The sequence below is a fragment of the Talpa occidentalis genome, unplaced genomic scaffold, assembly GCF_014898055.3.
Source record: "Talpa occidentalis isolate TD23 unplaced genomic scaffold, MPIMG_talOcc4v2.1 talOcc4.13, whole genome shotgun sequence".
NCBI lineage: Eukaryota > Metazoa > Chordata > Mammalia > Eulipotyphla > Talpidae > Talpa > Talpa occidentalis.
The window spans coordinates 43,818,117-44,394,832 of NW_023601322.1; the positions used below are offsets into that span (position 1 = coordinate 43,818,117).

Consider the following 576,716-nt stretch of genomic DNA (forward strand, 5'->3'; position numbering starts at 1 on the left):
GAGAGGTCTGCGCGCCATGTGGGACCCTCCTCTGGTGGCCGGGGAGCAGCCGGGGATCGAACCGGCGTCACAGAGGCCGCGGGCAGCTTCGCAACCCAGCGCTCTACCGCTGCGCCACCTGGGAGGCCCTATTTTAAATTCTTTAATCAACAATCTTTCAACTTTAATGTTTTCTGGTATCATCTATAAATGCAGTATTGAAATGAATGTTAGATTGATTTGAAAAAAAGTTTTTTAAGAGTTCACATTTCTATTATACTATTAAATTTATTGAACACTTAATATGCATAACCTACTGGTACAACTCTGATGAGATGTTTTTTCCGTGGGTGATTGAGGAAACAGATTCATCAAAGTTCAACTTGTCTGCCCTGACTAGCTGTAACAGCCCAAATTCAGCTCCTAGTCACCTTGAAAATTTGCAAGCTCACATTATCTTTTTTGCTTTGTCTCCAACTCCCCTTTCCCCTCCCCCCATTCCATTTCCCTTTGGCCACATCTGCTTTTCAGGGAGAATTGCAGGATCTGAAGCAGGCTCCTCCTGCTTTTTTAAATCTTATGACTAACCAGGGCCTGATATAATGAACTCTCCAGTACCAAGAAATTTGTTTTTTAGTTTTGTTGTGTGTGTTTTTTTTTTTTTTAAGGTTTATTTATTTATGCATACAAGAGCTGGGGTATAGGCCAGAGGCGTGGGGGGTAAGACATGCCAGAGACAGAGCAGGGAACAGAACAGGCAGATTGACTGCAATACTCTGCTGAGGGGAGCAGCAGGTGAGTCAGGAGAGGTGTGCGGCACCATGTGGGTTGCTCCCTGGCCGGCCAGGGATCAAACTCATGCTGCAGAGGCTGCGGACAGCTTCCTAGGTTGCGTCCCAACCCCCTGCACCACCAGGGAAGCCCCTGTTGTATAAGTCTTAACATGATCTATTATTAACGCGTTTTATTTCCCTTTCTATTGGCTTTTTGAGCCTATGACTTTGGGCGGCTATCTTTAAAAAAAAAAAAGATTTATTTATGCATACGAGAACAGGCCAGAGGTATGGGGTGGGGAGGGTGGGTAAGAGGTTTCACCAGAGACAGAGTGGGGAGCAGAACAGGCAGATTGACTGAAATACACTGCTGAGGGGAGCAGCAGGCGAGTCAGGAGAGGTCTGCTGAGTCATGTGGGTCACCTCCCTGGCCAGGGATCTAATTCGTGCTGCAGAGGCTGTGGATAGCTTCATAGTGCTGTGCTTAACCCCTTGCGCCACCAGGGAGACCCTGCTGTTTTTTTAAAGTAAGTTTCTGCTTTTTATTTTGATTGAGACTCTTTAGCCTTAGTCTAGTGACCAGTTACTCTGTGCTACTTCTTTTAATTTCCTCTCTCCAAAAGTTATGTCTTTTGAGCTATGTATTCCCAAAATAGAGATGAGGCACTGTTCTGGGGTGAAGGAATAACTTCGTTGAGTAACAGTTTTATAACAGTTTTAAAAGGAAAGTAGATAAATGACAATGCCTTCCTACTCTTATCTCTTCCATTCCAAAACTTCTGCCGCTTTTCGAAACGTGGCAATGTGTGTTGATTAGACCCAGAGGTCTTAGATGGTGTATGCTGTGGAGCAAAGATCAACTTTAAAATAAATAAATACCTCCAGGCGAGGCACTGTTTTCCCATCAGACACCTAACACCCAAAAGAATAAATTTAGCTTGTGTTCAGATTATGAAAGGAGTGCCACTTCCAAGTTTGACTAAAAGATTAACTCTATTTGGTGAAGTGTGTTGCTATTCGCAGGCAGGTGCTGTCCTGATTCACCAACTCTGTGTTAATTTGAACCTGCAAGGTAGCTTTGATCAGCTCACCCAGAGCCTCCCCAGCTTCACGACTTGGCTCGGTTAACTTCAAAAGAACTGGAAAGCCGGCTCTAATCTCAGCCTTCCTGTTTCTGTCTTCCCACTGGCTTCACACAACAGCCTGTTTTCCTGGAAGGGTGTTTTCCACGACTATACTTGGTGTCACAATGCTAAACCGTCATCCATATTCAGGGGCGGGGGTTATCCTTTGTGACTCAAATCTCTGCAAATGGGGAATCAGGGCTGTTAGCTTTGCAGTGACATTGGGTATCTAAATGAACTGCTGGCCTGATGCTGGAAGTAACCAGAGGAAACAATTCAGTTTAGGGAAGCTTAATGTGTAAAAGCTACAACATACAATATATTCTGTTCATGAAGATGGACTCAGAGCGCAGGATTGAGTGATATTGAGACTCTGGCAATGGCTGAAAATCCAGAGTTCTTGCAAGACACAGTTTCATTAAGGGTTTAGTTCAGCATCTCTCTTTTTTAAAATTGACCTTTCACCTTTTTACACTCAATTACAAGTCAATACTTGTCCTTGGGCCCTTTCTAGGCCCACACAATTTTTACTTCCTGGATTTTAGTCGCTGTATTTGGATATAATGCATTATTTTTTACATTGTGTTGGGATGTATTTTAGAACATTTAGGGCTTAAGTGAAAGAAAATTAAATTGTGCAGTTGCAAGCAAGTTATTTGGCCTCTCTCAGCTTGGGTTTCATCTCTAATTTTGGTAAAAATAAATACTTAAAGAGTTTTAGTAGGCTCAATGGAAACACTTTAAAAGTTATAAAGTAGATTGACCTGCAAATGTGTGTCATTGTTGCATCTTAGACAGAAGTAACCTACCTTTACCTACTTGCTAGGGTCAGCGTCCCTGATATCTGAGCAAGGTGATTATTCCTAATCCAGTTTTAAGCTTTGATCTTGTCCTGCCAGGCCCTGGTGCGCCCTAAGTCTTCCCAGCTTCACACTGTCTTGCTCTGGTCTCTACCATAGCAACAATTCAGTTCCCTTCCCCTATCCTAATGCTGTCTTTACTCCCTTCTCTCTTAAGATGTTATGCAAAAGAGTGGAATGACAGCTTTGGAAATGGGTACTGGACTGGAGAGAGTGGTGGCTCTTATGCTGAAGACAAAATAATCATCATCTCTATCAAATTAAACTCTGAGTATTTATCACTGGCATTATTCTCCCCTGCAGCATGTGGGTATATTCACCAGCCCAGTAGTCACTTGCCTTTGTGATTTTCACATACCACTGAAGCTGCCTGATGCAGAAAGAAGAGCACTGAGCTTAGCTTCAGAAGAACGAAGACAGTGTAACACTGACTCTTTGGCTAAGAGTTAATCACCACAAACTTTTAACTGGTTTTCTCACCAGTACAGCAAAGGGTTGGATTCAATGAAATTTTCAGCCTCTGAAAGCTCTAAATTCTTTTTTTTTTTAACTTATTTATGCATACAAGAACTGGGGTGTAAGCCAGAGGTGCAGGGGGTGAGAGGATTCATCAGAGACAGAGTGGGGAGCAGAGCAGGCAGATTGACTGAAATACACTGCTGAGGGGAGCAGTGGGCAAGACAGGAGAGATCTGCTGTGCCATGTGGGTTAGCATCCTGGCTGGGGATGGAACTCATGCTGCAGTGGGCTGGGGATAGCTTGATAACTGAAACTTCAACCTCTGCACCATCAGGGAGGCCCTGAAAGCTCTAAATTCTTTTTTTTAAAATTTTTTTTAAGATTTATTTATATCTTTATGCATACAAGAGCTGCGGTACAGGCCAGAGATGTGGGGGATGAGAGGATTCACCAGAGACAGAGTAGGAAACAGAACAGGCAGACTGAGTGAAAAACACTGCTGAGGGGAGCAGTGGGCGAGACAGGAGAGGTCTCTTGCGCCCTGTGGGTTGCTCCCTGGTCGGCCAGAGATAGAACTTGTGCTGCAGAGGCTTCTGATTGCTTCATAGTGCAGTGCTTAACCCCTTGCGCCAGCAGGGAGGCCCAAAGCTTTAAATTCTCAAGGCCATAACTAATACTAGATAGTAGTATTAGTTACAGTATAGGTTACTTGAAACCAATAAAAGTTCCATAAAATACTGATTATCATAACCATAAGTAAAAGTTTTGCTATATGGCAGAATGCAAATAAAACACTAAATATAATGTTCTCAAAATGATGACATAAATTCTTTGGGCAAAATTATCAAAAGGACAATTTGTAAACTTTAGAGGTGACACTTGAGTCTGGGGAAGAGAATAGAGTTTATGCTAACATATTGAATTGCAGAGTCCAAGTGTTGTTTCAGGTAATATTAGGACATTGTGAAGAGCTGGCAGCAAGCAGAGGGTCTGTGGGGAGGAGAGAATGAGCGTTGCCCTAAGAGGGAGGCCTTTTCATACTTTTTTTTTTTTTTTTACACAGACTTTTTCCAGAATCGTGTAACCTTTTCAGGGTACCCAGGAAGTCCTAACTTTTTTTTTTTTTTTTTAAATAATAAATTTTATTTTTATATTCCCCCATACAACTGCACATGCCCCATTCTGACCCCAATCCCTCCCCTCCCGGCCCTTTTCATACTTTTTAGGTGAGAAAGGGGTACACTGTGGGCAGGTCCTGCCAAGATCAGTGTGACATTTATTCCTGGTGACAGAAGGGAGGGCAGACAGAGCTCCGGAAAAACCTGTACTTGATTAGGAGCTACTTAGGAAAATGACTGTCATTGTAAGCTTAATGAAAAGTCGAGAGGGTCATTTGGAAACCAGAGAGAAAAGGGATAAGGAATAAAACCATGTAGCCGCTGAAGTCAGGATGTAGCTCTTTTAAAACTGAGTTGACTATTCAGAGGAGCTGGGCAATTGTGTGTTTTAAAGTTAAGAACATTTGAAGAATAGTGTTTAGTCTTACTTGAGAGAGGGCTGCAACTATGCAGGGCAGGTGACTCATGCACAAAGAAACTTTGTTCAGGACTCTGGTTAAAGTGGAGGGGTCAGGGTGGGCTATAGCAGGTCGTAGAACAGGCTGCTAGGACTACAGCACTGAAAAAGCTTTGAATTAGAACCTTCATTTATGCTCTTTATACTGCCTGTGGCCCATAATTTGAAGACAGGACCAGTTCCTTAATCTGCAGGACCCAGTGTGAAATAGACATACATGTAGGACCCTTCAAAAAACAGAAAAAAAGTGTCATTAGGAGGACTGAAATGAAAAGTTTTTTCCTTTCTTCCACTTAAGGTGTTTTTACTATATATGTTACACTGTTTGACATAACGAAAAACGGCAATTTAAAATTTCTTACATGATTCTTTGCTATTTATCTTTATATCGTGCAATGCCAGTTAAAATGGAAATATGAGAGCATGTCCCTCATATGTAGAATCAACCAAATTATCAATCACTTTTGTTCATAGCTTGTACTTGCATATATATACATATTGTTCTTACCAGAACAGTGGAAACATGTAAAAGCAATCAAAAAGTCATCTGCTTTTTTTTTTTTACTTCTTAATATGTTCAGATCTTACCAACACTCTCTACCACGGGCTTATGATCAAAAAAGCACTGAAAGGAGAAAAGTCTTCCTTTCTTTCCCTTTCTATGTCATCATTTTCAGCAGAAGTGATTGACTGGTACAAGAAAATAACAAGAGCAAGAAAGAATATGAGAGTTCGTTGTTTATTCATATTTTTTTGAAAGTTATTGATTCTTTGTGGAGCAATAGGAAGGCGTGGCCTTGGGGGTTGTCAGCAACTCTGAGTACTCCATTATAGATTTAGAGCCTTACCTAACACCTACTTTGAGTCTTGATGATCTTCCACTGTGGTGAGTCCACTGGCATCCTGAGCCCCTGGGTGTGAGGACCACACATGAGAACAAGACACTGCTACATCCTTACAGAAGAGCTGCAGACACACAGACAGTGCAGATTTCCTCTGCTCACGTGCATCAGGACAGCCGCTATTGTCCCATTGGACTTCACTTATAAAACACATGTTCAAAGGTACAATTATTAAGAATTTTCGGACCTCCCTGGTGGCCTAGGGGTTAGATCTCAGTGCATCACCTTGACAACCTACTGTGATACCCTTAGTTCGATCCCTGGCCAGGGAGCTAACTCACACATGGCACAGCAGACCTCTCCTGTCTTGCCTGCTGCTCCCCTCAGCAGTGTATTTCAGTAGATGTGCTTGTTCTGCTCCCCACTCCGTCTCTGGTGAATCCTCTTACCTCTGTACTTCTGGCCTACACCCCATTTCTTCTTTGCAAAAATAAATAAATTTTTTTTTAAAAAAGAATTTTAAGATGGTTATAAGCAGAACATTCAGCCAAGCATTCAGAGCTCCCCTCTAAGCATGGAGCCCTGTGCAACTGTGACTCGCACATCCATGACTGGCTCTAGCTTCACTTCTGAGTGAAGTTTACAGTCAAGAGTTTACAATCAAGTCTAAGATCAGTCCTGAAGGTTGGGGAATAACATTTTATCTATTCCTGCTATCAAAGCTAGTGTGTACTTTACCCTATGTTCAGACCCAAACCTAGGTTAGGTGGTGTCCAAACTAGTTTTTCCCAACCATACTAGTTTTTCCACAACCTTTTCTGGGAATTGAACGTTAGAATAGAAGAGTAGTTTACAAAAGTTGTACTGCCAGGGAACGTTTGCTTGAGTCTATTAATATGGTTGGCAAATTGCTTTCATGGAGCAAGAACTATTGAAACGACTTGCTAGTACAGTACTTTCCAGTCCTTTCTTATGGCAGACTCAAGAAGTAGTCACATTGGAACAGCGTATGTAGCAACTTAAGGCTGGCGAGCCTGCCTGGGAACTCTGGTTGCGCTCACCTTGCCTGCTGAGTCCTCGGCATTCCTTGACCCTTTTACTCCATAGGCCCAGGTGCATATGTGGGAAGCTCTGCTGGTGTAGACCACCATTGGTGCCTCCCCACTGCCATTTGCCCTTTCTACTTTCCCAAAATATTTACTTTCCATTTAGGGAACTGGATGACTTAAGGAGAGGGGATAAAACCCATAGCTTGCAGGACTTGGGCAAATCAATTGGTGCATTCCACTACCCTGACTTAGATGACTGGTTCCAGCTTGGTACTCCATCTGTCCAATTAGGGTGAAACTCATGGCCGCGAGCAGAAAGCTGGAGTAAAGCCAATCGTCTTTTGGACACTGTGTGTGTGTCTATGTTGAGGTCAGGAACCTCAGGGTCCACTGAGTCATCAGGACAAAGTCAAGCTGAAGAAGATGATGCTTGGAAGAAGGAAGAGCAAGTGAATGGAGTCCAGAAGTCCTGGTTGTATCATAAGCCGCTAGCTAATTCCAGACCTCAGGCTTATGTGCCTTTTAGACTAGGCACTTATAGGAACCAATTAAATTATTTTATTGTTTCAACCAGGTCTAGTTATTATTCCTCTTAATTTTAACTGGCTGCATCATAACAGATTCTCACATTTATCTAATACCAATCTGTCTACAGCATGTGCTTGAATTTCCCAGAAGCAGGATAGAAATATCTACCTACATTTTTCATCCATATAAAATTGTTATTAAGAATATCCACTTGAGGGCCTCCCTGGTGGCACGGCGGTTGAGCGCTGGGTTGTGAAGCTGCCCTGCGGCCTCTGCGGCGCCGGTTCGATCCCCGGCTGCTCCCCGGCCAACAGAGGAGGGTCCCACATGGCGCGCAGACCTCTCCTGCCGCCCGCTGCTCCCCTCAGCAGTGTACTTCGGTCCTTCTGCCTGCTCTGCTCCCTGCTTGGGCTCTGGTGAATTCTCTCACCCTTCTGCGCTTCTGACTGTACCCAGTGCATGTATAAACAAAACAAACAAACAAACAAACAAACAAATAAATAAAAAACATGCCTCTATTAAAAAAAAAAAAAAAAAAAGACTGGTAGACTAGCCAGCCTGTAAAATTTAAAAAAAAAAAAAAAAAAGAATATCCACTTGAGGGGCCTCCTGGTGACATAAGCGATTAAGTCTCAGTACTACAAAGCTATCCACAGCCATTGTAGCACAAGTTCGATCCCCGGCCAGGGAGATAACCCACAGGGTAAAGCAGACCTCTCCTGACTCACCCGCTGCTCCCCTCAGCAATGTATTTCAGTCAGTCTGTCTGTTCTGCTCCCCACTCTGTCTCTGGTGAATCCTCTCATCCCCCGCACCTCTGGCCTACACCCAAGCTCTTGTATGCATAAATAAACAAATCTTTAAAAAAAAAAAAAAAGAATATCCATTTGAAAGATACCTGATTAGAGCCAGTGTCTCTGATTTTGAGGTGCACTAAACAGCCGTATTGAAAACTACCTCTGACACTGGCCAGTTGGTAGGGCTCATGATCAAGTTGAGTTAAAACCATTTGTGCCATACTATACCATGAGCCCCAATAGATGTAGGGGTGGTTTACCACTGAAGATTCTGGAAGCAATATAGAACAGAAGACCAGTCTTTAATTCCTGACTCTGCAATTACCTAGTTCATGATTTTGTAGGAATTTCAATTTCTTCACCTGTAACATGGACTAACATAGACCTTATCTGCCTCACAAAGACTTTATAAGTTATGGTAAATGAGGTTATGGATGCTTATAGGCTTCATAATCCATAAGCATTATACAAAAATGGTGGATGTTATTAGAAAATTTATGAAAGAAAAACCTGATAGACATTTACCACAGAGAAATTGTTATCTTATTTCTACATAAAAAATATTTTATTATTGAAATGGTGGTAAAAAATATATAACATAAATTTTACCATTTTAGCCATTTTTAAGTGTATAGTTCTGTGGCATTAAGTACATTCATTGTTGTACAATGATCACCTCCATTTATCTCCAGAACTCTTCATTTTGTAAAACTGATTTTCCGTACCCATTAAACAGTAACTTGCCATTTCTTTAGCCACCCGCCTTGGCAACCACCATTCTATTTTCTGTGTTTATGAGTTTGATCACTTTCAGTCATTTGAGTAAGTGGAATCATGTAGTGTTGGTCTTTTTGTGACAAAAACCTTGTTTCTGTGCTGAATGATCTCCCAGAGGGCCCCTAACAGTACTTTACCCTGCTCCACTGTGCCTCCTGGCACTTTGATCTCAGCCTTCCCAGCCTCTAGAAGTGTGAGAAGCAAAAGTTTGTAGTTTGAGCCACCCAGTCTATGGCATTGTGTATAGCAACCTAAGCTAAGAAAGTGAATTGCCGTGTTACACAACTAGTCATGATTCCCGTGTTAGCCGGCTGGTATCTCTCTTATTACATAAAGCTGCCTCTGTCCCAAGGCAGCAGTGAGAACTCATTGTAGATGTGATCCAGCAGTGTTCCAATATTAGATCTTTGTCTTATTATTATTATTTTAATGTTAGATACTGTGCTGCATTTAGCACTGAGAACTCTTTTTTTTTTTTTTAAGATTTTATTTATTTATACAAGCACTGGGGTACAAGCCAGAGGCGCGGGAGGGTGAGAGGATTCACCAGAGATGGAGCAGGGAGCAGAACAGGCAGAAGAACCGAAGTACACTGCTCAGGGGAGCAGCGAACGAGGCAAAAGAGGTCTACCCCGCCATGTGGGAATTTCTCTGGCCGGCAGGGAAGCCGGGAATCGAACCCACCTGCAGAGGCTGCGGACAGCTTCACAGTGCTGTGCTCAATCGCCATGCCACCAGGGAGACCCCCTGTTTTATTATTATATAGATGCTTTCCCTCTCCCCATATACAAAATTATAATGTGTAATAAAGTTCATTTCTTTTCACTCTTTAATCCTACATTAACATGAGCATTAATCTTGGGAAAATGTCTTTGGGACTGACCCCCTGCAGAATGTACAGATTAGAGGGTGAGAATTTCAGAGCAGAGCAAAATTGTTCTACATGGAATAAGAAGACAAATGTTTAGCATGGGTGAAGGAAGAGGAAAGGGAGAGGCACTAGCACCATGGGGAGCAGATGAAATTGGGTGCAGTGAAGTTGTTCTGCAGGTTTCTGTGGAGAGGGATGCCTGATGTTTAGGAATCCTTCAGGACTTAAAGAACCACTTTATGATACATGTATTTTGTTTTGTTTTTTAAAGATTGATTTATTGATGTATACAAGAACTGGGGTACAAAACTGTGGGGTTGGGGTGTGTGAGAAGATTCACCAGAGACAGAGTGGGGAACAGAACAGGCAGACTGACTGAAATACACTGCCGAGGGGAGCAGCAGGTGAGGCAGGAGAGGTCTGCTGCGCCATGTGGGTAGCTCCCTGGCTGGCCGGGGATATAACGTGCTGCAGAGGCTGAGGATAGCTTCACAGTGCTGTGCTTAACCTTGCGGCACCAGGGTGTCCCCAATACATGTGTTTTTTGATACCCATTCTGTCTCCTTAAACCCCCATCCTGAATTTATGAAAACCTTTGAATTATGTGTATATGTGTGTAAATGAAAGAAATAATTGAATCTGAGGCTAATTCAACATGTTTCAGAATACAAGCATTCTGTCTGTATGCAGGAAACTAAAGGTTAAAAAGACCACAGACTTTAAGCCTCTACCTGAGAACTACTCCAAATCCTGGGCAGTTACTTTGGAGTTTGGCAGGTAGGGAGCTGGGAATGAGCAAGGAGAACAGAGTGGATAGCTGAAAAGAACTTAATTTCAAGGAACATGAGAAATCCCCACAATTTCTGATATTTATATGTTTGTAAATTGGCATGTACATATAGAAATTTGACCAACAGGCCTGAGAGCTATTTTAAAAGCAGGGAGGAAGAGGGACTTGTACAACTATATGAATGGAGGCCAGTTAAATTTGCAAATTATAATCTGTAGAACAATCTGCATAGATTTGGGGAAGGCCAGAGAAATTGCTGTGCCTATGTGAAGGGAGAAAAGATCACCTTTTATTGCAAAGTATATTTAAGAAAAGAAAGAAAATAAGCTGGGCCTCCCTGGTGGTGCAAGGGGTTAAGATGCAACCTATGAAGCTATCCGCAGCCACTGCAACACGAGTCTGATCCCCGGCCAGGGAGCTACCCACATGGCGGTGCAGACCTCTCCTGACTCACCCGCTGCTTCCCTCAGCAGTGTATTTCAGTCAGTCTGCCTGTTCTGTTCCCCACTCTGTCTCTGGTGAATCCTCTCGCACCCCCACCTGCCCCACGCATCTCTGGCCTCTACCCCAGCTCTTGTATGCATAAATAAATAAATCTTTTTTTAAAAAAGAAAGAAAATAAACTGATGCAGGCTAGTCTCTTTATGGGAATACACCGTGCCATGTTGAATGTTCTATCATCTGTGTTCTAGTCCTCGGAAGGACTGCTAAAGAGTCAGTCTCTTTAAAGAATGAAGAAGTTTAAGCCACAAGAAACCTCACACTCTGATATACTTACTTATGCCCCAGGCAACTCCCCTTAGAAACAAATGGAGAAATTACTTATGTTCCACTAGTAAACTTTCCTAGTAGTGCTTTAGATAAGAGTGTATGTATTTTTTTCTTGTACACAGTTAATTAATTCTTTTTTGTGCTTGCTGGCATATAGGTTAAAATACTATCTATGCATCTGCCATTCTCATGTAATTGAGCTGCTGTGGAGAGTTCTTAAGTCTTCCCAGATTGAAAACCACTCCTGGACAGCAGTGTCTCAAAGGGTAGCCTGCGAACTCTGGCATTAGACTCTTTTTCTTTTTCTTTTTTTAGATTTATTTATGCATACAAGAACTGGAACTGTGCATTTTGCAGCACTGCATACTGCTGAAGATAGCTTCACTTACGCGTACAAGGCCAGAGGTGTGGGGGGTGAGAGAATTCATCAGAGACAGAGTGGGGAACAGAACAGGCAGACTGACTGAAATACACTGCTGAGGGGAGCAGCGGGTGAGGCAGGAGAGGTCTGCTGTGCCATCTGGGTCACCTCCCTGGCTGGGGATCGAACTCATGCTGCAGTGGCTGCTGGCAGCTTCATAGGTTGAGTTGAATGTTCTATGTTAACCCCTTGGGTCACCAGGGAGGCCCCAGCATTAGACTCTTTGGGTGAATTTTAGAAATGCAGGTTGGTTTTCAGCACACCTACTGTGAGTTAGGATCTGCTGAGCATGGGTAGTGATTCTTAGGAAGTGATTCTTAGGAAGACTGAAGTTTTAAAACCATTGTTCTCCTGGTCAGTAGAAGCCCAGTCAAATCCCACCTTCCATAAATCTTTGCCTACTCCTTTCCAACGAATTACTGTATGCATTTTGTTAAAGGTAGACTTGCCTTGGCCTGTTTTTAAATTTTCATTTGGTTTGCTTTGCCTTTGCAGCCTGTTCTGCTTTGCTGTTTACAACTTCCAGATGTTAGGATGTGGTTGCTGGAGGGTTGGGACGACTCAGCTCAGTGCTTTACTTTTACTAAATAAATGGTTGTTTAAGTTCAGCATCAAAACATACTCTTTCTGAGTCGGGAGCTAAAATATTAACCAGACCTTAGACCCGTAGCTATTGTATGAAGTCCTCTTTGTGCTTCTCCAGACTGAGGATGACTCCTCTGTCAGGGCTGTTTGCCTAAATGCTGTCCAGAGTGACTTCTGGGTTGAAGCTGGAACATCCTTGTCCGGAAGGGGCAGCCCCTGGACAGTAGCGTCTTCCCAGCAGCTCAGGAGGTCAAGAATGAGGGTTTGCAAAGAGCTGTTTAACCTTTTAGCATGAGCAAGGGATGTGTTTAGGAAATGAAGAGTTATGGTCATAGATAATGGGTCTTCAAAGTCAAGTGCTCCGATAGAGGCTTGCCCACCTGAGCAGGAGAACCCTTCTTTTTTTTTTTTTTTTTTAAAGTAGTCTATAGGATTTATTTATTATTATTATTATTTTTTTTTTTTTTAATGGGAAGGAACTTTAATACAATTTGGAAACAATACAGGAAAGGCAAAGAATCTAGTTACTGGGTACAGTCAGAAGCGCTGGAGGGTGAAAGAATTCACTGAGCCAGAGCAGGGAGCAGGGAGCAGAGTAGGCAGAGGGACCGAAGTACACTGCTGAGGGGAGCAGCAGGCGGCAGGAGAGGTCTGCGCGCCATGTGGGACCCTCCTCTGGTGGCCGGGGAACAGCCGGGCATCGAACAGGCACTGCAGAGGCTGCAGGCAGCTTCGCAACCCAGCGCTTAACCGCTGCGCCACCGGGGAGGCCCAGCAGGAAAACCCTTCTTATTTGTCAGGAGGTGTACTTGAAAAGAAAAGGAAAAGAGAAAAAAAAATGAACCCACTGAAATATTGCTTACTTCCCAGAGGAAGGACACATTCTTGGGTTGAACGCCAAAGGATGTTGGACTCAAAAAGGATATCAGTACTGTCTTATTCTGTGACCATTTGTTTGCCAAGAAGCAAAAATCACTGAAACCAGTTAAATGAAAGAGGTCTGATCTCAAAGACACTATAGTGTGGTTCTCTCTTCTCTGTGGTCATTTGTCGCTATTCTGATTAGCAAGACAGTGGTGCTCACAAGTTAGGTTTGCAACATATGCAAAAACGTTTTGGTAGTTCTTTGAGCATAGAAAGGGTTTTTCATATTTTTGGTGTCTTCAAAAGAAGACAAATTTTGAAAAATGACGACCTATGGGCCTCCCTGGTGGCACAGGTGGTTGAACACAGCGCTTGAAGCTGTCTGCAGCCTCTGCAGGGCCAGTTCAATCCCTGCTGGTTTCGGAGCAACCCACATGGTGAGCAGACCTCTTGTGTCTCTCCCGCTGCTCCTCTCAGCAGTGTACTTCAGTAGATCCACCTGTTCTGCTCCCCACTCTGTCTCTGGTGAATCCTCTCACCATCCCACGCATCTGGCCTATACCCCGGTTCTTGTATAAATGAAATTTAAAAAAAAAAAAAATCTTAAATAAATAAATAAATAAATAAATAAATAAAAATGACGACCTCTCTATTCTGGCTATTAGAAAGCCTACAGAGATATTTAGTATTGGTTTGCCACAACTTAGGACCCTGGGGACCTGGGAACCTGCAAGTTTTCTTTTTCATTTAGAAATCGTTCATAATAAACAGTGCTGGAAAATTTGGAAAGTCATACATAAAAGAGTGAAGTAGGATCACTTTCTAATTCCATAACAAAAAATAAACTTGAAATGGGCTAAATATTTAAATATAAGACCTACATCAATAAAATATATAGAAAAAACATTGGCAATGCTTTCCACGATATCAAGAAAGAAGATGTGTACTCCAGTTCTTGTATGCATAAATAAAAAATCTTTTAAAAAAAAGAAAGAAAAGAGATGTGTCCCTTTATCCTTTCTTTCACCATTCCCTCTTAACCTCAGAATATTCAGGATGTTTATTAAAGTCCACTCATTTTTTTTTAAAGATTTATTTATTTATGTATACAAGAACTGGGGTACAGGCCAGAGTTGCTGGAGGTGAGAGGATTCCCCAGGGAGAGTGGGGAGAAGAACAGGTGGATCTACTGAAATACACAGCTGAGGGGATCAGCAGGTGAGTCAAGAGAGGTCTGCTGCACCATGTGGGTAGCTCCCTGGCCGGGGCTCGAACTTGTGCTGCAGTGGCTGCGGATAGCTTGATAGAGCTGAGACTTTAATCCCTGCGCCACCAGGGAGGCCCAAGATATACTTTTTAAATATTAATTCTTTTTTTAAGATTTATTTATTTATTTATTTATGCATAAAAGAACCGGTGTGTAGGCCAGGAGTTCAGGGAATGGGCATGAGAGGTTTCACCAGAGATTGAGTAAGAAGCAACAGGTGGATTTACTGAAATACTGCTGAAGGGAGCAGTGGGTGAGACAAGAGAGGTCTGCTGCACCATGTGGGTAGCTCCCTGGCCAGTTGGGGATAGAATTTTTGCTGCAGAGGCTGCCAATAGCTTCACAGTGCTGTGCTATGCTTAACCCCTTGTGCTACCAGGGAGACACTTCTCTCTTTTTTTCTTAAGGTTGTGCTTACAATTTGAGCCCATATAAATCATGTTTTCATTTTTGGTTTTGGTTTGGCTTCTTTGAAAAATATTGCTGAATTTTGATGGGGATTAAATTAAATTTGTATATCATTTTTAGGCAGGGTAGTCATTTTGACTATATCGATTCTTCCAATCCATGAACATGGGCTGGAAGTAATGGTCCCCCTCACCTCTGTAGTTCTCTAGCAATGTACCCTCTGTCCTAGGTTCCTGATCATGTACTCCCTTATCCAGGGCCTTAGGAGCCTTCACAAGTGCTGAGTCAATAGCTGCTCTTAAGGGTTTTACTGACCCAACATCACTCTAAACTCTACTTAAACTTTCTTTAAGTACTTTAAATATCATTTTCCAGTCCCTTCATGCTTGCAATATTTCTGCTGAGAATTCTGCTGACAATCTGATTGGTGTTTGCATATAGTTTACCTTTTTTCTCTTGATATATTTCATGTTATGTCCTTCTCATTGTATCAACAGCTTAATATGTTTTTGGTGTATGTCTGTATGGTATTCTTTTGTTTGGAACTATTTGGGCTTCTTGGATAACAACTTCTGGTTCATTTCCCAGACTAAGATGCTTTTCAGTGATTATTTCTTTAAATGTGTTATTTCTTTGCTTTTCTCTTTCTTTTCTCCCTATGGGGCCCTCATGATAGATATTATTTCTCTTTAAATTGTTTACACTGTTTTCAGTTACTTTATTCTTTTTTCTCCATATTGTTCTATTCTTGTGTTCTTCAACACTTTGTTTTTGGGTACATTAAATCTCCTCACTTCTTCTGCTTGTCTGCTTTTCAGGGGCAGATTGAATACAATTTAAAAAAATGTGCTTTGAGGCCCTCCCTGGTGGTACAAAGGGTTAAGAACAGCACTATGAACCTTTAAAAGAAATTAAATAAAAATTAAAAATTGTGCTTTTAAAATCAGCTTTTTCTTACCTTCATTATTACTAATTGTTGCTGCCCCGTATTTTACTTATCTTTATTCTATTGTTATTTTATATCCTCTATTGTTTTTTTGAGTTCCATCAATATTGCCAGAACTGTTGGTCTGAATTTCCCTTCTGTCACGCTTCTCAAATTCACTGAATCAGGGCTCCTTTCAGGGTTTTCTTTTGCTCTGGCATTTGTGATGAATTCTTCTGTCTCCTCATTTTCAATTTTTATGGGTTTTAATAGGGATATATTTTCTTTTTTTAAAAGATTTATTTTTTATTTATTTATGCATACAAGAACTGGGGGGGTAGGACTGAGGTATGTGTGTGTGTGAGAAAGGATTCACCAGAAACAGAGCGGGGACCAGAACAGGCAGATCTACTGAAATACACGCTGAGAGGAGCAGCGGGCAGACAGGAGAGGTCAGCTGCGCCATGTGGGTCAGCTCCCTCATTGGGGATCTAACTCATGCTACAGTGGCTGATGATAGCTTCATAGCAGGAGACTTTAACCCATGCGCCACCAGGGAGGCCCCCAGTAGGGATATATTTTCAACTGTTGTTTTTGCACGTGTTGGAGAAACCAGAGGACCGGTTCTGGTGAGGTGTAGTAGGTACAAAGGTGGACTGGGGACAGTGAGCACCAAAGGATTACCCCCAGTAGATTCACAAATTTGACCTTCCTGTTGTGTTGTGAGGTACTAGAGTTGTTTGGTGGGGCTCTATAGTGATGCTCTCCCTCGTACGAGCTCCTGGGGTTCAGTGTTTCTTACCAACTTGTGGTCACTTTCACTCTAGGTTATTTTCAAACACTAGATGAAGTGCTGGGTACTTCTTTCAGTTGATGTGGGCTCACAGGATGGGAGTTGTTTTCTTTTTCTCCCCAGCAGTTTTATTCTTGGGTGTGCACTCCTGTTGATATGTGCTCAGGTTCTAGTTGTTTGTGGTTAGTGGCCTCTTCTAAGAAAAATCCAGTTGCTCTGACCTGATACAAGCTTTAGCTATTCTGTGTTAAGAGTCTCAGACTCAATCCAATAGTCTTTACTCTGTCCTCCCACCTCTCTAGTTCTTTAACCATGTGCCCTCTGTTCTGAATACTTGCTCACACACCCCTTTATCTAATTCAGGGCTGGGTCCTAGAAGCTTTGACAGGTGCTGAGTCAGTAGCTGCAGGGGATTCTGCACAGCAGCCACTCATCTCTCTTATGGTTTTACTGCCCCATTACCACTCTGACAAAGTTCATTGAATGTTTTTCCTCATTAGTTTCATTAGACCATGTTCCTATTGTGTGCTGTGGTGGTCAGTTTTTCTCAGGATTTTTTTAAAAAGATTTATTTATTTATGCATACAAGAACTGGGGTGCAGGCCAGAGGTGGGGGGATTCTTGTGAGAGGATTCACCAGAGACAGAGTGGGGAGCAGAACAGGTGGATCTACTGAAATACACTGCTGAGGGGAGCTGCAGGCAAGGCAGGAGAGGTCTGTTGCACCACATGGATCACCTCCCTGGCTGGGGATCGAACTCGTGATGCAGTGGCTGAGGATAACCTCGTAGTGCTGCGTCTTAACCCCTTGTGCCTCCAGGGAGGCCCTAATGTTTTTCTTTCTAACCAAACTTAATTGAGACTATAACCATCTAAATGACACATGGTGTTTCCAGCAGTGCATGGGCATTTCCCCCTCTGCCTTTGTTTTCTCCCAGCTGGATCCTCTCTGTGTGTGAATCTAGAGTTTCTGACAGAAAACCTGCTGGGAAATCATTACTTCCAACTGAACCCAACAAAAATCATGGGAGTGAAAGGGAGGTAGAAAGATGTTAGTTTTCTGTATCTATTATCACTAAACAAATTCAGATACTTAGAGGCCCTACCCTCTTTCACGACAATCATCAGGTGACAGTCCTGTGAGAATGGCTGCTCTCAGGATGGGAAACTATTTCTCAGAGAATCAAGATTTTGTATTTTTTCTTTTTTTTTTTTTAGCATATTTAAAAAAAAATTTTTAAACAATATTTGCTTCCCTCCACCCCCTCAGATTGAGTCCCCATAGAATTTCCTTCCCCAGGCACCCATGCACCATCACCACAGTCCCCTGTGCTCTTCCCTCCCTCCCTCTCACCTCTCTCCCTCCTCCTCCCCTGCAGGATGTCTCTGGTTTATAATTGTCCATTTTTGCTTTGTTGTGTATTTTTCTTTTTCCTTCTGACTTATTTCACTGAGCACAATCCCTTCTAGCTCCATCCACGTTGCTGCAAATGGCATGAGTTTATCTTTTTTGATTGCTGAATAATATTCCATTGTGTACATATGCCACATCTTCTTGATCCAGTCATCTATTTTTGGGCATTTGGGTTGTTTCCAGGTTTTGCCTATTGTAAATAGTGCTGCAATAAACATAGGTGTACAGGTGTTCTTTTTTTTTTTTTTTTTTTTTTATAGGTGTTCTTTTGAATCAATGTTTTTGTGTCCTTTGGGTAGATTCCTAGTAGTGGAATTGCCAGGTTGTATGGTGAGGACTTTGTATTTTCTTTAGTTAAGCATTTCCTTAGTCTTTAACCCAAGTCTCCTCACTAGAATATTTTAACTCAAGTCTAATATGTTGCCTTTGCTAGAAGAATACCTGGCTCTTGACCTTGTCATAATCTACTTAAAATGAAGTGGTCTTGAGAACAATTGCATGAATTCAGCCACTGACAGATCCTGAAACATCTTAGGTCTGTATTAGTAGGGTGTTTTGCTTTCTTTCTTTGTCTCCAAAATGATCCAGAATGATCTGTACAATTATTCTTCCCTATGCCCCTATTTACAAAGTGCGTAACACTCACTGGCATTCAGTCTGGAAATCCCCTTTTCCCTGTGCCAACATCTCTCTAGTGTTCCAATTTTCCAAACTCTTGGTCAAATTTTTGGCCTTTCACCAGATCCTTGGAAGGGAGCCACCTTTAATCATTCCAGACTCATCAACTTACTTGACTAATATAAAAAATTTCAGGAACTCTTAAGTTGTTCTTCTGTTTGCCCAGCTTAACTTAGAAGCTGAGCTCACCAAGACCTCCCAGGTACTATTCTGGCTGGAACCAGACTGCAGAGAAAAGGACAGTTTCCACTTGGGCGGTTAGTGAAGGCAGAGAGATTTTCTTCCCTGAGCATGTTGGAGAGGGGGAGACTCTCCGTGGATGTACTAGACTCAGTCTATCTGGAAAGGGATTTAATGGTAAACTATTTCCTTCTCACAAGAACTATGAAGTGACGGTTCTGTGAGAATGCCTTTTCCCAGGATGGGATCCTATGCTTCTCAGGGAGTCAAGACCTTGTATTTTCTTTAGGTAAGCATTTCCTTAGGTAACCTAGTTCCTTCTTGCCTTTGTTCTAGGTGCCTTTGAGATCTGTTTCTTCTCACACTTGGAACATTGTATTGGTTGAGTTTGCAGCACATATTGGGTCTTATTCTAGAAAAGAAATGATGTGATAAAGCTGGCATTTAAGGAAAAATCACTTACAGAAATAAGTATTTCCCCTAGTGAGTAGTTATTCCTTTAAAATGCACTATTCGCGATAGGTAAGATTTGGAAACAACCCGAATGCCCAAAAATAGATGACTAGATCAAGAAGGTGTGGTGTATATATACACAATGGAATACTATTCCACAATCAAAAAAGATAAACAAATGCCATCACAGCAACATGGATGGAACTAAAGGGATAATACTCAGTGAAATAAGTCAGAAGAAAAAGAAAAATATCGGATTGTTTCACTTAGAGGAGGACAATAGGGAACCAAGTAAGGCATTAGGGAAAAAAAGTAACAACAGAAAACATAACAAAAATTAACAGACAACTATAAATCAGAGACATTCTGCAAGGGAGGGGAAAGGAGAGGGATCAAAATGAGAGAGGGAAGAGCACAGGGACTATGGGGATGGTGCACAGATGAATTGGTGGTGGAAATTCTAAGGCGACTACACCTGAGACAAGAAAGCAAAAATTGTAAAAAATGAAAAATGATGTAAAATATATATAAATGAATAAAATATTTAGAAAAAAAAATAAAACCCTTTAAAATGGACCCTGTTGGGGCCTCCTTGGTAGCCTAAGAGTTAAATCTCAGAGCGCCCACCTCTACTGTCTGAGTTCCATCCTAGCCAGGAAGCTAACTCATATGACACAGCAGACCTCTCCTGTTTTGCCCACTGCTCCCTCAGGGTGTATTTCAGTAGATCTCTCTGTTCTGCTCCCCACTCTGTCTCTAGTGAATCCTCTCACCCCCCCCCCACCCCATACCTCTGGCCTACACCCCAGTTTTTATATGCAAACATAAATAAATAAAATCTTTTAAAAAATAAATGAACCCTCCCTTTTCCAGTTAAGTTGAGTATTTATATTTTAATCTGGAGAGATATTTCCTCCAACATATTCAAAGTATTATCTGACTCCTTCGATCCTTCTCATCACTTTTCATAACTGGAACTACAGATAGTTATTGAACTTGAAAGCTCTAGAAAGAAGGAAATGTTCATCAACTGATGGTTATGTGCACAAATATCAGAAGACTAGCTATGCAAGAATAGTTTCCATTTGCAGTGCCTTCAAGAAGCAGTGAAAGCTCCAAGATTAGAGACTATGAAACCTGTAATCGTTGTTTATAATCTTCCATAGAGTCAATAAAAGGAATGCATTTTCCCCTATATAAGAGAAGAGGAAATTGAGATGGCACCTATTCCCCCGCCCCACAGCCCCTTTCCAAAGGGAAAGGGAGGAGTTTTTTATTTATTTATTTTTATTTATTTTTTTAAAGAATTATTTTATTTTTATTTACTTATACAAGCACTGGGTACAGTCAGAAGCACGGGAGGGTGAGAGAATCCACCAGAGCCAGAGCAGGGAGCAGAGCAGGCAGAAGGACCCAAACACACTGCTGAGGGGAGCAGCGGGCGGCAGGAGAGGTCTGCGCACCATGTGGGACCCTCCTCCGGTGGCCTTGGAGCAGCTGGGGATTGAACAGGCGCTGCAGAGGCTGCGGGCAGCTTCGAAACCCAGCGCTCAACCGCTGCGCCACTGGGGAGGCCCAAGGGAGGAGGTTTTTAAATGGAAGAATCTCTTTATTAAGATCACAATAGAATCTCCCAGGTGTCATTGATTTAACCTGTCAAGTAATCTGGAAAGACTAAATTAGCATCTACTCCCAGAAAGCAGGCTACAACTATGAAGAGGAAGAATGGCAAACTTCATTGTACTAGTGAAAATATTTGATGCAATGACTGCCAATATTTCAATCAACTGTATGGCAGAGCTTCACTTTTGATGTTTATTAAAATGCATATGGGTGGGCCTCCCCGGTGGCGCAGTGGTTGAGCGCTGGGTTGCGAAGCTGCCCGCAGCCTCTGTAGCGCCGATTCGATCCCCGGCTGCTCCCGGGCCACCTGAGGAGGGTCCCACATGGCGCGCAGACCTCTCCTGCCGCCCGCTCCTCCCCTCAGCAGTGTACTTCGGTCCTTCTGCCTGCTCTGCTCCCTGCTCGGGCTCTGGTGAATTCTCTCACCCTCCCGCGCTTCTGACTGTACCCAGTGCATGTATAAATAAATAAATAAAATAGTTAAACAAAAAAATAAATAAATAAAATAAAATACATACTGGGGGCCTCCCTGGTGGTGTAGGGGTTAAAGACAGTGCTGTCATGCTACACCAGCCAGTGTAGCACAAGTTCAATCCCCAGCTGGCCAGGGAGTAACCAAGCAGTTTGCTGACCCACATGGCCCAGCAGACCTCTCCTGCCTCTCCTGCTGCTCCCCTCAGCAGTGTATTTCAGTAGATCCACCAGTTCTGCTCCCTACTCTCTCTGGTGAATCCTCTCACCACCCACCTCCATGCACCTCTGGCTTACACCCTAATTCTTGTACGCAGAAATAAATCTTTAAAAAAAATAAAATATGGGCCTCCCCGGTGGCGCAGCGGTTGAGCGCTGGGCTGCCAAGCTGCCCGCAGCCTCTGCAGCGCCAGTTCGCGTTCCTGGCCGCGGGCGAGGGTCCCACGCAGCGCAGACCTCTCCAGCCTCCCTCTGCTCCCCTCGGCAGTGTGCTTCGGTCCTTCTGCCTGTTCTGCTCCCGGCTTTGGCTCTGGTGAATTCTCTCACCCTCCTGCGCTTCTGACTGTACCCAGTGCTTGTATAAATAAATAAATCTTTAAAAAAATAAAATAAAATAAAATGCATATTGGCTTTTAGACATTTTCTATAAATTCTGGTTTGAATTAATTTACATAAGTAACATATCAAAATTATTCCTTGACTGGCTAAATGACGACTCAGGAATTAGTAATCACACTGAGTCTTCACATATCTATAATTTTTTTTAAGATTTATTTATTTATGCATACAAGAACTGGGGTACAGGTCAGACGCGTGGGGGGCAAGAGGACTCACCAGAGACAGAGCAGGGAACAGAACAGGCAGACTGACTGAAATACACTGCTGAGGGGAGAAGTGGGCAAGTCAGGAGAGGTCTGCTGCACCATGTGGGTCTCCTCCCTGCCTGGGGATCGAACTGGTGCTGCAATGGCTGCTGATAGCTTCTTAGGTTGCGTCTTAACCGCTTGTGCCAACAGGGAGGCCCACATTTCTGTAATTTTTTTTTTTTTTTAAGATTTTGCTTATTCATTTACACAAGAACCGGGATACAGACTCCCTGGTGAGTGAGAGGCTTCATCAGAGACAGAGCAGGGAACAGAACAGGCAGACTGACGAAATACACTGCTGAGGGGAGCAGTGGGCGAGACAGGAGAGGTCTGCTGCGCCATGTGGGACCCTCGCCTACAGGCAGAGATCGAATTGGCGCTGCAGAGACTGCGGACAGCTACACAGCGCGGCGCTCAACGCCCTGCGTCACCAGGGGAGGCCCATTTCTGTAATTTTTTGATGATGCCTGAGGACCATCAGGAAGCCCAGCAGGAAGCTAAGAGGAAAGTGTACAGACCAGAAAGCAGCACACCATTTCCTCTCTGCTTCAGAGGAGATATCAAATGATTTATAGAATAATATAAGATCTATATTAAAAACTTTCATTAGTAAGTGAGTTAGGAACTAGAGACGGCTCGCTGGTTTCTGTTCACAAAATGATTTTTTTTTTAAGATTGATTTATTTATTTATACAAGCACTGGGTACAGTCAGAAGCGCCAGAAGGTGAGAGAATTCGCCAGAGCCAGAGCGGGGAACAGAACAGGCAGACCGAGGAAATACACTGCTGAAGGGAGCAGCGGGTGGCAGGAGGTCTGTGCTCCATGTGGGACCCTCCGCAGGGCCCGGGGATCGAACCCGCGCTGCAGAGGCTGCCAGCAGCTTGGCAGGCCAGCGCTCAATGGCTGCGCCACCAGGAGTGGCCCCAAAATGATTTAATTGGATTTTGGTTTAGCTGTTGAAAATCAAGCAAACTATTGAGCAAATGAGGTAAATTTCAGCACTTAGTATCAGTGGCCTTTGAGAATGAGCACATTCCAAACACTATAATTTGTAGTATGCCATTTATTACACCAAAATAATCTTATATCAGCAAGGGTTGGATCTCAAAGATATAAGTCAAGTTCAGAGCAAATAATTTTGTTCAATTTTTATCAAAACAGAAATTACATTTATTTCATGGGAGCAGGTAGATTCTATAATTGCTTCACTGAAATTAAGATTTCTACTTGCAAAAAAAAAAAGATTTATGGATGCAAACACAAACTCATTTTGCTTGGGAACTGGCCAAAATGTTTTGAACAGCCACAATAAAATAAAAGAATTAATTTGTTAAAAGGCAAGAACCGTGATTACCATGGTACAGACTTAGTGAATAGTCAGTGCATGAACCACAGTAATGAGATCTTTGCAACCTCACAGGAATTCAGCTACTTAATCATTCCTCTTTTGAAGCAGTTTCAAAAGTACATTGTGTTTTCTTGGTGAGTGGTACAGGTCTTGATTATGTATAAAAATCAGAAAAAGTGGTTTAGCTGCTTAACATTTTACAAGTCTGTTACATATAGTTGGATGGATTTGCCCCCAGAAGTTGGTGGGGATAGAGAGGGAATCACTGTGGACAGAGATGTTGGAGTTGTATTTCCAGCTATGTCCACTTCCATTTCATAAAACATACTAACGTAGTGCTTACTTCGGCAGCACATATACTAAAATTGGAACTATACAGAGAAGATTAGCATGGCCCCTGAGCAAGGATGGCACGCAAATTCATGAAGCGTTCCATATTTTTACCTTGGTGCTGATTATATTTTGAGGCCAACACTCTCCACCCACGGTCTTTTCTACCTCAGGCACTCTGCCACCCAGTCTTGAATCTTTTCCATCTTACTCCGCATCCCTCTGCACTATCCTGAGAACTATGGTGCCTTACACACAAGGAAATGAACTTGCCAAAACAAAAACAAAAACAAAAAAACCTAACTTAGACCCCCTCCCCTTTTTTGTTAAGTCTATATTTTTACGTATAAAGGAAGGAAACCAGACAATATGGACAGAGGTAAATATTGTAATTACCAATTTTTAATGTGGGGAGATTGATAGAGACCCATTGTAGAAGTGACAAACTCAAATCAGTCACTTAAAATTGTGTCACACTGCAAGACGCTAAACCTCAGGAGCAGTTTTTCATCACTCTGAGGATGGAATGAAAACCACAAAGCATTATTCTGATCTTCTCTACAGTGGAGAATTGTGTAGGAAACAAATTTGATGAAATGTTTGCTAAGAAGTCCAACTGGGTTAAACCTACACAAACTTGCACATGCTTGAGAGGCTAATAACTTCTTATTTAGAGCATAGAGCTCCTGACCTGAAACTTTCACATGTGTGTAATTGTCACAATAAAGAGTCTTAATTCTGCAGTATTTCAATCCCTCACATAGAATCCAAGATCAACAGAGCCTAACATGTGTTAGAGTCAAAGTTGGGATGATACGCTTCTGTTGGCTTAATTATTTCCCCCAAAGACAATTATTTATATTTTGGAAGAAGCAGGAGTCCAGTGAAAACACACAGACCTGAAAGCAGTGCATTAATTATTTTATTAATTTCTTCTTTTTACATTATGGGAAACATTCATCTATTTACAATTTTTATTTTTTGTCCACACACAATCTAGGTAAATAAGCCTATGAAATTCCAATTCATAAAGCCATAAAAATGTTCCCCACCCCTCCATCTGAACTTTCAAATTAATCTTTTTTTTCCAAACCAAAATAATTTTTAAAAATTACATTTGGGAATTCAGATATGCTAGTGATTTACATTCCAGTTATTTAAAATATGCATCTAGACATGTTTTAAAAAAGAAATGGTAAATTCACCGGGATAAGGCTTAAATTAAAGTGGGAATGCACAGTAAAACATTAAGGAAACATCTATAAATAACAGAACTATATTACAAATAAATTAGTTCTATTTACCATTTCAAATATTAAAAATCTTTAATCCATTTCTTCATCTCTCTTTACAAAAAGGTTATGTGAATTGTATGGAAACATCTGCAAAAAATATAATAAATACTTAATTTCTTTGAACGTTTTTTGATGTGGGAAACAAACTTCTTTTGTAACCCCCCCTCCCCAAGAAAATGCCCGAACATCTTTATACCAAAGTTAAAGAAAATAAGTACTTTTTCAGGGTACATACATTTTCCATTATGAACTAAAAAAACATTTCTACAAATTACATCAAAAGAACAATGTAACAAAGGTTATGCTCATGAATGTTGGTTTAGGGGCATGAGTGGGTTAACAAGCAGCTCTACGTGGGGTCGTGTTTTAACATCAATAATCAGCTTTTTATAAAGTGTTTGTACAATTTAAGTTGTGTTTTTAAGGAAGGCAAAGGTCATGATGCCTGTCGGCATTCAGCTAAAAGATTTAAAATTCTTACCAAAAATAGCTTATGAATATACAAATACCATTCACTTAAATAAGATAAACAGGCCTTCTCTTGTCTCTCTTTAAAATATCCTGGGCTAAACCAGTTCCCAAAGAAAATATTGAAACATATTAGAAATCTATTTCTTAATCCAAATCTTATCTCTACCCCAGGGCACAGATCTGTTATTCAGAACATGGGTCTTCGTGTGGATGCCGCTTCCTTCAAGTTAATCTATGAGTTCGGGTCATTGTCATGTTTGAAAGTGACCATAGGTACCCATGGCAGCAGTTGACTTTACTTGTAAGGTGCAAATTTTGTGTGACTTTCCATTGCGGCTACAAAGTAAAGAAAAAAGTGTATTCTTTTTAAAACCAGCAAACACTTGAAGCTCAAAATCTCGGTATGCTCCAATTTTACAAAGCACTCAAGGTGCTTTGCTCATCCTAGTTAAAAGTTGGTTGGTTGGTTTTGACATAAGTTAGTAGCCCTTTTCTTGTAAAACCACAGCAGTAAACATTTGTGCCCTGTGTATAAAGATAGCTCAAAGCATCAATGGCTCTGAGAGGTAGCGAATTCTCTAGTGGTTTTAGAATATGTCCATGAAAATAGTTGCTGCCAGAATCCATCACTTCTCTAAATTTCATAAATAAAATTAAATTAGCACCTGGCCATGAGTGTGTAATTTTTAAAAAAAGCTTCTCTGGTGCAAGCATATTTGATGTATGTTTTTAAGTCTTTCCTTTTTCAACAATAATTTCTAAGTTTAAGTGTAGAAGCTGGACATCAAGTGCCAGAGATACTTTAAGATCACCACATTCTAAATGTTTAAACTGCTACGAGTAAGAGTATTTAAAAATATTTTCAGCCAGACGCAAAGTGCACACTGCCCATCCATCATGACTAAAAGTGTAGATGACCATTCTCTGACAAAAGCCTGGGTTTCTACTGGTGTTTATGAATCATGCCTTTCTCCCCTCCTCCTCCTCCTCCTCGATGCTGAACCTTACAGGTCAAATTTCTTTTCTCACTACCTGGGACCTCAGGATGACAGCGGCAGCTCTTTGGAAGGACGCAGCATATCTATTTGGGGTAGAGAATTTATTTTATCTGTATAACATAAATATCCTTATGCTGGGGTGTGATCAGACTGTGCAGAAGTGAGAGGAGACTAAAGGAGAAAATGTCTGCAATATGAGCTACGGAGTTAAAATAGACAGATATGTAGCATTCAAAGGGATGACAGAAAAATCCAAACTTTTCTCTGAAAACAGCCTGGCTGCCATTTACAGCACTTCCTAAGCAGGTGTATACTTATATATGTGTAATTAGCTAGGACCCCCCAGGATGGACACTAACAAGTTAATAGAACCAACGCTTTCCGCTTGAAAGACCCATCACCACAACGATATAATATACATAGTACAATAAAAGCTGATAAAAGAATTCAGGTCTAAATGTTCGTACTAAAAGGAAAAAAAAATCCCTTGTGTAGTATCTTAAACTATCAGTGCTTCCTTTGCTTTGCTTTGCCTTGCCATTCTCCATTTTATTGCCTTTCAGAATAGATTAATTTCCCTGAAAGATCGAATTTACAATCTTCTGCTGATTGAAACATTTGAAGCAGTGACATGAAATAACAGTGAGGCAGTTTGTGCAGCTGTCAGAGATGCAGGTACCCCCGCACCTGCAGATTTTGCTTCTCCCTTTCCCACTACACACCCGGGTCCTCCACCCCCAGCCCATCTTGCCCCTCAAGGTTTGTCACACATCGATTCCGGTGAGATGGGGTGATTTCTGAGGTTGAAAATAAAGTGCTCCATCTGCTTTTAAAAATAATAACCGTTTAGGGGAATTAAAGGATCGGAGCCCTAGTTTCTTTCATGTGGAAGACGGTTAAGTCCCAAAGGATCACCCTATGATACTGGATTTCTGAAATACCCTACGGTTTTATATTGCTGAGCTCTAGGAACAGACTAGCTCGAGAGAACTGAGGATGGTGGGTGATCTAAAAGGGCCATTTCTACAGGTGGGTTTGGTTTTGTCGAGAAAAGAACGGGTCGGCTATCTGGATGAGGCAGGGCGACGGCAGCGGGACAGGTGGCAGGTGGCGAAGCTCGGTGAAGAACATGGGCGAACAGGGGCGGGCGCGGGGTGACTGGGGGTCGGCTCCTGCAAAATCGACACTACACCGCGACAGTGGAGTCACTGAGCTCAGAGACAGACGGGCTCGAGGTTGGGGGGGTCGGGGGTGTGGGGGTGTGGGGGAGAACAGGTACTTGGCGGCGACGCGGCGGGGTGCGCGCGGCGGCCCGGGCTTCAGAGCCGGGTCTGCGCCTCCGGGATGTAGATCTCGATGCTCTCGGCGCTCTCGGTGGCCGAGTTCTGGCGGACGGACGCGGCGCGCTTGGCGGCCATCAGGCGCTTGCGGGCCTCCTGGCGCTGCGAGCTCTCCAGCGAGCGCTCCCGGATCAGCGGCGCGGGGCCCTTCGCCGGCTTCTTTGGCACAGGAGGAGGGGCCCTTCTCTCCTGATCAAAGCAGAAGGTTCAGGACATTACACAGCTTCTCAGGACAAGCTTGGGGGCAAACTGGGATAGGTCAGTAGTTAGAACACTCTCTTTTGCTTTTACCCAGGGAGATTAGTTCTGCTCTGCGAACTGTAAATATATTTATCTTTTCTTCATTATTCTGGCTTGGGTATTCAAAAGATGCAGGAAAAACAAAAGACAAAAAACCGGCAAGCTTAAGGCCAAGGGTAAGGCTGGACTGCAGAACTAGATCTCTCCAGGGAAGGATGCGGGTATTTTAAATGCCCCCAGCGGAGAGGCTGCGGCGCCCAGCACATTTAATATGCTGCTCTCTGGAGGCTTCCGACTCGGGTCGGTACCTGTGATGGGGAATGGCTGCAGCAGTCACAGCAGCATCTTAGGATTCTGCATCCCTTCTAAAGAGGTAAGCAGCAGTGCAAACTGGGTTTAGAAACAACACCGCCCCTTTTCCAGGCCCACCCGGTCCTCCCTCTCCCAAATCTAAACAACTGAAAGAGAAAGAAGAGATTATGAGACTCCGTTCTTCAGCTTTGTTGATGCCACAGTCCCACAGTACCCTTTGCACATCACACACAAACACACAGCAGTGCACTTTCCAGAGTCACTCGAGAGGGAGGACACAGATACTCCTACACTCCGCAGTGGAGTCAGTTCCAAGATGGCTCCTAAAAGCTCCTGCTGGGACCGTGGTCCTAAGCGGGCTTGGAACGACTGATGGCCGAGAAGGCAACTCCAATCACAAGGACAGACACAGCACCACGGAAATTTAACACAGGACTGAAAAAGGCCATCCCACGTAGTAGCAGTGAAGTATAAAACGGTGCGATTTTTTTTTTTTTTTTTTTTGTGGGACCCTCGCTGGGGGCCTGGGAACGAACTGGCGCTGCAGAGGCTGCAGGCAGCCTCGCAGCCCAGCGCTCAATCGCTGCGCCACCAGGGGAGGCCCCGGTGCGATATTTTTTAAGGCCACTGCCGAAGCAAAAGCCACTCTCACTTGGGCAGGAAAAAGAAAAAGTGCAGTGGGAGAAAAAGGAATCTAAATCACAAAAAATTTTTAGAATAAGCATGGTGAAGCTGTGAAAAAGTCCACGTGAAGCTAACGTTTTCAATGTAAATAAAATACCCCTTAAGTCTCCTAAAAACTAAAGGTGGAACTTAAAATATGGAATCTGTGATTTTCGAAAGAGCACTCTTCGTGCACACAGCCTTGGAGCACCTAGCAGCTCTTCCTGGCATGAGAGGTGAAGGGACTCGTGGAACTTACTACTTCGGAGTTGCCCTGAAGGCTGTGTGAGGTCTGGTCTCCTTCTGGTCAGAAAACGAAGCACCCGCTATTTGGCCAGCTATGAGTATGCTAGTTAATTTGTCCCTACCAGTTCAAGGGGGGAGGAAAATTTCTGATCATAGACAAAGTGTATACAAATTTAGAAATCAAGTTAACCGATAACTTACTGGGTAAATGTCAATAGGTTACATACATCAGTTCTTCTTAGCATCACTCCTTCTGGACATATAAGATCTTCATTGTTGGGTAACTCAGTGGATATTTTAAAGTATGTATACTGGAAACATTTTAGTCATTTTTTCCTTTCCTTGAAAATTTAATTTAAAAATCAATGACTGAGAAATTAGATGGATCAGCACCAGAAACTAAATTACCAGTGTGTGTGTACATCTGTAGTATTTTCTTAAATAAGACCAACTAATATTTAGCCAACAGTTTTAAACACTGATTAAGGAAAACTAGGTTGAGTGAAAATGTCTGGCTTCCCAAGTGAGAGGCCACACACACATCAATGGTATTTGATGTTTAAAACTAAAACACCAGAACTGGAATGAGGGACAGTGATGGTCCATTACCCCCTCACACTTGGGAGTAGGTTTCTCCCAGGAGCCCACTGACACAGGGAACCCTGATTCTACAATGGGTAGCAGTGTGGATTGTGGTACTGACAGTTCTCTGATAGGTGAAGAGATCTAGAAAGGGTAGGAACACCGATGCTTCATGGGAATACACATACCTAATTTCTAAAAGTTGAATTTCTTGGAACTATTTAACCTCAGGACACAGGAAAGTAACCAATTAACAAAATGTCATGTATGAATGACAAGCCAGTTTAGGGAGGTATTCACTGGAAATCTATATGAGCCTGGTGAAACCATCATAACTAATCAAATGTGAAAATTGCAGTTTATAAATTAAAGGATTTGAGTCTCTATGTCTAAGCTTTGCATGAGGGACCCAGTGAGCGATATTCCCCAAGGCAAATCAACCCAAAGTGACTCTTTAAAAAATTCCCAAAATTTATGATTACTGTGAAACTTAACGGTGCATATTTTTAGATTTCAACAACAGTGGTTTCTTTATTACTATGTTTATGAAATGATTATCAAAGTCTGTTGGTTCTCAGGGCTTCCTATTTTTCTCAGAAACACATCTTAGGGGTGTAAGGAAGTTGAACTCTTGCTATATGTAATCATGCACTGAAGATGTCATTTATTTTAGTTTAAAAAGCAAAATGGAGGCAGTTCCTTCCAGTAACTAAAATGGTTTAACTTAAAGTTTAATTAACAAAAAAGCCACATTCCCATTTTCCAATTCACAGAGACAGATTTTTCTTTAAAAATATGTCTGAAACATATTACAAATAATATCCCAAATGATTACTATGTGAACATTGTCATTACAATGAAATTAATGATATCAGCTCCATTTCACATTGTAAACAGCAAGACTAAATGCAGAAGCCTATTTAGACTGTCCAGTGTTTGTGCAGGTTTTTAAATGAACCATACAAAATCTACATTGTTCTACCTTCTTGTCAAGAGGATCCATCTGTTTCCAATTATTGGCCTTTAACTGATGAAGTTCATCAAATTTCATACTAATATTTTCTATGGACAACTGCAGCATGTCCCAGAACCCGGCCAAATCCTGGGAGGTGGGCCTTGGATGAGCATTAGGATTCTGCACAAGAGAAAAAAAGAGCATTCCTGCGTTAGTACCAATCCAAACCGTATTTGCAGTTTGATTGAGGTATCACTGACAAATAATAGTTGCAAGATATTTCAAATGTACAATGTGATGACTTGTTATACATAGACATTACTAAAGAATTCCCTCCATTAAGTATCAAGTTAATTAACACATTCATTACTTTACATATTTACCTTTTTTTGGTGAGAAAATTTAAGTTCTACTCTATCAGCAAATTTCAATTATATAATACAGTGTGATCACCTGTAGTCACCATGTTATACATCAGCTCTGCAGATCTTACTTATCTTGTAACTGAGTGTTTGTGTCCTTTTACAACTCTCTTCTTTTTGCCTTGACTCCCCTCCATGCCCTGGCAATCACTTTTCTACTCTCTTTCCATGAGTTTGACCTTTTTTTTTTTAATTCCCTACAAGTAGCATTTTTATATACTCATCTGCTTGAGTCAGTGATTCTCAAATGTCAAGATTGTAAAACTCTTCTTTTGTAATTCAACATCTATCAACATGGCTTGGGGGGGGGGGAGACTTTAAACACTTGAAAAATCCCAGAATATATGATCTACAAGATACATTAAAAAAAAAACAAAAAAACACTGTTTATATGAAAATACCATCTTTGAAAAAAGAAACAGAATATTATTATCAGAGGTGGTATTCAACGCCATGCCACTCAACTTTTTTAGATAAGGAATCTAAAATAAGATTTGTTTTAATACTCAAGTCAAAGAAAGTAGTATAAATGAATGATAATAAAATAATTGAATTTTATAACAATTAATATGCTACAAATACAGGAAGTCACTTTCTCATGTAAGTAATTTGACAAAATCATTAGTAAATTAGTTTTTAAATTGACCATACTATAATAGAGCAAATGTGAGAACAAATATCTCTACATAATACTGACTTTCTGTAGGCATCTGCATTTGTTACATTGTTATAAGTTGTGTTGTGTACTTCTGTGGGCCATGGGTGCAGAATTGAGATATTCACCAAGAGAGGCAGGAGAGAGAAGGGGAGAAAGAACAGGAGAGAGGGCAGAAGAGTGAGAGAAGCCCAGAGTGAAGACTTGCCAGGGCCTTGGAGGCCTGCTGGGGGGCTTGGAGGTCTGTCAGCCTCTTGGCTCCCCCCACCCGCACCCCTGCCTGCCGTGTACCTGGTTGCTGCACTACATGTAAGAGCAGAATAAAAGCCTGAGAAAGCCACCAGGACTCTCCATTACCTTTCTGGTCTGCTCGAATCATAGAAAACCTGCTCAGTGGCCTTCCTGCCACTACACTTTCTTAATTGAAAGTTGTTAAGAAAAGATGGTAAATAGACTTATTGTGATGATCACATCACAATGTATACAAATGTCATTATGTTGTACACCTGAAACTAAAATAATCATGTCAATTATATTAAAAAAAAATTAAACATGTTTAGTGTCTAAGAATTGGCCCTCTTTGCCCCCATCCACATAACCCTAACAAGGATAACAGAGTATGAACCACTAGTTATTATGATGTGAGGCACAAAATACATAAAACTAAGAATTTTAAGGTGTCATGCTCACTACAACAGTAGCTAAGCGCATTCATGGTTAGAGGTGTGGAGGCTTCTACATCAGGGGTTTCCGCCTGAGGTCAGTTTTGATTACCTCCTGGTATTCCAGGCAATTGGATAGGCTGTGAAACCCCAAACCACATAATAACTTGAGGCCAGTTTGTACTTTTAAAACCAACCTCTATAAAAATGATACCACAAGAACTTCAGAAAATACAAAGTTCATGACCATGAAAATGAATAGATTGGAAAGAACTTTTTAACCCTTTGATGGACTAGCATTATTGGTCTGAGTTCAAAACAAATACAAGTCAAGATATATTTATAAACTTACAGGCTGAAACTCCCCACAATTCTGAAATTCATTGGAAGAGATAAATTCTAAAGTTTTGCAGTGTTTGGTTCGGTATTAAAATCTATTCCAATGATACTGGTCTTAACAAAAGTTTCTCTAGTATATTGATTAGTACACACACACCAGTTTCTCCATAGTTCAGATAATAACTTTGACAAAGTGCCTCTCAAACAGACTTTTATAATTTCAGAATATATTTCCATATCTTACTGATAACTAAAAACTAAATTGCTCATAGTTTGGAAGTCACTAAAGTCTTTTAGATTGTAAGTCCTCTTGGCTAAATCATTTCAGTGCACCAATGCAGGAAGTGATAGTTCAGTAGGCTCAAAGAGTTTGGTTAAATGTATCATGGGCAATTTTTTTTCTCCCCACCAATGTAGGTATATGGGGAAGGAGAGAGAGCACATATGCTGCCCATAACAAGTGGCAGAAGCACCTTAGCCTGAGGCAGGCCACCTGGAGGGCAGAGGGCACTACCTCTGGTGTGAAGGGAGAAGGTGGCTGGTTTCCTTCACTTGCTTTTACTGGAAAAAATAGCTCTCATTCATTCATTCCATGTCTGAAAGTCTAGTCCAAGATAATATGCAAGTATTTTCCAAGTAAGGAGTTGTTCTTTTTCTCCTCCTCAAAGTAAGAATTCAAGAAAAGTGAGCTTAGGGCCTCCCTGGTGGTGCAAGTGGTTAAGACACAACCTATGAAGCTGTCCACAGCCACTGCAGCACGAGTTCGATCCCCGGCCAGCCAGGGAGCAACTCACATGGTGCAGCAGACCTCTCCTGACTCACCCATTGCTCCCCTCAGTACTGTGTTTCAGTCTGTCTGTTCTGTTACCCACTCTGTCTCTGGTAAATCCTTTCACCACCACCCCCCCCCCACCTCTGGCCTGTACCCCAGCTCTGCTACGGAGGGGTGGAGCTGACTGTGTATCCCCAGGTCTCACCAGGAGGATGAGGAATGAATGTCAAATCCTGGAGGGGATTTTCAGGAACTGACTGGGGTTTGAATCTTGGCTCTGCCTATTGCAGTGTGGCCTTGAACAATCTTCTTAGCCTTTCCACGCACTTTTTCCTAACTGTAAAGCCATCATAAAAATACTATCACTATGAGCTCCATCGGGTCGCTTTGAAGATTTTTAAACTGATCATAAATCTAAAAGCCCTTACATGGCACACATTTGGTACACATTTCCTTCTCAGGGGCCTACCGCCTGAGGTCTAAGTCCTCTTCAGGTTGCCTTCTCACACTTTGGCATCTAAGTTCCTCTGATGGCCAAGGAATATGAGTCCACCAGAAACTAGGAAATGTCAAAAGCTGGCTTTAACAAAGTTAACCTTTTCTAAAATTCTGCAAATATTTCAAAGCATTTCAGCATATGAAAGCCAGGAAAATGGGAAATTTTCCATTACATAACAGCAGGAAATACAGTTATAAATTAGGGGATTTTTTTCCTACTAAGACTATTGTCAAATGTTTTGAATTTTAATGAAAGCAGGACAAAAGACCATCAGAAAACTCTATTCCAGGTGAGAGTTCGTTGGATTTTGACTTGGTGTAAAATCAGTTTTACTTGAGTTGGGCCAGGCTCGGTGACACCTTCTTCTTCTGGTCCTAGCAAGGAAAGGGTAGTGGTGGGGAATGTTACCTACCAGGTTTTCTTCACATAGTTCTCTGAACTGGTAGAATTTCTGGGCCATGAGAAGTTGGGCACTGCCCACAGCAGTTCGGATTTTCCCTAGGACTGAAAAGAGCAAACATACAAGAAGTTTACACATGATGCCTCATTGTTGAGATTTAGTCTGGTAAAGCAAAGAGGAAGTTATGGTGTAATATTTCGGAAAACAGCACCCACACTGCACGCGCGCACTTGCCCACTGACCAGTCATGCAGCTGTCATTCTGTTAGTCCACGTAACAGACGCCTAGGTTAAACCAACTCGGAAAAAAAACACTTGCTCATCATGCAGATTTCCTAGGAATAACGGAGTTTTCCACCATGGCACTGAATGTTACCAAGAAAAGAGGCAAATAGTATTTTTCCCTTTTACTGCAAGGATGAAATCCAAGTGTTTACCAGTATAATCATCCATTTATTTGTGTCAGCACATACGGTCGCTAGCTTGCTTTTTTAATCCAATCCAAACACAGAGAAGCTACCCTAACTTGTGTGGGGGGGGGTCTCTTGGCACTCACCACATCCCATCCACAGCCTTCATTATTTTCCCTGAGCTCAGCCACTGGTACTGTCAGGAAAGAGCCATGAACAGATGAAAGATTTTCTAAGGGAGTGAACATTTTCAGTTTGTTGCCTAGGGAACGTCGCCACCGTACCGGCTTTTCCATTCCACAGACCAATTTTATTGTTAATGTAGGTTTAATTCCCTATGCACTAGGCTGAAAATCTTCCCGTTTACAAGCTACTTCTTGCCTCCCGTGCAGTCGAAGGCAAGAACCCTTCAGCTGCTGGGCGTGCTGAGACGGGGCGGAGCCCTGGGCAGGGCCGTCCTCAGGTCTGCATTGTCCCCAAGGCTCCCCCTCCACCCACAGGGATCAGGCACAGCTGCGCTGCTGGAGCCCTGCCACTGGGCAGCTCCCAACACGCCTCCCTGTCAGGAAGGAAAGGGGAAGGCACTCTGCTCACCCCTTCCCAGCCTGCAGAGAGAACCAGAGGGAACCTCTCAATAAGCTCCACTTGCCCATTTCAAAATCTTCACAGGTAGATATATTCTAGGACACAATCAATATTTTTGCTGTTCCTGTTTTATTCTGAATTTACTGAACTTGAGACTGTGGGTGGAATTAGGTGTCCCTCTCAATCTCATTCCCCACAAAGTCTGAGGAGAAGGAAACAAAGGAAAAAGAAATTTTTTCAGACCCAAGATTTTCTAGTAATTTGCTTCCCTGTTGAAAACTGCCAGGCTGGATATTGGTGCACAGAGTGCTTCTACACAGGGGCTACTCAAAGGCGTCCGCATCCCACACCTGTCACCGGGGCATCTGTGAACCCTCTAAGGTGTCACCAGTCACACCAGACAGCTACAGTTGGAAATTCACTTCCCCAGAGAAAGCAAGGGGTCTTCCCTTGTAGCCCATTGCAGTCATCCTCAGGCCTAAGTTTTTCTTTTTTTCCTTTTGAAGTTATGTTTTTTGTTTTATTTTTTAAAGATTCATTTATTTATGCATACAAGAACTGGGGTACAGACCAGAAGTGTGGGGGGTGAGAGGGTTCACCAGAGGCAGAGTGGGGAGCAGAACAGGCAGACTGACTGAAATACACTGCTGAGGGAAGCAGCAGGCGAGACAGGAGAGGTCTGCTGTGCCATGTGGGTAGCTCCCTGACTGGGGATTGAACTCATATTGCAGTGGCTGATGATAGTTTCATAGTGCTGAGACTTTAGCTCCCTCGCCAAGAGGGAGGCCCTCCTTTTTCTACTTTAACTGATCAATCAGCTGTGCAAGGCCTCCTCTCCCTTTTGTAGCACCCCTTGAAGAAGAGAGGGCATCCTGTGTAACATAGGCACTGCAGTAATTAAGGGTTCAGGCCTGAGTGAGCTGAGCATTCTGACTCCAGCTTATCAGTCACTGGCCTGGACAGGCCACTTAATCTCCATCTTCTGCCATATAAAATGGGACTAACCATACATATGATCTACAGAGTTGTGGTGAGGGTTACAAACAATAACATGAATTGTTTGCAATAGCATTGGACACACGACAAGCCCTCAATACCTGTTGGTATCCCAGGTCAGGACACTGTCCTTTCTCTATAGGGGAGCCAAATATGAGCCCATACTTGCTCTGCCCGGAAGAAATAGGGGATGATTCAGGAGGACCAGACACCTTGGGTTGCCTAGGAGAGTTATCTACTATAGAGGATTTATCCCAGATTTGAGATGAGTTTGAGAAGACATTTCCAAAGTGAACGTGTGGCAAATGTGACAAACTCTGAGTTTTGGGAAACATCTGTGGAAGATGTTGCTGAAGGGCAGAACTGTGACATGAGCTAATCTCAGAACAAACCTAACAGCTCAGAATTAGCACCAAGGCCTCTAATTTGCCGACTGGGATCGAGTAGCTCCTGGGGACCATTTTGATATACCCAAAAACTTTGAGCTAATTAATGCTTCTCAGTTATACCCAAATACCTGCGCTCCACAACAGACTGCTGTTATCAGAGGAGCTGTGCAAGACAGTGATTCTCAAGTGAGGAGAAACAATTATGGCCCCAGCCATCCAGAAAGCACCGCACCATGTACATAGTGACTAACTGTGATAACTTCTTGAAGGAAACAGTGACATCCTGTTCCATTCAGCATGGTCTGGTGAGAGGCCTAGATTTGGAACAAAAGTAACAGCCTTTTTGTTTTCCAGATTTTTGTCTTCCTGTTCCTTGTGCAGAAATTCTACACTGGCTTCAGAATTCCTTGCTTTTCCAGTGTCCCAGTAATGGTCTTTCCTGGGTTCAGGGTGGGGAGACAATGACTTGGATCTAACATGAATCAAAGAAACTGCTGAAATAAATTCTTCCGGTTGAGAAGTGGGCACCTCTTTATTAACTCCCCCGCTTTTCTTCAGATACTTCTCATCTCACAATGTGCTCAAGAAGGATCACAGGAGAGAGGACAGGACTGGGTTAATTCACCTCGCAAAGCCAGGAAGGTCTTTTGGAAGGCCATTGCTTGCTTGGTTTTTGCAAAATTCTGCCTTGTGGGCCTCCCTGGTGGCTTAAGTGTTAAGTCTCAGCACTCTCACCTGAGTTTGATGCCCAGCCAGGGAGCTAACCCACATATGGCAGCAGACATCTCCTGTCTCACCCGCTGCTCCCCTCAGCAGTGTGTTTCAGTAGATCTGCCTGCTCTGTTTCACACCCTGTCTCTAGTGAATCCTTTCACTCCCCAGCAACTCTGGTCCATCCCAGTTCTTGGATGCATAAATAAATAAATCTTTTTTAAAATCTGCCTTCTCAATTATGATTACCTTCTTCTTAAAAGCACATTCACATGAACAACTAGTGCGCCCTGTGAGTCCTGTGAGTCGGGGCAGGAAAATGTGGGCTCGCTCTGTGAGCCCTGTGGGGTTTGAGCCTTTGTTATCTCCTCCTGGTGCTGTTGTGTGCTTGTCTCTCAAAACTCGTCGAAAATTGGATTTGAATCTAGTGAAAAAGAAGTGCTTTCCTTTCTCAACACTTTCTACCCAGCACCAGTGGATAAAGTAGCTGTAACAAGCCAATGGGCAGATCTGATGAGTCACCAAACCCCGTCCCTGCCCCACATTGGCATGGGAGAGTGAAGCACCTCACCTGCTGTGAGTGTCACACAAAAAATTTTCCAGTTGTGGAAGGATGAACCAGCAATCAAGCAAAAGAGATGGTATTTGTAAAGTTCAAGTTTTGTTTTTTCTAGGAAAGAGTATACCTTGTAGTGAGAAGCAAAAGACTATTTCGGTGCAGGGAGTTGTCTTATGAAAACTATGATTTTGGAAGTCCCTGAGACTTTCAGTCAGAAACCCAGCCCTTTAGAAAAGCACACACCTCTGCCCTCCTGCTGACACCTGCGGGGGTGGGGGGGTGGGGGGGATGATTTTTACTTTGGGAACAAGGAGGTAGTATAAAGGCACAAGGGTGAAGACATGAAAGATTTCCTGTCCCTGCCAGTGAATCTGTGGTGAAGCTGCACCGAGTGTCGTGTGCAGTGGTGGCAGGCTAAAACAAAGACTGCTTCCTTGGGGGAAATGCCTGACTTTTTGCTGAGTCAAAATCAGTATTTCACATCCTGAGGCGAAATTACAATATGTATTCTTTAATGATCCCAGATGATTAAGTCTCTAGAATTAAAAAGGCAGAAGCACTGCTTTCTCTAACTGCTTTCAATTCTTATTTACGTTGCCCAAGTCCACGGTCATCAGGCCCTGACATAAAGTCTCAGAAACAGAAAACACTTATTTCTTACCCCTCAACCTGGGCACTACATGGCAACAGAAATAGCTCCCATCTTACAATGGTTCAACTTAACAACTTTAGGATGGTGCTATAGCAATAAGCAGCCAGTAGTTCAACAATACTTTGAATTCTGAATTTCGAGTTTTCCCTGAGCTAGCGATATGTGACTTGGCATGCTTGGTGTGGGCAGTGGCAGCGAGCGGCACCTCCCAGGCAGCTGCTTGCTCACCAGGGCATGTGACCAGTGTGCTATAGCATACCATGTCACCAGCATGTTTTGTATGTTGTGTTTTTTATTTTTTTGTTTGTTGTTTGTTTGCACATAAGAACTGGGGAGTGGGCCAGAGGTGCGGGGTGGTGAGTGGATTCACTAGAGACAGAATAGGGAGCAGAACAGGGAGACCTACTGAAACACACTGCTGAGGGGAGCAGTGGGCGAGACAAGAGAGAAGAGAGGTCTGCTGCACCATGTGTGGGTTAGTTCCCTGGCCAGGATGGAACTTGGGCGTAGATCTGATAGTGTTGAGACTTACCCCTAGGCCACCATGGAGGCCCTGTGTTTTGTATTTTCTCATCCTTTCATGTATACCAAGTACCCATCTGGGTCTCCTGCTTCTGAGATATTCCACATTTTACTATAAAATATGCTTTGTGTTGATTTCACCCAACTGTAGGCTAATGTTAGTGTTCTGAGCATGTTTGGTGGTATATTAAATGCATTTTCAACTTATGATATTTTCAACTGAATAGTGTCCTTCCAAAATTCATGGGTTGGTCCAAGTTCTACCCTCCAACTCACTTGGGATGTGATTCTATTTGGAGATGAGACCTTAAGAGGTAATTATGAAAAGGACTCTCTGGTGGTACAGGGGTTAAAGTAAAGTCTCAGCATTATCAAGCTATTACCAGCCACTGCAGGATAACTTCAATCCCCGGCCAGGGAGCTACCCACATGGCACTGCAGACCTCTCCTCTCTCGCCCACTGCTCCCCTCAGCAGTGTATTTTAGTCAATCTGCCTGTTCTGCTCCCTACTCTGTCTCTGGTGAATCCTCTCACCCCCCCCCAAAACTCTGGCCTGTACCCCAGTTCTTGGATGTATAAATAAATATATCTTTTTCTTAAAAATGAAGTCATTTGAGCACTAATCCAAGAAGACTGGTGTTCTTATAAAAGAAGACATCAAATGCAGACACTCAGAGAAGGAAGACCATGTGAAAACAGGATGAAGACAACCTGTAAGCCCACAGGAGAGGTCAACTTCTTTACCTCAGACTTCTAGCTTCTAAAACTGAGAAAATAAATTGCTGTAATTTAAGCCACCAGCCAATGTCTTTTGTTTTGGTGCCCCTAGCAATGTAATACATTCCCTTCAATGCCCAATTCTCCAAAAGGTAAAATACCTTTGCTCTCGCTGCTTGCTCTTCTCCCTCTGTCTCACTCCCTGCAGTGTGGTCCCCGAACCTCCCCATCTCTTATATCTCTGCATTTGGCACAAAGGAAATTGGAATCTCTTGGTTCTCACAACACAGCCCTGGCCCTAGTGCTGCCTTCTCTGTACCTTTATGGACTTGTCTGCTTCACACCACCTCGCAAATGTTGAACACAAAACTCTATCGTCAGCCCATTTTCTTTATCCCCCTTGAGTGAACTCATCCATTTTTCTGGTTTCAATTATTTGGTGTTTATGTTCCTCAAATTTGTAATTTCAGTGCATACCAGCCCCTCTGACTTGAGAGTAGCTCATCTAACCTGCTCCATCCCTCTCAGCTTCCTCAACCCATGTTCCTGTCAGGATTCCCCAGTTGATTACAGTTAGGTTACCAAGGCTCCCTCATCCCACCAACAATATGAATGTTTTCTTTCCCTTATCTATCTTGGAGACATGGCTTTATTATGGGAACTAGAGGGTCTTATTGTGTGTAATTCCCATGCTTACAACTCTTCTATGGTTCTCACTCATTCATGGGATTTGTGGGAAATGCCTTTCACCGGTGTGGAGGGAGGGTCTGCCTGTCCAACCTTGCCTCTGAGCCCTCCCTCAAAGCCCCTAGTTTCCAAATCCAAATGTGGTCTCTTTCTTCAGTGTCTTGCTCAGACTAAACACTGAGCTGGGGACGCCTGCTGCCTGGGTGCCTGCACGGGTTCTTCCCCTGTGCAGGTGAACCTCCTCAGAAAGCCCTATCTCCTTTCACCACTCCCTGTGGATTGCTCCTCAAAAGCTTTGTCTCTGCTATGTCACATTCTTTCCAGCATGATCTACTCATATGTGTGACTTTTTAGCCAGACCATAAACCTTTTGATGGCATAAGTGCACTCAAGCAACCCTTTCCATCCTGTTGAAGGAATAAGTTTGGTTTTTTGTTTTTAAAATTTTTTTATGATTTATTTATGCATAGAAGAACTGGGGTATAGGCCAGAGGTGCAGGGTGGGGGTGTGTGAGAGATTCACCAGAGACAGAGTAGGGAGCAGAACAGGCAGATTTACTGAAATACACTGCTGAGGGGAGCAGTGGGCGAGAGAGGAGAGGTCTGCTACGCCAGGTGGGTAGCTCTGTGACCAGGGATCAAACTCTTGTTGCAGTGGCTGGCAACAGTTTCATAGTGCTGCAACTTAACTCCTTGTGCCACAAGGGAGGCCCAATAATAAGTTTTGAAATTAATTTACTCATCAACAAACTATCTACAAACTGCAAGTCATAGCATTCTGATTCTTTAAGGTTGTATGGTGTCAAGCACCACTTTTAAGTTATAATAGCGACCAATTAGCTGTATAGTCCCAGCTGGGCTACTCCTGTTTCTATTTAAAATGTTTGTTGTGTTGGCTGGGGCTGGAAGAGCCAAGCTATTTGGGACAAAGTTGAACATGTTCTTGGGTGAATTAAATCTCCTTACCCTTAACTTCTGACTTCTTTTTACTCTCATTTTTTTTTAAATGTTGTAGCTTTTAGGGGTGAAAATGGAAAAGATATATGAAAAAAACCACTTATTTTAGCCATGTGGATTTGCCAGACCAAATCTATGTGATTTCAAGTTGGTATTATCCAGGTGGAGATATTTTTATTTACAAGTGTGTGCCCGTGGGAAAGAATTCCGCCAATGAACTGCCCAGTTGCTTCTCCAACACATTTTTGATCCAGAGCTGCTGTCAACAAAAGGTCTCCATAGAAAACATAGATCTGTTTCATTTCTGGCTGACAGTAGCTGCTTTGCATTTAATAAGAGGTTTGGTTTTTTTTTAAGGCACTGAAACCATGATGGCTAATGAATAAAGAATAGAATTCTCAGGCAGAAAGTTTCCCATAGACTAAGCCCAGAACTTGCACAGGGCTAAAAGATAGCGAAAAAACATTATAAAGGGCAAGTTAAAAATAATCAGCTACTTTCACTCCCCTCTCCCCCAGTCCATATTCCAATTCATATTGGTAAAATATGATTATGAGTCAATCCATATCTCAATTTACATCAGTCATGAAACAGTAATATCATATACATCACATAGATAAGTATAGTTTTTGAGACTTTGGTAGTTGAATGAAATGAAATTGCTTAACGTTTCCCTCAGTATAGAAGACTGAAATACAGCATCTGAAGTCCATCACAATCATATTCCACAGAAATGTTCTTGTCAGAGAAAAAACTTAGAGACCTGGCTCCAAGTGTCAGACTCTGTCCCTGCAATCTCTGCCTGGGGAACAGATCTGTCTCCTGACCTCGTTTTGCCTTCAACTTGCCACACCACTCCCCCTCTCCTTGCCTTAGCCTCCTCCTCGAGACCACCCCCAATGAAACACATGCCACAAAAGGGTGATCTGTACTGAACCTCTGTCACCTACACCTTTGTGCCCAGTGCTGCATAAGTGAAAAGAGCTGAGCCTTCCAGAGAGCTAAACATATGGTACATTACATATGATTTCCTTTTCATTACTCCCACTTCCTCTGTGGTCACTAATTTCAGGTTGGGCCAGACCTTAAAAAAAAGACTATCCAGTTGGGGGTGGGGGTGTAAGAATGAGAGGGGAGGGACTTTTGAAGCCACTTCAAAAGTAAGATGAGAAAACACAGAAAAGAGCTAGAATGCAACCAGCCTCTCCCTGCTTAGAAATACACAAGGGCTGGAGGCAGATGAGTTGCAAAAATCATAGAGGGCTGTTTTTCCTGCCACCCACTGTTTCACAGGCTGCAGAGACATGCCACAGGCAACCCAGGACAGAGTGAGCCTGGCGATCGCACAGATAGACCATCACAGTGATGACTGTGCACAGCTTCCGTAACTCAACCTGAAACCAGGCAAACCCCATTTCAGGTTTCATTACCAGCTCCACATTCACTGCCAAGGCTCATAGCCTTCTAGGGGGACTCAAGGCCAAGTTTCACTAACTTGGATGCGATTACCAGGCAAAATTAAAGTGGAATTAATCTGCCTCCTGCACACACTCTGGGCTGGTCAGTATGTTTCAGATAAAACCTGAAAATTTCCCATATAAGTTGTCCACAATTCAGAAGGCAAAGATAAATTTCCAAGTACAATCAACCAGTATTTCATCTGATGGCAACTGAAACCCGAGCCTATGTTTTTTACCCGCGGTGGTAGACTGCATTCCTAGTTAGAAGCATTCAGTTCCATCTGGACGTTTCATTCCCGGTCAGATAATACCAGACGTATCTATGGAACATACAAGCCACGGTCAAATAGCACTGAGCCATCTCCCCGAGACAGCTGTTACACACAAGGGCCTCATTGTCTGAGAAAAGCTTGGATCATTTTACTTCAAGTGCTGCGGGAATAAGCATTCTGTCAGCTGCTGACTGGAAGGAAACCTCCCTCCCTGCAGATTTTCATCATTTTGTTATCAAGCCCAAACATACTATTGACTGTTAGGAATGAGGGTTTAAAGAAAGAACTGAAGTCCTCGCTGCACTTTTTTTTTTCTTTAATCAGAGATAATAATAGCTCTACAGACCCAAAGAATTTATAGTTACACTTTCCAAAAATGTAGCTTGAGATGACTAGGCTACCACAAGAGCTTGTTTTCCATCTTCCCTTCATTCCACACATTTATCCAGTTTCAGGTAAACCAGGAAGCTGTTTTCTAGTCCTCAAATGCCCCAAACAATATCCTTAGAAAGCAACTGTCAGAATCAGGATAATGGCATCATAAAATAATGGATCACTGAGGGCCTCCCTGGTGGCACAAGGGGTTAAGACACAACCTACGGGGCCTCCCCAGTGGCGCAGCGGTTGAGCGCTGGGTTGCGAAGCTGCCCGCGGCCTCTGCGGCGCCGGTTCAATTCCCGGCTGCTCCCCGGCCACCAGAGGAGGGTCCCACATGGCGCGCAGACCTCTCCTGCCGCCCGCTGCTCCCCTCAGCAGTGTACTTCGGTCCTTCTGCCTGCTCTGCTCCCCGCTCTGGCTCTGGTGAATTCTCTCACCCTCCCGCGCTTCTGACTGTACCCAGTGCATGTATAAACCAAACAAACAAATAATAAATAAATAAATAAGACATGCCTCTAGAAAATTAAAAAAAAAAAAGACACAACCTACGAAGCTATCTTTAGCCACTGCAGCACGAGTTCGTTCCCTGGCCAGGGAGTTACCCACATGGCGCAGAGACCTCTCCTGATTTGCCTACTGCTCCCTGCAGCAGTGTATTTCAGTCAATCTGCCTGTTCTGCTCCCCACTCTGTCTCTGGTGAATCCTCTCAGCTCCCACCCCAACACCTCTGGCCTACAACCCAGCTCTGGTATACATAAATAAATAAATCTTTAAAAAATATATTTAAAAATTGGAAAGGTTCTGGTGCCCCACAAAATAAATTAAGCAAGTACGGTTAGAATCTTCTCTTTTACTCAGTCTATTCTACTTACCTTTATCCAACAACTTTAAAGACTAGCTCTCTGGGGAGGGATTTACCTTAGTCATCTTCCCTGAAAAGAGGCTCACCTTGTAGAAGACCCAGATGGTTTGACTGAGAGGTGGGTATATCTGTGCTGGACCCATTTATCCAAGCTAAGTTTCCTAGTGGACACAGATTTTTTTTTTAAAGCTGGTTACTCAGAAATTGGCTATGCTGTCAAACAGGGTTGACCTCTCTTTCTTACCATCCCTCTTATGTAAAAAGAAAAGGTTAAACCAGAGAATTAGTGGTTACCAAAGAACTAGGGACAGGTATGTATAAGGAACTGCAGGGGACAGCACATACAAAGTATCTGTATCTTGTCAAATGTTATTCATGTTGTATCTGTTCCATCAGACACTTCTATGTTCTGTGACCTTGGGCAACAATATGCCAGAGCTGTTAGGAGGGCAAATAAAACAACACCTGTCAAAGGCTCTAGTGATTGCTGATGGTATTGTGAGGGCAAAACAAATATTCTTATATGTGTTCATAGTCTCTCTTCCCCTGGAGTGGAGGGTTGCTCAGCTTTCCAGTCAGATTCTCACTGATCTGAATTCTAATTGGCAGCTCTTTGACCTGGCATTCTTTGACCAGAGGCATTCACCTCTGCACTCTTTAGAACTTGGGATGCGAGTGGGTGGACACCCCTGCTTTGCACCTCTGAGGGAACTGAAAGTAGAAAAGTGCTTGTGGAATGGAATGGCGTCCTGAGGGCTGGAAGGGACATAGGGTTCATCTAGTCAATTCAGCTGACCCACACAGAAGGCCTTTCTACCCTCGCTGTGGCAGGTGCTCCTCTCTCTGCCAAATCCTTGTCCTGATCAGAGGAGCTTATCACCTCACAAGGGAATAACCCTTCCAGCTTCTGGCAATAGTAACTACAAGCTACTCACTGACTTTAGCTACTTAGAATTAAGTTTTGCTAAGTAAAATACTTTCGTAAAATAGGGGCCTCTCTGGTGGTGCAATGGGTTAAGACACAGCACTATGAAGCAATCCACAGCCACTGCAGCATGAGTTCGATCCCCGACCTGCCAGGGAGCTACCCATATGGCGCAGCAGACCTCACCTGGCTCGTCCGCTGCTCCCCTCAGCAGTGTATTTCAGTCAGTCTGACTGTTCTGTTCCCTACTCTGTCTCTGGTGAATCCTCTCAACCCTGCTCCTCTGGCCTGTACCCCAGTTCTTGTATGCATAAATAAATAAATCTTAAAAAAAAAATACTTTCATAAAACAATCCAAAATAATTCCAGAACTCTAAAATATATTCCCTAATCCCCTTCCGTGTGCCAGGAATTATAAGGTGGTCTGTGAATATAAAGATGAATGAGATAAGAATAATTTCTGTCCTCAGAAAGCACACTTTTCAGTGGAGGGAGGGATACATGGATTATTATAAAGTTGAAATACCTGATAGACACATATTCAGGCTATTAAAGAAGCACCAGGGAGACACACCTAATTCAGCCCGAGGGGAGGCATTCCACAGAGACTTCCAGAAGGTGAGGCCAAGATGAGACTTGAATGAATTTTGTAGGCAAGTTTGGCTTATATGAATAGATGTTACTAATTGGAACCAGCTTTGTACATTTTTTAAAAAGCACGCATTAAGGCTATTTCCCTCTAAACACTGTATTCGTAGTTTGAGCTAAGATGATTCAATTATATATATTTTTAAAGATTTATTTTATTTATTTATGCATACAAGAGCTGGGGTATAGACCAGAGGTGTGGGGGAGAGGGGTGTGAGAGGATTCACCAGAGACAGAATGGGGAACAGAACAGGCAGATTGACTGAAATACTGCTGAGGTGAGCAGTGGGTGAGACAGGAGAGGTCTGCTGAACCATGTAGGTTAGCTCCCTGGCCGGGGATCGAATTTGTGTTGTAGTGGCTGGCAATAGCTTGATAGTGCTGAGATTTAACTCCTTGCGCCACCAGTGAAGCCCCTCAATTATATTTTTAAAAATTAGTTATTTGGGCCTCCCCGGTGGCGCAGCGTTGAGCACTGGGTCGCAAAGCTGCCCGCAACCTCTGCAACGCCGGTTTGATCCCCGGCTGCTCCCCGGCCACGGGAGGAGGGTCCCACATGGCGCGCAGACCTCTCCTGCCACGCCTGCTGCTCCCCTCAGCAGTGTACTTCGGTCCTTCTGCCTGCTCTGCTCCCTGCTCTGACTCTGGTGAATTCTCTCACCCTCCCACGCTTCTGACTGTACCCAGTGCTTGTATAAATAAATAAATAAATCTTTAAAAAAATAAAAAATAAAAATAAAATTAGTTATTTAAGGGCCTCCCCTGGTGGCGCAGGCATTTGAGCTCAGAACTGTGAAACTGTCTGCAGCCTCTGCAGCGCCGGTTCAATCCTGGCTGCAGGAGGTCCCAGCCAGCCGCAGACCTCTCCTGCCTCACCCGCTGCTCCCCTCAGCAGTGTATTTCGTTAGTCTGCCTTTTCTGCTCCCCGCTCTATCTCTGGTGAATCCTCTCACCATCCCACAAATCTGGCCTGTACACCGGTTCTTGTATAAAATAAAAAAATGGATCTTTAAAAAATAATAATAAAATAAAATTAGTAATTTAAGGTTTTCACTATAGACATTGGCTTTCAAACTATATTGTAGGTATTCTAGAGTTTTTTCAGGTGGCGGCTGTTAGGGATCTTGGTATAGGGACTCATAGAGGTTGGACAGATAAGACTCAGACTGCCACTCTTCTTGTCATATTTATTGGTGTTGTATAAAATTTTTATTATAAAAGAAAATTCTGATATTGAAATATGATTCAAACTACAAATGGAGACCAACTCCCCAGTTTTAACTGCATACTTGACATCTAAGACTAATTTACTTAGTTGGGTACTTTAAAGCAAAGCCCCTCCAAACTACTCCCTCTCCTATTTCTCTTTGCCCATTTGTCATCATGTCCCTCAAACCTCACCCCAGGCAGTGATCTCATAAAATAAAGAGACAGATCTGAGAAACTTCATCTCTACTTTAGAGTATGTCCTAAAAAAGTATGATTTATTAATGATGGGGTAGTGGCACTTTTGTGTACAAAGACAGCAAATTATTCTTTATAATAAATGTTGTCATACACCGCACTGACTGGGAAAAAATCTTTACACTCCAGTCAACTGATAAGGGACTGATCACAAAGATATACCAAGAACTCACATGACTCAACAAAAACAAAATAAACAATCCAGTCAAGAAATGGGCAGAAGAACTTAAAAGACATTTCTCCAAAGAGGAAATGCAAATGGCCAACAGGCATATGAAAAAATGTTCAACATCCCTTATCATCACGGAAATGCAAATTAAAACCACATTGAGATACCACCTTACACCAGTAAGAAGTCACATATCAAAAAAACAAGCAACAACAAATGTTGGCAAGGATGTGGGGAAAAAAGAACTATCCTGCATTGCTGGTGGGAGTGCAGACTGTTCCAACCACTATGGAAAGCTGTCTGGAGGTTCCTCAGACTACTAAAAATGGAGCTACCATATGACCTGGCAATTCCACTCCTAGGGATCTACCCAAGGGACATAAAAACACTGATTCAAAAGAGCACCTGTACCCCTATGTTACTGCAGCACTATTTACAATAGGTAAAACCTGGAAACAACCCAAATGCCCCAAAACAGATGACTGGATCAAGAAGATGTGGCAGGAGCCTCCCCAGTGGCGCAGCGGTTGAGCGCTGGGTTGCGAAGCTGCCCGCAGCCTCTGCAGTGCCGGTTCGATCCCCGGCTGCTCCCCGGCCACCAGAGGAGGGTCCCACATGGCGAGCAGACCTCTCCTGCCGCCCGCTGCTCCCCTCAGCAGTGTACTTTGGTCCTTCTGCCTGCTCTGCTCCCCTCTCTGGCTCTGGTGAATTCTCTCACCCTCCCACGCTTCTGACTGTACCCAGTGCTTGTATAAATAAATAAATAAATCTTTAAAAAAAAAAAAGAAAAAAGGACTTTGGGATTTAAAAAAAAAAAGAACAATGATTAAAAAATTTAAAAATAATGTAAAAATTGTAAGTCCATATTTTACATAACAATTGAAGTAAAATTCTGGAAGAGCAAGTGATTGGGCGATTCCTTTATGTCCACTTTTTGGTACTTCACCAGTAGTATACCTTTCAAAATGCAAATATTTTTCTCATTCATCCCAAACAAAGGATGCGAATCTGATTTTGTGATAAGATTTTTATTTTTAAATGTTTTTTTTAAAGATTTATTTATTTATACAAGAACCGGGGTATAGGTCAGATTGCGGGAGGGTGAGAGGATTTACCAGAGACAGAGCAGGGAACAGAACAGGCAGACTGACGAAATACACTGCTGAGGGGAGCAGCGGGTGAGACAGGAGAGGTCTGCTGTGCCATGTGGGTTTCTCCCCAGCTGGCCAAGATCGAATCTGTGCTGCAGAGGTTGCAGACAGCTTCACAGTGTGTAGCTCAACCACCTGGCCACCAGGGAGGCCCTGCAATAAGATTTTACCTTAGAAAATATATGGGGTTGGGCTTCCCTGGTGGCACAAGGGATTGAGACATCACCTATGAAGCTATCCACAGCCTCTGCAGCATGAGTTTGATCCCTGGCCAGGAAGCTACCCACATGGCACAGCAGACCTCTCCTGACTCTCCTGCTGCTCCCCTCAGCAGTGTATTTCAGTCAATCTGCCCATTCTGTTCCCCACTCTGTCTCTGGTGAATCCTCTCACCCCCCCAGCTCTTGTATGCATAAATAAATAAAATAAATCTTTAAAAAGATAATAAAAGCATCAGATTAGCAGCTTCCCTGGGTCCTAATGAAAGCCAGTTGGGAAGCTAAAAAGAGTCCTGAATTGAAAAGTTAAAATCTGAAAGACAGCTTGTCCTGGAAAGCAGGGACACCAAAGATATTACTCCCTAGATGCTGACATTTTTCTTAGGGAAATCTAATAAACTTTGGTTATGCCCATAAAGGGGGAGGCAATAAGAGGATGAAATTCCTGGAACTTATTACTGAAACCTACCACTGCCCACAACACACACACACTGGTTGGTGCCTCATTCACCTGTTGCTAGGCCGAATAGCTAATTTAACACCCAGGTGAGTCTGCAGTGGCACAGACTGGTAGGGACAAGTGTCGAGGAGATTGACTTTTCCACTGTTAGATTATTTGCACTCATAATATGAAAGAACAAAAGAAATAGTTACAAAAATCTCTTTATGTATTTTCTAACCTGCTCATAAATGCACCAAATAAGCTACTTAAACCAGTTGGTAGGTTCCAGGCAGAAGCAAAGAACTCAGAAGAGCTGTGAGCAAGGCAGTGGACACAATGGAAAAAAAAAAAAACAAACCCACAATCCAATAACTGCTGTTTTCCAAACTCAGTTTTCATTAGAAATTAAAAATATTGGGGCCTCCCTGGTGGCGCAAGGGGTTAAGACGCAACCTATGAAGCTGTCCGCAGCCTCTGCAGTGCCGGTTCGATCCCAGCCCCAAGGAGATTCCCACATGGCAAAGCGGACCTCTCCTGTCTCGCCCGCTGCTCCCCTCAGCAGTGTATTTCAGTCACTGCCTGTTCTGTTCCCTGCTCTGTCTCTGGTGAATCCTCTCACCCCCTGCATCTCTGGCCTGTACCCCAGCTGTTGTATGCATAAAAAAATAAATCTTTAAAAAAAATAAAGTGCTATCAAACTATCACCAGTTACTGAGGCATGAGTTTGATCTCTGGCCAGGGAGCTAACCCACATGGCACAGCAGACCTCTCCCATCTCACCCGTTGCTCCCCTCAGCATGCATTTCAGTAGATCTGCCTGTCCTGCTCCTCACTCTGTCTCTGGTGAATCCTCTCACTTCCACATCTCTGGCCTACACCCCAGTCCTTGTATGCACAAATAAATAAATAAATAAACCTTTTTAAAAAATGTTTCCTTTGTGGAACCCTCACTACTCCATGACACAATTACTTAGACTCATTTAGTAAGTCTAGTTAATATGATTTATAATAGGCTGTAGATGTAATTATTATTATTATTTAAGGATTTTTTATTTATGCATATAAGAACTGGGGTACAGGCCAGAGGTGTGGGGGCTGAGAGGATTCACCAGAGACAGAGGGGGAACAAAACAGGCAGACTGAAATACACTGTTGAGGGGAGCAACAGGTGAGCCAGGAGAGGTCTGCTGTACCATGTGGGTAGCTCCCTGGCTGGGGATCAAACTAGTGCTGCAGTGGCTGCGGACAGCTCCATAGGTTGTGTCTTAACCCCTTGCGCCACCAGGGAGGCCCTGTAGATCTAATTATTAAGACATTGCTATTCTTTTTGTTAGGGATGACAATGCATGATGGTTATATACAAAATAAAGTCTTTGGGACTCCTTGGTAGCGCAAGGGGTTAAGACGCAACCTATGAAGCTATCTGCCGCCACTGCAGCATGAATTTGATCCCTGGCCAGGGAGCTACCCACACGGTGCAGCAGACCTCTCCTGACTCTCCCAACTGCTCCCCTCACCAGTGTATTTCAGTCAGTCTGCCTGTTCTGATCCCCACTCTGTCTCTGGTGAATCCTCTCACTCCCCCCACCTCTGGCCTGTACCCCAACTCTTGTATGCACACAAATAAAATAAATCTTTTAAAAAAATAAAGTGCTTTTCAGAGTGAGATATGTAATGAAGTGATATGAAGCCTTGGGTTTTCTTTAGGCTATTCTGTCAAAAATAATAACTAGTCAGGGAAAATAAAATAAGACTGATCAACTGTTGAGCTGGATGATGGGTACATAGTGGTTCATTATATTAAACTTGCTTTTTGCATATTTTAAAATTCTGATGATAGAAAGTTAAAAGATGACTTTATTTTTTTTTTATTTTTTATTTTTTTAGATTTATTTATTTATACAAGCACTGGGTACAGTCAGAAGCGCGGGAGGATGAGAGAATTCACCAGAGCCAGAGCGGGGAGCAGAACAGGCAGAAGGAGGACCAAAGTACACTGCTGAGGGGAGCAGTGGGCCAGACAGGAGAGGTCTGTCGAGCCATGTGGGACCCTCGCCTGGTGGCTGGCGGCCGGGGATCGAACTGGCATTGCAGAGGCTGTGGGCAGCTTCGCAGACCAATGCTCAACCGCTGAGTCACCGGGGAGGCCCTAAAGGATGACTTTAAAAGTAGGTTTAAAACACTGTATCACGAACCTCCCTGGTGGTGCAAGGGGTTAAGGCTCAGCACTATCAAGTTATTGCCAGACACTAAGGCATGAGTTCGATTCCAGACAGAGAGCTAACCCACATGGTGCAGCAGACCATTCCTGTCTCCCTTGCTTCTCCCCTTAGCAGTGTATTTCAGTCAATCCGTTTATCCTGCTAACCACTCTGTCTCTGGTGAATCCTCTTACCCCCACACCTCTGACTCATACCCCAGTTCTTGTATGCATAAATAAATAAAAATAAATCTTAAAACATAAAAAGCCAGGTCTCCCTGGTGGTGCAAGGGGTTAGGATGCAACTTATGAAGCCATCCGCAGCCATTGTAGCACAAGTTCGATCCCAGGCCAGGAAGCTACCCATATGGCGCAGCAGACCTCTTCTGACTCACCTGCTGCTCCCCTCAGTGTATTTCAGTCAATCTGCCTATTGTGTTTCCCACTCTGTCTCTGGTGAATCCTCTCACCCCACACCTCTGACCTGTACCCCAGTTCTTGTATGCATAAATAAATAAATCTTTAAAAAATAAAAAAATAAATAAAAATAAAAAGTGTTGTCACACATGACTTTCCTAGGTGATTCCCACACAAAAATGAGGCAAGTCTTAATGCCTACCACTTTGATTCAAAAATACCATCAGTAGGGCCTCCCCGGTGGTGCAGCGGTTGAGCGCTGGGTTGCAAAGCTGCCCGCAGCCTCTGCAGCACCGGTTCGATCCCTGGCTGCTCCCCGGCCACCAGAGGAGAGTCCCACATGGCGAGCAGACCTCTCCTGCCGCCCGCTGCTCCCCTCAGCAGTGTACTTCGGTCCTTCTGCCTGTTCTGCTCCCCGCTCTGGCTCTGATGAATTCTCTCACCCTCCCGTGCTTCTGACTGTACCCAGTGCTTGTATGTATGTATGTATAAATAAATAAATAAATAAATAAATAAATCTTAAAACAAAACAAAACAAAAAAAAAATACCATCAGTTGAAAGATTCACCATTCATTTAATAATAGTTTTTCAGAGAAAAATAAACATGCAACATCAAAAAAAAAACATTTATAAGCTATATTCTCAGTTTTAAAATGGTTGAAAATGTGCCTCAGAATTGAGGTGATATCAGATTGTATTTCTTTGTCATTTGCTAATAGGAATCATTGTTGTTGTTAAAAGGCCAAATTTGAATTAATGGTGTGAAAGTCTCCTTATTTAATTTTTTCCATCATGTTTTATTTTATCACTTACTTTAACCCTTTAATTTGCAAACTTTGACTGAAATAAATCTAGTCTCAGATCAGGAAATATCAGATTAAAAGAGAATATCAGATAAGCAGCTAAACCAGATACTAAACGGACAATATAAATAGGGGTGGACTTCTACTGGACTATACATCACTAGCTCTATTTTTTTTAAAGATTTATTTTTATTTATTTATGCATACAAAAACTGGAGGGGTAGGGCTGAGGTGTGTGTGAGCATGTGTGTGTGTGTGAGAGGATTCACCAGTGACAGAGTGGGGAGCAGAACAGGCAGATCTACTGAAATACACTGCTGAGGGGAGCAGCAGGCAGACAGGAGGGGTCTGCTGTGCCATGTAGATTAGCTCCCTGGCTGGAGATGGAATAGGTGCTGCAGTGGCTGGTGATAGCTTCATAGTGCTGAGACTTGACCCCTTGTGCCACCAAGGAGGCCCTCACTAGCCCTATTTTAATGTTCTATGTTACTAAAAGTAATAAAACTAGGATTATAAATGCCGGATGCACATGTATCTGTGGACCTTAAGCTAATTGGAGTTATTGCCTGTTTCTGACAATCAGCACCACTTCAGGAACATCTTGGGAAGAGGACCTATGTGAGAACACGAAGCCACCCTCATGTTGGACTGAATACTTTGCAGATAAGAAAAGATCTAGAACTAGAAGTCACAGGTTGGGGGGAGTAAGAGATGGTTACATCTGCCAGTGGTTTTCCTGTGTAGCACAGAGGCGTCTAACTTCCCAGCTGGAATTGCCCAGGTCTTATACATGTTTGGGGTGTAAAACAAGTGACATTGGCAGAGAAGGAAAGTCTAGAAGCACAGAGAACCCCAGGCCTGAGCGCGGTGCATGCAGGTGCGGCGCCGGGTTACTTACTGTCTTCCGGCAGGTTGTTTTCTCGCTCCTCTCTCTCCATTTGCTGGCACCAGCCTTCCATGCGGTCTCGCTCTGCCTGGAGAAGCTTCAGAAACCAGTGGCCGTCCCGGTGGCACACTGACCTTTGAACAGCTTCCAGAGGGTCTTCAGTGATCGAGTCAATCCAGGGATCCGGAGGCGGCAGAATCGAGGGGTCAAAATCAGCGTCGAAGTCGTCGTCAGCTGCACAGGCGTGGTAATGGTTTCCTGAGCCCTGGATGCTGACCGTGGAGGTGCTGGCATCCCGGGAGAACTGTCTGGCTATTGGACCGGGACACGAATTGTCCTCTATAGACTCCAGAGAGTTTTCCAGATTATCATGGAAGTCCAGGTCGGCCTGTACTGCTGTTGTCACACTGTTGGATCGAGTGAATCTGCGGAAGCTTGGAGGAAGACAGACAGGGGATTAGTTTAAGGGTATTTCTTGAGCACAACCACATTCTACTGTTCTTCGTGGCTATGACAATGAAGGATCTCATCTCTGCCTTGATGCGTGCATATGGACTACCATAGTGCTAATGAAGAAACACAGATCTCTCATCCGTATTCAGTATGGAGTATTAAAGCATATCTAGAGAAATCTTAGAAGTGGAGCAACATAATTCCTTTCCCTGAGGTTTTCACTTGTCCCTTGATTATATATATATATATATATATATATATATATGTATGTATGAATGTATGTATGTATGTATGTATGTATGTATGTATGTATGTATGTATGAGGGGAGCAGCAGGTGAGTCAGGAGAGGTCTGCTGCGCCATGTGGGTAACTCCTTGGCTGGGGATCGAACTCGTGCTGCAGAGGCTGTGGACAGCTTCATAGGTTGCGTCTTAACCCCTTGCGCCACCAGGAAGGCCCCCTGTCAGTTCATTTTTAACAATATTTCATACTCAACAGTGCCAGCCCTAAAGGATAATGCAATTAAAAAAAAGATCCATACAATGTTTAATAAACAGATTTTTTCCCTCAACTCTCCTCGAACACTCTATTAAAGTCAATTAATACTAATATGTTAGTTCATTGAAAAGAAAGAATGAGCAGAGTAATGCAAGCTTGTAGTTGATTTGCAAGATTGTAGAAAGACTTAGGAGTCATTCAAACAAGAGAGTACAATCATTTCAAAAAATCAATTCCCCTTACTCCCCCCTCCCCCCGGAGAATAAATATCAAGAAAAAGAGTGGCTGCATTTTGATCTAATATATTGTGATTCTGGCCATTCATTTTATGAAGATAACCAATCAAAGCTGGGCCATGTAGATCAGTGTTTGCTGTTTTCAAGAAGTTATTTCTGCTGAAGTTATTATACATGATCATTCTGTAAGTTCTTTAACTCTCAAATGGGCTATTAAAAAAATGCCCAAACACCTAGTGTGAAAATCTGGAAGTATTATTATTGATCTCTTGTAGTATATGGTTCTTCCAACAGCCACCCATTTCTCGGCTGCAGTAGACCATTTCTGCATTCTCCTTGTTCATCCCCCAAATATTCAATGTCATCTCCTGAAGCTGAACTTTCTCTCTACCTGCTTATGTGTGAATTGGATGACTGTCCTTTCAACAATGGACTTTCTGGCTGTTCTACTAACACAAAATCTCAAGTATGAAAACATTAGGCTCCACTCTCTAAGATCATGTATTGCCAGAGGCATTACATTTCCAAACTTAAAGAAATACTAGTGCCTTATTGTTTGTAATCAGTGCAACCTTGCCAGAGACAGAGTGTCTGTCCCACATACAAAATAGAATGACCTATTTTCCCATGCCTCTGTTTTTATCTAGGCAAAACCCTACTACCAGTATTCCTGACAGAGGCTCCTGGCTATGAATCTTGTAAAATATCCACCTTCTTAAGAAGAATTACTTGGCAGTAGATTAATAGACATTTGCAGTTTAGTCACCCAGAAAGAAATAAAAGTTAAGTAAAATTAAAATGGTTTGGGATTAGAAGCGGTGCCTTTGAACTCAGGCAGCCTATCCAGGCTGCACTGTTTCTATCAATTAAGTTCCTTAAGCAAGTGCTTTCTTCTACCCAGAGCTTTCAAAGAATGTTCTGCTCCACAAAACGTTTTATGTCTTTCATGTGCAAAGTTCCTTCTGGGTGAAGGAGACAATCAAGTTGTTATTGTTGTTTCAAGATTTTGATAGGAACACAAAAAAGTCACTGGATTAATTTCTTTATTTTTAAAAAGAATAGATCAGCTGCTGGTTGCTGGTTAAAAACCCCAAAGCTGAACCGGGTGGCTTGCTGTTTCTGAACCCACAATTTCCAGTCTTGAAGCTTCTTCAGTCTTTCATGCCCAGGAGGCACAATATGTAATAATTACAACTTCTGAAAAGCACCAACCAATATTCTGGCCCAGGAGCAGAAAACCATGAAACCAAAGACTGGATCAACCAGTATGGGGCACAATACCCTGTCTGTTCTGAACAGCAAGAGGAAAGTCACTTGTTAGCATTCACCTCTGCCTTGGCTTTGTGCTTCTTCTATGAAACAAGGTAATATTTCTAATTGGAGGATTTTCTGCCTCCCTCCCACGACTCATGTGGATCGTGGTTACAAATCAACACAAAGATGGTAAATCACAGAGGCCCATTCTCGTCTTCCCGTCTGATGGGGCTGGATGTAGTTAAACAAAACAAGTCGTGCACAACAACTAAACGTAGCCATTATCTTTAGAAAGCACATGCTTTGGACCTGCAAGGCATTCAAATCTGTGAGACTCAAGTCATAAACTTATTTTTGGGAGACAAACTCAGTCATTCTGTTACAGAATCGTCTGGCCTCTGGTTATCTTCTTTATCCCTCTTGTTCACATAATGGTTGCTTTTCAGAGCTCAATCTAATTTGAAAGGGGGAAACACTAGTCCTGAGCTTTTTTTCTTCCTTTGTAGAAGCTTTTAGACATTTTTCACTAAGCCTCTGTCAAGGTTGAATATGTTTGGGATCTGAAAATGTTACTATTCAAAAGTGCAACCATCTTGGTATTCTGTGAAATGGCCCCCTTTCACTGATGTAAAATCCAAGATGTGTTATTCTATATAATGAAAGATAGATCAAAAGGAGGGTGGAAGATGAGGAGACTGAGATCAAGCATTAAATTTTCCTAAAAAAATAGGAGCACTCTTTCCTGTTAGATCAGTTTTTCTCTTAGAACTTTGTGTGGAGGAATGTCAGCATAATACCACCCTTGCTCGCAAATTAGGGAAGCAACTCCTTGCTTCCATTTGTATGTGGTTAGCAATGTCCCAGTGAAATTTTAAAACTAACTTAAGATGAGCAATGTTGATTATTTAAAATCCTCCTTGTTCATCCTTCTTTTACCCAAGAGCTCTCTGGGAAAAGCAATAGGTTTCCTCATAAAGATTCTCTACTCTAGGGGCCTCCCTGGTGACGCAAGGGGTTAAGACGCAACATAAGAAGCTATCCACAGCCTCTGCAGCATGAGTTCGATCCCTGGCCAGGGAGCTACCCACATGGCGCAGCAGACCTCTCCTGTTTCACCCGCTGCTCCCCTCAGCAGTGATTTCAGTCAGTCTACCTGTTCTGCTCCTCACACTGTCTCTGGTGAATCCTCTCACCTCCTGCACCTCTGGCCTGTACCGCAGTTGTTGTATGCATAAATAAAAAAAATTCTCTACTCTAAAAAATTGTAATGCATTTGTCAAATAAAAGAAAGAAGGAAGTGGAAATAATGAGAATGGGCTTGTAATTATCTGAGAGCATGTTACCAGCCTGCATGTAGTACCATCTGCAGGTTCTGGTATCCTACCTGGCCTGTCATTGTAGGAACCTTGGGCAGGAGTCTTAACAAAACATCCTTGAGCTGACTGTGCCCCAGAAGGAACTGCTTTCTCTCAGCAGCTGAGCTTTAGGTCATCCTTTGGTTACAGAACTCAGTTAACTAACAAAAGCTGGGGAAGGCTCACTCACAATCCTTTTTATGAGTCTTACTTTGGATTCAGTGAAGTCCATAGGTTTGTGAGTCAGATGGTCATTTTCCTTTTTATAAACTAAGTGGTCTGGGAAAAATGTAAAAGTGAAAGAGGGAAGAGAAAGAGGGAAGAAGGGAAACTGAAAGTCAGAGTAAAGGATAGAAGGAAAAGGAGGGGAAGGAGGTAGAGGAAGGGAGAAGAAGGGAGAGGAGAGGAAGGGAGGATGAAGGGAGCAAGGGAGAAAAGGAAAGAAAAACAAAGCAAAGCATTGGGTCTTCCTGGTGGTGCAAGGGCATAAGACGCAACCCATGAAGCTGTCTGCAGCCTCTGCAGCACGAGTTCGATCCCCAGCCTGCCAGGGGGCTACCCACATGGTGCAGCAGACCTCTCCTGTCTCACCCACTGCTCCCCTCAGCAGTGTATTTCAGTCAGCCTGCCTGTTCTGTTCCCCACTCTGTCTCTGGTGAATCCTCTCACCACCACCACCACCACCACCACCACCACCACCACCACCACCCCCCGCATCTCTGGTCTGTACTGCAACTCTTGTATATATAAGTAAATGAATCTTTTAGAAAAAAGAAAAGAAAAGAAAAGTATTGAGCATATCAGGAATCATGCCAAGTTTCAAGCTTTTGAAATTTGAAACACACAAAGGCCACACCTTTAAAACTCAGGTGTACTACAAGAACTATTTGGCTGGGTCACAGTATTGTTAACTTGGCAAAGAAAAGAGGTTGTTTGCCAAATAAAAGATCAAGGGTAGGAGCTAGGCTATGTAGTGCTCCTAGGAAACCCAGGAGTGGGGATTTATCCAAAGCATCTGTGTTAGCAAAATAGAGATGTTTTTGACTGCCAAAGCCTTCCAAGCTGGTTCCTTAACTGTCTGTCAAAAGATAGTGTCTTGAGGGCCTCCCCGGTGGCACAGCGGTTGAGCACTGGGTTGCAAAGCTGCCCGCAGCCTCTGCAGCGCCAGTTCGATCCCGGGCTGCTCCCTGGCCACTGGAGGAGGGTCCCACATGGCGTGCAGACCTCTCCTGCCGCCCGCTGCTCCCCTCAGCAGTGTACTGTGGTCCTTCTGCCTGCTCTGCTCCCCGCTCTGGCTCTGGTGAATTCTCTCACCCTCCAGTGCTTCTGACTGTACCCAGTGCTTGTATAAATAAATAAATAAATAAATAAATAAATAAATCTTTAAGGGAAAAAAAAAAAAGATAGTGTCTTGGGGCCTCCCTGGTGGCACAAAGGTTAAGATACAACCTATGAAGCAATCTGCAGCCACTGCAGCAAGAGTTTGATTCCTGGCCAGCCAGGGAACAACCCACATGGCATAGCAGACCTCTCCTGACTCGCCCCGCTGCTCCCCTCAGCAGTGTACTTCGGTCATTCTGCCTGTCCTGTTCCACGCTCTGTCTCTGGTGAATCCTCTCACCCCCTGCACCCCCACAACACACCTCTGGCCTGCACCCCAGATCTTGTATGCATAAATAAATAAATCTTAAAAAAAAAAGATAGTGTCTTGAACTTGGCTTTTTGTTTTAACATCTTGCTTCATTGAAAAGGTACAAAACAGGGCCTCCCCGGTGGCGCAGCAGTTGAGCGCTGGGCTGCAAATCTGCCACAGCCTCTGCAGTCCCGGTTCCATCCCGAGCTGCCGGCGAGGGTCCCACATGGCACGCAGACCTCTCCTGCCACCCGCTGCTCCCCTCAGTAGTGTACTTTGTCAGTCGGTCTGTTCTGCTCCCCGCTCTGGCTCTGGTGAATTCTCTCACCCTCCTGCGAGTCTGACTGTACCCAGTGCTTGTATAAATAAATAAATAAATCTTAAAAAAAAAAAAAAAAAAAAAAAAAAAAAGGATAAGGTACAAAACAGGGCCTCCCTCGTGGTGCAAGGGATTAAGCACAGCAAAGTGAAGCAATCCTCAGCCTCTGCAGCATGAGTTTGATCCCTGACCTGCCAGGGAGATACCCACATGGTGCAGCAGATCTCACCTGGCTCATCCGCTGCTCCCCTCAGCAGTGTATTTCAGTCAGCCCGCCTGTTCTGTTCCCCACTCTGTCTCTGGTGAATCCTCTCAACCCTGCACCTCTGGCCTGTACCCCAGCTCTTGTATGCATAAATAAATAAATCTTAAAAAAAAAAGATTATTATAGAAAAGGTTCAGAACATCACAGAGCCAAATGTTTACTTGTTTAAGACACTGTTGATCAAAAGAGATCTTTTATAGTAATTGACACTGGGATAAAAGGAAAACAATGCTACCTTTCAACCTGCTTGTTCTACCTGGTCATCAGGCCCATGAGCTTTAATATAACAAGAAAGGAAGGTTTTATGAACTCAGAATTTCATGGAAATAGAGATAATTTTGGTGGGAAAAAAAAAACCCACAAAAGTATAATAATCCTATTTACTGAGACATTTGTTTCTAGCAAAGGGGAAAAACTGCTGGTGCTTCCCTTCTGTACCTATAGTTTTTATGTAAATCATCAAAATATCCTTCTGCTCCCACTGCCAAGCCATAAATGAAACATAAACGAAAAGACCTTGGTTTTCCCCTTGCATATGCTTCTCCAAACAGATAAATCTGCTCTAGATTCTCACTGCTAGACAACCTCACATATTAACAAAGGAATAGCAGCGGTGGAGTAGTTGATGAGAGAAGAATAGAGACCACAAATGATGTACTACCCATTTATTCTAGAAAATTTTTCTCCTCTAATTCCCTAGACACTGAAGGCAAATATCTTTATAGTAACACTAAGCCTCACTTGGATGATATCTGTCAGTTGAGGTTTTTTTTTTTCCCCCAAAGAGATAGGCAGAAATATTAAACATACATACACTAGAAAAATAATATTCTGGAGTCTTCTTTCCAGACTTAAAAAGGGCTAGTTCTTATATGCATAAATAAATAAATCTTTAAATAAAAAAAGACATTTTTAATAGACTTAAATAGACATTTCTCCAAAGGGATATACAAATGTAAAAAGCCCAGGAGAATATAATCAACATCAATAGTTAATAGATAAATGTAAATCCAAACCACAATTAGATGCTTACTTTTTCATACTCACTAAGAAAAAATAGAAAATAAGTGTTGGGGGCCTCCCTGGTGGCTCAGGGGTTATAGTCTCAGTGTTATGAAGCTATCCCAGCCATGCAGCACGAGTTCGATCCCTGACCAGGGAACTGACCCACATGGTGCAGCAGACCTCTCCTGTCTCTCCCTCTGCTCCCCTCAGCAGTGTATTTCAGTAGATCCACCCGTTCTGCTCCCCACTCTGTCTCAGGTGAGTCCTCTCACCCTCCTGCACCTCTGGCCTGCACCCCAGTTCTTCCACACAAAAATAAATTAAAATAAATCTTAAAAATAAAAAGAAAAGAAAAGAAGTGTTGGCAAAAATGTGGAATCTGGGGACCTCCCTGGTGGCACAAGGGGCTAAGACACAACCTATGAAGCTGTCTGCAGGCTCTGCAGCATGAGTTCGATCCTCAGCCAGCCAGGGAGATACTCACATGGCACAGCAGAACTCTCCTGACAGGCCCACTGCTCTCCACAGCAGTGTACTTCGGTCAATCTGCCTGTTCTGTTCCCCACTCTGTCTCTGGTGAATCCTCTCACCCCCTCCCCATACCTCTGAACTGTACCCCAGCTCTTGTATGCATAAAGAAATAAATCTTTAAAAATGTGGAATCTTTATACATAGCTTATGGGAAGGTAAAATGGTGTAGCCATTATGGAATAGTTTGGTACTTCCTCAAAAGAATTTTCATATGAACCAGGTGATCAAACAAAAACTTGTACATGAGTGTTTATAGTAGTTCTATTTACAACAATCAAAAGGTAAAAATAGCCTAAATGGCTGTCAACAGGTAAATGAATAAACAAAATATAGTGCAACCATACAATGGTTACTCAGCCATATAAGGGAATACAGTACTGATACATGCTACCAACATGAATGAATCTCAAACACATTACGCTGAGTTAAAGAAGTCAGACACAAAGAACACATAGCAAAAGAATCTATTTATAAGAAACATCTAGAATAGGCAAAACCATAGAGATAGAAAATGGATTAGTGTCTATGAAGAGCTGGGAGAAGGGGTAATAGGAAGTGACTGCTGGGAATGGGATTTCCATTTAGGGTCATGAAAATATTTTGGAACGAATAGTGGTGATGATTGCACAATATTGTGAATGTAATTAATTTCACTTAATTATACACTTTAAATGGTTAAAATCACAAATTGTATATTATATTCATTACTATAATTTGAAAAAAATCAACCAATGTAATTCATCATATTAATGAGTCTGAAATAAAAAAGTGACATCTTAACAGATGCAGAAAAGCATTTGACAAAATCGAACATCTATTCTTGATCATAAATTCTCAACAAGCTATGATTAGTAAAGAATAGAGAAGAACTTCTTAAAGGGCATCTACGAAAAACCTCAAGTTCGCATAATATTTAATGGCAAAAACCCAAGACCAGGAACAAGGCAAGGATGTTCATACTCATGACTTCTCTTCACCTTTGTACTGTATTATACTGGAAGTTTAGCTAGTCTCATAAAACAAGAAAAAATATTTCCAGGTGGAAAAAAAAATCCTAATTTAAAAGTAACATAATAATCCACATAGAAAATACTATGGAATCTTCAAACAGCCACTACAGCTAATAAATAATTTTAGTCACAATATAGGATCAATAAACAATATAAGAAGATCAATATACAAGGCCCCCCACCCCGGGGGCGCAGCGGTTGAGCACTGGGCTGTGAAGCTGCCCACAGCCTCTGTAGCGCCGGTTGGATCCCCGGCTGCTCCCCGGCCACTGGAGGAGGGTCCCACATGGCGCGCAGACCTCTCCTGCCACCCGCTGCACCCCTCAGTAGTGTACTTTGTCAGTCTGCCTGTTCTGCTCTCCACTCTGGCTCTGGTGAATTCTCTCACCCTCCCGCGCTTCTGACTGTACCCAGGGCTTGTATAGATTAATTAATTAATTAATTTTAAAAAAAGAACCCGCATGGCAAAGCAAACCTCTCCTGTCTCTCCCGCTGCTCCCCTCAGTAGTGTATTTCAGTCAATCCACCTGTTCTGCTTCCCACGCTATCTCCGGTGAGTCCTTTCACCCCCCTGCACCTCTGGCCCCAGTTCTTGTATGCATAAATAAATAAAATAAATCTTTTAAAAAATTAACAAATTCTTTTAAAAACTTAGAAAAGGACCTAAAATAAATAAAATAACAAAACTCTAGAATACCCAAAAGAAGGCAGTTGAAGAACTGTTCTACCTAACTTCAGGACTTCTTATAAAGCTACAGTAGTCAAGACAGTGTGATATTGGTATAAAGATAGACACTTAGATCACTGGAACAGTGCACAGAATGCAAAAACAGATCCATATATATATAAGTTAATGAATATTTGACAAGAGATATACACATCCAAACATTAAATTTTGATCCTTACTTGAAAATTAACTCAAAATGGGTCAATGATAAAATTTAAAACCATAAAAATTTTAGAAAAAAAACCTTTCTGACCTTGAATTTTTTTTTACAGATTTATTTATTTATGCATACAAGAGCTGGGGTACAGGCCAAGATGTGGGGGGTGAGAGGATTCACCAGAGACAGTGTGGGGAGCAGAACAGGAAGACTGACTGAAATACACTGCTGAGGGTAGCAGTGGGCAAGTCAGGAGAGGTCTGCTGTGCCATGTGGGTTGCTCCCTTGTTGGGGATCAAACTTGTGCTGCAGTGGCTGTGGACAGCTTCATAGGGTAGCATCTTAACCCCTTGCACCACCAAGGATGCCCTCTGTCCTTGAATTGACCAAAATTTTCTTTGACATGATGACACCAAAAACACAATCCATAAAAGAAAAGTGGTACTTCATTAAAATTATGAATTTCTGGTTTTACATTTCAATAAGAGAATGAAGAATGAAAAGACAAGCCACAGAATGGAAGTATTTGCAAATAACCTATCTGATAAAGGACTTATATCCAGAATGCAAAGAATGCTCAGCACTCAACATACAAAATAAAAAATTGAAATTTAAAAAACTCAATTTAAAAAGGTTTGAATATACATTCACTAAAGAAGATATGTGAAGAGCCTCCCTGGTAGCCAGAGTGGTTAAGCACAGCACTGTGAAGCTATCTGCAGTCTCTGTAGCACAAATTCCATCCCCCACAGGCCAGGGAGCTACACACATGGCTTAGCAGACCTCTCCTGTCTCGCCTGCTGTTCCCTTCAGCAGTGTATTTCAGTCAGTCTGCCTGTTCTGCTCCCTGCTCTGTCTCTGGTGAATCCTCTCACCCTCTGGCCTGTACCCCAGTTCTTGTATGCATAAATAAATAATCTTTAAAAAAAAGAAGAAAAGGGCCTCCCTGGTGGTGCAAGGGGTTAAGATACTAACCTATGAAGCTGTCCACAGCCACTGCAGCACAAGTTTGATCCCCAACAAGGGAGCAACCCACATGGCACAGCAGACCTCTCCTGACTTGCCCACTGCTCCCCTCAGCAGTGTATTTCAGTCAATATACCTGTTCTGTTCCCCACTCTATCTCCGGTGAATCTTCTCATCCCCCACACCTCTGGCCTATACCCCAGTTCTTGTATACATAAATAATAAATAACTTAAAAAAAAAGAAGATATGTCAATAAGCTCATGAAAATATGTTCAACATAGTTCTGCATGAAGAAAATAGGATTTAAAACCACAATAAGTTAACAGCACATAACTATTAACATCTTTAAATTAATAACATCAGGACCTCCCTGGTGGCGCAAGGGGTTAAGCACCGCGGTTAAGCAATCCGCAGCCTCTGCAGCACGAATTCAATCCCCGGCCTGCCAAGGAGAACCCACATGGTGCAGCACAGCAGACCTCTCCTGTCTCATCTGCTGCTCCCCTCAGCAGTGTATTTCAGTAGATCCGCCTGTTCTGCTCCCCACTCTCTCTGATGAAGCTTCTCACCCCCTGTATCTCTGGCCTGTACCCCAGTTCTTGTATGCATAAATAAATAAATCTTTAAAAAAATAAATTAATAACATCAACCATACCAAGGACTGGCAGTAATATGAAGTTAATAGGAACTGTCAAACAGTAGGAATGCAATTGAACAACTGGAATTTTCATACAGCAGAAATGTAAAATGTAAGTGGATACTTTGGAAAACTGTTCCTTAAGACATTAACTATTCACATCCCTTAAGATCCAATCATTTCACTCCTAGATTTTTACCTAAGAGAAATGAAATCATATGTTCGATTTGTACACAAAAATTTATAGTTGATATTCATAAAATAGTGTCAAATAAGAGCGGCCTCCCTGGTGACACAGGGCCTAAAGTCTCAGGCTATCAAGCTATTGCCTGCAACTGCCGCATGAGTTCAATCTCTGGCCAGGGATCTAATCCACATAGCGCAGCAGACCTCTCCTGTCTCACCTACTGCTCCCCTCAGCAGTATATTTCAGTTAATCTGCCCGTTCTGCAGATTCCTCTCACCCCTGCACCTTTGGCCTACATCTCAGTTCTTCTATGCATAAACAAATAAAGATAAATTTTTTTAAAAAAATGAAAAAATATAACAAAGAAAGATCTATTTCCATGTATGTATGTAGCAGCACTGTTTACAATTGCCAAATCACAGAACCAAACCAAGTGCCCTTCAACAGATAAATGGAGCATATACTTTTTTTTTTTAAAGATTTCATTTTTAATTTTTTTTTATTTTTTTATGCACACAAGAACTGGGGTACAGGCCAGAGTGTGTGTGGGGTGAGAGGATTCACCAGAGACAGAATGGGGAACAGAACAGGCAGATTGACCAAAACACACTGCAGAGGGGAGCAGCGGGCAAGTCAGGAGAGGTCTGCTGTGCCATGTGGGTAGTTCCCTGGCCAGGGATTGAACTCGAGCTGCAGTGGCTGTGGATACCTTCATGTGCTTTGTCTTAACCCCTTCCAACACCAGGGAGTCCCTATCATACTATTTTTAATACAGCAATCCCATCCCATCAATTTTGCTAACATCCCCCAGGCCCAAAACCCTTAGTCACACCTTTTGAAGAAGAGAAATCTCTATTCTTGGGTCAGAATGGGCAGGGCTGTCAAGGAGTTATTATAACTACATTCATCCCTATTTTCTGAGAGCCCACTGTAGTCAATCCTATGCCTTTCGTGAGTTCTGAAACTTAAATTGAATTACGTCTTAGATCTGCCTCACTGACCTTAGATTCAGTTTTCCCTGGTCAGCTGAGTCAGTTATCTGAGCTAAGTCAGTCACCACTTGCTTGTCTGCTTTCTAACATCCAAAATTTGTTGAATAATAAATGCTGGGGTTTTTTCCCTCCTATTCTCTTTATCCTTGGCAGTTTATGACCAAACAAACCAGAGTCTGTTCTTTTCATTTAGTTTCAGAAGGCCTCAAAGATGATTGTGTGCATTTCCCCCCATCATCTTTAATCAAAAGTCAATCTAGAAATAATGCAGGTATCCAACAATGAGAGAAATGATAAGCAAATTTTGGTACATTTGTTGTCTTGAATATTGTGCAGCCATCAAAAGAATATTTGTCATTAACTTTTAATAATGAGAAAGCGTGTGCTATGTCAGTTGATTTTTAAAAATATCATTAAATTTTATGTAGAGGATTTCAATAACTTTTAAAATTATCAAGGGAAAAGTAGGGGCAAAATTTACCCATTTCTTATTTAATGGATGGGATTTAGAATTTTACTTTATTTCTGTAATTTATAAATTTTTACAATGTATAAAAAATACTATCTTCTTTTTTATTAATTAGATTTTTCAACATTATATAATTTTTATAGAAAGATAGTACTTAAGATATATATTATATACACCCATGTATAATATGTATATTAAATACTATATGTACTATAGCTAGTACTTAATAGAAGATATTATTCATAAAATATATAAAAGATATATTTAGAGAGATATATGTCTACACACAGTTTTTCAACTATTCTAAAACTTGTGGAGAGTTACAAACTGTTAACATGCAGCAGTTTTCCTCCAAGTAAATTTCCATACTACTTTTATAATGAAAACAATATTCTACTTCTTTATGTCCACTCTTAGAGTTTAAAAGTCACTAAGTATGCAAAAAAGTTTAGTTTGAGCCACTGTTGAAATACAATTGTTATTTGGAAGAAAGGGGTGCTCCCTGGGAGCCTCTTAGTTTTCTCACCTTAGTAAATAGAAAGGATTGGTTTACTAGATTTGCTAATTATCAACTTGAAAGACAAAAAGACTTCATACAAATTCCTGGGGAGCAATCAAAAGGGTGAGAAAGAATGGGGACCCGATATTTGGAGACTTTAGGATGGAGAGCAGTGGCAAGGGGAGTGTTCCTGGGGGAGGTGTTGCAAGATTTGCCTGCATATCAGCACATACATGCCCTGTGGAGGCTGTCAAACTGCTCTTCACTGACCTGTAAAAACAGGAATGGGGAAAGATATGTTTGATGGAGACAAGTTTCCTCATAAGTTTAAGAGAAGTCTTGTCTGAAAACCACATGCATTCATTATCCTTGTCTTGGTGCTACCTTGCATTTAATTAATGACCTTGAGGCAGAATTTCTCTGTGCATAGTCCCCACCATGAGGGGGGCCCTGGAGAATGGACAGGTCACATCTGCTCGTGGTGGCAGTTTAAGGATGTTACAGCTGCCTGCGAATATACCAGAAAGATTTGTAATCTGCCATTTCAATCCTTCTTCTGGAAGCAGATTACCTATTTAGTGCATTTTACTTTTTACTAATGATTTACTAACTTCTTTTGTTTGATTAGGAACATTCAAGAGCCCCTGTTTAAGTCTACTCCTTAATAGAAAAATCAGTCAGGCGACTTTGTTGTATTAGTTTTGGTTCCTAAATTGTGTTGGATTTAAAAGGTGATAATGAATCTTTTGTTCTCGCACAGATTCTTTTAATCTTCCTCTCTTTGTGCTATCTCTTTCTTTGGGGGGATTATTTTCTTTCCTTCTCTCACTTTTTGTTAAGTTACTGTTGTTTATCACTCTTATTTGGTAAAGGAAGAGATGGATTGTACTGGCCATCCATTGTGAAAACAACAGTCTCATCTTTATCACTAGGTAATTAAAAAATAATCCCCCAGCTATCACTAAGTAATCTTATCTCATCTGCTCAATTTTGCTTTTTAAGATCCTATCTAAATGAATTACAACCAGCAAAATTATAAAAAAGAATTATAATTAGAGACAGAAGATACAAGTAATCCCTGCCAGTTTGACAAAGGATTTCTCTGGGAGAGTTGAAAACAGTCGTTAACATCAGTTTAAATGCTTATTTACTTTGCAGAAGTTAACTACAAAGTAATCTTTAAGGAAGAGTATGTTTTGGTAAATTAAGTACCAAAACTGGGTCTACCAGTCCTTTTGAGTGATGGATTTTAAGTACATCATTGAGTTTACTGAGGAATTGGCCATCAAATAAGCTTCAATAATTCATAAAAAGTGGGTCATCTGAAGTTTTGGGGTTGATATTAGGTATATCCAAATATACCAAATGAAATATTTAGCACTCCTGCAGTGTCAAGGTGTTAATTTGGCAAGATAGAATAGTTGACTGCAGGTGAAATGCTTTAAGTAAAATTTTAAAGTTGAGATAATTTTCACTTTTTTTTTTTTAAAGATTTATCTATTTATTTATACAAGCACTGGGTACAGTCAGAAGCACGGGAGGGTGAGAGAATTCACCAGAGCCAGAGTGTGGAGCAGAGCAGGCAGAAGGACCGAAGTACACTGCTGAGGGGAGCAGCGGGCGGCAGGAGAGGTCTGCGCGCCATGTGGGACCCTCACCAGTGGCCGGAGATTGAACCAGCGCTGCAAAGGGTGCGGGCAGCTTCGCAGCCCAGCGCTCAACCGCTGTGTCACCAAGAAGGCCCAATTTTCACATTTAAAAAATATATATATATTTATTTATGCATGCAAGAGCTGGGGTACAGGCCAGAGGTGAGTGGGGTGAGAGGATTCACCAGAGACAGAGTGGGAAGCAGAACAGGTGAATTGACTGAAATACACTGCTGAGGGGAGCAACAAGCAAGACGGGAGAGGTCTGCCGAGCCATGTGGTTTAGGACCCTGGCGAGGGATCGAATGTGGCTGCAGTGGCTGCAGATAGCTTCATAGTGCTGAGACTCAACCCCTTGCAACACCACGAAGGCCCAATTTTCACATCTTTTTAAAGAAAAAGGTGATATAATTGCTTTCTTGAGGCTTCAATCCTTAGAGATTCAATATGGGTCCATAATCAAATATGAAACACACAAGTGCTTCCTGTGTGTCAAGTATTTTTCTGAAGTTTTACACATATGAAATGACATCCCCCAGGAAAATACTGAGGCTAATATGATTATTTGCTCTTGCACTTTTTTAAAAATAATAAACTATTTCTAAAGTAGTTTTAGATTCACAAGAAAATTAAGAAATTAAAACAGGGCCTCCCCGGTGGCGCAGCGGTTGAGCCCTGGGTTGCGAAGCTGCCCGCGGCCTCTGCGGTGCCGGTTCGATCCCCAGCTGCTCCCCGGCCACCGAAAGAGGGTCCCACATGGCTCGCAGACCTCTCCTGCCGCCCGCTGCTCCCCTCAGCAGTGTACTTCGGTCCTTCTGCCTGCTCTGCTCCCTGCTCTGGCTCTGGTGAAATCTCTCACCCTCCCGCGCTTCTGACTGTACCCAGTGCATGCATAAACAAAACAAACAAACAAATAAATAAAACATGCCTCTATTAAAAAAAAAAAAAGAAATTAAAACAATTTCCCATACAGCTTCTGTACCCCACATTGGTTACAATTTGTATACATCATTGTTACCATCCAAAGTTCAGAGTTTTTTGTTAGAGCTTGCTCTTTCTTTAAAAAAAGATTTTTTTTTTTTTAATTTGTGCATACAAGAACTGGGGTGTAGACCAGAGGTGAATGAGAGAATTCACTAGAGACAAAGTGGGAATCAGAACAGGCAGATTTATTGAAATACACTGCTAAGGGGACAAGCAGGTGAGACAGGAGAGGTCTGCTGCCCCATATGTGGGTAGCTCCCTGGTCAGGATCTAACTCAGGCCTTAGTGATGACAACACTAGGCCACCAGGGAGGCCCTTGAGCTTAGTCTTTTTTTTTTTTTTTTTTTTGTGGGACCCTCACCGGTGGCTGGGGAACAAACCGACGCTGCAGAGGCTCAGAGGCTGCGGGCAGCCTCGCAGCCCAGAGCTCAACCGCTCAACCGCTGCACCACCAGGGGAGGCCCCCTAGAGCTTAATCTTGATGAATCATCCAATGGGCTTTGACAGATACATAATGGCATATATTAAACATTGTAGTATTGTATAGAATAGTTTCATTAACCCAAAAATTCTCTGTACACAACCTATTCACCCCTCCCTATCCTCAACCTCTGGTTCACTATTTTACTATCTCCAGAGTTTTGCTTTTTCCAAAATGTCATATTATCATTTGGTTAGAATCAAATAGCAGGCAATATTTTTCAGATTCTTTCATTCAGTAATATGTATTTAAGTTTCCTCCATCATGTGCTATCAAACTATCGCCAGCCACTGCAGCACAAGTTTGATGCCCGCCTGGCCAAGTAGCTGACCCACATGGTGCAGCAGACCTCTCCTCTCTTCCAGGCTATTCCCCTTAGCAGTGTTTTTCAGTAGATCTGCCTGTTCTGCTCCCCACTCTGTCTCTGGTGAACCCTCTCACTCCCCACACCTCTGGCCAGTATACCAGTTCTTGTATGCATAAATAAATAAATCTTTAAAAACAAACAAACAAATCTCACAAAGGTGTGGAGGACTCTCCTCCATAGCTGGGTCCCTTTGAATATTTTTTTTTTTAAAGATTTATTTATTTATTTATTTATACAAGCACTGGGTACAGTCAGAAGCTCAGGAGAGTGAGAGAGTTCACCAGAGCCAGAGCGGTGAACAGAGCAGGCAGACCAACGAAATGCACTGCTGAGGGGAGCAGTGGGCATGGCACGAGAGGTCTGTGCGTCATGTGGGACCCTCGCTGGCGGCCGGGGATCGAACTGGCACTGCAGAGGCTGCGGGCAGCTTTGCAACCCAGCGCTCAACCACCATGCCACTAGGGGAGGCCCCCTTTGAATATTTTTGGTCTCAGATTTGTCCACACTAAGCTTCCAGAAGTTCATTAAATATAATTTAGGTTTTCTTACCCTGGCACTGGATCCTGCTCATGGATTGCTGCTACAGTAATTTTAGCAGAACTTGTAATTATTTGTACCTATCTGTTTCTCTAATTTTCTGGGCAGTGGTTTGTACCTTGATTTTATTTCTCTGACAGGTTTAAGAAGAGTTGTTGATTTTTAATTTGTTCAGCTTTTTCTTGCTGTTAGGATAGAGTGGTGAATTCTAAATTCTTACATGCTGCACTAGAAATTATCTATTCTTGTCTTTCTACATGTAAGGAAATCAAGGCACAAAGGTTTTTAGAACTTTTATCAAGGCCTCCCAGCCAGTATGTGACAAAACCAGGATTTGAATGTAGGTGTTCTGGTTCAATCCTCTGTGCTCTTAACCCCTACATAACTGAAGAAAACAAGCTGGTAAGGATGGTAGAGAAAGGAGGAATGTGTTCTCACATCATAAAATCTTTCATGTCTACTAAGATTACATTTTCAAAAAAATTCTAAAACAATTAAAGGAAATGTGATAGAGGGGTTGACTTGGAAATAGTGATTACCAAAACTTGAAGTAGATACAATAAATAAAAATTTTAGAGTAAAAGCAAAAAACAGTCATTGCTAAACCCACCATTTTTAAGCATTACATTTCAGTCCTTATCCATTTTTTATGAATATTATACATGGCTATCATGTATGCATCTTTTTCACTTAACTGTGATCACAAATATTTCTCCATGTTTCTAGATCTTCTTCACAAATTACATTTAAAAGTTATATAATATCCTGTTTGGTGATGTACTATAATTTACTACAGCATTGTTTTACTGTTTGACATTTAATAATTAATAAATATTTTTACATTGACAAATAATGTTCCACAATTGTTTTTCTCCCATTGATTGAATTCATTCAGAATAACCCTATGTGCTTATTGGATCAGTGGGTATGGATAGACATATAACTATTGCTAATTTTTTGTTGTATTCATTTCTAGAAGGTTATGTCAATTTTCTGGACTTTCAGCTTTATAAAATTATATCAAATGTAATCATATCAAAATATTATATATTTGGGGCCTCCCTGGTGGCGCAGCGGTTGAGCGCTGGGTTGCGAAGCTGCCTGCGGCCTCTGCAGCACCGGTTTGATCCCCGGCTGCTCCCCTGCCACCAGAGGAGAGTCCCACATGGCGCGCAGACCTCTCCTGCCGCCCGCGGCTCCCCTCAGCAGTGTACTTCGGTCCTTCTGCCTGCTCTGCTCCCCGCTCTGGCTCTGGTGAATTCTCTCACCCTCCCGTGCTTCTGACTGTACCCAGTGCTTGTATAAATAAAACAAACAAACAAACTAATTAAATAAATAAATAAATAAAACATGCCTCTAAAAAAAAAATATTGTATATATGTATATATGTATGTTTTGAAAACCTCTTTAGATACAAATGCAAAGTCAATATCAGGAGACCATAAAAAAGGACCCCTTCCATGAACTGATATATGACTACTTTTCAGATTTCAGTTTATGTTACATGAAGTCTTGCATATAGGAAACATCCCATAAATATTTATTGAATGGTTGGTTGATGGATAGATGGGCAAACATATAAATAGAAGATTTCTTTTAAGTAATACACAGAAAGTTAGTGGCAAAGTTGAGGTGATATCCTGATTTATAAATAAAATGGTGTTTTTTTCACCTAACATAATTGCAGTATATTTGAATCAGGCAACATTTATTATATAGTTGGTATGTGCAAAGCACAATTCTGGAAGCTGGAGGCTCTACTATCAACAAAGCATAGTTCCATCCATCAGTGATTTCAATTAGATTGAGAAACTCACATTTCTTGATTAAATTATCATTTGTAAAATGACTGTACTGACCTCAGAAATCTCTGCCAATTGCTAGATCCTGTGATCTTCTGAATCTCTAGATTTCTCACTTTTAGGTACCAAAATTCTAGAGTAAGCGTATTTCAAAGTGCTACCTAAAGGAACTGATGATTCAGGATAATGATAAGGAATTTTCTTTTTCCTCCTCATTCATTTATTCATTCAGCATTTGGCATTCACTGAGCTCATATAATACACCAGATATTATTAACTACTAGGAATAAACAAAGGAATAAGATAAGCCCTCTTCTCTTAAGAAGTCTACAGTTTCAAATGGGAAGGTTTTCATTTTCTAAAGAGGAATAGTTGGGCATACAACAATGCTTGCTACAACAGTATCACACACAGTGTATATGTGTATATGAATGTGATGTGCTTACTCTGCTATTAAATGGAGTGGTCTCCACTTTTAAGGTAGAGGAGGGAATCAGGTAATATTCCAACTTAGCCTCTCAGAAGTTAATAGAAAAAATTATTGAATCTTATATCATGGAAAAATATACTTGCCAATATCAAGATTGAAAATGCATGTGGACTTACCACTTCTCTTCTTCTACTTGTACTCCTACAGACTGGAACTTACTCGGTGCTTTATTTTCCCCTGTCTTGTCAGGTTCTTCAGCATCATCCACCTGAGGAAATAATCAGATAAGTAGAGATAATCCATTTCAGTCATCTTGCTTGAAAAACAACTTGCATATTTTATCAGAAACATCTATAGTATTACCAGAATGTTTTGTTATTTGTTTTGTTATTTGTAATCTGTGTATTTGGTTCTCACCAAATACATCATCACTACTCTGCTGATCTAAGTAAAATGTAATTTTGTTCATTCTCAAGGTCTATGATTCTGCTCTAGATTTGTAAGTAGTATTTACGATGAGCACTATATTAGAAGTAGAACTACATGAGGGCCTTGCTGGTAGCCTAGTGGTTAAGTCCCAGCACTATCGCTGCTGTAGTTCAACCCCTAGCCAGGGAACTAACCCACATGGCTCAGCAGACCTCTCCTGTCTTGCCACTTCAGCAGTGTATGTCAGTAGATTCAATAGTCTGTTCTGTTCTCCATTCTGTCTCTGGTGAATCCTCTCACCCCCCACACCTCTGGCCTACACCCCAATTCTTCTACGCAAAAAAAAAAAAAAAAACCTTTTAAAAAAAAAAAGCAGGGCCTCCCCGGTGGTGCAGCAGTTGAGCGCTGGGTTTCGAAGCTGCCCGCAGCCTCTGCAGCGCCTGTTCGATCACTGGCCGGCGGTGAGGGTCCCACATGGTGCGCAGACCTCTCCTGCTGTGCCCGCTGCTCCCTTCAGCAGTGTATTTCGTCGGTCCGCCTGTTCTGTTCCTCACTCTGACTCTGGTGAATTCTCTCACCCTCCCACGCTTCTGAATGTACCCAGTGCTTGTATAATAAATAAATAATTATTTTAAAATAAATAAATAAAATTAAAAAAAAAAGCAACACTACATGATAATGTGTTCTTAGAAGTTTGACTTTGCAAATATCAAAATCAAAAGAAGGAAGAAAGTTCATTTAAATATACTTAGAATTGTTGATACTGGGAGATTTATGTGTCAATGTTATTAAGATAAACTATAGAATATCTTCATTTTCCCCTTTAAACTAATACATTGCTTAGAATATCACTTCATACTTCTATATGTGTATATTCCAGCTTATATAGAAAATGTGGTTTCTGACTCTATTTGGAATATCTGACATTTCACCTTTAAATATACATTTAATTTGGTTTCTTATGTATGCTTTTGATCATATTAATATTTAAAATAATTTCTGGATTTCACTATGTACTGTGTAATTTTAATATCTACTGTCTCAATTCTTGCTGATTTGTATTTTCTCTCCCTCTCTGTTAGACTTGTTCACTTATTTGGCCTTTTAAAAGAACCAATTTTGGTTTAACTTATCAATTCTGCTTTAGTTCATATTACTATTGTTCTGTAGTGTTTTCTAATGCATCAGTAGCAACTCATTCCTATGAATCAACTTAGTGTTCATTTTTTGTTCTTTTTCCTCATTTTTTTCATTTATATATTTCTTGCTTAATTATGAAATAACATAAAGCTGTGAATTCTTCTAAAATCATAGCAATGACCATGGCTCATGGTGATATTTTCTAGGATTCTCATTGTTATTGTCATATAATTCATAATAATTATCTCAAATTTCCTCTTTAATACAAGTGGTTTCTTAGAAGATATTTAATGTTTTCAAAAGGTTTAATGTTTTCTGTTTAATGTTTTCTTTTAATGTTTTCTGTTAATTTCTAGTTTTAACGTATGATGATTAAAAACCATGGTTGTAATATCCCTTTTTTTTTGAATCCACTAAAGTGATCTTTGTAGGTCCCTTAGTGTTGACTTAAGTCCCCCTAAAAAATCTTTTTCCAACACTTCAAGGACATTGAAATGAAATTTACAAAGTTGGAGTACTATTTAAGAAAAAAAATAGTTCATTATACTTGTTAAAGAATGATAAGCAGGGCTTCCCTGGTGGCACAAAGGGTTAAGCATCAGCACTATGAAGCAATCAGCAACTACTGCAACATAAGTTTGATCCCCGGCTGAGGAGATGACCCACATGGTGCAGCAGACCTCTCCTGTCTCACCCACTGCTCCCATCAGCAGTGTATTTCAGTCAATCCTCCTGTTCTGCTTCCCACTCTGTCTGTGGCCCACCTCTGGACTGTACCCCAGCTCTTGTATGCATAAATAAATAAATATTTTTTAAAAAAAAAGAATGATAAGCAGACTTTGTTCAGAGGGACTATCATCATATGTATAGGGACCATTGTAATGGGATTTTGTAGTAGGAGAGAAATTGGGCTCAACTCCAAAGAAAACATGAAAAAATGGGAATTTGTAGCTGAGGAACAGAGTTGGGGTGTCAAAGGATGGTAAATTACCAAGAGGAAACATTGAGGGGAAAGCAGATTCTGGTTAAACTGTCCTAGCAGGATTCTTGCTGAAGGCAGGCCAGGGTGATCAGACAAGGCCTGGGGAAAGTGGATGATGAGCAACCCATCAGATATTGAAGGTGATCAGATATCATAGGCACAGGATTCTAGATAAACAGACTTAGCAGGATTCTTGCTAAAATTAGGCAATGCAGAATGACATGGTAGTACAAAGTTAAGGCCTATTTGGAATGAGAATTCAGATAATGATTAAAGTTTGGACAAAGAGATATTCTGGGGTCTCCCCTGGTGGCACAGCGGTTGAGCACTGGGCTGTGAAGCTGCCCGCAGCCTCTGCAGTGCCTTTCTATCCCCAACCACAGCGAGGGTCCCACATGGCACTCAGACCTCTCCTGCTGCGCCTGCTGCTCCCCTCAGCAGTGTACTTCGGTCCTTCTGCCTGTTCTGCTCCCCACTCTGGCTCTGGTGAATCCTCTCACCCTCCCGCGCTTCTGACTGTACCCTGTGCTTGTATAAATAAATAAATCTTTAAAAAAAAGTTTTTTTAAAAAAAGAGATATTCTGTCAATTCAATCTCCAGTTTCCTTTATCTTCTTAAGTCAATTGACTACGAATCAGAGTTAATGTGACCTTATTTCTCAAAGCCTCCTGTCAAATCAAAGTAACAATTCATTTGGTTTGTACTGTTCTAAAATAGTTCATTCAACATGGCAAGATGAGTTTTGTTATTTGCAGTTGGACTAATCTCTTCACTCAGGATATGAAGAGGTTAATATATCTCTGCACACTTGGACTGGAATTAAAGGGAATAAATAAGTAAATCCCAAGAGTGAGGTCTCAATAACTTAATTTTCTTTTATTTTTTAATTCAAAGAATGAGAAAGGAATCACATTATACATAATGTGAAGATTAAACTTAAAGCTCCTCTAGGTTGCTTTGCAACATGAGCTAATAATAATAGAGGAAAGTCACAATCTATTATCTGGAGGAGACTGGGGTAGTGTCTGACACTTGTTTGTAATTGAAATTCATCTGTAATTGAAATTACTCTTGAAAGACTAAAAGATGGTGTAGGAAAGGCTGCTGGCAGCCCCCTCTGGGGAGGTGAGTTTGAGGCAGAAAAAAATGGAAATTTCATATTGTGTTCTGCATACTGTTATATTACATGAATCCTTTACAATATTTATTATTTTTAAAAAAGATTTATTCTTATTTATTTAAGCACACAAGAACTGGGGTGTAGGCCAGTGGTGCGGGAGCGGTGGGGGGGGTGGTGAGATGATTCACCAGAGACAGAGCAGGGAGCAGAACAGGCAGATCTACTGAAATACACTGCTGAGGGGAGCAGAGGGTGAGACAGAAGAAGTCTGCTATGCCATGTGGGTTAGCTCCCTGGTGGGGCATGGAATTCTTGCTGGCAATAGCTTGATAGCACTGAGACTTTAACATCTGCCCCATCAGGGAGGCCCTGTATTACTTATTTTAGGGGGAAAACATTACTATTAACATTATCCTGACATTTTAGAAGACATATTGTACAATGTTGCTCTAAGTTCTAAGTATCTAGTTACCTGCTTTCCCTGCCTGCCCAGCTCTAGAATACCAGAAAAGCACCAGATAAAGTAGTTGACTTGACTTTTGGAGCCATGATATTAAAATCAACATTTCAAATATTCTGGAATCATTTAGTGCTGTAAGATGTTTCACTGGAAGAAACACCATGTTGCCTTTTTTTTTTTTAAGATTTTTTTTTTTTTAAAGATTTACTTATTTATGCATACAAGAGATGGCCAGAGGCTCAGGGGTTGAGAGGATTCACCAGAGACAGAGTGGGGAACAGAATAGGCAGACTGACTGAAACACACTGCTGAGGGGAGCAGCAAGTGAGTCCTTCAGGAGAGGTCTGCTGTGCCATGTGGGTAGCAACTTGGCCAGGGATTGAACTTGTGCTGCAGTGGCTGTGGATAGCTTCATAGGCTGCGTCTTAACCCCTTGTGCCACCAGGGAGGCCCCACCATACTGCCTATTCACTCCACTTATCTTAGACTTTTTAATTTGTTTACAGAGGATGAGTTTGTTTGTTTGTTTGACAAAATACATTAAAGTGTATCGTACTGGTGACTTATTGTCTGGCATCTCTAAGCCCATCTTCAACACCCATCTGGTCTGTGGTTTGATGGGGGTAGGGAGGGAACAAGACTGCAAACCACATTTCCCAGATTTCCTTGCTGGTTGACTTTCAGTTATAGTCTAACAAAGGAAGATGGGGGTTGGGGTGGGAGAGGAATTCCTTTTTGTTTCCAGCTACTACTGGTATCCCTCCAGGATATGACCACAGCTGTGACTCCTCTTCACCTCCTTTGACAGTCCAATAGCTTGTGCACTGGCTGCTCCCTCAAAAGTCCCAGTACCAAGTGACCATGCCTGGTCCGAGGAAGACTGTCCTGGGACCTTTCCTCTCAACTCTAAATTCTGTTCACTCCACTTTCCCCATTCCCTCCCCTCCACATAGGAGTGATAACTCCCACCGTATCCCTTTATTGCTCTCTGCCTCCTCATACCTATAGAACCTGTTTTGTGTATCAAACTGTCTCTGTTTGAGAAACAAGCAACACTTGCATTTTCCTGAATAAGATTCTAACTTTTTCCATATGACTGCATGCATGTAAAATTAAAATGCTTAGAATGTCAGCCAAAGTAGAATCTTGCAGCCTTACACTTATGGAGTAGTATCAAATTACCCAATGAAACTTTTTTAAAAAGATGCATGATTGATATTTCTCTTCAGAACCGTGATCTTCAATGGGTACACAAAAAGAGAAAGAACAGAAGCAGGGGCATAAGCATCAGAATGAACGCATTGGACTCTGCTCCAGCCTCATCCATCCACACTCACAGCTTATTTGCATCCAAGTGTTTTCATCTTCTGAGCTTTAGCCATTATATGTAAATTTATCTCTGGACTTTTACCACCCTTATTAGATCCCTATATGACAAATATCAACTCTGTTATATAGTTTCTAGGGCAATCTATTTAATTTTATGAATGACTTTTAATACTTTCAAAGAAATTGCAGGAAATTGAATCTGAAAAAAATAGAGAAAGACCATATAACAGGTGATAAAATTTCAGTGTATTTAGCTAATTGTGATTTTATTTTATTTTATTAATATTTATTTATTTTTGTACAAGAGCTGGGGTATAGGCCAGAGGCGCGGGAGGGTGAGAAGATTGACCAGAGACAGAGCAGGAAGCAGAACAGGCAGGACCAAAAACACTGCTGAGGGGAGCAGCGGGCAAGACAGGAGAGGTTTGCTGTGCCATGTGGGTTTCTCCCTGGCCAGCTGGGAATTGAACCCGCGCTGCAGAAGCTGCAGACAACTTCACAGCACTGTGCTCAAGCCTCTGCACCACCAGGGAGGCCCGCTAATTGTGATTTTAAAGGAGTATAATATTAATAACAACTAAAGCTAATACTTTTGAGCCATTGTTATGCCAATCTATGCTTGAGACTTACACATATAGGTCAGCTTTTACTACAACCTATAAAATACCCTGTAATATAATGACTATGATTATTCCCATTTCCAGATGAGAAAACTGAGGGTTATTATATGATTGACCTAAGTTCACTCACATTGTAAAGCAAATGATTATAATATTAACTGTGCATTATGTATTAAATTGAAATGCCATGGGCCTCCCCTGGTGGTGCAGCGGTTGAGCGCTGGGCTGCGAAGCTGCCCACAGCCTCTGCAGCGCCAGTTCGATCCCTGGCTGCCGGCAAGGGTCCCACATGGCGTGCAGACCTCTCCTGCCGCGCCCACTGCTCCCCTCAGCAGTGTACTTCAGTCCTTCTGCCTATTCTGCTCCCCGCTCTGGCTCTGGTGAATTCTCTCACCCTCCCACACTTCTGACTGTACCCAGTGCTTGCATAAATAAATAAATAAATCTAAAAAAAAACATTGAGGGCCTCCCCGGTGGCGCAGCGGTTGAGCGCTGGGTTGCGAGGCTGCCCACAGCCTCTGCGGTGCCGGTTCGATCCCCGGCTGCTCCCCGGCCACCAGAGGAGGGTCCCACAAGGCGCACAGACCTCTCCTGCCGCCCGCTGCTCCCCTCAGCAGTGTACTTCGGTCCTTCTGCCTGCTCTGCTCCCCCTCTGGCTCTGGTGAATTCTCTCACCCTCCCGCGCTTCTGACTGTACCCAGTGCATGTATAAACAAACAAACAAACAAACAAACAAATAAATAAATAAAAATACATGCCTTTAAAAAAAAAAACAAAACATTGAAATGCCAGGGAAAGCTTGGAAACTCTGATCCTAAAGAAGTAAAGGATGGGAAGGAATTCAAGTACTAGTGTCATATATTTTGGAGGTTAGGATTTAATTTACTGTATAATAGAATTTGATACTATTCTGCATCTTGAATTTTATCTGCTTATTTTTCTCCAGCAACGAAGTCGTATAACATGGTTATATTATACACTAAAGTATAATTTGGGTCACATAGGATATGTGACCTTGGGCAAGTTACTCCACTTCTCTGAGTCCTGATCTATAGGGTAGAAATGATAACACCACCTGTGTTATATAGTTGTTGTAGGAGCTAAAAGAGAACTCTTAGGTACTCAGTACTTCCATATAATTTCTACAGTAGTGAACAATGATTGGAAGAAGAATATGAACAATTTTTGGGAAAATATCCAAATGTTTAAGTTGTGTAGGATGGTCTTTGAAATAAAAAGACCATATTTCTTCCCAAAATTATATGTAGATTTCAGAACAGTTTCATCTTACTGGTTGAAATATGAATGCTTTATTCCAAGTAATTACTTTGAGAGTAACCTGTAAGACCATCCTGAATTGAAATTCTGCACCCTCACAGGAAGCTGAATTTTATAAACTCAATCCTAAGAATAACCTTCTGAGGGATAGATGAGGAAATAGGCTCAAGGAGATTAAGTAGTTTGCCAAGGATAACACTGAGAACCCATCTCTTTTCTTCCCCACTCCTCAATAGCTTTTGGCAGGCAGGATGGGAAAGGTTCTAGGGATAAGGGTGGGTGGGACCTGGGAAGTGGGTGGATACTGGTGTTGGGCCCTTACCTCCCTCCTGCTGTGTCATCTAGTCCCAAGCACCAGAGCTACAACTCCTTTTAAGACACTTGACAACTTGTGCTATAGTAACCTGTGATTATAAAAAAGCATGTGACCCATTGCTACCAGAAAAATTTCAACTGCCCTTTAAAAGTGGACTTTGCAAGATGGACTGTGAAAATGCATCCTCCTTATGAAAATGTGCCCCACAACAGACTTTTATATGCACCTTAGAGTTGGCTCAGTGTGGATAGATTTATTGGACACCACATCAGGAAGTTATTATTCAAAGGCCTATTGATTCAATATTATTCAAAGGCATATTGATACAAAGGCATATTGCAGAATGATACACCACAACAAAAATGGGGGCACGGGCCTCCCTGGTGGCACAGGGGTTAAAGACAAAGCACTATCAAGCGATCACCAGTCACTGCAACATGAGTTCGATCCTCTGCCAGGGAGGTGACCCACATGGTACAGCAGACCTCTCCTGTCTTACACTCCCTGCTCCCCTCAGCAGTGTATTTCAGTAAATCTGCCTGTTCTGCTCCTCACTTTCTGTCTCTGGTGAATCCTCTAACCCTCTCCCCTTGCACCTCTGGCCTACACCCCATGTCTTATATGCATAAATAAATAAATACATAAATATGTAAATAAATAATAAATCTTTTTTTTTAATGGGGGAAAGGATGTCTCTTCTCCATTGATGGGAGATTTCTAGCAAGGTAAGCCAAGCTGAACAGATGTAAAAAACAAGAATCAGTTTGATCTTATCTTTAAGAAGCAAAAACAGTAAACTGAAATGAGAAGCCTACTGAATTATCTACCATTTTTATGAAATGCATGGTTAAATAGCCAACAATTATGCTGAAACTGCTGTACATTCTTTCCCTATGATGCTATGCCACATTATTGCTTTCCACACTATCAATCACTTTGGTCTTACTCTCCCACTCCCACATCTGTGAGAAATGATTCACATTTTTGTTCTCACATGGTTACTCAATAGTGTTGTACGTACTGTAACACACAGCCAGATAACCCTGGTTATTCTTGATGACCACTCCTTTTTTGAGACCCAAATGTGCATTGAGAATTGAGGGCATCTCATGTTTGATTGCGTTCATGTGTTTTGATTCTCCCATGCTTTGAGTCAACATTCAATTCAGAGAACAAACATAAAAGCTGCCAATAAAGTCTATAACACACCTTCATAATTTTTAAAAATCTCATTTAACAATGTAGGGCATATAGACCCAATAATTTGAAAATATGGTTCTCCACAAGCTATTTATCATCCAAAATGGCAGGATAGCAAAGCTTCTGGGAGGAAAAAGTGTTACATTTCTTAGTTGGGGCTTCTATATCAAGGTCAGGAAGGGAGGCTGTTACCTGTATCCCGATAGACAGACATCGGTTTTTCTTAAAGTGATCCTTCTTCCTGTCCTCCGTAGTGACGGTGGCTATGGTGGTCGTGGTGGTGACCGTGGCAGGGTTGTTGCCCATGTGTTGGCTGGCAGGGCCGTGGATCTGGGCATTTGCAGCTTCGATGGCGGCTGTCAGAGCCTTCATACTGTCCAGGCTCTCCGTGGAGTTGCTCAGTCCAGACTGGCTGATAATATCTCCCCGCTGGCCCTGGCCGTCCATGTAGGCATCCTGGGCAGACTCTGTGCTACTCTGGGCTGTGATAGAAATGAAAGGTTTCGTGGTAGTTCTGGGTGGGACTGGAGGTGGTGTCTTCTTATATGTTGTAATGCAAGATGACACTGGAAGACAGTGAAAACAAAGACACTGTGATTTCTGTGTGGGTTTTAATTTCTGATATTGTAAGTGACATCCATTGGAAATCTGGGGACATGAAACGCACAAGGACATTTAACATGAAAACAAGTCCACTGATAGAGTAAGTGACCGCCCTGCTAAGGGGGATGTTTGAAGTTCCTGTGAGGTGACACCCATAAGACTGAGGAGAGAAAGGACTGGAAAACAAGAACCTTTGAGATGGAAGTTTCTGTAATGGAAATTAATATTGAACCAACATAAAATAGACAGGACTCTTCATCTGTTGAAATGTCCCCAGGCAACAGTGCACCACCTTGAGAGAAAATATATCCACATGCACAAGGCCAGGTTGGTTTCTCCCTCCTCGGGAAAGTATTAACATAGCTTACGTTAAATGAAGTAACTTATTTGAGAGGAGTCTGGTGCTTGGAAAAGAAGGAAGTGGGAGGTTATGGCCATGGGTTCTAATCCTAATAAAGTCACAAAGGGCTTGGGGGGAGAATTGGCCTCCCATAGCACAAAGTCACAGCTTCCTCCAGCCTGCACTCACTAATAGAGATCCAGTTTCTCTGTCTTTTTGTCTCTCTGTGTCTCTCTCTCTCTCTCTCTTCCCTCCCTCCCTCTCCTTCCTTTCCTGGATAGATGCTCACTATATAAATTTTTGTTGTCGTTTCTGAGAAGCACACATTGAGAAGGGATATGTAGCAGCAATGTCCTGTGTTGTAAAATAAATACTCACACTAGTCTCTAAATCTGACTCTCTCCCTCCCTCCCTCCCCCTCTCCCCGACCCCTGTTCTGGGTGTGTGTGTGTGTGTGGTCTCTGAGCTTGCTCCCTCAAGTGCTGTTCTTCAGGCAACATGAACATCTCCAGGACCTGGATCTGCAGAGTGAGGCTCCCTGTTAGGACCTAAGTGTTTGAGGCCTCCACCAGGCTGCACTGAAGCTGCCTCCAGCCCCTCTCAGTCATCTGTTTATAACCCTGAGGGTTCTGAAGCTTTACATCCTGGTTTTTGGCTTTCCATTTGCAAAGCATAATATAGAAAAATGCAGATCAAAAGGAATTATTAAGCTTCCAAGTGGGAACTCCCAGCCAGTAAAGAACAATTGCTTTGCAGCTTTCTAAAGAGTTTTGCTTAGTCCCCGAAAAAATGATTCAAACTATTGTTTCCCTCACTTGGCCTACCCACCCGCATGCCTTTTCCACCACAGCTGGCGTCACCCGTTGTCACACCAAATGAAGCAGCCTGACCACAGGATCCCATCTTGCCACCTAGGGTTCCAGCTGCTCTCCAGCTATCTCATTGACTGAACTGCTCACTTCAAAATTTAGGATCTCTCCTGAGGCCACTCCACAGAAACCTCCCATAAGGGACAATGAATAGAAGGATCCTATTATGTCACTACCCAGTGATATAGACTAATTTCTTTTACCATGAAAGAGATAGGGACAGAAATTGTTGGGGGTTATAGGGTTAAAAACTCAGTCTCTTCCAGGCTTTGCAGATGGAGGGGTGGGATGTTTTGAACGGATGGGGGGGGGGAGTTACTATGGGAACCAGGCCAGAGACCTTGGGCCATTAGGGAAACAAAATGATTGTTATTGAAACAGGGCCATAACGCCCACCTGTGGCCATCAAAGGCTGATGTAAATTCTGAAAGGTGCAGGAGATAATCAGAGCCTGACACTTTAGTAGATAGCAGCCAGCACAGACCTGTGTCCTAAATCTAAGAAAGCCCACAAGTTCAGAGTATAAACAGTGCTTCAAACTTCCTCACTCACTGTGCGGACACTCTCAACTCGCCCCCTGTTTCTTTAGCAGGGTAGTCAATAAATCTGCCTTTTCTGCTTTCCATGCTGTATCTGGTGAATTCTTTTACCCTCTGCAGCCTCAGCATCCCTGCATGACCCTTTGATTTCCCTCTCATGACAGAAATGTTTGGCAACTTCCCAGGGATTGCCTGAAAGCTAACGAGAAAAAACATACAGATGTCACGACACAATATCATATGATATGTGCGGGGGTGGAGGATGGGGTGTTAATTTAATGTAAATTACACAAACACCTGGGATGCCTGACAGGGAGAGGCACACCGGGAACGCCTTCCATCTAAGCTTATTGCATGAAACATACATCTTTACATGTGAACAGAGCACAGCAACACGCAGTCCTGAGAGGTCAAGTGACCCTGCAGACTCCCAGCACCCTAGGGTGAGAGCCACCTGCAGTGCCAGCCCCATCTCGGTTTCCCCAGTTAGGCCACAGTGAACTTGGGGGTGAGGAATGTGAACATGTGCTTTGTCTGATATTTCAAAACCTCACTCAATTCAGTTTTGTGCACTGTAATTAAGGCCTCAGAGCAGCAACTGGCTGCTTCCAAAGAAGGTTTGAATAAAGGAAATGCTCAGTGTCAGTCTTGCATCTGAGAGGGTGGAAGGGGAGTGACCATAACTAGGAGGGCATGTGTCCTTCTACCCAAGTTTACTGAAACTTAATCATTGTATGATTTCTCTAAGATAAGTCTTTACAATGTAAACTCATTATTTTGTTGAAAATGGATTCTCAGAACATTTGGCCCACTCATATTCCAAAGAAAATAGATGGCACATTCCCAGCATTAATTGTCTGACCTTTTTGATTATTTGGTGCTTACTGTTAGCTACATCCAGTCTCTTTTTTCAGTATGGACAATCAAAACTGGACAGTGAGTCAAATGCAATCAGGAATCAATCACCACTATTGATTCAGTCTTGCAGGACAGTGACAGCAACATTTTGGTATGACAGGCCACATATGCAATGATGGACCCAATAGGCTATTCCCTATAGCCTGGGTGTGCAGTAGGACACACCATCATTATTAGGTTTGTGTAATTATACTCGATGACACTGCACAATGACAAATCGCCTAATGATACAGTTCTTAAAACATATCCCTAACCCATAATTGTATAATATCAATTCCTTTGCTGTGATATGCACAAATGCCTTCAATGCCTGCCAGGAAGTGATAAGTGTGATATGGAGATGGGGAGGGGGTCACATTATTTCCATTGTAACACCTCCCCCCAACTATAATGTGGTGCCATCTTGTGACTACTGTCAGCTCTGCTTCCACATCACCAGGGATAACTGGTACCACGATTGATTCAGTCTTGCAGGACAGTGGCAGCAACGCTAGCAATCCATGAGAGTTAAAGTGCAAGGGGAGAACACGGAGGCCATAGCTTCCCCAGCAGGCTGGAGAATGCCCAAAGGAGGCCAGAATGGGACACTGCCCCACTTTGAATTAGGGATCCAATAGAAGATGGAGCCTTCGCCTAGATGTAATATCTGAAGCTTTTTTCATGAGTTTATTGCAGGGTGGAACTTGACACAATTATACTGGTGTACATGCAAGGAAGCCTCACCAGGAGTCATCAAATATGAATTTAAGAGGAACTCAAATCTTTAAGATTGCTTTTTTTTTTTTTTTAATAGAGGCATGCTTATTTATTTATTTGTTTGTTTGTTTGTTTGTTTTTGTTTATACATGCACTGGGTACAGTCAGAAGCACGGGAGGGTGAGAGAATTCACCAGAGCCAGAGCGGGGAGCAGAGCAGGCAGAAGGACCGAAGTACACTGCTGAGGGGAGCAGCGGGCAGCAGGAGAGGTCTGCTCGCCATGTGGGACCCTCCTCCGGTGGCCGGGGAGCAGCCGGGGGATCGAACCAGTGCCGCAGACGCTGCGGCAGCTTCGCCAGCTTCGCAACCCAGCGCTCAACCGCTGCGCCACCGGGGAGGCCCTAAGATTGCTTTTTGAAGAAGAGAAGAAATACAATGTTCAATTCACAATTCTCCTCCTTTATGGTCTTTTTCTTTGGCATTGGAAGCTGCTCCAGATAGCCGTGCAACTAAATCTCCCAAATTTCCCCAGCATCATTCTTTCCCAGATTTGTAGGCTAAGCCCTAAGCCCTTTCTTCTATCTTAAGGTTTTTTTTTTTTTAAATTCTATTCTCATAATTCATCACTATGAAAGATTTAGAATGCATTCAGGTCCAACTGCCAGGAAGCCTGTGAAAGAGTAAGACTCAACAAAGGTAAAGCAGAAATTAATAAATCTTGTCTGGTGAAGAGAGAAAGAGAAAATGGGAGGCTTATATTATAGTAAGTGAAATACTTCATTTGTTGAAAAATGTTGATTTTAAAATGTAAAGGCTCCTTTTATTCAAGTGGAACTTGAAAAGAAGCTATATTTTAATCATTACTTTTGCTTTCTTTGGCCTGATGTTTATTTGTTCATTTCAAATAAAGTGATTTTGTTCTCCTTCTCTGGGTACTGATGATTTACTACCATGGCTCAAAGTTGGCTGAAAGATTCCCATCCATTTATTAGAAGATTCAGCAGGAATAACACTGGATTTCAGCGATACCACTTTCATTCTGATGATTCTGCAGAGCACAGATAGACTGGAGGTTGGTTTTCATATCTGAGTTCAGAAGGTATAGGTTTCCCCAGCTATCTGCACATAGAACATTCCTATTTGGTTTGGTATGTTACTTTCTGGATCTGGGAATGCTAAAAAAAAAAAATTTCCATATAAACTGATTGTGATAGTATTTCCATTTCCCAAGAATAACCTACCAGATCACAACAAATGGGAATGTTCCATGTTCAGATAGTGGGAGAAACCTGTTTTTAAAAAGTCACAATGAGAACAAATTCCTATCCTATCAACTACTAATTGCCTATTCAATATTGTTCCTATTTGTACAGAAAGATAATGCTAGTGTTGTAAGTCACAGGAAGGACTGTGCCAGATTTGTTTTCCATGGTAGTGAAGGTTTTCTGTAGAAAACTAGACTCTAACTTCTCTGGTTATTCTTTGTGATCAAGAGAACCCATAAGCAGATGTGGGATCAAATCCACTTCTAAATCTTAGTGAATTCTCTCTAAGTGAATACTCACATACTAAAAAGTTATGTTGAGGAATTATTTAGCAGTTCCTGATTACTGAGTATTAGAAATTCTTTGAGAACAAGTCCATAAGGAACTACAAATAAAAATACTAAATGAGGGCCTCCCTGGTGGCACAGGTGGTTAAGCGCAGCCTCTGCTACATGGGTTGGAGCCCGGCCATCTGGCGAGATACCCACATGGCACAGCAGACCTCTCCTGTCTCGCCCACTGCTCCCCTCAGCAGTGTATTTCAGTCAGTCTGCCTGTTCTGTTCCCCGCTCTGTCTCTGGTGAATCCTCTCACCCTCCTGCACATCTGGCCTGTACCCTGGTTCTTGTATAAATAAACAAATCTTTAGAAAAAAAAAACAACAACACTAAATGACAACAAAAGAATTTCCAAGTATACATATACATAGTTGCACAGTAGTCAAGCAACATCTTTTTGATATAGATATTATCCTAAATTGTTCTAAGTCACAAAGCAGGCTGTGATTTGATTATGACCTGCATCAGATGATCTGTCCTTACTAAACTGAAGACCATCAGGGTGAAGAGTGGGCTACCTCAACCCACTGCGTAGTTTCTGTTGAGGGTAAAGTTCTCTTGATGTAGGTGATTTGGTCCAGATGAACAAGGTTTTAACAAGTTCTCAAAAGGAAGTGACTTATTCAAAACATTAAAGAAATCTAGTGAGGTTAACTATGGGTGCTGGAACTGGCTCTCATCAGCTTACTAGAGTCAGTTGTACACATCTCTCCCTAAATCTGTATGGTATTTTCATTGCAGCTAGAAATTGACTTTTTTCCCCCAAAGATTTACTTATTTATGCATACAAGAACTGGGTACAGGCCAGAGCTGTGGGGGCTGGGGTAAGAGGATTCACCAGAGACAGAGTGGGGAACAGAACAGGCACATTGACTGAAATACACTGCTGAGGGTAACAGTGGGCAAAACAGGAGACGTCTGCTGCACCATGTGGGTAGCTCCCTGGCAGGCCAGGGATTGAACTCATGCCACAGAGGCTGCGGATAGCTTCACAGTGCTGTGCTTAACCCCTTGTGCCCCCAGGGAGGCTCTTGAAATTGACCTGGATATGAATGTTTACACCATGGATATTGGCAAGTGCTGTATATCAGTAGGGACTTGATGTCAAGCATCCACAGCACACCTGTGTACATAGTTGGTCCACAGATAGGTGTTGATTCACAAACATACCATGAAAATTGAGAGTAAGCTTTTAGAAATTTTTATAGCAATTCTACAGCATGTTTTGTCAGTTGAATACAATAAAAAGAAAACTGTTGACTTGTGTTTTGTATGCCACTGCTTTTTAGTTTCTCTTTTGAAAGTAATTCGTTTTTACTATTGCATTTTGCCAAAGTATTGATCTGCAACAAATTGGAGGTCAAACAAGCTTTTATCACCAGAGACCATTAAAGAAGCACTGATAGCAAACATTTGTAAATCCAGTGGACTGGACAGAGTTAGTACAAGTGAGGTGAAGAACATATTAGAAAGAAAAACTACAGACTGTTTTAGAAAGCAAACCGATGAGAAGGGCCTCCCTTGTGGCACAAGGGGTTAAGCACCACGCTATAAAGCAATTTGCAGCCTCTGCAGCTTGAGTTCAATCCCTGACCGGCCAGGGAGCAACTCACATGGCTTAGCAGACCTCTCCTGTCTGGCCCGCTGCTCCCCTCAGCAGTGTACTTTGGTCATTCTGCCTGTTCTGTTCCCCACTCTGTATCTGGTGAATTCTCTCACCCCCCCACACCTCTGGCCTGTACCCCAGTTCTTGTATGCATAAATAAATAAATCTTTAAAAAAATAAACAACAGTTTAGTTTGGGACATAAAGAAACTGCTACACAAATATAGGAGGTGCAGTGACCTTGTGGTTTTAATGTCAGTTAAGTGGCTTATTTCTAAGAAGATGAGTGTGAGCAGAACTGTGAGTTCTAGAACAAGGAAGTATTGAAGCTTAGAGTAGAAAATTTAGGATGGAAGCTTCACAAGGCCAGAAACTTGAGGTGTAGGTAGAAATGATTAATGAGTCATTAAACTGGCTATGGAAGATCTGCAGACAAAGATAGAAACCAGAGATGAGGATATGGAGTATTGTCTATGGAGACTTGTCATTATAAAGAAACACCAGTACTTACAGAAAACCCAGCCAGAACTTGAAAGTGATAGATTCCACAATAGATAAAATTCCACAAAAGAGTGAATCCCTCCAGAGAACACTATATAAGGATTCTCTTGGCTCTGTCCAATTGCACTTCTTATCCTAACACTGCCTGTCTGCATCGATGCAGGTGTCTCTTTTTCTTAATAAGCCCACCTTTTAAAATGCAGCCTTTGCCTGTTTGTGTCTATGCCAAAGTCCTTTTTCCTTAATAAACTCACTGTGAGCCCCTGAATGTGAAACTCTGCTGAAATCTTTCTCAGAGGAAGGCCAAGCATCCCATTCACTGAACCCCAGCAAAAGGACGCTTATGCTGCATTTCATTCCAGGTCCCTTCTTTTAGGAGAAATTGCAGGGTTCTCTGAGGAGAGAGGAAATAATATCTTGAGGGGTCAAGCTGCAGCTGATCTGGGAAGTAACTACATTGCATCAATATCTTAAAGGGGCCAGAAGTAAGTGACAAGATTTCTTTTAAACTGGAGTTTCTGTGGCTTCTGAATATGAATGAAAGCTAGAAAATCATTCGAGATGTGGAGTCGCATTGAGAATGATGGGACTGAAGTAACTGAAGAAGAAAGCTAAGAGAAGAGGCCAGGGAGACAGAAACAAGGCTTGCCAGTTTGTAGCAGTGACCAGTGTTACAGAAACCTAGGAATGCATTTTGGCATGGAACAGGACAAACTCCTGGTAGAGAAGTTCTTTGTGGCTGTTTCCAGTCTAGGAGGCCCAGAGTGCCACACATATAATCACTTGTAGAGGTGGTACTCCCAATGGTGATGTGCTAAGCAGGCCAGACTCCTCACCAAAGGCCAGACCAGTCAGTGGTTTGGTTCAAGTCCTTTACTGGAATAATGCACAAATCCAGGTGACAACAAAGATGAGGAGATGGGGAATTAGTCAGACTCTTGAAGTGCCATTAGATTGACCTAATCACCAGAGAGTGAATCCATACTCAGTAACACACATTGTGCTAGGGATTTAATAGCAAGATTTCTCGGCAGAGGAAGATTTCATTGTCCCTATTTGTTTGATGGTAAAACTGAGGCTCTGAGTAGGTAACTAAGCAGTAAAGTTACTGTACTCAGGGCTCTAAATCCCATCTCTTCATTTACCCAAACCATCTGTATTCATTCCTCCCCATTAAACCTTCCATTAAACACCTCATCTGGTAAAGTGTAATACTTCCCATGAGGAACTGCCAGGAAACCACTCCAAGCTTAGTACTTTCGCCCTGCAGGAACTTGTCAGTGGGTTGGTAAATGAATGAATTTGGAGTGGTCAACAAGGAGTGTACCAGCTGCAACTTTTAAAGTATTGCAAAAAGGAGAAACTCCACAAAACAAAATAGACGTAGAAAAATGGTTCCTTTATTTCAAAATATTTATGCCTTAACCTTTATAGGCCACCCAAAGTGTGGTGGTCAGTGATCCATGCCCTCTAGGCTCCAACAGAGCCCAGGGCTGTTGGGTGGGCCCAGGGACTTCTGGGAGGGGCGCAGGACTTCCCTGAGCCTTCTCTCCCAGTTAGTTTTGGCTCAAAGGACGTGGCTATGAGAATGATTTCCACTAAAGCCATCCTCCACGGAAACCACAAAAGAAGCTAACCTTTTCTCCTTCGAAGTATAAAAAAGCATGCTTGTGTGAGAGTGTAGGGAGAGGCGGGGGAATGTGGACAGAGAGGGAGGGGTGGTGTAATAACTCTTGTAGTCATAAGACTTGCCAGTTGGTAGTTGCTAGTATTCCAGACACTTCCTAATGCCAGACAAATGCCCCAAGCCTCGGCATGTCTAGCTTAGAGATCTATTCAACTGATAGCAGCCACCTCTTGTGGGGTGAGCAGATCTTTCAGAGAGCTGAGCTCGCTGCTAATCAAACACAGCTTTGTTCTCACAAGGAAGAATGGAAAGGTTTGTTTCAGAGTCACACTTTTTTTTTAAGAGGCACCCAAGTTGTTTTAACAAGTTGCTACAAAACTTGGGCTTCCTGAGGTGAGGCTGTTGTGCACAGTGCCTGTACTGTACCAGGTTCCAGAGAGGGAGGGATCAGAAGTTAGTCATTAAAAAAAAAAAAAAAAAAGCTCCAGGCACTTCATGCCTGGAAATGATGTAAGACGCAGCCACTCCTCTCTTAGAACTACAACCAAACAATGCTCTGGCAATCGACGCAGCTGCTCTCCAAATGTCAGCGCCAACCCTGTCAAAAGAGTTTGAAAGCCACCAAGCTGAAGGACTTTGTGCTGTACCTTTCTCATCCACATTTTCCCCAAGCACTCTCAGGAACCTGGCAACAGGTAACGTGGCAACCTTTGCCTTGTAAAGTGGCAAGTGGCAGGATTTCAGAGAACAAATGGATTTTTTTTTTTCCAGGCAGCTGCTTCTTCCTTACCACCCCCACCCCTCAAACTCCCTCCCACCCCAAAAAATGTCTGAGAAAACAAATGTGACTCTGCGGGCAGCCCTGTTCTCCAGTGCCTCCTGGTGGCCACCTCGGAACATACCGATGAGCCTTGAAATCTGCGGTTGTCTCTAAGGTAAGTCAGGCGCCAGAAAGGGGCGGACATCTTTGCTGGATTTGTCTTCCCAAAAAACGTAACAAGCGGAATTCGTGACTTCCACTTGTTATGTTCTTCGTATGTCTTTGCTTTTTAACTTTTATCCTAACAAAAATTTTATCCTAGTTGCAGAGTAAGATCTCTTCGTGGAGGTTGCTGGATTTTTTCTTTTTAAGCTCCAGCTAGGGTAACCTATTTTGTTAGGCTGGTGAGAACGGCTGTGGCCGTTTAGTTAGGTGGATGACAGTGCGGATTAATAGTCGAGAGATTGAGGCTTCCTGCGGGGTGAGACTTGAGTTTTCCATTTTATTCTGAATCTGTACTTTGTAAGCAGAAATCCTTCTCTCAGGCAGAAGCATTATTAATTCCTATTCCTGGCTTCCAGTTTACCCAGTTGCAAAGATTACTTAGGATTTCCAGACTGCAGGCCCAGCTTCGCAGAGCGCCGTGGAGCCCCACCTTAGCTTTTATCTCTGTGTGGGGCAAACACCCACAAAAATGCCAAGGGCAGTACTTCTAACCAGTCTTCTTGCTCTAAGGTGCTGCTTCCGCCTGGCTGTCTCTGATTTGGAGGAATGAGTACGGTTGTGAGCGGCTGTATCTGTTCTTCCTCTTTGGAAGTGTTAACTGAGGTTCAGATCAAAGTAACAGTTTCCTTCAGAAAGTTCCATTAATTAACTAAATTAAAAGGAAGTTACATGATGTTTGGAGGAAAGTCATTTTAGAAGGCCCTGGTCCAGGAGCTAAGGTCTCAACTTCTAACTTAGACTTTTGATGAAGCTTGGCAGTAAGTTAAATAATACTAGAAATTGAGGGTTACCTTATGTAAAACCAGTTGTTGCCTAAAATCAGTCATTTAAAGTAGAAGCTATTTCGCTAGTATTTATTCAGACCATTTAATACTAAAGATTAAAAATCTAGAGTTCTGAGTAAGAATCATTTGACCAGTAGCTAAGGTGAGTCATAGTCATAGAACTGGGCACAAATGTTGAAGTCAGGATGTCGAAAACATTAGGCTTACTAATTTGCAAGGCAGGGTTGTTGCTTCCAGTAGGGAATGTGATCAGGATTTCACGGCTCATTTTCCCAGCCCTTCCAACAGGTGCTATTGAGTCATCCATGTACACAAATGACTGCCTGGCAGTTTCATCTGTTAGGATTAAATTTCCATTTGTCCCATTACTTTATGAAGTGATTTCTGCCACTGAATCAGATATTTCACTTCCTCTAGGACCTAGGGTTTTTGTTTTCCAAAGTTTGTAATGTGTAGGTTTTTCAAAATTTGTCCCAGTCAGGTCTGCAGGTCTTCCTGGGTTGAATGGACTGTTTACAAGAGGGGAAGATTCAGGGCTCAAGGTCAGGGTTACAGAATTATATAAGGTTTCCTGTTTGGGCAGCTGGTCTACCAACTCCTCAGGTCAGGGCAGATTGGGTCTTATTGAAAGAGCCTGCCTAGGAGATCTGGGTTAGGGATGGTGTCAGGAGTAGGGAAGAGAATTTTTCTTTTAAGCTTCTTATCAACCAGCTTTCTTGTCTGATGTCACTTCTCAGCAAATACTTTTCTATATTCTCTGGTAGGTAAATTATTTTTTCCTGACCGAACTGAGACAAGGAATTAGTATAGGATGTAAGAATGACAAGGTCAGGCATTGTCTGTTTTATTAATTAATGATGTGACTGTAATACTCAGAATACATGTGGCACATGGTAGTACTTTGATAAATACTTGTTAGATAAAGGGATGAGTAAGGATGGGAAGATGTTTAGTGGGAAAAAATCAAAACGGGTCCATAATCATGAAAGAGAAGCCACCGGGGTAGAAGTAAAATGAATACTCAGCAAAGTCATTCTCTGTGACCTTGGATGTTGCAATGTGATCTGTCACCAGTGCCCACTACTGCTTGTTATTGACCAGCCAAGTGCTGCTCAAGCGCAATTGTGATTGACCAACTTTTGGTAGGATGTTTGTCCATAAAAGCCCAAACCAATATCAGCTGAAATCAGCTGGTCCTATGGATCTATGCATTATCTACCTGATTTTCTCCATCTGCGCTTAGCTTTACCCATGGCTGTGTGCAGGGGAGAACCTGACAATGATGCTAACTGACTTTTTCCCCTGCAACTGCCTTTCCTTTCCTTAGTTCCTTTCTTATTCTTTGATTTCTTATTATTCTGTGCCCAGAGTGCTTGTGCAAGATGAGTATCTAAGAGTCAAGATACTTTCTTTACATCCTGGTCTCATTTTGTTGGGGGGAAAGGATGTCCTCTTTGTCCTGTAACAATTTCTTGAGAATGAGCATCCTTTCACGTTGGAACCTGGAGCCTAGGGTGTAAGGAAAGATCTGGAATGGAAACTTACTACAGAGCAGGGCTCTCCTGTTATGTCACTATGTGTCTGGTAAACAAAGTAGAATTCTAATGTGCCCAACCCCAAGGCTATACAGAATAATTGATTGTTTCTAGGTGAGCAGGGGATTGAGCACGTATTGCTAGTTTGTCTCTCTTAAGGAAGTTAGATGACGTGCAGAGTGAGTGGCCACCACACAGACCGGGGTTGGCCATATCTGACTGAGTCAGACTCAGTTCTAACTGAAACTTTAGGCTGGCTTTATCGGTGACCTCTGCTTACCACAGACTCCCTAGGCTTTGGAAAGAAAGCTGACCTCTGTCAGGGCAGCCTGATATTGTTGACGGGAGGGATTGACCCAGAGCAGAAATTTTTACACAAGACACACTCAAACCCCCAACCCTGGGAAAACAGGATGTGTGGGGAAGCAGCAAAGAAAGAAAATGCATTCACCATTCCTTCCTGTTGGTTTCAGCATGATGAGGAATAATTACCTGGATCTGGAGAGCTGGACATGTGGGTGGCCACAGGAGGCCGTGGTCTGTGTAGTTAGGCAGTTAATTACTCATCTCATCCCACTCCTCTCCTCTGGCCTCCCTGATGCCCCCCTTTTCAAAGGAATAACTATGTGGGTTAACCTGTGGAATACTATTTCTATCAGTCCATTTCTCCCTGCCCCTCACTTATTGTTAAATAAGCGAATCTGTGCTTTAAAATGACACCTCATTATTCAACTGTGTCTCTGACATGAGGACACAGATCCAGAGAAGGAACCGTCAAGGTGTCCCCAGAGCTCTTTCTGTGCACACCATGTGGCAAACACAAGTTCTTTCCCTGCTCTGAATTTTAAAATTAGTATTTCAACTGCTACTTCAATATTGCATTAAAATACCACTTTACAGTTGGGCTTTTGTCATTTGTCAAAATTGAATAAAAGTAACCTAGGAAACTGGTGAGGCGCTAAAATCTGTATCAGTTTACCTACCCCCACCATTGTTCTCATTCACTGAGTGTTTACTAAAGCCAGACATTTTACCTATAACCTCATTTCTACAAACACAAAGGGTGTTGGAAAGTTTCGGTTGCCCAGTTCTCCCTGGGTGGAATTTGATCTGAACCTGGGTTCTTCCCTCCTAAGCCTCCTACGATCTTTGAAAGAACTGCTGTCCTTAAAATTCTCCTTTGAGCTGTTGAAAGAACAATGTCTGCATCCAAAAGACTTATCAGAAACTCTTTTGGGCAAAAGTGTTTGGAATTCAGAATTGGGGGGATTGTAGAAAGCTAATATACATGACACACCCAGGGGGTCAAGGGTAGCACCTCTTAATCACCTACTCTAACTTGTCTGTGTGTGTGTGTGTGTGTGTGTGTGTGTGTGTGTTAGGGGGGAGAGGATAGAACAGTCACACTGCAAGTAGTTCTAAGGTCAGGTTTTGGCCAAAGGCTTTTGGAGTGGCAGAATGCTGACCCTCCGCCACCCACCCCCTTCCTTCAGATGTCTTGGAGCAGTAAGAGCTCCCTTGCCTACTTCCTCCTTCACAGACTTCTCAGGTCTCTAATGGAACTCTGCCCATCCCAGGCAAGGTGGAGGGTAGAGGGTAGGTGATGTTGAGCAGTAGTGGGCTTGGTATTGTGGGTGAGCAAATATACCTTAAAGGTATAGAGGACTCCATGTCACATTTGATAACATTGTCTTTTGTTAATCCTGCTAGAGTGCTAGTGTTATAGGACAGGGAGAGGGGCAGCCCAAACCCCGCAAACCTGCCTATTCTAAATGGGTTCTGCCATCCGCCGCATCAACAGAAAACATAGGAGACTTTAAGGGAAGGATCTTTAATAAAACTAGGAAACAATACAGGTAAGTCAAAGAGTCTAGTTTCTAAATGGAGCACCCAAAGTTACCCATCCCCTCGTGGGTAAAAGTCCATCCATATGGGATTGGCCCAGAGCAAGGCCCCAAAGCCTGCCACAAGTCTAAAGCATCTTCCAGTGGGGACCCACAGAAAAGGGTCAGAAACTACCAGACAAGGCCGGAAGGAAAAGAGCAAAATCAACATCAAAATAAAAGCTGCCATGGTCACCTCCCCATGGGTCTCACCCACATCTGTGTTACCCAGTCCACGACCAAAAGACAAGCGCAGTTTCTTCACGTGTCTCTAGGCTCCACGCGCCTCCTCCAGGTCTCCTGGCTCCATCCTGCCTCCTTCCTTCCTCGGTCTCTTCTGCAGCTTCTCCTCTTCCTGCTCAGCTCCACCCTTCCTTGGGTGGGGCAGGGAACCTCCCCCTTTCCTGGGGACCACCCTGTTACACTAGGTGCTGACTGGTTATCACTGTGTATTTCACACATTACTCAGAAACATCCTTTTTTGACTTTTGTTAGAATGGTAATAAGGGTGCTAATAAGGCCTTTAACTGAACTCTTACCACAATATGGAATGTCTACGAATTATAGAAAGGGGTATTTGGATGTGTACTTATAGGTAACAACGATATTTTCAAAGTTATGTGTTTTTTTTTTTTTTTTTAATATTTATTTATTTATTTATTTATACAAGCACTGGGTACAGTCAGAAGTGCGGGAAGGTGAGAGCAGGGAGCAGAGCAGGCAGAAGGACCCAAAGTACACTGCTGAGAGGAGCAGTGGGCGCGGCAGGAGAGGTCTGCGCGCCAGGTGGACCCTCCCCGGGGACTGGGAATCAAACCCGCGCTGCAGAGGCTGCGGGTAGCTTTGCAGCCCAGCACTCTACCGCTGTGCCACCGGGGAGGCCCCAAAGTTATGTGTTTTTAGCTCATGCTCTCAATCATTTGCATCCCCAGTGGTCAAACTGTAACAGGGTGGTCTCCAGGAAAGGGGGAGGTTCCCTGCCCCACCCAAGGGAGGGTGGAGCTGAGCAGGAAGAGGAGAAGCTGCAGAAGAGACTGAGGAAGGAAGCAGGATGGAGCCAGAAGGAGACCTGGAGGAGGCGCGTGGATCCTAGAGACACGTGAAGAAACTGCGCTTGTCTTTTGGTCGTGGACTGGGTGACACAGATGTGGGTGAGACCCGTGGGGAGGTGACCATGGCAGCTTTTATTTTGATGTTGATCTTGCTCTTTTCCTTCCGGGCTTGCCCGCTTGTTTGTGACCCTTTTCTGTGGGTCCCCACTGGAAGATGCTTTAGACTTGTGGCAGGCTTTGGGGCCTTGTTCTGGGCCGATCCCATTTGGATGGAGTTTTACCCACGAGGGGATGGGTAACTTTGGGTGCTTCATTTAGAAACTAGACTCTTTGACTTACCTGTATTGTTGCCTAGTTTTATTAAAGTTCCTTCCCATTAAAGTCTCATATGTTTTGTGTTGACGCGGCGGATGGCAGAACCCATTTAGAATAGGCAGGTTTACAGGGCTTGGGCTGCCCCTCTCCTTGTCCTATAACAAAACTATGCCAAATAAATGAAATTAAACATTCTTCACCTTGGGTTGTTATAATTTGCTATGACAGGAGGGTGGCACAGCACTAATTTGATGCAGCTCATTCTTGATTCATGGAAGCATTGTGCAGGAAACAAAGTTTAAAAAATCATTTTGAAAATGTGGATTTTTGTGCCACATCTCCAACCAAGAATTAACTAAGATAGGGCCTCCCTGGTGGCACAGGATTTAAGACGCAACCTATGAAGCTATTCGCAGCCACTCCAACAGGAATTCGATCCCCAGCCAGGGAGCTTCCCTCATGGCACAGCAGGCCTCTCCTGACTAGCCCGCTGCTCCCCTCAGCAGTGTATTTCAGTCACTCTGCCTGTTCTGCTCCCCACTCTGTCTCTGGTGAATCTTCTCATTCCCTACACCTCTGGCCTGTACCCCCCAGTTCTTGTATGCATAAATAAATAAATCTTTTTTTTTAAAAAAGAATTAACCAAGATAATCATTGAAACAAAGCTTGAAGAACAAATCAATGTGTGGACAGACAAGTTAGGGAACTGCAGCCATAAATAAATCAAGCACTAGAAATGTTTATTATGTGCAAAACACTGGACTGCCTTGTGTGGATAATCCTGCTTCTCAAAAGGAACCATAGAAAGTAAAGGCCAAAAATGTCATTATTTTGTATTTGTACTGTCATAGTGTGGAACCACGCATAAGTATTCTTAGCCATTGCTTTGTGTAACTGCCATTTTAGAATTTTAGGTTTTGCTGGGAAAAGACTGCATTCCAGAGATAGTTTGGACCCTCACTCCACCCTTACTCTATGCTCCCTGAGTCCGCTGACCTTGGGCACAACAATAGTAAAAGATTTTATTATGTATCAATTCTTCAGAAAGGCCATTCCAGCCATTGCTAATCTACTAAGTCAGAATCTTTAAATATCCTCTAAGTTTTATGTTTGGGACTGCCCTTGAATTTCATGCTCATGTTAGGGGATTGGTTCATGGTTGCAACTACGTTGCTCATAATTGAAGGAAGAAATGACAGCTAAAGCCCTTAGGGGCAGGAATGTGGAAAAACTGGAGGAAATGGGCCCTGGCCTTTGGATCAAAAGTAGCTCTCAGTAAGAGTTGGGAACTGGGTCCCAGCAAAGGAAAGCATTTGGATGACCAGTGCTCCAAGACCCAGCCCATGCACAGTTAACCTAGCGTCCTCTCCAGATAAAAGTACCTCTTGTCACCCTCAGGCACCTGGCTGAGAGGTAATAAAATGGTTGCCTTATCTTCTAAGGTGGAGTTAGTTAACCTCAGTCCTGGGTCATTATAGTAAACTGAAATTTCCTGACTTTTACCCAAGAGGGGGGTGGAGGGAGAAGGGGGAAAAAAGGCAGGAAATTGTGTTAATCTCTCCTTAGATTTAAAGCAGAAAACAAGCAAACAAAACAACCAGAAGTTATCCAGGGAGTGAGAAAAACAGCCCGGCTAGACGTCCTCTCCCGGGGCTAACGGGAGGGCTGGCAGCTCAGGACCACGTGACCGTCTAGAAAAGAGGCTCACGCTGATGAAAATGCAAGAAATCTTCTTAGGAGCCTGCCTTTCTAAATGTAAATGACTGAGTCAGTGCTTAGTGAAGGAGAAGGAAGTCACAATCACACCCAATCACGTCAAGTGACTCATTCAATGCTGTTAGCTGGGCCAGTAGGATGAAAAGTTTTAGCAAAAGCAGCAACAAATCTACTTTAAATACTAGCACAGTAAGGGAAATTCCTCTCTTTCAGGCTGAATGCCATCCACACAAAAGAGCTCCTGTTGACAACTCATTTACAATCTCCCCCAGGACACAGACAAGACCATTTCAATAAACCCGGCTCAGAAACACCTATTGTTCAAAATCTTCAACTAGCAACAGGCTGCCACCACTCCCTATTGTTTTGTAAAATAAAGGAATTAGAAGGAGAAGGATTGGGACAGTGGAAGCTATGAAAAGAGAGAGGTTAGAAAAGTCCTTTTGACCCATTGCTGTCCCAGAGCACACAGGAAGAATAACGTTAATGGATTTCCATTTTTATAATAAGTTGTGCATAAAAAATGTCCATTACATTTCTGAACCAGTGATTGTGGGTGCTAAATCTGATGCTAACTTTGCATATAAAGAACCTAACTCCTGCCAACACATTTGTTAAGTAAAGAGAGAGAGGCTGTCCCGAGACTATTCTCTGCCTTACAAAAGCCCTGAAAACAGCCAAGTGAAGCACCAGGTGAGTCTTTGATCTGGGCTGTTTCCCTGGGGTTTATAGTTTGACTTTACTTTTTTTTTTTTTTAAGATTTATTTTATTTACACATCCAAGAACTGGGCTATAGGCCAGAGGTGTGGGGGCAGGGGAATGAGATGATTCACCAGAGACAGTGGGGAGCAGAACAGGAGGAGCCACTGAAATACCCTTCTGAGGGGAGCAGTGGGTGAGACAGGACAGGTTTGCTGTGCCATGTGGGTTAGCATCCTGGCCGGGGATCGAACTTGTGCTGCAGTGGCTGCTGATAGCTCATTGTGCTGAGAATTAACCCCTGTGCAACAAGGGAGGTCCAACTTGACTTTACTTTTTTCCAAGTAGAATTTTCAGGCCGGTGATGGGACCCATTTCTCTGCCTTAATATTTCCTTCTTTTCATTGCCACCAAGTTGCTCCCTTTTTTTGGTGAAACTTGAGCATTTTCTGGAGTTATATAAAATAGTCCTTAGGTGGTTTTCCTTTAGACGGCTCTGAAATTAGAGACACATTTATGTTTAACAAATGAAGCCAGCATTTCTTATTACACTTTTCCTGATAGAGCTTTCAGTTAATGTTCTCCATCTCAGTAAATGACGTCTTCATCTACGTGGACTTCAAGACAAAATTCTGGCACTATCTCTAATTCTTCGGACATGGTCTAATTCTTTTGGGCCCTTCTTTCCTATCTCTTAAATCCCACTGGAATCATCCCATATCCTCCAACTCACCTTTCTGTTTCACATTATATCCTCTCTGGAGGGCCACAGCAGCTTCTTCTTTCAAGTTTTCCCAAGCTACAAGTTATGACTTAACAGGTCGTGAAATCAATTGAAGTGTGTCATGTAGTTTTACTACTTAAAAAAATGAAGTAGATCAGAAAATGTCAGAGTGTCAAACAAAGGAAAAGTAAGTATTGTTTTGTGAAACTCTTTTCAGTTTGTGTCTGTGTCCAGATCTGCATACATTCTGGGCAATTGGTCAAATGTAATTAGTCAGAATATCTTCAGAAATGCTCTTCTAACTGGTCTCACTGGGTCAGTCTGGTTTCTGCTTCCAAACCGTTGGAAGTCCAAAGTGCAGAGTAAGAATTGAGGACTGAACAGACCTGTCACTCTGCAGTTCGACTTAGGCTTTGGAGATTCTGAATAACTTGGTTTCAGCTCACCTTTCAGGTCTCAAAACTCTGCAACCACCTGCACTTTTACTTTTATTCAAACCATAAAGTTCCCTGACTTTGGCACAGAGTCCCTTCTATAGGGACTTTCTTTCCTCATCCAGGAAGATTTCTGGCCATCTAAATGCCTCTCCCGGGTTCGCATTAGAACACTACACTTTTTGGGCCTCCTTGGTGGCCTAGAGATTAAATGTCAATGCTATCACCTCTGTAGCCTGAGTTCAATCCCCGGCCAGGGAGCTAACCCACATAAGGCGCAGCAGACCTCTCCTTTCTCGCCCTCTGCTCCCCACACTTCCCCTCAGCAGTGTGTTTCAGTATATCTGCCTATTCTGCTCCCCATTCTGCCTCTGGTGAATCCTCTTGCCCCCTGCCTAGATCCCAGTTCTATGTGCAATAAATAAGTAAATAAATAAATAAAGGTAAAATCTTGTAAGCAGCAAAATAGGTTAAAAAAAAAAAAAAGAACACTACTTTTTAAAAAAAATATATTTATTTATTTATTTGTGCAAGAACCAGGGTACAGGCCAGAGGTGCGGGAGGGTAAGAGGATTCATCAGAGACAGAGTGGGGAACAGAACAAGCAGACTGACGAAATACACAGCTGAGGGGAGCAGCAGGCGAGACAGGAGAGGTCTGCTGCACCATGTGGGACATTTGCTGGTGGCCGGCTGGGATCGAACCCACACTGCAGAGGCTGTGGGACAGCTTCACAGTGTGGCGCTCTACCACCTGCGCCAACAGGGGAGCCCAGGAACACTACACTTTTTAGCTAACAGAGCACTTACTACCTAATAATCATCTTCTCAATTCCCTATTAGACTTGAAGCTCTACATGGACATCCAGTAAGTATTTGTTCACAATATACTAATAACCCAGTGGCCTCCCTGGTGGTGCAGGGGTTAAAGACACAGCGCTATCAAGCTATGGCTAGCCGCTGCAACACAAGTGCAGTCCCCGGCCAGGGAGCTAACCCACATGGTGCAGCAGACCTCTCTTGTCTCGTCCCTCAGCAGTGTATTTCAGTAGATCTGCCTGTTCTGCTTCCCACTATGTCTCTGGTGAGTCTTCACAACCCCTGCACATCTGGCCTACTCTCCAGCTCTTGTATGCATAAATAAATAAATAAAATAAATCTTTAGAAAAAAATATACTAATAAGCCAATCTGAATACTTATTTAAAGTATCTTCTGTTTCTCAGAGCTTTAGTTTTCACTCTTTCACATTTTAATATTTCCTGTTTATTTGTTTTTCAAACACAATCTAATTTCCAAATTAACTGAATTCCTCTTAAAGTCAAAATAATAAAACTTGGAGACAGCTGCTGGACTTCTAGGCTGCTCACTTGCTCTGATACTCAGCTCCCTCACAGGCAAGAGGGGCAGAACTCCTATCTCCAAGAGCTCTTCCAGTCTGCCATTCTGAACCTCTGGCTTGAACTTTTCCCTTGTAAGGACCAGAGTGGTTAAGTGACTTTCCCACGGTCAAACGGTCTTTTAGTGGCAGAATGGTCTATCCCTTTCTATAGCTATGTAACAGACCAGGCAGCACATAACAAGAAAACCACTTTACCTGGAACCCATTATTGCTACTAGTAAGTTTGTGTAAAAGAGAATCATAAGATTAAAGGGTGACTTCAAAACAAAATCTAACAACATCCATAATGAGTTCCTGCCTAGGCAGGCCCCAGCATTTTACAAGTCTTGTCATTGTTTGCTATTAGAGAGATATTTAGACTTCCTTTTTAAAATTGGAAGTGGAAAGTTCAAGAATTTTATAAATTCTGACCTTTTGCAGTGGCCCTTCTGAGGAGCATAGTGGCAGACCCAGTCTTCCTGAAGATGCCTCTTAGAGCGTCCCTATGCCTCCCTCACTGCTGAGGCCTAGGCGACAATGACCTTTCCTCACCGGGATCTGGCTCCAGTTCTCACAACCCTGCCCACAGGCGTCCCCTGCCAGACCACACTGAAGACTTCCTTGCTCTCAAGGACTGGCTGGAGCTACTAACCTACCTTACCCAGAGTTTGGGTTAAGATAACCTGTTCTACAAAGTAAATAGTCATCAAACAGAAATACACCCCTTTGGGGAAAAAAAGAAACCACAGCCTTGCCACTTACTTTTTCCCCTAATGTGGTATGTTGTACTCTATAATTTATGAGCCCAAGTATGCATTTGCTTTATTTGTTGCTATTCCCCCTCTAAACGGACCAGCAGTAGCTTGCTTTTGTTTGATAGAAGACTATGGTAAGAACCTAATATTGATATGTATTTATAACAAAGAAATCAAGTCACTACTGCCACGTTATAAAACTTCTATGCACATAAGGACTTGCTTTGACCTTAGTTGGTGATAACCAAGCAATTGGCTTATATGGATGATTTTTACATCATTCTCTAGGTTTCTTTGAATTTTCCAATTAAAAAATAGAACATGAATTACTGTTGTATTTCTAAAAATATACAAATGTCAGAATTAAAATTGGATATGGTGTATCTTCACTCACTTTCTCATTTTATTTTTATATATATGTTGTCATGTATTTTATGTTATTAGGGAAAGTTTATATGATTGCCACATTTCAAAAGAGAATAATGAAAAACTGTTAACAATGTTTGATATTTAGCTGTCTTTAGACTCTTATTTTTTAAAGATTTATTTTTTTATTTATGCATAGAAAAACTGGGGTGTAGGCCAGACATGCAGTGGGAGGTGGGGTGAGAGGATTCACCAGAGACAGAGCCGGGAACAGAACAGGCAGATCGACTGAAATGCACTGCTAAGGGGAGCAGCAGGTGAGACAGGAGAGGTCTGCTGCATCATGTGGGAAGCTCCCTGGCTGCAGTGGCTGCTTATAGCTTGATAGCACTGAATTTTTAATCCCTGTATCACCAGGGAGACCCTGTCTTTAGAATCTTAAGGAACATTGATGCCAAAACATAGCCCAACAGTGGCATATATCTAACTCCTTTACTCTGGCTGTGGATCTTTTGTTAGCCTCTCCTGACATTCTTATTCTTACCTACTTAGCATTTACAGGATGGGCCATCTTTTTTTTTTTTTTTTAAAAAGATATATTTATGTATACAAGCACTGGGTACAGTCAGAAGTACAGGAGGGTGAGAGGATTCGCGAGAGCCAGAGTGGGGAACAGAACACACAGACAAGTACACTGCTGAGGGGAGCAGTGGGCAGCAGGAGAGGTCTGCGCGCCATGTGGGACCCTCAATGGCGCCCGGGGATCGAACCCGTCTGCTGCAGAGGCTCACAACCCAGCGCTCAACTGCTGAGCCACCGGGGAGGCATGGACCATCTTTTTAAATGCCTTTATGCCTGCAGTAAACATTGTTTTCTAACCACCCTTCTTGCCAGTGGCACCACAAATGCTGTTGACTTTTCCAAGTAGCCATGACTTTAATGGAGGTGGTCTGCTCCCTACATTTGCAGGCTTTTGCAGGCTTTTTTTTTGGTCTACAAGACAAAAGGATGAGAAGGGCATTTATTTGCTGGGACTGCTTCTGGGAGTTTCTCTCCCTATTTAAAGTGACTCAAGACAGGAACATCCCTTTCCTCTCTCAATTTTGACATTAACAAAAGTTACACTGAACTGAGGCTGCCATCTGGGGACCACGAGGAGCATTTGCCAGATAAGACAAGCTCACACTGGGGATGACAGTTTTAAAAATGGCAACAATCTATTTTTGATAAATTCATTGACTGCCCTATCATTAGACTTCCTATTATTTGAGAAATGTATTTACTGTCTAAGTCACTTTGAATTTATTGTTAAAATTTTATTTATCTGCTTGTTTGGGCTTGCATTTTTGCAATGACTTTATATATGCTATGACTTTATATATAACTTTGTATATGCTGTATCCTTCCCTGCTTGGAAAACTCTGGTACATTGAAGATGCACTTCATCTTTGTTCTACCAGCACCTCCTATGTTGCTTCTTGTAGAATGCATCACACTTAGCTTTTAGAGTCCTATTCCAGTGCTCTCAGATGAAAGCAGAGGTAAATTAGTGATCAGGTAAAACTTTGTTTACTCCTTTATTTTCTTGTTGAATTAAATGATTCTGCTTGGCAAATTGTAATATATCACCAGACTAAGTTGTCTTTATTTCAGAGACATTCTCAACCTCCCTGGCCCAGCTTTCCTCAGTGGCAACTGCAAAAATCAGAGTTCAGAAACTGATCTGGGGCCTCCCTGGTGGCACAGCGGTTAAAGACACAGCACTATCAGGCTATGGCCAGCCATTGCAACACGAGTTAGATCCCAGGCTGGTCAGGGAACTAACCCACATGGTGCAGCAGACCTCTCCTGCCTCACCCGCTGCTCCCCTCAGCACTATATTTCAGTAGATCCGCCTGTTCTGCTCCCCACTCTGTCTCTGGTGAATCCTCTCACCCCCTCACCTCTGACCTACACCTCAGCTCTTAAATGCATAAATAAATCTTTAAAAAAAAAATAAGAAAACCTGACCTGTTGAATACAGGTGACATGACATTAGACCATTCAACTATTATCCCTAGAGTCCTCATCTATTGAGTTAGGGTAATGACATCAAAGCTCTCATAGTGTAATGACACCAATGAAGATGCTAATAAATGTGACATATTGAGAATAGGCTCTTCTCTTTTTCCTTCCTGCCTTATTAGACACATCAAATTTCAAATATTGCCTCGAATTCACAATAACCAAGACATGGAAACAACCTAATGCACATCGATGGATGATTGGATAAAGAAGTTGTGGTCTGTATAATCAATGGAATAATACTCAACTATTAAAAAAATGAAAGTTTTTTTTTTGTGGCAATATGGATGGAATTTGAGGTAAGTATGCCAAGCAAAATAAGCCAGAAAATAAAAAAAGGAGTAGATGTTTTCCCTCATGTGGGATATAAATAAACAAAACAAATGAACTTTGCATACGAAATACAACAAAAATAACTCAGGCTCTGCGGAAAAATATGGTGGTTACCAGAGGGGATGGGGGTGGGCAGGGTGGGCGGAATGGGTAAAAGAGGCCAGTGCGATGACGAGCGACACTAAAACTGTGGTGTGGTGTATACACATGTTGAGGTGTGAGGCTGTATCCTCCAAACTTATGTAGTATAGTAAACCAACAGTAAATAAATGCAAATGTTACTAAAAAATGATAAAACTAAATATTACAAAACCATATTAAAAATTCCCTGAGGGATGCCTCCCTGGTGGCGCAAGGGGTTAAGTCTCAGCACTATGAAGCTATCACCAGCCACTGAGGCACAAGTTTGAGCCCCAGCCAGGGAGGTGACCCACATGGCGCAGCAGACCTCTCCTGACTCGCACGCTGCTCCCCTCCCCTGGTGAATATTCTCACCTCCCGCACCTCTGGTCTACACCCCAGTTCTTGAATGCATAAATAAATCAAAAACAAATCTTTAGAAAAAAAAAAAAGAGCTTGAAAGATAGGTCTCCCCAGTGCTTAAAACAGGCTTTCCCAAGAAATTTTGGCATGTGGATTATTTTGAATTAAGGTCAACAGAGGCCTTACAAACTCAAGAGAAACTTGTACCACCCTCTTAACTCCCTAGAAGAATGAAAATTGGAGAATTGGGGTTTAGGCTGTCTGCAGCCACTGCAGCATGAGTTGGATCCCTGGCCAGGGAGCTACCCACATGTTGCAGCAGACCTCTCCTGACTCACCCACTGCTCCCCTCAGCAGTGTATGTCAGTAGATCTGCCTGTTTTGCTCCCCACTCTGTCTCTGGTGAATCCTCTTGCCTCCCACACCTCTGGCCTATACCCCAGCTCTGCTATATATAAATAAATAAATCTTTAAAAAAAAAAGAGCATGTGGTCTTTTTGTCATGTGAGAGTCTTTCCTCCTGAAGCCTCAGTCCCATTCTTTAGCCTCATATAAGTGTCCTCATTTGCCCCATTTACTTTAGAATTTACATATATGTAGATTCTCCATATACATGTAATTAAATTTGTTCTTAATCTAATTGATGTCAATTTGGTTGCTTGATTAGTGAGAGAACCAGAGGGATATGTGGGTGGGTGGGGGGTTTCTCTGCCCCTCTATGCTCAGTAAATAAAATAACTAGTAATAACAGCATTGTCAACAATTCCATAAAAGAAATCCCTTCATTTTGTCTTAGCAGCTACGAAGCCATATATACCTGGGGTCCTGTGCAGAAGGCCTTCTAAACTCTGAAGCCACAGTTCTACATGAAGGTGTAAAATGATGCCTGTCAGTAGCCATTGCAACCAAATATCACAATTATTCAGTCTTGTGTCAGGTAAGGTGGTAGTTGATGAAGCTAACTGAATCTCAGACTAAAACTGCTGCTCGTTGTATTCGCTGTGGTGCTCCTTTTACAGAGAGAGACTCAAAATTCTGATTTCATGTGACCTTTAAATTCAAAGTTTCTGTCATACAAGTACATCTGAAACAATGACCATCTCAGACACATTTTCATTTTTAGTTATTCCTTGGGATAAAAATCAGCAAAATAACCAAAGCTGTTCTACTACATATGCCTTGAAGTCTGCATTTTAGTTCATTTCTCTATCACTAACATAAGAGGGATTCGATTAGGAAGGGGGGCCTCCCTGGTGGCACAAGGGTTTGGGATGCAGCACTGTGAAACTGTCCGCAGCCACTGCAGCACGAGTTCAATCCCTGGCCAAGGAGGTGGCCTACATGGCACAGCAGACCTCTCATGTCTCCCCTCAGTGGTGTATTTTGGGCAGTCCGCCTGTTCTGCTCCTTGCTCTGTCTCTGGTGTATCTTCTCACCCCTCACACCTCTGGCCTGTACCCCAGTTCTTGTCTGCATAAATAAATCTTAAAAAAAAAAAAAAAACAGATTAGGAAGCATATATAGTTGAAAAAAAATTTTTGAGCTTATACAAAATGTGCACAGCACTTTATTTTATATGTGATATCAATATAAAATAAACAAATGTTTTCAAAGGAAAATGGGCTGGCCCTTTGGAGAAAGGCTTCCTCTTTGAGAAGACTTTGAGGAAACAAAGATGGTTGTAAGGGCCCAGGACCAAGCACACTTAGCAAGTATACATTTGTGAATGGGTCTTCAAAAGTCCTTCAGATTACAGGTCTGTAAGTCTATGCAGAATGTAGTACTTAACTATTCTCTGCTTTGTTTCCTAACAGTAGGTAGAATGGGAGAGTGACTAAGATGGGTAGCCTGTGCAAGAGCTCTTTGTAAACTGCAAAGTTTCTTGCAGTTGTTTCAGTTGGGTCTGCAAAAGCACTAATAGTAATAGTTGTTGAGAACCAACTGTAATTTTTCCTAATCACAGTTCTTCCTAGAGTAGTATAAATTGAGTTGGTCTTTGGCTGACATTGAATAGGGGCTCAGGGAATACCAGAAAATGCTTTATGAAATTGCAGATTTAGGCAAAACAGGTGGGGAAATGATGAAAAAACTGATAGCTGCAAAGGGAATGTTCTTTAATCCTCAGACTGCAGGCTTCCCAGCTGCCACCCTCCCCCCCAAACACTTGTAATATGTGATATAGAAATATCATGGTGGTAAATAACTGCAATTAATAGGAACAAAGCTTTGGGTGAAGCTAAGGGGATTTTCAAAGTGATTGGAATCAAACAACTGGAGTGTTGTGAGAAAATAGTTTTGAAAGAAGAGTTGATGATTTGGATAGGTTTTGAGAAAATACGTAGAAAACTTAGGACTGGAAGGTCTAATGTTACCATAGCAAATGCCATGGGGTCTCTATTTTCTTAAGCAGAAAAGCTTGCTGCTATAGAGAAAGAGTTCAGAGAGCTGAATAAATAGGCTCAGTATGCCCATTTGGATTTGGAGCAGGGAGGAAAGCTGGGTCACAAAAAGTTAATCTCTCTGGGAGTTGTTGGAGGATTGGCCTTGGAAACATCCAGGGTGAGGAGAGAAAAAAATTCAAGGGAGATCCTGGCAGGTGGGAGGAGGCTGGAGTGGAGATAGCAAGCCTGGGCAATAAGGGGAAGGGAGGCCAAGAAAGCAGTTTTCATTGCTTTGAAGCAGAAGCAGCCCTGAGCACAGCTCTGAAGTAGATAAAGTTTCTTGAGTTTTTCTCTCCAAAGGCAACAGGAGATCTGATACCATTCCTGCCTTCCCCGCTCAGTCCCAAATTGGTCAGAATCTTTCTCATTTCTTTAGATTCTTGCTTCTGAATAGGTGAAAAATCTAGCTAGCCTGATAAAGGAATGCACGAGGAAAATCAGACATTTTAAAAAGAATTTTTATAAACATTTCTCAAGAGTAAGGAATATGCATTTTCAAGGAGAGGGCCTCGTCTCTATACATTCTACCTTAATTCCAAGAAGTGTCTAAAGCTGGGATTTTTCCAACAATGCAAATAGCCCTATGGTGGCCACAAACAGGTCCTTTTTGTGGCTCTCAAATCTTAATTAAGTCTGGAAATGTAACTTTACTTGTTTTAGGCATTGTGCTAAGTATATTTTCACACAGGATCATCATTCTGTTTTACTGATTGGGAGACAGATACAATTCAGAGAGACTGGTAACCTGCTGTGGCAGCCACATTTCCCAAAGGTGGATGCAACTGTATCTTCCATCCAGTATGTCCTTCTAGATCAGGAATGAGCAAACTTCTCTAAGAGCTATAAAGTAAATGCTTTAGGCTTTGACTTTGCAGTTGTTGTCCTAACCATTAAGCTCTGTACTGGGGCAAAGTCAGACACACTATGTGAATAAATGGGCATGGTGTCTTAGAGAGGTGGCCATAGTTTAACAAGCATGACTCCAGAACTTTCCATGAAGAGGTGGAGTTTGATCCCCTTCCCCTTGAGACTGGAGTGTGATTTGCTTGTGATGAGAGCATAAAGGAAGTGGCACTTCTGAGGCAAGATGGGAAAAGGTATGCCACTTTTGCCTCACTCCCTGGGCAGCTGTCTGTTGGGAGTCCTTAGTCACCATGTCAGTAATCCACTTGTCCCAAGGCTGCTGGGATGAGGACACCCACATCAGCTGTGTGTGTGACCTCTCCGGGAAGCCTTGAGGCTATCAGAGGGGAGTTACTCAGCTAGTATTGGGTTGTTCCTGTTCTCCAAGGACTGCAAACTTGGGAGGACTCTGAGCCCCAATTACCCAGCTGGAGTTCTTCCCAAATTCCTGCTCCATATAACTGAGAAGCAGTAAGATCATTACTGTTATTTAAAGGTGCTGTTTTGGGGGCCTCCCTAGTGGCTAAAGGGGTTAAGTCTCAGCACTATGAAGTAGTCCGCAGCCACTGAAGCATGAGTGTGATCCCCCGCCAGGGAGTTAATCCACATGGTGCAGCCCGCAGCTCCCCTTGTTTGGGGGAAAGGATGACCTGAGCAAACTCCATACAGGCTTTGTGGAGTCCGGCCCCAACTCCATCAAGACACTGGGAACTGCAAATCCCATGATCACCAAAGGGAAGTTTGCGAGGACCTGAGGGTGGAATTAAGCAACTATGTTCTCTGTTTGAGTATTTAACTCGCCATCTGGCCGGGGGTCGCCTTCTTGGCCACTTAGCGTGCTCGGTTTTTTGCCAGCCCAGCGGGTCATTGGGATTCCATGTCAGCAGAACGGGTAGGATGCATTTTCGAACTTATCTCCCTCTTTTTCTCCCTGAGTTATTCATTTCCCATTTCCCCTTCCCTTGTAAATAAACCTTTTATCAACCTTTTGTTATGTCTGCCGTTTAGCATTAATAAGTGCCCTTTAAGTGTGCGGGTGAGGACCCACAGTCAGGCAACACGTTTTATATCAGGGTTGCCATGGAACACCCTCAGCAGTGTATTTCAATCAATCTGCCGGTTCTGCTCCCCACTTCGTCTCTAGTGAATCCTCTTACCCCCACACCTCTGGCCTACACTCCAGCTCTTGTATGCATAAATAAATAAACCTTTAAAAAAATAAATAAAGGTGCTGTTCTGGGTGATTTATTGCACAGAAATAAATAGAACGTTGCCCCCAAACTCATGAGTGGCAGACATGGGATTTAAACCTAGTTTAGTCTGGCCCTCACCCCGTGTTTGTTCTATTACATGATCTCTTCCAACAGCTTTTAAAAAATGTGCTAAAAATATATATAACATACCATGATAACCACGTTTATTGCACAGTTCAGTGAACACATTTACATGGCTGTGCTACCAATCTCCAGAACGCTTTCATTTTGCAAATGAAACTCTACTCAGACAGTAACTCCCCATCCCTCCTCCCCCAGTTCCTGGCAGTCACCTACTTTGTGCCTCTATGATTTGCCTTCTTTAGGTCCCTTATGTAGGTGGAATCATAAGACTATTTGCTTTTTTGTGTGATTGGCTTATTTAATTTAGGTGTGTATTTATATTTTATATTTATATTATACATTTTAAGCGTATGTTGTAAGTGAATTTGACCAGCAAGTAGCAAAGCACTTAAAAAAAAAAAAGGCCAGATTCCAGGTCCTGTATGCCACAGACACAGCGGGATCTGGCAAGGACATTGTAACAGCAGCTACTCTAACAATTACTGTTCATAGAGTCCTGCCTCTAAAGGGCTTTGAAGAAAGAGGAACTCATGAATCAAGAATAAGATAAAGCTGTTTGGTTTGTTTCAACTTGTGGGCTGTTTGACTTCCCTCTTAGAGCCATGCCTAGAGAATGAAATCATTTTCTATCACCAGCCTTTTCAAAGAGCATCAAGCACATTCACTGTCTGCTCCTTTATTTCCTGTCTTCAGGGTATATATTGACTTGGTGGAATTTCTGTGACTAGCTGTGAGTTATGTATCAAGCAAACAACCTTTGGCAGGGAGTTGGCTCTGGGGAAAGCAAGCCTGAAATACTGCTTCTTGCTCACACAGACAAAGACTCAGACTGTGGGCACTTCTTGGACTTTCTCTGCTTTCTCTTATCTTTTACCTAAGACCAAAATGGCACCTCTAGGTCTCAGTGCACACTTTCAAGTCAGTGGCTTAGCTCAGTCATTTTCCTCGACATCCTAATTGTGCCTAGCCACTGGTTAAATAAGAGAGAAGGAAAGTGATCTTTCAAATCTTCTGTGGGTCTAGCCCATTTCTAGGGGCTGACCCCTTTCCAAGTCATGACTCTTAGTGCTTCAGAGTAATCATATTTGGAGGTAGAGTCCTTAAGGAGGGGATCAAATAGAGGTCACTAGGGTGGGCCCAAATCCAATATGACCATGGTCCTTACGAGAAGAGAGTGAGGTACCCTGGCAGATGACCACAGAGGAAGGATTGTGAGCATGCACAGAGATGATCTGCAAAGCAAGGATAGAATCTTCCGAAGAAACATCTGTCCACGCCTTTGATCTTGGACATGCAGTCTTCAGAATTGAGAACAAATTTCTGTTAAGCCATCCAGTCCTTGCCACTTTGTTAAGGCAGCCTTACTGAATTAATACACACAACCAACAGAAAGTTCACAGCGTTGTGGTGGGGGCTACGGCCCAGAAAAGTTCTAAAGGTAATAGTCAGAGATTCAAAGGCAAGAAAACCTTTTAATATATAGTTCCTCTTTCTGCATCTTTTACCAGCAGCCTGCTGGCAGGTTCTGAAGGTGGTGCTGTGGGCTGAGTCTGGGGGGTGACTGCTGACCTTCAGCAATGCCAGCCCCTTGGCTCACGAGGGGAGAGGAGAGTGTGGCGCTGGGTTCTAGAGTGTCTAGCAAGTAGAGGGAGATTGAATGGGCGTTTGGGGGCATGGTTTTAGCAGCTCATCTCCATGAAAGCATCACTGACCCCTTCTATGTTCTCTGGACACCAGAGACCTTCCTTCTCCTACTCCTCTTCCACCCTTAGACTTCTCCCACCACCCCCGCCTGCAAAACTCCCCCTTCTGCAAAAGTCTCCCCACCTCCACCCCCAAGACTTAACAGGGAGCGTCAGAAGAAGGGATTGTAGGGGCTCCCTACTGGTACAAGGGGTTAAGCACAGCACTATGAAGCTATCTGCAGCCTCTGCAGCATAAGTTGGATCCCTGGCCAGCCAGGGAGCAACCCACATGGTGCAGGAGACCTCTACTGTTTTGTCTGCTGCTCCCCTCAGCAGTGTATTTCAGTAGATCTGCCTGTTCTGCTTCCCACCATCTCTGGTGAATCCTCTCACCCCCTCACCTCTGGCCTGTACCCCAGCTCTTTTATGTATAAATAAATAAATCTTTAAAAAAGAAGAAGAGATTGTATGGTGCAGATCCTGATGCTATTTTTGGTTCACTTTTGTGGGAAGCAGCATGGAGACTAGGAGGGATAGCTGCTGAAACTGACGGAGGTGGTGGCATGGGCAGGGTGGGTAGACAGAATGATGAGCTCTAAAGATTCCTGCATCCTAATCTTCAGTATCTCCACATTTTTTTACTTTATATGGCAAAGGGGGCTTTCTGGATGTGATTAAGTTAAGGGTCTTAAAATGGGAATATTATCATGGATTATCTAGGTGGGTTCAATTGGAGTATGCCCAGTGAAATCACAAGGATTCTTTTTAATTTTTAAAGATTTATTTTATTTATTTATGAATGCAAGAACTGGGGTATAGGCCAGAGGTGCGGTGGGGGGTGGGGGTTAGAGGGGAGAGGGGAGTAGCAGGTGAGACAGGAGAGGTCTGCTTGCATCATGTGGGTTAGTTCCCTGGTGGGGGATCAAACTCTTGTCCCAGTGGGTGGTGATAGCTTCATAGTTCCTGAGACTTTAACCCCTGCACCACCAGGGGGCCCCTCACAAGGATTCTTGTAAGAGGAAGGCTGGAGAGTCAGAGTCAGAGAAAGTTGTGATTGTACAAGCAGAAGTGATTGTGGGGGTGGGGGGTGCGGAGAAGTTTGAGAACACTGCACCTCTGCTGGCTTGAAGCTGGGGAAAGGGCAAGAAGCCAGGAATACAGGCATCCTCTAGAAGCTGGAAAAGGGGAGGAGGAGCTAGAACCTCCATAACATGGCACAGCCCTGCCAACTCATTTCAGACTGCTGACCTTTGAAACTGTAAGATGATTTGTATTGTTTTAAGCCACTACATTTGTGTTGATTTGTTGCAGTGACAATAGGACAACAATACAGACTGTTAGGATACAAATCTTTGAGAATAGCTACCTAACATTTAAATAGGCAGTGATAAGTGCCCAGAAATTAAATAACAAAGTTAAAGCTTCCATCCTTTAAAATAGGGGTTCTCAAAGGATATTCCTCCAACTAGGTGCTATCAGCCCCTGGAACTTGTGTGTCAAATCTGTGTTTTAATGCCCTTCAAGAATTGTGCTGTATACTAAGGACCATCTTAAAAAGAAGTGGCTTGGATAGGGTCATCACTTCCAAAGATACAGGTGGACCCTGGGACTTGTCAGTGTTCCCAATGAAGCTATAATTCATCTCCCCAAGATGGGTGCTGCAGGGACAGCGTAGGAGGAGGGAGAGTGGAGAATTCAGTCTCCACTTATCCCCACAAGCCCCCAGTTCCTTCCCACAGCCTGTGTTTGTGGAGAGACTGACTGGAAATATGACCGGATGGCAAGACAGTGTCTGCACTCAATATGCTTGTCCTGCTCTGGACTGGCGGAAGGAAGGCATTGCCGCTCATCATTTCCCAAGTGCTTACCTGCTGGAGACAATCCTAAACTGGCTAGTGAAAGAAAAAGATACTTTTGAGAAGTGAGGTCATTCCTTCCAGTCACAGCTTAACGTTTTTTAGAATCACTTAGAGGGTGTTCCTGGTGGCGCAAGGGTTAAAGACACAGCACTACCAAGCTTTCACCAGCCACTGAAGCAGGATTCACGATTCACCCACCGATTCACCCACCGCTGCTCCCCTCAACAGTGTATTCTAGTAGATCTGCCTGTTCTGCTCCCCACTCTCTCTGGTGAATCCTCTCACCCCTCACATCTTTGGTCTACACCCTAGTTTTTGTATGCATAAATAAATAAATCTTTTTAAAAAAGCAGAATCACACACACACACAAAAAAAAGAATCACATAGACCCTGAAATCAGTACTGAAATCAGTACTGACTCTGCCTAATATTTGCTGGGTGATCAGGAGCTTAATCTCAGAGAGTTTCAGTGCCTTGCTATGTAAAGTGGGTGTGCTAATGTTCTTCTCCAGAGTTGTTGAGAGGTTAAGTGAGATTATGTATGTAAAGGTCTTGGTGCAGGACTTAGTATGAAGTAGGTACTTCATGCTACTGTTCCTTATTATAGTTAATGCTATTCATTGTAATTAATGGCTATTATTTATACCAGTCCTGATATTCATCTCCTAGTTCCAGGCTTCACAAATATAAGGAATCCAGTTCACAAATTCACCCATATAAGGGATTAAGTCCATTTTGAGTTCACAAACAACATCTCTCCTTGAGGTTCTTCAAAGCTCAGCAAAAGTAAATGCCCCTATAAAATGAGGGTGTTTCTTATGATACCCCAGCTTCTGGAACTCTGCACAGCAGCCTGTAGGCCCAGCATATGGTTATCCTCAGTGTGGATGTTCCCATTTTGCCCTCACTGCCTGCGTTCCTGTGGCCAGCCCAGCCAGGTCTGGTATTTTTCCCGCTCCTCTTCCTCTTCCTTGTGTCCCGCCTCCTGTCACCCAGACAGCTGCTGCCACATCCCGCTGCCTCAGAAAGGGAAGTAGGTGCATTTAGGACCTTTCCGGGTGAGTGACAGCCTTTGAGATGAGAATAATAAAATCCCACTGCCTAGGGGAAACCAGACCTTCCGCAATCACCCCTGCTTCACCTTTGTCGTGACACACATGATGACCTGACTGATGTTAGTCTGAGCCATCGGGTTCTGTCAGGCTCTTCTGGGAGGCATAGGCCTTGGTGCTGTGGGTGTGGGTGTGGGTCTGAGACACACTGGCTCTGAATGGACCTCACACAACTGGCTACTTTGTCCTTGGCTGTGCCACCGAGTCTGCAGGGCTGGGTGTGCGTCATGGGGGATGTGTCCCTGAGGCAGATGAGGTATTATTCCAGCTCCCCCGAGATGCTTCAGGGTTTTTCCCCAGCTACCACATGACAACCGGGCAAAAGCATTCCAGGAAACCAGAAGGGCTGGGTGAGCCTCTGGAATTTCAAAGCAAACAACTTGGAGCTCATTTTGGCTGCCTCATTTTCTCTGAGCTCTAGGGCACTATGGAGCAGGCTTGCTTACCTCCCAGATCCCACAAACTTTATGATTTTTCTTAGAAGGAAAGTTAAGACTTTTCTTAGAAGGGAAAAACCTATTTATTTTTCCTCTATAGAAACAGTTCTGTGTCTTAATTTTCATGTCCCCAAAGGTCATGATAAAGATTATTTACAAGAATAGGGGTAACCAACAGATGAAAAATACCCCACCCTCTTTTAATTCAACTCTGTTTTGTTTGTTATGTTTTACTAAAGGGAGTCTTGGTCCTGATGTCACCTCTGATTTAGGTTATGTACAGATTCAGTAGTGGACTGGATGTGTGTCTTCAAAATTCATATGTTGAAGCCCTAATTCCTCAACATGATGATGTTTGGAGGTGGGACCTTTGGGGTGTGATTAGGTTTAGATGAGGTCATGAGAATGGGGCCCTGATGGTGGGATTAGTGTCCTTATAAGAAAAGACACCAGTGAGATCTTTCTCTTTCTCCCTCTCTCCCCCTCCCTCCTCATGTAGAAAGGGCCATGTGAGGACACAGGGACAAGTGCTGTTTCCAACCCAAAAGGTGAGTTCTACCAGACACTGATCCTGCTGGCATTTTGATCTTGGACTTTCAGAGTCCAGAATGTGAGAAAATAAATGTAATAGCACCCCAGACAGATTAAGTACCTCAAGAAAAAAAACAATCTAAACTCCAAGAAACAGACCACAAAACCCCAGGCAGCTTGCTCCTCCTTCTGTTCTAAAAGACAAAATAATGGTCTTGCACAGATACTTCCAGAAACAAAGTCTACCCACCACACACAGAATATGCAAAAGGGAAGAACCAAAGAAATGACCCCTTGATCTGCCCAAGGCCTCCCTCCACCTTCTTCGGGTTCATAGTAGCAATCTCTGCCAGTGTACATGGTTCTTCATTCCTCTCTCCCAAACTGGCTCCACACCTTCCTTTATGGAAATTTAACTCCAGACATATGCCTAATGATTTTATGATGGTCAAATTTTGCAACTATTCAGAAGGTTATATAAGGAGTTGATCCATTCCACCTTTTAACTTTGGTGGTCAAGACCTATGTGTACTTGCACTGGAATTTCCTGTCATCACATCCTGTATGTGTCTGGGTGTGGGGTGTGTAGTGTTGAGGAGAGACGTTGAGGCCAAGCATGTTGCCATGGGGCCACTGGGAGGTGTAAAGTTTCTCAAGGTGACACGACTCCAATAATGCCCCAAATGAAACACAATCATGGGTTGAATTAGCAAATTATGTTCAGATTAGATCTAGGCAACTTCAAGAATTCACAATAGAAAATAGTTTTCTTTGAAGCAGCTAAAGTGAAAGCACAATTTTAATTTTGAGGGACAGAATATCAGATAGTGGTTGCTTAGGTTTAGGGGCAGGGGTCTACAGTGACCAATTAGGGAGATAAAATTTAGATTGCGGGTGATGGCTGCACAACTCTGTGATTATACAGAAAAGAAACACTGCATTATATACTTTAAGTGGGCGAACTTTTTGATATGTGAATCATATCTCAATGAAGCTGTTAAAAATTTAGTCCTAGGGTCTCCCCGGTGGCGCAGTGGTTGAGCGCTGAGTTGTGAAGCTGCCCGTGGCCTCTGCAGCACCGGTTCGATCCCCGGCTGCTCCCCGGCCACCGGAGGAGGGTCCCACATGGCGCGCAGACCTCTCCTGCCGCCCGCTGCTCCCCTCAGCAGTGCACTTCGGTCCTTCTGCCTGCTCTGCTCCCCGCTCTGGCTCTGGTGAATTCTCTCACCCTCCTGTGCTTCTGACTGTACCCAGTGCTTGTATGTATGTATGTATAAATCAATCAATCAGTCAATCAATCAATCAATCAATCAATCTTTAAAAAAAAAAATTTAGTCCTAGGGCCTCCCCGGTGGCGCAGCGGTTGAGCGCTGGGTTGCGAAGCTGCCCGCAGCCTCTGCAGCACCGGTTCCATCCCCAGCTGCTCCCCGGCCACTGGAGGAGGGTCCCACATGGCACGCAGACCTCTCCTGCCGCCCACTGCTCCCCTCAGCAGTGTACTTCGGTCCTTCTGCCTGCTCTGCTCCCTGCTCTGGCTCTGGTGAATTCTCTCACCTTCCCGCGCTTCTGACTGTATCCAGTTCTTGTATAAATAAATAAATAAATAAATCTTTAAAAAAAAAAAAATTTAGTCCTGACATTGTTTGTGTCAAGAAGGAGTGGTCCCTCATGTCATCCCCATACTCCAAAGTCCTGAACAGCATCCAGCTGATTCTCCAATGGGTCCTTATCTCAGAATCTCATGGGGGAAAGAAAGTGGGGAGGCAGTAGTTTTTATAATTTGAAAAGGCATAGATTTTCCTGTAAATATACTATTTTGTGAAGGGTCATCCTTCTCTCTCTGTAATGTTGTTTTTTTTTTTTTAAGATTTATTTATTTATGCATATATGAGCTGGGGTACAGACTAGAGATGCGGGAGGTGAGATGATTCACCAGAGACAGAGTGTAGAACAAAACAGGCAGATTGACTGAAATACACTGTACCATGTGGGTTGCTCCCTGGCTGGCCAGGGGATCAAACTCATGCTGCAGAGGCTGCGGACAGCTTCCCAGTGCTGCACTCAACCGCCTGTGCCACCAGGGAGGCCTCTCATGTAATATTCTTAAAAGATAATTGCAAAGTGAACATACTGTAACCTTTGTCCAGACCATGATATAAAATGCTGTCAGTGCCCCAGAAACCCCAGTTCACATCCCCTTTACATCTTTTTCCCATTACACGCCCCAGAGGGAACCACTTTTTCAAATTTCCTAGTTATTTTAAAAATAGTTTCTTGCTCTCTAAATATCTTTTGAAACTTATCTTTATTCTTTTATTCTTAGTACATTTATTTGTGTTACAACAATTCTAATAATTTAACATTTAATTTCTTGGTGGGTCTGCTCTCTGCTTACTCTTGGTGCCTTGTTTCCTTGTGTTCCTTGTTATTTTTGACAGTGAGCACATCTGCTTTCCTTGGAAAATTATTTTTTTTTTTAAAAATAGTTTATTTTATATAATTCCTACATCATTTTTCATCTTTGCACAATGTGTGCATTTTCATTATGGTTATATTCCCCATACAATTGCACCCCCGGCCCCCCCCCTCCCCCCGCTTATTTTGACTCTAGTGCTTCCTCTCCCTGCCCCTCCCTCACCCCCCCTTGGAAAATTATTTTGTAAAGTATGTGTGGCCTGAAAATATATCTCTTTTCCTCTAGAGAATTATCATTTGAAATATTCATGCCTTGGTGTCCTTTGAACCATTCAAAGGTGAATTTGCATCGAGGATATGAAAGGAGTCCATGTATTGATTACAACTTCTCAGGAATGGGTAATTCCCTAACTTAGAACCAGCATGGGAGTTTTTCTTTGTGTATATATGTTTTGTTTTGTTTCCCAGGGGTAAGGAGATGTTCTCAGGGTCTGGTCACCTTCTGATTCATCCTTTCTAAAAAGGAATGGTCTTTGGGGGTACCAGTTTTATGGGATAGGGTTTTCCTATTAGTCTTCTCCTTGGGAAGGTTCTGGGCTTTAATGTCTGTCCACATCTTCCTACTGTGGGAGACCATCAAAACCTAAACTTATGGAGCTTCCCTGGTGGTGCATGGGGTTAAGACGCTACCTATGAAGCTCACTGCAGCCATTGCAGCATGTGTTCGATCCCTGGCCAGGGAGCAACCCACATAGCACAGCAGACCTCTCCTGCCTTGCCCGCTGCTCCCTTCAGCAGTGTATTTCAGTCAATCTGCCTGTTCTGTTCCCCTCTGTTTCTGGTGAATCCTCTCACCAGCCACCACCCCCCGCCACCCCCCCCTTCTGGCCTGTACCCCAGCTATTGTATGCATAAATAAATATATCTTAAAAACAAACAAACAAACAAAAGAAAACCTAAACTTATGGGCCTCCTCGGTGGCTTAGGGGTTAAGTCTCAACTCTATCGCCACAATGACCCCCCTCTTTGGCGTGGCTATCTCAGGCCAGGGAGGTAACCCACATAGTGCAGCAGACCTGTCCTGTCTTGCCTACTGCTCCCCTCAGCAGTGTGTTTTAGTAAATCCATCTGTTCTGCTCCCCACTGTGTCTCTAGTGAATCCTCTCACCCCCTGAACCTCAGACCTATACCCCAGCTCTTGTATACATAAAAAAGTATGAAAAAACACTAAGTGAATGTAGCAACATAATCGATTTTGCTAGATGCTTAAGTCATAATGTATGTTTTCCCAACTTAAAGTGTCAAGGGTTCCACAAAACTGTTGTATCTATAGCTGTGACAATATGTAGATGTCATCATCATTGTTGAATACTAAATGCTCATCAGAGCAACAGCAAATTTACAGTTAATTTTCATGGGTGTCATATATAATTTTAGAGAGTATGAGTTGCAGATTCACAAATCCAAACCATAACGATTTCAACAGTTGTCTGAGTTATGGTGCATTCCAAAATTAACAGTAAGGTCAAACTACAATTTTAGATTAAAAATATAAAGACCATTTTCTAGTCTGGGAAATAATAGAAGTGACTTTGAGATCACTATTGAATTGGTTTCAAAGGCTGCTAATTAGACCACTATCCTTAAAAGCTGTCTTCTGGTGGCAGCTTTAAAGAATTGGTTACTCTTTTAAGTAAGGGCTTTGTTTTCATTGAAACTTTTCAGTAGATCGCTAAAAATAATAAAAGCACATAAACGTTGAAACTTGTGCTCTTCAAAAAAGAAAGAAAATACAACAGTGACTACAATGGACAGCTTTTCCTTTACAGTTTTCCTTTGCTATGCACAATTCTGTTTCCACCGTGGGTGGTGAAGGGCAGGCTAGGTGCTTGGATGCAAGCCGTCTTGGGGTTATGCTAATTTGTTGCTAGGTGCTCAAGGCTGCTTATTCAGTACAAGTTTCAAAGATTTATAGAAGGCTGCTCTCTGCCTAGCTGTAGCAGTAGTCACTACTCCTATTCAAAAGCCTTCATGTTCTGGATCGGTGTTGACAAATGGCACACTCTGGAACACTGTAAACAGTTAAACTACTCTGTAATAAAACATTACTGACACCAGTCTTTCTTTGATTTGTTGAACTAGCCTGAAAATCTTTCCTACCTGCCCCCCAGGACTGGAAAAGCAGGTTAGGAGACCCTCCCATCTGACAAGAACACTCCAAATTGGGGGTGTGATTAGCTCTTGGCACTGTTCAGTTCGACAGCTGCTCTCCTCTCCAGAGATGTGATGGGGCCTGGCTAGGTGATAGGAAACTCTATCCTATATCAGGGCTGCTTCCCTCTAATTCCTCTCAAAGAGGAGAAGAAAAGGTTCATTTTGTTTGCTAGTCTACAGCTTTGCCACAGAGGGAACTGACTTCCAGTGGTGCGCCAGAATGTAATCCTTGTGAAAGTGACCATTTGCTTGCTAAATCCTCACACACTGGGTAAAGGGAAGGCTGCAGGAAGGTTGGGGAAGTCATTAGGGAAAAAAGAAAGATAATGAAAAGAAAAATAATTTAAAGAGCATCTACTGTAATCCATACATGGTGTTAAGTGCTATACCTATATAGGTATAGCATTTAATCTTTATAGCCACTTTCCTGAGAAATAGAGATTTCTGGTTTTTGGTGAGGACACCTGGGCAAATAGTGGTTACTTGCCAGACTAATCCAGTGAGTGGATGATTTTCTGTTGCCCAAAGGGCCACACCTTCACTTTTTATTTCAGTGTATACAGGTCGAAGTGCAGCTGGAATGGAGGAAGAGGGTGAGGAAAGGGAAGGAAGGACAAAAGAAAAACTAAAAAAAGGAAAAGACAGGATGAATGAAATAATGGGAGAGCGCTCAGAAACTGCTGAGGTTTTCTCTATCTGAGATATTCGAGGTTAACTCTATCTGAGGTGAGGGTGAGTGAAATCAGGCTAACCTTGACGACTCATCCAGTTCCAAGGCATATGGCTTCATCTTTGCCATTTCAGGAGGGTTTTGGTTGTGGGGGCTATTTAGTAAATTCTCAACTTAATGCTCATCCCTCCCAGAGATATTACTATTTAATAGGATTTTTTTGCCAAAATTATCATAGAAGTCTGTCGAAATATATTTGAAAAGAACATTCATTTGTGATCACATATGCATTTGGGACTTTTGTGTGATTAGCTTCCAAGTTAGCATTGTAAGTAGCAGGTCTGGGTTACCTTGCAGAACAAGTCTCTTGAGTCTTGTTTTCAGTTTTATAATATTCTCTTTTCAGATTCCTGCCACACTTTGGTGGAGGGGAAGGGATTCCTTCCCCAGAGTCAGCCCTTCCCTATCTGTGTAGCCCTCTGACTTGATGGCCTGAACTTCAAAATATCTTTCATGGGTTTACGGTATATTTACTGCTACATTTACTGTTCACTATAGATCGAAATGCTCTATTGCATTTTTTTTTTAAAGATTTATTTATGTGTTTATACAAGCACTGGGTACAGTCAGAAGCACGGGAGGGTGAGAGAATTCACCAGAGCCAGAGTGGGGAGCAGAACAGGCAGAAGGACTGAAGTACACTGCTGAGGGGAGCAGTGGGCGGCAGGAGAGGTCTGCACGCCATGTGGGACCCTCCTCCGGTGGCCGGGGAGCAGCCGGGGATCGAACCGGCGCCGCGGAGGCTTCGGGCAGCTTCTCAACCCAGCGCTCAACCGCTGTGCCACTGCAGCTTCTCAACCCAGCGCTCAACCGCTGCGCCACCGGAGAGGCCCTGCATTTTGTTTTGATTTACATTTTGGTGTTTCAGTCTAACCTGAGTATATGGCTTTGCATGAAAAATAATAAACAACAATAATAAAAACAATATTCATCTAGGGAGGGGATGACATCGATAAATATTTTTAATTTTTATTTATTTATTCCCGTCTCTGCCCCTAAACATTTTTCAAATATATACTCATTTGGGGATGTCATAGGCTGCATATTTGTGTCCACTCAAAATTCATATGTTGAAATCTTAATCCCCAAGGTGATGAATTGTCAGAAGAATAGTGCAAAGCAAATTCCCAGGCAGAGGGGGACACTCATAGTTAAGGTGGGGCTTTCCAGATTCCTTTTCCATGGATGCACTGCCATGACCTCAGTACCAAGCATTACAACTCCCAGCATGCCATGAACATGACTTCCTGAACAGGAGAGTGTGGGCCTCCTGGGAACTAGGGGTAGAGCTGAGTGGCCATGTTGGATTTGTTTATTTATTTATTTATTTTAAGATTGATTTATTTATACATACAAGAACTGGGGTATAGGCCAGAGGTGGGGGTGGTAGTGAGAGGAATCACCAGAGACAGAGTGGGGAGCAGAACAGGCAGACTGCCTGAAATACACTGCTGAGAGGAGCAGCAGGCGAGACAGGGAAGGTCTGCTGCTCCATGTGGGTTAGCTCCCTGGCCAGCCGGGGATCTAACTTGTGTTGCAGTGGCTGGTGATAGCTTGATAGTGCTGTGTCTTTAACCCCTGCGCCACCAGGGAGGCCCCACCATGTTGGATTTAAAAGACTGACTATGTGAGTGCGAGGTCTCTTTTTTGGCTGGCTATGGAGTGTACCCTGGCCTCTGCTCAGCTGACACCACCTATGGGTAGGACAGACTCCATCTGGCTGTGGGTCAGCCTGCAAATTCTCTCAGCTCTCTCTCTTCTAGTATATAAATAAAATCTTTTTATTTCTGTGTGGTCTGCATTCTTAAGCATGCCAGGAGAACTCATGAACCTGATCATTCCCTTTATTTCAGTTTGGCCAGTTTCAGTGTTGGGAAGTGGGACTTTTGGGAGGTAAATAGGCCATGTGGGCAAAGCTCTGAAGAATGGAATTAGTGCCTTTATGAAAGGAACCCCAGGTAGCCCTCTCACCCATTCTACTATGTGAGGACACCATAAGAAACCGTAGTCTGCAACCCAGAAAAAGGCCCTCATAGACCCTGAATCTTCTGAAGTCTTCATGTGGGATTTACAGCCTCCAGGACTGTAAGAAATAAATTTGTATTGTTTAAGACACTTGATCTATGGCAATTTGTTCTTGCAACCCAAACAGACTAAGAAAGGTGTCTTTGGATACATTGTGTGTCAATTTATGGAAAATAGAATTTAAGCAAATATCTCAGTCCTTACTACACATGAAACTCAGATCAGAGCTTCAGATTAAAAAAAAATACCCAGGGCCTCCCTGGTGGCGCAAGGGGTTAAGCACAGCACTGTGAAGCTAGCTGCAGCCTCTGCAGCATGAGTTCCATCCCCCGGGCAGCCAGGGAGCTACCCACTTGGAGCAGCAGACCTCTCCTGTGTCACCTGCAGCTCCCCTCAGCAGTGTATTTCAGTCAGAAGTCTGCCCGTTCTGTTCCCCACTTTCTCTGGTGAGTCATCTCACCCCCCACACACTTCTGGTCTGTACCCCAGTTCTTGTATGCATAAATAAATAAAGCTTAAAAAAAATACCCAGGTCTTATTTTTATAGATTTATAATCCAGACATGAAACCACGGGTATTGTGAATTTGAAAGTGAGAACGAAGATTGAGCCAAGATTTTATTTGTTTTGTCCTGTTCTTGAGGAGTGCTTTCATTTGTGGGTCTGAGGCTGTGAAGAGTAGAAGTCCCATCTTGGATATGACACTAGTTCTAGGTCTCCTGCTCTGAAGGGCGTTGTGGATTATGAGTCATTACCAGGGAGAAATAAGGCTCTTTAAAAATACCTAACAAAATGAAGAAACAACAAGGAAAAAGGAAAACAAAGGTTCACTTTGTTTTTCTTTTGCTCAGGGGAGGTTTTGTTTTTAAAATCGAAGCTGCTAAAGGGGACATGTGAGGCTTTATTGCTAACCCTCAGGTGTGTCACTTCCGATGCTAACTGAGACCCCAGCATCCAAGCAGAGACAACCCAAAGCGGGAGAGATGACCATATTGTTAGCTAGATTTCTTCATTGAGGCTCATCTGCCCCTACTTATTAAGACACAGAACTTATCCAAAGAAACCAAACTTCATTTCCTCATAGAGGCTTTCAAAAGAATTCGATGTTATTCTGGTATTTGGATTCTCGCCTACTCACAAGGTATAAACAATTAACCTTTGAGGCAAGTCTCATCACGAAACAGGCCTTCGTTATCCTCAGCAAAGGCCGGCCTCCAGCTTCCACTGCTCCATCTTGTCCCTCACACTCCTGACTTCCGGACTGAACGCCACCCCCCTACACTCTGAACCTTGCCCATTGGACAGAGTTTTTGACAGGCTGGGACCCTCCTCCCTGGAAAGAAACAGCTGCCCACACTCTTTAAGAGCAGTTGGAACTCAGCATGATTCAGCTCTTCTGTGACCTGTGTTCTCACTGCTCTTTGATTAGGCAGGTGTGCTGTTCTCCTTGAGGATATGTGTGTCCCTTTCTCCCTGCTCCAATTTCAAGAGGGAAAATCCCTTTAAAGAGGCATATTTAGAAGATTCTATCATGAAATTCCTGCATGAATGGTTCCTCTCCCCTTGCTGTTGCCCCAGCTATCTGCTTTCCCCCAATTTGCTGTCTGGATGTTTTTTGTCTTATCTCAGTTTCCCAAATTTTGGGATTATCAGTCTCACTTAGAATCCAGAAGTCATTATTGTTACCAGTGAAACTTTGCAATTATTTCTTTCATGCTTCAGTTTTTTCTTGTTAAATATCTTTCTTCATTGGAAAACAACTAAAGCATGGGTGTGTAGTTAAGTATCATTCGAAGACTTTCAAAGGACATTTCACTTTTAACCATGTCATTAATGTGATAATAGTGGTTTTTCAATTTGTGCTGATTTTGAAACCTTACATGAAGTTGCAAAATGCTGAAGGGGGCACCCCTGCTTCAGAAAAAGAGAAGGAACAAATCTGCAGCACAGAACTCCTTGACAGGCATTAGCAAATGGACCCTTTGTTGATGTCCACTCATAAATTCTACAATTGTTTTTCCTTAAAAAGAAGAAAAGGGAAAGGAAAAAAGACAGCTTTCTAAAAAGGCTATTTTCAGAGCTCTAGGATGTTCCAGAACAGAGCCATAATTAAAGAGAAGGAAATAGGTTTCATATCTGGCAGTGGATCCCCTCCCCTGATTTGCACATTCCTTGACATGATAAGCTCTGTGAAGCTGTCATGAGTATATTCCACAGATGGAAAAAAGCAAGTACAGGAATTAGCTAAGCGTTCACAAGGACTACCATCTGAAGTTTGATTTTGAATCAAAAGATAGTGTCCAAAACATACATTGCACTGAGCATGCTGGTTAAAACCTCACATTCCAGATGCACAAGAATGCATGCATTGAGCACGCACACACCCACTCACAACTGCACCCCAGACAGCCCTCTGTGCACACAAGTTCTAACACAGTTACAACAGAACATGCTCCCAAGCCTTCAAGCTTCTACAGCCTTCAGCCAAAAAGCTGCCAAAAGATGCTGACGCAGCTGTGGAAGTGAGCCTGATCTCGGGGACCCACGGCCACTCCAGACAACTTCCTGTGAACCCTAGTGACAAAGAGACCGCTGAAAAAGCCCCAGACAGTCATTTGCTTCCTGTCTTCATTCCCCCTCACTCTCATCTTTCTCTGGAGAATAGAAACCTGATTGGCGGGTGCAAATAGGTCATGCTACCCAGTAGTAACCTCTAGCAAACAATTGTTTTAAAACTAATGTTCTCCTGACTGTTAAAATAATTATTTTGTTTTTCCATTCTTTTGTTGCAAGTGGAATACTGTGCTTAAGCCAAGCAGGCAATTTAAAGCTGTGACTTCAAAGTCATTCCTTGATTAAACATCAAAACAACCCAGGGCAGAACAACTGCTATCTGGAGTTCTACAGATAATTAACTGACACTCAGTGCACTCTTGACGCTGGGAGTTTCTGCAGGCAAGGTCATTCTCATGGCCCTACTGATTTTGTTGCCACGTCTCCTATGTTTTATTCGGCAGGAAGAGATGTGCACAATCTCAATAAAATTCCATTTTACTGTGCAGCGGGAACTGGAATCCCTGCTTGGCTTTGCTGAGGTCTGAAACATGCATAGTCACTGCCCTTGCTGCTCCAGGAGACAATATTTTGTGCTCTTTCCACCTGGAAGTACCACTGCCTGCTCCTTCTCCTGGCCCTTTCCTTACTTTCGAGAGTGGTATACTCTCTGCTATGAACATCAGAAATTCTGTATTTTTACCTTTTTTAAAAAAAATGCGATGGCATTAAATTCATAGAAGGGACGGAGTTTTTCCCCACTTCCCTCTCCTCTTTTGGAGTTTCAATCCCGTGGGTAGATTACTGAACCCCTTTCTCACTTTCCAACCTTCAGGACCCGGCCCACCTCGCTCCTTCGATGGAGATCAGCAGATGGTCTCACCACTCCAACCACTCTTGCATTTTCCACTCCCAGCTCCATGCATTGCCCATCCACCAAGCCATAGTGCCCTTCAAATGTGAAGACTCACCTTATTTTAAGCCAACCACCTTTTCCAAGGAAGATTCCCTAATTAAGTGGGGTGTGAAAAACCTCCAAAGCATGCCTCACAAACTCCCAGTAAATGAGCACATACACACATCCCTCAAAACAAACACGAAACTCACAAAAAGAGAAATTTGCATTCTCTGCTTTTGGATGGTATATCCTACAAGGGTATGGAGATCAATTTTGTACCAATAAGCACTGAATTGTTGCAGAAAATGCAGTGTTTTTAACATTCTTGGGGATTACTCAGCAAAAACGCTCTGCTACTTCTCTCTCCCACTAAGCTTCCTCTTTAAATTGTCCTTTCTCTTCTCAGCTCCTGCAAAGCCCAACTAAAGGGAATCACTACTCACAATAAGTGAAGCTGGTAGTCCCAAGACCTCCTGGGTAGTGCATTGCACTGCCAGGAAGAAGGTACATTTGAGATCGGCAAGTGCCTTACTCACTTAATTTTCTCATCGGGAGGTTTTACGGACTCCAGGCCTGTATATTTCCTAGGTGAACATGCCTGCTATGTTGGGCTAAGGTACCAAATACTCCAGAGAAGGACTTGGTAAAAGAATGGGGGGCAAAGGTTCCTGAAAATTCTCAATGTCCAACTACAAATAAGGCTGCTGGAGGACAAGAGGCTCTCCAAGGAACACTGAACCTGAGCCAGTCACATCAGGGAATAGAAACATCTCTTTGTTCACTCTCTTAAATGCTGCCCTCTAGGGTCAGTGTTAAGGCCACTTATGGAGGGTTGAGAGACTCATGGCATAAAATGACCAGAATGAGGAGAAACACAGATGGAATGGTGATAGCTGGCAATTAGAACATGGCATCAAACACCACTGCCACAGAAGCTTACTAGCTACAAAGCCGCGCTATGCAACCTTTAAGCAAAAACATTGTTGATTTTGTGGTTGTAAAAAACGTACCTTCAACTGCAGAACTCAGTTTTATGACACCTTGAATAAAAACAAAAAGTGGCAGTTATATAATGGACCCAAATTACTTTTTCCAGTCTTCTCATAACATATACACGCTTCAGATCTGGATTTTTTTTTTGCTGGCATCTTGAGAATTTAACCAAAAAATATCAACTTCAAAAACGAAACATTGTCAGTCCTATGATTAGACTTTTCTAATTTTCAGGTCTCAAAATCTAATTTTCAGGTCTCCAAGGTGTCTTCATTTCCCCACTAGAATCATTTGGGAGAGTTTTTCACTGAATGTGTTTTGGGATGAAACAAAGGCCACGTCTGAGTGGCTATATAAATTATTGTGCTGGATTATGGATTGACAAAACCCAACCTGGCAGGACACCAGTCTCTACTACTTCCTATTTCATACCATGTATAGAGATTATTTGATATTTGTTAGGAGAGGGTTTCTGATGAAATATATAACAGGTGGTTAAAATTTCATACCATGTATAGGAGTTATTTTGTATTTGTTGGGAGAGGGTTTCTGATGAAATATGTAACAGGTGGATAAAAATCATGGTGTAAGCTGGGGTCTTCTTCTCTAGGGTGTTTGGGTCAGGGGACATTTTCTGATCTGATGTGTCACTGCTTTGACCTCTGCTGGTCGGAGAGTGAAAGGACAACCTAAGGATGTCAGATTTGTTCATGGAGGAACCAGATATTACCCCAGACTGACTATTCATGCACCTTTTCAGTTAATTTAAAGGTGAAAATATTAACCTAAGATGATTAGACATGATGTCATAATTTGATTTAAAAAAGTATTTTTGGGTAAATGCTCATAATAATTAAATCATATCCCCCAAAGTCTATGTGTGAGCCGTGATACTTTATCCTGAGCAAAAATGTCTACAGTTTCATTTGATTGAAATTCTGTTTTTCTTTCAAACTGGAGGAGTTTCAGATTTAAAGTGGAAACAAAACCCTTTTCAGTGCTGACAAACCAAATTGAATTCAGCATGAATATATACTGATTTAAACAGATTTTGTTCACTAGGAGACAAACTTGCTCTCCATTGTAACTTCCTGAGAAAGCTGCTGTTAAGGTTAACTATTGAATTTCATCTTTCCCACAGAAGCAGTATTGTCTGGTCAATGTTAACAAGGGACTCTGTAGGGGAAAAAATATGCATATATAGTATATGTATTTATTATACATTTTACTGATATAAAGGATGTGTAGCATACAATATGCAAATAATAATAATACATTCAGCACTTTTTATTGTAATTTTCATATGTGCAATTGAGTCTTACACAATACTTTTGTTGATGTTGGCCAAACTCCTGTATTCATTGGTAGCAATTCAGTCATGATTTGACAGAATCATTCATTGAGTTGTGTCTCAGTCTGCTGTTTCCCAATGTATTTTTTCATCATTACATCTTTTACAGAATCTATTGTTAACTTAATTTCACCTTCCTATAAATAATTTCAATTTAATTGAAACCTCTTTAACACTACTAAATACTCCTACCAGGCCTGTTTCAAGATACCAGCTTGATGTCACTGAGCATGGAAGTGGGCAGAGATCGGCCATAGCAATACTTATGTAGTATTTCCACTACACAAGTACAGCAGATATAAGTAGCCTCAAGAACATGGAGAGTAAAATGTAGTTAAATGATTATGAGCTAAACCATTTGAAGTATTCATACTCTTTGGTTTTAATAGAATTTATTTAATTGCAAGTCTATATCATTAATTTATAATTATGTTTGTCTTTAATAGTGGCCTCATCAAAGTTCTAAAAATGTCACATTGGGCTCTTGCAAACTAGTGTGAAGCAGCGCTAGCTTAGTATTGTCATAACTGGTGTTTCTTTCCACTTAGATGCAGGGAAGAAAACCTTGACCTTCAGAATACTTTCTGAGATTTTCACAAAAGAGGTTATTATTTAATTAAACAAGTCAAATAGAAGTATGCTTAGCATTCCCTATTATTTTGCCAGTAATTTCAAAACCTCTTAAGCCTGTCATATGCTAAAGTATACTATACATAGATCACCTTGGAAATAACAGTCCATGACAATCAACTAGGAACACAATTTAGATGGGTTTGGCATTCTTTTGGTCAGGCAAGGAAGCCAAGAAGCATGAGTCACTGACTTACTAAGCAATGATCCTGGCTTTTTCAAACTGTAGAATATTTACACTGGGAACCAGGTCATCATTTTTTTTTTTCATTCATTTTTATTTTTGTGTATAATCATTGTATCAGCAACTGCCACTCAAATGAAAGGACAAGTTCTAGTCAGTGGGATAAAACAGTCTGTGCAAGTAAAACAAGAACATCTAAATAAATTCTTAGGGGAGGTGTGGGCAGTGGTGGATAGGAGCCCATTAAAAAAAAGGTCAGAGAAAAAAAGGCACACTAAGAAACAAAAGTCTTATTTTAGAACTCGAATTATAAACATTATTTTAATGAAAGTATTAGTGATTCATTAGCTCCATATGAAATTCTCTTAAGTTTTTGAACTTCAAATCAAACTTTTCCTTATAATAAGCTAAGTCATTATGTTGCAAAGGAACTGAAAGTTTAGAGTTAGATAAATCTAGTTAGTTAGTAATAACATTATACAATAATTTATAGAGTGAGGGGGGAATATTTCTCTTATCTTAAAATGTGATATTAAAAAAAATTAAATGTTTGAGAAGTGATTGATATTGATGCTGAAAAGCTACACATAGTACTGCTGACTTCCAAGACACACAATAGACATTATCTGGTGAGTGGCTGACATTGACATTGCCTGGAATTCAGGGTAAGTCATAGCACATACATATATGTATATATACGCACGATGAATTCTACCGCTCTCCATCCCCATTTAATTTTTCATAATCTACTGAAATATTTGACAATGAAATAAAGAGAATAAGGGAAAAAAAGCAATTGTTCTTCCTTCAACTCAACTTTAGGGTAGCAAAATTCCTAATCTTGTAGATGATTCCTGAAGACTATACCCATTGTCTTTTTATAAGTCAGAGCCTATCACTAAGTAGGTATGCTTTCTGCAGTTCTCCAATTTCAATATTATTATACATGTGCTTCCTCTTTTTAATGATTAATTTCAATTGAGCTAAAATAATTATTAGGAAAAGGATTAGGTTAAAGTAATTCATGCTAATGTATGAATGACTGTGGTTTACTAAACCCTCCAATAACATCTTCTTGTTGAAATACCGATAAAATTTTAACTCTGGATGACAAGGTCTTATGTATATTTCTCTATTTCTTCAACTGTATCTGTTTTGACTTTATCTCTTATTCAAGATATTTAGGTCACTTTAGTTTCTTTCTCTCTGTGTTTTGCAATGCTAATTCTTTTTAAAAAAGATTTATTTATTTATGCATACAAGAGCTGGGGTGCAGGCCAGAGGTGTGGGAGGTGAGAGGATTCACCAGATACAGAGTGGGGAGCAGAACAGGAGGATCCTCTGAAATATACTGCTGAGGGGAGCAATGGGTGAGACAGGAGAGGTCTGCTGTGCCATGTGGATTAACTCCCTGTTTAGGGATCGAACTCATCCCTTGTGCCACTAGGGAGGCCCAAGATGCTAATTCCGTTTTTTTTTTTTTTTTAAGATTTATTTATTTATGCATACAAAAGCTCGGGTACAGGCCAGAGGTGTGGGGGGGGGGGTGAGAAGATTCACCAGAGACAGAGTGGGGAACAGAACAGGCAGATTGACTGAAGTACACTGCTGAGGTGAGCAGTGGGCGAGTCAGGAGAGGTCTGCTGTGCCATGTGGGTTGCTCCCTGGCCAGCCAGGGAGCGAACTTGTGCTGCAGTGGCTGCAGCCAGCTTCATAGGTTGTGTCTTAACACCTTGCACCACCAGGGAGGCCTGAGATACTAATTCTTTTATGCCTGCTTGTTAGGGCACTTGCTGTTTCCTCTGGCCTGAATGTTCTCTCTCAACCTGCTAAATCTTCCTACAGTCAACTATTTCTGTTATTCAGATTTTACTTAAAAATGTCACTTCCTCAGAGAGTCCTTTGATTACTGAACAGTCATGAATCATCTAACAAAGGGGAAACATTCTGAGAATTGTGTTAAGTGCTTCGGTCATTGTGCAAATATCATCGATGTAATTACATAACCTACAAGGCACAGCCTGCACACACCTAGGCTGTGTAGCACAGCTCATTGACACGAACATTAAACAAAGTCTGACTATTCTTAGCACAGTGCCAGTAATAGCTTGTGCATCTCACTTTTTTAAATAGAAATTATCACTACTTGAAATTAACTCATTTATTTACCATTTGGTTCCTTGTTTTGACCTGTCATCCTCATTAAAATGTAACAAGAATGAGAGCAGCTCTCCTTCGCTTGCTTGCTCTTATAACTCCCTTGACTGGGACAGGTGCCTGGCATAAAGTAAATACTCAATGAATTTTTATTGAATGAATAAGGTATCATCACCAAGTGTTTTCATGTGTCCTAAAAGAAGATTTTTATCATTCTCAGCAAATGTAATTCAATTATGTTATCTTAATTGTGGATATTATTGAGTAGAGACCTGAGATTTCATTTTATTTGCCACTGTCTGTTTCTACTCAGAGGTTGGTCTTCATGGAAGTTAGTGAATATTGACATACGGAACGAATATATATCAGTTGCAGTAGATATTTAGGTTTTAGGATTATTATTATTATTTTTTATAGTTTTTTTTTTAATAGAGGCATGTTTATTTGTTTGTTTGTTTGTTTGTTTTGTTTATACATGCACTGGGTACAGTCAGAAGCGAGGGAGGGTGAGAGAGTTCACCAGAGCCAGAGCGGGGAGCAGAGCAGGCAGAAGGACCAAAGTACATTGCTGAGGGGAGCAGCGGGCGGCAGGAGAGGTCTGCACGCCATGTTGGACCCTCCTCAGGTGGCCGAGGAGCAGCCGGGGATCGAACCGGCGCCGCGGAAGAGCTTCGCAACCCAGCGCTCAACCGCTGCGCCACCAGGGAGGCCTAGGTTTTAGGATTATAATGTTTATTAAAAAAAATTTTTTTTTTTGCATTTGTTCACTTCTTTTTAAAAAAAGATTTATTTATTTATTTATACAAGTACTGGGTACAGTCAGAAGTGCGGGAGGGTGAGAGAATTCACCAGAGACAGAGTGGAGAGCAGAACAGGCAGACTGACAAAATACACTGCTGAGGGGAGCAGCGGGCGGCAGGAGAGGTCTATGTGCTATGTGGGACCCTCGCTGGTGGCCAGGGATGGAACCGGCGCTGCAGAGGCTGCGGGCAGCTTCGTTCGCAACACAGTGCTCAACTGCTGTGCCACTGGGGAGGCCCTAGGATTATATTGTTTAAAAGGTCTCCAACAAGTAAGTTTACCAATCATTTGAAGACAAGATTATGTCCTAAATGGACTTCAAGGAAATTAGCTAATTAATTTGATAGCCAAATATCTCTGGAATCTTCAGTTTTCTTATCTCTACTGTCATCAACCCAGACCACATTTTCATAGCAAAACCAACATGAATCTGTCTGACAAGCTCCAGAAAGGGAAAGAGAAATTAGAAAAAAAGCCTTTCAGTTTTTTAATATCCTCCTTCTAACACTGCAGCTGGAGTGATCTTAACAAAAGGCAAGTCTAATTATGTGATATCTTTCACTCCTTTAAATTTTTTAAATGACTTTTCATTATTCTTAATTGAAAGATCAAAAGCCTTAACATGACTTGCAAAACCCTTCATGATGTCACTCATGGCAGACTAAAAATGACCACACATTCTTCCATACATCTCCTAGAGAGAGGCAGTGGCTGTGGCCTTCTTCTTGAATCTAGGCAAGTTATGTGATTACTTGGACCATTAATGTACAGTGGAAATGATGCTTTCCAAGTGTCTCTTAAGTCCAAGTCCTCATAAGACAGCCTGCTTCTCCTTTTTGTCTCTGAGAACATTCCTTCTGGGAACTCCAAGACAGCAGATTACAGTCCTGAGGTAGTTCTGATAGAGAGGTCATGTGTAGACATTCTGATAATATCAACTGGCCTAAGCTTTAGGCAGAGGGAGAAGGCTGAAAGAACTTGAGGAATCTGTTGATAAAACATGGGGGAATAGGGAGGAAAATTGTTCTTGGAGACTGGAGAAAAGGAAATTCTTTCGATATAATGGCAGCAATTTTGACAACATTCGTACTTATAGTAACATGAGAAACAGAAAATATACCTAGTGAAGTCAAAGATTTCTGTAAGGACATTTCATGGCAGAATGTTTAAAGTGCCAGTTTATTTTTAAAAATTGTTTATGATAAAGCATAGCCAAAGATGGGTTTAAAAAAGAGTCATCAAGTTTTCAAACAAAATTTAGAGGAAATAAAAAGCCAGTGCTTGTGGATTTAAAAGAGAGAGAGGGGTTTCACATTCCTAGCCTTTTCAAAGGCAAAAGTCTTTCAAAGTAAGAAGCTGATTGAGGGTAGAGATAATTTCAAGGGTGTGACTCTAAAGAACCATTTTTGTGACTTCAGAAAGATTTAATTGTACAGAAAAAAAAAAGACTTTCATGAATCTTAAGGATACTGTCTCACAACATTCTGACTCTGAGTCCAGAACTAACAAGGGCCTGTCTTGAAAAGAAGATGGAGGTATATCTTATCTAATGGAGTGCAGAGTAGGAAGATTCATAGTAAGCTTACAAAGATTTCAAGAGAAGTGTATTACTGTACACATCATCAGCTTGGACAAAAATGGTAGAGACAGTTCAAAGTGAAAGAGGTCTGAGGGTTTCCACTTCTTTGGATAGGTAATAGGCTAAGAAGTTTATTTAGTTGTAATGACATTTTTCATGTGCCTTGAACTGAATTGTGACCCCCTCCGCCCCCATTTATATACTGAAGCCCTAACTAACTTCTAATATGATGGGTACTTAGAGATGGGGACTTTGGTTTAGATGAGAGCATGTGGGTGGGATTCTCATGATGCAATTAATGCCTTTGTGAGAAGAGAGAGATACCACTCTCCTGTCTACACATGCACTGAGCAGAGATCATGTGAGCATACAGAAGAAGGTGTGCAAGACAGAAGGAGAGCTCTCACTAGAACCTGACATGGTGGTCTCTTGGTTACAGACTTTCAACCTTCAGAATTGTGAATAATAAAAGCCTATTATTTAAGTCATTCATTCTGTGGTACTTTGCTGCAGCAACCAGTAGCTAAGGTATTATGGAAACAGGGTAATTCAGAAGGTCCAATGAAGAGTTGGGTGGTGGAGACAGAGCTGCAGAGAATCATTTCCAGGCAATAGGGCCAGAAGCCTTCCATCAAGGAACCAGCCTCGTGTACACTTCAGAGTTGCTTGTACCAGTGATTGCTGTGTCTCCTTTTCCTCCACTCTTTGAATTGCATTGATTTCATCTTTATTGTCAGTGTATGTTGGGTGTGTGGTATGCAGATACCTTTTCATTTTAGCTTACAGGTCTTCTTATAAAGAGAAATTATGGGCCTCCCTGTTGGCGCAAGGGGGTAAGCACCACACTATGAAGCTATCCACAGCTTCTGAGGTAAGAGTTCCATCTCTGGCCGGCCAGGGAGCAACCCACATGGCGCAGCAGACCTCTCCTGACTCGCCTGCTGTTCCCCTCAGCAGTGTATTTCAGTCAGTCTGCCTGTTCTGTTCCCCACTCTGTCTCTGGTGAGTCCTTCTCCCTCCCCCCCCCCACATCTCTGGCCTGTACCCCAGCTCTTGCATAAATAAATGAATGCATAAATAAATAAATCTTAAAAAAAGAGAAATTGTAATAAAAGCTAGTATTTCCTTGGCACTTGAAATTTATTATTTTTTTTTAAGATTTATTTTATTTATTTACGCATTCCAGAAATGGAATGTAGGCCAGACGTGCAGGGGGTAAGAGGATTCACAAGAGTCAGAGTGGGGAACAGAACAGGCAGACTGACTGAAATACACTGCTGAGGGGAGCAGCGGGCGAGACAGGAGAGGTCTGCTGAACCGTGTGGGTTAGGTCCTTGACTGAGGATCAAACTCATGCTTCAGTGGTTGCTGATAGCTTGATAGCACTAAGGCTTAACCCACAGGCCACCAGGGGGGCCCTGAACCTTATTTAGATGGCATAACCTGGACATCAAAATTGAGCTCAATGCCAGAATGAGATGAGATTTTTGGACTGAGTGTATTTCGCCTTACAGAGTAATGTAAATAATTTGTGTCCAGAGAAGGAACCATTACTGACTAAAAATGGTTACAAATTATTTGAAACTATTCCTATTGAGAGGTGGTATCTCTGTTAATCCTAAACCCCTTAATTCCCAGGGACTCCATGGCTATAACCCATGGATTATGGAGAGAGTGACCTTGCCATCTTCTGGCCCCACATCTGAAGACTTCCTCAGTCTTGGACACCCTCTCCGGGAGCTCTGAGTTGCCTTGGAAGATCCTCAGCTTTTGAGGACTTTCTCAAAAAATTCTCCCTGATTTCCTAGATCAGTTGCTTTGTTACAGTAGATTCCCCCACAGAGCTGTATTATTTTTTTTTCAGAGTAATTATCCTTGATTATTTCATTAATGTCATCCATCTACCTGTGGATAGTAAACGCCATGAGAACAGAGAGCAAGGCTCCAGCAATGTGTCTGTACATAGTAAGTGTGAATAAATATTTGTTAAGCACATGAATGAAATATTTGATGCAGCTGATAAGTGCTCCCTCCTCACCATAGTCTGTAATAACTGTACCACTATTCTCCTCTCTTACTCACTGTGAACATTTGGATTCAAAGTCATTGTAGCTGGGAAAAGACAGGAGGACTTAAAATTTGACCACTACTCCTGCTTTGCTACTGTCTGTGAAAACACAGTTGCTGTGCACCATCAAAGTCGCTGAAGTTCCTTTGGTAGCTCTTGTGCAGGGGAGAGGGAAAGGGGAAGATTGCTTCTTGGCATGTGTGGGCACAGGAGTACAGAGAAAAAATTCAGTGCCATTCACACTATGTCTTTGGTGAAAATCAAGCAGCTTAACTGAGAAGCTGAAGAACGTCGTGGGGGTTCAGATTATTTAAGTTTTCTTCTAAATTTAGGTTTAGAGGACCTCCCTGGTGGCGCAAGGGGTTAAGCACTGCACTGTGAAGCAATCTGCAGCCTCTGCAGCACGAGTTTGATCCTGGGCCTACCAAGGAGCAACCCACATGGTGCAACAGACCTCTCCCGCCTTGCTCCCCTCAGCAGTGTATTTCAGTCAGTCTTCCTGTTCTGTTCCCCACTCTGCCTCTGGTGAATCCTCTCACCCTCCCTCCTCTGCACCTCTGGCCTGTACACCAACTCTTGTATGCATAAATAAATAAATCTTAAAAAAAAATAAATTTAGGTTTAGAAGTAATTTCTTATTAGATTGTGAACTTTTTTTTTTTTTTTTACCCTACTCCTCATCTAAATCTGCAGGAAAAAAATACCTGCACATGAACTCTAATGTCTAGGTAAAGATTCCATATCTTCTGGAACCACTATTCCAAGAATTGTTTTCTTATTTTCTAATTGCATTATATTATTAAAAAATGCATTTCCCTTCTTATTTAGACCCGTGGATGTAGAAAATAGATGATTCATAGAAATAGTCTTTCTTAAAGTTTTCTGCATGCTAAGTCTACAGTCTTTTTTTTTTTTTGCTGTAAGTGAAAACAATCCATGTCTTTATAAATGTCCTTATCATTTCCATTTCATAATTTAAAAAAGTATTTTTTTAACCACCGTCTAGTTCTCTGAACAGTAGTATCCAAATGGGTACATGTATAGTGTTTCATGAAATGGGTTCCTTTCTCCAGTGGGAGAAAGGAAGCTCTCTATTTACCATACTATCCTTTCTCTTTTAAAAAGAAAACTCTCCCAGAATGGCAGGGTTACTGTGCACACAGCCATATTCCACATCATTTTCAGGAGTTCACATATTCTGGGACTTTGCCCATCTCCATGTCTCTGATTTGCCCTCCCTCCCTAAGTGTACAATACCGCACTTGTCCCTTTTGAACATGTAGCAGATTAAAGAGTTGGGCAGGAGGCAGATGTAGGCACACCTTTGATCTCTCATCCTTGGGGGTTAAGGGAGGGCAGACACCTGGCGGCTGCTGAGTTGGAAACAAAAAACAGGCCGGGACTGGAATTACCTTAAAAGGAGTCGCAGCTCCAGCCAAAGAGGCAGCTGGATGCACTGAATGGGCGAGAGGGAGGGAGAGTCAACGGTTGGGCAGAGGATGCAGCAGAACCCAACAATGGTTCAGCCTAACTGGGAGTTGGATAGCATGACCATTCCTTAGGTAGAGAACTGGAAAGAGCAGGCAATTATCTTGAAAGAAAACGAAAAGCAATACCTTTGCAAATAATATCGCAAAATGTTCCGCTGTGCTCAGATGCAATTATGAGAGTGATTCAGGAAACTTTCAAAGAAAGGATTTCTACACTTTTTCTTCCTTAGCAACCTCTTAGGAATACCACCTTTGCAACACGATGCGGTGCATGTTTTTAATTAAAAGGAGACCTACAGAGCAGTTCCTCTGATTTTTCAGTGGGACTGCATTGCCCCCTGGCGTTTGCATGCTGCTTTGCACCATAACATACAAAGTTCAAAGCATCCAATCAATGTTGCGCAAGGATGCAGCTTCTAGCCTTAATCTGACATACAATTTTAAACTTCAAATATAGAACTCATCTGACAAGTTATGGAATGAAATTTTGATATGCAGAATCTTCCCGCCTCTCCCCTCAGTAGAATCTCCTGAGATTTTCAAGTAGCCCGAAAAGGAAATCTAATTAGAAATCAGTCTGATCTGTCAAATTTTAATTATATACAATAATAAATGGTCATGGGAGGGGCTGCTGGTACACTTTTCCATTTATCAGAACCAGCTCAAAATATCTCCTGCACTGAAAAACCTTTCCTGACTTCTCTGCATTTGATGACTCATTCAGCCTTCATGCTTATCTCACTGCTGGAAACTTGAAAGTGGACCTTATACCTGATTTACCTTTGCATCCACCGTGAGCAACACAGTGCCTGGAAGATGGTATGTGTTCAACAAAAATGTGTTGCTTTCTGGTTGCATATAATGTGCTGTTCACAAAAGGATCAAATATGCACCTTATTCAAGTGAAAGTCAATATGGTAACAGAGCTGGAGGGAGGATAACATGATCTTGGAGGAGACTCGGGAGTCACTGACCCCCTGAAACTGTGCAGGCACCATGTCCAAATGCTGAACACCCTAAAACTGAAATACCTTTAGTCTAATAAGCTAGGAACTTTTGAAGCTACTCAAACTCTATCTTCCACTTCTTCTCTAAATGAACCCCTGCTCCCTCAGCAACTCAATTACAAATTTCTTTGGGATGGATATTTCTAAGAGTAAGTGTAAAGCTTCTGACTGGGGTTGTTGCAGATACTGTGGCAAATTGACTTCAGGTCATTAACCCTGAGCTGAGTAACAAGTGAGTATGAAACACTGGGGTTTATAATGATAGATGTGTATTGAGGGACAGACTGTAAAGGAACTTAAATTATGAATCGAGGGTTAGCCTCACTTATGTTTAATGTGGACAGTGTTATTCTGCCTGCTTAGGATATCATCTTAGGACAGAAGAAATGACCAGATCTGAAGAATCTGTTGAATTAGGATGGGTCAAGAGGCTGATATGATTAGCAAGATTACTTTTTTATTTATAATTTTCTAATTCTTATTTATTTTAGTTTTGCATAGAAGAAACGGGGTATAGGCCAGAGGTGTTTGTGTGTGTGTGGGGGGAGTAAAAGGATTCACCTGACAGAATGGGGGGCAGAACAGGTGGATCTACTGAAACACACTGCTGAGGGGAGCAGCAGGCGAAACTGAGAACGTCTGCTGTGCCATGTGGGTTAGCTCCCTGGCTGGGGATTGAAATCATAAAGGTGATAGCACTGAGACTTAACCCCCAGACCACCAAGGAGGCCCAAATATTGCTTTTTAGATACAATATTGATAAGAGCTTCTTGAAGTCATTTGCTATGTTTTCATTGAATTAGAACAAAACTTTTCAAGAAGAAGGCTGGACACTATGTTCTTATGAACTTGAATTTGAAACCAAACTGAATATGCACAAATATTGACCATAGCACTTACCAAGCATTTGATCTTGGAAAAGTCACTAAATTTTCTGTATTTCAGTTTTTCCCATGGTCAAAATGAGGATGCTACTAGTTACTATCTCTCTTCTACCTAGTAAAAATTCTTTTTTTTTTTGGTCCAGGGGAGAGCACAAATATAGTTCCCACTACCACAAATTATGCGGTGGAGTTTCCCGAATTTAGGGAAATCACGGTGGTCAGAATTCCCGAGGTGCAATGGGATATAGCCTTGCCCTGGGAAACCACCTTTGTGATCCTGCTGGTTCCCCTGCCAGGCAAGTAGGGTACTTCGGAAAGGTTCTGTAAGTACTTGTTATTGAACACTTACCATGTGTGTGTTTCTCACTGTGGTAGACTAAGGGTAATAAAAAAAATTCTGGATTGTTGAAAGAGGTTCTTTGTTGAATTCATTCTCAGAGACATTATGAAAACCTCCCAATACAAGGTATGTTCCAGGTAGGGGGTTTCTCCAGTGCTAGTCTTATTGTTGAGGCTGGCCCCAGTGCAAACATGGAGTTAAGCACATTTCTGACTCCTGCAGACTAACATAACTGGATGTCAGAGGGCATGTAGGAGCCTGAGAGGGCCCATCCTTGTTTCATTCCAGTACAGAGCTCCACCCTCAGGGCTAGCGCAGTGCCTGAATGGCCACTAGGAGTAGGGGTCATGGGTAGTCCTGTTCCCTTGAATGAATACACAACCATGGCATCAAATGATTCTGAGCTCAGAAATTTGAGAATATACTTCCCCACCCTTCCCCTTGAACTCCTTTACCTACCTAAAAGTAGAGCTTTCCAAAAGAACTCAACTGTCATAAATTTACTCCCCAGGAGTTTCTGCAACCAGGGAAATGTTACTATATCTTTTTTTTTAACTTATGTTATCATATCTAAACAGACTGTGCCACGGAACTGTCATATCTCTCATCTATTGTCCTAAGAGTACCTTTATTTTAGCTAAATGTCACTTGGAAGTGGCTTTCTCTCCCTCCCCTTTTATTAAGCTGGTACATAAGTCTCATATTATAACTGCCCCCAAGTCATCTTTTTTTTTTGAAAGATTTATTTATTTATTTATACAAGCACTGGGTACAGTCAGAAGCATGGGCAGGTGAGAGAATCCACTAGAGCCAGAGCAGGGAGCAGAGCAGGCAGAAGGACCGAAGTACATTGCTGAGCGGAGCAGCGGGCGGCAGGAGAGGTCTGCGCTGCCATGTGGGACCCTCCTCCGGTGGCCGGGGAGCAGCCAGGGATCGAACAGGCGCTGCAGAGGCTGCGGGCAGCTTCACAACCCAGCGCTCAACCTCTGCGCCACCGGGGAGGCCCCCAAGTCATCTTTTTATGTGAACTTATATATATATATATTATGAATATATATATTCATCTCCTCTTGAAAAATAATGTATATTTTCAGATTCCCACAGGATGTATAATTTTGCACCATTGTTTGCAAAACTCCAATATATATATGAACTCCTATATATATATGAATAAGAATCTATCTTTGTTCTTGTTGATCTATCTTATGTCAGTTCAATTTACAGGTTTCAGTAAAATAACTTGAGAGGATAGAGGGAAAGTTTTACTTCCCAGATACTTTCCCATATGACTTTGGCCAAACATTGGACTCCACTATGCTAAGTCTTTAATCTGTTCCTCAGAACTAGTTTGGCATGTTGCACCAGGAAATCCTGTTTAAGAAACTGTGGCAAACTTAAACCTGTCAAAAATCAGAAATAGAACATTCTATGTTCTACCATATATTTGGTATGTTAATATTTATAGAGCATTTTTGAACACTGGCTGACAAATACTGATAATACATAGTGTTTGTTAAATAGAAATAAATATTCACTAAACATACAATTCCAATCTTTAAGATAAGACAACACAGTATTAGGATTACCAAATCCTCTAAATATTTTCTTAGTTTGCACTGCATCTTTAAATTTTTGCATATGTATGATGAAAAAAGTAGACACTATTAAGCAAGCTAAAACTTATTCTTGAAATAAGATAAAGTGAGATCCTTTTGCCTTTTGAAGTGTAACTTGGAATGGCATTTTGAATGTGTGCAAGTCATATTAAGGCTTACACAAAATGGAATACAGTGGATGACTAGAGAGATAAATGGGAGTAATAGCCACAAACAATGGTGCAAAATTATACATCCTGTGGGAATCTGGAAATATATATTATTCTTCAAGAGGAGATGAAACTTATAAAATTGGACCCTCTAATGAGATTTTGAAAGGCATGTAATTATCAAGTTGCTGAATGGGCTGGCAGGACACACTCTGGCTTCCTGGGAATTCCACTGCATACCAAGCAAACCTGGCAACTAATAACTTCCTGAACAGCTGTTTCTTCCATTTATGCTCCAAATTACTTTTTTGTGACTTGTCAGCTAAATCTTTACATGAGTGAGATATTCTCCCTGAAGAAAGCAATTCATCTAAGAGGTTTACATTTTCATTTGGCAAATGATTTCCAAAAATGTTGACTCTCATTCTCTAAGCCTAAAGCCAAAATTCAGGGCATAATTTCTACAAGTGCAATCAAGCATGACACTGAGTTATGCTTAGGAGAAAATATTAAATAATTTCTATCCCAATGTCTCTAAATGTAAATAACAATTCTGATTATACATCCTTGTAACAAGCATATCCTGAAATTAGTATCTGACAGCTATCAGGTAAGTGAAATGGTCGCTGTATTAAATTTTTCATAACTAAGGTCATTGATATGAAGGTCAAGTAATTAGGCTTTTTTTTTTTTTTTAAAGAACATCTGAAAGGTTAAGCTGTTTGAACCTTGGCTGAAAGCTTTTGACAGTCTACTGTTGTTTTTGCTGAACTCTCATACTCCTTTACATAATGGACAATATTCTGGATTATCATGACTTGTTTTGTCTTGGGTCACTCTCACACTGTCTTCTTCCTCCCTGCTCCCCCCTCCCCAGTCTCTCTGTTCCAGTTCTACTAGGTTTCTTTTAGTTCACTTTGCCCTTTGCTCTTTGCTGTTTCTTCACCTGGAATCAAAGGAAGATTTCCTTGAGGAAAGAGACAATCAATTTTCCTTGAGCACACACTTCATGGTTATTTTGGACCCTAATACTCATTTTCCCCCCTTTCTTTATAGCACTTGTAACCATACATAAACATTTCAAAGTAAAAAAGTCTCAGATTATCTTCTCTTTGAAATCAGGGTAGAGCCTGCTGTTGTGTTCTCAGGAGCAGCCAGTGCCTAGTACACAGTATGTGCTCAGTTAATGCTTGTTATGTAAGGGGAGGAATTCTTTTTTTTTTTTTTTTTTAATAGAGGCATGCTTTATTTATTTATTTTATTTGTTTGTTTGTTTTGTTTATACATGCACTGGGTACAGTCAGAAGCGCGGGAGGGTGAGAGAATTCACCAGAGCCAGAGTGGGGAGCAGAGCAGGCAGAAGGACCGAAGTACACTGCTGAGGGGAGCAGTGGGCGGCAGGAGAGGTCTGCGCGCCATGTGGGACCCTCCTCCGGTGGCCGGGGAGCAGCCGGGGATCGAACCGGCGCCACAGAGGCCGCAGGCAGCTTCGCAACCCAGCGCTCAACCGCTGCGCCACCGGGGAGGCCCAGGAATTCTTAATTCTCTCTGACTCTTGAATTGGCAATCCTTGCTTTCCAACTTGACTGTAGTTGAGTAGAAATGATAACCATGTTATGGAAACTAAGTTTTCTTCATAAAGGCAAAAATCAGATTTTGAACTTGAACTCTCTAAAAACCAACACCCTAAGCAAATATTTTCTCCCACACATACTCATGCATAGATAATGGACTATAGTCTGTAAAAGAATGTAAGTCTTAATAAAGTAAGTCTTAATGAAGTAATTCTATTTTCCATTTTTCAGGATCTGTTTTAAAGAAATAACCGTAAGTGTTTTTATCCTTACTTCCATACTGTGTATTCCCAGCAAAGCAACAAGAATAATCCTTCAATAACCAGGATCCATTTGCTAAACCCAGAAATATCTCCTATTTCACTTACAGAATCCAAATCATTCCAGTTGTCAGCAAAGCCCTTCACAGTTTCTGTTATTTATGAATTTGACGTTTTTTGTCTTCGGAATTGTCTACAATGAGGTATATTTTGTTCAGGATAAAAATATGAATTTGACATTCAGTCAGCAGCTTGGGAAATTTAACGTTTTGATTTTTTTTCTAATAAAAATAATAAATTCTGAAGATTCTAGATTTTTCCAGAATTTTTATTGGGCAAAAAAATGTCATTTATTCAACTCATTGATGATTTGAGAGATACACAAATTATCAAAAATTTGCAAGAGTAAAATCAGTGTTACATGGGAATAAGTTATTACTATCATTTCTCCACTTTAAACTACTATCATTTCTCCACTTTAAACTACAATCCCTGCTTTAAAACACAAGCAGGGATCCTCTGCTTACTCTGCCAGGGGCTGGAGACAACCAAGTATATGTGTTTTTGAAGATGGATGTTAGTTGAGCCTGTGGTGGTAGTTATTTCACAATGTATGTAAATCAAACCATTATGCTGTATGCCTTGAACACATATAGTGACATATGTCAATTATTTCTCAATAATACTAGAATAATAACAGCAGAAGCAGCAGCAAAAATAATAATAAAGAATTTACTCATGGACTTCTACCTTTCTATCCTTAAAAATTAATAAGAACTAAGTAATACAAAGGTATCTATAAGACTTTGAGATCACTTGAAACTAAATACTAGTTCTTATTCTGTATTCCTTTTGAAGTCATCATGTTCTCATTTTCTTGGCTTAATATCAGTGGCTTATCAATATTATGGCAGCCTCACCTCCTACATCAGGGCAGGTTAAATGCAGTGACGCTGGGAGGTATCTACTTCAAGCCCACCCCTTTTCTGTAGCTCCTGCTTCTTCACTGTCTTCCTGGTGGGGTCTCATACCTGTTTTCTACTCTTGCTCCCCAATGGCATGCCTATGGACACCCCATAGCAAGTCCTATGTCCTCTTCCTTGAATCTATCTGTATTCCAGTGGATCTTTCTGTCTTCATTCTTTTTCCTCTTTAATTTATTTTCCTCATATAACTTTTCTAAGATAACATATTACTTCCTACCTAAGAAAATGTAATAGTACTTGCTGCCTAAAGATAAAGTTTAAGGTGATTCTCAGTTGAGATCCAACCTCTTCTTCCATCACCTCCCCTGTGTACCATGTTCTTTGGCATCACTCTTTCCTCACCACACCATGTACTTCTGTGCCTCTCCTCTTCTGCATGTGTTACCTGGTTGGCCTGGAAATCCTTCCCTAATTTTCTATGTGAGCAATTTCTTTTCACTTCTGGGTTCAACTTATTGCCATTTATAATGAAGCTTTTCCAATTATCTTTAGGCACAAACCTACCACTCTACTGCATTCCTTGAACATTTGGCGTATGTCTGTTTTGATTCTCAGTACACTACATTATAATTCTTTATATTTCTCTGTGGCTGGTGGATTCCACTAGAGCAGTACTTCCATTGGTTATCTTATACTGCTGTTCTTTAGAAGTGCCACTTGATGGAAAATCCTTATTTATAGGATACTCATAAATAGAGACCTATTGCAGTAAGTAGATATTGTAGTAACTACTGCTAGTTGTGAATGGCTGTTATGATGAAGAGCAGAACACCGCCACAATCACTTTTATCACCGCCAGCAAGTCTAACACTGCCATCATCCCCATCATTGTATTCATTGAACGCTGCCGGGTACCAGGCACTGGGGTGACCAGTGTCCTTATATAAGAGACCTGAGAGCGCTCCCTTGGCCCTTCTGCCATGTGAGATTACATGTGAGGCTGTTTATGAATGGGGAGCAGGCCCTCACCAGCACAGAAAGTAGTCATATAGGGTATGCTGATCTCCGATCTCTGCTCCCAGAAGATTGAGAAATGAAATTGTTGTTCATTGGCCACTCAGTCTGTCATATTTTGCTATGGTAGCCCACATGGACAAAGACAAAGGGTTGGCTTATCTCTCAATTTGGGTTCAAGAACTCAATTTGGGTTCATGTGCAGGCAAGATATCTCCTACATTCCAAATTCCTTGGATCAGAGGTAAAGAGGTCACACATTTTACTTCCTTTCTTGGTTCTCATTTAGCACTTTTCACATGGTACGAATATAATTAATGTTGAAATTCAATACTGGAAGTAAAAGGTGGTAGCCTAATTAATATCCGGTTTGCTCACTGAGTGCACATGTGTTTTAATTAAAAAGGCATACCTGGCCTTTTTACACCACCTTTATACCTTTTCATAACATGAGCAATTGGTTCTGATCCCTCCTAAAGTCTCCATTTCAAAAAGAGTAATCTGGCTCTTAATGTATTTTGTTTCTCATATTAAATCCAACACACTTTATTTTTGGTTTAAGATAACACATCAAGAGAGATGGTAATCAGGGCCTCCCTGATGGTGCAAGGGGTTAAGACTCAACCTGTGAAGCTGTCCTCAGCTGCTGCAGCACGAGTTCGATCCCCAGTCAGGGAGCTGCCCACATGGCACAGCAGACATTTCCTGGCTCGCCACTGCTCCCCTCAGCAGTGTATTTCAGTTGATCTACCTGATCTGTTCCCCACTCTGTCTCTGGTGAATCCTCTCACCCTCGTACCTCTGGCCTGTACCCCAGCTCTTGTATGCATAAATAAATAATTCTTAAAAAAAAAGAGATGGTAATCACAATTGCCATTGAACAGACCTATGTCTTTGTCTAAAAGTGTGATTACAAAAGAAGATTATAAGGGAATGGTCAAAAGTAACAAAGAAGTTGAAGGGAAAATGAGTCCTGTATATGTCACCTAATGCCAAGTAAACTGGACAAATTTTTGCAAAGGAGTCTTAGGGTGCTTTTGTTTTCAAGAACATCTGTTGCAAATAACAACTCTAGCCCATGCTTTTCTTGACTTCCTGAACTGCAAATCATGAGCAAACCAAATTCCACATTAGGAAGGCAGATTTATTGAGGTTTGGTTATTTTGATATACACTTGGGCTAATAATTAGATCCTCCCTGTTCCTAATGAAATACTTCCTTCTGCTCAATATGTTTATGGATGTATCTCTGTATCCCTACCTATTGAAGTCCCATAGTTTTTTTTTTTTTTAAGATTTATTTATCTATCCAAGAACTGGGGTACAGGTCAGAGGTGCTGGAGGGTGAGAGAATTCACCAGAGACAGAGCGGGGAGCAGAACAGAACAGGCAGACGGACCGAAGACACTGCTGAGGGGAGCAGTGGGCGAGAGGCAGGAGAGGTCTGCCACGCCATATGCCATATGGGTTTCTTCCTGGCTGACTGGGAATCGAACCCATGCTGCAGAGGCTGCAGACAGCTTCACAGTGCGGCGCTCAACTCGCTGCGCCACCAGGGAGGCCCATAGATTTTTTTTTTTTTAAGATTTATTTATTTATGCACATAAGAGCTGGGGTACAGGCCAGAGGTGTGGGGGGCATGAGAGCATTCACCAGAGACAGAGTGGGGAACAGAACACAGGCAGACTGACTGAAATACACCGCTGAGAGGAGCAGCAAGTGAGACAGGAGAGGTCTGCTTCACCATGTGGGTTGCTTCCTGGCTGGCAGGGGATCAAACTCGTGATGCAGAGGCTGCGGATTGCTTCATAGTGCGGTGCTTATCCCCTTGTGCCACCAGGGAAGCCCCCCCATCCCCATAGATTTTCTTTAAAGACTTTTCTTTTAAAGATTTATTTTTATTTATTTATGCATACAAGAACTAGGCTATAGGCCAGGGGTGTGGGGTGAGAGGACTCACCAGAAACAGAGTGGGGAACAGAACAGGCAGATCTACTGAAATACACTGCTGAGGGGAGCAGGAGAGATTTGCTGCATCATATGTGGGTTAGCTACTGGTTGGGGATCCAACCCAGGCCTCAGTAGTGATAGTAGGATAGCCTGAGACTTAACCCCTATGCCACCAGGGAGGCCTGAAGTCCCATAGATTTTTTTTTTTAAAGGAAAACATTTTCTTTTCTTTTTTCTTTTTTTTTTTTGAAGATTTATTTATTTATTTATACAAGCACTGGGGTACAGTCAGAAGTGCGGGAGGGTAAGAGAATTCACCAGAGACAGAGCAGAGAGCAGAAGAGGCAGACTGAAGAAGTACACTGCTGAGGGGAGCAGCGGGCAGCAGGAGAGGTCTGCATGCCATGTAGGACCCTCCCTCGCCTGGCGGCTGGGGTTGAACTGGCGCTGCAGAGGCTGTGGGCAGCTTTGCAACTCAGGGCTCAACCGCTGCGCCACCGGGGAGGCCCAAGTCCCATAGATTTTTAAGAATAAACATTCATGACCTTCACCTTCACGCTTACATATTCTCATAGTTCAGGCGTGAACTTAATCCTTTAATAGAAGAAAACACATTGTGTCTAACTAATATAATAGTTCTTTTTTGTGTCTTATCTTCCAGTAGGCATGACTGAGTAGAGTAGTACTGCCATCATTCTTGCAGTTCCTACAACATTGAATATTTGCTTTATAAATGCGCTAGAAATACATTTTAATTTTTTTCCTAATAAAACTAGCAAGGATTTGGGCCTCTCTGGTGGCGCAAGGGGTTAAGCACCACACTATGAAGCAATAGTGGTCTCTGCAGCATGAGTTCGATCCCTGGCCAGCCAGGAGAAACCCACATGGTGCAGCAGACCTCTCCCGTCTCGCCCGCTGCTCCCTTCAGCAGTGTATTTCAGTCAGTCTGCCTGTTCTGTTCCCTCCTCTGTCTCTGGTGAATCCTCTCACCTCCTGCATCTCTGGCCTGTACCCCAGCTCTTGTATGCACAAATAAATAAATCTTAAAAAAAAAAATAAACCAGCAAGGATCTGAAATCAAAGCAGGACAGAATTAACATTATAATGTTCCGACAGGTTACTATGCCACAGAATTTCATTCTTAATTTTCATAAAAAATGTAGAACAGGATTTTTTCCAGCTCCAATTGTCTTTGAAACTGTTCTTTTCTACCTAAATATGGATCAGAACACCAGCAAAGGAAAGAGTGAGTACTAATTTCTGCTATACATCAAAATGTGTAGCATGTGCCCTGCCTTTCTGCAGGTTGGGGGCAATCCCCAGCTCACAGAGGATGGTCATGAACAACAACAGCTGCTGCCACCACAGAAGTCCACACTCAAGTTATGATTGTTGTGTTCTTGATTAACAAGACCCCATGTCTTTGCAAAAGAATGTTGGTTTCTCATTTCCTTCTCAGAAAGGATTTTTACTTTTTTCACAGAAAGCTCTTGTTGACCTTCATTCTTCTATCATTATTCCTTAATCCTCTATTAGTAGGCCTTCCCAGCCTAAAAAAGAATGAAGTCTCTACAAGGTTAAAAGTGCTTGTGTGACATTATCATTCATTTTGTTGTATGACTTAACATCAAATTTTACTTCCTGGAAATCATAGCTCTGATTTGAGGCACTGGACTTCAGGAGTCTCACTGGAAATCACAGACCACTAGGAAAACAACAACAGAACAACCCACGAGGAGGGATCACATGATGGTGATACACGGTTTTCATCAATTCCTGCAGCTGTCATGCCTGCACTTGGGCCTTTGCTAACTACAGGACACACATGCATCACGCAGTACAGAGTTACCTTATTTTGGTGGCTAGATAAAGCCCCTAAACTATTTATTGCTTTGGCTATTTGAGAGGGGCATGAGGTGGCATTATGGTTTCTGACTTCTTTTAGGATATTGAGCTACTTTTCAAGAGAATAACATTGAAACTATTTTCTAAGAGGACAGCACAGCAGTCCTTCACAGAAGGTCTTGGTCAAAGTTCTGGAATCTTGCGTCTCCGTGGTGGTATAAGGGGTTAAGATGCAACCTATGAAGTTATCCACAGCCACTGTTGCATGAGTTCCATTCCCAGCCAAGGAGCTACCCACATGGCGCAGAAGACCTCTCCTGACTCACCCTCTGCTCCCCTCAGCAGTGTGTTTCTGTCAGTCTACCTGCTCTGTTCCCCACTCTGTCTCTGGTGAATCCTCTCATGCCCCCCACACCTCTGGCCTGTACCCCAGTTCTTGTATGCACAAATAAATAAATCCTAAAAAAAATTAAAGGAAAAGTTGTGGAATCTTGGTGGCTTTCATATCTCTAGACGATGCTGTAATATTCATGTTCTCTGGTGGCTGCAGGCTAGTAGCATGATAGTACACACTGGTTCGAGATACCCAACTGTTTTCTCTACATGAATTTGACAGCAGAAAAGGAGTAAAACAAAACCAAAACACCACTCTATTTTGTGAAGGAAACCAAAAACAACCAAAGTGAATTCTGTCCTCAGGGCTTATCCAGATCCTACAAATGGGTGGCAACCTAGAAAGGATGGTGGTGATGTCCACAGGCTTGAGACAGAAGAAGGTAGCACAGAGTTCTATTCTGTTGTCAGATGCGTTCTGTTCTTTAATGCTCAAAACTTCGTTATTGAAAATTGAAGTTTCTCCACAAACATGCTAACATTTGCACTGAGCTGTAGGAAAAATGGAAGTCTTTGTTGCACATACTCTACCATGATTTTCCACAATCTTACTGAAAGATGAGTAGAGTAAGTTAGAAAGGCCTTATCCCAATAAGATGGAACAGTCTGGAGTCACAGGTCACTGCTGAGGTTTGAAAAAATATGGGATAGGCTGTCTTTTTTTTTTAAGTTTTATTTATGCATACAAGAACTGGGGTGTAAGCCAGAGGTGTGCAGGGGGTGGTGGTGAGAAGTTTCACCAGAGAATGGGAACAGAACAGACAGAACCACTGAAATACACTGCTGAGGGGAGCAGCAGGTGAGTCAGGAGAGATCTGCTGCACCATGTGGGTTGCTCCCTTGCCTGGCCTGGATTGAATTCATGCTAGAGTGGCTGGCAATAGCTAGATAGCACCGTCTTTTACCCCTGTGCTACCAGGGAGGCCCCTAGGCTGTCTTTATGAAACAAGAAAGGTTAGTTCAGCTCACCTTATGGGCACAAATGTCTTCAGCATAAAATGGAACGGACCAGGATTCAACTCAACCACCATTTCTAGCCTCAAGGTAGGGGCTATGAATTGGTATTATTTGAGAAATTTTAAAAGGTGTCAATGGATTTGAAAGCAACACTGCTTTCTCATCTCCCAAACACCACTCCCCCAGTCCCCACCACCTCCCATTTGGTTTCTCAGGGTCAAAATGATGTCTTGAAGAGTTAAGAGAAATTTTTCATACTTATTTGTGATCAGAGTATCAATAGAAAAGAATTTCTTTCCAGGATCTTCAGGGAGAAAACTATGCTTCCATTTCCACAGAAAGACACATATTCACTGTGTAAAGCTAATGACAATATAAGGTATTTTTAAAACTTAGTGTTTTTTATTAACAGTATAAGCTTTTTTTTAATTGAGTAATATTTCATTATGACATTATATAGTTTTCAGGTGAACCTACTTTTTAAAAAAATTTTTAAATTTTATATATTATTTACATCATTTTTCATTTTTGCACAATGTATGCATTTTCATCTAGCTAATTTAGGGGTATTTTTTATAATCATCTTCTTCAAAGAATTCTGGCCTCTCATTACCTTATATGCTAGATGATAATAACTAAATTAAATGCTTATCTCTTTCCTCCAAGAATGGCATATAGAGTATTAACATAAATTGATAATGCTGGATAAATTAGATACTTCTTGCTTGGGTTCATGGGTTTTTTTTTTTCCACTTGAATATGCTATTACTAGGAGACCATGATATTTTATTTTATTTTTTTTTAATAGAGGCATGTTTTATTTATTTATTTGTTTGTTTGTTTGTTTTGTTTGTTTGTTTGTTTACACATGCACTGGGTACAGTCAGAAGCACGGGAGGGTGAGAGAATTCACTAGAGCCAGAGCGGGGAGCAGAGCAGGCAGAAGGACCGAAGTACACTGCTGAGGGGAGCAGCCGGCGGCAGGAGAGGTCTGCGCGCCATGTGGGACCCTCCTCCGGTGGCCGGGTAGCAGCCGGGGATCGAACCGGCGCTGCAGAGGCCGCGGGCAGCTTCGCAACCCAGCGCTCAACCTCCACGCCACCGGGGAGGCCCGGAGACCATGATATTTTAGGGAAAAACTTTAGATTTAAAGTCCAAGGCCAGATGATACATTTTAGATATGCAACAAAGTAGACACATGAGAAAAGGAAGTTGGGGCCAATCCTCTCATATCTCTACAAAGTCTGGCTTTGTGTCCTGATTTTTCTCTAATAAGGTATTTCACTGCTGTTGTTATTTTGATCATTGTTGCAAGTCTTCAGTGATGTGGCTACTGTATTTTAACTCAAAGTCCATTTCAGGTGCAGAATTTGGATTCTTTTTTTTAAGGATTTATTTTTATTTATTTATACAAGCACTGGGTACAGTCAGAAGTGCGGGAGGGTGAGAGAATTCACCAGAGCCAGAACCGGGAGCAGAGCAGGCAGAAGGACCGAAGTACACTGCTGAGGGGAGCAGGGGGCGGCAGGAGAGGTCTGCGCGCCATGTGGGACTCTCCTTCGGTGGCCGGGGAGCAGCCAGGGATCGAATCGGCGCTGCAGAGGCTGAGGGCAGCTTCACAACCCAGCGCTCAGCCGCTGCGCCACCGGGGAGGCCCAGAATTTGGATTCTTATTCCTTGTGGGCTGGCATGAATTTAAACACAGGACTTCTTACTGGGCCCTAGGAAAAGTAATCATATGATGGAACTCCTAGGTGAATCCTTCATTATTTATGAGTATTATTTGATTGAGGATTAGCATTCCAACTTTGACAAAAAACATATTACGTGTATATACTTATAAAAGACAACGAAGGTGGGGCCTCCCTGGTGGCACAAGGGCTTAAGATGCAGCACTATGAAGCTATCTGTAGCCACTGCAGCAAGAGTTCTATCCTAAGCAAGGGAGCTACCCACATGGTGCAGCAGACCTCTCCTGCCTCGCCCGCTGCTCCCCTCAGCAGTGTTTTTCAGTCAATCCGCCTGATCTGTTCCCCACTCTGTCTCTGGTGTCTCCCCTCACTCCCCCACACCTCTGGCCTGCACCCCAGTTCGTGTATGCATAAATAAATAAATCTTAAAAAAATTAAGAAAAATAAAATTTAAAGAAAAAGATGACAAAGGTGCTGATGTTAGCCAAAATCAGATGAGAAAAGGATATATATATATATAAAATCAATTTAGTTTCCTTTTATAATATATAACTTAAAAATATTGATCTATAAACAGGAACTGTCCTGATATAATCCTATAAAAAGAAATAGTTTGATAGAAACCTAGTCTGAGGTTCTGTGAAGAAAAGTTCAGACTAGAAAACTTCCAAATCTTTCAGAGAGAAACACTTGTTTTTTTTAAATCTCTGTTTGGGATGATAAATGATGCATTCAGTTCTGAAGTCCAGCTAAAGACCACAGATAAAATATTAAGCACTTAAGTGGCTAGAAATAAATATAGTCACAGCTTTCCCCACATGAGAAATGAACAGCAATAATGAGGATTAGACAAAGGATTAGCATTACAGAGACGAAATGGGGCATTAAGCAAATAATTAAGGAGTATTCAATTATCTCAGAAAACACTTCTAAGACTGTAAAAGGCAAACATCATTAGCCATACTGTTGAAATATTTTTTATTTATTTATTTTCAATAAAAAAAAATTTAAATGATACTTGCATCCCCCCACCCCCTCAGATTCAGTCCCCATAGAATTTCCTTCCCCAAGGCACCCCTGCACCATCACCACAGTCCCCTGTGCTCCTCCCTCCCATACTGCAGAAATATTATGGTAAGAAAAAGTAAATAAAATTAGTATTTGTGAGGGAGAGTGATACCATGTGCTGTTATTACGTGTATGCTTTTTTTTTGGGGGGGTACAAATTACTTTTTCTCTAAGATTCTTAATTTTTTTCCTCTATAAAATGAAGAAAATAGTAACGCCCTCACTGAGAATGTGACACCAGGAATAAATAAGGTGACAAATGTAAAGCTGTAGGGAGGTTTTTGAAACATAAAAGGGGTCAATAATTGGTGTCTATTAATGTTCAAGAATAGAAACAAGGTTACATTTGATCCTATGTATCAAATAACTATATTCTATCACTCTCCAAGAGAGATGTCAGATCATTTAAATACTACATACAAACAATATAATTGAGTAAGATGTTTCTATTTAACTCATAATTTTCAAAAAATAATTTTTTGGAAATGGAAATCCCCCACTTCATTGCATGAATCAGATCCTCTTTCTCATTCACCAGGAAATGTAACTCACTCAAGATTTTATGGTAAACTTCTATGAGAAGCTGAAGAAGGAAGATAAGGGAGTGCAGAGCACCCCTTTTCTGGGCAGTGGTAGGCCTTCTCTGAGGGATACTAGACAGAGCCTGGACTGAGAAGGTTTTTTTTCTTCAGGAGAAAAATTGCTGAGATTCTGATTGAATAGGAAAAGAGGATCAGTGGCAATCGAAGCAGAAAAACCATGATTTCTGATACAACCAATACCTTAAGCCACACCACGATGTAGCAGGTCATGATTAGCTGACAGGTTAATATAGCAAATAAAATAGTAAGAGAAGTTAGCGTGGTCTACCAACTTATTTGATAAAGTTAAGCAAGGATTTGACAATTGTCTAAGGATTATTTAAACGAGAAAGCTGTAAGCATAACATATTCCTGTATTGGGTTTTTCTTTTGTTAACTATAGTTTAATATTTGACATTACTTAGAAAGAATTAATTTCCCCCTCCTAAAGTATTTGAAATAAAATATTTGGTATATCTGGGAAGCTCACAAAACTGGGTAAGTAAGAGCCGCATCTTCCTCATTCATGGTGCAGTTACTGTCTTGATAAGAAGGTCCTTTGTGAAGTAGTGGGTTTATTATCATAAATAAGAGAGAGGAAAGTGAAAAGGAGCCAGATGCATTTCTTTAGTATTCAGTGTCTCATAGTCTAAACACAGAAAGGGAGGTTCCAGATTCCCTTCCCCGCCCAGGAAAGGGTGGAGCTGAGAGGCAAGGAGGGAAGCGGAAGAGGAATATCAAAAAGAAGACTTGGAGAAAGTATTTGGAGCAGAGAGACATGTGAAGAAGGCCTGCTTGCTTCTCAGCCTTGGACTTTTACCAAGGGTTTGGGGACGTGGGAAGAGACACTTGAAAGAGATGTGGGTAAGAGACCCATGGGTGGTGGACAATGGCAGGCTTTATTTTGACTTGTATTTTGATTTTGCTCTTTTCCTTCCAGACTTGCTTGGCCCCTTCTGCCCCTTCCTTACTATTCCCAGTCAGAAGGTGCCTTAGACTTGTGGCAAGCTTTTGGGCCTCAATGGTCCTGCTTTGGGCCCAACTTGTTTGGCTGGATATTTACCTATGAGGGGATGGGTAATTTGGGGTACTTGATTTGGAACATATACCTCAAAAATGAACTCTACATTTATCAATTTTTGAGAATATCGAATAATTGTAAAAAGTTACCATATGCTAAAGTGCTCTCAGAAATACCGAAAGAACTGATGGTACAGATATGTATAAAAAAATGACTCAGCAGGATATATAATATTTTCATAGGAAAGCTGGGAACTCAATGCCAAAAAAAAAACCCAAAAAACCCAAAAGAAATGTTATACAAGAAAGTGCTTATAAAAATGGTCATGGAAAAAAAAAATGGCCAAATTATGATATTAAAAGTAAAATTTTAAACAAAAGGCAGCTCTCTAATAATGAGTACATTTAGTCTAAACCTAAAAAAATCATTAAAAATGTAGCTACATTATCCATATAAGTCATGCCACTCGCAGCAACGTGAATGGAACTAGAAGGGATTATGCTCAGTGAAATAAGACAGAAGGAAAAAGAAAAATATCGGATGGTTTCACTTATAGAGGACTATAGGGGAACCAAATAAGACATAGGTGTAAAAAAAATAATAACAGTACAATACGCAACAAAGCAAAACCGGACAATTATAAATCAGAGACATCTTGCAGGGGAAGAGGAGGGAGAGGGATCGGAGGGCGGGAGGAGCACAGGGGACTGAAGTGATGGTGCACGGGTCCCTTGGGGAAGGAAACTCTATGGGGACTACACCTGAGGGGGTGAAGGGAACCAAATATTGTTTAAAAATGAACAATTATGTAAAAAATAAAAAAAAACTGGCCTCCCCTAGTGGCGCAGGCCATTGAGCACTGTGCTATGGATTCCATCCTGGCCCGCCAGCGAGGGTCCACATGGCGGGGCAGACCTCTCCTGTCTCTCCCGCTGCTCCCCTCAGCAGTGTATTTCATCAGTCTGCCTGTTCTGTTCCCTGCTCAGTCTCCGGTGAATCCTCTCACCTCCCGTGCATCTGGCCTGTACCCCGGTTCTTGTATAAAATAAATAAATAACTCTTTAAAAAATAAAAAAATTAATATAAAAATAATATAAATAAATAAATACAAAAAATGTAGTTACATTATAAGACAATTATTTTCCATCTCAGATGTACGTGGTTAATTATTATCAATTCTAAATGTTTTGATTCAATAAATAACCAAAACAAATGAATGAACAAAATACAACAAAAATTGTTCTTAGATTCTGTGAAAAATACCGTGGTTCTCAGAAGGGAAGGGGGCGGGGGTGGGAGAAAGGGGTGAAGGGGGTCAGTTGGATAGTGGGAATGGCACTGGAACTTTTGGCAGGTCTAGAGATGTGTAGACACACATCGAGATGTTAAGTTGTATTCTCAAATTGCATATATTGTAAATCAGTGTTAATTCAATACAATTTCATTAAAAAGAATCAATTATGAATGTGCACAAAGACTTTGCAACAAAGATATTTTAAAAAATAAGTCTCGATTCATATGAATGAATCTGTGTGAATTGACAGAGGTGTGAGATACAAAGTGCAAATCCAACCCTGTGAAGGGAAGCAAAGAGAGGTTACCCTCAGAAATGGAAGAGGTGCAATCCATGGATGTGCTGGCAGCCTAAGAAAAGATCGAGGTACTTGTGAAAAGTCGTAAACCAAAAGGAAATTATGGAATACCTGTTCACATCAGACCACCCCCCAATGTTTTAGAACAAACAATTTGCTTTTAGAGACGATTTGCTTTTCTCCTATTTAAGGTATTATATTCTAAGTTTGTCAAAAAAAATAAAGAGGCCAAAACAACAAAAATTTGTACTAAATATAAAGGTGTCAAACAGGCTAAGGAATGTTTTAAGGGGTAGATCACGGTGGTCTAGAAAAATCTGTCTGCATATCTGCCTCAACCCCATGGATTTTTCATGTTTGCACAAACCTCATTTGTATGTGAGATTGTGCCCTCATTTATCCATCCTCCTTTCTGGCTTCCAGAACCCTCTGAGACCCTTTACTAGTGATGCCACTGCAAAGAAATATTTATGAGAGTCAGATTTGATAACAGAAATGCTATAAAGTGTGGAGTTTAGCTCATTCAGACCCAGGGCACCTTCAGCAGGTCTTAAGCCCTTGGTCTCACTATTTTTGCAAACTTAACAAATGTTTACTAAATTAAAAAGGAATCTTTCAGGAATATTCTTTTTATTATTATTATTATGTTATTTGCAATGCTGGATCAGTGGTTCCTGGCAGACTTTAAGTTCATTTATTCCTCTGATCACATTAAAACTAGTCCCAATCCTCAGACTATAATTGATATCTTCACACACTGAAACCTTTCATCAGCTGTATCAACATAGTTAAAACCTAGCTGACCAATAATCTCAACTTTCCATTTGAACTTTAATGGATTTCAGAAATATAATTTTAGATTTCCTATCACTTAAGGTCAGGTTGTCCTGTCCTAATTTTGGTGACACTCTGAATGTCTGAAAAACAATCTCTGTCCTTGAATAGACAACATGTATCAGACAACGTGTATCATGTTTCCTTTTTTAGTGAATCTAGCATTTTCCTCCTCTAAACATCATCAATAAGAACAGAAGACAATCAACCATTTCAATGGGAAGCTAGCTCATGCTGAGAATTCTACCTGCCTCATCAAACCTAAACACAGGTCATGGATATAAAGGTACATTTTCTTTCTCTAGCATTTGGGCCCACACAAATACACCTAGGCCAACATGGCATATTTGTCAGTCAAATGTTTCTCAAATTGTATACCTTGGAAGACCAGTTCTGAGAGCTATAAAAACATGTTTGAGGAAAAGAAAAGACTGTGTAAAGAAGTTTAGAAGATTAGAATTAAAGAGCTTGCTTTAATGTAGGGCTCCTTAGAGACTTCAACATGGTAATAAGCATTGTCACTTCCTAAGAGGTTTACAAATGCAAACTTTATTGAAATTTATCTCCACAGTTGAAATACATATAAATTTTGTTTTTAATTTTTTTCTAGAACACTTCATGAAATCCTGGAATATAGTTTGAGAAATACTGACAAGCCTCTCTCCATCCCTCTAATGTGAAATTCCTAACACTGTTGAGAATTTCTAAACTCTAGGACTATTAGTGATTCTGGAGGGCTGGTTCAGAATTGAATTTAACAACACCAAGGAAGGAGAGATTTACCTGGGCCTTGATTTACTCTTAGAAAATCTTTGGGGGGTCTCCCTGGTGGTGCCGGGGTTAAAGACACAGTGCTATGAAGCTACTGCCAGCCATGACATGAGTTTGATCCCTTGCCTGGGAGCTGACCTACATGGCGCAGCAGACCTCTCCTGTCTCGCCTAGTGCTCCCCTCAGCAGTGTATTTCAGTCAGTCTGCCTGTTCTGCTCCCCACTTTGTCTCTGGAGAATCCTCTCATCCTCCCCTCGCCCTACCTTGCATCTCTGGCCTGTACCCCAGTTCTTGTATGCATAAATAAATAAATCTTAAAAAAAAAAGTCCAATGAAAAAAGTTACTCAGAAAGATTAAATTAACATGAGAATGGTTTTGAGCGAGTGAACTTTTTCTCTTATCTTTAAATTTATTGGCCTGTATTCATATTTATAATTATCAAACAATAAATAATAACCTCAACAATTCCATAATTCTACCATATAATAGTATTTTTAAAAATGGTCAAGGAAAACTAGATCACTTAATATTTCACATAAGTGAGGAAAAGGAGAAAATCCTGAAAACAACATGCCAGTGGTCAACATTTTTCTGTTTTTGCTTAAATCAATGTTTTCTTTAGCTCATCTGAATGTGAAATACTTTATCTCTAGAAAAACTCCAAGAAATCTACTAGCTATTTTAACATATCATCAAATCAATACCAAGGGAAACAAATTCCTGGCCACTTATAAGCTACCTCTGGTAACATAATTCAGCTCAAGACCAAAGGTTAAGTGCCTCTTACCAGAGGATAGAAGTAATCATCTCCATAATGTGTATATTTTGGGAATGGTTATATTGTTAATAGAAAATGGGATGAAGTCCCCCCATCTCTCCCCACCCTCTAAATTGTTAGTAGTTGTATATGGGCATCCAAATTCCATTATAAGAGTCTATTATAAAGTTCTTATGGTCCCCAGAGTTCAAATGCAATTTTATCATTTAATTAGCAATTTATTCTTTTACCAGGCACCACAGTATCTTTTTTTTTTTTTTTTTTAAAAAAAAAGATTTATTTATGCACACAAGAGCTGGGGTACAGGCCAGAGGTGTGGGGGGTGAGAGGATTCACCAGAGACGGAGTGGGTAACAGAACAGGCAGATTGACTGAAGAACAATGCTGAGGGGAGCAGTGGGTGAGTCAGGAGAGGTCTGCTGTGCCATGTGGATTGCTCCCTGGTGCTGCAGCGGCTGTGGACAGCTTCATAGGTTGCATCTTAACTCCTTGCACTACCAGGGAGGTCCCCACCAGAGTATCTTGTAACAATTTACAGTGTGTCCCACCTTCACTTCAATTTACAGTGGAATAGGAATGGATTAGTTCCTTCAAGGTCGCTCAATACCTTTCCCCCTTTATTTACATTGGCAGTGATTCAGGCCCTGGGAAGTAAACCTTGTTTCTGCAAAGCAAAGCCAAATGATAGTTCAACTAAGATCTGCATATGGCAATGTTTGCTAGCTACTCAGCACTTCAAAGTTTTAAAGAGCTCTCCTGTTACTGAGTTCTGATTGTGGGGAGATGGAGATTAGCTCTGAATTACTACCATCAACCCACCTACTTTATTAACTTGTCTCCTTCATTAAGATATCAAGACGCTGTATTCCTGGAAATTCAAGCTTCCCTAGTTCCAGAACTAGGAAATGAAGCCAACTTGCTGACTTGCTGGCAAGGTGCAGCTAGGCCCTGGACTCCTAATTCTGGACTTGGAGCTGGGAGACCCATCATGTACTGATGAAAGCCAGGTGGCAAGGCCATTGTGAAGCCAGCACCCCAGGTCACTATTAAAACTCTTCAACTCTTTCCTTAAGGTGTCTGTGTTTTTCAGTATAAAAACCATTATATTTCCATGCACTGCTAACAACAAGGAGCAAATGTGAAGCAAACTCTATTTCTTATCACTTGATTTTCTTTTCCTTACATTAACCTGCATATTGAAAAAAATGCAAAATATTTAATTATGCATGGGGAGAAAGTTATCAGAAAACTGATTTTAATATGAAGGCAATCATTGTATAGATGGAGGCCTGTCAAATCAGTAGTGTAGCTTCTTGTAGAATGTAATTAAAGAAAAAAGGGAAACTCAGGATCCAGGGTAATTGATTCAGCACAACTTAGTTTGTGATTATACTCAGGGCCCCAGATCTTGGGATTTCACAACTGAAGTCAGAGTGTCCCTGTGAATTTAAAATAGAAGTATTTTTCTACATTTGTTTATTAGAAAAAGACAAAAGGGAATGCATGTTGGGTGAGGAGACTGCCAGGAGGCACATTTTGTCTTTGCATCTCCACTGATCACGGTCACTGCTAGTACTGCCTGCCGCAGCTGCTCATATAAACCTGTGATGGCTTTTTGGATATACCAACTGCCTGATCTTATCAAAGGAGCAAAATGCCAGATGAAGAGGGAGAAATAAACAAATTACCCCATGAATCTCCAGGTGAAGGCAGTTATTCCTCTGTAATATTAGTGTGTGGCACCTTGGCTAATGGTGAGAAGGTAGGGTAGGGGTCCTGAGTTGGGGCATCCTGAAGAAATTGTACCCTCCCCACAAACTGGTAAGGACACTGGTTTCTGAAGAATTTGAAATCAAAATATGTGATTAGGAGAAAGACTGCTGCAAAGTAAAAAAAAAAAAGAAAAAAAAGCAGTGCTATGTGGAAGGAAGATAAATAAATTCAGGCCAGCTATTTCAGTGGGGGTTCTGAGGGGCTGGAAGTTATTAGGGGAACTTGTGGTTGGCCACTTGGACCAAAGCTGAGAAGTGGTTGCTGCAGAGAAGTTCCAGGGGGTTGAGCCCAAGGGGTGGTCTGATTTTGGATGAGGAAGAAAAGATTCCATCTGAAGCTGTATTGATAAATTTGGGGCCCAGGGCAAAAAGGAATATGTGTCTTTAGGACGAACTGAGGTAACTTAGCCAGGATCTGACAGGTGGACATAGAGAGAGAGAGAACCACATGCATTTAAGAGTTTCAGAGGAATTGTGGGATGCGTTGTGCCTGAGAGAGGCAAAGAGACACAGAGTTTCTGCAAGATTTTAAATGTGGCCAAGATATCAGGGCAATCTTTAGATGTATACATTTATATATATATATTTTAAAATTTTTTTTAAAGATTTACGTATTTATTTATACAAGCACTGGGTACAGTCAGAAGCGCGGGAGGGTGAGAGAATTCACCAGAGCCAGAGCGGGGAACAGAGCAGGCAAAAGGACCGAAGTACACTGCTGAGGGGAGCAGCGGGTGGCAGGAGAGGTCTGCGCGCCATGTGGGACCCTCCTCTTGTGGCCGGGGAGCAGCTGGGGATGGAACTGGCGCTGCAGAGGCTGCTAGCAGCTTCGCAACTCAGCGCTCAATCGCTGCGCCACCGGGGAGGCCTTGTATACATTTATATTATTCTCTTTCATAAGTATCAGAGACTGTCTTGAATTGTAAAAGAATGGGTATGCTTTATGATGCTAGAGTGGACAAGATTGGGAAAGCTTAACCCAGAGCCAAAGGTAGGAGTGCACAAATTGCCACCCTGTTTTCATTTCCTGTGTGATAACAACAGAAAATTTCCCAAGAAGCAACAGTGAGCCCCCCAGGATGGAACCTGCAGCGATCCCTCACGCTGAGGTGCTGGGCGCTCCTGAGTCCCTGCCTCATCTGTCTCGGGACTGAGAACCAATGAAGTGATGTAGGCAGTGGGTCCTGTTTGTTTTGTCCTCAAGGCAACTGCTTTCAACAAGGTAATTGTTGTCACCAAATTGTGTGGCTGGAAGGATTAAGTAAAGTTCTTTGGGGACAAGCTCAGACCTGGAAGGACACAGCTGCTGGATTAGAAGCAGTCAAAAGTCAGAGAAGCCTATCAGCGAGGGAAAGACTGGCAGGAAAAGGTTGGTGCTCACTCCTGCCACCACTTGGGCACCAGGCAGCTCACCCAGGACGCAGTACAAGGCAGAGAAAAAGGAATCCAAGTCCTAGAAAAGAGTTCAAGTGAGAAACTGGGCTCAGCAAGAGGAGGAAACATACTTGCTAGGATGAAGGGCGGCAAGGGCCCTTTGGGTGTCCTTGTTCCATGAAGACAGCATCAAGCCAGAGCTTGTTCCAGGAAGACAGCATCAAGCTTGTGGAGCTTGATGGAGATGCCTGCTCACAACACAATTCAGGGAAAAGAATGGCTAGGTAGGAGGATGGGGGTTCAGGAACATGAGAGTATTTGAAAGAAATCCTTTATTTCAGATTCCAGAATCTTCAAAGGCTTGAGGGTTGTGGCCCAGGAAGATCAGAAATAGCTTGTCCCTGGGATGGAATTTGGAATTGTCCTGCAAGATATCAGAATCCCAGTCACGGAGAGTCTTTCTCAAGGTTTTATCACATTTACTTCAAATGTTATTGGGCAGTTGTATGTTTGCCGGTGGGGGAATTGACCTACAGGGCAGAAAACATTGAAATTTTTTTTTTTCTGTTTTTAAAATAATGTTTATTGAAGTGGATACTGGTTGATACACTGGATATTTTTTAGGGGTATAGGTTAAGAACTATTATAAAAGACAAATGAATGGGACACTGTTGAACTAGATGGAGAAAATGGAGAAGAGAAATTGCCAGAAGGATGGTAGTAGTCTTGATCACTGATGAAGAAATAGAAATGTGAGGAGGATGCACATTTAGAGGAGAGTGAGTGGCTGTTTATTCACTTGTTTCTTGTAAGAAAATGTAAGGAAATTTAATAGTTCACAAGATATGTACAAATCCCCTGTTTTCTTGAAACTTTTTTTATTGCACCAGCTTCATGGAGAGCATTTCAGCTGGTATTCATTCTCTCTCCTGTGAACACACCTCAGTAGCCGCCAGAGGGAGACTTTACCCGCCAGCTTTAGTAGAATTCCCTGGGGGACCTAAGTGCCCTACATAAACAAATTCCTCCCAAGTTCTCCTGCTCACGCTGAGCCTCTAATCTTGACAGTTCCCAGAGCAGTAGGCATGGCTACATCTGGGCAATTATGCCATTGGGAGCATTAAGACTGCTTTGTAAAACCGTAAGTGCCCCGGCACAGATGCTTTAAAAAATGTAAAAACAAGCCTGCAATGACAGCAGATAGGATTATAGAGGATGAGTCACCTCACTGCATTTTTCCACATCCTATTCGTGAGGAGGAAGCTCTGCAGAGCCCTCAGGAAGGGCTGGGTGCTGCAGATGAGGTGCCCAAGAGGTCAGCAAGGTTGACTTTGCAGAGACCTGGGTCCCTTGGGTGAGGAAGGGACAATTCTGTTTCCCACACTAAAGAAAACATTTAATTTCACAACTGAGAAATGGTCATATTGGGGGGGGGGAGCCCATGGCTAGATTTTCTTTTAAATCTTCTCAAAACAACTTTGAATTAAAACCTCTGAGAGAACACAGTGACTCACATCCTTCCACTTCTCAGTTCTGCCACCGAGTGGCACACTGGGTCATAGGTATCTTGCCAGGAGAGAAGTATTTTTATTTTTAAAATTTTTTTAATTTAAATTTTATTTTTATATTCCCCATACAATTACAACCCCCTTATTTTGACCCCAAGCCCTTATTTCCCACCCCCACCCCCCATAGAGTGTTTCTGGTTCATAGTTGTTTGTTGATTTTGATATTTTCTTTCTTACAGTTATTCTTTTTCCTGATCCCTTATTTAAGTTTTCTAGATTCCTGCTATGAGTGAGACCATCCGGTATTTTTCTTTTTCTTTCTGGCTTATTTCACTGAGCATGATCCCTTCCAGCTCCATCCATGTGGCTGCAAATTGCATGTGTTTATCTTTTTTGAATGCTGAGTAATATTCCATGGTGTATATGGACCACATCTTCTTGATCCAGTCATCTATTTTTGGGCATTTGGGTTGTTTCCAAAGCTTAGCTATTGTAAATAGTGCTGTATAAACATAGGCGTGCAGGTGCTCTTTGGAATTGATGTTTCTGTGTCCTTTGGGTAAATACCTAGGAGTGGAATTGCTGGATCATATGGAAGCTCTATGTTTAGTAGGTCAAGAAATCTGCACACAGCTCTCCACAGTGGTTGGACCAGTTTGCATTCCCACCAACAGTGCAGGAGAGTTCCTTTTTCTCCACAACCTCGCCAACATTTGTTGTTGCTAGTTTTTTAAATATGTGCCATTCTCACTGGTATAAGATGATATCTTATTGTAGTTTTGATTTGCATTTCCCTGATTACCAGTGATGTTGAACATTTTTTCATATCCTGTTGGCCATTTGCATTTCCTCTTCAGAGAAGTTTCTTTTTAGCTCTTCTGCCCATTTTTTGACTGGATTATTTTCTTTGTTTTTGTTGAGTCTCATCAGCTCTTTGTAGATTTTTATGATCAGTCCTTTATCATTAGTGTTGTGTGCAAAAATGTTCTCCCAGTTGGTGGGGTTTCTCTTTGTTTTGGTTATTGTCTCTTTGGCTGTGCAGAAGCTCTTTAATTTAATGTAGTCCCAGCTGTTTATCTTTGCCTTCACTATCACTGCTTTGGGTGATGTGTCTGTAAAGATGTCTTTGATGTGCATATCATGGAGTGTTTTGCCTATATTTCCTTCTATGTATTTTATGGTTTCAGGTCTTATGTCTAGTTCTTTAATCCATTTTGAGTTGGTTTTTGTGCATGGTATTAGGTAGTAGTCAAGCTTCATTCTTTTGCATGTAGCGACCCAGTTTTCCCAGCACCATTTATTGAACAAACTTTCTTTGCTCCAATGCATATGACAGAAGTATTTTTAATTTGAGCATTATCTGTTGTCACTAAACTAATGCCATGGAGACTGGTTGGAATGCATCAATTAGAGGAAGCAAGAACACCTTTAGGACTTATTAATAGCATTTATCATCTTTTGGATTTTTTCCACAGGAGACTCATGTAGAGAAAAAAGATGTGAATTCATGAAAAAGCGAAAAAGGAAAAGTGTCATTTATGACACTATGTTTTGGGGTTCCAGAATTAGGCAATACATGACAGTATGTAGATCTTTAAGGAATTATTTCTGTTGCTCAATTCACAAAATGCAGGCTGAGAATAAGTTTAATAGAAATAAAAATTAAATTTTTATTACAGAGAAATGCAGATAATTTGGTAGGTTTATTTTAATTTTTTTTGAGCCAAACAGATTTTGTTGGCATGATGATTTCAGCAAACCATCTGCAAGGATATCTGAAAGGATTCTAAAATAAATGAAGGGGTTATTTCAGTTTATTTTTTGGAAAGAAACACTGGAAACTTTCAGACTACTTCTCAGGAAACTTGAGTGGAGGGGAATGCAGTTTTGCTTTGCTTTATATGTCTCCCTGTCAACCAGTATTGTATATATTATTATGCAGTATAATACTGTAGTTGCAATGAGTTATTTCCATTTGCATCTTAGATGTATGACACTTCAATAGCCATGCTGGAATTCTTGGTAAGAGGTTATTCTCTCTGAACCAGCAGCCAAAGTGCATTAGAATACTCTTTATTAGAGCCCTGGATTTAAACACAATTTTAGACACAAAATGTTATCTCAATAGAGTGACCACTACCCGCCCTACATTTTTATTTTTTTTAACAATACCTATTACCTTTGCCCTTTCATTCATTTACATAATGTATCTTCCTATCATAAAGGCTCAAGCCAAGTCTAACCCTCTTTAGGGAGATTTCTCTTTTTTTTTTTAAATGTTTTTATTTTCAAAAATCACATTCAGCACCCCATATTCAGTCCCTGACCAACAGGATGTTGAGCCTGAGGGATGTCGTGTCTTCATGTTCGGGGACGTCACTGATGCTCTCGGCAGGCACAGGCCATGTGCTTTCCCTTCATCCTCCCCGGAAAGTTCACATGTCAGCAGCTCCAGGGTGAAGACAGATGAAGATAATCAAGATTTTCTCACCCAAAGTGTTTGGTGGTATGAGAAGATAACCAGACTGTGAAATGTAAATGCTGATCTGAGCTAGAGCAGGGTGAGGACATGAAGGCTTGCACGTGTGACATCAGTGATCTGTTGAGAGATAGCACGATGTGGAGGTAGAGAGAAATTGGGGAGATGGCAGAATGATTTGATACAGATCACAGAGCTGCTACTCCTATCAAAAGAGCAGGTTAACTCACCAGGGATGAGTGAACAAGAAATGTCAGAGGAGCACTAAGTGATATGTCTTGGCAGAAAAAGTCCCTCAAACAAGAACTTATAGTGAGGTATTCATAAGAATCTAGAGGATGTTGGTACCATATTTTGGGGAATAGAGGAAAAGGAATTTTTTTTTTTAAAGATTTATTTATTTATTTATACAAGCACTGGGTACAGTCAGAAGTGCAGGAGGGTGAGAGAATTCACCAGAGCCAGAGCTGGGGATCATAACAGGCAGACTGACGAAACACACTGTTGAGGGTGCGGCAGGAGAGGTCTGTGCGCCATGTGGGACCCTCGCCTGCAGTCGGGGATCGAACCGTTGCTGCAGAGGCTGCAGGCAGCTTCGCAGCCCAGCGCTCAACCTCTGCGCCACCAGGGGAGGCCCAGAAAAGGAATTTTGATATGAAATTTAAGAGAAGTACAGAGCCTCCCTGGTGGCCTAGGGATTAAGTCTCAGAGCTATCACAGCCACAGACTGAGTTCAATCCCCAGCCAGAGAGCTAACCCACATATGGTGCAGCAGACCTCTCCTGTCTTGCCCGATGCTCCCATTAGTTCAGTAGATCCACCCTCTTCTGCTCCCCACTCTGTCTTTGGTGAATCCTCTAACCCCCTTCACCTCTGGCCAATACCCCACTTCTTCTACAGAAAAATAAATAAAAATCTTAAAAAAAAAAAGAGAAAGAAACTTGAGAAGACCTGAATTAAGAAAGAGAGATATGAGTGTGGCAAGGTATTACTGTTGAAGCTGTGGGTTAGTTATGTGGAAATAAAATGGAAAAACTGATTATTAAGGCCTGATTAACTAGCAAGCATAGGTCCAGCATTTGTTTGTTTGTCTCTTTCTTAGGTGTGAACTCAGGGATCTGAATATGATTTATATCTTAATATCTTATGACTGCTGGTTCTCACTGTAACTTTGTCTCATTCTGGGCAAAGACAAGGAGAAAGATGGTGAGATGCAGGTTTGGAAGGGCACTTCCTCATTTGCCTTTGATGGAGGAAGAAGAAAATGGAGCTAGATAACCTTGTGCACTGATAACTAGGCTCTGTAATCACTGACTCATTTCCCTGATATCTTTCATTGGTTGCTGAATTCTGGAAAGCAGGAATTTTACTTTCTATGAAAGCAAGGGCAGAGAGGACCTGGACATATTTGTGATGGTATCTGATTTGAAATGGCTTCTTTTGTGTAAAGATTTATTTATTTATGCATATAAGAGCTGTGGTACAAGCCAGAGATGTGTGTGTGGGGGGGTGAGAGGATTCACCAGAGACAAAGTGGGGAACAGAACAGGCAGATTGACTGAAATACACTGCTGAGGGGAGCAGCAGGCGAATCAGGAGAGGTCTGCTGTGCCATGTGGGTAGCTCCCTGGTTGGGGATCAAACTCATGCTGCAGTGGCTGCAGATAGCTTCATAGGTTGCATCTTAACCCCTTGCGCCACCAGGGATGCCCTGAAATGGCTTTTGATATTGCTGCTGGCTTCGTGATAGGAATCTAAAAGTTTAAGTATCCTAACAGTGATGAAACAAAAGTACTTTAATGAGGTTTCTCTTGGGGGAAAATAAAAATCTCAGGAACAAGGCCTCCCCTGTTGGCACAGGCAGTTGAGCACAGCACTGTAAAGCTGTTAGCAGCCTCTACAGCACCAGTTCGATCCCGGCCAGCCAGCGAGGGTCCCACATGGTGAGGCAGACCTCTCCTGTCATGCCTGCTGCTCCCCTCAGCAGTGTATTTTGTCAGTTCTGCCTGTTCTGTTCCCTGCTCTGTCTTTGGGGAATCCTCTCACCCTCCCGTGCATCTGGCCTGTACCCCGGTTCTTGTATAAATAAATAAATAACTCTTAAAGAAAATCTCAGGAACATACTTGACAATATCTGGATCGGGGACTTACCTTGACCCCTCATCGGGAACTCAGAGTATTTTATTTTATTTATTTTTTTTTTTTTTATAGAGGCATGTTTATTTCTTTATTTATTTGTTTTTTGTTTGTTTGTTCTGTTTACACATGCACTGGGTACAGTCAGAAGCACGGAAGGGTGAGAGAATTCACCAGAGCCAGAGCGGGGAGCAGAGCAGGCAGAAGGATCGAAGTACACTGCTGAGGGGAGCAGCGGGCGGCAGGAGAGGTCTGCGCGCCATGTGGGACCCTCCTCAGGTGGCCGGGGAGCAGCCGGGGATCGAACCGGCGCCGCAGAGGCCGCGGGCAGCTTCGCAACCCAGCGCTCAACCGCTGTGCCACCGGGGAGGCCCAACTCAGAGTATTTTAAAAGCTTCTTTCCATTTTATATCAGTGGAAAGAGAGGAGGAGAGAGGAACCTCATAGCTTCTCTATGTGTAGTAATGGGATCCCTGTCTTTGAGATGATTTAAACCTCTCATGGAACCTATAATTGGGTTGAATCTACTCTCCCAGAAGAAATGGGTGGGCACAGATACTTTACCAAATCGATATTTTATCTAATTTATTCAACAATATCTACTAAGCTCTTATTGTATGCCAGGTACTTGGTATGAAATGATAGAAGAACAAATAGAGCACCTCCCTTCAAGGAGCTCACAGAAATACATATTTACAAAGCATAGCAAGTACTAAGAAGCAAACCATATATAAGGAAGCTCAAATCTAAGTCCTAAACTCAATAAAATGAGAAAACTGATTTGCAGCCTAACATCCACACCAATCCCCTAGACATGGTCCACCAGTCTGCTAGTCTGTTCAGCCTCCAGTTTTTCACAAAATACAACACTCTAGAAATCTTCTTATGATTCTGAAGGATGCATTTTAAGATTCTGCCCCTGTACACAGATGAATCAATGGTAGTATTGAGCCATCTCTTCAATGTGATAAGCTCCACTTGAATGTAAGCTCAACTGCCAATACTTTTGAGCCAGAATAAAATTCCTAACAAGACAAGAGTGAAATTGAAGGTAATTGTACATGAGAATGCATAAAATCCTGCAGTAATTTAGGAGGACAGATTACATCAGTTTTCAGCCTCATCTTAGTCTACAGAGAACATGGACACTTGTACTGGGTGTTAGAAAAATTCTACCGCTGTAAAAGCTGTACAAAAATTGAGAATTTAGCAAATGGCATTAAAGTTAAATAAAAGCGTTTCTTTCTCTGCTAGACTGAGAACTCCTCTGTGATGAAATAATGTGTGAGGATGATTTTGTATCATGTTGGTATTCCTAACCCCAAACTTGGGTGTGGCATAGAGTTGTATGGTGTCCGATAAACTGAAGGAGGTTTTTTTGACCTTACCTTTTTTCTGTTTTTTTTTTTTTTTCTTTATCAAAAAGAGACACATATTGAAAAGGTTGATGACTCTGGCCTGATGGTCCTCATGTTGTTTCTAGAAATGCTCCCATGAAGGTCAGTATCATTAATTGGGGGGAGAAAAGCACAGCTCCCTTCCATGTGTTCATCCCACAAATATTTTTATTTTATTTTATTTTTTTTTAAGTTTCTTTTTTTAAATTTATACAAGAACTGGGGTATAGGTCAGAGGCGTGGGAGGGTGAGAGGATTTACCAGGGACAGAGTGGGGAACAGAACAGGCAGACGGACCGAAGACACTGCTGCAGGGAGAAGCAGGTGGGACAGGAGAGGTCTGCCGCACCATGCGGGTATCTCCCTGGCCGGCCAGGAATTGAACCCATGCTGTAGAGGCTGTGGACAGCTTAACAGTGCTGTGCTCAATGGGCTGTGCCACCGGGGAGGCCCCCCCCCAAGTATTTTTAATGCATCTATAGATGATTCTGTTCTAAAAGCTGGGGACATGGTAGTATGAAAGATATAAAAGTTCTATCTAGAGTGAGTAACAAATATCCAAGTAAATATCTAATTTCATGATACTTAGCAATAAGGGTCATGAAGAAAAAGGAAGCATAATGAGGGACAGGAAAGTGGTATGGGAAAGAGCAGGAGCAGGGAGGCGGTGAGGGGCGAAGCTCATGGCAAGGTGGAGCTTGCAGCGGTTCAGATCACTGCACCTTATCCCTTTGGTCAGGTGTCCAGGTGAGCACTACTGGGTTGCAGGTACCTGAGTGGGCAGCACACTCAGGTTGAAGGGCATGGCCCGGGCAGCAATGATAGGATACAACTGGGAAGCACTGCAGGCAAAGGCAATAAGGAGTCCCTGTGCCTGGACAGAAGAGTGCAGAAGCTAGCAGATGAGGTCAGAGAGGAGGTAGGGGTCATCCCCAGCAAGGTCTGGGCTGTGACTACCATGATCTCAACCCCAGTTTAAAAGGCAACACAGGGGCCTCCCCGGTGGCGCAGTGGTTGAGCGCTGGGTTGCGAAGCTGCCTGCGCCTCTGCAGCACCGGTTCAATCCCCGGCTGCTCTCCGGCCACTGGAGGAGGGTCCCACATGGCGCGCAGATCTCTCCTGCCGCCCGCTGCTCCCCTCCCCTTCTGCCTGCTCTGCTCCCCTCTCTGGCTCTGGTGAATTCTCTCACCCTCCCGTGCTTCTGACTGTACCCAGTGCTTGTATCAATCAATCAATCAATCTTGTATAAATAAAAAAAAAAAAAAAAGGCAACACAGGGCCACCCTGGTGGCTTAAGCACGGCTCTGTGAAGCTGTCTGCAGCATCTACAGCACAAGTTCGATCATCAGCCGGCAAGGGAGCTACCCATACGGCGCAGCAGATCTCTCCTGACTCTCCCGCTGCTCCCCTCAGCAGTGTATTTCACGAGATCCACTTGTTCTGTTCCCCACTCTCTCTCTGGTGAATCCTCTCACCCTCCATTCCCCCACACCTCTGGCCTGTACCCCAATTCTTGTATGCATAAATAAAAATAAATCTTTTAAAAAAGATTTATTTATTATAGCTTTATTATAGCTTATTTATAATAGCTTTATTTACTATAAATAAAAAGATTTATATTTATTTATGCATACAAGAGCTGGAGTGTAGGCCAGAGGTACAGGGGGTAAGAGGATTCACCAGAGACAGAGTGGGGGACAGAACAGTTGGATCTACTGAAATACACTGCTGAGGGGAGCAGCGGGCGAGACAGGAGAGGTCTGTTGTGCCGTGTGGGTCACATCCCTGGCCGGGGATCGAAATCGTGCTGCAGTGGCTGCTGATGGCTTTACAGTGCTGATGCTTAATCCCTTGCGCCACTAAGGAGGCCTGCCCCCAAACATAAATCTTTAAAAATCAAATGTTCATGCTCAACAGGTCTATTGGAACAAAAATGAAATATAAAACAAATGATACCACCCAGGTGAGAGGTTGCACATGCTTGCAGGTTCAAGCACCCCATGTAGCTAGCTCCTACTGAGCTGTGTTGGCCATGGTTTACGGGAAGGCGCAAATACACCAGATTGTGGCTAAATGGGACAGGCAGTGAGGATGGGCTGGGGAGAAAGCAGGCACCCAGAAATGTATACTGCGTGGGTCCTGAGAAACTGCCTGCATCCTGGTTAGAGACCTTCCTGATGATATTCCCAGTGGGCCCCATGGGAGCAGGGCTGGGGAAGGAGGAAAAATGACCAGTTGATGGCAGCAACTTTGGTTTTCATTCTGTTGCCCTAAAGGCTGAAGTTGCAAACTCCGAATAAACATCTACTAAATGGGAACTTTCACTGTCCTTACTGCACTCTCGGAGTGCTTGAGAAATGTGCTGTGCTCTCTTCTCTTCAATGTCCTAGAGTTGGGGTGACAGTGAGGAAAATGGTCAGGATCAGACCGGCAGGCTCTGTGCTATTAGTAGGTCGGGGTTTGGGGACACAGGCCATGCAAGGCTTGCTCTGGTCTCTGCTTCATGTGGAGACACCCTCGTCTTCTGGCCACTTGGGATTTCCCACAGGGAAGCCTCACCTGGGGCTCCCACTTCTCCTTTGTACCTGTTAACCCCCAGGGGCTCTCCTTGGAGAAGTTTCTGACCACTTATTTAATCTCAATTATTAAGAGTTGATAACTGCCTGGGCTGCTTTTTCCTCCAAGTAACAAACAGGCTCTGATTCTGAACAAAAACAGGCCCATTAAAGGGAACAAAGTGGGTGTCAAATGACAGGTGGATGGAGCTAATTACTGCCAAAGGCTCGTCAGTCACAGTTCTGCCCTCTAATCATTCCTTGCCCATTGTAGCTGAAATTGTAGGGGTCTCCAGCAGAGAAAATGGGAAGGCAAAGTAGGTGATAACACATTTTACTTAAAATGCTCAAGTTGCCACACTTTGCAGCTTGTAGACTATATGTGTAAGCAGGCACAGCAGAGAAAAGCAATGCATCGAAAAGGAACCTATGCTCTCCCAATCAACTCACTAGTCTGAAAATCAAACCTTTAAGATAGTGTATTCTTTTCCTTACAAGTCATCCTTCCAGCGTGTTCAGATGGACAGGACTGGGATGGATGCTGAGAGGAGTAGGGAGGAGACGGGGAGGGATCTATATGCAAAAGATCCAACTTCGGCAGTTAAAGCTGTTACTAAAGTTTTATTGATTCTTATCAAGCAATGTAAAAATCAGACAATTGCGGTTGTGAGATCTATATATACAAGCAGAACCTGAACCACCTCAAGTACAATCTGGGTTGTTTTGCATCAAGCCCGTTTGACCAGTTCTCCTTCTCCTTGCTTCCCGCCACCACTTCACAGCTTTACTAAGACTTTGCACAGCTGCAACTGACCAAACTCCTGCTTTCCCAGACATTTAATAGGTCCCAAACCTAGCAAACTGGTATTAACCAGGCAAGTGAAAAGAGTAGAAGTAGGGAATGATAAGAGTGAGAACAGGATAAATAAATGCAAGATGGATGTTGTCAGAAGCCTGTGGACACATAACTCAGATAAACAAGGATCTTGCAGTAATTGGAAAGATTGCTCAAGTTGAGGGAGACTTTAGTTGAGAAGGAAAGATGAGTAAATTTTGCAGTAGCTTGTTAGTAGTTAGAAATATGAGTATGTGCAAATTGCCTTTGGGAACAAAAACAAGGCTTAGGCAGTGGGATGGAAGCATGCTCATTGGAACGAGAAGTAATGAGAAGCTGATTGATGAAGGATACTTTTGCTCACACTTCTATTCTCAAAATTCAGCTTGTTTGAAGTTATCCACTGACCATAACCTTTGGTATATCAAAAAAGCTTGGTTCATCCTCTGAAATGAAGGAGTGTGGCTCGGGTGCAAAACAAAAACCCATTACTTGCGAAAGAGCAGGCAGGGAGGCCTGCAGGGCTGCAGATGTCCAGCAGTCATCCACATTTACAGACGTGTGGATGCCCACATTCACGCACCACATGCTCAAAGGACACATCTGGGAAGAAGAATCAACTGATAGTTCTATTTCAATAGGGCTGCAGCTATTTGTATGTATCTCATCTTCAGCCTATGTGGAGAGAAAACTAACATATGGGAAATCCAAAAATAAAAGATTTTGAGGATGACTTATCACTCTGAGCGATATAGGAAAATATAGGAAAGCAAGTAAGGACACTATCAAGATTCTGTCTTATTGCGAAATGTCCAAATGCTTTTAGAGGTGTGATGTTAACTTCAGAAATAGCTTCTTAAGAAAGAACTTTATCTGATGACTATGTTTCTTAATGCCTTTTTCTTAAAAAACAAAACAAAACAAAAAAAACCATGAATTTGATTCAGAACCAATTGGAGGGGTGAGAAGTGTGGGTGTCATGTTCAGTAATATAATCCTATGAAGTCTTCCTTTGGAAGCAAAACAAAACCATGCTTGATTTTCTTTCTTTTCTTTTCTTTTTTTTTTTTTTTTTTAAGGGCTTCCCTGTTATGCAATTGAAACCAAGAAGAGTTATATTTGGAAAGGATCATTATATGCTATACATCAGTTTCAATAGTCAATTGTTTTCAAATAGAGCCAGAGGTTGTAAATGTGTGGATGGAAGTATAACTCCTGAAGGAAAACTCTGAATTAACCCATGCGCTTATTAAGGTTAACAGAATACCCCAAACGACAGGGCAGGGATTGTTCATTATTCCCTGGTTGAAATCTTCCTGTGACACACATTCAGCTCAAATGTCATAAATCTGTAAACAGACTTAAATATGATATATGTGGGTTTTAAAATTCAGCAGACAACACAACAGAAATATTTTCTCTTTTGTACTTTAGATAAAGGCTTCAACAAAGCTTCTGAAATAACATATCCTATAAGATGTGGGCTGGGAAATGTCAAACTACTGTAGTTTTGTCCAATGTACTATGACCATGCGAAGGAAACTCAGGTGCTTCTTTCGGGGTTCTCATTCATACCATCTTTCCTCAAAAGTGAGTTCCAGGGGCCTCCCTGGTGGCGCAAGGGGTTAAACACCACACTATGAAGCAACCCGCAGCTTCTGCAGCACGAGTTCGATCCCTGGCCAGCCAGGGAGCAACCCACAGGGCAAGGGAGACCTTTCCCGACTTGCCCGCTGCTCCCTTCAGCAGTGTACTTCAGTCAGTCTGCCTGTTCTGTTCCCCGCTCTGTCTCTGGTGAATCCTCTCACCCTTGTAACCCAGCTCTTGTGTGCATAAATAAATAAATCTTGAAAAAAAAAAAAAAAAGTGAGTCCCAGAAGATAATGTGAGCAAAAGAGCAAATTGGTTAATGTGACTATATGGGTCTTTCCCAAGGTTTTCCCTAGAGCCATTGAAATGGGTAGGAGAAAGCCACATGCCTTTGAGTTCTCTTTGGAAAAGAATATGGAAAAGGGGGTGGGGGTGGGAAAAGTCAGGAAAGAGAATGGCAGATGCTGAGATGAATGTCACCAACTCACCGTGAAACATCATCCCTGTCATGGCACAGTGCTGGTCACGCTTTCAGGTCTCTGATAAAGAAAGCACCACCTTTGTTTCCTCACTGTGGTGCTTCTCATGAAGCAAGATTTCTTACTATTTTCTTAGTGTACATTTGCCAACGTCACTTTTTCTCTTATTGAATAACCATGACGGGTATTTTCCACGGCTCCCAACCACTCCATTCAGCGCTTGCCTTTTTTACTTTGAAGAGTTCATGCCTATCTAAAAACACAGGTGGCCTACACTATTGTGTTAGATTGTGGCAGAAACCTTTTCTCTCACTATAATTGCTTAGGGAGCTTTTCTGGCTGGGACACAGGTAAAAGCTGAGAGCACGCCTCTGAGAGTTGGGCTTTGTCATAGAGTAAGAATTACAAAGGCTTGGATTTAGTGTTTTTAAAGATACCATAAGCTGGCTTTATGTAGCTTTATTCCTTTGTCCTATATTCCTTCTCCTCCCAAGGCACCTGCAACTGTCATTTGCAAATCAACTGCCTCTGATAGCTGAAGGGAAAAAAGAAAAACTACAAAAGCTACAAAAATCTCACCTGCTACCTCTAGGAGAAGCAGGGAAGACAAAGAGAAGGACCTTTTAAAAAATTAAAAAACTTTAAAATTTATTGCTAGCATGAGATATTATTTGCTTAGATAAAATAACAACAAATGCCAAGCACACTTCTAGAGATCATCTTCAATTACACTGTCTAACCACTTACACCAAGCTAGTTCATTTATTCAAGAAAATGCAAAGGAAAAATGAAATTTGTGGAATATGCTGATGTGTGATGTATTGCTTCCAAACAGGACCCTAATCATGAAGTGTTAACTATTTTTTTTGTGTAAAATAAGGTCTATTATAAAAAGGAAACATGCTCACTGCAGAAAATCTGGAAAATAAAGTATACAGAGAAACCTTTCCAAACCATTTTTTTTTCTGGGTACAGTTTCTTGACATAGTTCTAAATTATGTGTGCATATTTGTGTGTGCATATACATATACACAAACACAATTTTGGACAGTACTTCAATGTACTGTAGTTTTCTAGTTTACTATCAGAAGTTCTCCTCCACACCCCCATGTTATGTCAACTTTTTCTAAACATAATCTTTATAATTGGATTAATAGCCCATTAAAGTGGGGCCTCCCTGGTGGTGCAAGGGGTTAAGTCTCGACACTATCAAGCTACCCATAGCTACTGCAGCACCAGTTCGATCACTGGCCAGGGAGCTGACCCACATGGCGCAGCAGACCTCTCCTGACTTGCCTGCTCCCCTTAGCAGTGCATTTCAGTCGATCTGCCTGTTCTGCTCTCCACTCTGGTGAATCCTCTCACCCCCACACCTCTGACCTGTACCCCAGTTCTTGTATGCATAAATAATCTTTAAAAAAAATAGCCCATTAAAGTGGATCTCCCATAATTTTTTTTTTTTTTAAATTCCACTGTAAAGATTTATTTATTTATTTATTTATTTATTTATACAAGCACGGGTACAGTCAGAAGCGTGGGAGGGTGAGAGAATTCACCAGAGCCAGAGCGGAGAGCAGAGCAGGCAGAAGGACCGAAGTACACTGCTGAGGGGAGCAGTGGGCGGCAGGAGAGGTCTGCGCGCCATGTGGGACCCTCCTCTGGTGGCCGGGGAGCAGCCGGGGATCGAACCGGCGCTGCCAAGGCTGTGGGCAGCTTCGCAACCCAGCGCTCAACCGCTGCACCACCGGGGAGGCCCGGATCTCCCATAATTTACCTAACCTTTTCCTTATTGGTAGACAAATACTCATCACTAACAAAGGTTGTTCAGATTTTTCACCACAATAAATAATGCTGTGCTGAACATCTTCATCAGTTTTTCTGCTTCAGTGCATTTCTACAGAACAGACGCATAGAAGGGAATGAGAGGAAAAAATAATGAGCATTTTAAAAGGAAGTAGAGATTTCAAGAGATGACCTGGGTTGTATCTCTTAATTTGGATGGAGGCAAAGAGTGAGTTTTGCTGTTTTTTGGTTTCTAAAAGAGCTTTAAAATAGGAAGAGATCTTGATTTGCCAGTATTTTTTCTGGCTTTACATGAGGATAAATTTTAAGAGAAAGCTAGAAAAAAAGGAATAAATATTTATGTAAATTCTTTACAGGTATTCTCATATTTAATATTCACTCTAGAAATGTGATCACCAGTCCATGAAGTGCTCTTTCAGATATTAATAGATGAAGAAGAGATTGGTCAGGACTGAGGATACTCTTAGCACAACTTTATTTACAGATAAAAGAGGAAGAAGTTCAGAATTTAACCTCCATGGCTTTGGCTAAAAGTGGAAAGAAAGAATATGAAGTGGAATTACCAGCCTGAGGAAAAGATGGAAGCCTTCCTTTGCAGAAGTTGTTTACCAGTCTCTTTGATTCCTACTGCCACTCATTTCTAGAAGTTTTTGCCACAAATAAATTATTGACACTGTTCCTCAAGATGGTGTGGGGGTGATACCATCCCATTCTTTAAAACAAAGTGGTTTATTTTCAGGTGCATGACAGAAAAGTGAAGAACTTGCTGCTTCTGTGGAGAGTTGGGTCATCCCAGAACCTTGCATTGAAGCAGAAATGTTTCCTAGGAAATCCTGCATTTTAACCTATCATCAACTAGCAAATATTTATGTGGCAAATCTTATGCAAGAGATCTACAGATTTGTGTTTAAATGGCTTAGTTGCCACACCATTACAAAAGTATAAATTATGTGGCATTAAGACTCTTTCACCCATTGTTTGGGTCACAGGTACTAATAGAGAACTTACTTAAGAGTAGCAAAGACTTGGGCCTCCCCTGGTGGTGCAGCATTTGAGCACTGGGCTGCGAAGCTGCCCGCAGCCTCTGCAGCGCTGGTTCGATCCCTGGCCACCGGCGAGGGACCCACATGGCGCGACAGACCTCTCTTGCCACGCCCGCTGCTCCCCTCAGCAGTGTATTTCGTCAGTCTGCCTGTTCTGTTCCCCGCTCAGGCTCTGGTGAATTTTCTCACCCTCCCACGCTTCTGACTGTACCCAGTGCTTGTATAAATAAATAAATAAATCTTAAAAAAAAAAAAGAGTAGCAAAAACTTTAAGTCTGCTATCGTCTTGATTAAAACAATTTAGAGAGCATAAAGGGTTGGAGTGTAAGTTTCTCTTTCTCTTTTTTTCCTGATGGACAGCTATTCATGTTTTAGGTAACTAATTTTTAAGTGAAAATAAAGACACTTTAATTAATGTCAATTTCACCTGGATTTACATCAACATTCTTTTTATTAATGGGGCACAGTAAATGTGCTGTCAATAAAACTAAAAAGAGACTGATGTAGCTGTCACTTGAATTTAAGACGAGGCAATTCTATAAGCTACATAAGTAGAATATGTCTGATATTAGTATTACTTTTTTAAAGATTTATTTTTTCATGCATTCAAGAGCCGGGGTACAGGCCAGAGATATGGAGGGTGAGAGGATTCACCAGAGACAGAGTGGGGAACGGAACAGGCAGATTGACTGAAATACACTGCTGAGGGAAGCAGTGGGTGGGACAGGAGAGGTCTGAACCATGTGGGTTGCTCCCCTGCTGGGGATGGAACTCTGTGCTGCAGTGGCTGCGGATAGCTTCATAGGTTGCGTCTTAACCCCTTGCGCCCCCAGGGAGACCCTGCTATTAGTATTATTATTATTTTTTAAAAATTTATTTATTTATATACAAGCACTGGGTATAGTCAGAAGCACGGGATGGTGAGAGAACTCACCAAAGCCAGAGGTGGGAACAGGTAGACTGACGAAATACACTGCTGAAGGGAGCAGCGGGCATGGCAGGAGAGGTCTGTCATGCCATGTGGGACCCTCGCTGGCGGCAGGGGATTGAACCAGCGCTGCAGAGGATGCAGGCAGCTTTGCAGCCCAGCGCTGAACTGCTGCGCCACCAGGGGAGGCCCAGTATTATTTTTAAAGACATGTACTCTATTAAAATTCAACTATGCTACTAATGTCATCCTAGATTTGGAGGGCAATGGATACTACTGTCTTTGATAATTGTCTAATCTTTTTCTACATCAAGATTGTTGAGATTTTGGATATTTTTAGAGGATCTAATTTAGCCCATACATTACAGAATGGTGAGAAATAATACTTGGACAGGATAATAAGTTAAGATAATGACCTCTGACACTGCACAAAGGAAGTAGGAAGTAATTGTAACTTTGGGTGGTTTCTCATTTGTGAAAGTTGCGTTTGTGTAGAAAGAACTGTTTTTGTGTTTGACAGACAGAAGATGTCATAAAATAGAGACTAAACATGGACAGCTACACATGTCCTCTAAAGAAGCCACTCTTAAACCTCAATTGGGGGAGTTGTAGCTACTGTGTTACAAAAGTTCCAGAAGTACAAGAGAGGGAGGGTAGAGAAGAAAATGCAAACATAGCAATAATAGCTGCAAATTCTCCAAATTTGGCAAGTTGGCAAAAAAAAAAAAAATGGGTAAATAAAGATAGGCTTTTCTTCTTTGAAATTTTCTAAAGTACAATACTGTGTGATGTAGCTCTAAACGTATGTGGAGTAAATATTAAAGGTACCTATAAATGGGAACAGGAAAAGGCCTTAGAGGAGAAGTAAAATTTCTATACTTGATCAAATCTATATATTACTTTAGTTAATATGGCCATTTTCATCTAAACAATGTAAATTCTCCCAGTCCATGAGCATGGACTGTCATCCTATTTCTTTGTGTTTTCTTCAGTTTCTTTCACAGTGTCTTATAGCTTTCAGTGTATAGGTCATTTACTTCCTTGGCTAAATATATTCCTAGGTATTTTATTCTTTTCATAGTTATATATAGTAATTGGTATTGTTTCCTTCATTTCTCTTTCTGCCAATTTTTTTTATCTACAGTTCTATATCTTGACTGGTAGATGACTGCAGGAATCTATAGGTGTGATAAAAGATGAACTGTCCATAAGTTCATTTCTGGGTTTTTGATGCTGTGTTACTGCTATCTAAGGTATACCCATTGAAGGAGGAAACTGTGTGAAGGGTAAAAGAGACCTCTATGTACCATCTATGTAAATTCTTGTAAATCTAGAATTATTTCCAACTAAAAAGTTAAAAACAGAGGGCTATGGCAAGAAAGAAGTTCCTTGGAAAAAATAAAAGCAAGCACTTAATGTCTTGATATAATTCTCTGACCATAATCAACCTTTTTAAAGAGAGAAAGTTCTTTTGAAAGGAAAGCAGTGGATGACATGGACTCATTAATTCTTCTTAGATTTTAAAATTTAATTGTGGGGGAAACTATCTAATAGAATAAGATAATCAAATGAAAAAGAAATCCAAGGTTGGCTTTTAAGAGGAACAGGATGACAATTCTACCCAGAAATTGAGGATGATCTTCTTTCTTGATCGGTTGGTTCCGTTGTCAGGGACACAACTCTAAAGTAAGAAATTGTTTAAATAAAGATAATTTTAATAATATTATGAATACCCTTGTAACCACACAACCACAAAATATCTTAGGGATAAAAACTAATTGCTTAGTTATCATATTTTGAGATAATTTATACTTTCTTTTTTGTAATAAATTATAAGATTAAATTAGCATTCTTAATAATACAGGTATTTTCCCCCATCTTTATTTAAACCTTTCTACCAATTATCTTGTATGTTGGTAGAATTTGCCTGTCAGTAAGACACCAGCAAATGGCAAAGAAAGGTTTTAGATTGTTAATAGTTATGTACATGGTCATTGATTAATTATTACAATAAATATAAGATTTTATTATCTTCCAATATAGTAAAACCTTGGTACTAGTCAGTTCTGTCTTCTCTGTTTGTAAATATTCTCAGCAGCAGCTGACAGGAGTAATAGACTGAACATTTCCCACCTGGAGCTAAATAATCCTGTACCAAAGTGTCCGTATACGACTGTCCAACTGTCAACATTAATCCTAAGTATGGTTTTCAATTGTTAGTACTTTGCTATGACTTCTAAAAACAGTGCTTTCATTATAAGAGAGTGTCCATGGTGCTATCACAGAGATAAAAAGTTAATTTTTAGGTTCTATGTTGTCAAGCCATTACTTAACACTTTAGGGAATTTCCCATATAATGAATATTCATATTAGGGGCTTCCCTGGTGGTGCAAAGGTTTAAGTCTCTGCACTATGAAGCTATCTGCAGCCACTGCAGCACCAGTTAGATCCCCTGCCAGGGAGCTAGACACATGGTGTAGCCGACCTCTCCTGTTTCGCCCGCTGCTCTCCTCCGCAGTGTGTTTCGGTCAATCTGCCTGTTCTGTTTCCCACTCTGTCTCTGGTGAATCCTCTCATCCCCCAGATCTCTGACCTACACCCCAGTTCTTGTATGCATAAATAAATAAAACTAAAAAAAATTTCAAATAAATAAAACTAAAAATAATTCAAAAACTAAAAAAACTAAAAAAATTATTCACATTAAAGGAGTCTAGTTTTCTAATTGGTGTTTTTTGATTGATGTTAGTAACTGGATTGTGAATGCTCATATATTAGTTTTGCAACTCAATTAAGAGCTCAGCCACATCAGTCACAGCCTAGTCCAAGACAGAGGCCCCTGATCATTTCATCAGCCACAAAACACAATTTACCACCTGCTTAGTTTACACATGAGTTGACAAAATTCTTTTTCCATTAAATACACTACTATAACTAGATCAAGGGATTAGATATTTGATCTTTTATATCCATCATAATGTCAAAATGACAAAGTGTAATATGAAATTTTAAATCCAGTGAGTATTTTTTATGGGCTTTTCTCTTCATTTTAATTTCTCTCAATTTTACATTAAAAAAAGATTTATTTATTTATTTATGCATACAAGAGCTGGGGTGCAGGCTGGAGGAGAAAGAGGGTGAGAGGATTCATCAGAGACAGAGTGGGGAGCAGAACAGAGATAATGAAATATCAGTATTTCAGTGTAACTGAAATACATTGCTGAGGGGAGCAGCAGGCTAGTCAGGAGAGGTCTGCTGTGCCATGCAGGTCAGCCCCCTGGCAGGGATGGAACTTGTGCTGTAGTAGCTGTGATTATCTCATAGTGCTGACACTTAACCCTTTGTGCCACCAGAGAGGCCTTTTAATTTCACTTTAAACGTGTATTCCACAATGAGACAAACCAACATGAAAAATCATGTTAATAATATGAATAAGAGTTTCTTCTTTTTTTTTTTTAAGATTTATTTTTATTTATTTATTTATTTAATTTATTTATACAAGCACTGGGTACAGTCAGAAGCGCGGGAGGGTGAGAGAATTCACCAGAGCCAGAGTGGAGAGCAGAGCAGGCAGAAGGACCGAAGTACACTGCTGAGGGGAGCAGCGGGCGGCAGGAGAGGTCTGTGCGCCATGTGGGACCCTCCTCTGGTGGCCGGGGAGCAGCCGGGGATCGAACCGGCTCTGCAGAGGCTGCGGGCAGCTTCGCAACCCAGCGCTCAACCGCTGCGCCACCGGGGAGGCCCGAATAAGAGTTTCTTTAAAGAGGATTTTTCAGAAGTTCTTATGGAAAATACAGGTCTCAAACATGGCAGGAACTAAATGAAAATTTGTGGGAAAAAGGAATGAAAGAAAGCTTGTAGCTTTCTCATGCTACTGACAGATTTATGTTAAATTATCTCTGGGTTAACCATACTGTTCATTTATAGATGTAAAGAGAACTTAAGAGCCTGCTGCCTACTTACTAGTTATGGGAACTTGGTCAAGTTGTGCAAACTCTCTAAGTCATAATTTTGTGTATGATGAAAATCATAATGTCATGTTATGTATATGTTATATTTATTAGAATTACATGTTATGTATATGTTATATTTATTAGAATTACATAATCTATGTAGCTGATTCATAATGCTTGTCAGATACTAGGTGCTCAAAGTTAGCTCTTATCATTTTTTTTTTTTTTTAAGATTTATTTATTTATTCATACAAGCACTGGGTACAGTCAGAAGCGCGAGAGGGTGAGAGAATTCACCAGAGCCAGAGCAGGGAGCAGAACAGGCAGACTGACGAAGTACACTGCTGAGGGGAGCAGCGGGTGGCAGGAGAGGTCTGTGCGCCATGCGGGACCCTCCCCCGGTGGCCGGGGATCGAACCGGCGCTGCTGAGACTCCGCGCAGCTTCGCAGGCCAGCGCTCCACCGCTGCGCCACCAGGGGAGGCCCTAGCTCTTATCATTATTAATAAATTGATTGAGGGATTTAAAATCAGTGCTGGGTTGAGACATTTTAATTAGTAATTTATAAATGTGATAGAGGGAATAGCTAGTATTGTGGTGGTAAACATATTGCAACATATAGATATGTCAAATCAAGACATTTTAATGTTAAACTTAATGTTGTGCCAAAACTTACTCTTCATAAAAATTATATTAAATCACAATTTAAAAGTATTTTTATGTTTCCTTTTCCTTTTTCCCTGCAATAGTGATTGCTGCTATGTGTATTACAAAGATAAATCATTACCTTCATGCTATTCTGCTCAATATCTTATGTGTTCAGGTTTTTTCTTGGCTTCATCTGGGGCTGGGGTAGGGAGCAGGGTGTGTGGGACTGGTGTAGGGTGCACAAAGGTGGGCTCGATGTGACCTCCTGGATGCACTGGCTGACCAGGAGTGAAGACCCAAATGTGTGGGAGAACTCTTAGAATGTTAGCCCCACCTGAGATGATCAAAAGGTCGTGTTGTACTGAACAAGACCTAAGTGTGTGAGAGCTGACAGTAATGAGAGAGCGTGCAAAGTAGGATTATGGAAGAACATGTCTCAATTTAGGGGAAAATGTGATGTCTGTTAGAAAAATCAAACTGTAAATATTGTTGTCACCGCAGCACTAGGACCTCAACCAAGCGGACAAACTATTGTTCTTTGTTTGCAGGATGCCGCTGTCTTTGGCCCACAGGGACACTTATTCTGCCTGGGACTCTTCCTGCTCTACCTGGAAGCTCTTGAAGGACAGGAAAGCAACTGACCTCCAACTTTTAAGAGCTTCCACTTAGGAGAAAATAATACAGCACACAGGCCAAATTCAATTGCCATAGTGTGGTGAATGAACCTATTTACATTTTATAAAAATTACATTATAGATTCATAAAGTTTCTTTGGAAAGCTTGTATTTTCAAAGTGAAAAATTTTCTTAAAGGGCCAGAGAATCATATATCATGCGAGTTTGCCTATTTCTGCCAAAGAGTGACATTTTAGTTCAAATAATAGGTTGCCTTTTAAAATCATAAAAACCAATAAATACTTATTTAATGAATCTCCCTCTCACCATAGGAAGAAACAGAAAATTCATCCTTAAACATATACAATTGCATTGGTACAGTCCATAAGAGGCAGGTTTAATCCGATCTCTGAAGTGGAGGTTTGGGCCTATCTCTAGCACTAAGTTCTGTATTGAAAATATCAGATGACTGAAGTAGGGTGCTTGTCTTCCCACAGTCATGAGGGTGATTGCCTAGTTTTTCATATTACTTTCATACAATAATTCTAATGTTAACCTAGTAGTCCTGGATGCAGTTGTTTATAGAAAGACATTCAATCTTTCTATAGATTGAGATTTGTGGGAGTTTGAAGCAGATGATAGGCTGAGAGAATATAAAATTCTATCATACATAAGCCAAGAATTCAATAAATCAAGGAAGCATAACTATTAAATCACTTTCTTGGGCCTCCCCGGTGGCGCAGCGGTTGAGTGCTGGGTTGAGAAGCTGCCCAAGGTCTCTGTGGCGCCGGTTCGATCCCCTCCCCGGCCACCGGAGGAGGGTCCCACATGGCGCGCAGACCTCTCCTGCCGCCCGCTGCTCCCCTCAGCAGTGTACTTCGGTCCTTCTGCCTGCTCTGCTCCCCGCTCTGGCTCTGGTGAATTCTCTCACCCTCCCGCGCTTCTGACTGTACCCAGTGCTTGTATAAATAAATAAATAAATAAATAAATAAATCTTTAAAAAAAAAAAATCACTTTCTTATGCAGTTTTAAATTTGCCCTGATTTGCTGAGCTGAGTCTGTCAATTCTCCCTCACACTGCAAAGATGTCCGTACAGCCACTCAGAGGGAGACCATCTTCACGACCCTCTCACGAGGCATCAGACACTCCTGTGGACTTCTGTCTGTGATTTCAGTTCGCCAAGTGAAGAATGAACAAGGCTGGAAAAGGAAGCCTTTGTAGTAGTTTTGATGATATTTGAACAATTAAAATGCACTGAGAGAAAGATTCAGAATAAAGACTGTCATGAGGAAAAGTCATAGCTAATAACTGCAACTGGCAAAAATGAACTTTTTTCAGACAAGAGGGAGTTTAGGGAAAATGGAATATTTTGTGAGTATTCAAGAATAATGAGCAAAGAAAGAGAAAACAAAAGGAGAAAGTTACATCATGTTTTACTAAACACGAATGTAAATCTGATCCATGGACTTTGCTCTAATTTTAACCATTCCCTTATGTAATGTCCTAATTTCTTCAGATGAATGCATTCTTTAAAAAAACTAGTAGGTCCTTCTTTTCAGAAAGTATATTTTCTGTGTTTTCTATGGAAATTGTATTTCACTTGATTTAAGAAGGAAACCAGTAGAAGAAAGTTAATATGATAGTATTGAGATCATGTGAGAAAAGGTGTGTGTGCGTGTGTGTGTGTGTTAGTGTGAGAGAGAGAAAAAGAGAGAGAGAGAAAGAGGGAGAGAGAGTAGGAGGAGAGTGAGAGGGGAGGAGGACACAGGAGTGATGGAATAGAAATTTATCACAAATCACTGGCTTTTTTTTTTAAAGAACAAATTGATGGCATGGAGAAACTGTGAAAGGTGATATTAGAATTCTTGAAGGTTCACTCTTAAATATCTAATGGACTTACTTAAAATCCACTAGAAAGATTTAGTTCTTAAATTATTTATTTTTTCAAAACTGTGATGATATATCCCAATGTTTAGTTTGATGATTAAGGTTGAAGTTACAAGTTACGCAAAAATCTGCTATTTTATGTTTCACCACTCCTGGGTAAGACACACGCCTGCCCCTGAACCCCTAGCTGCAGTCAAGCCAGGAGCACCCCCGCCCCCATAGAACTGCAGGTGGGTGTGGCTCAGTACTTAGGATGAAAACAGCTCAAGAAGGGGCAGTGCAATCACTTAGGTTGTATTTTTGTTCCCTTCACCCTGTTTGGGGTGTCCCCTCACATAGGGCCTTTGAACAAAGCCCCTGTGATTCCACTGACATTTTATTTATTTTTTTTATTATTATTTTTTTAAAGATTTATTTATTTATTTATTTATTTATACAAGCACTGGGTACAGTCAGAAATGCGGGAGGTGAGAGAATTCACCAGAGTCAGAGCAGGGAGCAGAGCAGGCAGAAGGACCGAAATACACTGCTGAGGGCAGCAGCGGGCAGCAGGAGAGGTCTGTGCACCATGTGGAACCCTCCTCCGGTGGCCGGGGAGCAGCCGGGGATCGAACTGGCGCTGCAGAGGCTATGGGCAGCTTCGCAACCCAGCGCTCAACTGCTGCGCCACCGGGGAGGCCCTCCACTGACATTTTAGATGGAGCAACACAGGACCTCCTCCAGGACCCTATTCACCACCTTCTCTAGCAGGCATGTAAATTTAGAAAATATTACAAACACTACAAATAACTTTGTAATGTAAGTAAGTCTCACGCAACAGTTGGGGTGTACTTACATTACAAAATTATTTGCTATTTCTCTGAAATTTGTTTTTTTTTTTTCAAGATTTATTTATTTATGCATACAAGAGCTGGGGTATAGGCCAGAGGTGTGTGTGTGGGGGGGGTGGGGGTGGGGGAGTGAGAGGATTCACCAGAGACAGAGTGGGGAAAAGAACAGGCAGAAGGACTGAAATACACTGCTGAGGGGAGCAGTGGGGGGAGTCAGGAGAGGTCTTCTGCACCATGTGGGTTGCTCCTTGGCTGGCCAGGAATCAAACTCTTGCTGCAGAGGCTGCGGATTGCTTCATAGGTTTCATCTTAACCCTTGCGCCACCAGGGAGGCCCTATTTCTCTGAAATTTGAATGGAACTGTAACCTGGATTTTATCTGGCAACCCTATTGTTTGAACTCTGGGAGCCTCCGGATACCTGTGAAGGATCTTAGGCAGGTCAGGAATCAGGTATTTGAGGTGAAGAACATGGTACAGGAATGGGTGCAAGAAGTGTAAGTAAATTGTCTCTTAAATGACAAAAATACAGTCTTCTGAGAGGGGAAGAGACAAAAGTCATTCTGGAATCTCCTGCCACTTTACCCGCAACACTCCTCCCCAAGAGGGAAGAAGGCAGCCAGCGCCTCCTTTCCTTCCCCATAGTCTGGGCAAGGAGACATGTTTTGTGTATGTACGGGGACATTTCAGTTGGCAGGCGATGAGATTATCATGAGGAATGGGCCAGACACTGGGAAAGGGTTGTGTGGGGCCAGGGGGTGGGGAAAATGGGAAACACCAAATGACACAGAAATAGGCTGTAGGCGCAGGGCAGGCCTTCAAATTACACTTATTGCACGACTTCAACACACACATGGATGATTTTTTTAAGAAAGTATTTGTTCATTTCATAAGTTAATCTTACTTAATTTATTAACCTTATCTGAGGCTATTCTTGCAGAAGTTCCTCTTGAACAAGCATGTGCATCCACCATCTTGGGTTGTGGAGAGGCGGACACGGTCAAAGTTGCTGGGCTCCTGGTGGAACCGCTTAGCCAGTGCATCGTATAGAGGCACTTATTTCCCTAATCCTGAGGTGCTAGTTTGCATTTGGTCAAGAATGAACTCCATTGTCGAACCTCTAAAATTTGATTTTTAAATTTGTACACCAACTTCATATTTCTAGTTAGTAGAATGTTAACTCAGATTTGAGGACTTATTAATTGTCAAGCTTGCAAAAGTTCTGACTGAATGAAAATTACTGGCACTGGATGCACTGCGAGCTAAAATTGAATAATACAATATTTTGGCACAGTCTTTTCCTTCTAATTTATTCATCATTATTTATCTTGACTCTAGATTAGATGATCTCCTTGTAGAACTACTCTGTATTACAGTTGTGCTGAATTCAATCAAAAAGTTAAGCCTAGTTGATATGGAGGAGATTTTCTTGTTGGATCTAAATGTTAAAAACGTTTTTAAAAAAACCCCAGAACACACATTGTAGCACATAACCCATGGCTGTATTCCTATGCTGGTCCCAGTGTCATGGAAACCAGTTAAGCTCTTCTGTGCCTCTGTGCCTAAAATCTACTGATAAAAATGCAATTTAATGATATAAATCTAAATTCAGTGTCGAGGGAAAAGTAGGTGCTATACAGAGGATAGTCAGAAGGTTTTAAAATAATGAAAAGAGTCTGCCTTCTGTTATAATGAAAGAAAACTCATAAAAAAGTTCAACCAATAGTACTAGATCATATATTTCTTCTTGTTTTCTCACTCAGTGATATTTCATGTCTTTTGGAAGAGTCATTTTGGGGATATCTGAGAATAAAAAAACCCCCAGCGTTGTGATGGTCAACAGTCAGGGTGTCTAATTCATTTGAGGGGGGTGCGGTCACACGCCTAAAAGCCAGATCCTGACTGTGGAGCATACAGTTGGCTGGCATGAGTTTGCTGGCTCCTTGGATGCTGTGTAGGGATCTTGGGGAGACTGCCCCACTGCAATGTCGCTCCTGGCCCAGTAGTCCCAGTTTCCTCTGCTGACACCAGGGGTGAAGATGGAGAGAGAAGGGAGAGGGTGAATGTGGCTAGAGACGGGTGTAGAGACAGGAAGCGAAATGGGGCCATTGCTTTGCAGGGCAGGAGTGCATTTTGTTACTGGAGAGTGTGTGATCCCAGCAAGGCCACAGAGCATTGTCTTTTGCAGTAATCGCACCATAGCCTGGGCGCCAAGTCCAGGCTGGCGGTTGTGCTCGTCTCGGGGACCCCGCCCGCACTCACCCGTGCTGCTCTGAATGGTCCTCACGGTGGTGGTGGTGCGCGGAGGCGAGGAGGACCTCAGGGACACGCACTCGTCGTCCTGGGAGCAGCCTTTCTCGATGGCGCGCACGTAGCTGTGGCTCCGCATGCGGAAGCAGCCGGGCATGGGCAGGTCCAGGGCTTCCACCGCCTGCGACTCCAGCTCGCTGAACACCGACTCGCACACCGACTCGAACTGCCCGTTCACTTCCATCTCGCTCACCTGCGGGCAGAGACAGGGCACCTTAACGCTGTGCGCTTCTCCCTTGAGCGTCTCCAAACCTCAAATACCCAGAAGGTCCCATCTGGTTACACGAAACTTCAATGCATTTTATTTTCTCCGTGTTGCAGGCTGCAATTGAATGGCGTGTAAGCTGTAATACCAAATGGTCTATTAAATTATAAAGAAAAAGAGTCTTGTTTTTAGAAAGTAAGGGAGCGGAGAGCTGGGAAGTCATATCCCCTGCACACCGAGGTGCTAGAGGTGCTAATTCTCCATATTTATAAGCAGAAGCCTCGGGGACAATTTTATGGGTCCATGGTCACGGTTCGTGTATTTTAATGGAAACGTTACTAGCACAAATATTTCAGAAGCTATTTTTTTTTTTTATTGTGCCGTGGAAAGTGACTAGTTTGTTAAATAATTTCAGTGTCGGCTGAAACTTAATTTAGTGCAAAGCATGGAAATATGCCCGATATTTTCTGACAAGATACCCACGTTCTACATAAAAATAGACCAAACCCAGATATGTCATAAATCTTGAAAACTAATATAAAAAGTTTTAAACAATCTTCAAACTTTCCAAAGAAGGTTTCCCTCCTATTTATGAAAAGCTGTTATAGGCCACAAATTGTTTATAACACATTTTTAAAATCTTTCAAATGAAGCCTTATTTTTGAGGAATCAGTTTTTATTAACTTGTCTTCTTCTATCTATAACTGACAATGAATGTGAGTACCACCTAAAAAAATAAGCCAGACCAGGTGTTCCCTTTACAGCTGACTTGATAGATATGTGGGAGCATTCTTTTGTTTTTACTTTTAAAGATTTATTTTTATTTATTTATGCATACAAGAACTGGGGTGTAGGCCAGCGGTAGTGGCTGGTGGTGGCTGGTGGTGTTGGTGGTGGTGGTGCTGGTGGTGGTGGTGGTGGTGGTGAGAAGATTCACCAGAGACAGAGGCAGATGTACTTAAATACACAGCTGAGGGGAACAGTGGGTGAGACAGGAGAGGTCTGCTGTGCCATGTGGATTAGCTCCTTGGACGGATATAGAACTCATGCCACAGTGTTGATGGCTGGTGATGGCTTCATAGCGCTGAGACTTTACCCCTGTGCCACTAGGGAGGCCCTATGGGAGCAAGAGGACACCCAAGATGATTCCAATTTTTGACTGCTCAGTAGGTGTTATCTGAAGATACACTCTCTTTAAAGTGCAGATAAAAGTGACCAATTACCTTAGGCATATCAAGTTAAAAAGAGATACGTATTTCTTTATAAAAATTTTTTACAGTTTAAAATAGTTTATTCAGGGCCTCCCCTGGTGGTGCTGCGGTTGAGCGCTGGGCTGCGAAGCTGCCCGCAGCCTCTGAAGCGCCGGTTTCATCCCCGGCCGCCGGCAAGGGTCCCGCATGGAGCGCATACCTCTCCTGCCCTGCCCAGTGCTCCCCTCAGCAGTGTATTTCGTCAGTCTGCCTGTTCTGTTCCCCATTCTGGCTCTGGTGAATTCTCTTACCCCCCCCATGCTTCTGACTGTACCCAGTGCTTGTATAAATAAACAAATCTTTAAAAAAATAGTTTATTCACACCAATTATCTAAGTTGATATAAAATCCCCACGTTTCTGAGGTTCACAACTATGTACACATTAAAAAATTACAGGTAAAAATTTTATATCTTTATTTTGTAGGAAATACTTAGAAATGCATCTCTGGAGATAAAGGGACATGATATATGCACCTTATTATCAATAGGGAAAGAATGAGCAAAGGAGTCAAAGTTTTAATAAAGAATACGAACCTGGTTGTCAATGATGTATAGTTCTTTGCATTTATGTGCAATGCTTTAGAAGTTTGAAATGATTTTCAAAGTAAAAAGTAAAACAAGCTATATGTGTATATATGTATATACATATATATATATTTATGTACCACTTACTAGATTTTTCCCTTTTAATCAACATGCTACACATCACAAATAGTAAAATCTCTATCCTTGACAGTATACCAACTATAAAATTTGGATAACTATCATTCCAGGGGGTATAATATACCTCCCCTATTTTCAATAAAAATTGAATCATAACATAAGTATAATCCAGAAACCCTTTTTTCCACTTAGTGTTCTACATTAAAAACAAAATAATAGGATTCTCCATCAACCTCCTTTAAACTTTTTTAAAATTATACACAGATATAGAAAGCCACACAAAATAAGTATGTAACTTAAATAATTATAATGAGGCAAATACTCATGTAATTTCTACCCCGATCAAGAATTCTAGGCACCCTAGAATTCCCTCCACGTGCCCTGTGCTAACCATAAGTTTAATCATCCCCTCAAGAGTAACTACTACTCTGTGTTATACTATAGGTGCCTCCCTACCTCCCTCCTTCCATTGGTTTACAGCACTGTATATGATTTAGAGGAGCAGGTTCACGCCTCCTCAGATGTGCATCCCATACCCCACCCACTCCAGAGCACACACATTCCTTTACCTTTGGGCCCAATCCTCACTTTGTTCCAAGTGGTATCCCTGAAACTTATAGGTTAATCTCATCTATCTAAATTCACTTATAACATACAGGTCTTCCACCATCCATTTTTTTTTTTATTAGAACTTCTTTATTGAAGTATGTGGTTATTTGGCCTACAAAACTTTCCACACTCTGGAGCTGCTGATTTCATACTCCTGATGGGATTTAGCATCTTCTGACTTCTGTATTTCCTACAAATTGTATATGGGATTCAGAGGCTTGAGCTCAGTCCTCCGGCAAGTCTAGAGGCCAGTGTTATTCCATCAGGAGGTAGGTACTATTTCGCCATCTCTCTTTTTATGTTTAGGAGTCATTTTTTCTCAATGTCTAGATTCGTTAATACACTGGGGTTTGCAAAAATGGTGATAATGTGCTGCAGCCTCTGCAGCACGAGTTCGATGCCCAGCCAGGGAGCAACCGATATGGAGCAGCAGACCTCTCCTGACTCACCCACTGCTCCTCTCAGCAGTGTATTTCAGTCAGTCTACCTGTTGTTCTGTTCCCTACTCTGTCTCTAGTGGGTCCTCTCACTCGTCTATTCCCCAGTTCTTGTATGCATAAATGAATAAATCTTTTAAAAAATGAAAATATTTGTATTTCAATCACTTCAATTACTATTCTTAGTAGTTCACATTTCTCCCTTCCTTGGCCAGTAGGACCTCCTAGGTTGGTTCCTGAGTCTTTTTGACATGAAATTATGTCAACAGACTTCATTGCCTGAGGGGGTGGGGGCAAGAAAATATTGTTTAAAAAAAAATTAAAAAATGTGAAAAAAAAAGTAAAACAACAACAACAACAAAAACAAACAACAACAAAAACGACTTCATTGCCATTGCTCTTGTGTTGGCCATTGTTCAATGAGCAGAACCAGAACTTTTCAGTGGGTAGAGTTATATCTAGAATATGCCTGAAACAAATTCAGACCATAGGGTTTAATGTAACCTCTTTTATATTACATATTTATATTATATATCTTTATTTCATACAAATAAAAATTCTGGTTCTTGGGTCTCCCTGGTGGCGCAAGGGGTTAGGCGCAGCACTATGAAGCTATTGCAGCCTCTGCAGCACGAGTTTGAGCCCCGGTCGGCCAGGGAGATACCCACCTGGCACAGCACACCTCTCCTGCCTCATCCACTGCTCTCCTCAGCAGTGTATTTCAGTCAGTTTGCCTGTTTAGTTCCCCACTCTGTCTCTGGTGAATCCTCTCACCCTCCACACCTCTGGCCTGTACCCCAGTTCTTATCTGCATAAATAAATGAATCTTTAAAAAAAATTCTGGTTCTCAAGGATAGAGTAGATGACAAACTTGGGATATTCCATAATTATTCATTTGCTTTATTTCACAATATACTCACAACAGCTTCAGAACAGCATACTAATACTACCACTGTCCATGTCATTCCTGAAAACAGTTAACTTTTTTTTTTTTTATAACTGCTCTCTCTTCTTACTTAAACACAGTGACAATATTTACATTGTCAGAGCATATAACCTACATACTCTTTCCCCATTAACCCTCATTTAGATTTAGCTTTACAAATAACTATATATTTAAAGCTTGTTACTACCTTTTTCCATACAAAAGATTATTCCTTATCAAACATACACAAATTTAGGTCAAGCAGTTCTAGTTGGCTTTAAAACACAAAGAACAAGTCCCTGACTGATCCTTCCCATCCTAGAATCTCTCAGAGATAACTACTTTCAATTTTCTCAGATTAATCTTATGGTATTTGCAGCCGTATTTCCAAACTCTTCTTATGTGAATCTTTTAATATATTAGTAAACTTCTAATAAACGTTTGGTTTCCCTCCTGTCCTTGGAGACTTCTGTCCTTCAATTGCAACCTCTGGTTACCAAACCCACTGTTAACTTGGGGTTTCCCTTCACCACTTTGTAGATGGCCCTTCATTATCTAGCCTGTGCTGGATGGAGGCCCTGTTTCTTCTTCCTTGTTTTGTTCTCCCCCCTTTGGTGGAATAAATCATCCAATGCTTTCCAGAGAAAAGAGGCCACCTTACATTGAAGGAAATGTCAGTATCTGACCTTCATTGTTAAGGGAGACTGTGCTTGTCTCTGTGATTCATCTTTTCAGGTTTCACTCCTTGTCTTTTAGCTTCTGTGTTTGCTAGAGATTGAGAAGTCACATGCCTTTCTCATTCCAGAGCCCTTCTATGTTGGCTAATTTCCCCATCTGCTTCTGGAAGGTTTTTGGGATCTTCTTGTTCCAAGTGAGCTTATATTTTGTGAGGATGTTTCCTATGTAGATCTTTTGCAATACATTGTACAAGGTCCTGGGTAGGCGCATTCTGCAAAATTGTGTCTTAATTATGGAACCATTTCTCGAAATATTTCATTAGCGATTTCCTTCTTATGGTTTTTTTTTTTTTTTTTTTGGACTGCATACTACTAGTACTCAGGTGCTGGAATTATAAGCACAGAAATACAAAGAAAAATACATAATGATTTCCAAAACAATACTGATAAAGAAAAAAATGGAGAACTCACACTTCCTAAACTCAAAACTTACTACAAAGATTCCATGATCAAAACAGTATGGCACCAACAGAAGGACAGATATACAGAGCAATGGGAAAGAACTGAGAGCTCAGAACTAGTGACACGATATCATTTTGGTTCTCTAAAACTCACCATATAGTAGACTCCTCAGCAAAGAAATAATATTTGTGGCATTCATCCATTCTCAAAATAATTTCCTAAAACCTTTTACATATGAATGTCAGTTTTCCTGCATATGAAATCTTTAGTTCATGTTTTCTCCCTTGAATACAGTAATACTGCTCATTTATTTTGTGTGTAGATTATCATTGTTAAAGTCTAATAATTTAATTTTTGGTCTTTCTTTTTTTACCTCACTTGCTTTTTTATCTAGAAGTTAAAACTTTTTTTCTTCTTTTTAAAAATCTTTAAAGACCTACAATTTTGTTAGACTATCTTAGGGTTGTGGGTTTTGGTCAATTTATCAGGTACATGGTTTACTGTATCAATATGTAATTTTGAATCATTTTTAAATTTTAGTTACCTTTAATTATTATTTGTTCTAATATCTAGTTCTTGAAATTAGGTATTATAATTATTGACAATTTATTATTTGCTTTGATTTCCTTCTCCAAAGACTTCTTTTATCTATATGTTCAGTCTTAGTCTATCCAGTATGTCAATTTCTCTTAAATACTTTTAACTTGCTCATTTCTTTTTGATTTTAACAAATGTCCCTCTTTCTTAGATTTTAATTTTCTTAGTGTATAAACTGTCTCATTATCTGTATGTGAGTTCATTCCCAACTGTTTCTTCTCAGTACTGTGTTCTGGAAACCAATTAGTGTAAATATGGGCTACTATTGATCCAACCTCTCTGACTTTATCAAGTTGTTCTGTCTGCATTTTATACAGACACTCAGGGATATTCAAACACTAAGCCACTATCATTGGAAGATTTGTATCATAATTTATTCAACCACTCCTATGTGGATGATGATTCAGGTGTACTTTTGGAGAACATGTACATTTATTTTTTCATACTGGTAATTCCATTATTAGAGAGTGCCAATAAACTCTGTTTATTGAGTTCCAATAAATTATATAATATAAATTGTATTAGAGAGTCCAATAAATGGAATATCTGTCTAAAAGATATATTATTGATTTTGTCAAATTATTTTCTAAAACAATTATAGCAATTTGCTCCAAACAGCAGGTAAAACAGAGTTCGTTTTTCAACGTGGCCACTAGAATCAGATGCTAGTAATTTTTACTACTCTTGTAGGCCAAAAATGATATTGTGCTGTTTTGATTTGCCTTTACCAATCTACAAGTGTACATGAGCAACTTTTCCTTCATTTATTGACCTTTGTATTTTTTCCCTCTAGTTTGCTAATTCATAAGCTTTGCCCAACATTCTTTGGAATTGTTTACCTTTTCATTCTAATTAATAGGAACATTTCAAGCAACTGGAAATTTAACCTTTCTAAAAATATGTATTTAGATAGTCCCCTCATTGACTATATTTTAACCATATGATGTCTTTTGCCATTCAGAAATACCTAACTTTTACTTGGAATAGATGTCAGTGGTTTTCTTCATATTTTCAGGAATTCCTTTATTAAAATTTATACTTCTTAGCACAATATCATATATATATATATATATTCTCCTGTTTTATATCTTTTGTTATTTTGTATTATTGCTGTCATTTTAAGTACACTTTATTTTTTGTATGGGAAGGAGTAGCTTGATACTCTTTCCTAATACAGTATGGATAATTTATTTGCTTGAATTATTTGAGTCTCACTTTCTTCATCTATAAAATGGGTATAACGATACTTAGCTCATACACATGTTTTAAAGCCAGAAGTAAAATAATGTATATAAATACATATAATATTTCTAGGCAAAAGGTAGTCACCTTATAAATACTGGATATTATTCCCTGAGATATTACAGTGGAAGAATGAGACAAATTACTTCAAATCTGTATGACTAATTTTCCTAAATTAAAAAACTGATCTTTCTTATAGTTGACATGAAATTAATGGGATAATATGTAAAGCTTCTGGCATGATCAAACAAGCAATACATTCCAACTGCTCCATTGTTATCATTTCAATTATTATTACTATTATTAGCAGCAATATTGCCACCAATACACAATACCAGTGGGCATTGTAGAAACTCAGTTATCAGTTAGGAGTTAACACTTAGGTATTCTAGGTTCTATCACTGACCAGCTATATATCCATATACTCTTTTTTTTTTTTTTAATTTTCTTAACAGTTGCATTCTTATTTTTTCTTTTTTTATTATTTAAATTTTATTTTTATATTCCCCTTACAATTACAACCCCCTTATTTTGACCCCAATCCCTCCTTTCCCCGCCCCTCACACCCCATAGAATGTCTCTGGTTCATAGTTGTTTGTTGATTTTGATATTTTCTTTCTTATAGTTATTCTTTTTCCTGGTCCCTTATTTAAGTTTTCTAGATTCCTGCTATGAGTGACACCATCCAGTATTTTTCTTTTTCTTATTGGCTTATTTCGCTGAGCATGATCCCTTCCAGTTCCATCCATGTTGCTGCAAATTGCATATGTTTATCTTTTTTGAATATATCCATATATTCTTAATTCATATTGGTTTCCATATTTAATGAAGGGATAGTGTAGGCTACACTGCTAGTTTTATTACCAAGCACAATAACTAATTGCATTTATTTATTTATTTTTTTGCATTTTAAAAGGAGAGGTTTATTAGGAAAAGGAGAGAAACAGAGGCACCTGCATAGTCACAAATGGGGCAAGAGAGATGCCACTGACTAATTATGCTTAATTTTGAAATGATATAGAAATTGACATATTTCAGACAAAATGTCAATGGACTTCTAGCTTATAATTCCACCTGAAGATATATTTAAGATTAGATTTGAAATAAATAAAGATATATTATTAGGCTAACTTGGATATGACAGTATTATACCAAATATTTTTTAAAAAATTGTGATTATCTGAAATTCTTTCTTCTCAAGCTTCCCTTTGTCCCCATTTTCATTAAATGCATATATAGAAAAATATAGAAGGGGTATAAGTATATAAAAAGATATTCAATTTTTCTTTGTCACCCAAACACAATCTGTTTTTAGGGGTATTTTATTTCACTGAGGTATGAATGACAGAAAGAAGTGATTTAGTTTTCTAGATCAATTTTCTTGGATTATAAAATTTCACTTTGATCTTTCTAGTGGCTTTCCTTAATAACATATCAGGTTTTAAAAAGAAATATGATATCATGCACTTAAATCCTATATGATTAGGGCCATTACTAAAGAGCTATAAAAGACAATGAATATCTCCAATTTCATAAATACCCACTCCTTTTTGAAAATTCTGGTGTATATATGATAGTACTGCTTTGAAGAAGAAACTATTCTTCTTGGAATGATGAATGTTGGTGCTGCAATAGAATGTTTGAAATTATCCTTAAGGGTACTGTGTCACTTGAAAATTGAATATGGAATTAGAAAAAGATGTACCATAAGGCATACATTTAGGATGGATTTTCTTTCTGTATTTTACTTTAGGCAAAATTATTACTTCACTGAAATGTAGAGCTTGATACGCCATAGCACCAAGGCCCACATGGCACCTCTTCAGTGGTTTGTTGATATTGTACTAAGCTGTTGCTTGGAAGTGGTGTTGTATCAAGGGAGGCTAGCTCTGTCACATAGAGACTAAAGGCAGGCAGATGCAGAGACACAATGTCCTGATGGGGGAAGCGACATGTTTTCGTGGCTTAAACATGTAAAATTATTAAAGTAGTGGATATGTATAAACTTTTTCAAATATAATTTGTTGAATTTACTGTTGTATTCTGCAGGTATGTTGGCTGGATTTATAGACATTTTACAATTACAGAAGGTTATGTGACCAGAAGACTTTGCAGAACAAAGATACACTTAAAAATGTCTTAAATATTATTTTATTTATTGTGAACAAAATATAAGAACAAAAAGGTCCAAATTGCACCAAATGAAGGACGAACTATATTCCTGACAGTTGAGAGGGTGAGTGTCAGTGGGCAGCATTAGCAAGCACAAGAGGGTCTGCAAGTTCTTGGAGAATTCCCTCAGGGAACTACATAGTGGGCCGTTACCATAACCCCGCATGCCAGCTTTCTCTGAATCTCATCCCACCTTACTCTCAGATTCTTGTGGTCCCTGCCTTTTTTTGTCAAGAATTTATTTAGATGGCAGGACAGAGTGAAAGCACTGTTCCCATTTCAGGGTCTCGCTTTGGCAGAACAGAGATGCTTTGGTGCTTAGTCCACCATCTCGTCACTGTTTTCTCAAATACATTATTTGTCTCATCCTCACCAGCACCACTCCCTACCATTAATTACTACACAATGTAAAACCACCAATACTACCACCATCATTACTCCCTCACTATCAAACATTGTACCACCATCACTACCACGATCACCCTAACCATCACTGCCATCACCACCACCATCATCATGATCACCAAGACCACATTCCCTCACCACCACCATCGGAACTACAGCCAATACCTCATCACCACATCACCCCTCCTCACCATCACTATCAGCAGCACCACCAGTAGCATTAACCCTTACTTTGATCACAATGTTTTCCAAATTAGCATCCCTGCCTTTAGTTTTTCATCCTCTGAGATACTGCCAACATTTTTTTTGCCATATTAACTAGCCTACATCAACCATTGATGGTTCTGATCCTATCTCTTGCCTGCTTAAAAGCTTAAATTTTTTATTTTTTTATTTTTATTTTTTTAAAATTTACATTTTTTAAAAAAGATTTATTTATTTTTATTATTTATTATACAAGCACTGGGTACAGTCAGAAGTGTGGGAGGGTGAGAGAATTCACCAGAGCCAGAGCGGGGAACAGAACAGGCAGACTGATGAAATACACTGCTGAGGGGAGCAGCCGGCATGGCAGGAGAGGTCTGTCGCTCCATGTGGGACTCTTGCTGGGGGCCGGGGATCGAACCGGCGCTGCAGAGGCTGCGGGAAGCTTGGCAGCCCAGCGCTCAACTGCTGCGCCACCAGGGGAGGCCCTTATTTTTTTTTTTAACATCATTGTTCATTTTTAAACAATATTTGCTCTCCTCACCCCCTCAGGTGTAGTCCCCATAGAATTTCCTTCACCAATGCACCCGTGCACCATCACCACAGTCCCCTGTACTCCTCCTTCCCTTCCTCTGATCCCTCTCCCTCCTCCCCTGCAGTATGTCTTTGGTTTATAATTGTCCATTTTTGCTTCATTGTGTTTTGTACTGTTATTTTTTTTATTGATGCCTTAAAAAGTTTAAATTTTAATTAATCTTTGATCACTCCCATTTCTAATGAATAAGATCTAGTCTTCTAGGCCTGAGGGTAAAGTCAACCATAAAAAAAAGTCTCCATGACAAAATTCAGGATAGATTTTCTATTGCTGCCTCTTTCTCTTAATTGCCAATCAAACTACTCCTTAAAGCAATTTAGATATTATTTTTAAAGTTCAGATCAAGCACTACTTTATTACAATCATTTGAAATATGTGTTAAAATGCATATTCCCAGATCCCTGTGACTAGAAGCAATCTCTGGACTCCTGGGAACTTAACATCTTTTTGTCCTTAGCCTTGGGCTCTTGTCCATTTCATGATAATAAAGACAGTTCCATTTAACATGTGGTTTCTCACGTATCTAATAGGATATTTTGTAAACTAATATTCTAAAAATGTAAAGCAGTTGGCACACTGCCTGACCCAATAAAGGTAGTTTTTAGTGCCAATTCTTGTCCTCAAAGTGCTTTTGTGGTGATCAACTAAATAATATTTGTGATTGCATTTTAATGTTTTTTGTATGTTCCTCAGCAGATTGCAAGCATTTTGGGTGGCAGGAACTATGTATTATTCATCAGTGAGTAACCTGTATTATCTGGCCCAGTGTTTTGCTTAATAAATATTAGCTTTATTAATAGCACAGGGTACAAAAGTTTTAAACATTGTGATATAAATTTAAATTTAGAATTCCTAAAATCAATTTTAAAAAATGCCCTTCATTTTGTCCTCCTAGGTGAAGTATCAAAATACCTCCTCTGGGGGCTCCTGAAAGCTGCAGACTCAGGTGTTCCAGGAGTGCCAGGTCCTCTAACCCACTGAGCTTAGACAGCCAACCCTCTTTTACACTTTCTGAGACTTTTGACGAGAGAGACTGAATATTAAATACTCAAATAGTGGAATATTATTATCACCTTTATTGAGTCTTAGAAGTAGAATTCTGTCATATTAACAAAACACAATAATCACTTAGGACCTGGCGGAGGTAATAAATTGAATCTCACTTCCTGTGCGGGGTCCTTGACTCCAGGACCTGCTTGACACTTATATTTTTATGATTAAACACTGCCCTTGGTTTTGCGAGTGATGTCTACCCCTTTCTTACATCTTTTAAGCCTCCTTACATCTGAAGCTCATCCATCAACTCCTTAGTGACAAATTTGTTGGAGTTGACAGGATTCTAGTGAATGTTCAAAGACCACGTCAAATGCATATCCATCTGCAGAGCATCCCTCCCCTGCTGGTCAGCTGTTGATTCGAGGTGACTGCTTTGCCAAACGCCTGCAGCATTTAGCCTGGAGCTCCTGCTCAAAACATCAGCTGTCGATGTGGGGAGTGACCACCTCCTCTTTCTGCACTCGAGGATTCCCTTAACCCTTGTGAGGTCAGCGCTGTGTGCTCACCTGGCTGATGGTACTCATAGCTCGCATGTAGCTCTCATTCCTGGAGCGAAACTTCGGTGACGTGAGCAGGCCTGCAGGGTCCAGGCTGTCCAGGCTCCGGTTGATGGAGACTTCACTTACTGCCCTCAGGTAACTGTGACTCCGGATCTGGAGTTTGGGGGAGTGTTCATTGGAAATCCTGGAAGAGAATATGGAAGAGGCACATTTAGTCATATTCCAAAACGGAGGCAGCACAGGAACCCCCACCACTGTTCAAAAATCCATGTATCAAAGTCACTTTGCACTCATGAAAGACCTATATAAGTCTTGTTTTCTTTAACCTAAAGAAATCCCAAAAGTATTTTTGCTCTTACACAAAAGTGGAAAAGCAACAGTATTAGCCAGCATTTGCTTTGTGGCAGCCATTTTGTAGCACCAAAAGTGGCTTCTCCAGATCCTTCTTGGAATGTGTCTTTATACAGGTATGTATTTAATATATTTCATTCCTGATTTTACTATAGGTTAATGTTATTTTAGGTTTTATGTTGATTTGGTAAGTTGTTTTTTAGGTCTGGAAGTGTTTGAAAAATTTCCAAATACAGTAATAGTAATTGCTTTTTGCTGTTTGCCATTTCAGTTTTATAGGGTTCATAAGAATGCTCCACTTTTGGGTAGCATGGTGGGGGAAACTATAATAATATGTGGCAGTACTATGTCTTTTGTGGTACCCTAACTACTGGGAGAAATAATATACATAGCCTCCTAAGGTGGTTGAATCCCCCATTGTATGTCAGAAGAAAAACCAAGGTTTGATGATATAAAGAACAATTAAAATTCTCTTCTGTCCATGAAACAATATCTCCATTCACAATTCTGTAGGTATGTTGGCGAGGGAAAAAATAGCTACCATCCTGCCCTAGAATTAAGCACAGCATAATTTATAAGCTTTTTCTTTGTACCCATTTCTTTAATTTGGCCATCTTTTTGTTTTTGGATATTCTGGTAACAAGTGGAAACATATCTCTAGTAATATCTCTAACGTCTTTTTTTTAATTTAGCGTTTTTTTCTTTTCTTTTCTTTTTAAACATATATTTATGCACACAAGAGCTGGGATACAGGCTAGAGATGTGGGGGGTGAAAGGATTCACCCAGAGACAGAGTGGGGAACAGGACAGGCAAATCTACTGAAATACACTACTGAGGGGAGCAGCAGGTGAGACAGGAGAGGTCTGCTGCACCATGTGGGTTGCTCCCTGGCCACCGGAGATCGAACTCATGCTGCAGAGGCTACAGATTGCTTCATAGCGCAGTGCTTAACCCCTTGCGCCACCAGGGAGGCCCAATATCTCTAACTTCTAATGAAACTTTCTATCATCTATTTGTATCTATCATCTGATTTTTTATTTGAAATTGAAATTAGTGAACAAAATAAATTTCAGTCATTCACAATGCACCCATTTAGAAATTTTAAGATCTTTATATACTTTCCATTCCATGTTTTTTCCAAAATGCATTTTAAACTTATAATTATCAAAAATGCTGACTGCAAAGAGTCCAGCAATACAGAAGTGCACTGAGAGGAAAGGAGTTTCTCTATATATGTTCCTGCTTCCAGAATTTCATGCCTCTGAAAGGAGTACCCATAGCAGTTTGTATGTATTTCTACATGTATACAACTTATTTTCACTAATTTGTCAAGTGTGCTTTTTCACATGGCATTCAGAATTTTTCTCTCATTAAATTTCCTTTATTTCTGTTGTAACATCGCTTGTGATTAAAAGTTAAAGTTGATCAGAAGAAAGATGTAAACTCAATACAGTTATACAGTTGGTATATTTGCTACTAGAGATCCTAGTCAATTAAATTTAAAAAAAGGAATAGAAATTATAAATATTGCTGAGGAAGAGATAAACTTAAGAGTATAAATTCCATAATGACTTTTTTTTGGAAGATTAAAAGGAAATCAGCTGAAAAAAATCTCAACTAATAAGAGATCCTCAAAGTAGCTAGATACAGGATTAAATACAGAAATCAGTAGCTTTTTTATATTGTGATATCACCAAACTGAATTTTTTTTTTAAAGATTTGTTTATTCATGCATACAAGAGCTGGGGCACTGGCCAGTGATGCCAGGGGTGAGAGGATCCACCAGAGACAGAGTGGGGAGCAGAACAGGCAGATCAACTGAAATACACTGCTGAGGGGAGCAGCGGGCGAGACAGGAGAGGTCTGCCTCACCATGTGGGTTTCTCTCTGGTGGGCTGGGGATAGAACTCATGCTGCAGAGGCTGTGGATTGCTTCATAGTGGGTGCTTAACCCCTTGCGCCACAGGGAGGCCCCAAATTGAAAATTTAATGAAAAATCCCACTCAAGATGGCAAACATTATAAAATAAATAAAAATTACAAAATAACCAGAATTTTATGAAGAAAACTACAACTTTAGGGAAGGCAATAAACAAAGCCTAAATAAAAGCAAAGGAAAACAATTTCCTGGATGGAAAACTTAACATTGTAACAATTAAAATTTTCTGTAAATTGACCTATATATTTGTTTTGGAACTGCAACTTTATTTTTGTTGCAAACAAGTGGATAGTCTTATCACAAGATAAGGAGATTTAATCAATGTATCTCAATAGTGATTAAAAAAAAGTGCTAAATATTAAAACTGTAACAAGATATGCATGGTTTCCTTATTCTCATTATTGTTTAGACCTCTTATCTTTTTTTATTTTTTATATTTCCCATACAATTGCACCCCCCCCCTTATTTTGACTCTAGTCCTTCCTTTCCCCCGCTCCCCTCCCCCCATAGTGTGTCTCTGGTTTATAGTTGCTTGTTAATTTTGATTTTTACTTTGTATTGATTAGTCTTTTTCCTGGTCTCTTATTTAGGTTTTCTAAATTCCCACTATGAGGGAGACCATCTAGTATTTTTCTTTTTCTTTCTGACTTATTTTTCTGAGCATGATCCCCTCTAGCTCCATCCATGTTGCTGCAAATTGCATGTGTTTATCTTTTTTGAATGCTGAGTAATATTCCATGGTGTATATGGACCACATCTTCTTGATCCAGTCATCTATTTTTGGGCATTTGGGTTGTTTCCAAAGCTTAGCTATTGTAAATAGTGCTGCTATGAACATAGGTGTGCAGGTGCCCTTTGGAATTAATGTTTCTGTGTCCTTTGGGTAAATACCTAGGAGTGGAATTGCTGGATCATATGGAAGCTCTATCTTTAGTAGGTCAAGAAAGCTCTATGTTTAGTAGGTCAAGAAATCTCCACACAGCTCTCCATAGTGGTTAGACCAGTTTGCACTCCTACCAACAGTGCAGGAGAGTTCCTTTTTTCTCCACAACCTCGCCAACATTCGTTGTTGCTAGTTTTTTTAATATGTGCCATTCTCACTGGTATAAGATGGTATCTCATGGTAGTTTTGATTTGCATTTCCCTGATTACAAGTGATGTTGAACATTTTTTCATATGCCTGTTGGCCATTTGTATTTCCTCTTCAGAGAAGTTTCTTTTTAGCTCTTCTGCCCATTTTTTGACTGGATTATTTTCTTTGTTTTTGTTGAGTCTCATCAGCTCTTTGTAGATTTTTGCGATCAGTCCTTTATCGTTAGTGTTGTGTGCAAAAATGTTCTCCCGGTCAGTGGGGTTTCTCTTTGTTTTGGTTATTGTCTCTTTTGCTGTGCAGAAGCTTTTTAATTTGATATAGTCCCAGCTGTTTATCTTTGCCTTCACTATCACTGCTTTGGGTGATGTGTCTGTAAAGATGTCTTTGATGTGCATATCATGTAGTGTTTCGCCTATATTATCGTCTATGTATTTTATGGTTTCAGGTCTTATGTCTAGTTCTGTAATCCATTTTGAGTTGTTTTTTGTGCATGGTGTGAGGTAGTGGTCAAGCTTCATTCTTTTGCATGTAGCGACCCAGTTTTCCCAGCACCATTTATTGAACAAACTTTCTTTGCTCCAGTGCATATTCTTTGCTCCTTTGTCAAAGATTAGTTGACTATAAATCTATGGGTTTATTTCTGGATTTTCCATTCAATTCCATTGGTCTGTGTGTCTGTTTTTGTTCCTAATACCAAACTGTTTTAATTATTATGGCTTTGTAGCATAGCTTGAAGATTCAAAGTGTGATACCTCCTTTCTCCTTTGTTTTCATCAGTAGGGCTTTGGCTATTTGTGTTTTTTTGTGGTTCCATATGAATTTCATCAGTATCTGTTCTACTTCTTTGAAGAATATCTTTGGGATTTTTATTGGAATAGCATTGAATCTGTATATTGCTTTTGGTAGAATGGCCATTTTGATAATGTTAATTCTTCTAATCCATGAGCAGGGGATGTCTTTCCATTTCTTTGTGTCTTCTTCTATTTCTTTTAACAGTGTTTTATAGTTTTCTTTGTATAGGTCCTTTACCTCTTTTGTTAGATATATTCCCAAGTATTTGATTTTTTGTTTCAATAATAAAAGGGATGTTTTTTTTGATTTTTTCTTCTTCAGATTTACTGTTTGTGTATAGGAAGGCTACTGATTTTTGCATGTTGATTTTGTATCCTGCCACTTTACTAAACTGATTGATTAGTTGAATTAGTTTTTCTGTGGAGTTTTTGGGGTTCTCTATGTATATTATCATATCATCTGAAAATAGTGATAGTTTAACTTCTTTTTTTCCTATTTGAATTCCTTGTAAGTCTTTCTCTTGTCTTATTGCTATGGCTAGGACTTCCAGTATTATATTGAAAAGCAGTGGTGAGAGTGGACATCCTTGTCTTGTTCCAGATCTTAATGGAATGCTTTCAGCTTTTCACCATTGTGAATGATACTGGCTGTTGGCTTGTCATATATGGCCTTTATGATGTTGAGGTATGTTCCTTGTATCTCAAGAATTTCAAGGGCTTTTATCATGAATGGGTATTGTACCTTGTCGAAAGCTTTCTCAGCATCTATTGATATTATCATGTTAACCTATACATTTAATGTAGTTGCAATAAAAATTCCACAGATATTTTTCATTAGAATATAACAAACTCATTTTAAGTCCAAAATTAGGTTCATAGCAACATTACTAGAGTCAAAATATGGGGGGAAATGCATATGTCTATCAACTGATGGATGGGTAAGTAAAATTCCATGTAATGGATTATTATTTGATGATAAAAAGGAATGAAGTACTGATGCACACTTGAACATGAATCATGGATCCATTTCAACATGGATGATCTTTGAAAATAGCATATAAGTGAAAATAGCCAGTCACAAAGGACCACGATTTATGATTCCATCTACATGAAATGTTCAGAATAGGAAAATCTATAAGTAGATTATTGGTTTCCTAGAGTTGTGGGTGGAAGGATGCGGCACAGGGGGTAGGCTGATAAAGGAGGAGAAAGAAGGTAGGATTAAGGGTGATATCTGAGAGGAATGGAGATTCTTTCGGGGTGATGAAATGTTCAAAAATCAATTGTGATGTTGTACAACTCTGTGAATATATTAAAAACACTGAGTTGTACATTCTAAATGAATATATTGTGTTATGTCATATCTCAGTAGAGCTCTTATGAAATTTATATGAGGCTTCAAACTAACCAGATTTCCTTATGAAGAATGTAACATAATAGAAAATACATAGCTTGGTCCCTGCTCTCAGTTCCTGGCACAGAGTTCCTAAAACCCTTGCAACTTAAGTGATACGAGTCCTTGGAGCATCTTTTATTGTAATGAAGCAGTTCTGACTGGACTTCTGGAGGGGTGTTGGTCACCAGAAAGACCAAACCATGATTATAAGCTTGGAATTTTCAGTCCCATCCCCATGACTCCAGAGAGGGCAGAGGGAGTGGAAGTAGAGTTACTAACTGACCATGCCTATGTGAGGAATCTCCATAAAATCCTAAGAGAATGGGGATTGAGGAGCTCCCAGGTTGGTAAATAGTGGAGGTGCAGGGAGAGTGGTACACTCAGCAAACTCGGGCAATGGAAAGTCTGCACCCCTTTCCACAGACCTCACTTCATGTATCTCTTCATCTGGTCTTTGATTGTATCCTTTTTTTTTTTTTTAAAAAAAGATTTATTTATGCATATAAGAACTGGGGTACAGGTCAGAGGTGAGGGGGTGAGAGCATTCACCAGATACAGAGTGGGGAACAGAACAGGCAGACTGATTGATGTACACTGCTGAGGGGAGCAGCGAGCGAGTCAGGAGAGGTCTGCTGCGCCATGTGGGTAGCTCCCTGGCCAGGGCTCAAACTGTGCTGCAGAGGCTGCGGATGGCTTCACAGTGTGCACCTAACCCCTTTTGCCACGAGGAGGATCCTATCATATCCTTTAATAAACAAGTAAATGTATTTCCCTGAGTTCTGTGAGCCACTCTAGCAAATTAACAGAACCTCAGGAGGGGTTGTGGGAATCTCTGATTTGTAGGTAAGACAGAAATTGTGGGTAAGCTGGGGGACCTACTACTATTTACAACTGGCATTACAATTGGGCCTCTCTGGTGGTGCAAGGGGTTAAGTGAGTTCGATCCCTGTGGGGCCAGGGAGATAACCCACATGGCGTGGCAGACCTCTCTTGTCTCGCCTGCTGCTCCCTTCTCAAAAAAATATTTGAAAGTTCACATTAAAATAAATATGGAAGATGAGTTAGAGTAGAGGGTCTAAAAACAGCTAAAAAATACCAATATATAGAGAAATGCTCTATCATATCTATCTCAAATATACTTTATAGTTACAATGACAAAAATAGTGTGGCTTTGGGGAAAAAAAAAAAGAGAGACAAGTCAGTGGAATAAAATAAGAGCTCCCGAAACAGAACTGAGTATGTGTTTGAATTTGGTATTTTGCAAAAATGGTAATTCAAATAAGCATGGGAAAGATCAATTGTTTGATAGCGGTGTTAGTAGATTGTACATCCAATTGTGAAAAAAATGGATTCCTACTATCAATGTACATTAAAAAGTAAAATATTTACAAGTTTAAAGTTGTTTAATATGATAGAGAAGAATGTATTTGATAATCTTAATTTCTATACCTAAAAATGAAAAAAAAATGACCAGAATTATATGAAAAAAACTATAGTCTTCTAGAAGACAAAAAAGGGAACATATTTGCACACCACACAGCATGACAAAAAGAATCATATTCATGATCTTTAAAATAGACTTAAAAGTGAATAAAAATAGTGTAATCTGCTGAATTAAAAATTAAATAGTGTAATCTGCTGAAATTAAAAATTTATAAGCAATAAAGAGGTAATCACAGGAAAATAGATATAAAAATTTCCAGGAAAATACATTTATAAACCACAAAGCATAAGAATTAAGAGGAAATGCTCATTAGTAATTTTAGAAGTCCTGATAGAAAATAAGTTACCATTTGCACATCAAGCCACTCATCTCCACTTTCTCAGATGGAAAAGACATTTTATTTCAAATGTCTTAACAGTGTGTAAGAGCATGCCCATTCTTAAAGTTTGTTTGTTAAGTTTGTATAAAGTTTATTTAAATATAATAACTGAGAAAGGTAGACTCAATAATACTAAAATCTGAGAATTTGATTACTATTATTTTTTGCAGTTGCCCTGGGTGGAGGTTAACATCTCAGGCAATTAAAATTAAATTAAAGCAGCTTAGAATTTAATACCAAAAGTAAACTTCTGATGTATTATACTATTACAAAAGAGAAACTGATTGTTCTAGAAATGTTTCCAATGCATACGTCAAGTAACTGCCAAACACTCAAATACCTTTGTAAAGCCAAACAAATGTTTCCTATGTCTTATGTGCTAATATGATGACTCACAGTGGGCTCTTATCAATATCCATGCCCCAAACCCTAACCAACCAACAAAGACAAGAAGAATTTATTTTCCTGTTAAGATCTCTACTAGGAAAAAATGATTTAGCTTGAAGCTTTTATAGCCTAAAGTTCACTTCCTCCGAGAACTCGAGTTATATGACAAATGTGTTTCTATGGCTATTTTTCAGCCTGACCCAGAGCAGCAATAATATTGCCAGCATAAAAGATGATCTTGTTCCAATGATTATCAGGACAGCACTGGGGGTGGCTATTTCATAAATGGTGTATACTCAAAAGCAGAAATGAAAGTCCAGGGTTTTGAAAAACGCGTGTCTGCTGACTAAGCTGGGGAAATGAGGCATCATTGCAAGTCATTCACCCTGCTCATTCTTTATGAAATAAGCCATAATTCCCAAATTTCAAAGTGAAGTAATCATTCAGAAGGGATTGAATATTTCTACTCTGATGAGGCACTTTGGATAAAACAACACATCCTTTAACCATAAATACAAGGAAATGAACTCTTGTCCACTTAGAGAGAAGAACCCACAGCAACCAATATAAAAGGGGTACAGTATGTAACTAATACTCCTGATGCAACAAAACACTCATTAAAGAAATACTTAAAAATCATGGGAGCATGCATATTCACAAATATTAACTCTCACATTAGAGTAATTATTTTTTAATGGTTGTATATTCAAATGGCATCCATCTTTTCCAAAGTAATTTTTCCTAAATTATTTATGTGAAATTAAATTTTCATGCCTTATCAGAAATGAACTGAGATTCTTTATTATGTCTTTTAGGTGCACTCAAAGACTGGACACCTTTAGATGACTGTGAGAAAACTTCACAAACAACCATGGCCCAGTGTGTCAATTAGTTTGACACATCAGAAAAGAGAAAATATAATACTACTTAGACCACAACATTTTATTTTATTTTTTAAACATTTTTAAACTTTTATTTTTTAATCATTTATTTAAAAAATTTTTTGTATTAATTTTTTAATTTCTTATATCATTGTGCATGTTTAAGCAATATTTGCCTCCCCCCACCCCCTCAGGTGTAGTCCCCATGGAGTTTCCTTCACCAATGCACCTATGCACCATCACCTCAGTCCCCTGTGCTCCTCCCTCCCTCCCTCTGATTCCTCTCCCTCCTCCTCCCCTGCAGTATGTCTTTGATTTATAATTGTCCCTTTTTGCTTTGTTGCATTTTGTACTGTTATTATTTTTGTACACTGATGTCTTATTTGGTTTCCCTATATTCCTGCTATACGTGAAACCATGCGGTATTTTTCTTTTTCCTTCTGGCTTATTTCACTGAGCATAATTCACCTCTTTTGTTAGGTTTATTCCCAAGTGTTTGATTTTTTTGGCTTCAATTATAAAAGGGATGGTTTTCTTGATTTCTTCTTCTTCAGATGGATTGTTTGTATATAGGAAGGCTACTGATTCTTGTGTGTTGATTTTGTATCCTGCTACTTTACTGAACTGGTTGATTATTTTGAGTAGTTTTTCTGTGTAGTTTTTAGGGTTCTCTACATATATTATCATATCATCTGCAAATAGTGATAGTTTTACTTCTTCTTTCCCTATCTGGATTCCTTGTATGTCTTTCTCTTGTCTTATAGCCCTGGCTAGGACCGCCAGTATTATATTGAAAAGCAGTGGTGAGAGAGGACATCCTTGTCTTGATCCTGATCTTAGGAAAAACAATATTTTTATAGATCCCCTAGTATATTCTCTGTTGTATTTCCATTATCAATGTTTGACATGAGGTTGAATGTCAGTGTTATTTCTGAGAGACAATGCCATTGTCAAGTAATGTAGACCTTGCTGTTTCTTACTGGTCTAGGGTTCACAGTAAGGTAAAAGGGAATTGAGGAAGTAACCTTGGGATTCATTTTTTCCCTGAAAATTTTGATTTGCATTCATTTAAATAGCTACATAATTTGGGGAATGTAATTTCATACCTTAATATACACATTGCTTCACTCACCCTCTACCAAAGCTCCACTGCCAATGCCCTATCACATTACCTTTTCTTTTCCATTCTACCACCTTCCCAGCTATCTTCTCTAGTAACAATTGTATTTTTCACGCACAGTTATTTTTTGCTGTTTTTTTTTTGTCAGTTTTTTCCCTTTGGTTATTTATATTTCACAATGAGTAAAACCATGAAGGAATTTGTCTTTTACTTTTTGACTTATTTCACTTAGCAAAATCATGGAAAAGACTCATCCATTTTGTCACAAAGGCACTATTTCATGTTTTGTAATAGCTGAGAAGTATTCCATCAAGTATGAATTCTGCAATTTTTTTATCAGTCATCTGTTGATGGGCATTTTGGTTGATTGTATGATTGACTATTGTGAATGTTGTTGCTATGAAATAGGCATACATAAATGTTTTCCTATTAGTGTTTTCATATTCTTTGGGACAATTCCTGGAAGTGGTATTGCTGGTATGGTATTTTCACTTTTATTGATGAATCTCTATACAGAACCAAATTGCATTCTCAACAATGGTAGATGAGTGTTCCTTTTTTTTTACACCCTCACCAACATTTGTTGTCTCCACTGTTTTTTTTGCTGTAGACCATTCTCACAGGAGTGAGGGGTTATCTCATGTGGCTTTAATATCCATTTCCCTTATAATAAGTGATGTTGAACATTATTTTTTTCATATGCCTATAGGTCATTTAAATGTCTTATTTGAAGAAGTTGCTGTTATTCTTAGTAGGGTTTTGTTGTTGTTGAGTTACATGAGTTTTTTTTTAATATATATTTTGAAAATTAACTCTTTGTCATATGTAGGATGTGAAAAATATCCTTTCCCAGTCCCTAGTTTGCCTTTTTGACTTTTTTTTTCACTGTCCAAAAGCTTTGATGTGTCCCACTCATTTTTGCTTTTGTTTCCCATGTCATTGGAGTTGGGTCCCCAATTACATATTTGTGGTTTATGTCCAAAGGTGTATCACTTAAGTTTTCTTTTATGTACTTTATAGTTTCAGTTCTTAAATCCAAGTCTTTTATACATTTTGAATTAATTTTTTACATATGGAGTTAAGTAATGACCTACTTCTATATTTTTGCATGTGGATCTCCAAGTTTTCAACACCATTTGTTAAAGGGCTTTCACTTCTGGATTCATGGGTATGTTTCTGCTTTTGTTCTCTTACCATTCTGTTTTAATTACTATAACTTTATATAATAGCTTGCTGTCAGAAAGTGTGATATCTCCAATTTTCATCTTTTCTATCAGGATTGTTTTGGCTACTCAGGTTCTTTTAATGTTACGTACAAATTTTATAATTGTTCTATTTCTCTGAAAAATGTCATTGAAATTTTGATAGAGGTTGCATTGAAACTGATATGCAAAAGATTGAAATTTGACCATTATCTAACAATATACTCAATAATTAACTCAAAATGGATTAAAGGCTGGTGAGTTCAGATCATTCCAATTTAGGTTGATTATTGATTTATGAGCCCTATTTACTGCCATCAATTTTTTTTTGTTTGTTTTAACTTTCTGTGGTTTCTGTTTTCATCTGCCTTTTCATCTGATGTCTTTCCTTGGTGATTCTCTCAGTTTCTTCAATTTTTTTCCTCCTTAATAACTCTTTTCCATATTTTTGTTTTATGATTATCATGAGGGTGGCATTAAACTTTTTATATCTAAAATTGCCCTTTTGTCCCAAATGCCCAACAACAGAGGACTGGATCAAGAAGATGTGGCATATATACACAATGGAATATTATTCAGCAATCAAAAAAGATAAAATCATGCCATTCCCAGCAATGTGGATGGAACCTGAAGGAATTATGCTCAGTGAAATAAGCCAGAAGGAAAAAGAAAAATACCAGATGGTTTCACTTATAGCAGAAATATAGGGGAACCAAATAAGGCATCAGTGTAAAAAAATAATAGCAGTACAAAATGCAACAAAGCAAAAAGGGACAATTATAAATCAGAGACATACTGCAGGGGAGGAGGAGGAAGAGGAATCAGAGGGAGGGAGGGAGGAGCATGAGGGACTGAGGAGATGGTGCACAGGTGCACTGGTGAAGGAAACTCCATGGAGACTACACCTGAAGGGGTTGGGGGAAGCAAATATTGTTTAAAAATGAACAATGATGTAAAAAAAGTAAAAAAAAAATACAAAAAAAATAAAATCCAAAGTTTAAAAAAATAGGCCTTTTGTGTTGATATCCATTTATTATCATTTGACTTAGAGATTCTCGCCTTTCGCCCTCCCCTTTAATAATTTATTGTTGTTTCACATTATTCTTGTTAATATTACTGATTCTGCATTACTTTTTTTTTAATCAAGCTGCTCAAGATTTTTTATTTTTTCATTTTTTTTCTTTTTGTGTTGAATAACTCCTGTCAACTTATATTGTAAGGTAGGCGTAGTGGTAATAACCTCCACTATATAAAGAAAAACCTTTTTTGTAAAATTTTATTTTTATATTCCCCATACAATTGCAACCCCCTTATTTTGGCCCCTATTCCTCCTTCCCCTCTAACCCCCCCATAGAGTGTCTCTGGTTCGTAGTTGTTTGTTGATTTTTTCTTTCTTATAGTTATTCTTTTTCCTGGTCCCTTATTTAGGTTTTCTAGATTCCTGCTATGAGTGAGACCATCCGGTATTTTTCTTTTTTAAAGAAAAGTATTTATCAAAGCTGAATGATAATTTTGCAGAATAGCATATTCTTGGCTGGCAGTTTTTGTCTTTTATAATTGTAAATATGTCATTCCAATCTCTTCTCATTTTAGAGTTTCTCCTGAGAAGTTTGAAGAAAGTCTGATCAGGTGCTTTCTATGTTAAATTCTTTTTTCCACAAGTTAGCTTTAATATTTTTTTCTTTACCACTGACTTTTGGCAATTTAGCAATGATGTGTCTTGGTGTTGGTCATTTTGCATTTAGAAATTTGGGTGTTATTTCAGTTTCCTGTATATCTCTAGTTAGTTCTTTCCTTAGGTTTGGTAGGTTTTCAGCTATCATTTCTTTGAATAGGATCTCTCCTCCATTCTCGTTCTCTTTATCTTCTGGGATACCTAGTCATTCCTTCTGTTTCTTCTTCTAATGGAATCTGATATTTCTCATTTGCTATCTTAATTTCTTCTAAATCTGATATTTCTCTCTCCTCTTCCAGTTGGATCACTTATATATCTGTATTTTTAATTTCTAAAATTCATCCTGCCAGCTCAAGTCTAGTTAGTATGTCTCCTATATTTATTCCCATTTCATTTAGGGTGTCTATTTTTCAGTAATTTCAATCACTGTAGTGAAGAGCTTTTCCTGTTTGTGGCTCTCTTACGAGATCTTAAACCCGCCTTTCTGTGTTTGAATTTTCAGTACTTCATTGTTTTTTTTAATGACTTACTCTCAAATCTTTGGTATGTCCTTGAAATCTGTGTTATTTATATAGAACTCTGTACTTCTATTCTTCTTTTTTAGTTTTTTCATCTGTATTCAGATGCTCCTTGTTTCCTAGACATATATGTTGCCTTATTTGATTTTACTGTTTGGGGTTCTGTGACTTTAGTTTTATTTATTTATCTTCATTGTTTAACTTGACATTGGGTAAGGAAGGGAGAGGAAGCTGGAGTCTAAGACTGTCTCAGTCTTGGTGGGAAGGGAGGGCCATTCTAATTGGAAAATTTTACACGGTGACCAAACTCTAGATTCCTGTCTCTTTGTGTCCCCTCCCTATGGCATAAATTATCTCTGATCTCCCTTTAGGGAGGTAGGGTGGGGCTCCACAACTTCTGCTTCTGGCAACAATTTCTCTGTGACTGAACTAAAAGTCTCAGTGCCTGTACTCCACCTTCACTGAAAAGATTCCCTGTACGTGGTCTGTGCACTGTAGTCTGTGTCTGGTTACCAGCTTGTTTGGCTCATTGGTATGGCTACTACTGTGGTCATAACACTGTCTCCCTCTTCTTGTCCCACTACCACAGTGAGGTTCAAACTCAAGTGAAATATCCATGGATCAGTCCCTGATGCCAGTGATGAACTGGTGAAATTTCCTGAAATATTTAGTTTTTTTCTAGTTGTACTTAGGGGGGAGATTTATTAAAACATTCTGAAATTTACCCTATTTTGTCCAATTTTGGGGTTTTTGCTCATTTGCACCTTTTTATTTGCACCATCAAATTTTGTTCCATAGGGCAAATGATTGATTCGGGTAGGGATTTCTGACTATTGATTTAGGTATATGATCAAAGAGCTATGTGCTTACTGTGTACAGAACCATAAATTAGAAACTGGCATAACCCATTTTAGTTATAAAGTGGATCTTGTCTAAAACGAAAATGTGGTTCTTTCCACAATAATTCATCGTCACAGAAGTCAACATAAAATTAAATTTCTCCACTGTGCCAAATATGTTTAAAGCATCATATTTAAACTCTCTGACACTTGAAATTCAAATATTCCTTCTTCATATTCTCTAGATTATACAACATTAGGCCCAAAACAATACAAAACAAATGCCAACTGTTCATAATGCTTGTGCTAGATATTATGAAGGAAACAATTGCTACCCCTGCAAAATTTAATCTCCAAGTTGAGACAAACAGGCAGAATTAACTTTATGAGATGTTCAAGAAAACATGAAGAGGGTAGGAAAAAAAGATTCCTATGGAATGGAGGCATAGGAAGAGCTTTGGAGAGAAGATGACCCTGAACAACAAGACTGTCACCAGTAAATGTAAGCCAGACAGAAGGTGCTCCACACCCAGGGGAACTGTGAGAGCAAAAACTAGGAGGCACAGGGGGCGGGGCAGTGCCTGGGGCAACAAACACCAGGATGTTGGGCCCTATAGAGCTGAACCTGCTTTTATTATGAGCCTATTGAAGTGTGTTGTAATTGCCAGCTGGTCAGTCCCCCCCATTAAACTCTGGGCTCCTGAGAGCAGTAATCACATATATCATTATGGGAATGTATCCATATATTCCTGAAGCTCAGCATAGTGTCTGACGTATATTAGACCTCCTTAAATATTTGTTGAATAAGAATAAGAGAAGAGGGGTGGTAAGCCCTGAGGCCCCTAAGACATTTTGACAAGAGGTTCAGTGAGACCTTGATGAGGGTTTGAAGAGAATCAGGGCACCATGCAAGGTAAAGACCCAAGAGGACAGAATAGGACAGAGCTGGAAACTAGCCATGATTGTTGGGGTACTGAAAGGGTAGTGCAGAATTCCCTTCCTGGGTGACAGAAAGCAGGATAGTGTCACCTTTAACCACAATATATAGACTAACTCTAAGCCTAGGAGAATCTTTCTAACACTCAGCACTTTTATTGCTGCTCAGCAGTTTTATTACTGGCTGTGAATATATCACTTAGTACACAAAGAATTGCTTTAAAGAAACCCATGTAGGAATTTTGGGGCTATGACATGCTTTTATCATTGATGGGGCTCTATGTGAGTACAAGGTGAATATCCATCTAGGCAAATCACTACCTGGAACTTACCAAAAACTGAAGCAGAATAGTGGGGACTCCTCTGACTTTCTTCTGCTCCAGAGTTAAAAGTTTTATAAACAGATAACTTTTATAAATTTACACATTACATTTACATATTACATATTACTTGAAAATAGCTCCTGGGATTACCTTCCATTTTAGTTTGTTTAGGACCAAACTGATTAGAAAATCAATTAAAATAATGTAGAGAGGGCCTCCCTGTGGAGCAAAGAGTTAAGCACAGCACTGTGAAGTTATCGACAGTGGCACAAGTTGGATCCCCAGTCAGCCAGGGAGGTACCCACATGGTGCAGCAGACCTCTCCTGTCTCACCCACTGCTCCCCTCAGCAGTGTATTTCAGTCAGCCTCCCTGTTCTGTTCCCCACTCTGTCTTTGGTGAATTCTCTCACCACCGCCCCCACCCCAACACCTCTGGCCTGTATGTACCCCAGCTCTTGAATGCATAAATAAATAAATCTTAAAAAAATGAAATAATGTAGAGAGAAATGCAATTTGTTGTGAGTAGTGGTTGCCTTTAACACAAATAGTTTCACACTGGGAACTTGTTCTGGTAAACTTGGTTTTGTATTTGATGAATTGTAATTTGATGAATTCAATTCTTGGTTGGCTCCGAGCATAGGATAAGTCACATTTTCTTCTTTAAAATAGAGATAACAACACCCACCTTATAGAGTTGTGAGAATTTCAACATAATAGACATCCCCCTACTCCACTGTGGAAAAATACACAACATAAAATCTCCAGTCTAATCATTTTACATTTCTATTTCTGTGGCATTAAGTGCATTTACATTGTTGTGTAACCATCACCATCATTCATCCACAGAACTACTTCATTATCTCAAATAGAAACATAGAAACCCTGTAGCCATTAAACACCAATTCCATGCTCCTCTGTCCCCATCCCTATGTTTCCAAGCCCCTTTCTACTTTCTATCTGTATGGATTTGAGTACTCTAGGGACTTTACATAAGTGAAATCATGCAGTGTCTGAATTGTTTGGCTTTAAGGTTGCTTTCTTTAAGGTTCTTTTATATTGTAGCATGTGTTAGAATTTCCTTCCTTTAGGGCTAAATAATATCTGATTTATGTATACATCACATTTTCTATTCATTCATCGATTGACACTGGGTTACTTCCACCTGTTGGCTATTGTGAATGATGTTGCTGTAAAAAACACACAAATCTATTTGAGTTCTTGCTTTGAGTATTTTTGAGTATATACACAAAAGTAGAAATTTCTCTTTAACAGAAGTATGTAACCTTTTCTAATTCATTTCTTAGTAATTAATCACATTAGAAATTTGGGCACCATCGTGATAAAATTGAACCCTCAATTTTTCCCCCTGAAATGATACTCTATTGATCATTTTGGTAAGTTTAAAGGACACTAAATAATATAGAAGTATTTCAGGGACTAACTGGTATTGCCATGGCTGAAAACAAATATTATACTTCTATTATTTGGTAGAAAGTATAGTAATAGTAAATCTGAGTATAATTTTACTACTTTAGTATTTGTAAAACAGTAACATTAAAACTCAATACAGTGTTATGGAGAATAAATTGCACTGACATGATAAAGACATCTAGAAAAATAATTCCATCAGCAGCTAGAGAGTATAGAAAAAACATACACAATAGTGTTAGATTATGAACTGGTAAGAAAGGAAATAATGTTATCACTAAGAAAAATGTGATAATTCAAATGTACTAGCTAGTAAAAAGCCCATAACTGTAACTCTAGGGAGGGAGTGGATATACTGACCTAAATGCAACTTCGAGCTGAATACAGAATGTTTCTTTCAATGTAAAAAAAATGCCAGGGCAGAGCAGATATACTTAAACAAATGTAAGTTGACATTGACAAATTGGAGCAGTTAAAGCCTATGTAAAAGTATTTTGATAGACTTTTCATGAAGTGCTCCATATTCTGATTTCCCTTCATATTCTGTTTCACTTGAGGAAGAAAAAAAGCAACAAAAGACAGACTCTTAAGTAATTCTTTTAATGTTAGTTTCTTTTAGTCTCTATTGTCAAATGCTTTGTATTTAAATTCATTACAAACTTGCCAGAAGGTCACAGAAAACACATTTCTTTCAAGTCACAGTCGCCATTGGTTTTGACCCCAAGCCCTCCTTTCCCCGCCCCCCACCCCCAATAGAGTGTCTCTGGTTCATAGTTGTTTGTTGATTTTGATATTTTCTTTCTTACAGTTATTCTTTTTCCTGGTCCCTTATTTAAGTTTTCTAGATTCCTGCTATGAGTGAGATTATCCGGTATTTTTCTTTTTCTTTCTGGCTTATTTCGCTAAGCATGGTCCCTTCCAGCGCCATCCATGTGGCTGCAAATTGCATGTGTTTATCTTTTTTGAATGCTGAGTAATATTCCATGGTGTATATGGACCACATCTTCTTGATCCAGTCATCTATTTCTGGGCATTTGGGTTGTTTCCAAAGCTTAGCTATTGTAAATAGTGCTGCTATAAACACAGGGGTGCAGGTGCTCTTTGGAATTGATGTTTCTGTGTCCTTTGGGTAAATACCTAGGAGTGGAATTGCTGGATCATATGGAAGCTCTATGTTTAGTAGTTGACCATATTTTTAATGTATGCCCAGTTCAGTGCTCTCTCTCTGTATTCCTCTTATGTCAGGATTTCTAGATACTTTATAACCTTGATGACTCATCTCTAAAGTTGGTCCAATGTGTTGCTGTCTCTTTTATAACAGAACACCCGGGACCAAACTCAATCTTCCACTGATGGTCTAACAAGGGCACAATACAGAATGGCCATTATTCTCTGTTCTGTGGGATATCCTCCTGGAATATAGCCTACGGCAGCTTTGGCTTGTCTGATCTGTAATCATACTATTAGCTGCTGGTAAGTTCCGTTTGGATAACTTTTAGGTCATCTTCATATCAAATGATGTGAAGTCATGCCAGTGTTTGATCCTTTGTTCCTGTTGATATCAGTCCTGCCATCCCCATGTGCCATCAGTTTTTCCTGTCGGTTATGTGTCACTAGCAAATGTGGTAACAGAACAAACATAACAAAACCCTAAATCAATGAGTATGACTTACAAGCTTTACTTACAATGTCTAATTTAGTTATTATGCAATATTTTAGATTATTATAACAATCATGAAGCATTATTATTCCTATTTTATAGATGAGGTGACTTACACTGACAAATTTGTAATCTCAAAATTGAAAACTAGGTCTCTCTAACTTCTGTAGTCTTAACCACCAGTACCTTCCCCATACTCATGACATCTATTTTCTTATCCAATCAGTTGCAAGATTATTGACTAGGACTGGGAAAATTCATAATCAACTAGATGACCCAGTCCATTAATATTACAGTCTTTGCTGTAATACTGTTTAACATATGATTCTATTACCCAACTCATGATCTCTGATTTTTTTTTTCCTGCAAGCCTGTTATGGTTACTGTTCTAAATGCTATTCTAAATTCAGTTATACTTTCTGATAAGTCTGTCTCAACCATTTTGAGGAGGGAAATATAAGAAGCTCTCTCTATTTTTTCTTAGTAATCTTATTTTCTAAATCAGTATAGACCATCTATTTAAAAATTAATTCTGGAATGTTCCCAAGGATTCATATTAGATTAATTATTTGCAAGATTCAAAATCCTCTCTTTGGAAAATTGAGATAATATTTACTTTTCCCATAGTTCCTAATGTATTACCAATGGTTATACTATAATAATATGTATATTCTTTTAGGTGGAAACTAAATTTTCATATGTTTTTGTCTTACTTGTATCAGTTACCTAGTTTTAGTTTTATGTTGGGCTTATGTGGTTGACCATATTTTAATTTTTTTTAAGATTTATTTTATTTTTTTATACAAGAACCAAGGTACAGGCCAAATGTGTGGGAGAGTGAGAGGATTTATCAGCGACAGAGTGGGGAACAGAATAGGCAGACTGATGAAATGCACTGCTGAGGGGAGCAGCGGGTGAGACAGGAGAGATCTGCTGCGCCATGTGGGATTCTTGCCAGCTGGCCAGGATCAAACCCTCAATGCAGAGGCTGTGGACAGCTTCACAATGTGGCGCTCAACTGCCTGTACCACCAGTGAGTCCCTGACCATATTTGTAATACATGCCTAGTTCAATTAAGTTTTATTTTTTTTAATATTTATTTATTTATGCATGCAAGAGCTGGGGTACAGGCCAGAGATGCGGGAGGTGAGAGGATGCACCAGAGACAGTGGGAAACAGAACAGGTAGATTGACTGCTGAGGGGAGCAGCAGGTGAGTCCGGAGAGGTCTCTTGTGACATGTGGGTTGCTCCCTGGCTGGCCAGGAATTGAACTCATGCTGCAGAGACTGTGGATTTCTTCATAGTGCGGTGCTTAACCCCATGCACCACCAGGGAGGCCCTCAATTAAGTTTTAATTCACAAGGAACTGGGGATTTATTCTGCCACCTAATAGAATCATTACTCTTAGACATTCAGGTCTATAACTAGCCCAAGTAGCATTTTAGAAAAAGTGTTCCTTTTCAGAACTCTTCTGCACTGTTGGTGGGAGTGCAAACTGGTCCAACCACTATGGAGAGCTGTGTGGAGATTTCTGGACCTAGTAAACATAGAGCTTCCATATGATCCAGCAATTCCACTCCTAGGTATTCACCCAAAGGACACAGAAACATCAATTCCAAAGAACACCTGCACCCCTATGTTTATAGCAGCACTGTTTACAATAGCTAAGCTTTGGAAACAGCCCAAATGCCCAAAAATAGATGACTGGATCAAGAAGATGTGGTACATATATACCATGGAATATTACTCAGCATTCAAAAAAGATAAACACATGCAATGTGCAGCAACATGGATGGCGCTGGAAGGGATCATGCTCAGTGAAATAAGCCAAAAAGAAAAAGAAAAATACCGGATGGTCTCACTCATAGCAGGAATCTAGAAAACTTAAATAAGGGACCAGGAAAATGAAAAACTATAAGAAAGTGAAAATCAAAATCAACAAAAAACTATGAACCAGAGACACTTTTTGGCGGGTGGGGGGCAGTAGGGGAGGGATTGGGGTCAGAATGGGGTGGTTGCAATTGTATGGGGAATATAAAAATAAAATTTATTATTAAAAAAATAAAATCTCTAGATATAAAAAAAGTGTTCCTTTTCAAATTAAAAAAAGAGCTTACATTATTATATTTTGTTGTAAACTGAATAGTTGATAGTAGACTCCATAATATGGCCTACTGGCTCTAACTACCCATATGCATATGTCCACACTTTGGCCCAGTCTCACACAAGACAGAACAAATGGGCAGGAGGGAGAGGATTGGGAGGAAAGTGACTGTGGCTATAAAAAGGCAACATGAGGGATATACATGGTGATGGAAAGGTTTGTATTTTGACTATGTCAGCATCTTCTTGTGAAATTATACTATGGTTTTGTAAGATATTACTACTGGGCAAAAATTGGATAAAAGGTATATAGGATCTTTCTGTACTATTTTTACCCCTACATGTGCATTTGCAAGTATATCAAAATAAAAAATTTAATAAAACATAATAATGCCACCCTCAGGTAATGAAAGGAGTCAGGATGTAGAAACTAATAATGTGGTCCCTCACCTTGTCCAAAGCTGCATGGCAGAAGTGAATTCATGCCTGAGAATGGTCAGAACCAAGTTAATCTCCAAATGTTTGAACTTCTGCCATGGTGGACCATGGTCTGTGTGTGGCAGTGAGTGAAGTGTGCTCTAGGAAAGTCCTCATGATGTGGGCTGGAGGATCTGGCAAGTCCCACTGTGTTTGAGGCTCTCAAGTATTGCATTTCCCTGCTGGATGGGTCTGCACTGTTACTGGAAAGAGACAGGCACCAAAAGAGGTGGTGGGATTTCCCCCTCGCTCTTGTCTGAATGCAGCACTTTGTTCTCGGTTTCTCAGGGAAATGAAGGTCATTTCTTATTACTAGTATTGCACCCCCCGCCCACAACCCTGCCTTTCCAACACATTACTGGCTACTTACAGCCACAGCTTCTTATAATCATGTCAAATTAAGGCATGAAAATACCAGAGGTGACCACAGGAAAAGATATTTAGGAAATACAGGAAAAATGTTGGTGTACCATGCAGCATGCATGACTGAACTTTCATCAGCTGTGCTTTACATTAGTTTTAGCTGTTGAAATGCAGCAGTTCTGAAACTTGTAGTTAGAGAAAATAACGACTCATTCATCTGAACAAAAGGGAATAAAAGGTTTTCCATGAAATGTGAAGAATCATTAACTTCACAGATTCTGAACAGAAAGTATAATTGCCCACAATATAGGGCAGAAACATATTTTAAAGCATTTGTGAGCAAAATGGAAACATGCCCCACAAATCCATTATCATCAGAAGCAAATCATATTCAAATGATCACGTGCACTTTGACTCAATTAAGTGCAAAGGCAGTAATAATCAGGAATGTTGGCAGTGAAAGTTTTTCCATAAACATGCTTGAAAGTAGGAAAGATGACTTCTACCCACTTTTATTACCTTTGAGTTGTGATAAATTACAGTAATTTCTTATGCTTAGAGTGAGAGAGAATGGAAAGATAATATTCACCTTATTGAGGATGGTTTAACTTTTCTACAGAGAAGCACTGAACAATCACTAACACATAAAAGGTGATAAAAAGCTTTTTGGTCAAAATGTACTCTATTACGATAGAAACAGCATAGATTACACATACTCAACTGTGGAAAAATCCCAAGATTCTGATAAGTAATGTGTATGAAACAGGAGCTAGGGAGCCGAGAGAGTAGACATCATCAATAAACAAAGCTCCTCTTTCATATGCTGCTGTCGTAAGAAATAAGTCTTGCCTTTTTTCCTTCTCTTTTCTGTCCTCTGAGACCTTTTCTTTTCTCTCGTCTTTCTTAATTGGCCTACGTCGCTCCTTTAATGAAAAAGGCATTCTTATTTTCCCTTATTTTTCCCCTACTGAAAAAGGCACCCTTTGTACTTAATCCTATTCTTTCCTGTGCCCACTGGAAGGAGAGTGGGTGAACCATAAGGAGGGGAGGGGTGGGGAGGGGTGAGTCTGCGTTTCCAAGGAAACGTGCCGTGACCCGCAGGCGAGTCGGTCGCGGGGAGCGCCTGCAGGGGGCGGTGTGAGCCGAGAAATGAGCAGAAGGCGCTGGCTGCCCGGAACGTTGCGCATCTCTTGCAGGACAAACACAAGGCAAATCTCCAAGAAAGAGCGACTTCTAGGAAAACCAGTGTAATTCGCTCAAATCAAATTGTTAAATATTTGCCATTGGTGACTTAATCAAAGAATCAAAGGACATCGGGGGCCTGGAGTGATGTGGTCATTTTTTTTTCTAAGGTTCAGTTTACAGATGAGGGACTGAGACGCAGAGGGACCCTGCATCTAACTAGGTAGTTAGCAGCAGAGCTGACCTGGAACTGAGAAATACTAAGAGCCTGCCCTCTTTACAAAACCCCAGGTGGCCCTGCCTGCTTTTATTTACAAGGTAAATGTCATACTAAAAGAACATTCTCCCTTTCTGAGCAGTTCAAGGCTTTAAGCTAAGGCTCAAGTGAAGCTCATTAGGACAAAAGGAGCACACATTTGAATTAAGAGAATTATGAATATGTTTCTTTTTCAATATCTGACTCTTGTATAACCACCACAGACTCTGGCTGTAAAAACAGCTAACAAGCTAGGATGTTTTGATCTAGCCATATCTGCCTACTGTCTTTAAATATATTTAGGAACAAGAAGTCTCTTCTGGTGAATTACATATTCATGTGATCATTTTGGGAATTTTATTATTATTTTCACCCCCTCCTCTATTTCTGAGCACACCCATCCCTTGGCAGAACAATTAATTTCAGCTTTCAGGGTATTTTTAAAAGCAAGCTGCTCAAAATTTGGTGGTAGGATCAGCAGCATCATATCACTTGGGAGCTTGTTAGAAATGCAGAATCACAGGCACCCTTTCTGGCCTCCTGAATCAGCATCTGCATTTGAATAGGAGCCCATGTGATGATTATGGGTACTGAGGTTTGAAAAGAACAACTCTTACGCTTTTTATGACTCCAGTAGATGGAGGGCAGAGGACTTTCCCCTCTTTGCTGTTGGGCTCCTAGCCCTCACCCTGGTGTTCCTGCCTGCCAAGAATGAACTTTAGCATGACCCATTGAGAAGAGAATATTATGGCTTATCCTTTAAAATCAGGCTGGAAGAATAACATAGAGTAGGAGCTCTTGATGAATTTCTTATATATTCTTAGATTCTTAGGGACTTTAAAAACATTTTATATATATTTTATATCATTCTTCCTTTTTGTACAATGTATGCTTTCTCCTCTCAGGTATAATCCCCATAAAATTCCCACCACCAATTCACCTGTTCACTATCACCATTGCCCCTTGTGCTCTTTCCTCCCCTGTTTTGATCCCTCTGCCTCCCACTCACCTGCAGTGTCTCTGATTTATACTTGCCTGTTAATTTTTTAAATTTATTATAATAATTTTTCCCCCTGATCCCTTACTTGGTCCCCTTACATTCCTCCTATAAGTGAAACCATCTGATATTTTTCTTTTCCTTTCTGTCTTATTTCACTGAGCATAATTCCTTCTAGATCCATCCATAAACTCTGTCAGTTCCTGGGATATAAGGACACTTGTTCATATGTTAATTTTCACAGATCTTATCTTCTCATTGGTTTGTTTCATTCTACTGCCAAACATAAAACTAACAACAGGGACCTCCCTGGTGGCCTGGGCACTAAAGACTGCTCTATCAAGCTATCACCAGCCAGTACAGCATGAGTTTGATCCCCTACTGGCCAGGGAGCAACCCACATGGTACAGCAGACCTCTCCTGCCTTACCCACTGCTCCCCTCAGCAGTGTATTTCAGTGGCTTTGCCTGTTCTGTTCCCCACTCTCTCTGGTGAATCCTCTCACCCCTACCCCCACACCTCTGGCCTATACCCCAGTTCTTGTATAAATAAATAAATAAATAAATAAATAAATAAATAAGCTAACAACAATGGGAAAATACTTACTGAGTACACACTATGCAGAGAGTTTTATCTTAGATAAAAAACTTTCCCTAATTAGTTAAAATAGTAAATTTTTTATTACTCTCAATTCGCGGGTCTAGGTAGAAGAGCATCTGTGTATGACTCATTATGATGAATCTAAATTCACACATAAAATCATATATTAGTTTACTTCTTTACCTATATTCATAGAGTTATTAATTTTGAGGACAACTGATTTGATAAATTATAGTTCTGTAAAAAGTAAGGATTTTGGAATTTGTGGAATTAAATTTACGTTAATTATGCTATATTAAGAAAATTGATAATTAAATGTTGGCATGCTTAAAAGAAAAAATACTGAAAGTGATTGAACACTTTATACAAATCATAGAATTTTAGCACTGGAGACTTTAGAAATTGAGATGGTATGGGACAATGAGTGAATAATATTTACAATGATGATGACATTCAGCTATTAAGACCTAATGATGATGACATTCAGCTATTAATTAAGAACTTTTTTTAATGACTGTTTCGATGTTGAGTTAGAAATATTTTTATGCCCCAAATTGATGAAGAAATAAGTGTGAAAAGAAGTGTGTACAGGGAATAGGGTTCAGCCAAAGGTGAGTTTAGCAGAGTCTCTTATTCAAAAATATTTCTCTATGTAGATTCTTGCAGTGAGTGGCTTTGCTGATCTTCTAATACAATATGGCACTTTATGTCACAATACAAAGTAACTCTACTCAAGTCAAACCCACATTGCTTTTGATCAGCACTATAATTTCCTGATCATTAAATTAAGAACATGGCCAGATGAAGGATTGTGATATATCAGTCACCATAAATAAAGACAACTGCTAAACAAAAAACTGAAAAACCTATAAAATATCTCAGTAAGCAAAAGTGCAACATCTGTGATGGCATATGAAATATCCATAAAATAAATTTATCTGGAAGAATTTTATAAAAAGAAGACTCTGTTCTTGCTCTATGATTTTGTCAGGGTTAATGCAACCCTAAGTTTCTTCATACATGTACTGTAACTACAAATGCTTCAGAGGCGAGAGATGGGGCAGGGGGAGGAGAGAGTGAGAGAGAGAGAGCGAATGCGAGAGAGTGAGAGAGATATCCTTGTGGAGGCATTTTGTGAATCACCTATTAAATAAAAATTATCGGTCCGTTTGGTTTGTAATTTGTCCACCTGTTCTGAAGTTTTGAATTTGAATACAAAAGATGTCAGTTGTTTAATTTTACACAGCTTAAGATTCTCAAAGCACTCATATTTTACTAAATCTTTCTTCCTACTAAAAAAGGTTACTTTCTTGTCAAAGAAACAATGAGAAAACCCTAGTAGGCCGGCAAGGTCACCTTGAAATGCAAAAAATGTATTCTAGGTGGTGCTGGATTTATGAGGTGGACTTGAATTGCTCTCCCTTGAAAAGTTAACAAAAGACAACTTTTCTGGCTATGAAGACTCAGATCCTTAGGGAAGCTACTCTGTTGGCCTCTAAATGTTGGTGCCTCTCCATAGAATTTTAAGGCACTACTCCAGATGCCAGATGGCGCATCTTCCTCTGCACCTTGTTCCCTTGTTTCTCAGTAACAGGTACAGCCACCCAGTTCTTCCTGTTGCCACACTCATAATGATGGAGAAATTGTATTGCCCTAATCACCATCAGTTTAGGATTGACTGAGCTACTCATTTATCCAGTTCCATCCCTCATTTGCTTACTTAGCAATTATGTATTGAATACCTACTATTTTCAGGCACTGGACTGGGTGCTGGGATGATAGGGGATAAGTCAATCTAATTCTCATCTCATGGTGTTTATAATTTAGTGGGGGGACCAAGAGCAACTTTCCACATGACGGGAGGAAAAATCATGAAAAAGCAAACAGAGAAGGAAAAAACTAATGAAAGTTTCCCAATAATATGTGTTATAGTGAAATAAATAGGACTCAAATATTAAAAAGTAAAAGAGAGCCTATAGATTCCTGGCTGTGTTGCAGTTCCTGTGCAACTCGGCAGAGTGATGATGGTGGAAGGAGCATTGAGGGGGTTGGGGGGCAAAGAATGCGCAAATGTTTGATGTAGGCGTGTGCTTGGCACAATCCAGGAACAGCAGGGAGGGAAGTGGGGCTAGAGTAGAGTGAACAGAGGCAAGTAAGTAACAGAAGAGGGAATCAGAGAGGACGTGTGTTTGTGCATGTTGGTCATGTTGGCCTCTGTCAGGACTTTGGCTTTATCTTTGAGATGGGAAACTGTTCAGAGAGAAAGTCCATATGCCTTAGGTATTCACAGGATCATTCTGGTATCTGTGCAGATACTAGGCTATGGGGAGTCAAGGGTGAAATTGAAGAGACTGATATGAAAGTGAATGTAGTAATCAGACAAGAAATAATGGTGAGCTGTGGGAGGTTAGCAGTAGAGGTGTAGGAGATCTAGATCTATTACGATGATAGAATCTATTAGAGTTGTGAATAAATTGAATGTGGAATTCAAGAAAAAAAGAAGTCAGGGGTCACCTAAAGGCCTCTGATCTGAACAAGCAGAAAGCTGGTGAGATTATTAAATTAAGCAGGAAGACTAAGGGAGGATCAAGTGTGGAAGAGAGGGAGTTTTGATTTTGGACTTTATTTTTAATTTTATTTTTATATTCCCCATACAATTGCAACTCCCTTATTTTGACCCCACCCCCTCTTTCCCGCCCCCCCCAATAGTGTGTCTCTGGTTCATAGTTGTTTGTTGATTTTGATTTTTTTCTTTCTTACAGTTATTCTTTTTCCTGGTCCCTTATTTAGGTTTTCTAGATTCCTGCTATGGGTGAGACCATCTGGTATTTTTCTTTTTCTTTCTGGCTTATTTCACTGAGCATGATCCCTTCCAGCTCCATCCATGTTGCTACAAATTGCATGTGTTTATCTTTTTTGATTGCTGAGTAATATTCCATGGTGTATATGTACCACATCTTCTTGATCCAGTCATCTATTTTTGGGCACTTTGATTGTTTCCATAACTTAGCTATTGTAAATAGTGCTGCTATAAACATAGGGGTGTGGGTGCTCTTTGGAATTAATGTTTCTGTGTCCTTTGGGTAAATACCTAAGAGTGGAATTGCTGGATCATATGATTTTGGACTTTTAAGGTTTGAGATGCCACACTCAAGATGGAGGAGGAAGTTGGAGATCTCAATCTAGAGTTCAAGAGTGAAGTCAAGGATAGAGACACCCATTTTGGATTTCATGGTATAGATTATATATATATATATTTTTTTTTAAATAAATTTTATTTTTATATTCCCCATACAATTGCAACCCCTATTTTGACCCCAATCCCTCCCCTCCCCTGCCCCCACCCCCCATTATTTAAAGCAATGGTAGATGCCGAGACCACCATGGTGTGGGATTTAGCCCGGAGGGTCTCAAATGGAAGTGGTTGGAACAATGAGGGTGCAACAGCAAATGAGATGGGGAAGAAGCTACTGCAAGGAAGGCACAAAATCAGTTGTGTATGATATCCTGTGAAGCAAGTGAAGAAAGTGTTTCCTAGATCTCCAGTAACAAATGAGCCAGGTGTGATGAGCACTGAGAGCTGACTATTTGATTTAGCAATGGGAGGCCATTAATGACCTAACAAGAACAGTTTTGGGGCATGATGGGAGCAAAGACCTGCTGCAGGTGGGCATGAGAAGAGAAAATCCCATGAGATGACCTGGAGGCATCAAGAACACAAACACTTTTTAGACTCTTGCTGGGAAGTAACAGTGAAACATGGCAAGAGTGAGAGTGAGAAACAAGGTCAAGAGAGGGGCAATTTGGATGGGAGGAGGAAGGAAATTCAGTTTGGAACATGTTATGGTTGTGACACCTCTTAGAGCTTCCAGTGGACCTGACGAGAGAGAACGTATACAGAGAAGACTGTAACTCAGAGGAAAGGTCACAGCACATAGTGCTGGCATTTCAAAGAACACTTCTTTGCACTGATAGATGAAAAAATGGAAACTCAGCGTTTAAGTTGTTTACCCAAAGGTAAATCTCCTAATTCCCAGGTCAGAGCTTCCCCTGTTAAATGATGCTTTTTCTATATTTTTGCTGATTACAAAGAAACTTTGTCGATTCATTACCTAGAGGTTATCTCACCTCTGGGTCAGATATTGATCTTTGTACAAATTTGATTTCTGTCTTCCTGTTTGCTATCATGGTAGAGGAAAACTTCACTCAACATTTGGCTGAGAGTTGTCCAGAGTGCCTACCAAAATATTGCAAGGGGTAGTCAAATTTGGTTAAGGAAACTGAACTTTTATTCTAAGTTATTTATTACTTATTTAGTATAGATTTTATATTGCTGGGTGTGCTTAATGAGGGAAGCAATGTAATAAATGGTACCCACATGTTTATGTGACCGCTCCATCTATAATCAATCTGAAGTTAGCTGTGTATAGCTAGGATTGTTTATCCATTCTAGTTGTAACTAAGAACTGACTTTCCAATGCTAGAGTATTTTAAAGTGGAGGACCAAGGCCAAGAGTGGTCTGAATCTGGGGTTTGATTACCAGGTAAACTTAGCATTAAAATGAATATAGATTAGTTCAGCTTAAGTCATCTATACTCTTACAAAGCAACAAGCTGGCATAGCAAAAAAAAAAATGCTAGATATGATTTGTGACAATTGCTGATTCTTTAAAATTGTTATTACTTGAGGTGCATAAGGTGGATGTAGATGCAGCCTCCTTTATTAGAGACATTCACAAACTCTGAAGTGGTTAGAACAGATGCACCAACAATGGCAATGGCGCCCAACTCAAGTTGTATCACTTGGGAGCATCCTTTGGGGAAATACTGAACAATACTGATGTCCAAACCTCACTCCAGACCAATTAAATCAAAGCCTTTCACATGTGCCTGGATAGCTGCAGCTCTAAAACCTCCCCAGGTGATTTAAATTGAAGACAGGTAGAATTTGGCTACCAAAGTTGGTGGGAGGAAGAGAGTAAAGGTTGGAGGGGATCCAGTGGACTATGGTGGAAGATTATGGGTGCCTTGGTGGCAAATGTGGTGGGGTGCATACATCTGGAGGAGTGTGAACCCATACATCTGAGCCACCTATAGTGTTATAAACCAGTGTTACTTCAATAAAAAAATAATGCAAAACAATTGCAGTCAGGATTGAGATAATGAATTGTGGGTTCTCCCCCAGAAATAATAACCAGCAGACATAATCAAAAGCACATAAAACTATCAACAAATAAAAGACATGGGGGAACATTAAGTGCATGTTATTAAGTGAAAGAAACCAATTTGAAAAGGTTAATATAGTGGGGTTCCAACTGTATGACAACTGGGAAAGACTAGGGAGATGGTAAAAATATTGGTGGTTGCTAGGAGGGGAGAAGGGAGAAATGAAGAGACAGCACAGAGGATTTTTAGAACAGGGTAAAAATCTGCATGGCACCACAATGGAGGGTTATTATAACTTTTTCACAACACTTAGAATGTTCAGCACAAAGAATGTAAACTATGGACTTGGGATGTCTGTGTTGTTTATCAGTTGGTAATGGGGGGTCAAGCATATGTGGAGGCAGAGGGTACATGGGAACCCTGTACTTTTTGCCCATTTTTGCTGTGAATCTAAAACTGCTCTTAAAAAGTAGTCTATATTAGGGGGCCTTCCTGGTGGTGCAGCGGTTGAGCACTGGGTTGCGAAGCTGCCTGCAGCCTCTGCAGCGCCAGTTTGATCCCTGGCTGCTCCCCGGCCACCTGAGGAGGGTCCCACATGGCGCGCAGACCTCTCCTGCCGCCCGCTGCTCCCCTCAGCAGTGTACTTCAGTCCTTCTGCCTGCTCTGCTTCCCGCTCTGGCTCTGGTGAATTCTCTCACCCTCCCGCGCTTCTGACTGTACCCAGTGCTTGTATAAATAAAATAAATAAATAAACAAATAAATAAATAAATAAAAAGTAGTCTATTTTAAAAAATAATGAAGGATGAGTGTAGGGTAAGTAATTGTCAGGCTTTTCTGCCCTCCCGCCATTAGGACTGCTGATGGATCCCTACCGTCCTGAATGCATGCCTGATGGTGGGCACCTGGAGTGGGGTGTGGGCATACATAGGTGGGTTCACCTGGGCTGAGATGGGGCTTACAAGGGTGGTGTCAAGTAGCAGAACCACCAGAAGGAGAACAAGCAAGAGAGCAGAACAGAACCAGCAGAAAAGAGAGAATGAGACCCAGAGAGAATGCTGGAGACCCCAGAAAGAGTGAAGATTCGCTAGGGCTGAGAGGTCTGCCAGCCTCCTGGCCCCCTGGCACCGCTGCCTGCCATGTCCCTGAAAAATCCCAATAAAAGCCTGAAAAGTCCACCAAGGGTCCAGGACTTCTCCTTCACCCATCTGCTCGGGTCATAGAGATCCTGCACTGTGCTCTTCCTGCCCCTACAATGAGACAGCCTCGAGAGAAGTTTTTTTTGGGGTCATTGTTTTCTGAGCCTTGGGGGAAAGTAATGATAGTGACACTAGTTTAGTCTATCATTAGGTGATAGAACTAGCTAAACTGGACCAATAAGTACTTCTGGTTTCTCTCCATAAAATTAGCCAAACAAGTTTACTTGTTCATTCAACAAAATGTATTAACGATAGCTGTGTGCCAGGTACTTGTTAGAGCTTAAGATATATGAAGAAGTCTTTAGCCTAGAGAGCCCATAGTCATCAGATGATAAAAATATTGGATGATAAATACTAGGTAAAGATTTCTACCAAAAATTGTTAAACTAAGTTTCTAGTGTAATTCTATACTGACAATTTGGTTTCCCCCCCCTTTTCTATTTATTAAGGTAATGTTAGGGTACAACTAATCGATTAGATTTCAGGTATACATTTTCTCACCTCAGCAAGTATATATGTCAGCCCATGCCCACCAATTAAACAGCCCCTCTACCAATACCCATGCTCTTCTTTCCCCTTTGGTAACCACCAGTCTGTTGAATATACTAAAAATTTGGATGGATGTAGGGTATGGAAAAAGTATCAGGCTTTTCTGCCCTCCCGCCATTAGGATAGATGAGGGAACCCTGTGGTCCTGAACACATGCCTGATGGCGGGCACCTGAAGTGGGTACACCTGGGCTGAGAGACTGCGTTTATAAGGGCAGCATCATGGGGACGCCAGCGGAAGCTGGGAGAAGAAGAAGAGAAGCAGAGAGAATGCCAGAGAGAGGCCAGATAGAGTGAAGATTTGCTGGGGGCTGGGAAGACTGCCAGCCTCCCGGCCCCCCAGCACCCCTGCCTGCCATATGCCTGGTAAATCTAAATAAAAGACCTGCAAAACCCCTGAGGGCTCCAGGACTCCTCCTTTACCCGGTCTGCTGGATCGTAGAAAACCTGCTCAGTGTCCTTCCTGACCCTACAATGGATTATTGCAGCTACCCTATTTGCTTTCTGATGACTATTGATTCTCTAGAGATAAGGGCGAGAACTGGTAGAACAAGCTCAGCATTATGAAGCTATCTGCAGCCACTGCAGCATGAGTTCCACCCCTGGCCAGGGAAGTGACCCACATGGCATGGCAGACCTCTCCTGTCTGGCCCGATGCTCCCCTCAGCAGTGTATTTCAGTAGATCCACCTGTTCTGCTCCCCACTCTGTCTCTGGTGAATCCTCTCACCTCTCCGAACCTCTGACCTACACTCCAGCTCTTGTATGCATAAATAAATAAATCTTTTAAAAAATAACCTCTTATTCTACTAATAAACATCAAGTCAGATTCATTTCTAACTGATTGCTAAGTGTTATTTATTTTAACTGACGTTTTATACTATATGTTAGCAAATTTATTCCACTTTATTATGGGAGCATCAAAGACTAGTGCTACATGTACTCAAGCAGATTATAGAAGGAAATAGATTCAGACTTTGCTAATATTACTGTGCAGCATGAAAGTCAGATGTTAGAAGTTATAAATTGCTAAGTTAAAAAGTAACAGAACCGAAATATATTTTTCTGTTATTGGGAATACAAGTTGAGAAATAAGACTTCTTTGCCTGGGCTCCTAATCCAAAATTAGGTTGCTTACCTCCCCTACCATCTCTCAGCAGCTGCTACCCTACCACCATCCTCCTACTTATTAGAAATAATTTTCAGCAGCTGTCTGATGAAAGTTCTGCAGCAGTTGCCAATTTCTGGGTTTTGGTAGAATCTGTAAGCTGTTCAAATAACTCGGTGCTAGAATTTTCCTCTTGGCAATTGCAGGATACAGAAAGTTCAGAGCTCCTTTTTAAATCTTAATAGACTGGTCAGTAGCTCAAGTCTGCCAGGCACCAAAAGCCTGACAAAGTAATCAGGAAGAATATGTAACAAAAATGATAGGACTTGTGGTAATTGAGGATTCTTATAAGCAAGTGTTCTGAAAAATCATGTGTTATGATTATTATCTGGAATGTTGGTCATAACGGAATTTTTAATGCTCATCTTGGACAATTTCTGCGTTGAATGTTTGGGGGGGAGTACCATGTCAGATGGCTGGGGTCATGTAATGGAAAGGAGGCACACTCCTCTGGCTTGCTAACTTGCCTCTTGCTGCTGGCAGGAGGCATTCATCACTGAGGGAGATGGTGGCAGAAGGCCCAATCATTTCCTTCTTCCTACTTGGTCCAAGTTCTTTTAAAACACTGTCTTACCAAAATATAACATGCATACAAAATTTTACACAAATTATAAGTTTACAGCTGAATTGTCATTAAGTGAATATACCTATGGGACCAACTCCTAATCAAGAAAGTATTATTAGTATCCCAGAGGCTCCCTGCCAATCACTGCCTCCCTCCTCCTCCCCATAGGTAACGACTATTCAGCTTCTAATACTATAGATTTATTTGGCCTATTGTAACTTTCGATAAATGAAATCATAAAGTGAGGCTCCTTTCATTCTACACGTTTATGAGATTCATCTAAGTTATTTGTATAGCTGTAGTATATTTATTGGGATAGCTATTCCTTTGAATGCATATACCATAATTTATTTATCCATTCTATTGTTGATGACATTTCCTGTTTGGGGTTAAAAATGATCTATGAATATTTTGTATGTCTTTTGGTACATGCACTTTGGTTGCGTATATGACTAGGAATGGAATTACTGGCTTGTGAGCTATGTTTTTTAGGGTCCATGGGACCCATGCATCCCTGCATGTCCTTGAGTATATCAAACTTCAAAGTATATCCATTCTGACACTCTGCACTGCCTACAGCTGGTCATATAGAAACTGAGTTGGTAAGGCAAACACAGCGTGACTGCGGCTCACTCGTCAGGGGAAGGGTGCCGTGGACTGGTTGGCTTACTGCTCCCACGGGTGCTGAGTCCTCGGCCCTGCGTTCCTCAGTTGTGGGAAACCACTGAGTGAGTGGCTCCCATCTGGGTCAGTTTATCCAGTGATTTTTGGAGTCAGGGGGATCAGCACAATCATCTGATGTACTTGTTTTTATTTTTTAAAGATTTATTTATTTATATAAGAACTGGGGTACAGGCCAGAAGCGCGGGAGGGTAAGAGGATTCACCAGAGACAGAGTGGGGAGCAGAACAGGCAGATGGACCGAAAACACTGCTGAGGGGAGCAGCAGGCAAGACAGGAGAGGTGTGGTGCACCATGTGGGTATTTCCCTGGCTGGCCGGGAATCGAACTCGTGCTGCAGATAGCTTCACAGCGCTGTGCTTTACCCGCTGTGCCACTGGGGAGGCCCTGATGTACTTGTTATGACTTATTACATCTCAGAGCTGTGGTAACTATGGAATGTGGTGAGTCGCCTTGCTTGTCTACCCAGGCATGTCCTTTGGAGCTTTATTACTCTTCTGTGAGGCTGAGAATCTTCCCTGACAGCCCTCAGTCAGCTGTGGTGGGTAATGCTAAGTAGTTTCCCAAAGTGGTACATGACATTTCCTATTGTTCTTCTGACTTAAACATTTTTTTAGAATGTGCTATAATTAGTATTTTATTGTCCATTATATACACGGTATTATCATATTCTCAAATAGGATAATTCTTAAAACTTTGTGGGTTAAGCATTCTTTTATAGGTTAGGGCTCTGAAAACAGAACAAAGAACACATTTGATATTACACAACAATGATAGCAAGAGTTACCACTTCATTTGACAATAGTTATCTATTTCATGTCAGTTCCTGCAATGGGTGCTTTTTATGTGAATTCTCTCACTATAAAGTAATGCCATGAAATAGAAAATATCATTCTCAGTAAAGAGATCAATAAATTGATAGAGTTTAAACTTAATTCACCTGCCCATAGTCACAAAAACTGTAAGTGGTAGAACTGAGGTTTCAGTCCAGGTTAGACTGACCTCTGAATCCAAACACTGGCCATCTGTCACACTAGTTGTCTTGATCAGTAGGTGGTGGAGGTACAGATGGATCCCACAGCCTCGGAATCCAGAACTGATGCTCACTTCACTGTATATTTTTCCAGCACACCTTAACCCTTAACAACATCTGTCAACTTGAGTTCCCATACCCTTATCTGGCATATAATTGAATGAGCAGTGGAATGACGAGGGAGAGAGAGAATTTGGATCATCAGTCTCCAAATAATAGGTTGTACACTGAATATAGAATTGCATTCAGTAGGGGGATAGAAATCCTCAGAAATCTACTAGAGTAAATGTGGTGATGAATTTTAAAGGGAAAATTAATTGTGGCTTTTAAAGGTTAGTGGTGTCATAATCATCATCTGGAACCCTCAGTCTCCAGGGAAAGCAGCTCTGGAAGTCAGGAGGGATGTATTCATGTGTGTTTGTAGAACTCAAATGAAATAAATCCTCAGAAAGTTAGCAGTCACTGATGTTTTTCATCTCACAGGCTGATGTGGCCTCAACCTAGATCCAAGAGACTGACCTCTGGGAGGAACAGATACGTAATTAACTTTTCACATCAACCCAGTTCCTGGCTTCCTTGCTTGGGGACCTTCGTCACTCTTGGGGCTACACTGACTCTCCCTCATAACCTAAAAGTGAAAATACTTTCCCTACTCACCTCCTCTATGCTAGCATGTGTCATTGGGAATATTACACTATTTCTCTAACCCTGAATGTCTCAAAGGGATAATTATGTAACATTTCACCAGCCACCATTTCAAGAAGCCATCCCAAAGAGATTCTTAGGAAAATTATTTTATGTACATCTTTGTAAAATCATTTCCACCATTCCATATATTTACAAAACCTGTACTTACATTGTAGTTCAAAATTTCATTTTAAATTCCCACTCATACATGTGGGTGGGTTATTTTAACAAGGAGTGGGGAAGGAGGCTCACATAGAAGGGAATTCTGAAATATTCCCCAGTCACCAGGACGTCCATGAGGAAATGCATCCTCATCAGATGGGGCGGAATCATTGTCAACTAATGTGATCCAAGTGGTCATTTCAGGGAATAATCTGAAGGGAATATATTGAAGAAAAAAATATAATTTCGTAGACATGTAGATCATGGAGGCACATGCATGTATGGCTGGAGAGAGGTGCTGGGGGTCATTCTATTTTAAAGAAATTTCTAGATTTCTGTAGGTTATAATTTCATATTAAAGGTGGAAGCCATTCTCGTTCTTTTTGTTTGTAATTTTTCATCAAATATATTATGGTCACCTCTTTTTGTGAAATAGAAATGATGTAACTATCATTCCAAGGATGTCTGGGACAAAGAATAAGTATGTTTTCATTTTGAAATATGTCCCAAATCAGTGATAAGCCTGAAGGCTCAGCAATACTTGTTCAGAAAAATATCTCGTATTTTGATATTAAATAAACCTTCTTTCAGCACAAGAAATCAATTAATCCAGTAATGAAGGCTAATGAGAAGTAAGTTCTTCAGATGTAATATCAGAGTCCTGGGGAGAGGGGATGTCCTCTTCTGTGATCAGGGGGACATATTGATATGTATGTGCCTGTAAAAGCCAAATGGAATGACTCCTTCCAAAGCAAGATGATTTGATTTGATTTTTACCAGTCCCTTACTTTGCGCTGTTGTCAATGAGACTTACTCAGGAAGTTCTGATTAAAGATATTGAATCTATAAGAGAAAAATTTAATTGTGTGCACATCAGTGTCTTGAACTAATTACCTTTGATGATGCACATAAAAAGCAGGTCATGCCTCTCATTTTAGCAGGTGTAGGAAAGAAAAGACCTGCTGATGGAAGGATCTAGGTTAGCAATGAAAACAGGTTTCCTAGTAGTGTGGGCTGAAAGTGCAGTTTTCTCAGGGCTGCTGGGAAGTATTCACTAGCAGTAGCAGCTCAGACATAGACTCGTGCATAGCAACAGCATGTGGGGAGAGATGTGATCCCTCAGAATATGCCACAGTGTACGACTTCTAGAGCCAAACAGAAATAGAAAGTTATGCATCGATATGGGAAAGAACAAATGGTCACTATCCTGGGGATAGCATATGAACGGGGAGGGGGGGAAAGCATATGAGTAATCAGAGGGACAAGGATGAAACACAGAGCTGGATCCTGCCATGGAGATGCAGATTGGTTTGTTCAGGCTCCAGCAGGGGCTCTTGGTGGCCCCACACAATTTTAGAGTCTTTTAAGTCACCTTAACCCACCACCCACATCTACATCTGCCAAACTCTTCTGGCATCTAAAACTCTGCACGTTCAGACTATTCTCATCCTTACATCCATAATTACTTTGCTTCCTTCTTTGCCAGCCCATAGTTGGTCAGGACAAAGCCTTCTGTAACTGACTCCACAGTGTTTCCCAACTTTCTATCCTCTTTGGGACTAGACCATGGTGGGCTTCTCCTCTCCAGTCCCAACTTACCTCTTTGCATGAAAGAGTTAATTTTAAAAAGCAATGCAATCTGTTTTCTCCACAACTGCAAAAGCTTCATTGTTTTGCATCACATACTGAATCAAGCCCAAGCCCATCGTAACCCATCCAAGCCCCTGGGATCAGACACTTGTTGGCTGTTTCTACTGCTGTGCGGTATACCTGCAAAATACACCTGGTGGTCTTCCAAATGCCTGGCAAATTAGGGCAAATTCTCAGAATCCCTTTCAAATGTCTCCATTTGTTTTTGAGAAAGAAGAAAGTACTGGCAGTGATGCGTGAAGATCCACCAAATCTTGTCCCTCTTGTGTTTGTTAAGTTAGTTGTGCAGTGATGACGCCACATGAGGTGGCCTTATTCCTTGGCTGGTGAGCAAGTCTGGAAACTTGGCTTGTGACACATGCAAGTGTTGAGGTGACAAGGAGACTAATTATTTCAGAAATCAAGATATTGTCATGTTAAATATTTTAAAAGTTAGAATCACAATTAAAAACATCTGCACTGTTTTTAGTCCTTTAATAAACTTCTCTATGATATTTAATGTATTATTACCCTTGGTTTCTCTGAACAAGGATATGATATCCCTTCCTTTCAAATTTATATTTGAATTTCTGGTTTAATGTATTTGACCTCATTTACTGTGACTTCTCTTGTTTTATTAAGTTGTATATTTTAATCACAAAAGTGATATCCTTTGTTTAGGAAGATTCAGGATTCAGTTCAATATACCAAAATCAATCTGATTTCTGCACAGTAAATTAAAAAACCAAAGATTTAATTAAGGAAATAATTCTATTTATAATAGCACTAACATGATAAAATAGAATACAAGAAATGTAAAACATATTCTGAAAACCACAGAACTATAAAATTATTGAAAAAATTCAAGAAGACCTAAATAAATGGAAAAATATCCTGTGTTCATGGATTGGAGAAAACATTGGTAGGCTACCAGTACTTCCCAAATTAAGGTACAGATTGAGTGCAGTCTCTATCAAAATCCAAACTTGCTTAATTGAAGAAATTGACAAGATGATCCTAAAATTCCTATGGAAATTCAAGTGAACCAGAGCAGCCAAATGATCTTAAAAAAGAACTAAATTGGAAGACTCACACTCCTTAGTTTCAAAACTTATTACAAGTGTATAGTAATAAGGAAAACAACCAAAGAAAACATAGATATCCTGGACTTCATCAAAATTAAAAACTTTGTGATTCTAAAAACACCATCAAGAAAATGAAAAGACAACCATGGAAAGGAATATTATTTCTCTGGGAAAGATTTTATATCTAGAATACATTAAAAAGAAACTCCTACAACTCAATATAAACAAAACAGATAACCCAGTAAAAAGTGAACAGGGGTTCTGAATGGGCTTTTCTCCAAAGAAGATACACAAGTGACCACTAATTACATGAAAAGGAGCTCCATATCATTAGCTAGCAGAGAAATGCATATCAAAACTGTAGTGAATTACCACTTTATACCAAATAGGAATGGCTATATTCAGTAATATAGGCAATAACAATTATTGGTCAGGATGTGGAGTAATTGGAATCCTCACACTTATTTCTTGGAATGTAAAATGAGTAACGATTTTGAAAAACAGTCTGGCAGTTCATCAAAAGGTTGACACAAAGTTACCACATGACCCAGTAATTCCACTTCTAGGGTTGTGTGTGTGTGTGTATGTGTGTGTGTTCAGGAGAAATGAAAACATATGCCACATAAAAACTTGTACACAAATTTCATAGTAGCATTATTCATAATAGACAAAAACATCCAAATGTCCATCAACTGATAGATACATAAAATGTGGTAAATTCAGATAATGGAATGTTATTGAGCCATATAAAGAAATGAAGTACTGATACAGGCTAAAACATAGATTAACCTTAAAAACATGCTATGTGAGAGGACCACATATATGCAATGTCCAGAGTGGGCAGATCCACATGGACAGTAGATTGGAGGTTCTGTGGGGCTTCAGGAGGAGTTGGCAAGGAAATGAAGCATAACTACTAATAAGCATGGATTTTGGGTGTGGGTAAAAATGTTCTAAAATTGATTGTTGTGGTAAGTAGATGCACAATTGTGAATGAACAAAAACCACTGTACTGTCCACTTTAAATGGGTGAATGGTTATCTCAATAAAGCCATTATTATTATTTAAAAAAATTTTTAAAATGTACATTTTATTTTATTCATTATTTTTTAAAGATTTATTTATTTATTTATACAAGAACCAGGGTACAGGCCAGAAGTGTGGGAGGGTGAGAAGATTCACCAGAGACAGAGCAGGGAGCAGAACAGGCAGATTGACGAAATACACTGCTGAGGGGAGCAGTGGGCAAGACAGGAGAGGTCTGACGCGCCATGTGGGACCCTCGCTGGCCGGCCAGGATCGAACCGGTGCTGCAGAGGCTGCGGACAGCTTCATGGCGCGGCGCTCAACTGCCTGTGCCACGAGGGAAGGCCCCTCAATAAAGCCATTATTAAAAAAAGTAATATCCTTTTGACATTGCTTACTTGTGAATATAAAGTGTTTCCCTTCCAGTGGATCAGAAAGTAATTTCCAGAAGGGGTGGTAGGGCAAAGGTGGGAATTTTGTGTTCTCATATACAATTGAGGGGTTAAGCACTGAGATAAGATTGTTCTCCTACTTGACTGCTGCCATATGGGATCGTATCCTTTTGGATTCAGACCTTGATTGTTCAACACAAACCAAGTTTCAAAATTTTGAGTGTCTGGTCTTTTATCCACAACAGAAGACATTCCAAAGACTCACCGAAAGAGGTGAACTGTGTTTGTGTGTATGTCTGCATGCATGGGTATGGAGAAGGAGGGGTGAGATTAGGGAGAAACACCAGATCTCTAAACCATAGAGCAGCTCTGGGATTCCTGGATGTGATCCCTTCCACAGTTCTAGGCACCAGAACAAGTTGCCTAATCTGGGCTGTTTCCTCGTCAAACCTTCCCTCCTCCATTCAGGTGTTGGTTTTCTGACCGGCAACAGGGTCCATGGAATAACTCATGATCCTCTTGCCTTGTTTTCTTTTCTATCAAATTTGTGCTCCATTTTCTTCTTTTTTCCCTCAGGCTGTTATAGTCTCAGTAGAGATCTGCTCTTTGTGTGTCTTATTTATTTTTTAAGTCCTGGGGATTCTATTTTTACTCATCTGTTCAGGTGTCCAAACTATGAAGATATTTTCTCCCAATCAGTGGCAGCCCACCCACAGTGGCAGTGTGTTCTGTGATTAGGCTTAATGACGGCCCCATTCCTGCAGGCTCTGCCGCCTCTGTGCTGCTCTTCACTGCGCCCACATGGAGCTGCTGCTGACAAGGAAAATGTGGATGCTTGGGGCCAAATCTGGTTCCAGTGCACTGTGCCACAAAGAGGGGAAGGGGCAACTGTGGAAATTATATCTTGCTAAAACTAAGTCAAGAAAACAAAAATGAGCACTAGAATTGTTCTAAAATTTGAAGTTCTCAGATTAACCACTGAATTGCATAGGACTGGGGGCTCTGTCAGACTCCTTGGCTTCCTCTCTGATCATTGCCCAGTTCTTGGCCACATCTTGCCATCCACCCTCCTTCTGATTATCTGATGGTGCCCTGTACTAGAGGACCACACTCTTGCCTCAGGTTCTTTTCCAGATTTATAAAATGAGAACTCCCCTAGTCTCTTCCCTCTTTAATATCCACCTCAATTTATGGACCGAGAAAATGGCCACTTCTCTTCTCATGTTTTTTAAACTATCTGCGTAGCATTTATGTATTCATTTTATGTCTCTAACTACCTTCTCAGTGGTATAATATCTGAATGAGAGGTTTTATTGGTTTCTTAATGTTGCTGTAACAAAACTATCACAAATGTATGGCTTAAAAATACAAATTTGGGGGCCTCCCCAGTGGCACAGCAGGTTGAGTGCAGCACTGTGAAGCTGTCCGCAGCCTCTGCAGCATGGGTTCGATCCCCGGCCAGCCAGGGAGATACCCACATGGTGCGGCACACCTCTCCTGTCTTGCCCGCTGCTCCCCTCAGCAGTGTTTTTGGTCTGTCTGCCTGTTCTGCTCCCCACTCTGTCTCTGGTGAATCTTCTCACCCTCCCACGCTTCTGTCCTGTACCCCAGTTCTTGTACAAATAAATAAATCTTTAAAAAAAAACCCACAAATTTGGAAATTAACTCCAGTAGGTCTGCTTTAAGGCAAAAATGATGGAAGGATAATATCAAAGGGAAAACTGGAACATGAGGAATTTAGGAAGAATAATTGAAACAGTAAATATCTGGCTAATGAGACTATTTTTCACCTAAGTTCTTTAAAATATTTATGCTGTTGAAAGCAAATACATGACATAACCTAATGGGAATTTTAGTATATGAAATACTAATACATACAACTATTGTAGCAAAAAGGGGAGAGAGTAAATGGTCTTATAATGGTGGGGGAAATATTAACTCTAAGCAGAATGTGGAAAGTTAGGTAGCACTGTATAATCTTAGAAATAGCCATTAAACATCGATACAAACAGATAAGAACCAATACATAAGTTAAAACAATATACAAGTTAAAATGGAAAAGAAGTGGTATTCCAATAATTCAAAGGAAGCCCATAAAAATGGACACAGAGGAGCAAAAATCACAGAGACACACATATTATAGATCAATGCTTAGTCACACCAATCATTACATTAAATATAAATGATCTAAACAGCCTCTACAGATTTGTTATCTTACAGTTTTGGAGGTGGAACATCTGAAATGGTTCTTACAGGTTGCAGTGAAGGTATCAACAGAGCTGAGCTGCTTCTGAGTATGATTTCCTTTACTTTCAGAGTCAGTAACATAGCACTGTTTAATCTTTCTCTCCAGGACTTCCGTTTCTTTTGTCATCTCATTCTTTTTTTTTTTTTTTTAAGATTTATTTATTTATACAAGCACTGGGTACAGTCAGAGGCGTGGGAGGGTGAGAGAATTCACCAGAGCCAGAGCAGGGAGCAGAACAGGCAGATGGACAAAGTACACTGCTGAGGGAAGCAGCGGGCGGCAGGAGAGGTCTGCGCGCCATGTGTCATCTCATTCTTTGATGCTGACCCTCCTGCCTTCCTTTTATAAGATCCTTTGTGATTGCATTTCCATCTCAAGATCCTTAACCATATTTGCACTGTCTCCTTTATAATGTGAGGTAACATAGCCAGGTTCTGGAATTATGATATGTGCTTCTTTGGGACTGTTGTTCTACTTTTTACAGAGGTTGGGGCTAAGATGTTTCCAATAAATAATTTTTGGCCAAATGCTTCCATGTCATTTTTATGATGATGAGTAGATAGTATGGATATATAGTTTTAGAGAAGGAAAATTATAGATAGTGGAAGTATAGATAATAGAAGCAAACCCAGAAGAAATATCAATAACATACCCCAATTCTGATCCCCAGATAAAGAAAAAACATTTGTATTTGACTAACAAGTTTTATGAAAAGACTGAGAGTCTGCAATATTGAAATACAACATGTTACATAAAGGTTGAGTTCAGGAACATGCATGTTACCTATTTTCTAGAAGATTTAAATATTTTGTTAAAATATCAAATGATAATAAATGAGTAGACATTACAAAATGGTATATGTGATTTCAGTGAATAAATATCTGATGAAGAGAGGTATCATCAGAGAAGAGGGCTCTCAGCGGAGATGTGTGCCCTCAGACTGGAGAAATATAAGTGAGGGTTTAGATTAACTGTGCCTAAGACTTCAATAGTCCTTGATTCTAATGAGTAATTCTCAGCAGTTGGGCAATCATCTGTCATTGGTGAGAACATGAGCAAATTGAGCAAAGACTGAGGTTTTTAAATGTACCTAAAAAATAAGCTGATTATTAGACAACATGAGTAAATTGATATAATTTTCATTGTGAATTGCTTTGAAGTCCTGCATGTATTGTATAATACAAGGCTCAGTTAGTTTGTGGGCGATGTCTCATACATTTAACAAAAGCTTGTTAAAAAGATATTAATAATGAACTCTAGCTTGTGATTCAAGGTAAAGAACAGTGGAAATTAGGCACAGAAAGACAAATACTAAGTGGTCTTACTTTTATGTGGAATCTAAAGAAACAGAACTCATAAAGCAAAAAAATAGATTGGTTACCAGTGGCTGGGGGCAGGGGAGAAGAAGGGAGATGCTGGTTCATGGGTGCAAAGTTGTAGTTATGTAGGATGAATGAATGGGTCTAGAGATACAGCATGATGACTATGGTTCATAATACTGTATTGAATACTGGAAATAGGATAAGAGAATAAATTTCAGGTGCTCTCATCACACACAAGAATGTTAACTATAGGGAGATGACATGTTAATTAGGTTGACTGTAATAATTACTATGTACAGTTATATCAAATCATGCCATATTCCTCACATTAAGATACATTTTTATTTTCTTAAAAAAGAGTGGCAAGTGAATGAACATCAATGGGGAAAGAAACGTAAAAGAGATTTCCTAGAATGTATCATTTTGCACTTGTAATAAATTAAAATGGCCATTATCAACTGGGGAATTTTGAGACCAAAAGGGGGAGATTTAGCAATGGTTATTTATGCAACAAGCAGAGGTAATGATCATTGCAAGACAATTTATGCTTCTGAAATAAAGTTTAGGGGAAATGTTAATGATAATTAAAATAGGAACATTAAATAATCAAAATGGCTTTGTCCTTTTTTGGGCACAGATACATTGTCACATTGAAGTAAACAAGAGAATAAGGAACTTATATTAATATGGTAGATTTCTCATGATTTCACTGTGGTTAGTATTATTTAACAAATGAGTCATAAGAATATGGTATTGTCATGAGGATCAAAGGGAATTCACTATCTTCTGGGAGGTTTGTTTTTTCATTCTCTCTGGTCATATGTTCTTCTGAAAAATTAATGGAAAGTTATCCAAAATTTGAGCTTCTTTTTGGCTCCAAAATTCTTTCAGAATGGGTCACTCTGGTAGGATTAGAGATGGCTAAGGATATGTGCACCTTAAGTTGCTTAGCTTTTTCAAACTCTCCTTCTTCAGCTGAAACATCAGAGTTGAACTAGGGATAATTTCTCAGATTCCATTAGTGCTAAAATTTGATGATTTCAGGTCAAGAGGATAATATGGGAGAATGGCAGGGAGGAAACTTTAAAAAGATGAAAATAGATGACTCCAAAACAACACAGGAAGTTAAATGTGTCTGCTTGATCTTCCCCACTTAATTTCAACCCTTGCTGGTCTGGAAAGGTAGATTATCATTTACCTGCTTTGCCTTCAAAGTGAGAGACAAAGGAAAGTGAGTTATTTCTAACCTACCAACATAATTCGAACATCTAAGAAAAAAAATAATTTCTACTAGTAACACCATTTGTCTGAGGGTTACAAACAACTATGATTAGGTTTATTTGGTAAATGGGAAAATTTGAGCTTTAGTTAAGTAGTTTTTCAGAGTCAGTGCACTTGGCAGGCGCCTCTGGCTCTCAGCTTTGTGTATCAGATGAAATCCTTATAGGGCGAGGTTGATTTCACTATCATTCTAGTATTGCTTTTGCCATAGAATGTAGTCATCATATAGGATAGTTAAAAAACCCATAAAAACACTGGGAGAAATGATTATAAATCAATGTTTAAATGAAAAAAGCAGAAGGAATAATTATATGCCCATTTCTATTTTAATAATCTAAAAATATATGTGTCCATGGACAAGCATTGTTCTGCTAAAAATAGAGAAAGACAGCAACAAAACCACTCCTGTTTTATGATGATATTATAGTTTTCCATTTTCAAAACTCTTTTAATGTTATAGACTATGCATTTATGGTTTTGTGCAAGCCCATTAGAATTAATTTAGTACCTATTATGTGCCCAAACCTATAGTTGCACTACTAAGCAGAGTGAAATCATAAGGAAATCTACCATATTAGTACAAGCTCATTATCCTCCTCTTTACTTCAATGTGACAATATATGTCAAAAAAAAGGACAAAGCCATTTTGATTATTTAATGTTCCTAATTTAATTATTATTAACATTTCCCCTAAACTTTATTTCAGAAGCATGTATTGAAGAGACACAGATGGATAGGAAAGTTCTTATTCTCAAACTAGTCCTGGCTCCTACTGCAGTAGAGGGGAGTAAAAGAAAGAGCAGTAGTCACAACACAGTCAGATACATCCTGTAATAAGGACTTTTATGAAGACTATGGTGAGGAAGGGGCTTATTAGAGAATATTTATGAGACATAGTTAACAGATTTTAATAGCCTACCAAATAGAGGTTGGGGAAAAGGAGGTGACAAAGAAGAGCCTGCGACAGGGTTTGGATGATGATACCATTCACTGAGGAGGAGATAGAGGGAAGGGGCAGGTAGGGTTCTGTGAGAGTGAAGAACCCACTCTCTTACAATACTGAGATGCTAGTGAGTCATTCAGAGGTAGCTGAAAGCTTCTAGAAGATGAAGAACCCAGGAAGGCCTGGGCTGAAGAGATAAATGTGGGAGTTAAAGGGCCTCCCCTGGTGGCACAGCAGTTGAACGCTGGGCTGCGAAGCTGCCTGCAGCCTCTGCAGCACTGGTTCCATTCCTGGCCACGAGTGAGGGTCCCACATGGCGTGCAGTCCTCTCCTGCCGTGCCCACTGCTCCCCTCAGCAGTGTACTTCGTCAGTCTGCCTGTTCTGTTCCCCGCTTTGGCTCTGGTGAGTTCTCTCACACTCCCCCGCTTCTGACTGTAACCAGTGCTTGTATAAATAAATAAATAAATCTTTAAAAAAAATGTGGGAGTTAAAGCTAAACATAATGGACAAATGTGCAAGTGCAGATAAGATCATCTAAAGCATAGGAAGAGAAGAGACAAAGTGCCAGTACTGACAGGGATGGTGAGGGAAGGTGGCCCCTGCAGGACACCAAGAGGGAAAAATCTGTTGTCTGGGCCGAGATCAGAGAGAGGGCTATTGCTTGAGTCAACAGAAGAGTTTCAGGAAGACAGTGGTCAAAAGTGTAAAATATTAAAGGTATGTTCAAGAAGATGAGAACTCAGAAATGTCCCTGGGCTGGAGGACTTGGGAGGACATGGGTGATCTTAAGAGTGATGAGGAGGGGGCCTCCCTGGTGGTGTAAGGGGTTAAGACGCAGTACGAGTTCTATCCCTGGCTAGGGAGGCAGAGATAGAGTTCTATCCCTGGCTAGAGAGGCAGGCCTCTCATGTTTCACCGGCTGCTCTCCTCAGCAATGTATCTCAGTCAATCTGTCTGTTGTGCTTCCCACTCTTTCTCTGGTGAATCCTCTCACTCCCCACACCTCTGGCCTATACCCCAGTTCTTGTATGCCTAAATAAATAAATCTTTTAAAAAAAGAGTGATGAGGACCAAAGAGTTAAGAGAATGGAAAAGAGGTGACAAATTTCATTACATTAAAAATAGTTTTGAAAGAAAAAACAATAAAAAGGAAATATGAGAATTTAGGCAGTAGAAGAAGGAAGTTGGCAATAATTTTAATTGTCTGATGCTATATTTTGGAAAGTATTATATGCAGTAAGTCTGGTATATAAATTATTTTAGAGTCAAAGAATGTTGTTTTAACCTAAATGTGGCAAATGTTGCCGTTCTTATGGCTTTCAAATACCACCTAATTATAGTTGATTTTTTAATTTGGGGAGTGTCTACTAATCCCCAGATCATATATCAGAATCAGTGGAAAATTTTAAAATTCTAAGTTTCTAAAAATATTTTAGAACGAGTTTTCTTATCTTTGTTTAGTGGGGAAACAAACAGATGTTAATGATTGGTACCACTTGTTCTTATGGACAGATTCAAAGTCTTCCTGTCCCTTTTTTATCTTTACTGGGAGAAGTTATATGGTCATTTTCATTTCTAGTTTATTTAGAAAAATCAGGGAACAGACACTAGACTTAACTTCAGAGTATTTGCTGGTGTTTTGTTAAAATATGATGTTTTCAAGACAGAATTTGGGGAGAATTAAGGACGCACAGCTTTTAGGGAACTGGGCACTAAATTTTTGGCATTGGGAAGTGGGGAAGGTTTCATTGTGAGGTAGTTGGCAGGGCTTCAGCATTTGTCACAAGGGGCTGATAGATTTATGTGCTACTCAGGGAGGCTCCTGAACTTCTCTGAGTGTGAGATAAATCACTGTCACTTTGCAGACAGGCGCAGACAAACATGGAGGCTACTTTTGCTTCATTAAAACAAAAGAACCAACCAGGTTCCTGCAGATGTGGTTTCTGCCTCTTAGAAATGACAGAATCAATTAGTGCAGGTTCACCTCAACGGTATGCCATGGGCATGGCTTTTGGGCTGAGGCAATAAAGACCTGTCAACTATGATGATGTTTCTGGAGAACAAGTGGGGAATATGTGACAGCTCATCAGGATATGAAAAATGATATCCCTCAGAAAAGGAGGGAAGGCATTGTAATAATAAACTTGACAAGCATCTTATCTTCTAGCAAAGTTGCAAGGCATGATGTTAATTAGTAATCGAAATTGGCTCAAGAAAGCATAACAACACTCAGCAGAAATCAGTATAGATGAGAAAATTGAAAAAAAAAATAAGCAATTTTTCCTCATCATTTCATGTAAGTTTGTTACTACAGTGAGGTAAAAATCACATAGTGGCTCATAATAACAATGGGTTATGGATTCATAAAGCTAGCTTGAATTCAGAATTGTCAAAGTTTAGTCTGTGTTGCATGATGCCAGTTACTGAAGTAAGGTGATATCTCTGTGTGCATATTTGTGTGTTTGTGTGTATGTGTAAGGGAATGATAGAGGCAGAGATAAACGTTATTCAGACAAAAACACCGAACAGTTGTCAATTGATATTAAGTAGCAACATAACATTATATATAGTCATGTAGTTTTTGTGAATTAAAATTAATTTTCCTAAAATTGCATAACCACATGCAAGAGAATGAAATTAGACCACCATCTCATATGATACACAAAAAATAATTCAAAATGGACTAAAGATTTGAATGTAAAATCTGAAGCCATAAAATACATAGAAGAAAACATAGATTACACACTCCTTTGAGATGTTTGGGGACTCAATTCTAACAATGAGGGAAAAACAAGTAAACAAATGGGACTATAATAAACTAAAAAGCTTAGGTGCAGTGAAAGGAACCTGCATAAAAGGAAAATATATTCTGTTAAATGTGAGAAGATATTTGCACATGATAGATCACACAAGGGTTAATATCCTAAAAGTAGAAAGAAATCATAAAACTCGACAGTAAGTAAACAGATAACCAATTAAAAATGGGTAGAATATCTAAATAGACACTTCTCCAAAGAAAACATACAGATGGCTAATAGGCTCATGAAAAGATGCTCATCATTTCTTATTATTAGGGAAATGCAAATCAAAACAAAATGAGACACCACCTCACACCTGTAAGAATGGCTATTATCCAAAAGAAAAGAAACAAGTGTTGAGAAGATGTGGAGAAAAGGAAACCCATGTTCACTGTTGATGTGAATGTAAACTGGAGCAGCTCCTAGGGAAAGCAGTAAGATTACACACACACACACACACACATGAAATTATATATGAGCCAATTATTCTACTTCTTGGTATTTACCTGGAAAAATACAAAAACACTAATTCAAAGGAACTACATGCGCCCTCATGATTATTGTAGCATTATTTGCAATAGCCAAAAGTTAGAAGCAAACTAAGTGCCCATCCACAGGGAAATGGACTACTTCTCACTTGTAAAAAAAATGATGAAATCCTGTTGTTTGCAACAACATGGATGGAGCTAGAGGTTATTATGCTTAGTGAAATTAGTCAAAAACAATGCTGTATGACTTAACTCATATATGGTGTATAGAGGAAACAAACAAATGGATGAACTAAATAAAACAAAAATAAACTTTTGGACTAAAGACAAATAAGTGGTTGCCAGATAGGAAAAGGAAGGGTTGGTGGGTGAGTTTGGTAAAAAGAGTCAATTATTTAGTGAATTGGACTTTAAGAGGTCAACTTAACATAGTACGTACACATGTTGAATGCATACATTGTGCAAAAATGAAAAATGATGTAAAATATATAAAATAAAAAAATTAAAATTAAAAAAAATATTTAATTTTACATATGTGCACAAGAACTGGGGTACAGGCCAGAGGTGCGGGGGGTGAGAGGATTCACCAGAGACAGAGTGGGGAGCAGAACAGGTGGATCTACTGAAATACACTGCTGAGGGGAGCAGCGGGTGAGACAGGAGAGGTCTGCTGCACCATGTGGGTTAGCTCCCTGGCTGGGGATCGAACTCATGCTTCAGTGGCTGCCAATAGCTTCATAGTGCTGATATTTAACCACTTGTGCCACCAGTGGGGCCCACATGTTGATTTTTATAATGCAAGCTATTAAAAAAATAGAACAAAGAAAATATCAAAATCAACAAACAACTATGAACCATAGACACTCTATGGGGGGTGGGGGGCGGGGAAAGGAGGGCTTGGGGTCAAAATAAGGGGGTTGTAATTGTATGGGGAAAATAAAATTTAAATAAAAAAAAGTAAAGGTAAACCCAGATCACTTTCAAAAAAAAAAAAAATAGAAGAACAGAGAAAACAATTTTTCTCCTAGAAGGTATAACAATCTCAGCATTTTGAAGTCTGTTGCTCAGAGTGAGCAACAAAAAACAAAGCATGATTAAAAGGCAAATGGGCAATTTATCATTTTTAATGGCAAAATAATGAGTTAATTCCTATCTGCTCCCATCTCTACATGGGGGCCCTCCACCTCACCGACTAGATGTGGAGACCTAAGAACCCATATCCAACCTGACAGAGTCTTATAAGAGGAGTCCCTGCCCCCCATCACGAGTTAGGCCCTGGAAGCTCCCAGGCTGCAGAGCAGCAACCTTTCCTAAGCCACGTTGTGGTCTCTGAATGGAGACCCTGACTTCTCATTGCTCACCTCTCAACCCCTTCCACTGGGAGGCAGGATCCTATGCGCTGCCTCACTTGTAGTCAGAGTATTTCCCTTAAAATGTCACTCCTCCACCAATAGCTTTCTGATATTTTGCCATCTCAACTCAGCAAACTCCAAACTGCTCAGATGGCCTACAGACCCATCATCTGTCTGGCTCCATCCCTTCTGAGAACTCCCCTCCCATCCATCACTCTCTCTTGCTTTCTCTGCTCTGCTTGTACCTCATGCAGCTCTCAAACACACAAGTGCACCCAGGAACCTTGCACTGACTGTCCCTGTCTGAACAGCTTCCCTCAGACAACTCCTGGCCTCACCTCTCACCCAAGTACCTCTCTCTCAGCATGGCCTTCCAGGGTCACTATCTAAAAGGCACCTGTCCCTGCTGAATTTTTCCCTTTCTAGCAATTATGTCCATCTGATCTACTCTGTACTTCACTTAACCTATCTTGCTTTTTTTGTCTACTCTGCTAGACTACCAGCTCCCTAAAGGCAGGGGTTATGCTCTGTTTTGTATGCATGATATCATCAGTGCATGGAATAATAGCTGGTACAGAGCAATAGGACATAGCTGTTGAATAAATGAACAAACAATGATATAACAGCATTTAAATTTTCCTTTAAAGGGATAATACACCACAATCAAGTGGGATTCATCCCAGGGGCACAAGGATGGTTCAATATATGAAAATCGACCAGTATAATTCAACACATAAATACAAAGAAAAATAATAACCATATGATCATATCAATAGATACTGAGAAAGCATTTGACAAAGTCCAACATCCATTTATGATGAAGGTCCTTGAAATTCTTGGGATAGAAAGAACATACCTTAACATGATAAAAGCAATATATGACAAACCCACTGCCAATATTATTCTTAATGGCGAAAAATTGAAGGCTTTTCCTTTAAGATCAGGAACAAGACAAGGATGTCCTGTCTCACCACTGCCCTTCAATATAATACTGGAGCTCCTAGCCAGGGCTATAAGACAAGAGAAAGACATGCAAGGAATCCAGATAGGGAAAGAAGAAGTGAAACTATCACTATTTGCAGACGATATGATAATATATGTAGAGAACCCTAAAAACTCCACAGAAAAACTACTCAAAATAATCAACCAGTTCAGTAAAGTAGCAGGATACAAAATCAACACATAAGAATCAGTAGCCTGCCTATACACAAACAATCCATCTGAAGAAGAAATCAAGAAAACCATCCCCTTTATAACTGAAATTAAAAAAAAAATCAAATACTTGGGAATAAACCTAACAAAAGAGGCGAAAGACCCATGCAAAGAATATTATAAAACACTGTTAAAAGAAATAGAAGAAGACACAAAGAAATGGAAAGACATCCCCTGCTCATGGATTGGAAGAATTAACATTATTAAAATATCCATCCTACCAAAAGCAATATACAGATTCAATGCTATTCCAATAAAAATCTCAATGATATTCTTCAAAGAAATAGAACAAATACTGATGAAATTCATATGGAACCACACAGGAAAAAAAAAAAAAAGAAAACCACGAATAGCCAAAGCCCTACTGATGAAAACAAAGGAGAAAGGAGGTATCACACTTCCAAACTTCAAGCTATGCTACAAAGCCATAATAATTAAAAGAGTTTGGTATTAGAACAAAAACAGACACACAGACCAATGGAACCAAATAGAGAGCCCAGAAATGAAACCACACTTACATGGACAACAGATCTTTGACAAAGGAGCAAAGAATATGCAATGGAACACAGACAGTTTGTTCAATAAATGGTGTTGGGAAAACTGGTCCACCACATGCAAAAAAGTGAAACTAGACCACTACCTTTCACTGTGCACAAAAATCAACTCAAAATGGATAAGAGAACTAGACATAGACCTGAAACCATAAAATATATAGAAGAAAATATAGGTAAAACACAAGACATACATCGCAACAACACTTCTAAAGACTCATCACTCAAAGCAAAGAAAGTCCAAGAAAAGATAAACACCTGGGATTACATCAAATTGAAAAGCTTCTGCACAGCAAAAGAGACATTAACCAAAACAGAGAGAAACCCCACTGATTGGGAAAAAAATCTTTGCACTCCAGTCAACTGATAAGGGACTGATCACAAAGATATACAAAGAACTCACATGCTTCAACAAAAACAAAATAAACCATTCAGTCAAGAAACGGGCAGAAGAACTTAAAAGACCTTTCTCCAAAGAGGAAATGTAAATGGCCAACAGGCATATGAAAAAATGTTCAACATCCCTTACCATCAGGCAAATGCAAGTTAAAACCACATTGAGATACCACCTTACACCAGTAAGAATGGCACATATCAAAAAACAAGCAACAATAAATGTTGGCGAGGATGTGGTGAAAAAGGAACTCTCCTGCATTGCTGGTGGGAGTGCAGACTGGTCCAACCAATATGGAAAGCTATGTGGAGGTTCCTCAGACTACTAAAAATGGAGCTACCATATGACCTGGCAATTCCACTACTAGGGATCTACCCAAAGGACACAGAAACATTGATTCAAAAGAGCACCTGTACCTTATGTTTATTGCAACACTATTTATAATAGGTAAAATCTGGAAACAACCCAAATGCCCAAAAATAGATGACTGGATCAAGAAGATGTGGCATATATACACAATGGAATATTATTCAGCAATCAAAAAAGAAAAATTCGTGCCATTCGCAGCAACGTGGATGGAGCTAGAAGGAATTATGCTCAGTGAATAAGCCAGAAGGATAAAGAAAAATATTGGATGGTTTCACTTATAGCAGGAATATAGGGGAGCCAAATAAGACATCAAAGTAAAAAAATAATAACAGTACAAAACACAACAAAGCAAAAATGGACAATTATAAATCAGAGACATCCTGCAGGGGAGGAGGAGGGAGAGGGATCAGAGGGAGGGAGGGACTGAGGTGATGGTGCACAGATGCATTGGTGAAGGAAACTCTATGGGGACTACACCTGAGGGGGTGGGGGGAAGCAAATATTGTTTAAAAATAAACAATGATGTAAAAAATAAAAAAATGTAAAAAATTAAAAAAAAATTTCCTTTATAATTACACACATCTTCTTTTTCCTTTGAAGGGCAGATGTGGCTGGCTTGGTCCCTGACTGTTAATGCTATCTGCCTCATCCCCCCTATCTGGCTGTTCCTTCTCCTCTAATCCTTCTTGAGCCATGATGCATGGAGGTGACAGCCCAGAGACCAGCAATAAAATTGGATATTTGGATGGGAACAATATAGAAATAAGAGCTTCCCTGTAGCTGACAACAGGCATTACTGGGATACATGTTCCAAGACCATCTAAATTATCAGTGTCAATTCATTTTTTTCTAACTGCAGAACACTCTGTGTTAAGCCTTGCTCCTAATACCTGTTGAACATGACCTTGACAATAGGAAATGATACCTGAAGAGGGGCCATGAACCTACTAACCCAGAATGTTCCCAGTCTGGCACATACATTGTGCTGAGTGTAGAAGTTTCCTCCATATGTAATGAGTTTCTTAGCCTTGGGTATCTTGTGTGTGGGGAAAAAGACTGACATAGAATAATGAGGTTGAATCATCCACAGGGGGTCACATGACGGGCCACAAAGTTGTGGCTTGACCTGCTGCCTCCCAGAGGGCAGATTGCAAAGGTTGGCAGGGAGTCCACCTGATTATCAGGGTAGTGAGTGGCTGTGAACTGCTGCCCAAAGTATTCAGCAGCAGAGAAAGCTCTGCCAATGCTCAGCATACAGGATCTGGCTAATATGATGACATATGGTGGAGAGAAAGTGCGTCACTAGTTTCCTCTTTTCACCACCACTGACTTCTGCAAAGCTGCTGTCTCCCTGTATCCCACTGTGAAACCTTGTGCATTCGTCCCTGTGCGATGGAATTAGTATCTTGAAGCATGCAGGCTATGTTAGCTATTGTAGAATAATCCAAAGAAAACTTATTTAATATTAGGGGACAAAGTAATTGCAGCCAACTTCCCTTATGAGTTGTTCACTTATTTCCCACTTGGTGTGACCCTGGTGCTCTGGACAAATGTAATTGGTCAGAATCAGGAGGACGTGACACCTCTTCCTGAATGTCCTAAGTGACAGCACAGTTGGCTGTGATGAGAATCCAGGAAGCCCCAATCCCGTTGAAACAGATGAGGGGATTTTTCTTATTGGGCGCTAAGTTAGATATCACTAAAAAAACCCCATTTTCTTTACTTATTTTCTTATGCCTATTGAATGCAAATTATTCAAATAAAACTGAGATGCTCTCTTTGTACACAGCATCCAAAACCCAGAACACAATTTATTGTCCCCCCACTGCTCTTCAGGCATCTGCAAAGCTAAAAGACCAAGCAAGTGGAACAAGCAGAACTACAGTACTTGGTCAATCAGAGAGAGTCTGATGATTAAACAGGTTAACAAGGTTAAGGAGGGAAGAATGAACACCTCCCTCTGAGTTGCTGCCAGTTAGCGGCCTGGTCTCTCTAGCAGCCACAGCCAGATTTGATCACTAGGCTGATTACTGGTGTCATTTCTTTGCATGTCTCCTGGGTTCTAGTGTAGAGATGGAAAGAAGTTAATTTGTGATTAATGTATGCACAGCACTTAGGACTCTAGACCCACGATTGCCTTGGGGAATTTTCCATGGTGAAGATTTAGAACTCTTGTTTTCTTTTCTTAAAAATTAAGTCTTTTGCCCATTTCTCATTAGTATTTTGGAGAGATCATTTTGGGCTGAAGAATAAGACCTCAGCTAAGCCCTGTTTCTGTTCATGACTTCTCATTTTGAAATGGATCCACCTGCATGAAAGTGGGGCAGCTTCATGACCAAATGACATGTAAATGGCAAACTTTTACAACTGAAAAAAAACATAAAAATGAATGAAATACTATTTGTGATACTCCACTGGGAGCTCTGAAGAGAAGGATCATGCCCTGAGTGACGGCCCATCTGAGAGATGCTGGGAGAAGCCAAATACTTCATCTGATCTAGATACATGAAAGAGCTATAGATCTGTCAGTCGCAAAGACCCGTCCACTAAGCTAGGTGCTGAAGTCACGTAGGGGACTGGAAGGTGGGTTCTCATCGCGTTGTCCAAGCAAATTCCAGCAGAAAGCACTTTCTTGGTAAAAAATAATCGCGTTGTCCAAGCAAATTCCAGCAGAAAGCACTTTCTTGGTAAAAAAATAATAAAAATGCAACCACTATGGAGAGCTGTGTGGAGATTTCTGGACCTACTAAACATAGAGCTTCCATATGATCCAGCAATTCCACTCCTAGGTATTTACCCAAAGGACACAGAAACATCAACTCCAAAGAGCACCTGCACCCCTGTTTATAGCAGCACTGTTTACAATAGCTAAGCTTTGGAATCAACCCAAATGCCCAAAAATAGATGACTGGATCAAGAAGATGTGGTACATATACACCATGGAATATTACTCAGCATTCAAAAAAGATAAACACATGCAATTTGCAGCAACATGGATGGCGCTGGAAGGGATCATGCTCAGCGAAATAAGCCAGAAAGAAAAAGAAAAATATCGGATGGTCTCACTCATAGCAGGAATCTAGAAAACTTAAATAAGGGACCAGGAAAATGAATATCTATAAGAAAGTGAAAATCATAATCAACAAACAACTATGAACCAGAGACACTTTATGAGGGGAGGGGGGCGGGATTGGGGTCAAAATAAAGGGGTTGCAATTGCTTGGGGAATATAAAAATAAAAAAAAATACATCTCTCGGTTTCTTCTTCTTGTGGTGTTTTACCCTTTGTTCTTGAGCTATTGTACTAGAGGCAGATAATTAATGCCAAGTGTTGATCAAAAGATGAAAAATATGAACAATAGGGAATAAAGAAAGCTTATTATTTTTTTAATCATTAAAGGCTAGTGAACATGAAAACAGGATGAAGGCTCAAGTGGGGGAAAAAGTAGGTCACCCCATACACTATGAGTGGGGCATGTTTCACCCAAATTGGTCAAGTGAGTCAAGGAATCAATGTGTCATGAGGTACTAAGCAAAAGAATGTCCCAACCACTGATTTCCTGGAAATACAGGCAAAGATACTCCTTTAGAAGAATAAGCAAAACTGTTAGCTTCACCAAGTCACAGCTCAATCTCAGCAACTGGCTCATGAAATCTGTCAGAGGAGACTAATCAGCAGGTAAGGGATGTGGCAACTGAGATAGGACTTTGAGGGAAGCATATAGGTCCTTAGTCTTATTGGATAAGAAAGGGAAGGCTTAGTAGAAGCAGACTGCTCCTTCAGCCAAGGAGCCTTTTGGGTCAGCTGCGTGTACCTCCTTTAGGGGCCAGGGACCAGGGATGAGTTTATCAGAGCAACAGCCAAGGCAAGCAACAAAGTAGAACACTTAAGCCAGGGTTAGTCTTGGGGCAGTGATGTGGGAGAGGAATAGGATTCCAGCTCTGTGAGGAAGCCAGGGTCTGCCTAATTAACTTGACACATGGTGAGTGGTTGAGTAATGTGTTCTGTGAAAATATGAAATGTTTTATAATTAAAAATTAAAATGTTTATATCTGTTTCTATGGTTTTCCAGTGGTCTTTTCCCCCTCTAGGCTTATTTACCTTTGAGTAAAATTTGTATCTTGTGATAGGAGACACTAGATATATGCTTATTAAATGAAGCATTCCAGATTCAGACACTTAACATGTGTGAACTCACTTAATTCTCACAATATTTATTTAATTTTAGATAATTAGAATCATTAAAGAAATGCTCAGAGAAATTAGGCAGCTTGTCTTAGGTAGCAAAGTGCTAAAGTCCAGATCTGTGCTCAGCTCTGCCTTTTTTTGGTATTTCAGGCTGCTCTCCATTTGCTAGAGTGTGATTTGAAGGAGGAAGTTAGGAAATGGGTACAGGCCGTCAGTAAGGAACAGGGTGCTCTATGCCCCCAAGTCCATTTATCAGCCTGATTGAGAAACAATCAGTTGGAGCCAGGAAGGTACCCCCCCTCCGCCCCCACCCCAAGCCCAGATGCTCAAGGTCCATTTATCAGTCTGACTGCTGAATGGTTGTGGACCAGAAGGGAGTCCCCTCCACCCACAACCCACAAAGAGTGGAATGTTCAGAACACCAACACAGCAACACAATGCTAAAGCAACGGACCAAAGAAAGGTAGGTCAGGTAAAGGGCAAACTCAGTGGACCTTGGTAGCCTAGGAGACCCTGCAGCCCCAGCCAATCAGCAAGAGACTCAATACAGAGATACCCAATGAACAAATCCCCTCTCTTTGCCCACTATATCCATATAAACTCCTGTTTTCCCGCCCCTCAGTGGCTGTGCACTTGGGACCCCTCTCCACTTGGGGAGCTTTCCTGTCCTTCTTCCTATCTATCAATAAATCTCTTGGTTTTCTGTATCTTTGGTCTCAATGTTGACTCTGGGCCTACTCCCCAAATCCCGATTCAATGTACCAATGACTGCTGAGTGGGCATTGCGGTGGCAGGAGAGGGACAAAGATGGAGGGATGATCAAGCGTGCTGCCCCTTCTGCTGGGGTTTCTTTAAGGAATTTCTCTGGTTTCTGAAATTATTCCACCTCCGAAGAGTATCGAGGGCACCCAGCAGATTCAAATGACAATATTCTTAGTATCTTACCATGTTATTTAAAAAGTAGCAGGTATTTTTTAAAAACGAAAGAGCAAAACATTAATTAATATTTTAAATGATCATTTTGATTTAATGTAGTTACCTTCCAGGCACAGAAATTGATCATGGAAACCAGAAGTTCACCAAGCTGTTTTCCCCAATATGCAGTTCTGCAACTTGCAGTGTGGGTGGCTGCTATTAGCAACTACTTAAATAAACTCAGAGAAGGTCCAGGGGGGGTTGAGTAGCACAGGCATTGAATGGATTTACTTTATTTTGAGAAAGCAAAACAAAACAAGCCGATATTTTCATCCCTAAGGGTCACTTCTCTCTGATAATACCAGGAATTTCTTCTAAGATGTTAGCTGCTTTTTTTAAGACAGTTGGAGAAGGAGGAATAGGAAGGAAGAGCTTACCTATCTACAAAAAAATTTAGTCAATCACAAAATAATTAAACTGGAAATTTCTAGCTATTGCTCTTACATCGCCATGTGTTAAAAAACACAAAAACCCCTCTTATTTTCACAATGGATTTTGGATTATTTTCCCAATGGTAGATTGTTTATGTATTTATCCAAAATCTTTCAAAATCCAGTGCTGCTTATAAAGAATTGAGATAGCACACTTTATGATACTTTTTGACTTTAAACATTGGGAACATATTTCACATATATTATGCTTTGGGCTTCAGTCTCTTCAAATGATCAGGGGCTTTGAGATACTAAATCTTCATGTTTGTTGAAATTGCTTTAACATGTTAGCTCATTTGGCACTCTAACCCAAGATTTATAATCCAATGACCAATTCAGACACGTGGTAAATATCTCTTTTTCTTGTGCCTTGCCTTTTTGCTATTTATAGTTTTGCATAAATACATCCTTCAAAGAAGTAAATGGTTACATAAATTATTATACACATTAATTGTGCTTTGCAATTTTAAAAACATTTTTTAAGTTAATGAGTAAATTAACTTAATAATTAAATAATAGTAGTATGCGTAAAGAAAGGATATATATGCATATATATGCTTAGGTAGTATATGCATAGAATATTTCTGAAAGTAAGTATAAAAAATGGTTAAATTCTTACTTCTAAGGAGGTATTGAAAGGAATTGGAGAGGGGATGAATACTTTTCTATATTATTAAATACTCTATGGTGCTGTTGAAATGATTATTATTTTTATAATAATAAAAAGGAGATCTTCCATTGTACTTAAACAGAAAAGAGATGTATAGGAGTGGTGTTTGTTGTGGTAGCCTACACCACAACACATAAAGGAAAACAATAACAAAAGGGATATGACTTTTGGTTGCCTTTGATTTTTGATATCTTTATTTATTGGTGGAACAGTTCATACCAGCCTCTATTTAATTTAATTAATTATTTTTTTAACTATGTATTTTTTACATTGTTCTTCATTTTTGTACAATGTATGCTTTGTCACCTCAGTTATAGTTACTGTGAAATTCCCACCACCCATTCACCTGTGTACTATCACCATAGTCCCTTGTGCTCTTCCCTTCCTTGTTTTGATCCAACTCCTGTCCCCCCCAAACTCCCAGCGGCAGAATGCAGAAGGTCTCTGGTTTACAGTTGCTTGTTGATTTTGATTTTCACTTTATTTTAATAACTTTTTTCCCCCTGATCCCTTCTTTGGATCATCTACATTCCTCCTATAAGTTAAACCATCCACATACCAGCCTTAGTTGATATCACCCTAGTTTACACTTCTGGCATTTCATGCTTGGACCAGTGCGACTTTCTCTTGGCTCACTGACTTGATTTCAAACTCTCTGCCTCTGAGAGTCATGAGGTTGCTCAGTGTTTGCAAGTAAACAGCAAATAATTAATAAACTGGAAAATACTAACAAAAACAAAAGAACCACCACAAACAAAGAACATTTCTCTGCCTCTACTTTGTCTCGTTCACATCCAGAGAGTACAATACAGTGGGTAATGGTATGATTTCTGGATCAATGTCATGGCACCTCTCCTGCTTTGATCTTTTGCAAGTCATTTAACCATCTGTGTCCCAGTGTCTTCATTGTATAATTTGAGGTAATAATAATTCTTGATTTATTAGAATTAGAATTTCCTTATGGACTGGCATATAGGGAGTGCTTCTAGGTGTTAGCTACTACTATTCTTTGAGATGAGTTTACTTTGACTAAAATTAGATACATTTTAATAAAATAAAACAAAAAAATAAATGAAAAGAAAAACCAGTGAAGTGCACAAGAAAGACTGCAAAATTGCTCATAAAATCTCCCCACAGAGAGAACGACTAACTAAGGAGTAAGAAAATAGCCTTTCCGATATAGATGGCCCAGGTAAACAATAGAATTTACTTTCATTTAAGTTGGAGAGCAGTTCTCCTATAATTGATTTTTCCACCTCACACCCTGCAGGCCATTTTTCTAAAACAACATTAAATCACTGCATTCCCCTTCCCTGTCCCTAACCATGCTTTATCATTAACGGATTAAAACAAAACTAATGTTCGGGATATTTAAGGATATTGATTATAAAAAATTTCACTACCTTTTCTGACACATTTTTCCAATGTAGAATACCTTTTATGCATTAGTCACATGTTATTATTATTATTTTTTTAATATTCAGACACATGTCCCTCCCCCAGTCTGTTGCCTCTGAGCAATTATTCAAATTCCAGGTCAAATCCTCTCTCTTTCATGAAACCATCCTTTGCTGTTTCTACTCCATAATAACTTTTCTATTTTCTGAATAATTACAACACTTTTTGTCTGAAGAAACATATATGATGTGATTTTGAAAGTTACATACAAATTATATGCCAATTATACAAAATTATATTTCATCACTCTTGATGTCACATAATCATATATGTGCAGTAGAGATAAAGCCTTATATATTTCTCTCTTCTCCCTCAGGGAAATTAATAACTTGAAAACTTTGACATCTCTGGAAAGAATTATTGATTGAGAGTGAGAAGATACAGATCCCAAAATTCATCAAATAGTTTAAGCAAGTCACTGCACATTTGTAATATAACTGGTTTGGAATCATCTTTATGGCTCTTTCCAGTTTTGCTTTTAAAATTTTTTCTTTAATTTTTTTCTCTGAAAAAGTTTCATGAAGATGATGTGCAATGGCACACAGATAAATGTTTAAAAATGGTGCCTCTGGGAGAAAAATTCAATGATATGTAGGGTTTGTTGATTTCCATGGTATAAATAATTATTTCATGGCCTAATCCGAGATACCAGGGTAACAAAAACAAATCAGGAGTTGGGGAAAATTGTACACGATAGGACCCAGCCAACATGGCTAAGTAGTTTCTTCCAATGAGGAAGAGCAGAGCCTTAGGCTTGATGAACGTGTCAGGTATTTTAATCTCTTTCTTTTACACTCTAAAACCGCGAAACCACCTTCTTCACTGAGTGGAAGAGAATGAAGCAAACCACCTCAGAAAGTGGCCCTGTTTTTTTAATCCCAGATTCTCCAGTCACTCCAGGCTCTCCCAGCTCTAGGATCAACCTGATCTTCTCAGGTGCTCACACCCACAGCAAATTGTCCATCTCTGTTGAAGTGTGTCTCAGAGATGGTGCAACTGAAGTGGTACTACACTTTCTGAGGCAGTGGTCCAAAGACCTTAAAGCAGGTTCTGCACTGGAAGTCAGGAAGGATGTCCAGCTGGTGAAGACAGTCCCTAAAGTTCCACAGGGCAATGGAAGAAGAAAGTTAAAGTGGAAAGGAAAGAGCTGTAGTGTAAGACTCAGGACTGAATTTTGGATCCACTTCATGTTGCTCATAACCATGCAAAACCCTTGGTTTATCTCTAAAGTGTTGGGTAAAATCAATTCTAAATTCCTGCAAGACAACTGAGATGAAATGGGTTGTGAGGAAAACATCTAATACATTGTTACTTATTATTATTTACCTAGAAAAACACTATTGGAAGAAAATTAAAATATTACTAGTTGGTCAAATATGTGTTTCCTACTCATTGGTTTATTTGAACTCACAAATCAGCTGGAAAGAGTGTTAGTTAAGTACTTAATGTACGTAGTAGGGAGCACCTTCCTCTAATTCTAGAACTAGTTGCTACTGGTTTAGTATAGCCACTTCCCTCCTCCCCACAGAATTAAAAAAAACAGGGATTCCCCAGATAAGCAGAGGGAAATATGCTAATGTTCAGAGTGGAAGACAATACTAGGGATGGCTGCATAGATATTTTTAACACACTAATGTCTACCTGCCAGATTGAGCTCCAAGCCTCCAGGTGGGCTGGCAATGCTAAGCAGCGTTGAGAAAGAACAGGGAGCTTTTCACAGAACACAGAAGGAGGGTAAAGAGTCCGAGTGAGCCCAGACACAGCCAAAGGGTGGTGAGTAGATGTAGATGACAATTCAACTCAACAATGATGACTTTAAGATACTCTGGGAAACTACCGTTCTAGGCACCTAAGCAATGTCGTAACTGCATAAGGGTGAGTTAGCATTCTTTCAGTATTTCCTTGGGTCTGGCCTTGTACCAAGTGTTTCACTAATTTTATTACAGATAGTGTTTGAACTTCCCTCAACATGGGGGACAGAGAAAATAGAAAAACATGTAAGAAGGCTCTAAATGTTTCAATATAATGCTTTGGAAGTTCTGAGGATGAAATAACAGTCATTAGGAGAGTTTAGATTTGAAAGGAAGATTTAAAAGAATGGAGACTTTCTCTTACTCTTCTTCCTCATTAGATTAGTTCTGTCATACAAGGAATCCTGACTACTAATATATCCCAAAATAATAATGGGATCAAAAATAATAATAGGTGGTCAAAAATAATAATGATAGTAATAGTTAACTTGGATGCAGTACCATGTGCTAGGTAGTTTTGTAAGTATTTCACATGTTAAACTATTGAATCTTCACAATTACCTTTAGGTTAGTCCTGGTATTGTCTCTGCAAAAGTAATGAGGAATTGAGCACAGAATGGTTAAATAATTTTCCCTCAGCACTTTTAGAATTGACAGAGCTATGATTTTAAACTCAGGAATCTGTCTCAGAGCCTGGCTTTTGAGCAACATGCTATATTAAGTTTTTGTTGAATAAATAAATGAATAGGTGACGAAATATACCCAGCCCTTCATTTTCTGCACACCTGGTAGTGCTGTACTTCTCTGCCTCTTTGAAATTAGTGTGACTTTAGCAGTGACATATAAGTGAAAGTGATGTGAATCACTTACAGGAAATAGTGTCCTGTTTGCCACATTCTTTTTCTGTGATTCATTGAATTTGGAAGCACCTGTTGACATATTCCTTCTGTTCCTCTGGGTGTCTAAGTAATTACACTGAGCAGAGCTTCCTGTCAGGTCATGGTGGATACATACTGTGAGCAAGAAATAACCTTTCAGGAATTGGGGGTTATTAGCTGAGCATAACCTGCCTATCATAAATAATGCATAAATTGGCATCAGAAATGGCGTACACATGTAACAATAACAACATACCCTAGAAATGTGGCTATGACATTAGAGTTTGGCGGTAGGCAAGGTCATTATTATCAGAGGCTAGAAAAATAGTGACCCATTGCTACATGCAAAAGAATGAAGCTTGACCACTACCTCACACCATGCACAAAAACCAACTCAAAATGGATTAAAGAACTAGACATAAGACCTGAAACCATAAAATACATAGAAGATAATATAGGCGAAACGCTACATGACACACACCTCAAAGACATATTTACAGACACAGCACCCAAAACAGTGATAGTGAAGGCAAAGATCAACAGCTGGACTACATCAAATTAAAGAGCTTCTGCACAGCAAAAGAGACAATAACAAAAACTAAGAGAAACCCCACCGACTGGGAGAACATTTTTGCACACAACACTAACGATAAAGGACTGATCACAAAAATCTACAAAGAGCTGATGAGACTCAACAAAAACAAAGAAAATAATCCAGTCAAAAAATGGGCAGAAGAGCTAAAAAGAAACTTCTCTGAAGAGGAAATGCAAATGGCCAACAGGCATATGAAAAAATGTTAAACATCACTTGTAATCAGGGAAATGCAAATCAAAACTACAATGAGATACCATCTCACACCAGTGAGAATGGCACATATTAAAAAAACTAGCAACAACTAATGTTGGCGAGGATGTGGAGAAAAAGGAACTCTTCTGCACTGTTGGTGGGAGTGCAAACTGGTCCAACCACTATGGAGAGCTGTGTGGAGATTTCTTGAAGTACTAAACACAGAGCTTCCATATGATCCAGCAATTCCACTCCTAGGTATTTACCCAAATGACACAGTAACAGTAATTCCAAAGGGCACCTGCACCCCTATGTTTATAGCAGCACTGTTTACAATAGCTAAGCTATGGAAGCAACCCAAATGCCCCAAAATAGATGACTGGATCAAGAAGATGTGATACATATACACCATGGAATATTACTCAGCAATCAAAAAGATAAACAAATGCAGTTTGCAGCAACATGGATGGAGCTAGAAGGGATCATGCTCAGCAAAATAAGTCAGAAAGAAAAAGAAAAATACTGGATGGTCTCACTCATAGCAGGAATTTAGAAAACCTAAATAAGAGATCAGGAAAAAGACTAATCAATACAAAGTAAAAATCAAAATCAATAAGCAACTATAAACCAGAGACATACTACGGGGGTGGAGGGGGTTAAGGATGGATGGGAAAGGAAGGACTAGAGTCAAAATAAGGGGGGGGGGCAATTGTATGGGGAATATAACCAAAATGAAAATGCATACATTGTGCAAAAATGAAAAAAGATGTAAGAATTATATGAAATAAAATATTTAAATAAAAAAAATAGTAACCCATATTATGCAGTGGTGAATCATTTAGTCCTGGTATTGTTTCTGTAAACTGTTTTCTACAGCAACCTAGAAGATGAATGATGTCACAAATTAATTCATAACTCTAGGGGAAGTAGCCGCAAAACACAATGTTAGTAGTATGTGTTGATTGCTGTTGGAAGCCTTCAACAAGGTGTTATGCAATATGAAATAAGCTCAAAAAAGGATTGGTTATGTTGCAAATAGCAGTGAAAGGGAATAAGAAGAGGCCAGGCATTTGTGGACTTGCAGGATTGGAAGAAGCAAGTGACTTCAACCCAATTTGTAAAAGGTAACCTGAGAAGGCCTTTGAGTGGTGAAGACATGACAAAAACTACCCTTGGTACAAAGTTCAGATCAAGGATATGGTCTCACCATCCATTGTTCAAATCTTTGAGTTCAGGCAGATGATTTAAAATGAAGATACATTTCGATAAATCCTTTCCACTAGACAAAATGATGCAGAGGAAAACAGCTAGTAAGTTCTTAAGCTGAAAATATCTCAGATTGAGAGAGGTGTAGAGGTGGGCAGGCAAAGACAGAGCAAAAATGAGCACTGTATCATGAGTGTGATGATTGTTACATGGAACTCAGGGGAATCAGTAGGTAAGAGCTGAGTAGTCTTGAGAGAGGGGTGCAGCCAAAAGAACCACAAGACTGAGTGAGACGACATGGTCATGACAGGAACACTAGTATGTGTCCTGGGCTCCAGGACCTACATGCCCTTATGTGTAATTTGGATGTGATCAAGCAGGATAAACGAATGGAAGACTATCCCAGAGCAGGGAGCTAAGAGAGACAGATGGTGAATAGGAAGTGGCTTCCAGGGAGCAGAACTGCAGCGTAATCAAGACACATGCCCTTTCCCTGGGTGGAGAGCCTGAATATCTTATCCAGTGGGACTGCAGAACTGCCATAAACCAATGACTCCTGTTATCTCCCATCTTGTTTTTGAATGGATGTGTTTACTGTGGATGTTTTGTTTTTGTTCCACCACTGGGGAAGCAGATTGTCTTTTTGAGTCTGCAGGTCTCCAGCTGCAGAGGAGCCACATCTGGACCACATACAGATATTATAGTGTGTTAAACCCTGCCATACAGACGAGCACATGGCACCCACAGATCTAAACTGTGAAGTTTATAGGACTAGAATAGGGCCAGGGCATGGATTTTGGGTTTTCTCCCTTTCATATTGTTGGTGGGCATGAATGTATTTGCCTGCATGAAAGAGAGAATGAACCCAATATTTGGTATCTAGAAAGACAGACTCTGGTGGTCATTTGTGTTGCTTGCCAACCACTGTTTTGTGTGTCCAAGTCCTAGAAACATGATAAAATTGCATTTTTGCCTCTTTGAAGATAGATACTTCCACGTCACTGGTTTTTGCCCATGAAATGGAAATGGAGTTGCACTTGTGAGTGGAATGGAAATGGAAACCTGTTGCACTTGTGAGTGGAAATTAAGGCCCTGTGTTTTGCTCTCCCTTAGTGACTTTAGAGGCCATTGTTGATAGGGAGTGTCCACCACATGGTCCCTTAAGGACCATGTTGCCCCAAGATGGACATGTAGTATAAGTGAATCCTAGGGCAAGTTAGGGATAATTAGGCAGCCTCAAGGACAGTGCAGGGATTTCAGGAGAGTTAAGGAAGGCTCCAGAGACACAAATTTCAAAGGGGAACTAATCAAACACCCTAGGACTAAGATCAACAGGACATTCCAAATTGAGGACAATAAAGAAAAAAGGTAAGATCTGGGACACAGAGACTTATTTCTGGGCACAGAGACATTTAGGCAGTTAGTGAGACCACCGAGAACTAATGAATCACAAAGAGACGGGTGGAGCTTTAGAATAATTAGGAAAAGAAGGTCTATATTCCCTGAGACCTGACTCCACTTTGGCTTCCTTGCCCCTCCCTGGCCTGGTTCCATGGCCTGGGAGTCCCTCTTTATTTCTGTTCCTTTTCTCCTCAATAAACTTTTTCTTTCTCTAAACAAATCTGCCTCTTCTCGTTTGCTTGCCTGAGCATCTGTGAAGTTCCTGGTGCAGCTTCGTGAGACATCAACCTGTGGTGGTCTAGTGGCTGGGACTCAGAGCTGCCCCTGCAGCCTGGGATCTGTTCCTGGCTGGGAGACTAGGCCTGAAAACTTACAATTCCAGTATCATAAGCAAGAAAAATAATTCTCATTATAAACCTCATTGTTCTTTTCTATTTTATCCCTAGCATAATCTAGTCTTTCCTGAATAGCACAGAACTGAAGCCAGTAAAACAGATATTAAGAATAATTAGTAGCTCTGTTCAATTGAAACATAAAATGCGGATCTGCTAATCCTAAACAGCCTGTTCCGTCACCATTTTTGTTACCTGTAGTTCTGCAGTCCTATACAAGGTCAGAACTGCCTAGTCAATCAGTTATAGGAGCCCAACCCTACAAAGTGCCTTTCAAATCAATCAAGAGCAGAAAGCTTGATCACCCTGTGAAGGCTACGCATCACAGGTATGTCTGGGAACCCCGGGGGGGGGGGGAGGGGGGCGTTGACTGATGTATGAGAAAGGACCCCAGAAGCTGGTCAGTGGAAGACTTGTTGATAACCAGAGACACAAGGTGGGGGGGTCAGGGAGGGGAGAGAAGAGGAAGGACTAGAGTCAAAATAAGGGGTGTGTGTGCAATTGTATGGGGAATATAACCAAAATGAAAATGCACACATTATGCAAAGATGAAAAATGATGTAAGAATTATATAAAATTAAATATTAAAAAAAAAAAAAAGACCGAAACCCTGGCTGGGGATCTAGAGCTTGATCTCAATTACAATACTGAGTCATCAGTAGATGAGAAGTGCCTGGAGGGCAGACTCACAACCCTGGTACTATAGATGACAGAGCACATTTTCTAGTTTCACCCTCCCTTTTCTTTTTGTCCCCCTTTCCTTACAATTGCTACTGTAGGGATATTCTAACTTAAAGGCCAGGCTCTTGCCCTTCAGTAGCATCCTGCATTGTGTAGCCGGCTCCATGACTCCCACTTATCAGAGTAGTGTTGCCGATGCAACAATAAAATACTTGTAAGGGGTAGGGGACAGCAAGAAAAGCTTTTTCAAAGTAGAGGGAAGTTTCACCATGAAATGCTGAATGTTGCCGAGGCCTATGTGCATAGATAAAGCAGGATTCAGAGGTGATTGCCCATTAGAAAGTCTTTAAGAGATGCTGTCAACAAAAGAGACTGTCAACAAAAGAGAGAGAGACTGTCAACAAAAAGACAAACTGGTCGATTGCAATCATTAAGTCAGAAGAATGAAGCCCTAAAACTTGAGGTAAACTGTAATGTTGCAGGATTAAATTTAGGTGAATGGTATTTGGTTGACAGAAATGGAAAAGTCAGGGAGAGAAGTGATGTACATTAGGGAGTGGTGAATTATTTGGGTGCCTTGAAATCTCATCTTCCTGAATGCTTAGCTTTAAAATACAGTATCCGTGTGCATAATAAGAATATGATGGTGGTCGGATGCTAAAGTTTTAGACTCCACAAGCTGAAAAAACATCTCATACAGGTATTTTGTCCATTCCATTCAAAGTCACCAAGCAGAATTTTCAAAGCTCTCGCAGAAATGTAGTTCAGGTTGTTTTAAAAAGATGCTTGGAAAATTTTTCAATAAAAATTCTCAATATTCCCAGATCAGTTTATTCAATAATTAATAACTTTGCAGTTATATTTGCCTCCTTGCAGCTCACCTGCAAGTTTTGGGTTGCAGTATTGACCTTATTTCCTCCTGTTTTATACATAGGAATGTTGAGGATTTTGCTACTCTGTATGCATTCTCTGCAAAGGTACATTTATTAGGATTTACATCCTGTCTGCTAAAGGGATTAAGGGCAGCTCTTAATAAGTCCACCTGGCCTTGCTTTAGTGCTTGTCTCATTCCTGCACAGTGTACTGAGGTACATGAGGATGATTTCTTTAATGACATAACATGAAAGCAAAACCAACAACTTGCGTAAAGCTTGCAAAATAGTAGCCTTCAATAAAAAAGGACAAAAAGCCCTCTCCATGTTAGGTAAAGGGGATTTTTTTTTTTTTTTGACTAGGGAAAACAATCTAAACAAAAATGATTAACTTTATTGTCACCAGCTTCTGAATTTTGTTTCTTTCCTCTCTAGAGTGCCTGCTTTTGTCACTTTTAGACTCGATATATACTATATCTCTAAAAATCTCTAAAAATGATATACTCTATATTCTCTAAAATAAACAGTAATATATATTACTCTAAAAATACATCTGTATGATATATATGCTCTAAAATATTTTTATATTTTTATTTACAAACATATTTTACATTGTACACAAATATAATATGTAAACAATCACTGTTATTTATTACATATATTCATTTTATTATATATATTATATATATGCTTCTACTTGATCTTGGAAAACCTGATATTAGTCAAGCATTTAGCAAATTTGTGAAACTGAGGTCTAAATGACAAATAGTACTTCACTATTAAAGACACTGAATAAATGTTACATGGAAAAATGAATAATTACATAAATACAATTTCTTACTTAACTAAGGATGTTCTCTTTTACCTGTTTGTACTTTAACAGGGAACACGTATATGAAGTTGAAGCTATGGTACCTAGCAGACAGGCAAAGGAAAGAAATTTTAAGTCTCTCTGTAAACAAGCCTTCCTGGCAGGGGGTAGTGTGTAGCATTTTCCATCAGCACTACCTAACAGGAGTCGGCAATCTACATTTCCAGAACTGTGATCTGAGGTCTTCCCCACTCACATCTCTCCACTGTCTTTACGCCTTGTTACACAGTTAGACAGAGCTGGCCCAAATGAAGAAGGCTTGGGTTCTATACTCTTCAGTCACAGAACAGACCCAAGGACAGATCTCACTCTGCTGCAGAGTTAGACCAAGGCTTCTAAGAGCCATCTCTTCTACTTGTGGCCTCCACCAGTCAAGCCCCTTAAGCTCTAATCCTTTTGCAATATGCCCTTCCTTCTTTCTTTCACCCAGGCCAAGTGTGGGGCAATATGTTCTTAAGGGCCTCCCTGTTCCAGCTGCCTGTCTGCTGGCCTATCCTTCTGGGACAGAACCTACTTCATGCAGCCTCTGACATTTCCTCCCATGTTTACTCTTCATTCTCCAAATTGGCTTTGAATGTCTTTTTCCTGGGCACTGCTTCTCCGGTGTCTTTTCCCATTTGATTTTCCTTTACTCTTCCACTTTTGACCTCTTTTACATCTCTGCAGTCTTGGTAAGTCTATTGTGGACTTCATTCATTCATTCATTCATTCATTTTTAATCCTTTCTGCTCTCAAAATGTGGGTTCAGATCTTAGCTCTGACACTTAGCTGACATATACCCTTGGCCAAGTTACTTAATCTTTCTGGGACATAGATTCCTCATTTGTAAAGGGGGGATAATCTAATTCACAACTAACATTGTGATGATCAAGTGGGTGGGGAAGGGATGTAAAGACCTTAGCACACAGTCAAGTAATAGAACCTCCTTAAAACCTGTATCTCTCACCTGTGTTTTAATGTTCTGTTCCTTCTCTCTAAAATGTATATGAATTTCCTTTCCTTCTATCACCCCCATCAAGAACACACAGCTGCTCTTTGTGGTCATGACCATTGTCAGGATGGTCCAATCTAAGTTTTCTTTCAAAAACAGGTTTCTCTGACAAGTAATTGTACAGTAAGAGACCAAGATACAGTACAGATGACAATACTCATCCATCCACACCTGTGTCATTTGGAGGAGTGTATTCATACCCCAAAGAGGAACCCACATTTTAAAGCATTGGGAGAATAGAGGATACTAAAGTATTCCGGTCAGGGAAAGAAGGGAAACTACTGTCATTTTGTATCACTGAGGATGTTGGGTTTTGTTATTCTGCTGTCTGCATCATTGTGAAGAACACCTGGTGTTATATGTTACCATTACACCGAGGTACAGGTTGGAGAGGAATGGCAAAGTGTCTGGGAAAAGCAGATAACAAAGGAAAACAGACATTTCATACCACTTAGGACAAAGATGGGATCATATATATTGCTACTTTCTTAGAAATGGTTTACATCTTCTGGAAAATTAATCATGCTCTTCCCAACTTCATCCCTCAGCTCCCCACTTTTTCTAGGAAGAAAAGGAACATGAGGACTGTAGGTGGGTACAAGGCCATGTGGAATGTGAGGAACTGGCAGAAGACACAGTGTGTCTATGGAGAAGAAGTGGAGAAAGAAACTTAAATAAAAATAACCAAAAATAAAAGAGAGAGGGACTCCAGCAAGAGGCTATAATATTGGGTTCCTCATGTAGAATCGACTCACTTTAAATCGCTAGAATTAAAGGACTTTACCATCTACCTCTTCTCAAATTACATTATTTACCAATATGACTTCCTTTGGTCTTTAAGTGTGAACTGCCAGTCCTTCTGACCTCATTCTTACAATTATGCACATTAGTATTGAACAGTCCCTCAGAGACCATGTGATGCTGTAGTATCGCTGGTCACTGAAAGGCAGCAGCTAGAACATTGTGTTAAGACAGGTTCTGAGGTCCAGGCTGTGTTCAGTGGGAGGTGTGCTGGGGTCCATCGATGTTGGGATTACTAGTGCTGTCTGCTATGGGCCTAGGTAGGGGACAGTTGTGACAGGAACCATCTAAATGGCACCATTCATGCCAAGAGGCCAAATCTCTCGTTTTACTGGAGAGTCTCAGAGACATTAAACCAGTTACCAAAAGTCACACAGCTGCTTAGCATTTCACTGGGATTAGGGAAAGAATGAAAGAGAATTAACCACCTTGAAAATGAAAAACTATCTGCCTTCAGGGCATTTAGGCCTGAAACAAAGCTTCTGATAGCCTTTTGTTAAACATTCTATCAGGGTTGCTAGGAACTCTGTCTTCTCCACAGCCAAACGTATGCAGAAGTCTTCTTGCTGTTTTCAGAAGAGTATCGATGCCTTATGATGGTTTGGACTGACTATTTCTTCCAGGTGAAAATTTTACTTAGTGTTTAGGGATAAAGAACTGTGAAGAAATTTTTAAAGTGTTATCTACTTAAGATGAATAGACATTTGAATTTAACTTTAGAATCCTTTAAATGGCAGCTCATTTGCTTTTATTTTTAAAAAGTTCTTTCAATAGTAAATTTTAAAAAGTACAAGATGGGATTTGGACATGGTTTCAGCCACTCATGGTAGCAGGCAGTGGTATCAATTCCAAAAATAAATAGCATATTATAGCAAATGCAAGTAAGAGACTTAGATCCTTATCACAATCAAGTTGTAGAGACATGATTTGAGGAAACTCTGGCTCCCAAACCTCTCCCCGATTTGCCTGAGATTTACTATTAAACATCCAGAAATATTTTTTGAATATACATCCTTGGGGGATGTGCCATTTCAAGTTCATTGGTAATAAATGTAGAAGGAAAGGCCGGTAGTGAGGTGACAGAAGTTGTCACTAGCTGTGGAAGAAATGAAGGAAGTGAGAGAAATATAGGCAGTAGCTGTAGGCATTTTGCAGCCCAAAGGTGCAGTTAACTGCCTCCAAACTATGCCGGGCTCTAGAATGTTCAACTGACCGTGGACTTCACATTTCTAAAGATACACTCACTAACATTAAGTAGCTGATAAAACCATCCTCGGAAATAATCTTTTAAAATGCCTTTGGAAAATAGAGAAGGGAAAAGAGAAAAGAAAAACGATGTAAGAAAGTGTGGGAGTGCCTCTTCTCTCCAACATTTCTGAGAGAAGATGGGAATTGAAAACCTCAACCAAAATGTTGCCCTAATCTCACTTGGCTAATTTTAGTTATCTTGGTTCATGGCTATGATTCATCCCTAAAGCTGTGAATTGCTGAGGAGGATGGAGGAAAAAATTGAGTTAAATGTCAAAGAAGTAAGAACAAAAATACAGTTTTCTTTTGGGGGGGGGGGACTAGAATTCCAGGATATGGGGATCTTTTTACTTATGAGGGACTGAATGTTTCAAACTTCTTGAAAAATAATCTTCAGTCAAAACACCATCAAGGAATAAAAGACAGCACTGATTATGAGTCACGTCATGTTTGAAATTTGCCTACATAATGTATTTTCCTTTTTTCCTGTGTACCTGCTTAAATCACATTAAAATAGAAGTCACTAATAATCATATGTAGTTGAGTATGACAGAAGCTTAATATGTAGATTGTATAAGAAACGGAACTCTTAAAGTACATGAAGGAGAAATGAATGGAGACAAGCAGAACTATGAGAAATAAGTCTGGGGAATGGGATGGTAGCACAGAGGAGAAAGATATCTAAATGATAGTCAGATGTTCTCTTGCCGGCTAATGAATAGGGGGCAACAGACATGCATGGTTTGGTTGAATTCTATCTTAAAGAATAATGTTTTTCAGGGCTCCCTGGTGGTGCAGGGGTTAAGAAGCAACCTATGAAGCTATCCACAGCCACTGCAGCAAGAGTTCGATCCACATGGCACAGCAGACCTCTCCTGCCTCGCCTGCTGCTCCCCTCAGCAGTGTATTTCAGTCAGACTGCCTGTTCTGTTCCCTGCTCTATCTCTGGTGAATCCTCTTACCCCCCGCATCTCTGGCCTGTACCCCAGTTCTTGTATGCACAAATAAATCTTAAAAAAAAAAGAATAACGTTATTCATTTACTAGGCGTCCCTTAGTAAACTGGTTACCATTTTGAATTTTCATAGGTTTGGAGGAAGAAAAGAGCAGTCACTGACTCATACTCAGCTCAAATATTTATTTCACTGTCTGAACTAGTTGACCCTCTACAAACTGCTTAGCCACTATCTGTGTGTTTGCCTCTTTTTGCTCTTAAAACTTGTAAGCCATAAACATATATGATGGCTGTAAAACAAGCAACTATAAACTGAGACACACTACGGGGGGCGGGGAAGAAGGGAGTAGGATCAAAACAAGGGTGATGGGAATTATATGGGGACTATAACCAAAATGAAAATGCATACGTTGTGCAAAAATGAAAAATGATGTAAAAATATATATAAAATTAAAAAATTAAAATAAATAAATAAAATAGAATCCAGTACTTTAAAACAAATAAAAGAGTTCTTCATAGATAGAGAAAACAGAGGTGGAGGGTGGGGGGAAGGAGAAATGGGTGAAGGGTGTTAAAAGGTACAAACTTCAAGTTATAAAATAAGTCCTTGGAAGGTAATATACAGCATGGTGACTATAGTTGATAATACTGTATTGTATATTTTCAAACTGCTAAGGGAGTAGATCTTAAAAGTTCTCATCACAAGAAAAAAACTTGTAAGTATGTATGGTGATGGATGTTGATTCGTGGTGATCATTTTGCAATGTATAAAATATTGAATTATGTTGTTCACTGAAACTAATATTAAATCTCAATTTTAAAAAGAAAACAAGTTTCAAATACCTCAGAGCAGATTGCTAGAGATCTGAAGTTATGAGGAGGTAGCTTCAAGACACGACTTTGAACTTGATTTCTGCACCTACACCTATACCCAGACTCCTCAGAGCACTCTTGTCACCTTCATTGATGCTCTGCTCTTTCGTGTCCTCATATTTGGTACAGCAATCACTTTCTCATCACTCAATACACAAAGTGTCATTCACCAGATGTGACAAGTGCATCTTCATAAACTACTGGGATACTTAAGAGGTGAAGGGGATTCTGGAGCTTTCAGGAAACTTCTTATATGCTTGGCTTATACATAAGGAAACTGAGATCTTGAGGGTCTGAAGTCTTCTTGCCCTTTCTTCTTCTCGAAGATGTTAACTAATGCCATGGCTGTGACTACCTATTATTGTTTCTGGTGGAGAAATATTTTAAGTTCACAGGAAATATTTGTCAGATGGGCTCTTACCCACCCTCACTTCAATGACCTTTATTACAGATCCAGTTTTTGATAAAGACTGGACATTTTCAATTTTCTGGGCCTCTGAGTTGTGCCAAAGGGCAAAGAAGACCTGTTCCTACTGTTCATATCCATGATCAACTTTCACCTTGTTTGGCAACATTATGGGTTGAACTGTGTTCCCCATACCTATATGTTGAAATCCTATCTCCTAATTCCTATGAACATGACCTTATTGCAGATTTCATTAAGTGAAGATGAGGTTTTAGGGAGAGTCTTAATACAATATGACTGATGTCATAAGAATACAAGCATGTGAACACACAGAAGGCAGAATGTCATGTGACAACAGAGGCAGAAAGGGAAGTGATGTAGCTGCTAGTCAAGAAATGCTGAGGATTGCCAATCACAAGCACAAGCTAGGCAGAGACAAAGGAAGGGATTACTCTCTCTAGGTTTCAGGAGAGTGTGTCTCTGCCAACACCTTGATTTCAGACTTCCAGCTTCTAGAACTGTGAGATACAACCCAGTTTGTGGTACTTGCTGGCTGTCTAGGAAACGAATATATGCAGTAATAAAGGCAAAGAGGAAGGGCAACTAGAAGCCAAAGGAAAGGAAGAATTTTCCTTTCCTTCCAGCTTTTTTCCTGGTTTATTAATGTCACTGGTATTAATTTTTTAAAATTTTATATATATTTTACATCATTCTTCCTTTTTGTACAATGTGTACTTTCTCCTCTCAGGTTTAATACCCGTAAAATTCCCACCACCAATTCACCTGTGCACCATCACCATAGTCCCTTGTGACCTTCTCTTCCCTTTTGGTATTAATTTTTGATGGAAATGATCCAGAATGGTGTCACATGATCCCTTGAAAAATAATTCATCTGGGGAATCTCCCTGCCCACTTCTTCCAAATATAATTTAACTTGCTATTTAAGTAATTTCCATCACAGAAGTCAGCTGTGTTTCAGTGTTCTAGGTTAATAATCTTGTTGCTTTCCTTAACCACATGACTTTGATTTTTCTGTTTTACTTATTGTCTTATAATATTTTATTTTATAATAAAATATAAATACATGAGTAGCAATATGCATTTTCTCAGAATATGGACTGAAAGGCACTTTAAAATACTGTCCATAATATATTTTCATGTCCAAATGATAATGCACACAATGATATGTTGCAATTCTGATTTGTTCTCCATAAAAAATACTAAAAATCAAATCAAGCTTGACTTAAAATAATCAATTTCAGTAGTTTCTTTTGTAATTCTGTTCCCTATTTACATATATCACAAATGGAGAGAAGACTACTTATCACCATGTAGTTCCAAACAACTATTTTAAAGTTCTTATAAATTCTATATGCATTGAGTGTCCACATTTAAAAAATATATCAAGAATATTCATGTCACACAATTTTTAAGCAGCTACATTCTATAACCTCCAAGGTAATCTCTATTACTCAATTATGCAAAAATGACAAGGGACTTTTGTGAAGAGTTGCCTAGGTTTAGTGCTAAACAAATGTCTAAGAGTTGGTACACACAGATCTCTTTGAATAGAAATCTTAAATCCTTGCAGGTTGTTTTAAACTCTTCTTGCAGGGTGGGGTTCAATTTATGATCTATACAGAGTATTTCTGGATGCCCATATCTTTGAAGGCACTTGGATATACAAGTCACACCTAATGTCAAGCCAGTAGGTCAATCAATGCATTGCACTGCTCCATCTGTGGGGCGTTTCTGCCATGTCTACTTGAGGAGTCACACAATCTGAGCCTAGATGACAATACAAGGAACTGGACTGTCAGAAGTACAGTGTTGGAGACACTTACTTGAGTGTGGTGAGTTCTGTAAGGGATGGCTGCGTGGCCTTGAGATAGCTTTCTCTTCGTGCAGCAACTTTAGGAGAGGGCTTAGGACTTGTGTCTGAGTCACCACTGTCTTCATCTCCCATGGCCTTGATGTAGCTGCCGCTCCGCATCCTTCGGCATGGGATTTCATCATCTTTACCTCGAGGGTTGTACCCTGCCCAGTCATCTTGAGGAACCTAGTCATACATAAAACAGAAAATTCATTTTTCATAAACTCCTACATTTTTCTTTTTTTTAATATGACCCTGAATGTGGGTAATACAGATTATTATCTAATGCTTTAGATATTAGGTTTTCAATAATGGCTTTTTTTATTATAATTGGGTCAAAAATATTTTTAAATAAGTGAAAATCCATGTCTCAATCTTTAAAATTAACTGTGTGTCAGAAAAATTAAAACCATTTTTCACTTATAGCAGGAATACAGGGGAACCAAATAAGACATCAGTGTAAAAAAAATAGTAACAGTACAAAACACAACAAAGCAAAAACAGACAATTATAAATCAGACATGCTGCAGGGGAGGAGGCAGGACAGGGATCAGAGGGAGGAGCTCAGGGGACTGAGGTGATGGTGCACGGGTGCATTGGGGAAGGAAACTATGGGGACTAAACCTGAGGGGGTGGGGAAAAGCAAATATTGTTTAAAAATGAACAGTGATGTAAAAAATAAAAAAAAATTAATATAAAAATAAAAATAAAATAAAACTCTAAAAAAAGAAAAGAAAAATTAAAACCATTGACTGATTTACTTATACTTCTCAGTTTTCTCATGCTGATAATATTGAGTCAAGCATGGGAAAGGAGGCCAGTTTTATTTGAGTTTTTCAATGATATGTTTTCAATTATCATTTAAAATGCAAGAATGCTGTATGGCAGCTCCATTCTGAGTAGACTGAGGAACCTCCAGACAGCTTTCCACAATGGTTGGACCAGTTTGCACTCCCATCAGCAGTGTAGGAGAGTTCCTTTTTTACCACATCCTCACCAACATTAGTTATTATTATTATTATTTTTTAAGGATTTATTTATACAAGCACTGGGTACAGTCAGAAGCGTGGGAGGGTGAGAGAATTCACCAGAGCTAGAGCGGGGAGCAGAGCAGGCAGAAGGACTGAAGCATACTGCTGAGGGGAGCAGCGGGCAGCAGGAGAGGTCTGCACGCCATGCGGGACCCTCCTCCCGTGACCGGGGAGCAGCCGGGGATCGAACCGGCACCGCAGAGGCAGCGGGCAGCTTCTCAACCCAGTGCTCAACTGCTGCGCCACCGGGAAGGCCCTGTTTTTTTTTTTTTTTTTGATATGTGCCATTCTTACTGGTGTAAGGTGGTATCTCAGTGTGGTTTTGATTTGCATTTCCCTGATGATCAGGTATGTTGAACATTTTTTCATATGCTTGTAGGGATCTACCCAAAGGACACAAAAACAGTGTTTCAAAAGATCACCTGTACACCTATGTTTATTGCAGCACTATTTACAATAGGTAAAACCTGGAAACAACCCAAATGCCCAAAAATAGATGACTGGATCAAGAAGATGTGGCATATATACACAATGGAATATTACTCAGCAATCAAAAAAGATAAACTCATGCCATTCACAGCAATGTGGACGGAGCCAGAAGGAATTATGCTCAGTGAAATAAGGCAGAAGGAAAAAGAAAAATATCGGATGGTTTCACTTATAACAGGAATATACAGGAACCAAATAAGACATCAGTGTAAAAAAATAATAATAACAGTACAAAAAACAACAAAGCAAAAACAGACAATTATACACCAGAGACACACTGCAGGGGTGGAGGAGGGAGAGGGGTGAGAGGGAGGGAGGGAGGAGCACAGGGGACTGTGATGATGGGGCATGGGTGCCTTGGGGAAGGAAATTCTATGGGGACTCAATCTGAGGGGGTGGGGGAAGCAAATATTGTCTAAAAAATTGTAAAAAATGATAAATGTTAAAATAAAAAAATGAAAGGAAAATAAAAAAAATGAAATGCAAGAATGCTTCTGTTTTCTCTACATATACACTATGCCTTTCATTTTCACCATCTTATATCCAATCTCCTTTCTTAAACCAATGGTCTATATTGGCTACACTGGATTCCCAGTTTCTATTCTTTCTGAGTCCCTCTTGGTTTAGATTTCACCTCCATAGATATGCTTGAGATACTTTTTCAGTGATATCTTTGGGAAGTTAGTGACATTTCTTCATATGTTTTCTTTTGGCTTTTACACACACACATACACACACAACCTCTTATGAGTTTCTTTACTTACCTAATGTAGCTAGTATTTATTGGAATTGTTCTTTTCTGCTTGCTTTACTGGATTCTACTCTAAGTTCCCAATTGTGGGTACCACACAAGATAATGTTCTCAGTATGCTTTTTCTCCCTTTCTATAACCATTTTCTTTAATTCAGTGGAGTATTACACTGTACTGTAGAAGACATCTTACACCTTTCATTTTAGATTTTTCCACTTCAACATAGTCTCAGTTTAAGATCTCACTTCTCTTTCATTTCATAAAAGAAATACACAATGACCATTCTTTTTATCCAAAGAAGTAACAAACAGCTTAGAGCACACAGAAAGCTGCATAGGCTAATTCAAAGAAGACCAAAGAGTGAGAGGCTGGTTTTTGCCTTCAACATGCTTATAACAGAGAGAGAGGACAAAGCATAAATAAATTTGGGAATAGTAGCAAATTAACATTTTAGCAAGTTTCAGATTTGGTGCCACATACGGTGGTCACTAGCACCAAGGGTTATTAATAACAGTGATGGAGAAGTTAGTATCTAGGAAGTGTCCTAGAGTATCCTGGAACTGGTCAGGTTTGCAATGTTATGTTTCATCAACACAACAGCACTGGGATTTTTGTATGTTTGTAATTCTCAGATGAGAAGGAAGAGCTCAGAAAGCATAGTAAATTTACCAGAAACACATAAAGGTAGTAAAAGAACACATAACAGTACTGGGAGTCAAAGGTGCTTTTACTCCAAGGGCAGAATTAACTTAATCTAAACTTTATGATTAATAATATGAATTTTAAGACAAGTATTCAGAAACTTGTCCACAATGGCATGCACACATATTAGACATTGATTTATAAATTTTCTAGGTTCTATGTAGTGAGAAGGGATGTTCAATTAAGAAAAACACTGCTCTTTCCTCCTGAAACTATGAATTTATCTATATAATTGGAAAGTTTACATCTAGAAACATCAGGGTAAAGTGATGCTACTATTCATGGATCTGAAAACAGTGGTTTGGAGGTAACAATAAAGTGTGATTAAGCTTTACCATGTAGCTTATTTTATTTAACAGGTACTGTTCCAAACACTTTAAAATGTTAACCCATTTGGTCTAGACAGCTGAGGGATAGTATCATCATTACTATAATCATTTTACAAATGAGAAAACTGAGGATGTGATACTTTCCCCAAATCCCAGCTACAAAAAGGCAGAGTTCCACCCCAGCAACTCCTGTGCAACTAATGGTGCTGGTGACCACAATTTGATGCTCTCTTTCTAGGCTGCAATCTGTGGCGCCTACAGAACCAAGCAACTGTATTCCCAGGATACCTTTGTAATCCATCATATCTGATTCATTTACAATTTGTTAATTGTGGTAGCAACAATGTAGCATTTTCATTTTTTTAGCTAAACAGTCTTGAAATCACCATAGCAACAATGGAGCTTTCTTAGGGAAATTACACATGTTGAGAATAGTCTTGTTTTCCTTCATTTGGGAGGTGACTCACTGTAAAGATATCATCGTGTTCAGAACCTCATTATTGCTATCACATTTTATAAATTAAGTTGAACAGAAAGGGTCATAGATGATGCTGATAACGTGTTATTTCTCAGTACTTGGCACACAGTTCGTAAGCATTGCTCTCTGGAATATGTCAGAGGCTAGTGACAAACTTTTAGCTCTCATCACTTATGAAACAAAACATGACAAATTTCTGTTTGGGTGCTTGTTTTTTTTCCAAAGTTAGATTATGGTAGATACCTGAGCTTGTATTAGAAATTGACTACAGACATTGCTAAGGGAACCAGCTGAGAATTATTACGTTGGAATGGAATTTTAAAATCAACCCATTATTCATTCACCTAAAGGTAGTATAGAACAAGATTATATAAAAAATGATACAGAAATAAGCTGTAGAAAACATGAAGAGAAACAAAGAATCAAGATCTTAGAGAAGAAAAATATTTGTTGCTGAATTCTAAGGACTGGCAATGCTGTTATAATTGAACCACAGTTTTCATTCTGAATCTTTCACACTCTAAAGCAAAGGGGATGATAGTTGTCCGGTACATGATTTTCAAAGAAAATTTGTGAGGGGTCTGGAGCATGAAATGTTTCTCCATTTTGATTGGAAAGAAAGGAGGATCATGTGGTTTCAGCCACTATTGTGATCTAGAAAAGACTCCTGTGATTTATGCTTCAATTACACAAAGAGAAAAGATTTGGGGTAATGCAAAGTAAAACCTAACATAGCAGCTGTCTGAAAAAAATCTTCATTATTACTGGTCCTAGCAGTTTAAGTGAATAGACTCTCAGGAAGAAGGATGCTGGAGCAGACAGTAAAGCAGCCTGGACGCTCAATGACAGGCTGATCCAATTTGTCCTGCTTGTATGCACCAACTGACTGAGTGGTTGGAACAACAAATGGTAAAGAAATAATAACAAAATCATTGAGATGCTACAAAAACAAAACATATAACACAACCCCCCCCAAAAAAAATAGGCAGAGTACTAAACAGACACTTCTCCAAAGAAGACATTCACACTGCAAACAGGCACATGAAAAAATGTTCACCATCACTTATTAGGGAAATGCAAATCTAGATTACCATGAGATACTATCTCATACCTGTGAGAAAGGCCTATATGGAAAAGACCAGAAACAAGCGCTGGAGAGGATGTAGAGAAAAGGGAACCCTCCTACACTGCTGGTGGAAATGCAAACTGGTCCAGTGCTTATGGAAAGCAGTATGAAGGTATCTCAAAACATTAAAGATGGATCTGCCATTTGACCCAGTAATTCCATCTTAGGCATCTACCCTCCAAAGTTCAAAAACACTAATTCAAAAGGAAACCTGCATTCCCATGATAACTGCAGTGCTATTTACTCTAACTAAACCATGATAACAACCTAAGGGCCCCAACACAGAGGAGTGGATCAAGAAAATGTGATATGTATATATACACAATAGAATATTTCTCAGTGATCAAACAAGATAAACTCATGCCATTTGTGACAATATGAATGGAGCAAGAAGGAGTAATGCTAAGTGAAATAAGTTAGGAGAAAAATAAATACAGGATGGTGTCACTAATATGTGGACTATAAAGTACCTAAACTAAGAGCCATATAAAGAAAAGCTTAAAAACTAACCCTTGATAGCTGACTACAGAACTGAAGCACCAAAGGAGGAGGAGTAAGAACAATGATGGAAAGAAGCACAATGGACTATGGTGGTGATTTGGTGGTAGCTGCACTGTGGCTGCAAAACTTGATGGTGGTATCTAAATATTACCTCAATTAAAAATTCATTATTTAATATTAAAAAAAATAAAATCATTCTAATAAAGGTGGGTTTAACAATAGTCATGGCTTAGAGAAAAACATGTTTTTTTTAAAAAATATTTATTTATTTATTTATTTATTTATTTATACAAGCACTGGGTACAGTCAGAAGTGTGGGAGGGTGAGAGAATTCACCAGAGCCAGAGCAGGGAACAGAACAGGCAGACTGACGAAGTACACTGCTGAGAGGAGCAGCGCGCATCAGGAGAGGTCTGCCGTGCCATGTGGGACCCTCACCGGTGGCCGAGGATCGAACCGGTGCTGCAGAGGGTGCGGGCAGCTTCGAAGCCCAGCGCTCAACTGCTATGCCACCAGGGGAGGCCCAAAAAACATGTTATTTTTAAGGCATTTGTTTAAGTGTTAAAGTTCCAATGGAGAATTTTATTTCTGATAAAAGAGGATTAGTGTGCATTCTTCTATTTCAGGTGCAGCCAGTCTATAACTTGTCTCATGGTATCATTCAGAAGTACAGAAAACCTACCTCTGTCTAAGAAATGGTTATAGCCAAGTGCTACCATTCTCTAATTATAGGAAGAGAACGTTTCCTTATTTGAAATAGTGCCAAGGCCACTGAATGATGGGCCATTTTAATGACATCTATAGTCTATTCAGTCACAGAACAGGAGAAAATTCACTACCACCTAACAGGGCATACTTATATTTTCTGTCTCCCTCTGTAACTGTCTCCTTGTTTCCCTTCTTTCTGCACTTTTGTAAGTGCTTTTTGCTTAACTTTCCAGCCATGGGCTGGGTACTGGGGATATACAGTGAACAATACAATCATCGATCCTATGCTGTGGGGCTTACAGGAAAGCAGGAGAAGAAAGAAAAGGGTATAAAGGCCAAGCATACTGGTGCATGAACAAGATAATTTCAGGAACCACAAATGCCATTAGGAAAATAAGGTAGAGTGCTGTGACAATGTGGCTGGAGAGGGACTCCTTTCACTTGTTCCTCAGAGAAGTCACCAGGAAGAGGTAGATCTGGTGACAAAGGAACCAACCATGAGGAGAGCTGGGGGAAGAGCTTCCAGGCAGAGGGATGAAGTCAGTGCAGTCTCTAGAGAACAATAAGCTTGCTGTAATGAAGGCCTAGGAATGAACATGCTAAAGTGTACTGAGCAACAGGGAAGTGATATGAGGAGACTGGCAAGCTGAGACCAGGTCATGCAGAATCCTGTAAAGCCCAGCTTGAAACTTCCTTCAAGTCTGAACTCAACAATCTCAATGCTCCCTCTAACTTTTCAGTGTAAATTAATTTCCTTTTTGAAATCTACAGCATGTATGATCTACACAAGGGCAGCTACATAAGGGTATATAATACAGTCTATCACTGTACTCTATGCAACAGACTAGCTCACAGACTGGCTCCCGCTTGCCACCTGTATTTATAAATAAGGTTTCTCTGGCACTCAGCTATGCCCATCCATTATGTATTGACTATGGCTGGTTTTTAGTCACAAGGGCCAAGTTATATAGTTGTGATCAAGACTCTGTGGCTCCAAACTTGATCCACATATTCCTTCTTGTTACTTAGTTTGCATAATCATACAATGGTACTTATATACATAACTTGTTACGTGCATCTTTGTGTCATTTTATTAACTTCTGCTAAACTCACTAGAATATGGGTTGGAGGAGGAGTGGTGAAGAGCACTGCTGAAGGGTTAGTGGCATGGACTCTACAGGCACTGCCCAGGTTTGAATTTCTGCTGGGCCAGTAACCAGGTATAATTCTTGGGCAAATGAATTAACTTCTCTGTGCCTCGCTTTCCTTGCTTGATTCCAAAGTGGGAACTGCATGCCCACAAGGATGCAGGAAGTGATCAGGACAGGTTGTGGGAGTTCTGCATGACTTGTGGCACTTGGCGCATTGCCCAGCACACAGATGGTCCCTCATGATGACATTGACTTTCCAGGATGACTCTAATGCTGCTTTCAATTCCTTTGGTAACAGCAGGGCAGAAATAATTAAAATACATTAAGCGAACTTTAAATTGCTAATATATTGCTTCTTCCCATCTTTTTTAAGTGAGAGTTCCCCACCAGGAAATGCTCTACTGCTCTCTGTCCTGGGGACACATATCTGTTCTGTGAGACTGAGAGGGGAGCCCACTTTCTTGAACCAGCTGAAGCTTGTCTGGCTTCACAGTGATAGAAATTCAAATGCCTCCTCTGGTTTGCCATGCAGAAACCTTAGGAAAAAAGAAACTCATGCAACAACTATTTTTGCATTAGGGTTTTTAAAAAAACTTTGATCCTCATCTACACTCCAGGTATATGGGGACTGGCAGGGCCAGCAACTGGGGGTCAGGAGGGTCCTAGCTGCATGGAGGTCCTGCTCTATGCAGCGCTTAGTCCTAGAGGTGAGGGAGAGGTTGGAAAAGGTAAAGCTTCCTACTATTCTCTTGCTTTTGCTAGGGCCTGCTACATTACCAGAAACATAACAGGTTTCTACCCAGAATTGTGACACTGAATGAATGAATTCCAACACCAGTTTGCTTTCACTCATTGTGTCACTTTGAAGTCACTTTACTTCTTTTTTTGATGCACTTTTTCACCTGTAAAATGGGGCTGATAATGTGTAATAAAAAGGGATAATGTGTGTGAATATAGTTTGTGAATGTCAAAACATCATAAGTATAAGAGTAAAGGTTAAAAGCTTTTCCTTCATGATTACTTTTAAAGTGTGGTGAGCTATAAATATTGTGAGGATTAAAAAGCAGTGATATTTTAGGTGCCATCCTTCTATTTATTAAAGTAGATATTCTAGTACAAGACTATAAATGCAGATGGAATACACATGTAACCCTATAGAGAAATATAAAAATTCCACATACATATCTTCTATGGTAAGAAATCGACTCTTTGAATTTGGTTCACAGGTCCAAAAATATATTTATCTTTCTTTTAGGCTCTTTGGAAGTGGATTATCTTCTGGGGCTGCCAACTTTTTATTTGTTTCTGTTTTGACAGATAATTATACTAGTTCTGGCATATTTGTGAGCTAAAGCTATAATGAGATAGGGGCCCTTAAAATAATCTTTCCCATTGGAAACCTTTAATGGTGATATGATTCAAGGTAATACCTCCTATTCTGAATGTCTCACACACTTTGCTCATTTTGGGGGGATGGGTGATCCTATCCCCACTTGATTAATAAAACTTCCATTTTGAATAGACTAGGACTCTTACTTTTACCATTCTTCAGCTTTCCTCTAAGATCAAAATACCAACCAACCCCTCAGTAATTCTGGTACCACTAAGAAAGAAAGAAATTTAATGGTTCCAATTAAATTCAGACACACATAGATTATATGATGTATCCCAGTAGCAAAGATGCAAAAATGTGGAAAATCTGGAGCTTAGAATTACATACTTTTTAAAAATTTATGTACAAAATTAGCAGAAGAAATGGTTGAATTCTTGTATAGTAATTAGAGAACTTATTGTACATAATTCTTAGTGACAAATTAACAATAACAACATTCATCTGTGTCAGCTTTTGCAAAACATATAGGAGTTCTTATTACGTCTTATGAGCCTTCCAACTTGAAGGATAAGAAGAGAAAGTATCAGCGGGTCAAATAAAACTGAGATATTAGTAGTCCAGAGATATTAGTAGTTATTCCAGGGTGCACCATATTCAATCTGGGGTCTGCCCCTCAAAGTCCAGCGATTTTTATCCCATATTTAGATTTTAACTGTCTTTTGAGTAACAACTGGTATTTTTTTGTAATCTAAAGAATGCATATTTCATATAAGAAAACAAGTTCATAGGGTTTTAAGATCTGTGTGGAGGGAAAAAATTAATAAGCAAATAAAGGATTGCATGCCTTGAAATAAAAGTTAAAAGAAACACTATTTCAGACAAAGGAAGGCTTACTTTTAAAAGGCTCTTTCAACTCTTTCAAGTGATTTGAGTCTCCACTTTGGCTGGGCTGCAATCATTACAGTGTAATTAACTGTAGATAAGAGTTAGACATTTTGTGCCAGTGATGGTCTGAGAGGCGATGGCTGGGAGATGAAGCCATGTGTGAGCGACTCTGTAACAGGGATTATCTCAGGATGGGAAGTTGGATGGTGAGGTTTGGAGTAATGAAAATGTGTGAGATTTTGGGAAATCTGAGAGCCACAAAAGGAATGCAAACACTTAGAAAGCCGGGACAGCTGAAATGGAGCATGTTTCCTGAAATAGACCAGGGTAGGCTGGTGTGATTCTGTTAGCAGTTCCAGATTACAGAGATTTGGAAAGAAAACTCAGGTACCTATGGCTGAGGTGGGATTTAAAGCCAAGTTCTATTTTGTCAGGAACAAAAAATGTTGGGAGAAAGGACTCAGATATCTGATTAGTTAGAAATAAAGTCAATATAGGCAAGGGAGAGCAGTGAATAAATTTGTGGGACTCAATAACAGATTTATATTTGCAAGGCTACCCTCTCTGTGGCTGCTGTTTTTTTTCCCCACGCACAGGGTTTTTCAATGAAAGCAACCAGGTAAGTGAGGACACTTGGCTATGGTTGAGCGGAGAATGTACCTGGCCTTTCCGGAGCTTGAGGGGGAAGGCTAAATATGAGGAGGGGAAACTAGGGATTTTATATTTATGGAATCATCTGACATATATGAAATAATCTCAAAGGGCTGGAATTGAGACTATGTAATTCTATTTTAATGTATCCGCAGTCCTATAAAAAACAGGCATTATAATGTCCATTTTACTGTTGCAAAACTGAGACTCAAAAAGCTGAAATGATTTGCCCAAGGGTCATAATAATGAGCAGGCATCTGAATTTATCTGACACTAAGGTTTTAATAATATCATTCTGCCTCTGATAAATGTATGTTGATTTAGTAAATCAACAAAGAAACTTAAAAAAATGGTGTGTATGCTCCCACTCAACTGTATTGTTTTTTAAATGTAACTATTGAAATAAGCACAAATATTATCTTGTCATGAATTTCTCTGCACTGATAAAGAAGATATAAAATAATACCTAAAATATTTATGAAGTAAAACATTTGCTGTCTCACTGTTTTGTGGCTCTCTTGCCAGCTGTTGTGATCAGTTACAGCTGGACGTTTTGGGAGAATCAGAAAACTTGCAGAATAGCTACACCTTTTAAGGATGGCTTTTGGGTCTACAAACACCCCAGTGCTTTTTTTATGCCTTTTCTTCTTTGTTCTTTTTAGCATTTGTAAGAAGCCTTCACCCTGGATTTCAAGTTCCTGCCTATAGATGGCTTTAATGTATTGGCCTTCTAAGCACTTTTAGTGAGCTCTCAGATTCCCTACTCACTCGGCTCCTTTGCATCTTCTTTGCAGCTGGGAGAACTGCTTTTCTGCTCCACACAGCTTTCAACTTGACAAATGCGACTTGGCATAAATGTCCCTGTAGCCTTTTTAGTTTGCTCTTCTCATAGCAAAAGCAGAAAAAAAGAGCAAGAATAGGAAAATTACAATTACGTGATGTGCAGATCCCAAGGTCTGATTGGTGTTTTCCAATCAGATTTCCCTGGCAACCATGATTTCTAACCCCCCTTGAAGCCCGAAGGTGGTATAAAACTTAATTTGCTTGAGATTGCTTAGAAATTACCTTTTAAGGGCAAGAGTAAATACCTACCTCTTTTTAAAAAGGCTCGCAGTCTTTGCCACATCTCCCTCCAAATAACACTTTTAAACATTCTTGAACAGAACTTGTAAACAGTGCTGTGCGCTGGTAATCTCTGACTGTGGCCCTACGGAGTTATTCTCACCCATCGACATTTATAAGGATCTGTAGGGTACACAGTACCATAGCAGGTGCCAGGTACATACACCAAAAGCATTTCATAAAACAGTCTCTGGTCTCAAAGGGGTTTATAAGTTTTAAGTGGATCAGGCAAATCTGGGGGGATGGATGAAGAAAAAGGGTAAAAATAGCTTTAATGCAAATCAAACTGAGTTGAGTATTAAATTTCAGGACCTCTGCATTACCTACTGGGTTTATGGTTTGTTCTTATAAATCTCCTTCCCTGGAGGTAAAATTGTTCCTTAAGAATTGAATGTGTGTGCATGGAGTGCATGGATGCCATTGAGAAATGGCGCTGCAGGAGCAGGGCAGAGAGGAAAGTTCTGTGACCCTCAAAGGAGAGGAGGGATCCACAGGCCTTTAGGGGTATGGTAGAAAATATTACTGAGGTGGTGGTTGACATCAAAGGGGGCACTGTTTGTGGAGAAGATGCCCTTGGGATTAATTAAGATACTATACTCCAGTTTGATGTGAAGTTAGGTGAGGAGAATGAATTTTACTAAATGTCCACTCTGTATTTTGACTCTAGTGGACATGTGTGGGTTCTCTGCTCTCATTCCATATCATGTTCTTTTAGTTACATTTCTGTGATTCTGCTTTGGGGAAACCTTTTCCCCACTCAAGATTCACATGTTTCAGGAGTAGCGCAGGGACAAGCTCAGTCAATCAGCATGTTATATTCTCCAGCTGCTTGCTTGGGCTGTGAATCAATTATGTGTCAGGACTATTCAATCAGCAAACATCTCTGAAACTTTGCTCGATGCTGGAACAGATATTTTCCTCTCTCATTCAGTATATCCACAGGGAAGCAAATCAACCTTAGGACCTACGACACAAACATCTCATATAATACAACAGCCCAATGCTGTTATTAATCCCATTGTGAAGATGAGAAAATTGAGTCTTAGTGCTATTAAATAACTTGCACTAAATCTTACAGCTAAAAAGTCATAGTTGAGAGGCAGTTGTATGTCGTTCAAATGTCTATTCTCTCTTCATTACACCGTATATCTGTCTCTAAGCTTTAAAACAGTAATTTTCTATTGAACATAAAACTCAAGAGTTATATTGCTGGGTGATGCATGCTATAACATTTTGAAAACTGTAACAAGTAGTGATGAGTGGAAAAACCAAAAAGCTTTAAAAAGCAATGTTCACAGAATGCCACCATTCAGTGGTTATAGTTGGGTACCAGTCTTAGTGAAATATAAGAAAGGACATACATGTCCTAAAAGATCATAAGATAAAAACAAAAAAAAGTTTAGGTATAAAGTTTAGGTATTAGATATTCAATAAATATATTTCAATTAGTTATATAATTTAGAGTCCTTTCTTGGTTTTTAATGCAACTATTTCTAACATTACTTACTGGGATATTGGAGGTATACCTGTTGGCTTGGAGTGACAAAGTGAGCCATTATATGTTTCCCATTATGGTTGTAATCACATGGTAGTGTCTGTCCACCATGTCCCCTGTGGTTAGTAACTGTAATTCCAAAAACTGAATTCCCTTCCTGGTGTTCAGAAACAGAGACATGGGTAGAAGTCTAGTGATGTTTCTCTTGCCATCAACAGAAACTCAGATATAGAAATATCATTCATTGAAACTGAATTTTGGGGTTACCACAATATTAAAAACTTTTGGCATGTCTGAGATCCCGCTAATTATCAAATGACTATGAATACTGATCTTTTCCCTTAGACCTTAAATCTGATATTGATATAAACATAAAATAGTATGGGCATTTTCAAAATGCTAACGAATATGGATCTTTTTCCTTAGAACTGAAGTCTGACAATATTACGAATAAATGATATGGCTTAGAGTATATAAAATAACAGTATAAAATATCAAATCAATCATTTCCAGTACTAACAGTTGATTTAAAAATTATGAATTCTGAAGTAAATTTCAGGAATTTTTTTTCTTTATTTGATGATTAGTTTGGGGATACCAGTTTCTCATATGAGGTTATAAATTACTATACTTGTGAATCATTAACTTGCTATTTGGCATTTATAAAAAAATAGATAAGAAGAGCTATGACTCAAAATTTCCTACTTTTCAACACTATCATCTGGTTACTATTACAGTTTTGACTTTTTATTCCAAGTTACACTCACAAAACCTAAAAGTATACTGCAAGTAAGTCAAAATAGAATCTTTCCTTCAAAAATTCCATTCACTTAAATTCAACAAGGTCATCATCTTTCAAATTTGTGAATCTAGTTCTTGTTCTTCATTTACAAAGAAACCCAAATAATATTTCAGGTGTAATACTAAATTCCACTTTATTATTGAGGATTTCAACCCACTTCCTCTGGGCAGCATGATTATTTAGAACTAACAGTTGTCACACACTCATGCTCACAGATGAGTGTGATCACTATCTAAACCAGTATTTACCAACTAGCTTAAAAATCCTATTAAAAGGAAATGCCCCAACAGGATTCAAGGTAATGTTTCTTGACCATACTTTATAATGGTATACTATTAGTGGCTAATTAAGCTGAAGTTAAAAGTATCACTTCTTTTTCCAAGATGTTGTGAAGACATCCATTTTTTTATTCAATGGATACTTATTAAACATTATGATTTACATATGGGGATACAGTAATATATTAACAGAAGTAACATCTGTCTCCATGAGGAAGTCAGCCATTAGTAAAATAAGATGTATACATTTGGGGCCTCCCCGGTGGCGCAGTGGTTGAGCGCTGGGTTGCGAAGCTGCCCTCAGCCTCTGCGGCGCAGGTTCGATCCCCGGCTGCTCCCTGGCCACCAGAGGAGGGTCCCACATGGCGCGCAGACCTCTCCTGCCGCCCGCTGCTCCCCTCAGCAGTGTACTTCGGTCCTTCTGCCTGTTCTGCTCCCCGCTCTGGCTCTGGTGAATCCTCTCACCCTCCCGCGCTTCTGACTGTACCCAGTGCATGTATAAACAAACAAAACAAACAAATAAATAAATAAAACATGCCTCTATAAAAAAAAAAAAAAAAAAAAAAGATGTATACATTTGTTGGTGGCCTGTGCCAGGGGAACGAGAAGTCGAGGCTGGAAGAGTAGAGTGTGTGTGGAATGTGTGTGGAAAGCCACATTGAGAAGGTGACCTCATCAAATGGGGGAGGGTTAAGCCTTCGGATCTATAGGAAGGGTGATCAAGAAGGAAAAGAGAGTGAGAGGGTCCTGAGCAGAGACACGCCCACAATGCTGACATGCCCACAATGCAGGTGATGGAACAGAATGGGAGGAGATGGAAGGTGAGCACAGAGTGATGACAGACCAGTGTGGCATCCTGATCAAGAGCACTTTGTTGGCCACAGGGACTGTAGCTTTTACTCAGAGTGGGATGGGAATAGATTCAGAGTTTTGATGAGAGATGTGACATATTTTGGCTTTAGAGGATCACTTAGGTTGCTGAGTTGAGAATAATTAGCTAGGGATCAGGTAGAACTGGAAGTACCAACCAGGAGGCCAATGCAATAAGCCAGACTAGAATTGAGGGTGAGGAGTTGTGGTAGTGGCATCAGAAGAAGACTGGGAAGAGATTTCTTAATGATGATTCGGATGTGGGGATTGAGAGAAGGAGAGAATGAGGATGATTCCAAGGTTTCTGGACTGATGAACGGGGAGCCTGAATTCCCATTGCTGAGATGGGGAGCCTGAGGGAGGTACAGACCAGGAGGAGGTCAGTTTGGGACATATAAAGTTTGAGACAAGTGTTATGAGCTGTGCTCATTCAGGATCAGCAGATGGGGACCTAAGAAGGAACAGTCAAGCCCCTTTGAGAAGGATCAACAAGATATGTTGTCCTAGAAGCAAAATGAAGTAACGTTTTCAAGGAGGAAGGAATAATGAACTGTCACCGTGATTTTTTCGTGGTCTTAATCCCACTGGGACACTAAATCAGCAGCATTCATTTCACCTCTTTGTCATTAGCTGTTTCATATAAGAGTTCTCTGTTCATTAATTAGCTTTATCTTCCCAGCAAGATGCAAACTTCTTGAGAGTAAGGTTTTTTACCCCCTCTCTCTAGAGTGATAGCTTTTAATGAGTTTTTGACTACACTTCACAGTAAGAAATACATCTTACTTTGGAAATCAGTATATGTATATATACAGCTGAAAGAAAGACTGCATGTCACATACTCTATCTTCTATTGTAGTCCATTTAATTAAAAATAGTATTGACAGTGATCCACTGAATTGACTTCACTAAACACTAATGGTTGCAACTATTGATTTGAAAAACACTGCTTTTAGATCATCCAGCATAGAGCACCAGCCACCACATGCCATGTTCTTTGTTAAGCAGAGACATTATTCATCTTTGTTTTTCCCTAAGTACCTTCTGTAAAGTAAATGCTTAATACGTGCTAGTTGATGAATAGCCTTGAGGCCCTAAAGTAATACTTCTTGAATTAAGCTCACTGGCCCTTAGTTATCTTTACTTTTACTGATTATACTTGTGTAGAAGCATATTTAACACCTATCTATCTTTAGAATGCTGGCAGACAGGAGTATGTTTTTGAATGGGTAGTTGAGAGTGAGAGTATGCACCAACCAGAGTTAGAGATACCCCACCAGATGCAGTGAGTCTACCAGTGGGGTCAGAAGCAAGCAAAAGCACGCAGCCTGATGGGGTTCAAAATAGTTCAAAAAGTTAAACTAAATCACTAACTAATTTAATGAAAAAAAAAAAAAGACTTCATTCACCTTAGAACAATCCTGTCTTTGATTCTAATTGATATGGTATTTGATGTCAATATGAAACATCTATCATTTAGGAACCAGGGGAAAAACTGCTAAATATCCATGACCTGAACAGATGACAAAAAATCATTAGTAGTAACAAGTATTAGCATTTTGAAGTGTCCAACTATAGCCATGGTGTGTAATTCAACCTAGACATTTAATTGAAGGAATCTTTAAAATAAGAGCCTGGAACATGGTGAACTCTCATCACAGGTTACATGGTATTTAAATTCTTCCCCACACAGCACACCTATAGAGGTGGCACAAAAGAAAATGTAGTTCACTGTGCAAGTCTTATCAGGTAGTTCTTCACTTACAGGGAAGGAGCAGGTTACCTTAACATCTTTTAACCTTAGCATTCTTAAACTTACAATGAGGATCATATCACATAGTTTCAGGATTTACTGTAAGAATAAAAATGACATAAAACCACATACATAAAGGGCCTCCCCGGTGGCGCAACGGGTTGAGCGCAGCGCTGTGATGCTGTCTGCAACCTCTGCAGCACAGGTTCAATTCCTGGCCGGCCAGGGAGATACCCACATGGTGTGGTAGAGCTCTCCCATTGTACCCGCTGCTCCCCTCAGCAATGCTTCTGGGTCCATCTGCCTGTTCTGCTCCCTGCTCTGTCTCTGGTGAATCCTCTTACTCTTCCGCACCTCTGGCCTGTACCCCAGCTCTTGTATAAAAATAAATAAATATTAAAAAAAACCCACATACATATAGTGTCTATTAAATAAAATCTTGTTTTTAGAATCAGAAGGTATCTTCATGTAGAAATTATGTCCTAAGTGGTGGTTAAGTTCTCTGTGGGGACAACTTCTACAGTGTATTTAATTAATAACAGAGTTGAACCCAGATGGAATATGCACCAGTTCTAAGGAATGTTGGGGTGGAAGGGTTGGGGTGGAGAAGATCAGTACACTGGAGGGCATTCCCAGAGCCCCATGCATAAGGATTGGTAGATCAGCCAGGGTGCTCAGAGCACAACAGATTCCTGTTAAGGATTGACTCATAAGATTGTGGTGAGAGGCAAAGGTGAAATGAGTAGGGCAGACCTGTAAACTGGAAACCCTGGAAACTGCACCAAGCTGGAGCTGCTCCTGCAGCCTTGATGCTGACTTTCTTTCTTTTTTTAACTTTTTTTTTTCTTTTCAAGATTTATTTATTTATTTATACAAGCACTGGGTACAGTTAGAAGTGCAGGAGGGTGAGAGAATTCACCAGAGTCAGAGAGGAGAGCAGAGCAGGCAGACTGATGAAGTACACTGCTGAGGGGAGCAGCGGGCAGCAGGAGAGGTCTGCGCGCCATGTGGGACCCTCGCCCAGCAGCCGGGGATTGAACCGGCGCTGCAGAGGCTGCGGGCAGCTTCGCAACCCAGCGCTCAACCTCTGCGCCACTGGGGAGGCCCTTGAGGCTGACTTTCTACTTAGGCATGCCTCAACTTGGTTCTTAGAACTTTCAACTGATTGAATAAGGCTGGCCTACATTATCAAGGCTAATAGCCTTTATTTAGAGTTAACTGATAGTAAACATTGTCCATACCTACAAAATTCCCTCAGTGTGACACCTAGATTAGTGTTTGATTAACAATGGGCCACTCTTGCCTAGTTAGGCGTCCGCAATTAACTAACATCACAGTTGGGAACTTGAACAGCAGGTTCTGGGAAACTGAGTGTAAGAATCCAAGAGATAGAGACACTTTGATATACAGGTTCTCTTCAGTCACGAGCTGTATGTGCTCCATTCGTTCTGTAAGGACCTCATTTGGCAGTGAACCTTCAGTGCACTGGCCTTGCATCCAGTGCCCAGCAGAGTGCCTGGCACATCAATGGACTTGATAGGGTCTTAAGAGTAAGGGAATCATTTATGAACTTTTGGCTTCCTGTTGACAAGTAAACATGAAAATCTAGTCCTAGTCACCTGAAACACCACACCACATAGCATAAACAGGAATTTCACCCAACCGGTCTGTTAAGTCTTTCTACATTCTGAAAGACCAAGAATTCTATAATGAACGACTTCAATAAAATGAATATGGAACTAACCTAGAATAAAAAAGATTTATTCTAACAACATGCACATACTACTAATGTAATACATAACATGCTTTTAAAACCATTTGCTTATAAATCTATCTCACCTATGAATCTGTAAGCAATTTGAGGGAAGGGATGATGTCACTCATCTCATAGAAACTGTCTTATTCAAAGAAAGTGAAAATCAAAATCAACAAACAACTATGAACCAGAGACACTTTTTGGGCAGTGGGGGGCGGGAGGGGAGGGATTGGGGTCAGAATGGGGGGGTTGCAATTGTATGGGGAATATAAAAACAAAATTTATTATTTAAAAAAATATAAACAATACAATTTATTGCTGAAAAAAAAAAAGAAACTGTCTTATTCATACCTGTATTCCCAGTTCTAAGCAGAATATTACATCAGATAAATAGAATTAAAATGAGATTAATAGCTAACAAAATCTTTTATTAAATAGCTGAGTTATACCTGATTTGTTAATCAGTTGAAAAATAATAATGGGATCTTTAGTTCTGGATTTCCCAGAACTAAACCTAGCATCTAATTGCACAAGAAGGAGGGACCTCTTTTTTTTTTTTTAAGATTTTATTTATTTTTGCGTAGATGAATTGAAGTACATGCTAGAGGGTGCATGGAGAGAGGATTCACTAGAAACAGAGTGGGGAGCAGAACAGGCAAATCTACTGAGATACACTGCTGAGGGGAGCAATGGACAAGATAGGAGAGGTCTGCTGCCATATGAGGGTTAGCACCCTGGCCAGGCTGTTGTGATGGGCCTTCGCAGTGGTAGTGCACTGAGACTTAACCCTTAGGCTACCAGGGAAGCCCAGGAGGACCCTGTTTTGATGAAATTACTGGGTGAAGAGGGTAAGAGCATGCTGGTGGGTTTGAGGGGCAGAGGCATAACCAGCATCTAGGGGCTAGGCTTTGATGACCTCCAGGGGATGCAGCTGGATATTTCTATAGTTTTCAGGGATCCATAACCACATATCTCTCACAGCAGGGTCAACTGAACCCCACAGGGCCCACAGAATCCCATCACTAGTTCATGGCAAGATCAGTTAAGCAGAATTCTAAAATTGTTATTTCACTCAGTATATTCCAAAGCACAATTTATCAATCATTCATTTTTAGAAATGCTCTGTGAGACAGGGTTCAAAGACAGAAATTTAGGAGATGCTCTGTTGCACTGACCCTTAGAGAGTTGCCATCCATATTAGCATCCGAAGGATTCCAGGATGTCTGCCAATAAAGGAACCGAGTGTATTACTCAGTGTATCAAATTCAAGTCCTTTTCTTCACATGAACTTCTATTTATATCATGCATTGGCAAATGTCAACCCTTTCATTTACAAATTAAGAAAGGGACACCCAGAATATAAATTATAGTTTATATATGGCTAGTTAGTGGCAGAATTGGGCTAGAATTCAACTCTCTTCTCTCCTGGGTCTATGTGTTTTCATCTTCATCATATTGTAACTATCCACTGAACTCAACAATATTAAAAAATGCTTACCTATATGAAATTTTTTGAATAATTTGTAAAGCTGTTTTGGCCTTCCTGTGTGGACATGTAAAGGACAAAAGCAGATGATAGTTCCTATGTATAAAAAGGAAGAACATAACAAATCTCCGTCTTTTGTGTCAAGCCAATGCTATTATTTGTTTCATTCAAGAAATGTATACAAATGGCATTTAGTAATAAAGAATTGAAAATAGGTATGTGTAATACCTATGTGTAATAAAGAATTATGTAATAAAGAATTGAAAATAGGTATGTGCACTAGCACTTGCATTTTATATCATGAACCTAAACCATACCAACCTTTTATGGTGAAAACTGTAATGCATACAAAACTGAATAAAACTGAATGTCTTATTCAAGATAAATGATTCTCTTTGTGTTCAGAAGAACTTATACTACAGGAATTCACATTTCATTATTCCTTCTATCATCAAATATTGCCTGGAATTCAGTCTTCAGAAGTCTCTCTCTCACACATACATGAATGCATATGTACAGTTCATTTTCAATGTTGGTGTTTCTCCTTTTGCAGAAGTCAGGAATGACCTTAGACAGCGGCAATTCAGATGTATTTCAGTTGAGCAAGTTTTTTTTTTTTTTTTTGGACCTTTATTTCTTTTGTTACCTGTTTGGTAATGAGTCAAACTGACCTACTTCAGGTTTTTAAGCTTTCACACTTCCTGGTAACAATGCTGACTCTGCAATTCATGTATACCTCACTGCAGTTGAATGACTGAGCACTTAATCTCCCACTTGTTTACAATTGTTGGTGCAAAGTAAAAATGTCTGGTTTAATAGGAAGGCATTAAATTAAACTCAATTTATGATATCCCATTAGACATAAAGGAACTATTTTCTTATTTGAGACAGTTTTAGACAATAGCAGATGAAAACAAAACAAAATAAGCAGGTATGTTAGAATGTACACAGGGACCTTTTTTTTTTAAAAAGGACATAATTCTTAAATCAGAAAAAAATATGAAGTAGCTTTCTAGTTTCTATACACATCGATTAAATGTCAATGGAAGAAAGTTGACAGAATACAGCAAGGGGGGGGGTCATTGTGGGGTGGGAATAGGTGGGGAAAGGGGCATCTTGATGCTACAACCACCGAAGTAGAATGGGTAAGATGACATTTTCCCCCATATAACCAGCCATCTGGCAACTCAAATATCTTCCCTTGTTCTATCTAAGGTGCTCCTAGAGGTAAATTTTGAACTTATTTCAGTTGCAATAAATAAATGGGGCACTGAAGCAAGAGAAAGCCATAAGCGATTTTCCCTCTCTCTGTGTTTTTTAGGGATGACTTTCTGAACAGAAATCCCATAAGCAACAGGTGATTTTTCTGCACAATTTTGTGGAAGGCAAAATTTTCTCAAATTTTCCGTGAATGGAGAAATACAGTTATTTGCTCAGTTTTGATATACAAATCATTGTTCCTTTTCTTCTGTTGCATGGTAACTTAAAGGAGACATAAAATTGTGTCCAGGTGATATTTGGGTATCACAAAATAGTTACATCAGAAGTTTCTAGCACATGTGCTCAATAAAAGTAGAGGGAAACTGGAGCACCTGTGCTTCTTCTCTTTTGGGAACATTATCATGGAATAATCTAGGAGGATTCAAGTCAGATGAAATTTTAATATTTATATTAAGGTAGTTGAGAATGTAGATTTACAAATGATAGTCTACCTCAGTGTAAAAATTCTATTATTGTATTAATTTAATCAACAATAATGATTCACAACCCATTTCTAAAGAAATGATGCTATAAGGGAAAATTTAAATATTTAAAAATAATATCTGCAATTTATTCAACAGATAAAGTGGAATAAAGATTTACTAGGGGATTCATTATGACAGTGCCTGTAAAATGTGATCATAAATCATTTTGCTTAAAATGTATTACTACCATGCTGGTTCCTTTAATACTTAATGTCAAAATATAGTAGAACGTGGTTTTCAGGAAAGCAGGGATTTTATTTTGTTCAATTTTGCATTCTCGGTATCTGGAAGTCTGTCTTGCACATGGGAGGTATCATTAAACATTAGCTGAATGAATGAGTCCTCATTCATTGGGGTATGATATAGCTTTTAAAAAAGAAAGAGGTGATCTATATATACTGATGTGAATGAAGACTAGTGTTGTAAAGTAAAAAGTGAAGCACTGAACAGTATTTATGGCATATACTAGTTTGTTAAAAAAGAAGAAAATGTGTGTGTGAGTATGTGTGTGTGTGTGTACATACATATATACATATACATTTTTGTGTTTGAATAAAACATCAGAATGAAAATGTTAAAATGACAGTGGTGGTTATCTTTCGGAAGTAGGAGTCAGGAGACTGGGGAGTTGGGGCTTTTACTTTTAACTCTTTACCATTCTGCACTGTTTGCATTTTTTTTTTTAGAATTAACATATATAACTTAAATAACAAATGAATTCTGTAGAAAAACCTCAAATCCATTTTCATGTAAAAAAACCAAAAATCTATGTAAAGACCGCAAATTCACAACAATAGATCTTATTTTAGAATCTGTGGGGTCATTATGTTATCTCAATCTGCAGATACTACTACGTCACTTGCAAAGAAAATCCAAGGAACAAATTTTAACTGGAATTTGGTGAAAGTTGGGTAGGAGAATCTGAATCTTTAGAGAACTATTATTAAACAATATATTTTGTTTTCTTATTGTTTTTCTACTTGGGTTAGAATTTTATATTTAAAGTTAAGAAAATTCACATGTAACTATATGCAAAATCCCATATGTTCTGTTTCGGTCTGCACCACTTATTTTCAACAAGATAAAATAGCAAATTTAAACTTTGAATTTTCCCATTGGGTTTAGAAGATTCAGCTGTTTATCCAGCAGCACTTTGCTTAAAAATAGATGGGATGACATTTGTGGGTGCTTTAAAAAATATTCTTTGGAGAAGAAGTAGAACTTGAATGCCACACTTACCATCTATATTACATAATAAAGGCAAGTTTTATGTTATGAGGGCTTCATAAAATTATTCTCCTTTCTAACAAATAAACTATCGCTCTTTTGGAAATAATCACAACCATTGGATGTACAAAGGAATCTCATTTAAGTTTTACTTTTCTTGTGACTGCACTTAATTTAATGAAAACTCAAATATGGTTGGAGTTTCTAATAATTGCATATGGAGATTTTTATTTTTTGTCACTTTTAACTATGTACTCTCCTCAATCATTCATTAACTATTGATTGAATGCTTGTTATGTAAAAAGCACTGTGATTACAAAAATGAATATAAATATGATTTTGCATGTATTTTACCTCACTTTATAGACCTGTGTAATAATATTTTATCAACCTGTCAAAACCAAGAAGCAGTTAATATTAGCCCTAAACCTGCTGTCATCTGATTCCACAGTGTCTAGGACAAGAATTAAAATGAGTTGAACTGAAAATATACCGTCATCCAAAATTTCAAACTAAGCAGATATATAGGAGAACTACAGTCAATTTAAGTATGAAATATTAAAATCAATGTTCTAATCTTGGTGGCATTGCTGATGGCAAGACTTATGACACCAGGAGGAAATGAAACCAAATGTATCACTTTCCCACCCAGAAAAATACACTTATCTTAGAATCGTACTGATTTTATTTATTAAAAAAATACATGTTGGGAGGAAATTGCATTTATTGGGTAATATGATAGAGGAAATCAGGTCTGTGTGAAGCATGGGTGTATGTTCTCACTATGCAACATTTTTATCCTCGATTTTAATGGAAGCTTTCTCTGACACTCATAAAAGGTAATGGGATTAGATTCTCTTTCTTCCCTCATCAAACATTCTCCCAGCCCTGAATGGTGTCTCACAGACTGCAGGTGAATGGTATTTGTCCACAGTGGAGGAACCCCAATTTTCACCCTTCCCATTATGAGAGTTGAATACCTGACCTGTGGCATTTCCAACTTGCCACCTGCTCCTGCTCAGAGGTCATTCTCTCACCTGAATCTATAGCTATGGGTAGGCAGCTTAAGAGGGAGGAAGAGCTAGTCAGCACATTCTTCCTCTCCCCTTGAAATCCACCTCTCAGAGGTAGACTAAGTAGCCCTCCTACAAGATACATTGTTTCATCACAATGTATAGTTCTGAGTGGCTTGTGGCATCCTGTAAAAATGATAATAGTGATGATGAACAACAAGGCAGGCTCTCAAAGGCCTGGGGCTGACTACAGGAGAACTCAGAAGGAGGGGAAAAATAAATCAATTTCTGACACAAAGGCAAGATTTAGCCTTTCATTAGATCCAACTGCTACATGTGAAAAAGTGTATTAATAAAATGGCACAGGGATTTTGGCAGGGGGCATACAGGCTTCCAAGATGTGTTTTTCATTTTCTTTCCAATTTTGGGTGTAATGATGTAATAGGATTTTGGAATCCAAACATATGTTATTTTCTTTCTTCTTTTCCTCTTATGTTTAAACCTCCACTATAGTGAATTAGCTCTCCCTCCTCAATAACTTGAAGTGTTTATTTCCTGTCTATAAAAATGGAGCATTTAGACAGGAGGTGATATTTAAGTGTATTCTCTTCTATGATTTCTTAAAGCTTTATTTGTGTGCAGTTATGACTCAGGTGTGAATACATCAAAAATGGCCAAGCAGTGGAGATTATTAATCTTATATATCATACAAATGCATCCTATTCATAAATAAAACTTAAAAAAATAACATTTTCAAAAACATTACAGAGACTTTCCTTTCTCCATTCAGTAGCTGTGCCTCCTTTGTCAAAGATTAACTATATTTGTGCAGGTTTATTTTTGGGCTCTTTATTCTACTCCATTGGTCTGTGCTTCAGTTTTTGTTCCAACACCATGCTGCTTTGATTATTATCCCCGTGCAGAATAGTTTGAAATCAGGGAGTGTGATATCTTCATTTATCTTCTTTCCTCTTAGGATATCTTTGGTTCTTTGGGGTCTTTTATGGTTTCATACAAATTTTAGAATTGTTTGTTCTATTTCCTTGGAAATGAAATCATTGGGATTTTGATAGATATTGTGTTGAAACTTTAGATAATATGGTCATTTTAACAATGTATATTCCTCTAATCCATGAACACAAGATATCTTTCCATTTCTTCCTGTCCTCTTTTACTTTCATGTCAGTGGTACAGTTTTCAATGAATAGGTCCTTCACTTCTTTCATTAAGTTTGCTCTCAGAAAAAAAAAAAAAGTTTGCTCCAAGTTATCTCATTCTTCTTGGTGGGATTATAAATTTTTTAAATTTCTCTAAGTCATTCTTTTTTTAATTTTTTTTTTAAATTTCTCTAAGTCATTCTTTGCATATAGAAAATAGGCTGATTTTTTTTTATATCAATGGGTGGCTAAGTAAAGTGAATTTTATGGTGCTTTAACATAACAGAATTACTGAATTACCACAAATATAGAATTTGATTACAGAGTAATAAAATCTGGACAAATATAATTAGTCTACTTAAGATAAGGAAATACTAAAATGTTATTTCTTTTTCCAAGAAACTTTTTAAAAGTAATTTATCTGTTTTAATCATCCGTATTCCAAATGTCAACATGGTATAAGTTTTACTAATGCTCTTACTATTTATTATGTAATAACAAGATAATAGTAGCATTTGTCTACAAATTTTATATTGAACATCAACAAATTTATCATCTTTGAAAAAAATTTGTGAATCTTAGAAAAATTTCCCTCAACTGTGAAGCACAACAAGTGAAAAACAACCCATAGTTGTATTGTACTTGAAGATAATTTAGAGTGCATTCAAAGTGGCATTTTGTTTTTCTCCTTCTATAGCCTGCCCTGGTTAAAAAAATAAAAAATGAATCTTCTCATAAAAGAGATGACAAATTAGATCTGGGAGTGAAGAAATCATGTTCTTAAATTTTGCCGCAGATGTTGAACAATAGTTCGAATTATATAATAGATGATAAAAGGATTAAAATCTGTTCCAGGCATGAAGCAGTAGTGGTGTTATTTCCTTTCATATTTGTTGGCTTTAGAGAATAGGGTAGAGAATGACTTATTTTCTTTACACCCTAGGATTCATGACTCTGGATTCATTAACTTTTTTTTTTTTGTTATCCTATGATAATTTCTGCCCAGAGGACACAATGGTCATTTCATCTATCCATTATTTACATTCATTGAGTGCTACCTGCATGCCCACACTGTGGGAGCAGAAGACACCAGTATCGATGGCCTGGAATTTTCCTCCAGGATCTCCCTGGCTATTGGAGGAAGAGGAGGATTATAGGAGGAAAGGAAGTACCAAGTATTCAAATGTGGTTAAAGTGTGGAAATTGCTAGGAAATACATAGGTAGACAGTGAAATTAGCATGTTAGTTGGCTTATGGTCATTTTTGACTTGAGACATGAATTATGGGCAAGACTTGACTAGCTGGGCAAAAGGAGAAGAAGAGATTATTATGGGAGATGAAAGAGTGTTGGTGGAGGTATGGTCATATAAAAAGGCATGGTGTGTTCTGTAGGAAATATCAAATTATGTTCAGTACATGGAGAGTTCAAATGAAACAAAGGTCACTTCAGATTTAGGCTTCTCTGGGTATATCTAGAAAAGATTAAGTTGAAGACACTCAGCCTCCTGCTAATAATCTTAACTTGGTTAAAACTAGTCTTTTTCAGAATTCCTTTTCTTGGATTATCTTTTTAAATTACTAATTTGTTACTAAAAATAATAGAAATGGCTCTCTTTTTTCTGGAACACACATCCTCTTTTCTAAATGCACACTTTCTCCCTTCCTCAGTATGCCTGATTGCTCTGGGAATCTCCCCAGACCAGGTTTCTTTCTTTTAAATAAAACCTTCTTTCTTGAACTGGGCATTCCATCACTCAGCCTCCCTCCTTCATCATGTCCCACCCATTACTCATCATCTCCCTTCTCTGAAAGACCTCACTTCTATGTGTTTCTCCACGCAAATGGCATCGGTCTTTAAACTTCTCCTTCTGCACTTCCTCTAACAGAAGTACTGCATACTTCCAGCCTTGTATTCAGGCACACACTGAACATCAGAAGTCCTTTCCACCTGACACATCAGTCTTCCTCATACCCTCTTTTCTTACATTGACATTTCTCTATATCAGTCATTTGGCATCATATTTCATTTCCCCAAGTATCACCACTAGTTTTATTTTTCTAATGATACTGTTTCATAGTGGCTTAAAACAACTCACATTTAGTTTCTTCCAGTTTGGGGAGCCAGAAATCCAAAATTGATTCACTAAGCTGAAAACAAGATATGGGCATGGCTGAGTCTCCTCTGGAAGATCTAGGGGAGAATCAATTTTCTTCTTCTTCTTTTTTTTTTAATCTTTTTTCATTCCTTACATTGCTTGGCTCAAGGCTTATTCCTCCTTCTGACTAGCAACACAGCATCTTCAAATCTCTGCTTCCACGGACACATGGCCTTCTTCTGAGGTCAACTCTCTCATATCTTCCCTCTTATAAGGACTTGTGATTACATTTATTGCCTACTCAGATAACCCAAGATAACTGCTCCACTCCAAGATCCTTAAGAACATCTACAAAGACATGTTTGGGGCCGCCCCTGGTGGCGCAGGGGTTGAGCACTGGGCTGTGAAGCTGCCTGTAGCCTCTGCAGTGCTGGTTCAATCCCCAGCCGCCAGGGAGGGTCCCACATGGTACAACAGACCTCTCCTGCCACGCTCGCTGCTCCCCTCAGCAGTGTATTTCGTTGGTCTGCCTGTTCTGTTTCCCATTCTGGCTCTGGTGAATTCTCCCACCCTCCCGCGCTTCTGACTGTACCCAGTGCTTGTATAAATAAATAAATAAATCTTAAAAAAAAAAAAAAGACATGTTTGCCAAGTAAGGTACATTTGGTTTTCTGGAATTAGGATGTGGCCATATCTGGAATTATTTTCTGACATATCACAACCAGCAACACAATGATCGTGATTAATTGAGCACTTACTCTATGTAAGGCATTATTTTGTGAGATAGGCAGCATTATTATCTTCATTTTACAGATGAAGAAATTGAGGCACAGAAAGGTTAATTGACTTGCTCAAGGTCACATAGAAATGGTAGAAAAAGGATCAAATCTTGTCCAACTCTACAGCCTTAGCCCCTCACATAACAATGTATTGTCTCTCACATTGTATTGACTGTGTGCACAAATGCATTGTTGGGGATCACCAGGACCCCAAAGACCACCACAGTCAACATAAAATGGAACATTTTTCAGAAATTGTATAGGTTCTTTCTCTCACTGTACTTCTAGGTATTTCTTTAGCAGAGATCACTGCTAATTAAATGGCAATTTGATTTCGCCATGAAAGACCAGGGGAAGCCCCTGAAGTACTCTGACATAAGGCTATGGCTGACAAACATTATGGGCTCACTGAGCTCAGGCAAAAGCACTGTGGAAAGAGTAATCATAGTGCAGGACCAGGAAAAAAGATCGGTGTTGAAAAGGACAATGAAAAAGAAATAGAAATGTGAGGCCCAACTACTTTCACTGTGGAGAGAGCAAGAAAAGCAGAAAGCTCCAGTAGACATAGGGGCTGTAGGAGAAAGAGCAGGAACAATGACTATAGCACAAAGAAGGTTACTTTCAGATTAGTAATAAGGGTAAAGTATACTTGGGGTAGATGATAGGCGCTCAGGAAGCAATGAACAGGCAAGGAGTGAAAAAAAATCAAAGTTTTTTTTTTACAAAACTATTCATTTTTAAGATTAATGGCAATGGGCCATATGGAAAATAGAAAGAAATGGCTCTTAGAATCAAACAGAGGAACCCATTCCTTAACATCAGCGTCACTTATGACAAGTAAGAACATGGACATTAAAGAATTTATCTGAACATTTGTTTGGCGGTAATGAGGGCTGCCAGGTGAATTTCTCATGCAGAAATCAGTAAAAAATAGGGTCCTAATTATCTTATTTTTTGGATACCATCTATTTCTCCTTCCCCAAACACATACCCAATACCTGGCTGGGAGATAAAGAGGAATCCCTCAAAATTTTCCTCATTTCTGGTAAGCATGAACATGGATGGGATAGCATGCAATGTACTTGGCAAAGGGTCACCTTTAGATCTACTTGTTCATGATTGGTAACTACATTCATTGACTCCCTGGCTGTTGTCTGAAAGTTTTGATCTTCAGCAAAATCTGGTCAGTCATATAGAGCAAAGGGAAATAGGAGTGGAAAAAATTATCTGAACTACTTTAGCTCAGTACTTTGTAGGAATGAGCAACAGAAAGAAACATTGCATTCAATTTCTGCAACCTTATCAAAAAAAAAAAAGTAATAAGGCTTGTTAAGGACTCCAACTATCTGTCCAAGCATTCAGGTAGACCTTACTGGGTGGGTGCCAGATCATGATACCACTGAATGAGTCTGGATATCTACTTCATGGAGCTCTAGGGCAGTAGAATAGGCAATCCTACATAAAATAAAATAAGCAAGAAAATGGATGACATGAGGACATATTGGGAGAGGGGTCTTGATTTCATTTTGGCCAGATGAGCCTAGAAGGTTGAAAAAGGGACAGTAGGGGGAAAAAAAAGAGCTTGGGATGGATGGACAGCAAGAGAGGAAGCAACTTATGCAAAGACCTTGGGCAGGAGAACTTGGCACCTATAAGAAAGTCAAAAGTAGATCGATATGGTTGAAATGTAGAATGGACAGAGGGAGTGGTAAGAAATGAAGCTGTGGAAGGGAAAGTGCCCCTAATTATGTCATATATTTTAAGTCATGTTAAAGAGTTTTGATTTTATCCTGAAGGTAAGGAGAGACCATTGAAAAATTTATTAAGTAGAAGTAACATTATAATATTAGTGATTCTATTTGTATTTTGGAAAGTTCACTTGTGCTATATGTAACATACAGAATGGACAGGATGAGGAGAAAGTGATGGCAAAAAGACCACTTAGGGGGAATTTATAATGATCTAGGTGAGAAACAATAGAGATTAAATAAAGGTGGTGGCAGAAGGATTGGAGGGAAGTGAACAGAAAAAAATTTATAAGGCTAGTGATTTTTCCACACATTCATTCATTCATTCAATCAACTTTTCTAAGTTTACCTTGGAGATGAGATGGTGATATGGGAGGAAATATCAAGGTTGCTGCTCATGTTTCTGGTTTGAAACAAATGGGTAGATAGTAGTGCTAGTTACAAGGGTAGGATGTACGGGGTAGGAGACTTGTGAGGAAAATCCTGAGTCATGTTTTACATATGATAAGTTGAGTCATGTCTTAATTCTTGTAACCTGGATACCCTCGGGTCTTCCAGCCTGTGAGCATAAGCAAAGTAACATTAACAACACGAAGAAGTCTAGTGATATTTTAGTGCTCCTCCTCCACTTCCTTCTGATTATCCCTAGGATAGGCGGCACATGTATTTGGGAACATATCTACTTACTGCCTTCTGTTCAGGCTTTCTTGCCATGGTGCCAAGATATTCCAGTGATGGGGGCCATCTGTGACAATGTTGCTGTCTCAGTTACCACTGACCTCAGTTGATAGTTGCTTGGTGGGCATGTGTGTGTGTGTGTGTGTGAGCATGTGTGGGTGTGTGTATGTGTGTTTGTGTGTGTGTAGGGATGTTGGTGGTGCTATTTTTCCACATTTTCTTGATTAATTACCTAATACAGAGAGTTAACATGTGTCTGTAAATAACATACATTGCAGCTGGCGTCACTAAGAATGTGTGAAAGGACTAACAGCTTTGCATCTCATCTTGATGCTTGCGTGGGTTGACCAGTATAGAAAAACAACCATGAAAAGGATACTGATCGAGCAGCCTTGCACATTGTCATCATCAGGTTGTTTTTAGGTAGTCGTAGTGGACTGATTAAAAGTAAAGCTGGTATAAAAGTTTTTTTTATTATAATAAGTCTTGTGCAAATGACAGGAAATAGAAGATAAAAACTTGGTGGTTACAAAAGTTTGTTTCTGGAGTGTTTGTTTCTTCCAGCTTCAAAATGCACAGATTCTGAACCAATGATAGTAGGGAGAAGGGAAATTAGAAAAATATCAAAGTAAAGGAGGAAAATGTGCACGGGGCAGCCGAGGATGGTATGGAGTGAAGTATGAGAGGAAAAGGAAGGAAAAGGAAAAAAAAATGAATGCTTTAAAATCCAAAACAATTCACCACATTTGAGCTTCCAACAGATTTCTAGAAATAGAGAATAGCCATGAAATTGAACATATTTTAAAACCTTGAAGCATGAAGAGGTAACATATGTCTGTCTTGATGTTCTTAAAAATGAACTGTGATAAACTAAAATGCCACACTCCTATTTCCTACAGTTTTACTAAATTAGAGCTGTTTTGAGAGAAATGCTCAAAATTTGTAGTGGAATGTGTATGATATGTAAGTAAACTAAGACATTATTGGTAGCTAAATACTTGTGCTCAAACTTAGCATTCCATTTATACTTCTAGGAAAAACAAATACTGTGAACAATTTAAGGGGGAGGGGAGGATAAAAGTTCCTCCTTTTCTAGCAAAGTCTGATTGTGATGTTTAAAAATTTCCACAAAACAAAACATCTGGTGTCCACAGCTCTTTTCCTAGACATAGAAATAGAACAGGGAGATTAGACAATAGCAAAAGGAGAAATATTTTCTTTCAATTTCTCCAAAAAATTTCCCACATACTTTGGCTATTTTTGAAGAGTCCTTCTGAAACATCTTTTGAGGTCACCTACTTTGACAAAATAGAGTCTCTGATTTTCAGGTGACATGGCAGTGAGCTCAGAAAACATAAACCCTAATCATACTTTTCATTTTTGTTATTATTCTAAAAAAGAAAGGTCATAATTTCTTCAGCATCTTGCTAAACTCTTGCTAGTTTCAGAGATTTGTGCTACAATCTGATGAAAACAAAAATCCTGGTGTTAAAAATTGAAAAACTGTATCACAAAAACCAAAGCCAAACTAGTAATTGATTCACCACATCTTATTTTTTGAGATACACTAGCCAAGGTAGCAATAAAAGTGTGGGAAAGGTCTGGTGGTTTTTAATTCCATGAACTTGAGTGGACAAACAGGCACATCTTCCACAGGATCTGAAATCATTGCAGCCACAGTAAATCAAGAAAGTAATAAAGAAAATTCATACCAGTATGCTGCTATTTTAAAGACTCAATCTTACAAGATAAAACCCACCTAACCCGAAGCTGTGGAATAATTTTAGCAATTGAAAATTACTACCTTCTCTAGAATAACATGTACTTAGAAATGAAATGACTCAGATGCTACCATGATGTATGTATTCTGCTTTCTTTAGAGCACATTCAATATCAATTCACAATATATCAGACTAAATGTATTTAAAAATCAATGCTTAAATAATTTTGTAAGCCTTTGCTGCACCTCTGCTGTTTAACTAAATTCATTTTGCACTACAGATGATAAAAACATTACTCTACAGATGCCATTCTTACAAAAAATCTGGATTCTTCCGTCAGCCCCTCTAATACCATTAGCAACCCTAATCAAAGGAAAAGGGTGTGTTGGGGCTTCGCTATATAAAATTTTTCATCCCAATTTCACAGATATTGTGAAACATAAAATTAACTCCAGCATGTTAAAAGAAAAATTATGGATTAGCACAAAAATCAAACACAAAGAGAACTATTTTCCTTTCCATAGCCCGGAATTGCCATTAGCTTACCTTATTAGCTGAAATGCCAAACAGAATGCCTTTATGGAAAATTAAGTTCATTATTCATCTCAGCTTTGATTTGGTATAGTGCAGCTGAGAGCATTTAGCTTCTCTCTGTGATTTGCCGATGCAAAGTGGGTGAGTAAGGCAGTAAACAGAACTTGGTAGGTGGGGAGTGGTTGGCCATGGCTCACAACTCTACACATGCAACTGTGCATTTCATTCATATATAGATACTAAAAATAAAAATCTTATAATTGAAGAATAACACTTAAATGTACACTTAGTATAGATTTTTAAGCCTATGCAATTTTGCACAGCAATTCCAGTGATAGTGTACTGCTTGTTCACTGTCCCAGCAAAATCACATTGCTTTTGTTTCAGTATCTTGGTGGATTCTTAGACTATTGATTCACTTTGTAGCACAAGCAGTGCATAACGTATATTCTTTTGAGGGGAAACACATATGGGGATGTGAGGTCTGATTTTCTAAAAATAGGAAAGTCTGATTTACTAGTGATGGAAAGACATGTATTTTACAGTTTTGAAATAAGTGAGCACACAAATTGATATACTGTTCAGATAGCTTAAAAAGAGAGAGACGGGTTTCAGAGCAAAATAGTAATAGTTGTCTTCTGGATATCAAATTATTTTTTACAAAAAAGTCATATTCTTTAATAATTCATTTTTAAAAAATGAATTAAATGTTTTAGAAACCTGTGGTGTTTAGAAACACCTTTTCTTTTTTAGAAAATGACTTACATAAAAAATAGTTTCCCCCCAAACTTGTTTAGTTAAGGTGATGTCTCTTCCAGAGGGGCAAAGGAACTGTTACAGCTTTCTCTTCCAGGTGTGTTACTTCATATAATTTAAGTAGCCAACATTTATTAAAATCCAGCTTTATCAAAATAAAAGGTGCAATCATAACTAATCTAGATTATCCATGGACAAGAACAATATGACTAAATGAAGACATTTTAACTTGACGTTTAAACCATTTTTGTCTTTGTCATGCAAAACTAAACCCTAAAATTTTCCTCATCAAAATGAGTAATAACATGGATGCCTCTAATGAGAAATTAAAAAAGCAATACTTAAAGAACTGATTTACCTCAAAATGTTTAACACAATGTTTACCGTATGACTCAATAATTCCACTCAGGCATATACCAGAAAAAATGAAGACATGTGTCCACACAAAACAGTACACAAATGTTCATAGTACTGTTACTCACGGTAGCCCAAAAAAGTGGAAACAACCCTAATGTCCATCAGAACAGATATTAAAAAGTGGTATATTGCAAAAATAAATTAAAAAGTGGTATATTCATATAGTGGGTGCTATTTGGCATTAAAAAATAAATGAATATACATATTATGATATGGATTAATTCCGAAACAGTGTGCTTGTTGAAAGAAGCCAGTCACAAAAGATCACATATTGTATGTTCCATTTACATAAAATATCCAGAAGAGGGAGACTCTCTAAGACAATAGATTAGTGGTTATCCTGGGCTTGGGACTGAAATACCAGGAAATGAATGTTAAGGGGCTCTGGGCTTCCTATTAGAGTGATAAGAATGTCCTTATCTTAGATTTTGGTGATAGTTGCACAATTCTATGGAGATACTAAAACCACTGCTCTATCAACTTTATTTTATTTTTTTAAATGGATAATTAATTAATTAATTAAAGATTTATTTACTTATTTATACAAGCACTGGGTACAGTCAGAAGCGCGGGAGGGTGAGAGAATTCACCAGAGCCAGAGTGGAGAGCAGAACAGGCAGAATGACACTGCTGAGGAGAGCAGTGAGCGACAGGAGAGGTCTGTGCACCAGGTGGGACCCTCGCCTGGTGGCCGGGGATCGAACCGGTGATGCAGAGGCTGCGGACAGCTTTGCAACCCAGAGCTCAACTGCTGCACCACCTGGGAGGCCCTGATCTATTAACTTTAAATAGGTGAATTTTGTGGTTTGCAAATTATATCTCTATGAAGATGTTAATAAAATTATTTCGTGTTCACTTGTCACAGGAATATTGTATGATGTTTGTAATTACATGAATTATTTATATTTACTTATTTTTTTAAGATTTATTTTATTTATTTATGCATACAAGAGCTGGGGTGTAGGCCAGAAGTGTGAGGGGTGAGAAGATTCACCAGAAACAGAGTGGGGAGCAAAACAGGCAGATGTACTGAAATACACTGCTGAGGGGAGTATGGGTGAGACAGGAGAGGTCTGCTGTGCCATGTGGGTAGCTCCCTGCCAGGGGATTGATCTCGTGCTGCAGTGGCTGCCCATAGCTACATAGTGCTGAGACTTAACTTCTTGTGCCACCAGGGAGCCCCATGAGTTCGTTCTATTTAATAAATTCTTAGAGGGTAGAGAAAGAGAGATGGGGGAAGGAAACAGAATAATGCTAAACTTGGGAAACCATTGATTACTATGAGCTGTAGACCTACCTAAAGGATCATCTGTGTTTGTGTTTAATTATAACTAATTTTCAATAAGGAAGATAAAAACCAAATCAGAGAGAATGAAAACAAGAAGAAGAAAAGAAGGAGAAAGAAAAGAAAGAAGAAAGAGGGGGAGAATATTTGCTTTCGATTAGATAACATGAAAGGGCATATGATCCAAGAGGAAAATTGGGATCACAAACCTTATTCCGATGATATATTACAAACAATTAGATGAGAATTAACAAAGAAAGCCTTAAGAAAACAAACCAACAGTATTGTACAAGGAGGGGGGGTTTGATGGAACAAATTAAAAGAACTAGTTTCAAATATGAGATGGGTTCACAGTCAAAGCAAATACAGAAACTCATGAGCATCTATAAGAATTGCATTGGATGAGTCAAAAAATGGGCAGAAGAGCTAAAAAGAAACTTCTCTGAAGAGGAAATGCAAATGGCCAACAGGCATATGAAAAAATGTTCACCATCACTTGTAATCAGGGAAATGCAAATCAAAACTACCATGAGATACCATCTTACACCAGTGAGAATGGCACATATTAAGAAAACCAGCAACAACAAATGTTGGCGAGGGTGTGGAGAAAAAGGAACTCTCCTGCACTGCTGGTGGGAGTGCAAACTGGTCCAACCACTATGGAGAGCTGTGTGGAGATTTCTTGACCTACTAAACATAGAGCTTCCATATGATCCAGCAATTCCACTCCTAGGTATTTACCCAAAGGACACAGAAACATCAATTCCAAAGAACACCTGCACCCCTATGTTTATAGCAGCACTGTTTACAATAGCTAAGCTTTGGAAACAGCCCAAATGCCCAAAAATAGATGACTGGATCAAGAAGATGTGGTCCATATACACCATGGAATATTACTCAGCATTCAAAAAAGATAAACACATGCAATTTGCAGCAACATGGATGGCGCTGGAAGGGATCATGCTCAGCGAAATAAGCCAGAAAGAAAAAGAAAAATACCGAATGGTCTCACTCATAGCAGGAATCTAGAAACCTTAAATAAGGGACCAGGAAAATGAACAACTATAAGAAAGCGAAAATCAAAATCAACAAACAACTATGAACCTGAGACACTTTTTGGGGGGTGAGGGGTGGGAGGGGAGGGATTGGGGTCAAAATGGGGGGGTTGCAATTGTATGGGGAATATAAAAATAAAATTTATTATTTAAAAAAAACGAAAAAAAACAAACAACAAAAAAAAAGAATTGCATTGGATGACTTATTTCCAATGCAATTCTGTATTCTGCTTTGACTGTGATACTACATCTTTTGATATAAAGATGATATAGACTTAACATCTGTGAACATACTTGAGTATTGGCTCATATTTGTAAACTTATATATAAAGTAATAAAAACTAAAGCATTTTAAAAAAGAAAGAATTGCATTGGGTGATTCTACTTGTGGAATATCAAAAACAAAACAGAGAACCAACAAAACCAAACAAAAAACAACCCTAAAATACAGCTGCACAATTGAAACTAGAAAGTGAGAAAAAGTGGTGGTCAGAACAAAAGGGGTAAGGGGCTTAATGGTCTATGGTGAGGAACTCTGGGTACTTTGGGAATGGGTGTGGTATGGTGACATACATCTGAGGAGGTGTGAACCTATTCCTTTAAATCATATCATTGATTTACAAATCAGAGTTGTAAACCAATGTTACCTCTACTTAAAAAAATAAAAAGAATTGACTCAAGAGGATTAAAGTCCAAAATTAAATAAAATTTCTGAATTTAACAAAAAAAAAAAAGAAAAAGAAGAAAAAGTCAAGGGCAGAAGAAAAGTGGGGGGGATTTTAAAAGTCATAATTTGGAACAAATAGAAGAAGAAAGACAATCCCAGGATTTGTTCCAGATGGTATAATGTGAACAGATGATGATGAAGGAGGAAGAAGAGGAGGTGGTAGAGCAGCAGGAGGAGGAGCAGGGGGGAGAGGGAGGAGGAGAAAACAGCAAACTCTCAAACTTCACCATTTTCTCTTCAGAGAAAATGATCTTCAAATTGGAAAGGGTAGGAGAAGCATGGTGAAGAGAAATTTGCATCATAAGAAAACTTCTTTCAGGCAGATGACTCATAAATTTATATTACATTCAAGATATTCCATATCAACTTCAGATACTTGACAATTCACTTTGCTACTTTACAGTATATATAAATAATACTTTATATACTATACACACAGTACTTGACATACTATACACACAATGCTTTACACTATTTGCACAGTAATTTATCTACTGTTGACATATACACAGTATTTTATATACTTTAAAATCAAATTTCCTTTCTCCTCTACCCCCCCACCCCCAACTATTTGTTTTCCACAATAAATACACTGGGATGCTTCTAGAGTTCCCTACTTCAGTGATTGGAAACACCGACTTTCATGTAAGTGAGAAACATAGACACTTCCCTTCTCCTTCACTTCAACAAGTCGAGAAGATTTGGAATCTCTGGAAACTATCCATTTGCCTCAATAACACTGTTGACATCCTAATCTCAGTTGCCCTTTTTATTTTTTAAAACATGGAATACTATACTTCTATAAACTATATGGAGTAGTATATACTATACTTCTGACTCATTCTCCTTTCATTTCCAAAGGGGCCATTGCATCATTGCAGAAGGAAAAGTAGAAATCAGCTTCTGCACTCCTACCTTCCTACACACATAAAAAAGAATATAAAGATTCAAAATTTAAACACAACCTTCAGGGCCATGAATGACATTGTCTTGTATAGATTTCCAAACTCATTTTGCATCGTCTAAGTGAAATTAGCCACACTGGATTTATCTCTGACCTCTTGGTATCTTGGTGCCTTGTGTGATTCTTTGGGTTCATTGTCTAATTTATTCTATCTTGTCTTTCAAACTTAATCCCTATCATTACTTGCTAGAACATGGATCTTTGAATTTCTTAGGTTCATATGCTATTGCAGCATCACAATCGCCTTTGTAGGAACTGAACAAAGTGAAAACTTGAGTGAGGTTTGTACAGATAAACAGAAGGCTCAGAAGGTGCTTGACCACTTTACTTTTGGAATCTTTAAAGAGACTCCTGGGTTGAGTGTCTTAGTTAAATTCACTGTGGAGAGATACTGCCTCTCTCTCTGGTCAGTCTTACAGTAGAGTAGGTCAAGTATGAGATATGGGTTACATGGAGGGAAGGTGCGTAATAAACATTTTGGGCTCAGGAATCCAGAAGTCTAATCTTAGGTGTCAGATGTGTAGGGAGTGCTGAGACAACAGCTTCTCATCCCCTAGAATGCACAGGGGCCTGAGTCTTGTGGGAAGCTGATTCCAGTCACAGTTCCTTTCAAGAAGAAAGGGGCAAAAATTCAATAATGGCTCTTACCTTAGTAATAATTTTAAAATGATCCATGTGATTTATTTGTGTAATGTTTATCTCTCTACTGACAACAAGGGGAATGACAGTAGGAATCAAGTTTGATCATCATTGTATCTTTTGCAGCTACCAATAGCCTGAAAATAGAAGGAATTATTAAGTATTTTTGGATTGAGTAAATGAAAGGCAACTCTGGAAGAGTCTCAGTATATATTGTGGGAAATAAAGGGGAGGGGAAAGGAGAAAGTAAATTTGATTTTAGAGTATAAAGTGTGAAAATTGGCAGACTGTGGTCAGAGGGTAAAGATAGCATAATTGCTACTAGCAAAAATAATTGGTCATGTGCTCTATATTGGGGGTGAGTATTGTATTCTATATTGGGGTGTTTATAAAGTCTGACCATTCTCTCTTTCCCTGGTCAATGTGGCTTTGATATCCCTACAATGTGAACATCCACTGTTAATAAGACACATATTTTGCTTAGAAAACTGGACTTAGAATTCAGAAAACTAAATTGGTTTTTAGAGGAACTGAATTTTTTCACTCTGGAATCCATTACAAACAACAACAATACAGAAAAATGAAAAGAAATATCCACAAAACATATATTCAGCAGAACAAGCAGAAAATTTACAAACTCCAGGCAGAAGTCCAGGCAGGAAAGCCATAATAATGTGGTAGGTAAATGGTAAGTATTACAGGAAAGGGACCAAGGTGGAGAAATGCTCAGAAAACTCTGTTAATATACATTCTCTCTCCTCACCCTTCCCATGTGAAGATCTCAATCCAAGAGGAAAACACCATGAAAAGTCTGGGACTAATAAAGATGATGGAGGGTGAATGGGCAAAGTTTATTAAGGGTTAGAAATTAGTCCTAAAAATGATGTATCCTTTGTGTCCCCCTATGACAGGTAGCCTATGAAGTTATGAAAGGAATAATTGACAGGGAAAAGAACTAGTTTTTCTCTGTGACTAGTTGGATGCATTATATTATAAAGAAAGAGTTTTATCACTCTAGCAGCAGCAAAGGGGGCCATCGACTCATAAATGTTTGGAAAACTTCAGCCCACCATTTCCTCCACAGGAACTTTCTGATTCTCTAAGACAATGCAATTCATTCAAATAGGTATAACATGTGCCCTCAAATGACTAATAATGGATTGTGCATATGACCCAGCTATTCCACTCCTAGGAATCTACCTAAATGACACAAAAACATTAATTCAAAAGGATAATGAACTCCTATGTTCATCTCAGCACTATTTACAATAGCTAAAACATGGAAACAACCTAAATGCCCCAAAACAAATGACTGGATCAAGAAGATGTGCTAAATATATACACAATGGAATACTACTCAGCAATCAAAAAGATAAACTTATGCCATTCACAGCAACATGGATGGAGGTAGAAGGGATTATTGCCAGTGAAATAAGTCAGAAGGAAAAAGAAAAGTATCAGATGCTTTCACTAAGTGAAGTAGAAACTGGCAGAATCAAAGGAAAGTAAATGAGTGACAGAAATTAAAATGAAAAGACAAGGAAACATATATAATATATGCTGTAAAATATTTTATATGTATTTTGCACAGTATGAGTGTTATCTCAAAGAAAAAAGTCAAAACAATGTAATAAAATATTGGGTTGTCGGAAAAGTCATGACATATTTTTCATGTTTTTCAAGCAAAAATGTATCATGACCTTTCCAATAGCCCAATAATCATCTTAATATAGAATTCAAGAAAAATTTTCTGAAATAAAAGTTGTATTTTATTTTATTTTTTAAAAGATTTATTTATTTATGCATATAAGAACTGGGGTACAGGCCAGAGAGACAGGGGGGTGAGAGGATTCACCAGAGACAGAATGGGGAGCAGAACAGGCAGATGTACTGAATTACACTGCTGAGGGGAGCAGTGGGAGAAACAGGAGAGGTCTGCTGTGCCATGTGGGTCACCTCCCTGGCCGGGGATCAAACTTGTACTGCAGTGGCTGCGGATAGCTTCACAGTGCTGCGTCTTTACCCCTTCCACCACCGGGGAGGTACCTGAAATAAAAGTTTTAAATCTGCTTCTTGAAAAGGTATCCATTTTATCAGTGGAAAGTCATCCAGAATGATCAACACAAAGATTTCTCTTATAAAATTTTTCCGAAAGAATCCTTTGGAAAGTCAGGCAAAAAAGATAAAGCCAGTTTAAGGGAGAGAAAGTGAGATTGACATCAGTCTTATCCTCAAAAACATTTAAGCTCCGTGCATAGCAGAGCAACATCTGTAAGATAGTAAGCTAAGGTAGCAGGAACTAAAGGTTTTCTAGCTAGTTAAGCTTTCCAAGTATAAAGACTCAGTAAAAGACAGCTTTGAAGTTGCCAGGATTTGGGAAATGTTGCTGAAATGAGTCTTTCTAGGGAAAAAATACTATATGACAAATTGCAGACAGACATGACTTCAACAGTGAAAAATTAGCAGAGAACCACTGGCCAAACTGAGCTTTGTCTATTTTAGAATGCATCTATTATCTTATTTGTAAATTTAAAAGGAATATTTTTATTATACAACACTATATGAAGTTCCTGTCAATCATGTATATATAGATACAGAGATACACTTTCAGAATATTTTTCTACTCCTGATTTTTTTAGTTAAATAATTCATGACTGCCGAATAATATGAAATGTCTAATCTAATGTCTAATCTAATCTAAATGTCTAAATGTCTAATGGCACACGTGCATCCCTTTTTAATCTTCTAATGCTGTTGCATGACTATTCATTACCAAATAGATCCCATTTATTTGTTATTTTATATTGTTTCATAATTTTTTCATTTTATTAAAATATTTGTTAAGAATTTATTTTTTATTATTTTTTAAAAGATTTATTTATTTATTTATTTATACAAGCACTGGGTACAGTCAGAAGCACGGGAGGGTGAGAGAATTCACCAGAGCCAGAGCGGAGAGCAGAGCAGGCAGAAGGACCGAAGTACACTGCTGAGGGGAGCAGCGGGTGGCAGGAGAGGTCTGCGCGCCATGCGGGACCCTCCTCTGGTGGCTGGGGAGCAGCCGGGGATCGAACTGGCGCTGCAGAGGCTGTGGGCAGCTTCGCAACCCAGCGCTCAACCGCTGCACCACTGGGGAGGCCCTGTTAAGAATTTTTGCATCAGTTTCATGGAAAGAGATTGCATTAAAATCTTTTTTCAACTTCCTTTGACTAGTTTAAGGCTATAATCAATCGTAAAATGAATTGAATATCTTTTATTTTGTTCTAATCACAAGAATAATTTTAAAAATATTTTACATGTACAGAGTCTGTAAATTTAAAGAAATATATTTTTAATCATAACAAAGAAATATTCACTGTATAGGAGATTCATCCCTTCAAGGTATATAAGTAATTTCATGAAAAACTATAGAATGGTCTATAGCAGCATGAATAAGCCTTTCTTTTTGGCCCTATTCTGAACATTGTCATCATCAACTTCAATGACGATATATAAGAGTGTCTACACTGTTGCGGAATTTTCTTTTTTTTTTTTTTCACCTCAATTTATTTTTATTATTATTTCTTTTTATAATAAATTTTATTTTATATTCCCCATACAATTGCAACCCCCCCATTCTAACCCCAATCCCTCCCCTCCCTCCCCTCACCCCCAAAAAGTGTCTCTGGTTCATAGTTTTTTGTTGATTTTGATTTTCACTTTCTTATAGTTATTCATTTTCCTGGTCCCTTATTTAAGTTTTCTAGATTCCTGCTATGAGTGAGACCATCCGGTATTTTTCTTTTTCTTTTTGGCTTATTTCACTGAGCATGAAACCTTCCAGTGCCCTCCATGTTGCTGCAAATTGCGTGTGTTTATCTTTTTTGAATGCTGAGTAATATTCCATGGTATATATGTACCACATCTTCTTGATCCAGTCATCTATTTTTGGGCATTTGGGTTGTTTCCAAAGCTTAGCTATTGTAAACAGTGCTGCTATAAACATAGGGGTGCAGGTGTTCTTTGGAATTGATGTTTCTGTGTTCTTTGGGTAAATACCTAGGAGTGGGATTGCTGGATCATATGGAAGCTCTATGTTTAGTAGGTCAAGAAATCTCCACACAGCTCTCCATAGTGGTTGGACCAGTTTGCACTCCCACCAGCAGTGCAGGAGAGTTCCTTTTTCTCCACACCCTCGCCAACATTTGTTGTTGCTGGTTTTCTTAATATGTGCCATTCTCACTGGTGTAAGATGGTATATCATGGTAGTTTTGATTTGCATTTCCCTGATTACAAGTGATGTTGAACATTTTTTCATATGCCTGTTGGCCATTTGCATTTCCTCTTCAGAGAAGTTTCTTTTTAGCTCTTCTGCCCATTTTTTGACTGGGTTATTTTCTTTGTTGTTGTTGAGTCTCATCAGCTCTTTGCAGATTTTTGTGATCAGTCCTTTATCATTAGTGTTGGGTGCAAAAATGTTCTCCCAGTCAGTGGGGTTTCTCTTTGTTTTTGTTATTGTCTCTTTTGCTGTGCAGAAGCTCTTTAATTTGATGTAGTCCCAGCTGTTTATCTTTGCCTTCACTATCACTGCTTTGGGTGATGTATCTGTAAAGATGTCTTTGATGTGCAAATCACGTAGTGTTTTGCCTATATTTCCTTCTATATATTTTATGGTTTCAGGTCTTATGTCTAGTTCTTTAATCCATTTTGAGGTGATTTTTGTGTATGGTGTGAGGTAGTGGTCAAGCTTCATTCTTTTGCATGTAGCAACCCAGTTTTCCCAGCACCATTTATTGAACAAACTTTCTTTGCTCCAATGCATAGTCTTTGCTCCTTTGTCAAAGATTAGTTGACCATAAATCTGTGGGTTTATTTCTGGATTTTCTATTCGATTCCATTAGATTTTCCATTAGATTCTATTAGATTTTCTATTCTATTGGTCTGTATGTCTGTTCTTGTTCCAATACCATGCAGTTTTGATGATTATGGCTTTGTAGTATAGTTTGAAGTCTGGGAGTGTGAGGCCTCCATTCCCTTCTTTCTTTTTCAGGAGAGCTTTGGCAATTCGGGGTTTTTTGTGATTCCATATGAATTTGATCAATAATTGTTCTATTTCTTTGAAGAATGACGTTGAAATTTTGATTGGAATTGCATTGAATTTGTATATTGCTTTTGGTAGGATGGCCATTTTAATAATGTTTATTCTTCCAATCCATGAGCAGGGGATGTCTTTCCATTTCTTTGTGTCTTCTTCTATTTCTTTTAACAGTGTTTTATAGTTTTCTTTGTATAGGTCCTTTACCTCTTTTGTTAGATTTATTCCCAAATATTTGATTTTTTTTGTTTCAATAATAAAAGGGATGGTTTTTTTGATTTCTTCTTCTTCAGATTTATTGTTCGTGTATAGGAAGGCTACTGACTTTTGTGTGTTGATTTTGTATCCTGCCACTTTACTGAACTGATTGATGAGTTGAATTAGTTTTTCTGTGGAAATTTTGGGGTTCTCTATGTATATTATCATATCATCTGTTGCGGAATTTTCAATATGGCACATTTTTGGAAAATATTTTAAATGCTGGATTTCAGATTTACTGTTCTCCAATTTTGAGAGTGAAACATTTTTTTGATCATCTGAATGGCAAGCTGTCTCTCAAGATTCTACTGCCATTAGTTCAGAAATTATAGAAGTAATTCAATAATCCCAAGATAACTACTAATATAAATTCCTTAGAATGATAAAGTGCACAACCTGAACAGTACTGAGCAACCCTGGCAAAAAAAGAAATACTCATATCTATATGACTGATGAATTTAATAAAGATAAATATAATACTTTACATTACAGTATACCATCCAAGTGCATAGTACAGGACAGAAGAAGCATGTCAATATGGTTTCATATGAAAAGATGGCACAAAAGTTTTAGCTGATTGTGAGGCAGGTTGACATGGTTGTGAGACAAACTAGTACATTAAAGAAGTAGGGTTTACATGCAAAGTTTTCCAATGATGTTGTGAAGTTCAAATTCAACTGAAGTATTGTTCACATTTAAACTGTAAGAAAGATTTGCTTTTCTTGGACCAAGATGTAATTGGTTAGTTGGGATGCTAAAAGTGCTCAAGTCCTATTCCTATGACTTTTATCCTAAGGACTTTGTTCTTAGGACTTAATCCTGTTGAAAGAAATGGTTCTTTTAAAAATGGAGCAATACTTAGGGGGAAATAAATAGTACATTTGAAGGAATGTCATGTGGAAGAGTAATTTGATTTATTTGCCAAGAGTGGAAGCTGCTACAGAGGTGAAAATTTGACCACATTTCTAGAGGTCATCTGGTAATCAGTGCAAAATTTCTTAGCATCTTACATCTCCAGTGATATTGCTAAATCTACTTTCAGAACAGTTTATTGAATACATAATTATATGCTCACTGAGGCATTTGGAATAGTAAGAGATTTCATATATTACTAAACAGATAAGAAGAAAAGAAAAAGAACTATGAAAAACACAGAATGGGGACAAAGAGAAGTGGGGAAAGAGAATAAACTCAGCAGGACAGAAACTACTATATAAGTATAGTGGAAAAGAGAATGAGACATTATTAGAAAATTGCCAGTCAAAATAAGGTTGAATGCAGGCCACTGAGGCTATGGCCCAGTTTTTTTGTTAATTAGTTGAGAGAATTGTGATTGCTAAAATAAAACTCAGATTGAGAATCTCTAGTAAAGTGAGGTCAACAAAAATAGCTAATGGGTGGGAAATTACTTTAGTCATTTGAAAGTGAAGAAACCTACTATTAATGTAATTAAATTGTTCATAATGTAGAGAAAGGATATATCAATGCAGATTGATATATCCTACAGTATTTCATCAACAGAGACCTTCAGGGAGCACAGTATGCTAAGAAAATGTTTGTTTTAGAGGTGGACATTCCAGATCAGACAAAAAAAATCCAAGCATATGTGATTGTCTTTATCTGAAAATAATGGAGTTACTTGTACTTGAATTGATGTACAATACCTAATATTTGGGAATACTAAACAGAAAAAAAGTTTTGAATTTATTAATAAAAGCAGTTATGGCATTCTTCATAATGGTGAAAAATATTTAAAAAATTCAAAGACCTAAGAGTTGAGAACTGAATATTTTAACCATGGTATATTTAACATACTTTAATAATACATAAATATGTATTCAATAAATTCATTAAAATACTATTATTAAAAATTATTGAAATGATAAAAACAGTTATTGAAATGATAAACACACACACACACACACACACACACACATATATATATATATATATATATATATATATATATATATATATATATACACACACACACAATGTATACCAAATGATTTCCCCCTATCATTTTAGAGCAAGTTCTGGATAATTCAATTTACTTCCTAATTGCCAAATTCATTGATAGGTTTTTCATTCTCTGTCTAACTCAGCCACTGCTTTGGAAATTGATCATGTTGAACTTTCTCTATTTCTTGAAATTCTCTTCTCCCTTCACCTCCATCCTTTTTTGATTTCTTTCCCACCATTCTTTCTTTCTGTTTATTACTGCTCACCTTTTCTTCCTATTTGACTCAGGTCAAACAGGACTGTGCAACACTGGAAATTGACTGTGCTGCTTCATCTTCTATACATTCCCCAGAGTGATGCTCTACCTTCTCTATTCCAGAATGATAAATTAAGCTGCCTCTACCTTTTTATTTTCTTCTTCTGAAGACTTTGGACGAACTTTATACCTTAAAGATATAGTGGAAAGATATTTTCACTTTCCTCCATGTCTGTTGCTTCTGTCTTTGTCTGAATCACAATCATCTTTTGTCTGGATCACTGTAATAACCTCCCAACTAGTATGTGAATAAATGAAAGCTTGCCTCTGGGACATCTTCAAATGGCACATGGGAAATGTACAGAACTAAATCATATTCTCCATCCAAATTTACTGTTTCTCCCATGTTATTTATCTCAGTCAGAGATGTTGATTTGCAACTAGTTTTTCAAATCATAAATTGATCATTACTTCTACTTTTCTCTTTCCTGAAACTTAAGTCATTGTTGTTCCATGTTTTAGTAATTCTACATTTTAAACATTTTCTCCTTTTAGAAAATTCTTCCCATCAGTGCCCTCCATACCCTTGAATAGTGAGTTCCTTGAGGACTGGCGTCATATTTTTTTCAACTTTTTATCAGTCTTTAAACAGAATGCCTAACATAGGTAATGCTCACAACTGTTTGAATTAAAAATTATATTCTGCAAAACAAAATACAAATATGTATAAAACACATTAATTGCAAATGTATAAAATGTATGCATTTTCATTTAGATATGAAGTTAGAAAACTGATGCTTTATTATAAAGTTAATTTAAAGATTTTAAAGAAAAAGCATCAAGTATGTAATCCATAGGCACAGAGGAGTATAGACAGAAAAGTTTAAAACAGTCTAAAATAGTTCCAAATGGACTAAAATAGTTTAAACAGTCTGAATCATTTAGTCTAATAGTTTAAAATAAAATAAAATAGCAAACAGAAATTGATGACCTCTCCATCTCCTCATTAAAAAAAAGTATTGGGCCTCCCTGATGGTGCAAGGTGTTAAGCACCGCACTATGAAACAGTCCACAGCCTTGGCAACACGAGTTCAATCCTCGGCTGCCAGGGAGCAACCCACATGGCGTAGCAGACCTCTCCTGACTTGCCTGCTTGCCTCAGCAGTGTACTTTGGTCAATCTGCCTGTTCTGTTCCCCACTGTCTCTGGTGAATCCTCTAACCCCCCACATCTCTGGCCTGTGTCCCAGCTCTTGTATGCATACATAAATAAATCTTTAAAAAATAAAAGTATCAGAATATCACAGTGATCTCAGTTATATAAATTGGTATCCACTTGATGGGGGATTTCATACAGTTCCTTTTTTAAAGAAAAAAGTGCACACAAGAACTGGGGTATAGGCCAGAGGTGCAGAGGGTGAGAGGATTCACCAGAGACAGAATGGGGAACAGAACAGGCAGATTGACCAAAGTGCACTGCTGAAGGGAACAGTGGGCAAGTCAGGAGAGGTCTGCTGCGCCATGTGGGTTGCTCCCTGGCTGGGGATCAAACTCATGCTGCAGTGGCTGCAGACAGCTTCATAGGTTGCGTCTTAACTCCTTGCACCACCAGGGAGGCCCTGATTTCATACACTTTTTATACAAAGTTTAATAAGTGGTATAAGGTTTAAAATATTATTTATTAGGAGGTACATTTTGTGGCAGGCAGAATAATGAATCTTTAAATATGTACAATCTTAGCCTGTAAACCCTGTAAATATGTTAACTTACATGGTAAGAGAGAGTCTGCAGATGTAATTAGTTAATGATTTTGAGATAGGAAGATTATCCTGAATTATATGAGGCCAATGGTGTCACAAGGGTCTTTGTATGCGAAAGAGACAGGCAGGAGACCACAGAAGCAGAGATCAGAGTGATGCCACTGTTGACTTTGAAGACGAAAGGAGTCAGACGTTAAGGAATTCAGGCAACCTCTAGAAATTGGAAAATCCAGGCATATGGATTCTCTCACAGAGCATTCAAAAGAAACAAAGCACTGCTGATACATGATTTTAGTCCTCTGAGACCCAGGTCAATCTTTTGACCTTCAAAATAGTAAGATAATAAATTTGTCTTGGTGTAAGTCACTAAATGCAGATGCTGTGAGATTTCATCAATATCCTGACTAAATAAAATAGAAATCTCTAACAATAGCTTCTGTAATACCACTTTAATTTTTTTCTCTTGTTTCAGTTCACATTACTATCACCATGTTTTCATACTTAATAAGAATAATAGCATTTATTGAGGCATTAAATAATATCTCCTTTCCAACCATGTTCTATGCCTTTTGAATGTACTGACTCATTTAATACTTTCAATAATCCTATGTGACAGGTATTGTTATTATCTCCATTTTACAGAGACACCAAGGCAGAAAGAGGCTAAATAACTCAGTAAAAGTTGCATAATCAGTAACACATAAGGTTGGAACACAGCTGTCTGACTCCAGATCTGCATTTGCTCTTCCTAGAACTAACTTCCTGGCTTTTGAATGGCACAACTGTCAGCGAAGGTGCTTTCCTCTACTTTCCTATTTATGTTGTGTTATTGATAATTACTTTAGTGATATAACTTTGGCCCCCAAGATCTCTACCCCAGTGTCACCATTATGAATATGTATTGTCACCATTATGAATATGAATATGTAGTGTCACCATTATGAATATCATGGCAAAGCAGACTTGCAGATGTCAGAAAGGCTATTAATCAGTGACCTTAAAATAGGAAGATCATTCTGAATTAATGTGGGTGGATCTAATGTAATCATACAATTCCTTAAAAGAGCTTTAAGTTACGTATATTTTACCACAATAAAATAAAATTAAAAATAAGAGAAGAGCTATCTTCGGTTGAGTGCAAGAAGAGGAAGTCAGAAATATAGAGATCTAATAATGCATAATAAATACCTGATATGGTATTTTTGGGCTTGCAGATGAAGAGAGCTTAGTTGTACAACTACATCTTTTTATTACTTGAGTTGATTGCTCACTTGGAGAAAGTTCCTTTACAATAAATTCTATGGCAAGCTTTATTTTGTAATGGGATCTCTGAGGTCTAACAGACTATCTACGTATGTCAGGTAATATCCAGCCACAATAATAATTGTTTAAAAGTTGTACATTCTTAATCAGTAACTACTATGAACAGTTATATGGAAACAAGTTCAACAATCTAGAGGAGATGGACAAATTCCTACAACTCTACAATCACCCAAAGCTAGATAAAGAAGAAATAGAACACCTAAACAGACCAATTACAAGCAGCGAAATTGAAATGGTAATCAAAAACCTCCCCAAAAACAAAAGCCCAGGACCTGATGGATTTACAAATGAATTCTACCAAACATTCAGAGACGAATTAGTGCCTATCCTTCACAAACTCTTCCAAAAAATTGAGAAGGAAGGGACAATACCAAACACGTTCTATGAAGCCAACATTACACTAATACCAAAACCGAACAAGGACAACACAAAAAAGGAAAACTATAGGCCAATCTCCCTAATGAACACTGATGCAAAAATCCTCAATAAAATTTTAGCTATCAGAATCCAACAATGTATCCATAAGATAATTCACCACGACCAAGTAGGATTCATTCCAGGGACACAAGGATGGTTTAACATCCGAAAATCAATCAACGTTATCCAACACATCAACAAAAAGAAATATAAAAACCATATGATAATATCAATAGATGCTGAGAAAGCTTTTGACAAAGTGCAACACCCATTCATGATAAAAGCCCTTGAAATTCTTGGGATACAAGGAACATACCTCAACATCATAAAGGCCATCTATGACAAGCCAACAGCCAGTATCATTCTCAATGGTGAAAAGCTGAAAGCAATTCCATTAAGATCTGGAACAAGACAAGGATGTCCACTCTCACCACTGCTTTTCAATATAATACTGGAAGTCCTAGCCAGAGCAATAAGACAAGAGAAAGACATCCAAGGAATCCAAATAGGAAAAGAAGAAGTCAAACTATCACTATTTGCAGATGATATGATAATATACATAGAGAACCCCAAAATTTCCACAGAAAAACTAATTCAACTCATCAATCAATTCAGTAAAGTGGCAGGATACAAAATCAACACGCAAAAGTCAGTAGCCTTCCTATACACAAACAATAAATCTGAAGAAGAAGAAATCAAAAAAACCATCCCTTTTATTATTGAAATAAAAAAAATCAAATATTTGGGAATAAATCTAACAAAAGAGGTAAAGGACCTATACAAAGAAAACTATAAAACACTGTTAAAAGAAATAGAAGAAGACACAAAGAAATGGAAAGACATCCCCTGCTCATGGATTGGAAGAATAAACATTATTAAAATGGCCATCCTACCAAAAGCAATATACAGATTCAATGCTATTCCAATCAAAATCTCAATGGCATTCTTCAAAGAAATAGAACAATTATTGATGAAATTCATATGGAATCACCAAAAACCCCAAATAGCCAAAGCTCTACTGAAAAAAAAAGAAGGGAATGGAGGCATCACACTCCCAGACTTCAAAGTATACTACAAAGCCATAATCATCAAAACTGCATGGTATTGGCACAAGAACAGACATACAGACCAATGGAATTGAATAGAAAATCCAGAAATAAACCCACAGATTTATGGTCAACTAATCTTTGACAAAGGAGCAAAGACTATGCATTGGAGCAAAGAAAGTTTGTTCAATAAATGGTGCTGGGAAAACTGGGTCGCTACATGCAAAAGAATGAAGCTTGACCACTACCTCACACCATACACAAAAATCAACTCAAAATGGATTAAAGAACTAGACATAAGACCTGAAACCATAAAATACATAGAAGGAAATATAGGCGAAACACTACGGGATTTGCACATCAAAGACATCTTTACAGACACATCACCCAAAGCAGTGATAGTGAAGGCAAAGATAAACAGCTGGGACTACATCAAATTAAAGAGCTTCTGCACAGCAAAAGAGACAATAACAAAAACAAAGAGAAACCCCACCAACTGGGAGAACATTTTTGCACCCAACACTAATGATAAAGGACTGATCACAAAAATCTGCAAAGAGCTGATGAGACTCAGCAACAACAAAGAAAATAATCCAGTCAAAAAATGGGCAGAAGAGCTAAAAGGAAACTTCTCTGAAGAGGAAATGCAAATGGCCAACAGACATATGAAAAAATGTTCAACATCACTTGTAATCAGGGAAATGCAAATCAAAACTACCATGAGATACCATCTCACACCAGTGAGAATGGCACATATTAAAAAAACTAGCAACAACAAATGTTGGCGAGGGTGTGGAGAAAAAGGAACTCTTCTGCACTGTTGGTGGGAGTGCAAACTGGTCCAACCACTATGGAGAGCTGTGTGGAGATTTCTGGACCTACTAAACATAGAGCTTCCATATGATCCAGCAATCCCACTCCTAGGTATTTACCCAAAGGACACAGAAGCATCAATTCCAAAGAGCACCTGCACCCCTATGTTTATAGCAGCACTGTTTACAATAGCTAAGCTTTGGAAACAACCCAAATGCCCAAAAATAGATGACTGGATCAAGAAGATGTGGTACATATATACCATGGAATATTACTCAGCATTCAAAAAAGATAAACACATGCAATTTGCAGCAACATGGATGGCCCTGGAAGGGATCATGCTCAGCGAAATAAGCCAAAAAGAAAAAGAAAAATACCGATGGTCTCACTCATAGCAGGAATCTAGAAAACTTAAATAAGGGACCAGGAAAATGAATATAAGAAAGTGAAAATCAAAATCAACAAAAAACTATGAACCAGAGACACTTTTTGGGGGGGGGGGCGGGAGGGGAAGGATTGGGGTCAGAATGGGGCGTTTGCAATTGTATGGGGGAATATAAAAATAAAATTTATTATTTAAAAAAAAATCAACAATGATGTAAAAAAATAAAAAAAAGGATAAAAAAAAACATGAAAGGTAAAACACGAGCTAAAATGAAAACAACAAAGCAAACCAAATGTTGGTGAGGGTATGGAGCAAATAGAATGCTCCTACACTGCTGAGGAGAGCATAACTTGGGACTAACACTAGATGACTCTTAGGTAGCACCTGCCAAAGCTAAATATATGTGCAAGTTATGACCTAGCAATTTCCCTCCTTGGTATATATAAAAAAAAAATAAATAAATAAAAGTTGTACATTCTTCAATTATTCTGAGGTTATAAGCTTTTCTAGAGAACTGTTATAAAGTAGAAGGAAAGTTACCAATCTTAAGTTTTAAATGAAAAAATTGATCTAATTTTAAAGGCATCATAACTTAAACTTATTAGTGAATCTTTATCTCTTTTGGGAACATGATAAAAACAAAGGGCTTTTCTCCCAAACATCTCCCTCCCCAATTTTTTATTTAAGTTCAGGTGTTCATTGACCTCCTGGAGCCCATTCTTAAGCCCTCTAACTGCCCATCGAGCCAGGCTAAGAACACATGAATTAAGTAGGTAATTAAGTAGGTGTGTATAAGCTACCTTTCTATATTTGAGTTCATCTCAAACTCCCACCCTACCAAAAGGTCTTTCAATGTAGGATTATTTCAGATGTAATGACACTTGGCACATGAAATGTGCAAACTCATCCATTTTGCCTTGGGTGGGACTGGCAGTAAAGGGGGACTCAGCTCTGTGAATAACCTCACTGCTGAAGCTCCAGGCTTGAAACCCGGTGGGGGAGGGCAATTTCATTAGGGTGTCCTGCCCAGTAAGCTTTTTTAGAAAGTGTTATTTGGAAAGCAAGCTTTTCTAACCACCCTGCCATCAATGGAACTTTTTGGCTGGTTGCACTGAAGCCATTTTTCTCATTTCAGGCTGCAAAGATGGGCAGAAAACTTGGTTTCAGAGAGCAATATGAGAAAAGATGACTTCTGAAGTTTTGAAAGTAAGCAAATGAGGTCAGTCAGCATGTTTTTGGTAACATCAGTTTCCATAAAACAGAAGACTACATTTAAAAATGCTTCCTGGTTATTATTCTAGGAGACTATTATCTAAAGAGGTCATTGTATTTGCAATTCACAATGGTGTGCCTAAGTCTCACACAGACACCCACAAATCTATACATTAATTTTATAGCATGTGATGTAAAGTGTGAGACTGGTATGAGTGAAATAGGGTTAAAGAAAATGCTGCCCTGGATATCCGCTAGTGAATATTCCAAGGGTCTCTTCAGAAATCTTTTGTTAAAGAGCAACCCCTTAAGGCAACCAATGCAATGAAAGTTACTCGGGGCTGGTCAACCACGGGGGTAACTTGGAAACCACGTTGGGCTCCAAGCTGTTACAGCGCAACCCCGATGACTGGATCAAGAAGACATGGTACATATACACCATGGAATATTACTCAGCATTCAAAAAAGATAAGCACATGCAATTTGCAGCAACATGGATGGAGCTGGAAGGGATCATATTCAGCGAAATAAGCCAGAAAGAAAATGAAAAATACCGATGGTCTCACTCATAGCAGGAATCTAGAAAACTTAAATAAGGGACCAGGAAAATGTATAACTATAAGAAAGTGAAAATCAAAATCAACAAAAAACTATGAACCAGAGACACTCTATGGGGGGTGGGGGTAGAGAGGGGAGGGATTGGGGTCAAAATAAGGGGGTTGCAATTGTATGGGGAATATAAAAATAAAATTTATTTAAAAAAAAAACAGTATTGGGACACAAGCATGATTAACTCAAAAAATAAATAAATAAATAAATAAATAAAACGGGTTGCCTGACTATGGGTCCTCATCCGCATATTTAAAGGGGACTTATTAATGCTAAACTGCAGACATACACAAAAGGTTGATAAAAGGGAAAATGGGAAATGAATAACTTAGGGAGAAAAAGGCAATAAGTTCGTAAACATGTCCTGACCCTGGAATCCTAATGACCCACTGGGCTGGTGGAAAATGGAGCACACTGCATGGCCAAGAGGGCAACCCCTGGCCACATGGCCAGTTAAATACTCAAACAGTGAACCTAGTTGCTTAACTCCACCCTCAGATCCTCACAAGCTTCCCTTGGTGATCATGGGATTTGTAGTTTCCAGTGTCTTGATGGAGTGGGGGTAGACTCCACAAAGCATGTATGGAGTTTACACAGGACATCCTTTCCCCCTAACACTCTTGCCCTTTGGTCAGAGGCAGAAGAAAGTGAGGTAAGCAGTAGTGTTTCAGATAACAATGTATGTTCAGTTAACAGTATGTGTTGTTGAGGGTGGGGGTGTGACTGGCTGTATCAGATACTACTATGCATATTACTATGCATTGCCAATTTCAGAATCTATTTACATCCAGATGCAGTTCCTAGAAGTGCCAAAACATTGTAATGCACAGATAAATGTGAGCAGGAAGAATGTTTTGCAGACATCTTGAATAAATGAGAGAGAGAATCACAAATGATTATTGTCTGACAGAGCCTCAGCAACTAATTGTCCAGAGCTCAAAGAATATGAATGGAAATACCATTCTAAGTATTTCCAGGTCTGCAAATGGCCAATAAGGTACAAAATGCCAAGAAGGAACAGGGTGGGCTCCCCTGGGGGACAGCCATTTCTCTGGGGAGTACGTGGGAGACAAAGTGCATGACCCATCCAGCACAATGCCTGCTAACAACTGACAAATGCTGGTTAGAATCTGGGCAAGATCCCAGGCTAATCTGTGTTTCTAAGGGAAAATTGGTTGCACTTATTGAAAACTAGGTATTTTATAGAATTTGCTCCTCAAAATAACTCAACAAGATGAGTCTTTGCAAATGAAGAGCCAAAGTTCAGTGAAGTAAAGTTGTTTATTAAATGCCACACGGGGAGTAAGTGCAGGAACAAGCATTCACACATGTCCACTCACCTTGCTGGGCCTCCATATGCCAGGTGGGCTTATAGAAAATTACTGGCTAGTTCTGATACCTTTAACATTGGGGCATTGCAACAGGAGGCTACATCCTGCTCCTGGCAAAGCCCAAATCTACCAGAAATTGCTGTATTAAAATAGGCAAAAGCCAACTAGAAAATACTGTCAAAGAGAACTTTCTGATTATGAAAAAGTTTTATTGCCGTGTAGTCCAATATGGTAAACATTAGCCATATGTGGTTACTGAGCATTAGAAATATGGCTACTGTGATTGAGGAATTGAATTTCTGTCTTGATTTAACTTTAATTAATGCAAATTTAAATAGCTGCATGTGGCCAGTAGCTACCATCTTGGATAGCACTGAACTAGGCTATTTGATTAAAAAGGACTGATAGGGGGCATTGCCCTCATTTCACCAAATAGGAATATTTCCTTTGTTTTATCCCTGATCTGTTCACCTAACCATTCATTATACATTTTTAATAACAAAAGATTCCTCACTTTACTTAGGATCTGACACCTTTCTTAGAACAAATCTTTCTAAGCTAATAGCTGCATCCTCAGGTGTATGATGTAGGGATACTATTAGGTGTGGGTGTAAAAATAAACCCACTCATTATTCCCTGGGGTTCTCTCCCAATTTGCTCTCTCTACTTTTCTCATGTTTCAAACTTGCAGGCACCCAGGGGGCCTAGCCACACCTCAGCTCTGTGGACAGAGTGTTGCCATCCATAGAATCCAGGTGATCCCACCCTGTCAGTCTGCTGATGCACATGGTGCTGCATGACCTTGAGGATGCTGCCTCCCCAGTAGTGTTCTCTAGTCTCCCTGGATTGCTCCTCGAGGGCCTGGGCCTCCCATGGCCCTGGGAGCAGCAGTCTGATTGTGGGCTCAGGAATCTGATGCCTCCCACGCCCTCTGGGGTGTCTGTCCTTGTTCTTTCTTATCTTCATGCCACTGCTTGTCCTTAAAAATACTGTCATTGGTGAAGGAAACTCTATGGGGACTACACGTGAGGGGTCACGTGAGGGTGGTCCCCCCACCCCCTCACGTGTAGTCCCCATAGAGTTTCCTTCAAATGAACAATGATGTAAAAAAATAAAAAAAAATATATAAAAAATTAAAAAAGGAAACATTAAAATAAAAAAGAAATACTGTTAGAGAGTTAATTGCTTAGGCTAGACCATGTCATCTATCTTTGAGAAATCCGAGTATTCTAGAAAATTCTGTATCATCTTGTTGTCTAGAGACTCAATGTTGTTCTTTGTTTATTTTTTCTCACAGCTGGGTAGGCAGCTACCCTGTGTTTCTGTCTTTTCCCCAAGCCACTCTTTCCTGCTACCACTTTTTCCAGTCACCTCTTCTGGGTTTCAGTCTGGGTTAAACAGATGCTAAATAAATCTTTGTTGACTGAGAGACTTGTTGAAATGGTAGCTCTATTAAACCATTTACCTAAATTTTCTATAATATACTTGTGGTTAGATAATGCAAAGGTTCTAACATATTATGATAATTATGTAGATTCATCCCCAGTTCAAGCTGAGAAATACAATCAATGCTACATTCTATTCATGCATTAATCTCATTAAATGAGATTAAACTGGCATGGTTTAATTTCAGTGAATGCTTTCATATCTTAGTTACTTATGTGTCCCTGGTAAATGAATAATTAACATTTTATTCTTATGCATGGGGATATTTTATAAAATACTGAGCCAAGAGAAAATGGAGGCTCTGGAACATATTAAGACTGCATCCATTACATTAACTTCATCTGGGCTTACCCAAAGAGGGAAGAACATTAAATAAGGGTTTGCTAGAACACAGAATTATGCACTAAGATACACATACATGAGGAAAAATTCAAAGTGAGCTGAAAACAGGTCAATAAAGACTACAAAGACTTCCAAGTTCATAATTGAGAATGGTACCCTTTCATCCTGAAGTATTTCACTGGTTTGACCGGTCTGTATTAGTATCTATTATAGGAATCTAATTGAATTAAACTTTACTAACAATCCCTGGAACCATCTTTAGCTGATAATGCATAAGTGCTCTGTTCTGGGTAGAATATGACTCACTTTTATAATTATTTTTATAGGTAATTAAAAGCATTCTGAAGCTAGATCTTTAGGGAAACAATGTTTTCTTTCAGACCTGAAATAGCAATTTAGCAAACAGTAAACTTGGTGAACCTCCCAAATATTTAGTTAACAATCTGAAATGTGGAACTCAAGCACTAAGCACAATTCTGGTTCACAAGATGCCTGAGAGATAATTATTAATACATGGTCTCCCACAAAATAATGAAAGGCAATATATACAGTCACACTGAGTTACAGAATTGGGTTTAGGGGTACATTTCCTTAACATTTCAATGAAATAATTTCTTGTAGAAACAAACATCTCCAAATTAATCCAATTAAAGGCTATTAGATATATAGAGGCATTTATTTGTTCATAGCCTTATAGTGTTATTAAAAATATTCTAAGTATAATCAGGCTAGCAGTCTCAAGAGGTCGATAGTATTTTTCTCATTGAAACAAAAAATAAGCTAAAACAACTGAATGATGGTTCTTTCATAGGTTCAGATATAATTTTCGAGTTACATGAAATAATGTCATTCTACTATAATTTAACATTTTATACATCAGACTTCACAAATGTTGCTTACTTAAATATTACTTATTTTGTGACATGGTCACTTTCTTAACTAGACCTAGGTTTATGACTAATTGTAATGGTAGAACCTGTCTTGTAAACATAGTTAATAATTTAAAAATTTGTTAAGATAAATTCTAATTAAGAAACACTTCAGGAAAAGGTCAAAAGGAATATTTACAAAGAAGATGCAGCAATATTTGGGGGAAATTGGGGCCTCCCTTGTGGCGCAAGGGGTTAAGATGCAACACTATGAAGCAATCCACAATACTGCAGCACGAGTTCAATCTCCAGCCAATGAGCTACCCACGTGGCACAGCAGACCTCCCCTGACTCACCCGCTCTCCAACTCAGCAGTGTATTTCACTCAATCTGCCTGTTCTGTTCCCCACTCTGTCTCTGGTGAATCCTTTCACCCTCCCCCATACCCCCAACACCTCTGGTCTGTACCCCAGTCCTTGCATACATAAATGAATCTTAAAAAAAAGATTTGATGGAAAAATGAACATATTTTGGAATCAGACCAATCAAGGTTTAAATTTCCATCATTTCTCTTTATGTAATATAATCTTAATGAAGTTATTACCTCCTATTTTATGTAAAATGAAGTTATGAACAGCTACCCAGAAGCTTCCAGAAATCAGGACAATATTTAAACATAGGCATAAAACACTTTCTATGTTAATCCTTTTTCTTTCCTTCCTTCATCTTCTTATTGCCATCATCCATGATCACATGACAATGATCAAGCATGTGATGGAGATGAGAAAATGCACAGCATGGTGCTGCAGAAAGAGTACTAGTTTGAGAATCAAGTCACTGTGTTCAGTCAGGCCTCTCTGGATTACAACCACAGAAGATGGTATGAAGGTCATAAGAATTTGTCTGTAAAGCCAAGAAGTGATTTAATAGTGTGCGTCGGTCTGGAGCCTTTGTTGCCTCCTGGCATCTTGTCATTTTCATGAAGTACAGGCACAGACTACAGCCTGGGAGAGCTGCCTATTAGACTTTCCATGCATTACTGAAGTCCATATAGATCATTAATTCTTTCTTCACTTAGATCTGCTTACTGGGGAAGGAACAGGTCAACATTTTCAAGCACTCTGGGAGCTCACCTACAGGAAAACTTGGACGCAGGGGAGTAGGCAGGGGAGTGGAAGGTATAAATCCTCCTATTCTTCTTTCAATGTAAGTAGCTCTCTTTTAAAGTGTTTATTATATTTTTATTTACATGAATAGGGAATTCCATAGTTAAAAAGTGTAAAAAGCCCTGGATTAGGTGATCTTTTACGTTTTTCATGATATTACTTGTATTGACTGTGCCTATCCCCTGGAAATTCATGAAGAAGAAAGGCATCACAAAACACTTTTCAGAAACTTCAGCAATAGGCTAGGCCATATGCAAACTAGACCCAGTGACTAGAGTGGGAAGAGCAGTGGGTGGAGCCGGCAGCAGAATTTCTGGGGGACACAGAACCAAAATAAATGAATGCCTGTGCCACATGTTTGAGAAACACTAACATACATGGTAAGATGAACTGGGGAAGATTTCCCACTGCCCCGGCTTCTGTACACGCACACGACTGAGGAGCTCTGGTCATGCCAGGTCATCTTTCTTGCCAGTTTCCTCATCTGTAAACTGATGGTTTGGGGATAGTGTCCCAATGCAAACTATATAATAAAATAACTACCTAAAAAGTAAGGGGAAGAAGAGGGAAGCAGTAGAAATGGGAAGGGAAAGTACTGCTAAGACCAATTTTGCTAAATAAGGTTCAGGGGTCAGTGATGTGGCAGCAGGAGGGAGTATAATTAACCTCACATTTCTGATGCTAAGGTCGATTTCAATGAGATCAGTGAAGGACAATATGGAGGTCTTGTCAAGCATGGGCACATCTTCCAGGGAGTTCCATAACACCACTCTGGGAGATTTAGTGGTATTGACAACGGGCGGGGAGTAGAAAACAAACATTTTACTGTCTGCAGTGAAAGCTATTTGTAAGTGTGCACAGTTAGTTGAAGGAAAAATGAGGAAGTATTTTCAAATTTCCTGTCATGGAATAGCTTCAGGAATTGTTTACCTAGATTTACAAATGGAATCAAATAATTAACACTTGGCCTTGGGATATTCTTTTAAAAGCAGCATGAAAGTCCAAATATGTATTTTTAAAGAAGCATGAAAGTTTAGATGAGGTACTTGTTATTGACTGTTTAGTTCATGAGCTCATCTGGCATGAAATAAAATGTTTCTTTATCCATGCAGTGATTGCAAAAGTCAAATATGTCAAAGCGACCTACACAACAATTTTCAGTCTATGGATCTGATTTTTCATAAGCCTCACCACACAGTCCTCACAGAGAGTTCTTGTTTCTGATGGATTTGCTTCACCTCCTTTGTGAAAGCCTTAGAGAGAAGGCAGTAAGCAGGAAAATCAGCTATTTATAGGCGTTTTGACTAAAAGTGTCTGCTCAGCGTGCCATGGAATACTTCCAAGAGGTGGGAGAACAGGAAACTATCTAAAATCAACTATAAGACTGGAGGAGTGTTATGGGGGAAAGATTTTACATGGGAGTCATTTTCAGAAAGCTTGGGTTTCATTTGCAAACAAGTGACAGTTACTTTCACTGACAACTTCCTGAGTTACCAAAGAGCCAGCTAAACTTTTACTAGTTAAGAAGAAAAAAATGACATGACTTCTCTGAGGATTACAAGGAGTTAGCATCCTTAAAGGACTTCAAAGGGAAAAGTCCTCTGGCAGCACCTCTCTCTGTACCTATTTACTGCTGGAGGGGCTGCCAGTCAAACTGATGCTACCACAACTTACACTAGCAGGTAGCTAAGAGTGGACTCCAGGTGCTGGGTTACCTAACACTGGTCCTACAGTACCCACAGGAGCATTTTTATCATCATCCTTTTCCACTTTTATAACTATAAATGGCAAAGCCATTTGCTCACGTTTTTCATAATTAAGAGTCAAAATTCAGTTAAATGTATTCATTCTTGCCGTGAATTGTGATGTGCTGTGATCCAGTAGGCTGTATCTATGATTTTTTGTTTTGTTTTCATTGTTTTGGTGGCTGTGGGATGCACACAAGGTAGGGAATCTTTTTTTTTTTAAATAATAAATTTTATTTTTATATTCCCCATACAATTGCAGCCCCCCCATTCTGACCCCAATCCCTCCCCTCCCGCCCCCCCCCCAAAAATGTCTCTGGTTCATAGTTTTTTGTTGATTTTGATTTTCACTTTCTTATAGTTATTCATTTTCCTGGTCCCTTATTTAAGTTTTCTAGATTCCTGCTATGAGTGAGACCATCCGGTATTTTTCTTTTTCTTTCTGGCTTATTTCGCTGAGCATGATCCCTTCCAGCGCCATCCATGTTGCTGCACATTGCATGTGTTTATCTTTTTTGAATGCTGAGTAATATTCCATGGTATATATGTACCACATCTTCTTGATCCAGTCATCTATTTTTGGGCATTTGGGTTGTTTCCAAAGCTTAGCTATTGTAAACAGTGCTGCTATAAACATAGGGGTGCAGGTGTTCTTTGGAATTGATGTTTCTGTGTCCTTTGGGTAAATAAGGTAGGGAATCTTTAGACTGCAAAAAGAAGATGGCTGTCTGAGAAAGTATGAGCTTCCATGGTTCTGTAGAGATCTTGAGAGAGAACTTGCTTCACTGTTTGTGTTGCCTGACTCTGTACAGTCATATAAGAATGATGTAGTTTCCAGATTTTACCTATTATAAATAGTGCTGCAATAAATATAGGAGTACAGGAAACCATCCAAATTCCCCCAAATAAATGACTGGATCAAGAAGATGTGGTATATACACACAATGGAATACTATTCAGCAATCAAAAAACATAAACTCATGCAATTTGCAGCAACATGGATGGAACTAGAAGGAATTATGCTTAGTGAAATAACTCAGAAGGAAAAAGAAAAGTATCGGATGGTCTCACTTCTAGGAGGACTATAGGGGAACCAAATAAGACATCAGGGGAAAAAATAATAACAATACAAAACACAACAAAACCAGACAATTTTAAAAGAGACATCCTGCAGGAGAGGAGGATGGGGTTGGATCAGCAGGGAGAGGGAGGAGCACAGGGGGCTGTGGTGATGGTGCACAGGTGCAGTGGTGAAGGAAACTCTATGGGGACTACACCTGGGAGGGAGGAAGCAAACATTGTTTAAAAATGAACAATATAAAATAAATAAATAAATAAATAAATAAATAAATAAATAAAAATGCCTATTGCAGAAAATTTAAAAAAAGAATGAGGTAGTTGGTTTCAGAGAAAGGAGAGGACTGATGAGGGACTTGGCATGAGCAAAGTAGAGTGATAGTCAGGGTATACTGTCATGTGCTAGCAATGGTGTAAGAACTCCCATCTATCAAAGCTGCTATGGTAGAAACTCTTCTCAGAGTACCTGAATGAACCAATAAAGGAGATGAAGAAAGGTGGCTATAATCCTCTTGTAGACAAGCCCTGTAGCTGTTATTAAATAACATTTTCCCGTTGACTTATTAACGCTGGCTGGAGTAAGGCAGCAGAGTCTTGCAGACTAAAAATATAGGGAATAAAAGCAGGTTTTATCTGAACAAACCAAAGCTTGAGGAGGCCAAAAGAGCTGTGTTCCATTTGTAAATATTAAGCCATGAGAAACCTGACTCACGGACACAGAGCTATCAGAAGTGGATCGGTTGTGATCCTTTCAGTGATAGACAAAAGTTTTACATGTGTAGTTGGCCTGTGGGATAAAGAATCCTTAAAGCTACTCTGTGATGAAAGACCTAGTCTCTTCCAAAAGTAGGAGAGGGTTTTCTTTTACCAAAGAATCATATATGTTCACTCTAACCCCGCTTTAATTAAAATCAGATCAAACCAAAGAAAAAAAAAGGTGGTATGGTATGTAACCCACATGAAGATTAAGTTCTGAAGCATGTTCATGTCTGAGGATTTGTAACTCAAAATATTTCGCACTATAATTTTAACTTATTTCCCAAATTTAAAATTAAACTTTTTTCCTAACACCTGATCAAACACAAGAGTAATATCATTATGCCCATTTTTCAGATAGAGGAATGGAAGTATGAAGTAGAGGGAGCCCCAAGTCATGTTCAAGGTCAGCTGCAGTGTTAAAGGATCACCTGCAGCCCACATTTTCATCTGTTATGTTCTACTGCCCCCTTCAGTAAATAAAATTACAACTGTAGTCTGACAGTTTCCTAGAATGGGATTAAAGTGTGCTTCCTGGATTGATCTTTCATATCAGAATCATCCTAGATGTACAGAATCAGAATCTCTTAGATTAATGCCAGAAATCCTCATTTTACAGACACTCTCAAGGTGATTCTCCTACACAAAAAGTTAAGGAAACTTTTTAAATATTTCATGGCAGAGTAAGTGGCCATACATATGATTCTGTATGTGCAGACAAATAGGGCATTGTTGTATTAATTTTACTCATATGGGTACCACTGTGTAATGTTTAATATGGCATTTCCAACTTTAGAGCTCTATCTTCTTTTGACTTACTTTTCAATGTCAAAAGCAGTGACCAAGATTAGCCAGTAGCCTGTGGCGTCCCCTAGCACTATTCCTTTCAGATTTTCTAGAAATGGCTTTGATTTAATCTACTTGGGCCCAGTGTTCTAATACATTTTCTCCTACATGTCACAATTACATATATCGTTAACATACAATATATACTGTTAGATTATATAATATATATTAATATCAATTATATATTATATAATGTTAATATAGTATATCATATACTATTGTTATATATAATATTACATGTAATATACTCATTACACATGTATACATATGTATTATATATATTTTACAATATAATATTAAAATATAATAATATACAAATATATATAAATTTTATGTTTGACTTTGGAAAGTATGATGACAGTTATGTTGATAATTTTTATCTTAGGAAACTAGGCGAGAGGTAAGGGAGTTGGCTGCCAAGAAAGTAGAAGATGCCAGAAAGAAGAGTTTGTCTTCAAAATCCCAGTTTCAATTCAGTGCAGTGCCGAAAGATCACCTGTACCAATATGGAATAGTTTTGCTCCATTTGTCCCCCTTTGGAATGTGTCTTACTCATAATGAAACTACTGGGAGGCAGGAGGCACTGACAGGGAAGACAGGAGAATCATGCTCACTTCTTTATTTTACAAGTTAAAAACACTACTCTGCCATTTGTAACTACAGGATTACAAATTGCAGGCAATTATTTATTTAACAGCAACTTTCATCTCTTGTGAACCTTTTAAGCCACAAACATGCTTCAAATCTAAATTTCAGATCAGTTCTTTCCTCCCTTTGCCTCCTGTGCATTGACCCCACTGCTGTAAAAGAAGGTAGTAAGAATGGATACGGTAGTCTGTGCAAAGTCTTACAAGTTTTTCACAGATGTGCAAGACATAATAGGAAAAAGAACAGTGAACTACAGCTGTGCAACGAGCATGCTGTTATCAGCCTGTTACAGATGAGATGATTTATTTTGTTTCAACAAAGGTATCTCCTTAGAGTTTATTCTTTTCACTTTTAGACAGAGTGTGTTGGACTAAATAATCTCAAAAATTCTTCAGAAGGTGACTATTAGATGGGAAATAGGTAGGTGGAAAGAAGCTACTGCCACCATGCAGGGGGAAATTTGTGAATGAGAAGGTATATTAGATGGACTTCCAATGAGGCTGTTCTAAATTTTTTTTTTTTAAAACTAGTTCTTTAATTATTCACATTAAGGTTTTAGAGATATGGAGAGTAAAATCAGGGAGAAGTTAGACAATCTTGATGGTTTATATTACATAACTGTTAAAAAAACAAAACGGGAATGGAAGTCATTTCCTTTTATTGTTGCTGGATGTCTCCTTTTATGAAAGGGATTTATTCTCACATCTGGGAAACAGGACACTCCTAACTGTTTTATACTTATGGCCTTAGATGGAGTTCAATATAATCATTGTAAAAGTAATGAGTTTTCCAATGGGATCTACAAAAATTTGTTTTCCTACTTCAAAGTCATTTTTCTTAGATGGACTCTGTGAAATGGTATATTTAAAATGTATCTTATGTCATGAATCAGAGCTCAAAGAGAGTACATGAAAATACCTATTTTCACAGTGTGGTAGAAGGATGTCTGGGCAGATGTACCATGTACACATGTTCATGTACAGACACATAAGCCACAGTAAGCTTCATAGACAGTTGTGTGATACCACAAGCCTGAATTTGATAGAAAGCTTCCTAATTCTGTGGGAACAATGAGAAGACACTCCAAATGATAGGAATAATACACATGAAAGGAAAGGTCTACTTATCTAGAAAACTCATTTTTGAAAAAGTAATTAGACATTTCTTTATCTTAGAAATGGAAACAAGGGAGGGTATATAACTAAGCTTTAGCAAATGAAAAAAATCCAGTTTTTAAAGATAGCCATAAAGAGATCAGAGAATCAGAAGAGGTATTTCCTTGGGCATATGAGTGTTCCCAAGAAATAACAGAAAACAGTAAAAATAAATAATTTGTCAAATATAAGAGGAGTAGATATACTACAATTCATCTTTTGTTTCTGTTAATTGCACAACAATAATTGATTCTTTATATCTACCTTCTAGGTACAAACAGAGAAGAGTGGGCTGAAGGAGAATAAATAATTTGTTGAAAAAAATTAAAGCATCCCTCCTGCTGTGGTTTCAATCTAAGTATTTATAAAAACTTGTGAATAAGCATTTATAAAAATAAGGTAAAAATGTTTTCACTGTGCCATAATGTGTTCCAAATAGCAGCTACTAGGGACAGAACCTGTGGGTGAAGAATGAGGCAAAATAGTCTTGATAAGTTATACAAACATGTTATTTTATTCCAATAGGAAAAGTTATGGGTTCAACATCTGATGAGTAATACAAATCTTGGTGAAGTCATAAAACTCTTCATAAACATCAGTAATAGAAGCTTGGGTTTTACCTGAAAAGATCACCTTTTTTTCCTCTACCAAACTTCCACAGAAAATGACAGAAAAATCTAAGAGGTACTAGAGCTTGAGATATTTCAAGTTTCTAATTTAATCATTTAGACTATCAAGATGGAATTTCTCCATTGTTCAGCTCCATTTCTTTGAGCTCAATGGCCAGGGATGTAGCAATATATGATCTAAAGTGAAAAAAAGCTTAACTAAGTAAAAATTTCTTAATTGTGAACTCTAAATTCACAATAATCCACCAAGAGAAGATGCTGTCCTTGAACTTAAAGGCAAAATGATTTAAAAAAATTAATCACCAAATCAAAGTCAGCTTGACAATACTGCCTGCACTTTTTAGTGATTCCTGTAATACCACAAACAATAGACCAAGGTGTTCTATGATTATTTACAAGTCACTGTTAGGATAAAATTGTATAAAGTCATGATCTCAAATGGACCAGAGATTATGGATGAACTTTTCTCTACAGAGTGATAATTGATCACTGTAAGTTACTATCCTTAATGTGCAACCAAGCAAAATATCCGTTATGGATACCAGAGAAAGAAGAAATAAAATCTACTCATCCCTGAGAGATCCAAGGCTAGTTTTTCATCTTTTATCCTGTGCTAACCAGTACTTTGCCTTCCATTAGTAGATTGAACTCTGTGGGATGAGAAAGCATGTGCTATATAAACTTTGACTGCACCTAACCAAGTACTTTTGGTGTTGCTGAAATGTTTTTAGAATAATGAAATTGCAGAATAAGAATAGTAAAGTGTCCTTAACAAATTTCAAAAAGGATTTTCCATTTTTTTTTGATCTTTCTTTAGCTACCACTACTTTTTTCTGGACTCCTGCTTTCTCATAGGGTTTTGCTAATTTTCATTCTCCTCCCCCTCCCCCATTAATTGGATAGGGGTAATATTGAGAATTAGAGAGATTCAGAAAACTACCAGGATTGTGCTGCTGATTAGCACTTCTGCGTTCAAAGCTAGTATCAAGCAGGAGTAACATTTTTCTATCAACAAAAAGGGACATATCTACTAATATCAGTAAAAAATATGAAGAAGATTGTGTAAGCCAAAGAGTAAATGCATTCAAGAATTTTGACATGCCTTGATGAATTATTAAAACATTAAATTAAAAATAAAGAAAACCATCAATTAATGTGGCTGATGAATTAAAAAAGGCAGCAAGGAAACATTGCAGTAACCAAAGTTATTAGCAAAATTGTTCAACACTGTCATACATTTCATATAAAACAGTTTAACTGATTTGGTATAATTTAAATTGTTCTAAAACAATGGCCAAGAAAAGAAAATGCCCACTGGGCAAAGACTGAAATAATCTTAAAAATATGAAAAATAGTTGTACCTGCATTGAAAAAAAATCTTGCATTTATGCTTGTTATGAATGATTCTTTAGAGATCTTTTGTGAAGCTCTATTTAACCAACAGACAGTCCTTTCCCCTCCACCTTCGACCCCTGCCATCCCCAAATTTTAATTTTGCAAAGGAACAGTAAGCATTCAGGATTCCTGTCATGGAAAAGGACTGATCATATTTCAATCACTAAGTAACAGAATGTCCCTTAATACCACTGTGTCAATTAAAGATTTTATGAAGTCCCTGTGGAGACACAGATTTGGAGGTATCTGATGTCTGAACCTATTTTCCTACCATCTGTACACACATTAGTTTGTTAGCTCTTTCATCTCACTAGTCATTATCCAGAGAAGAAATAAAATAACAAAACTATCCTCTCTTTTCCCCCCAGACCACCAAAACCAACAACATTGTCATCAAAAACAAAGTAATAAAAGAGTTATACCCAAACCTGGTCAGTCCTTCCATTTCTTGAAACTTGCACACAAACTGAAGAAACCCATTCAGCCTTAAAAAGGTCGATCATTTTGCTCTCCTAAAATTTCATCTCTGAGAGTGCTTTCTTTCTCGGTCTCTGTCTTGCTCTCTCTCTGTGTGTGTCTTTCTACTTCTACCGGAGAGCGTTTTGTTTCCCTTTTCCTGTTTCTGCTGCTGGATGAATGCAAAATACATGATTTGAAGGGTTTGTTTTTTTTTAAGGTTAACAGTTGGAAATCTAAAATCTTGCTCTTCTGAATGGCTTTGTATGCCAATCATTCAACACACAACATTTACATAAAGAAGCATATACAGAACCAAGAATCCTGCTTGCTTTAAGCAAAAACAAAACAACAAAAACTCCTTTTACTCCTTTGAATCCCTTCCTATTTTATTTACTTAACTATTAGCACTTACCCTGAGATGTGCCATAAATGCTCTATTCCAAATGTATAAAAGCCAACCACATCTCAACTGAGAATTAAACAGTTTTAATGTCTTCAAATCCATGTCCCTGCTCCAAACCCTGATACAGACAGTCACTGGCAGCGGTACAATAGTTCTAAACAGCAGACATCTGATTCTTGACATTTAAAAATAACAATATCGGAAAAAAAGAGAGTCTTTTTTTTTTATTAACTACAAACAGCTTGTGAGTGAGCACACAGCCCAATTGACTGTATTTACTGGAACTTGCAATAATTTCAAGCTACAGTATTTTATTTCTAAATCCATGTCAGACAGAAGCTAAATATCTATAGACCTCTCATTTTCTATACAGTGTAGCAATGACCTAAATTAAATGAATTCTAAGTGATAACTCCTCAAAGGGAGAATCAGAACTTTGCAAATACCTAGATTCTATTATTGGTAAGCATTAATTTAACTTCTGTTCAGCCTTGAATCAAATTAGAAACATATCAGTCATTCCATAGCTTGTGTAAGGTGGGTCACATTTCATATAAGGCATTCTTCACTTACGCATGTAAGAGACTGAATACATTTGTTCCAGAACAAAATAAGTAATGAAATGAAAAATGCACTTATTTCTTTATTTGAAGGATAGTATAGATTCAGATCTGGGGGCAAGTATTAGCTCTTCTACTTACTATCTATGTGCTCTTGGAAAATGATTTAATCTTTTGTGCCTCAGTTTTCTCATCTGCAAAAATGGGAAAAATAATATACTTTCCAAAGTTTTAGTTACTAAATGAGACACTGTATAATTTGTGGCACATAACAGGTGTTTGATGTATGCTACTTCCTCTCTGTTTTGTGTTTAGGCAAGGTTCAGGTGTGGTAAATGGAAAAATTCAGGCTTAGAAGACAGTTGAATCAGTTTTCACCCACCATGTTGCCATGCACTACCTCCATATCCTTGGGCAAGTTGCTTAACTTGATTTGCTAAATCTCAGTTTCTTCAACTTAAAATGCCTCATAGAGTTTTAAAGAACAAATTGAAAAAAATACCTACTTTCATTAGGCATTTATTAAATGAGAGCTCCAGGCCTTACAAATCTTGAAAATTGCTCTAATTAAATACTCTGCATATGTAACTTAGAAGTTTAAAGATGTAGACTGAGATCACAGGATTTCTAGACCAAGTGCCTTATTTTATAGCAGAGGAATGAGATCCAGACAACTGCAATGGTGGTTCCAAGTCATATCACTAGTTAGTGAATAATCACTGGTTAGTGACTAATCACCAACTAGTTGGTGTATCACCAGTTAATGTCAAAGAGAACTAAAACACAGATCCTCTTATTTAAAGGTCAGGGCTTTGTCCATTAAACCTTGTTGAAACTGAACAAATTTGCAATTCCAGTTGCAATACTGGTTGGTAGTTAAAGCAATCGTGGCTGCTCCAATTCCCCAAATTTGCTTTGAAAGCAAATTTTTAAGCTCTTAATGAATGAGCTTAGAAATAAAATTATCCATGGGAACTGGCAGGGGCTTGGTAAACCTATCTTTTGGAGAGGATCTTTTGCAGGATGGAAATTCCTTCTTTTCCTACAAAGTAAGGAGAGAGCTGGAAATAACTTCCAGTTCACAGGCGTTTCCCACTCTCCTTCCTCCTATGAATGTCCATTCTTTAGAGAAAGTGTTTGACTCCACAAGCTGGTAGGAAGGAACACAATGTTCTAAATTTAGTTTATTTAGTAAACGTACTACCTCTCCACCTTGAAATATAGAATTTTTTTTTCAGTTTGATTGACTTGCACATAATAGGGGCTCAACAAATGTTAATATCTGTTAAAGAAGATAAATAATTCAAAAATAGAATTTCCGAATCTTTGTAACATGAGATTCAATAATGCTACCACATCAAATGCCATACTTAAATCTTCAAGCTTTCATTTTCATTTTACTGAAGAACTTTAATAATAATAGATTTACTTTAAGGATTATTTCCCTCCTTGCTCACCATTTTCATGGCCTTCATTCCAAGGTTGTATTGGTGTAGGGTAAGGTAAAAAGTATCAGGCTTTGCTGCCCTCCCGCCATTAAGATAGATGATGGAACCCTGTGGTCCCGAATGCATGCCTGATGGAATAGGGTATGGGCATAGGTAGATGGGATTCACCTGGGCTAAGACTGGGTTTTTAAGGGCGGCGTCACGGGGATGCCAGCAGGAGCAGAGAAGCCAAGAGAGAAGTAGAGCCATGAGAGAGAACGCGAAAGAAGGCTGGAGAGCCTGGAGTGAAGACTTGCCATGGGCTAGGAGCCTCCCAGCCCCCCAGCCTCCCTACCTGCCATGTACCTGGTAAATCCCAATAAAAGCCTGCAAAAAACCACTGAGGGCTCCAGGACTCTCTCCTTCACCCGGTCTGCTGGATCAGAGAACCTGCTCAGTGGCCTGTCCTGCCTCCTACAATTGGGTTTATTGGAAAGAGCTATTATGCATCAAACAGATAAAGGTTTGAATCTCAGTACTGTAACATACTGGTCACGTGGCTTTGAAGCACCAGCTATCTCTAAGTCTCAGTTTCCTCTAATGTTAAAACAGTATTATTATATCTAGCTTTTAGGATTATGAGATTAAATGAAATAACGAATATAAAAATGCTTACTACAGCATCTGGTACATACTAGATTTTCAATTAATACCAGTTTTCTTTTTTCCTTATCCTTTCAATTTTCACCACTACTTGACATTTTCACTTAATACAGGTATAAAAAAAGCAAAGATGAATTTAAGGTAGGAAGAATGTAGGCAATTATGCAAGTGCAATGAAAACATTCTGTTACTAACAAAGGCTGGTTCTAGTCCATGTAGAATTAATCTGTCCTTCCTTAATCTGATATTTATAACTAATCTCACCACTACTTATTAAGATTCAGGGTTGGTTTATTTTTAAATCCTTTTTTTTTTTTTTTTTTTTTGCCACTAGTCATAGTATCTCATTCTAGGGCTTCCATTTCTTCATACCCAACCTTCCTTTAAGACAGGTATTTTTATCAAAAGAATTTATTCTCAGTGGTGGATGATATTTATGAGTTTAAAGGATTTCTAAAGCCTTCAGTTGTGACCTTATAATGGTCATTTCTATAAATTAAGAGACTTGGATTCTAGTCCTATCATTGCCACATACTAATAATATAACCCATGCCTTTACCTTTCTTTATTTTTTAAAAATACTAATTGATGTGGTTGGATCAGATGATCTCTTTAATTCTAAAATTCTATTATTATTTCTTGATGACTTAATTGACACATGTAGTAATCTTATGGTAAATGGGAAAATACCACTTTCAGGGAAAGATACTGACCATGTGAGTATGTTTGTGAAAACCACCCATTCATGTTGGTGGCTTCTGAACTCTGTGGATGAGCTCTGGCAATATATCCTGGTTGCTTGCCTGGAATATTCTCAGGACTTGGTGGAAGCATTCCCAAGAGAACAAGGTTTGTCAGGAGGATTTCAAAGAGAGAAAAAAAGATTAACATCTCTGGGAAAGACTTTCTTCTTACATTCTTCTTAAGTTGAAATTGGAAAATGATTATGTTATATTCCATTAAAAACTCCTTTAAACGATGGGACTACCAGAGGAGAACAGAGCAAAAAGGTAATCTGAAAAGGAAAAACATGAGGGTCCTTCTTATGGAGGGTTGTATCTTTGGGAAAATGACAAAACTAGAGGGAGGAAATGGAGAAGAAATAAACTCTGGCCCTGATATTTGAATCTAGGTGAAATCTGGTTTAAGTGGGTTGGAGGGCAGTAGGAAAAGCATGAGGAGGCTGTGGGAGGGGAGGAGCAACCTGCCTCGGGTCTGTACGTGTGTGGGATTTACATGCTGACACTAATTGTATTTTATTGTGCAGATGCTTCCCCCTCTTTCCTCCTCTTTTCTGTCGCCTTGGGTCTCTGCAGCTGTGCTTGTCAGGTCCCCAAACTGGCTGCCTCCCCACCTCCTCAGGGCCCAGGACATTGCCACTATTTGCTGTGCTCTGGGGGCTCAGGTGGGGGTGCAGTTAGTGTTGGTGGTGATGATAGCAATTGCAATGGTGAAGACATAGGTCAATTTTCCCAAACAAATAACCTCAGGCAGAATTTTACAACAACAATAATTATAATACCACCACTGGATAGATATAATTAAACTCCAAAATTCAAAAGATTTGGTTGACTTTTGTAAATAGGTGGATTTATTTTAAAATCCTGTGTAGATTTCCCTTTTCTCTCCTCCTATTCCATCATCCCTCAGACAAAAGAGGAACACAAAACTTTAACAACTCCTTGCCTTCATGTGGGTGTGCTTTTCAAAGTACTTTTCTATCTAGTCTCTCAAGATAACTGGATGAAGTTGGTAGCCAGTTTGTTTTTTGATAACAGCACTCAGCTACAGCAACGCTAAATGATTTTCTCAGATAATTCATAGTTGGACCAAGACTAGGACCAAGAGAAAATGCCACACAATTGGCAGAGACAATCAGCATCCATCATCACTATATAAATGGTACCTGAAGGTATTGGCAGGAACGTTCTTGTTGACACGACTCTGACTTCACCACAGCCTGGTCCATGTTCACTGAGGCCTTCTGGTATACCTCCCGGGCCCGGCTCACGGTCAGGGTGGAGGACCAGGCGCTCTTCTTCAGGAGTGGCGTGTCCAGGTTGACCGGCAGATTGGCACAGGTGGAGCACTTGACGTCGTTGTTACTGCGCGAGGCCTTCACCGCTTGCTCGCTGATGGTGTTGTAGGCCTCCATGAAGTACTGCGAGGCCGAGCGGTCGGGGCACCTGCCCATGGTCATCACGGCTGAGGGCGCATGGTAGATGCACATGTCGCCGTCTAGGTTGTCGTCAGAGCTCCACCAGCCTGGGGAGGTGCTGGGCCGGACCTTGGGCTCTGCGCGCCGCTCTTTGCTCTTGCTGCGCTTGCCATACCTCACGGTCTGCGTCTCGTCGGGGCTGGCCTTACCCCCGTTGACGCTGCCCTTGGACGGCCCCTCCAGGGAGTGCGACTTGGTGAAGAGCTTCTGGACCGAGTGGACCAGGTGGCGGATGCGGCCCGGGCTGTCGCTGCGGTGCTCCACGGCTGTGCGCTTGTACTGCAGCGTGTGGTAGCCATCCCGGTTGAGCGGCAGCTGCCTCTCAAACTGGTCCAGGAGGTTGGCGGGAATGCGGTTGGCCTTGGTGGCCAGTGTGCGGGGCAACAGGGCGCACTCGTCCTTCAGCTCCTGCTGGGAGTTGTAGTGGCGACGCGGGAAGGTGCTGCTGGCCAGAGGGTCGCTGAAAGGGCCCACGCACTCGGCCTGGAAGGAGTTGCGCTGCGTGTAGTAGGGGTGGTCGGCCGGGTGGTGCTCCACGGGGCTCAGCAGGTATGGCTTCCGGTCCGAGTGGTGCGACAGCGAGTCGCAGGTAGAATCACAGGTGACTCCGTGGTGATGGCTGCGGCTGCCCGATAAGCCTTTCATTGCTGATGGGGCGCAGCCACAGGAGTCATGGACATGCGGTGGTCAGGTCCCAGACTCGCTCCACGAAGACCTGGGGGAATAAAGATGAGGGTGAGGGGAATGGTTAACACACGTCTCTTGGTCGACAGCTATTGCTCTTTTTTGAGTGTGCTGTCGGCAACTGTGTTGGTTTTCTCACAAAAGAATTTACCACTAAATTTTAATGCATTGTTGGAAAAACATTGTTAACTTCCATAGGTTGGGAAAGCTGACTCCAAATTTGATAGAGACACAGTAGAGATGAAAGCTAGTAAACCTGAAAAAGGAAACTATAAAAAGCTAAACTGAAAATTATTTGGAAATCCAGCCCCCCTAAACCCCCATGCTAATAGCTACATGTATCTTCCCTTTGCTTCTCTGGTGTTATTCATAAAGTTGACATCTGAAGGACTCAGTTTCTCTGGAGGTGTTGCTGATACTGTTTGCTGCCTTACCGCCCCTCCCTGCTTCCACAGCATCTATTGCACATGCTCTTAGCTCTCAGGATTGCTTGTCTTGGTCTTTCCCTTTAGTTTCAGTTCCTGGAAGGCCAGCCTGCCTCTTAGTCACCTTGACATCCCCCTTTGTAGCATCAAGCCAGCCATGTAAACACATGGGAGTGAAAATGTGAAATGTGAGTAAAAAATAATTAAATAAAAGAGGCTACTGGCACTTTATAACTGTAGTATATGTCTATCTTCTGTTGTACATTTTCTTGTTAGAATGCTGTGGTAACAATTGCAGCACGCAAACAATCCACTACCCCCCCTCCCACCAGATATTAGAATTGAAAAGACTGACAGTGTGGTAAATAAATCAGAGACACAGAGAAAGCTGGCTTATGCACTTATATCAGAGAATGAAGAGTTTCCTTTAACAAACAGGGTACTGTTGCACAACAAATCAACTTGAATTGGTTAGTTTGAAATATCATGGCAACTCCTCTTCCTGCTTTTTTTTTTAAATATTTATTTCATTTATTTATGCATACAAGAATCTCTGAGGTGTAGGTGAGAGCTGCATGGGGTAAGAGGATTCACCAGTGACAGTGAAGAGCAGAACAGACAGATCCACTGAAATGCACTGCTGAGGGAAGCAGCAGGTGAGACAGGAGAGGTCTGTTGTGCCATCTGGGTTAGCTACCCATGTAGGGATCGAAATCATGCCACAGTTCTGGCAAGCTTGATAGCGCTGAAACTTTAACCCCTGTGCCACCAAGGAGGCACCTCCTCTTCCTCATTTAAAGGTTTCTGATTAAATGCTCACAAATGATGACAAGAAGGCCAAAAGAAAGGCCACTGAAAGTTCTTAAGGACATGAAGGTCCTGAATCTGTGGGTCAGCTGAGCCTTGGAGACAAGTGACTCTGGCTGCTCCATCCATGAGAAGTAATTCTTTCTGAGCACAGGTTATCCCCATGGCTTAGTAACAGAGGCTGATATTCTATCCATCAGAGTTTTTTCTTTTGACTCTAGCAGAGTGTGTTCTATGCAGCTGAATGACAGCTGGATTTTTTTTTTAAAGCTTCCTATAATACAAAAATTGTCACATGAAGAGTTGTCCTGAAAAGTCAAAGTGACTTTCCAAAATATCACAAATACTGTACAGGGAGAGATAAATTGTGTAATTGAAAACAATAACATCAAAATAAAACACCTGTATGTGGCCTAATGAAGAAAGACATGAACTTTTGAGAAGTCAGATCTTTTCTATTCCCTGGCATGCGCTGCAGGTAGGAATTACTCCTGACAATGTGAAAAATCTCTGTCCCTGCTTGATGAAACTCCTTTCTTCCTTCTAGTCTTTATGTTTCTCGAAACTGACCTTAAGAAAACCAATGGGAGGTTTTAATCAAATGAAGTCTTTCAAAATTGGTTTATTTACTAAATTATGAGCCCTAGAGTGCAGTTACTTTTATTTACCCCACGAGCACCCAACAATGTGCTTGGCTGATAGTGAAAACTCAGTAAATATTTAATGAACAAATGCATCAAAATTTTCCAGAGTGGTCCATGCTGCCACTCAAATCACATTAATTAAGTGAAAAGAGGGTCATGTGACAAGGGAAAAGTCAGAGACAAGGAAGGAAGAGACTTTATCTCTCATGATTCCATGGACCAGTGGTTTTCAGGGCCAGGCAGGATGCAGGCAGGTGAATGCTCCTTCAGCTACTTGTTAGCTTCTCCTTCTGACTCTTCTACAACCTACCGAGGACTAGCCCACCCTTTGAATTTCTACCTGCCCTGAAAGAAAATTTGAGGAGTTTACCTGACTTTCTGACTACAGTATATCTAGACAAAGAATGATGTGTCTGAAGGAGAAAAAGAAACTGACACTTGAAGAGATAGACAGGAAAGCAGAGCTTGATACCTAAGGATCAGGAAGAACCTATATATGAAAACTTGCCCCCTGAAGAGAGACTAATGAAAAAGGATATTTTAACATAAAATGCCTTAGGATTACTTTGTATAAATTTATAATCCTAAGGCTAGGCTGTGGCAAAGACGGAATTAAGAAAGTTAAATACATACTTTTAGCAAAACTGTGGCACAAACTAAATTAGATGGAAAAATCCAAAGCATGAGGAGGTCTTCATATAAAACCAGTCCCATTGAAAACATTGTTATCTTTTAAATATGAACTTAAATATAAAAATCCAATAGGAATATAGTCACTTAATAACTCATAGGTTTATTCCCGAAAGAATCTCAGTTCATAAAATAATATGAAATAATGCTTCAAACTTTCTGAAGCAACTGAATCTTGGGTAGTTATTTTATGCTAAACAAAATGCAAAACTGGCAAGAGCTGAAAACATGAATTATATATATTTACTTCAAAATCTACAAGATTATTTGAATCAAGTATTCAATATTTAGTTAGCTTTATTATGTAAATAGCATTTCATGTAAGATGATGTTACCTAAGGATAAGCAGAGCAACAGAAGAACCTTTTAAAAGCCATTAATGAATTAACTTAAAAGATGAAATGAATGATAATTTTTGTAAATTAAACATACACAGTGTTCTTTTTTCTGAACTTTAAGTGGCTTATTTTCAGCCTGGAAATAAACACATATTTTCTTTTTTTTTTTTAAGGTTTCTTTCTTTTTCTTTTCTTTTTTTTTTTTTTTTAGATTTATTTATTTATTTATGCAAGCACTGGGTACAGTCAGAAGCGGGGTAGGGTGAGAGAATTCACCAGAGTCAGAAAGGAGAGCAGAGCAGGCAGACTGACGAAGTACACTGCTGAGGGGAACAGCGGGCAGCAGGAGAGGTCCATGCGCCATGTGGGACCCTCAGACGGGGCCGGGGATGGCACCAGCGCTGTAGAGGCTGCCACCCAGCACTCAAACGCTGCGCCACCAGGGAGGCCCCAATAAACACATATTTTCTTAGAGATTAATGCAGTACATCATGGATAAACAAGTTAGCATCTCTTCTTTACTTAATATTTGTAAATGGATATTGAGATCTTGATCTTTTTTTTGATGTGGGAAAATATGGTCATGAGAAAGTGGCAATAAATATCGCAAACATTTCTGTGTGGTCCATTTATCTCTGATCAAGGCTAAATAAACAATAGAGTGACTCTTTCTACAGAAAATCTTACATTGTTCTACTCTTATCATGTTAAAAGGAAATAGAGTAAATTGTGATTATAAAATAAAGCAAAACATTCAGTGATTTTCCAGTGAATAGAGGCAGATGATACAAAACCCTGAATGAACAGATAATTGCTGGTGGCACCTCGCATGGAAGTCCTGCTTTCTCTTCTCTCATTCTTCATTTTTCTCTTTCCTTAACCTCAAGTTCCCTTTCTAGGACACTTCTTTCTGCCACTTCTCCCCCCCCCCTTCTAATTAATGTTTCTAAACAGCATCTATGGACATCACTTGCCAAAGCCTGAGTGTGACTACCAGTATCACTGGGAAGGATTAGCAGCACGAACTGGAAGACAGAAGCTACTTCTATAGACAAGCAAATGGATACAGCAAATCCCTAATGGTGAAAGGGTTTATGATGTGTTCAGAGATGTGATCTAGTGATGAAACAAGATAAACAACAACTCTTGTTATCATTTGCATTCTTGGACTGGAAGCTGCTGGCCCCTGAATTAAAGTGACTATAAAAAACTTCTGAAAATAGAAAGGGAAATGGCCTTTTATATCTTGCTCTTCGAGCAAGGTGGGGTACAGTGTGGGTCAATAGGCTTTCTTAAGGTCTTCTATGATTATGGTGATCATATTTTATTTTTTCTTGTTCACAAATGACTTTAAAATTCTATTTTGTTGCCTCCCTAAATTTGACTTTGACATCAGACAGTATGTCCTGATTTTTGGCTTGGAAAATTTGTTGACTATGTTGGCAATCATGGGGGGGCTCCAAGTATGAGATGCATCCCGGTTTTACAGAGTCCCCACACCTGGAGCAAAAGCATTGCAGTGCAGATGATGACTAAAGCAAGAATGATCCAGCACCATAAAGGAAATTCTCAAGGTAGGTAATTTATTAGGCCCAGGAAAAAAACCAAACAACCACAAATTAGAAGATGCTGACAAGGGGAAAATAGTCTTGCAAAGCTGGCAAGTCCTTATTTCATTTTGATGTCTGTGCATGTCTTTACTTAGAGCGGCTGTTCTTGATATTTTTTATATGCAAAGCAAAGAGCCTAGTGAAGAGCCTCCCACTCCCTCATTCAATGAGGACTGACAAGCAATCATGACTTGCTTGAGAAAGAATGATATGAGAACAGGTGATACTGTATTCTGGTTTGGGGAGACACAAAAAGAGAAGATTTCGATGAGTTTTTTCAGGGTCAAGTCTCCTTTCTGCATTCCCTTCATCTACCTGTGACCTGTGAAAGCCAGGTTACAACATTCAAGTGAATGGAGAAAATGGATTCTTTTTTTTTGAAGAGAATAATAATTATGTTTCCCAGGCCTCCTAAGTATGCACAGGTGACTAATTTTTGCTAATGGAATGTAATTGGAAATGGCATGTAATTTCTGGGAAATACCTTTAAAGTGAAGGGCTTACTCTTCTTTGCCCCTTCCTTACTGATATGCAGATGTGAGGTCTGGCTGAGTGGTTATTTTGTGCCACAGGCAAATGATCCAGCTTGAGGATGGGGCCTGGCCACACTGAAGTGCTGCATCTGCCTTGCACATTTACCTCTGTGTCTTGTTTATGCCGGAGGAATTAGACCTTTATCTTTGCCTCTGCCCCTGCTATTTTGCTTTCTGACATTTGCATCAGAACTTACTCCTAAGTGAGACGAGTTGTCAGGTCTCAATCCTGCAGGCTAGTATACAGGTCTTAGCAGGTGCTGTTGCTCCTTGATAGTGATTTTAAATCAGTGACATAGCCATGCATGTAGGATAGATCCTCTGACTGTAGCTAGAAAATAGATTGAGAGATGGGTGGGAGCAATAAAATCTAAAAGAGACAATTATTTCTAGCTTGGATAGTTCATGAAAAAAATACTGGTAGGGAGGAAGGCATACTCCCAAAAGAGGATGAAAATCTCCTGGCCAGCCAGGATAGCATCTCCCATTTCAGGTTTCCTTGCCCTGTTTTTTTTTTTTTTTTTTAAAGATTTATTTATTTATGCACACAAGAGCTGGAGTACAGACCAGAGATGCAGGGGATGAGCGGACTCAACCAGAGGCAGAGTGGGGAGCAGAACAGACAGACCGACTGAAATACATGGCTGAGGGGAGCAGCACTCAGACCAATGGAACCAAATAGAGAGCCCAGAAATAAAACCACACTTATATGGACAACTGATCTTTGGCAAAGAAGCAAAGAATATGCAATGGAACACAGATAGTTTGTTCAATAAATGGTGCTGGGAAAACTGGACCTCCACATGCAAAAAAAAAATGAAACTAGACCACTACCTCTCACCGTGCACAAAAATCAACTCAAAATGGATAAAAGAACTGGACATAAGACCTGAAATATATAGAAGAAAATATATAAAATATATATATTTTATATAAAATATATAGAAGAAAATATAGGTAAAACACTATAATACAAACATCTCAAAAACATATTTAAAGACTCCTCACCCAAAGCAGTGATAGTGAAGGCAGAGATAAACACCTGGGATTACATCAAACTGAAAAGCTTCTGCACAGCAAAAGAGACCTTAACCAAAACAGAGAGACACCCCACTGATTGGGAAAAAAATCTTTGCACTCCATTCAACTGATAAGGGACTGATCACAAAGATATAAATAGAACTCACATGGCTCAACAAAAACAAAATAAACAATCCAGTCAAGAAATGGACAGAAGAACTCAAAAGACATTTCTCCAAAGAGGAAATGCAAATGGCCAACAGGCATATGAAAAAATGTTCAACATCCCTGATCATCAGGGAAATGCAAATCAAAACCACACTGAGATACCACCTTACACCAGTAAGAATGGCACATATCAAAAACACAAGCAACTACGAATGTTAGCGAGGATGTGGTGAAAAAGGAACTCTCCTACACTGTGGTGGGAGTGCAAACTGGTCCAACCATTGTGGAAAGCTGTCTGGAGGGTCCTCAGTCTACTAAAAATGGAGCTAACATATGATTCGGCCATTCCACTCCTAGGGATCTACCCAAAGGACACAAAAACAGTGATTCAAAAGAACACCTGTACACCTATGTTTATTGCAGCACTATTTACAATAGGTAAAACCTGGAAACAAACCAAATGCCCAAAAATAGATGACTGGACCAAGAAGATGTGGCATATATACACAATGGAATATTATTAGCAATCAAAAAAGATAAACTCATGCCATTCCCAGCAACATGGATGGAGCTAGAAGGAATTATGCTCAGTGAAATAAGCCAGAAGGAAAAAGAAAAATATCGTATGGTTTCACTTATAGCAGGAATATAGGGGAACCAAATAAGACATCAGTGTAAAAAAATAATAACAGTACAAAAAACAACAAAGCAAAACCAGACAATTATAAACGAGAGACATCCTGCAGGGGAGGAGGAGGGAGAGGGATCAGAGGGAGGGAAGGAGGAGCACAGGCAACTGTGGTGATGGTGCACGGGTCCCTTGGGGAAGGAGATTCTATGGGGACTCAATCTGAGAGGGTGGGGGGAAGCAAATATTGTCTAAAAAAATGTAAAAAATGATAAATGTTAAAATTAAAAAAATACATTAAAAAGATTTATTTATTTATGCATACAAGACCTGGGGTACAGACCAGAGATGCAGGGGGTGAGAGGACTCAACCAGAGACAGAGTGAGGAGCAGAACAGGTGCATTGACTGAAATACACTGCTGAGGGGAGCAGAGGGCGAGACAGGAGAGGTCTGCTGCATCATGTGAGTAACCTCCCTGGCTGTGGATAGCTTCACAGTGGCTGTGGATAGCTTCATAGTGCTGTGCTTAACCCCTTGTGCCACCAGGGAGGCCCCAGACCTGTGTGTTTTACCCATCATAGTTTATACACATGGCTCTTTTTATAAAGAGAACACAATTATATACAATATGGATGTAGTTTTTTTTATTAGTAATTCCCCTTGACCAATAGTAAATCCTATTTCTATGGCGACTTAGAATGAAGAGCTAAATGAATTCCTAATAGGTTTATTAAATTTTAAAAAATTACATAAATTAAATAAGGAATGGTTCTCATTAATATACTAGCAATAAATAAATAAATTAAAAAAAACAAAGCCATGACATCTTAGTGTAAAAGCAAACACTTTTATACAAAACAGAAGTGAGAATGGGAGCTAACATTGTTCATAGGACCACTTTTTGGAAATTTTCTGAATTTGAATGCCATTTTCTTTCACTTTTTCATGCATCCTTCCTTGAAAGTGTGTATGTATTGCATACTTAAATTTACACAAATATAATTAGAGTGTCTTTGAATAAGCACCTCTGAGATACATCAGTTACACTTCTCAAAACACAATGCTAAGCAATTTTATATATGCAGAATGTAGTTTGGCTTTTCATCAACATTAATTGCTATCCTAATGATCTGCCATTTGATTTTGTTTGTGAATACCTCCTTCAATCAGTCTACTCCTATAAATACTTGCCTTTAGAGCACCTTGCTTTCAAAAGATAAGATATTATACAAATAAAACAAAACAAAACAACAACCCAAACCTCCTCCAATTTGGTCACAGTAGGTAGCACATTTACAATTGCCTTTGTCTTCATCACAAAGCTTGAAAAAGTGGTTTCATCATGGTTTTTGCAAATAAAAAGATGGAAGGCACTGTTCCTTGAAAAATGGTTAGTAAGTTTTTGTTAACATTGGTAAATATATATTGCTAGTTGGGAAAAATATAATGGGGGTTAGAGAGGATTCTAATGTGGATGTCTTTGAAGAAGTAAGTTATAAGACCTCATAATTTTATTTTGGATTGACACAGGTGGGAAAATGATTGTCCTGACTCTGTATGACCTGGAAGATGTGTTCCCCCTGAAATCATTCATTTAGATTTCTAGGAGAGGAGCTGGTAATCTCAGCTAAGATGGATTCCCCTTGGGAGTCACTATGAGAAAATGGTCACCTTGACCAGCCATGGGCAGAGGCATACCCCCATCTTTTGAAGTAAAACAAATGTCTGCAGAATTTTCACAGCAAGAACTAAAACCATTTGTGTCTAAAAAAAAAAAAAAGAAAAGAGAGAGAGATACACATATAAGCCACTAATTAATTTAGGAGAAATAGGAATTAGGACAGACTAAGACTACTTAATGGGATATGGAGACAACTATGATGGAAAATGGAAAAATACAAAAACAATGATGTTAAAAATATTATCACAATACAACTTAAAAAGAAGTAATGGAAATAGCCTTTGATGAAAACAGTTATTTTTGTCTAGGTCTCTCATAACTAGCTGAATAGTTTTGTGAACATGTTCTGGCACATTCTAGACAAGTTGCTCACAGTCAGATCATACATATTTTTTAACTTGAATCAAAAGTTTTCTCTAATAAATCCCTTTCTTTTAATGCTGTTGCTTTTCTTATCAAGTTTGCTCCAAGTGTTAAGGTCCATAAACTACCTATAGTGACCCTTTTGTGGCTGCTATTCAACTGGCAACTGCCTTGGGGAAATTTTTCTCTGCGCACTTTATCTGGTGATGGCACCCTGGCCAGGAACCACAGCCTCTGAGCTGATTGAATAGGGGTTGAAGACCTAACTCAGGGACATCCGTGCAGAGGCTTAGCTGGGTTAATCAGATGCTGGGTCCCAGAAATGTAATTGGGAATATTTCTAGAGTCACTGAATCCAGCTGAGCTTATCTGCAAGGTCAAGTAGAGGAACAACTAGCTTTGGCACCAGGGGAAGCCAGAGTCACATGCTATTTTAAGCTGTGCGGTAGCAGAAGCAAGGACCCTGAAGTGGGGATATATGTGGAGAGAGAGCAGCAACTATGCAGAAAGAGGAAGACCTAGATTCTATGTAGCTAGAGGGGAAAAAAAAATCAGAGAGAAGCTGCCCACCAACCTTCTAGGTCAGGTCAAGCCCAGTTTCCTGTCCAGGTGGCTGAGGCCCTGTAGTTTTCTGTTGCAGAATTATGGAAGGCCTACAAACTCCCACCCATCGAAGAAAAGGGAGCCTCCTGCCCACCTGGGGCGACTGGAAGCGTAACAGAACCACCACAAAAGTGTTCTATGTCCCAGAAGGGTTAGATGTAAATCTTAGGAGGAGGCCCATCAGAATCATCTAAAGTATCTTTGAATGGCTTATACCAGTATAAATATTTATTGCTCCAACAAGCCAAGCACACAATTTCAAATTTTGCATTCACTCTTTAAAAACTATCATAGATGCCTGCGTGCCTGAGAAGGAAGATAGTCAGACCACACACAGAGAGTGAGATTAAGGGCAGTCTCGACAGCTAGTCATTTCCAAGTGCTCTAGAGTATTTTTCTGTGGGTGAGTCTGGCTTTCTGTGGCCTTTACAATGGCTGCTGTTGATGGGAACTCAATCTTCAATTCCTCAAAAATTCAGTCTCCTCTGCTATTAACTTCACCTAATTTTTAAGTGCTTTATTTTTACTCTTCACAAACTAGCAATTAGATTATGTTGAAAATCTCTTTTTCATTTTGGAATGACTCTTTTATCCCCCCCCTAGAATAAATTTCTGCACTTAATCCTAAATTTTAATCAAATAAATCATTATTCCACTAAAGTTTCTAAAAACATTTTTGCTGTGAAGAAAACAAGACAACACTTATTGTTTCTAGATTAAAGATATTTGGTTTTGACAGATAAGGATGTTACCCTATAGGACAGCTGTAGATATAGTCTTTAAATGTACTGGGCATCAAATCAAATCAACACATACCAATTTAATTCGGCATCTATTTAGTGAATAACACTTGCTTACATGCAATGCATTGGGCACTGTAAAAAGATTCTTAATATCCCCCTCTCAACTTCTCTCTCAAGATTTCTCATTCCCTTATTCCTGCTCCCAGTGTTGTCTGAATAGTCAAATACTAAATGAATAAAAAAAGAATGCTCCCTCTACCTCTAGTAACCATTTTTGAGCAATGATACACCAGGTGTATGTTAACCAATTTAAATGCCTTATTGAGTTCAGTCTGAAACTATGTATGAAGGTGATTATTCACTGGATAAGAAAAAAGACTACTAAGGATTAAATAACTTGCTTGAGGTCATATAGTTAGTAAATTTTGAACCCAATAAGCTCTCAACCACTGAACCATGGCTTTGTTCTTACCACCTTTAACGCACATACACGCACTATAGTATTTTTTTAATTTGCAATGTGATCTTTGTTATCTGATCATGTTATTTCATACCATTAAATATTTCCCATATTCCCTATATCTTTGCAGTGTAATCTAAACCATTGAACAGGAACCTTCTCCTGGACAGCCTTGTCTCTTATCACCCCACCTCTTACACCAGCAAAACTAGACTCCATGTATTCTTCCCCATACGTCACATGCCCCAATGCCCTTGTGCTTCCTGTGCTCTCAAATCTTGATTTTTATTTACTGATCAAGTTCCTATTCCTCTTTTAAGGAAGCACAAATATATATTCCTCTGAAAATATTCCCTGTGCCAAAGAAACCTGGAAATGGGAGGTCTTATCTAATAATGATCTAGGTAAGAAAATAAACCACATAAACGTAAAATAATCAGAGAATAGTACAAGTCAGAGTCTTATCAAGCAGTAGATCATGATATACATGTAACCTATGTAATGCACAAAGTAAAAAGTTTTTTTAAAAACAAATCTAGAAGGTGGTAAAATTCAAAGACAATTCGATTTAGGAGGTTTAGCGAGTGCAGAGCAGTGTCATTTTCAAGGACCTGCTTCTTAGGACAATGTGCAATGCCTGCTCTATATTTTGTTCAAGTCTAACCATTTCATCTCTCCTCTGACTTTTTCTGCTTCCATTTACCTTTGCTTTTGTCTTTGATAATACTGTCCACACGTGAGTCAGACCATTTGAGAGCAACAAACTTAACCTTGGTTTTAAGGCCTCTCACTGTGTTCCTCTCACTGAACTTCTCTTTGATATTAAGCCCTGACCTGTGGAAAGGAGTTATAAGAAACAGATATTTATACTTGCATGGTTTGTACTGTTGGGATGTCATTTCTCGCTGCAGTGTTTTCTGAATGAGGTGCCATGGGAAATTCCTCTCCAGTCTTTAGCAAAGCTGTGTGTTGAAAACTGCTATTTAATCTTGCAGGTATGTCTACTCATATAAGGTGAGTGTATGTCCATGTATGCTTTGAAAAACCACAAAGTTTATTGAGAAAATTTATGACAAAATAGTAGTTAATGGTTTTGTGATTTTTCTATTTTTGTTTTCCTTCCATCATATTTCCTTTGTACTCCTTTTTATAAGATATATATAGTGTATAATATATAATATATAATGTGTACATATATGTATATATGCAATTTTACAGGTTAATTCAGTCTTCCTGTGAAAATAAGTTGCCATAGTGGTGGCAATATTATGTAAAACAGAAATACTTTTGTCAATACATATTTTTTCCTTCATTTGATGCCATCAACAATCAATCCTTACATTTGAGGATACATTTCCAACAAATTCCTTGCTGATTCTGATCCAGCAAGAACATTCTGAGAAATACTAGACTCGTTCTTACATCTGTGATTCTTCTGAAAATGCACCTATCCCATTCCTCTATTATTATTATTCTTATCACTTCCTCGATGAAACCTTTGTAGAATTAACAGCCAATTCATATATTCTTCATAGCACCTTATTCATACCTCCACAGTCACTGGAAATGCTTGCTGTAATTATTGTCTTATATGCATATCTCTCTTAGCAGAACACAAGATTTTAGTGTGCAAAGAGGGTTTTGCTTATTTTTGCAACACTGTTGTGAGGGAATGTCCCTCATACATAGTACACACTCAGTAAATGTTATACAATCATATGTGAATGAGAAGTTCCTGCTTGTGAAACAAGATATTTTCACATAATGTGGTAATTTATAAATAAAATGACTGTCTCTGCATTGTAATACTGTGTGGCTGGTGGGGGGATCGTGTTAATTGGTATATGAGCGGTGCCTAATGAAGATCACTGATGACATCCTGCTTTGCTGGCTCATCCACAGCACACAAGTGGCATCTGCCCTGCAGCTTGTTCATCAGCCCCCAGCCTCCGCAGCAATTAGAAACTTGAGAACTACAAAGGCAGTGATTGAAGAAACTGTGGTTGAAACTTCACGTCAAATTATTTGCACATATCTGAAGACAGGGGATCTTTCTAGTTAGAACCTGGCTGCTGATAAATTGCTGTCAGAAGGGGAGACCTGGGCCTCCCCTGGTGGTGCAGCAGTTGAGCACTGGGCTGTGAAGCTGCCCTCAGCCTCTGCAGACATGGCGTGCAGACCTCTCCTGCCGCACCTGCTGCTCCCCTCAGCAGTGTATTTTGTCAGTCTGCCTGTTCTGTTCCCTGCTCTGGCTCTGGTGAATTCTCTCACCCTCCCGCGCTTCTGACTATACCCAGTGCTTGTATAAATAAGTAAATAAATCTTTAAAAAAAGAAGGGGAGACCTTTCCTCTTTCTATAGCAAAGACTTCATTTCTGTCTGTAGACAAGATCTCTCAATAAGCTACAGAATTATCTGACTGGTATTTTTGAAATACAAACTTGATTTTATAGCCACTTGTTATGTGCCAAGAACTCAGTATATCCTTCGAGTCCTTGCAAACTTTGTCACGATCTCTCTCCTTTCCATAGATGAAGAGACTGAAGTTCATAGGAGTTAAATAAATTGCCCAAGTTGCTCAACAATTAAGCAGCTACACTGGGACTTGAACCTGACTTAGTGAGACTAAAAGCACATGTTCTTCCTGCCTCATCAAGAGCTTCCAGAAACTTTAGACTGCTGGAGGGAGCAAGCAGGAAGTGCCCTGCAGTCAGGGATCTTTCCTTTGAAGAATCTGCTTGAAGAAAAATGTAAAAAAGAAGATAATACTACTATATTTTATCATAACACCTCTTTTTGATCCAGATAACCCATCCAGTTTAATATTTTAATAAATGTTTAATAAGTCAAATGTTTAATAAGTCAACTGGCAAACTGCTCTCTGCGAATGAGCCTCCTCAGGTATGGGCAGGAGACCCCGAGATCTTGTTGTGACTCAGAAGCTTATGAAAATTCAAGATAGTCTGTAAATGCTGCTAAATAGGCCACATCACTCATACTCCACTTCCAAGATCTTTATATAATGTGTGGATAATGGTTGTAGCCTCAATATAGAAGTGAACCAATATAGACAATCATTTCTCTGTTATCGATAAGACCCTAATGTATATTTTTTTCACTCCCGCAAATATTTATGGAGTATCTACTAAGTGACAGATACAGTTCTAGGAACCAGGGACCCAGTAGTGAACACAATTCAAAAAGTCCATCCCTTCATAGAAAGTACTTTTCTGTGTTGGGAGACAATATACAAAGTAGAAAATGTGATAACTGTATCATATAACCTGCTAGGTGATGACATATAAAATGCTTTCCATAAGTAGTCTTTTATAAATGCCTAACTGACCTGGAGGCATTGAACATTTTTACAAAAATCTTGGCTTATTTATTAAAGAGTAATTTCAGTAAAATGTATATTGATGACTATCTTTCAGGAAACATTATGCAAAGGGTATGTCTACATTCTAGACACTAATCGAGACTCTTTAAACATATTATCTCATCTAATTACCACAGCAGCCTTATGAACTTATTATCTCAAGTTCCCAGAGCAGGAAAATGAGGCACAGAGAAGTTAAATAGAATTTTATCCACATTCACCCAGAAAGTTGGACCTCAGAGCTAGTATTCACCACTGTACTAACAATGAAAAAATTTGTCTTTGTTATGCAGCCTAGTGATGGGATGTCATCTGGCTGCATCAACTGTGTGCTGTACAATTGCAGGGGGGAGGCTGGTGTGGTCTGGTGCAGTAGCCCTACTGTGCTGTTGCTGATGTGCTGGCAAGGAACATGCTTTCATTTAGATATATGTTCACACAAGCATAATTAAAAAGAATACAATGGACAAAAATCATGCATTCTGCCGTCAAATAAAAAGGATTTTTCATCCATGATCATTATCTAATACAATAGTTGAAACCATGGAGATGACATACATGTTTCAGAGACACAGACTTGTGCTTCCTATGTGATCTACACTTTAGAAAGGCCATTTGAAATGAAAAATATTACAGTGTAAAAAGGATTCATAAATTCCCTACAAAATGGCTTTTCTCTGCACATCTCTAAGCCTAACCTGGAAATTTTCAATTTCTACATGGCCACTTCTCCTCACCATCTGTTGATGTTGGCACGGGGCAGAAAGGGAGGGTAATTCACACCGTTCAGGGAGGCATCCTACGCTACAGTGATAAGTAAAGACCAGTAAGCCAAATAAGAGAAATAAGTGGGGGAAGAGAACCTAAAATAAATACTTCAGTGCGTCATCTGATGAGCAGCCTGAACTCATGTTCCCTGGAGTAACCACTCCCCATGGCAGCTTTTCTTCTGACCTGAGAGGTATTGTTTCCTCTTCCTGAATCTGTGTCAAGAAAAAACTTATTATGTACGATAATATATTTCATTTCCTAGCCAATAATCAGGCCGCCAAAAGTCCCAGCAGAGCAGATCTGAACATGAGAAATCACTGGCCAGGGTGGGAATTAAGCATGTAAGTCAGATGGAAAATAGCTTTGGGTGGGCACAGGAATGTTGAGAGTATGCTGCATGCAGGAAAATAGTTTTACATTTGAAGAAACCCGTTGGGTGCTTATTTAGAAAATGTGATTCAAAACTGGGTGCTTTTGTCCTACTTCTGATTCTCTTTACAGAAGCTGCCCAGGCTTGACAAGATTTCTGAAAATGTCCTTAGCCTTGAGCTTCAGTCATAGCTTCATCTCAGCACTCAGCACATTTAATTAGAAATACGGTGTCTTCTCTTACTGTCTTACTTTTTGCTTTTGTAGACTTAGTAATGCATTGTTCTCTTGTCTCTCTGCCTCCCTCCCCCCTCATCTGGGCAAGCTCTTTTAGGAAAAAAACAGCTCTGTGTATTTTAGCAAATCTTTCCAGGTCCTTGGCATACAACTGACAGCTACATCACTAGTTTTAAACAGGCCACCATGCTGTGTCCTTCAGATGAGGAAATCCTTCAAGATTTTTATTTAACTTACGTTTTCTAACAAGATTTTTTTTTTAGACCTGAGAATTGCTATGGGTCACTGCATGTGTTTTTTTTTTTCAAAAAACTTAATAAATTGCAGCGAAACATAAGTACTAATATGAGCTCTGCAAAAAAAAGTACTAATATGAGCTCTGCAAACATTAGGATTAGTTGGAATCAGTGGCAACTCTAATCCTAATGTAAAATTGGGTCCATGAGTAATGGAGGACTGCCTTGGGGAACTCTACTACTATACTAAGAGATAAGAACCGCCAGGATGGATAGGGAACCTGTCTTTTTTTTTTTTTAATTTTTGTTCTATTGTGCTTTTTTTTTTAAATACATTTTATTTTTATATTCCCCATACAATTGCAGCCCCCTTATTTTGACCCCAATCCCTCCCCTCCCCGCCCCTACCCCCCATAGACATTTATTCTTCATCCAAGTCCACACCCCTCTGCTCAGGAACCATCACTATCTCTTCTCCTCTCCCCTTTCCCCCCAAGTCCTGTACCTGGGCCTTCATGCCCTTTGGAAAGAAGAGCAATTTTACAGCATTTGCCTCAATCAGCTATTTGCACAGTCATTTGTCTTCTATTCAAATGTGAACTCCTTAAGGGCATCTGATTGCTCGGCAACTCGGCCAGTACCAGGCTCAGAGTGAGCGCTCCATAAGTGGCTAAAAACAAAAGGAGGGGAAGACCCATCAGCTTGCTGGCTCACTTATGTCCTATAAACAATTGGGAAAGGATACTCCAAATTTGTGAAAGAATGATACGTGATTGTGTTAGATTCGATTGGGTTGATTAGAAGGAAAAGGACTTTAATTTCAGGATGCTAGATCTCCAATGTGGAAGTTTGAGGTAACAGAATCCTGCCTTGGAAATCCCTTATTGAATTTGTGGGTACCAATTAGAGCAAAATAGGTGAAGAAGACATGTAGAAAGAGTAAAAAAAAAAAAAAGATTTTCTGTCAAAGCCCACTGTAGTGGCAGAATGGGACAGTGCTGGTTCTCTATGATTCAAGCAGATGGACAGAGAAGGAGTAGCCCTCAGTGGCTTTTCAGACTTATTGGAATTTTACCAGGTACATGGCAGGCAGGGATGTCAGGGAGCCGGGATGCTGGCAGGTCTGTCTCGCCTGCTGCTCCCCTCAGCAGTGTATTTCAATCAGTCTGCTTGTTCTGCTCCCCACTCTGTCTCTGGGGAATCCTCTCACCAGAGGGGGCTCAGTGAGTCTTCACTCTTTCAGCTCCCTGGCGTCCTTGTGGTCTCTACATCTCTGCTGGTGCTGCTCTCTCGCTTGTTCTCCTTTTGGTAGTTCTCTTTTGCTCTGCTGGCGTCCCCGTGATGCTGCTCTTATAAGCCCAGTCTTAGCCCAGGTGTACCCACCTATGTATGCGCACGCCCTACTCCAGGTGCCCGCCATCAGGCATGCTTTCAGGACCACAAGGATCCATCAACAATCCTAATAGCAGGAGGGCAGAAAAGCCTGATACTTTTTTACCTTACCCTATACCCACTGTGTCTTCCTTCACGCCGTCTTCTGCATTCTTCCTGGAAGATCTTTCTGACATGATCTAATCTGATCTCTCTACTTTCCTGCACCAGCTTCTCCATTGTTTCCAAAATAAAGCCTGATCCCTGGCATAATCTGTGCAGCCTCTCATGGCCTTGCAGGGAATACCCTCCAGCCTCACCTTTGCCCCTCCCAGCTTCACCTCTACCCAATCCAGCCTCATCTCTTCTCCCTCCAGCCTCACTTCTGCCTCCTCCAGCCTTACCTCTACCCTCTCCAGCTTCACCTCTGCCGTCTTCCCTCATGCCTTAACCCCCAGCAACAAACACCAGCCACTTGCAGCTTCCCGCATCCATCCTGCTTTATGACTTTGCACAGTGCTTAATTCCTTCACTTGGGGAAAACCCTTTACTATTGGTGCAATTCCCATTCATCCTTCAAAATTCAGCTGCTTCTCCATCCCACTATCTCCTACTCACCAATCACATGTTCACATCCAATAAAGCTCTGCCGCAGTTTTCTACACCCAGCTTCCTTCTCTCTAATTCTCTCTTCTCACACTGTGAGGTAGCCAGGTTACGGTTAAGGCTAATGAGTTTCTACTTTATGCCCAGTCCACCATTCATCATCAATGGGCATCATAATCTCATAAAACTATAAAAGCCGAACTACGTGAAGGAAACCAGGAGCTGGTTGTCTAGAGAGAGTGGCCTCTCTGCTCCTGCTGTCAGAGGTCTGACACCTGACCCACAGCCCCCATATCCTTAAATGTAGAGATAGTTGACTATCTAGCTGGGCTATTTCCCACCGTATTTTAACATTTCTGTTCAGCCTATAATATCTCCCCCTTCTCTCATTTTCTCAGAAAATAAAGGTAGGTGACTAAGTCTCATAACAGGTAAGAATTAAATTGAAGCCTAAAGTAGGACTTAATTTCCAAATAATCACCTTGCAGTATGTTTATTCATTTGTGTACTCACCTGTCTTTCTGCTCAGCCACGGTCTAAGGACAGAGGGTGATGTGTTCTCAGCTGCCAAACTAGGGGATGGCCCAGAGCAAAGTAGCCTGGTAGCCAGGCAGTAAACCCATAGTGGAAAGTGATGTTCATTTCAATTTCTCTTCAATTCATCTAGTTTAGTTAAAGCAAAAACAAAACAAAACAAAACAAAAAACAAATCTCTTTGTTGATGGTATATCATTTTTAAACATCTCTTTGTTTTTCCTCCCTTCTAAGCGGGATTCACAGCATCCACCTAGGTGATTAACTTATTTGTTTTTCTTGTTCTTATTTTTTTTAATGGTTGAAGTCTATTGGAGGAAGGAAAATGGAAATGGTAACAGTTTCTTCTACTAAAAAATTGAACATGAGTCAACTGGTAGAAAAATATTAAGTAGAAGTGAATATGGCAAAAATCATGGTGGTGGTATATGAAAGACAAATGGAAAATTGTGACATACAGATTGTGTTAACTTGATGGATAAATGTATCTCTCCTCTTTTTTTAAAAATTTCTTTTTTAAAAAAAATATTTATTCATGCATACGAGAACTGGGGTACAGGCCAGATGTATGTGTGGGCGGATGACAGGATTCACCGGAGTCAGAGTGGGGAGCAGAACAAGCAGACTGACTGAAATACACTGCTGAGGGACCAGTGGGCGAGACAGGAGAGGTATGCTGTGCCAGGTGGGTATCTTCCTAGCTAGCCGGGATCGAACCGGTGCTGCAGAGGCTGCGGACAGCTTCACAGCACTGTGCTTAACCACCTGCATCACCAGGGAGGCCCTCCTTTCTTCTTTCAATGCCTTTTAACTTCCATAGCAGATATGGCTCTGCCTCCCATTTGTATTACTGCAATTAGCTCATATACTAAGTTATATTCCTGCCTCTATCTTCTGCCAGCTTCCCCTTTCATTAGTATTACCTGTTCACAAACCTGCCATAATTCCTTCTTATGTAGCAAATAAGCCCTGACCTCAGACATTCTAGATCCTCCAATCTATTGATGTAAATAGATCAGTCCAAGTTTCTCTGCACACCATGTCGGTACTCGTGATTCTTAGACTCTGTTGTTATCTTCTGGCCCTAAGACTTCCTTTTGGTGGAAGAATGCCCTCAGAATCCTACTTGACTGTTGAGACTCATTCAAATCCTACTCCCTCCATGAAGCCTTCTTTTTTCATTTCATCTGGTGTGCTCTCTCTCCTCTGAGCTCCAACTACACCTTGTGGGGAAATATACATGGACATTATATTTAAGGTATTCCTTTAGTGTTTTCTAAGTATCCTATTTTCTCTTTTAGATTGCAGGCTTTAGGAAGGGAAGAAGCAATTCTTGTACATCTTTCTACTCTCACTCCATTTGCTCCTTAAATACTTACTGACAGAGTTAACAAATGAATGGAGATATTTGGAGATATACAGGGGCAAGGAAAAGTAGAAAATCAGGGAACTGCTTACAAATGCTACCTCAGCTAAGGAAATAAACAACAAAGTGGGAGGGAATGTACACTAGAAATCTGAATGTGATAATACACGCAATTTGTGGAAATCTACCTCCTGTGAAAAACAGTATGTAATAATATTTTTAAAAATCATTTTTCAAAGGAATATTGTTTACAATCTAGTCTGAATCCTTCCATTTTAGAGGAAAGAAAATTGGAGTAATACTACAAATATAATGTAAATTTCTATGTGGGTTAGTACAGCACACACACAGGAAATAAACCTGGTCAGGACAGTCCTCTGGTTCTTTGCAGCACATGTTTCAAACCTCACAGGTTTGAAATGAAATCTTTATTTTATTTTTTTGTAAAGATTTATTTATTTATTTATTTACTTATTTATTTATTTACACATACATACATACATATATACATACATACATACATACAAACACTGGGCACAGTCAGAAGTGCAGGAGTGTGAGAGAATTCACCAGAGCCAGAGTGGAGAGCAGAGCAGGCAGACTGACGAAGTACACTGCTGAGGGGAGCAGCAGGCGCAGCAGGAGAGGTCTGCATGCCATGTGGGACCCTCGCCGGTGGCTGGGGATGGAAACAGCGCTGCAGAGGCTGCGGGCAGCTTCGCAACCCAGCGCTCAACCGCTGCACCACCGGCGAGGCCCTGAAATGAAATCTTTAAAATGATCTTAACCTTAGATACAAACAAAGGCAGGAAGAACCATCTTTTGTAGTACACAGACTTCACTATTGGGTCTAATACTGGCTGTTTATAGAAACATGGGAAAAAGCTGTCTGTGAGCTATTTAGGTTGACCATTTTTTTCAGGGTGAAGTGTTATTGTTATGCAACACATTTCAAAAAAGTTGCTTCTAATATATTTTTACATATATGTATTAATTTGTTGTTTCATTTCATACCAGATGCCTCATTAGAAAAACAATAATGAAATGGCAAAGGCAATCAAGTTAGTCATACTGAATGACTAAAACTGTTCAGCAAAGAACAAACAAGAGACTATGCTGTAGCTGACTCCTTGGCCTCAGTGAACCTTGATGTGCACAGTCTCCTAGACACATGGATTGCTTTTGTAAAATAACGCCAGTATGGGAACAGCACCCGAAGGGGGAGGCGGAGAGATCTTGTATTTCTAAAATGCAAACAGTGATGTAACCATCACCTCAATAAAAATAATAATAAAAATAAATACCATTAATCAAGCCTACGAATCTGGACTAGAAGAAACGTTTTCCTTTCTGACTCTAGTCTGGTGAGAATTTTCTTTTGCTCCCCTTTATACAACTGACAGTATTGGGGTGATCCACTCTTAGACACAGCATTTACATTAAGTGGGAAAAAGCCCTCTAACTTACCATGGCTATGAGGGGTTACATGGGAGATCAGCCTTCTTTTGCAGGGCATACCCAGACCCAGAGTATGCAGCCCCATCCTCTAGTCCATGGAGCCAAGATTGCAGGGTATACAGTCTAGAATAGGTTAGAGTGGCTCTGTGGTCTCATGAAGTCTAGGTCTTATGAAGTCTACAAACCTTATAGCTGGCTGGGCCTCAGACCAACATGAACCTTTAAGGAAATAGAATTTTAGGACTTTATCTTATTGTTTTGGAGTCTGCAAACTTGGGAGTAAACCACTGGTAGGTTGGGCCTCTGAGGATGCTGCTGGTAAAATAGTCTGTAGACTTTATCTGGCCCTGCCTCTGAACTTTAGTCTACCAAGTCATACTACAATGGGATTGATCGTAAGCATCCTTGGAGTTGCCATTCAATGGGTTTTCAGTGATGATTAAACAGTCTATTCAAACTAGGAGAAAATGTACTTGATATTTTACTAACCACTTAATGAATCACGGTTTGTGGAACAGACAGACCTAATCATTAAAACAAAGTTGTCAGGACTAAATTTTTACCTTTACAAAGTAGTATAATCTCTATACTGTTTAGCTGATTCCATACTAAAATGTTATTTACTCCTTAAAAGGTCTGGAGATCATTCAGTCTTTCAAGAATACTTTGATTCTTGTTCACTTATGCATAAAATATGAAAGGAATAAAAACATGCATCCCATTGTTATAGATGTTTTGTTATAAATAAGTACATTTTCTGGACTCATGAATTTGTAAGCTTTTTTGTTAGAAAGACCTATTTTTTAATCATTATCATTATTAGACTCAATTCCATTTTCTTTATATAGTCTTTCTATTGACATTTGAAAAACAAATCATGACAGTTAAATGTATTTTCCTAAGGGGAGGGACCAAAGAATTAATGGAGATAATTTGAAAGGGACCTTTATCAACACCAATACTACACACAAAAATCATTACAATTACAAAATTTAGTGGTGGTCATTACTTGGTACCAAGGAAAACATCAAAAGAAGAGTTTCTGGTAATTTTCCATCTGCCTTCTTGACTTTATTCAAGGTTTTGTCTTTGAAAATGGAACCCCATTTCTCCCTGGCTGTTTCTAATACCTTATTTGTCTCAATGAGTCTCAATGAGTCAAGTTCCAGTGTCTCAATGAGTCAAGTTCCAATGAGGTCCTCTCAGGGGAATGGTGAGTTTGGAGCTAGAAAGCACCATAGAAATCACTGGGGAGCACACCCACTCCTCTTCCCCTCCCTTCCCAAGTATGTTCTGTGGCTCTTGAATCCTCAGAGAGGTTACGTGAAAAGAAGAGATTTGGTTGGGGGAAGTTGGTTCTGGTAGGCTGTTTTCAGAAAGTCACAACACCCATTAGCCTATGATAGGCGGTGAAGTTTTACAGTAAAGAAAATTATTTAACTACTTTTTACTGTAACATTTAATACTGATATTGACCTTTTTGAAGAAGACATCTTGCCATATTTCAGAATAAGCATTCTGCAGACCACACCTGAGCAACTGATGATAGATGCCAAGTTCCTCACGTCACAGAACACAAGTTGAATATGATTCACTTTCCTTTTATCTAAGTCACATTAACCCATACGAACCTTAGGTAAGTATGAATAATAGGCTTCTGAAGCTGTAAAGAACTTAATCTATCTTTATAAAAGAAAAAACCTGAACTCCAGGAAGTTTAATTGATTTACCCAGTCACTAATTAACCAATCTGCTCACTCTGCTTTCTCCTCTCATCAAAAATGTGCCCTTTCCACTATTTGAGGCCACTTTTCTGAAATAACTATAACTTTCAATTTGCTTTATGTTGAACCTTTTTTAAAAATCTCAACACAGTAGAAATCCTTTTTACAAACTGTGCTTAACTCTCTTGCCAGCTTAATGGACCCTCTTCATTCTCTCTTGAAAACATTGCCAGCCTGCCCAGCCCACAAAAGACACTCACACCAGGAAGCCACTAGAGAGCTTTTGTAGCTTCCCTCAAATCTATCCGTGTTAGTCTATCTTGGAGGTATAATTATGTCATTTAAATATTACAAAGAATGTTAATGTGTGAGTGCAGAGGAGTCATTTCTCAAAAAAACTCTTTTAAAAAGTTGCTTCACTTTTCAATTTAGAAAGATACGCTAAAAATTGGCACCAAAGTATTTTTGGGTGAGGCAAGTCTAAATATAGGGAAAAAGGGACATATTTAAGGTTCTTCATTCATCTGGCTTTGTGTGCAAATATATAGAAATTTGATATTAGAATTTACAGATAATATATTCTGAATGTGGTTCATTGTGATCCAAGAAAGACAACTTGGAATGCCGATGAACAGATTCATTAAAATGAAAGGTCTTGTCCTTCATGAGAAGGTTTGTGAATGAGTATATATTTATGCATTTTAAGTTAAACCTAAATGTTTGAGGAAAATATTTTTAAATGACTCTTTGCTTTATCTAGCCTTTATAAATGGCTAGCTCCAGTATAAATACATCAAACTGCACAGGGCAATTGTTGCTATGTGTCTAAACATTTAAAATACTTCCTTAAGTGTTAGAAAAATGGCACATTCCTGGGTGACAGGTTAAATTTTTGAATTGCTAGCTAATGTAGTTTACTGCTCTTGATTTCCTAGGTTCTTTGACCATTAAAACTAGACTGGAGGATGAAATTACTGCCCTAGGTAGGAGTGCACAAAGGGATGGTGAAAGCAGGATAAAAAGTCTCCACTTAGAGAGGCAGGCGTTATGAACACACTGACTTTAAATTGGGAGGACATGACACAGCAGAAAGAAAAGCCAGACATAGGAGAGGCTGCAAGACCAGAGCATAGTTTACAAAATTAACTAGAGAATAGAGAGCTTGAAGGATGATTTTAAAGGCGTGTTCTCTTGGGGAAGTCAGAGATAAAAACTTACTGTGAGAGCAGAAGAATTTGTTAACTTACTAATTTCATTTATTCCTTATTTATTGTTATTGTAGTACCATTGTTCTACATCCTTCACAGTACTTTGACAGTATAGGATTTCCCCCTCAGGTATAGTCACCATAGCACTCCCACCACCAAAGCAGCCACGGACCTCCACCAAGTACATTGTGCTCTCCTTCCCCCATCTTCCTACTCTCATCCCTCTCCTTCCCCTATGAAAGCTGCAAATCAATGGTCAGCTTTCAAGGGTTGGTTTTAAAGTTTGTCTTTGTCTGACCCTCTGTTTGGTTTTTCTATATTTCACTTATAAGTGACACCATCCAGGACTTATCTTTCACCTTCTGGCTTGTTTCATTTAGTACAATCCCTTCTAGCTCTATCCATGTTGCTGCAAATAGGATGAGTATTTATATTTTTGATTGTCGAGTAATATCCTATTGTGTGTATATACCACATCTTAATCTCTCATCTGTTTGTGGGAACCTAGGTTGTTTTCATATCTTGGCTATTGTAAATAGTGCTGCTATAAATATAGGAATGCAAGTTTCCTTTGAATTAATGTTTTTGTACTTTGGGGTGGATACGTAGAGATGGAATTGCTGAGTCATACAATAGATCCAATTTGAGTCTTTTGGGAAACCTCCACAGTGCTTTTCATAGGGATTGCACCAGTCTACATTCCCACCTACAGAGTAAAGGGGACAAAACTGGAGACCAGAGTTTCTTATCCTTTTCAACAAAAAGTACACAGTAAGAAATAGAGTTCTCATCTTGATCCAGTATTAAAAAAGGAATTCGGCAATAAGATCTATTCTAGTTAGTATATCCTATTCCATTCCATGCTGCCTGATTTAAAAATATTGACCATGAGCACTAAATTATTTCTTGATCCATAGTGCATATAATGACTGATGCTGCTAGAAGGCTCGGTTCTCACCCTACCAGCTCCTAGGATCAAAACCTTGATGTAGCGACAGAAAAACTCTTGTGAGTAGATATATAAGTATCCCAGGTATTCTGCCTCAATAACTCCACTCTAGGAAAGTTGGAGGTCTTCTAGGAGTCTCATAATTAGGTTTGATTCCCACACTAGCTGACCAGGGTCCAGGACTGGCTCAGTGGATGCCAATGAAGACCTTCTTTCCTTGACTGGGGCAAAAGGAACAGGTGAAGGTCCTAACAATTGCAGGAATTATGAAAGAACCAGAAACTCATGGGTGGGGTTTGGAGGCATAGGTGCACCTATTTTATGACCAAAGGCTGTGGTAGAGACCTCAGGTGTCAGGAAAAATGGGCAGCAGTCAGGACCTGAGGGTTAGGCAGGTGTTGCCACTTCTTAGCAGATGCCAAAGAAGAATAAGCTGTTGCTCAAAAGCCAGTGAGGGTGGGCTGGAGGAGGCACTCCCGATCTGGATGCTGGCTGAGCCTCCTGGTATGATGAAATATTTACATTGATCAAATATTTATCTAAAAGAGAGAACCTTGTGTGGAGTGATTGTTACCTCCACAACACCAGTATTTTAAATTCTCAGTCTTGATTGGAATTGTAAATTTAAGCCTGATATACCTGCATTGAAAGAATTTTTGTTGTATGAAAGCATCCTGCAGCTCCTACTGTTATTTTTAACATTTATTCCGTGCCAATGTTCTAGACATTGTACTGAACACTGAATCAAACATAATTCCCTGTTCATTTGGCTCACAGGCAAAAATGAGAACACAATATACAAAGAGATAGTGTGATGGGGAAAGGGATAGATGTGTGATTATAAATGTGACATATTTCAGAAGTATAAATAATCTCATGATGTATTATATAGAGGTAAGAGCAATATGGGACAGAAACTGCTCCCAAAGTCATTGATTAAAGTCTTAAATATGGTGTGTAATAGAGAATTTTGCTCTTAACCCTGACTAGCTGTGCCTGAGTATCATCAATGGCACCCTTGAAAAATGGTTTTTGGCCCCACTCCTGAAAACCTGGGAGTTGGCCTTGCCTTCTGTATTTTCAAATGTACCCATGGTGATTCTGCTGAGTCCCAGTTAGTAGCCACTGCCATAGGTTATATATCTCATTTTTAAAAAATGTAAATAATAGATTCTCTGTGGAGGTGAGAAATAAGCCATCAGGACTTGCAAAAATGTTTTCTCAGCGAGAGAACATTCTTAAACATAAAAATATTAGTATGTAACATCCAATTTTGCATTAATTAGAACATGCTTTTAATAATTCATGTGATGATAAATTAAGAAAAACAAACATGGAGCCATCTTAAGTCCAGATATCAGAGCTGGAAGGCTACTGAGGAACAGGTCTCAGACATGTGCATGTACCCAGCATGTTGGGGTATGCCCTCACACTGTTCATAGCTAGGAAGTTAGACCATTTCAAGTCACCTCCAGGACTGAAATTCAATAAACATGGCTTGACAAACTTCCCACCAACCAAAACTGCGTGATTATGCTCAGTGACATAAGTCAGAAGGAAAAAGAAAAATATCGGATGGTTTCACTTATAAGAAGAATATTGGGCAACCAAACAAGGGATCAGGGAAAACAAAAACAAAACTATCAGGCAAACTATAAATCAGAGGCATTCAGCAGAGAAGGGGGAAGGAGAGTGTAATGGCAGGATTGGCTACAGTGCAGGATCTCTATAACCCGAGCAGATGGGGTAAGGAGGAGTCCTAGAGCCCTTGGTGGCTTTTCCGGCTTTTATTGGGATTTACCAGATACACAGCAGGCAGGGGTGCTGGAGGGCCGGGAAGCTGGTAGGCCTCTTCACTCTTTCTGGGCTCTCCGGCATTCTCTGCTTCTCTGCTCTCTTGTGGTTCTACTCCTGCTTCTCTCTTGGTTCTGTTTCTGCTGGTGTCCCTGTGATGCTGCCCTTATAAGCCCAGTCTCTCAGCACAGGTGTATCCACTTATGCATGCCCACACCCCACTCCAGGTGCCTGCCCTCAGGCATACATTCAGGACCAAAAGGATCCATCATCAATCTTTTTTTTTTTTTTTATAGAGGCATGTTATTTATTTATTTATTTGTTTGTTTGTTTGTTTTTGTTTATACATGCACTGGGTGCAGTCAGAAGCGCGGGAGGGTGAGAGAATTCACCAGAGCCAGAGCGGGGAGCAGAGCAGGCAGAAGGACCGAAGTACACTGCTGAGGGGAGCAGCGGGCGGCAGGAGAGGTCTGCGCGCCATGTGGGACCCTCCTCTGGTGGCCGGGGAGCAGCCGGGGATCGAACTGGCGCCACGGAGGCCGTGGGCAGCTTCGCAACCCAGTGCTCAACCGCTGCGCCACCGGGGAGGCACCATCATCAATCCTAATGGTGGGAGGGCAGAAAAGCCTGATATCTTTTTCACTTACCCTACAGAGAGGGATCAAAATAGAGCATGGAAAAAAAAAAAAAAAAGAGGAAGAAGAGCACAAGAGATTGTGGTGATGGTTCACAGGTGACTTGGTGGTAAGAATTTTATGGGTATTATGTCTGCGAGGAGAAATCAAACATTGCACAAAAATATAAACAAATAAATAAATAAATAAAACAAAACTGCATGATTGAAAACCTCATTTGCATAAAGCAGGCTAGCCCTGTCCCTTTTGCCTATATAAGCATGTTCCCTACAGAGCTCTTGGGGCATTCAGCTCAAGTGTTCCTTCCATATATCTTCTTTCTTTTCACATATATTCCATATACGTCCTGAGGTGCTGTTAAGACACCAGAGTTGTAGCTATCCTGGTTGACATTTGCATTAATTAGAACCCACTTTTAATCAAATTATGAAAATGTGTTCGAAGTATCATGTTAGGGGTAACCTAATCCTAAATCTTGAATAATATTGTCATAAGACAATTAACAGGGCCTCTCTGGTGGCACAAGGGGTTAGGTCTCAGCACTATGAAGCTATCCACAGCCACTGCAGCACGGGTTCGATCCCAGGCCAGGGAGCCACCCACATGGCGCAGCAGACCTCTCCTGAGTTGCCCGCTGTTCCCCTCAGCAGTGTATTTCAGTAACTCTGCCTGTTCTGCTCCCCATGGTCTCTGGTGAATTCTCTCACCTCCCAGCACTTCTGGCCTATACCCCAGTTCTTATATGCATAAATAAATAAAATCGTTTTTTATAAAGACAATTAACAATAGTTTTAAGATGCTTAAACAATAGCAATAGGAAGCTCATCTTTCTCTTCATAGTTTTGGTGGCAAGGTATAGTTTGCTTAGGAAATTCTAGCTTGAGTTGCTGAAATCATTAAGTACAAAACATACTGTCTAAAAATATGGTGGTGGTATTTGGGACAAAAATTAGAAATACACTTTTTTCTACACTGGAAAATCTAAGAAAGAGCGATAATCCTGTACTCAAAACCATCTGGGTGCTTATTGTCACGACAGGCTTTTGCTATAGAAGTCAAAGGGGGTAAGGTAGTTTTTGCCCTAAACAGTTTAAAACAATTGCCCAAGATCTTTTCTAAGTGAGATTCTCAATTCCAGGCAAGAGAGATTTGTCAGTCATGGCATGTAGGTTTTTAGCATGTAAGTTCTCTTACTCAAGACACAAGATTACATAAAACAAATGACTGGATAGAAATTGAAGTTTCCATCTCTGACTAGTAATAATTTCAATCTGTACTTTTGTATCAAAATAATGTCATTGGTCATATCACCTTCATTGCAACCTGTAATTTTTTCAGACTGAGTTTTAAAGGGGAACAGCCAATCTAGTAGTGATGCCCAAGAACCCAGGATACTAGTTTGTTGATAGTACTGATTATGGACTTTTTTCCTTATTAACCAGTGATAATTTCACTGAGATAGTGGTTAAATTAAAAAAAATAACACTTGAACTAAAACTTTATAGAGTTCTCATTCCCTTGACTCATCAGTAAACAGTTAATAGCTCAAAAACCTTTCAACCATACGGCTGTTGCATTGTTGGAGTCTCTTGGGTGTATTGCACACAGAAGGTGTTCAGTTATTGTTGACTGCCTGCCATAAAATACATCTATGTAATTTCACTTTTCTATTTACCTCGTATGCCCCAAAAATCCTGTATTAGAAGTAGATATTCCACACATGATTTTCTCTTGTCTAGATTGCTAACTGTAGAATGTTTAACCAGTTTTGGGTTTTCTAGAAGGAATATACTCTCCCCCCTACTTTTAAGCCAACTAAAATTCAAGGCCTATATAGATAAATTGCAAGTTTCTTGATCTAGCATGATTTTTGGTGGTTTGATGGGAGGGTATTAGGAATGCACTTTTTTTTTAGATTTATTTATTTATACAAGCAGTGGGTACAGTCAGAAGTGCAGGAGGGTGAGAGAATTCACCAGAGTCAGAGTGGAGAGCAGAGCAGGCAGACTGACGAAGCACACTGCTGAGGGGAGCAGCGGGCAGCAGGAGAGGTCTGCGCTCCATGGGGGACCCTCGCCGAGCGGCCGGGGATCGAACCGGCACTGCAGAGGCTGCGGGCAGCTTCGCAACCCAGGGCTCAACCACTGCGCCACCAGGGATGCCCATGAATGCACTTTTAATGACATGAATAGAAGACATTATTTGCTATTTTTTCATTAAAAACCTTTACAAGTTAGTAGTTGACCTATGAAAATGAATGCCTGCTGTCAGATATCTGGCATTCCTAGCTCATATAAGGAATAATTTAAACATCTACTTTCCAATGAGCATGTGCCATATCATATCATTATTCAAATGCTAAAGAGTCATAAAAGTAGTAATCTGGAGATGTTATATTTTATCTGCAGAATAGCCTTCTCCCCCACACCCCCACTTGAAGAAATGAAAATGTAATATATATACTGACAGTTTCTGTGTTGGTATTATTGTTGCAGAATGAGAATAAATTTAGAGAAACTTAGTGATTTAAGACAAGGCATGGAGAGTGGGGTTGTAAATTAAAAAAAATAAATAAATCAAGCAGTTCCACACCAAAAATTTTCAACCATTAAAAACCTGCTGCTTCCTACAGGCCAAATTCAAATTGGATAACCACTTAGAGCAAAACACATTTGGGTAAGTGACCTCAGGTGGATTAAAGTTTACCATCTTTTTAGTGGACTCGAGAGCAATTAAAACTCTATAAATGACTGCTTGGAATAAGGACAATGTTGGTGATTAGGACTCACTCCATCTGCCAGTGCCTGCCTTTGTAGCATCCGGGGGCTGTTGATTGTGGAGCTGTATTCGTGGCAAGCTTCAATGGGGTGACTCACCTTTCTCATGGATAGAAATAAGGGATTGGGAAGGGATACCTCATTTTCTAAATATATGAAAATATTGAAAATTAGAATAGGAATCTTTCTGATGTCATCAATAGTCTTAAAAAAAACACCAAAAAACCAAAACCCTGAATGCTAATAGAAATCACTGGGTGGAGGTGTGAGTAAATTTCTACAAAACCTGCAAGGATGATTGCTTGCTGGGAATTAGAGTCATAGTTCTAATCCTGGGTTTGGCCCATGAATTGCTAGAGGATAAGACATTTAAACCCTCCAGAGTTTAATTTCTCCAGCTGCGAGGTGAGAAAGCCCCAATTTAATTAAATGAGTACAAGTAGAACAAATATGTAACTCCTATTAGTAAGTTTCATATGGTAAATGCCTGTCAGGTAAGCCTGCTTTCTCTCTGAAGACAAAAAGGTTTTACTGGGCACAGACAAAAAGGTTTACTGGGCTCTACTAGTCTGAGTCACATTTGGGACACATTCCTAGTGTTACATGTGCTGTATAGACTTTTAGGATGAAGACTGGATCTTAAACATATTTGATTATTCTTAGCACAATATTTGATTTATTAGCAGTACAGTATGCAATAAAAATTTGAACTGAATTGACTTTGCATAAATTCAGAAAAAAATTACTTTCCCCCAAGATGGTAAATGAAGGGAATGAAAACTAGTAATTATGCAAAGAAGGTCAAGATTGGATCCTTATTAAAAGCAATTTTTTTCTCCCCCCCATTTCTCTTCAATTGTGTATCGTTATCAGGTGAAATGAATTATAGACTCTGAGTAGATTGATTAGAACACTTAGCATGTAACTAGCAGGCTGTTGCTCACCTTCAAATCATTCAATGCCCAAAGTATTGCTCATTGTGAAGCTTATAGTGACAGGGTTTGTTACGGCTAAACGAGTCATCCTGCAGGAAATTACATACATTTTCAACCCTACAGCATGGCAATCCAAGTCAGTTTCCTAATGAGATGATTGATGGCTTCTCTGTGAAATAGTTAGCAGGAATTGACATAAATCCTGATTCCTTTGACTGAATCATAGCACACTTCTCTTTCTGCCTGTCTTGCAGCTGGGTTGCCAAAGAGGATAATTGATAACATCTACTTAGCTGCTACAGGCTCAGCATGTGCCCGAGGCTGAAAATTTACTTAATGTCCAATCAGTGTATGGCGATAAAAGGTCAATGGATAGTTTGTTCTCAAAGTGTGTGCCTGAACCTGCAGCATCAACATTACCTGAGAACTTGTTAGAATGCAGATACTCAGACCCAGGAATATTGAATCAAACAAAACAAGTGCTTCAGCTGATTCTGATACCTGCTGACATTTTGAAGCCACTTATCATTCCAATTAATAAGTAATAGTTGTTTCTCTTAGGCCCACTCTATTTTAAAAATAAAGGATGGCCTTACAGATTGATACGTTCTGTGTGGATATCTATTTTTTTAAAAAAGATTTTATTTATTTATGCATACAAGATCTGGGGTGTAGGCCAGGGATGTGGGGGAGTGGGGACTGGTGAGAGGATTCACCAGAAGCAGAGTGGGAAGTAGAACAGGCAGATTGACTGAAATACACTGCCAAGGGGAGCAGTGGGTGAGACAGAAGAGGTCTGTTATGCCATGTGGGTTAGCTCCCTGGCTGGGGGTTGAACTCATGCTGCAGTGGCTTCTGGTAGCTTCATAGTGTTGAGATTTAACCCCTTGTGCCGCAGGGAGGCCCTAGATATCTAATTTTTATACTAAAATCAAATTTCTTATATTTCCAGAATATCTAATGCTGCTACCTGATACGACCTGTAATTTCAGGTGGGGTAATTTCAATTCACACTAACTGTTGTCTGAGGGTCTATTCTCTAACTGGGGGTTATGGGAGAGTGTACCAGAGTATGGATAGTTCTTTCCTTCCAGTGCCTCACAATCTACAGGGGGTATTTAAATATATAATTGAATGTACGGCATGTATAAGCATCCTGCAGAATTATAAAGCTAGGGGCTGAGCCTCAAATAGAAACACTTGTTGTGGGAGGCTAGCGTGTCCTCGAGGGCCTGACCAGATGGAGGATTTAGCTCTGTGTCCGATGCATGAGGTTGGCCAAGCCAAAGCCAGTACCCTTTTGATGCCTTTGTTTCCTTCCCAACTGATCTGAGGTGGGTCTGGAACAATCACTTGAAAGGGCCCTTACTAGTTTTGAGGGATTGGAAGTTGGGGGAAACAAATTTGGTGCAACTCTATGTGCTTCAGCAGAACAGTAACTTGTTTTTCTGTTTCTATCTCAGGCCCCCAGGCAAGGTTTTTATTTGGAAAAAAGTTCTCACAGCTTATGAAAAAAGCTAAACTCTGAGCTAGATGATTTTGGGTTTGTTTCCTACTCTGTGGTTCTACAGTCTCTACCTCATAAGCTTCTGGAAAGTCATTAGTAGGAGGAGATTCGTTGAATTCTTTGGAGGTAGTTGTTAGGGAACTACGAAGTAAAATGATACTATTTCTATTAAACACAGCTTCCATTTGTCACTCAAAATGACATAAAATAGTGAATTCTTGAATTTTCCTTAAGAGGCTTATAATTACCTTTCCTACTTTCTACTCAATTTAAGAACAGAACTTTTTTTTTATGGCAGAATTGAAATCTAGACTGTTTTGGACTTTGACCAAAATTTCAAAATAGATCAAAATCTCAACTGAAAGAAGAGAAGTCTCTTGTAGTTCAAGTTTTCATTATTATTTCTCTTTAAATCAAGTTCCCCACTTTAGTCTTCTATTTATGAATACAGAGTGACTGAAATTATGTCCGCTCTATTCCACTACCATATGTTGTGCTAGTTTAAAAAACATTAGAATTAATATGAGATATTTTTTCCCTAACAGAAACCAAGAGAATAGTATTCAAGTAAATAACATTTGGGAAACCCTAACTAGTTTGAACTGGACTGGAAAACTGCTGTTTCTCTTTTAGAGCAACTTACCATCTCAGCCTTAAAAAAAAACCCTTCCATTGGTCATGTGGCTTCTTTTTAATGAAGAGAGTTTTAATGGTTTTAATATAAACAGATGTAATAAACTCAGCTATGGTAATTATATACCACAACTGAGCCTAAAGAAAGCACACTAACTGAGCTTCTGTCAGAGACATTTTAAAGTGAACCTCATGGAGATTTAAAATACTGGGTGACCTGGTGTATAAAATAGCAATTCCTATACCATAGCTCAAGGAATGAATAGCTCAATCATGAGCTTACCTAAGGAGGTAATCAGTGATATTAAAACGGAGCAAAGAAAGCTGAAAAGAAAAAAAGGAACAAAGATTGAATCTGTTAATTGCAACTGAAAAAGACACTGTAGAATCAAATCCCAAACATAAGATGTGATTGATCTGTTCCTGGGAATTCTTTTTAAACTTGGAAAATTGCAAAGTCAATTAAGCCTTTAATTTTTGAAAATAATGATCACAAGAAGGAATAAAAGATAAAACAAGGAAAATGACATACCAGCCCAGAACAGGCTATTTCCGAAATATCAGTTACATTTGGATGCAAACATTGCAAGTTCTCTCTGTTGGGAGTGTCTTTTATAAAGACATTTTGCTGCCTTTATTAAAGAATAGTGATTTCTGGCAAGTCTTAGATCTTAGATGAGAACCAAAGTCAATGGAAACAGAATATTCCTATTTTCTCCTGTAGCAAGATGCCCAACAACCTGTAGAAACAGATACTCCACTAAACCATATCACCCTTGGGGCCTCCCCTGGTGGCGCAAGGGGTTAATCACCGCACTATGAAGCAATCTGAAGCCTCTGCAGCATGAATTACATCCCCAGCCAGCCAGGGAGCAACCCACATGGTATAGCAGACCTCTCCTGTCTTGCCTGCTGCTCCCCTCAGCGGTGTATTTCACTCAGTCTGCCTGTTCTGTTCCCCACTCTGTCTCTGGTGAATCCTCTCACCCCCTGCTCCTCTGGCCTGTACCCCAGCTCTTGTATGCATAAATAAATAAATCTTTAAAAAAAAATCCATAGACTTAAAGCCAAACATCTGAGCTCTTGATTTGCTTCTATGCTGTCCACCACAGAATATGTTCAACTTGTTGGAACTTTATCTGGTGCTAAACAGCCCAAGGACAGGAATGCTGTTTGAGAGACACCCACGGTCACAGTTGCACCAGCCAAATCTGTTCACGTGCCTGTGCCTTCTCAGAGAACAGAGGAACATATGGAAGGCTTGGGCTCTGTGCCATCTGTCAAGAGTGGGTAGGACTGCATATGCAATCACAATTGGCACCAATACTTGGGAGATAATTTCCACAGTGAAGGGTCTGCTGGCCTCAGATAAGAATAGTTTTCAAATGGGGATTGTGAGAAGTCACAAAACAAAACAACTTTTCCACTCCTCTGGTCTACCCAAAGCTCTCATAGGTTAATCTAGATGGCTTTGAGGGAGAACATCTTTTCTTTTCTCTTCTTATTCTTTTCCTATGTCGTTGTAGTTCCCATAGTTCTCCAGCCACCACATAACCTGTAAACCATCACCATATTCTCTTGTATTCTTCCCACCCCTGTTTTGACCACCCTCCTTCGCCTTCCTTTGCTGCATGCCTCCGGTCTATGGTCAGCTAGCTAGTTTTAACTTTTTTTTGACCTTTTGTTTGGTTTCTCTGTATTCCACATATAATTGAGACAATCTGATATTTATATTTTTCCTTCTGACTTATTTTTGGCTAGCATAATCCTGAGGGAGAACATCTTTACCCATTGCTCAGTTTGCACTGAGCTTGAATTCATTTACACACAATATCATAATTATTATTTTAAATAATATTTTTGGAATTGCCATGCTGTACTTTTTTTTCAACTTCTAAGAGCCCACTCAGAGCAATATCCTCATCAACAAAATCAATATCTATGTATCGTTCTCTCACATTTCTACTTACGCCCCTAACTGGTAAGGTATGAAAATGGCATTGGAAATTATTTTTATTAGGAAAGAGAAAATTCTGAATTTTATAGCATTTTCCTTTATCACACTTTCTCCTAACTTGAACCAATATCTAAAAATGACCCAATGAAACCACATGAAAAATAAAGTTAACACGACCATCTTATGTATAGACGTGGTAGTTGATGGCCCTAGAAGGTGACCACAATAGTTGCTGTTAGACGCATATCAAACTAATCACTATGTACTTGGAAACTCCTGACTTAATTCCTCCAAAGCATCTATCAAGAGTTTTATTACTTACTGAGCAGGTTGCTCCAAAAGACTAAACTTCTGTCCAGATGTTCCATTTAGTTTTTTTTTTTTTTAAACTAACTCACTAAATCCTGTTAAAAATTCTGCAGCATAGGTACTACTAATTTCCCCCATTCACAAGTGAGGAATGGGAAGCACAAAGAAAGTGACTTATCAGAAATAATACTTGATGAGTGGTGAGGGCCAGGATGCCATTGAAGGGTAGTTAGCTCTGGAGTCTTCATTTGGTCTCACTGTCTCCTGTCCTAGGAGATGATGCTTTTGGAGTGGTGTAGGGAACTAACTGGTCACCGAAGTAGGGAATGTGGATGAAGGGTGAGGAGGGTAGGAAGAAAGACCATAGAGGATGCAATGGGTATTCTCTGTTTCATGTGCCCTAGTAGATTTCCCAGGAAGTGACTACAATACCTATTAATGATATTAGTAAATACCTATTTGCACTAGAGGCTGAAGGATCTATGGGAAGGGGCCATAGAATCCTGTGTCCTACCACTGCACAAGAACAGGAGGACACTAGTGGGCAATCTGTGAGTGATGGCAACAATCCTAAAAGTCCGATTTTTATTTCTCATTCAGTTTTGTTATTATCTTTATGTCCTTATTTCTGAGTCACCTAAAATATGATGTATTTTACAACATGTTATACCCTAATAGACTATCCTAATATTTATAAATGTGGAAGTTTGTCGAGTTATTAGACATATATCTGGCTAATATCAAGGATCTACCCCAGTCAACTGTCATTTGCTACTAAATAAACTGCAGCATAATTAAGAGAAAGCTTAATTTTGACAAATTTTAAGCATATTTCTGTGGTTTTTAATGCAGCATAATATAACTATGGATAAGTAGTAAATACTTTGCCAGAGCAATAATATTCATACTAAACTTGTTTATATTGTGAAAAATAACATATATGAAGGGGGCTCCCTGGTGGCACAAGGGGTTAAGTCTCAGCACTATGAAGCTATTGCCATCTGCAGCAGCATGAGTTCAATCCCCAGCCAGGGAGATACCCACATGGCATAGCAGACCTCTCCTGTCTCGCCTGCTGCTCCCATCAGCAGTGTACTTCAGTCAGTCTGCCTGTTCTGTTCCCCACTCTCTCTGGTGAATCCTCTCACCCTGTTGTACCTCTGGCCTGTCCCCTAGTTCTTGTATGCATAACTAAATAAATCTTTAAAAAAATAACATATATGAGGAAATCAGCACCTGGGGAAAGGAAAATGTTGGGCTAAAACACCAAAAATGAGGCAAACAACACCCTTCCCCCCATACGCTGAGGATATGGAGTGGTGGTGGTAGTATGGTTGTAGGAAGGAGGTAAAGAAAAGTAAACTAGGATTGAGGGGCTTGCTTCCCTCTTTCTGAACCACAAACAATACTAAAAAGAAAGGAAATGATTTTGCAGGTTTTCTCATGTCTGACAATAACCTAAAGGATCTGGTAGAGAAGGATGTGGTAGGATAGTAACATTTTGAAGGATAAAGATGCTGCTGCACATTTGCATTCCTTTGATTCTTCATAATCATCTCTATTCAAGCTGAGCTGTGAAACATCCCATACCTGTTATTACCAGGCTCGTGGACTAACTGTGTGCTTTGTTGTTGTTGTTTTAATATCCTGTCTGTTGCTATGAAAACCAAGCACTCTAGACTAAGATTTGAAGTAAATAGCTGACTACAGTAGAAATAAGACACAGAATAATGCTACTTTCGAATGAATTTATGCCCAGTAAGTCATTTCACTTCTCTGAGCCTCAGTTTCTTTAAAATATTCTCATAGGTGTTTCTCAGTTTCTCTTTAGCCTCTAACATTTAGGTGGGAAGAGACTGACCATCAACTAAAAACAGGCATTCAGGGAGTATAAGTCATAAAATTACATTCAGGATGGTAACACAGAACTTTCACCCCAGGAACTAGAGGTGCAGCCTAGTAATATTATTAAATATATTTCTGGAGTCATCCTGTACAAGTTTTATCCAATGAAAGAGAAATTTCGACCTGTGTTACAGGTTGTCCCAGGGAATGGCATTGTGACCAGAGGCTACCCACCTGGGTGGGACAAGGACAGTAAGACAATATGGGAGAAGGGGAACTTGGAGGGTCTCTACTGAAGAGAGATGTGGTGATTGAACTAGGGTGGCTGGTAGCACAGAACTGGAAAGGAAGGAGCAGATGGAAAGAATCATCATGAAGTGGAATTGAGCAAGAAGGCAAAGTTCAGGACAGAAGCTGTAAGCTCTAGCGATGGACATCTCAGGAACCTGCCTACAGTGCAGCCAAGCCAGTGAGTTCCTAGGAGTTATGAACAATCTAGATATGCAAAGGGATTGGCAAAAAGTTTCAGTAATGTGACATGCACAACCCAATGAGAGTTTTGCAAAAATAACATACATTCAGATCAAAGGTTACTGAATGTAGACAAATCTGGTCAGCAAGAAAGATTGGTAAAGATCTTGGATCTTTTTCCAGTGTTCAGTTCACAGGCATCTTGAATGATTTTAATCTCCCTGGTAGCGACCTGGGAAAGACCTGAAATACACACATCTCACACCATTAACTTGTTTGAAATTTGCTGTCAGCAAATCTATATCTGTTACTTTGTAGTTAAGGGAACTTAACATCATTCACTGATGTTACTAAGTTTTTACAAGCAAGGGTAGTTTACTACCAAAGCACAATGCACTAAGTGCAGACAACAGAGATTCCTGGTGAGTTTAATTAGGAGATATGGCTAGGTTATGAATGATATTAAAATTTGAAATTTCTGGATTGATAATGGGAAGTACTGATGAGTTTCACACCAGAGAGTACCGTAGCCATACTATTACTTTTGTAAGCAGTAGGAAAATGGATCCATCAAAGCAGGATTCTTGAGTGATGCTATCAACTAGGAACCTGCTGACCTGTGCTACATAGAAGATATTATGATTGTAATAGCGAGTGGTTGAATGTTATGCTATTCCAGGCACTGTGTTAAATAAAGCATTTATCCTATTATCTTACTTAATCCTTACAGCAATGCTGCAATGTTACGGAAACTTGCATTTTAAATAGAGCAAACAGAGGCTAAGAACTTAGGGCATTTGCCTAAGGCCACACAACTAGTAAGTGACAAAACCAGCCTTGAACAAAGATCTGCCTGACTTCCAGTCTGTGCTCTTAACCAATAAACCAAGAAAATGACAATCATAAGGAAAAGCTAGTGTAAGAAGCACCGTGAAATAGAGAGCACTCTGTTAAATAAAGCTGCCAGGGAGGTGAGAATCATCGCCTAGATGGATTTTCTGCAGATATTACATCAATCATCTTGATATAAGAATTCAAAAATGCTTTGAGGCAGAACCAGCAGGATGGAATAGATCTGCCATATGCTAGTTGCACTCCCCATTCCTCTGATGCATTATATGCCTGGCTACCATCACGCTTACTAAAATTGTAGTGTTCCACGTCCAGGTCTTCTGCTTTCCTTCTGCCCACATGGCATACCCAGTTTGTGGCCCATTACTTTTCCAGAGTATATTTATTGCTGCCTATTCCTTATCTCACCCCTCAATTTTCCTTGATAGCTGTGAAGTAAATATGTCTGTGTTGTGTTGTATTGGACTGTATTGGACTTCCAGTTAGAGCATAGCTCCCTCCCATCCCATTCCGCCCCACCCAAGGATATACATAAAGGTAGCCTGAAACAATGTATATTGATGGAAAAGGTCTGGTCCAGGAGATAGTAGTTGTCACATCTTGTTCCTGGGAAATTATCAGTTGTCATTTGCTTTCCCTTTTAAATATTTTTCCTAAATGTTGACTGCAACATTCTGATTCATACAGGTAATTTTATGTCTGTTTTCCACATTCCTCTGTGAAACTTTCAGTGCTGATAACTGTTAAATAGAGGATTATTAATTTTAACCTTTTCAATAACAGTTCTAACCATCAAAAATACAGCCTGTATGTTTACAAAACTGTAGTTCTGTTACATTTATAATTACTACATGGCAAAGGGATGACTTATATAACAGAAGTAGAAAACGGGTCAGGGTAGAATTTCTTCATGAGTCACAAATGTAAAGATTGAAAATTAAACTGGGCACCCTAATATTTGGTTTCCTGTTGGTTATAGCTTTATCATTACCTATCTTGGTAATATTGGGCAAGATAATTCTTTTTTTAAAAAGATTTATTTATTTATGCATATAAGAACTGGGGTATAGACCAGACACTTAATTAGTGTCTGCAGTTCCCACAATGAACAGAAAACATGTATGGTGCAAAGAACATGACGTTTAGAGTCAGAAGATTTAGGTTTGGGGTCTGGTTGTAACAATTTCACAATATTATTAAATAGAACATTTTTTTTTCTTTTTTAAAGATTTATTTATTTATTTATACAAGCACTGGGTACAGTCAGAAGCGCAGGAGGGTGAGAGAATTCACCAGAGCCAGAGCGGGGAACAGAACAGACAGACTGACGAAGTACACTGCTGAGGGGAGCAGTGGGCGGCAGGAGAGGTCTGCGCGCCATGTGGGACCCTCGCCGGTGGCCGGGGATTGAACCGGCGCTGCAGAGGCTGCGGGGCAGCTTTGCAACCCAGCGCTCAACTGCTGCACCACTGGGGAGGCCCAGGACAATTTTCTTAAGGGTCATAAGAGAACATAAGCACTGCTGCTAATCAGTTAACTAGGTCAGAGTCAACCACCTCCTTACCTTGTTTCTGACCCCTGACATGGAGTTCTCTGCTCAGAATCAAAACAAGTCATCTGCAAGTAGTAGTTGCAATTAACTGTAATGAAAATCTAACTGTGACTTGATGGTGTAGCTGCTGAGGGGCCCTATGAGGCGATGGGTTCTGGAGTTCAGAAGAGTGGTCTATTGAGATGCCTGGTTTTGGAGATAAAGATATCATGTTGTTGCTTTTGTTTGCTTGTCTTACCTGTCTTCTGGTTACAAATATCTAATATTTGGTAAGTGGGAATTCAAAATATATCATCCCTAAGGACAACAATCCAGCAGTGTTACTTTACATAGCTCATCTTTGTTGCATTTCTATTTAATAACAGATTCGTGGGATTTCTGTTTGAATTTAAGATCCCAAAGAACATACCACTGCAAATGTGGAAATGTTATTTTGCACAATCCACAACCTCTACTAAGTCCTAACAGTAGCATGTCTATGCTATGATGGTCCCATTTACCTCTAACTTAGATATGAAGTTGACCCTGGATATAATCCTGAACAGTCACTTTCAGACTCAGCCTTACCATATCCTTATGCCTCCTGGATTTCCCCAGCATACCTGGGATCATTATAACTAGAATTTTAACCTGTTCTTTTAAAGCTAATGTGTAAGGTGAAAATAATATTTACAAAATAACTAACATATAAGACTTTTAGCCAGAACATTTAAAGATTCCATACTCCAGGATACACAGACCTAGTAAAACACAGTTTGTTTCGAAAGCTAAGGATACAAAGAAGAGAAAACCAACAAAACTCAAGATGCTCCAAAGCAACACTTAAATCCAGGGACAAAACAACCTACACAGTTTTTGAATACAGCATTCTGACTATCTTCAAACAAAAGACCAAAAAATAAAAAGAGAAAGAAATAATGAAAAAGCAAAACTACAAGAAAATATGTCACCTAAACAAGCGCTGAGGCTTAATAAGATACATTCTGTGTTTTGGAGGACTGATCACAAAAGAAGGAAGTTGTGGCTCAGGAGGCAGAATTCCCACTGTCAGAGGAAACACAAGAACCAACATTGTGGGGCTGCATTTAAATGGGTGGAATCAAACCAGGATTCTTGAGCATCAGTGCGAGTGGCATTTGGGGTCAGATAGTTCTTTGTGTGGGAGCTGTACCAGGCTCTGGCTGCCACCCAACAGATGTGAGTACTACCTTCCTTAACTCCCCCTGGGGTTCTAACTACCATTCTTGATGAAAAGGAATATGGGATCCTTAGAGAAAAAATAGCTTACCCACAACATCCAGGGCAGTAGCTGGAAAAATACTGGATGATCGTGGAACATGTTGTATTGTCAGAAAATAAGATCAAAATGCAAAATAGAGACATATGAAAATGACATAGGAACTTTCTTTAAGGTGCTTCCTCTGACCAAATATGGGGTTACACATTCAGTGAATTTTGAGCAGAAAAAAAAAATAATTGGATGAAGAAAAATAGAATATGGTCCATACTAAATAAACAAGACAAAGAAATCTCTTCCCTGCTGTAGATTATGAACTAGCAAATACAGAAGTGATCATTCCATGATGAATCCCACTATCTTATTGATTCAGGACAATATAAACAGTAGATGCTAAAAGTGGGCAAAAGTGGATAATTAATAGTATTTTCCATTTTGGTAAACCGCTGGCTTGATTAGTGATTAGTGGCTTGATCATGTGATTAGTGATCACATGATCATATGACTGAATTCTTATATAAATACTTTTATTGAAAGAGTGAAACAAATCTAAATTGTGCTATGTTCTAGATTCAAATGTACATATATAATTGTACTTATTGACATCAGTGCCTGGCAAAATAAACTTTTTTTTTTTTTTTTTGTGAGACCCTTGCCGGTGGCCGGGGAATGAACCTGTGCTGCAGAGGCTGCCGGCAGCCCTGCAGCCCAGCGCTCAACCGCTGCGCCACCAGGGGAGGCCCCAAAATAAATTTTTAAGTGAACTGAATGAATGATGTATCCCCATTATGATATACGACTACTAAACACCATAAATGTGCCATTGTGACACATGAGCAAAAATGCCAGTTGGAATTTTCTTAGTGTAATTGAATTTTCATCCTATCATCAGAGAACTTTTAAATGTTAGGACTTCAGTTATGCATATAATTTTGAGTTTTGATGCTAAAATACTAAATATTTCTACTAGTAGGATAAGGAAGGCAAAATTGAATTATTCCTTTATATTTGTAGAGTCTTAATATGAAGCTCATGAGAGTAAATTGATAGTGAACTTGTTATTAAAATTATAAAATAAATATTGTACATTATATTATTGTTATGAATGTTTGAATCACTTAAATTTTTGTTTACTCAAACACCAATAATATTTTCTTATAATTTCACAAAGCTTGACTTGCAGACCAGTCATGGAAAGCAAAAGACCTGGGAAACAGACCTGCTTAGGGATTTCCCTTACCTCCCTGGCCTTCCCACCACTGGCAGTTTCTCTACACTCTTTGCAGTTTACCATAAGCACACACTTTCTTTCATTTTTAAGGAGCTTATTTAGTTTGTGGAACAAAACCATTTGACAGTCCCCTTTGGCCGTTAAGTCACTGGCATGTGGATACACCTAAGCATTTTTACTTTGGAGGAACATTTGAAAATAGAGATGTATTTCTCAAACAGTCTATGTGCTGAAAATTTATTATGCTTCTTAAAAATAACCCTGAAAAGGGAGGAAGAGAGTTTGGAATTAGTGGTCTAATTTACTGGTTATTTTTATCAAAAATAAAAAAAATGGAAGAGATTCACCACCACCACGTGGCATCACCACTACTGCCAAAGAGGCCCATAATGATAGTTGGCTTATATAGCTTACTATATGCCAGGCATTGTTCCAAGTCAGATACTTTAGCTTATTTAATCTTGACAACAATACTATAGTTATGTACAATATCCTCACCTTCAAATGAAAAAATTGAGCTATGCACAGTTTAAGTTATTTGTTCAAGGTCAAAAAGCTGGTAGATATAGAACCAAGGCTAAATGCAGGCATCTGGCTCCACAGTGTGGGCTTTTAGCTACTCTGTTGAATTTATGTGTTACAATTTCCATGTGCAATCTTTTACTCTTGCCCTTTTGGATGACTTCATTTTTAGATGAAAGAAATTTAAGAGTAAAGAAAGGGTGCTTACCTGATCTAATCACATTCTAAGCTAAGACCTCCAAGTCTAAGGTTATCAAGATATAGACATTATCTTTATGGATTTGAAAATAAATTTGAAAAGAGTAAAGTGACAAAGCAATTCCCATAATTCTGACGATCCCAGCAATGGCTTCTGTGCATCTGTGTCATACATACCACAGGGCCCAGACACATGGTTGGTCTAAGTCAAAGCTACATTGGTGGTTTCCTGCCACATGCCAATGTTGATGGTGTGTTGGGAAGTGCTCTCAAAACTTCCCCCCTCCAAGTCCAGCATTCAAAGGCAAAGAGACACACCCCTGTGCCCACTGGGAGCCATGTCCCAGAACCACCCCATTTCTAGAGGTGTATCCCCGGGGAAGATAAACCCATATAGACATTTTCTACTCCTATGATATTGTGGTTTTTTGCAGAAAATTCATTTCTCTCTGTTGAACTTTAAATTCTATGCTGTGGGCTTTTGTTTTCTTCCCATGAGATGAAGTACTTATTGTGTTCTACCCATGAGATAAAGTATTTATTGATCAAAGATTCTTAGTGAAGGGAGGTTTTCAGCTGTTGGTAAGGATGGCTCACTCAGGGCCTGGAGTGTGAAGTTTCTGTTAAACTACAGAAGGCACATTAGGTAATGGGTACAAAACCGTGTGTGTGTGGGGATGGGGTCGGGGTTGGGGAGACACATATTGCACAGCTTAGGAGGAGGTGGAAGACCTTCACTATCTGAGTAGTAACCAGACTTCTCAGGAAGGTGGGACTGAGTTTTAAGGTTAATAACTCTGAATGGGGTTAAGGGGCAAGTATTATCTGAGTTCAGTTAAAATACTTAGTTTTTCAGGAAGTTAGAAATATAATGGAAGATTGATAGGGGGATCTGAAACTGACAAAAAACCCAACATCTACGAATGACCAAATATGTGTAGATGAGGATTACAGCATGTGAAAAAGTTAAACCAAATGGAGAGGAGGAGGATATCAGTGTCAGTGTCATACAAGAAGGATGCCAGCTTGGGCATGCATTTAGACCTGTGACTATATCCTGAAGACTTAAAATCAAAACTGTTCTTTTAAACATAGAAGAAATGGATAGGTACTACACAAAAATTACAAAATGCTGTTCAGCAGAACACAACCCAGTAAATTTATAATTCCAATATCTATAGACATTGTTGTCAAACATTGTTATTATTTTTCCTTATCTCAATTCCTGTTTTGTCAGTTGCTTTTCCCAGCAATTGGTATCCTGACCACCTTTACATAATACACAAATAATCTGCAACATCATAGATAGGTCTGAATATTTTTACATTATACAAGATCATATCTAGTTGTGGTTCTGCTACTCCTAAGCTGCCTGTTTGCCCACCATTTTGCTACCTGCAGTTCTGCATTCCTACACAAGGTCAGAACTGCCCAGTCAATCAATCACAGCTAAAGCTTACAAGGTGCCTTTCAAATCAATCAAGAGCATAAAGCTAGTGAGATATGACTGGGCACTGGGGTTGAAGGGGGCAGTGAAAACGATGTCAGAAGCTGATCAGTGGAAAGCCTTGTTGATAAGATAGAAACCCTGGCTGGGGATCTAGAGCTTGATCTCAATTACAACACCAAGTCATCAAGCAGATGAGAAGTGCCTGGAGGGCAGACTCACAACCCCTGATACTAAAAGATGACAAAGCACATTTTCTAGTTTCACCCTCCCTTTTCTTTTTGTTCTCCTTCCTCTCATAACTGATGCTGTATGATTATTCTATCAATAAAAAGGCCAGGATCTTGCTCTTCAGCAGTATCCTGCATCCTACAGCTTGCTCCAAGACACCCGTTTGTCAGTGCGGTGTTGTCAACGCAATATCTAGTCCTGTACAATTATATATTTAGTCAAACTTCTAGTGTTGATTATTTAGCTAACCCCTTATTATTTTTTCTTTTATAAACAACCATATAATAAACAACCATATAAGGAATATTCTACAAGTCTATAATTTTCTTAGAATGCATTCGTGGAAGGGGAATTACATGCAAAATTCTCCAACGTCTGCAATCTCATAACATGAATCGTCACATCACTCTATGGGTGGGCTGTGAGTGTCTGGCTATCCCCTGGTGGGCTCTGGGTATTATCTTAAACAAAACACACGAAGTAAACCTTGCTAATACAATGTGTGGGGAAAAGGTGTTTTGCTATCTTAATTTATACTTACTTGATTTTTAATGAGGATAATATTTTCTACACCGTGGGTCATAGGAACATCTTCTGTGAAATATCTGCTGTGAACACTTTTCCTACTGACTTGCAGCAAGCTCTGTTTTAATCACAAGAATAGCAGCTACAACTGTGGGTTGTTACCATGTGCCGCGCACTGTGCTGAGTCTACTGCTATCAAACACAGGACGAATGTTTTCCCAATGTGCATGTTAAAACACTCTCCTATGAAATCATCATTCCTGTTTCTTGAGACAGTTTTTGGTGCAGTCTGTTTGAGAAGTCATTTTTAGCATTTAACATCTTGAGTGGGGGACTGAGGCACAGTGCCTGTGCTGCTACCCTAAGTTTCTGTGCTCTGAGTGCATCTTTCCCCAGAGGCCCCTGGCTGATGAGTTATACGCTCAGTCACCACCTTGGATGTTCTTGTCTGTGACTCTTGGTGGTGACTTCAGAATTAGGTCCTCCTGCACTGTGGGCATCCTTTGTGCCCAATCTTTCCATGAAACCCAAAGGGACAGAGCCCCAAAAGAAGGGCTGATGAGGTGATACTGATATCACTTTCCAGTGACAATAAAATGTGGGGTAAGAGGAGCTAAAGAGCTGTCAGACTTTTATCCAAGCACATGTAGAAAACCACACAGAATTAGGAATGAGAAAAAAGAGCAACTACCCCACAGGCCCTTGACATATCATGAGGCAGGAACTTTCCTCTTGTGGTTTTGGAAACTGTCTACTCTGTTGTCATGGTTACGTGAAGCTGTTCTAAAATGGTCCATGTGTCAGTTCCTGGGCAGGGCCTAACTGCCATCTCCACCATTTTATCTGAAGCTTTCCTCTTTTCTCCCCTAAGAAGGCCCCTAGGACACTGCCTGGCTTCTGGGTCCAGTCACTGTGCCAAACTAAAGGCTGGGCCAGACTCACAAGCTTTCCCTGCCTCTACCAGCTCATACCCCTGGAGTTGATGTGGTAGCAAATATGCTGTCACTCTTGCTCCTTTCAGCCTTTTGAGGGCATCTGACTGGCATTAATGCCTTTGCTTGCATAGAATGGTAAGATGCGACTTGGGGTTGGGAGGGGTTGAAAGGGCAAAGGCTGTCTTTTCCTCTCTTTGGCTTTGGCCTGTTACGCTGACAGAACATGAGGAAGGAGCTTTTCACCAGTCCTGTGTTCACTCAACTCTGACCCGGGAATGAAGAGCCATTTGCTTCTTCTCTGGGCACATACCTTCCTCAGGAGCAGAGGTGAGGGCAGCACTGGACAATGGCCTGAAAGTAGATTTCAAATCTGGATATGCTTTTGAAACAATTAGGACACGTATGAAAAATCTACATTCTTAAGCTGTTTTCCTTTGACTCAATAGGATAGTGTAGGGCTTGGAATTATAATTTATTACAAATTTATAGGGAGTCTGTAATTTATTAATTATGTTCAAGGTCATTCTAACCCAGCCCATCTAGCATTCTGAAAACAAGGATTTGAGAAAGAATTGGAACATTTACTGGTCCTGGTCAAAACAATCTACAGATATATCACTTTCATTGTCCTTCTTTCCAGAGATCTGAACAGTTGTTTAGTGTTAATTTTGGACCAGAGGATTCTCTTTTTTCTTTTTCAAAATGCTAAGTAATTATGATAAAAATTAATTTCAGTTAAAGAAGATGGTCTTTTGCAACTATAGCCTATAAATACAGCAACCAGCAAGGCATATGGGAGTTTACATTTGCTTCCCACATAGTCTTGGTTTTGGTTGTGACTCATCTCCTCTTCAGCTATGGCAAGATGGCTCCTCTGCAGTCCTGGTGCTATACTCACTAGGAGTGCGCCTTGGCCCCCGGGTCTCTGTGTACTCCCTTGCATGCCCCTCCTCAGATTGCTTTTGTACTTCCACTTTTCCTATAAGGCAGGCTCCTCTGGTAGACACTGAACACCCATAGGCCAGTCACAGAAGTAGAAATGTTGTGTAGGAGTGTCCACAATGTACTTAAATATCTTAGTAATGCCCCTTCCCAACATGCCCATGTGACTGACTCTAAAGAGATTTGGCATATCACTGTCCATTTGGAAAAGGCCATTTGAGTGTCACTAGGCTGATGAAGTTGTCACAGTAACTCGAGGTGTGTGGTCAGTGAACAGGTGGAGCCCAGACCAAAGAATTCATGCCATCCCATCTTGGTGTCAACAGCTATCCTCAAGACTTCTTTATTCTGGAGACCTAGCCAATAATAACCACAAAAAGTGCCTCAGAGATGTACATCTTAAGCTTAGTGGCAGAAGGGAACAATGCCCCCTATATCTGTGCCAGAGAATGAAGCTGTGGTATCTCCTTTAAGATGGAATGCTGCAGAAACAGCTTCTGGAAGTGCTCCTGCCCCTCTTATGATGGACACCAAATTTCTATTTCCTGGATCCCTGAGAGGTTCAAGGGGGTGTGGTTGATGAGATCACAACATGGGATATGACAAGGGCAGTAGGGACAGAAGCACATTTGAAGGACACTGGTCCCATTTCTGTCCAGCATAACTATTAATAATTAAGGGCATGCCTAAGCCATTAACAAGACAAATATACAAAAATCACTTTAAAATTGGTTTTCCCTCTCCCAAAATACTCATTCCATCTCCATTTGACCACTTGATGCTAGACACTAACTAGATAGAAATATAAAACACAAATAAATTCCTGCACAGATTATGAGGGAAAAAAATAAGATTTTGTTTTGAGAACACAAACCTGGGTATTCCAGGTTGGAAGCTCGGTGCAAATGGATTCCAAGTGGAAGAACATTCAGTAGGCAGCCTGGTAGTGGGGGTTGGGAGGGAAAACAGAAGGAAGGGTTCACTAGCTATCCAAGTGGGTTGTACAACCTATAGGTGAAGAATGGGGAAACATCTGACCTTGGGAGTATCCATGAGTTCAATTCAGTGCAACACCAGGTGATGAATTACATAAGAAGTTCATTCAGCTATGCAACCAGGACTCAATGGACTCAGGTCTTCTAAGTGCAAAGGCTGTATTGTTGACACTTTAGCACATGGCCTCTGGTGACTCTGTGGGGAACTCACTGAACTAGGTACTGAGGACAAAATGAGAAGAAAGCAGAAGTGGCACCTAGCTTTCTGTAGCTTATAGTCTGGTGAAGGAAATGGACATGAATAAACTGGCTGCTAAATAGACAGTAGGGCCAGAACTTAGTCCAGGTAACAGAAGTGCAATGTTCTGTTTTTCCACATCTGAACTCTATTTATTCTCAAGACCTCATTTCTGCTAAAAAGTATTAGGATTGCTTTTCAAAACCTTTTTTGGTAACTGCACAGTCAGTTTAGAAATTTTGATTCAGATTGAATCAAAGTGTAAACTCCATGAAAAGATCTCCATTCTGCAGAGTCATCCCTTCTACTCTTCCTCTCTGGGTTTGCATTCGGGAGCTGCAATGAGACACAACAGCATGGCTCCAGGCAGGAGCCTGCTCTTTCTCTTTTTGAAAGTCTGGCCCTCCTGGTCACTGACCACTGACTTTAACCACAGACTGGTCACCCATATGTCCAGTTCCCTGTGGGAGAGGAACTAAAGACATAGTGTGAACTCTCCCTTTCTGACCTCTTTATTGGTTTGGGACTGACCTGTTCAGATGGAATTGGGGGACACATGGGGAAAGGTAGACTAAAAGTAAAGGGCTTGATACAATGTCTTGCAGTGGCTACAATTGTGTAGAAAAGTTGGTAGGTTTATTAAATTAATAGTTTTTTTCTTTTAAAAGAGATGGTAGCTTCCCACACAGTATTCCAAAACAGTGTCCTATAGATGCTCTGATCTGGACAGCAGATTGCTAAGTCTTGGGTCACTAGGTCATTAACAGCAGTCAACTGGGCTTGTAATTACTAATGATAGATCTGATCTTTCCACCCTCCCAGAATCATCCTCCTTGCAGTCCTCTAGGAAGATCAGCCGGCTCAGTGGCACTTTTATTTACTGATTTTGCCTAGTCACTAAAAATGGAACTGTATTTACTAGGAAAAAAAAATGGTGACAAAGGACAGGCATTTCCATTGTGGTTTCTTTATTTTAATTAGTGACCATACCCATGACACAGTAGAAATAGATTGCTGTTGTGTGAATTTTCCCTAAAGGGTTTGGGCCTGAACAGAAAGCATTCAATAGACAAACTAGAAGGCCCTCCAGAGGAGACTTATAAAGATGAGATTATTTAAACTCATTACCATAGGCTCATTCATTCCTCCATTTATTAAATAAATTTCTAAATATCTAGGTCATCTACTAATGGTGGTGTAGATGGATCCATCAATAGACAGATTGCTAAGCATTAAGGAGAAAAGGTAGCATCTGCCTTCAAACAGCTTTTGGGGCTATTGGAGATGTTAGACACAGAACAAAGTAATAATTCTCAGAATTAAGAGTAATACCAGACAGTAGTAAAAAGTGACTTAGTTTCAGTAAAAGAATCTAGGGGAGAATGGGTGACAGATGCATGGAGGTATAGCCAGGGCAGGGACCAAGCAGGGAAGTAAATTTGGATTGGCAGCAAAGACGCTGTGTAGATGGAGCAGTGACTACATGAGCTGAAGGAGCTACATGACTAAAGGAGGTCTTTTGGAAAGAACATGAGGCAGTACAATGAGAAGTCAAAAGCCCAGTTTGTAATTCAGCCCTCTATTCCGTTCCTGGGAGCTGTGTGCCTTTGTCCAAGGAACTTAATCTTGTGGAACCTCAGGCTTTTTAGCTTCTGAAAATGTAACAAAATTATGAGAGCTCCTATGTGATTGTAAGAAAAAATACATATTGCATGGCATATAGCAAGACTTCAGTAAACACAGATTCCCCTTTCTTTTGTGTATTATGCTTTGTAACACAGAGAACATTTACAGATACCGTGTCATTTCATCCTCACCATAAACAACCTTGTGAGGTTGAGAAGGCAGGTATAGATAGATGTTCTAATTTCATAGGTCCTATGAGATGCCTACCCCACCTCTTCTCTTTAGGGATCTAGAAATAGAACAGCACTCTATGGATAGCCCAAATAGTTGATGAACAGTTGCTGTTACTTAATTCAGTTGGTAATAGGATACCACTGAACATTCTCAAACCAGGAAAAACTAATGAATAGTAGTATAATATATGTATATAGATGATTCATAATGATGTACACCTGAAATGTGTAATAATGCAATTTATTGCAATAAAATTATATTAAAAAAGAATATAAGGAAGGCTGATCTCTCAGCAGTGGGCAAATTAGAATAAGAATTTACTCAAATGTACAGCAAAAGCAAGTATTTGGGTGTCACTGCTTATAGGAGGGTCAAGTGACTTGGCTCAAGGTTTGACCGAAGACACTTTTGGCACCAATTGCTCAACAACAAGACAGGTGCAGGTCCACCTGCTGCCTCTGTATGCCACTTCTTTGCAAAACAATAATAATACAATAATGCAAATGATGTGAAAGTGACTGAGTCTGTATACCCAGAGTGGAGCAGAAACATGTATATGTGGCAAAACACTGTAGATGCGAACTGTGAAGCTCTGTATACCTCTGAATCAAGTACAATGCTGTCAACCAACATTACCTCAATAAAAAATATACAAAAATAAAATTACCAAGAAAAAAAAAATCAGAGAGGTTTGATAACTTGTCTAGGGTCACACACTTAGTGCTAACATACGGATTTGAATACAGCTTTCATTCCCAAATCCAAGTCTTTTCAACTCTGCCCTTTTCCCTTCATGGTTTGGGAAGATATCTTTTGCTGAGGATATAGGAAAATATTACATAAACTGTAGAAAAGTCAAATTCACAATATTCATGCCCTCGTATCCTGGGGGCATGCTCTGAAGGTCAAGCCACCATCTCACAAATTCCAATCTCCTCCCACACTTAAGTCAATCTTGAAGCCACTACCTTACCCTGACGTGAATCTGCAGTAGTCTATCTCCTGAACCTGCACCAGAGGCGAGCCTGCATTACAGGGCCTGTGCCAGCCTCAGCTTCACTCCTACTCACCTTGTTCTACAATGATTGCCGGTCCCCAGCCTCCCTCCCAATGACATACACATTGTAGATTTTAGATTTTGGCTAGTGCTGAGCCTTTCCCTCCCCTGTACCTTTGCTTTTTCACTTGTCCAATTCCTCCCTAATGCTCCCAGCATTCAAAAAGGAAGCATTTCCCTCTTTGTCCCAGGATAGGTGCGCCCTCCTCCAAAAGCCTTCCTAAGACTGCATTTTGCTATTATTTCTCCAACAACAGTGTACGCACATAAGCTGGGTCTAGTCCTCTCTATGTTAGACTGTGAATGCCTTGAGAAAATGCTCTGTTTTCTGTCTGCTCGGTGTGCAGAATTGCTAGACTATAGTAAGAGTTAAAATATGATGACGAATGAACAAATGAGTGAATTAATGGGAGAAATGCTCCCGAATAACATTCTAGAAAGGATCTAGAGAGCCAATATCTAGACAACTTTTCAATTTGGTGGCAGGGATTTGCACTGGCTTCAAGAGTGAGCTCAGCCTCCTGGGATTTGTCACTATTCCCATGGGCTCACATGCCTAAATTAAGATGCTGGCAAGAGCCTTGGGACAGGAACAAAAGCTGAGCAAAGGTGTAGGAGTCTTAATTGGGCAATAAATTGAATAGGCCAGAGACAAACAGATTGAATCACAAAGTTGATTTCCAGAATCTGTAGAGAGAGAATGCCAGAAATTGTGAAGGGCAAATCTGTCAGATAAGAAGCTTGAAAGACATTTGGGTTCAGAGAGAGAGAGAATTAGTTTCTTTATCAAAGAGAGCAATCATCAGGAATTGTCCCATCTGATTAACAGTAACATAAGTTAATTTTTATTGAGAGCCTTCATTATAAGCAAGCCATGTGCCTGGTGAACGATCTGCACACATGTCGCCATTGGATTCTGACAACAACATTCTGAGTATTAGCTCTCCAATTTATGAATAAGGAAATTGAAGCTGAAGAGAAGTGAAGTCATTTTCCTAAGACATCAGACCTGAAAGTGCTTGTACCTGAAGGTGGGCGTCTGACTGCAGAGTCTGGGCTCTCCACCTCTGCATTACATGACCTCCCTTGGAGGTGCGAGATATAGGGGGTAATAGGTATTGTGGGTCCCGGAAACAAGTGGTTATCTGGGGAAATCATATTCGGACTTGGAGGTGCGGCCCTGGAATGAACAAACCTATCAGATCTGAATCTGTGACAACTAGATTTGCCTTAGGAAAATGCTGTTGTATCTTAGAGTCTCATGTCCATCCCAAACAGGAAAAAGAAAACATAATTGTGTGCAGGTGCATTCACGGTAAGCCAAGACATGCTGTGGCTAGAATTAAGAAATCTTTATTTGTTCTGGGATTTCTTTCCCTCAAGGGCAGAAATTCATTTTGTACAATTCCTAACACATAGTAGATCATTAATGCTTCTTGAATTGAAATAATAGTTTTCCAAACTTCCAAACTTTGAAGAAAAGGAGATATTTTCTACACCCAATATGTCCTCTATGAATTAGATGTTGGAATAGTGGTTTGGGTAGAATCCAAGAGCTACCGGGCACCAGGTGGGGACAATTCAGCCTAAGGATGAGAATCAGGACTAGTAACATTTTAGGCTTTTCTACCTAAATCCTCTCTTGATGCAGTTATTAAAAATAAATAAGAAGCAGTTTCATTTTCAGCTTTCTTTACCATTCATTTCCAAAGAAATTGATTACCATTTCTTTCTTGCTTTCCACCCAGTTTTCTATTTCACATTTCTTTTCTGGTTATTTAGTTCTCTGGGATCAATTTTTTGTCTTAATTTCACTGAACTCTATCATCTTACTTTTCTAAATCTGTTCACCTCTGTCATTTTTCAAGGGTCAAAGAGGTTAAATCAACAAACATGTATTTTAGAAGGAAGGAAGGAAGGAAGGAAGGAAGGAAGGAAGGAAAAAAGGAAAAACAAATTTTACTTGGATGTTTGCAAGTGTGTTTCATAGGTTGTGGGGCTTGCTGACTTAATTATGAAATACTGTGATTTGATGATTTTGGCATCATCAAAAAACTATTTCATGTCCAGGTTTTGAATGTGATAAACTACAAAGAGGGAGGATTATCTATGACGAAAGAACTATTTTTCTGGCATGAAGAAAGGAACATCACTGCCAGGAAATGGTCTGGGCCTAACACAGGATTGTTCCCTTTGTGATTCTGTAAGTCAGTAGAACTGGTCAGCCATTGCAAAGGGGAGATAAGTTGGAGCATGCAAACCATACCTAGGAGAAACTGGCATTAAAAATCAACCCAAATTTAAATAAAATAACTCACATCCATTTTTTTCTTTCTAAATGAGTCTATCTAAAGTGATACTGTATAATATTTTCAAGTTGGACATCCCATATATCCTCAGTTTCAGCTTTTAGATTTTTTTAAAGATTTATTTATTTATGCATACAAGAGCTGGCGTACAGGCCAGAGGTGAGGGGTGGTGAGAGGATTAACTAGAGACGGCGTGGGGAGCAGAAGAGGTGGATTGACTGAAATACCCTGCTGAGGGGAGCAGTGGGTGAGACAAGAGAGGTCAGCTACACAATGTGGGTAGCTCCATGGCCAGTTGGGGATTGAACTTGTGCTGCAGAGGCTGCAGATAGCTTCACAGTGCTGTGCTTTTACCCCTTGTGCCACCAGGGAGGCCCCTCAGTTTAGAGTTAAGTCTCTGCTCTGGACTACATCATGTCTTCTCAGATTAATATGTTGAAGGTCCCAACACCCAATACATCTGAATGTGACTATGTTTGGAGACAGGATCTTTAAAGAGGAAATTAAAGTAAAATGAGGTCACGAAGGTGAGCTCTAATTCAGTACGATTGGTGTTCTTTCAAAAAGGGAAGAGGGAAACCGTGTGAGGACTGGGAAATGATGACTGTCTACAAACCAAGGAGAGCCATTTTGGAGAGAGAACCCTACGGGTACCTTCACCTCAGACTTAGTTTCCAGAATTGTGAGAAAATAGATTTTTGTGGTTTAAGACATGCAGTTTGTGATACCTTGTTGTGGCAAAATGAAAGAGCCTCTCAAACATATTTCATTACTTTTACCCCCATCTCTCTCTCTCTCGCGCGCTCTCTCTCTCTCTCTCTCTCTCTCTCTCTCTCACACACACACACACACACACACACAGAGTGATGAGGGAGAATGGAAGAAACATGTCTACCCTTTTTCTGTGCATTGTATTTGCTGAAGAAATTATCAAATATTAAAATAATTTGGTCTCTGATGAAAATCTTTTTGGAAAAGTCCTATCATTTTCTTTATAGTCTAAAGATATTCATAATTAAAGGTTCTGATTTGTTGCTAATAAAGGATGGCAGAAATGATATGAGTCACTGCAAAATGAACATTGAATTTTGATCTAAAGAAAACCTAAAAAATCACATCCATCTCAATTCATTTAAACCCTAACATGATAGTTTTGGACTTTAATTTTTTTAATTTGAAGATCCACTTGTAAGGTTTTACACTAAGTTGTTGATATTTTTAAGGGGTCAGCCTTAAGTGATAATAGAATAAAGCTCCTTGTTTTTTTTTTTTTTTTTTTTTGGATGAATTTCCAGAAGCAGGCTGGAGGTTTGTGAGAGATGCCTTTGGGCTGGACTTCTATAAGCTACTCCCCTTAGTCCCCGCACCCATCATTTTCCCCATGATTATAACTGCATTCCAGTCTATACACAGTGCACAGGGTATAGATGAGCTCCCCGTCAGCCTCGACTCCTATTGGAGTTTTCACATAGTTCTTCTTTTACAATATGCATATAGCTGTATATGGTGCTTACAATCTGGTTTCTCAAGCCCTTAAATTTAAATGAGTTACTTTGTCTGGTATCCTTTACGGCCAAGCCAAGTCTACATTGGTGAATACATAGAAGAAAAAAAAAATATTATATTCAGTAAGGAAGTTAAAATTGGCTCTGAGGAATGATATTCTTTGAAAGAAAAGGTTTTTTTTAATCCAGAATTTTTTTATTAAATTATTTTTAAAAATTTTTTACATCATTGTTCATTTTTAAGTAATATTTGCTTCCCACCACACCCTCAGGTGTACTAAAACTGGAGCTACCATATGACCCGGCAATTCCACTCCTCAGAATCTACCCAAAGGACACAAAAACACTGATCCAAAAGAACACCTGTACCCCTGTTTACTGCAGTGCTATTTACAATAGGTGAAACCTGGAAACAACCCAAATACCCAAAAAATAGATGACTGGATCAAGAAGATGTGGTATATACACAATGGAATATTATTCAGCGATCAAAAAAGATAAACTCAGGGCCTCCCCAGTGGTGCAGCGGATGAGTGCTGGCTTGCAAAGCTGCCCGCAGCCTTTAAAGCACCAGTCTGATCCCTGGCTGCTCCCCAGCCACTGGAGGAGGGTCCCACATGGCGCGCAGACCTCTTCTGCCGCCCGCTGCTCCCCTCAGCAGTGTACTTCGGTCCTTCTGCCTGCTCTGCTCCCCGCTCTGGCTCTGGTGAATTCTCTCACCCTCCCACGCTTCTGACTGTACCCAGTGCTTGTATAAATAAATAAAAATCTTTTAATTAAAAAAAAAAAAGATAAACTCATGCCATTCACAGCAAAGTAGATAGAGCTAGAAGGAATTACGCTCAGTGAAATAAGCCAGAGGAAAAAGAAAAATATTGGATGGCTTCACTTACAGCAGGAATATAGGGGAACCAAATAAGACATCAAAGAAAAGGTTAAAAAAAAGAAGCACCAATAGTCCTAGGACTTTGTATCCTATGCCTCGTACCTCAGTATCTTCTGGGTCTGTACCAATCATCTGTCTGTTTGCTCTCAGATTCATTCCTTGCCTTTCCCCTGGCCTGCGCTGCATCACAGGGTTAATTGCAAACTCCATTCCCCAGCCTCTCTTACAATGGGTTAGAGGCAGGTTGAGTTGAGACTTGGTGGAAAACTGGAGCATGGGCACCTGGGAGGAACCATGGCATTTCTCCCTCTCTTTGCTTCAGGTGACAGGGATCACCTGTGGTTTTAGATTCTGGTGATACACCTGTTCTCTGTATCTTCACCCTCAGCTCTAGAGTGATTTGGCTTCCTGACGCCACTTTCTGTTTTTCAGCTCCTACCGCCATCTTCATAGCCAATTCCTGATTTTTAATTACCTTTTCTGAACCAATCAGAACGTGTTGTCATCCTCACAGATCCCTGGCTTTTATATCTCTACTAATTTTACTGGTCAGAACATGTTTTCCTCTATGTTGTTAAAGCAATATTTTTCTATAGAGTAGAGCACAATCTCTGAGTTATGTAGGATTGTATTGGGTGTTAGTGGTTTACCCAATATATAATTGTTTCCATTTAATATTACATAGGTAAAGCATCTGGTAGAAATACTAGTTTATTCTTTGTTGTCAAGAAATTATTTTTCTAAGATGGTTTATATGATCTGTGAGGTGTCAATACTAATTAAACTAAATAGTAACAAATCAATAAATAAATAACATAAATAAATAAAAATAAATCTTAAAAAAATAAAAGATAAATAGTAACAAATCATATTGGAAAAATGTATCTCATTGAAGACCACCTGTGTATATGTTTTGCAGTACACATATGTTTTGTTTCTTTAAGGAAAAACATATTTACTTATTTATTTAAATCTTAAAACACAGATGGAATGTGTTAAGAAAAACATTAAGTAGATGCAGCTTTATGACAATATCTGAGATCTGAAGCCAGAGTGAGAAATGAGTTCTACATTGCTCAAATTTTTCACACTACCAATTAACTATCTCCACATTCCAGAATAAGCTAATCAGGCCTATTAGATTTATCGCTTCATGCACAATTGCTCAAGCATCTCTAAAAAAATCTCACAGGATTAGGTAATGAAACATCAAAGGAGAGGCAAAAATAATCTAGCATCATTCGTGGGAAGTCATGTCACCATCTTTATTGGTGCCAAATTAAAGGAGAGATTCATACACATCTAATACCTTGAATGATGCCTCCTGTTTAGATAATTCTTCTCAAACCTTCAATCTGGGATCAATTTGCACCTTTGCACCTTTCATGGATTCAAATCCTCTTGGTTATATTCAACTTGCACAGAGTAGACCTGCCCTCAGTAGCACTCATCACAATTAAGTTTACATTTGTTTGCTGAATTATTAGAAGCGTCTCTCTTTCCCACTACTGACCAGTTCCCCTCTGATATGCATCACCAGGTGCCACAGTGAGAGAAGTTGATTTTATACTTGAGTGAACTGGCTGACTCTTGCCACAAAACTGCAACTTAGATTCCACTAGCTTTGTGTTTCATCTGATTGAGCAGAGAGGTAGCATAAATGTTCACAGAGAAGAGGATAAATTAATGTTGATCACTTAACTGAACATAAACTCATTTATCAAACTTCCATGAGACTGTCTTACATAAAGAAAGATGACTATCTGGTGAATAATGACAGCTTTAAGTATAAGAAATATCTGGGAGGATGCCAAGCAATTTGTATTTATTGCTACAGAATTATAAGCAATGGAATAAAATTATAGGCAGGGGAAAATTTACAATAAGTAAATAAACATGTGGAATCTCTAAACCATTTAGGACAGATTGCCACATATCCCCCTTAATATCTACGGCCATTTGCCTAAAACACCACAGAAGGATTCATCTATGTAATTTATTGAATTCCTACTCAGGTTAGACTCTATGTTCGGTTCTTAGAAGATGAAAGGGCCTCTCCAAGTCTATTAGTTGTAAACCAAATGTGCACCATAAAAACATAAACTAAGTCTTTAAAAACTGTAATTATTCTAATGAATTACTTTATCTAAGATTTTTGAATAAACAATTTTTTAAACTTTCTTAACTCCTATAGTGATCTTTCCTAGTGTTTTGCTCTTTATTTTCCAGGCGGAGATAAACTTTACCATTGCAATATTGACGTCAGTCAATATGAACTTTTGTATTTTATATGTACTAAGTTTTTATGTCATTGTGATATTATTTAAAAAGAAATATGTATTTGGTCTTCCTTCCTGCTTTGGCACAGAGCTCTTAAAAGGTTTGGGATTTCCTAAGTGATAAGAGCAATAAAGCTGTCATTTGTTTTGTTATTGAAGTGACTTTAAAAAAAAAGATTGATTTATTTATACAAGAACTGGGGTACAGGCCAGATTGTGGCAGGGTGAGAGGATTCACCAGAGACAGAGCAGGGAACAGAACAGGCAGACTGATGAACTACACTGCTGAGGGGAGTAGTGGGCGAGACAGGAGAGGTCTGCTGCGCCATGTGGGTTTCTCCCCAGCTGGCTGGGATAGAACCCGTGCTACAGAGGCTGAGGACAGCTTCACAGTATGGCCCTCAACCACCTGTGCCACCAGGGAGGCCTTGAAGTGACTTTTTGATGGCTCTGAAGGATGGAGGCTGGTTGCCAGGAGAACCACTCATGTGATTAAAGGGTTAGAACTTGCAGTCCCACCCCCCTTCACCTCAGGAATGGAGAGAAGGGTTGAAATTTGAATTATTTGCCATCATTAATGACTTAAACAATAACACTTCTGTAATGAAGCCTCCATTATACCCTAAAGAGCTGGGATTGGGGAGTTTCCTGATTGATAACAGGAGAAGGATAAGAGTGATGTCAAATGTATTGATATTTAATGATCCTCACTGACTGAAAAATAGGGCAATTGAGATAGAGAGACTTAAATTATCAATTAAAAAGCAAACATTTATTTATCAAGTTACTAGTAAATAGCCATGTGAAAGAAATGGGCATAGAAAATCCTGGTTGTGCCTATAGACCTCACCTAAATTAAAGTTAACAGGTAGTCCTGATGAAAAAAAAAAAAAGAAAAATACTATAAAGACAGATATCAAATTTAAGCCAATCTGAGAAAATTAGGGTCTTTATACCCATGGTCTTGAAGCCTTCTCTACATTTTGGTGAGAGTCAGCCACCTGGCACAAAGATGGCTGCCAAAACCTCTGTAGGCTAGTTCCTGCCTGCTCTGTGCTCTGCTTTCTTAGTCTCCCAAGCCTTGTCAAGCAATTCATACCCCTCCCAGCTTTTGCCAATTGAATTGTATGCTTTAGGGTAAATGGAAGTTATCAGGTTTTTTCCTCTCTGCCGCCATCTATGATTGACACCTACGGTTCTGTATGTGTGCGCAATGGACACCTGGAGTATGGTGTGGGCATGTGTAAGGGGGCACACCTGTGTATAGGTGGTCAGGCTATTACCACAGCATTACTCGGGACCAAAGCGGCAGAGGTGAACAGTGGAGAGCAGTGGAGAACAGACGGGGACCTAAGTTGCTGTCTCCCTGCTGGCTTGTTTCCCCTAACCTGTGGGGATGATGCCAAGGGCTCCAAGTTTCTCTTTTAAGCTTCATGAACTGATGGTGAATCTACCTGGCCTGGGATTTTTGCAGGACATATGCTTATACTATGTTGTACTATGGATTCCCCCAATAAATTCATATTGTAGCTATGTAAAGACTTGAGTCATAAATAAAACCTTTTTGTTCTGGTGGAAGTTAGCACTTGGAGATCTGAAACTGGTATCACATATGGCATGCTCAGACAGGCCATGGAACTTCTGTGCCCTTTGCCTTGCTCTGTATATCTCTTCAGTTGGTTGTTGATTTGTATCCTCTAAAATCTTTTGCAATCAACTGATTGTCTAGTGAGTGAACAGGTTTCCTCAGTTCTGTAAGTTGCTCTAGCAAATTAATAAAACTCAATGAGGGGGTCATAGAAACATCTGATTTATAGTCATTTGGTCAGAAGTACTGGACTTGGCATTAGTGTGTGAAGTGAGGAGGCGGGAAGTAGACTTGAATTGTAGAGTCTGATGCTATCTCTAGGTGCCCAGTGTCAGAGTTGAGTTAAATAGTAGGCCACCCTGTTGGTGTCTGAGAACCACTTGGTGGTGAGAGGAAACAATTCCTTAGCCCACTAGAGTTGGCTATAGGGATCTTTTTAATCATCTCAGCAATTTTCAGAACTATTGTAAATTTTAAAGATGGAAAAATGGCTGAATGAAATTGCTTTATCTAAGGCTTTTTTGTTTAGAATATTTTATCTCTATCATTGTCAGACTGTACTGAAAAGGGGAATTTATTTTTAACATTTTGAACATGAGAAGACACCTCATCTCCTGCCCTTAATACTAATTAAATATATTTATTTTTTCTTTCTCAACATATAAAAACCATAAACAGCTATTTATCATATAAATTTATAGGTATTTTAAGGAAGGAGTAGGAAATAGTTAAACATAGAAAAGATAAAGACTTTGAGCATTAAAGATCAAATACATTTTGGAATAAAGCTATCTTTCTAAAAAGATATTATCTTAAAAACATTTCCATTTCATCTTAAATTAGAACCATGTTTGTATGATGCCACTCAAGGGGTAGAAATAAAAGTTCCTGGAGGGCAGGAACCTCTGATACTAAACTGCCAAAACATAATTTTTGATGTTAAGTGGTGTGAACAGATTTTCTTTTAATTGACACATTTGAAGATAAGTAATAGGGTGACTGAATGATCAAACAGTGATATTACTTCAATGAAAGTTGAACAACATTTTTACTAATAAGTAAAATAATAAAACAATTTCACACTAAAAAGTTCCAGTCACACTTAATGATTTTAAAGCAAAAAATTGTTTGACTTATCTCCCTAGTGCTACAGCATTGTATTCAAATAAACAAAAAGTCAAAGAACTGTCTGTAAGAAACATGTAAGGGAACTTGTTGAGTGAATGATAAATACCAGATTAACATTTTCTCAAAGTTCCTACTCTGCAAGTTTTAAAAGATGAGGTACTTTTCCAAGATATTCACAAAGGATTAGACATCTCTTGCCTGGGAAAATAAACCAAAATATATAAAATAACAGTTTCCAAAACACTGGAAATCAGGCAACAAATTATAGTGCTGAGGACAGGAAAGATCTGAGGCAAGCTTGACAGTTGCTTCTGCTCATTCCAAAGAGAGTTTGTAGGCTAGGGTGCTGGGAGGCAGAGTCTGGATCTCTCACATTAGGAGCTAGAGAAGAAATGGCAGGATGATCATGGCTGATGAAGTTCTGAGGGCAGAACACCAAAAAGGAGAGAGCTATACAGAGAGAATCCCAGAGATCTGCAGAGGGTTGACCAGAAATGCATGTGAAGAAAATATTCACTGTTAGGGATAACACATACACACTTAAAAATTCATAATTCTTGGGACTTTGAGGAGAGTACTCAAGAGATTGCTGTTTCAAGTGGGAATAACTTACTTCACATTAACTACTGCTTTGGACAATTTTAACAAATCATCAAAACAAAAATACCTAAAAAGATCAAGCTGTTTCCAGAACTCAAGGATATTTATAGGAATATATAAAAATTATCTACCACCCTACAAAGTAAAATTCCCATTGTCTGGCAACCAATCAAAAAATGAAATAAAGAAACAGAAGGTAAAAGAGACCTAAATGGAATTTCTGAAAATTATTATGTGTGAAATGAAAAATACACTGAATGGGATCAATGACAGATTTGACATGGCAGAAAAAGATCAGTGAATTTGAAGATGTAGATATAGAAACTATCCCAAAATGAATCAGGCAAGGAAAAAAATAATCCTCTGAAAACAAACAAAAAAGCAAAGGTGAATTGGGACTACTTTAAGCTGACTAATATATGTATAATTGGAGTCCCTGAAGGGGTCATTGAAGAAAGAATGTCTGAAATTTGCTGAAAATTATAAATCTTCTAATACAAAAAATTCAATGAATTTCAAGGCACATCATAATTATATTGAATAAAGCCAGTGATGAAAGGTAATCTTAAAAGCAGCCAGGGAAAATGGATCATATGTGCAGAGGGACAACAATAAGAATGCAGCAAATTTCCATAAGCTCCAATGTAACTGCGAAGATTTATCTTTAAAGTACCAAAAGAAAAATCCAATCAATGTAGATGTCTACATGCAGGGAAAACTGCTTTGAAAGGTAAAGTTAAAAATTTTTCACTCTGAAGAATTTCCTCTAGCATTCCTTATTTTATCATTTATTTTTTTCCAGGAAGTGAAACTGCTAGAGTCCCACTATGTAGGCAGAATAATGGCACTTCAAATATTCATCTCCTAATCCCCAGAATCTGTGAATATGTTACTGTCAGTTCAAGCTGTTGTAATAATAATAATAATAATAAAAATTTTGGACTGCGTGGCTTAAACAACAAACATTTTTTCTTTATTATTCTTCAGGCTGAAAGTTGGGAATTAGGATTCCAGGATGGTTGGGAGACAGGTCTTTTCCAAGTTGCAGGCTGCTTTCTCATTGTGTCCTCACATGAGAAAGGCCTCAGGGGTATCTTTTATAAGGTAACCCATCACATTCATGAGGTTTCCACCCTCAGAATTTAGTCACTAAAGATCCTACTTCCTAATACCATTGCACTTGGGGTTAAAATTTCAAAGTGAATTTGAGAGGCACCAACATTCAGTCCATGACTATTACGTTATGTGGCAAAAGAGACTTTTTAGGAGTGATTAAGGTAAAAATCTTGAGTTTGGGAGATTATCCTGGATTAATTGGGCCAGGTGGGGAGAGAGGCAATGTAATTACAAGGGCACTTATAAGTGAGAGAAAAACAGGAGAATGAGAGTCAGAGAATGATCTGAAGAGGGAACTATGTTGGCTTTGGAGATAGAGGAGGGTGTCATAAGTCAAGGAATGCTGGGGGACTCTGGAAGCTAGAAAAGGCAAGGCAAAGGAGTCTCCCCTGGAGCATCCCGAAAGAAGACATCATCGCCAACACCTTGACTTGGCCCAGAGAGACCCTTTTTGGACTTCTGATCTTAAGAAATGTTAGAGAACGAATTTTTTGTTGATTTAAAGTAACAAAAATTGCAGTAATTTATTGCAATAGCTATAGGATATTAATACATTTATAATCAGAAGATGATGTTTGTGATCTAATTGGTAGATTTTACATGTGTCTTTGACATTTTCAAAACCTTTAAATATTTTTAATAGCCACTCTGATAATTCCTTTCTCTTTTATATTATATATATGAACCTTGGAAAAAAAAAAACCAAACATATTTTCTTTCAAAGTTATTTTAGACATTGCTTACTTGAAAATTCAAAATCTCTGATTGTTAAAAGCTTTTATCACTGTAAACAAAGAACTTACATGAATAGTTCTCTCTATAATGAAAATAATTTCTTTCTCACTAGCTTAGCCATTCATCTCCCTTTCATATTAAATCATGCAGAAAACAGTATGAGAATTTTAAAGACTGAATTTGATGGGGTTATACTTTCCAATGGGGTCATTTCTACATTTTTCCTCATTTCACATTTCTTAAAACAATAAGAAAGAAGGGGTGATACAGGATAGGTATGGACAAGAAGTTGTCTCCTAGCCAAATCAAATACTTTGAATCCAAATTGTTTCTAGCCAAGAAACAAATGAAGATTGAGAAAGGCAATTAAGAATTCACAATTTGAGAAATAAAAACCTTAGATAGTTTAATCCTCTTTAGGAAAGAAGACATTGTGGCAGATTTTGTGGAATTTTTTTTTTTTTTTTTTTGTGGGACTCTTGCGGGCGGCCGGGGATCAAACCAGCACTGCAGAGGCTGCGGGCAGCCTCGCAACCCAGTGCTCAACCGTTGCGCCACCAGGGGAGGCCCGGTTTTGTGGAATTTAAGAATCTGGAGTTAAATAGGATTTTTCTAGAGCATTATTTCTGTCACCTTGTTGCCTTCAAGCATTGAGATGAATTTTTTTTTTTTTTTGAGTAACAGTTACTCAAGAGGTAATGTACATAAAACTCTTTCAAAACCCCAATTGAGCACCCTACCCTGTTTGCTTTAGTCACTGGTACCAGGTTCTTCCCCCAAAAGTTCTGTGTTTATACAAGTATATACAAGTATAACATGTTTATATAAATATTTCTGAAATGGGCTTGCCTGTAAATATGAAAAGGGAGAATTTCAGAGATCCATCTTATACTTTTATTTTGACCTTTCCCTTTAAAGGAGATAGACAAAAAAGCCAATAGATGATGCTTGGTGTTTTGTCTATCCATCAAAGATTAGTTCAAGCTACTGAATATTTTTCCAAAAACATTTCAAGCACCAAATTTATGTCCTTGTTCAATAAGCTCAACTCTTCCTTTCAGTTTTCATTGAGAAATGGTCTTTTATAAGTAAACACTTGTAACTTTTTAATCTCCTTAGGATTTCTTTTCTTTTAAGGGGCATATACATTTTTCTGTCAATATTTTAACACACAGTCTAACACAAGAAGAATCTTAATTGCACATGGTATTCTCCTTAGGTATTTTGGTTAACCTGAAACTTTTAAATTCTCTTTCACCTACTTTTTTTTTCCCCCAAACCCATTAGAACTCCTCTTGTTGTGGAACAGAGTTCTCCGTCACAAACATAATGAAAGCCACAAATGTCATTAAAAATGTCAAAGAGACTCCACCCACAACCTGTGGAATAGGGAGGCTTTGAGGAACCCCCCCAGAAGCATAACTGAAAAGCAAACAGTAAAAAATTTTTTTGCCACAGTGTCACAAATTTGATGTTGGCAATGTTGGACTGTTGCAGGAAGGTTTTGGCACTTAGGTTTGTCATTCACTATGCGGCAGAGCAGGAAGGGAGGCAAGTGGGAGTTGCGGTGAAGGTAGCTGAAATTCCAGTCAATCTGACCTGGAACACAGATCTGAACACAGACAGTGTCCTGCTCAGGACTGAACCCAGCTCAGTGAGTTTTCTCAATGGGACTTTTCAGTGAGGAACTTGCACAGATTAGCATACCCAATGGGCATGGGGTGGCTGGTTTAGTGGTGAATACTTCTGGTAGACCAGAGAGTGGAGCCTCTTTAGCCCTTAATGCTAGGATATCAAAGAGACAAAGACTAGCCTCTCGTTGCATTCCCCCACACTCCCTTTGCCCTAGGTGTCCCACCCAACAGAGCTGGGTGGCAAGGATGGGGATCCTAGAATTTGGGTTCCATAAAACAGTGCATGCAGCATTCACTGGAGAAAAAGGGGAAGCGGCAGAGTAAATCTATCTGCTTGGAACAGTCTTTTTTTTCACACCAATATTGAGACTGAGTTCTTGAATTCCAGCTTCCCCTTCCTTCCTCATTTGCTGCCAAGTTAAACAAAGGAGACCAATAACAGACAAAAATAAACCCACAGCACCCCCAAATGGAAAAAAATAAATAGGCAACACACATGCCTAGGAAGTATGAGCCATATGAAGACAAGATGAACAAACAAAAAAATAAGAACAAATCCAGAAGCCTATATCAAGGAAACAGAATTTGAGGACCTAGCAGACACAATTTTTAAAAAGAAAGTATTTTATACTCAAGGAGGCCCTAATGGTTCAAACCAAAAGAGAAAGGATCTTAAAAAAAGAGATACAGGAATAAAAAAAAATCCTCACTAATGAGATTGAAGATGTTAAAAGAAACACAAAGAAAAGTTGAATGAAATGAGGACAAATATAGAAAACATTTTAAAGACTTACACTGACAGAAGAAAGAATTTTGGAAATTGAAGATACAAATGTTCAAATGACCTAAGTGGAAGAAGAGAGAATTAAGCTTTAGGAAAATGGAGAAACTCTATGAGAACTATCAAACTGCATTAAAAGAGGAAATAGGGATAATAAGTAGTCCAGAAGGTGAAGAGAGAGAAGGGAAGAGCAGAGACTCGAGTCAATGAAATAATAGCTGAGAACTTCCTAAACCTAAGAAAATAATTAAGCATAAATTTCAAGGAAGACAAAAAAATGCCCAAATTTGTGAATGCAAAATGATCTTCAACAAGACATATCATTGTTAAATTATCAAAATTCAAAGATAAAGAAAACAATATTAAAAGCTGTTAAAGAAAAAAGAAGCCTAACATTAAAAGAGATTGCTTATTTCAGACTTTCTTCAGATTTGTCAGCAGATACTCTCAATGCTAGAATAGAACGGAATGACATATTTATAATACTAAAATCAAAAATGAAACTAGAAGAAAATAATAATAGAGCAGAAATAAATGAAATAGAAACCAAAAAGACAATTCAAAAGATTAAAGAAACCAAGAGTTGGTTCTCTGAAAGGATGACTAAAACAGATAAACCCTTAGCTGGGCTCATAAAGAAGGAAAGAAAACCCAGATTAAAAATCATAAATAAAAGAGGTGAAATTACAAAAGATATTGAAGAAATACAATGCATTATAAGAGACTACAATGAATGTCTTCATGAAAATTAAATTTTAGAATCATACAACCTTCCAAGATTGAACCATGGTAAAAAATACCTTGAACTGGGCCTCCCCTGGTGGCGCAGGTGGTTGAATGCAGCACTGTGAAGCTGTCCACAGTCTCTGCAGTGCCGGTTCGATCCCGGCCAGCCGGAGCAGACCCCACATGGCGAGCAGACCTTTCCTGTCTCACCCGCTGCTCCCCTCAGCAGTGTATTTCAGTCAGTCTGCCTGTTCTGTTCCCCGCCCCCCCACATCTCTGATCTGTACCCCGGTTCTTGTATAAATAAATAAATAAATCTTTAAAAAATATATATATCTTGAAAAAACCAGTTCCAAGCACAGCAATCGAAAGAGTAATCAAAAGCTCCCTACAAACTAAAGCCTCTCTCTAAATGCCTCCTCTAGTGAATTCTACCAAACTTTCATGGAGGACCTAATAACTCTCTCAAAGTCATAAAAGGGAAATTGAAGAGTAGGGCAAAGCTCCCAAACACATTTTATGAGGTCATTACCTTGATATCAGGACCAGAAAAGGGCAGCACACACACACACAAACTATAGACCAATATACCAGATAAACACAATGATAAATATCCTCAAATTCCTGACAAATCAAATCCAGCAATATATAATAAGACACATCCATTATAACCAAGTGGATTCATTTATGGCTTGCAAGGGTGATTCAACGTAACAAAATCAATCACTGTAACTCATTAGATCAACAACAAAAAAGACAAAATTGAGGTGTGATCACCTCAATAGACTTTGTAAAAGCACTAGACAAGATTCAACATCAATTTATGACTAAAAAGACAGTAAAATGGGCATAAAAAGAACTTATCTCAACATAATAAAACTGTATCTGACACACTAAAAGTCAACAAAACACTCAGTGGTGAAAAACTGAAAGCATTTCCCTGAAGATCAGGAACATGACAAAGATGTCCACTTTCACCACTGTTGTTTAACACAGTATTGGAAGTCTTAGGTGAGCAATTAGGCAAGAAACAGACATGAGGAATCCAAATTGGAAAGAAGTGGAACTATCACTATTTGTAGATGATATAATAAAAATAGAAAAATAAAACTCTAGCAAAAAAACCCTAGAAATAAGAAGTCAATACAATAAAGTGGAAGGATACAAAAGAAATACACAAAAATGTTGCATATCTATATGCAAACAATGAATTAGAGCAAAGAAATTAAGGGGAAAAATCCTATTTTAATCACACCAAAATGTATGAAATACCTGGGAGTAATCTTAAGAAAGGAGGTGAAGGATGCAAACACAGAAAACTATAAGGCATTGTCAAAATAAATAAAACACAAAGAACTGGGAAAATGTCCTGTGTTCATGGATTAGGAGAATAAATACTGTTAAAAATAGTCCTTCGGAGATGGTAATGGCTGTAAAGCAATCTACAGATTCAATGCAATATCTATCAAAACCCCAAAGCCATTTTTCAAGGAAATAGAACAAACAATTATAAAATTGGTTTGGAATCATAAAAGGCCCCAAATAGCCAAAATAATCATGAGAGGAAAGAAAAATGGAGGTATTCCATGACTTCAAGTGATATTACACAGCAGTAGTAATTAAAATTTTGGTATTAGAAGAAACAGATCAGTGGAATAGAATGGAGTCAAGAGTTCATACATAAGTATGAACAGTTGATATTTGAGTCATGACCATAATTGGAGGAAGAAAAGCCTCTTTAACAAATTGTGCTGGGCAACTTGGAGAGGGAGTGTGGGAGGGAGGGAGAGAGGGAGAAAGGAAGGAAGTCATTACTTAACTTTGTTAAAAAATATTCAAAATGGATTAAAGACGGATGTATGACTTGAAACCATGACATACACAAAAGAAAACTTAAGGGGATACTCTACTGGACATCAAGCACAGAGAAGCATTTAGGGACATACATTTTTTTTTTAAGATTTTTTAATTTATTTTATACAAGACCTGGGGTAGAGGTCAGAGGCACGCGAGGGTGAGAGAATTCACCAGAGCCAGAGCGGGGAACAGAACAGGCAGACGGACCAAAGACACTGCTGAAGGGAGCAGTGAGCGAGGCAGGAGAGGTCTGCATTGCCATGTGGGTATCTCCCTGGCCGGTGGGGAATTGAACCGGCGCTGCAGAGGCTGTGGACAGCTTCACAGTGCAGCGCTCAACTGCTGCACCACCAGGGAGGCCCTTCTAGGGACATACTTTAACAGCAAGGGAAATAAAAGCAAAATTAAACAAATGGGACTACATCCAACTAAATGGATTGTGTACTGCCAAAAAAAGCCATTACAAGAACTAAAAGTCAACTTACGAACTGGGAGAAGTAATTTGCATTACTGAGAGTAATTTGCATTACACAAGTTAGATAAGTATATTCCAAATATACAAGGAACTTACACAATTTAACAACAAATACAACCAGTAACCCAATTTAAAAAAAATGGTCAAAAGACATAGATGATTCTCCAAAGAAGACATTCAGGTGGCCTATAAGTACATGAAAAATATGCTCCATATCACTTATTATAAGGGAAAAATAAATCAAAACCACATGAGATATTGCCTCACTCCAGTAAGAATGGCCTATGTCAAAAATACTAGAAACAACAAGTTGTGAAGATGTGCAGAAAAAAGAACACTTATCCACTGCTGGTGGTCATAGAATGTGGTATAATGTCTGTGTAAATCGGTATAGAGATTCCTCAAAAAAAAAAAAAAAAAAAAAAAGGAAAAGGAAATTCTATATAACCCAGCACCACTACTAGGTATTTTCCCAAAGACTATGAACACTCCAAATAGGGAAAGATTTGTCTACTCCTTTGTTCACGGCAGCATTATCCACAGTAGCCCAGTCACAGAATCAGCCTGAATGCCCACATGGATGGATGACTGAATAAAGAAATTGGGGGATATATATTCAATGCAATATTATGCATATCCCATTGAGTAATGGAATAGTGTCGTTTGGAACAAAATGGATAGATCTTGAGATGCTTTTGCTAAGTGAGAAAGAAAGTGAAAGACTGCTATTGGATGGTTTCATTCATTTATGCAACATAAACAAAGAAAACCAACTGGCAAGAATGCAAGAATAATCCGTAGACTCTGTGAAAAATGTACTGGTTACCTGAAGGGACAGTAGAGGAGGGAGGTGTGGGGAAGGTGGGAAGGTGACTGGTGTGGACACTGGGGCTCTGGTGGAGAGTGAATGAAACATGTGCACAAACAAAGCTGTGAAGTTGTAATTTCAAACTTACATAACTGTAAATGAGGGGGCGAATAGATAAATCAAATCAAAATGTTCTATTAGTCCAACTAAAGTGAAAGTAATTTTAATATATTTAACTCAATATTAAAAAAGCAGCTACTTTAACATATAACCAATATAAAATTACTAATGGGTTTACTGTATATCCTCTGAAGCTTGGGGCCTAGTATTTTTTCCTTCTTGGTGCAAAATATTGACATTTGACCTTTTTGAGACATTTCATTTCACATGAGCTTCATTTCAAGTGCTCAGCGGTCACTTGTGTCACGGGGCTAACGTATTGGTGAACGCAACTTTAATGTCTCTCCCTTCATCATCCTCAGAAAAGTCCTCCCCTTAGTAATACTTTCTTTCCAGTATCTTTAGCCTCCAAGGGATTCTTTTTCTCTGCCCTTAAATGGCATGTGCCACCCTTGAAAATCTTTCAACTGTAACACTTTAATTTTCATTTCTTAATTTCCTGTCCCCAATAAACTCTTTAAATAAAATCCAGTACCTCCTCATTGCATTTGATGAGGCATACAGCTTTCTGGTTGTTTTCAGTGGTTATGGATTCCTGTTTCATTGCTGAGTATGAGTCCTGCTTGAGCTCATCCACTACATCTAGGTTATATGATATGGTAGCCACTAGCCATAGGTGGTCATTTAGTTCTTGATTTTAAAGGCATTGTACAAAGAAAAAGGAATATGAAATATTGATTTTTTGGTGTTAATTACAATTTGAAATGTTAGCATTTTAGATGTATTGGCTTAAATAGAAAATTACACATCATTAATTAGTTCTAATAGTTAACTATTATTTAACTTCACCTATGACTATTAGAAAGTTAAAAAATGCCTATGTGGCTCATGTTATCTATTATACAATGTTGCTCACATGGCTGCAGCATCATTCCTAACATATGATTAGAGGAACAATTAAGACGATAAACGGAACATGCGTGCAGGCTAGCCGTCCATCCTCAAATCTCATCATAAAACACAAATTATTGACATGCATTGCACTCCTAAAAGGGACCCTCTGGATAGGAAGAAATCAGAACAGAGGCAAATAGTCTTTGGTGGAACTCTTACATTATTTAAGTATCAGTTTATTATGGATACGAAGGTATGAACAAGTTCAAGAAAAAACTTCAATGTTTTCAGCTTGAGAAAATAAGTCAGTAACAGTTCTGTTAATTTGTGATTTTGGATGCCAGACAAAAGGAAAGGAAACAGAGTAGATATGCCAGTGGAATGTGAGGATAATGAATTTGGTATTGGCTTTGTGTTATCTGAGGTATCTGTGGACCAAAAAGAGCATGGGATTAGGGAGAAACATACCACATTATCGGTACAGTGGATGAAATCATGGGGGACATAAACCTCAATGTGGTACTTTGTGAAATCCATTTAAGAATGTGTTGATGAGGAAGAGCCTTGAAGGAAAATGGAGTATTAGCAAAAGGAATCTTAATAAACTGTGTACTCTGGGATAAAGCATAGCAATGGTGCAAGGAAGGATGCAGGTGGACACTTGTTCCAATAATAGCTTTCAATATACTGTTTCAGAGCTTCTTAGAACTTGAGGTATGTTTTAACCAGTGGAAGTTTTATCAATCAAGGGCTTATAAGGGGTGGCATATACATATGAGGAGAAAGTGCAAACGTGTGAACAAAAGGAGTTGCCATAGAAACAAAATACTCTCTCCTTGGCTTAGATTGGGATGAATGAATCTTGTTTTTATTCCTGCATGTTTATAAAGATCCTATTATGAGAATAAAATAGTCATCGTAGGAAATGTAACCTCATTTGTGTTAGCTCTTAATCTAAAGCAGAGTACAAGGACATTTCAATTCCTAAGTACCCAGTCAAAGGGAGAGTACAATTTTTTTTAATATTTATTTATTTTTTATTTATGCATAAAGAACAGGGGTACAGGCCAGATGTGCAGGAGGGTGAGACAGAGCGGGGAGCAGAACAGGCAGATCTACTGAAATACACTGCTAAGGGGAGCAGTGGGTGAGATAGGAGAGGTCTGCCGCACCATGTGGGTCTCTCCCTGGCTGGCTGGAAATCAAACCGGTGCAGCAGAGGCTGCGGACAGCTTCACAGCGCTGCGCTCAACCGCCTGCACCACCCGGGAGGCCCAGATTACAGTTGTTTTTAATGCTATAGTAAAATAATTTAAACATGGGGAGGGCACAACTTTTTAGAGACATGGATTCTCTTTATTTCTCTTCTGTGACCTAAATATGGAATACAAAATGCTGACCAATGCCACAAAGCAGATAATCACTGACAAATTGAAGCTGGGGCTTTAGGTCAATATGGGTACTTCACTAATTTTCAAATCTATCTAGGATATTGTGGAAAACATGAATGAAAAAGAATCTTGTTCGTAGCATTTTAAAAATACTAGTCAGAAGGGGTTTATGATGTGTTAAAAATATTGTCCACGATCTGTATTAAATTTTAACGATGACATAGAGAAAATGGCATGTGATTTTTGCTTGGCATTCCAAGTATCTGTCTGTGGAATTACGGCTTTTGGGATTCAAGAGGAACAGATTGAGTGTATGAGTCTGGAACATTGCATTAATCCATATACTGAAATCAATTCTGATAAAATTATGAAGTAATACCTAAAGAGGCATCAACATGGTGCTATAGAAGAATAACAGATTTAAACTCAACATGCTCATGTGGTATAGTATATTTTAAATATTGTCCTAAAGGATCCTGCAATGAAGAAGGCAAACTCCGTGCTTATTTGGAGTTTACATTCTAGTTGCCAGATACAGATAAATATTTAAACAAACAACTACATAACTTCAAAACAGTACTCCAAAGGAAATAAGAAAGGTATAGAGAGTGATGGGGAGGTGGGAAAGCACTCTGGCTAATGTGGTCAGAAAAAGCCTAGTGTAGGAGGAGGGCACTGCAGGCAGAGGGAATGGCAGCTCCAGAAGCAGGAGCAGCTTGTTATAGTCGAGAAGGAGAAGGGCTGAGTGGTTGAAATTCCATGGGACTGGTGGGTAGCAGGAGATGAAAGTAAAGAAGCAGCATCCTAGAAGTCATGGTAAGAGGCTTGAATTTCTTGCTATTTGTGGAGTGAAGCCTCTGACAGGTTATAATCGGAGCATTGTCATGGTGTGACTCACCCCAAAACAAAATCATTCCAGTGAGTCGGTGGAACACGGGCCAATGGAAGTGAGAGAGGGAACTGTGAGATGAGTGATGAAGTTGTTGCCATGGATTTGGGAAAGGGAGAAGGTGGTTTCGACTGTGTTTGCAGTAGGGGAGATCTCAGTACAAGGGCTTGGACTAGAAACAGTTGGGGAGCAAATGCTGATCAAAGGGATTCATGGAAAGTTAGCACACAAAAGAAATCCAAGATGATGCCTAAGATTTTGGCCTAAACAACTGATATATAGGGGTGATACCTATTGAAATGAGAAACACGGGAGAATAAGGGGCAAGCGAGGAAGCATTCTGTTTTAGATCTTTTACAGTCGAGATGCTCATTGGGTATTCAAGCAGAGATGTGGGGTTGGCAGTTGGATGAAATGGATAAGGATTGATGGGGACACTGTGGGCTGGAGATGCATATCTGGGTGACATCAGTGTGTCAGTGTGATCTACAGCCTGCAACTCTATGAGATCATGGGGGAAAAGGGTAAAGGAATCAGTGAGGACAAGAGCTCCCAGGGCATTCCAATGTTTTAAAGTCCAGAAGCAAGAGGTTCTCAAAGAGGCAGAAGAGAAACAAGGTGACACAGAGCCTGAGAGGAGAGGGGTTCAGAGAAGAAAGTAGTCTACTGACTCCAACTTTCACTAGGAATCAAACAGAAAACTAACCAAAGGACCTGGCCAGGCATAGGGCAGCATGATTTTATGATAATTAAGTGAGTGTGGCCCTGGTTCTGCCAGTAGCTATGCACAGGTTAGTTAAGAATTTCCCTGAACTGGGCCACCCTGGTGGCACAAGGAGTTAAGACACAGCATTATGAAGCTATCCACAGTCACTGCAACTTGAGTTCAATCCCTGGCCTGGGAGGTGACTCACATGGCTCAGCAGACCTCTCCTGTCTTGCCTGCTGCTCCCTCAGCAGTGTATTTCAGTAGATCTCTCTGTTCTGCTCCTCACTCTGTCTCTGGTGAATCCTCTCACTCCCCACACCACTGGTCTGTACCCCAGTTCTTATATGCATAAATAAATAAATCTAAAATAAAAAGAATTTCCCTGAACTGGGGATTATAATACTAAATATAATGCCTTGCTTATAGGAGCAAAGGAAAAAAATCACATACTTTTTGACATTTCATAGTTTTCAATGATTTCCATTTTTAGTTAGTTGTGACCTTTTATTATCTTTATAAAGGATTAAGATTATATTCTGAAATAAATTCTGCTAGTGTAGGGCTTGGGGTATGTAAATAACTTGGCATTTTTATTCCTTTGGGTCAGAGATGTATCAACCACAACCACTTGTGTGTGTGTGTGTTTGTGTGTGTGTGTGTTTGTGTGTGTGTGTGAGCACTCTGCATTCAGAATGACTGCCACATTCACAGAGGGCATTCTTGAGATGCTAGTTTGTCTGCCTTCCTCAAAGCAGTTATGATTGTCAGTTTTGTGCCAGGCACTGTGGTAGGTACAGGGAGAATCAGTAGTGAATGAGAAACAGTCCCTGAACAGGGGGCGCTCCTGTGACTTTGCCCATTGCACATACTCATCCCTGTGTTGTGAAGGTTGATTTCCAGCAGTGAGTCTCAAGATACAACTTTCAAACCAACAGGGCTTGGGAACTTATTAGAAATGCACATTCTAGGGCCTCTACCCCAGCTTGTGAATCAGCAACTGCATCAGCAATCTGCTTTAACATACCCTCCAGTGATTCTGATATGTCTGTTCAAGTTTGAGAACCACCGGTAAGGAGGCAGAGAGGCTGTATCATCAGGAGGGTTCATTCATTTAAGTTCCATTTTAAAAAGAGAGTATATAAAGAGTACATGTCATATATTGAGGCAATGGTGGTATTTATCCCTCTCCATTCCATTTCTGAAGGTCGGGTTTAGTAATTTTGGTTTAAGGCATATCTGAGTCTACTTTTGGCTCTAGACTATGTGGAGCTATTTAAAATTTTTTGAGTTTATTTATTTCCATTTTATAAGTAAAACTGTTGAAAATTGTCTGAGAATTTCTGAGAAAATTGCCCAATGGTGCAGATTAGTCCCAGTATAAATGTATGTAGGACTCTGCATTGGACACCTTACACTGAGTTGGAACCCATGTTTTCCTTATCAGTGTCCTTATGTTCTCCCAGCAGCTGTTCTGAACATTCGATTTGTGTATTCTTTTATCAGTCCCAATCGTACCTCTTTCTCTTTCACAGGTAAAATGCATTATTGGAAAAACTTGCTGACATTAATCTTGAAAATTTACCCAACACTATTATACCTCTTCTCCTCTGGCCATTTGGTTTCATTTGGATGAAAGAGCTCCACCTGCTCTAGTATAAGGATGCATCTAACCAGCCCCCACCTGTCCTCCTCTTTCTCCAGTGCCCTTCATTCTACAGTGTCTCCTTCATTCTACAGTGTCTCCTTCATTCTACAGTGTCTCCTTCATTCTACAGTGTCTCCTTCAGCACTTAAACGTGCTAAGAGGCCTTCTCATCTTAAATGGAAAAGCAAATTTTGTCTCAATTTCATATCATTTTCAAGCTGCTGATCTCAGCCTTTTATTTCACACAACAAAATTTCTAGCACTTGTCTTTTTCTTTTCATTTCCCCATCAACTAGTGTGTCATTTAGCTCACAGCAGGCAGTTAACTAATGTTGAATAAAATAGTTGAATACACCTTAAAAAAATTGAAATTACAAAGTTACCAAAAATATATCATGTATTCTCTTTCTTTACCTAAATAAAATTATCATGAAAATCTTAAATCATTAACATCTTTATACTTACATTCCATGTCTTTGAAAGACAAATAATAGCATCATAAAGTTTTAGAAAGAGTACAGTAATGTTTGGAGAATAATTTAGAACCAATATTCAAATATTTGTGCTAATATTATAAAGAAAAAATTAAGATAGTTGAAATAAAAAAAAAACTTTCCTTGAAAGTTTAAATCATCATACCCTAATTGTATGGGGAATATAAAAATAAAATTTATTAATTAAAAAAAATAAAGCATGCTTAAGCACAAAAAAAACCAAAACCTTTATTAGAACAGCTAAAAGTTATATTTTATAAATAAGGTTTATGATTTCTCCTTCTTCCTGCTCAATTTTATACACTAATGATCAGAACAATGAACAACATTTTGAAATCAAGAAAAGAAGGAGTGAAGAAGAGTTGGTAACAAACCAACTGATTTTTTAAAAAGAATATTCTTCCTCTGACACTCTTTTAAAAGACCTATGCTGCAGGTGGCAACAGAAACATAAGAAAACAGGAGGGAAAAGGTAAAGAGTGAACAGCATAAGGAAGATAGGCAGTATATTTTGAAAGAGAAATGCTATTTTCCCTAACATACTTCAAATAAATTACAATGCTTTATTTTGTCACTATGACAGAATTTAGAAATTGAAGATGAAGCTGTTTTAACACTTTAAGTCAAAAATACCTTAATATACCAAATTTCACAGGCCTTAATATTAGGTTACTACATTATAAATCTTACTAACTGACCAGTCAATAAAGCCAAAAATTCCCACCTATGAAGAGATATCATTTTTAGCCACTCATTCTTGAGGATTAAGTGTCAGAAAAGCAAAGTGAGGTCTCCTGTTAAAAAGTACCCTCTGGTTTTTATAAAATACCTTGGTGCATGCTCTGCTCTATGAGCACTCATGTGTTAACACCACTGATGTATATATCCAAGCTTTAGGGAAGGAACATTGAAGACAGAAGGGTGCTTGCTTTCAAAACAAAAAAAGGGCCTCCCTGGTGGCGCAAGGGGTTAAGACACAACATATGAAGCTAGCCACAGCCACTGCAGCACGAGTTCAATCCCCAGGCAGGGAACTACCCACATGGCACAGCAGACCTCTCCTGGCTCACCTGCTGCTCCCTTCAGCAGTGTATTTCAGTCAATCTGCCTTTTCTGCTCCCCACGCTGTCTCTGAAGAATCCTCTCACCACCACCCCCACACCTCTGGCTTGTACCCCAGCTCTTGTATGCATAAATAAATACATCTTTAAAAAAAAGAATACAGAAAGAAAAGAGTGGTCTAGCACCCAATTATAGAAGAGATCCAGAATAAAGCAAAGATGCTCTTACTCACAAAATGGAGCTCCACCATCCATGGCCAAGGAACAAAAGTTTCACAATTTCAGTCTGCTTTTTAAACATTCTAGCAAAAATACCAGCACAAATTCAGCCCTTCAGGTTTTTATTTTGACATTGACTATCCAATAATCTATGCATACTCAAAATTGTGTCTGTCAGCTTGCACGTAAGAAGGTTCTATTTAAATATGATGTTTATTTAATTATTTAATGTGCTTCATGTGAAGAATTTGTAAAGGAAGACTCTAGGATTAAATATTTTTGATAAAAGACTCTTAAATCTATCGGGTTTGTCTATGTGTTAAGATGGAAGGCGCATGTAGAGAAAGTAGTTTGTTGTGCTAAGATGTGGGCGTTTAATCATTGCTTAATAATAATGGTAAGTTTGATTAATGTTTGTCATTCCAGGTAGAGCAAAGAACATAATTTTTCAGAGCAGGGCAAAGCAAACATATTACAAAATGAAAATGGAGAATTTAGGAGGAGTTGAATACCAGTGTACTTAGGCAATTTATGCTTCCTTTCTTTCATTTAAAAATATGATTTCACTGAATTTCAACTAGTTTAATGATCAGAGCCTAGTCTTGCCATTTGCAACAGCATGGATGGTACTGGAGGAAATTAGGCTGAGAAAAGTCAGAAAGAGAAAGACAAATACCTGATGATTTCACTTGCATGTAGACGTACAGAAACAACAACAACAACAACAGCAACAACAACAACAACAACAAAAATAACAGAAAAAGCTAAACCAAAACAAACCCTAAAAATCTGACTACAGAATTGAGGCTGCCAGAAAGGAAAGGAGAGCATACGAAGGGGATGGTGTCCAATGGACTTTGGTGGAGAATTATTGGTTCTTTAGTGGTGGGTGAAGAAATATGAACCTATACTCTTGAATCATATATAGTGCTGTAAACCAATGTAACCTCCATAAAAATTTATACAATAATTAAATACATCTTGAAGAAAATATATGAGATGATTTGTTAGCATTTTTTCAAATATTGAGGCTTCAGGAAATTATGATTAAGTAGAAAAAAGAAATATATTTTTTCCTAGTATTCTAATTGGAATCACCATAATCAAAATCCTCCAAAGAAAGAGTGCCTTGGTAATGGATGTATGTACTTCAACTTGGGTATGACTGTTAAATGCCAATTAACAGCAACTGTCAGAGTTACAAATTACAATATGTATTGGGAAACATGGGCGATGAGGGAGAAATACTGAACCAGTTAATGAAAAAATTCAAGCAGTGTACTTTTAAAAAATTAAAAAAATAGGGAAACAAAGAAGGAAATAACACATTTTGATCTGTTATCAGGCTGCAACATAGTTATTCTATCAGTCACTCCTCAGATAGGTACAAAAACTAGAACATGGATATTTTATTATTAAGTCATAGTAGAGGTATCTTGGAATTAACATTAAAAAGTGAAAAGGGTTTTTCCTCAACATAACTAAACTTTTCTTTAACATCAACTGAGATTCAGAAAGGGAATATATGCTTGCTCCCTTGGGGCTGAGAGAAGTCAGAAAGAAAAAGACAAATACCTGATGATTTCACTTGCATGTAGATGTAGAGAAACAGAAGAACAGAAAAAGCTAAACCAAAACAAACCCATGGGCCTCCTGTGCCCTGGGATCTACTCAATCTGCTTCCATTCTGGTCTCCGGTCTGGCTTTACATTTGTTTCCTGAAGTCAGGAATACAGAATACAGGCGTCAAGCTGAGTCAAACCATGTATTCGATCAAGCTTAAGACCATGATTCTATGTCAGCTCCCATGTAGCCTCACACATTCGTCCTAGAAAATTGTTACCAATGAACAGCTACCCCACCTGCCTTCTTTTAGTAGCTAGGACACAGCTTGAGGTCACAGTTTTTTCACCCAGATTTCAACTTGTAACTTGAAACCAGAAAATGGACCAGATTTTGAGCCCCTTCATGAGTGAGGCTTGGATAACAGAGTAAGGATAACAGAGTAGCATGAACTTAAGTAAGCAAAGCCTTTTTGTTGCAGGCTTGTCATGTCTAACAATTAATTTTAGAAAGCCTCAATAAATCAACTGATTTAGTCAGGAACACTTAATTTTAGCACTATTAAATTATTATCATCTTGTTTTCTTTATTCAAATTAAATATTCAAGTATTTATTGAACACCTAGCATATACAAAATACTTTCCTACATTCCATAAGGAATACAGAGGAATATAATACTGGGTTCTGACTATAAACATCTATTTAATTAAAACAAATTCTTTTCAGTAAAAGCAAATAGGCATGGCATAGAGAATTGTCTGAATTTTGAGGCATGTATTAGTAAAGTTCTCTAGATAAAGGGAACCAACAGGGTGTGTGTGTGTGTGTGGAGAGAGAGAGAGAGAGAGAGAGAGAGAGAGAGAGAGAGAGAGAGAGAGAGCTGTTGTTGTAAGGAACTGGCACAGGAGATTGTGGAGGCCAGTGAGTCCAAAATCTGCAGGCCAGCCAGGCAGGTTGGAGCCCCAGGCAATCTGAGAACAGTCAGGAAGGCATGGTCCTTCTCCCTCTGGAGTCCTCCATCTTTTTTCCCTAAAGATTTCAACTGATTGGTTGAGATCCATCCACATTATGGAGGGGAATTTGCTTTACTCACTCTATTGATTTAAATGTTTGTTTTACTTAAAAATACTGTCACAGCATCATTTAGATTGGGGTTTGACCAAATATCTGGGTACCATGGCCTTGCCAAATTGATATATGAAACTATCACATTTGTTCTTTGCAAAAGATCGTCAAAAAACTTGGTTTTAATTAGGCTGAAAGGTTGTTTTTGGAGTCAATGACAAACAATAACAAGTCATAAGATATTTTACTTTTGGGAAACTGTAATTCCTCTCTGTTTGGATGAATTTTGTCATCATTGCATCCTTTTGACCAGCCATCAAATATCCTGGTTAGCTTAGCTCCAGAACCGATCCCTCTTTGGGCAGAGGAGGGGTGGTGGTCTTGGCTCAGTGTCAGGGCTCTAGATTCCCTGGTTGGCCCATGGCCTCCTAAGTAGCAACCCCAGGGAGCAAGCCAGCAAGCTTCTGCTCCACAGCATTCCCTTCTGCCAGTGTTGCTTGCAGGCCAACTCTGAATTTTGGCCAACATGCCTGCCAATGCCTCCCAAATTGTTGTTTTTCATTTTGGGCTCCCTTTTAGATAATTTTGCCCTTTATGACACTTGACAAACTGAATCAAGGCTGGAAAGTTGCAGGAAAGGCTCAGGGCTCTGCAACCATGTTGAACAGCAGTGAGTCCACGGAGAAGAGAGAAGGCAATGAATAAGAGTCTTCCAGTTCAGGGCTTTTAAATATTTCCTGAAGAACCCTTCATCTTTCTAAAGGAAGCTTAAGATTTCAATATCCTTCAGGCAAAATGATTTTACTTTAGGAAGAGAGGAAAAGCCCAACCTCTCTTAAAATACATCATGGGTTTGTCTCTCATCCAGCAGAGCAACTGATTGCATTCCTTTTTTATTAGGTTAATTGTCCTGGAGCGCCTGCTTTAGTTTTAGTTTTATTAAGAGAAAATAAAGAACTTATAGTAAGCAGGTAAATAAGATCATGACAATAAATAAATTCAATGTTAATGAGTTTCCTTTGCTGTTTAGAAGGGTTTTTTTTTTTTTTTTTGTTTGATATAGTCCTACTTATTTTTACTTTTGGTGACAAATCCAAAAATTCATTTCCAAGACAGATATCAATAAACTTATTTCCTGTATTTACTCCTAGGAGTTATGTAGCTTAAGGCCTCCCATTTAAGTTTTCTATCCATTTTGAATTATTTTTTTTATATTGTATGACAGTTAAGTTACATTCTTTGTCATTTGGGTGTCCTATTTTCCCAATAGTATTTACTGAAGAGACCACAATGTTTTCATAGGATAATTTATTGTAATGGAATCATTGGGTCAAAGACGTGAATCCATTTTTAGCATTCTGTATGAGCCAAATTGTTTGTCAAGAAATCTTTTAAATCATGCCATCAGCAAAGTATGTAAATACTAGTATCATGACCTAATCTCTTATGACACATTTTAAAATATGCTAATTTAATAGGAAAGAGTCACATCTCATGATTTAAAATTGCATTTACTTTAAATCTTTTTTTTTTTTTTTTTTTTTTTTTTTAATAGAGGCATGTTTGTTCATTTATTTATTTGTTTGTTTGGTCTTTGTTTATACATGCACTGGGTACAGTCAGAAGTGCGGGAGGGTGAGAGAATTCACCAGAGCCAGAGCGGGGAGCAGAGCAGGCAGAAGGACCGAAGTACACTGCTGAGGGGTGCAGCGGGCGGCAGGAGAGGTCTGCGCGCCATGTGGGACCCCCCTCCGGTGGCCGGGGAGCAGCCGGGGATCGAACCGGCGCCGCAGAGGCTGCCGGCAGCTTCGCAACCCAGCGCTCAACCGCTGCGCCACCGGGGAGGCCCCCTGCATTTACTTTAAATTGCTAGTGACACTGAATTGTTAACATGTCTCTAGATGACTCTTTGGTAGCTACATTGTCTCTTTAAAAATTGACACCTAATATGTTATTTTTACATAACTTTTGCTAATACTTTTCATTGTATTTATTTATTTTATTTTTTAATAAAGTTTTAAAAAAAGATTTATTTATTTATTTATACAAGCACTGGGTACAGTCAGAAGCACGGGTGGATGAGAGAATTCACCAGAGCCAGAGCGGGGAACAGAACAGACAGACTGACGAAGTACACTGCTGAGGGGAACAGCGGGCGGCAGGAGAGGTCTGTGTGCCATGTGGGACACTCGCTTGGTGGCCGGGGATCGAACTGGCGCTGCAGAGGCTGCAGGCAGCTTTGCAACCCAGTGCTCAACTGCTGCACTACCGGGGAGGCCCCATTGTATTTATTTTTAAACCATAGTGAAATATTAGAATGTTACATAGTCAGCTGTGTTGATTCTACTTTTTATGGTTGCTTCTATTGATTCAAAGTTGAAAGTTCTTTCTACTAGAACTTTTGGAGACCACTGTCATTCATTCCCCTGTCTTTTTTTTTTTTTTTTTAATATGGCTTGTTTTTGCACACTCAGCTTTGCTTGGAAAAGTAAATTTGAAATTTATTGTGGTGTATGGGGCAGATTTGATTGAGGGGGAGGCAGAGGAGGAATATAAATGAATATAAATGGAGGGAACTACATAGCAAAGTTTTGGATGTATGGTTAGATAGAGAATACATAGAAAGCATAGGACTACTCCACTTGCCTGGGTGAGATGGTTGCACTGAGTAATGAAGATATAATGAGAGGTAAAGATGTGGAGAAGAGAGAAAAGGAATGGCCAAAAGGATCTAATTGGATGCATCATGGGCTACTCCAGAGATGGCACACATTGTCTCAAATGGATCTCGGCTTATTGGAGAGATTAAGACTTGGGAGCAATGGCTCAGTTTTTAACAGGAACACCAGCTAGATAAGAAAGACTTTGCCAAATTAGAGTTCAGGTTTTGGAGTAGTGCCTGATTGAGCAGGAGCTGGAAGTGCTTATGGCTTTATAGTAATTTCTGTCCAAAATGAAATGGGATTTTCATCTTTGCCCATGGTAATTTTGCTCAATGTGATTTAAATTGTGTTTTCAAAAGGAGGGATGTTTTTCTAATTTCCAGCAGAATAACTGATGCCTGTATTAGATGTGCAGGTGTTACTATCACATAGCTTTCTTATTCTTCTTTGAAAAAATTTTTTCTTTGTATTGTTCTTTCTCTAGGGTCCAGTTAAAGTATCCATGGTCTCGCTACTGCACATTTTCTGAGGTTTTATCAATACAAGATCTTAGTTCATTTTTATATATGTTCCTATTTCTAAAAGATGCTCAAATAAATACATTAGAAACAGTGGAACTTCAAAATACAAAAAAAAATTACAAATCCTAGCCTATATGTGGCTTATACTCTTGATAGGCAGAATTTGGGGTATTGGTCTATGCAGGAGGAAATTTAGCTTAATTATTAAATCATATCACCTTTTAAAAGACTTGGTTGGTTTGGTTTTTCCCTCCACTTTCTCCTCTGTCACCTTTTGTGATATGATTCAAAGCTAGTGAGGAAATGAATACACTGGCTTAAGTTAGACATGGGTGAATTAATATTCCACTCTGGAATCATATACAAGAGGAGGCAGGGCTTTGATGTGAAGAGTTAAAACATTACAAAAGGATTTAGGGGTCATAGGGAAAGGACAGAAGAGTCCCTGGAGGGTGTTCTCTGTGAATTGTAGAAGGTACCCCAAGCTGTCCCAGAATGTCCTATCCTAAAGGGCAGACTTAGAAAGTGCTTAGACAATCAATAGACTAACTGAGAAAAAATTCACCCCAAATCTGTAATGTCCTTCAGAGTCTATATAAGTTGGAATAAAATACTTTGAATTGCAATAAATAACTCATTAAATAGTGCCTGGTGTCCCACAGTGGACTGGACTCTGGACTGGATAATAGCAAATTTGTATATGCATATATGCATATATATATATACACACACGTATCTATCTATCTAGATATATATCTCCTAAAAATCAGTTTTATTGCTATTAAATCACAACTCTTTTGCAGTTCTCTTGCTGTTTTTTTTTTTTTTTTTTTAAGAACTTTCAAAGGTGTCTGTGAGCCTTTTATTTATTTATTTGTTTGTTTGTTTTTGTTTATACATGCACTGGGTACAGTCAGAAGCGCGGGAGGGTGAGAGAATTCACCAGAGCCAGAGCGGGGAACAGAGCAGGCAGAAGGACCGAAGTACACTGCTGAGGGGAGCAGTGGGCGGCAGGAGAGGTCTGCACACCATGTGGGACCCTCCTCCGGTGGCCGGGGATCGAACCGGCGCTGCAGAGGCCGCGGGCAGCTTCGCAACCCAGCGCTCAACCGCTGCGCCACTGGGGAGGCCCTCTCTTGCTGTTTATTATTATTTTGTTGTCTACTATCTAGTTTTTCATACTAGTTATTATAATATAGACAATACTTATGTTTTTAGGACAGGAAAAACTTTACTTTAGGGCTGTTAATTCTCTGAACATCAGTGAGAAAATGTCTCTTTAAGAGACGTGGAGTGATTTCAATGAAGTTGCCTATGAAAACTTCTTACTTTATACTTGCCTTACAGAACAAGCCCTTATGACATCCCTTTCATTTACAGACCTCATTCCCCTTATCATTATAAGCCTTTTTGCCTCCCTGGCTGGCCAAAAGCTCAAGGATAGCACACAGCCTATTTTGTTCTTCTTGGTGTTTTCTAGCACAGAGCCTTGCAGAGATTAGGTGATTAATAGTTACTAATTTGGTATGAGAATATGATGGGATAGTAAAGGATGAAAAAAAGATCAGTTGCTTATATATTTTATGACATGTTTTAAATATTTTTCTTAAAAGTAGCGTTTAACAATGACTAGACTTTATAGGATGACTTTAAAGAATCACCATTGTTTGAATCTAGAGAATTACTATTATCACATATCAGGAACACAGGTTCTTATCAAATTTGTTTATAGAAAATATTAGTCATATTCATTAGATGTATCTTTTTGAAGTTTCTTCTTAAAAGTCAAAGGAATACAAAGAAATTTCTTTCTTAAGAAGAAAATCCTGCCAAATGTGACAAGGATAAACCTGTAGCACTTGCACAGAAGGATAAACATTGCATGTCTCTGCTCACATGAACAATCTAAAATAGTCAGATTCATAGAAACAGAATAGAATGGGAGTTGTCAGGAGATGAAGGTAGGCAGACATGGGAGAGTTGCTGTTCAAGGGTTATAAAGGTTGGTTCTATAAGATGAAAATAATTCTAGAAATCTACACAATATTATGCCTATAGTTAGCAATATTATATTGTGCACTAAATGTTTGTTGAAAGTATAGCTAGAAGTCATGATAGTGTTACCCAGAAAAAAAGAAAGTGGAGTGTTTGGTTTTAAATATTTCTTGCTTTAGTTGAGACTTCAGGGTAAAATTACATGCACATATTTTCTTACTCATTAATCCAGTATTTGCAGGACTTTAGGGGATATGCATCAGGAAAAGGCAAGATTCCTGGGTAATAACAATAGCATTCTTAGTGCTATTGTTTTAAATTAACTTTATTCCAGGTACTCATTTAATCTCACACCAATACTATAAGGACAAGTTTACTGATATATTCCAAAAGGACCCTAAATTCAACAGTTCTAAAATAAAACTAATTTCCCTGATATACCCAGCACTGTATCTATTTCTGCTTTTAGTGAATGAGGAAGCCATACTGACAAAGAACCTGTCACTTCTAAGTTATTGGGGGTTGAGAATATATATGGAATATACCAGTATATTTATATATATTTACTGGTTACACACACGCGCGTGTGTGCACACACACACACACACACACACACACACACACACACTGGTTGCCTGGGTGGGGAGGTGGGTGGAGGTGAGAATATTTTTTTCACTAACTAACATGCAAAATGAGCTGTGTCTGGAACATTAGTGTTTATCTGATACATCATTAGGTTAAAAAAAAAGGTTTGAGTCCTCTATTAAACGTGATTAAATTTACAAAAGAACATAAGGTGAGCAAAGAATAATTAGCCCCACAATGTAAGATGATGGCATTCCCCACACCCTACTCTCCTGCCAAGAGCAAAAAAATCAAAATAAAAATATTCGATTGTGATAGAAATATTTGCAAAACTTATCAGGATGGGGAGAGAAATCATGACCCCATTAGAAAGTCTAAAGTACTTTTTAAAAATTTTATGTATTTTTATTTATTTTTTTAAAACCTTGATTATTTTTCCACTGCATAGGATATCGTCAAATGTGGTCAGCTGAGTTTTCCCACCACCAAAGGACCCATAGTCCTCCACCATAGTGCACTGTGCTCTCCCAGTTTTCTACTCTCCCCCTCTCCACCCCTCTTCCCCCACCCATCCTGAATGCCTCCAATCTATTGTCTGCTTTCAGGGGCTGGCTTTTTTTTTTTAATTTTTATTTTTATGTAATTTATTTATCTATATTTACATCGTTGCTCATTTTTGTACCATGTTTGTTTTCTCCTCTCAGGTGTAGTCCCCATAGAATTCCCACCACCAGTTCACCTGTGCACCATCACCATAGTCCCTTGTGCTCTTACCACCCCTGTTTGGTCTTATTTTTTTAAGAGATAAAAGAATCACCAGGAATGTTATAGGTGGGCAGTTTTTTAGGCCAACAGCCTCTCCACTCACTGACAGCAGGTAGGACTAAAACGCCTCCCAGGCATCTGGAACCTGCCTCGAGGTATAGAGAATCAGACAGGTGATATAAGTAAATTTTGAATGCAAAGAAAAGCATGGAGAGGCCCATTTAGTCAGAAATAATGGAAAGGAGAGGCTCCTATGGATAGAAGAAAATTTAAAAAACACCATGTTGACTGGAAAGGCTCTGGAAACCTTTTCAGTTTGTAGTCTTGAAATAAAACAATCAGAAAATCGTAAGACAAAGCACTTTTTAATATGATATTCAACTTTAATTTTATGATGCAGATTTTATTGGTAAAAAATTAATTCCCTCAAAAACTAAATCCAATGTAGACATAATTTATTGCTTCTCAGGTAATTTGGTGTCATAAACACATATGCTTTATTTAGGTCAATTTTTGACTCAGTACAGTCACTATGCTCCATGGTATACAGAATTGGAAAATTATGATAAAATTAACTCTGCTGTTATTATACAATGTGAGATGCTTAATTGGGCAAGATCTTAAAGAATGTCAATTAACATGCAAACCACTTAGCATGCGAACTAAAAGAGGAGTATGTGATTCTAGTCCTTTTCTTTAATTAAGGTTTTCATATTCATTCTCTTCCCCATTTATGAGTTTTCTAACCTGTTAAGGTTTGACTTGTCCTACAAAATTCATGTGGTTAAGTTCTAACATTTTAGAATCTCAGACTACTACTGTCTTTGGAGACAGGGCTTTTAAATAGGTAATTAATTTAAAAATGAGGTCCTATGGATGGGCTTCAATCCATATGACTGTTGTTCCTATAAGAAGAGATTAGGATACAGGCACGTGACACCAGGACCTCCAGTTGGAAACCAAGGAGAGAGGCCTCAGAAGAAACTAACACCTTGATGTCAACCTTTAAGTGTCCAAAGATCTGAGAAAATACCGTTGTGTTTAAGCCACCTAGTTTTTGGTATTTTGTTAAAGCAGCCCTAAGTGTGGGTATTCATTACCAGTCTTGCCTCGACTCTGAGGCTTTTTTCTCAATATTCTCTCAGAGATTTTATCACTGCAATGACCCTAAACCTCACATATACTAGATTATTCAAATAAACATCCCAGACGGCCAGGTAGCCACGGAGCTCCGGTTCCATGTATCTAGACTGTCTGCAAGACTCTGCTTCACAGGTCCGAGCCTCTAAGCTTGCCAGGTCAGAAACTCCTTGCCCCATGAACCAGAATTACTCCTAACATTTTCATCTGATCACCTAGGCTTCAGACTCTATAAAGTCTTGAATTTTCTCTGTTTGATGCTTCTTATAGCTAAGAAGTCATCTTTCTTTGTGGTTACCCATTTTTCCCTTCATCTCATACCTTTTTCCAGGAAAATTTACAGGAAACTCACTGGATTCCTGCTTTCAGTCCTATCGCCAGTCATACATGTTACACTCAGTCCAGGATAATCCTTTACAGTTGCTAAGCCTTTCTACTGTGCACAGAATTCAGTCTGCTTTGAAGGTCATGCAGCATTTGACTCCTGATCCATCCTTGCTACCATTATTCTGCACCCACCCTCCATTCTATTCATTCTATTTAAAAATGTAGTTAGTGGTCTGAACATTACTGTGCTCAGGGAACAGTTACTGTCTTATTTCTTCCTCTGCTTTTGTTCAGGCCAGCTTTCCTTCTCGGAAATCCCTTTCATTTATCGACTCTTCCATTCTTCAAAGGTAATTTCAGATATAATCCCTGCGTGAACTCTTGTACAAAGACACTAGCTAGATGTATCTGCCTCCTTGGCCTCTGTCACCTATCCTGCTTCTTTCTCTATTTTGAATAACAAGTACTGCTCAGACAAATGTCATACTGTGTCCTGACAGCCATCTCTTATAATTGGCGATAGTCACATCGCTCCTTCTTTTCTCAATGATTTGTATTTCTTTTAGTTCCATTTTTAACTCCTGTAATGAGACATGCTTTTCCTATTTAATTCTCAATAAATATCAACTATTAACTATGTTATTGATAATTATATTGATATATTAGCATATCAATATAAAAATAAGTGTACAGAGTGATATAATAATCATATATATAGTTAGTCATTATATTAGGAGTAAATAAAAAGTCATGTTAATTGTAACCCAGGGCACTCATTGATTGTCATTTTTTTTTTCATGTAAACTTAACTTATTTTTTCATGAGAAACCATGTGAAATGAATGCTGTGTTGCACTCATGAGAGCAATTGCCCCAATATCGGGCAGACTGGTGTTGTATCTACATTGTGCTATCATTTTAAAAAATCGCTTTTCATGATGTTTCAGTTTGGAGCTATGGTACGTCCCCCCTTGGGGGGTCTTTGTCATATATTTTCTTTTTGCATAGACCAATGCTCGGCATAAAATAAGCACCCCAGAAATAATGTGACTATAATACTTCTTAGGAAGACTCACAAGTGCTTTCATAGACAGGTGAACAAACCTAAAGGAAGAACTTACTGTTGAATATTACTTTTTCATAAACATAGAAACATCTGCTTTTGGATCTTAGGGAGGCTTTTTGCCTTTACATTTTTACAGGCTTGAAAAATAGTTGTGTTCCATAAATATCCCAGTATGAGTCATTCACTTAACCAAACAGCTGTTTACTCATTAGCCAAATGCTCTCCATTTTAAGTCATACACTTAAATGAATTTTCTCCTATGCCTCTCTCCTTCCCCCAGGAACCAGAAAAATGATGTGCAGCTCTTTTTCTGGAATACTAATAAGTACAGATCTGCCTTTTGCATGGGGGAATCTAAACTTCAGGGTTGTTGCAGGAAGTCATTTTACCTGAAATTAGTAAGCTGTTTGTATATGCTTAACTGTCCTGCTAACACACATGAAATGCTTCATCTTCCATTCCCTTATCTCCCCATATACCTCCCAAACAAACACCCTGGTCCCAAGTCATACAAACCTATCAATCTCCCATTGGGGTACCCTACAGCTCTCTGTTCTCCCCCCTCCATCACTAGCCTTTTATGCAGGTAAATAATCTGTATCAGGAACCACTGGCAGAAGTCATTTATTTAATGAAGTGCAAAGGAATGACAAGTATTTTGCTTTCAGCTATCACTTCGGATTCTTCAACTTATTTTCAATGATAAATACAAAGACTCATTTGCAATTCATATCCCAGACAACTACTTTTTAACTGTCAGTAACGACCTGGATTTAAGAATTTTATTTTCACTTAATAAAACTTCTTTTTTTAATAAATTCACTGATGACATTGGGTATGTGATTTATATTATTCTTTCCCATCTAAAAAAGAGGTGATCTGTATTGTTACTTTCTTAAAAAAAAGCTGGACATCATTAGTTCTTTCTTTTGGAAGACAAAAAATGCCTAAATATTTTTGAAAAGGCCAGAGGAGAACAGAACTTTAATTTCTAGAAAGACCAAATGAGAGGAGATAGATTTGGTTCTCCGGAGTTCCCATTTACAGGATGGCTATTCTCTGCACGGTTTCCATCTGATGTGGGTTATTTTCCAGGCTGCTGAGGACATCTCAAATGCCTAGGGCTGACATCGTATGCGTGTACATTGTCAAAATCACCAATTGTTAAAATCACTTTTATACTACTGCCCTTAGTGCCCTGGCTACCCAGCCCTCTCCCTATCATGCCCTGCTTCCCACAGCAATGTGTTCCAATTTAGCAACTAACAAGTTAATGTTCAACACCTGCAGGATCAAGGGCACCAGGCACTGGCTGGGCAGATATTCTGATTGGTTACTGGTTAAATACTTGCAGTACCCGCTCTGCAAAGAGCATTTGTTTTGGGGGTAGATTAGCAATTAGCAGTTTCTGGAAAATGACTGTATCTTGCTTTGAGAATGAGAGCATTTACTTCCAGAGGGCCTTTTTCCTCATCTGTGAAATGGTGGGTGATCTGGCTTAGTTTTCAGATGGGTTTCTAGAGTTGCTTCCAGGGGATATAGCTTGGAATTTGGGCCCCACTTCAAGCAGAAAGGCTCCTCCTTACTAGACTTACTTACTGGGGTCTACTCTACCTGTTTTGTTTGCAGAAAGGATTCTGAGGTGGATTTTATTGCAAAAGTTGAAAACCACTGGCTTCAAAGAATGCTACCCTTTCATCTTATTTTAAAATTCTAAAATTCAATTATACCCATAATTACAAAAATATTACATCTGTGTAATGATATTAAGTACTTATTTGGGCCTATTCTTCCAGGCATGGTCTCAAGTAATTTATACATAGTTAAATTCAATCCCTAGAATAACAACATGAGCTAGTATTGTAATTATTATGATAACCATTAAAGTTTTAAAAAAGTAAGTTCAGATATATTTATTTTCACTGTTATAATTTCCTTAGATACATTAGAAATCATAATTTATTCAAAGGTAATAATCCAAAAATGAGTATTTAATGAAATATAAATCATGACATTCTTTCTTATGCATTATAATTACAGATTTCTAGACTTAATTTTAAGAGCATTTTGTCTGTAATGTTAGGATTTCATTAGACTAATAGAATTGCAACTGTGCATGCATTTCCTCTATGGCTTATACCATGTTTCTTCACTTTCAACCATGACCTAGAAATTAGTTTCTTACGCTGGCCCATGGACATGGGTCAGGGTAGCTATAAAAGCTCTTGGAAATTTCCTGAGTACCCGTTCCTGTCACAGCTTAGCTGGGATAAACAAGTGGATATAAATCTGAACAAGAAATTCTCCATCACTGTCCTTTTCATTCGGATTTATGGAAGAGACTGTGGACCCCTGCTTGCCCTACCTACCCTCCTCTATAACGTTTCTTAGACCCTTGGGTGCTCAGTATCTTTTGGTGCTTCTCTCTACCAGAGTCCCATCAAGCTATAACTTCGGAAGGGAATCAGACTTCCCTGGATCAGTGAGGGTTGGGTCCATGGTGGGGGATGCCACTGTCTTATCTGAGCCCATTGGAGGTGGGCACTGGAAGCTATGTCAGAGGAGAGAGTAAAGCTGCATGAGAGGACAAGTTTCTTAGGGTTCTTGTGAACAATTTGGTGGAACACATGTGAGAGAATCTATATTGATTCCTGCCACTGCTCTGGTCAGGAATGAGCCTTTGAGCAGCTGGATGTCACCAGAAGGAAATGTACTCTCCAATGGGGGCATCCACATAGAGGCTGTTTGGTAGTTTGCCAGGGATGATAAATGAATCAAACAGGAAGTGTGGGTGGACATTTGAGCTCTACATAGCATTAGCTATCCATCTAGACTTCAACTCTTCTGTTCCACTGATTCCAAAAGATGCTTTGACTTGTTATACTCCTGATATTTGTTTTAAACAATCTCATTTCCTGAATCTCTAGAGCCCCTGTCTATTTCGAGGTTTTATGTTTTTGTATCTGATATCGTGCTCATGTTTTCTCAAAAATATTCAGATTATTAGAATTAAATCAGATCCATATATATTTGTATTTGTGTCTTTCCTTCTCTGCCTCTCTATTTTTGGTGGGGAAATAGACTGACAAGAAAGGTAATAGCTCTGATTCAATTATATTGAGATTCAGAGCCTTCAATATGGAGGAAGCTCTGCTGAGGTAATATCCAGCTGTGGCCAGTGGGAAAGTGAGAATTTGGAGGTCAGGGTCTTTGAAATCACACCATAGAGGCATGGGCTGCTCTGAACATGGGCATGGGCTGCTCTAGAACCAATGTGTCTGAACATCCAGAGTAGTGTAGGGGTCTTCTCTGGAGGCCTACAGCCCAAGCAGCCTGGAAAATAAGATACATTTGTTGTACTTCCCCAGAGCTATACCTGTTGGGGCTGAGACAGTTAAAAATACACAGTGCACATTTGAGGATATTGCTGTTTTAGTATGCTAATTCTGTGTCTACCCTACATATGAGAGGTATAACAGTTTGTCCAACCTTCACCCAGCACAGAGAAAATGGAATTATATGTGTATATTTTCAGCATAGCTGTTGGTTGTCTCATTATAACTAAGTACTTTAACTTTTTTTTTTTTTTGATCATTCCTTGGCATACTTTCCATATTAAAGACCACAAAAAAATGTACTTCTTCTTGATATTTCTAAAAATGACAAGTTGAAGAGATTTTTATCTCCAGAGCTGAGGCTTCTAAATCACAGAGTACTCCTCTCTCCCAATGGCTAATCCAGTCATGCCACTCCAAAATAAATAGGATAAATTTAGCTTAATATGATGGTGCATCTGAAATTTTTTTATTCTTTGCAATTTCTCTCAATATCTCTTTAAAAGGTTCATTAAAAAGTTCTATACTATTGCTTTACCTACTTAGATTGGTTTTCTATACTTTGATGATTGAAGGCATTTTTTTGGAATGAGTTCTTGCTTGGAAAGTCTTTGGGTAGGCAAACTGTTTTTCAAAGCTGGGAAGTCTGGGAACCCTATTTGTGCCTTTGAAATCAGTTTATAGATTTTTTTGGGGGAGAGGGCGGATCTATTAGCTTTTCTTTCATTTTTTTCAAAACTAAAAATTCTTATAAATGCTACTTACTTAAATTAGTTCTCAATGTTAGCAACTTGTACAATCTGTACAAATGAAGTGAACTCTAAATACTGGTATTGATAAATGAACAAATAATTTAAAAGAATTAAGATTTCTTTGTAATAACTATCAAGATTATTTAGCTAATAGTGGTCCCAGGAAGATTTTCAAGACCTATTTGTAAAAGATGTGAGAGAGTGCACCCTGGTAATTCACAAGATAACCCAGCAATCTTAAGTCTGTCCCAATGCAGGAAATAGAGTTCAATTTTTCATTTTTCTTACAACAGTTAAGAAGATAATTAAGTCCATTTGTGACTGGGATGTACATAGACAGGCTGCAAAAAATCACTAAATGGCCCAACCCTTAGCAGAAATGTACAAACTCATTTCATATTTGTTTGCATTTTTGGTGAGGCTTTACCTTCAGAAGCAAATGGAAGAAGAGACAAAGCCTGTCTGTGCAAAACCCATATACACAGGACCCACTTAGTATACAATGCAAATGGGAAAAAGAACGAAATCCACAGTGCTGGGAAAGAAAAATGAAAGGAGTCTGGAGGCCTTCTTTCCATAATGGAGAGAATTCTTAGGAAAGAGAAAAAAATAACAGAATAAAATTTTATTCACTGATTAAATTTCAAAACAGAACATACTTTTTGAAAGAAAGTCATTGGTTCTAATCATTGCTTTCTTACAGAGCTTTGCCCATACGTTTGTGACCAAATCATTAGTCATTTAATGACAGTATAATTAGAATGAAACCATCCACATTTCCTTTTCTTTCAGTAAAAATCAGAAATGGGAGGAGGGGTGAGGTGGGGTGGGACACAAACAGAACAATATTTTATGAAATAACATGTTTCACATTTGAATTATGCTGGAGTTGAATTTGTTTTCTGCTGGAGGTTCAAGTAGACTAAAAGCAAGGAATGAAAAAGTAAATTAGTCAAACAAGAAGGTGCAATTGCAGTGGTCCAGGCTGGGGATGATTATGTTAGCTGGGCTTATAGTGGGAACTCCTTAGAGGCATGGGAGGGAATGAATTCAGTCTCCCTTTTTGCAGGACCACTGACAGAACTCTCCAAACTCAATGAGATTCATTGAATGTACTCAAAAGCCTGTCATGTGGAGATGTTAAGAATAAGTTCTAGACTTTTATATAACAGAAATGCTTCCTCTTGAGTGACATAAGAGACAAGATATATGAGGTAGTGAATTAAGAACCTCCATCTGAAGCCTGCCATTTGTAAGGAAAAATTTCCTTAAATATCATTTCCCCACTGGCTTGGTAAGAATGCGGTGAGTGAAGTAAAAAGCTAACAAGGGAACCACGTAGACAACTCCCAGTAGTAAGGTTTTCTTCAGAGACAGCACATTCAGTGGTCCTGTTAGTGTCCAGTTATGTGGGCACTATCCCCTTCCCTGACGGTCTCTGAATGGCCAAGTGAAATACTGGCCCGAGGGTAGACATTGGGGGACAAAGAGCTATGGGTCTCTTTGCCCCAGTTTCTCCCAGGATCCTTGTTCCAGCAGTGGTCCCTCTAGGCCTACATGTCCTCCACTGCTCCACTGCTCCTGTTCCCATAGGTTCCAGTAGGCCCGGGAAGTACTAATTCCCTTTTGGGTTACATCAGGACCTATGGGGACTATTTCCCAATGTGTTTATTTTTGGGTAACTCAACCTCTCTGGTTGCATTTTCTAAAGTCCCCATTGTTCTGTAAATAGTCCCTTTATAAATTCTCATTTCAACCCTTTGAAGTGTGGTCTCTTTCCCATGGGATTCTAATCAATGCATTGAGACAGAAAATACCTCAAACCTGATAATGAGCTGTGATTTCTAGTTGCAAAAAGCTAAATGATTGCTACTACATGGAAAAGGAAAAACCTTTTATTGGTTATAAATCACAAAATAGACTGCAGAACTTCTAGATGCAATTTCAAAGTCAAAAAAAGATCTGATGAAATGAGTCAAAATTGACTAGGATTAATTATATTAATCGTGTACTTTTATTATCTCCTGAGCCACCTGCTGCTAAATTATATATTCCAAACAGATTTCAAGAATTGTTCAAAATGAAATCTGAACTCTTTAAAAATGATTTAGTAAAATTTAAGTAGACTAAACCCACAATTCAGAGTATAGCACATTTAATTTCTATTATTCTAAAAGAAAAATTGATTTGTTGCTTGAACATTAGAAAATTCAGTGCATATTAAAAAGGCACTAGAACTTAAAATCCCTTTTTAAGTCTTGTTCTGAGTCTAACATGATTTGTTCATCTTATATCTTATATCATATATCATCTTATATCATATATAATCATCTACAAAATTTTCTATAGTCATTGCTCAGAAGAATTGTATCATTAAAACAGACAAAAACGTAACGTGGAAACTATGAAAGGTTTTCATATCTTTTGATTTTTCTTTAGTTTTGACCCCATTATTTTTGTTGGTAGTGTGTGGCATTATGGATTCATTAATACACTCTTACTAACTAGGAATTCAACTCAGTTGAATTGAGGAAGTCCCCGAGATTATTACTAATCTAAAAGGGCTCTCAGGCTTTGAATAAAGTATATCTTCAAAGAGATTATGATTAATATGTATATGATACATATAAATTCAGAAAAGGAAAATTAACCAAATTATTTTGTTTCCATTAGACTTCATCTACTGATCATGGGTTGATAATTTGTTTAGAGTGCCTTTCCAATCCCCGTGAGATCTTTGCATTAACAGCACTGCCCCCTAGTGTACGCTGGCTTAGTTGCAATATGAGGGGGAAAAATTCTAAAATTTATTTTCAATAGATGTACTGTATTTATCAGTGTATTGCTATGTGCACATTGCAAGGTATCTTTCTGTGGGTTGGTTACAAATTCTATAATAGGCATATTAAACTCACATTTTTTTTTACAGGTTAATAATGGAAGTACAAGTTTATAGCATTATAAAATTTCTAATTTAAAGAAGTGAGACAAATTACTTAATATTATTTGGTGTCCATTATTTCAGATGTGTAAGATATATCACAGTAAAATTGAAATCTGAGTAAATGTAATTAATACTTAACATTTAAGTTTCTGGACATAACAGATTTACCTGATCTCTAATGTAGGGAAAATAGTAAAGATGGAAGAGAGAAAAAAGATAAAAATTTAAAATTTAAACTTCAAAAATTTTACATATCTAATTTAATTTGTGTTATATTTTAATCAAGAAAGTTAATTTAAAATAAATTTATTCTTATGAGATTCAAGAATGCTATTTGGAACTTCAGAATATATGATTTTAAACAAAGGCTTTCTAATCATATGGAAATAATAATTACATATTTTATTTATAAAACTGACATAAATTATTTAAAATTTGAAAATTTCAGAAGATGTAAATTGTGTATCAGTTTTTTCCATAATGTAATTTACATACCACTGTTGATAAAAGAAATTATCTTAGGCAATGCAAAGATATACATTTTCAATTATCATGCACTTATTTTATGAGCAGTAATGGAAAAGTAACTGAAATATCAAATTTATGATTTCATAGATTTCCTGAAAGTTATAGTTAGGAAAGGTACAGTCCTGTCCAAACAGAAATGTAAATACAGGAGAACCAAATAAGGGATAAGGAAAAAAAATAATAATAAATTATCAGGCAACTATAAATCGGAGACATTCTGCAGGAGTGTGTGGGGGAAGAGCACATGGGACTATGGTGATGGTTCACAGGTAAATTTGTGGTGGGAATTTTACAGGGACTATACCTGAAAGGAGAAAGATACAAGCATATAAAATTATAAAATTTATAAAATTTATAAAATTTAAAAAATAGTTGAATTTAGTTTTAATTATATAATTTTAACCCAATATATGTTAATATTATTTTATCATGTAGTTAATATTAAAATTATTTAGATAGTTTATATTCTTTCTTTTTCATATTAAGTTTCTGTAATCTGGTATATATTTTATTCTTAAAGCACAAATTGGCCTAGCTACATTTCAAATGCTCAATAGCCACATGTGGCTAGTACTTAATAGTGCAGATTTAGGGATGCTATAGATTAAGTTCAGTTTTTGGCAAAACTGCCCCATAGGTGGTGGTGCACACTTCTATTCAGAAGGATGTATGTAGTGCCTTTTCTTTTGTGATATTGACAGACATTGATTACTATTGTCTAGGTCCAATAATTCATTTAAGATGGTAAAATGGTGACACTGGAACTTTAATTTTCCTTCATTTTTAGATGGAATACTTGTATGAGAAGAAACAGCTCATCAACTACTTAGTTCTTTGTAACAGTTTGTATAGGGAAGACAGAATACATACTTGGTTTCTTCCTTTTATTTGCTAGTTTATAAATGATTTTGGTTTTCTTAAATTTTCCAAGGATGATCAATGGTATAAAATTTTCACAATTAGGAATTCATGAATTTTAACACATTTGAGGTATTTCAATCCATTGTAGTTATTACATTTATTATTACTCAAATATTCCCATCTTTGGTCTTGGAGATTCTCCTTACCTTGATACCAGAATTTTGATGTCACCACACATCAATCTCCTTTGATCTAATGTATAACTAATTATTTCTTTTTTTTAAATAAGTTTTATTTTTTATTCCCCATACAATTGCAACCCCCTTATTTTGACCCCAATCCCTCCCCTCCCCGCCCCTACCCCCCCTAGAGTGTCTCTGGTTCATAGTTTTTTGTTGATTTTGATTTTCACTTTCTTATAGTTATTCATTTTCCTGGTCCCTTATTTAAGTTTTCTGCTATGAGTGAGACCATCCGGTATTTTTCTTTTTCTTTCTGGCTTATTTCGCTGAGCATGATCCCTTCGAGATTTCTGGACCTACTAAACATAGAGCTTCCATATGATCCAGCAATTCCACTCCTAGGTATTTACCCAAAGGACTAATTATTTCTTTAAAGAATCTTTCTTTCCTGGGCCTCCCTGGTGGCAGAGCAGTTGAGCGCGGGGCTGCGAAGCTGCCCGCAGCCGCTGCAGCACAGTTCGATTCCCGGACACTGGGTGAGGGTCCCACATGGCGCGCAGACCTCTCCTGTCGCCCGCTGCTCCCCTCAGCAGTGTACTTCCTCAATCTGCCTGCTCTGCTCTCCTCTCTGACTCTGGTGAATTCTCTCACCCTCCTGCGCTTCTGACTGTACCCAGTGCTTGCATAAATAAATAAATAAATAAATCTTTAAAAAAAAAAAAACAAAAACTTTCTTTCCTTTTAGTAGAAAATGGTATGTGGACACCATGAGCTCTGTGTGGGGAACTGAGGACTGTTCCTAAGTCTTTTCAGAGAGCACAGGTAGGAAACATTCAATTTAATAATGTAATGTTGATCATAAACTCATAATGATTCTTCCTAGTCAAATCAACAGCAAAGGACTTTTGTTTTAAATTCTATGTCCTTTTCCCATGTCAAATATTTAGTTTTTAATGACATGAGGGTAAAGACTCATTTACTTTATCCTCAGTACATTCACCTAGCAGTCTCAAAATAAGTATCAACACTATCTCTAACAAAAATTATTAAAAAAAATGGTTTAAGCTTCTTTTTCCCCCCTTAGTCCACTTAGGATGAACAAATTACTATTTTAAAGATGCTTGGAAGACTCCTTTTAGTGTTGTTATGCCACCTACTGGTTACACTGGCTCAATTGTCCCATTTTGCTTTTGATGCTTAGAAACTTCTTGATTTCACATTTTGTTTTATAATTATGTGACGTATTGTAGGACTCCAAGCTAAATCTTAAAACAAAATCTGGTTCCTATCCCTATTTGCTTTGTCCTATCCCTATTTGCTTTGTCTACTATTAGGCAATATTTTTAAATGCTGTGATTTATTCTTCCATTAATATATCAATATATACTTATATATAACATATAAATACACAAAATCAATATGCAAATTATTTTTATCCCCCTTCTCCTTTATTAGCAAAACAGTAGTATAATTTTGACTTTTCTACACTTGAAATAATCATATGCATACATATATACATATATTCTATATACATATATATTATTCCAAGTGGAGAAAAGTATATTTTAGGACTGTTGCCTAAGTCTTTCTCCCCCCATCTATATCTTTTATTTATTTTTAAAATATTTATTCTTTCCTCTTCTCTTTTACTTAAGGCATTATTCTGGTGTTTTATCATACTTAGCCTAAAACGTTGAAACAAATTTTTCTTTTTAATATTTTCCTAAATGCTATAAACTCCCTTTTAAGTTTTTGTTTTCCTAATTAGCTTCTTTTTATTCCCCTAAATCCAGGTTATGCTGTTCTTTCAAAATTAGTATACTTTTTTTCAATTTGTTTTTCCTTTGGCTTGAAATATTAGATTATAAATTTCTAGTTTTGCCTGTCTTGGCATGCTTTTATTTGCAGCAGAGACAATTTTGTAAATCTCAGTTCACTTTTCCTTATGAGAACTTTGACAGCAACTTTTGTCTTTACTAATATGTAATCACCTTTAGTTCTCCTGTACTCTTAGAAGGGAAGGACGGATCAAGAGAGCTTCCTAGCTTCAGTGTTTATAAATATATGTCTGATAGCTGCTGGTTCTGTCCCTCTCCCCCACTTTGCTCTGGATCTCCCCTTTTCTGCTCAATTTGGATTCCATTTCCAGCAGTTTTTCCTCAATGTGAGGCTTTGCCTTAGAGGGCACATCTGTAATGTCTTAGAGCAGATGTCTGGTAAGTGTTGTCTTTTGCAAGAACATGGTACCCAGGCTGCCCTTAGCATAATCTGACTCACCTGGGAATTTTTTTGTTTTTGTTTTTGTTTTTTTGGTTTTTGGTTTTTTTTTTTTTTTTCATTCATGCACAAATTGGAACCAGTTCACCCTTACCTTAGAGCCACCTTGACTCTGGTTCTCAGAGCCATCAGAAGAGCTTCCACTACCTTCCCGCTTCATCTAGCACATCTGCTGAATCTATGCAGGTCTTATATCACTAGTAATTTATTCTAACACACATGCGTCTGGGGTTCATAGTCATATGTTTCCCACCACTTTAGTGTAGATGTAGTCTGCCCTTGCACCTTAGTTCTTCTGTTTTTATGGTGGGGAAGGATTTAGGGAGCTCAAAAATGTATGCCACCTTGTTCCCATTTCTAGATTACTTTTAAAATAGTCAAACTTTAATCTTTTTTGTACTTTGTTAGTAAGCATCTATATGCTTTTCTGTGTTAACACATTTTATTGATGCACTATGTTGTCTACTGACTTTATCATATTGATAACCAAACATGGTAACACTGGGAATAGTGACGATCTCCATAGCTCAGGGGCTTGTTGATGCCTCTTTACACTGCCAGGCCTCTAGTTCTCTCTCCCTCCTTTGAGTTGTATGAAGAATCTGCTCATTTTGGTAACTGTCTTCAGTGTCTGGAGGCTCACTTTTGAGGCCAGTGGAACAGGGATTGCCTTCTGCAGTATTCCTGAATAATTACCTGGCAGTCATGGGATAGTCCCCACCATCTTGTCTGCCTTTCCTCCCCCAACAAGGTGTTAGCACTGTTTTTTCATCGCGGTGAGAGGGGATAAGACTTAAAGAAGCCTAACAGGAATTGCTGGATCATATAGAAGTTCTATCTTTAGTAGGTTGAGAAATCTCCACACAACTTCCCATAGTGGTTGGACCATTTTGCACTCCCACCAACAGTGCAGGAGAATTCCTTTTTCTCCACATCCTCACCAACATTTGCTGTTGCTAGAGCTTCCACATGATGCAGCAATTCCACTCCTAGGTATTTACCCAAAGGACACAGAATCATTAATTCAAAAGGGCACCTGCATCCCTATGTTTATAGCAGCACTATTTACAATAGCTAACCTATGGAAACAACAAAAATGCCCAAAAATAGATGACTGGATCAAGAAGATGTGGTATATATACACAATGGAATATTACTCAGCAATCAAAAAAGATAAACTCATGCAATTTGCAGCAACATGGATGGAGCTGGAAGGGATCATGCTCAGCGAAATTAGCCAGAAAGAAAAAGAAAAATACCAGATGGTCTCACTCATAGCAGGAATTTAGAAAACCTAACTAAGGGACCAGGAAAAAGACTATATAATAAAGAAAAAAATCAAAATTAACAAGCAACTATAAACCAGAGACCACACTATGGGGGTGGGGAGAGGGGAGGAGAGGAAGGATTGGGTCAAAATAAGGGGGGGATGGGAATTGTATGGGGAATATAACCAAAATGTAAATGCATACATTGCGCAAAAATGAAAAATGATGTAAGAATTATATTAAATAACTAACTAACTAACTAACTAAATAAATAAATAAATAAAAAGAAGCCTAACAGGGATACAGGAAAATGAGGGAATGCACTGGACACATCGTTTGATAAAAGCTTCCCAAGTGATTCCAGAAGACCCCCACTAAGTGCATATGTGAACACTCTGTTCTTGGTGGGAGAACTAGAGAGGGTGCAGTTTTTTGGCCCTGGGTCCAGACCACCTGGGAAGCCTTGGGCAGAGGAATGGGAAAAGGATGATGAAATTAAGCGATGGGAAAAAAGAGAAAAGAAGACACTGGCCCAAGGATCAAATTTATTTTATGATTTTATTCTACTTTAGGTAGTTTAATATCTGAAGCAGATCTGTCTTCAAGGCATTGAAAGGTACTTAACGTTGAGCTAAGGAACTCTTTCAACTCTAAGTAGAAAACAAAATCTTCCATTTACAGGTAGATACTGATTCACACAGACATTTAATGGGAAAATGTGAAAGAAGTGGCACTTTGTGTGAAAGTGTTTCTATCAAAGACAAGCTAATGATACAAATCTGTTGTGTCTTAATAGAGAGAAAGAATACAGGAACACACAGGGGCTGGGAGACAGATATCACGGGTAGGGAGAAAATTCACAAGAGAATAAAGAGCAGGAAGCAGACACTGAAAGTGGCCATTGACTCTGCCAATTTCACAAATGTATTCATGTGTTGTGCAGGAAGGTGCTCTGTGGGTGTATTAATGATCTGTATAGTTGCCAGTGCTGGTTCTGCCTGGAGGGGAGATCATGAAGTATTTGGTAATAGGGCTTTAAGGGAGACAGAAAATTCAAAGAACTTGATAGGTTGCCAGTAGTTCTGGGCAATGATTTAAGTGAATCATTGGATAGAATATTCAGGATAAATTCTGAGGAATCCACAGAAGCTATATTTCTCAGGGATTATTAGTAAATTAAGGTAATATCAACCTAAATAAATCTTATATGGTTCATATATAAGTAAGCAGACATTTCTTCTTTGAACAAGCCTACTGTCATGTTGACTTTATAGAGGTAGTAGCTTTGTATTTCTGAGTTGCTAGTGGCTTCTGTTTCAGATGCTCTTTCTTCCATAATTAAAGAATGATCAAAGGTCTTGAGGTGACATTATTTTTTGGTATTAATATTTTTTCCAGTTTCATTGAGAAACAATTGACATACATTGCTGTATAAATTTAAGGCATGTATCAATGGCCTGATTTACATATATTCTGAAATAATTACCACAATAAGTTCAACTAACCTCCATCTCTCATAAAGATACAATAAAAACAAAAAAGGGGAAAATTTTTCTCCTTGTGATGAGAACTCTTAGGGTTTAGTCTCTTAATAATTTTCTTACTTACCACTCGGCAGTGTTAGCTGTGCTCATCATGTTGTACATTACACCCCAACCCTTACTTTTTACTGGGAGTTTGTACCTCTTGACCACTTTCCTAATTCCCCTTCTTCCCTCACTCCCCATTTGGTAACTACAATTCTGATCTCTTTTCCTATGAGTTTAGATGTTTTTTTAGGGGATTAGCACTTTATGAATCACATTTTTTCCCCCTATTTCCTAGATATGATGGAAAAAGTAGGTAGATTAAAAACCTAAAAGCCAGAGCCTTCCTAGTGGTGCAAAGGGTTGTCTCAGCACTATGAAGCTGTAGGTACCCACTGCAGCAAAATTTCGATCCCCAGCCAGGGAGCTACCCACATGGCACAGCAAACCTCTTCTGTCTCACCTGCTGCTCCCCTCAGCAGAGTATTTCAGTAGATCTGCCTGTTCTGTTCCCCACTCTGTCTCTGGTGAATCCTTTCACCACCACTCCCCTCCATACCTCTTGCCTACACCCAGCTCTTGTATGCATAAATAAAAAAAATAAGCCTTTAAAAAAAACAACAACAACTTAAAAGCTAGAAGAAATCCCCTCTTCCTCCTCAGTAGTCATTCTCCCTCTTACCATGTTAATTAACCTGTTCTTCACCCAAGTGTTACCATTTTCTAGTCCAGCCTTCAATAAATGTTTGTGTTCTGTTTTTAGCCCTGAAGCATACACAAATTAAACTACCAGCATATTCACTGAATCATAATGTGAAAAAAGAAAGTCACTAAAAAGAGGGTATTTCTTTCTATTAATTTCACTACACAGTATATAAAAGCAGTGCATGTCAGATTTTTATTCACTAATGTAACCGGAAATGCATCACTAAGACTCAATCTGTAAATAAGGGAAGCAAGTTTTTAAAGTTGAAATGTTTGCACTGAGATGGGAGAAATAATAGACAGCATTGACTTCTGGTTGTGCACTTACTTTTCCCCTGAAGCATTTCTTTGTATATTATGGCTCAAAAAATAGTCAGTCAGGTAGTGGGAATTTACTCAACACTTTCTTTGGGCACTTACTTGTCTTCAGATGTGAGTATGTGTATGTGTGCTCCGAGCATGTGAGATGCACTGAACTGGGCAGGCATAGTGGGCAACTGGCAGTTTGCTTTGAAACCTAGATCTACAGCCCCCATAACCTTAATCCTTTTCTGTTTTAATTTATGATACATGTGGTTCATGGGCTCCCTTCTTCCCACATTCCTTCTCCACCAAGACTTACTGTTCTTTGCGTCTTTGTCATGCAATCAGGAATTCTCTCGAGCAGACAGCAGAACCTCTAGTGGCATTCAGTCGACCCCAGAGCAGATTTAGCCTGTTAGAAGCATAATGCAGATTTTAGTGTCCTAGTCACTGAAAAATGAAACAGTAGGGGGTAATGGAAACTTAGAGAAACTTAGAACCCCTATTATCTTTCTTTGTATACAGACAGACTTGTCAAAGTTGAACCTCTAATATCATGTCCATTTACCTGAATGTCAGACTTAGAAAGTCTAAAACTGAATTCACATTTTTTTTTCTGCAGATATTTGTTTTCTGAATTTCCATTTTGCATGTTGGTGATGCCATATTCTATAGTCACCAGTCTTCCAGAATTTTTTTCCCACATATTTACTTGATTCAATTATTCATTCAACAAATAATTATTCAGTTTCACAATGTATGAATCATGGATTGGGCACTCACTTGGAGGAGAGGGCGATGAATGTCACTGTGTCCTCAGGAGTTTGTGATTCAGTTTACAGACTTCCTCCCTACCTCCATGCTGTCACGACTGTCAGTGTTCCTATACCTTTCATTTCTTCCTTTGATTCCCCACTTAGCCACTCTGATAGGGATTCTTTCTTTCATGCAACAATCATCTTTCTACAACAATCATCTGCTTACTGGTGTCAGGCAGTCTGAAATACAAAGCCTCTGCAGTCCAGAGTCCTCCACCCTGGCTGTGCATCAGGGTCCACTGGTAATTTTGTCTAATGTTTGTCTTCAGCATACCTGTCCAGGAACACACCTGTAGAGCCGGTGATTCAGAAACCCTGTTCCGTTGAGGTTTCTGATGTGCAGTTAGGTTTGAAAAGACTGATATATTTATTTTTCTTCTTACTATGGTAACATTAGTTTACAACACTGTATAGGCATCTGGTGTACAATTTCTCCTCTTAGCAACTGTTCATATGCCATTATACCCACTACCAAATGTCCAGTCACCATCTACCACTAAACAATTGGCCCCCTCTATTCACCCCCTCCCCTTTTTCTCCTCTGGTAAACGATATTCTGTTAGAGTCTAAGGGTTTGTTTTTATTATGTTTTTTCATTTGCTTTATTTTAATATTCTACAATGAGTTGAAATGATATTGGCTTTCTCTCTCTGATTTATTTCATTTCATGAGAAGAGGTCCACGCTAAAGGTACTATTCTGTAAACTCAATGTGTCTATGGGAGAAGATGAGATCAGGATCCTCCCATGTCATAATCTTGGATGGAACATTCCCTGTTTTCCTTCTACCATGAAATGCGGGTGCTGGAAATGCATATTTCTATACAAAAACATGAAGTAATTGCATTGTAATAGGGCTCTGTTGAGGGATAAATGGAATATCACGATTTAGCACAGCACCTGGCTCATGTAATGCACTCAGTATAAGAGCAATCATAGAAACACATTTTTTAAAATAATAAGTATAGGTATTCTGTGTTTGTGTATCAGTTTGCTATTCCATCATTACATGGTAACCTATCTCCAAGATGTACATATACTTATTGCATAAACCTATGGATTGTAGTCAACATTCACTTAGAAAATAATTTTGAAGACTTCAATTACAGTTTTCTTTTTTGCTGCTTTTTCTGTTAGTGGTAAGCCACAAATCCAAATTTGGAAAATTTGACTATTGACTTGCTTAATTATTGTAGAAATCATTTGTCACTCACAAGTCCTGCTGCAGATTTCCTCTACCTGACTGTTCTACTCATTAGAGTTTCAGTAGAACGGTTTTTTTCTTTTTAAATGAATACAGTTTTTAAATGAATACAGTCTTAATTTTTAAATGTTAAAAACAAATCAATTACCAACTTGGGATCTCTGAACTTGATGAGTAATGTGTTGTAATTAATGTTATTACATTATTAATAAATTATAAATCCTAACACTTATAAGGTGATTGAAAAATATTAAGCACTTCATATATGGTCTCATCTTGAATATAATTATTAAATTTTTGAATTAATGATTCTGCATTTTAATTTAATCTGAGTTCTAGTTTAAATTATCAAAAATTCTGATTAGAGAATTTATCTGAGTAATTCTGAATAATTATTTCTTACTATCATGTATCATTTTGATAGGTATTGCCTGAATCCATGAATTTTGAGAGAACACTAACAAAGTGACTATATCTAGCTACTCTGTAAAATGAAGACATAAACTTGTCTTTACAAAAATTATACACCTAGTTATATTTTTTCAAATATAATTAAACAAAAATACCCATATCAACAAAGCATTTACATATTAATATTTTTAAGTCCAAGCAGCAAAAGAATTACCACAGACTCTATATAGAAAGTTCTAATGTCTTTCCTCGTGCATTAATTTTTTTAAAAAATCAAGTTTCTCAAAGACAGGTATAGCTGTTGGATATAAATAGCTTCTGAAGCTATATCACATCTGTCCAAAAATGAAAATCATTTTCATACCTAGCATTTTCCAACTTTCTGAATAGTTCTGTGAAAGTGTTTTATTCTCACTCTGAAAGGCAGACAAACCAAAACCAGTGACGGGGAAAAATAATGATCACAATTTCTATAAATTACCATATGCTTTTTGTTCAGGTGGTAGAGGTACTCAGTATGCTGCTTGTTTGAGGTTCTGTTTTACTTTTCTGATTTTTAAACCAATATGCAAAATGGGAAACTGGGTTATTCCAGGGCAGGAGTGGAGGCACAGATGCGGATGAGTTTTGCTACAGGAAATAGGAAGGGAGTGATATCCACCAATTCTTTCTCAACTTCATTTATGCTCCAAACTCCTCTTGACTTCTGACCCTTTCCATGAACACATGGATGCCAATGACCAGGTTACTAATTTATTGTCTGGCCTTTAGTATTTTTTTATGAACAGATTAATTAAGTTTTCATGAAGATCCATTATTTCTCTGTGCATAATAACCATGCTAGCAGCAAAAAAGCCTTGTTATCACATTTACTCCTTCATCCAATCACTTATCATCACATTTACTCCTTCATCCAATCACTCACTTCATTCCTTTAACAAACAAATGACAAAATGGTTGAACCATGCCTGGCACACTGAAGATAAGGGTAAACAATAAGGTGGGGTACGCTCCCTTGTGGTCTACTAGAGGTCACAGATAATAACACACAATGGCAGAATAGGGTTTTCTCTTCTGTTTTCTCCTTTCTTTCCTTCCTCTCCTCACTATTATGGAAATGGGAAATTTTAGTGTAACACATGGACATGATACTGTGAGTATGATTAATGATGTTCTCATGATACAGATGGGCTTGTCTTGTAGTTATTCCCACTGAAAGTATGACAGTGTATAAACTGGTAAGTCATACTAGAGAGTATTAGGTTTGGTTATATATAATAGAAAACCCCAAATAATGGTGGCCTGAGCAGACATTTCTCAAGAAAGATCAATAGAACTCGGCAGTTCAGAGTTGATATTTTTGTCCTTTCGGTCAGAGGCTCTGGTGTGTATTGTATTTATGCTCTTCCTTTCTAGAGCTACTCCTTAAATTTAAGGTTGCCTTCTGCTCCAAAACAGTCATCAGGCACAAGGTCAGAAGAAGGAGGAAAGAAGAAATGTTCAAGGGGCAAATCTCCCAAGTGAGTCTGTTCTTTTTGAAGAGCCATAGAAAGGCCTGCACTGCCTTTTCACAAATATCCTATTACACAGAACTCATTTAAGTGGTCACATATTGCTGCACTGCAGGTTGGGATATGTGTTCTTTGAACTACCTGCACTATCAGTGTACATAAAGCTGGGATTCTGATACTAAGAAAGCTGGGGATATTATATTGGGAAAATAACTAGAAGTCTATACTCTACAACCTATGAAAAAACTATATGTGCCTTGAGAATTAAGGAACTCCTCATCCATTTCAATATATAAATAAATGTTATGTTCACCTGAGATTGCTGTGTACAATTCTGGAAAAATCTGGCTGCTGGCAAGGCAGGGGAAGTTGCCAACTGCTGTGGCTGCTGCCTGATCAGGATGGTGATTGCTGAGGGTTTGGATGACTGTGGCAATTCCCAGCAAGACAAGAGTGAAGTTTGCTGCAGTGAGATTCTTCCTTTCATGAATTACTTCTCTATCACATATGATATTGCTTGATAAAGTTTTACCCACATAGAACTTCTTTAAAAATTAGTGACTCCTGGGCCTCCCTGGTGGTGCAGGCGGTTGAGTGCAGTGCTGTGAAGCTGTCTGCAGCCTCTGCAGCATGGGTTCGATCCCGGCCAGCCGGGGAGATACCCACATGGCATGACAGACCTCTCCTGTCTCACCCACTGCTCCCCTCAGCAGTGTATTTCAGTCAGTTTGCCTGTTCTGTTCCCCACTCTGTCTCTGGTGAATCCTCTCCCCTCCCAAACATCAGGCCTGTACCCTGGTTCTTGTATGCATGAATAAATAAATCTTTTAAAAAAATTAGTGATTCCTCTCAAACTCTTACACTGATTTATCAACTAAACTTATGTCATATTTGTTATCCTTTTTTGTTATTTCAACAACTCTCACAGCATTGCCACCAAGAATAGATTCCACTTCAAGAAAGCATTTTCTTCACTCATCCATAAGGAGCAATTCCTCATTGTTTAAATTTTATGATGAAATTGCAGTGAATTGCATAATAAATTTATGCTGCATTTCTATTCCTAGTTCTCTTGTGATTTCCACCACATCTGCAGTTATCTCCTCCAGTGAAATCTTAACCCTTCAATATCCCTGTGAGGATGGGAATTAGTTTTTTCCATTTCCCTGTTAATGTTTTGACATTTTTCCCTTTGAATCACAAATATTCTTTTTTTATTATTTTATTTTATATAATTCTTACATCATTTTTCATTTTTGCATAATGTATGCATTTTCATTTTTGGTTATATCTCCCATACAATTCCCACCCCCTTTTTTCTGACCCTAATCTCTCTTCTCCTCCCCCTGTAGTGTGTCTCTGGTCTGCTACCCACTGTAGTGTGTCTCTGGTCTATAGTTGCTTGTTGATTTTGATTTTTACTTTATTGCAATTAGTCTTTTTCCTGATCCCTTATTTAGGTTTTCTAAATTCCACTGGAATCACAAATATTCTTTTTTTTTAAGATTTATTTATTTTTACAAGCACTGGGGTACAGGCCAGAGGCATGGGAGAGTGAGAGGATACACCAGAGACAGAGCTGGGAGCAGAACAGGCAGATAACCAAAAACACTGCTGAGGGGAGCAGCGGGCATCACAGGAGCAGTCTGCTGCGCCATGTGGGATTCTCCCTGGCCGGCCGGAAATCGAACCCTCGCTGCAGAGTCTGCGGACAGCTTCACAGAGCTGCGCTCAACTCGCTGCGCCACCGGGGAGGCCCACAAATATTCTTAATGGATAATTATTTCCAGAAAATTTTCAATTGATTTTATCCAGATTCATCAGAGGAATTACTATGTATGGCAGGAATAGCATTATGAGATGTATGTCTTCAATAATAAGACTTGAAAGTCTACATGACTTTTGACATATGAGCTGCAGAATGGATGTTGTTAGGAGGCATGAAAACATCAATCTCCTTGTTCATGTCTATTAGAGCTCTTGAGTGACCAGGTCTATTGTCAATAAGCGTTCATGTTTTGAGAGGCATCTTTTCTTCTGAGCCGTAGCTTTCAATAATGGGCTTAAAATATGTAGTAAACCATGTTGTCATCCAGACTTTATTGTCGCATTTCTAAGGCCAATCAGAGTAGATTCAGCACAATTTTTAAGGGTCCTAGGATTACTGGAATGGCAGATGAGTGGTGGCTTCATCTGTAAGTCACCAGCTACATTAGTCCCTAAGAAGCGAGTCAGCCTGTCCTGTGAAGTCAGGCATTAACTTCTCATTATCTATGATGTTTTCTTCTGATGATATAAGGCTGTTTTATCTATACTTATAATCTACTCCTTAGTGTAGCCACCTTCACCAACTCTCTTAGCTAGATCTGGATAACTTGCTTCAGCTTCTGCATCAGCACTTACTGCTTCACCTTTCACTTTTATGTTATGGAAATAGCTTCTTTTCTAAACATAATGAATCAACCTCTGCTAACTGCAAGCTTTTCTTCTGCAGCTTCCTCATCTGTCTCAGTCTTCACAGAGCTAGAGTTAGAGCCTTGTTCTGTGTTAGACTTTGGTTTAAGTGAATGTGTGTTTGGTTTGCCCTTCTGCCCAAACCATTAAAACTTTCTCCACATCAGCAATAAGACTTTTTGCTCTCTTTTCATTCATGTGTTCAGTGGAGCTTAATTTCTTTCAAGAACTTTTCCTTTGCATTCACAACTTGGCAGTTTGGTACAAGAGACCTCGATTTCCTACTGTCTTGGCTTTTGACATGCCTTCCTCAATAAGCTTAATAATTTCTAGGGTTTGCTTTAGAACAGGAGATATAGGACTCTTGAACACTTAGTGACTATTGTAGGGCCAATAATTTCAATATTGTGCCTAAGGGAATAGGGAGGCCTGAGGCAAGGGAGAAAAATGGGGGGAATGACTGGTAGGAGGATACACATTTATCCATTAAGTCTGTCACCCTGTATAGGCATAGCCCCAAAGCGATTGCAATAGTAGCATCAACAGATCATAAAACATAAAATAATAATTAAAATTTTCAAATATTACAAGTATTACCAAAATAGGATACAAACACACAAAAGGAACACATGATATTGGAAAAGTGATATCTATAGACTTGCCTAATGCCACAAATGTTTAATTTGCAAAGAAAGAAAGAAAGAGAGAAAAAAAAGAAAACAGTGGAACAAGGAAGATCTCAATAAAATGAGGAATGCCTATATTTGTGAAGTCAACCTTAATTATCTTTATCAGTTCTGTCAGCTTTTCCAGATAAAGCTGGAAAAGCTTTTTCAGCTCACCCCATTCTCCTCACTAAAATGGAGGTGCAGATTTTGCTATTTCATACATAAAATACATGAATCATGGCACTTGAATCTTAACAATTAATTAGCCCATTCATTAAACATCTACTGAGTATTTATTGTATTATGGTCCTCTGCTAGTAGTAAGAAACACATAGGTGAAAAAAATCCTTGCATCAAAGACTTATCCCTCTAGTGGTGGAGATGTCAAGTGTTAACTGCATTTTCTCAAGTGCCAAAAAGAGAAGAGGGCATGGAAGAGAGAAGGTGCAAAGGGGGAGCACCAGGCTTGTCTGGAGGAGAGAAGTCTTCACAGAAGAACTTTTGCTTGATGTGGAGAAAAGTCTGTTTAAAAGCAGCACCGGAAAGGGCAGGAGAAATGAAACAGTCAGAAAATAGTTTAAGATAAATTGTAGGTTGTGATGGTGAAAAGAATGTTAACAACAGTCTTCAAACTTCTCAGAGCAAGAAGAGACCACGAAGCACAAGCAACTCCAAAGCCATATGTCCTCAAATGTAATCACACCTTTATCACCTTTAATTTTTACCCTGGCTTCTCAACTCTCTGCACCCAAAGAAATTGTTGACTATCTGCCCAAATTTCCTTTGCAATCTGCTTTTCCTTCCACCCCGCAGACATGCCTCAAGACAAGCCTGATTCCTTTATTACTGGGTGGTTACATAAATCTTAGCATTTCCACCCTTTGCTCCCGCCCCACTTCTTCTACCCTCTTAGATATCTTCCACACACACAAAAGACTGCATATTCTGAAATGCCCACCTACCTCTTCTTTATAAAACAAATTCTTCAGTAGATCCCCATAGTCCCATTTTGCATCACAGCACCACCCTTATAAGAAATGGGAGTTGTGGAGCAGGCTGCACAATGCAGGATGCTGCTCAAGAGCAAGATCCTGGCCTTTTTCCATTGGGATCATTTGTTCTGAATACTCAGTTTAGTTTCCTGAGTTGCTGGTTTTCCTTAAATAACTATTGCCAACATTTACATACAGTGAATCAGATATTATTGTAAGCATTTACATCTATCAGTCATTTAATCTTTAAAACACTTCTCTAAGAAGGTAGATCTTATTGTTTGTCCCATTATGCAGATGAGGAAAAGGAAGTACAGAGCGTTAAGTCATTTGCCTAAGATGACACAGCTTGTAAACTCGTTGGATCAAATCCAGACAGTATGAGTCTAGAATCTTATGATATATTACTTCTGAAAGGTGTTGTGCATTTTGAATATCTGATCATGGTGAAAAGTTAAATATTAAGTTCCTTGATATTATGTAATTTACAGAGGTTTTCTCTGCTTTTATGTAGGGACAAAAAAACCCAAAATGATAATTTCTAATATGCACTCTTCTCCTCAGACAGCTGACATTTCTCCTTTCCTTCTCTATTTTCAGTGTAGCTTTCTCATACTTCATGGAGAAATTGAAGTTACTCCACATCTGTAACACATTTCATAGGGTTCTCCTAACAGTCATGAAATTGTTAATCAAACATGAAATTCCTTAAAAATTGTCAATTTGTGACTTCATTTAATGTTGAGCATTAAGTATCCAAACATGAATTTAATAAATCAATATGCAGTTATTTTCTAAGTAATCTATTGTCTGACTATTTTATGACCAAAATTATAATTAATGCATTTATATGGTCCTAAGCTGAAATGATGTATTTGTTTATATTATCCACAACCTATTTCTATATTTCTAAATTAACATGATGACTTTAGTTCTGTAAAAGACTGAAAATAAATACTGCATATGTTTCTTTGCTTGGTAATAATTCTGGAGAAATCATTTCTTCTGTTTATACCCTGAAAGATGTTCAGTTCAGCTGTAAGGACAATTTTAGCCCTCCTGCTCTTCATGGCAAATAACAAAAATGACAACACGCATGGACTGCTAAGTAAAATAGGTCAGAAGGAGAAAGACGAATATTGGACAGTTTCATTTATATGTGGCATGTGGAGAAACAACAACGACAAAAAGAATCAGATAGAACCAAACCAACAACAATCCTAGAAATCTGACAGTAGAATTGAGGTTATCAGAAGGGGAAAGCAGGATGTGGAGGGGGACCTGTGGACTATGGTGGAGCACTATTGGTGGCTTGTTGTGAGTGTGGTGTCAAAATCCTATAACTCTGAATCATAATGCAGCATTGTAAAGCAATGGTACTTCAATAAAAAAAAGTGAACTTGATTTTAAAAAATTGTAATTATTCTGTTATTATTAGGGTAACTTCAATTAGACAGCAATCTGTTCAGTGCTGTGTTCCCATTTTATGGCACTAAGAAACTTTTTTTTAAGATTTATTTATGCATACAAGAACTGGGGTACAGGCCAGAGGTGCAGGGGGTGAGAGGATTCACCAGAGACAGAGTGGGGAACAGAACAGGCAGACTGACTGAAATACACTGCTGAGGGGAGCAGCGGGAGAGTCATGAGAGGTCTGCTGCATCATGTGGGCCACTTCCCTGGCCAGGGATTGAACTCGTGCTGTAGTGGATTCATAGTGCTGCGTCTTGACCCCTTGTGCTACCTGGGAGGTCCTCAACATTTTTAACTGGCTCTGCAGAGGTGCTCCTTTGCCTCCGCATGCACAGGTGGGCATCAGTGCCAGCTTGGACGAGTCCCTTAGCTCTCACAAGACTACATTGGCCCCTAAGACTTTGGTCATTAGTGCACATGGCCTTGACTTCATCAGCAGCACACACGCTGGCCCCAGGTCCTTGGTGGATAGTAGGCCTCACAGCTTGCCTCTCACCTTTAATTGAAAATTCTTGATAGTAATATTGAAGGGCAAATGTTTAAAGGGCCTATGGTTAATGTATTCCTTACTGTGACCTTTTCATGGATTAAAGCTCTGAAGTCTCTCCCTAGGGTAATACTTATAGAGACACATATTAAATATGTAGAGAGAATTAAGTCTGTGGTGATAAATAGGATTCATTTTCACCATTTTGAATCAATTGGCAGTGATGGTTAAGAACATTGCTTTGAAATGGATCTGAGTCCAGTTTAACTTTAGCAGACTAGACTTTCATGACCCAGCCACACACTCTGTGAACGGGATGGGAATTATTGGACAAGGTAACGGACCATGTTTTGGGCATCCTTTTTCTGACAGTTAAGGTAACCTGTCAGCAAGTTGTGTGTGTGTTGAACATAGGCCTTCTCATTTATCCAGAAAACTGCCCCCAGTGAGTTGGATTTGGGCATTATACCTTCAGATTATATTAAAGAAAAAATGTTCAAATTTCTTATGAGACCAGCCTTCACTTCATTTTCATAAAAAATATACTGTTCATCCCATGCCAGATAAAATTTCCTTGTCAAATGAAGATGTCAGGAAAATCTTTGCTTCACTGGAGAAAGCTATGCTCTCAAGACAAAATATGAATGATAATGCAATTTTATTTTTGTTTCAGACTTTAGATATATCAGCTTGATGTCAGTAATTATACAAAGCCCTCAATTTAGCTTACAATGATACTAATTTTTATTTGTATCTTTATCTACTACTCCATCAATCTAACTATCCTTACAAGCCACTCCAATTCTATGTGGAATAAGGCAGGATATATAAAAACAAAGAAATAATATTGTATTTATGTCAATATTTTATATCCTTCATGAAAAACAAAACAAGTTCTCCTTTGACTTCACACAATTAATTTTATACTTTAAGGCTGAGGAGCAATAGACACACACTACTAGCAGAACTATGTACCTTAGAAATTGATCTACAGCTGGATTCTCTTCCTTTCATTTTCCCTCTTTCAAGTATGACTAAACACCACTTTTCCAATAGAAAGATGTTTAGCCTTAAATTTATATGTGCTTAAATATAGGAAGAAAGAACATGAAAATTTTTAAAAATATGAAACCTTTATAAATTTACAATGAATTTTAGAGTTTGCTGATTTTTGATAGAAACAAATCATCAGTTCAAATAATTGCTCCAAAATGAGTTTCATGGATCCATAAAAATGACTTTGCATGGTCTGCCTCCTTTGCTGTATTCAGTTGTTGTTCCTACTCCCTCAAGTGATGATTCAGTGTGGAATTACTTCCAACTCAAAGATAGATGAGAGGGAGGTGGGTGGAGAAGCAGGGATACACTGACACGCTAGCATAGTTCTCTGGGAGAAAGTCTCACAAAGAAACTGTGTGAGGACAGAGCTAGTATTCATACTTTAGATGAACAGATGTGTGGCTGTCCTCATGCAGTAGGTTGCAAATGGTACACCAATCCTTGCAATACTTTCCTCCTGAATGAATTTCTTATGCACACAAGGCTCTACTGCTCAAATTCATCTTAAAGCATTTGTTTCAAAAACTGAAAAATGTGTACTCAGTTAGGGAAATTGTTTCTCCAGCTCTAGGTATAATAATGAACTGGGTGGCTAGAGTATGATGTCTCTAACTGAAGAGTCAGCCTAGTAGGAAGGAGGCAGTTACTCCTGGCCTCAATCTGAGGTCAGCTAGTTATCATCTGTGTGGTTTCCAGGAAGTTATTCAGCCTGGCTCTAAGGTTCAGTTGTCTCTACATAAAAAATAGAGATAACAATAGTATTCCATTATCAGACTCCCTGTGCAGATTTGATGCCACATCTGATGTGAAATGTGTGGATTTTACTAATCTTTAGTAAATAATTACTTTGCTTTCTTCACTTTCCCAGACTGACCTCACTTCAGTAATATTTACAGATAATGACAAAGTGAATGACAATGCTCAGTCTTATGCACACCTAAAATCCCACAGTGATATTGCTAAGAAAATGAGTGAGCCATATGGTCTGAGAACAGAAAAGAATATGAAGAGAAGGTCTGTGCGTGCAGAAAATTTGGGAATCCAGTACATATGTCCCTACATACTTTGTTAGCTCCCTCTTCTGTCTACCATAGGAATTAGGATAAAGAGGTAGGAACACAGACAGGCAGGGATTATCCCAACTTTGTTCACTGATGTATCTCAAATATGTAGACTATGAGTTTCATGTAAATTAGGTGGTTAATAAATATTTCATAAATGGAGCTGAATAGTGAGAAAGAAAACAGAAATATTCAACACTCGTTTTTCCAGTTGTCACCAATTATTTATAGCATAAACCAAATCAGCTCTTCAACCACTTATCCTCCTTCTTTCCTTCCTACAAAAGACCTGAATTTGTTCCTTGGGGCATATTCTAGGTTTTCAACTTGAATTTGTGTACCCCAGATTGCAATTCTTTGATCCCAAATAAACACACTTAGCTTTTTTATTGTCTCCCGAATTTTTAGGTTGATAGGGTGACAGCATATTTAAGAGAGGATAATTGACATAAAACTTGCATATAAAGAACAATTAATGGTTATTGAATGAATTAATGAGTGGTTATTAGGAAAAGTGACAAACAATAGGTTTAAACTTCATCAGCAGAGATTTCAAAGGGGCTAAAGAAAAATACAGAATTACAACAAACCATTCCAATCCAGATACAACAAACCATTCCAATCCAGATCATTCCAATCCAGTTATCTGTATTGTTACTTTGTCATTTGATATAATCATTAAAATTATTCAGATTTATTAAATTTATTTTAATAATTTATTAAACCTTAGGTGAAAAGTAGAAGGAAAGCTTCCAAAAGAAGCTCTAATTTGAGAAATCAACAAGTGAGAGTCCCCTCCCTCGCTGTAAAATGATGACTATTATGTAAGAGATTGATAGCAAATTTCAGGTCTTTAAAAAAGAAATAATTAGCCCGTGTGAAGGAGAAGAAAGAAGCGGAAAACATTATTGATTGAATATTTCCAAAATTAACAAGTCTTCCTGCTTGGAGCCCTTTCAACTGATGTAATCATTATCTAAATTTCTTTGTAGAGGTCATTTCTTACTTTTTTTTTTTTAAGATTTATTTATTTGGGGCCTCCCTGGTGGCGCAAAGGGTTAAGACGCAATCTATGAAGTTTCCGCAGCCTCTGCAGTATGAGTTCGATCCCTCAGCAGGCCAGGGAGCAACCCACATGGCACAGCAGACCTCTCCTGACTCGCCCGCTGCTCCCCTCAGCAGTGTATTTCAGTCAATCTGCCTGTTCTGTTCCCCGCTCTGTCTCTGGTGAATCCTCTCACCCCCCCATACCTCTGGCCTCTACCCCAGCTCTTGTATGCATAAATAAATAAATAAACAAATAAATAAATCAATCTTTTTTTTAAAGATTTATTTATGCATACAAGAACTGGTGGGATACAGGCCAGAGGTATGGGGGTGTGAGAGGATTCACCAGAAACAGAGTGGGGAGCGGAACAGGCAGATCTACTGAAATACACTGCTGAGGGGAGCAGTGGGCGAGTCAGGAGAGGTCTGCTGCGCCATGTGTGTTGCTCCCTGGCTGGGGATCAAACTTGTGCTGCAGAGGCTGTGGATAGCTTCACAGTGCTGTGCTTAACCCCTTGTGCCACCAGGGAGGCCCTGTGGAGGTCATTTCTGAGCTTGGTCTGCTTCATCTCATGATGCCAGGGTCTCTCTCCTAGGAGTGCTTGGACCCACCTACCCAGCAATTTAATCACAAAGATGTTTTCCAGACATGCATTTCTGTGTTGGATGATGCCCCTTACTTTATTCAACATCTACATTAAAAAAGCCTATCAATAAGAAGCTTGTAATGAATCAATTCTATTCAGATATTTATATGGCAATGTTAGAGGTGCTTTACCTCTCCACAGTGGTCTTCAAATTAAAGTATATTCTAACATTTAGCTTATAAGCACTTCTATTCCTCTAGATTTATCAGAATAAAGATGGAAAAATATTTAAGTATGTTTAGACAAACTGACACTTATGAAGAAGTGTAAAACCATTTCTTAAAGTATAAAATCCTTTTAATTTTAATTGTATAAACATGTATTTTCCAGTCAAATCTGTTTAACTGTTTAATATATTTGGGCAAGAATAGTCTGTGATTCTAGGATAAACATAATTCATTGGCAACTTCATGAATTAGTCTTTTATAAAGGTAGTAGTTAGGTCTTTTTCATGATATTTTGCTCTAATTACAAGGTTTATTACTTCTATCTTGTAGGACTGACTCTGTAGCCAATATCACTATGTGGACAAGCCAGGAAAAGAGACACAGGATCACACCAACACACCCACCACACATGTGCATGGTCTTCCCCAAAGCTTGCCATCCCGACAGCAAATTATAGACCTTTTGAATAAAGGTTAACTCTCCGATCCCTGCTAAAGCATTCCTATATAGGGCACCATTAAAGCATGGAAGAAATGAGAGGTACAATAATATGTCTATTTCCTGCATCAGAGGAGAGAATTGCAAAATTTTACTTCATGCATGATTCAGCACTGAAAGTAATCTAAAATAATTCAAAAATTATCATGGAAGATTTAACATTCTTATTTATTGACAGACACTAATAGAGACATAAAACTGTATTTTTTGAGTAAGGGATAAAAGTTAATATCAACATGACATAATGTTGTGACTCTTTAATGACTTTGTAGTTTTTTTTTTTTCCTTTTCTTTACTGTCAGTGTTGGGGTATACATCATCTTCTACCCATCGGGGTTCATCTAGGCTGGCAAATAATCAAATAAGCATCAGACAGACTGATAAACTAAAAAAAAGCCAAAAAAGCGTTTAATAATTGCATGTATCCCTTCTGTGTATATGGGAGAGCCAGCATGACTGAGCAAGATGGCCTCTGTGCTGTCTTAAATAGGTTAACAAGAGATGCTGGAGGAAGAAAGCAGAAATTCAGTTAGGGCGCTCACTGGGGAAGGTAGGGGAAACAAAAGGTATGCAGATTTAGTTCTGTCTTCTCCAAGGAAAGGAAAACTAGGAGGGGTCCAGGGAGCCCAACTCTTTATGTACTGGAAAGCAGGAGACTACAGATGTTCGGTGAAGAGCACCATTGAGTAACACGCTCTGAAGGCTTCACAGGTGACAGGTAGAATGACAATACCCGCTTATCCTTGTAGCATACCACTGTGTCTACTTAAGGGCATGAAGGGCTGATCTGGAATGGGGGCACTTTCTGAGGAACATGCACTTGAACTAGGAGGATGGTGGGGATTGACAGGAATAGTAGAGATTAAGACCTGCATGGCTGACTCAAGACATGATAATCCAGGAGTGAAAAAGAAATGAAGAGCCAGGCAGGTGGTGCTGCTGAGTCACCCACTGAAGGGACCAGGGAGAGGGAGTAAGACATGACTACCCGGGAAAGGGGACGAAGGCAAGAACCAAACTGCCCTCTTGCTTCTTGTGCACTGATTAAGGACATATGTAAGTCCAGGTTTTTTGGGATTTAGCAGCAAATAAGACAAGTAGAGGGAGAACAATACTTTAAAAAGGACACGTGAGATGTTGGGTGTGTACAGGGAAATAGCTCACACTGTCCAATGTCAGGTGTGCACATTTTACAGCTCACTGAGTCTTTCACACGCCCATCTCACTGGAGACACATGAGAACTGACTGGAGTGAATACTGCTGTTATAACCACTTTCCTGGGGCAGCACCCATTCATCAGGGTGGTGAAGGAACTTGTCCCAGTCACATAATTGAGGGAAGTCTTGGTTCTCTGACATCAAAGGCCCTTTTCACTTTCCTTGAGGACTCTGACACTGCCGTTCTCAACAGAACATAAATACCAAATTAAAATTTTCCTGACATTCGATCATATTTTCTAAGGTTGATATTTTGCTCATGAATTCTATTTACTCATGGTGATTATTTTTTTTTAAATTAGAGAATGTTAATCTATCATATACAGTGGACACTTTTGATTCTTTACCCCATCACTAATGAGTTCTTCGAACTGATATTATAAGTTGCCAAGTAAACCGACCAGATGTATGCTTAAGAAACTGGTTATTTTGACTTACATTAAAATTTTTTCATTTAAATTTTAACTTTTTTAATTTTAACTTGATTAAAAAAATATCTTGTTATGATCCAAAGAGGTCTATTTCTTTTTTTTTTTTAAATAGAGGCATTTATTTATTTATTTGTTTGTTTGTTTGTTTTGTTTATACATGCACTGGGTACAGTCAGAAGCGCGGGAGGGTGAGAGAATTCACCAGAGCCAGAGCAGGGAGCAGAGCAGGCAGAAGGACCGAAGTACACTGCTGAGGGGAGCAGCGGGCAGCAGGAGAGGTAGCCATGTGGGACCCTCCTCCGGTGGCCGGGGAGCAGCTGGGGATCAAACCAGCGCCGCGGAGGCCGTGGAGGCCGCGGGCAGCTTCGCAACCCAGCGCTCAATCGCTGCGCCACCAGGGAGGCCCCAAAGAGGTCTATTTCTAAAATAGCCAAAAGCAGCCTCAAGATATAAGGAAATCCAAATCTGCTGACTCATTTTGGGCAGTGAATCTACATGTCAAAACAGTGCCTGTCCCCCAAACTTTTGGCACAGAGAGCGTTAGGTCAAAATACACTACCAGCTCCATGTGGCTACAGTAGCACTTCAGTTGATAAAAGGCCAGGGTAGATGGTTCTCAGCCTGAATCCTCATGACCTTTGCCATCCCACACACAGCTGTTTAGGTTGAGTTTAGTTTAAGAAATGCTGGAAGAGGCTTCTTAACTTTGAAAACCACTCTAGGGGGTCGTGGGTGGCATGTTGACTAAAAGGGTCACATGAGTCCTCAGTTCTTTCAATCTGAGGTGTACAGATTCTAACAAGCCATTTTGAGCAGGAAAGGAAAAAGAATTTTAAAAATGCTGCCTCAGGAAAATAATGAGGCCAATTTTTTCTTTTTTAGTTAGAATAGATTCTGTGCTTTTCAGAGTAAAATGCTTAAACGTCAGAATTTACTGACTAATAAATACTTAGGGACTAGATGTTACCAGAGTTAAGAAAAGATACCAAAAGAGAATAGTTGAGAGAATAACATTTTTCTGAGTCTTTAACAGCTTCTATGAGATGGAGTTCTGATTCTAAACAATCATTTCTGGTTCTCTAGATTGGAAAAAATACCGAGAGCTCATAGCACACTCTATTAACTAGACAATTATCCCTTTAGTCACATCCAATTTCCTATATCTGATTCTTTGTTCACACAGTGACTTTCTGGTCACACATTCAGACTACTCAGTGAAAGTACCTCCCAGAAGATAAAAACCTTTACCTCAGTCATAGACCTAGAATAGTTCACAATATAAATATATCAGTTGGCTTTTGGTCTTGTGAGTCATTCTGAATTTTGCCACGTCCAAAGATTTAGGAGCTGTCTGTCATTATTAAGATATGAATTGTAGGGGTGGTGGCTCAGCCCCAAGTGGGACTATACCAATAAGCTTGTGGTCCCCCCAGGGCAGCAGAGCCCAGGAGAATAGACAGCCACCTGCTTTCTAGGCCCGCCCTGGCTTTATCGCAGCCTTGGTGCTGCTGGTGGCTTTAATGTCAAGAAAATAATATATTAGGGCAATAAGTGACGATAGAACAGGAGTCAGCATGCTATTGTGGGAAAAATACTGTATGACTTATCCGAGTCTACATTTCTACTTTTTAAAATAGGAGTAACAACACACTGTAGAAAGGTTAAGTGAAAAGGCCTTTTTTCACCATGTTGTTCTGCATTTGGCACATAGTATGTATTCAAAAAATGTCAGTTCCTTCATACTTCTTCCCCTTTCCACTGGAGGAGATAAGTTCTACAGTTCATGTTTATACAGATCTACTTGCTATGTAAAATTTTTCTTGAGACCAACCTAGAATATTGTTTTTTTTTTTGCAAAAATGTAGCAAATAACATAAGATAAAACCCCTCAGTAATCAGCTTTATAGTTATAACATTGGGCAAGGGGTTCATAATAAAGTACCTGGAATGTAATTTACTTTGCACAGGACTGAACTATAAAACCATCCTTTGAGGAACCTTCACTATTGATTTGCTTAAGGAGCATGTGATGGTCATGTCTTCCCTAAATGGTTCTTGATAAGCCAATTGGTTTCAGTCTTATATTCTTCAATAAAAAATGAAAAAAAAATTCCATCTCCAGAAGTATCAGTGTGTTTCTTTCCTAGAAGCAGCTGTAAAATTGAACTAAATAGGAAAATCTAGAAATAATCCAAGGCTGCTGAATAGATTTTAAAAGTTAAGTTCCTTTTTCCCCTGAGGAGATGCTAGTGCAAAGATTGTCTCAGGCCCTGTGGAATTATAATCACCAAAGGTCACCTAAAGCAGTAAATATGCAGGGAACTAGCACTCTGTGTTGACACAGATATCTATTTTATCTGTGGCTCTATGCAAGGCTTATTTTTCAGGAAACAAAACACTTGACGGATCATGAAATGAACATACTGGCAGCAGCGTTGCCTTGCTCTGTTCTGGAGCTGCCTAACATGCTGTGCACTCTCAATGGCAGCAAATAAATTACTATAAGACCTTAGAAAGGTCTGATACCCTTACAAAGGTCACCATACCATATGCTGAAATGATGCTCCATATAATACTAAATAGGGACTTTTATAAGACTAATACTGACACTCATATGCGAAAAGTGAGATCTGCTACTCGTCTGTCCTTTTATCCTTAGCACACCTAGTAACACTGCACTGATTAGTAGAAGGATTAGAAGGAAATTTCTGCACTGATTAGCTGAGGTATTTGACATAATTATGCTTTCCATATTATTGAAATTTAACACTGAAGCATTGAAGCCTTTTATTTTAAGTATTTGTGATAGTTTTTTTGGATGCATCTGTTACTCTGCCTCATGAATTAAAAGTGTTAAATGCCACCTAATCTCTTCATGACTCAATTATTAATGAACAAACAGCTAATGAATTTGAGAGCAGGCAAGAAACTCAGAAATGATTCATCCCAGACTCATTTCACATTTTTCCTTTGAACTTTATAAATGCTAAGTGACTGGCTAATGGTCACAGATGTGGATATTACAGTTCATCCTCAAGTCGAGGTTTTCTAATTCTAAATTTCAGTGCTTTTTCTTCTACACAGTGATTCCCAATTATATCAGCTCTTTGGCACTTGTCATTTTCCTTGCTTGTTCCTCAGATGCACAAATGCCTCACTCTCTCACCTGTTTCAGTTTTTCCCCCTCAATTATCATCTCCTCAGTAAGGTCCACACTCATGTCCTATTTAAATTTGTAAACCTCCCTCTGCCCCCTGCATTACTTTCACTTTTCTCTGATTCACTTTTTTTATTAATATTTTATATAATTCTTACATCATTTTTCATTTTTGCACAATGCATGAATTTTCATTTTGGTTATATTCCCCATACAATTGCACCCCCCCCTTATTTTGACTCTAGTTCTTCCTCTCCCCGCCCTTCCCCCCCCGCCCCCCAGGAGTGTGTCTCTGGCTCACTTTTTCTCTACAGCATTCATCACCTAATTTCTGCACATTCCATCCACTTTATTTTTTTTTATTGTCTTTCTCCTCACACTAGAATGTAAACTCCATGAAGAGAAGATTTTTGTCTATTTTGTTCAAACATGTATTCTGGTATTACAACAGCGCCTAAATAATAAATGCTCTTTGAATATTTACTAAGTCAGTCACTGGTCTGAATTATTAAAATTTCACAGAAGCTCAATTTCTGAATAAGTTGAGTTTTACAATGTTTAACAATACGGGGGGGGGGTTCATCTTATTGGTAAAGAAGGTTAAAAATTATTTGATAAGCAAAGTCCTCTGCATAAACTATTAAAAACATCAATAACTACACCATTAATGAAACTGAATTTTGAACTAAAATGATGATCTACTTATAAAAATCCCCCATAAATATACCTGCTAGTATACAACTGATGTTTTAGTCTGTCTTCCAAAAATGGTCTTGCTTTTTCAATAGGGAGCTGATGTGGCTACTTTAAAGCTGTTGATGGGAAATCAACAATAGTGTTTGTCAAAGAATCATTTGCTGAAAACCTTGGGTTGTTGAGTAGTTTAAAGAGTAAACTTCAGGGAGGTACATAAAAGAGATTTACAGCAGTGAGTTTCAAAGAATGATGAGTCTTTGAGGAATCTGTCTGAAAATAATGAAAACCATAATGAATGTTAAGATGTTCTTTACAGTTTTAAAGTAGGGGATAATTGGAAGGAACTTAACTCTCCAACAACAAGGAAATAGTTAAGTTAATCACTGACTCAAAAATGGTGCTTCAACCAAAATGATGACTATAAAAACCTCAGAACAACTTAGAAAAATCTTATGAAATGATATTACATTCTTTATTTGTTTGGAACCACATGCAGAGGCTGCATGTGGACAAACCTCACCATGGGATTATAAGTAGTAAACAAAAAAGTTTCTTATCTCTGTTTTCCCTGTTTTGATCTTCATGTTATAACTAAAAAGCACTGAGAAATGTGTCGATCAGGGAGCATAACTGACAGCAGCTCAAGATGATTAAGGGAAAAATGGGTTCAAATGGAAGGCAATGACTGATATTTTTGGACTGCCATCTTAAAGGGATTTGCCAAACTGTGTCTTCAGGATTTTTCAGAAAATAACAATGGCATCATCCTCACACAAAAGGGATGTGAGGTTAAATAAGATTATCATCCTATTGGATATTCATGATGTAACTACTAATTAAAGTCTCTGAAAATGTTTGTGGTAAAATTAATGGATTCAGTGACACTTTCTCACCGCCCCCCTCCCCCCCACCAAGTCATTTGATCAAGTGCTTTCCCCTCTAGTCTCCCTATAGATATCTGGAGACTGCTTTGAAGAGCATCATTGGGTAATATTATGTTAAGTGCATAGCTACAAAGGTTCTTCTCCAGTGAGGTATCAAACATGAAAAACATAAACATATACAGGAAAGAAGAGAAGAGGTTAAGTAGTTGGGGCCAGATTGCTTTAACCTTGAAAGTTGTCTGAGGAAGACTGGCCTTCCATCTACTAGTCAGTGTCAGGTAACAAATAGGAAACCTCTCTGAAAAGAGAAGGGCTGAGTCAATTCCAGAGACATAGTTGGGAGATTCAAATAGGAGCAGCAGAGCAGTTGCCACCATGGGGCATAAATGGGTGAGCCAGCCTCCACCCCAGAGGCATGGCCTAGTTGAGGGGGTTCAGCCCAGAGTCTGGAGGGGGCAGTGGCTTCCCTGACTCACCGCCTTTAAGCCTGCACTTACATCAGCACAAGCCAGATCTGGGCAAGTGGCCGGGGTTTCCCTTTTGAATATGGTAATGGGGTTTAAAATGGACCCGTCTGAATGGACCAACAGCTGGACTTATAAACAGGTGAATCAGGCTTGCAAGGCAGCGGATAGAAGCCACAGGTGCAGAAGGCTAGGATTATTCAGACCTTCCCATTCAAACTTGTTGTGACCGTCTCTTGAAAAGACCGTTGTTCCTCCTGACCTCCTGGAATTTCCTAGACATTTGTAGATCTCTCAGACCTTCTCATCTGATCTCTGCTTCATACTGTGGCCTAATCTCCTGCCACTGGCCCATAAACCTAACTCATGCTACATGGCAGCAACGGCCGTGGGGATCCTGTTTCAGAACATTGTGAACTATCTTTGGGATTGCTTTTCATAGACTGTAAGCCCCTATCACTGTCCTCCCCCCTCCCCACACCCTTTCTCTGTAAGCTTCTCGATAATAGCAACCATTAAGGACACCTTTGTGTCCACAGTGACTGGGACTTAGTTGGTGCTGAATAAATATACACACATTGAGAGAAAGAGAGAGAGAGAAGGAGGAAGGAAGAAATGTTCTTGTGCCATATAAAATATTGAACCAGATGAATTCAAAATTCTTTCCAAGTGTGCCTCTTAAATAAAACAGTCCTCATTTTTCTACATCTTCTACATCCAGAACAATAGGCTTCAATGTTCCCTAGTTTCTACTCTGTTAATTAGTATAAAATTCATGTTTACTTTGATTTCATCATTTATTTCTTTATAAAACGTCCAAACATTTCAGAAGAAGCTAAATCATCTCCTATCAACAACCAGACTGTGATTGTTTTATGTGGCACCTAAAATGATCTCCAGCAGTATAGGTTTTATCATCTTCTCAGAAGAGGCTGTAATGCTCCACACCTTATGGGAAAGTTGCTCAGCTTCCTGGAAAAATAATCCTTACTTCAAGAAAATAACACGTTGACTTTGTAAGTGAATCTTTCCTCACTAACGTTACCTTCCTGTGGATGACAATAATCACATACTCCTGTGGCCTTTGTGCCACCGCAGTGACCAGAACATGGAGGACAAATATATTACTACTGCAATGAATTTAGCAACCAAGTCTTATTTTCCCCACAATGAACTGTAATTCTACCATTATTTGAAAAAAAAAAGACAATATTTTTGTGCTGTCAAATAGCAAAATCATGATCATAAGAAGGAAAGATTATTATGATCAAATGCTAAAAAGTTATCAATGGACTTACGATGATTATGGTTTCTCTGTAAGCAAAACTGAATGGGTAGAGAGTGCTTAGGTAAAAGAACAAATGGCGATGTAAAGGTATTTAGTTAAGATAGTTTAATAACAGACACACACACATACACACACACAAACACACCCCCTGAATTGTAATCAGATGATGTAATGCTGGACATTTTTTGAACTAACACTTTGGAATAGGGATTAGTAAGGCAAGAAAAGGGTCACACAGAAAAAGAAACTTACAGCTATTATTCTCAAATCATATTTGTCATGAACAATTCTATATTTTTTAAAAAGAAATAATTTGCTTTATTTTAAATGAATGATCATTGACAAGAATACAGATTCCCATTGTACTGGCAACTTAATTTGGACTCTGTAGTAGTTTGTTTCTGAGTTCATGCTCTATTGAAGAGCACGAAGTTTTCTATTAGTGAGTATGAGGAAATTTCCTCTATATCACGTATGGTTCACTGATTTGTTGAAAATAAATGAGATAATTTCAGGTTGCAGAAAACTTGTTTTAAGTACTTGAGGTATTTTCAGAGAACTATAGTTTATGCTAGCTTAACAAATAATATAACTTGAAGTCCTTCCAGTCTCCTTCACTTGCAAACAACCTCCGTGATTTTCATAATCATGTGTAAAAAAGACTGAGAATTAGAATCTTCATTTAGATCTGGGCTCTGACACTAAAGATCCATGCAATAACAAGGCAACTCATGAGATGATCTTTCTAAATTTTGTTTTATTGAGTAAAACAAAAGATTCAGATATAGACTCAATTTCATTGATTTATCTTTCAACCAGTAATAAAAAAAGGAGAGGTTTCACATGAAAATAAGTATTTCAAGTGGTTCTTGAAATCTCAGGTGTCTGGAAATGTGGGTCTACCTGCCCTACATTTTAACCACACACCTGTTCCCCTACAGAGCATGGGAATCCCAGTTTACCTAATCTCACCTGGCTTATTTATTTGTTTTCATGTGCTGTAGACCCTACACTCATTCAAATAAGGGCTAGATGAATGTTTATAGAGCCTTTATGTTCTAAAATTCACAAGGTTGAGGTCCTCTTCCTGGTGAGACAGCCGGAAAGGCTCCTGACTGTTAAAATGGACTGAGAATCTTCATGTCTTCCTCTTCTCTCTTGCAGAAACTCAGTTTCAGATGTCTCTCTACAGCTTCTTCCTCCCCCTGCCTCAAATGCCTATAGATCTTTCCAAGCTCTGCCTTTTGCACCTACCCAATTACTCTACCCTACATATTTGCACACTCTCTGATGTCCAGATTTTGTTCTCTGCCTTCCTTGTGCACTTGATATTTCAGTAATTTTTTTTTTTTAATCCTCTAAAAGACTTCTTTACCAAAGATAGGAGTTCTGGATTCTTAGTGGCATATGCTGGCAGTTGGGGACCAACTGTCCAATCCCCCACTTAGCCATGACTCCTTCAGACCCCAACCCCTGACAGTGCACCAGCTGGATGTCTAGGAAAGTCGTAGATTTGGTAGAAGAGCTAAAACTACCATATTGCTAATGCTCAAAGAAAGTTTGGAGCCTGTTTCTGGGATTCATTTAATAAAACTCACTTTTATATAAAAGATGCAGAGGTCCAGAGAATTAAGTGATCTGTTTGGTTTCAAGCAGACTTTGAACATAATTTAAAAAAAAAAATTCTGACAAGAGGCAAAAAAAAAATGTTTGAGCATTGAAAGCAGGTTTGTGGCTTCAAAGCTGATGAAAAGGCATTAGGTAAAATAAAGAAGAGAGTATGTGGGCAAGAATGAAGAGGTAGGAAGAAGTTAAGCTATAAACTGAAGAAATCTTCACCACTGATAACTATATTTTGTATCTACTAGACAAAGTATGTCATTTTTTATTAGGTATTAAGAGGAATCTATAAAATTCTGAGTGGTTGAAGTTAGCACTTTTGAGAAAAAGTGATTTGAAGCTGCTTTAAAAGCATGAATTATTAGACAGAATAGACTTAATATATTTGAGCTGAAAGCTACCGAAAGGAACACTAGATGTCTCGAGAAGTCTATTTTTTTCCTTAGAAGAATTGATACTAGTCTCCAAGGAATTTTCAGCATGATCACAGAAATATGTACTTGAATAACATAAATCTAATTATTATACTTCAGCAACTATTTACACGACCATTTAACATTTTCTATCCTCTGATTTTGAAATACATTGACTCTTAGATACCAATTTTTTATAAATGCTTTTATTAACAGTATTTGTACTCCAACATTATATCTTATTAATTTTTATATTATGCCTATCTCATTCATTTGGGGTATTTTTCCTGAAATATCCCATACAAACAAATATCTACCCTCAAAATTGTACCTATATTTCCAGAATAAAATTGGAACAGGACTATTTCTGTTAGTTGCACATATTTCTCCATCAGATTAAAATTTACTTTATTACTACAGAGAAAAGAATACTATTCAAATACAATTTTAAGAAATCTGAGTCAGTGTTAAAGATACTGAAATGCCTTTAAGTGAAAGAATGTAAATCTCATGCTGTGTTCTGAGAGTGTTTCAAATTATGTGACTATTGATGAAAAAATAATTTAAAAAATCTGCAACCCTGGAAAGGCACAAATCTCGTCATTTGATTCACAGAAAATAATATCTTATCATACGTAAGGAGAGATGATTTACCTTTTTACCTCACCAGGTTCTGAGCCTTAGGGATGTTCCTGAAATAAATCCCTTGAGTCTGAGAACAACAGGAAATTGCTACCTACACATTTAAAAAGCTTTGATGCTGCCACAAAGCCACCTACTCAGTTGACAGTGTATCAGTTGCTAATGGTTTCTGGCTAAGAATCTGATTTTCTTTGCCTTAATCATTGAGGGAGCACCTCTTTCCAAATCTACCACAGTCCACTTGGCTAATCTAATACATAAATGCAGCACTCAGTTCCATTTTATTTTGAAAAAATCTGGAGCACACAATAAGTCTAATTTTGGTGACAAGTGTTTATAATATATATAGCTCATGTATATTGCTTTGACAATTGATACTTCAAATCACAAATGTGTCACAAATTTGTCATTTAGGAAAGGTTATGGTTTATTTATATTTCAATTATGAAAAAATAGATACCATTAAAGCTGATAGCTTTTGATGACAGATTTTTAAAAATTTGTATTAAGTTGAAGAGATACTAATTATAAATCAATTCCTTGACATGAGGTAATGCTAGAAGGAACACAGCTAGTCATCAAGTTAAGTAGTTTTTCAAAGCAGGTGTGCTAATACCCAACACAGGTTTGAGAACATGAAAACTTGTCTTGGTGACTTGGCATCACATTTCAAAATATAACCACCAGAAAAGATCCTCAAGAGCATTTAAATCAACATCTCACTTTTCAAATGAAGATTCTGAGTCCCAACATGATTACACAGAGAGAGAAAAATTTGTTATTGTGGCCCCTACCTCAAATTTTACAGCTCATTTATGTTGAGTAGAATATTTCTCATTTCCATATCAGTATTTATTTCTCAAGAACCCTTACAAAGTATGGAGAAGTTACCTTAGATTTTTATTTTTTTGCCAATAATGTGATTATTTGCATTGCTGCATACCTTCATTCTAAATGTTTTCTCAAGAGATATTTCAGATTGCCACATTGGCAGAAAGAGTGTATTCAGTTTGTTTCTCACAATACAGATCAAACACTTTAAATCCTGTATATAATGAACACAGATGCAAAAATACTGAGCAAAATCCTAGTAAACCAAATCCAACAATGCATCAAAAGGATCATACATCAAGCCCAAGTGGGATTTGTACCAGGAACACAAGGATTGTTCAGCATCTGAAAATCAATTAAAGTAATTCACCACATAAACAAAAAGAAAAAAAAAACAATATGATGGCATCACTAGATGCTGAGAAAGCATTTGATAAAGTCCAATATCCATTTATGATGAAGACCATTGAAATTTTTGGAATTGAAGGACCACACCTCAACACAAAGCCATATATGTATGACAAACCTACAGCCAACATCATTCTTAAGGGTGAGAAACTAAAAGACTTCCCTTTAAGATCTGGAACAAGACAGGATGTCCATTCTCATCACTGCTTTTCAATATAATACTGGAAATCCTAGTTAGGGCAATTAGGCAAGAGAAAGACATACAAGGAATCCAAATAGGGAATGAAGAAGTAAAACTATGACTATGCACAGATGATATGATAATATATAAAGAGAACCCTAAACACTCCACAGAAAAACTAATTTAAATGATAAACCAGTAAAGTAACAGGTTACAAAATCAACATAAAAAAGTCGGTAGCATCCCTATATGCAAACAATATATCTGAAGAAGAAGAAATCAAGAAAACCATACCATTCACAATTGTATTAAAAAAAATAAAACCTGGGGATAATCCTCACAAAGGAGGTGAAAGACCTATGCAAAGAAAGCTACAAGACATTGATAAAAGAAAGATACAAAGAAATGGAAAGACATTCCCTGTTCATAGATAAGCAGAATTAACACTATCAAAATAGCTATTCGACCAAAAGCAATTTACAGATTGAGTGCAATTCCAATAAAAATCTCAATGGCATTCTTCAAAGAAATAGAACAGATATTGATGAAATTCATAGGGGAATCACAAAAGGTATTATACTTCTGGACTGCAAACTATACTACAAAGCCACAATAATTAAAATAGCATGGTGCTGTAATAAATACAGACACACAGACCAATCAAACCAAACTGAAAATCCAGACATAAAAGGCACACATATATGGACAACTAATCTATGACAAAAGAGCAAATAATATGTACTGAAACAAGGACAGCCTCTCCAATAAACAGTGCAGGGAAAACTGGACTGCCACATACAAAAGAATGAAACTAGATTACTACCTAATGCCAAAGAACATATCAACATCAGATTGTGACATCCTCATAGAATCCCTGCCCTTGGTGTTCAACAGTTCATATTCAACATGATCAACATTCATATAATTGACCTATTTCTAACTTGAAACTATCTCCTGTACTTTTACTGACACCCCAGCCAGTTATCATATTAGCATAGTCATTAGGACAAAAACAGAACTAAAGAACAAGGATGGGCCTTTTACTCCTGCCAACACCTTTCTTTAATATCCCTCACTTGCATCAGCACCAGTAGCAGTAGACAATCCTATAGTTCCATTATTGAATGCTTCTATTAATGGGAAAGGTTTTTATTCCTTCTAGGAGCTTCCTACAAAGGATGGTGATCAATTACTCTTTATTTTTGTAGAGTATTTAAACAATACTTTACAAAAACATAGTCACAGGTACATAAGGTATAAAGAGGTTAATAAGAAAGATTTTTGAAAACTTACTTTAAAATCTCTTTTAAAAGAAAATACTGGAAAAAGAAGTTGATTTCAGTAGAGAAGCTGAATGCCATAAACAACAAATTGAGTTGAGTTTTATGGAAAATATATTTTTCATTCCATTGTGTTATACAAATGTCTCAATGAAACCTACATTCTAACAATCTTATGTCCACCGAGAAGAACAATATAGGAAATAAATGTTCCCATAATTAATGTGTCACTTTTTTTTTTGGTTTGTTTTAAAGATTTGCAATTCTTTCCCTAATACTAGAGTGGATAGTTTTGGCTTGGTGAATTTTATCATGTACTGTTATAATCATTCAAGTCACTTGGAAAGTTTGCAAAATCAAATAACTCAAAAGTCCTAGTTAATATGCAATATTCTTTTCTTTATTCACCATAAAATATAACCTATTTGACTCTTGTGATGTAATAAAACACTTCAAACTTTTCTAAATTCCTTTTTGACATTGTATTGCATGATATTTTCTGAAAATTTTTGAAGTTTTAATCTGCAAGGCTAGAATTCAGAGGCAACTTTCTTGTCTCTAAGATGAAGGTAGCTTTCAGAAAACTGTATTACAAGAGTCCCAAGGTAGGGATAATTTTAAAGAAAGGGAAACCTCAGTTGTCCAACTTCATGAAATTAAATGTTAATGACCTGAATCAGCCTACAGCAGCAGATTCTTCTTCCTGAGCATCTAGGTATTAATCCAGAATGGGGGACACCTTGATTTCAGCCCTGTGGTACCCTAGGTAGAGAACCCAGCCATGCCTATGAGAACTTCAGAGCTGCAAAATTCTGAGATAATAAATGATATTATGCTAAGCCACAGAGTCTGTGGTAATTTTGTTTTGTAGCAATAGAAAAATAACACAGGCGCTAATATACTTCTGATTACTAGTTAATCTGTTTATAAAAAATCGTAATTCAAAGTAACAATGTGGAAAGTTTATACTAATTTTTGGGATTTATGGACTAAAATATCCTAATTCCTCCCAAAGATCATTATATTGGAAAAAAACAAATATCCTAAAATATCATAGCTTCTTTACAATTAATAGTTAACAGCAGAACAGAATAAATTTTTGTCTTCTAAAGTATTCATTTATGAGATTTGAAATCATTCAGTACAAAACATAATATTTTATATTCCAACCTCTAGAGGTATGTTTATAAGTTATCACCAAAAATTGAGTCTTTAGCTTTTTGTTTGGAAGCAGAGGGAAAAATATATCTTTTCATATGATTATTATAACTGTAGTAATATTTGCACATAATTTTATTGAAATATATAACTCTATGCCAAGCACAGGCAATACAATCAAACTTAATTAGAGAAATGCTTTTAGCCACACTGACTAGACCATATGCAAATAGAATGACAAACCTGAAATTAATCACCAAATATCTGACATTAAATGTCTGAGTCATATGAGTATCTACTCATTCTTGGGCAGATGCCCTTCCGTTCTCTGATGAAACTGGGACTTATTTATATTAAGACCCTCCAATAGTCCATAACCCATATTTAACCCAGCCATGTAAAATCCCCAGGTCAAAAAAGTATTTTCTAGGTGGAAGATTTTAAAAGGATGATCAGTGTAGATGTAACCTACATCTTTTTTTTTTTTTTTCTTTACATCTCTGAAGATCATCTGGGAAAGACAAACACATTTCTTTTTTTATATTTCAACATCCCCAGCTTGATTTCATAAGTTAGAGCACTCAAATATACTAAATTTTTATGGACCACTACTCTGATTTACAATATTCATAGAAGCAGTTTGCTTTTCACTTTGGGTGTATCTATTTCAAGGATGCACCTTAAAAATTTATTGCGAGAAACAAAAGTTGAGTCCAAAATTTTGTGATCCAATACTAATTTATCATGATCTCAAGTGTTAGTAAATGAGAACCAAGTAGGGGAAATTAAGAGGATTTTCAGACATTGTTTTAGTAATAAATTTTGAAGACTGATAAATATTATAACTGTACATTTACAAAACATTTAAAAACTAGTACTAAAAGTACACTGAGTAGGGCCTCCCTGGCGGCACAAGGGTTTAAGACACTATGAAGCTATCTGCAGCCACTGCAGCACAAGTTCGATCCCCAGCTGGCCAGGGAGGCACCCACATGGTGCAGCAGACCTCTCCTGACTTGCCCACTGCTCCCCTCAGCAGTGTATTTCAGTCAATCTGCCTGTTCTGTTCTCCACTCTGTCTCCGATGAATCTTCTCACCCCCCACACCTCTGGCCTGTACCCCAGTTCTTGTATGCATAAATAAATAAATCTTTAAAAAAAGTAAACTGAGTAAATAAACTGCCTCCTCTATGTTGTGTATTGAATGCAGGAACTGCAAAGATAATTACTGAGAAATTTACTGATCACCATCAGTGAAAGGGCAGAAAATAATAAGTAAATAAAAAATAAGAGAAATACAAAGTATCCTCTGGACAATCAGAATTCATTCAGAAAGTTTAAAATCAAGGGACAAAAAATTTCTTACAGGAGACAAAGCCAAAACACAAAGGATTCATGATATATCCTTTACAGAATCTACTACACTCTGATTTCTCTTTCATAGAGAGGCCAGTAATTTCACATGACTGGATTTGGGGACATTCATAGTTGGGCCACCCCTGAGTGAATGGATTCTGTCTAAATGCCTTTTAGGGCCTTAGATAAAAGGTATCACTTCACTAGTGAAAAGAAATGAAGAATATCTCTACACACCCCTATTTTGAACACTACAGTTAGACACAATTAAACAAGTAGACTTCCCCTAAATGTCCCTGCTTTGAGAAACAACAAGTTGACATGTTGAAAACTGAAAATCCCCAGGCTTGAAATTTCATAAAATGAAGAACACCTGCAGGAAAGAATTCTGGTAATCCACATTTATGCTAATGTCTTACTGAGTCTTGTTAAGGGCAGGTTTGGGAAAACACTGGATATATGTTTCTTCTCCCCATAAAGAACAACAACCAGTATAATCAAAATAACTGTATGTATAAGAGGTGAATAACTAAAGGCAAGTCATTATACTATTTTAAGCAAATTGATTTTCCAAGTCAATATTTAATTGTTAATTCTTTTAGAAGGATTGGTCTGTTCTAGTAAACAACAATATCCCAAGGCTGACTTAACTGTGCTAGTGTCCTATGTGTCTGCTTTTGTTCCAGTACCATATTGCTTTGATTATTACAGATTTATAGTATAGTTTGAAGTTGGGGCATGTGATACCACCATTTTTCCTCTTTGTGGTCAGGATTGTTTTGGCTAGTTAGGGTCTTTTGTAATTCCATATGAATTTCAGTAATGTTTGTTCTATTTTTTTTTTTGAAGAATAACATTGAATTTTGATAGGGATTGCATTTAATTTGTATTTTACTTTGGGTAAGATGGTCATTTTGATAACATAAATTCTTTTACTCCATTAGAAGGAAAACCTTTCCTTGTGTCTTCTATTTGCTTTTTAAAATATCTCATAATTTTCTTTGTATAGTAATTTCATCTCTTTGCTAGGTTTACTCCTAGGTATTTAATTCTTTTGATGCAATTGTAAATGGGCTTGTTTTCTTAATTTGTTCCTCTTATAGCTCATTGTTTGAATATAAGAAGGCAATGCATTTTTGTATATTGATTTTATGACTTGCCAATTTGCCAAACTGATATTGTTTTGATTAGTTTTTCAATGGAGTCTTTAAGGTTCTCTATGTACATTATCATGGAGCCTGTGAATAATGATAGCTTTGTGTCTCTCACTATTTGGATTTATACCCCTTTCTTGCCAAATTGCTCTAGCTTGCACTTCTAATACTATATTGATTATTAGTGATGAAAGTGGATATCCTTGTGTTGTACCAGATCTAAGTAGAAAAGCTTTCAATATTTCACCATGAAGAATGATGTTAGCTGTGGGTTTGCTAAATGGCCTTTATTATTAAGCTGTCAGAAAAATCATGATGCAGTTTTGCTTGAAAAACATAGAAGGGTCTCCCTTGGTGGCGCAGCAGTTGAGTGCTGGGCTGCGAATTTGCCCGCAGCCTCTGCAGAGCTGGTTTGATCCCCGGCCGCTGGGGAGGGTCCCACATGGCGCGCAGACCTCTCCTGCTGTGCCTGCTGCTCCTCTTAGCGGTGTATTTCTTCTGTCTGCCTGTTCTGTTCCCCACTGTGGCTCTGGTGAATTCTCTTACCCTCCCGTGCTTCTGAACTGTACCCAGTGCTTGTATAAATAAATAATCTTAAAAAAAATAGAAAAAATATGTATGTTATGGCTTTTCCAACAACCCAAAATTTGATGTATATTGCATCTAGCCACAGTTTTCAAAGATTTATTTTTGCATTCATTTTATCTTTACCATAAATGGATGGTGACTCTTATTAAATGCTTTCTTAGCATCTATTAATATGATTGTATGATTTTTATTTTTCCTTTTATTGATGTGGTGAATTATGTCGATCGCTTTTTGGATGTTGCACCATAATATGTCTCTATGTTAGAAGGTTTTCCTGCTTTATGTCTGTGGTTGATTTCTAGTTTGATGCCACTATGATCTGAGAAGACATTTGACGTGATACCTATTTTCATGAATTTCTTGACACTTGTTTTGTGATCCAATATTTGGTCAGTCCTGAATAATGTCCCTTATGCACTTGAAAATAATGTATATTTAGCTTTTGGGGGGTATAGTACCCTATAAATGTCTAATAAACCCACATGGTAATTATTTAAGGCTATTGTATCCATATTTATTTTCTGTCTGGTTGACCTGTACACTGATGAAAGTGGGATGTTGAAGTCCCAGTCACTAATATGTGTTTTCAGTGTCTGCTTTCAGATTTGATAATCATTGCTTTGTATGTTTTGATGCTCCTTATTTTGGTGAGTACATGTTGATGAGTATTATGTCTTCCTGATGTATTGTTCCCTTAATCATTATATAGTGTCTTTTGCTACATTTTTAGCTGGAAATCAGTGGCTGTACTTTCTTTTCTTGGGTCCCATTTGCTTGTAGGATTGTTTTCCAACTCTTTATTCTGAGCTTATGGTTATCATCAGAACTTGGGTACATTTCCTAGACACAGCCAGCAGAAAGTTGGATACTTCTTCTGACCCAACAGACCATTCTGTGATTTTTAATTGGTAAGTTCAGCATCTTTACATTTATTTATTTTTTTAAAGATAGATTTATTTATTTATAAAAGCACTGGGTACAGTCAGAAGTGTGGGAGGGTGAGAGAATTCACCAGAGCCAGAGCAGGGAACAGAACAGGCAGACTGATGAAGTACACTGCTGAGGGGAGCAGCAGGCATGGCAGGAGAGGTCTGTTGCGCCATGTGGGGCCCTCGCAGGCGGCCGGGGATAGAACCAGCGTTGCAGAGGCTGTGGGCAGCTTTGCAGCCCAGCGCTCAACCGCTGCACCACCAGGGGAGGGCCCAGCCTGTTTACATTTAAAGTGATTATTGATATATGAAAGTCTTCTATTGTCATTTTGTTTTAACTTTATGGTTCTATAATTTTCTTTTTCAGTTCTGTGCATGGGTATTATTCTTTTCAATTTATATATGAGAGGTCAATTCAACATTTTTTGGTGGGGGTCTATTGTTTGCAAACTCCTTCAGTTGCTGTTTGTATGATATGGTCTTTATTTCTCCCTCATATCTGAAGGAGGGCCTTGCAAGTTAGAGTAGACTTGGCTGGCAATTTTCATCTTTAAGTATTTTGATCACATCATTCCATTCTCTGTAGTGTTTCTTCAGAGAAGTCAGATGTCCCCATGATTGGGGTTCCTTTATAGGTTATCTTCTTCTTCCCCCTAACCAGATTTGATATTTTTTTTTGTCTTAAGCTCGAAAGATTCACTACTATGTCTGTTGGTTTCACTATATTTAGGTCACCTTCTGTTCTTTTAACTTCACAGGCATGCATAGTTAGCTATTTTTCCAGGTTTGGGAAGTTTTTCTCTATTATTTCTTTAAATAAGTCCTTTGTTCCCTTTTGTATTCCCCTTCTGGAATACTCATTATTCTTGTATTGCCTTTTTTTTATGGCATTGAATAATTATTGAAGTTTTTATTTTTTTCTTTCATTTCTCTTCTTGCACATGAATTCTTTGTACATTACCATCTTTGAGTTCACTGACTAGATCTGGTCTGTTCTACTTCCATAGCTTTTTACAGAATTTTTTATCTCATCTGTTCATGTTTTTACAGCATGAATAGCACTTTGTTATTTTCTAATTTAAAGTTCAATTTTGATCTTTTCATTAATTTAATTTCTCAGGACATTCATTTTATTCTGAGTTTTGTTGTATATAGTTGATCAGTTTTTTCGTGTTTTCTTTCATTTCTTCAAATTTCTTTACCATAATTTTGAACTTTGTATCTGATAGGAAGAAATATCTTCCCTGTTTTTGTGGTTTGGTTTTAGGGATGTTTTTCTCTCTCTGTATTAACCTGATAACTCAAATTGTCATTTGTTGTATTTTTCCATGTACCCATTATTTGCTTCCTAAGCATTAAGGGGGCAGAATTTCAACTTTCCTGTAGATGGCACTGTATGTCAAGGAGAATGAATTTGTAGCGGACCCTTCTGTGCCAGGTGGAAAGTCCTGAGGGGTCTGTTGCCTTTGAATGTAGTGTGCATAGGTGCAGCTCATCTCTGGGGTACTACTGATAGCCCTCCTCTCTGGGTTTCACGCCCCCATTTCTACAGTATGCAGAATGACCTTTCTGGGAGGCTGCAACTTCCTGGAATTTTTATTTATTTTTATTTATTTATTTTAAAGATTTATTTATTTATACAGCACAGTCAGAAGCGCGGGAGGTACAGTCAGAAGCGTGGGAGGGCGATAGAATTCACCAGAGCCAGAGCGGGGAACAGAACAGGCAGACCGACAAAATACACTGCTGAGGGGAGCAGCGGGCATGGCAGGAGAGGTCTGCGCGCCATGTGGGACCCTCGCTGGCGACCAGGGATCGAACCGGTTCTGCAGAGGCTGTGGGCAGCTTCGCAGCCCAGCACTCAACTGCTGCGCCACCAGGGAGGCCCTTCCTGGAATTTTTAATGCCTCTTTACTGTGTTCATTTGATCCCTGTATCTGCTTGCTCCCAAGGGATGTGGGATGAAGAGTCCTTTCTGAGTTTTTTCTTCCTCATTCAGGCCCTGTCCACCCAGCTTCCCTCATCCCTCTGGCCCATACTACTGCCCTAAAGTTCAAACCACAACAAACAGCTCTCCTCTCGCTGGGCACAGGTATAAACTGTGGTTTCCCTCATGGCTGACACCTCACTCCCACAGACCTTTAATCTCTTAGATTCAAATTTCCTCAGCACCTCTTCTGTCATACACAGTCAGCATTGGTCTCTGATATTTAGGAGCTTCTCTAGTTTTGCCCCAAGTCATGGGATTCTCTGAATCCAGTGCCTCAACTTCTCTAGTTTATTCTACCAGGAGTAAAGCAGGGAGCCGCCTTTTGATTTCATCTTCTCTAGTCTCCCATGTATTTTTCTCTATTTTCAAAAAATCTTATTTGGATCAGAAACCATTTGCAGAGCAGGAAATCACCTGCAAACATTTTTATTTGGAAATAAATTATTGAGTTCAATATAATGAGCTTTCTTGGTTTTAACCCAAAATTGTGTTTGCTTGTGTCATGATCAAACTTTATGCAGAGAATTCAATAACAGTAAAACAGATCTAAGAAACTGATCTCATTTGTGAAACGAGGAACATTTAGCTACCAAACATAATTTCGAAGGTTATATATGATAAGAGAAGTTGACAAAATCGAACCAAGTCCCCAGCTATTTAAATGTCAGAAGCTAGGGGTAGATGTTTATGCTGTTATTTTTAGTTCATTTGATTCAGATGTCTCAAGACAAACACCAGTCTGTGGGAAGAACCGTAGTCAACCACTGCCATCCAAATCAAGAATTGAGTTTTAATAGGTAGCCTACGTCTGCTTACCAAATATGAAATGGCTTATCACACTAGATTATTGAGTTTTAAGAAATAAAATCTCCTATTTGAATGAGAAACTCCCCAACCCAACTAAGCAATATTCATTTGAGTACATTAGAAAAACAAATACAATACACAAAGTTGTGAATCCATAAGAGAATATATAATAAAAACTCTCAGTCATTTTTAAGAAATGTATTAGTTTTTGAAGAAATGTAATTGCTCAGCCTTCGAAAGAAGAATTAGAACATTAATATAAGACTTAAATGCCCATTTTTACCATTTAAAAGAAATGAAATTCAATTTTTTTTCTTTTTCATATTTATCTTGTATTTTATTGATTCTAAATTACTTGGAGTTTTTCACAGATTGACAAAGCATGAAACATGCAGTTTGCCATTTCTTTTTTGTCAGTAGTCTCGTTTATTTTGATGAGCTCTGTCAGTCAAGCAGCATCTCTTCACTCACACAGTTTAAAGAGCTAAAGTAGATTTAAGAATTGATTTTGATTATTTTATTCTTTCCTTCCTTTGAAAGTCAAACAATAAATCTTAAGGCTGATAAAAGATGGATAAACTGAATTAATAATAATCATGCTCTCTGCTAGGTCATCCTATAACAAATCAGGCTGGAGTATGTGGGGCCAATTTTCACTGTTAGAGTCAACAATTATGGAATATCTGAATATTAGTTGCTAAGGCAAAAACAGTAGTAAAGGGCTGCCTTGGGATTGAAAAAGAAGAGTTGACATGTGTATTGTTTCTATAATCATACCTTCCTCAGTTTAAGACATAACTTTAATCTGAAAACTACTTGTAGGCATAATTCTGTAAGATGTTTCTATCCTTTGTAAGCCACTAGTGCACATGCAACCTTTAATCTCACATCAGAATTAAAATCTTTATAAACATGGGGATACATGATCATGCCAAACAGATGTCGGTCACTGGTTGGGCTATATTTTGCTATGTGTATTTTTCTCTACAGCATTCCAACTCAGTCCTGCCCCAATTCCTGAGTGAACCCTGGCAGAATGATTTCAGATCTTCTCCACCTATTTGCCATTCTTGCTGGTTGTTACATTTGGGGATTGTGCCCCCAAAATGATTTTCCTGGTCCAATCTCCCATCATTTCCCTGTTCTCAAAGTTATAATCTCCCATGGCCCAATAATACTTTTCCTCTGTGCTCTAATTCCTAATACGTGATTTTCCCTCAATTGCCTCATGGCATTTCTTTTCTGATCAACTGATAAACACTCCAAACCCTCCTATGAACTGCAGCATCTGTCTTTGTCCCATTTCTGAGTTTTACCTCTGCTAACTTAGCATCTGTCTGACGTGTGGCCTTGTCTGGTTGGTCTTGCCTTTAGCATATTATCCAAGGACAGACTCCCAACAACTGACTATCAGTGGCCACACTACTGAGTGCCAGTCCTGTATTCTCTATTAGGTTATCCTACTGTAACCATGGAATTGGACTCCCTCCACCCTTGATTGTAATAGTAATACCTCTTGATTCACCTATCCATTCACATACCCACAATCCCAGCTATCTATCCATTTGTCCATCCATCCATCCATCCATCCATCTTTTCATTCACCTATTCATTCTTACTTATTAAAGGCTTAATATATGCCAGACCTTATGCTTACTGCTGGAGATACAATGATTCCTAAGATAGACATTATCCCTACTCTTGCAAAAGAGAAATTTAAATTAACAATTTCAATAAAGTGTTAGTGGCTCTTCACATATCTGCCTGAGGAGATGGGTCTAATGCCAAGTTCCCAGATGTTTTTTACTGCTTTGTTTCTCTGTGAGCACATAGCTATAACCTGCTGAGGCCAAATAGACTAATATTTTTCATTCTCTTACTGAGAACTCTGGGGGGAAATATCATTTCAAATAAGGAAAGCAAGCACTAATGTTATATGCATGTTTACATAATAAACACTTAGATCTGTATAGAGTTTTACAATATGCAAATTCTTTTTTCACATCTTACTTGATTATCACAGCATTTTATCTCTGAGATGTATAGTCAGGGTAGGCGTTATTTTTATCCTCAATTTATAGAAAAGATACTTGGGTGCAGAGAAGTAAAAATAACTCTACGAAAGCATACAGCTGAAACTAAAAACAAGGCTTATTATTGCTAATATGGAACTCTATCCATTTTATCAATAATTCAATTGGAATTTGTATACTTTCTAAAAACTTAGTAATAGAAGTTTCAGGCATTACTATGACATTTTTAAGCAGATTAATACTCACAGGATAATCTTGTATGTCACCTGTTCTGGAAAAGTGACAAAAGATGGTATATAGAACTCTAAAGTGTTGACTTATCTTCCATTAAGTGTTTATAACTTTTATCTATGAACCCAAGTGGGGGGTGGAAAGATGTAATCACTTGTCTCTTATCTTTGAGAGATGTGAGATCATTACTAAGCTCTCACAAAAACAGCAGGTAGCACTTGAAACATTTTCCAAAGAACGCTCAGAGACTTTGATTCATGACTGAAGCTATGCTGTTGCCTTTCCTCTCTACCACCTCTTTGTGGTGAAGACTCATCCTTTCATAATCTGTTGTCATATTTAATTAAAGTCATAAGAATGTGTTGTTTGATTTTTAATTTTCCTTTTTCCCCCTCCATTACTAAAACGACTTTCATTTCTCTAAATCCTATGTCCTTGAAACTATAGCTGTGGGTTTCCTTTCAGGGTCAGCCTCTTTCAATCCACCACAGTCAGGGAGCTTTTAAGATGTCACATTCTAGAGAAAATTCAAACGTGTCACACACTATGACATTTTGACTAATCAATTTTTCTATTTACCTTATCTCTGAAATGATAGGAAAAATATGGCATTTGACATATGCAATTATACTATATCTAAAACATGGAGCTTTTCATTTTTATGTGAATTCTGTACAAGCAGATTAACCTTAAAACTGATTTTATGGTGTCATGATCACATTGAAGCAAGAGTAGTATAGTAATTTTAAAAGCTGCTTCATGATCTTCAATTGTCTTAGGCAGAGAGCAACCTGACAACCACTGAGGTGAGGTCAGAGGGAAGTGTTAATCGCCACCCTGTTACTTCTGCACCGTTTGCCCTCAGGTGATTTTACTTGGCTTTGTAGACTGGAGATATTTCTTTTTTTTTTCTTTTTCTTTTCTTTTATACAATTTTTTTACAACATTTTTCATTTTGCACAATGTATGCATTTTCATCTTGGTTATAGTCCCCATGCAATTTCTACCCTCCTTATTTTGACCCTAATCCCTTCTCCCCCCACCCGCCCCTCGTAGCATGTCTCTGGTTTATAGTTGCTTGTTGATTTTGATTTTTACTTTATTATAATTAGTCTTTTTCCTGATCCCTTAGTTAGGTTTTCTAAATTCCTGTTATGAGTGAGACCATCCGGTATTTTTTTTTTCTCTCTCTGGCTTATTTTGCTGAGCGTGATCCCTTCCAGCTCCATCCATGTTGCTGCAAATTGTATGAGTTTATCTTTTTTGATTGCTAGGTAATATTCCATTGTGTATATGTAGCACATCTTCTTCATCCAGTCATTTATTTTCAGGCATTTGGGTTGTTTCCATAGCTTAGCTATTGTAAATAGTGCTGCTATGAACATAGGTGTGCAGGTGCCCTTTTGAATTAATGTTTCTGTGTCTTTTGGGTAAATACCTAGGAGTGGAATTGCTGGATCATATGGAAGCTAGACTGGAGATATTTCTCTAGCTGGTTCTCACCTGCTCTCTGATTCCTTAGGTATAATCTTCATCTCTGAAGATTTTTTGAGTGGTAACAGAAAGCTCTTGTTAAAAATACTGGATGGTCTCACTCATAGCAGGAATTTAGAAAACCTAAATAAGAGATGAGAAAAAAGACTAATCAATACAAAGTAAAAATCAAAATCAACAAGCAACTATAAACCAGAGACACACTATGGGTGGGTGGGGGGAGGGAGGGACGGGGAAAGGAAGGACTAGAGTCAAAATAAGAGGGGGGGATGCAATTGTATGGGGAATATAACCAAAATGAAAATGCATACATTGTGCAAAGATGAAAAAGGATGTAAGAATTATATAAAATAAAATATTTAAACAACAAAAAAAGAAAGATCTTGTTACCATGAGAGCATATCATGAAGGATATATAAAAAAAAAAAAACATTGTTATGCTGTAGGCTCTTTTAAAATGAATTTTTTCCATCAAGGGTTTTAATGAAAAGTCTTCTTAGAATGGCAAAGTAAGCATTCAGTCTGTTTTTGAAAAGTCCACCAAGTTGAATAGAAGTCCTGTTCTGCATGGATTTGATCACAGTTCATATAACACTTCATGTAAATGATTACAGAAAATACAAATATAAATCAGTAGACAATGTATATGGCAGTATGCAGAGAAACAAAGGGATGTATCATCCTTTTAGGAAAATAAGGGGAAAAACTGATTTAAATACTAAATAAATTTAATGAGCAGAAAATTCACTGTAACTTACTGATTTTTTTTTCAATTTCCCCAATATTACACTGAATGTATAAGATGACCCAAGATGATAATACTAGATGATGATAATCTTAATTCAACTGCTCACATATAGTAACATTTATAATTTAACTCAATTTTCACCCATATTATCCAGTCCTTCATGATATTCCTTCTTTAATAACCTTTTACTAAAAGAAAATGAACTTATTCTTCAGCACATATTTGAGTACTAGCTTTGGAAATGCAGAGTCCTCAAATGGTTAAGAGAAAACTCTCCTGTTTATATGTAGAATGTAGGCCCCAAAATCTTGAGTCTAGCTAAGAACAGATTTGAGAATTTAAACAATCTTTCAGTAAGCAATTATCCTGAAGTGTTGTTTTATGTTCTTTGGGAACAGAAAGTTGATAAGATTTTTGTTTGTTTGTTTTGGGTTTTTTTTTTTTTCTTCTCAAAGGGTTTTTAGTGGGGAGAGATATGCTAGCATACGCTATGACAGAGAATGACTCTAAACATCCTAGTGACTTACGAGTTTATTTCTGGATCACATGACATGACTGCTAAGGTTGTCAGCGAGGACTGGGTAAGCCCAGCCACTGAGGCACACATACAGACAAAGGTTCATCTAGAAACATGTTTCCAAGTTCACCAAAGCAGTGGAAGGGACTGGGGATTGACCACTAAAGTTCCTTCTCTGAAGTGACAGGGCAAGTCTCAGGGTCACATCTAATTTTAAAGCGACATTTGTATTCTACCACATAAGCTGAGGGAAAATTTTGGTGAATATTTGGTGAACAGCACTAATGCTACCACAGGCTAATAAGATGTGTGTGTGTGTGTGTGTGTGTGTGTGTGCACGGGTGCCATCCAACTGCCCTTAATGCCATCAGAGATGCTGGATAAATGGGTCGTGATAAATTTTTGAGAAATATATCAGCATACCCCTAAGTTGCTTAGAATTACATTGCCATAGATATGAAAGTTGAGATGTGCAGAGGCACTTTCACCCAACTTTTACCAAGGCAGATCCTCTTGTTAGGGGGAAAAGAATGTCCTAAAGCTAATTCCATACAGGCTTTGTGGACTCCACCCCTACCCCAGGCCAAAGCCATTTGGTGATGGGAACTCCAAATCCCATCACCACCAAAGGAAAGGTGGCTGGGACCTGAGGGTGGGGTTAAGCAGGCCAGGTTGGTATAAAGGCAGACACGTGGGCTTTGGAGGGGTCCCCCATTTTGACTATCCACCAGCTCGCAGCGTCCGGCCAGCTCGGAGAGTGCTTTTTGGGTTTCCAGGTCGGCGGATCGGGTAGGATGCATTAAAGACTTTATTTCCCTATTTTCTCCCTGAGTTGTACATTTTCCTTATTTCCTTTTCCCTTGTAAATAAACCTTTTATTAACCTTTTGTGCATGCCTGTAGTGGAGTATTAATAAGTCCCTTTTAAGCACGTGGGTGAGGACCCACAGCCAGGCAACCCATTCAATATCGGGGCTGCCCTATAACACTCTCAGCTAGAGATGATGACTTTCACAGAGGAGGACCTGTGCAAATACAAGGAAAGTAGAAAAACAGATCATTGTCTGCACATTAAACATAGACACAAGTCATATAACATGTTAATTCAGATCTACTCTGAAGCAGATATTAAAGATGAGAGGAGAAATGCAAGGGACTTACTGAAGATGGGGCTTGAGAAGGTAGGGAGTGCATTTAGATTTCAAAGCAGGGCAAGTCTGACACCTTTGCAAGGAGATAGGGAAGAAAGAGCCTCAGACTGCAAGGTATTTCCGAGAATGGTTTGGGCAGACTGGTGGGTGTTCTAGGAGCCAAAGCTGCCCACAGGTTGGATTCCCCATTTGCTGGATTGGCATATCTCTGTGCATCCGATTAGTTTATTTACTGGTCAAAAGCAGCACATGGGAAACATCTGGCATATGTATGATGGCAGATCCAAAGCAAACAGCTGGGTTCTCAGATAATTATGCTCATGTAACAAGAGATATGAATGATATATTCTATGGCCACCACATTTGTGGTTTAGAACTTGCTAATTCCAGTATTAGCACAGGGCTCACTTAGGTAGAATGATTTCCAAGGAAGCTAACATGTGGTACACAATAAATACACTTTAACCTGACATGTTGAATGGATTGGAGAATTCCAAAGAAGCTGACCCCTCTTCACCTTCAGGGGTCATCCAAGAATTGAGATGTTTGCTAAAAAATACATGGAAGTCTGATATGATTTGAAATATCCAAACCAAACCCAGGCAAGGAGCTCCAAGATTCTTCAGAGTCCTTTTATTTTCATTATGTTTTCTTTTTTTTATTTTTATTTTTCTTTTTATTTTTTTAATTATAAATTTTATTTTTATATTCCCCTTATTTTGATCCCAATCCCTCCCCTCCCCGCCCCCCACCCCCCACAGAGTGCCTCTGGTTCATAGTTGTTTGTTGATTTTGATTTTTACTTTCATTATGTTTTCTAAGCTATTCATAGTTCTCCCTAACTCACAGGCTTATCCACATGATAACTGGATTGATTGTCAAAGAAATTTGGTAGCAAAATGGAGGGACTAACTAAAAACTTTCTTATTTTCTCTTTTGCATATATTGTTGTCTATGTATTATATTTCCTGGGAAATATTCATCTAGGTACACTTAATTTTCTTTAAGTTTAGACAAAAAAACTGAAAAAAACTAGTAGAAAATTAGGGACTCAGGGTCTACCCATTATGAATAAGTGTGATACTCAATCAGAAGTCTCTAGGAGATGGAAACAAGGTAGAATTTCTCTAGTGGAAGGCAACAAATGGCCAGCAAACAAAATACAGTAAAGCCACTGAAGCAGGATGACCTTTCTCTCCAGCAGTCAGTACTGGAGTTTTCTTCAACTACAAAGAATTGTTTTGTGCCCTTGTTGCCAGGAATCACATTATACTTCAAAGAAGTAGAAGACTATCTGTATAATATAAACTTGGTCAATAGAGTATTGCACAAGAGGAAAGCCTCTTTTATTTATCTGAATATATAAAATGAAGAAGTGAAGATTTTTTGTTCATTTTCAAAACCAAGCCCTTTCTCATGTCATTTCACCAATCCAGAACACCCTCACATATCTAAAACTTACCCAGTCTTTTGAGGTCTAGCATCAGTATTCCCAAGCCTTGTTGCCTTTAGGTGATATTCCATAGAGGTTTTCCACATCATACAGTCTAGTACTTAGTTCTTCCTTGGTTTCTCACTAACTGATTCTTATTTGAATTTAAAAGATGGTCTCTTACGTGTTCCAATCAGCTTTTATCACAAAACTGTATACACATTACTACTTATATGGTCAACATATATTAATAAATATATAATATGCAATATAAAATAAGATGTGACATACCCTCATTCATGCATATAAAAATAGTCCTATTCCCTGATATTTCCTTCTGTACATTAAGCCATCTGATATACCATATGCAGACACACAAATATATGTGTGTGTGTATTGGGTTGTTGGAAAAGTCATGATATATTTTTTCTATGTTTTCAATGAAAAAAATATGTCATGACTTTTCTACCTATATATATGTGGCTCTATCTTTAATTCAATTGTCTGTTTTCTCCTCAGTGTAACATAAGTTTAAAGAGGGCAGGAATAGTTGCCTATTTGTATACTACTGGATATTGAGGCTTGTAATAGTACCTCACTCAATAGATGTGCAAAAAATATTGAATAAATAGTTTGAGTTTGTCATGGATTCAAACCATATGTACTAAAATTATGTGAGTTTATGTTTTGTATGTATATCTATATATTATATATTTATATATATTGATATAATATAACTATACTATATATAGTATTTATATATATATTTATATATATTTATATATATTTCTGATTTTTAAATGTCTGAAATATTAAAAACAAATTAATTTAGATGTTTAGTTATTTGAATATATTAATAATTGTGATGTACAAATATGCATTTTTAACATACACAATATTTTTATAGTGCACATTATAAGGATGTTTTCATATTTGTAGTGACTGTGTAATAGTTAATAGAAATGAAGATAATCACTAGAGTAATAAGTACCTGAAGACATGGAACTAGATTTATACTGCCATCTGCTGCGCATTTGTAAAACAACAAGTATGTCAAAAGCTTAAAACCTGAGGGGTGGAAGGATGGATTTGGACCATTATTAGTGAACGTAATGTAATATATGCACATGTTGATTCACAATGATGAACACCTCAAATTTATATAATATTATAATGCAATGATACTTCAATTAAAAATAAAAAGTACCAATTGGATATCAATATGGAAATTTTAGAATATGCCATTCTAAACTGAGAACAAATTTTGGAAAGATTTGGAAGGCTGAAAGTGATTTTAAGTATCATATCTTAACTACTTCAGTACAGGTACTCTGGGAAAAAAATCCTAGAGTTCTATTTAAGAAGTAAATACATTATTCCATCAACATTTAAACATCTGAAAAGATGTGTGGAGTACGTTTTTTCTTTTTTACTTTTTCTCTCTTAAAAAAGATATATCACGATGTCTGATAAGAAATAAAATATGTTACTAAAGAAAAACCATCGGAGCCAATTTCCATAGTACAGGTGAGAGAACAGGTATGAGAAATTAAGGAACTTACAAGTTTGTTATCTGTCTTGTTACTAGCAGAGCAGAATGTGGAGAAAATGTTTAATGGCAAGAACGTGAGTTCTGGAAGTAAACTTAGTTTGACATTTTGCTGCATGGCCTTTGATAAGTTACACAGCCTTGTGAGTTTTAATTTAGCCTTTTAGGGTTAGTAATACTTACATGATTCCCATGAGTATTAAATGTGATTTATGTAGTAACTGGAATATATATAACTATGTTTAAGATACAGTAATAATTATTACTTTGCTTGTATGTAAGTTCTTGCAAGGCAAATACATTTTTTCTTTAAGTTCCTAGTGAGATAAAGTGTTTGAAACACTGGGCTCATAAAAACTATTCAATAAATATTTCTTGAATAAGTAAAAGAGAATCCTCACAGCTCATTACACATTATACTGAAAACCACATATTGGGGATTGATGAATCTCACTGTAAAGTACAAGTAATATTTAATTACTTCATTTGCTTTTCATGAGGTACACTAATCTGCGAACATGCTTGATGCAAATCATAATTTCTAGTTCTCATATTTCAGAATATTCATGTTCTCCACTTCTTGACTCAGAGTTTACAAATACTTAATCTCATTTTTCTATTTTTACTTCTTTCACAACAGCTAAATATCAGGCTTGTTTAATACTGACACAGAAATGATACATTTATGACATATTATATCTCTGAAGGAAAAGTCAGTCTTAGAAAATTATATGATTCTGGTACAAAGAATTTATAAGACAGTTACTTAAAAAGATAAATATTTTTACATAAAGTTCATTTTCAAAATATGATGAATATGAAACAGTTCTTCATTTTCAAAGATATAAGCTAAGAGAAACAGCAGTCAGAGAAACCAGCCACACTCTGAGTAATAATCAGAGATAACAATCTTGATCTAAAATGTTGTGGTAATAAAAGCATGAAAACAACAAGGATGGCAGTGAATGAATGATAACAGATAATTTAAACCATCTTAAATATAATATTTGTCACTTTCTTTTTTTTTTTTTTTTTTTAATATTTATTTATTTATTTATTTATACAAGCACTGGGTACAGTCAGAAGCGCGGGAGGGAGGGGGCGGAGCAACATGGCGGCAAGGAGACGCTGCGAGTAAGATCTCCCATTAAAAAAAGTGAATAGGGAGGAAAAGCGGCAGGTCCCAGTGAGAACTGGGACACGGAAGATAAACGGGTGACGCCAGCGAACTGCCCGAAGAAGAAACTGGCCATAAAAGAGGACTAGAAGGGAGGGAAGCGCAGAACCCTGCTCCCCTCCCCCGCCCACAGAGGCGGCACTCTCCGACCGGCAGAGAGGAGGAAACAACAAACCAAAACGGCCCACAAGAACAAACGAGGCAGCAAGCGGGACTGTGAGTGGAAAGGAACTATTGCAGCCACCACACCCCGCGAACGGGAGCTGAGGCGAACCCTGCAGGATCCGCCGCGGCGGTGAGCGAACGGCTCCGGGCGCCATTAGAGAAGAACAAAGACCCCGGGAGACGCACACAGCCCGGGCTGCCGGTAAGCTGGCGCGGAAACGCGGCGCGCTCGGGGAGCTTGAAAAGCAAGTGCAGACCTGGATCGCGGCTGCCCAGGTCCCCGCGCTTGCGACCTAGGCTTGCGGGGAGACGACCTAGGCTTGCGGGGAGACGCACGGAGGTCCTCACTGAGGTGAAGGTCCCTCCCTGAGTGAGCAGGAACCAGGCGCCCAGGCACGGGAGCGGTGCAAAAGGCGCCATTCCCGCGCCACTGAACTGGGCTACAGCCCGCGTCCTGGAACTGAGGGCTTTGAACTGAGACCCGGGGCACAAAAATTCGGGGCGTGGTTTCTCCACGACGGTGGGGCACAAGGCAGACACAGCACCCCAAAGCTGTTGAGGTGTACCCTACCATTCCCGCTCTGTTCTCTGTCCCACGGGGTGGGGGGAGGCGAAAAACAGCCCCCCAAGGACAATAGGAGAGATCTCTGGCGCCACCTAGCGACCAGGAAAAAAAAAGTCACTAACACCCTATAAAACAGGACATTTCTTAAGACTGCTTGAAAAGGGCAGAAGGTTTCTGGAGGACCCAGTGGCCAGCCGGGAAGTTATTCCACGCCAGGCCCCTTCCGACCAGCAGTCTGAGCCCACAGAGGGAGCAGGCACCCACGTCTGGGGCAGACTGGGTGCGCAGAAGAGTGTGCCTGAAACCGGAGGCGCAGGGACTGCATCCCGCTTTGCCATTTGAGAACAGGGACATTTCTTCAGTAAAAACTGCCTAAAACCAGCAGAAAGCTCCCCCAGAAGACAGAGATGGCTCCTGGAAGAGCCAGAGGGGAGCGGAGAAGTTCACCCAAGATGTCAGTCAGTCCGAGCAACACAGTGTCCCAACGCATACGACAAATTAGAAAACAGACAGTAGGGAGTAGAAGAACCACACGCAACCTAAAAACTCCTCAGGAAAGAAGCACACCACAAAAAGAAAACCACTCCCCAGATTGCAACGACAGCAACTTGGAAGAACTTCTGAGCCTTCCAGAAAGAGAATTTAAAATTGCCATGATTAAAAAAGTGATAGATCAGAAGAAGGAAATTGAGTCCCTAAAGAGGGAAGTAAGAGAAATGCAGGAGATCAAAGAATTAATGGAGGAACTAAAGAACTCTGGGAAAAGCAATGAAAGCAGAATAGATGAAATGGAAGAACGAATAAGTAATCTTGAAGACACAGAAATAAAAAGAACCAAAACAGAAAAGGAAAGAGAAGTACGAAGGAAAAAGAATGAAGAAAGACTTCGGGAACTATCTGACTCCATGAGGAAAGGAAATATAAGAGTTATAGGAATACCAGAAGGAGAGGAGAGAGATGTAGGAACAGAGAAAATATTCATGGATATAATTGAAGAGAACTTCCCAAATGAGAAGAAGGAGCTGAAAATTGATATACAAGAAGCAAGAAGAACACCAAACTTCCACGACGAAAGGAAAAACACAGCAAGACACATAATAGTAAAGCTCCCAAGAATCCAGGACAAGGAAAAAATAATGAAGCTGACAAGAGGGAAGAAACAGATAACATTCAAAGGAAAACCAATCAGGCTGACATCAGACTTCTCTGAAGAAACACTACGGGCAAGGAGAGAGTGGAGGGACATAGTCAACAGACTCCAAGAAAACAGATGCCAACCAAGAATACTCTATCCCGCAAAGCTCTCTTTCCTCCATGAAGAAAGAATATGGACCTTCCCAGACAAAGAGAAACTCCGGAATTTCATTGCGACTGAACCCCCACTCCAAAAAATACTACAAGGAATCCTAAAGCCAGAACCTCAGAGGGACGAATAACAATGAAAGAAGGCCAAAAAAAAAAAAAGTTATTAAAAGAATAAATAAATAAAATCAAAGGAAAGACAAACATAATGGCAAATACAGATGCTAACATATCAATATTAACTCTAAATGTAAATGGACTAAACTCTTCAATAAAAAGACACAGAGTTGCAGCCTGGATTAAGAAACAAAACCCAACCTTTTGCTGTCTCCAGGAAACACATTTAGCTACAAAAGATAAAAATAAGCTCAAAGTCAAAGGATGGAAAACAATCCTACAAGCAAATGGACCAAAAAAGAAAGCAGGAACAGCTATACTTATATCAGATAAAACAGACTTCAAACTCAAAAAAATAAAAAGAGACCCCAATGGTCACTACATTATGATTAAGGGGACAATACTTCAAGAAGAAATAACACTCATTAACATATACTCACCAAACGAAAGAGCACCAAAATATATCAGACAACTGTTGTCCTCTCTGAAAACAGACATCAGAGAAAACACATATGTAGTGGGAGACTTCAACACACCACTATCAACAATGGATAGATCAACAAGACAAAAAATAAGTAAAGAAACTAAAGCTCTAATTAAGGACCTAGAGCATTTGGGCTTAACAGACATCTATAGAACACTAAACCCAAAAAAAACGGAGTACACATTTTTCTCAAGCGCACACGGATCATTCTCCAGGATCGATCACATACTGGGGCACAAGACAAACATCAACAGATACACCAAGATTGAAATCATACCAACCATCTTTTCTGACCACGAAGGCATCAAACTAGAAATAAATCATAAAAAGAAGGCAAGGTACTATCCTACCTCATGGAGATTAAAAGCCACACTACTGGAAGACCACTGGACTAACGAGGAGATCAAAGAAGAAATTAAAAAATTCTTTGAATTGAATGACAAGGAGGACACCAATATTCTAAATGTATGGGATGCAGCAAAAGCAGTAATAAGAGGAAAATATATAGCAATAGAAGCTCACATCAAAAAACAAGAAAGAACTCAAAGAAACAACCTAATCTCGAAGCTCAAAGATCTAGAAAAAGAACAACAAAAAAAACCCAGAACCAGTAGAAGAAAAGAAATAATAAAAACCAAAGCAGAAATAAATGAAATTGAAACTAAAAAAACAATCCAAAAGATCAATGAAACCAAGAGCTGGTTCTTTGAAAAAATAAATAAAATAGACAAACCCCTAGCCAGGCTCACAAAGGAAAAAAGGGAGAAAGCACAAATACACAGAATCATAAATGAAAGAGGAGAAATCACAACGGACACAGCAGAAATCAAAAGAATAATCAGTAACTACTATGAACAGTTATATGGAAACAAGTTCAACAATCTAGAGGAGATGGACAAATTCCTACAACTCTACAATCACCCAAAGCTAGATAAAGAAGAAATAGAACACCTAAACAGACCAATTACAAGCAGCGAAATTGAAATGGTAATTAAAAACCTCCCCAAAAACAAAAGCCCAGGACCTGATGGATTTACAAATGAATTCTACCAAACATTCAGAGACGAATTAGTGCCTATCCTTCACAAACTCTTCCAAAAAATTGAGAAGGAAGGGAAAATACCAAACACGTTCTATGAAGCCAATATTACACTAATACCAAAACCGAATAAGGACAACACAAAAAAGGAAAACTATAGGCCAATCTCCCTAATGAACACTGATGCAAAAATCCTCAATAAAATTTTAGCTATCAGAATCCAACAATGTATCCATAAGATAATTCACCACGACCAAGTTGGATTCATTCCAGGGGCACAAGGATGGTTTAACATCCGAAAATCAATCAACGTTATCCAACACATCAACAAAAAGAAATATAAAAACCATATGATAATATCAATAGATGCTGAGAAAGCTTTCGACAAAGTGCAACACCCATTCATGATAAAAGCCCTTGAAATTCTTGGGATACAAGGAACATACCTCAACATCATAAAGGCCATCTATGACAAGCCAACAGCCAGTATCATTCTCAATGGTGAAAAGCTGAAAGCAATTCCATTAAGATCTGGAACAAGACAAGGATGTCCACTCTCACCACTGCTTTTCAATATAATACTGGAAGTCCTAGCCAGAGCAATAAGACAAGAGAAAGACATCCAAGGAATCCAAATAGGAAAAGAAGAAGTCAAACTATCACTATTTGCAGATGATATGATAATATACATAGAGAACCCCAAAATCTCCACAGAAAAACTAATTCAACTCATCAATCAATTCAGTAAAGTGGCAGGATACAAAATCAACACGCAAAAGTCAGTAGCCTTCCTATACACAAACAATAAATCTGAAGAAGAAGAAATCAAAAAAACCACCCCTTTTATTATCGAAACAAAAAAAATCAAATATTTGGGAATAAATCTAACAAAAGAGGTAAAGGACCTATACAAAGAAAACTATAAAACACTGTTAAAAGAAATAGAAGAAGACACAAAGAAATGGAAAGACATCCCCTGCTCATGGATTGGAAGAATAAACATTATTAAAATGGCCATCCTACCAAAAGCAATATACAGATTCAATGCTATTCCAATCAAAATCTCAATGGCATTCTTCAAAGAAATAGAACAATTATTGATGAAATTCATATGGAATCACCAAAAACCCCGAATAGCCAAAGCTCTACTGAAAAAAAAAGAAGGAAATGGAGGCATCACACTCCCAGACTTCAAACTATACTACAAAGCCATAATCATCAAAACTGCATGGTATTGGAACAAGAACAGACATACAGACCAATGGAATCGAATAGAAAATACAGAAATAAAACCCACAGATTTATGGTCAACTAATCTTTGACAAAGGAGCAAAGACTATGCATTGGAGCAAAGAAAGTTTGTTCAATAAATGGTGCTGGGAAAACTGGGTCGCTACATGCAAAAGAATGAAGCTTGACCACTACCTCACACCATACACAAAAATCAACTCAAAATGGATTAAAGAACTAGACATAAGACCTGAAACCATAAAATACATAGAAGGAAATATAGGCGAAACACTACGGGATTTGCACATCAAAGACATCTTTACAGACACATCACCCAAAGCAGTGATAGTGAAGAGAAAGATAAACAGCTGGGACTACATCAAATTAAAGAGCTTCTGGACAGCAAAAGAGACAATAACAAAAACAAAGAGAAACCCCACCAACTGGGAGAACATTTTTGCACCCAACACTAATGATAAAGGACTGATCACAAAAATCTGCAAAGAGATGATAAGACTCAGCAACAACAAAGAAAATAATCCAGTCAAAAAATGGGCAGAAGAGCTAAAAAGAAACTTCTCTGAAGAGGAAATGCAAATGGCCAACAGACATATGAAAAAATGTTCAACATCACTTGTAATCAGGGAAATGCAAATCAAAACTACCATGAGATACCATCTCACACCAGTGAGAATGGCACATATTAAAAAAACTAGCAACAACAAATGTTGGCGAGGATGTGGAGAAAAAGGAACTCTTGTGCACTGTTGGTGGGAGTGCAAACTGGTCCAACCATTATGGAGAGCTGTGTGGAGATTTCTGGACCTACTAAACATAGAGCTTCCATAGGATCCAGCAATTCCACTCCTAGGTATTTACCCAAAGGACACAGAAACATCAATTCCAAAGAGCACCTGCACTCCTATGTTTATAGCAGCACTGTTTACAATAGCTAAGCTTTGGAAACAACCCAAATGCCCAAAAATAGATGACTGGATCAAGAAGATGTGGTCCATATATACCATGGAATATTACTCAGCATTCAAAAAAGATAAACACATGCAATTTGCAGCAACATGGATGGCACTGGAAGGGATCATGCTCAGCGAAATAAGCCAAAAAGAAAAAGAAAAATACCGGATGGTTTCACTCATAGCAGGAATCTAGAAAACTTAAATAAGGGACCAGGAAAATGAATATAAGAAAGTGAAAATCAAAATCAACAAAAAACTATGAACCAGAGACACTTTTTGGGGGGTGGGGGGCGGGAGGGGAAGGATTGGGGTCAGAATGGGGCGTTTGCAATTGTATGGGGGAATATAAAAATAAAATTTAATATTTAAAAAAAAAAAAAAAGAAGCGCGGGAGGGTAAGAGAATTCACCAGAGCCAGAGCGGAGAGCAGAGCAGAGCAGGCAGACTGACGAAGTACACTGCTGAGGGGAGCAGCAGGCGGCAGGAGAGGTCTGCACACCATGTGGGACCCCTCGCCCAGTGGCCGGGGATCGAACTGGCGCTGCAGAGGCTGTGGGCAGCTTCGCAACCCAGCACTCAACCGCTGCACCACCGGGGAGGCCCAATATTTGTCACTTTCTGATGTTATTTCTTTAGCTATAAATATAATAGGGGCCTCCCCAGTGGCATAGGGATTAAGTCCCAGCACTATCATACTACCATTGCTGCAGCCTGAGTTCCATCCCCAGCCAGGAAGATGACCCACATGGTGTAGCAGATCTCTCCTTGTCTTGCCCGCTGCTCCCCTCAGCAGTGTATTTCAGCAGATCTGTCTGTTCTGCTCTCCACTCTGTCTCTGGTGAATCCTCTCATCCCCCGCACCTCTGGCCTACACCCCAGTTCTTTTATTACATAGAAACAATAAATAAATTGGGCCTCGCCTGACAGTGCAGCGGTTGAGCGCTGGGCTGCGAGGCTGCCTGCAGCCTCTGCAGCGCCAGTTCATTCTCTGGCCGCCAGTGAGGATCCCATTAAAAAAATAGTAATAAATAAATAAATAAATAAATAAACCTTTAGATATAAAATTATTGTGAAATCTGTGGGTTCTTTGTAGATTCTAAAATTAAACTTCATGAAGTATCTAAGAATAGTATAAGTGGAATGAATATAAGATGAATAAATTAATGGTTGGAAGATAATTTTCAGTTACAAGGTCTTTAAATTTATGTTCTTTAAAGTAAATTTATTAGATATAGCAAGAGTGGGTGGAAAGTTGATTATTGATGACAAATTTGTCACATTTGTTTATCATCTTTTTGTTCCAAAAAATATTGGCAGCAATATTTTTAAACTGTCCCTCACAAAAATCACCAAAAAAAAAAAAAAAAAAAGGACTGCAAACATGCAGATAAAATAATTAGCTTAAAACATCTCTGAGCGATATTAAGTAGAAATAACCAGATGGCTAGAGAAACAAGGTTAGACAAAAGACATCCCCAAAGCTGATTACTGGAGAGAAGAATGGGGGTTGGTAATTGACAGAAGGACACTCAAGCAGGACTCACTAATAAGGAAGTCCCAGACCAATCAAGTGGAGAACTACTTTTGTAGTGCCCGAAAGGCTCAACATAAGCATGTTTGACCCAGGATAAGAGAAATGAATGTGGACTCTAGGGCTAGAGCAATTCCAGAGTGATATTATAACCTAGAAGAAAAGGCCCTGGAACAACTAACACCTGACACCTGAGCCTGTTTCCCCTAAGCAAGAGCTCATAACCAGAACATGAGCAGACAGCCAAAGGTAATTGAACAGTTACTAAAAAACAGTACCATCAAAAAAGAAAAGATAAAATTCAACAATAAGAATACCCTAGGAGAACATATAAGAGTAAACTAAGATAATATTAATGAGTATAATTAATATCTGTATGTAAAAGAGAAATAGGGCCACTCTGGTGATGCAAGGCTGGTGATGCAAGGGTTTAAGACACAGCACTATGAAGCTATCTGCAGTCACTGCAGCATGAGTTTGATCCCCCGCCAGGGAGGTGACCCACATGGTGCAGCAGATCTCTCCTGACTCACCTGCTGCTCCCCTCAGCAGTGTATTTCATTCATTCTGCCTTTTCTTCTACCCACTCTGTCTCTGGTGAATCCTCTCACCCGTTGCACCTCTGGCCTATACCCCAGTTCCCGTTTGCATAAATAAATAAATCTTTAAAAAATAAAAAGAGAATTATATGCACTAAACAATGTATTGATTACACAAATAGATATTAAAAATCTAAATCAGTATTAAAAAATAAGTAGGTTGGCTGAATATTACAACAGATTTATGAGAAGTAGTTTACCAATGACCTGGAAAATGGAAGGACAAAAATACCCCAAAATATAACATTAATGAGCAAGAGCTAAAAATATAAAAGGAGGTTAAGAGATTTGAAAATATTTTTATAAATTCTAACAGGTTTTTATCACATTATATAAATGAATACTGGAGGAGTAAATAATTTAAGTGACCTAAACATAGCTTAGGAGTCAGAAGACTCCAGATAGAAAGAATCCTCTAAAAGGAATGACTGATAAGACTTAAATCCTATGCTATGTTAATATTTTAAGAAGTAAGAATAATTATGAGCTTATATAGGCTTCTAGGAGAACAAACAGTTCTTATGGAGGAAGAAAATAAATTCAACAGCACTTATTTAAGAACCCTGAATATAATGGAGAAATAGCTTCATAATTTAGATGGAAACTGTTTTTGAAACTATGATTTTATGCCTAGCTAAACTAGCCTTTTTCTTAAGACAGGCAGGAGTTGAATCTATGGTAAAACAAGATTCGTATGTAAGGAAATTGAAATAATTAAAAACAACAATGGTTATTATAGCCAGTTAAATATACATAACTGTAAATAATTATCGATGTACAATACAAAAAAGTAATATTGAACTTATATCCCAGATGATCTCAATGCAGAATGAAGCAGGGAAGATTGTAGAAAGGAAGTAGTATCATATAATGTTCTTTTCTTAACTAGGGAAGACTACAGATACTGATAAATCAATACATTGGTTGAAATACTAAAGATTTCACTGGAATTCTACAGGGCTAGAAATATATTTGCACAATACTAAGTAGAAAAAATTAAAAGAAAATTGGTGAAAACAACAAAAATAAGAAAAGAAAAAAACAATTTATAATTGTTTATAATAAAGCCATGATTCCAAACCTATGAGGCATCACAATAAATTCAACCGGATAATATCCCCTGCTTAAAAGTTAGAGACATTTGCATAATATATAATAACAAATAAAAAAAACTAAAACAAGAAAATGTATACTTACTATAAACATATCTAAAACTAAGGGACACAGACAGTTGATGATAAATGGGTTTAAAGAGATATACCTCACTAATTTTAACACAAAGAAGGGAGCTGAGAAAACATTAACATGAGAGAAAATAGAATTCATGGTGAAGAGCATTAAACAGGACTAAAAGAGATATTTCCATACGGATAAAAAGGTTTAAGCTACAAAGAGGATATAGTAGTCATAAACATAGAGAAGGACAGAGATTTTCAAACACATGAAGCAAACATAATAACCACTAGGAACCAAAAATCATGTTGGGAAATTTTAATACATTATTTTCAGAAATCTGCATGTCACATGATTTAAATTTTTTTTTTTTCAAAAGGGAAGGTTAAAGCATTGCTTCTCAGATTTTAGTGACCACAGAGTCATCAGAAACTAGCCTGGCAATAAAAAAAGGAAAAAAAAAAAACCTAAAAAAAAAACCATGTTTTTCTAAATTCTTAATCTTATCTCATCTTTACTTAACCAAGATATGCTTCTTTGGGTAAAACTAACAATTTATGAGAAATGCAATTTTTAACTGAGATAATCTTAGCCATCGTGGAAGGCTGAAAATTATTATTTTTGACAATTTTAGGTATTTCGAAATTCCACTTTTATACCTATGCCTAATTTTATACCTATGAACACTAGTATTTGATTTGTTTCTTTGGAAATGATTTTTAGAAGTTAAAATCTATTACTTAAAAATTAAATATAAATGTATACATACATACACACATTTATGTGTTTTTAGATATGTATTTTATACATTATCATAGAGGTAATAATATGAACATCAAAATATCTGATACATCTTGCTTTTGCTTAAATGTGAATTGTCCATTTGCAATTTAAATGCTTTATAATTAACTTAATGATTTTAAGCACAACTAACTTAATTTCAGACATTCTAGAGTATGCTCACTCCCAGAGCTGCCCTGAAAACTTCATCAGTATTATTTCAAGTAAATAATGAGTCTCTCACCATATTATAAGGTAGAATTACTCCTAATAATAGTCCTATTATTTTAGTAATTATTATTTCATAATATGTAATAGTAATACTAGTTTGAAATCCCTTACTACAAAAAAGTTTTTCTCTGACATTGTAATACATCCAAAAGGATGGCCTGCTTGTCTGAGTTATCTCACAGAAGAAGCAAAAAGCAATGATAGCCTTTGTACTTGCAGGCTGTCATTATTTCTCTCACTCTGTTCAAATATCCATTATGTTACCAAGAGAATGTCAATTTTGTCATTCAAAATTCCCATTGTGCCTAAGTATATACTGTAGCCCCTCCAGCTGGATTGCAAGAGAAGAATTTCAGTTGACTTAAGGTCATATATTTTTCTCTCATTGAAAAGTATTTCTTTATATAGAAGATAAAGAATGTGCTCACATATGTGCATCTACATTTTAATTATCTTTTGGTTCCTGCAGCTGCGTTGTGAAGACTGAGGGCATATGCTATGCTGCCGGTATTACATATCCAGTACAATGGATCATGAATATTAAACAGGTAACAACAGTTCTTTGTAGACATTTAGCATCATGGAGCAAAGACTTTGCAGACTTTTCCTTAGAAGAATTTTCTTAAGGAGCCCAGATACTCTAGAGGCACAAAGCAAGAAGACTTTAATACATTTTACCTGAAATCTCGTTCCATGGAGAAGGTGAAACCACTTTTTTTCCTCCGTAAATTGAGATTATTAGATGTACTTTGTCCTATGTAGTCAATGTATTCATCACATTAACAATCAAAATAGGGCCTCCCTTGGTGGCGCAGCGGTTGAGCGCTGGGCTGTGAAGCTACCTGTCAGCCTCTACAGCGCTGGTTTGATCCCTAGAAGCCGGCGAGGGTCCCATATGGCACGCAGACCTCTCCTGCCACCTGCTGCTCCCCTCAGCCGTGTATTTCGTCGCTCTGCCTGTTCTGTTCCCCGCTCTGGCTCTGGTGAATTCTCTCACCCTCCCACACTTCTGACTGTACCCAGTGCTTGTATAAATAAATAAATAAATCTTTAAAAAAAACAATCAAAATAGATAAACTCATGCCATTGGAAGCAACTTGGATGGAGCTGGAAGGGATTATGCTCAGTGAAATATGTCAGACAGAAAAAGACAAATATTGGATGGTTTCACTTAAAGGAGGAATATAGGGGAACCAAATAAGGGATCAGGAAAATAATAATAATAAAAAACAAAATTAGCAGGCAACTATAAATCAGAGACAGTCTGCAGGGGAGAGAGAGGGATCAACACAGGGGAGGGAAGAGCACAAGGGCCTATGGTGCTGGTGCACAGGTGAACTGGTGGTGGGAATTTTATGGGAACTACACCTCAGAAGAGAAAGCAAATATTTATAAAAATGAACAACAATGTAAAATATATGTAAATTTTTTTAAAAATCAGAAAAAAAGAAATCAAAATCCAGTATCTTTGTTATCACATTGTCATCACTATTACCTTTACAGTTATTTTTACTATTATAACTCATTCACCTCTCAACAACGCCAGTAGGTAGGTATGATTATTGTTCCTTCAATTGACAGATGAACGAACTGAAGCAAGGGAATAGAGTTATGTTGCCTGTGGTTGCAGAGGTAGTAACACTGGAGTTAGAACTTGGGCATTAGAGTGAGTCAGCATGTACTCAAAATCTGACTCCCCCACCACAACCAGTATGCCCATAAGCAGATTTCTTTTTTTTTTTAATTTGGAAAAATCCTTTTAGTTTTTTTTTTTTAAGATACTTTCCCATTTTTTAAATGTATGTCCTCTTTTTATTTTTTATTATTTTTTTTTGTTTATTCAGATGTTTATTCAACAATTTTTTTAAATAATAAATTTTATTTTTATATTCCCCCATACAATTGCAACCCCCCCATTCTGACCCCAATCCCTCCCCTCCCGTCCCCCACCCCCTAAAAAGTGTCTCTGGTTCATAGTTTTTTGTTGATTTTGATTTTCACTTTCTTATAGTTATTCATTTTCCTGGTCCCTTATTTAAGTTTTCTAGATTCCTGCTATGAGCAGATTTCTTAACTTCCCTGAATTTTTGGATTGTAACAGCCATGTGTAATGGACATGCATCATGGAGATTAAGATAGGATGGAGAAGGAGGAAAGTAAAAATTGTATGAAGAGGGAACACTGGACAAATTGAATGGCATAGGTCTGCATTACTATTTATTGCTGTATATTTATGCTGTAAATATACAGCACTCATAGATGCTGAAGTAACTAGATGCTTAACTGATAACAAAGTAAAAATAAATAATGAAGAGGAAGGTTTAGTAAAGCAAATTTCTTTTTTTTTTTTTAAAGATTTTATTTATTTATTTATACAAGAACTGGGGTATGCTCCAGATGCGCGGGAGGGTGAGAGGATTCACCAGAGACAGAGCGGGGAACAGAACAGATAGACTGACAAAATACACTGCTAAGGGGAGCAGCGGGCGAGACAGAAGAGGTCTGCTGCACCATGTGGGACCCTTGCCTGCTGGCTGGGATTGAACTGGCACTGCAGAGGCTGCGGAGTGGCGCTCAACCACCTGCGCCACCAGGGAAGGCCCCAGTAAAGCCAATTTCTAATGTAAAGGAAACTCTATGGTAAAAATCCAATAAAGACCCTCAAAGACAATACTGTTTATCTAAGAGGAAAATGGAATTAAGAGTTCACGCTTTGGTATGGAGAGACATAAGATATTAAAATGTCCTGTCATCATTAATAGAGCATGTTTTTTTCCAGGAAAAAAGATGAATTAATTTTAATCCTCCAACTTTACACTTTCAAATCAGGAAAGTCACCTTCAGGCAGTGCTATGTGAGGATAATAAAAAGGAAAAAGGAGGCAGAAGCAAATCTAAACATTCTGACATGTGTTTTAAATGCATAAATCAAAGTGACCTTATTTTAATGCTTGCTTGAAAAAAAATAGAGAGGCTCTTCACACACAGCAAACTAAGTGGACAGAACTTTTAGTCATTTTCTATGAATGATTTTCTCCAACATCAGCTGCTTAATAAGAAATAGAAAAAAGTATTTTATGACACTGGGAAGAAATGACAGATATTAACATAACCAGCCTATTTTGGAGTTCCTTAGTCAAATGAGTCAACGAAAGTCAGATTATTTATAGCAAAGATTTTCTGAGTTCACAACTTAAACTCTGTTGATTTAAACATTACAAACAACTAATCTAATAAAACTTTCTCAGAGATAAAATGGACATCAAAGGTATGAAACAAGGTCAGTGTTTTTTACATCGTCACATAAGGTGATGGTGAAGTCATTGGAAAACATTCTTTATAGCTTATTTATGAGCAGATAACCTTACTGGATTATTTTGAAGAAAATTAATGAAATTCATCTTTTCCCCACAACCAATACTTAATAAAGATCAGAATACTTACCAAGAGATAGGCATGCAGTAGATAAGAAGACAATGCTTTGTATAAAATAAAGATCTTTAAACAAGGAACCAATAGATAATGGGTTTTGGATCTCTAATTCTACTTTTTTTTTAAGATTTATTTATCTATTTATACAAGCACTGGGTATAGTCAGCAGGATTAGCTTCTCTAGATTTGCTTTCTTTGGTACATTTGACAGGATCTCACATAAACTTACAATGGTGCTTTCACATGAAGGCAGGTGAGGTAAAGTAAGAAATTCTGAAACATTTGGATATGATGCTAATTCTAGGCTACAGAGCTGTTTGTGGGTCAATGTTTTTTTTTTTTTTTTCTGTGTAAAAAGAAACAACTACAAAACAAATCAAATACTTTCTTTTCACTCCTTTCTTAACAGATGAATCACTAAAATAATAATTCTCAGCCAAAAGGAATAGAACGTAACATGAATTGCTAAAAAGAGGAGTGTGTTTTAGCAACCATCTCACATTTGAAGGTATCCATACTTCCTTACAATTACATTTACATGAAAAAAATGTGACTGGGTCTCAATTAGTTTATTGCAGTCACAGTTGCACTGTTCCTAAAATATGGACAGTAAACAATGTGTGACAAGGACCTTATTGGACAAAACCAGAAATGGCTTGTTTTGTCTGGCATCATTAGTCTGGCAAACAAGATAAAGCACAGAATGTTATCTAATTATACAGAATGTAAGATTTGAAAATAGCATTACATGAAACAATAGCAGATTGAACTTTGATAAACTTTGATATTTCCTTCCAATAGCAAGAAGTCAAGCACTGTTTCTTATTATAGAAGTGTTCTTTGTTCAGGACACAGAAACATTAATTCAAAAGAGCACCTGCATCCCTATGTTTATAGCAGCACTATTTACAATAGCGAAGCTATGGAAACAACCCAAATGCCCAAGAATAGATGACTGGATCAAGAAGATGTGGTACATATACACCATGGAATATTACTCAGCATTCAAAAAAGATAAACACATGCGATTTGCAGCAACATGGATGGAGCTAGAAGGGATCATGCTCAGCGAAATAAGCCAGAAAGAAAAAGAAAAATACTGGATGGTCTCACTCATAGCAGGAATTTAGAAAACCTAACTAAGGGACCAAGAAAAAGACTGATTATAATAAAGTAAAAATCAAAATCAACAAGCAACTATAAACCAGAGACACACTATAGGGGGGTAGGTGGGGAAGGAGAGGAGGGATTAGGGTCAAAATAAGGGGGGATGGGAATTGTATGGGGACTATAACCAAGATGAAAATGCATACATTGTGCAAAAATGAAAAATGATGTAAAAATTATATAAAATAAAAAAATTGCTCTTTGTTCAGTTGTATTCAAATGCAACAGGAGTTCATAAAACATCTTATAAAAGCCATGACTGATTACCTAAAAAGAATCTCAACAATTTTTTGAAAATCAGAATCTGTTGTCTTTAACAATAGAGCTTCTTAATAGAACTGCAGGTACCAAGCTCCAGGATTCTCTCTACAACTTCCTCTCCCTTCTCTTCCCTTTCCTCCCACTTCAACCTCCACTTCTTCCTCCTCCTACTCTCTTCCTTCATCCATCTCATCTTCCTTACCCCCTCTTTTTATGACAAAGCTATTACATGTCTAAGACTCCTGTTTTCTTCTGCTCACCTTAATCCCCCATTCCCTCCCCCACCTGCATCCCCTCAGAAAATAATGCACACCTCATTGCAGTGAAGTCACATGGTTTGAAGTGCTGGAAGAGAAATGAAGCTTCATTTTTTTTTTCTCAGCTCAGTATAATTTCCTCCTGATACACTGTTTTGCTTGTCTTTTTAAACACCACCATCTTTTTTACCTATCAAAACTTACATGCAATGGAAAGAACTCAATGAAGTTGGTTCATCTGACTGAATCTGGCATAAACTTACCACAATTGAGATCAGTCAACAAAGATTTATAAAAATTTTACCTGATCCATACCTTGGAATTGTTGAAACTACATTTCAACACTGGAATTAAATAAAAATGCAGAATTAATATAATAAAATAGAGGAAAAATAAAGAAATATCCTAATGTGAAATAGTTAAGTTTTTGGAAATTATTGAACTATCCTCCCTTTTTCTCTACTACAACACTTGCTTCTTTTTTTCATAATGTTTATAACTATTTGTCATATAGTAAGTACTTGTTTATTCCATGTCTGTTTCCTTCATAAAATTAAAGCAGGCTATGAGGGCAGGAGCTAGTTCTGCTCAGAATAGGTCTCCAAGAAATATCAGTTTAATTTATGAATGGATTACCTTCACTTTTTTATCCAAAGGGTCATCGTTAAGAATCAAATTTATTCTTTTAGAGTTTCATCATCTAGATGCATCAAAGCAAATATGTTAAGGGAGTGGATTAAATAAATAGGTTAAACACCAGTGATTTTTGAAACTAATTTAAAAGGTATTCAATGCTAAGTAGGAAAGAGCCATGATTGAAATAAACAGCCCCATAATGTTAACCTTTAACTAGGAAAAGTAGCTGTTTAGAAATGTATGGGAGCCAAATCCTGATGTAAATTTAGACTAGATTAACTTTTTAGGTTATTTGGGCATTCTTTTATTTATTTTTAAAGATTTATTTATTTATGCATAGAGCTGGTGTACAGGCCAGAGGTGTGGGAGGTGAGAAGATTCACCAGAGACAGAGTGGGGAACAAAGCAGGCAGACTGACTGAAATACGCTGCTGAGGGGAGCAGCAGGCGAGACAGGAGAGGTCTGCTGTGCCATATGGGTTGCTTCCTGGCCGGCCAGGGGATCAAACTTGTGCTGCAGTGACTGAGGACAGCTTCATAGGTTGCATCTTAACCCCTTGCGCCACCAGGGAGGCCCAATTTGGGCATTCTTTGAAGGAAAGCATTTGATACTAAGATTTCTGAATGGTATGAAGTAGCAAGCTTATTTACTAAGAGTTTAAAAAGGCCACATAAACAGGCAGAATTCCAAGGTCCATGGTAGAATAAGCCCTACACGTTCATGCAACAGTCCAAGTACTATGAAAGTGTCATGGACAAATGTTTGTTTACCTTTCGAGTTTTCAAAGTTTAAGATAAATTGCATCCTTTTTCAGGGAAGTAAGTTATAAGCTGAAGGACCTGAAAAGATTTTTTATGGGATTTAATCCTTACTATTCTCATACCAGTCCTTCTGGGAAGGCTCTTCTGTGCAATTAATACAATTAACCTGGAAAGGGTGAGAGATGAAAGCGCCTACAATCAATAAGGAGGCAGACAGGACTAGCATTGTAACAGCTGATTTGACTCATAATTCTCTGTGGGAAACATTTTCAAAGTCACACAAATTTATATTTAAAAGAAATCACTGAATAGATGGCCCAGTTTAAGACAGGTGGCCATAAAACCTACTCTATCTCTGGGGAGGGACCCATGAATTGGTATTTTCAATAGCTGTCCATGATGACTCATATGAAGCCAGGACTGGCAATCTCCAGTTCAACTGAAATGTAAATGTGAAGTGAAGCACCAGATATTTCACACGTGGGATCTTATTATATCCTCATTTTTTTCATATTTTCCAGATGGATATGATAGTTCAAAAGGTTCTATGAATGTATATGGTGGCACCAGTGCCACAAGTTTACCAAGCACTGAGAGTCTTTTTTTTTTTCCCTAAAGATTTATTTATTTATGCATATAAATAACTGGGGTTAGGCCGGAGGTGTGGGGGGTGAGAGGATTCACCAGAGACAGAGTGGGGAACAGAACAGACAGATCTACTTAAATGCACTGCGGAGGGGAGCAGTGGGAGAGACAAGAGAAGTCTGCTGCACCATGTGGGTAGCTCCCTGGTTGGGGACTGAACTCATCACACAGTGGCTGGCACTAGCTTGACAGTGCTGAGACTTTAACCACTGTGCCACCAGGGAGTCCCAGCACTGACAGTCTCTCTAATTTTCTTTGAAGTAAATTTACATAATCTGGAAAACCGCTATTTAATAATGTTTCTTGGATGGGAGAATGGAGGACTCAGGGAGGGAAGTGGAGATATGGATAAATACATGCATGAATAAACCTGCCACATTTCTAGCCTTATGATAAATGAAGACCACAGATTCAGTTCCAAATGGATGAATTAGCAGTTTTCTATTTTAGGTGAGAAATTATATTTAAAAACTTGGACGTTTTTGTAGGTGGGTTCTCTAGTTCATAATTCTTAGGTGATGGAGGGTAGTCTGATGAGTAGGAGACTCTCATCACTGCTGATCTATACCAGAGACAGTCTATTCTGGTGGGGGCCAAGCTAACATTTCAGTTCCCATGTAAATTTACAGCAAACCATGGTGTTAGGTGGGCAGGCTTGGGCTGTATGCACCTCTAGTTACATGGTAACAATTTAGCCTGCGCTTTTTTCAGAAAAGGGGAAACAGGAGAGAGAACCTGTGAGATGGGGGGGTGAGTGTTAGAATTTTTTTTTTAAGATTTATTTATTTATTTATACAAGCACTGGGTACAGTCAGAAGTGCGGGAGGGTGAGAGAATTCACCAGAGCCAGAGCAGGGAGCAGAACAGGCAGACTGACAAAGTACACTCCTGAAGGAAGCAGCGGGCGGCAGGTCTGTGCGCTATGTGGGACCCTCGACCAGAGGCCAGGGATCGAACTGGTGCTGCAGAGGCTGCGGGCAGCTTTGCAACCCAGAGCTCAACCGCTGTGCCACCGGGTAGGCCCTGGGTGCTTGTTTTAAGGGAGAAAAATCTTGCATATGCTGTGGAGTTGTATGAACAGATGTGGACCTGCTCTGACCAAAGGAGAGAAAACAAACAGGAAGGAAGCTGAGCTTCTTCTGATCTTTGCACCTTGGGACGCTTAATAAATCACTCCTCTTTCATCAATTTTCACATAAATAAGAGGTCTGTGTGTGTGTGGTTGTCAGGTTTAATGTGAATAAATTCACTAAATTGACTTGGTAACAATGCGTTTTCTGAATTTCATTGCCAGATTTCCTGATTCAGTAAATATAGAGTAGAGCCAGGAATTTAATTTAAATAATCTCCCTCAAGTGAGTCTTATCCATTTTAGGAGAAGCTGTGGCCCAAACCAACCGCAACTCACCAGCAGACTCACCTCTTATAATAAATCTCTGTCAGAGTTTAATTCCAGATATTAATGTGTTTGTTTGTTAAATTTTTCTTTGTTAAGAATGTTCATAAAACAAGGCAACAGCTAAGCTGGTATCATAAACCAACCTAGGAACATTTCTTTTCCATTTGCCAGGTAATTTCCAATTTTAAAGAAAAGTTCAAGTTCAATTTTATTCTATTAAAAATGTTTTATGACATTTAGTCAAAGAAACATGTTCCTATTTACCAAGAATGTGGAGTGAAGGAACAATAGATTCAAAGTTCTTCTTTATGCCTAAAAATAGACATATTGTAGTGCTTTCCTCTATAATTTTTGAGAAACCAGGGTTTAATTTTAAATCCTATTTCACTGCACCACACTGTTGCTCTTCATGAAATCTCTTACCAATGACAACTGGAATTATTTAAAGTAAAATACAAATTAAGAAAATGAGCAGGACTTTTCCAGATGATTGTTTTTCTTTTTTTTTTTCTTTTTTCTTTTGATATTTGAAAGAAATACGGTTTTAGAGAAGGGGAAAAGACTGCAACTGACTTAGCACCAGTGACAAAGATATTCTCTTTGACCGAGCTCTAGCCAGGGTCCTCTGAATCCTCTTCTTGAATAGATGTCCACCTTGGCCTTTAAAGTGAACACTTAACATTGTTTCTAACAGTATATGGCCTCATCTATAGGAAGATCCTAAACTCCTGAAACTGCCTGATAAAACTCGAGGCTGCCAAAAGAACTGACTCTTCAGTTGAGGGAGAAGTCTGACTTCAGTAAGTACCAGTCAGCAAAGCCAGACGCTTCCATATGGACCAGGCCTCCATTTTTGGACCAAACCTCCATTTTATTTCTTTCTTTTTTTTTTTAAACCTCCATTTTAAATTTTTGTGATTTTTCATTTCCCTGACTCTACAGAATCCCAGCTTGACCCCCTTTTACTCCTTATCCTCCCTTTAAAATACCCAGCCACTTCACTACATATTGAATCTGAGTTCAGTTCACATGGATTCTTTTCCACTGCAATAGCATATTACTAAATAAAATCTGTCTTTTCTATTTCAGTGTCTGAACTTGTTTATCTTTGACCCTTGGCACTGTATCAGAACTTTAATATTTAAGTCCCCCATAGAGTGCCCTTATTTTTGCAGGTAGGGAAACCAAGGCTCTGGCAGGTTAAGTAACTTGTGAAACGTGGCAGCTGGTGTCAGAACAGGATTCCAAATGCATTTGTCTCACTCCAGAAAATATATTTTCTTTAGGGTTAGTCTCATGTACTGGCAACTGGCAAGATCTGAAGGGCCCCAAGCTTGGTCTAATGCTCTGCTGTAACTTTCTTGAAAATCTTCATAATTCTGATTTTTACAAATAAAGGGATAAATACAGAGATGATCCCAATATAAATAGAGGACAACATGTGAAGGTGCTCAGGGTAAGAACACCTGGAATATTTCAACTAAGTGTTAATAAGATTTGATCTCCTTATAAATCTACTTTTTATGTTAAATGGATAACTGAAAGTTTCAAGAAAAGAAAGAAAATAAACAGAAATTTTTACATGGGGGCCTCCCCTGGTGGCTCAGTGGTTGAGCACTGGGCTGCATAGCTGCCCGCAGCCTCTGCAGCACCGTTCGATCCCCGGCCGCTGGAGAGGGTCCCACATGGTGCCCAGACCTCTATTGCCGTGCCCGTTGCTCCTCTCAGCAGTGTATTTCGTCAGTCTGACTGTTCTGCTCCCTGCTCTGGCTCTGGTGAATTCTCTCACCCTCCCGAGGTTCCTACTGTACCCAGTGCTTGTATAAATAAATTAAAAAAAAAAAGAAAATTTTACGTGGTCTAATTTGGGCTAATAATCAGCTGAAAAAAAGAAAAGATATCTCCATTGTTCCCTCCTTTCTGCATCATTGCCATCTTTTGCCTTTTGCTCCCCAAACCCAGAGCCTGGTGATGAAATGATGGCTGAATAGAGTAGGGTTTTCCTATTGCTGGCTCTTAGGAGATTTATGTAAGCTTTTGCTTTGGTTATCTATAAAAAGAGCCTGATATTTTCTAGCATTGTCAAACATATTCAATCTTCATAGTGACTAAAAAATAACAAGATATTTGAAATAATTTGTACTTATAATAACCCTGTGATTAAAATTTTGACCAAATTAGAAAATAACATTCACAGACTAACATTTTCTGGCTAAAATGAGGATTTTCTTTTCCTTTGCAAAACCAGTGATGCAAATTTTAAAGTCAGCAGCTTCTCCAGATTCTAACTGGGTAAGATTAAAAACAAAAAAAGAGAAAATTTTAAACCTCAGCATATTCCCTTTCCTGATTCACTAAGGAATAGGGACACCTCACCATGGATATTAAACTAAGCCATATGAGCAGATAAACTGAGTTTTTAAAACTGTTTTACATTTAATACATGGAAGGATTTTTGAAAATTAAGGTATGTCTGTCTTTTGCCTATATGTTTTATAGTGTACCTCTGCATAAACCTAGGAATATAATAGCTACTAAACCAAATGTTTTTCACATACACACACATACACACAAATCATCTGTGGGTCATTTTCTTAAATAAGAAGTAGTTTAAAATTTATGGGTTAATTTAAAACATGCATGTCTTTAAAGTTACAAATAACACTTTTGCTACCTGTGTTTATTAATGAGAATCAGCTCTTGGTCTCTAATGAAGAAAAATAACTGACTTAGTCTCAGGTGACTTTTATGACTGGAATCAAATAATGGGTCCAAAATAAAATACTAAGTTCACGTCATTCAGAAATATCAGCCTGAAATTTTCTGGTCAGGTAAACTTGTTTAAGAGGTAAATGTTTTAAACAAACAAGAGAAATCTAACAATAATTAGTTTTTCTGAGATTTTTGGTAAACTTAAAGCTTTAAAACTGAGCTGAATTAAATAATGGGAATTCATTGAATACCTAACTCATTCTGATAAAATATTAATTACTTAATTACTAAAATTTTAGGTTTGCTTTAGGCTTCTTATTGCAGACAAAGTATAAGTAAATTTAGGAATTAGCAAATTAAATGTTTTAAGGATTAAGAATTTTCAGTACTATCTGTAAGAAAGATCTGTTTTTTAGTAAGAGAAAAAAATCTGGTCTCATTAAAAAACATACTGGTTTTATCAGACTTGGAATGGGAAAATCACTTAGTAAAGAAAGGTGAATATCATGTTTTCAAACTACATTAAGGTCAACTGACTTGTTAGAGAATTAAAAAAAAAAACTAATCATTAATATCACTGGTGTACTCATGTGAAACTGAACTTGAATTTTCTTTCACTTCTAAAAGAATAAAAATATTCTTAAATTGTGTTCAGTTTTTGAAAATTGTCTGAGTAAAGAGCGGGTGTGCTTTTACCATTATGCTTGATAACTGAGAGAAATCTAGTCCCATCAGTATTGCACATGAGCTAAGCCTTCAGAGAAATATATGCACTCTTAAAAGATTTTTATTTGTAACACAAGGTAATTAAGTATTGTTTCATAATAATCTGTATAAGTGTCTGAACCTTCTGACAAAATTTTCCCAAAGTCAAATTTCTAAAATAATAAAGTCTTTGATTAAAACTAATAGAAATATAAGAAGTCTTAGAGCGCTCCTAAGACATTCCATAAAGATGATTTTCTCTCACATGTGAAAGGAAACACTAACATATTTGGCATATTTAAAAGCATTGAAACTTCAGGGGAAGCACTGTCACATAAGGAAAATGTTTAACTTTTTTATGTATGTGAAACTTCTTAAAAGTCTGATATGTAATGTTATAATATTATTACTGGTCAATTCTGGTTATTATTCTAAAATATTATATACCTGAAAATTGAGCAAGCTTTCATGTCAATGGCACTATATCCAAATCTTTATTGTCATTTTAAAGTTTTGTTATTTGCAGAAGTTATTAATTCTGGCACTTTGTTCAGAGGGATTCATAGGGTAAGGGCTTTGACAAACACTCTAGAAATAGAATTCTATTGTGAAACTAAATGAGGATAAGAAATTGTAAAACTTACGGAGAAAACAAAGACTGAACTCATGGTAGCTTCTAACAAGAAATCAGATCCTTACTAACTAGTATTCTTGAAGGTAAAAGAGGATGATGGACAAGCCTTGCCATTGTAATTGACTAAGAAACTTTGTATACATCAAGGTCTTTAGAAGAAAGCATCTGTCACCCTGATGGGAAGGACCCTATGAGGTGCTGCTAGCCACCCCACTACCGTTAAAATAAAGGCAAAATCCTCCTTGATTCACACATGCCAGGCCCAAATAGATACAGATCATCACTCTCAAGACAACTGAGGATACAGTCTTAAAATTGACCTCAAAATTGAGGATAAACAGTGCTAATTTCCAAGAAGCAGCTAATGGAGTGGGATAGACAGCCTTTCCCCAGACTGTATATCAAAACATCTTGCCTTTACATACCTTCTCCAAACCCCCTTTTTTTGAACTCTCAATTTGTACTCTGAAAAAAAAAAATAAGAGGGAAAACTTCTCCCACTAAGTAAACATTTTTAGAAAGCTACTTAGAAAGATGTTGGTTTTTGTCCTTGTGTATGCTGCCTCTCTCTAAATTTCACTATGAGCTCCTTTTCAATCTGTGTCTTACTCTTATTAATCTCTTTCAACAAGAAACCAAACATCAAGCCCTGGCCATAAAACTAATCACTCTGACTGTTGGGTATGTCAAAGTTTAGATAAATCTTAACTACTCTTCATTCTTGCTGATTTAACTATCTGGTGGACTCACACTGGAAAATGACTGGCCAACAGGTAAGGCATTCACAGAAAAACACCACATCTTCTACTGGTGAGTTGTTTGAGCTCTGGAAGATCCCTGTGAAGACCAAAGGACTATTTCCAAAGCCAAGGTAAAGACAATAGGTGACAGACAATTTAAAAAAAAAAAATCATGACATTGAATTTCCTGGGTTGTATCCCAGGACTATTCTGCAATCAAATGAATAATGGAGATATGTGGACACCAACATTATGAAAGTCTTGGAACACACTGGACCCTGAGAATTAGAAGTTATGATTTAATTTTGCCGGTGAACCACACCAGTCTTTTTATTTTATTTAGCAACCCAGAATACAAGATTGCCACTTAAATGATCAGGAAGCTATATAATTGGATATATTGTCTCTACTGTCACTAAACTCTCTACCTTAAATGCCAGCCATGTCACAAACTTGGGTTCTTTGGTTCATGAATTATGCCACATAAATGTGCTAGGTGAAACTCCGTGGAAATGCTTTTGTCTATCACGAAGCCAAGTTCTTTTCAATATGATAGGTTTTACTCCCAGGCTTTGGGGGATATAAATTGAAGGAGGCAGTCCTAAATGTCTCCATGGAACTAGAATTTAACACTACCGTGAAAACTTTAAAACTTCAATCAGAAGTCAACAACTTAGCCTCCTTACAACTGCCTTTGGAATCAACAAGCTCTGGATCATTAACTGCATAACAAGGAGGAGCTTTTGCAGTTGGAGAAAAATGCTGGTTTTACGCAAATCAAACAGGACACATGGTGTCAAATTTGCATCTAATAAAAGATAAAATTAATGTTTTCCATTAAACATGTAAAACTCATTCATTCTATTGGTATGATGTATTCTCAGGAAAGGGAACTGGCTTAACAGGGTGTGGGGACACGTGCTTCAATTTGTTCTTTTCTGTTTCTGTTTGTTCACTCTCAACCTACTATTTGTTCTTTTCTCTTTGCAGATGTCTTGTCACTCATATACTAACCCAATTTTTCTCTCCATGGTCACCAGCTGAGCTTCTAATATGTGGGACTCCTAGAGAAGTTGAAGGTTCCCAAAGCAAACCACCCCAAGATTATTAGAATTGGTCTTCTCAAGATATCTCATTCTAGTATGCAGAGTATTTTGAACTAAGAGCCATGAAATCCCCTGAGGTTGAGGAGAAGCTTCTGTCTTTATCTAAATCATTCTTATTTCCAGAAAGATATGCAAGATGAGATCATCATATCCTAAGCTTCTGCCCAAATGGAAGAAGCAATTGCTGTTACCCCTTTTATGACCTAAAAGAATGTAGTTTGGGGGATTTCATCCAGTTTAGGCTTTTGGATGAACATACCCTTTCAATCTTAGAATAATATATTTACTCTCAGAGTAAGGATGAGGTAACTTCTTATCTGTCACGTGACACCCCCTACCCCCTTGATACCCCAAATCCCAAAACACAGGATAAGCATCCCTGGTTCGCTCCATCATTTTTGGAATTTACAATCATGTAAATTGTCCATATACATGTTATTAAACCGATTGCTTTTTCTTTGCTAACCTGTCTGATGTTGTTTTGATTCCCCATTCAGTCCAAGAAGAACCCAAAGGGGTACAGGAAGATTTCTTTTGCATCCCAACAATACTCAAAACTGCAGATTACAAGTTTGAATCAGAAGGATTTTCTGAACTTATAGGAAATAAATATAGAACAGAGCATTCTATATTGTTCTATATATACCAGAAGAAAATTACTGAGGCAGGCCAGGCAGTCTAGCTGTAACCAAATGGTAAAATTAAATGGGTAAATGTAAAAGGAGAGGGAAAATACTATTTGCAGAATCTTTCCAAATGTCAACCTCTTTAAAAATCAAGAAGTTAATTATTTACCTCACAGACAAGTCACCAAGGCAGAAAAAAATATGGGCGTTCTTGGGGTTTGATTATTTCCCCCAAGCAGTGATTACATGCAACAGCATCCGATTCAGTTACATGCTAATTAGAGGCTTTATCTTCATTGAAGAATCTGCTTCCTTTGTTTAATTCAGCAAAACCAGCTTAAATCCAAAGTTTTCTACTTAGGAAACCTTTATCCTCTCCTCACCAAAGAAGAAACTTTCTTCACATTAAAGACAAGACTATTTCTGCCTAGATCTAAAATTGTCATACCATACTTTTTTACATATATCTATAACCTGCTACATGATCTCCATAAAAGGGGGAAGTACCATGCTCATTTTAAAAACAATTTCTGTTTTAAAAAAACATTATAAGCATGTGTTCTCTTGATGTAGTTTTCACATGCAGTCACCTTAGACTAAGTAGTGGGAGGCAGGGAGCAGAGCTAAGGGGCCAGGTAAAGCTGTACAACAAAGAGGAAGGTAGGCTCTGGGGAAGACTGGGAGAGAGCTCTTGTTCCTGCAGGCTGACTTGCACCGTTGTACTGCTGGGAGGCTACAGAAAAGGAGACAGATGGAGGAGAGGCATTAAGAGACAATCAGGAGAAACACGTGGGGAGGCTGACAGTGGCAGCCATCATTCTGACTTGCTATCTCCTTTGGTTCCAGCTTTTTTTTAAAAAGATTTATTTATTTATAAATAAATTTATACAAGTATTTATACAAGCACTGGGTACAGTCAGAAGCGTGGGAGGGTGAGAGAATCCGCCAGAGCCAGAGCAGGGAGCAGAGCAGGCAGAAGGACCGAAGCACACTGCTGAGGGAGCAGCGGGTGGCAGGAAAGGTCTGCGCGCCATGTGGGACCCTCGCCCAGTGGCCAGGGATGGAACCGGCGCTGCAGAGGCCGCGGGAAGCTTCGCAAATGAGCACTCAACTGCCGCGCCACCAGGAGGCCCTAGTTCCAGCTTTTGAGACCTGCTTCAGAACCCCTTTTCTATGGTTCCCCACCAGAAGGTGCCTTAGACTTGTGCAAGATTTTGGGCCTAAGTGTCTCCATTTTAGGTCAACCTTCTTTGGCTGGGTATTCACCTACTAGATGATGGGTAATTTGGGGTGTTTTATTAGGAAACTATTTCTTGTTGTCCTTTCTCTCTATGCATGCTAATTCTACTACAGATTTTTCACACTAACAGTCTGCTTTGCTGTTGTGAACATCAGTGGCGAGATTCTTTTAGAGTGTGAGAGTTTGGGGGTTCCTGGGTACCCCTTGATTGTGTAATAACACCATTAGTTTGAGAGCTTAATTTTCTGACAATTTGCATTTTTTAAAACATTAAAAGCCTGTGTTCCCTTGATGTAGTTTTCAAATCTTATTGGCAACTCATCTGTTTGATTAAAAAAGTACATACTTTCCCACTTTAAATGCAGGACAACTTTCCTTAGATAACCTTAAAACATAATTGCCTGGTCTAGTCAAACAATATGAAATTATATCCTGCAATTATCTCTTTCTTGACTCCCTCTTCCTTTGATATTTCTGTTTTTTTCAGGAATTGCTGGATCATATGGTAGTTTTATTCTAAGTTTTTTGAGGAAACTGCATACTATCTTTCATAGTGGTACAAATTTATAGTTCTGCCAACACTGCAATGGGTTCCCTTTTTTCCACATCCTTACCGACACTTATTTCTTGTCTTGTTGATGATAGACATTCTAATAGTGTGAGGATATTTCACTGTGGTCTTAATTTCTGTTTGTCTAACGATTAGTGATGCAGAACACCTTTTCATATAACAGCTTGCAATTTGCACATCTTCTTTGGAAAATTTTCTGTTCAGACCCTTTGTTCATATTTAAATTGGATTGAGTTTTATGTTTCTGAATTACTTATATATGTTACTAAGTTATTTATATATTCTGGATAGTAATCCCTTCTCAGATACATGTTTGCAAATGTTTCCTCTTATTCTGCAGGTTAAATATTCATTAGTTTGATAATTTATTTTTTTTTTAATTGAGGTACCATTGCATTCTTGTTAGCTTTTTGGGAGTATGAGGTTGCTCCCTTCAGGTGTAGTCACCATAGCACACACGCCATCAAAGGACCCATAGTCCTCCACCACAGTCCACTACTGTGCTCCCTCCCCACTTGCTTCTTGCCCCTTCCTACCCCTCTCAATGCCTCAGTTCCATGGTCAGCTTTCAAGCATTGGTTTAAAAATTTGTCTTTGTCTGACCCTTTTGTTTTTCTATATTCCACATATAAGTGACATCATTTGGTATTTAATCTTTCTTCTTCTGGCTTATTTTGCTTAGCATAATACCTTCTAGCTCCACCCACATTGCTGCAAATGACATGAGTTTATCTTTTTTGATCACTGAGTAGTATTCCATTGTGTATGTGTACCACATCTTGTTGATTCACTCATCTTATTTGGGGCATTTAGACTGTTTCCATAGTTCAGTTATTATAAATAGTGCTTCAAAAACATAGGAGATCGAGTTCCCTTTTGAATTAGTGTTTTTGTATTCTTTGGATCTACACCTAGAAGTGGAATTGCTATATCCATTTTTTAATCTTTCATTTTTAAATTAAAATAATTTTTAATCTTTTCAGAAACCTCCACATTACTTTCCATAGGAATTAGACCAGTCTACTTTCCCACCTACAGTGTAAGAGGGTTTATTTTTGCTGTGCAAGGGTTTGCAGTTTGATACACTCCCACTTGTTTATTTTTGCTTTTGTTGATTGTGCCTTTGTTGTCATATTCAAAATATCACTGCCAAGACCACTCTCAACATAGCAGAGCTTTTCCCGTTTTTAACTTGGAGTTTCACATTTTCAGGTCTTATGTTTAAGTCCAAGCCATTTCAAGTTAAACACTGTGAGTGGGCACATAGTGCCAGGAGAAGCAGCATGTCTTTTCCAGGCGGTGTCTTGGAGGCTTTAATATGGGTGGTGGAGGTGGTGGTTTGAGGCCCTGTGGCAATAGCAACAACCAGTTCTGAGCTGGAGGCGGTGGGAATTTCAGAAGCTGCATAGACAGTGGAGGATTGGGAAGAGAAGGTGGTGTGGGGACTTCAACAAAGGCCAAAACCTTGGACCTCTGTATTTTGCTGTTTCATTAGCAGTATGTGCATCCCTGTGAAGATGACAAAGTTTCTAATTGTACCAAAGGAAAATAAGGTGCTTATTTCATCACTCCACTTTATTTAGTAAACAAATAACGAATTGGAAAACTGGATGAAGTATTTGGAAAACTTAGAGATTTTTATTTTTAGTTAAATAATCAATAAACATGAAAACATATTCCTTCAAAAATTATGTAATTTTTAAAGTAGAAGTTGCTGCTACTGCTAAGTTTTCACCTCTACCTCCAGGTGAGAAGGGAACTTTAAGAGGAGAGGTGGAGGAGAAGGAGGTAGAAGAAGAGGTGTTTTAGGGGTGGGAGACTTCGTGGTTTTAGAGGTGGAAGAGGAAGTGAAGGTGGCATCTTCAGAGGAGGAAGAGGGGCTCCTGGTTTCAGAGGGAGAGGACATTAAGTGTAATGAAAGAGAACCTTCACCAGTTCACATCTGCATTTACCTGCATGAGCTATTTCTGTGGATTATAAACCTGTTTCTTGATCAAGTCTTGAAGAACAGTGGCATTATGACGGTGGAACTAAGTATCAATAGCATGAACTGTGCTAAAAATGAATGCAACAGAATAGGCAATTTGCTCTAAAAAGAGCATGTACAATCATTTTAATGTTCTGTACAATGCCTGGAACTCTGTGAGTATTTAATAATAAATGAACAGTTTCCATGAAAAAAAAGTTGTGAGGGGTGTTGCATCCAGTTTTATTGTTTTGTGTGAAAATCATTTCTCTAATGCCATTGCCATCTATTGAGGAGACTGTCTTTCTTTACCCCATTGAATTTTTTTGGATCCCTTGTCAAATATAACATTGCTGTACACTCAAGGGTTTATTGCTGGCCGTTCGATCTGTTGATCTGTTATGCCTGTACCATACTTTGATTGCTACAGATATGCAATATAGTTTAAAATCAGAAGGAGTAATGCCTCCAACATTGTCCTTTCTCATAAATGTTTTGTCTATTTGGTCAAATTTTAGGATTTCTTCTATGTGGAAAAATTGCCATAGCTTGCATTGACTTGATGTATAGCTTTCAGTAGTATTGACATTTTGACAAACTTATTGTTTTAATTTATAAACCTGATCTATCTTTCCATTTATATGTGTCTTCTTGAATTTTATTTCCTCAATGTCTTAGAATTTTCAGTATCCAGATCTTTCACTTCTTCCTTTAAATTTATTGTACTGTATTTTTAAATTTTAATTTAATGTTTTCTTGATTTCTTTGCCAGATAGTTTTTTGTTAGTGTACAGAAGTACTGATTTTTATATAGATTTTCTATCCTGTGAATGTAATGATTTTGTGAAAAATTCTTTTAAAAGATTTATTTATTTATTCATACAAGCACTGGGTACAGTCAGAAGCATGGGAGGGTGAGAGAATTCACCAGAGCCAGAGCGGGTAACAGAGCAGGCAGAAGGACTGAAGCACACTGCTGAGGGGAGCAGTGGGCGGCAGGAGAGGTCTGTGCGCCATGTGGGACCCTCGCCAGTGGCCGGGGATTAAACTGGCGTGGCAGAGGCTGCAGGCAGCTTCGCAACCCAGCGCTCAACCCTTGCGCCACCAGGGGAGGTCCAATTTTGTGAATTATTTTTAACAGGTGTTTTTAGTGGAATATTTAGGGTCTTTTATAGATAATATCATTCACAAATATTGACAGTTATACTTCTTCCTTCCCAATAGACATACTTCTGAAGTCTTTGTCTTGCTCTGGCAAGAACTTACAGTAGTATGTTGAATAATTGATGACAGTGGACATCCTTGTATTGTTACTGATGTCAGAGGAAATACTTTTATTTATTTATTCATTTATTTATTTATTACCTTTGAGTTTTTTGGTACCTGTGGGCTTGTCATACATGGCCTTTATTAAGTTTCTTCTAAACCCACTTCACTGAATTTTTACCACAATAGAATGATGAATTAAGTAAAATGTTTTTTTCTCAATCTATTGAGATAATCATACAATTTTTATTTTCATTTTGTGAATGTGGTACATTACATTGCTGGGTTTGTGAATGTTGAACTATCCTTGCATACCTAGACTGGAATAAATCCCACTTGGTTACGGCATATGATCCTTTAAATGCACTGCTGAATTCATTTTGCTCATATTCTGTTGAAAATTTTTGAATCTATGTTCATCAGGGGTATTTGTCAGCAATTTCCTTTCTTGTACTCATATGGATTTATATTAGGATAATGGCACCCTCTAATATTAGTTTGTAAATATTCTCTCCTTTTCTGTTTTGGTAAGAATTTATGAAGGATTAAGGAGGGCGGAGCAACATGGCAGCGAGGAGACGCTGTGAGTAAGATCTCCCATTAAAAAAAGTTAATAGGGAGGAAAAGTGGCAGGTCCCAGTGAGAACTGGGACACGGAAGATAAACGGGTGACTCCAGCAAACTACCCGAAGAAGAAAGTTGCCATAAAAGAGGACCAGAAGGGAGGAAAGCGCAGAACCCTGCTCCCCTCCCCCGCCCACAGAGTCGGCACTCTCCGACCAGCAGAGAGGAGGAAAAAAACACACTAAAACGACCAACAAGAACAAACTACGCAGCAGTGGGACTGTGAGTGGAAAGGAACTATTGCAGCCACCACACCCCGTGAACGGGAGCTGCGGAGAACCCTGCAGGATTCGCCCGCGGAGGTGAGCTCCAGGCGCCATTAAACAGAGACCCCGCCCCCCAGGAGGAGGCCAGGACCAGCACACAGGTAAGCTTGCGTGGAAAAGCGGCGCGCTGGAAAAGCAAATGCGGATCGGGATCGGGATTGGGATCGCGTGGAAAAGCGGCGTGCTGGAAAAGCAAACGCGGATCAGGATCGGGATAGCGCGGAAAAGCAGCGCGGTTGAAAAGCAAACTTGGATTGGGATCGCGGCTGCCCAGGTCCCCGCGCCTGCGACCTAGGCTTGCAGGGAGACGCGCGCGAAGACCCTCACTGAGGTGAAAGTCCCTCACTGAGTATACAGGAACCAGGCACCCAGGCACAGGAGCGGGGTGCAAAAGACGCCATTCTGTGGACAATGAACTGGGCTACAGCCCGCGTCCTGGACCTGAGGGCTTTGGAACTGAGATCCAGAGCACAAAATTCGGGACGTGGGTTCTCCACGATGGTGGGGCACAAGGCATACACAGCACCCCAAAGACGTTGAGGTTTACCCTACCATTCCTGCTCTGTTTCCTGTCCCACGGGGTGAAAAAAAAAAAAAACCTCCCCAAGGGCTCTAGGAGAGATCTCTGGCGCCACCTAGTGACTTGAAACCAGCAGAGGCTCCTGGAGGAGCCAGTGGCCAGCTGGGAAGTTAGCCCACACCGGGCCCCTGCCAACCAGTAGTCTGAGCCCACAGGGGGAGCGAGTACCCAAAGCCGGGGCAGACCAGGTGCACAGAAGAGTGTGCCTGAGACTGGACACGCAGGGAGTGTGTCCCACATCGCCATTTTAGAACAGGGACATTTCTTCAGTAAAGACTGCCTGCAGAAGGCTTCCTAAGGAGCCAGAGGTGAGCTGGGGAAGTTCGCCCACACCAGAACACCTCTGGCCTGCAGTCCAAGCCCAGAGGGGGAGAGGGAACCCACCGCCGGGGCAGACCAGGAGCACAGGGGAGTGTGTCCCCACATCGGCATTTTAGAACAAGGACCTTTCTTCAGTAAAGACTGCTTGAAACTGACAGATGGCTCCCGGAGGAGCCAGAGGGGAGCAGAGAAGCTCACCCAAGATGCCGACTAGTCCCACCAACACAGTGTCCCAACGCATACGGCAAATTAGAAAACAGACAGTAGGGAGGAGAAGAACCACACGCAACATAGCAACTCCTCAGGGAAGAAGCACACCACAAAAAGAAAACCAGCCCCCAGATTGTAACGACAGTAACTTGGAAGAACTTCTGAGCCTTCCAGAAAGAGAATTTAAAATTGCCATGATTAAAAAAATGACAGAACTCATAAAGGAAAACAATGATAAGGGAAAAATAATCAATGATCAGAAGAATGAAATTGAGTCCCTAAAGAGAGAAGTGAAAGAAATGCAGGAGATCAAAGAATTAATGGAAGAACTAAAGAATTCTGGGAAAAGCAATGAAAGCAGAATAGATGAAATGGAAGAACGAATAAGTTCTCTTAAAGACACAGAAATAAAAAGAACCAAAACAGAAAAAGAAAGAGAAATAAGAAGGAAAAAGAACGAAGAAAGACTTCGGGAACTATCGGACACCATGAGGAAAGGAAATATAAGAGTTATTGGAATACCAGAAGGAGAGGAGAGAGATGTAGGAACAGAGAAAATATTCAAAGAGATAATTGAAGAGAACTTCCCAAATGTGAAAAAGGAGCTGAAAATTGATATACAAGAAGCAAGAAGAACACCAAACTTCCATGACGAAAGGAAAATACAGCAAGACACATACTAGTGAAGCTCCCAAGAATCCAGGACAAGGAAAAAATAATGAAGCTGACAAGAGGGAAGAAACAAATAACATTCAAAGGAAAACCAATCAGGCTGACATCAGACTTCTCTGAAGAAACACTATGGGCAAGGAGAGAGTGGAAGGACATAGTCAACAGACTCCAAGAAAACAGATGTCAACCAAGAATACTCTATCCTGAAAAGCTTTCCTTCCTCTATGAAGAAAGAATAAGGACCTTCCCAGACAAACAGAAACTATGGAACTTCATTACCAATAAGCCCCCACTCCAAAAAATACTACAAGGAGTCCTAAAGCCAGAACCTCAGAGGGACGAATAACAACGAAAGAAGGCAAGGAAAAAAAAAGGTATTAAAAGAATAAATAAAATCAAAGGAAAGACAAACACAATGGCAAATACAGATGCTAACATATCAATATTAACCCTAAATGTAAATGGACTAAACTCTTCAATAAAAAGACACAGAGTTGCAGCCTGGATTAAGAAACAAAACCCAACCTTTTGCTGTCTCCAGGAAACACATTTAGCTATAAAAGATAAAAATAGACTCAAAGTTAAAGGATGGAAAACAATCCTACAAGCAAATGGACCAAAAAAGAAAGCAGGAACAGCTATACTTATATCAGATAAAACAGATTTCAAACTCAAAAAAATAAAAAGGGATCCCAACGGTCACTACATTATGATCAAAGGGACAATACTTCAAGAAGAAATAACACTAATTAACATATACTCACCAAACGAAGGAGCACCAAAATATATCAGACAACTGTTGTCATCTCTGAAAACAGACATCAGAGAAAACACATATGTAGTGGGAGACTTCAACACACCACTATCAACAATGGATAGATCAACAAGACAAAAAATAAGTAAAGAAACTAAAGCTCTAAATAAGGACCTAGAACATTTGGGCTTAACAGACATATATAGAACACTAAACCCCCCAACAAGAACAGACATACAGACCAATGGAATCGAATAGAAAATCCAGAAATAAACCTACAGATTTATGGTCAACTAATCTTTGACAAAGGAGCAAAGACTATGCATTGAAGCAAAGAAAGTTTGTTCAATAAATGGTGCTGGGAAAACTGGGTTGCTACATGCAAAAGAATGAAGCTTGACCACTACCTCACACCATACACAAAAATCAACTCAAAATGGATTAAAGAACTAGACATAAGACCTGAAACCATAAAATATATAGAAGGAAATATAGGCAAAACACTATGTGATTTGCACATCAAAGACATCTTTACAGATACATCACCCAAAGCAGTGATAGTGAAGGCAAAGATAAACAGCTGGGACTACATCAAATTAAAGAGCTTCTGCACAGCAAAAGAGACAATAACAAAAACAAAGAGAAACCCCACTGACTGGGAAAACATTTTCGCACCCAACACTAATGATAAAGGACTGATCACAAAAATCTGCAAAGAGCTGATGAGACTCAACAACAACAAAGAAAATAACCCAGTCAAAAAATGGGCAGAAGAGCTAAAAAGAAACTTCTCTGAAGAGGAAATGCAAATGGCCAACAGGCATATGAAAAAATGTTCAACATCACTTGTAATCAGGTAAATGCAAATCAAAACTACCATGAGATACCATCTTACGCCAGTGAGAATGGCAAATATTAAAAAAACTAGCAACAACAAATGTTGGCGAGGTTGTGGAGAAAAAGGAACTCTCCTGCACTGTTGGTGGGAATGCAAACTGGTCCAACCACTATGGAGAGCTGTGTGGAGATTTCTTGACCTACTAAACATAGAGCTTCCATATGATCCAGCAATTCCACTCCTAGGTATTTACCCAAAGGACACAGAAACATCCATTCCAAAGAGCACCTGCACACCTATGTTTATAGCAGCACTGTTTACAATAGCTAAGCTTTGGAAACAGCCCAAATGCCCAAAAATAGATGACTGGATCAAGAAGATGTGGTACATATACACCATGGAATATTACTCAGCATTCAAAAAAGATAAACACATGCAATTTGCAGCAACATGGATGGCACTGGAAGGGATCATGCTCAGTGAAATAAGCCAAAAAGAAAAAGAAAAATACCGGATGGTCTCACTCATAGCAGGAATCTAGAAAACTTAAATAAGGGACCAGGAAAATGAATAACTATAAGAAAATGAAAATCAAAATCAACAAAAAACTATGAACCAGAGACACTTTTGGGGGGGTGGGGGCGGAGGGGAGGGATTGGGGTCAGAATGGGGGGGTTGCAATTGTATGGGGAATATAAAAATAAAATTTATTATAAAAAAAAGAATTTATGAAGGATTAGTAGTAATCCTTCTTTAAATGACTGGTAGAATTAATCAGTGAAACCATTGGGACTGGATTTTCATTTTTTGAGAGGTTTTTGTTCACTGGCCACTTTCCTTACAAGTAATTGACCTGTGCAGATTTTCTACTTCTCCATGGTCCAGTTTTGGTAGGTTGTCTATTTCTAGGAGCTTACCCATTTCTTATGGTTAGCCCTTTTGTTGGTAAAATTATTCATAGTAGTATGTTTTGATATCGTGTAAGAAAGTTTCCCATTTTTTTTCCTTTTCCGCCTCAAAATTTCTTGACCCTTCTTGCACATTTCAGCTTCTGGGTCTTTGAATGGGGTTGTATTAAATTTATAGAATAACTTTAGAAAAATTGCTCTTCTAAAAAGATTGTTATGCTGAAGGAAATTAAAAATTCTAGTTGGTTAGTAGTGGTGTATAGGAAAACTCTTTATATTTGTTCATTGATTTCTATTTTCATCATCTTGATTCAACAATTTCTTAGTTTTAAAACAGTTACCCAAACACCTTTTTATTTTTGGTTTCTGCATAGATAAGGTATCCTCATAAATAATAAAAGTTGTCCCTCTTATTCCATTCCACTTTTTGAATTAATTACATTGATCAGGAGATATCAATATCATTGGATATTCAAAATCAGGTTCCTTTATACAGTGAAATATAAACTGCAGTTGGTCATCATGTTTAGTTCTTTTGATGCATTACTTATTTATTCATATGCATTGCTAATTGATAATTTAGAAGTTTTGCATCTACACTCACAAGTGATATTAGACTACACTTTTTAAATAAGATTTATTTATTTATGCATACAAGAGCTGATGTATAGGCCAGAGATGCGAGGGTTGACAGGATTCACCAGAGACAGAGTGGGGAACAGAACAGTCAGATTGACTGAAATACACTGCTGAGGGGAGCAGCGGGTGAGTCAGGAGAGGTCTGCTACGCCATGTGGGTAGTTCCCTGGCCAGGGATTGAACTCCTGTTGCAGTGGCTGTGGATAGCTTTATAGGTTGCATCTTAACCTCTTGTACCACCAGGGAGGCCCTACACTACACTTTTCCTTAGATGTTTTTTCTTAATAGTTTGGTATCAGAACTCTGCAAGCCTTTTTTAACTATCCAAGATATTTCCAATCTTATTCTATTATCTGGGACATGTCTTTACAATAGAAAAATATTGTACTATGGATATTTTGTGCTATAAGAATATAATGACATAATTATGCAAAATGTGTTAATAATATATGTAATCTATTTTATAATATAAAATTATATATTTCTTTAAGGTTAGTAGTAATTACCTAAAAAATTTTCTGAATCTCATGTCTACTTTAAGGATAGATTTTTGACTACTGAACTTCTTCTATGATTATTGTTTTCTTAAAATTTTCTATTCCTTTACCTAAATTTGATAATGTATATATCTTTGAATTTTAATAAGTGTATTTAGAGGTTTTAAGTGTATACAAAGCAGTCTCATGCCTTCAGTCTCCTTGGGTTTATCTGTATTTATATTCTTGAACTTATTTCTAACATCATTTATTTTTAGGTTTTCTTTTTTAGCTCTTGATCAGCCTTACAAAGGATTTGCCAATTTTACTGGTTACTTTAAGGAACCAGGTTTGGCTTATTGCTATAACACTAGTCTATTTGTTTTTCTGTTCTAATAATCATTGCTTCACATGGTCTTTATTTTCAAAAACTCTTCATGTATACTGATTTTCAGATAACATTTTTTTTCTGGTATATTATGCCATTTTGCTTTAGGCTGCCAATTATATGTTATACAAACATACACTCACACACACATTCACACCCACCCACCCCCCACCCCCCCCACACACAGTCTCACTTCTTCCAGAATATATACTCCTTCCAGAATATATAAAAAATAAGAAAATAAGAATATAAGAATAAGAGGTTAGTCTTGGTGACATATTCAATGTTTTTCTTTTCTTTAGCTAGTTCTAATAAAATAGCACAAGGTGCAACTCTTGCTAATTATCACAAATATCCTACAGACACTCTGATTCTATTAGGTTTGTCTAATCTTCTTTCCTTGCTTTGCATTAACTACCACCAAAAGAAATCATAAAACAGGAATCAACATGTCTAGCACTGGATTACATTTACTCATTCAATGATCAAGAACACACACACACACACACACACACACACACTCATGCTAGGAGCTAGGTACTATGCTGAAACACACAGGAGAACAAAGGGTTTCTGTTGGAATGGGGGAGAACACCTGGTTTGTAATACGCTGACACTGTGCTTTAGCCAGGACAGTTACTACGTTTTCTAACAACAAGACAAGCTGTCAAGGGATGGGTGCTCTGAAAGCACCTTTAGTCCTTAGCAAATGAACAATGGAAGCAGTGGCATGGAAGAGACACTCAGCAAATGACCTTGTTTAGTGTGCCTTTACTCCAGCTTCGAGGTGACAAAATAAAGGAGATGAAGCAAACTCTGAAAGGTAGTGGCAATATGGTTGTGAATTTAAAATGTCAATTCTTGGGGAAAAGGAAAACAAACATATTTAAGAATATACATTATGAAATAAAAGACTCATGTCAGAGATAGAAATAGCATTTTAAATTAAACTATAAATTTGGTCTAATTTTCAAGTGTTATGTTACTTCCAATACTTCAGTAATGTTATCTAAAGTCATATTACACTCATTTTTCATTGAGTTTGTGGATGAAATGTATTAAATTTAATTCGGCAATTTCAATTTAGGTTTGAGCTTTTGGGTTAATCCAAAGAAACATGTAATGACAGAAATGCATTACTATGTAAAATAATTTAAGTGCATTCTATTTCTAAAAATATCACTAACTCTTTAACATGAACATTCAAATATTAAGGGATAAAAGATCTAAAAGCAGTAATTAAGCAAAAAAAAGTTTAACTTAAAAAAATTTAAACAACTTTTTAAAAGAAACAGTTGCTTACTATCTGTAGTTTAGACATAATACACAACAAGGTGAAGAGACAGATGTCATCTCAATTCAGAGGACAACATATACAGTGCCAAGATACCTACAAAATTTTAAACTATAGCTGTAAAGTCATACAGAATTCTGGCCTGTTCTCTTCATGCGTAAAATTTTCTTCTCCGGAGGGGCCTCCCTGGTGGCGCAAGAGGTTAAGATGCAGCACTATGAAGCTCTCCGCAGCCACTGCAGCATGAGTTCGACCCCAGCCCAGGGACCCACATGGCACAGCAGACCTCTCCTGACTCACCTGCTGCTCCCCTCAGCAGTGTATTTCAGTCTGCCTGTTCTGCTCCCCACTCTGTCTCTGGTGAATCCTCTCACTCCCTGCATCTCTGGCCTGTTGTATGCATAAATAAATCTTTAATAAAAACAATTTCTTGGGGCCTCCCCGGTGGCGCAGTGTTTGAGTGCTGGGTTGCGAAGCTGCCCGCAGCCTCTGCAGCGCCGGTTCGATCCCCAGCTGCTCCCCGGCCACCGGAGGAGGGTCCCACATGGCGCGCAGACCTCTCCTGCCACCCGCTGCTCCCCTCAGCAGTGTACTTCATCAGTCTGCCTGCTCTGCTCCCCGCTTGGCTCTGGTGAATCCTCTCACCCTCCCGCGCTTCTGACTGTACCCAGTGCTTGTATAAATAAGTAAAAATAAACCTTTAAAATAAATAAATATATGTTTTTTTTTTAAAAAAAAACAACAATTTCTTCTCTGGAATTCACTTCTTTAGACCACCACTGCAGGTACACCCTGGCTGAAACAAGGCTGTCCTATCAACTGTCATTTTTCCAAGTCAGCCCTGCATGAAACACCTTCCACATTCTCAGGGCATAGGAAGGGACCAGGAAGAGAGTGTGTAACAGAAATTACATTTGTATGGGGAATTTTCATTTTAATTTTAATATTGGTCATTGCATTTCATTTAGCTCTTTTAATCAGTCAGATCTGGAAATGTACTAAAATAAAGCCTGAGAAGTGGCAGTAGTACTTCTCTTTTGCCAGCAGAGGGAACAAAGCAATAGAACGTCATAGACCTAGTAACACACTGCTCACTTTCCCAGACAAAAAACGAAGTCAAAACCTATGCTTTCCTTTGTTTCTTTAGAGAAATAGCTCACACAAAGAAAGGATTTTTAAACAAGGGTGTTTATAAGGGCTTTTACTATCAGAACAAACACTTAGTATTACTTGATGTTTCTGATGCAAAGATTTCCAGATACATCCAAAAGAGTTTGAGATGAGGTGGAAGAGAAGGATGAAAGGGCCCAGGAAGCACTTCATGAGGTCAATTCAGACTCATATCTCTCAGAAAGGAAAACATTCACACATTTTGTTTTTGTTGCTTGCTTTTAATGAATATTCTATTCACATTTTTATATTTTTTAAATAAAAAGCCCGAGCTTTTCCTTAACACTCTAGTCCCTGAAAAACTTTAAAAGATGGAAAATGCAAGGAAATCATAATGGCCTTATTAAAAGCAACCCAATGCAAGTATTTGTTTCTAAATTGCCTAGCTAAAACACAGCACCACTTGATTACAATTGCCTCTTTGCTCAAGCAAAACACACACTGTGCTTAGATTCTACTTCAGCCTGAACCTCTTTTGAAAGGAAAAGGGGAACCCAGTGGAGAGGAATGTAATTCACAAACCAGCCTTTTTATAAACTCTGACACTCCCATTAGGTTTAAATGGAATCACACAGTGAATTTCCACAAGCTAAATTTACGAAGGAAGAGTGTTTGAAGATGTCTGCCCTCCAGTAGGAGCATAGAAGTTCCGGGAGAGCTACTGAGAATAGAGCCATTCTTTTATCCATCCACCTCTTCCTTTCCCCACTCTATTTGCCATTCTACTTGTTCCCCATGACCCAAAACAGATGACAACATCTTTTACCTCATTATGAATAGAGATTTTATGGTTTCCTTTTGAGAGGGATGAAATGTTATAATAGTAGGTTGTGCTGATGGGTGCACAACATCATAAATGAATATAATAAAAACTATTAGGAAATTGGTGAATCATCATGGTGGCGAGGAAACGCTGTGAGTAAGATCTCCCATTAAAAAAAAAAAAGTTAATAGGGAGGAAAAGCGGCAGGTCCTGGTGAGAACTGGGACACGGAAGATAAATGGATGACTCCAGCAAACTACCTGAAGAAGAAAGTTGCCATAAAAGAGGACTAGAAGGGAGGAAAGCTCGGAACCCTGCTACCCTCCCCCACTCACAAAGTCGGCACTCTCCGACCAACAGAAAGGAGGAAAAAAACAAACAAACAAAAAAAAACTAAAACAACCAACAAGAACAAACTACGCATCAAGCAGGACTGTGAGTGGAAAGGAACTATTTCAGCCACCACACCCCGTGAACTGGAGCTGTGGAGAACCCTGCAGGATTCGCCGCGGAGGTGAGCAAAATGCTCCAGGTGCCATTAGAGAAAAACAAAGACTCCCAGAGACCTACAAACAGCCCCAGGCCAGCTGGTAAGTTTGTGCGGAAAAGCAGCGTGCTTGAAAAGTAAACGCGGATTGCGGCTGCCCAGGTCCCCACGCCTGCGACCTAGGCTTGGGGGGGAGACATGCGGGGGCCCTCACTGAGGTGAATGTCCCTCACTGTGTAATCAGAAACCAGGCGCCTGGACATGGGAGCGGGGTGCAAAAGGCACCATTTCTGCATACACTGAACTGGGCTACAGCCTGCGTCCTGGACCTGAGGGCTTTGGAACTGAGACCTGGGGCACGAAATTCGGGGTGTGGGTTCCCCATGACAGTGGGGCACAAGGCAGACACAGCACCCCAAAGCCATTGAGGCTTTCCCCGCCAATCCCACTCTGTTCCCCGTCCCACGGGGTGAAAAAACAGCCCCCCAAGGACACTAGGAGAGATCTCTGGCGCCACCTAGCGACCATAAAAAAAATCACCAACACCCCATAGAACAGGGACCTTTCTTCAGAAAAGACTGCTTGAAACCAGCAGAAGGCTCCTGGAGGAGCCAGTGGTGATCTGGGAAGTTCACCCACGCCAGGCCCCTTCTGACCAGCAGTCCAAGCCCAGAGGGGGAGCGGGCACCCACAGCCAGGGCAGACTGGGCTTGCAGAAGAGTGTGCCCAAAAACGGGCGTGCAGGGAGTGCATCCCGCATCGCCATTTTAGAACAGGGACATTTCTTCAGTAAAGAATGCCTGAAACCAAAAGAAGGCTCCCTCAGGAGGCAGAGGTGAGCTGGGAAGTTCGCCCATGCCAGGCCCCTTCTGACCAGCAGTCCAAGCCCAGAGGGGGAGCGGGTACCCACAGCCGGGGCAAACCAGGCACACAGGGAATGCATCCCACATTGCCATTTTAGACAGGACATTTCTTCAGTAAAGACTGCCTGAAACCAGCAGAAGGCTCCCGGAGGAGCCAGAGATAAGCTGGGAAGTTCGCCCACACCAGACCCCTTCTGGCCTACAGTCCTAGCCCAGAGCGGGAGCGGGCACCCACCGCCGGGGCAGACAAGGCACGCAGGGAGTGCGTCCCACATCACCATTTTAGAACAGGGACATTTCTTCAGTAAAGACTGCCTGAAACCAGCAGAAGGCTCCCGGAGGAGCCAGAGATAAGCTGGGAAGTTCGCCCACGCCAGACCCCTTCTGTCCTGCAGTCCAAGCCCAGAGAGGGAGCGGGAACCCACCAGGCGCACAGGGAACCAGGGAACCAGGCATGCAGTGGAGTGTGTCCCCGCATCGGCATTTTAGAACAGGGACCTTTCTTCAGTAAAGACTGCTTGAAACTGACAGATGGCTCCTGGAGCCAGAGGGGAGTGGAGAAGTTCACCCAAGATGCCGGCCAGTCCCAGCAACACAGTGTCCCAATGTATACAGCAAATCAGAAAACAGACAGTAGGGAGTAGAAGAACCACACGCAACCTAGCAACTCCTCAGGAAAAAAGTACACCACAAAAAGAAAACCACCCTCCAGATTGCAACGACAGTAACTTGGAAGAACTTCTGAGCCTTCCAGAAAGAGAATTCAAAATTGCCATGATTAAAAAAATGACAGAAGTCATAAAGGAAAATAATGATAAGGGAAAAATAATCAACGATCAGAAGAATGAAATTGAGTCCCTAAAGACGGAAGTAAAAGAAATGCAGGAGATCAAAGAATTAATGGAGGCACTAAAAACTCTGGGAAAAGCAATGAAAGCAGAATAGATGAAATGGAAGAACGAATAAGCATTCTTGAAGACACAGAAATAAAAAGAACCAAAACAGAAAAGGAAAGAGAAGTAAGAAGGAAAAAGAACGAAGAAAGACTTCGGGAACTATCTGACTCCATGAGGAAAGGAAATATAAGAGTTATAGGAATACCAGAAGGAGAGGAGAGAGATGTAGGAACAGAGAAAATATTCAAAGAGATAATTGAAGAGAACTTCCCAAACATGAAGAAGGAGCTGAAAATTGATATACAAGAAGCAAGAAGAACACCAAACATCCACGACGAAAGGAAAAATACAGCAAGACACATAATAGTAAAGCTCCCAAGAATTCAGGACAAGGAAAAAATAATGAAGCTGACAAGAGGGAAGAAACAGATAACATTCAAAGGAAAACCAATCAGGCTGACATCAGACTTCTCCGAAGAAACACTACGGGCAAGGAGAGAGTGGAAGGACATAGTCAACAGACTCCAAGAAAACAGATGCCAACCAAGAATACTCTATCCTGCAAAGCTTTCCTTCCTCTATGAAGAAAGAATAAGGACCTTCCCAGACAAACAGATACTCTGGAATTTCATTACGACTAAACCCCCACTCCAAAAAATACTAAAAGGAGTCCTAAAGCAAGAACCTCAGAGGGACGAAAAACAACAAAAGAAGGCAAAAAAAAAGTTATTAAAAGAATAAATAAATAAATCAAAGGAAAGACAAACACAATGGCAAATACAGATGCTAACATATCAATATTAACCCTAAATGTAAATGGACTAAACTCTTCAATAAAAAGACACAGAGTTGCAGCCTGGATTAAGAAACAAAACCCAACCTTTTGCTGTCTCCAGGAAACACATTTAGCTACAAAAGATAAAAATAGACTCAAAGTTAAAGGATGGAAAACAATCCTACAAGCAAATGGACCAAAAAAGAAAGCAGGAACAGCTATACTTATATCAGATAAAACAGATTTCAAACTCAAAAAGATAAAAAGAGACCCCAACGGTCACTACATTATGATCAAGGGGACAATACTTCAAGAAGAAATAATACTCATTAACATATATTCACCAAAAGAAGGAGCACCAAAATGTATCAGACAACTATTGTCATCTCTGAAAACAGACATCAGAGACATATGTAGTGGGAGACTTTAACACACCACTATTAACAATGGACAGATCAATGAGACAAAAAATAAGTAAAGACACTAAAGCTCTAAATAAGACCTAGAGCGCTTGGGCTTAACAGACATCTATAGAACACTAAACCCCCCAAAAACGGAGTACTCATTTTTCTCAAGCATACACGGATCATTATTCAGGATTGATCACATACTGGGACACAAGACAAACATCAACAGATACACCAAGATTGAAATCATAACAACCATCCTTTCTGACCATGAAGGCATCAAACTAGAAATACACCATATAAACAAGGCAAGGAACTCTCCTACCTCATGGAGATTGAAACCCACACTACTGGAAGACCACTGGACTAATGAGGAGATCAAAGAAGAAATTAAAAAAATTCTTTGAATTGAATGACAAGGAGGACAGCAATTTCCTAAATGTATGGGATGCAGCAAAAGCAGTAATAAGAGGAAAATGTATAGCAATAGAGGCTCACATCAAGAATCAAGAAAGAACTCAAAGAAACAACCTAATCTCGAAGCTCAAAGATCTAGAAAAAGAAGAACAAAAAAACCCCAAAACCAGTAGAAGGAAAGAAATAATAAAAACCAAAGTAGAAATAAATGAAATTGAAACGAAAAAAACAATCCAAAAGATCAATGAATCCAAGAGCTGGTTCTTCAAAAAAATCAATAAAATAGACAAACCCCTAGCCAGGCTCACAAAGGAAAAAAGGGAGAAAGCACAAATAAACAGGATCATAAATGAAAGAGGAGAAATCACAACAGACACAGCAGAAATCAAAAGAATAATCAGTAACTAATATGAACAATTACATGGAAACAAGTTCAACAATCTAGAGGAGATGGACAAATTCCTACAACTCTACAATCACCCAAAGCTAGATAAAGAAGAAATAGAACACCTAAACAGACCAATTACAAGCAGCGAAATTGAAATGGTAATCAAAAACCTCCCCCAAAACAAAAGCCCAGGACCTGATGGATTTACAAATGAATTCTACCAAACATTCAGAGACGAATTAGTGCCTGTCCTTCACAAACTCTTCCAAAAAATTGAGAAGGAAGGGACAATACCAAACACGTTCTATGAAGCCAACATTACAGTAATACCAAAACCGAACAAGGACAACACAAAAAAGGAAAACTATAGGCCAATCTCCCTAATGAACACTGATGCAAAAATCCTCAATAAAATTTTAGCTATCAGAATCCAACAATGTATCCATACGATAATTCACCACGACCAAGTAGGATTCATTCCAGGGACACAAGGATGGTTTAACATCCGAAAATCAATTAATGTTATCCAACACATTAACAAAAAGTAATATAAAAAACATATGATAATATCAATAGATGCTGAGAAAGCTTTCGACAAAGTGCAACACCCATTCATGATAAAAGCCCTTGAAATTTTTGGGATACAAGGAACATACCTCAACATCATAAAGGCCATATATGACAAGCCAACAACCAGTATCATTCTCAATGGTGAAAAGCTGAAAGCAATTCCATTAAGATCTGGAACAAGACAAGGATGTCCACTTTCACCACTGCTTTTCAATATAATACTGGAAGTCCTAGCCAGAGCAATAAGACAAGAGAAAGACATACAAGGAATCCAAATAGGAAAAGAAGAAGTCAAACTATCACTATTTGCAGATGATATGATAATATACATAGAGACCCCAAAAACTCCACAGAAAAACTAATCAATCAGTTCAGTAAAGTGGCAGGATACAAAATCAACACACAAAAGTCAGTAGCCTTCCTATACACAAACAATAAATCTGAAGAAGAAGAAATCAAAAAAACCATCCCTTTTATTATTGAAACAAAAAAAATCAAATATTTGGGAATAAATCTAACAAAAGAGGTAAAGGACCTATACAAAGAAAAACTATAAAACACTGTTAAAAGAAATAGAAGAACACACAAAGAAATGGAAAGACATCCCCTGCTCATGGATTGGAAGAATAAACATTATTAAAATGGCCATCCTACCAAAAGCAATATACAGATTCAATGCTATTCCAATAAAAATTTCAATGTCATTCTTTAAAGAAATAGAACAATTATTGATGAAATTCATATGGAATCAATCACTAAAAACCCCGAATTGCCAAAGCTCTCCTGAAAAAAAAAGAAGGGGATGGAGGCCTCACACTCCCAGACTTCAAACTATACTAAAAGCCATAATCATCAAAACTGCATGATATTGGAACAAGAACAGACACACAGACCAATGGAATCTAATAGAAAATCCAGAAATAAACCCACAGATTTATGGTCAACTAATCTTTGACAAAGGAGCAAAGACTATGCATTGGAGCAAAGAAAGCTTGTTCAATAAATGCTGCTGGGAAAACTGGGTTGCTACATGCAAAAGAATGAAGCTTGACCACTACCTCACACCATACACAAAAATCAACTCAAAATGGATTAAAGAACTAGACATAAGACCTGAAACCATAAAATACATAGAAGGAAATATAGGCGAAACACTACGTGATATGCACATCAAAGACATCTTTACAGACACATCACCCAAAGCAGTGATAGTGAAGGCAAAGATAAACAGCTGGGACTACATCAAATTAAAGAGCCTCTGCACAGCAAAAGAGACAATAACAAAAACAAAGAGAAACTCCACCAACTGGGAGAACATTTTTGCACACAAAATTAATGATAAAAACTGATCACAAAAATCTACAAAGAGCTGATGAGACCCAACAACAACAAAGAAAATAATCCAGTCAAAAAATGGGCAGAAGAGCTAAAATGAAAGTTCGCTGAAGAGGAAATGCAAATGGCCAACAGGCATATGAAAAAATGTTCAACATCACTTGTAATCAGGTAAATGTAAATCAAAACTACCATGATATACCATCTTACACCAGTGAGAATGGCACATATTAAAAAACTAGCAACAACAAATGTTGGCGAGGATGTGGAGAAAAAAGAACTCTCCTGCACTGTTGGTGGAAGTGCAAACTGGTCCAACCACTATGGAGAGCTGTGTGGAGATTTCTTGACCTACTAAACATAGAGCTTCCATATGATTCAGCAATTCCACTCCTAGGTATTTACCCAAAGGACACAGAAACATCAATTCCAAAGAGCACCTGCACCCCTATGTTTATAGCAACACTGTTGACAATAGCTAAGCTTTGGAAACAACCCAAATGCCCAAAAATAGATGACTGGATCAAGAAGATGTGGTACATATACACCATGGAATATTACTCAGCATTCAAAAAAGATAAACACATGCAATTTGTAGCAACATGGATGGACATGGAAGGGATCATGCTCATCGAAATAAGCCAGAAAAAAAAGAAGAATACCGGATGGTCTCACTCATAGTAGGAATCTAGAAAACTTAAATAAGGGACCAGGAAAATGAATAACTATAAGAAAGTGAAAATCAAAATCAACAAAAAACTATGAACCAGAGACACTCTATGGGGAGTGGGGGGCAGGGAGGTGAGGGATGGGGGTCAAAATAAGGGGACTGCAATTGTATGGGGAATAGAAAAATAAAATTTATTAAAAAAACATGAAATTAATAAAACACTAAACCTACAAAAAAACTATTAAATGATACATTTTAAATGGTGAATTGTATATTAGGCAAGTTATTTCTTAATAAAGCTGTTAAGAAATGATTTCTCTTTCTCTGAATAAGAAAATTATGAATTAAGACAGCAATGCTTAATCTTTCTTACTTTACAACTAAAATGAGAGTCAAACCAACATAATTTGACTGTTGGGTTCCATTTCCTTTTCATTTTGTTATACTTCCATGTGGTGTGTGTATTTGATATTCTTTCTAGATTTTCCTTTCATTGCTTCTGGTCTATTACAAGTTAATTCAGTTTTTTTTTTTTTTTTTTTTTTACTCAGCAAAGAATTGAAAACATTTATCATACAAGAAAGAATCCAACAAATCTTGTTTTACATTCAAATTGTATTTATTAATACCATTTATGTGTCTATATGCAAAAAGTTTGGGGGTCACTTTCTATTACATGAAAAATAACTAATCATGTGCGATAAATACAAAATATTTTACAGCAATTTTAGGAAGCATTTGATAAAGAAAAGTATTAACACTGAAGAAGGAAACAGTCCTCAACTTAGTACTGGTCAGAAACATCTGTCTGGGTTTTTGTTCAACTTGAAACAACACTGGAGTTTGGATTACATCCAGAGGAAAGAGCAGGGACCCAGGAAAAACTTAGGAGAAATCTGTACCTACCTTCAAATAACTGAGGGGCTGTCAAGTAGAACAACTAGATTTGCATTCGGCATAACTCATATTGAAATTGCATTTGTTGTACAAACAGATATAACTTATAGGAAGAGTTACCTAAGAACTCTGCAATGTTGAGAGCTATCCAAAGGGAATGGTTACTTCATTAAACACTGAGCTTCTATCTGAGGAGTCTGGCTTCATGACCTGGACTCAGTGACATTATGTTGTGGGAGGGATGTACTAATTCCAGGAACAGTTTCTGACTAACAGCTGGAAACCTTCCTGTACCATCCACCACTGGGACTGGGATATACAGTGGCTGTGAGTGTTAACTGACTGAGCTATACTACTTGGGGCTCAGACTATTCTGCTGGAGAACACCAGTGAATGCTTTTAATGGGCTCATATGATTAGATAAGAACAGTAGAAATAAGCTCTCTTCTTTCATATAACACAGCATTATAATAGGAATGATAAAAAACATGTAAGAGCAAGGGTCATCTCATCGGGGTTCATTGTCAGAATACTGCCAGTCACAGAATGACTGGAGTTAAAATAGTTTCTGATTATCATTATCTTCAGAGGAGGCTAAAATTCAATTGATTGTAGACAAATGCTTCATGACTTCACTACAGGCATTATCTTAGCTTAGATCCTGAAGGAAGGACCTTTCCAACTTAATGAAACAATCACCAGGTATAAGCCAGTAGAGAATCTTTGGCATCACTCCTCCTGAAACCATGTCTCTCCTACCTAAATTCACTCTTGGAATATTTTGTGCTAGGACTCCAACTAGGTCAGGGCTGGTCCAAGCTTAACTCTCACTAATCTAACTCTAACCACCTCAAGCATGCCTTTTCTTTTTTATCTTTTTTTTTTTTTGCACTATCACAAAATTCTACTTAACAAAAAAGTTCAAGAGAATGTATACAACTGAACCTTTCTGTTTCAGTAAAAAGAAGTTGTGGAGAGAGGCAAGGTGGAAGTAAGGAAACAGTCATTATATATACTGATTCCAAGACTTCTGTCACAATGATGCTATTTCCCTGTATTACCACCATTCCAATTTGGTTCAGATGCCACTAGCTGCCATCTCCATACATTCATCTATCACAGACTTCATAAAGGGATAAAATCCTTGCAATATTCCTTGGACATGTCTGTCAACTTCGTTCCAACAATAATTTCTCATCCATACAATTTTTCAACTTGGAGGGTGAGCTTTGCTCATGATGACTACTTTGGAGAGCTGAAGGATCACCCCCGAAAAAATTCATAAATTTCCTCACCCCCAAATTCTTTTCTTCTTAAATCCTTACCCTTTATAATTCTTTCTTATTCATTTTTTGTTATAGAGCAAGATTTTACTTCAGTTGTCCTTTCTTTGTTGTTTTTGGGAGGATCATTCAAGTCTTGGAATGTTAAATCAGTATCTATCTATCTATCTATCTATCTATCTATCTATCTATCTATCTATCTATCTATCTATCATCTATTTGTAAAATTCATGTACATAGATGTTTCCTTGTGTCCAGAAAAAAATCTCTATATATGCTTTTTATATATTTAGCTATGGTGGTTACTTTCAAGTCATTTAATTCCCTCAGTACATATTCAAAGAATGGAAACTAATGAAAGAATGAAGTAAAAAAATCATAGTTAGGAAAACAAATCATTTGTAAAGAATATTGCCCACAGTCTCCAGATTATGATTCTATCAGATCACCAACATTCATTTTTCAGTTATTTATTTAGAGCCCAGATCCAGAGATACTATATTTGGGAGGAGTTATTGCTTAGGTTTTCAGGTTCCTTATAGGTTATTTTGCCCACAATGAAACTAAATTGTAGAACTAGAACAATCTGATAAAAGTGCTAGAGGTTAGGATTCTGGGAATGTGAAGGAAAAGAAATAGTAAAAAGGAAATAGTCTCCTCTTTTCTTTTGAGTAGAGACATTTAAGGGAATGTTTCCAATGAAGAGTTTGTTGTTGAATCCTTTCAAACATTCTTCAAACATTACTCTTATAGCTCTAATATTTTTTTTGTACATTTCCCAAGATTCCAGGATCCTTCTGTAGCTTCTTTTATCATACCAGTCAACTCTGTCATATTTCATGACCCAAGCTGACTCTTTTTACAAGAATCTTCTCTGCCTATGAATCATTTTTCTTCAAAATGCAAACAAAGCCCTGTTCATTTCATGATCTTTATTTCATCTAAACATTATGGTGTTAGCTGTGGGTTTTCTTAGCTTCCCATTTTTTTTTTCCCATCAGATTTTTTTTCTATTCCCAGTTTGAAAGACTCTTTTTTTTTAAATCTTAGTCATGAAAGGCTATTGGAGTACATCAAATATTTTTCTGCTTATTGAGATCATCTTATGATTTTTTTCTTTTATTCTACCATATTTGCATTATATTATTTAATTTTCAGATGTTAAGCCAACCTCATTTTCTTGGGATATATCCTACTAAGTCAAAGTATATGCTCCTTTATATACTGCTGGATTTGATTTGTTGGTGTTTTGCTAAGGATGTTTGCATTGATATTCATAAAGGATATTAGCCTGTGATATATTTCCTTGTGATGTCTTTGTCTTGTTTGGTATCTGCATAAAGCTGGCCTCACTGGATGAGTTAAAAAGTATTCCCTCTTTCTATTACTTAGAGAAATTTATAAGGTATCAGTATTAATTCTACACAAAACATTTGGTAGAATTCACCAGTGAAGCCATGTGGGCCTAGAATTTTCTTTTTTTTTTTTAAAGATTTATTCATTTACACATGAATGGGGGTACAGGCCAGAAGCGCAGGAGGGTGAGAGGATTCACCAGAGACAGAGTGGGGAACAGAACAGGCAGACTGACGAAATACACTGCTGAGGGGAGCAGTGGGCATGACAGGAGAGGTTTGCCACGCCATGTGGGACCCTCTCCGGCCAGCCGGGAACCAACCGGCACTGCAGAAGTTGCCGACAGCTTCACAGAGCGGCGCTCAACTGCCTGTGCCACCAGGGGAGGCCCTAGGATTTTCTTTATTTTTAAGAGATTTTAAAATCTTTTTATTTTAAGAGATTTTAAAATCATTAATTTAGTATGCTACATAACTATTTAGATTTTCTAATTTTTCTTTGAGTCAGGTTCAATTGTTTGTATTTTTCTAGGAATTTTCCCATTTCCTCTTGGGTATATAACTTGGTATATATTATTTATAATATTCCTTTATATATCTTTTCATTTTTGTAAATCAGCGGCAGTGTTCATTTTTTTGTTTTTTTATTGTTCAATTGAATATGTTTTTTGTATATCTTTAATATTAATCCCTTGCCATTTCTATAAGTGTGGATATTTTATTCTATTCTAAAGAAGTTTTTGAAATTCGTTTAGAATTTTGAAATTTTTAGAAATAATTGAAGCAAATGCTTCTCATTTCTTTTTGTACATCTGGGCTACCATCTGCTATAATTTTCATACTACCCTGCAACTCTGCTCCTTTCTCTGTACTGTTATTAACAAATACATTAAATTTTATGTTGTAAATCCAACAACACAACGATTTGCATAGTATTTTATTTCATTGCTCTTAAATCAATTTATAGAAGAAAAGGGAATATTCAATGATACTTTTATATTTACCTACATAATTACCCTTATTAGCACACTTTTTCTTCATGTGTATTCAAATTATTCTCTTGTGTGATTTAAAGCTGAAAAGCTTCCCTTATTATTTCTTATAAGTCAGATCAAGACCAGATCTTTTTCATCAGAGAATATATTTATTTTGTCTTTCTTTTTAAAAAAATAATTTTGCTAGATAAAGACTTTTGGTTGATAGTTGTATCATTTAGAGCACTTTTTTTTTTAAGATTTATTTATTCAAGCACTGGGTACAGTCAGAAATGTGGGAGGGTGAGAGCATTCACCAGAGCCAAAGCGGGGAGCAGAAAAGGCAAAAGGACTGAAGTACACTGCTGAGGGGAGCACGGGCATAGCAGGAGAGGTCTTTGTACCATGTGGGACCCTCGTCAGTGGCCGGGGATCGAACCAGCACTGCAGAGACTGTGAACAGCTTCGCAGCCCAGCGCTTAACCGCTGTGACACCGGGGAGGTCCTATTTAGAGCACTTTGGATATGATATCTCATTGTTTCTCTAGGAGGTCACTTACTCAAGTCCCTTTGTATGAAATCAGTCATTCTTCTCTTGCTGCAATCAAGAGGTTTTTTTTTGCCTTTTAACATTTTGGTTGTGAATCTCTCGATTCTTCTATTTGGAGTTTACTGAGCTTCTTAGATGTATAAATGAATTATTTTTATCCAATTTAGGATAAAATGCATTATACATTTGAATCTGCTTTGAAGTCACTGCCTGCTAAGTCAATTGTCTGGATTTCTTCAAAGCTATTTCTATTCCCTGCATTTTTTTCTGTTTATGGGTGTGTTACAGCTGAATTGTATTTACATTAGAGTCCAAATATCTACTATCTCAAAATGTGTGCACATTTGGAAAGAATGTCTTTAAAGACCAATTAGGGGTAGTTACTGCTCCATTATGACATGTGTCTTTATAAGGAGAGAAGAGGACATATACACAAATGAAGGGAAGAACATGTGAAAACACGAGAAATTTGTAGATAAAGGAGAGCAATATTGGAATAAAATAATCTTGCCAACACCATTATTTTGAATTTCTGCCTCCAGAATTGCAATTACAGTGAATCATGGGTGCTTTCGTGTTGGTAGCACTATGGTGAAATCACCAGTAGGAGAATCCTGTATTTCCAAAATACAAACAACAATGTAAATCAATGCTACCTCAATTAAAAAATAATATGTCTGTTGTTTATGTCACCGAGCCAAAGGTACATTATGGCACTGGTAGCAAACTAGAACGGAGTCACATTTTTCTCTTTCTTTACATGTCTTGTAATTTATTGATGAAAGCTGGACATTTTGAATAATATATTGCAGGACCTCTGTTTCTGACTGTCCTCCCCACCTCCACCACAAGGGGTTAATATTTTATTGGTCATCTTTTTATATAGAGAGTGACATGAATTGTATACCCACCTTGAATTGTATGGGCCCCCCCCAATACTAGTCTTTTATATATATATATATATATATATATATATATATATATATAAATTCCTACATACCCAGACTTAAATATTTATATATATATATATATATAGTCTGGGTATGTAGGAATTTCTCCTGGGGTAGCAGCATGAGTTGTACTTAAACTCTGTTAGTCAGTTATATTTAGTAATCTGGTTATCTTTACCATTCATGTATGTAGTTTTCAGGCTGTTACCACAGTGTAACTATTGCTAGTTTATGTGGTTGCCTTCATATTTAGTCAGAGACTATTAGCTTAGATTTTTCCTCTCCCAACACATCTGAGAAGGCACAGTTTTAGTATATGCAGTCTTTCAAAATGCTAGGGATAAGAATGATTTTGTTGTTAAGTGTGCTTTCCCAGAAGTTGTCTCTGGGTCAAGGTAGCTTATGGTTGGACTAGTCTTGGGTGAAATGTTGTGCTTATGCACCTAGTGCCAGGGCGGCTTCTGCTCTTAGTTGATTAATCTATGTATGGTTCAGAGGATGTATTCAGGTATGCTGTATCCAGCTCTGATTGCTCCTGAATGAGAGCAGACTACCACTTGCACACAGTTTTCCTCATCACCAGGGTTACCATGATCTAAACAGGTCTCTTCTTGTCTCTTTCCATTGTTTTCTTCTGTTAAAGTTCTGATTGTTCCACCATCGTGCTTGTTGCTGCTTATATCATTGAGATATGAGTGCTTTCTTCATTTCTCTCCACCAAGATGTTCACTGCTTTTGGCAAAGTTGTTAGGGGGGAAATGCTCTGTACTCTGTCCCTGATAAAGTCAGAGCTGCGAAGTTCTTTATCCTTGAGATCTACCTTTCTTCCTCACAGAACCTCTTAGCACCACACAAGAGTTGGTGGCAGAACACAGTGGCTTGCTTTTCTCAGAGTAATCACCCTCAGAAGGAGGGTGGGCAGAGGGTGGGTGTATAGGAGATGGCCCCCATCTTCTTTCTTGCCTTTTCCGTGTGGAACCTCAGACTTACATGTGGGCTGGGGTAAGAGGAATCATGACCCTCATATTCTCCTTTTAAGACAGGGTTATAACTGCTACCTTACAAATGGGAACAAGAGAAAAGGCGTCTGGGATCTCTTAGTCACACCTCTCTGGTATAGCATGAAACTGGGCTGGAAGAAGTGAGAATTCTGGCAGCTTGTCCTTTCCAGAGAAAGACCCTAAACCAGGAACTGGGGGAAGAGAGAGGCCCATCTTCTTGGTTGTACCTGTCTCTATTAGAGCTCCTTGAACAGTTGTCCTAAGATGGAACTCAGAGTGGGAGTTCTATAGCACCATCACCAGTAGGGAGGGACCCTATACTTCCAAAACGCAAACAACAGTGTAAATCAAGGGAACCTCAATTTTACAAAAGCTCAAATGTTACATGCTCTTGACTTAAGAAGACTTAGATTTTCCCACTTTCTGGAATATATTTGTATTTGCTCTGTGTCCTTAAGACAACTCTCTTTAAATGTTTTTAAATAATTTATTTTTTTAAAGATTTATTTATTTTTATGCATACAAGAGCTGGGGTACAGGCCAGAGGTGCGGGGGGAGGTGAGAGGATTCACCAAAGAAAGAGTGGTGAGGAAAACAGGCAGACTAACTGAAACACACTGCTGAGGGGAGCAGCGGGTGAGTCAGGAGAGGTCTGCTGCACCATGTGGGTTGCTCCTTGGCCGGGGATCAAATTCATGCTCCCATGGCCGTGGTAAGCTTCATAGGTTATGTCTTAATCCCTTGCACCACCAGGGAGGTCTTTAAATGTTTTTTTAAACAACTTTAACCAATAAAGTGATTATTTACTGGGGAGATCATCTCCAGTGATTCCCACCCCCCAATTCTGGAAGTCATCTTTCCTATTGATTCATAATGATGCAAATTTAAATAATGTCTCCTTTTGGATAATGTAACTTTATGACAAATATTGTATTTTCTATTAGATGCATACATGTTTTTATGTAATGATAACTTTATTTCAGTATTTTAAATGACAGAGTTACCAATAATTGGTGCATTCATTATAAGATAGAGTGTAGAATTCATGCCCTCTTAAGTTGGTTGACATTTAAATAGCATTTTATTGTTTCAAATGCTGTCGAAATTATAATAATATTTTGTACTCATTGGAAAGGGCTGGAATTTTTCTTATTAATATAGATCTACAATGAGAATAATTGTCTGAGGGCAAACAGTGGTTGGTGGCTGGGCTTGACTAGAATCCAGAGTTCCTGACTTCAACTCTCACTCTTCTCATTAAGAGAAGCACCTTTAAAAAAATCTGTTTATTTTCTGTCTGGATGAGTAGCTTATCTACCCACAAAGATTCAGATCATTATTAAACTGGAAATGTTCTCTTTCTATATTTTAATTCAGTAACAATGTGATGAAACTTGGGCTTTTGATAATATTTCTGATGAAATGAGACATCATTTGGATATATAAATATTCTCACTGGTGAAATTACTTGACATATGCACCTATTCTTTATTTGATACAATGACTGAATTTTAAGTATCTCTTTGAGGTAAAAAAGCTATTAAAAAAAAACCAAAACCTTTTAACAGCAGAGGGGGCTGGCTGAGTTAACAAAAGGGAAAGTGCTAAATTATATTCACCTTGTATCTGAAGGAAGGATTCATTTCAACACAATCACTATTTTGAAAAAGAATATTTATCTTGACTGCAAATTCATGAAGATTAATTATAATGCTATTTATTAAGAGGCCTTTAAAAAACATCACTTGTTTGAAAACCATTCATAAAATTAAGTCCCTAGTTGTTCAAGTTATACTAGCAATTATTTAAAAGAGCAATGGACTGCTACTAAATATATCAGAGTGCCCAGTTAAATTGTTACAGGTCATCAGATGACATCACTGACTGGTAGAAAGGCTGAAGTCAAAGCTTTCATTGCAAAGGAAACAATCAAACAAAATAGATTCTGTATATAATCCATGTCATGACAGAAAACCAATATGAAAAGGTGGATTTCACATCACTCTTGATTTCTCAGAACCATTGTCTGCAGATTAATCTTGATGTGAATCACTGAGAGATAACCAATAATTATGAAATGTGCAGTGTCAGTTGAGCAATGATAGACAGATGAATAAGAATAAGATCTGTGCTCAAAGGAGCCAGGGATGTCTGAAGATTTCTCTTGACAAAAGAAGAGATCAAAAAACTGCAGAGTAATTGGCCATTTCCACAAGTTCTTTTTCTTCCAAATATAAAGTACTTGGTCACACAAACAGATCACTCATAATTCCTCCTCCCTTCCTGCCTTCTCCCTTCCTCCACTCCTTCCTGTAGTTACGCTCTTTCCTTTTCTCCCCCAGTCCATATTTATTTTTCTTTCTTTTATTAATTCAATAAATATGTATTAAATGGCTACAATACACTGAGCACTTTGAAAGAAAGTGGGAATACACACTCCCCATTCTCAACACTCACATGCTAAAGGTGATGGATGGAGGAGGCACAAGCAGTAAACACATATAAGATGATTTCAGATATGTGTTATGAAAGAAGTAAACACAGTGATGTGATAGAATATGTTCATAGCAGGTGTGGGAGAGATGGAGTGTGGGCTGGGGCACTTTAGAGAAGGCTTTTCTTTTGGAGACACATCTGAGATGTGAGAGTTGAATGTATTGAACATTCCATGGGAAAGTGTTTGGTGGACTGAAAGACTAGATAAAGAGCCATTGTTGGTGAGAGAGAAAGGCCCAGAAGGTAATGCTGGAGAAGTGAGCTGGGCAAGGGGAGAGAGTAATAATGAGATCTCAGGGTTGATGGCAAGCTTACTGTGTTAGCTCTTCTAAGAAACCAATGTGCATTCCCTTATTTAATCTTTATATATTGAGTGCTATTATTAATATTATCTTCTTTATAAACATGAGGAAACTGAATCTCAGACAGATTAGACAATTTATCTAAATAATGCCAAAATTGGAATCTGCACCAAGGCTGCTGACTCCAGCATCGATGAGCTTAATTAACCACATTACATTTTGGCAAAGGAGGGAATACAAACATTTGAAAATTAGCAGATTAGAAAAGGTTTTATCATTATCCAAAAATGCTATCACATAACTCATCCCCATAATAGTGTAGCAGAAGCCCTGTACAGAGAGGAACAGGAGCACAATATTTGACCCTGGAATATTTATGACCTGTAAGAAGCACTGATGCAAGATAAATGTACATGGGTTATTGTATGAGGTGGAAAAGCATTAAACCAAAAAATGAATGGTTTAGACTTATGTATCATATGTAGTTCAAAACTTTAATATTTCATGTAGCTAAGTAATTTAATTCATTTCAAACTGAAATCTAGTTCTATAATTTCCAAGAAATGTTTTTAAAAAGCTGTTGCCATTTTAGTTTATTGTTCTCCTTGGAAGATGTGATGCTGGGAAGATGACTGAGGTTATGTTTCAGGAGCACATTAGAAACATAGGTAGGGAGATCTTACTTTATGGTGACAGTGGTAAAATGTTTCTGTTTCTGCACACACAGGGCTTTTTGCACAAATTGTGCTAAATTCTAGGGCCAAGGGCAAGCCTGAAAGTAAGTTATGATTGGTTTGTGAGAGAGAACATCTAGAAAGATTGATCTCTCTGGAGGCTACATTTTACTTCAAGAGCAGACAAAGACCTAAGACCATGAAGACATCTCTGGATTGTAGAACTGGAGATAGTAAAATTAATTCACCATGGAGAGATTTATTTATGCTGCAAAAGCTAAGAGTAAGAGGGGAGGATCTAAACTAGCAGTGGTTCTCTTTATAGGAACAGATAGGAGGTGTCCTTCTCCTATGTAGCCACACAGGTTGGTAGTTTTTGGTATTCTTTGCCTACAGTAGATCCTACTACTACCTGTAGGATGAAATCTGGTTCTCATTGCATTGTAATGGGGGTAAGAACTGGGGCAACAGGGAACTGGAATGGCCATTATTATATAAGAAGTACTACTTAATACACCCTCTTCCAGAAAACTCATGTTTATATTCAGGGTAATCTTAATAAACATAGATATTTAAAAATTCATATCATGTATTCATATTCATCCTTCTTTCCCCCATTATGAGCATCAACTAGCAATACGGGAATTGAGAGGCATCAACATGTGTAAGTGTGGTTGGAAGGAGGAGAAAGGGTAAGAAGAATACTCATGACTTCTAGGTGAGTTCTCTTTCTGCATCCCAGGTGTAAGAAAAGAAAAGGATACAACCGACTACTAAGTTAAAAGTAGGCAGAGAAAGTCATGTTTCAATGATACAACAGGGATGAAATATTCTGTTGTGTGCATAGTAGACTTCCAATGAATGTTTGTGCATGGAAATAAAGAAGTGAGGAAGGAGAGGCAAGAAAATTGATAGGTTTTATGAGATTACACTCAAAATGTAGGAGAGAAACAATGTTCTGGAAGGTACATATCAAAAATGATAAATAATCCTTTTCAGATATCACTAAATGTCAGAGATCAAGTGGGTTCTTTCATCATTATGGAAGTAGCTGGAGACATGAAATCAAACAGATTGTGACCTAATGGTTCTGGGAATAATGGAAACTTGTCAGTGAATACTATAAGTGAAGGTCATCCTCTGCCTTCTTCAGTATCTTAATCTAAGGATGAATGACTTCTATTTAAAGGCCAATTTCTAGTGATAATGTGTGTGGCTTATTTATCCTCAAAATGTATATTCTCACAATGTCATATTGATGGAAACAATATTAGAATACTATCTCTGGAAGCAGTAATATTCTCACCAACAAATAGGATTTAGAATATTGACTTATTATGCATAGTTAAGTAAAGGAATATCACTAGATTATGAAATAATGACAGAGCAGGCCCTCTGGCTCACAAGGTTCAACACAACTTTTAACCTCAGGGAGAGGGTGGGTCTCAGCTATCACTAATCACTTTAAAATAATGGTTTCGACCACAATGAGATACCATTTCACACCTGTGAGAATGGCCCATGTGGAGAAGACCAGAAACAACAAGCGCGGGAGAGTATGTGAAGGAAAGAGAACACTCATTTGCTGCTGGTGGGAATGCAAACTGGTCCAACCTTAATAGAAAGCAGGAAGGAGGAGCCTCAAAGCATTAAAAATGGATCTGCCATTTGACCTATTCCACTCCAAGGCAGCTATTCCCAAAATTCAGAAATAGTAATTTAAACCTTTTACACCCATGTTTACGGCAGTGTTATTTAGCTACAGTTAAATGATGGAAACAATGTAAGTGCCCCAGAAAAGATGAGTGGATCAAGAAGATGGAACGTTAACTCAGTAGTTAAAAAAGATAAACTCATTCTATTTGTAGCAATGTGGATGGAGTTGAAAGGGATAAAGCTAAGTGAAATAAGTCAGAAAGAGAAAGATAAACACTGGATGGTGTCACTAATCTCTGGAATATAAAGTAACTAAATAAGATAAAGACAAACTTAAAATGTTAACCCTTGATAGCTGACTAAAGAATTGAAGCACTAAGGTGGGAGGATGTGAGGGAGGATAGGAAAAAAGAAGGAAGGAAGCAAAATGGACTATGTTGGTGATTTGGTGGTAGATGCATTACGGTCACAATACCTGATGGGGGTATTACCTAAATTAAAAATAAGCAATTGTATGGGGGAATATAAAAATAAAATTTAATATTAAAAAAAAAATAAGTAAGTAAAAAATAGGGCCTCCCCTGGTGGCGCAGCAGTTGAGCGCTGGGCTGCGAAGCTGCCCACAGCTTCTGCAGTACCAGTTTGATCTCTGGCCACCAGCAAGGGTCCCACATGGCACGCAGACCTCTCCTGCTGCACCCACTGCTCCCCTCAGCAGTGTATTTCATTGGTCTGCCTGCTCTGTTCCCCACTCTGGCTCTGGTGAATTCTCTCACCCTCCCACGCTTCTGACTGTACCCAGTGCTTATATAAATAAATAAATATTTTAAAAAAAGTAAAAAATAAAAATAAATAACATAAAGGTCTTGAATTTTCAGTAACACACTATCATAAAATACGTTGTTACCTCATCAATCAGCAGTACATGTGTTAAAGGTGATGCATTCAATACTTTTAATTTTCCTACTGAGAAGGAAGTTCTGGTTGTGCCATGTTCTTTCCCAGGGCTCAGAGTTCACAAGAACCACATTATCTTGGTGTGGATTATATCCCAAGCTGAAACAGAGAAAGCCTCCTTCCAGGTTATAGTCATTGCTAGAAGCAGCAGAAATTTCAATGAAACTTCTTAGAGAAAATCCACCAGTAGCCAGAATGAATGGGACAGGTAAGGTACAGGAATCAGGTAGGAGGACATCAGACACGCAAACACGCCTATGCTGATGGTCAATATCACAGCTTAAATAAAGAGTATGGCCGACCAAGGCTAATGATGAATGGATGAAGCTTGAAGGACTATGGGAGCAAGATAAAAATGCCACTTTTTGTATGTTGACTTAGCACACAGGAATGCACAAATGATTACAAAGTAAGCACACATATTAGGGACTGTAGGGTAAGGAAAAATGTCAGGCTTTTCTGCCCTCCGCCATCAGGATAGATGATGGATCCTTGTGGTCCTGAATGCATGCCTGACGGCGGGCACCTGGAGTAGGGTGTGGGCATAGGTAGATGGGATTCACCTGGGCTAAGACTGTGCTTTTAAGGGCGGCGTCACGGGGACGCCAGTAAAAGCCAAGAAGCCAAGCAGAAGCCGAGAGAAGGCCGGAGAGCCCATAGAGTGAAGACCGGCTGGGGGCTGGGAGGCCTGGCAGCCGCCCAGCCCCCCCAGCACCCCTGCCTGCTGTGTACTGGATAAATCCCAATAAAAGACCTGCAAAAGCCACTGAGGACTCTGACTCCTCCTTTACCCGGTCTGCTGGATCCGAAAACCTGCACCGTGTCCCTTCCTGCCCCTACAGGGACCAATAGATACCAAAGTGTTGGGTGGTGGGGGAGGTGACAGATATGTAAATGAATAATTGTAATATAAATCAATGTATATGCTTGAAATATGCACAGTGAAAGGGCATCTAGCCCAGCCTAGTGTAGGGTAAAGAAAACATCAGGCTTTTCTGCCCTTCCGCCATCAGGATAGATGATGGATCCTTGTCCTGAATGCATGCCTGATGGCGGGCACCTGGAATAGGGTGTGGGCATAGGTAGATGGGATTCAGCTGAGTTAAGACTGTGCTTTTAAGGGCGGCGTCACGGGGATGCCAGCAGCAGCAGCAGCAGCAGCTGCAGCTGAAGCCGAAGCCGAAGCCGAAGCCGAAGCCGAAAGAGAAGCCGAGAAGCAGCAGAACGAACTCCAGAGAGCTCAGAGTGAAGACTTGCTGGGGGCTGGGAGGCCTGCCAGCCCCCCAGCCAGCACCCCTGCCTGCCATATGCCTGGTGACCTGCAAAGCCACTGAGGACTCTGACTCCTCCTTTACCCGGTCTGCATGGGATCGGAAAACCTGCACTGTGTCCAATTCCTGCCTTTACAATTGGCGTAGGTCGGCAAGATCCATGTAGATGGGTATTGGAGCCCTCCGAAGACCTGGAGGGACTAAGGAGAACAGACTGTGTTTGATGACGCTGGAGACACCATGGTGGCACAGAAGGTGGATTCGGTCCAGGAGCTGCGGGACGAGACCTCGCATGGAGGAGACGCCCGAGAGGACCAGCCAATGACCCCTGAGGCAGCAAGAATCGTCCGGAAGAGAGGACCAAGATTTGGAGCCCGCCGGTGCTGATGCAGGGAGAGGCCTAATGGACTTGGACTGATGGACTGATGAACTTGGACTGACAATCCCGCCAGAAGGCGGAGGACCTTGGCAGGTTATGTTTTTTTTGTTTTTTTTTTTTTTGAGAATCTGGGGGTGGCCAGTGGGCCTTGATGGCCAAAAGAAGCCTGTGCATGCCCAGCAGCCAGACAGAGGAGAAAAGCCAACTGAGAAGGCAAAAGCTGGTACTGATGCTGAGTTGAGAAGCCCTGAGTGGCTGTTAAGCAGCCTGAGTATGCTGAAGACCTGTGAGTCTCGTAAAATCACCTGTGGGTGATGCCCTGCTCATTCTTGAGTGAGGGTGAGGAGCTGAGGAACCTCTCCTTGGGGGACGGGTGGGGAATGTGGCTTGGGGTGGAGCCCAAGCCAAATATAGAGTTTGGATCCCCGACCCATGTGCTTGTGCAGTGGGTTGGCCTGAGTGCAGGGGTCTGTGAGTCACATTGGTGGCCATGAAGGCCGAGAGTTGGAGCGACTGCAGACAGAAACCCTGAGGGTTGGCGATTACCCCCAACAGAATAAAATTGCCAATCCCAGAGCTAGTGCATCCTGGGGGTGGATGCTGTGTGTGGCTTGTAGCCGAGACTACAGCCAGAGAAGGCCAGGAAGCCTGACGGCTCCTGGTGTGATATAGTAGATGTTGTGAGTGATTCCCCTCCCTCGTATGAGCAGTGCCTTCGGCAGCAGATTTGGTGGCTCATCTGCTGGTACCAATAATTGTCTTTTGCACTAGGTTGGTGCCCTGCCTGGACTTACTTGTGTTCTGTTGTATTTTGTTATATTGTAATTTGTTATAGTTGATGTATTTGCTTTTGTGGGCCATGGCTGCTTTGTTTGTTTGCTTAAAAATTGTATATATATGTATAGACTGTATGGCAGAAAACCCTGAGGGGGTGGACTCTAGGGTAAAGAAAGTATCAGGCTTTTCTGCCCTTCCGCCATCAGGATAGATGATGGATCCTTGTCCTGAATGCATGCCTGATGGCGGGCACCTGGAATAGGGTGTGGGCATAGGTAGATGGGACTCAGCTGAGTTAAGACTGTGCTTTTTAAGGGCGGCGTCACGGGGACGCCAGCAGCAGCAGTAGAAGCCGAAGCCGAAAGAGAAGCCAAGAAGCAGCAGAACAAACTCCAGAGAGCTCAGATAGAGTGAAGACTTGCTGGGGGCTGGCAGGCCTCCCAGCCCCCCAGCCAGCAGCCCTGCCTGCCATATGCCTGGTGAACCCCAATAAAGGACATGCAAAGCCACTGAGGACTCTGACTCCTCCTTTGCCAGGTCTGCATGGGATCGGAGAACCTGCACTGTGTCCTGTCCTGCCTTTACACGTAGCAATCGGGGTACGGGGTGCAGAGGAGGCCAGATAAGGCTTCATGGAGAATTGATGACTGAGCTGAGTCTAACAGATGTAGAACAACTCACTAACAAAGGAAATGCACATTTCAGGTAAGGGTATTTGAAAAATTATCAGGCTTTTCTGCCGTTCCGTCATTAGCATTAGTGATGGATCCCCGCAGTCCAACATGCATGCCTGATGGCGGACACATGGAATAGGGTGTGGACATGCATAGGTGGGCACACGTGGGCTGAGACTGGGCTTATAAGGGTGGTGTCAGGGAACCAGCAGAAGAAGAGCAATAGAATGAGAAAGAACAAGAAAGGAGGGTGAGAGAGAAATAGCAGCATCAGAGACCATGAGAGAATGCCAGAGAGCCCAGAAAGAGAGAAGATTTGCCGGGGGTTGGGAGGCCTGCCAGCCTCCTGGCCCCCCAGCCTTGTAAAAAGCTCAATAAAAGCCTGAAAAGCTACCGAGGGCTCCAGGACTTTCCTTTATCCATCTGCCCAGATCATAGAGATTCTGATCTGTGCCTTGCTGCCACTACACCAGGCATCAGGAACAACAAGTTTGGCCTTAAGAAGAGACCCAAACAATATTAGCAAAAGACTCAGACCCCATATCTAGCCTGGCAAAAACAGGGCTGGAAGAGTGGAGGAGATTTAAAGGTCTTTTCTACATGGATCACCAACAACCAGGAAGCACGGTAACCCCAGGAAGACTACACTCAAACAAAAAGAAAGCTTCAAAGATACTAGGGTATGAACTCTGATCAAAGGGAATCCTTAGGGACATTGGAGAAACTAGATTTAAGCTGACAAAAGAGTGAGTCTAAATACAGAGTGACTTGCTCCCAGATCCTGGATTTACTGAGCTTCATGTCTATTTGCTTTCTGCGGCCAAGCACTTGCCCTGGAGTCAAAGCGCAGAGCTGACTGTGCAGGTGGATACTTTAAGCTCCACAGAACCAGAGGGATGGAGTCCCAAGGCCAGGGGAGTACCAAGACCAGGAGAGAAAGAAGCAGCAAACAGGGAAGTAAGGGCACAAAATAGAGTTGGTAAGATTTGATGAGTGAGGCAGTTTCCTGACCTAGTTCAGGCTTTCTGTTCTGCTTCCTGTGCGGGAGAAATCAATCCCAGCACAGCTGGGTTCAGGCTTCTAAACAGAAGCTTGCAATTAGAAGCACCTGGCCAAGATACGAGTGCCGAGAAGGGACACAGCTGAAGCTTTTTGCAAGTGAATCCTCTCATGGGTGAAGGCGGGGGAACACAATAAAAAATAAATAACATCTTCTACAAAAAAGGATGTGGTGGATCTCTCTATGTTATTAAACACTTTGTCTTTTAACTGACGTTGTACTGTGCTTAAGTGCAGAGATTGCAAGAGGAATCTCATCTGTACACAAACTCATTTGTTCCCAGTTACAAAGGGCCAATTTGTATGGTCACATTTCTCAGTAAAATACAAAGCTCATAAAAGATCCAGCCCAGGGTTTAAAACCTGTTAATTATCATGTGGACATGGAGAGTTTAAAGGGAGTGTGTGGCATATTTTCGAAAGCCTTCATATCTACTTATTTTGAATATACAGTTGGTTGTCCAAATTCACGTATGAGTACATATTATGCAATGAGTACAGAATATGCTTAAATATATGTAGAGTGTTGTAGGGTAAGGTAAAAAAGTATCAGGCTTTTCTGCCCTCCTGCCATTAGGATTGATGATGGCTCCCTGTGGTCCTGAATGCATGCCTGATGGCGGGCACCTGGAGTAGGGTGTGGGCATATGTAAGTGGATACACCTGGACTGATACTGGGCTTTTAAGGGCGGTGTCACAGAGACACCAGTAGAATAGAAAGCAGAAGCAGAGAGAATGAGAGCGAAAGAGAAGCAGAGAACACCAGAGAACGCCGGAGAGCCCAAGAAGAGTGAAGACTTGCCGGGGGCTGGGAGACTGCCAGGCACCCCTGCCTGCCGTGTACCGAGTAAAATCCCAATAAAAGCCTGAAAGCCACTGATGGCTCCAGGACCCTCCTCCTTCATCTGTCTGCTCAGGTCACAGATCCTGCCCTGTCCCTCCTTGCCGATACAACTGTGTATACACACACACAACATAAATACATACACAAACATAGTGTACAGGATATTTATAAGTATTTATATATTAACAATGCATACACACAACTCTTAAAAATAAGGATGCCCTCTGTAGGGTAAGGAAAAATATCAGGCTTTTCTGCCCTCCCGCCATCAGGATAGATAAGGGAACCCTGTGATCCTGAATGCATGCCTGACGGCGGGCACCTGAAGTGGATACACCTGGGCTAACACTGTGCTTTTTTAAGGGCGGCGTCACAGAGACACTAATAGAAGCCAAGAAGCCGAAGAGAAGCCGAGAGAGAAGCAAAGAAGCAGAAGCAGAGAGGCCAGAGAGAGTGCAGATTTGCTGGGGGCTGGGAGGACTGCCAGCCTCCCAGCCCCCCAGCCCACCAGCACCCCTGCCTGCCATATGCCTGGTAAGCCCAATAAAAAACCTGCAAAAGCCACTGAGGACTCTGACTCCTCCTTTACCCTGTCTGCTGGATCATAGAAAACCTGCTCAGTGGCCATTCCTGCCCTTTACACCCTCCTCCTTCAATGATCCTTTTAAGCATATACAAACTACTTAAAAAATCATAAAATGTCTTTTCTCCGAGCTGCCACACATCTGTCAGGCAACTTCATAGCAACAATCATGTTACTCCCACAATAGTTAGATTTGGGGCTGACAGATGTTTTTATTTTTCAATAATGGGAACCCAATTATATAGATATCAAAGAAACTTTTCAAAGGCAACCATTAAAAATGATAAAACCTCTTCAGATAGCTGTCCCAATTTCATGAAACTTTTTCTTCCCTCAAGGGAAAGTGGAAACACCCTGTGAGAAACAGCAAAAGGTAGTGTACTAGTAAGTCCAGAAGATGAATTTCCTTCACCTAGTTTTTCTCTGTATTTACTGCTACAGCCTTTTGGTTCCACTTTAAAGGGACAGATTTTTGTAACAGTATTTTTGTATTGCTAGTAATTTGAACCAGAATACTGTAATATCAGTTGAAGTTTCTGGAACAATGTTATCACTTCAGAAGAGGACCTGGAAGAGGTCACCTGAATTTCACATATAGATAAGGTGAAGATTCTGGGATACTAAGCATCATCAAATTATTCAAAAGCCTTGCATCCATCTACCATTGCTCATCTCCAAGTACAAGTGATATTAAATAGCTGAGAAAATAGACTATAGACTAGTCTCCAATAATACATTTTCAGAACATGTATGTGTCCAAAAGGGAAAAAAAAATCACTTAATCTCTTCTTCCTGACATATCAGGGTGTTGACTACTGACTTGCTTTTAATCATTAGTCAAATTTTACCTCAAAAGGGAGGGGTAGAGAGTGCAATAAGGAAGAGGGAAGAGGAGCCACAAGTAAAAAGAAGGATCCAGATTTGAAGGAATGACAGCAGAGGAGGCAGTTGGAAGCATTTATTTAGTTGACTCACTGAGGAAACAAAAAATGTCAGTTGATATCAAGGAGTAAAATCAGTGCTACCACACCATTGCACTCACTAGTAATTGACTTAATGGCTTTTCAGAACAAAATGTCTTATCTGAAAAGCATAACTGAACAAAATATAAGGATCACATATTTTCTACAAAATTGGAAAAAATTATTAAAATATTTAATGCTAATTTCTCTTCTAACATAATAATAAATTAAGACCTCAGCAAACAGGATCTGAGAGATAGGAGAATTTTAGATACCTACCCCAAATATAGCATAAACTGTGACAAATTTCCATTTGTAATTTCATTAAATCACCCAATCACCGGGAAAAGAAACAAATCTAGAAAATGCATTTGACATGGTTCAAGACTATAAAATAGCTTCAGTCAAAATAAATAACTGGATATAATAGTCCACAGCAAGACTGTGTTTTCTTTCGAAAGTATTTTGAATTTTAGATAAACTTTCTTTTCAATGGGCCTTTTCCTTCCTTTGTTAGCTACACAGTATTTTCCCCAAAGAACACACTAAGTTCTGAAACAGCATTCTATGTCACTAGAGGCAATTATGTATCTCCTACAACTAATTTCACAAGTGAAAATATGATTATTCTACTTACCATTTGAATGTCATTTTATGTTTTCTAAATGCTTTACAATCTCCTTATGTTATTCAAATGAGTGGAGAAGAAAGCCCTCAGGAAACAGAAAGACATGACAGATGAGAACAATTGAAATGGCTGAGACCTTACAAAAACAAGCAGACCCTTAAAAGGTGATATTGTGGTGGAAAAGCAGGAAAATGGAACACAATTTCAGCAAAAATTCAACATAATTCACAAAACCTCTGGAGAGGTCAGGAACATTTAGTAAAATGGGGGGTAAGATGTATGCTCAAGATCAAGAAGAATCTGTCATTAAACTAGAAGCAAATGCACAGTCTTTTGACTTTCAAATATGATATCTGGGGCCTAAGAAGGTTATAGTACTTTAATACACCCAACTAAATTGCTTCTGTTCTGGGAAAAATCAGAAATTGAACTTTTTTAGTAATAGTTTTCCATAAATTCCCCCAAATTTTCTATCAAAATGTGCTCTTTACTATAGTAGATTAAATTAAGGGAAAATTCAAAACAATTAAAGAGCTTATAGAGCCAGCAGAAGTGTGTGTGGTTTTTTTTTGGCTTGTTTGTTTCTTTTTGCATGGAGGTAGGATGAAGAGGTATTTTCTGTGAAAGACTGTCCTTTAGTACAATTGCATTCTTTAAACCAAATTAATAAAATCACAACAGAAGGGCTACAGAAAAGTGACAGTTAAATTAATAGTTATCACATGCAGCACAAGAAATAATGATGTCCCTTTCATTCTACAGAAAGTTCTACAGAAAGGAAAATTAATAGTGACATTTGGAGATAAAGGCAGGACGCACCTTTAAGTATTCTGTAAGTTTAGGCATGGTAGAAACACATCAATGATTTGTATGGTTAAGTTTTTCCAAGGAAATATAATAAGACATTTGTAGAACATATTCAGGAGAGTGCCAGATGTCCTTGTGACTTTCAATCTAAATGAAAGTACAAACATATATTATGGGTTGGACAACCCATGCTTCTGACAGGAGTATCACATATCAATAGTAATATAACCACTCGGTGTTCTGTCTCTCTTATGCACTATGAAAACCATATTGGGCCACACTGGGCAACTCTCCTACTTGTCCCTAATCATGAAGAAGGTGGGGAGCAGTGGTGCATGCTATATGAGAACTGTGGGGCACTAGTCCACCACCCTCACAGGCAGATCTGCATTCTCATAATAGACACACTGTTCTGCATGGCTGTGAGGAAAACTGTAGTCTTCCCTATATGGAGGTGAGCAAACTTAACTGGGAAGTCATGGATTATTTTAAATTATCTCTAATAACTCAACCCATCTGAGTACCAGGGGACACTCAGTACCACCTCTGACTTTGGCCAACTTAGAAGAGTGTCAGGTTTATGGCACAGTCTACAACTTTCCTATGAATGGTTATGATTACTTGGGTAAATAATCTCCTCTTCCTAAAATAGTTATTTTGGGGATTATTTATATTATAGATATAAAAATATATAATACTTCATCATGTTTTGATCACCTATAATTATTTTCAACATTTAGTAACATAACATAAATTTCTACCATCACTAACTATTTATGACCTACCTAAATAGGACTTTCTGGCACTCTCCTGAACATGCCCTACAAATGTCTTACAATATGTCCTTGGAAAAGCTTAATCATACAATCACTGATGCACTGATGCAATCATCCATGCCCGAACCTTCTCAACCACTGTGATTTAAGCTATAAGCATCCATTCAATTTCATTACTCCCTGAGTTTTTCAGATTATTCTTAAATTACATGTAATTAAAACAACTTTCTCAGTATATAGACAGGTGAGTATCTCCTATTTATCAATTTTTTTGAATAGGTAAATTCCAGAGGCATCACAAATACACTCATATTACATTGAGTGAAGAAGGAAAGGGACGTATGTGTACAGACATTATTTGCAATAGTGATTATTCAATAATTGATCGATTAGTAAACTAATGTATAAATGACATCAAATTGAGTAAAGATTTCAGATACTGAAGTATGTGCTAATATTTCTCACCATTTCTCCACTTATAATTTCAGGACATTGATTTATTTGAAATTACTTTATGATTTATTTGATAGTTACTAACAATTTACCGTATATGGAACTTGGAAAACAGTGGAAGGAAGGCAGATTCAGTTCCTGACCTTGTGAAGCTCACATTGCAGTAGTGTGGACAGGTACACCCCTACCCCCCACACACTAATGTGGACAATGAAAAGACACTCATGAGAAGATCACATTTTAGCAAAGGCCTCCCCAAGGACAGTGGAGAAAGGTAATAGACTACAGAGTGTCTGGACAGAAGGTGTAGCAAAAAGTTGGCCTTTTGCAAAATTGTAAGGAAACTGTGTGCCATGGTTAGTGAGGAGAGGAAAGGACCACAGCAAAGATTTAGTGAAGGGACTATTTGCATCTATGAACACTCCTATTAAAAAAAATTCGTGGCCAGGGCCTCCCCCGGTGGCGCAGCGGTTAAGCGCTGGGTTGCGAAACTGCCCGCAGCCTTGGCAGTGCCGGTTCCATCCCCGGCTGCTCCCTGGCCACCGGAGGAGGGTCCCTCATGGTGCGCAGACCTCTCCTGCCGCCCGCTGCTCCCCTCAGCAGTGTACTTCGGTCCTTCTGCCTGCTCTGTTCCCCGCTCTGGCTCTGGTGAATTCTCTCACCCTCCCGTGCTTCTGACTGTACCCAGTGCTTGTATGTATGTATGTATGTATGTATGAACAAATAAATAAATAAATCTTTAAAAAAACAATCTTTAAAAAAAATTCATGGCCAAAAGCATACATAATATTAACAAATAATATATTCAAATGATCAAACATAATATTTACTATGGTTTTTTTCTTCAGACATACATATGTGGCTGCTTTGTATCCTAGAACAACTGCAGAACTTTAAGCTTTGCACAGAAAGAAACAAAAATACTATTAATGTAACTAGTTTATTAGCTTAGAAAAAGTGTGTGTGCGTGCATGTGTGTGTGTGTGTGTGCGCGTGTGTGTGTGGTATGAGAGACAGAGAAAAAGAGAACTACTTATTAAACATAAAGACTCAAGCTGTTTGTAGACTGTGTTTTTGTCAGTTTTTGTCAATCGTCTTAGTCCACATAATGACTGAAATGAGGAATGAGACTCTAAAATAAGACATATAGCTGCAATACTTTACAGTAGAGGTTTGCAAATTGTTTTTTTTTTTTTTTTAATGAAGGGCAAGGTGTAATCATGAGAAAGATGCAGTGCAGAAAGCAGTGATAAGAGATCTTGTGGGATAGAATGGCTAGATATTCTTACATTTTACTAGTCATGGGCACAAAGTGATATAACAGCATAAAAACAATCCACAGCTATTTCTATTGAATCTATACAAATGCTAGAAGAACATTTGTCAAAGTTCTTTATTTTACCTGTGTGAACACTTGTGACATTAAGTAGAAAGCTGGCACATATAGATCCCATGGTTAACCAACTCTAAAATTCCACAATTCCAAAATTTAAATTATAATACCATTAATAATATTTGGCAGAATTTCAAAAGTAGTTTAAATGGTATTTTATGACTTCATGTTCCTGGCTTAACATTTTTGCTAATTCTAGATGTTAATTCCTGAAAGTTGGCAGCTGAAACCAAACAACTGACTATTTCCTAGTCACTTTGCAATTTCTTTCTTTTAATTGAGGATGAATTGGTATATCATATAAAATCTGAAAACTAAAAATGGACACTTTATACAAATTATTTTTTCATTGAATGAGTCAACCACCACTGAATAATGATTCTACTTTTAAACATCATTCAGTGAATACCCTTGAGACACCTCATATAATACAGTCATTAAGTACAGAGTCACTGGCTACCTATTAGAGTCAAGGTCAAGGCTGATATACAGTAGGGTATAAATATACTTATTGAGTGAATAAACAGAGACTGTGTCATGGTGCCTGGGTTCAAATTCCAGTTGTGTCATTTACTAGCTGTATGACCTTGGGAAATTTATACTTAACTTTCTGTGCCTTCCTTGACCATGAATAAAATAGGGCCAAAAAATACTCCATTATATATTATGAGGATAAAGTGATATATTATCTGTAAATAACTTGATATCTGTAAATAGACAAATAGTCAAGTACATATCATTATTTCTACATCTATTTTTGTTTTACTTGGTACAATGATTATCTAGAATTGGACTTCCATAGAGCCTCATGTAGTTCTCTGGAAAATCAGTATTCACTTAAAATTCTACTCTAAAGTATCTCACTTTCAAAATGTAATAAGGAAAACAACATAAAATGTAGACCAGTTAAGATAAAGAAATTAAGTCCTTTTATTTTCTCTGTGCAGTATGCTTTGTTACTATTTGCTACTATTATAAGGGATACAAAAGCATGTAAAAGATAACTCCTGTTATCTAGGAGTTTTAAATTTTTTAACAAAATGAAATATGTGAGAAGATAAAGGTAACTGATGTACTCATTACATGTTTATTGAGCATTTACTAGGGAGTTGGCATTAGTAATGCAAAGATGATTCAGATACAATTTAGAGGTGAGTCACACAAACTCTGAGTGCAAGTCTTACTTTCTTTATCTTGGAAATAGGGGTAGAGACATCTCAACAAGATTGAGAGAACCAGAAAGATTCAGATATGAATCTTATATCTGCAACAGGACAGGGTCTCTATACCATAAGAGGTCTAGTGGAGGCTATCATGGTATGGAGGAGATCTTCATCCCTCCTCCAAGAAAGTGACACTGGAGGGAGGTTTAGATGGAAACTTGCGTGGCAAAGAAATTCAGAAAGAATGTCCAAGCAAATCGAGAGCACTAAGGCACAGGCTCATGACAGGGCTCTTGAAGGAGAGAGATTTGCTGCCCCAGACATAAGTACAAGGATCTCCTCAGATTCTAATTCTATGAATTCATCCACCATCTGATCATGTTTCTCATTATCCTCAGCTTAAGAATCTTGAAGGAACTTTTGCCTATAAGTGAGATCAATGGAATCCTTTACAATTGAGTTGCAGTTTATCCAGCTGCATCTCCTGGACCCTGATCACCACCATCTCTCTTACATATAAATACAGAGGTGCTATGCAACACTAGATAAGGCAAGGTTTTGGAGTTACACAGGTTTTTCTACTGAGTTGTTTTCACCTTGTACTAATCATTCATCTGTAAAGATCATTTTTTCTTTTGTGAAATAGGGATAATCATACCACCCACTGCTTAAATGAGTTATAGGAATTAAATGAAATAGGCTAGTTAGTATAGTGTCTGTTATACAAGGACTGAACAAACTATCAAAATATATATCACAAATGATTTTTTGGGGAGGTTATGCTAAGGATGGCTTGGAAGTGGAATTTTGGAATGAGAATAGTGTGAGGTACAAATATGGGTAATGATGCTATTTAGCCCCAGAGTTGTAAAACTGAGGACCTGGGTGAGAGCAATGGTTAGAAGAGGCTAGGAGGGGGTGGGAATTGAAAGAACTAGAAACAACAAAGACCTTTTAACTCCCTAATGAGGGGACTGAACAGCAGGCATGAAAAGAGGGAAGAATCAAAGATGACCCCCAAGATCTTGGCTTTGAGATAATGGTACTGTAGGGTAAGGTAAAATATCAGGCTTTTCTGCCCTCCCACCATTAGAATTAATGATAGATTCTTGCGGTCCTGAATGCATGTTTGGTGGTGGACACCTGGAGTAAGGTATGAGCATATGTAGATGGGATTCACCTGGGCTAAGACTGGGCTTATAAGGGTGGTGTCACGGAGACACCAGAAGAACCAAGAGAAGAGCAGAAAGCAGAACCAACAAAAAGAACCACAAGAGAAGCTCTGAGAGAACGTGAGAGAACATCAGAGAGCCCAGATATAGTGAAGACTTGCTGGGGGTTGGGAGGTTGCCAGCCTCCCGGCCCCCCAGCACCCCTGCTTGCTATGTACCTGGTAAATCACAATAAAAGCCTGCAAAAGTCACTGAGGGCTCCAGGACTCTTTCCTCCTTTACCCCGTCTGCTTGGATTATAGAGATCCTGCTAGATAGATGAGATGAGATGACTGAGTTTATAATTTCACACTCTATAGTTATACAAATTTATGCAAAACGTATATTTTTAAAAGATAGCTAAATTTAGAATTATAATATGACATGTTAATTAAATGTGCTGGTCTGAATCCTGTAATTTTTAGTCTTTATGACATAAAACATCTCTGTTGTTCTGGCTCTTGGCATTTGCAGACAAAGAAACTCTCCTTGACTAACTTCAGTTAGACTCATCTAAAACCCCAGGTCCACACCTTAGATTCAGTATCCATCCTTGTTGGGCTTGCATTGACCATTTATAACAGGACTATTGCAGTATCAGTTTAGAGAGAATGCCCTGTCCTCCATAACTGATGGCTCTTCTTGGTATCTGATCAAAATTTTCAGTCTCACACTTCGTATGTGATTACTCAGGCCTGCCGTCAGCAAGAATCCTATTAAGTCAGTCTAACCAGAACTCCCTCTTACTTATAATGTTTCCTCTCAATAATTTTCATCCACTGACCCCACTCTGTGGGGGATTATAAATCCTTACTTGTACATGATGTACTGGGAATGAATCCTGTTTCTACACTGAGCTCTCCTTTCCCCTATTGCAATAGTCCTGA

The 576,716-nt window shown here is 39.3% G+C and overlaps 1 protein-coding gene, 1 long non-coding RNA gene, 2 other non-coding genes and 1 pseudogene across 16 annotated transcripts; 2 read left to right on the forward strand and 3 right to left on the reverse strand.

The window, feature by feature from the left end:
* The first annotated feature begins 23,827 nt into the window (after positions 1-23,827).
* On the forward strand, positions 23,828-23,934 carry LOC119243903 (U6 spliceosomal RNA). Its single transcript, XR_005124887.1, has one exon. It is a non-coding gene; the product is annotated as a U6 spliceosomal RNA (small nuclear RNA).
* A 3,971-nt stretch (positions 23,935-27,905) lies between these two features.
* On the reverse strand, positions 27,906-456,742 carry DLGAP1 (DLG associated protein 1). Of its 10 annotated transcripts, XM_054694167.1 has the most exons (11): positions 456,727-456,742; positions 351,584-352,610; positions 279,384-279,598; positions 203,073-203,250; positions 191,020-191,260; positions 82,669-83,042; positions 73,778-73,869; positions 54,168-54,589; positions 34,686-34,777; positions 30,952-31,104; positions 27,906-28,115 (listed from the first exon to the last, which is right to left on the reverse strand). In XM_054694167.1, the coding sequence occupies exons 2-11, from the start codon at positions 352,538-352,540 to the stop codon at positions 27,906-27,908; spliced, it is 2,934 nt and encodes a 977-aa protein (XP_054550142.1). In that variant the 5' UTR covers positions 352,541-352,610; positions 456,727-456,742. The 10 variants fall into 10 exon arrangements, with proteins under 10 accessions (XP_054550142.1, XP_037364690.1, XP_054550145.1 ...); XM_037508793.2 differs by lacking the exons at positions 351,584-352,610; positions 456,727-456,742 and adding an exon at positions 347,037-347,129 and having other exon boundaries at positions 82,669-82,958; XM_054694170.1 differs by lacking the exons at positions 351,584-352,610; positions 456,727-456,742 and adding an exon at positions 347,037-347,129.
* On the forward strand, positions 92,268-130,650 carry LOC119243175 (uncharacterized). 4 transcript variants are annotated; one of them, XR_008551388.1, is made up of 6 exons: positions 92,268-92,473; positions 92,550-92,713; positions 106,593-106,769; positions 108,083-108,223; positions 117,561-117,609; positions 128,833-130,650. It is a non-coding gene; the product is annotated as an uncharacterized LOC119243175 (long non-coding RNA). The 4 variants fall into 4 exon arrangements; XR_005124652.2 differs by having other exon boundaries at positions 108,086-108,223; XR_005124651.2 differs by lacking the exon at positions 128,833-130,650 and adding an exon at positions 118,602-118,722 and having other exon boundaries at positions 108,086-108,223.
* On the reverse strand, positions 141,711-141,874 carry LOC119243878 (U1 spliceosomal RNA). Its single transcript, XR_005124878.2, has one exon. It is a non-coding gene; the product is annotated as a U1 spliceosomal RNA (small nuclear RNA).
* Positions 456,743-551,559: 94,817 nt separating the features above from the next.
* On the reverse strand, positions 551,560-551,853 carry LOC119242816 (small nuclear ribonucleoprotein G-like; annotated as a pseudogene).
* Between the last annotated feature and the right edge of the window lie 24,863 nt (positions 551,854-576,716).

Excerpts from the sequence above, each read along its gene's own strand:
- DLGAP1 (XM_054694167.1), bottom strand. The coding sequence starts at position 352,540 with ATGAAAGGCTTATCGGGCAGCCGCAGCCATCACCACGGAGTCACCTGT. Across the intron at positions 203,251-279,383 it reads ACAGAACTCACCACACTCAA|GATTTCCAATGAACACTCCC; the intron begins GTAAGTGTCTCC and ends ATTCTCTTCCAG. Across the intron at positions 31,105-34,685 it reads AACTATGTGAAGAAAACCTG|AATCCTAATGCTCATCCAAG; the intron begins GTAGGTAACATT and ends TCTCTTGTGCAG.